Raw genomic sequence first — 576,716 nt, forward strand, 5'->3', positions numbered from 1 at the left:
GGCCTGCTAGTCTTCTCCAAAGACAGGTTGGACACCTTAGTCATTAAAATATTTGACCTAATTGTTTGGTGTTTTAAACACGAATTATGCTCCTCCCAATATTGACATTACTAATTAATGAGCTCCATTCAGTATCCCAACACCAGCTGATGAGTTTGATCAACCCAGAACTTCATAAACTCTTTACAAACCACAATGAAGACTTGATGGTTTCATTCCTTTTTTTAAGGCATTGATAAAATGTATTTAACACCAACCCCAAACATCCTAATGCGCCCATGAAACCTCTTGTTCCTGGACCTAAGAAATTATATGCCCTAAATCAGCAGAGATCTACTACAAGATGTATCTTACATGGTATCCTATAGTAGAAATTTCTGAATCAGTATGGTTGCTAATACATTCCCCATGCAGAGAACAAAAAAAGCAGGAACTCTACAAATCCCATCTGCTCTTCTCTGTTAATAAGCCTGTTGCTTTATGCTGCAATAGCTGCAGGCTGGACCTGCCTTTCAGGCAAGCCAGTAAAGAATTAGTTGCAGTAATCCAGTCTGGGCTGTACAAAAGATGTGTTACAATAAGGTCAGAGCACGGACAGTAAACTCCAAGTCTGGTGAGATTATCTTAAAGTGCTGTTCCAGTCTGAAAAATGACTGTGAAAGTAGTTTTATAAAAATAGAGCCACTACCATGCCAGCAGAAGTCCATCTACTCCAGTGTTCTGTCTTTGACAAAGGCAGATAGTAGCTTCGTGAGAAAAATATCTTAGAAACAAGACAAATATTGAGGGATCTTCTCCATCTATCAGAAGTCACCAGATGGAGACATCTGGACCGTTTATTTTTGATAGCCACCAATGTGTAATAATATTACATTTGCTGAGCCCCATTTCTAAACCATTTAAACATTAGGACTCTGCAACACCCTGTGGCAATTAGCACTGCAATTTAATTATGTATTGTAAGAAAAACTACTTCCTATTATCTACTTTAAATCCGCTGCCTAGTAATTTAATTGGGTGTCCCTTAGTTCTGGTTTTCTGAGAAAGACAGAATGATTAATCATTCTCTATTCAGCTTCTCTTTGTCATTCATGACTTTATAAAACTCAGTTGCTTCTCTTCCAAGCTGACAAGCCCTAATTTATATAGCCTTGCCCCCACAGAAGTCGGGCTGAGCCTCCCATTGTTTCCTGCCTCCCTCCATAATGAACCCATTTTCTAACCCATTGTTTCCTTTCTATTAATACTCCGTGTTTTCTTATGTGGTGATAGTTTAGGAAATACTGTGACAAAAAATTCTTGTAAATCCAAATATACTCAGTTTAAGAAATCAGCTTAACCAAAAGCATATTGGCTCCTTCAAAAACACTCATATATTCATGAGCATACCTTGCTTTAAAAAAGCTGTGTGGACTCTCCTCCAATATATCATACATAACCAGATGTCTCTATCTTCTGTTATTTATTATAATTTGTACAAATTGGCTTGATAGAAAATCCGACTAACTGAAATGTAGTTCCCCAGAGCAGCTTTCATATTTTTTCAAGACTGGTGTCCCTGATGATGCTTCCAATTCGTTTGGCACCAAGCCTGCTTTGAATGATAGGGTAAATGCCTGTGAGAAGTTCAACAATGTCACACTTCAGCTGCTGTAGAGTTTTTGCATAGATACTACCTGGTCCTAGCAATTTGTTGTTGTTGGATTTATACATTTGTTCTAAAATATTTGAGTAGTTAAACATTTTCCTGGAGTAACAGCATAGATTTTTCAGTCTCAATGTTTCTTGCAAATGTTTTTACTTCCTAGCTGTTGCTACTTTACTGCTGATTTGCTTTCTCCTTTTATACAACATCCTTTTTTTAAACTACTGTGATTCCTTCTGGCTTTTTCTTTATTGAATTAATATGAAATTGAAGTACATTGTAATCACTATTAGAATGGATTTTCTATAGGATCAAATCCAAAATTTCATCATTTTCTGTGAGCCCCAGAAAATCAGTGTTTATGGCATCCAAAGGTATTGTCTGTGCATCAAGCTTAGGGACTCCTAGTCTGTAAATCCATCTAGACAGAACTATACGTGACAGTTCTAATTTAATGGGTTGTTATTTCATTTTTACTCATCAATTCCATATCAAATCACCCTGGCTTTCATATGCATTAATCCCTTCCCTTCCTTATAGACAGAAAGCATCAGACCTGAATCTTACAAATCAGGATGTGTTGCTTCCTTCTAGTGAGTCTTTGTCGAGAACAAAGACTAATTATGCTTTCAAAGAAGCTTGAACATTTGCATTGTCTCCAGTATACATGCATATTGCAGAATATAATTTGGTTCACAGAACCTTAGCACTGATGAATAAGAAGGAGAAGGCAGAGGGGGAGACGTGGAGTTCAAGATCGTTAATAAATGAGCTGATAATGTTAAAGGTTTTGAAATAGCCGATAGGCTGTTTGAGTGTGAAATGCTGAAGAACATAATGACAGAAGTACAGCTTCTCTCCAGGAGACTAAAAATCCATGAAACACATTTTGCCAAGAATCCCAATTTCAGCTTGATTTGTCTTCAGGGAACAGTGACCGTTGACATGGGAAAAATACTTTATTTCATGATGACATTCATATACTGGAGGGTTCAACTAATTCTGGTCTTTTTTTTTTTTTTCCCCTTTTTTTTCCATGTTCTGTCACCTTTAATTTTATCTATCTGCATATAGTTGGAGAAACAGATTCAAGAAATTCTGCAACTTTGCAATAAAGTGGAAAAAAATTACTATCGATGTTACCAACTCCATCATATGGATAACTAAAGTGATTTTTTACAGTTTGCAAAATTTTAGCAAGTATAGGCCAACAGGCTGAATGGTTTATGATACTGTAAAATGGTTTAGAAGTTACCATGTTAAAAAACTAAACAGAAATATGCTTACCATTAGTTATGTGACATATCTAGGAAAAATTAAATATTGCAAAAACCCCTCAGTCCAGCAGTAAATATGTTTTTTGAGAAGGCACATCTGAACAGCACTGATACCATGGTTGTATGAATATCAAAAGAGCATGGAAAGTTTGCAGTTGCTTGGAAGGTTTTTCTTCTGTCAAAGTGGGTGTGTTAAATTCAGCTGGGGAATGGTTTCAAAAAATAAGTACCTGAACTTTTATCCAAGTTCAGTTTGATCAAGCAGAAATCTTTGCTGAATGTCCAGAAATGCCCATGTAATTTATTTTTATGGTTTCTTTTTTCCCATCAGATGGGATCTAAAAAAAAAAAAAAAGCCTAGCACGCGAAAACCTGTCCTTGCACTATCAGTAACACACTCAATCACAAAAGATCCAATAAATGGCAAAGATACCTAGAGATGAATTTAGGTACAGTTAGAAAACCTAAATCCAAACTTGTTTTCCAGACCCTTTCTTCCATATACTATATAACTTGCAGAGTACTTGAGATCTTTCCTGCAACAGATCATTAGACCATCATGAAAACCTTTGCCATGAAAACCTCCCGGGTCTGGGCGGTGATGGATTGATCAGTCTTTCTGGCTCCAGGTCCCTGTTGTCCATTCTGCAGGGGTACAGCCGGTGTCAGACACACCTCCGAGGCTGGAGGAGAGCTGCTGTGTAATCAGCCCTTTCTGGGACAGTTTGGAAATAGAAGAAATGTGGTGCGGCAAAAGCATTTATTGAGTACACTCACTGGATTGATGAAGGACATATTAACTGTGGTATTACAAAAACGAGCATATTCTTAGCTAGATCTTTTCCTTGTGTTTGTTCCAATTTCTCTATGAGAAGCAAAATCCCTCCTACCTCCATTCCCCTGTTTCATTTATGTTCCTACTGAGGAGATCCTGATTCAGAATTAGAAGGCAGGGGACTGTTTAAACAGTCCTGGTGATTTCTGAGTTAAAAACTGGAAACCAGAGTTCTCAAAGTAGGTGCTGTCCTCTGACTACCTGGGATGTCTCACACTAGAGTGGAAGAGGCAGAAAAAATACTGTTCCTTCCCTGTTTTCCTCCTCCAGCTTTCCACAGATGTCATTCATGTCAGAACTGGTACGCTTGCTCCCATGGAGAATTTTGTTATGAGAGAACTGGTATTTTACTACAAAAGGCTTTACTTTTATTTATCTGTTACTTTGGTAAAAGGATAAAAGCAATGTTCAAATGCGTTATCAATCGTATACTTTTGTAGATTTTCCAGATATTAGTATTTTAAATATTTGGCTGTTTGAGATTATAATGTTACAAGTATGGCTAGCTGGATTCCCATTTCTAATGCCAAGATTTGGACTACACACAGGGATAATGTATTTTAAAGTTACGTGGGTGGAAACTCCCTAGAGAAACCAGAAGATATGAAGCTAGACCAACATTTTCTGGAGCATTCGTCTTACAGTCAAGTTTGACTATTGATTTCAATGGCACCATTATTTATGGCAACACTATTACTTTTTAAATTCCTATCTCTGGTTTTTAAAATCACTGATTCTACTTGTCCTTAATTGGCTTCTTTGCATAATGCTTTTAATGCTTTCATCTTTTTCTTAAGCTTTTCTCTTTTTTCAGCTACTTTTGGGTATTTTGACATGTGAACACTATTTTTTTCCCCTATTAGGAAAAATGGCTTGAATGCCAGAAAAACTTGGTATTTTCTTTGCAGAAATGATTCTGTTTACTTTTTTTTCCCCCCGAGTAGGTAGTTTTAAAATGTTGGCTGCCGATTGTTTTGACCACAATAGCTGTCTAAGCTCCCTGAACAGATGTCTGATGACTGCACAACAATGCCAAGACTCAGACAAGCGCTTTTGGCATGATTATACTCAGATATTGACTCTAACAGGACAAAACCAACCCATTTTAAATCTTGGCACAGGCTATGAGACCATAGCTGTCAATTTATAACTGACACAGCTATAAAAACTCCATGAAAACAGTAAATTTACAAGTAGCTTGCTTGGAAAAGGAGGTGAAATCTGATTTTTTTCCTTGAGCCACTTACACAGGTGCAGCAGTACCACCCAGAGGCCACTCCTAATGCTGGGCACTGCACAGACACAGGGAGTTAGTCCCTGTCCAAAAGAGCTCAGAGACTAGAAAGGCAAAGAAGATACTAAGGCTTAGAAGAGATCATCATATGAAGACATTTCTAGTACTCTTAGGTAAAAAAAGCCCAAACTTCCTCTCCCTCACCATCCTGCTCCAGACAAATCTAAGTGCAAACAACCCCTTTAATGTTGCTAGAAAGGATCACAGCACTAACAGAGATAATCAGAGAATCATTCAGACTGCTTTTAGTTATGAATTAGACCACTCAGATGAGATGGAGAAATTCCAGGATCTGATCTTTGCTCCTGGGACTGTCTTTATATTTTCTATTCAGCGGTCATTCCCGAAGCGCATCGATAGTGAGTGTGCAGGCAGTGCAGCTATCCTGCGGTCCGTGAGCCGTAAGGACCCACTCTGCACCGGTCAGGGAACATGGCAAGAACGTTAATGGGGACAACTCTTTCAGATGAGCCTGTTCCACCGTGTTGTTCTACTTGGTTAAAACTTAGGTACATTGAGGGAGAAATTGAACTTGGCCATCCCACTTTCTGGGCCAGTGATCTGTTCAAAGAGGAGAACACCATCTCCATGATTTTAAAAGGCAGTAGTTATCAGGAAAATTTTAGGGGGTCTGATGTCAGCAGTGTGTGACAAACACATTTTGAGAATATCTGCAGATTCTTCTCCCTGAAATGCAAGGAATGTTTCTAAGTCCCAGTTTTACTGTTGCAGGAGATTAGAGCTGGGTTGCTCAGATCAGGCAAAGTGCATAACAGCACAGTAGGCCTTTGAAGTCGAAGAAGGAAATATGAGTTTAAGACCTCAGTGATTCTGCACCCATAAGCAGCTAAACAGAGCTATTTTGGTCAACAATTTCAGACTTTGGCCCACCAAATCTACTTGAGTATGAAGTGTCTTTATCCTTTGTCTTTATGGAATGAAGGGTGTCTCTGCTGTTATGCTGCTGTGAAGAAAAACGAGGTGTTTTGGTGCAGCAGTAAAGGAGGCTACATTTCTCCCTCGCAGTCTGACACCAACTTCACTGGAAGCTGAAACTACCTCCTGGTGTAACAGAGTAGCTACAGTGAGCAACATGCAAGTATGATCAGAAAGCAAAACCAACCAGGAAAGTGGATACTTTTCATTATAAACAACAGGATTATATTAAAATATCAAGGAAGGCAAGAGGGGTAGCAGAGTTCTGACCTGTATACATTCTGAGAAAATAATCTGAACACATGAAGCTATCCCAATACAACACTCATCTCCGTACCGAAGAGCAAGGAATGGAGCTGACCTACTGAATAAAAGCAAGGCCCCTTTGATGTTGACCAGTTCGTTACAAGCCTAGCTAAGGAGGCTCTACAAAGTAACAGAGAGCATGTCTTGTCAAACTCCCAGCGATGTTTATTACAAGAGGAAGAGGATGGGAGGACAATGTTACAGATATTTGTCGCCTTACGGTAAGCACTGCTAGGGACGGGATGCTCAGACTGAGCATTCTGTAAGAACCTACACAGGAATCAACGGAATATATTAATACAGCAAAATGGTTCTTGTGACAAGCTTTGAAGCCATCTACATATTTAAATGCATCAATATGTGTTATATGCATTATTTCACTCCTTTCCTCTTATTGCTTGATTCTCCCCCCTGTAGAGCTATGCCCTGGTTTTGTAAAATAAAGTATCCATTACACACTGAGAAAATGGGCCTGATGAATCACAAAACCCCACATAATTTAGTCCATCATCTCTCAATACAGCTTTTCAGTCTAATTTAATGCATTATTGAAGAACGCGTTCATTAAAACAGCTGCCAGCAAACTGTTCATTTGGATTGTTTCATGGAAGCACTAGTCAAAGAGAAATAAAACACCACATGCTAATGATATGCAAAAAGGACAAAAAACAATTAAGTTTTGATACATTAGTATTGAGATGTTAATATGATTTTTTTTAATGAGTACTGCCATCCAGGCTTTTATATGGTAAATATCAAGCATCACAAAACCGGTGTTTCTTTTCAGCAAACTTACAACATATAATAAAAAATAACAAAAAACCACATGGCAAAATTACCAGGGCTGTTCAGCAAGGATGAATTAATGAGCACAGAATTATTATTTATTGTTTCTTATTGCTAATTCTCTGTCAGTGAGCATTCAAGTAGCAGATATTTGGATCCAGAGTTTACTCCTGGTCTCTAATGGAGTGAACTAAAATCTTGCATCCTCTCAAACATTAAGAAGTCCTGGATTCTAATGTGCTGGCTCAAATGAATATCTATATCTTCTGTTGTAACTGAGCCTTAGCAATAACTGTTGGTCTCCAAACAGGACCAAATTTGTGACCCCAACATTAAAGCTTTGCCACTAATTTTCTCCACCTGTTGTGCAAGTTTCGTTGTTTCCTGGTGCAGCACAGGGTAATATTGAGTATAGTTTAACTAGAATATGTCATCAATAGCAACAGACACAGACCAGAAAAAATATTTATAAGAGGTTTATTAAAGCTACTGCCACTAACTCATAAGAAATTTTCATAAAAATAACAAAACAAACTATTTACTCTTTCATGGCTCCTTTGCATATCAGTCTGAACATCCTTTAAGCCAGGCAAGACAGATTACATCGTTATTCAGCTGCAGGCCCAATGGTTTAAATTACACAGGCATCCATACGTCCTGTCTCCACTACTGAATGTGCAGACGAGGAGAGAAAGTTTGGCTGGGACAGCCATTCAACAGTCTAACATTAACCTATGGCTTTGGCCCTTTTCACCCTTCTAAGCTTTTGCTCAGGCCCAGCAGCCTCTGAGCACTCTAACTCTGCCATGATCATATCCAAGAAGTCCTTTTCAGCTTAGGGGTAAGGGAGAAAAATCCATTCTGAATAACCATGATCTAAAACATCTCAAGGCAGATGCTAGTAGTCAACACCTTTGTCCAGTAAACCACTGAAGTATTTATTATTTTAGGCAAATAAGGCAGATAACTATTGAGTGTTGTGGAAACATATTGTAACAAAGCATGGACTCTTCTTTCAGTTTTGTACTTTAATACACATATGCTGTCCAAAAGGAAAAAAAAATGCTTTCACTGTAGTCTAAAAGGAAGGATTTTATCTGGCCTAATATAGATGTCTAAAAATGTGAACTATTCAGTCCAGCTTCCTTTGCAAACCATGGAAAGTGAGACGTACATTCAGAGCATGGTTAACCTCACGGTGAAATAGATGTTTGCAATGTGACCAATTGAATCACTTCCTAAAAATATCTACTTCTCTATATGACTATAAAGACAGAATAGATAAGTAACTTAAAAGTAGATGTCTACACTGTAGGTGTTTAAATTTAGGCAAGATTAATTCATCCAAGGTGTTTAGATAGCTTAATAAAGTATGAAAGATAAAACAACATAATGTCATGCAAAGTATGTATTTCAGGATTTCATGGCAACTATTAAGTGTGCGCTTCTTAAAAAAAAATGCTAATGCAATAGTTACCAGAATTACAAACATGGAGTGGGACACTTCTAATTTAAACCCTCTAACAATTTTTATTTAGAATCCTTCTGCAGTAATAGAGATGCATTTTCCAAAGATGATTTGTTACATCTTAGAGTGATCATTTAAGTTACTTGGGAAGAATGTTCTGGAGATTGATGTCTCTCCTCAAAGGTACGGAGTGAACACACCTCACTCTATATGAAAACAGTAGTTTAAACTGAATAACTGACTTGTAAATGACTAGTCTTTGATGAGATTAATCCCATTCATGCTATATAAAGATAACAGAACTTTATATCTGAGGAGATGTGGTTTCAGTAAAGACAATACAGCCCCTTCAAAACATATGTGTAGGTATGTCCTGCTGTTCAGAAAATTTCAATAAATTATCATTAGTTTTACACACAGTTTAGCAGTTTCACAGATCTGATGAATATACCGAACAATATCTTGGTTTGCTTCCTGGACTGTGTGTATGAAAAGGCATCTAAATTCTTATGGAATTAATTCCTTTGAGAACCATGCAGTAGGTCTGCATTTAGAGTTTTTGTTCCTAGAAATAAAAACAAAACATTTTCCATAGTGGTTTGACTTAATAGGCCAATACACTTAACTAAACACTAGTGGAGCTTCTTTATCATGCTTTCTGTATGTCAAAATTAGTAGATCCATTTTTCTGCAAGAGAGAAAAGATTGATCAGAAATGCCGAGAAAATCAGTATTCTCTAAACACCACACAAAGAAACTTTAGAGCAATTGATTTTTTTTAGAAAATCTACTGAAGTTTGACTGTCCCATCTTGTCATTTGCTGAAATAGGATATGTCAATTTATAATGCTTGGTATGTCTTTCTACAGTTTTATAACTGTCACAATGCCTTATTAATTTTATAATCTGATTATTTGTAAAATAAATTCTTCCCATCAAATTTTGCAATGGCATAATAGCACAAAGTATTCTAACAAAACAAATTGATTAATATAATTTTAGGTAGCATGATCTTTTCTCAGAAGTAGTACATAGGTGAACATCGGCTTATCAGAACATTTAACCTAGGTTTCCATTTGTCTTTATTTGGTACACAGGTGCTGATTTATAGTATTATGAATTAATAATTGCCGTAAACAGAGAAGACTTAAAATCCAGCAACTTCTAGAAAAATTAATAAAACACGCTTCATTCTTCACTGCCTTGCACATTTGTTTAATTACTATGCTCCTCACAAAGGTAAGCATAGTAATAACAGTATATTTTCATTATGATTTAATAGATTTTGTATCTTCTCTTTATTGGTTAGAATGACTACATTAGGTGAAAATACCTCTTAGGTCTGGCTTATTCATTTCAATAGAACAAAGTGATTCTCAGATGGCCTTGCAATTTGTTCTAGTGATGTTCAGGGCAAGATGCCATTGCCTCACTGTAGGCGTCTCCACTGACTGCACAAGCAGGACTCTACAGATTACAATGAGACCTTAAAAGATCTCCCTCACAGGTACAGAATAATTTCTGTGTCTGGAGCCTGGGCTTGGATATCATCCTAAGCAACCCAGTCTTACTGAATGAAATACTTTGAAAAGGTTTAGGTACACAGAAATGAGCAAAAGCAGTAACTGTGTTGTAATATATCAAAGTTATTTGAATGTAGTTCTCTACATTGGTTTTCTTATGTTTAATATAATACATCTTGCATCTTACCTTTAACTTTGGAATAGCAAGGCTCACAATGCACAGTTTGTCTGTAAATCCAAATGCTGTCTCCTGCTTTCAGATCTTCCAGTGGTCTTTTGCATACTTCACACTTCAACACACAAGTAAAAGTAACAAGAAAAATTAAAACAAAACCCTTCATTAGCACCACCAGACCAGAATAGGGGTTATGAATACTGCAATATCATCAAATCTGAACTCTGAAAGAGTAGTTTTCATTAACATTAAATTAGACATCGGAATATCTCACCTTCAGACATCTAAAAATCAGGTATCTAAGTCTGTAATGGTTTCTTAAGTTCTCTTTATACTCACCAACCACTTCCCTCCCCCAGACATTTCCAAAGGGTAATTTCTCTGTCTTAGCTTAGAAATTTATTCTAAAATAAGACGAATCACCCTTTTGAGATCGTTTTGTTTCTTCATTGAGTAAAGGAAGCATGATCAGATTTAATCATCCAACTCAGAGTAGATCTTAAAAAAGTTAAACCTGCTTATTCCAGAATGTTTTATGATACTTTATCTTGACCATTAAATATATCTCCCATTATTGCAGAATCTGGACATTGCTTTCACAAATTTTTCAGAAAGCTAACTCTTGAGATAGAGAGGCATCACCCATGTTTCACATATGAAAATACACAGATACACAGAGGCTGACTTCCCAAGATCACAAGGAAAGCCTACAGTGGATCAAGGAGCAAAGTAATTCCATCTATAAACCAGAATCACGCCTTTTTTCCCAACCTAATAAAAGAATGGCAAACTCTGGTTTCTTTGGCTATTTTATCCTCTGATGAGTGAAAATCAGCATTACTTTTACAGTGCAATTCAGTAACCAAATTGCCAGCCATCCCAGAAGGGCTGTAAGCCTTTTCATAATTTTCACAATGACTGTCTATTCAGATAAATTTGGACTGAAAGTATTAAAACTAAAAATTAACAGTCTTACCCAGAACATCCCTTTGCAGCTAAATGAATAAAGAAATTGTGTGATGCCAACACCATGGACTTACAGACACTGTGAACTATTAGATTCAGGATCCAGACAATATACACTTGTCTTATGTTATACATGTTCATTAGAGCCAGTATGAAATTGAAACTGAGCAATCAGTTTTGATTAGTATAACATGTTAGAGTACTAGAGAACTTCCCCAAATGTTTTACAGAAATTTGTTTTTTCTATATCTTTTTTATATAAGCTGTTAGTGTTGAGGTACTATTAAAACAGTCTGCTCTCTCAATTTATTTTATGTTTCCTTGTATACATCAGCAAAAGGATGGGCATGTTTTCAAAGCTTTAATCACCAAGGTTAGCTAGCATTTTTATACACATAAAAACCCCCTACAGTTTGGATTATTTACTCACTGAACTTTTGCTATATACCTTTACGAGGAAACAAAGACCTTATATTGCTGTCAGTTACATGCAAATCTCTAATGGATACAGGGTATTTGTAAGGAGCTACATGAATATTAATGATGAGAAATTGCACTACTTAGCTAAATACATAACCCCAAGCATGAACCACAGACTTACATTAGTTGTTTAATTTTTGCCAATGCTTTTATAAATGTATAGTTACACAAAACTTAAGCTGAATTTTGCTGGTCAGACAGGTCCCCACTTGGGAATAGGTAGAAAAAAGAATATAATTTAAAAAATAAGCTTAAATATTTAACAGATAATTCAGCCAATACCAACATGTTAATACTCCTAACTGCATAAAAAGCCCATTCCTCTTTATGTGGGTTGATCCATCAAAAAGAATGGAAGCAAACCAGAGTTTGTATTTACTTGCTATAATAGACTTGAGGAAGTATTACATAGTAATTACAATGGAAGAAATTGCATTTCAAGTGCTCAAAGAGCTCCAAAAGTCCATATGAGACAAAAAGCATATGTAACTTCATACATGTTAAGTACAACCTTACTGCTGTATTCTGGTTTGGGTTACTTTTCATGCAATAACAAGGTAAAAGAACTGCTGTCAGAAGTAGAAACAAAAGCTACACAAGACTGGGCAGAAAAATGAGCTATGCTAATGTGGTGATTTTGCCGAGTATTGTTTGTTAGAACAACAAACTCTGTGTGGAAATGCAAGCAGAATTAAGACAAATGAGGCAGAAGCAAAACAGACCACAGGGCTGAGCGCTGGTAGGCGTACCCTGAGAAAAAATTAAGAGTGAATTTTAGGCTGAGGCTTAGGCTTTGGAATGACAAGCAAAAAAAAATATTCTTCTGTGATTTCATTCTTATTGAAAACAGGAAAAAATACTTTTACATAATTTTTAATCAATAGGACTGAAGCAAAGACATATCCAATTTTATCCTACAGCAGAAACTATCCGTAAGACCCACATTTTAACCAATTCTTTGACCCTAGTGGGCAAAATGATTTCACCTCTATTGCTTATTCGTAATACCTCTTACTGATGCCTTTGAGTGTGGCTTCTCCACAAGCCATGATTTCAGATGTTACTCAATCAAGAACATCTACAAAACTTCATAAAAAAAGAAGTAGAAAAAAATTTACAATATGAACAAAGTGCGAGTAGGATAAAATTTACTATATCAGACTGGAAGTGTGTGTAACTGACGGCTTATAAATGTATAGGGCATTCAGGGTATGTTCCACTGCATCCTTTATCCTCCTTGTGCTTGCAAGAGAACAGAGAGAAGGAGAGGCAGGGAGAGGGAGAGTAGAGGAAGAGGGAGAGAGAGAGATGGAGAGAAAGAGGAAGAGATTGCACAGGGGTGAGAGAGAGAGACTAGTATTTCCTACATTAATCTTCTCCTCCAGTTTGCAAGCCTTCCTCTTCTCCCAGGTGGAGAAGGCATTAGGCCTAAATATTCTCTTATTATATGTGTAATATAATGCAGGTATTACATTCAAGTTATATTTCTAAGTAGCAGGTGAAATCTTCTTACCTTGAAGCAAGTCGAATGACAGCAGATTTGCAAGGCATCTAAGATCATTTTGGCATCTATGCCCAAGGGCTTCCTGCAGTATGTACATATATCTTTTCCAATTATACTCCTGTGTATATAATATAACATCAGCTGTCAGAAAAAGAGCTACCACTGAAATCTCAAGGAGAAAATTGATAAACTTAGTGCAGTACGTGGGAAAGATGTGTATACTATACAATGGCCATAAATGGAAAAATCTCATGTGTATATTCCCTCCATTCTAGCTGACGGGTGGAATATACATGCTCCTGTGACTGGCAAATTGCTAAGCATAATTGTTAAGTAGCAAAAAAACCTTGATAGAAAGAATGGTCTTCTTTGGTGAACTGAATGATTTCAAACAGTAATGAGACTGTATTAAGCTGCTGAATGTCTGGGAGCATGTATACTAAATGGGGATGAAATGGAGGGTAATGATTTTAATATTTTAATCACAAAAGTAAATTGGTAGTTGAATTTAAACTGCCATCATTTGATCAGTCTGATATAGAATTCTCCTCTATGTTGCATAAGTGCCTGAAAACATTTTTAATTTTTTGCACTGCAGACAGAAATCCTACCTTCATGGCAGTTATAGTGAACACATGTATAGAACAGCCTACCTGATATTCATAGCAATAATATTTTTAAAAATTTTCTCAGCTCTTTTTGCATTCTTTTGTGACCTCGATCTATAGTTTGTCTCGATACAACTGTTGGTGTTGGTTTTGCACTACAAAATCAACCGGTCTTGCTCCTTTCCACTCAGTGATAAACCATTGTACTAATTTTTAATCATTCCCAGAGTTCCTTATACTTACGTTGGAAAAGATACAAGTTTTTCTGATTTGGTATTTCCAAGTAATGGGAATGTCCAAATTATCTAAACTGAAAATAGTGGGCACATTTAATTTTTTTTTTTTTCCTTAGGTAAGATATTACTGATTGAGCAAATATCCTTCTTGTATTTGGGAATATCTTAACTGGTGTGAAAACACAGAGTTTTTAACAGCATTGTCATGTGAACCTATTCTTCCACATCTGTACATGAAGTTGGTCATTACAGAGACCATTCTCACAAAGGAAGGAAATTTTGCAGAGTAAGCAGCTGTCCCAGGTACAGAATCACAAAGCCAACTCTATCACTTAAGGCATTGGCTATTGTTTCTACAGGTATTTTAAAATGTCAGCTGTGACAAGCCTAACATAATATTAGGCTGCTGAACTGTGGTAATGATTTGATGGCAAGATCCCCCTGACAGGGAGCGCTGTATGAAAAACTGTCTGACGAGCCTAATGGTGACTTCCGCTGCTCTCTTTTGTCTGAACACTTGAACACTTATGCAAAATGTCTGTGTCCTTTGATACTCTACAATGTTATTAATGTGTACTTACCGATCAGAAGTAGAGTAAACAGTTTTGATAGTATTTCCAGTTATATTTTCTTCATAGGCACCATATGATGATTTGCTGTGAAGCAGTGAGTGCATAGCAATCATTAAACAGTACTTTTTATTTTTAAAGGTTTCACTACACTGATGATGATGTGCAAATTAAACTAATGTAACATGCTTGTACAAAAAAATCATCAAACTTGGTGATGAGTTCTTTTTCTGTATTTTCACAACCATCAAGAAAAATACATCAAATAAAAAAGCATAAATTAGAAATATAGCATCCTTAAACTGTTCTGGTTTTGAGTTATTCCTCAACGTTTCAAAATTAAATCTGCAAACCCATTGAGCAAAATCTACATGATGGTATTGGGTTTACCTGTGCTGATATTCCAGCCTAAATGATACATATCAGGAAATGGTGACACGCTGCATTTTTTCCTTTTTTTCCCCTTCTTTCATTAGTCCTCAAAGAGCTGTCAAACAGCCAAACAAAATTACAACGTGTCCCTAAAAGTAGAGTGAGGGTCTTTATAATACAGGCTGTTCAATGCGTGGTTTGTGTTCACTACAGTAACTGTATTGTCCCTTGTATCAGAGTAGGGAGGAATATACTGAATTTAACTACTAGGGAAGTTAAATCTTCCTTTTTTTAACAGTCCCAGTTCTAGTTGCTTAACTGTCAGTTTTGTTTGCATGGAAGGCATAAGCATGTGTGTGACAGCTGAAGAAGTCATCTTGCTTTACATGTTTTCAACATTTCTGAACTGATTTAATTATCCTACTCCTCCAGAAATTCATAAGGTATATGGTAATTATTACATGTTTCATATCACGCTTGAATAATGTTTAGCAATGTTAGGAACAATTTTTTATAATCATGTTCATTTGCAGAACATGTCTTTTTTGAGGGAAAGTATAACAGACTGATAACATGATTGTGTAAGGTGTTACACAGCCCTGATACGCTTTTCTACATACCTGTCTTTTGTAATGTGTATATGTCTTATTTGATTTGTCTGCAAGGCCAGAAGTGTATTAAAATTACACAGTTACTGAGAAGCATAAATTATAAGTGTTTTATTTATGTTTCAAAGAACATAACAATATGCTTGTTATTTAATAGTAAAGTAGCAAACCTGGGTTTGCTCACCACAGAAATTATCTCCTCAAATGAACACCCAGTGCTCTATTTACATTCCAGGCAAGACGAAAGTAAGCTTACTAAGCAGGAAAGCAAACTGAAGCTAAGTGATCACCTTTTGAAAGAGTTTTTCTGGTTATTTTTGCCTCAACCAAGCTAGACATGTGCACAACACATGTCATAGGGTGGAGTATATTGATGGTGCAAGTACCTAAAGTTTCTTGCTATAGTGAAAACTGGCATAGGAATATCACCTCTCTATTTCTATAAATTATGGGCCTGTCTGTGCTTGTTTTTGTTGTTAAGCTTATTTTTCCCAAATCTTCCATTTATCTCAATGCATTTAGCTGCAGAATCTAGTTACTGAGTCAGGTTGACATTTCGAATCATCTAGTTAAATCAGGGTTGAGATCAGGGCAAACTGAGTACTGTGCATTGCACACTCAACATAACATGGCTATTTAGATGCAGCATGCCTGAAAATAACATTATCTTATAGAAAAAGTACTTTCCTCAAGTCTCCTAGTGTAGAGAACAATGTCACTTGGATTTAAATAACTGGCTAGGGTATTATGGTTGAAATACACACAAGCATATATATAACCACATCTTAAAATAAAAATCTACTGTATAGAAGAAAAAAACTATGAACCTACAGCAAAAATATTTCCTAAGCATCAGTTTCTAGTCTTGCCAACTGAAAGCGTGAGGAAACTCAGAACCTTTTCAAATAAATGCATAGGCTGACAGCTTGACAAGGCACTAAGTTAAAACTGAGCCACGATGCAGCCTGAGAACTGCCTGTCTGATCAAGTCCCTTCTTTCAGTTCGTATCACTCACTCTTTTACTTGCTATGATATGGCTTGTTTATACAGGAAACTACTCAATGATAAATACTCTGTAGAACCTATTGCATAAAACCTGAAAGAATAACCTGCAAAGACCATTACTTTAGTAAGCTTTTATTAATTAAATCAGGATTATATCTTCAAGTAAGGACTATACATTTTGTCAAGTGCAAGGTAGCACTACATATTGAAGCACATTCTTTGTCCTGCCATTCTTGTGTTATTGTTCTCTATTTTAATTTTCAAAGATAATGAGAATATTACACCTCAGAAGCTTCATGTCTGCAAAATGCTGCAAAACGCTAATTAATGTTTGTTTTAAATATTCATTTTCAGTCTTAAACATGTATGCTGTTTAGCTTTTCTTTTATTCTCAGCCAATTTATGGGCTTGGCCTTCAAGGCCTCCTACAGCAAATGTCAGAAAATGAGACATCAAAGACCTTGTGCCCAGTCATACCGACACCAAGGCTCAGATGTGCATAAGCTTAAGGATTGGGACATTGGCCATAGTTTTCATAAAGTACCAGACTATGACTGCTGTTTTCCCTATTAGGAAGGCTCAGTAGACTTCTCCTCTCCCTTCCAAGTCATCAACCTTGACTCTGGCAATTCACGACCACTATACAGCAATATCACATCTTATATGTAGGACTGCCTTTAAACAGTCCTGTCTACATTACTACTTAAATCCATGTAGGTGGGTGGGTTGGTACTGAAGAGACATTTTCAAAATCCAAAAAGGTCCTTCATTCAAGAATTATATATTACGGCTTTTGTCATTGTCATATTTCTTGAAAATATATTTTGTCTGTGAATAAAAATATATTGTTTCCTTTATTTCAATGATTTCTTGTTACTAAATGACCTGGTGTTTAGTTAGTTCTATTAAATATCCCTATATCACATTTTTCACTCAGATTTGCAGTATGTGTGCTTGTAGAGACAGAATCCGGCGAGAGCAAGAGTATTGCAAGAGAAATGGTTTTTGAAATAGTTTGTACCTGGTCAAAAAGTCAGAAACGCATGTTACAGTTTCAGTGATTAGGATAACAGATGATACATGGTTTCAGATTCATCCCACATCATTTTAGGAATTTAACAAGGCCCTTGAGTGAAGAGCATAATGTTTTCCTTACAGCCTTGGAAAGAAAGAAGCTCCCTGAGAGCATGGTACATCTAACATGCAGGAAATGCCTTTCCTCTATTGATTATATAAGAATTTTGGCTTTGCTCTCATAAATTTTATGCCTCAGCTACATCTCTACAGCTACGCAGAGTGTGTTTTGTGCTCTTCGGCCTGTGCACTAGAGCTATGCTTTGTGGGCTTCTGTTTGTGGGATCCTGGAAGCAGAATTTGGAAGGCGGCTGGCATGATTCTAGAGACCAGTGTGACGTCTCTAAAAATCCCTGAAATTTCTTACATAAAGGTGGTTTCTCTCCCCTGCCCCCGCAAAAATGGCACTTTAGACATTATGGTTCTCAATTAATTGTCCACAGTACCTGGTTTTTCTTTCACTGTCACTGGAGTAGTTTGTTTCCTGGAGATTATTTGGAGCCCTTGGGGTATTTTCATATGGTTGCTCATTTATCCTGAAAGACCCAATAACAAACAAACAACACAACAAAACCCAAGCACTTTTTAGAAATAATTTTCAGCTACACAGCTTTCAGTTACACTTACAGCCATAAATGTAGAAGCTTGGGCTAGTAACAGTAGGTAAAAGAAATTTATCTTTTTCTTACCGTTGTCAAATTGTTGCTTGTGAAATGTAATGGAATCACTGACCTCTGGTTTATGCTGGTAGATATATCCTTATCAGAAACTTCATCCATCTTTAATTGAACTCTAGCTTTTTCAAAGTACCCACTGAGGTTTTCAACAGTGCAGAAATGTCTCAGAGGTTGATAGCATTCTGCGTTTTCTTGGCAGTATTCTATAAAGTTTTATTCCTGCTTTTACTATATTTTAGTTCCAAATCTTCTTTTTTTTTGGATATACTACAGTGATATTTTTATTAGAAATGACCCCCCCAAACAGATACATAGACTCTTATTTCAAAAAGCAGGATTACGATTCAAACAAAAGAAACCTTGTCTCCTGTAGTTTTGCCTGCCTCAGACATGACATGACATGCAACCAAACATAAAAATAAACCTTGTCAGGCAAATTACAGGATTTAAGGAATAAGTGCTAATGATGTTTTTGATGATTTTACAAAGCAGCTCAGACAAAGGCTGCTCGTTTGATTCTGCCAGAGGTTGCATTCTGAAACTTAAGCCTTAACTCTGGATGTTTGGGCTGCAGCTTGATTTATTTCAGTGAGCTTGCCAAGGTCTGAAGCTTTGCTAAACGAACCTTGCTCAGTGCTGGTCACTGTTTTATATGCATAGCATGCTGCATGAAGCAGCACCCTCTATTGTGCTTCATTCCTAATCTGGCAGGCCCCCTTTCAGAACTAAAAAAGAAACTCATTCACTGTACATATTCACTATATGCTTCTCTGGTCAGACTGTCAAGTGAGATCGCTAGGATAAAAATATTTTATATTAAAAAAAATAGCAGAAGTACTTGTGTATACAGATAGCTAAATTCTTCCTCTTCATTTAGATACACAACTAAATGGAAGACTCAAAAAGACACCATCAGCATGGTACCCGAAAATGTAATAACGACTTCACTTTAATTGACCAAAATGGATCTGAGTTTTTCTAAATAATGAAAACTAGTAGCAGTGAATCCTTTAAACTATGACTGCATTTACTTATATTTCTTTGATATGCTAATGGCTGAGTTCACAAAACAATTAGATAAGCACAAAAATACTTATTGTCTCCAGGCATTTTCATTCACCACAAGAGATTATAGATTTGAGTCACTACTTATTATCAAAATACATGCAGCTATGTTGTTATATTGGGCTAATCAGGCACATTTTAGAAATAATGCCGGTATCTTCCTCAAGTTATGCAAATTCTTCTTGCTTGTATTAGGAATTCTTATTTTCTGGCACCACACTAAACAACTACAACTCTTGATATAGCTCTTTAAATTTTATAGAGAACTATGAATTGAGTCTCACCACTTTTTACTTTGGTTATCAGCAGACTTTACTTCAGTGTGATCACCAAGGTCCTCATCTCTGTGAAAATCAGAAAGACCTCAGAATTAATCAAATGATTTGATTCAAACTAAACATATTAAATAGGTTGAATTATTTATGTTGAAGAAGAAAAAAATTATATGCATTTCACGAGGAAGATTCCTGATTACACTGAGTATGTATCACAATTGTTTCATATTATAAGTGTTTCATTAGTTATGAAGTAAAAATTATCAACTCAAACCTCTATATTTTTCAGTGTCTCTCCAGTGTGACACTACAAAAGAACGGCAAACTACTCAAAAATGCTAAGTTCATCAGAGTATTTTAGGATAATTCTGGTTGGAAATCAGGTACCTTGGGAGGTTTCTAGTCCAACCTCCTGCTCAGAGCAGGGGCAGCTCTGAGGTCAGACCAGGTTCCTCAGGACTTTTTCTAGTCGGATCTTGAAAACCTCCAAGGACAGAGATGGCACAACCTCTCGAGGCAACCTGCTCCACAGCTGGACAGTCCTTCTTCTCTTCAGTCTGAATCTCTCTTGTTTCAATTTATGACCGCTGTGTCGCATTGTGTTGTCATACTACGGGTGAAGGGCCTGCCTACATCTTCTAAACTGATTATGGCTCTGTCATTTTAACTTGGTAACATAATTTCATTCAGTACAGGCACCAGCACCGTGAGCTATGGAAATGGCTGCCAAAGTGTGTTATTTGTTTTGTTGTTATATCCAGCCCAGATTCCTCTTACAACTGCTGTTATCTAGAGTCGTATACAATCTCTAAGACCATATGACCACATTTATACTAGTAACTCATAAATCATAGGCTGTGAAAAAACTGATTCCATATAATACATTTCAAATATTAACACATCATCTATATAATATATTAATATAATTTTACATTAATATTTTATATAAAATGGTCTGTAATTACAAATAGTAATGTTATCAATTGAAGAATTGTTTAAGATTAAAAAGGGCTGCACTGTTTCTCATTTGAAAATTAATAATGATGCTAAGAAAAGAGGATTTTTTAATATTTATGATACTCCTCTTTTGTATTTAAAGGACAATTTTTAGTTTGACAGAGCATTTCACATTAATTTAAAGAACTTTGATGGTCATCCACTGACTATTTAGAATTCAAATAAAGTAAAGTCAAGTACTACCTGCATTTCTTCCGTGCTGAATTATTTATATTTACTAGCCTGTATTTAATAAGGAATTTTAAAAAGTTGAAATTCTATCATTTCAGTCAAATAAAAATCTTAATTTTGACTCCTCTAATGACTTTTACAGAACAGAACCTATTAATACTAATATCCAACCACAAACATTTTTATGATTATATAAGGGAAAGATTATGACAGCCTTGCCTCTTATTTTTCTGACCAGCAGTATTTATTTCAGTAAAATCCTCAAGGTCTTTTCCTCTGAAACAACAAACAAATACAACTGTTAAAATATTCCCCCTATCTGGGAAGAGGCAAAGTGTAGTAAGAAAAAAAATATTTATGCACATATTTAAAAGGAAAAAAGTAAATTGTTAGTTAAGTTTATGTTCAGAATTTGAAAACAGGTATGTTATTGACCATAATAAGAAAATATGCTTACAATTTTCCACTAGCAAGGTAAAGTTCTGTACAATTAAATAAAAAATATTATCTAGTACAGCCAAGAAAATAAAAAGGCTTTGTTTAATCATATCAATGCCTTAGTTTAAGATTGTTCTTCGCCAGTGACGATAGTGAAGGAGAAACATGAACTTTCAAAGAATTTAGGATTAATTTACAGGCTTCAAGCAGCTTAATCCTTGTTTGCATCATTAGTTTGAAAAAAAAAAACCAAAAAACAAAAAACAACCAAGTTTTATTTAAACTAAGAAAATTCTACTTCTTAAGATGACACGCAAAATATGTCCAAATGTCCACATATTTTTGCTTCTGGAATGACAAGAAATTACCTCCATGTGGCCTCATTGTTAACAATGAAAGCATTGACTATGTCTGTATTTATATGGAAAATGTAAACATCCAAACACTCACAAAGTTTACATATAAGGAAACAATATTTTTTATTATTATTATTATTTCATAAATACAATTAAACTAGTGGCTAGTTTTTCTTCTGGATGTTTTTAAAATTATTTTTAAATGTTTCAGTAAATTAGAGAATGGAATGACTTATGAAAAACATTCTAATGTAAGAAACCCTGATTCTCTTTAGGTAGAAATAGGGAGCAAAAGCAAAAGGCTAAATTAGATCTGTGAAATTAATAACTTGGTCACATTAATCCATAATAGGTTTATTAATCTTAAAACTTTAGGTGCCTCCTAAAATTCAGTAGTGTCTCAAAGTCTTGGACTCTATCCTAATAAATTCTCTGTGAATGAAAATTCGCAAAAAAATCATACCCAACTTACAGGTTAGTGCTAAATGTACACATATATATATGTATATATACATATAGGTGAGATCGTCTACTGTAAAATAGATGATCACATGTTGGCAATGTTTATGTGCTGCTACTGTTTAGAACATCGTTGTACAAGTTATCTGCAGAATTTTGGTGTTAGATATGACATGTATTACACAGTTCTTACTAGTACAGTACTCCGGCAGTTCCTGCTGTTCTGTATGCTGAAGAGCTGCTCACAGACCACAAGAAACTTGGCCTGAAGCACCCTGAACTGATGTGCTGTTCAAAAACATTAAGTTCAAGCTGTTCTGTATGGATCACTGCCCTTGCTGACTGAAATGCTCTGTTATACCCTGTTGGGGCAACACATCATCTATGAGTTCTATGATATTTTGTTTAATACCTCTTCTCTAACTATATTAAAATATTTCTGTAATAGTTTTATTAAGGAAGCGTATAAGGCATTAGAAGCTTGCGATAGATGTTACTTGTTCAGCTGATAGTGCACATGCTAGTTAATTAATTTGTATTTTTATATTAATCATTCTGTATAAGGAATGCTACTTATTAATCTATAAACATTTTACAAATTTGCGACATCACCTTTCCTGACATTCTCATAGTTACAAACTACTCACTGCCTTAGAAAAGCAGGGCCTGAGAAGCTTTGAAGACTTACTCCTTGTCACTTGTGAAAGAACTTGGATTCACTTTGATGAGGTTATCGAGATCTTGGTTCCTTTAGAGACAGAACAAAAAACAGATCAAACCACGATTAATATAGCCAGCTGTCAATTAGCCAAATTAAATACTCACTAAAAAAGAAATTATAATTGACACATTCTTTATGAAAGACAAAATTAAACTGATTAAAAGTTCAAAGCATACATCATTTTAAAATTTCAAAGCTATTCATAGACACAGCCATATGTCCCGCATATGCACATAAGCACACTTCCTGGAATTAAAGGACCAAATTATGTTTTAGAAACAACAAGTTATACCTAATACTTGTGTCAAAAAGTACTGAACATACGTCATGGACAACTTCAAAGAGTATCTGACCTCTAACATGCTATAACAAGAATCTTTACCAGACAATACAATCAGCCAAGTATTCCTGATACGTGCATGTACAATTTCTTACCTAAAAAGTAATTCTGGACTAAGTCTTTCTGGCTAAATTGGTCAAAAAGTCCATTCGTCTATTTGGTAGGCTATCTAGACCAGCTCCTTCCCAATTAAACTCCCTTCTCACAAGAAATTTCATGTTTATACTGAGGGAGGCTGGGACCTAGTTATATCCACTGATTCTTGAACTTCTGTAAAAAAGATAGGATGTGATTTACTATTATTATCTGATGTAAAGGAAAAAACAAGTCTTCCTTGAATTAGATCTTCTTGGTTAATTAATTTTCTTTTTTCAATATGTGTACATTAAACATATAATGTGTATTAATGTAACAAAACTACTAAAAATAGAAATGTAAATTAATGTATTTTATACTCTTTGAATGGAACATTTAGTAGTATCAAGTCAGAACATGGGGTGATGCTTTGACTGCATTTATTTCCCTTCAAAGGATTGCACTGGTGTTAACATTTCTATAAAACACATTTCCATGAAAATGCATTTTCCGACTGCAAACTCCTCTACTGAAAAACTTTCAGTAACTTGACCTAAAAAAGTTACCATCTAGTAACCTGGACTCACTACAAAAAATTGAAAAATTGACTCCTAAAAAGAAAGCAATGGGAAAAGAGTGATGCCCATGATGGTATGACAGTCCCCCCGCTGTAGGACCTGTTTTATAACAATGTTCCATATGTCTCATTGCTGACATTTCATTCTGAACAGTTCTGTCAGGAAACAACATCCTGGTGAAAGATAAAGACAAACTTTTCAGGTTTCTTCTTGGTCATGTTTGTCAGCTTTGTCTCTTTGATGAGATTATCAACATCTCTGCTTGTTTAGAAATGAAACAAAACCAGTTCAATGCAAGCAGAGTCTACTGCCATTTAGCTAGAATTCCATACCAGTTGTTGATAAATCTACATATTATATTCTTCTGCAAATTCTTTTTATATTATCACAAATTTCACACTTTACAGTTTTCCTCAAGAAGCTGGAGTCTTGCAGTTATCCAAAAATATAATTTTCTTTATGAACTGGATAGCAAATTGCTTCCTCAGTACTTAGAGGTAGCAACACAAAAAAGATAATAAATCTAATAAGACCTCAGGTAGTTACTTTGTTAACTTATATTTTTTCAATTTTTATTAAGAAAAAACCTCCAACTGTGCATGTGTCTGGCTTGAATAAAACATACATTATTATTCTTGTCTACTACATCCTCCATTCCTTTATGTTCTTAAACATATTTAAAATATGCATCTCAAGTCTTCTATAAGCCTACTGAAGCTTTGCAGTTGCAACTGCCTCAATTATCACCTTCATGTGCTACGCAACCCTCACATATATATCGGCCTTTCTGTTTCATATTCACCCAAAAAACATAGAAAGCAGATTTGGGACTCCTGTTCATTCTGGCAGAATCATGGGATTATGTGCAGTTTACTCAGCAGGGCTGTCAGTAGCCTTTCTGCTTACTTCTGCTGACTTTCACGGCGTGGAGTGACAGAAAGGCTGTGACAGTAGCAAAGCTGTGCCCTGTAGGCCAGTACGCTCCTATGTCTGATTTTCAAAGGAATATAAGCATTTGGAGAACCAAATTCCAATATGCTTTTTATGAGACGTAGCTCAGTAAAACAGATACATTTGAATGTATAGATATTAAATATTATATTCGCTTTTAAACAATTTTCAATTTCATATTTTTTAATAATTCCTGGGGGTTCTTCTTTCAGAATCAGATAAATTAATTGAAGACGCCTTCCTATAAAAATAATCAAATAATACGCAGATAAAATATGCTCCCACCACAAGATCCAATGCTAGAACTTTTTGTGTTAATCTTTGTAAGAAATGTTAAAATATCTTAGTGTTTTTGTATCAAGTGCTACAGAATTGAATTAGTATACTATAGAAACTGATTGTAGAACACTGGGAAGTTATATCACTTATACACTTGTTCTTGTTGTAATAACATTTTTCTGTCAACAGGGAAGGAAGAAATTCCCTCACGATCAGCAGGAAAGATTCTGGCTTTAAACCATGATCATCTTAAGTTTTTACATGTATTTTAACACTCTTCCCAGTTAACTTCAAACTTGCTTTACTTTAAATTTCTCTGTTCACTTTGCACAAAAAAAAGAGATGTTCTCTAAAATAGTTCAACCTTGACCTACTACCTTTTTGGAAATCATGAAAAAAAAAAAAAGAATAGATTTACATACTTCCAATAATTTAAGAATCATTCCCTCAGAAATGTTTTTACTGGCCCGTGTTAATCCTTGGTGTAACTTGAGGGATAGATGAGTTAGTTCCCTTCTGCAGATTTTAAATCATCACAACTTTGCAGCCAACAGCATTTTTTTACTTTCTCATACATTATTTTCAGTGTTTTTGAGTATCACAACGCACTGACTGGCTCACAAGGAAGGTTTTACTTGCTGTCCAAAGGGATAGTAACAAAAGTAATAAAAGTATGGGCTGCATGTGCGTTCCTCGTCAACCAGCAGCCTGATTTATAGAACTCCAACACTGAAGAGTCCTAATAAGTGAACAGAAACAGTTGTAGCTGCAGATTACAGCACAAAAATACATGCTGACTGACCTGTTCAGCTATGCTTTATGGTTCCTACGGAACAAAACTTCTGTAAAACATAACCCTTAGAAGATACTAATTTATTGCACTGGTAACACTTCTCAAACTTTCACCATCTGCTTGACATGACTGCAGCAAGTAATCAGGGCTGACGTCTTGCAAGTTCTTTGCCTTGAGGTGGCTGGCTAGTGCAAAGGAGAGGTCATAGGATATGCAACTTCAAGCTACTGGTTCAAGCATAGTTCAAGTTATTAGCAGCTAAAGTTAAAGTTAGAGACCTGTTATTTATAAAAGGGTAAAATGTAAAGGAGGGCAAGCTGTCGGACATAGAATTTATCTGATTTGATTCGGGGCATACTTTTGATGCTTTTTTTTTCTCTCACGTTGTTAGCAAAGCTACATTTACTTTAGGAATAGCACACAGTGGGCACCAGTCTTGATATCACCACATTAAAAATTAGAGTGGATGTGCAATACAGAGCCTAAACAGAATTACAGTTTAGGTTTCATTTGAGAGTTGTTAGCATGCTAAAAATGAGCAATACAATTTATACCTTTTCTAATACTTCTAAAAGAGCTGTGAAGTATTAAAGTGGGGAAGAGACTAACCTATATATTCATACATTAGGTATGTAGGTGTGCTTGTTATCATCACTGAAGTACGGAAGACAATCCTATTGATTCATTTACTTTCCCCCTTGTAAGTGACCACCTCCAGAAAATGGTCTATTCTGCCTTTACCATACCCTTGCAGAAAAATGCTTCAAATAGCACTATGAATCTACAAGAAAGCCCCACTCTGAAGAGCAGAAAAACCTGTGTGCAACTGGGCCACTGTGGGCCTCATGCTATAACTTGTTAATCATGAATTTTGCTGCTGCTCTCTGCTATTTTGCCTCTAGCTGCTTGTGTAAAATAGGATTAGACATTTGACAACTAATGAGAGTCCAGCAGAATAAATGGTTAGCAAAGAAGAGAAGTAAAGTAGGGTTAAAAAAAGCTGTGAAGGCAGACTGCATGCAAAATTTAAGGCTTAGTTTAACCAGACACTCCTATTCTGCCATATCTTGGACCCCTATGCCTATCAGGAACAAACAAAAAAGGAAATTATTTAGGGCTTGTGTGACAAGATCTCCAGAAATTAGCTAAATTTCTACAGTTTAATATCTCTGACCCTGAGTCAATATCAGCAAATGTTCCTTCGTTTGCAGAACAATTCTCTTCTGCATTATCTCATTTTATTAATGTTAGGTGTCTAATGTCTTCCTTGATTTAATGTATGAAAGACTTATGAACATGTTCAGTAAATAATCTTTAAAGGTATAAAAATGAATGTATGATGTAATCACAAATTATGATTTTTTTCCTTTTATGCTCCATATTAAAAACTTAGAGAAATTGAACTGTCTACATTTTACTGTGACTTTCAGTCTTGAGACAAAGATCTAATACTTTTCAGTCCTTCTGCTCTGTGAGATATGTTTGTGAATCTCACTTATTTTGGTGGATAATAGTTCTGTAATTCTGGTTTAACTGGTGACAAGTTGGATCACCATCAAAAAGAACAACTCAAATGAATCCCATCCAGATATTTAAGCATAGTTAATAATTTTGGGGTTTTGTTTTTGTTTGGGGTTTTTTTGTGTGTGTTTTTGTTTTGTTTTTTCTTTAAAACATTCAGAAAAAGTCTGAAATGGCATAGAAACAGGAAACATGTGAATCATGCCTACAAAAGAGTTTTAGTTATGTCATTAGTTGTTTGATAAAAGCAATTAAAACCTTTCTAATGTTTGTATCTGCAAATTCTGAAGGCAATGAAGAAAAGAATCAATAAAAATAGATTTTAAAAATTTTGATCACATTTTTCTGACTGTCCTTATATTGAAGCCAAATTGAAGTTGATCCTGGACATGTGTGGGAAAGAGAATGAGAAATGGAATTTTAAACAGACCTCAGCCATGCTCTCGAACCTCAAGTATCAGACAGGAGAATATGTGACCACAGCTCCCTGGGCATTCAATGAGTGCTTATTTAGCCTGTAAAAGTCTTGCTGAGCACATTTCTAGTTCCAGATGTTCCCTGATTCCTGCTCTTGCCTTGTTACCTAGAATTTCATCATCCCTCTTTGCTGATACACAAACGTTCACATAATACCAAGCACCACTATTGTAGGTGTTGTTTTATGGACCAGAAAACTGAAGGACCATACAAATTTCAGGAGACTTACTGTAATGTCTTTAATCAGTGGGGCACTTAATGTCAAATCCCAGGACACTCAGTGAGGTTTCAGATCTACTGTCAGCATTAGCATCAGCAATCCAGAGGCAGATCTACTGAAGGAGTCACACACAGTATTTTTAATAGATCTCCATCTGTTTTCTGACTAAAAGCCCTGAGCAGGATTACAAAAATAAGGGCATTTCTGACCTAGTCATGTCAACACAGAAGAAAACAAAAACAGCCGATTGCCAACCGGATCTTCCAAATCTGAACTAAAAGAGTTGGTCTAGAGTATATTAAGTAAAAGCCAGGCATCTCACTGGATAAAGCTTAACATAATGGGTCCGGCTGAATTTTGATCTGCCATCCTGCTTTACTGTTCCTATATCAGACTTTGTCATGTATAACTGAGAATGAATAAAGTCCTTTGAGAAAAGAGTGGCACTTCTTTTGAAGCAGGGTGTATTTCCTTCCACACGGCTATGCTCACTAATCAGTGCCAGGAGCCCTCATTCAGACCTTTCATCAATAACAGCCGAGGATGAAGGAACAGAAGAGGTCTGCAGTCAACTGTGAAAGCCGATTTATACTGTGCCAAAACCAGTGTAATACTTAGCCCAGAGGATTTTGGAGTTAAATACAGAGGAAGAAGTTGTTGATCAGAATGTTTTATAGGAGGTGGACTGGGAAAGATCACTGAGAAAAGGACAACAACTTAGTTTTGCTTAGAGGATATGTATGACCCTGTAAGCACTGTATTAACTTTTCAGTTAGGAGTAATGGGCTTGGATCTCTTCACATAAGCTCTGCAACAGCAAATCATTTACATCAACATTCCAAAAAGCTGTAAACCAGCATTCCACTGAATGCCGAATCTGTCACAGGCAGAAGGTCCCTGTCACTAGGAAGTGCCTTCTGCTGAAATGCAAAAACGTATCATCAAAAATGATTGCATTAATTTGTACTATCAAAAACAATTTAGAAAGTGTAAAGCCACATCACTTTACCACAAAGAAAAAAATTGTCATTGTAGCCAAAGCAAGATCCAGCTGTAGTTACAACTACCGAATTATGGATATGTCTACATGATTTCTGTTTTAGTATCCTTGCTTCCAATGTTCACAGAAGTGTCCTCCAGAACATTGTAGAGATCTCTTGAAAGTCTCACTAAAAAAAATGAAAGGAAATAAAAAGGACATCACAATGGAAAAGTCACAGAGGAATACCTGGTGTGGGAGTCATGCCTTCTAATTTTGGTCATCTAAACTTTAGTCCAACCTAAGATAATTCTCTAGGATGTTTCTAGTGGCTGTTTGGAATTGCCTGTCTCTCTCCATAGACCAGATTGCTCTTTTTCATGTAACAGGAACACATAATTGACCAATACCTGAAAACACACCTACATGTTCTATCAGTTTGGTGCTCTTTGCAGCTCTAGAACAATAAAGGTTTTATCAATAAATGTTCATTTAGGAGACCTGAAATGATGGGTTTACTTCTATTGGTTTGGAAAATTCCAAGTCAATACCAATTTAATAATATTTTTAAAATAATTTGAAAAAAAAAAACCTGTATCATTTTTTCCACTCTTCAAGGTTGCCAAATGTTGATAGACACAGAAAAATGTGTCCTTGTTATAAGAGATAGTTTAAGCACAGGTAATTAATGTGTTGATCTTTCACCATATTTTATAATGAAAACTGCTTGGGTCAAATAGGAATATCATTAAAAAGGAGAACAATACAAACATATTTAAAGCATTGTCTAAATTTGCTATCTTCTGACAGAAGTAATTGTAGTTAATTACCCTGACAGTATAGGAAAACTCTGTAGAGAACTAATATTCAGCGTACTGTACTTCATAGAAAATAAAATGCTAATGAGCCAAGAATATAGTATCTGCTTAATTAAGTCAGAAAAATATTCTAGTTCCTTGTCTCTGTTCCCTAGAACTTGCCTCTCTCATCCACATAAATATAAATACACAGCTGAAACATTTTCTTCAACCTAACTCTGCTATTGATGGCATACCAAAAAGACAGAATCACAGAATCACAGAATCACAGAATGGTAGGGATGGAAGGGACCTCTAAAGATCATCTGGTCCAACCCCCCTGCTAGAGCAGGATCACCTAGAGCAGGTTGCACAGGATCATGTCCAGGTGGGGTTTGAATATCTTCAGAGAAGGACCTCTCTGGACAACCTATTCAAGTGCTCTGTCACACTCAATGTCGAGAAATTTTTTCTCATACTGAGATGGAACTTCCTGTGTTCCAGTTTGTGCCCATTGCCTCTTGTCCTGTTGCCGGGCACCACTGAAAAGCATCTGGCCTCATCCTCTAGACATCCACCCTTGAGATATTTATAAGCATTGATAAGATCCCCTCTCAGTCTTCTCTTCTCCAGGCTAAACAGACCCAGCTCTCTGAGCCTTTCCTCATACGAGAGATGCTCCAGTCCCCTCATCATCCTTGTAGTCCTCCACTGGACTCTCTCCAGTAGTTCCCTGTCTTCCTTGAACTGGGGAGCCCAGCCAGAACTGGACACAGCACTCCAGATGCGGCCTCACCAGGGCAGAGTAGAGGGGGAGGATAACCTCCCTCAACCTGCTGGCCACACTCTTCTTAATGCACCCCAGGATACCATTGGCCTTCTTGGCCACAAGGCCACATTGCTGGCTCACGGAGAGCTTGTTGTCCACCAGGACTCCCAGTTCCTTCTCTGCAGAGCTGCTTCCCAGCAGGTCAACCCCAATCTATACTGGTGCTTGGGGTTATTCCTCCCTAGGTGCAGGACTCATGCTTATGTAAAAGTTTCTACAATATGCCCTGTGCCCCTACAGATGAATAGTCATTCACTGGTAGGAGACAATCTCACTACAGATGCTTTAAGAGCTGAGTGAGATCTCTAAGTTCTTATATAGCCCCTGTTACTACTGCCTCAAAAGCTTCTCCTCAAGTATGTCCAACACAAATTCTGATATAAAAGATAATAAAAGATAAATTCATTACTTCTACAATTTGTGAACTCTTGGAAATAAGACTTTTTGATTATTTGATCTGCATCTTTTGATGGTAATACCTTTGTTATTCCACTGGTAAATGTGGCCCAATGTGCCAAATATACTGTCACTTTCTGTATAGATCATATGCAAGGAAGCAGTGTAGTTGAATACAAGTGAACCCCGTATAAAAGCATTTTTGCTTCCTAACTATAATCATTAATGAATGTGTTAAACACCCTTAGGATGTTTGAGGAGATTTAGCAAGATTGCTCACAGAACATGGTTCTTTAAAAAATGCAGTTTTTTAAACAACTGCACTTAATGATTGCTACAATTCTGTAATGGAAAAACACAGAGTGAGAATCTTGGATCTCCACTGAAATGGAAATAAAACACAAAAAGAACTTGATAAACAATGAATAAAAGCCCCATTGAGTAAATCAGAAAAATGTTTCTCTATGTACCCAGTGCAGCACTCACATGCTGCTGCATTTGTAACATACCAAGAGACTCAATTTGAGGATGACCTATTATACTCTGAAAAATACACAATTATTAGATGGTGGTTATCTTTACTTTTTCTGGATCCTAGCCTACTTATGTTGTCTAGGGTACCTATAGATGCCCTAACTAATAATGAGATGCCTATTCCGTTTTGTTAATAATCTCAGAAAGGTGGAGGTCCATATGTCCATGCCTCCAGATATGCTATATATATTACTATATACTCTGTGGTTTAAGATGGATGTCACATCTAACTGTTGTGCTTGAAAACAATGCAAAAATTGCTTTTTACATTAAAAGAATCAGTGTTAGACCTTGCATGGAACAGTACACAGTAAAGCTTACACTTTTAGCCAAAAGAGATAGTATCTGACATCCTTTTTGGGTGAATCCTTTCCAAAAGATTTTCCTTGTGTTGTTGATGAGTTTGATAGAAAACAAATTTCTTTTTCCACCTATTTTATACTGAAATTAATTCATTATTCCTTTAACATCCCTATCAGAATCCTGAGTGAAAGACAAATAATCAATTAACTATGACTTAAAAAGTGTGACCTGAAAATCTTTCCATTCTAAGTAAAAATATACGAAATTAAAGGACATAAGATAAAATATTATTCTAATAAATGTCGGTGTTACTAGAAATACTTCTTGTGTAACTGTTTACTTCCCCTGTGCGGCACAATCATTTTTGCCAAAAGTGTAGTATTTATATGACATCTTTAATAGAAGAAAGGCATGTCTGCTGACAGCTGCTTAATGCATTTTTGGTTAGCGTAAATTTAACAAAAATCTGTAGTTTTGTGAAGCTGGCGCATCAGCAGCAGATGGATGACATCTGAAGCACCGGCCAAATGTAAAGAAATTATAGCAGCAGCAGAGAGGGCTGAATTTTGCCCACTAAGATTACAGGCTACTTATAGTTTATATACTGTCACAAATAGCTTTAGCAGTGCAATGTTACCATAGAAACTTGTAGACCAGTAAAATATTCCTCCAGCTCTCCACCAATGGAGGGACAGGAATACAAAGCTTGATATTATAATGAGAGCCACTGGGGGATGATGAATGTGAACTGATTGAGGGTAGGGATTAAGTAAGACCTTAACAAGCCTTTAGGAGTGAAGAATAGCTGTGACTTCCTTAGTTAATACAGTGACACATTTAATTCTCTAAGATTTCCCACATTTGTTGACAGGAAAATGTTTCACTGAAGCATCGCTTTTTTCTTAAGGATTACAGTCAGACATCTTTTGGATGTTTTTCTTAAATATTTTGTACTGGTTTTACATACTGGGGGCTTAGAGCTAGTGGGGCACAATTCAAAATAATATAGACTGCGGCTTCAGGCCTCAGAAAATTGTACGTTATGAATCAGATTAAATAAAATTATCCACTTTAAACTAATTTTACTGTCTGCACCATTTAATATTTCCAGGTAAAAACTGCCACCATATAAGCTACCGTAATTCTTGGTGCATATCTAGAAATCTATTTCTAATCCACTCACTTTTATATTGCATATTCAAGCATTTTAGTCTGGTCAAGGTCATAGAGTCAAATTTTTTGCACAGTTGTTGCTGATTGTTTTGAAAAATATAGCTTGTCCATTAACAGAGAACCTTACAATTTGCTGGAATTTCAGTTAAAAAAAAAACCCAAACCCAAAACATTTCTATGTCTTTTCCACAACTAGTTTTCACGGTACCCTGTACACTTTCCAAGATACATTACTACATATGCCATCTAACTTATACCACAAGAACAAGTCCATCTGTTTAAACATACTAATTTTGTCACACTAAATGGTATGTGTTGGTTTTTTTACTATTTAAAATGTTAACACTACAATGCACAGGTTGGGATTTTTTTATATACATAGTAGTGTGTAGATACTACCTCTCTCTCACAATTTATTGAAGCCCAAAGAGAATATGCTATATAGTCCATACTGCTGCAATTCATCTCCTTCCTATCATTTGCAGCAACTATCTGTATGCTGCTCTTTAAGATGCGGGCTACACAGACTGAAAGAAAAAAAAGGAAACGTCTGCAATAAGTTAGCAAATCAATGAGATGGAACTCAAAGTTTGTACTTCTAGGCCAATTGTTAGGATTAGATAAATGCTGCATTATCACATACCATGTCCAAATGAGTTATCAAATGTAGAAATCAAACAAATTGAGTAGTTAATATCACATTCATTAATTTCTATCAAAACATTGTTTTAATTATATCTACTTATGTTACCTTGCTGTAGCTTTATCATCCACATCAGTCTTTGATTTCTGAGGGGTCACCTGTTCTGATGAAAAGGCAGCCCTGCAATACAAATGGTGCAAACATACTTAATGAACAAGAAGATATCTGGAAACACAATATACCATTTAAATGGGTTATCATTGTAGATATTGTATTCCTTACAAGTGTAACCACAGTGAGTTTGGATTTTCTTTAAGAAATTTTAGTCTGATTTCTTCTTTAAAGATATATAATATATAAACATATATATAATATAATATTATATATATAAAGAGTTATGTAATAGTTTAGTTCCCTAGATTACTGCATCCGCTGAGCCTTTTGAAAAATTAGTATTCCAAGATTAGCTGTTTTGCTAGTATGGATATAGTGATAAAGTAGATTTTCTTTACTTTTGTTTCAAAATTATTTTAGCATTAAAGGAACTTTTAAATACTCTTCACTACCTACTAAATAAATTTTATTTATTTGGTAAAAGGTAACATTTTACTTATTCAGCAAAGTACTGATTTTTTAAAAAACTAAACAAGTAAACAATTACACTTTCCTATTTTTACTTATTTGTGTGAACAGTCAGATTGGTCACTACAGGAATACTAAAATTATAAGAAATTATAAGAAAGGGAGAAGGTGCTGACACAGTTGGAAATAAGAGTTACATGTTTCTTCAGAGAATCTTTCTATTAGGACAGCAACTAAATCACGACAAGTTGTGTAGCTGTCTTAATTATAAGCCATGAAATTACACGTTGGTTAAGTAATCTTTTCCTAATTTAGGCCACATGAAATGTACATTTAATTAATGAATTAACTTTAAAAAAATATTTTCTAAAATTAGAGCAACCTTTGCAGACACTCAAATGTTTAGAGTACTTTACATCAATTCATCTTATATTAATGCTGTCTATTACAAGCCTTTGCATGTGCACAGCTTTTTAATTTACCACTTTCTTTTTCTTCACTTTGCTCACGCTCTCTTTTTCATTCGCTCTTTAAAACATCAGTTTAACATAAAGGAGTATTTGCATTAGCAACATACATAACTGTGGAACTAAAATTGTGAAGCAGTTTTAAATTTTTTTATGCCGTTAGAGTTGTTTTTTCAACTTGAATAAATATCCAATGTGATATGTTCTAAGCTATGTGAAAATAATTACTTTTCTGCAAGGAAGAAAGTCTTCATGTGCTTCTGTGACATTCACTATGGAGGAACCCTCCCAAGTAAATGATACAGTCTTTGTATTACAAATAAATGTAAAATAATAATCAAGGTTTGTGCACAGGACTGTGTTGCATTTCTAAATATAAATTCTAAGAAGCAAAGTAAACAAGACATACGTTGTTGGAGCCTCTGAATTTTCTGAATTGGTCCTAGAGAAAGAAAAGAGTAAACATGTCAGAAACCAAGTAGCAAAATGCTAATATCGAAGCATTTTGCAAGATTTTAGATCAATAAACAGCAATTAATTTTGCTTTTCCTTCATTCCAAGATGGCAGTTTTCTTTATTTCTTAATGTGGAACATAATGCGTTTAGCTCAAGTAGCATAAATCTAAATTCTAATCATATTCTTTATATGTTACTAAGACAATCATTCTTCAATAAACATTCTCCAGTCAATCACTCTGATCTATAGTGTTTTGTTTTCAGCACATAATTCGCAACCAAAAAACTCAATTACAGTGAGCTGCTTATTTTCTTAGCTTCAATTGCAATTTCTTTTAAGTGTTCTGTAAAGTGTGCTTAATCAGCTTGGAACTGAGGCAAAGCACTGTAGAAGTTTACGTGTCATGCTTGACTATAAAATGCTAGAATCAGGTCTCAGAATCTCAAAAGGTAAGTAAATAACCAACCCCTACCAAAAAAACCCACAAACCCATGATTGCTGAACTCCCTTCCTGAGGACAGCAGAACAGTTCGCCATTCTCATATTCGAAGCAAAGACACAGCTCTGCGCTCCACCTGTCATTAAGACTGACAGTGACCTTATAAAACTGTGGTTGTTAGCATCTATGCATAGCATTTTATTTCCTGAAACTCACAGACAAGTAAAAGGCTTTGCTTTGGTGACTACTATTAGTTATAGTAATATTCACAATTTGAAATAGCTGTCACATCTTCAAAGCACTTTTAAAAGATAAACAAATTAATCATTTAATGGCCATCACTATTTAACCAACTGTCCTTGGTGACATTGTTAGAAGATCCAGGAAAGGTCATGAAAGCATCATAAAGAATATGCCTGTGTTTTGGTCTTCTCTGGACTATGAGAGCAGAGGCATAACTGGATAATTAGTGTGGAGAGGGACACAGGAATCCCCGCATCTTGTTGGAAGCTGGGCAGATGCCCTATAGAGGATGCATCCTATCCTATGCTTTCAAAATTACCATGATCATAGTGAGACATTGAAATGAAGCCAGATAAGTTTATCACAATTGACATACTAGAAATATCTAGTAAGCACTGGCTTAAAAGAAAATAAACTTTCGCATCTAGGAGCTATCTTTCTGCTGGGTGGTGAGTGACTTTGAATTTTGGCCAAGCAGATGGACACTAGTAAACACAGAATAAGATTAAAAATAATCGCTAAATTTTGTTTTAAGGATTCATCTTAAAGTCTTCCAGTGACAGAAATTCCATAAACTCCCTAGACCATGGAGATGAGAGCACAAGAAATGTTCTCTGTTCTCTTTCTGATCTGCCAGAAAGAAACCACAACTTTAGAAACAAACATTAAACTTTCATCTGCAAATAACTCTAGCCTGAGATTTTCTTCTAAACTATTTCTTGGACACCTAACTGAGAGCTGACTAAGCAGATCTTGTGGGTTTGTCCACATTGTTAACCAAAAAGGCCCAGGGTTAGCCCCTGGCTGTCAGACCAAATGGCACCAATAGATTACTGCCCTTATGACTAGTTTCTCTTTAGCAGATTTGTCTTGTGGAGACCTAACTGGAATACTCCAAAGCAAAACCATGAAGACAGCATACAAGAGTTGTAGAAAAATTTTAGGAGCACTTATGTAATCTCAAGTCACTCGCACTTCACATACTTCGAACTCAGTCAGTGCAGGGCGTCAAGCTGCTAAGAGCCCAAACAAGTATTTAGGCATGGGATACTTTCTCTTCACATGCCATCTTACTCTTTAAACTCAGTCCCTCAAAGAATTGCCCTGTTGGCTCACTCCCAAAATCAGCTCTAGCCAAGAATTAGGAAATAAGTAGCAATAATCAGTACTTACTCTTTGGTTTCCACTGTTTCTGTAGTGGTCTTACTACTCGAAACAGGGGGAGGCATCCAAGATTGCCTGTCAGTATAAACAAATAAATTCTTGAGTATTAGTTTAATGGGGCTAAACAGCATACTACGAATATTAGAATGTCATTGATGTAGAATTAACTGTAACTTTTCTTAAATTATTAGTATTTTGAAATATTGCATACAGATACTTTTTAGACCATTTTTTTTTCCAGACAACTGAATGGAATTGGAAATAATATAGTCATTTTAATTATTCTGAAAAAATGTATTCTCTGACTCTAGGGGGTGTTTTCTACAACATGAATGGGATAAATAAATGGATCATTCATGGGAAGGACAACCAGAGAGAATGCACAAAGGAAAGGGTGTTAACTATCAACCCAAGAAACACATTCAGGCTGTTATTAGAGGTCACATAAACATCATAAGCACTTTCAGTTCTTCCATTTTTTTTTCCCCTCAAAACTATCAATCCAGCAATTGTTTGTGAGGAAAAAGCAGTTGCACCATAAACAGTGCAGTTCAGTGATGGCCTTTCACGTCTGAGAGAGTTGGGGTTGTTCAGCCTGGAGAAGACAAGGTTCTGGGGAGACCTTGGGCCTTCCAGTACCTGTAGAGTGCCTACAGGAAATCTGGAGAGGGACTGTTTACAAGGCCATGCAGTGACAGGACAAGGGGTAATGGCCTTAAGATGAAGGGGGGTAGATTAAGATTAGATATTAGGAAGAAATTCTTCACTGTGAGGGTGGTGAGGCACTGGAACAGGTTGCCCAGAGAAGCTGTGGCTGCCCCCTCCCTGGAAGTGTTTAAGGCCAGGTTGGATGGGGCTTTGGGCAACGTGGTCTAGTGGAGGGCATCCCTGCCCATGGCAGGGGGGTTGGAACTAGATGATCTTTAATATCCCTTCTGACTCAAACCATTCTATGATCTTCAAAGAGCCTGAATAGAACTAGTGGGCTGAAAACACCATAAACTTCCACCAAATAAGCAGAGCTTTAATAAGAAAATGATATTTTAATTTCTGCTTCCATAATTCTACTCATCACAATTTTAATGCATGAAATATGGAAGGTAAAATCAGAAATGGACAGGATTTGTGGCTGGGAAGGATGCATAAAAACATGGCTATCACCAGCAGTACATTTTAGATTGAAAAAGTAGTTCTTTGTTCTACAATCTGTTTTTATTCTTGCCCAGGTAATACTATCGGACATCCAGATTTTTAAAGCTAGCCATGTATCGCGCAGAAAACCTTAGTGTGATTCATACGTACTGCAATAGCACAGGGTCAAGTTTGGCATCAGAGATTTCAGCTGGTCACAATTACAGTGAGCTGCAATGCTTTAAATTTAGAGACTGAAAAGGCATACGCTGAGTTAGGGTCTGCAGTAGGATTAACATCTCTTCTGCTATGTCCACCAAGCTCACAAAACTGCCTCTACAGAGACAACCTTGCAACACAGTACTGCCATGGAAAAAGCCAAAGCATGTAAAACAGGAATTCTTGAAGCTTGCTGAGGAGTCAGAAGTCAGAGCATGCTAGAGGAGAGAGTTGGTAGTGTTTTTTATATAATTGTGATACGTGAGGTTTAATAGAGTGCTATATATGTCTTCTGGCAACCAAGCAATGGTGGTAATGAATACCTTTTTTTCTTGATTGGAGAAGTCACAGCAGTGTTTGTAGATGCATTAGGAGTCCAAGATTGTCTGTTAAGGAAATATACTTAATTAATTCATTAATCTTCACTAAACGTATCATTTTAAATGAAAAAAAAAATCAAAACACCAATGATAAGAAATCATATTTCTACTATCAGAATGATACAACTGCATATGGTAAATGGTATGACTACGCTTATATATGCCACCTGAAATTTTAGAAGTACCTCAAAGGATACAAGATTTGGGACACTGTAAAGGATTCTGATGCTTAGAGAACAGATATGTCTTTACTTGACATCCAAAGTAATTTCTGACTTCTTAAAATCTTTACTTCTGTACCTACACTTTAATCTCCAACCACTGAAATATTAATCTTTAATTTTTTATACTTTAAATTTTATGTTTCTTATTCTATTATGTCAATGCTGCTCTATTTTCTGATGTGCCTGTAAAAGGAGCCAGTATTGCTCATACTTCTACCTATATAAATGCCAAGCCAGTGATTTTTCTCATAAAATTTATCAAAAAGTTATTGTCTTGTCCTCTGCAATTCTTAATGTAATGAAAATAAATTAAGAACAGAGATTACAAATCATTTTATTGCTCTTTGGCAGGAAAAAGTATATACCATTTAAGTCTCACTTAAGTCCCACTTCAGAATTCATGGTAGATCTATTAAAAAATCATCTCTGGACAAAATAACATAAAATCCAATTTAGGCGATGTTCCATGTGTCATCATCACCATGATTTACAACATAATGGTGCAAAATCATAATTTAAAAGAATGACCTCACTTGACTTCAAATGCCAGAGATACTCACTTGCTCTTCAGAGTAATATCTCAACACTTTGTAAGATGACTTTTAACTGCTGTGCTCAGTCTTCACTAGCAACTATATTCAGTGTAATTTATTACTGATAGAACACTACTGACACTGTTGAAGGCACACAGCAATATATTTGTCCCTTTACAATTATAACTATGGTGATTGAGGTCTTCTGACTTTCATTTTTTAAATAAAAATTTCAATTAGGTAAGAGCTGTAAGTTCTTTAGAAAATAAATTTTCAGTGTTGTGTAGTCATATTACATATATAAAGTGGCCATATCTGAATCATAACAACTTTTTTTTAAAAACATGTCAAAGATTTTATGTTAACTTATTTTAAATTAAAAATTGGTTTCAACCTGTTTTAGATAAAAGACTGACGTTCTGACAGAAGAAAAGCTTTCTACAGGAAAAAATCAGTTAGACTGTCTATCAGAAGAGTACTTTTATATTTTGGCACTCAAGTTTTCTATTGGCAATGTTCAATGCCATTTTCCACAGAAAACTTTAATTAGAATTTTTTTCATGTAGTCTTTCCTCAGAAATATGGGTTATATTTGGTAGAATTCATGCAGAGAAATGTCGAGTTCTAGAACATACCCACACTGAAGTGTTTTCAGAACACTCATTCTTTTTTGTATTTAAAATACTGTGTTTCTTAAATAATTGATATGTTGAGTAAATGTGTAATCTGAGCTGGTCTCTCTTTTAATCTATGTTGAGAAATAGGCATTCTTAAGGAAAATTCCCCTTATTCTAAAGAAAATGTCTGAGACACATCAGATGAGTTGTCCTCCAAAAGACCCTTTTTCTCCTCACTGGCTATAAAATGAGTCTATGATAACCTAGATATAGATGTCTGCATTCCAGACGTCAGGTGGTGAAATGAAGCCTACTGTTAGGCCATATATATTAGAAATTGTTTCTCTATATATTCTTGGTATGTACACATAATAAAAGTTATGATAATATACAATACTTAGATGATAATGTCTGATAAATTATACCTGATACATGATAAATTATAATACAGAATACTCAGAGGACAAAGTTTCCAAAACTCATACCTGTTGCTTTGCTTATTATTCAGAGTTGGAGACTGATTTGTGTTATCAGTATCACTTCTGGCTGCAATTCTGTCAAAAACACAGAAATGATTTATAAAACACACTCTAGATCTTTTTAAAAAATACTGTCAATAAAATTAAAAGATGGAGTATCACTTTGCTCTGTAAACAGATTAAAAATTCCCCAGTGTCACCTGTGTACAGAGTAAAAATTCCCCAGTATCAAAATAGGTATAGAACAGAAGCTGAATTAATATAAATTTAGTGCATTATCTGAAGAATCTAACCTGACTGGAAAAAGCTGTTTTAAAAGGTTATGTTCAAACAGTAATTGATATACTGTATCAAGCCTCATTGTTGTTAACAGTTAATTTATTACAACTCCTTTGAATTAGATCAGAATACTAGAAAGAAAGCAATGTTTTTCAGTCAAGCAGTACATAAACCATCCTCTTTCCATTTCCCTCAGCATCCCTTAAGAGATGCAACAGTATTATTTTCTTTACAGCTTTTAGAGATCAATGTGATTGGAAAATACTCTGGTATAAAACCCCTGATAAATCATAGTAGTGACCTACAGGAATAACATGTATCATAGGAGTTAGATTATTTGTGCTTGAATTGATTTTATTAAGCTATTAATTTATTAATACACTAAGAAAAAACCACATGATTTTTCAAGCCTTTTATGGATTCCACAGCCATTGCCTAAAACCCTTCCAAATTTTCACAGGAAGCACCATGTAGCTACCATAGTTGAAACAGCTTAAGTACTTATTTTATTTCAACTTTCTTCCCATATATGGAATATCCTTTAATAAGAACAGGGGAACTCCAAAAAGCTCAAATATAAAGTAATGTACATTGAAATAGATTACAAATACTAAATTGAGAGGGTTATCTTAAATATTTGGCTAAAACAGCTGACATATTTTGAGCTGCCACTTATTTACATATAGAAATTACTTAATTTCATTTATCTATTCTCATCTATAAGCTGAAGCTATAGATACAAAATAATTAATCTTAGAAGTATAATCTAACATTATGTACAAAACATTTTGTATCCTGCCTTCTGCCAAGCATCACAGAATACTGTTGTATTTAATAAAGAGCCTTCAAGGGAGCTCTGGGATGCAATCTACACCAGCAAGTGCTCTGTGCCTTTTTCAAATCTTCAATTTAATTGTGCAAATAACTATCTATCTCATATACACGGGCAGCTTGTGACTGTGACCGGCAGTTACAGTTACTCGAAAGATCACTAGAGGTCTCGCTAAACTTGCTAGCATTACTACAGATGCAAACACGAGCGTTTCTTCTAATTCACAACTAGCCAATGAACCAGCATTTCTTTCTTGTTTCATTTAGTATTTTCAAAATTTCAGCACAATACTTAAAGGCTCCAGCTGACATCCTACTCCACTGCTGCCCAATGTAGCAGCAGCTTTGAAAAAAGTAAAAGAAGAAAGGTGAGTATAATGTTAATTTCCCCTCATACAACTTTTCAGCTTCTGACAAGCAGTGGTCGAAGAATATCCTCTATTTCACCCAGAATGCTGTCTCCAACAGACACCTTTGGATCAATGATCCATTTACACATCTAATGTTTTTCTGAGCCAGCTGAAGTTTCTGGCCTCCACAATATCCTGTGGTGGTGAATCCTAATATATGTCTTGAGGTGGAAAAAAAAGTTCGTTCGTTCATTTTCTTTCTTTCTTTCTTTCTTTCTTTCTTTCTTTCTTTCTTTCTTTCTTTCTTTCTCTCTTTCTCTCTTTCTCTCTTTCTCTCTTTCTCTCTTTCTCTCTTTCTCTCTTTCTCTCTCTCTTTCTCTCTTTCTCTCTTTCTCTCTTTCTCTCTTTCTCTCTTTCTCTCTCTCTTTCTCTCTTTCTCTCTTTCTCTTTCTCCCTTTCTCCCTTTCTCTCTCTCTTTCTCTCTCCCTCTCTCTCTTTCTCTCTTTCTCCCTCTCTTTCTCTCTTTCTCTCTTTCTCTTTCTCTCTCTCTTTCTCTCTCTTTCTCTTTCTCTCTCTCTCTTTCTCTCTCTCTTTCTCTCTTTCTCTCTCTCTCTTTCTTTCTCTCTTTCTCTCTCTTTCTCTCTCTTTCTCTCTCTTTGTTTCTTTCTCTTCCTCTTTCTCTCTCTCTCTTTTTTCTCTTCTTTTTCCTTTCAATAATTACCTAAACACTTTGTACAGCATCTCCTCATTCTTATAGTGCAACAAACAGAAAATATTCCCTCCTTACTCACTTTCCCTATATCACTCTCTTCCAAGCTGAGGAAACTTAATGTCTTTAGACATTCCACATATGAAAGCTATTCTATCCTTGTGATCATCTTTTCTCACCTTTCTCTGTATTTTTTCCTGGTTCTATTGCAGTTTCTTCACATAAGTGAAATACTGCATGCAGTGCTCAAGATGTACAAAACAGGTTCATACCACAACTGAACAGTTGTTTCTGCTTCACTCTCAGTTAATTTTCTAATAATTTCTACTGTTTCAAAGGATTAGATTATTAATAAAGCAGACAATGAAAGTGTCTCATTTACTTCAGTCCTGTCTCTTCAGATCTGATTGCTATAAATGCAGTTGGGATTTATTCTTCCTGGAAGCTATTCTGGGTTTAGTAACACCTAGTACTTGGAAAAATAGCAATATCATTTTCATCATCACTATTTGATTTTTAAGGTCTCTCCAATCTTTTGTCAAATATTTAGTTAGTTGCTAATAATAAGAGAGAAATAAATAGATAAATAAAGTTTTTCCTCCCATCTGGAAAGGCTGTCTGTGATCATCTGCACAATGCAATTGTTGTCTGAGTTACGATGTGTAGTTCTACATGCCAGTACAAGTATGTGTGCACCTACTGCCATCAAGCTACGGATTTCTGTTAACAATTTAGCTGTGTTTGGTATTTTCTTGTGCTTGCAGCCAATGGTGCAATTGCACGTAGACACCTGCAACATCGCTCCCAGATCCTTAATAATGAAACTGATGTTCAAATTTTGTAGATACTAGGTTAGGCAAAATTCATATCAAACAATACCTTCTCTGAACGTGGATATGGCATTATCTAGGAAGCAAAAAGCTGTACTTAAAATGGCTTTTAGTTATGTTTTCACTGTCAGATTTACATATGCAGTGAAGAACTCAAAACTCTTATACCCCTCATATAGTTTATTTTGGATTTTTTTTTTTAATTAGAATGTCAATGACTGTTTTGCCATTTTGAAAACTAGCTATTGAACAGACATTCATCCAGATATACCCAGATTCTTTAAATACTTGTCTTTCAGAATGTTACAGTCATGGCCAGAAAAGATACAAAGCAGAATTGTGGATAGATGATCCAATCTCTGGCTTGAAAGCATGTAACTCCTAAAGACCTTTTGCAGGATAAAAGACTACCATTTTACAGCACCTTAGCTAGACAAAAATTATTTTCCATATAGACAACATGACTTACAATAATTCTGTAAACAGCTCTGAGAGATCTCTAATACCAAAGTAATTCTTCTCAAGAACTGTCTTCTAGGAGCAGTCCTTTATACTTTTTTCTACATTCCAGGAACATGCTCCATTTTTAACTCTGCTTTTTAGTTTTGAATAGGAAAAAAAAAATGAATGCTTCTTTTTCACACAGACAACTAAACAATACAGCTGTTCTGCAAACTGGTCTATTCTAAGCTTGGAGATTTCTGTACTATGGTTATGCCTGCCAGAAATAATTTATAAGAAAATAAGGGCATTGTACCTGGTGGAGAACATCCTTCACAGAGGAAGAGGAAGTACCAAGTTTGACTGCAGGCTACAAAAAGCTGCTAATAGAAAATAAATCACCACACCCTTTTATGCCTTAGGTTGCAAGTTTGAGGAGATGCAGAACACATGATCATCCTCTACAGAAGTGCCTGCTGGCAATGGGTGTGCACAAATTAATCCTAGAATGGCTATATTCCACGGTTTTGAGAAGACCGGTGATGAGGGAAGAAAAGTAAACAACTTGATGGCAGTTTCCTCATAGTGATCATTTCAAGGTAGAACCATCATTATTCACTCCATTTATGGACATACTCCACATTAGTTACCAGAACTGTATATTCACACCTATAATCCTTTCTTTGTATTCTCTGTCATCTGTTGCATATTAAGAACTCTTTATGTTAGATATTTGTGTATATGAAAACACAAAGGCAGCTTACAACCTAAAATAATTCAGACGTCTTAATATTTCAGCATAAAGCAAAAAGACATAGATAGAATGCAAAAGAACAATGCTGTTCAGCAACACTATAGAAACTGGAATTGTCCTATGCCTTCTAAATTAGTAATCAGGGTTTTCATGCATGAAAATTAAGCCTTAAAATTTGTTTTGAAGTCAATGAGCATGTGGATAAGAGTGACATAGCTGATACATTCTACTTGAATTTCCAAAGAGCTTCATAGAAATTTGCTTCAAGGACTCTTAAACAAACTGATCTCCTATGTGGTGATAGAGAAGGTCCTTACATGCATAAATAACTGGTTAAAAAGTGGCAAACAAAGGTTTGGAATAAACAACAATCTTTCAGAATGGAAAGAGGGATCTGAACAAGACCTGTGTTTTTCCATATGTTCACAAATTATCTGGAAAAGAAGAAAAGTGAGATGATGTTGCTTGCCAATGACACTAACTCATGGTAGTCAAAACAAATGCCTACTGGCAAGGCTTACAGAAGTCATCTGCTAACATGTCAGATTTCTAAAATGGCAGATGACATTCACTTTTCTTAGATATAAAGTAATGCCTGCCAAGAAAAACAATTGATCTCTGAACCAGCTATTATCACTCAGGAAAGAGGTCTTGGAGTTATATAGATAATGTTATGAAAATGAAAGCTCAATTCTCAGCATCACTCAAAAGAGCAAATTCAATATTATGAAATAGGAGGGAAAGAATAACAAATGAACCACATTGTTATACTCCTCTATATATATGAGGTGTGCTCCCATCTTAACTACCTGCATGGAGATGTGGACCCCCAGATGAAAAAGACTAATATGGAAATAAAAAAGATACAGAAAAGAGCAACTGAAGGCAAATTGAAGTTATAGAATGGCTTCCTTGTGATGAGTGAACAAATACAGCAGGATTCACCAGCCTGTAGAAGAATCGATGGAAGGGTGATATCACACAGCTCTGTAGCCTATTCTGTTCCAGACTCCTAAGGAGAAGGTAAATTTTACATAACAATTTTTCATTGTTTCTTACAACAGAAATAAGGATCATCAAACAAAATTACACAGTGCTAAGATCCAACCAAACAAGTGCACTTTTTCCACAGTGTGCATTTAAGTGCTGGTACTCATAGCTTCAGCATGTTGTGGATACCAGATGTTAATGGGGTTGAATTTTGAAGATGTGATGCAGAAAGAATCTGCAAACACAGGCATGGTCATGTCTTAACAGAGGTCAAGGCTGAAGAGGACATTCAAATTAAGCACCTGTATGATAAGCATATGATTCTGATACTTATACGGACCATGGTACGGAGTCGCAGCAAGGATTTGCAAAGAACTAGGGGTTTAACCATGTTGTGCTTAATTACTGGAGATAGGACTTGGATTTATAGTTTAAAAAGCAGGAAACTGGGGAGGAGTGGATATCATCTGTGCAGAGATACTTACATTTATGAGGACAATAATACACAGAAAATGATACAGAAAAAGAAGAGCAAGATATCAAAAGAACCTTTTCTCAAATTACATTTCCATTGTTTCATTGACAATTCAAGCAAAAATCATTCAAAGTCCCCTACTTAGACCCTGAATAAATAACAAAATTTTTAAAAAGCCCACTGATTTATTTCATTCATGCTTTCATTTTTAGACCTCTCACAGGTATGAGAATCACAAAATACAATACATACAGAAAAAAGCCTTACCTGTCCAAGGTAGTATCAGACCTGTATCGCCCAAGTACAGCTTTCTGATCTTCCTTTTCATTTGTGCTAGTGCTATAAAAAAGGTTAGAAATGCCACTTTGGTCACTGCTTTTATTAAACAATTCATTACCAATAAAACAATATATAAGTCTTGAATTAAGGTATCATATAGTATTTCAGACCATTCAGATGTCAATGGAACCAACTCTGCATCTATTGTAATCATCAACTTAACAATCATTGACATCAAAGTCAGATTTACAGTGGAAACATCTATAGAATAAAATTGAACAAAGAAAGCTCTTAGTATAAACAGGATAAAGTAAAAGGATACTCAGTTTTCTTTAGAAATATCATTAGAAAGGTGTTCAGATACTCTACTGTACCTGTGTAGGCTATCTTGGGATTTGTATTGATTGAGCACAGCCCTTCCATAGTTTTCGTCAGCACTTCAAGCAAAAGACAGACAATGGTTAGTTAAAATCTGAATATTAAAAATAGAAAATTGTTTCTTGGCAAAAGATTTCTGTCCTCAATCTGATTTCACAGCTGTCCACTACCACTGTAACCATGCCAGCCACAGATCTCTGCATTAGATGATTCCAGACATTTTGGAGTAAAAATTATTTCTTCATATGTGCTGTTCGTGGACCAAGTAACGAGAGCTTGGTCTCAAGGTGAAGCTTCTACTGTAACACAAGTCCTAGTTTGCATTACAGCAAATTTCAACTGATTCTGACTTAAGCTCCTTAAAAGGACTTCTCAAGATTTATAATCTTCATGCTCATAAAAAGTCAGATTGTACTCCTGCAATCTAAATTTATGAAATGTGGGATTTTTCTTGTAGAGCAGAAACCTGACATCTCATTAAATGCTCAGCACTCAAAAGTCCCATTGAAAAATATAGTCAGTGAAAGTTCAGCAGACTAATACTTCCAAAAGGCAGTCAATACCTCATCAAGATAAGCAAACAATAGTTATTTGATGAAATTTATGGAACACTGATTGATCCCATTCATGAAAAAGTAGTCACTCCAAGAAAATGTACGTCGCATACTGAACTAAATACAGAAGAAATGTATTTCATATCTTTCTTACCTTTCCTCTTCAGACCTCTTCTTTATCCAGCTGTTATCTTGCAAAAGGGTCCGTCGTTTATTAATATCATGAGTAGCCTGTTGTCTGCTTTTAATTGCAACAGAGGGGCTCTTATTATCTGCAAATGTAGAGAAGCATGTCTCGAAAATGAACGTATGGGATAACTTTGGAAACTTAAAGTACTATTAGAAAAGCTGAAACATGTGAAAGTTTATCTCAGATTGAATCTTCAGCTATCACTCCTGTGCAGACCATTTCCTTGAAAAGTTTGTGGCTTGATCCCTTCAACCTTGAAGACACTGCAGAAGCCCAGTTTACGAAACTAAATTCAGCATCAACCTTAATATGAAACAGCTTGGTATCTTTTTAATGTAAACAGGTATCACAGGTCTGGTAAAAGAATTATGAAATATACATACAACAGTAATTCCAGGAAAGCCAAACTAATGAATCCAATTTCCTTTTTTTATTTGTAGATGTGTGTTAGGATGCAAAATTCAAACGAAAAATAATCTTGAGATGATCACATGGTCTTCCACCTACATTCAGCCCAACATGTGTGGATTTTCAGGCTTCTCAAGAGTCAGACTCTGCCTGAAGTGTTTTCCTCAGGCTGAATGAACATGGTCTGTATTCTAACCAGCTACCTAGCTTTACTGAAATTTTAATAACAGCAATACCTTTAAATTATATATCTTTACATCACATTTAACTAAAATTGGTGTATGGTTTCAAAGGTTATTGGGAGGGACAGACAGACAGACATGTACAATCACACACTGTATGAACATGGAGGCCTTATTTACTTATGAAAATGACCTAAAATATGTTTGCCCAATAATGTTGATATGTGGTAACTAACAACACAATGTTCACTTGATTTGTGAGTCTATATATTCCTTACTGTATTAGAATCGTAGAATCATAGAATCGTAGAATCATAGAATGGCTTGGGTTGGAAGGGACCTCAAAGATCATCTAGTTCCAACCCCCCTGCTGCAGGCAGGGACACCCTCCACTAGACCACGTTGCCCAAAGCCCCATCCAACCTGGCCTTGAACACTTCCAGGGAGGGGGCATCCACAACCTCTCTGGGCAACCTGTTCCAGTGCCTCACCACTCTCACAGTGAAGAATTTCTTTCTAATATCTAATCTAAATCAACCCTCCTTCAGCTTAAACCCATTACCCCTTGTCCTATCACTACATGGTCTTGTAAACAGTCCCTCACCATCTTTCCTGTAGGCCCCTTCAGGTACTGGAAGGCTGCTATAAGGTCTCCCCAGAGTCTTGTCTTCTCCAGGCTGTAGAAAACCCCAACTCTCTCAGTCTACTTTCATGGAAGAGATGTTGATGTTTATCCTCTTTGGTTTCCCTTTATGACAGGTTTGGCCCAGAAGCAAGCAAAAATATTCAATGACTATTGTCCAGTACTCTCAAGTTTTTTCTTCCCACCTAAGTTTCATATCATCGGTCTGTTTGAGGTGAAAGGGAATATTGTGCCATTTTAACATTCCCCTTTAAAATGGAAGACTAGAGCTCAAATAGAAACTCCATTTTATAATTTTGATACTTGCCCCAAGCTTTCCCAGACAAGAGAAGGTGAAAAATTAAATACGCAAGACCTTTGTCAACAGCATCCAATTAATCAACAAACTGACTGATGAAAACTACTGAGTTTCTTAGGTTTTTCTTTAGAGATCTTCATGATTTTCTCCATGAATTCCTCACTCTCTGACCATCCATGCAAAAGGAGTTCAACACCACCAGATTCCAGGAGATATTATTATCTGGTATTCAGTAAGGACATTTGACCATAAAGATTGCACATAGAAAGACTCCACAGAAAATACATGCAGTGAGTATTATGTCATTTGTCAGAGCTGTGTTTTGCCATTCTGATGTGATTTATAAGAAAATGTAGCTCTTGGTTTTAATCCAAGAATTTCAGTGATAACATGAAAAAAGACAAATAGCTACTGTGAATGAAAGACCATATCATAATAAAGCACCAAAACTTTTATTTTAAGTGACAATGGCCAAGACTGATTTTTTAAATACATTTTTCTCATGAAAGAAAAACACTGCAGTACAATGATAAAATTCAGTCTAAAATGTATATCTGACTGTAACCCAAACCGTGTCTGCTCTTATCTATTGCAATTCACTGTATATATGTCAATACTGCCAAATAAAATGCCAGTGAAGGAATTAAAGGATTGGACTTATCATTCATATTTGCCTAGTTGCAAATGATCTCTGGTTCTGTGTAGGACTTGCTCTCTCCAAGACTGAGCTGCTAGAGAAGTGACAAACATTTAAGAAGCATGGCTGTGACAATACGGATGTGTGTTGCTGTCTCTTGTCTCTGATGCCAAGGTTTGGCTTTCTATTTCTGAGCAGTATAGATGCAGCCCTTTGAGACCACTAAAGAATGAACAGGCATATAAAGATGAGATTTGTAAGAATGTGCTGACAATCACAGCAGATTAAGAACAAAAAGTCATCTAACCTCACTGCATAATCTCTGCATCAGCCTGTTCACTGCCAATTGAGCTAGTTTTTCTCTGAAAAATATTTATTAAAATCTGACTTTAAAGACTTCAGAAAATAAAGACATCCAAACCTCATCTGCATAGCTCCAGTGGTTCATTAAAATATCTATTAAAATAAACACTTCTTGCAAACAAAAAAGAGGAAGGACCTCCATCAGTTTAAACAACAGCATTGTCTCATAGTCACTGTCAAGAATAGAGATCGTTGTAATCAGCAAACAAGACTATATTAAGTGCATTTGCTCTAAATATTTACTGATTTGGATATAATGATAATACTAGTAATGACTGGGATGTAATGGGGATTTGGATGAACATATCTTTTGGATGACACTCATCTACAAGAAGGGCCAGAAGGAGGATCTGGGGAACTACAGGCCTGTCACTCTGACCTCAGTGTCAGGGAAGGTGGTGGAGCAGATCAACCTGAGTTCCACCATGTGGCTTGTAGAGATCAACCAGGTGATCAGGCCCAGTCAGCATGGGTTTATGAAAGGCAGGTCCTGCTTGACTAACCTGATCTCCTCCTAGAAAAAGGTGACCTGCTTAGTCGACAGGGGAAAGGGTGTGAATGTGGTCTGCGTGGACTTCAGGAAAGCCTTTGACACTCTTTCCCACAGCATTCTCCTGGAGAAACTGTCTGCTCATGGCTTGGATGGGCCATGACAGGCATACTCTTTGCTGGCTAAAAACCTGGCTGGATGGCCTGACCCAAAGAGTTGTGGTGAATGGAGTGAAATCCAGTTGGTGGCCAGTCACAAGTGGAGTTCCCTAGGGCTCACTACTGGCACCAGCTGGCTTTAATATCTTTATCAATGATCTGGATGAGGGGATTGAGTGCACCCTCAGTAAGTTTGCAGATGACCAAACTGGGCGGGAGTGTTGATCTGCTCAAGGGTAGGAAGACTGCATAGGAACCTGAACAGGCTGGATGGATGGGCCAAGGCCAACTGAATGAGGTTCAACAAGGCTCAGTGCTGGGTCCTGCACCTGGGTCACAACAACCCCATGCAACGGCTATGGGCTTGGGGAAGAGTGACTGGAAAGCTGCCTGGCAGAAAAGGACCTGGGGATCTTGGTTGACAGCCAGCTGAATAGGAGCCAGCAGTGTGCCCAGGTGGCCAAGAAGGCCAACAGCATCCTGGCTTGTATCAGCAATAGTGTGGCCAGCAGGACTAGGAGGAGATTGTACCCTTGTACTCAGCACTGGTGAGGCTGCACCTCATGTACTCCATTCAGTTTTGGGCCCCTCATTACATGAAAGACACTGAGGTCCTGGAATGTGTCCAAAGAAGAGCAATGAAGCTGGTGAAGGGTCTAGAGCACAAGTCTTATGAGGAGCAGCTGAGGGAACTGGGGTTGTTTAGCCTGGAGAAGAGGAGGCTGAGGGGAGACCTTATCACTCTCTACAACTACCTGAAAGGAGGTTGTAGCCAGGTGGGTGTTGGTCTCTTCTCCCAAGTAACAAGTGGTAGGACAAGAGGAAATGGCCTCAAGGCGCAGCAGGGGAGGTTTGGATTGGAGATTAGTAAAAATTTCTTCACTAAAAGGGCTGTCAGGTACTGGAACAGGCTGCCCAGGGAAGTGGTTGAGTCACCTTTCCTGGAAGTATTTAAAAGATGTGTGGCTGTGGTGCTTAGGGACATGGTTTAGTGGTGGACTTGGCAGTGCTAAGTTAATGGTGGGACTTGATTTCATCTTAAAGATCTTTTCCAACCTAAATGATTCTATGATTCTGTTCTATCTAGATAGAAAAAAAATGTTCAATAATCAAGGATTTCAATGAAGATCTAATAGCAAAAACTGTACCTTTCCATTCTTATAAATATTTAGATATTTTTAATTTGATACAATCATTTGCATTGAAAAAAAAAGGTTAATTTTCAAAATAGGAAAAATGTGAAAGTATATGCATTCCAGAGATAAATCTTCTCTGCAGCAAGGATAGCTGATGGCAACTAAAGGGGTGGAAATTATTCCAGCATTCCTTTCATACTAATAGTTTTAGCCAAAGATGCTTTCAATTGTCTGCAACACATTTTAACATGTGCTCTAGCCTCAGAAGCCATAACCTTCTCTGAATCTTGGAGAAAAACCCTTCAATGACACAAACATAACATAAGCATTTCTGTATATTCAAGAAGTACTCACTATATATACAACCATTAAAATTAACCTTGCATATGCAATATTGGCTTTTTTCCAATACCATTTTAGGAAAACTCTTATCACCTACCCAAAAATCACTTACATTTCACAGAAATCATGGCTTGCTTAATTGCCTATTGCAAAAAAAGGGTTATGGGAAATCTCCTACAAATGTAGTAGCCAAGAAATATATATTGTGTTTTCTTTTCAAGGAACATCACAAAAAACGTGCTAATGCATGAGGCCTTGGGTTTGCTGAAGAGTACTCATTTCTGCTCTAGTGAACTGCTTCGCAAGTTTCAATTAAAAAATTAAATATAGATCTGATACAACAGTTCAGGTCACATGAGCACAGGCAGATGGAGGTTATCCCCTTCTTATTTTGGCAATAAAAACTTTATGTCCTTAACACAGTAGAGCCAAGCTGCTCCTCGCTGTGGCTGCATCCATTTTGGTGTACTTAGGCCTGGCACATCCCAGCCAAACCAGGTCCTCAGGCACCTCAAAACCTTTCATTGTTTAGAAGTATTTTGCAGGTTAGAGAAATGGAAAATTTCATCATGTTTCCAGTTTGCCTCTGGTAATTTCTCTGCAGAGAAAGCAAATTGCAGCCCTCCTCAAGTTTTGTCCCTCCAGAGGAACAAACAATTTCATCTGACAATGATTAAATAGCTTTTCTCTCTGCCCCCTCCATTCTAATTTTCCTCAATTTCTCCTTGTTCCCCCTGAGCGAGTCAGACAGAGTGCTGAGGGCTATGGATGCCCTGTCTGCCCACTGCCATCCCAGCAGCAGCCATGCTCCTGCGGGGTTTCACCCAGGTTTCACCCTCAGCAGAGGGAAGCGCCATCTTGCAGCACGTTGCCTGGCTCCACTGCTCCACCTCACTGCGCTGCTTCACGCTGTGTTTTTTGGCCTGAATTTCTGCCAGCGAAAGCTTGTGTGAAATACCACTAGCTTTGCGGCTAAAGCAGGTCCTACTGTGAATCCAATAACCAGCCTGTCACCGCCAAAGAGTGGCAGTGTGCCCTGTGAGGGGGCTGCATGGTGGGCATGGCAATGCTTGGAAAGGAAGGAGGCCGTGCCTTAACCTCTAAGTGCCCTGAGAGCAGAAAATGAAGGAGACTCAGTATTACCGCTTTGGTTAGGAGACTGTTTTCGTATGCTGACAGCTGACATTTTCTTCAATGGGGTGTCCTTCTGTGGGAATCTAAAAGAAAACATAAAAAAAAAAAAAAAAAGAAGAGGGAGTTTGCAGTGAGATTAGGAATCAGCCCCAAAGACAGTTTTAGTTCGTTTGCCACTTTGATCACCTCCTCACACAAGTTTATTCTGATAAGGTGGAATGACTTAGCACTAGCTGCAGCCCTCTTTGAACTGAAGCTCAGGTGCAGCGGTGGCTTTTCCCTCCCTGGTGACACCCACGTATATTCCTGCCCTGTGCCTCTGCCTGTCACACTGCCTCTCCTTCCCTGAGAACGTCAGGTGGTGAGAGCCTTCAGAGGAGAAGATAGAATAATGAAGAATGGGGTGAGGTGATTAGCTTAATGGGGAAGATGATATCAGCCTGTGGCTCAGAGCGGTGCCTCGGGCGCACGTGGGCTCACCCAGCCCTGCTGACGGGTCTCGCAGCTCCAGTGGCCTGCAGCTAGCGCAGGGGTCCGGGACTGAGGTGGTTCTTCTGCCCTGCAGCAGTTTTCCAGTCACTGACTTCTTCCCTTATCTCAAGTAAGGTTAAAAAATGAACAGTCCAGACTGCTGATTTAAAAAAAAAAAATTATTTGGGAGTTGAGCCTCTCAAAAGAGTTCATGTTATGCTTTGAAACTGGATTTTGAATATCAGCTTTCCTAGAGAAATCATCAAGCAGAACATAATGATATTTTAATGACAAAAAAATCCTCCTTATTAAAAAAAAAAAAAAGCAATCCTAACATTGACTTAAGACTGTGGACAAAATTGGCCCTCTTAAACAGAAGGATTCCTTTTCGAAAAGCAGCAATTTCCAAGAAAACAATGTTAAGCTGGAAAGCTCCCAACCAGCTCCACTGGTCAGGCTGCTAAAGTTTGTAGAAGCACCAGAAAACAGTTTTTGTGACAGCAGCAGTCGTTAAAAATCAAAACCATTCCCCGTTATTTGGTGACATAGTTGTCCTGGATTTTTTCATACATAGAATGTATTGGTCACTCACCTAAGATAGAGTGGATTGAGAGACCAGAGCCTGTGGCTGTTTCTTTACCGATGGAAGGTGAAGAAGATGTTGAATTTTGGCAAAAGCTTATCAAAAATACTAAAAGTAATGTTGACAACAAAGCATATAAAACTAGCGGATGCCACAATGAATTGCGCTTAGAGCAGATTTTTGTTTTTTATGTTTTTACTGCCAGCCAATTGCTAAAAGAGCTTATGATTACCAAGAAAAGAAAGCAGGAAACTAAAATCTGGACGTAAACAAATACAGACCTTTTTAGAAATTAAAGATATAAATACAAAAATAATATTGGAGTCCAAAAGTCTGCATATATCTTACCCAGTTGTGAAATTCCAGATGTTTATAAGAGTTTAAAATTCTGGCATGTTGATTGAACTCCTTTCTTTTAACCTTAGTTGTTGGTATCAACTATGCATTGGCACAGTGTGTGTAGAAAGCACGTGATTGCTGGATCTTGTTCCCACCCAATAAAAATATGCTCAGGGCTATGGTGAGCCTTATTTTGCAATAAGTTATAAAATATCTTTAAAAATTACTAATATAAGGTTTTAAGCACATATGCACTGAATTCCCAGAACCTGTTCAGTTAGGTTATCAAGCAACCAGTTTTAGATAATAACCAATCTTGCTATAAATTTTCCTGAACTGTCACAAGATGATAGAGAGGAGTCTGATTTATTTATGTATGTTTTCAGCTTAGCAACAGCTGGACATCTGATACTGGTCTTTATTTCAGTCAGTCCCAGGATAATAGGAAGCTTGGCATTTCAGTATATTTCACAAGCAATGAGTGCTGGCACTTCTTCATCTGGAGAAAAAGCTGTAGTTTTATATAGAAGGAACTTGGATTTATTTTCTAATAAAGATTTTTAAAGCCATTTCCTAAAGGAAGTGAATCATAAAAGTTTGAAAATGGAGGCTTATTTTGTGGAAATTAAACCAAATGTGGTCATTCTAAGGCTTAGAATATCTTGTTAAAATACACATTTTGCAATTTAAAGATTTCCCATTAAAAATAACAGGAAACTGCTAACTTCTAACTTCATGCTATACTATAGCCTTCCTTTCCATAGATTCATAATGGCAACTGAAATTTCTCATAGAACTGGCAAGAAAGCATCATACATCTTTGTTTAAAAAAAAAAAAAAGCCTCAGACATTTGTTCTGAAATATAAATTATCTCCAAAGTAGAAAATCCATACATTTTTAGGCTTGTCTTTACAATCTACAGAATAACTACAAATGCGTTAGTGACACTGAGACCCTGAAATCAACTGGAAAGCAGGTTTGCAAGTCCCACTTGTATCCATGCATGACAAAAGAAATTCCAGCAAAGAACCAAAACCAGTTCAGAGCAAGCGTGTTTCTTTCATCCTCCATCATTTAATTGAAATGGTGTTTTGTCTCTGGTCCTACATTCATTTTTTAATGTTTTTAGGGCAAAACAATATTATGGTTGCATATGCGTACAGCATCCAGAATAAACTTACTACCTAGTCTCCAAGTCTGAAAGCAGTATGCATAAATGAATGCAAGGAACAGGCACACTCCCTTTTACAGTCAGCACTGAAAATGTGCCAGGTATTCTGAAATTTTAAACCCAGGCATTTTAGTCTTACAGTCTTACTGCCATATTGTCCTCAAGGTTTACTTCTTGCTTCAGAACTTCTAAGCTGTATATCAAAGATTAATCCATTAAAATTTAAGATGCAAATAAAAAATAAAAATCCTACTTTAATCTCTAGCACAGACAATCAATAATTATCATAGTAAGATTTATATTTCAAAATCTTAGAAATGAAAATAATCTTGTGTAAAGAGGCAGAACACAACTCATCAAAGCATTTTTTCTTGGTCTTCACTATTGTGAACTAAGTGTGTGTATGTGTGTATCTGTGTATGTGGAAAGGGGAATGGACAGGAGACTGTGAAGATCCCATCAGTTTAAAAGCTTCAGCTCATAAAGATCTGGAACCATCACATTGTTCACATAGGTCAGTGAACTGCTTATGTTCAGCCCATAGTTCAGGGGAGAGGAAAAAAAAAAAGGTTTTAACTTTTTGTAAATAAAATTGTAGGAAAGAAATTTAAAGGCTTCTATAGTATAGCAGTAAATTATGTTCAGGCATTCTTAATAAGATCTCAACCACCAAAGCAAAACAACTCAGCTGGAATGCAAAACAAACAGGAATGCAGCTCCAGTGTAATTTGAATTTAAAAACAGCGTCAGGAAACTTTAAAAGAAAATTAAAACTGCCCCAGCCAGTCCAATGAGCAGATACCAAAAAGTTTTAAGACATGCCAATCCTGGATTCAGACCCTCCCCCATTTTTTGGGAAATCCAAATACCATCCCAAAAAAATAGAGAAAAAAATTCAGACATGACTTCAGGCAATGTCAAATGTCCCTCCAACTGGTAGCAAGTAATTCAGAAAGCAGCACAGGTCTCCAGTTCTGTTTTTATCATAAACAGCCATATTCACACTTCTACATCTCCTTTCCACATCCTGCAGTGACTGATCAGCAGAAGACCTCAGGCCTGCCTTAAATTCTGAAAGCTGAACCGTCTAGTTTTCAGCTGGTCTGAACACACCCAAGCTTCCAACACAGAGCCCTCTTGCCTTCCTTCTTCTGTTCTTGGCTGTAGCTTCCTACATAATTAGGTTTCACATATATGTATTGCTGTATTTAAAAAAATACAGAATAATAATAAAAATATTTCCTATAAGTCTCATGTTTTCCACATCAGACTGAACTAGTTACAACCAAAAAAAGTCTTTGTTCTTTAGCTTCTAGCTATGATGGTGATTAAGACCTTATTTATAAATATTCAGATTATATGTATTTTGCTTTTAATAAACAATATTTCTTTCCACAGCTTAGAGGTACTGCATATCATCACACTGTATAATAAGTAATTCAACATAGTAGATGTTGAGGGAGTGTTAAGGGAGGCACACCTTCTTCTCTTAAAGGTCAAAACATTTGCTTTTATGCTGAAGTTTTTCATATAAAGCATTACCAAATGTGAATGCCTAAAATATCAATCTTCCTAGTATTATTAATGAACTGGGTGATACAAAAAATTGTAAACAAACAACTAGTTCAAAACAAAAAAGTTTCAGAATTTTCCTCTCTTCCAACTTCTTGTGATGCATTGCTAAAGCAGCCTGGGTTGTAGAGAAGCCACTGAGTTTGGCGTGTCCACGTAAAATGCCATCTGGAACAAACAGGTTTCTTATACATGGCTCTACACAGCCACAGCTTGCTGACTACTGTTTGCTACACGTCCTTAAAGTTTCAACTTTTCAAAAAAAATCTAATATCTGCCATTTGAAAAAGAAACTAAACAGATACTTTGTTCTTTCCTTATCCCAAATATGAAACTTTCTACCAAAATTTCATCTTCTCAAAGGACTATTCTGCTCTGAAATAAGCTGAACATTCAATGTCTTGTGAGTAACCAAAGCTCAAAGTTTTAGAATTATTCCAATAGAAATCTAATAAAAGATTAGGAAATTAATTTTCCACATCCTTTGTGTTTTAACCCATTTGCTTGCTTTCACTGCAGTCCAGGAGAAATTTTGGATAGAATAACTATTGGTCAGTGAATAAAATGAAGGCTTCAGCTTTACTTTTTGTTTCTTCTTTTTTCCGTTGGAAATGTTAATGTTAATTCTATATTACACGGCTTATCTTTCATTTACATGAGATGGATGTGGAGAATATGACATTTTAAACAAAAGCACATTTGATCCTACTTAATCACAGTTTCAACACACACTACAGTATTTCCTTGCCTTCAGTTAACAAATTTCATGTTAGGTCAGCAAACTTTGTTATTTCCTATATCATTTCTCTTGAATATAGTAAGACCTAGATGTGTGAGCCAGTCATTCTGGCTTGGTACAGGATAAAGATCTCCAAGCCTTAGAAATAAGGCACTGAGGAGACACATCATTACAGTTGTTCTTCTAGATAGACATCCATAAGCATGTGAGGTGAAATCTTGTTGGTTTGTAAGAAGTCAACACCATTTTTGCTATTCTCTACATTCATAATTTCTCCCCTCAAATATCAAAAGTGCTGTGACTATGCTGTCAGACCTGGCTACCTATACTTCAACTCATATAAGAATTTGTATTTCTAAACATGGCTTTAATTCTTGATCGCAGATAAAGGCTGTTTTTCAAATTACCATCACAGCTACAGCCACCCAAAGCTGTACCATTCTTCACATTTCCGAACATATGATCTCCTAAATAGCCTTAAAGGCCCACTCGGTCAGGTGCAGATCTGTGTGTATAACTGGTGCTGTACTTTCTTCCCTACAAAATTGTCACCACTATCCATTTAAAAATAACTATATTCATTTTACAAATATTAAAGAACAACAAAAACATGTTCCTAGAATGATTTTTTTTTCAACAGTTACATATCAGAACAATAGCTGTATAATACATTTGTGAACTTCTAGAAATAACACATTGTGTTTAAATGAGTATTTAACTATATAGTTTAGGCCACAGAATTGATAACAACCCTCCCAGAGAATAGGAGTAACGTGTGTCTGTGCGTAAAAGGAAAAACAGGCAAGGTTAGAACAGGCAAGGTAGGACTAGAGAACACGTGAAGGTACGACAGAAATCATTCATCTATTTGTAGCAGAAAGAGGTCTCAGAACTGGTTTTTCAGGACGTGGGCGGAGGAGATTCAGTTTTGAAAGAAATTAAGCTTTGGAACTGTCACTAATGTAAAATCAGCAGCTAAGTCAGAACCCAAATTTATGTGTGTTTTCAAATTAGAAATATATGATCAGTTTTAAATTGTGCTTTTTTTAAATAGACTGTAGAAGGGGGGTGATCATTTTAATTTTTTTTAATCAACTCTTTCCTTTCACTTTGCGAGATTTTTAATGAAGCACCCTTCCTGTTTATACGTGGGTTCAGTTCATGGTACAGATAAGTCATTGTATCAAAGCAGAATGGGTATTTTTGCTATACCTATTGCAAAGACGAAAATGAAAGCAAACTGTTGTGGTTTTTGGTTTGGTTTTTTTTTTTCAAAATCATATACTTGAAGCAAATTCAAGTAAATGAAATTTTAATACTCTTTAATTTTAGATAAAAATTCCAAAGAAAGAATAAAGAAACAATAAAATGAACCAAAGAGCAAAAATTACATTAAAACAGCAATTCATGAGAAGTGGTCTGAACAGTGAGTTTGTCATCAGAGAAATAGCACTGGAATAAAATACAATTAGAAATATAATGTAAATAATGAAGTAATTAAGATAGTATAGCCAAAAGAAGATTTCAGATAGGTCCAGGGAATCTGAACACCTAAACTGACACACTTTAAGAGCTGGGTTTTCATCGTCAAGTTCTCCACACTTCCTGAAAATCAGATCTTTGAAGTGGGATCCTTAGTTGGACACTAAGAAATCACTGAACATCTGAAAATGTAGGACTTTGGATACACGGCATATAAAAACAGAAAAGTAAACGCCCTTACCTAGGTATGGTAGAAGTTAGTGTCCTAGCGTGGCTCAGTGTGGAAAGTCAACCTGGAGATACCTGGAAGTGAGGCACAATCAAAGCAGACAGAGAGCTGAACTGTCGTTCCCCATCCAGCTGTCTGAAAAGTCAAGAGGTTTCTCCTTTAGAGGCTGAGTCACTTAAGGAGGAGGCAGGAGGTGTGGAAAAGGGTGGCACCTTGTAGAAATACCAGATCAATTAAAAGTACCAGTGAGTTGTTATACTTCTGTGCTTGCTGTACTTTTCAAGTGCAGTAGGGCTGGGTTTCACCAAATGAAATGCTTTGACAGACCTTGAAACAGAAAACCAAGCAATTACTATTCGGAAAAATATAATACACCTATTTGGATTTTCCACGGAAATATACATTGCAGAGTTATAGGGCTGCCTCTTAGAGGGTTTGGGGTTTTACACAGGTGAGCATGAAGAAACACCGCATTTCATCAAAAGAAAATTCTGCAGAAATGTTATGTGGGGAGCATGCATTGGAATCTGAGATGCATTAAGTATTTGTGCTATTTGAGTACGTGGGCAGAGGCAAAAGATCTGTGGGGGAAAACCCTCCCACGTGAGATATTGTTGCAAGTCCCTCTTAGCTGTGCACATTTGCATTCTCCATCAGTACAGCCAGTAATAAACAGAAAGGAGAGAAGACACTGCCTTTACTTCTTTTTTTTTTTTCTTTTTTTTTTTTTTTACAATGGCTGCAATACCTTTCTCTGTACACTAAGAGCTGCCTTACTATTAATAAATACAGTAGCAAGGAACATAAACTGCCTTATAGGAATGCTGTATATAACCCTATGGTTCTGTTTAAGATACAGAGTCTCTTTTTAAAGCATCTTATACAAGCCCACACTTACTTTATATTTGGGGAGCTTTTGTAATGAAATATATCAGATATGGTTATACGAGATTCTGAGTAACCTTTAGTCCTATTGTTTTTTGTGAAAATTAAGAATTTCTTTCCACACAAAAAAAGGCAAACTTACACAGATTAACTTAGTAAATGCCCCCTTAGCCATATTTCCAGTCCTTATTTTTGCTGATGGTTACCTCTCCATAGGCTTGGCACTTAGTAGCTTGAAGTTATTGTCTAAACATTGGTTGTATCTGATGAAATACAGCTGATGAAGCAGAGCAGCAGGCAAGAAAATACCCAAACTACGAACTACCACAGTTTTCAGAATGAATAAATACAAACAAGCAAACCTTTCTGACCTTTGCACATCTCATCTTCCAGGTTTCTGAAAGTGAAAAATACTTCTAGCAGTCCTGGCATGTTCAGGTACATTGTACTATATGTTTATCTTTTTACGATCAAGAAGAAAAGGTTGCGAATGCATCTCTTTACAGACACATTATGATTTTACAATTCCAGCACCCGTCTCCCAAATGAAACAGATGTCTTTCCACATAAGCAATGCACAATGGGAATTAGCTTAAAAAAATCTACATATGCTTTGAGTTGAAATGAACGTATAGCTCTGCTTTATAACAACATCTGAGACTAGGAATATCTTTTTGCTCTGAAGCATTTTTCTTTCACAATCCAGTTGCTAGACGATATTAATTTGTTACCATTTTACAGTCAACCAGAAGAGTTCTGCTCATAAATCAGAGATAAGCTTGACCTGTCTCACAGCACTGCCTTCTTTAGCCCAAATGTTTGAGAAACACAAATAGAGATGCAACAAATAAAGTCTGGAGAAATTAAATTGATACTTTCCTGTATTTATAACCTTTGGACACAGAGAAGAAACTATGGGGCACAGCAAGCCAATTCTGCTACCCAAAATAAGCCAGAGACTTATTCTGGGAAAGTCCTTGCTAAGTCTTTAGTGGCTGACACAACAGAATAGACTCTTTACGGGAAAATGCATAAATACAAGATACTCCAACAATGGTACTGATCTCAGTTTAAGAATAAAGCAGGCCAGCTATCTTTTATTGACTGATCCACAACAACCAGTAGAGTCAATGGGCTGTGAATTTTTGATGTCAGCTATGCTGATTATTTAATCTTGCAAAGCTGGAAAAAATAATAAATAAAAAAAAAAAAAGTATTTTTTTCAGATTAAAGAAAATTCAATTTACTGCTATTCATTCTGTCTGATTTTCTCCATGGTAATCAAATACAAGTATTGCACCTGGTGAATAAAGAATATGTGATGCAGTGCCATGTGTCAGGAATTAAACATTTTCAGCATAAGCAAACAGCAAAAGTGACTCATAACTATTTTCCATGAAGAAACTTCCCATACTCTGAAGCAATTCAGCTTTCAGAAATTCAGAGGAACTCCAACTTTGCCTTTGGATCTCAGTTTAACAAATAAGATGTATCACAAATCCAGCCACTCCCAGATTGCATGAACTGTTCTGCAGCCAGGTTTAGAGACCAGTTTTGTTTTCATTCTCTAGTTTAAGGTCCTTATTTAATTGAATTAGGGACAGAAATATAGATACAGTGAAATTTAATTGCTCAGACTATATCAGAATTTGAATTATATCTCCCTTATTCCCTTTCTCACTTGCAAGAAAACTCCCCACTTGTAGCACTAACAGATAGCATTCTGGACACAGATTTCTCAGCAGTGTCAAAAACCAGCAATGCAGAAAATACAAGTGTTTATGTGCCTCTGTATTATCCACCAATGACTTATAATCAAAGAATGTAATTTACCTAATCTACTAGCTTACTGCATTGGGCCATGCTTTACTATTGATATATCAGAGTTGAAGGAATTTTATTTTAGTTCAAACAGTAAAGTGCTTTCGTGATGTCAGTAACTAATTTCATATCGACCTATCACCATAATGTCTGTGTAATCTGCTTGTTAGGAGGTAGGTAAATGCTCTGCTTTTGTGTGCCATTCTCACAAGAAAAAAGAGGACCTTCTCTGAAAAATAGATACAAACACAAATGGCCACATCCTCAACTGATATAACTCCACCAAAATAATTCTGATAGCTTGATTTACACTAGCAGAGTGCATGGCCCGATGTGATTTATGAGAGAAAACAAGAAATGTCTTCGAATTCCTCCCTACATTAACTCCTCCGTTTAACTTGTTAATAACAAGCAATAGGGACACAATGCTGATTAGCAATCAGAGGTCACTATCTTTTGCCGCTTAGACTACTAGCATATTTTGGAGGCCGTTTCTAGCAAGCTCCTTTTAAATACCTCATCAACATTGGAGGCTTAGGCTTATTTGTCATCCAAAGAATTCTTAAAATGCCTCCTAAGAAACTGCCAGTAGGGGATGTTGACTTTTAAAATAGAGTAGCAATGACAGAAAAGTGAATATAACTAGTTCAGAAATACCATCATTTAGATTTGAAAGGCTTATTCAGTGTTATTAAAGTCAAATGCATGTAGCACCCTACAGAGGCAACACATTATCATGCTTCCTAATTCCCACTTTTCTCTGAACAAGATGGTGGTGTTCTGTGTACTTAGCTTTAGTTTACCTTTTTCTACAAAGTCTGTGTCCCCTGATTGCTAGTAAGATGCATTTTCTCTACATGATTTGCTTGTCAATTTTTGTTTGGTTTCCATTTTTAAGTACAAAACATACTGCAAAATATTGTTCTACCTCCACATCCTTATTAAGATTTATAGGATGGCCGTCATACAAAAATAACATAATGTAGCCTAGCCCTATTGAGCTTTTGTGTAGATTCACAAGGAAGAGATGGGCATGAGCAATGACTCAGCAGGCAGCTTTTTGGACAAATACCATTCTGTGACTCCACCCAAAAAGGGAGGAATACATTACTGAATACATTTTTTTTCATACACGCAGTCCTCCAAAAGAAAAGTCCTTTAATACTTCAGACTTTCCATGTTGGATTGGTAAACTATTGTGTTCTGGGTTATAAGATGTTATTATTCTAACTAGTGTGTCCAAAAGATTTAAAGACATTGTAGCAAGTGCTGTTCAATTTTTTTAGTTTCAAGACACAGATAAACCAACTACGTTTATCCTATTAAGTTAAAAATAGTCCAATCTCCAGCCTGAGGACAAGTGGCACAGCATGGTTTGTATCTATATCGCTAAACTTGCTTTCCAAAAAGAACTGTGTGGTGTCATCCATGCTCCTATTGGAAACAGCCCAGAGCTTGTACTAGAGAGATCTATGCCCAAGGCTTTTTTCAGAGATAACTAACTGGCAGGAAGAAAACTGTGTCAAGGAGTGTGCATGAGATTGGTATGGACAGAGGATATTGCTCAAGCCCAGGTCCTACCGCTACTTAGTTAACTAGCACAGTCCTACTCATTGGACCTGATTTTTCCAAAATGAATTGTGTTCGACATAACTTGTGTCAAAAGATGACTGAAACTAAACACTCTAAAACATATAGAGAGGTGTCGGCAGTGGATGATGGCCAGCTGCCAGGCAGCATTTAGCAGGAGAACACAGCTAGTTAATGTGACCTTTATCTGGGAGGTGAGTTGCACATCTGTGCCTCCTGCACATTTTTCTTGCTGAAGTTTGGACTAAGATCACCTATAGAGGCAGCAGTTCTAACAGGTTAAGTCAAAAGGGGAACAGTCATTTAGGGAAAAAAGAACCCAGTACAGCAAATATACTACTTAACATAGAAAAGGAAGTGATGCTCATGCATAGCGTGACACCTTCCTCTTGAAGGTGACTGACACAAGGGCTGCTTCTCCCTTAATTCCCAGTCCAGCCCTACATAAAATAAGGGGGTGCTTGGGACTTGTGCTACCTCTATATACAGAGGTACTTTTCACTGCTGCTCAAACTAATTAAGCAAGGGAACATATTGCCTGTGGGTACACCCTTACCAAGAGGTATGTATGACTCAGAACCAGGCCAGAAATGGTTGTGTGAATTCCAGTAGCATTCATGACTGCAGCAGAGAGGAGAGGGAGAAACAAGGAGTATGGAGGTTTTTTCCACAGACAAGTTATCCTGTCATTAGACTCCCATGTGATTTCTGTAACTTTCCCCTGAAGATTCTGATCCTCCTGCTCCTAAACAGACATCTCAAAATAAAATAAACTACTGATCTGATGTGAGATGGAAATACCCTTTCTTCATGGGCATCCTAGCTCATACCTAAGATGTGGGTTTCAAAGGTAGATAGCAACATCCTGGCCAGCCTTGCTGCCAACTACTGGCAGTGCCAAGTACCTGGGGTCCTTTTTAACAACTTTGTTCCTCCTTTGGTACTCAGAAAGTTGGAATTCCTCTGCCTAATCCATGTGCAAGGCTCATCTCCAAGCGTGCCTAACCCTTTCAAAGAACAGGATGAGAAAGCAATGGTCTACCAAAAGTCGCTTAGCCTATGGCTAAACCCAAGTTCAAATTATTCCTCCTTTTGACAGCAGCCTGTTTTAACCAGCAGACTACCTTAATCACTGAGTTATATTTTTTGCGGGAAGGAACACAATTACCACTTTTCTACCTCCCTGAAGTTTAAACGTTCACTGGAGAGAGAATAACGCTACAGCCCTTTTACTATGACATACAGATATTGGTCTCACCACTCTCTAAATGAATATTTAGACATCATATATGGAATTCTTCTTTTTCTTTTGATATTGTACTTTTCAGAATTTTATCACTTGGGTGATTAAAATAGGTAGAGATAAGGGTAATTTTGTAATCTCATGTAGCTGTTGTGCAGAGGCAGAAAAGCTTAAAGCCAATTTGTCTAGATTATGCTACTGTTAAAGTGAGTACAACGTTTCACTAAGTCTGATATGAAATACCAGAATGCACCAGGGATAATGTCGTGGTTTTTAGATTAACTTTTGCAAGCCCAGCTTACATTTCCTACTTCTATTGCAGGTGCCGTTCCTGGGGAAGACCTTTCAACTGGTTAGTGTAAGGTATGCAGTCTGGTTGTTTAACCACACCTTCCTGAGTACAGGAAGGAGTGCTGTCAGAGCTTTTTCATATGTGTTTTTTTTAAATGCTAAGAAAAACTTAGTGACGATGCAGATGTATTTGGCAGCCCATTGTTCTCCCAAAAGGTGTGGCAAAGTTCATAAACTAAAGGAGGAAGAAAAAATGCCTATAAATAGTATGCAAAATGTCTAAACCTTTTCACTGCTTCTAGTTACCACAGAAAATGGCTGAGCAGTGTCTTCTCTTTTCCTTTCTAAAATCGCTTGGCAGAGAAAAATGCTAATCATAGCAGGTGCCAGCACATTTCATGGAGATACACAATCTTCAATGTTAGTGGGATTTTCCCACAATTTGAATACCTCTCTATTCTGCAAATGAGTGAAATCTCTTGCAGAAGTCCCTGAAAGTCTGGTCCGTACTACGCCAAACTTGTGTGTCTCAATCTGGCACCACTGCCATTACTACCTTACCTAAAAAACTCAAAGAGGTACTGATAAAATCAGTTATCTAAGGAAAATTGTCCTGAAAACCTGGCTAAGTCAAATAACATCTGTGTGGTACCAGCTGAAAGGCTGTAACCAGTTTTGTAGCTTATGTTATTGATAAATAGATTATTTGTTAATGTGTTACCGTCATCTGAACTAACAAAGAACATTCGTATGGGTGGCTAAAGAAAGGAAAATCAGACTCTGACCAATAATAGTGGGAGTGTGAGAATTATGATTAGATGTGCTTTTTTCATCAAAGAATAAGAAAGACTTTATAATATCCCCATCACCTAAAAATCCCCACTGAGAGCGCTCTGGGAAAGGACCAACAGTGCTGATATCAGTGAAAGCTATCTTGTTAAAAGATGTTAGAGGAGGAGAAGTTAAGGGGAGGAAAGTTTCTTCCTGCTCCCTATCTGAAATTTTCTTATAGCAATTAATTGGTCATGGGCACTGTAAATACATAGAAGACAAGCACCTCCGGGCGGTTCTTTTTATGGTGCAGATAAGGAGATGTATCTGCCCCACAAAATGATCTCCATGTGAGGAACTTCAAATTACACTTATCTGATAGATTGGGTTTCTGTCCCCGTCCTGTTACTGTGCTGGGATTATCTGCCAGGGCTATGCAGCCTTTTCTCTTGTAATGATGATTCTTTCTTTTACTATTTGGATCAAATAGTTGATTGAGAACTTGATTGGCATTTGAAAACCTATATGAAAATTTTATACCAATCAAAAAAACCCAGTGAACTAGCATCCCACCTATTTAAATGAAATCTTTTGACAGGTGAGTTCCACACTGGTGTTATCTCTACAAGTAACTGCTATGCATGCCAGCCAAATGTAACAGATTGTGATCCTGTTCTCTATCCACATCAAAGCTGAATATGAACATGGAAGAAAGGTATGTTTTCCCCCATTCCTGGAAGATGCTGGCTGTGGTACAGTTAGCACGGAATGGCTTCCTGTAGAAGAGTTGTTAGAAAATGCATTCCGAAATCAATAACTGCAGAAATAAGACAAAAGGCCAAAAATGGGAATCAGAAAGGATGGATGAACTTAAAAAGGTTCAGAAAAGGACAAAAAATATGATCAAAGATACAAAATTACTTCTCCACACAAGGAACAAATGCATCAGCTGGGACCCTTTTAGTGTGGTGAAGGGATATCTGAAAGCAGGTATGTGGTCTAAAAAATCACAAACAGTATGAGAAAGGTGTATTTCAATTCTCCCCTAGTACAAGAGCTATTTGGCATCAAAATTAAGCTAGTAGGAAAAGAAAAAAAAATCAATAAAGAAAAAGAGGTGTTTCTTCCTACAATATGTAAGTTGTCCTTGCTGCAGGAAGCTGTTTCCAATAGCTTATGAAATGCAACGGTGTATGTACATGTATATCTGTACTTGTGTGTGAGTGTGTGTACGTGTGTATATATATAAATACTTATGTATGCATGTGTGTGTACCCATATAGTTCAATGCGAAATAACAGAAGCTTGTAGAAGAGAAATCCATTGATGGTTACTAAGTAAACAGAACGTACATTTGGCTAAGAAAGACCCTAACATGCAAATTGATAGAAACTCTAAGGGCACTTAAGGAAAGCAACTTGTACACTTTCCCTGTCTTCCACTCTTCCCCGAGCAACTGCTTTTGGCCACTGTTGGAGACAGAATATTGGACTAAATAGACCTTTGAGCTGACCAAGGACTGCCACTCCTATGTTATGCCCCTATGGTCAAAATTTTTATAAGGTACATACGTAAATTGCATTAAAATTGTTTACTAATTCTTTGATGTTGATGTAAACAATTAGCAACACAATCAAGGTAATACCAGATTTTTGCAGAATGTTGGTGCTTTGGGTATTAAAGTAAGCCAGTCTCCTTAGTTAGTGAAGGGGCTGTCATTTAGCCCCTCAGCTGAGAGTCATTCAGCATTGTCATTTTAGTCTCTTCAGACTGAATTTCTTCTCTAGTTAGATGACAAATGTGGAGACTATATATTTATGTAAATATGGAGAGCACTGTATTTTGTTAGCACATGTTTAAGACCTTTTCCTTACTCATAAATACCTTTGCAGTCAAATAAAATTGCTCATCTGTTCAAATAACAGATACAATAGCAAAGTAGATTTATGATATCTGTTGCAATGTAGGTCATCTGCAGGAGTAAAACAGCAAATGGTACCACAGAAGTGGCATCTTCCCTGCACATCCCCCTCCCAGCTTCTCTGGAGAAGAATTCAGCTGTCTCATTGTCCTCCCTTGTGCACAGAAGCAGAAGGATTAATAGCATTCCCAAGCGTATACCAAGGAATAAATTTCAGGTGCAGATTTCAATGACAAACAGATCTATGTGAAAGAAAGGAGAATACACTTCCTAAATTAACACATCTGCAAGTAGGGCTTCAAGGGCTAAGAAGCTGAAGAAACAACTGAGCTCCCTTCTTGCCTTTACAAAATACTTGTTCTTTGATATAAACTGGCCAATAGACTGTTACACTGGTGAGGAAGTTAGTACATTTTAAATATCAACTTCTCCTTCCCTTTTTTTTCTGAGTAAATTATATTCTTCTGAATAATTGTTTTCAAACTGTGAGTAGTTTGGAAAGAATGTTGGCAGAAATAATCTTTTACATGAGGTTTAACGTTCAGAAGAATTGAGCTGAAGGGTTTTTAATTTGTTTTTGTTGCTGTAGTTGTTAAGCGCAATGAAAACGAGTCTGGGCTTCAAAACAGGAAGATTTCAAAATAATTTGGGTGATATTACAAGGGAAAGAGTCAGAACAGAATTATTATAATTATCTGGATGTAATCATGGAGTCCCAGATCAGTTCCTGAAGTTCCAGATACTGCCATGGTGCTATAGGAGCGTACCATGAGGAACCCACTAATTTCAAGTATGGGCTGCTCTGGTTCCTCTTGCAGGCTATTAGCCTGAGCAAACTAAATGCCAATTAATGTCTAAGTAAATAATCTGAATTCTGCTCAATGAAAGGAGAAGCCAAACTGGTGACAGCTGTTTTCAAACATTTGTTTTTGCAGAGCTGGGCGAGACTTTCCATCACAGGCCCTATTTAACAAAAAAGCTAGGCTACATCAAAAGCTAGGCTCCTACCTCTACATTTGTCACTCAAGACACCCCTAATGTAATTCATCTCACTCTAATGTAGATGACTAAAGTAGGTCAGAGCATTGGGCTCCAGAAGTTACTATTTCTCTCTACTGTCTTGAAAGGGAACCTAAGATGACAAGTCAGATGTAGGCATCTACACTGTAAACACCTAGACATGTCAGATGAATCTCATGTAATGGCAGGATTTCAAATAAAATTTTTGGTCTTGCAGAAAGCAGTGACTTCTTGCCAAATTAAAAGGAAAAGGAAACAAGCACGCAGATTTTTTTTTTCCTGTGTCTGGCCAAAATTCAAGTTGCAAAGCTCATTCTGCAACCTCAGCAGTCCACATCTATACTACACCAAAATTTATCTCATTCTCAAGCAAACTACATGTCCTGTGATGCATTGCAGAAAACAGCTTCCCTACTGCACTGTGGCCACTTACATAAAAAAGCGTGACAAGGAAACTATAATCTGGCCATGTGGGAGCCTGACCTGCAGTGAAACTGCAAGATGAGAGGAGAGAGAGAAACCAAAAAATCATTGCGCTTTCCTGGCAGTTCCTTCCCTTTCATTCACAGGTACAAAGGAAATATTCCTTCTATTTTTAGAAGGAATATGTCAGATCTTTCTGGATTTGAACCCTCTAGCTATAACAAAAGTAAGACTTGAATTTTTGGGTTTAGCTGTTGTAGTTAACTGTATTCACTCTGTTCAGATCCTTGAGCTGCAGACAAACCAGTATAAATGGGGTTTGACATCATCTGTGAGCAGAAACTCCATAGTAATGTGCCTAAAGCACAATCTTTGAATTCTTTATCTTTACTTAATTTTCATTTTGAAATATGCAATTTTCCTCCAGAATATTTGAAAATTTTAAATTCCTAGTGCTAATCTCATTTTAGGTTGAAGCAGAAAGCTCCAAGATAGCGAGTTATGTTGCAGCTTAATTTCATGGCCAGGTTGGGTGTGTGAAAATAGCCACCACACACTGGAGAATAAATTGCTGGGTTCGGTTTTTCTTGATTTACAAGTTGCTATAAGAGGTGCATGTTCCCAGGGAGTGGTGAAAAGTAGGGGTGTGTTAAACAGGTTTAAGAACATTTTAAAGAGACACTGTCAGGTTTGAGACATTGTAGATTTGGCGTACTTCCTCCTTCCTTCCAAATAACATTTTCTGTTTCTGTGGTTAGAAACAGCTGACCTGCACCCTGCCTCTCTATTCAAGTGATACCACAAAATCCAGTGTAGCAGTATGTGTCACACTGGTCGCTCTCTCTGTCTTTTTTTTTTTTTTTTTTTGGCCATTATTCAGGAAGTGAAACTGCCAGAATGCTGTTCTTCTCACTCCTTGGAGAGCAGGATTCACATGTCATTGAGTCCAGCCAGTAAAACCTTGTGGTTTTCTGTAAAAATAGCTCTGATGAGAACACTTGGATCAAACTATTTCTCCACTCAGAGTGGTACAGAGGTTATTCGCTAGTGTTTCTGGGCCACCACTTTAAGGTCTGAAATACCCCAATCTAAAGTCTGGGCTGCAAGTTCCCAGGAACCTGAGCAAAAATCACATTATTTTGAACCTGAATTTTCTTGTTTCTCAGGAGTTATGCATGGAGGACAGACAGAATTTGAAAACTTTTATAGACATGGCATTGGTTTTGAGCCTTGGAGATCTACTGGGTATTTTCTCCTTCTGGGTATCCTACTGGAGCTAAGGATAATTCCAATCGAAAATGAGAGCAATCTTTCTTAAAAGGAGTTCACAAGAGATGACTGGAATATCAGTTTCAATCTGTTGCTTAGTATAGGAGAATAGAATCACCAGAGCACAGTGTATATACAAACTTCAACCTGCCATTATTACAAATAACACTGATGGCTTTGTTTGGAAGGAGTCAACCTCACTCTCTAGGGAACATTTTTAAATCACTTTTTTTCCCCCCAGCTGGTAAATATGTTAAATTTTGGATCTCTCCCGTGGCATTATACTATATTACTCACCGTGCTATCCCACATTCTGTATAATACGAACATTCAGCACCAAAAGGTCCAGCATTTAGTTATTTGAGAAAATGCATGTTTTAAATCCTCCCCCCCTTCCAAAGGTAATAAGAGACCACCATGACACACACAAAAATCTTTGTTAGCCAGACCAAACCTTAGCTCATGAAAAGAGCAGAGTGGGGACGTGACTTGCAAGCGCCATTGTTTGGAAGATGCAGAGCAGGTGGAGACTGAAATTTGGAAGCAGGTAGCAAAGTAACTGAAGAGGAGCTGAAATAAAAATGAAGGAGGAACATGTCAAAGAGAAAATAGAAGCAAGCAGAAAAGGATCTAGAAGGTCAAAAATCAGTCTGATCTCATATACTGACAATGCAAATCCTACAGAGCTGTGGTCATGAAGGGTTTCAAGAACTGCATCCTTATATATGAAGATTAATGTTTCCTACTGTTTTTCAAGCACCGATAGAAGTGTTTCTATAAAAAAATCGAATAAGTCTTTCCCCAGAAATCTTACATTTTAGAAAAACTGCAGTCAAATGCAGAGAAACAGGATGAGCAGTGATGTTGCATTAGAACTATGTAATGAACTATGCATGGCATGTCAGCTATTCCTTCCACATGGCTTGCGATTGGGACAGATTAACATTGGAATTATGCTGCAGAAGGAGCAAATAAAGGCAAACACACAAGATGAGAAAGGATGGTTGCTCAGCTGCAAACAAGGGAACCAAGGGATTTGAAGACAATGCCACAACCAACCAACCCTCAGAGGTTCATGCAGAAGGGCAAGTACAGTTCTAGCCTCTCAATATAATTTTTCTCAGGGTTTTCTGAGGTCAATCTCCTAGAAAGTCAAGGGTATAACTGCAGGGACTACCCGTTCAGGAAACGTTGCAGAGATGGTCATGAATAAGTATCTCTGCCATTTATCTAACTGTACAGTGCAGTGATGCAGTAAATGGGTGTTGACAATAGCTTTTGCAGTGAACAGCAAGGGTGCGGTTTCATTATCATTATCATTATCAGTTTAAACTGATTTATTACCACATTCTCACCAAAAGAAACGGTTCTGCCTTTCCTTTCCTGCCCTCAGCAGTGCTCTCCAACCAGTCCCTTAGATTGCCTTGGTCAGATCAGCAAACATCATGAACCAATTCACTGCAAGTCTCACAATCAAAAGAATTGAAGCAAAGCATAACAGATACAGAGTTTTTAATAGAAGTCTCCACAGGATTACAATTGAAAAGATTTGCCAACACTCCGAAGGAACCATCTATGGCCTTTCAGAGTATGTCCTAAGTTTCTTTAAGTAATGCATTAGCTTTCCTCTCATCTACAAATCACACCTTGCTCAAATCTCTACACGTGCATATATGGGAAAAGCTATTCAAAACATAATTGGGTAATATGGGTAATTTGCCAGTTTTTACCCATACATCTTCTTTTCCGTATGGAAGAACTTTTTCCAGTCTCAACATTTGTTTTCATATTAGTGCTGTTTGATATCTTTCAGGCACTACTGGGAAGGGCAAAACTTGAGGATGGGATTTGAGTGACAGGAATCATTATCACTTTAGAGATTAAGGAAGTCACCTGATCTCCAAAGTAGTCAACAACTCAAAAGATAAAAAGAGATACTTCTTTCTGTTTCTCCACCGCTACCCTTGAAGACAGACTACTGGTTTTGACTGGGAGAGAGTTAATTTTATTCATAGTAGCTCATATGGTGCTGTGTTTTGGATCTGTGACCAAAACAGTGTTGATAACACAGGGATGTTTTTGTTACTGCTGAGCAGTGCTTACACAGAGCCAAGGCCTTTTCTGCTTCTCACACCACCCCACCAGTGAGTGGGCTGGGGGTGCACAAGGAGCTGGGAGGGGACACAGCTGGGACAGCTGACCCCAACTGTCCAAAGGGATATCCCATACCATATGATGTCATGCTCAGCTTATAAAGCTGGGGAAAAGGAAGAAGGGGAGACATTCAGAGTTATGTTGTTTGTCTTCCCAAGTAACTGCTATGCATGCTGGAGCCCTGCTTTGCTGGAGATCACTGAACACCTGCCTGCTGATGGGAAGCAGTGAATGAATTCTCCTTGTTTTGCTTTGCTTGTGCATGCAGCTTTTTCTTACCTATTAAACTGTATTTATGTCACTACACAAGGTTTTTCACTTTTACCCTTCAGATTTTCTCCCCAATTCCACCATGGGGGGAACGAGCAAATGAATGTGTGGTGTTTAACTGCATACTGGGATTAACCCACAACACAGACTCTAATCAAATAATAGGATCACAGAATCACAGAATCACAGAATTGATGAGGTTGGAAGTGACCTCTTAAGATCATGTAGTCCAATGGCCCTGCTCAAGCACGATCAGCTAGAGTATGTTGCCCAGGATGGTGTCCAGTTGGGCTTTGAATGCCTGCAAGGATGGAGATTCCACAACCTCTTTCGACAATCTGTTCCAGTGCTTGACCACCACCCCCAGTAAAGAGGTATTTTCTTGTGTTCAGATGGAATTTAATGATTTTTAATTTGTGCCCATTGCCTTTTTTCCTGTCAGTGGGCACTATTGAGAAGAGTCTGGCTGCCTCTTCTTCGTTCCCTCCCTTCATTCCCCCTGAGCCTTCTCTTCTCCAGGCTGAACATTCCTAGCTCTCTCAGCCTTTCCTCATATGAAATGTGCTCCAGTCCCTTAATCATCTTTGTGGCCCTGAGCTGGACTTGTTCCAGTAAGTCCATATCTTTCTTGTACTGTGTGATCCAGAACTGGACACAGTACTCCAGATGCAGCCTCACCAATGCTGAAGAGAAGGATCGCCTCCTTTGACCTGCTGGCAACGCTACTAGTGTAGACCAGAAGGCTGCTGGCTTTTTTTGCAATGAGGGTGCATTGCTGGCTCATGGTCATCGAGTTGTCCGCCTCCTGGATAACTTCCACTCCAAGGACCTTCTCAGCAAAGCCAGTGGGCCCCAGCATGTACTGGTGCCTGGGGTTATTCCTCTCCAAAATCAAGGCTTTGCCTTTACCCTTGTTGAAGTTGATAAGATTCCTCTCTGCCCTGTTCTTCAGCCTTTCAAGATCCCTCCCCTCTGAATGGTGGGATGACCATCTGGCACATCAAACAGTCCACCCAGTTTTGTATCATCTGTGAACCTGCTGGAAGTTCACTCAGCTCCTTCGGCAAGGTCATTAATGAAGACGGTGAACAGTACTGTCCCCAGTATTAAGCCCTGGGATACATCACTAGTGACTTCAACCATCTAAAGCACAGACCTGCCTTCTTCTTATGATGAGTGACAATTTCTCTTCTCCCTACGCTGTATGTACACTATATAAATCGCTACTTCCCCACAGGGAAGACCAAGCCAGACTTAATAACTTTGAAAAGCAGTCCGCACTCACTCTGTAATTATGTGCATCTTCTCTTCATGGGACAGCGCTAACCTGTTTCCTTCCTCTTTTTTTCCCATCCTTGCCACATCCCATCTCTGACAACCATGGTAGGTAGAAAAGATTAAGGGCTTCCTTGAACTCTTCATTTAATAACAATCAAGAAGGAAGGAGGTAATCACTCATACATTGGCAACTCTATAATTATAAAGTCAATGAAATGTAAACCATCTCCACTTCTGCCTTCTAATTAATTTATTGTAATTACTAAAATGTACTGATTTATTTTCATTCTTCTGTTGCAACAGAGATGACTATTAAAAAGTTTGCTAAAAGAAAGAATAGTACAAGCCCCAAAACTGAAATTCATATACAGGACACTGTTTAAATGTAAATATAAATTTGTATTAGAAGCAAAGGAGATGAACATAATAAATAGGCATATTATATTGCAGTGCTCCTTCTGAGTCAAATAGTATTTAATCGCTTGCAGTTTTGTGTGAGTAAGTACTAAAAGTGTTGCTCTGTGATGAACATCCAAGCTAATCTGAATGCACAGGCACAGTATCTCATAAGCAGTAGTGCTATGAAAGGTAAAATACATAACAGCTTCGATTTACTCAACAAGGTACAGAATATGCATTCAGGCAAATATATGACCACATGGTAGAAGCAGACATCATAGATAGTGTACAGATGAGCGAAACTTTAACCACTACTTTATATACTTTAATTCCACAGTAAATTTCATGTTTGTAAAAATTAAATATTAGTTTACTGAGCTTAAATATGGTCATGTACATAATTAATGTTCCAGATGACAAGCTTTTTCTATAGTTGTTATGAGCAGTGTGCCATACAAATAGGATGAGTCCCAGGTCTGGCCCCTGGGCTGCTCATGTAGAGTCTATGAATACAAAGTGGCCACAAGTCCCTTGTATTACTTTCTCCTCAATTTGTGTTTAATGGAGTGGTCCTTAGTCAGTACTTTGAAGTAACAATGGTGGACGCCCATCTGCTTCTGGTTTCAGATGGATGGAGCTCAGAATAAGGCACCTGCAAGCCAGATGTAAGACATTCCCTGCCCTCAGTATTTTTGTATTGACCACTCCTAGATTACTGCACAAAGGGAAAGGGAATTCCAGGTGGCTCCATGTCCAGGGGTGTCTGACTCCATGGATCATGTAAGGCACGGAGAGATGGCCTGACTCAGAGCTTTGTATGCCAGTGTAAGTGGCAGACGCCTCATTGCATCCTCTGGCTATGTCTGACCTTCCCTGAGCTGCTCTAATGTTCTTGTTGAGACCTCCATAAGTTGTCCCCGTAAATCCGGGGAGAAACTTGGGACTAAGGGCAGATGCAAGTTCTGAAATCCTCACATAACGGCACCAAAGGCAAGGAGTTAGATTACTCCCGTGTGACAGATACATAGAAGTATCTGCTTACCTCTACCAGTAGATAGGGATTTTCAGTACACGTGCTTAGGCATATCCAGGTGTCAACTGTTATTGGTCTTGGGCTGGGGTCTGCCCTAGCTATTGCTGCCTCTGCCTCCCAACCCCGTGCAGTGCCTCCAAGTCACAGCAGCTATTCCATTTTGTTACACCGAAGCTTCAAGGAAGGACCAGACTTGAGAGCTTCTGCGATATTTCAGAATCACTCAGTACAACAGACAGAAAAATCTGTGAAGGGTTTATTCATTTTTTTCTGGCATCACAAGATGAATCTTCAGGAGGCCGCTCAAGCTGTATGAACAGATTTATTATCTCCACGCTAGAGGGAGAGCAGTGCCCTTACTTCTGACTGCGGGTCCTCGCACCTTCCTCTGAGGCATCTGGCTCTGAGCTCTCTCAGAAACAAATTACTGGCCTGGATGGTGTGTAGGTCTAATCTAGTGTGTCCATACGTCTGTGATGGAAAGCACTAAAAGTAGAAGTGCCCTTCTTTCTACCAGCCTTCACAATATGAAAGAATGATTCAAAATACGATATTGGCATGACAATGTTACAAAAATCAAAGTCAGGTTCCCCCTCACTTTTAACTGTAATAATTGATTTCATTTTCCACACTATCTCACAAAACCCATAAATATTCTCATCCAGATGATACACTCATTAGCCCAAAGATCATAGGATAGGACAATATACACAAGACTGAAGAGGATACATAGTGCTAATTTAATTTAATCACAATCTATTAAGTATTTACATAAATACAATCCTCCAAGGAAATCTGGTTTTATTTTGCCAAGAGCAGTTCCTTGAAGGATGATAGGGTAAGAAATACTACACATATTATTACAAATAATTACTTAGATGTGAATGTACTAATTTTAATTATGTCAGGTAATCTTGAGGTTTCCCATACTTTCAAAAAAACATTTCTTCTGCTTGCACTATTTTATAGTTGGGTTTAGATACTGGCAATACTTTTTTTTCTTCTGTAACAAAGTCCTGCCTTCCATCCCCTTGGAAGGACACTATCTCAGTCCCACTCTGCCTGAAGTAATATAAAGACTCAAATAGTCTTCATCTGATGGGGCAACTGCAGAGAATAGAACAGCTCCTTATGTTACCATGATCCAAAACAAGAGCAGCTGTTCCAAGATGGGTGGAACTTCCCCATAGACCCCACATATAGACCCTACGCTCTTCAGAGGCTGCTTTTGGTAATGCATAGCTGCATCCACAGCAATCCCTTCCCTAGTTTACATCTCCTGCCAGATGATTTTAGGACTCAAACCAAAGCAAATGTATGCTTCAATGCAGGAAGCTCTCTTTCAGGAACAGGGCTCTCAGGTAAAAGGTAATATAATAAAATAGTGCTGTTCACTTCCATGAAAAGCACTATAAAATTTAGATTATTTTACAAATAAGGACAATCTGACTGTAAATAAAATTTGATTTTACTATTCAAGCAAGAAGGTTGGATAATAGAAACTGGTTTAGACTTGAACCGTTCTGTAGCTCAGAGATGACAGTAACATTCACAGTGGTAAAAATAACCCCATATTTTAACAAGGTGGTTCTGCTAGAAAACTACTGACCTATAGAGTCCTATGCACATAGTCTTTTGAAAGGTTAAACAAATTGTTCTGTAAAATGAAATTTAAATCCAAAGATGTAACTCTGAAAACAGCCCACCTCTTGCCTCCCTCTTGAAAAATGTAAATTCTATAAGCAGGTCATTGTATTTGGAGCTGTCTAGCCACCTACATGTATGCCTCTCTGTAGGTATCTGCCTGGTTTGGAGCAAGCAACTGGGTGTCTACCTCACAGCTAAACTGGGTGAGGAGTATCCAGAGGTGATACTCCCCTGATAAACACCTGAAAAGAGTTTGGTGCAATAAATGTTTTCAGGGATTGCCTAACCCAGCAGTCAATGCTGGGCGCTTCAAAAAACAGGGTTGCTGCAGATGCTTTATTATGAAATAAATGTGACCGCAGCTGGTGTACTAGCAAGGCACCTCTCTTTTATTCATAGTTCATGACATGCGGTTTCCTTTGTGATTGGTACCCTGCTTGTATCCAGGAAAAGAAGGTGGCCACAGCTGTGCTGCCTCCTCTCTAATAAACCAGCAGTTAGTACACTGTCCTGAGTGAAGGACACTGCAGTTTCTCAGTCTGGACATGAACTCATTTATATTTTGCATGTGCTCAAAGAGAGAACACAGGAGAAAAGCAGGAGCTGAAGCATTTTTCCTAAAGAAAATGACCAAACTACAAATTCAAAACACAGGAGATTCCATCTCCCTACACATCAGGTGCTCGGAGAAATAACCATCCGATGTTTTTCAGATGGTGCCTGTGGTGCAGCTAAGAGTCATCTAGCTGTTTTGTGCTAGTTACAAGAACAGGTAAATAAACAGAATTGCTGCATCTGCATTTTGCAACAAAAATTCCTGAATAAGAAAATATCTTATAGCTATCAAAGGTATTGCCATACTTATGTTGCATGAAGTGCTGTTTGACATTAGCAATACCAATATTTTTTTTTTTTACTTTTTGTAAACATATATAACACAAAGTATAAGAGCAATTTATGTTGTCATAGAACATGAAAGAGATTTGAAACATCACTTGTGTACTATCTGTATATGCTTGTATCTGTCCATAAGCCTTCTGCTACATTTCACAAGGTAGATCCACAAGTTGTGTCTTCTAGCTATGCTCTACTCAGCCTCCTGAAAAAAAAAAATAAAAAAAAAATTCACAGCTCAGCACAAAAGCTCTCCTTTTTAATTCCTGCAGCACAATTTTTAGAATCCTCCAGTTCTGTTACTAAAATGTTATGGTTGTTATAAAGTGTGAAAGATACTTTATAGCTTGAGATATATAGGGAAAGACTGTCCAGATGAGTCCACCTCAAAACTTCCTGGTGGTTTAGCTACCACTTTCTAAACTTCATCCTGAGCACACGCTTGCCTGTGAGAGAAATGAATGCCTCTCAAAAACCATGCTGTGGCCCTTTTTATTCGTATGTGTTCGTCTTCAGTTGACAGCAGAACTCACACAAAAACTATATCCACAAGAGGGATTCTAACATTTAAAACAAATAACTGATACTCTTGTTTCTGAATAGATCATACAGCAGACACCATATTAGATGCTTGACAGCATTTAGTCTGGGAGAAAATACCTTTTTATAAAAGAAATATTTAATATTACTATATCCACTCGCTTATTTGTAATGCAGATTCCCTCAATTTGCAGTTATCGGTTCTAGAACATACTTACACTTTAGTGCAATTTGCAGTTTGAGCACTAGGTGGAAATAGAGCAATGAAAATAAAAACTATTGTCAAATCTTCAGTACAACAAATGGCAGAGCTTTCTCCAACACACGACTGACATCCCAGAAGGGAGAAATGGCAGCTTAAACCTGCTTCATTTTATTGGGGACCTCTATCATTCTCATTTCTTGTGCACAAGCGCAAAAGAAAATATTCTCCCTAGACTTCTTAAACTTGACTTTTTAATTTTATTTCCTTGCTGACTTGCTTTAAATTTTGGGATGCATGTATTCAGAGTGCTCAGATATATTTCTGTTGGTTGTTGTTCAAGTATCTCAGTGGAAATTAGTACTTGAATTAGACATACAGCAATTTTTTCCTCTATTGCTTTTGTAGTTTTGTAAAACTTTAAGTTGAACAAATACTTAGACTGATCTGCTTTTGTCTGCTGCCATTTGCTTGTCATAGATTCTAAACAAATAAAATAGTGAAAATAGAAATGTATGCTTTTCATTCACTCACTGCATGCATATGCAACAAGAAAAGCTCAGCTAGAAAAGTCAGCCTAATTTTACTCCTTTGTACAATCCAGTTATAGGAGCCTCTTTATTATAATTCTAAATTTTTTCAGCTCAAGAAAGAGAACCGAAATGATATTTAGCTTTGGATGATAGCCATCTTTTAGATATTGTGCTGCTTGTAGAAAACTTGGCTCCAGAAAAATCCATATTCAGAATGCAACTGCAGCAAAAGCCCACAGAAATAAGAAGGAATGACGTAGCACTTCACTGGAAACCACAAAGCAGAACTGAGCTGCACAACAGCAGTGCTGGTCCAAGCATGCGTGGACAGGATGGGACATCCAGGCATCCTCATCTTACTTCCAAGAAACAACCAATCTTTGTGTAAGACCATCCATTTGAAAGGACACATTCAGGATTTACACAGCCGCAGAAGAGACTGGCCTAGTCATCTCTCACCTCTCGCAGTGTTCTTTGCAGATCTTGAAAGGTCTGGGTTAAGAAGCTGGTGTAGTAGCAAGGGACATCTCTAGTTTTATCTATAGTTCATGACCTATGGTTTCATTTGTGATTGGTACCCTGTTAGTATCCAGAATTAATACATAACAAACCATGAGGTTTCCTGCAATATTTTCACTTCTTCCAAATTCTTCTAAATTTTTAATGAATTGGTGATCCCCAATAACTTGCTCTATTCCATTCTGTATGTTTATCCAAGTTCTGCCTGCTCCCCCACCTTTTAACTCAACAAGAGGGCAGATGCTAGTATCACAGGCTGATTTGACAAATTGAAGTGGATTTCAACTGCCCGAGGTGACTTAGTCAATTGGCTCAGATGCCAGAGCAAGTATTCATACTGGTGGAATGCAAGTCAAAATCTGAACTTGAAACCTGTTGAAGCTTGGGGAATAACTAAGCCTATTGTTCCCAATCCAAGTAAATATAACCTTCTATCTACTGGGTATTTCAATTCATTATGTTAGATTAAATGATTTTGAGTACATTTTCTAAACACTGTAGGAACAAATGCTAAGCTAAACTCAAAAAGTAAATACCAGGTAGGTGCGTAAGACTTACTCTCTACATTTCTGAAGAAAGTTTGTGTGTGATGAGTGAAAGGAAGCTTAGATAGGGCAAGATATAAATGCAATTATAAAGTAAAAACTTCTGTTTTGGAAGCATTTTGAGGAAGTTGGTACAGATGCCATTGAATTAAACCTACCTGTGGTATACTGTATGTTTCCTCAATTTTTTTTTAAATTAAAAAAAAATAAATTCTGTAGAACAAGTCATATCAGACTTAGTTCTTTGTCCTTCACAAGAAGGTCATGCCAATCCTTATCCTTAAGGCCATATTTAGAGGAGAAGGCACATGTTAAATAGCATGGAAATCTCCTTGCAACACAATAAAACAGTGTCAGTCATCCTTCACTTAAAATTTAAATATAATGAACTCCTAAATAAAATATAGCAATTGTTAAATGCAGAATAGCAACACATCTTTAAGAAACCAGGTTCCTGTGTACATTCAGTATCATCTCTCCTAGAAACAGTGCTAGAAGATGCTGGCATGTCTTCTATTTGTCCTATTATTCCAACTCTGCTAAGTATATATGAACTGGATTTTATATCAATGGATCTTTTAAGTACCGTCTAGCTACTTGACTGAACAGTTTCCTGATGCCAGCTTAAAGAAGTCACACATTAGTGTAGAGCTGAGAAGAAAAAAAAGTTTTTCATGACAACCAGAACCCACATTATACATGGGAGGAGTGCAGGGGAAATGCTATTTGTAAATTAAGCAGAGGTTATATGGAAAACACTGAAAGTCAAACACAAATGTTCTTATTTTTTTTTTTTTAATTTCAAATTAATCCCCATTTCCAAGTTCTACAGGTAAGCTTATTGTTATAACATGGACTTACCAATTTTGGCACTGGAGAGTGTAGCTAGGGTCAGCTTTCCAGATGCAAGAACTTCCACTAATTTTAAAGCCGCTGATTTATTGATCACTGAATAGAGGACTCCTAACATGCCTCCATTTACTACTTCCTACAGCTAAAATTCCTCTTCCACCAAGATTCAAGTTTCAGGTTGTCTCTGCTGTTATCTACTCTTGCTGGTTGGCAGTTGCTGTTGGTGACTGAAAGTGTTACTAGGAGTGGTTTTGGCTTTGAATAAGATAGCTGTGAGTCAACATGTGGGATAAATCCAGACATGCCCAGCTTTCCTCCTGCTCTGTAAACAAAGTGATCTGATACCAAAAAATCTGTCTTTGATGATTGTTAGATGCAATAAATATATCTGCCTTTCTGACACATAAAGACTGTCTTCATACTGATCCCAACAGGCATGTGACACGCAGTATTTTTTGAGGCACTCTAAATTGCAATGACTTTCCTGCCTGCAAGGTCAAGTATGAGTGAAAAGCATCAAGAGTGATATCGTGGCTGCTCTAAAGCCAGGAGCAAAATCCCATCTATCTCAACAGAATAATGGCATTGCCCCAAGATACTGTAGACCACTTTGGAGGAGGCTTCCCGCAGAGCCCATTTTCTTCCTCTCCATCTTACTCTTTTGACCACTTCTTTGCATCTTCTCCAATCTTTGCTTCCAGCTACTTTACCAGAAAACCCCTGACAACAAATATCCCTGTCCTGTTTCCACTGTTTCCTCAGACAGGCTGCCTTTATATTCTAGTTTGTTTTGGTCAACGTAAATTCCATCTAATAGTGTAATCTGAAATCTGAACACACTGAATTTTTTTCTGGGTGAAGCAAGAGTCATTCAGCTGAGTTCTTTAGAGCATGTCTCCGTGCTACCTCTCATGGGGATAGTAATTTGCTTTCCTGGGTTAATATCACACATTGGCAATGCAGAATATCTTCTGCAGACAGACTGGACTTTAAGCAGGTGACCAGCAGGAATTTGTAGTCATTCACTGAAGCTACTAATTGCCACTGTAAAACTGGAATTGCATATATAAAATTTTAAAGGAATATATTCAGTAGACAAACTAGAACTGTGCTTTTGCAATGGAGGACATCAGGAATCTATGTTTCAAATGTATATAAATAAGCTGGACACAGACAGAAAAAGACATATACAGCCATGTTCTTTTGTATGGGGTTTGCGTGGCAAGGTTTTGGTAGCGGGTGAGGCTACAGGGGTGGCTTCTGTGAGAAGCTGCTAGAAGCTTTCCCCATGTCCAACAGAGTTAATGCCAGCCGGTTCCAAGACGGACCCACTGCTGGCCAAGACTAAGCCCATCAAGCCACGGTGGCAGCGCCTCTGGGATAACAGAGTTAAGAATGAAAAAAAAAAACCATACCAAAACAAACCAAAAAACCCCACAAACCAGAGCATTTGCAGCTGGAGAGAGTAGTGAGAATATGTGAGAGGAACAACCCTGCAGACACCAAAGTCAGTGCAGAAGGAGGGGCAGGAGGTGCTCCAGGCACCGGAGCAGAGATCCCCCTGCAGCCCATGGTGAAGACCATGGCGAGGCAGGCTGTCCCCCTGCAGCCCATGGAGGTTGATGGTGGAGCAGAGATTCCACCAGCAGCCTGTGGAGGACCCCACACTGGAGCAGGTGGATGCACTTGAAGGAGGCTGTGACCCCATGGGAAACCCACGCTGGAGCAGGCTCCTGGCAGGCCCTGTGGCCCTGTGGAGAGAGGAGCCCATGCTGGAGCAGGTTTGCTGGCAGGACTTGTGACCCCGTGGGGGACCCATGCTGGAGCAGTCTGCTCCTGAAGGTCTGCACCCCATGGAAGGGATCCACGCTGGAGCAGTTCATGAAGAACTGCAGCCTGTGGGAAGGACTCATGTTGGAGAAGTTGGTGGAGGACTGTCTCCCGTGGGAGGGATCCCACGCTGAAGCAGGGGAAGAGTGTGAGGAGTCCTCCCCCTGAGGAGGAAGGAGCGGCAGAGACAACGTGATGAATTGACCACAACCCCCATTCCCCGTCCCCTTGTGCTGCCAAAGGGGAGGAAGTAGAAAAATTGGGAGAGAAGTTGGGCCCGGGAAGAAGGGAAGGGTGGGGGGACATGTTTCAAGATTTGGTTTTATTTCTCATTTTATTGGTAATAACTTAAAATTAATTTTCCCGAGTTACATCTGTTTTGCCCATGATGGTAATTAGTGAGCAATCTCTCCCTGTCCTTATCTTGACCCACGAGCCTTTTGTTATATTTTCTCTTCTCAGCCCAGCTGAGGAGGGGAGTGACAGAGCAGCTTTGGTGGGCACCTGGCCTCCAGCTGAGGTCAAACCACCACATCTTTGCAGGCTATGTCTAAGCCTGCTATCCCCAATAAACTGAAAAAACAGAAATAAATACAGTTTTCAAAATGTATGTTAAGAAAATTCAAGGAGAAATGAAGATATAGAATTAAAGAAATAAGAAGATGGACTTATATGAAGTCAGGATTTCCCCATTTTTGTTTACTTATATCACCTGCTCATCCACTAATGAATCTGCATTTTTTTACCCCTACAATATTGTAGAATCGTAAATTACAATAATGAAACAGGCCACTTTGATCTTCACTTTGACATCCTGTAAAGGCCATTGAACTGCGCTGAATTTTGTTTATATTAGAATCTATTTTTTCAGATAAAGTGGATAATAAATTACAGTGCAGTATACATTCTGCTTTATGACAGATAATAGAAAACTGGATCTTTGCAGCAAGGCTGCATCTGTAACACAGTTATTTGCAGAATCTTTATGCAGGGCATAACAAAATTTGCTCATTACTCAAATTAGGCCATCAAACTGGCAGGCCACGGAAGAATTCTCAAATGGTCCTCAGATCATTTTCCATCATCCTTTAACACTGTAAAATTTATTTGCCATCAGATCCTTGAGTAAACAGCTATAAAGTAATCTCTTCCTTAGTCGTCAAAAAGTTTGACAGTCCTTGATTAAAACATAAGCATCTTAGATGCAGAGCTGCTGCCTGTAAGATACTTTTAGAAGTAGAAGCCTTATCTAAAGCCAGAAGTAGTTCATCTGTGTGGTTTGCTTCACTTTTGGATGCTGGTCGTCATCTTGATAACTAAAAGGTACCCAAGGTAATTCATTATGAGCTCTGTATACACAGATGTACGCATGCATGCACATACTAACTACTCGTGTTTAATTCAGTCTCCACATCAAATCTATTTTAGGTAATTTAAATAGACTGATGGACTGAATGATACTATTATAAGTAATAGTTATTGTATAATAATATATTGTATTATATGTATTGTATAATTGTATAACTACAGTGATATTATACAAGCAAATAAACCAGTATCTGCCAATACTCAGTGGACAGTAGTGAAAATACCATTTATACAATAATATATTGGGTTGACAAAATAATTTGCAATTGAACTAGTTCACAACTAACAATATCTTAGAATATTTACCATACTTGATCATAAAATCATAGTGAATGATTAAGTAGCAGTTTTAACAGCATTTTAATAAGACAATAGTGTCTATTTAATATCAGTTAGCAATGACTGTAATTCTACAAAACATACGCTGCCTGAGAGTCTGTGATTCTTGGATAGTAATTCAGGACGTGTTATTTTATGATGTTAGTCCTCCATCACTCCATTAAAACCTTCGATGCAGTGCCCCTTGCTAAATGGCAGAAGTTCAAGAACATCTCAAGGAGTGGAGAGCTTAAAGCACATGCAGTCACTAACAAGTATTATCATGCACTCGGAATAATTGCTGCTAAAAAAAGCCAGCAGCTATCAAGCAGCATTTTAATCTTAATTCAGAATAACTACAGTGTCTTAAGCCCCCCCTCTGCAGTTTCTGGCTGGAGATACTTAAAAATATTTTCCTTTCCAGCTGGAATAAAGGGAACTATTGAAGAACTCTTGTCAACTGGTGTTTCCTAAAAATACTGGGGAAATCACAACAGACTTGCAGTTACAAGTAGGCACAACTTCTCTTTCATTGTATAAAAAAACAATCTAAAATCAAGTTTGATTTTGACTGATAACACATCTTCTTACAGCTATGTTTTAAACAGAAGCCTGTTTGGCACGTGAAAAATGAAATCTTGTCTTCCTATGGACAATATACAGAAGCGTGTGACTTGTATCTTAAGAATGCTTTCAGTTCATAGTGTTTTGTGTTAACATACTGTACCATGTCTTCTATGACTCTTAAGAAGACTAAATTAAAATTATAGACAAGCATACTATATATAAATTGAAATAGACTGCTTGTGATCTTGAATAAAGAGCTCACAAACTCAAATAGTCCTTTACAATACAGTACGGACATGCGCTATTTTAATACATTAATTAAAAAAAAATTGGAAAATTTGACTTCAGAAGGTGGGATTGTTTCTTTCATAGAAGGTAGCTCAGCAATAAATGCCTGCATCCATTCCCCGGAATTGAAATTACACATCCTAAACCATTCCAAGCTAAAAAGGGCAAGTGCCAGTCTTAAAGATGGCAAGAAATTCTTGTAACATCTGCTGTGAACAAAGCCAGCCCCAGCAGCTAAACCAGAAGGGAATATAACGTAATTACTTCCAGTGTTCTCAGGGGCCTCGCTCATATTCATAATCGTGAGAATGAAACCTATGCCTCACTCTTCTCATTAACTAAGCTGTTTCTTTCCACAGGTGTGATGTAAGAAGAAATAAAATTATGGAGGCATGAACTGCCTTTAGGAGGACTGTCACCGCGTCATGTAGCTTCATCATGCAGAGTGGCTATATGTGAAAGCTGCTTATTCACAAAGTAGCAGGGAGAAATGTCTCCTCTCTTCTTTTGCTAGTGAGAGCACGCAGGCTAGCAGACAAAGAAGTCAGCTGGTCACTTCAGCTTTGCAGAACTGGTGATCTCACCCTCTCCTCCCACTATTGCCGAGTAAAGAGCTGCCACAGTTCGACTGATTGGTTTTATTTTATTACCTACTCTCCTGACATATTAGAGAAGTTAACGCCCAGTTCTTGGCCGCTTAAATTAATTTGGAATTATTGGACACAAGCCAGCTGATGATGACAGTGCTTGGGATTTTCTTCTCCCTATAGAAAAAAGAACACAGCACTGGACAGTTACATCAGAGCTTTTTAGCAAGGCATTAATAAATCATGTGAAGATTACTGATATTGATGATTACTCACAAGCAACACTTTAGACCTCACGTTCCTGAAAAGAACCAGGTGCCTAAAAATAAGCATTTCAATGATTTGTTGTAGATTGAGAATGTTTGCCTTCTCTGTACTGCTTGATGGTATGAAATGAATTGATCACTTATAGAAATACTATGAAAAAGTTATTGCTTGATTCAATGTTATGTTTGTATAAAAGTAGAACTAGTATGAATAGAATCTGCTGCATTTTGAGAATTGTTACTTATGAACAGAGTACCTAGGTTTATTCATTGCTCATATAATAATGGCATTTAAATTTGCCTAGCAAGCAAAGAGAAATATTGGTTAAAAAACCCTTGTTTCTCACTGTCATGGAAAATAGCAACATTATTTTGTCAGTTGGACTGATTATCTACAGAACTGAGAAACAGATGCTGAAAAAAACCTACATGCACAAAATCTATATGAGGAATTTGAGAACAAAAATGGGGAGAATGTCTGTTGGATATACTATTTCAGAACTGTGTCACTTGAGCTACCTGACAGTGTTATTTTGCGCACTGGGAAACTGCTGAAAAAACATTTTATACAGTTTGGCTCTTCTGTTTCCTCCTTGCTTTGTGGTGCTATATCCAACCTAGATGTTTTGCCACCCTGTTTTTCTCTTGCTTTAAACAAAAGCTGCTGCTTTGATCATCTGTAGCATGTGCCAAGACACAAGACAGATGCTCCAATGGTGCAGTTGTGCACCCTCAGAAGAAAGCTTCTTCTTATTGGAGAAAAAAATTATCTCTGCACTTGAGATTAAAGAAGGGATTTACTCTTCCTTTGTTTGTTCTCCCGCTTCAGGCAAAGTGCAGCTGCCTCTGAGAATGGCCACATAATCAGGAGTGGAGATGTGTGATTAATGCAGAGGATTGGGCAGGAGAAGATACAGACTTTTATTCTGATCTTCCATTGCCACCTGGGCAAGTCCCCTCACTGTGAGATGCATTCTTCCATTCTTAGTGGAGTTGAGGATGGTAAATCTCCATTCATGGATGGAGACATGAATGTAAACAAAAGCTTTAGAAACAAAATGCAAATTCATATTTGATTATTTACCATTGTCAATGGACATTCTCAAGTAACTTGCAGTCCTTCTTTAGAAACAAAAGGGTTTCACTACTTCATAAAGAAGAAAAAGCTGTGAGGATGGACAGGAGGAACACCATGGCATACTTAAGTTCTTCTCAGGAGGCACTGCCCATAGCAGGTTTCAAGCTACTTGCTAACAGCAGGGAAGGTGGAAAAGGGAGTGAAGAGTCCCCACTATTTGCAGAACTGGGGAAATAAAGGCAATATCAACCTCTTCCCATCCATCAGGAAGAAAGTCTCACTAGAGCTGTTACCACACTGCAAAATCTGCCTTTGCTGCCAAAGGGTTTTCAAAGGGCAGCCTTACACTAACATGGCTGGCCAGCACATTTTGGCAGGGCTTTTTATCAGTGTGGATTTGGGTTTCATCTATTTATTTATTATTGATTCTCTCACCTGCTTAAGACCAGGCACGGAATTAGTCCCAAAAGGTAGCTTCTCACTGCTAAATAAATAGGAGTAGTCTGTGGGCTCCTGCTCAGGATCCTCCACCACTCATGTTGTTTAACTTTTCTTCTCTCTGTGGATCCACTGTGGTCCACACCAAGTAGCTGTCTCCAAGGCAAATCTGTTAGAGAAGCGACAAGCCACAGGCGGTGGGGAGCTGAGCCATTCTGTGGCAGTTGACCATGGGGTTGAGAATTGGTCCCTTGCCCTCTTCTTTTAGCAGTGTAGATGTAGCCAAGGGTTACGTGGCAAACTACGGCCAAAGGTATTGTCAGCACAGGCTGGGCAGCACACTCTAACACTGGCTTCGTGATCAGCACTGGATTATTTCAGCACAAGGAAAAACTCGAAAAATACTTGACCTTTTGGTTGCCCAAATGAAGCACATCATTGCTAAGGGATGAGTCAGTTGCTTAAAGCACAGACTTTATTGACAGCACTGTGGGTTATCCAGGTTTTAATCTAAGCTCTTCTCTTCTCTGGACACTGTTTGTCTTCCTATGATATTTCTGAGAAACAGCGGTTGAGGGTCAAGAGGAAATTTTCAACTGGAGTACAAGTTGTGGGAACTGTGAATGTTAAATGGCATAACTGCAGATGGCATTAAAGCAAAGAGCTGTTTAGACCGATCATGAAGTTGGGAATATTGTTTAAAGGTAGATGAGGATACCACCATTTTATAGCAGCAGTGAATAACAGCTTGGTCTAGATGACAATTTGAGAAAAAAAAGTTAACCTTCTACAAACAGTTCTCAAGAATGCAAAATGTGCACTGTACTCCTCTAGATGAAAGAAGTGAAATATAGAGCAACACATATGTAGCAATACTGGTCAATGAATAAACATATCACAACTAGAAAACGGGTACAGTTAAATGCTAAAATAGCCAGTTTAATAGAAAGACAGAATATAGAATGTATTCACTTTTAAAATTCATGTATGATGGAAGGAAGGAGGGAAGGAAGGGAGGAAGGCAGGAAGGCAGGAAAGAGAGAAGGGAAGGGAAGGGAAGGGAAGGGAAGGGAAGGGAAGGGAAGGCAAGGCAAGGCAAGGCAAGGCAAGGCAAGGCAAGGCAAGGCAAGGCAAGGCAAGGCATACTGGGAAGGCTTTATAATTTTTTTTACTTTCTTGTCAAACTGCATGAGTAAACAAAATGTTTATATTAGAGCTACCCATAAATTCTACAAAAGAGTCTTCATGATTGACATACTCTGGGATTCTTTTTGTTTTAACACTTTTTGCTGTAATATAAATGTGTGCTTCATCTCCTTCCCGTCCCCTAAAGAGTTTCTGACATAACCGTCAGGACTGTGTTAACAATTCAGAATGACTCAGTCATGCTCTTCTGTCAGATCAAACCCAACTGTCCCAAACCAAGCATGAACTCCATGGTTTCAGTTAGACACTTCAAATATGTACTTCTGAAAACAAACATTATCCCTTATTTCCTATGGCCAGACGAAAAGAGTCACATCTTAATGACAGCCTTGAAATATTTCTAGGAAAACAAAAATAGTGATGATTATTGGTCAAAGTTATTCCTCTGTAAAGCATTATTTAGGGATGATAGTTTAAATACAATCATAGATTTCTACCAGAAATAACAGTTATTGATACACTCACTTTTCTAAGTTATATTTTTCTACAAGTTAAATGACCCCATCCAAATATCATGCATGCAATCTCACTCAAAAGAAGAGAACAAAATGCAAAATTAACCCATACGGTTTTTAATATGGTTTTGTCATCCTTTCTTCTAAATCTCAGAGATATTTATGCTTAAACAAGAGTCAGTTACAGTTAATCATGTTGTTCCAGCTCTACATTTGTAGCAGTACAATGCCATTAGTCATTCCCAGAACCATAGCCATTAGAGATTGAAGTGACCTTTTAATGTCATCACGTCCTACCCTGATTCCTACTATCCATGGCAACAGGCTAATGCCAAACACACAATTAAGATTTCACTGCAAAATGTAGCAAAGGAGAAGCTGATTTCCAGTTGTAAGAAAAATTTCAGAAGGCACAGGCCTAGCATTTTCCATCCAAATGAAAGTTGTTTGCATTTCATTTGCAAGTTGTTCAGCAGTCGAGGTATTTCTAACCACCCACATCGCTTTGGTACCTAAGTAAAAAAAAATATTGTTTACTTTGGGCAGAGGAGGGAAAATAAAAATGGCCGAGTCATGGAGGAATCAGTGTTTGATCTGTAAACCTTCCAAACCAAGGACAGGTTTTTTGTAAAGCTGGGTGAACATGGTTTTTCTGTCTTTCTTACCCCCACCAAAGAGTGAAAACCCCTGGCTTGCAGGGATGGGCGTATAGACAGGCCTGTGTCCATTCGATACAACATGGACTCCAGCGTGAACTATTTCTCAGCTGTAATCTCCCATCCCCCTGAAGGAACCACTCTGCTCCAGATCAGACTGAAGTAACATGTCTGCAATACAAGGAGCTGGAACCTGGGACAAACACAGAGGATAACCATCATTGTGGTGTAAATGGACATTCAGAGACGAGCAATTAGTTTCTATCTGGCTAGGTGTATCTAGGTACGTGTATATCTGAAATGCATCACCGAGTAAAGGTATTTCAGCTGGAGTTAGACTAAATGCTATGTAACAGTGCAATGTAACACTACATTTATGGTAATTAGCCCTTCTTCAGAGGTAGGAATAATTAGTCTGGGCCGTTGCCATGCTAGTACAGATCTATTGCTTGTAGGACCTGAACTAACGTGTATACAGGGCTATTTATTGAACCATACCTGCTCGTTCCAAGTGCATTACACTTCACTGAAACTTGCTTGTGAGTTTGCTTGGTATATACGTATTATTGTAACATGATGAAAATAATAATCAACCTTCTTTTATTTGTGGTTAATGGAATTGCTACAGCAAGTTTATTTCACTCACTAGAAAAAATTACACGGAGTTTGAACTCCAAATATTCAACAAAACATCAAGATCATGTATCAGGAATTGAGATGTGTGACTCAATTTCATTGCTAGACTTCTTTCTCTAACAGTATTTAACAGAAAATTCAGAAAGAATTAAAAACCTCACAGTTATTGCGGGGGTTTAGAGTCCTAAAGCATCTCATCTCCGGTGTAAACCTACAGGCTATTGCAGGCAGAGACTTGTGGTAATATAGCATAGGTAAGAGCAAAGTGCTTAAAAATGTGCTTAGACAAAGACGTGTGTGAAAGGAAAATTATTGTAATGAAAAAGATTCATTTCCCACTGATATTTCAGTAATCAAACAGAACAAGAGAGATACATTTTTAGTTTTTAATTTGTCTTTATTCAGAACAATTCATATTGAAATAAGAGAGATACATTGAATTAGATAATTTCCCTTAAAAAGAGCTAAACAGAACTGTGTAAGGACTTACTTAAGGAGTTGGCCTAGAGCTTTCTAAAATACAGTGTTGGGAAACAGCATCTGTGGTTTTATATTTCAGGGATGATGCAAGATTTTTCAACCTTAAAATTGCAGCTTGTGCAAGCAGTACTCTGTTACTTAACTCTAACAGATTTGCAGATGTGTCCATCTCCAAGGTAATGGGCATTGCATTTCTGTCATTCAAAAGGCTGAGATTCAAAATAAATCAAAGAATGAATTAATCCTATCCTCTCATTCTCTAAAAGCTTCTAAACACTACTTGGAGGGATTCTAGCCGAGATAATAATAGATTTTTATACAGATACTCTTTAAGGAGTTTACAGAAAAAGGTAAGAATTATTTGTCTCTATTTTAGAAACCAAAGACACGAGAAGGCTTTACTTTAACCAGTTATACAAAAAATCACTGCCAAAGCTTAATATAAATCTGGTCCAAGGTTTAGGCCCTGCTATTACACCCCTCCCCCTCTGCCCATCCCCTGAAAAAATCCAATATGAGAGGGCAGATGGACAGAAGAAGGAAAGAAGGGAAGAAAGAAGGAAATAAGGGAGGCAGAAAAAGGAAGATTGGTTCTGGAAAGTTAGAATTGATAATATTTTATGACAAGGTTAATAGGTATTTTTTCTTTGACTATTGAACATAAGACTTATAAAAAGCTGCATATGTTTATGACTGATAATATCTGCAGTGATGCAAGCTAAAATAACAGTTCTTTCTCAGGAACAAAGGCTGAGTTCAATGAAAGGACATAACGTTACGTGTGTACAACCACTGGGAAACACCGACTGGCATTTTCCCTTTTGACCTGACAGGACAGCGTTACATACCAATGGAAAACATCGCCAAGTCTCAGTTCAGCGTAAAAACAACATCGAGGAAAATATTCTGTAGCAAACAAACAGAACTAAAAATTGTTTCGATTAAAAAAAGAGTCACACTTGGAGCCAACAGCATCTCTGAAAGTCTGTTTATTCTGTTGCCTCAAATCTGACAGGCCCATGATGAGTTAAATGAACTAGAATTAAAAGAAGTGTTTGGGGTGAACTAGAAACGCTTTGTTTTCTTTTTTCGCACTAGGACTCAGCTGACTTACATACCTCATCACGAGATGCAAGGATGTGACTCTGCCCTTCTTACTGTGTAAGAACAACGTAAAAATAAAGACTGAGATAAAATTAGAAATAGAAATCTTGGAAGTTTGATATTATGCAAACTATTCCTTAATACAGTAAAAAGATTTTTTTTTTTTACACTGCAGCTTCATGATTTGGAGCTTGTGGCTGTCAGTTTGCAGGAATAAATCACAAAGGACAGTGAGGTTTGCACGGGGCTGAGATAAACTGCTGCCTCAGCTCTCTTAAGGATCTCTTTGCATTGGATTGGGAAGATTGGGCTGTTAACCTGCTCTTTCTGAAATAAAGGAGATAGTATCTCTTGTAAACAGGTAATATTTTGCCAGATTTTCAAAGACGTTAGTTGAAATGAATCTTCCGAAAATGAACCTCTCTGCAGTGTTGTTTTTCCTGCTCAGTAAAGATTTTCAGACTCTTCTCTGTAAAACTCTGACCCCTGAGAAATCTTTGTTTCCCTAAAAGGACAGACAATAAAACCACTGCCTGTAAAAAAAGAAGCACCACTGCCCCTATACAGCAAAACCCAGACTTCTCTCCCTTTTCCACGGGCAGGACGAGGATATGAAGAAATGCTTTCCGAGGGGTCCCCTCCTCACTTGTAAGGCCAGTGCCTGGGCCGGGAGGGGCGACGTGAAGATTCCCCACTTGGAGGTGCCCCACCAGCTCCAGAGGAGACTGTGGATCCAGATGGAGATCCAAGAACATCCTTAAAAAGAAATCCACCTGGTTATGTCTATATTAACAAGCTGACACACAGACATCAACGCTGCTATTTTGCCAACTCTGCTGTTAAACAGCTAAAACAGGCCCTGGTATGGTTCTGGCCCTGACCAGCTAGCAAGTCCCCAAACACACCCTTAAGATAAATTCAGAGTTAGGAAAGCCCTATTGGGACTATTTCCCAATAGGTAACTTGAATGCAGAAAGCTTGTTTATGAGACTTCAGTAGTACGAACAAGACTAGTCCATGCCAGCTGGCCGGAAGATTGGCGTATGGATCCTGGCACTGCTGAACTGGTGTGTAGAGGGGTAGCCCTGGGGTCTCACGTGTTGATGGGACAAAAGCTGTTATGTTTACGGCTAGGAATGGGATTAACTCGGTATAAGTCCTAACATTAAGAACACTTGTGGAAGGGCTAGGAAACTTAGCTGAAAAAACAGCTGTTCTCTTGTAGGTCGCTAAGGGCTGATGTTGATTTGTGTAGGGATGAAAGCATGTGGAGTGAAGGGATCTGCTGTTCTGAGGAGAGAGGGGAAACAGGCCCTTCCAGGGCATTTTGGACATTTAAAATCCAAGGATTTATTTTATCCCACAGTGTTTGCAGATACATTAATGATTTTCAAGATTCAAGATATTTTTGTGTTACTTTGTATTTTGGTCAACTGTTTTCCATGGCTTTAGGAGATGTTTGTATTATAGCAAACCAAGGTAGGCTTGCCAAGTCATGGGCTTTTGTTAGAAATTCAAAACGCTGAGTAAACTCCCACAAATTTGCCAATTTTTTAGACAGACTATTGTGATGTATCAAGGGCTAATCAAGCAGAATGGAAAGAAGCAAATGCACATCTCTATGTGCACTACTCTTTAAAATCCTTTCAAACGGATTTACAGTCTGTAGACAAAGTTGACCATCAAGTTCACTAGCAAAAATAAACCCTCTTTAATAATTTGAATTTGCTGGAAAGGTTCACCTCCTCTGAAGCTGCAGTAAGAAGTCAAATGAAATCCCAAGCAGTCAGGCTGGCAAATTTTAGTAATTGCTTTTTCTCCAAGGAGGGAGTGGTAATTTTATATCATTACACCTTTTTGAGATTATCCAATTGCCCAGGTTAAAAACCTGTTTCCATTCCCTTCAAAATTACTTTGAAACAAATAAGGATTATTTCAACTGCACTTGTAAATGAAGAAAAAATGTATTTAGACTCATTAGTTTTAAATTGCTGCCCTCTACCATTCTTACCACAACTAAGTCAAAAGAGGCTATTAGACATTGCCCCTTCTTTAGGAATTCATTAAGATAGATGAAATGCTAGGTTTTGACTGTTTCTCTCATTTAATTAGAAGACAAATTTAGTTTTGGTACACACTGAATCACTAAAGCATATTAACAGCTATTTCAGCTAGGTGTTAATTTAAGCACCAAAACAGGAAACATTCTGCATGTCCTTGAGCCAAAACCGATGTGGATATTTTCCTTTTAAATACAGAGAGTTAAACTGAATGTTGATTTTATCCTACATCTACTTTCACTGAAGTTTCTTCATTTCCTGTAGAAACCTGTTCTGCAATGGCATTTGCACTAATAAATAACACACTAGATTCTAATGAAAGATAAAAGGTCTTAAAGCATTTCTTACTGCCGTATGAAATAATTGCTTCACCCATTACCTTCTCACCGCATCTTGATTAAAATGCCACACCCATATAACAACTCATAACGACATTTTAGAGTACAAAGAATAGACATATTTAGGGAACGTAGGACCCCCCAAGGAATTTTTGTTTCCACCAGGAGTCGCAAGAAATGATTGACCTGACAGAGATACCTTGAATGTGGGTTTAAGATGGACAAAATCCATGTCCTGATTTGCCGGTGCCACTTGATGTGGCACCTGCTGTCTCGGTGGCAGCAGTGCTTCTGAACTCAGCTCTACAGGGGCACCTTCCCACTGCACCCCAGAGCAGAGCTAATCCTGACAAGTCTGAATCCACTAATGATTTCATACCACAGAAAGCCAAGGTGTGGAATGATGGCAGACTACGAGGTGCCAAGTACCACAGGTATGCCAGAGACATGTATGTGAAGTGAAAGATGAACAGAGACATCCTTCAGAATTAATCAGTTTTCTTTGTACCTAAAAGGGGCTGGGGTGGGAGCAGTATTCTGTCAGACTGTGTGCTTCTGTATCCAAAACTGCAACACCAAATCCTCTGCTTGACTGTGGTCTGTTGACCCTGGCTGGAGGCCAGGTGCCCACCAAAGCCGCTCTATCACTCACCTCCTCAGCTGGACAAGGAAGAGAAAATATAATGAAAGGGTCGTGGGTCGAGACAGGGACAGGGAGATCAAAGTACGTAGACTTGCCAGTTGCCTTCTTGCTTGGCTTTAATGTCCTTTATATGGGTTGACCTTCCCTATGTATCCCAGGTGTCACGCTAACTATAACCTGATACCTTTTGTCTGCCTCACCTCCTCAAAGGTCCCAATCCAGTACTTCATATGAGAATAAGACTAACTGCAATAAAATGAGATTCTGTAAAAATAGTAATTGAGCCCTGTAATTTTTTTCATGTACCCTCCAAGGGCAAAGATGATGATGAAGTTACCAACTCTTTGTTAAATTATATAAAAATTAGGACACTCACCAAGACCTGGGACATAGTTCCACCTCTCCTGAGCCTGATGGAGGCTCAAATCCACATCTCACATCTCTGAGAAGGTAACCTAACCATTGGGCTATGAGTCATGCAGAGAAATGAATGACTGGTAGCATTGCACCGTGGCACAGCTCCAAAAACAGGGGAAAGGATTTATCTAGGAGGTGGAGAAGGTAAATTTGATCTCTGACTCCCTCAGACCTAAAGCAGAGGACGGATCTGAATCTCAGTTTCTAAGTGCTTGGGCATGTGCTAAAATTATAAAAAAAAGCAAGAGGAACACCTCCATGTTATGATTTCAACTTTTAAAATGGAAGAGTGTGTCCACTCTGAAGGAAAAAAACTCTGTCTTCAAGAGGTCTTACTGGTGGATGACAAGTAGGTAGAGGTACTTATTCCTGAGAGAGCATATACCCCACATGGAAGGACTTCAGGCATACTTCTGTGCCAGCAGTGTCTCTGCTCTCTGCTCCCTGCTCACACCACTGACTACTCTGAATCCTATAGAGAGGCATTTCACTGTTTGGATAGACTACACACGTAACATTAAATCCAGCAGTGTGCCTGATATTCAGGTATTTTGCTGTCTTCATGTCTGGCTTCCTAAGACCTGGATTCACCCTACATCTCCAGGCATTTAACTGATGTGCCTAGAGGTTTTTGGTAGTCTGTTAAGAGACTCAGCTGTTTTGAGTGTCTCAAATCTGAATTGCTATCTGGATATGCCTCTGGGAATCCATTAGTGTTCCCAGACTTAGGTGCATGCCCAACCTCCCACACCCCAGCTCTAAGACAAGTGAGACACCCAAGCGACTGTCTGCCTCGGTTTCCAGATGCATGAGATACGGGTGCAGAAGCCAGAAGGGAACCACCATGTGCTCCAGCAGCTCTCCTCTATATGGACAATCAGGGATACAGGACTGCAGGGCACAGGGCATGCTAACTTATCTCTCCCTGCTGACTATGTAGGTTGCTGACAGCACTCGGTTCCTAATTTAGGCACTTGTAAGAGGCCAAAGGGAAACAGGATGAATGGATGCCTTAGTTTTTACCTAGTCCTCCATTGGACTGTATCACTCAGTTCTGTATCACTGCAGAATTTTCTGCATTTCCCTGACTGGTACACGAACAAACATTTCAAGCTATTGGAAGGACTGTGGTTTTGTTCTTTTGCTTGTTTAAAATGTAATAATTTACATGTGTACATAGACATGAGATCCATTCTTCTGCTTATAAGCTACAATGTGATTTTTGAAATGCATTCATTTCTTTTTCATCATTATATTCTTGAGCTGAAAGACAAAGGTTGAACAAATAAAAAAACCTCACTGATTATATGACATTAAAAAGTGAATGGTTGAAAGCAAGGTTACAGAAATATGCTGCTAGCTTACCATTTTTCACTGTTCTTTAAATTCCTATGGCTGGGAAGAGGACTTTCTTAAAAAATAGTTTCTCAATTTTTTTTTCTCCCCTGTTATATGAATTATCATGATGTTGTTGATGTATTATCAGTTTTGAACTGAAGATTCCAAAAGTTATTGCCTTACTAACAGAGTACTACATTTTGGTCAAAGTTTTGGAAAAAAATTAGAGGTAATCAGCAAGGCTTCATCTTATAAAACTTAATTGTAAGGACCTGTTTAAAGATGCAAACTCTGACCAGTCTGATGACCTTAGCCTGCAAATTAAATGACATTCCTGAAGAGCATTCACTGTTAAAGTTTAGAATGACAAGGAAGCCTAAATAAATTGTTAGATATCCCACAATGGAGCTAGTGAGAATTTCAGATTTGTAATCAGGTGAATTAATGAGGTTGCTGACATATATGGTAATATGAGTAAGACCACAGTGACATGAAAGGCCTTGCATTGATTTTTCTTTTTTTTTTGGTTTTTTTTTTTGTTTGTTTTTATTTCATGGCAGTATTGTTGAGACTTGTGATTCCAGCATCTACACTACATATCCATTAGTCTCCTCGGTCTTACTTTAAATGCTTGCTCAATGCAGAACCACTATTACCCTTAGGAAAATAGCGTAAAGCCTAAAACACTTCAGTTGTCTAGGTAGAGAACTTTGCATAACTGCAAAGGCACCAAGGAACTCTTGAAACACAGTGCTCAGAGGGTTGTTTTTAGCCCATCCTCTGTTCTCTGCTCCCTCCAAGATTTCCTCCGGCAGAGGCACAAAGAAGGTGCACAGCCTTGTGCACCGCATGTCTACCTTGATAAACCTTCTGGTGAGCACTTGGGGAACTTGTCCCAGACACCACGCATGCTGACACTGCAAAGCGTTCTTACTACTGGGTTCATTTTTCCTTTATCTGATTTAATTCTAGAAAATCTGCCTTTTAAAGCATAAATATAATGCCACTGGATAATAAAATAAGGAATAGTAGCAGCTATTTATTTTTACACTGATATTAAATAGGCATGTTCTGGGTCTGAATCTTATTAAATGATTTCTCTACAAGTTTAGTGTTTACATATTTGCATTCCATAGGCACATGGGAAAACGTTGTAAATATTTATTGTTCTTTGGATGAGGAGACCTGATAATTAGAAGAAAGAAGGTTTCCAGTATTGCAATGAAGACTGTGAACTCTTGCTTTCCTAGATGAAATGTGCCTGTTTTCACTTTGAAGGCTTGCCAGGTGGTAAGAGTGAGTTAAAGTACCTGGCAAACACAGGAGCTGTCAGTTGGACTTGCTCCTTTTGCCCATGTGCACATGCTGAATCCTTCATGGGGTGGAACAACTTGGTATCCGCCCAGCTCAAACCTGGAACTGACTCAATGACAAAACCATCTCAGGGCCTGCTCCAATAAGCGTTATGGGTGGGAGCCAGCCAACTCTCACCACCTCCACCTGGCCCAGCCTCCGAACACCATCCTACCAGGCGGTGAGCTGTCATAATACATAACTCCTTATGCAAACACACCCTTGGCATCACACACAAATACACCAGTGTTAGAGGTGCCTGTGAGTAAGTGGCTGCAAGGGATAGCTGCTGCACCTGTGATATCCAAGTGCTACAGGTAGGGTCAGGCTGCTCAAAGAGGAGCGCAGCAAGTTGTAGGACACAATTCACTGGTTGGAGAACTGGGAATCCATCCCTGGAGCAGGTGGTGATACCAGCACAGACTCAGTCATCCTTTCCCCACTGGATCCTTACAGACAGGGGTTGTGCACAAGCCAAGCCCCGAGAAGCTGCAGCTGAGAGAAGTCTGCCAATGCCAACTACTGAAGCTTATTTGAAGCTCATTTCCTCCTAAGTCTTAGCTTGACAACCAGTATCAGCTGGTCGGGCACTGAATGCCTTGTTTATCTGCTTGCTTTTTTTGTTTTGTTTTTATTTTAATCACTGAGATGGCCTGTGCTGAATGCTGTAGATCAGGTTTGGTTAACCAGCCTTGCTCCAGGGCTTCATGCTGTGTACAGATTCCTGCACTGCACAGCCTACTTCTTGTTTGGTGACACCTCCCTAATTTCCACTTTCACTATTTTCTGTGCTTTTTGTGGTTTTGTCCAATGCCTTGTTACTTGCATTTTCTAGGATCTGAAAACAATTTTGCTATTTTTATCTACTCTTATATGTAATTGTATTTTGCTCTTCTCTATGTCAACTCTGATTATTCACAACACCCTATCTCATAAGAACACAAACACGTTGTTTGAGGGTTTGTTTTTTTCAGATCGTTAACCACTATGTTTAGGTGAAAACACTGAACTCTACAGAAGACTAGTAGACATCATCTAAATTCAATACATTGCCCCAAAATGGTACTCTCTGCAGTTTTATGAAATATTTTTCAACCTATGTGACAGAATTTATAGCAAATTGCATTTTGAATAAATATTTGAAATAATAATGGATAATTATTCAAATAGTTTATTAAAATCCACATAAGAACTATGCCACTTTCTTCCTTTCATCCAGTAATTTGTTCCAGCAAACTTTTTCTTGGACCATTAAAGTAATGTAAACTCACTGTGTGTAACACTTTTCCTTTACTTTATCTGTATAATTTTTTCTGTATATTAGTTCCATTAGTAATGCAGGTTAAAATCAAATTAATTGAATTTTTTTTCAAAATGTCTTACATCTTTATTTTTTACTAAAAAGTAATCTTTTATGATTTTATTAATGAGATAGCTTACCCTTTTCGCCTTTTAATTTAATGCAAATTTATAAGCCCTTCCTGCATTTACAGTATTTGTAAATTTTGGAAGTTTATTTGGAGGCTTTGAGGCAGTCCTTGCCTCTCCCTCAAAACTCTGAGCAGCTCTCTCTAAACTTTTTTGGTTGTTCTTGCCATTTTACATTGTAGTCCCAGATCTTGGATTTAATGAAGAACTCTTCCAATCAATCACATGCCTTGTGTTTTCTTCCAGAGGAATTGCTTGTGGTTTTTGTTTAAATTGGCAATATTTTTCTCCGCTCATAGAACCAATTAAGTCCCTAACTTACATATTGTTCACCACATTTCTTTGTTCTGCACAGATATCTGTCTCAAAATTTCATGGCCTTCTAATATTATAATTGGTAAACTCTTTTCTTGTATTATTAAATATAAGTATTTGCCATGGTCAGATACATTTTTTCAATTTTTTTCATTCACTAGCACTATCATAAAGAAGTAGATTAAGAACTTAAGCATTCAATGGATATTTTAATATCTATATTCTATAATTGTTTTCTAATGTATCTTACGAAGCCCATCCGTGATGCTTTGTTATCCAACGGTGGCCAAATTGCCTGAGATTCTCCCACAAGAAAATTATTTTGTTACTAAATCTTTCTTACTCCTAGTGTGCTATAGTCAGTCTACTGAAACTTCTCTCATTCATTTTATCTTTCCCAGGACAACTTCCCAGCCAGGCTTTACTTTTACTCCACATTTCATCAGTACCACGCATGACCTTGCTATTCTTTCCACTTTGCACCATCTCCTTTCTCTTAACATCATATAGCCAACTGTAATAAAATGTAAAAGCCCTGGAGTGACAGCAAGCTATTGATAACCTTCTGTGTTGGTGACTTCAAAACTAGGCATTAGTGTTATAGTTGTGAGCGACACGAGTCAGCAGCGCACCTTGGCAAAAGATGTTAAAGGTGGCTAACAGAATCTGAAGCTGTATTAACAGGAGTGCAGCCAGCAATTGTTAGACCATGTGAATAATAATGCATCCAGTTTGGGGCCATAGGTACAGGGGGCATCAATGAACTTGGACAAGTTCAGTAAGGGTCACCAGAATGGTTGGTGCTGGTCCACTTGCTCCATGAAGAGAGGCTGAGGGACTGGGGCTTGTTCAGCCTGGAGAACAGATGGCTCTGGGGGGACCTGACAGCAGTCCCCAGTACCTACAGGGATGTCAGCGAGGAGATCACAGAGTCATTTAGGTTGGAAAGGACCTTTAAGATCATCAAGTCCCACCATTAACCTAGCACTAAGAAGTCCGACCACTAAACCATGTCCCTAAGCACCACATCTACACATCTTTTAAATACCTCCAGGGATGGTGACTCTACCACTTCCCTGGGCAGCCTGCTCCAATGATTGACAACCCTTTCCGTGAAGAAATTTTTCCTAATCTCCAGTCTAAACCTCCCCTGAGACAACTTGAGGCCATTTCCTCTTCTCCTATCGCTTGTTACTTGGGAGAAGAGACCAACACCCACCTGGCTATAACCTCCTTTCAGGAGAGCAATAAGTTCTCCCCTCAGCCTCCTTTTCTCCAGGCTAAACAACCTCAGTTCCCTCAGCTGATCCTCATAAGACTTGTGCTCCAGACCCTTCACCAGCTTTGTTGCCCTTCTCTGGACACGCTCCAGCACCTCAATGTCTTTATTGCAGAAAGAGGCCCAAAACTGAACACAGGACTTGAGGTGGGGCCTTGGCAGTGCTGAGTACAGGGGGACAATCACTTCCCTCATCCTGCTGGCCACACTATTGCTGATACAAGCCAGGATGCTGTTGGTCGTCTTGGCCACATGGGCACACTACTAGCTCATATTCAGTTGGCTGTTGGCCAAGATCCCCAGGTCCTTTTCTGCCAGGCAGCTTTCCAGCCACTCTTCCCCAAGCCTGTAGCAGCATTGCATGGTGTTGTTGTGACCCAGGTGCAGGACCCAGCACTGAGCCTTGTTAAACCTCATTCAGTTGGCCTTGGCCCATCCATCCAGCCTGTCCAGATCCCTCTGTAGAGCCTTCCTACCCCTGAGCAGATCAACACTCCCGCCCAGTTTGGTGTCATCTGCAAACTTACTGAGGGTGCACTCAATCCCCTCATCCAGATCATTGATAAAGATATTAAAGCCAGCTGGTGCCAGTAGTGAGCCCTAGGGAACTCCACTTGTGACTGGCCACCAACTGGATTTCACTCCATTCACCACAACTCTTTGGGACAGACCATCCAGCCAGGTTTTTAGCCAGCAAAGAGTATGCCTGTCATGGCCCATCCAAGCCATGAGCAGACAGTTTCTCCAGGAGAATGCTGTGGGAAAGAGTGTCAAAGGCTTTCCTGAAGTCCACGCAGACCACATTCACACCCTTTCCCCTGTCGACTAAGCAGGTCACCTTTTTCTAGGAGGAGATCAGGTTAGTCAAGCAGGACCTGCCTTTCATAAACCCATGCTGACTGGGCCTGATCACCTGGTTGATCTGTACAAGCCACATGGTGGAACTCAGGATGATCTGCTCCATCACCTTCCCTGACACTGAGGTCAGAGTGACAGGCCTGTAGTTCCCCAGATCCTCCTTCTGGCCCTTCTCATAGATGCGCATCACATCAGCTAAACTCCAGTCTATTGGGACCTTCCTGGTTAGCCAGGACTGCTGATAAATTATGGCAAGTGGCTTGGTGAGCACTTCCACCAGCTCCCTCAGTCCCCTTGGGTAGATCCCATCCAGCCCCATAGACTTGTGTGTATTTAAGTGGTGCAGCAGGTCACTAACCATTTCCCCTTGGATTGCGGGGGCTTCATTCCGTTCCCCCTCCCTGTCTTGCAGCTCAGGGAGGTGGGTACCCAGAGAACAACTGGTCTTACTACTAAAGACTGAGGCAAAGAAGGCATTAAGTACCTCAGCCTTTTCCTCATCCTTTGTCACTGTTTCCCCCCGCATCCAATAAATAGAATGAAGATTCTCTTTAGCCCTCTTTTTGTTGTTAATGTATTTATAGAAACATTTTTTATTGTCTTTTATGGCAGTAGCCAGATGGAGCCAGGTGTTTCTCAGCGATGTGTGGTGGGAGTATGTGAAGCAGCAGACATAAATTGAAACAAGAATGGTTCAGGCAGGATATGAGGAAAACTTCCGCCCCCCATGAGGGCAGTCAGGCAGCGAAGCAGGTTGTCCAGAGAGGTTGTGCCATATCCAGTCACGAAGGAGATGGCTGGATAAGGCCCTGTGCATCTTGATCTGACCTCAGAGCTGGCCATGCTTTGATCAGGAGGTTGGACTAGAGACCTCTGAGGTCCTTTCCACCTGAATTATACTGTAATTCCATGGTTACAAAGATCGCCCACAGACTAGCATTAAATATCACATAATATCATTCTCATAGATGCTCTTATTATAATTGTTCAGATTTACCATTAACCTGGTTAGCACAAAGACTAAATTTCATCACTTGTAATAGTAATAGCTGACGGTGAGATCTGTAGCTCTGGCTCATTTCATATACTCTTTGCTATTGTGTAGAGACACTAGAGCACATTCGTTCTTTGCCTTCTGTCTCCTAGCAACTCCATCTGCTGCCTTATTTTGTATGTTGGAAGTACAAGTCAGATTTTTTTTTTTTTTTTTAGTTAGGGAAAAGCTGCTCCTTCCCTGCTTCCAACCTAGCTTAACACATAGTTTTATATTTAAGATGCTGGAATCCCTTTTGCATAAGTGAAGTTCATTTCATCCTGCACTCTGTCATGACCAGACTCTCTTTTCCACAGATCTAGGCCAGTCCTTTACCCATGGCTTCTTGGAGACAGAAGAATTTCAGTGGCTATTAATATTGCCAATTCTCTCCAAGACTCATTAATCTACCTTTGGTTTGAGGGAATGTTTCTGTTGGTTTTTACCCCTATTGTTTGGTCTTTCATGAGCTATAATTAGACATTCTCTGGCATCCATAATTCACACAAATCTCTATTACTCATTTCCTGGCACGTGACATATTTCTTTGCCAATATTTGTGGAGCACACTGTGAAATGAGTGGTGCTGGAGAAGTATGTAATAAAAAGTGCTTATCCTGTACGTGCCTGTCAGTTACACGCCCGTTAAATTTAACTCATCCAGCTCCACTGTGATATTTGTATCCTTGACTACAAGTGATTGACTATCACAGCAACATAATCTCTTATCCATCCAATGGGTAAAACTTCATAGAATTGGCTGATGGGTGGAAAAAATGTGGGAAAAATCAGTCTGCACTTGGAGGATATGGGAGTGCCTCAAGAGAGCACCAAAATATTATGAAACATTTCACCTTTCTTAAAACATTTGATTATTTATACATGGAAGGAAGACTTTTACCTACAAAGTAACAGACTAAAACCTAAGCCTTCTTTGTAGCCTACAGAAAAATCAGGATGACTTTCAAGTATTTTCAGTAGAATTGGAACTAAACTTTTTGTTTTAGAGGTCAGTGGGTCCTTAGTCTGAGTATTCCCACCTTGAATATCTTCAGGCTTTTCCATAGTGTGTAATTTTTATGTAATTTAGTCTACTCTCCAAAGGTCCCTCATTGATCTCTAACTGCTTTAGGCATTTTCTTTTCTGATATCAGCAAAAAATACTGTTGGGCTGCTCATTTCTGGAGTGGAGGTTGTTTCTTAAATTTGAAAAGGTGGATTGAGAAGGAGAAATAGTCTGTCTTTATTGCATCCAGGTTAAAGTGCACCGTAAAATAGAATCTAAACCAGCAAAGCAACAAGTGCAGCAGATAGAAATAATTTTTTTGTAAACATTTATGAATTTTCAGTTTTATAAATCATCATTCCTAGGAGTCTCTCTTTTGAGCTATACGACTGAGTTGTGACACTGAAGGTAAACTGTTGTATGGATGATAGCAGCTTTAGGAGAACAGATTAAAACAAAATGCAAACATCAAAATGTGTAATGACGTAGGTAGCTTCCCTTATACAACATACAAACATTTTAGCTCTATTCCAGCCAAAATATTTATTTTGACTCATTATCTATGACTGCTTACAAGGAAGGCAGAGTTTCAAGAAAACCCATACACTAATGGTGCCCATGATTTTTATTTTTAAAATATTCCTAAAATGGCCAATGGCTAACAGTACAGGTGATCGTTGGGTTGGTATATAGGTGATGTACTCAACTATAAAAACCCATCTCATTCCAAAATTCCCATGCAGAGACAAGCTAGAATACAGCCAATTGGCCCAAATGTCTTCTTGGGGTCCACTGAGGCTGTCAGAAACAGAACCAATAATCACTTAATTTAACAGAGCAAAATTATGACAATGAGTTGATCCTCCCAAGTGCTTTGCCCATGACACAGTAACTAGAAAACAAGCATGGAACACACTGGCTGTTTGTGGTTACTCCTTTTGTAGTTGCTACTGGCAACAAGAAAATTAACATGTTAAAAAAATATAATAAAATATATATTGATTTTAATTGACAAAGAATATATCATTATGAGAATAAACAAACATAGCAGGAAAAAATTGTCATGAAAAATATGACCTTTTTAAGATTTCTTTTTTAATTTGCACAGCTGCAGTCTTCTATCATAGTGAACTAAAAGAACAGTAAATACTAGGCATCTGACACTTAAATCATTATATATCTTCTAGTTTTCAGCTCAGCATCTGCTGCATCATTTCTCAGACTTCAAAGTGTCTGGAAAGAGAGACCAAGGATAAGAAAAATGCATCTTTTCAACTGAAAGCATATATTTTTCAATGACAAAGGACTACAGGCCATATACCATTTACTATTACACAATAGAAGGACACTCTGAAACTTTCATTTTAATTTAAAGAAAAAGCTACATCTACAATAGCAATTTGGAAGGGGGTGGGGGTGGGGGAGGTGGTTACAAGAAAAAAAACAAACTTCACTTGTTCAGTGAAAACAAACATGTCCATTTTTCCAAAAGAAGTAACACTGTCATGCAGACAAGCTGTTTCCAAGTGGGATAACACCCTCACGTACTTCCAGAATCCAATTCAGGGAAGCGGTTGTGTTTCCCGTGCTGCGCTGATTTTCAGTGCCAGAGGAGAGTTCCGATTTCAAGGATTTCCTCTTTGAAATGAAAGGGCCTGATTCTTCTCTTACACCTGTGGAAATCAGGGGAGAAAGACAATAGAGTAATACCAGCACTAAAGCAAAGAGGATAAGACACAAGAGCTTGAATATTGCTTTATTTATCATCCCTTTCATTAAAGGAATTAGAGTTAATTAGCCCAGCTTGTAGTAAAATTAAGATGTTCCATGCATATCCTACTTAACCCTTCTATTATCTTTTTCTAGGTTTTCTCTATACTTGTCAGAGCTTCTACAAAGGAGCATGACTTTGGCCGACATCATTAGAAAAATCAATATGTTTTAGTTTAGAATCAGGTCAAAACACTAGCTCCAAAAAAAAAAAAATCAGAACTGTAAAACCTTATTTAAAGCCTTTCCTCTGTTAGGGAAAGTTATGCAATTTTCAAAGCCCTTTAGAAGCCTGAGTACCATATTTTAAAAAGGCTGAAAAACTAAAATCCTACTGAAGCCCCCCTGCTAACCACTAGAGCCTGGCTGTCTGCACGGCCTAATAGGTGCCTGGTCCCTGTCTCTACGTTGGATGACTAGCCAAAATTATTTTGCCATAGAGAGAGCTAACCCTAAGCAGCATGGATTTCAGCCAGTCTGTGCCATTTGACTAGAACTTAGAGATGGGGACTCAGCCCCAAAATGGGGTCATGTGATATATTCCTTTCTTACGCAAGTTCTCATGGGTAACCATGAGCATAACGTCAAGCTCTAACTAGTCCAATGTGATCAGAGTACCAGTTTTCATGGAGTTTTAGGAAAAACCAATGAAGTTACTGAGGAAAAAGAATGGGGATGCTTCTTCTTCCTCTATAGAGCACGTCGAAGAAGGAGAGTGATACCCTTGTTTGGCTGTTCTTCCAGCCAGACAAGGAGAGGTTCGTCACAGCTGGAGCAGGTGCCTCTCTCCAGTCAGAACTCATCACCCAGAAGCATTCCTCCAAATTAAAAGCACGTCTCAAAAATCATTCCTGTTTCTTAAAATATAGCTAGAAGATAATGAAGCTATGTTAGGTGTTTTCAGCTGCATTCTGCACATTGCTCAAAACCATTTTCATCTTTTAGACAGTGAGAAGGCTGTCCTGGAAAGAGGGAATACCCTCAGTCCTTCCTGCTGAATCTTTTCTACTTTGAATAAAACAATAAAAATCTGACAGGGAGTGGCAGCCAGCACAAGAATGAAGCCTGGTCTCCAATTACATTAATTATTCTGGATCTTAGTTTAATGCAAGTACTTCATGTAACCCAGGGTTAAGTGACCATCTTTTTCAAGATGCCTTTCCCCCCGTATTTCTTATTGACCAGTTGCAGTAGCTCTTTCTGGGGTTTTTTTGGCTTGCTGAGGTTTCATGCTTCCCATCCATATGCCCTAATGCTGCACACACACGCACACGTACATGCACACGCAAACACATACACACATCAATACCTCTCCTGGTGTGCATGGTACTCTCGTCCCATGGTGCTACGGAGGGATTTCACTAGGCAGCAATGTCCTTGCAAGGCATGTGTTGTAACAGCACATTTTTCTGTAAATCTAGCCCCGGTGTAGGAAGCTAGTCAGGTGTTTTCAAAATGTTAGTCATGTTGCTTGGTTACAACAGACAATATTTAAGAACTTGGACAGAATAGACCTAAGTAACCTGGTGCAAGAAATGATCTAAAAAGAAAATCCAGTCCAGTCTACCACAGAACCCCCGTTCTGGACCAGTACAGACTAAATCCTACAGAAGATCATATTTTTGCCATTAACTTCAATAAAACAAGGTTTTTGTGTTACACCCTTGTTGACAATTCATCCAGTTTGAAAAGGAAACATGAAAACTCATTTCTGAAAAAAGGTTAATTTGCATATTGATTTGAAAATTGTGAAGCAGAAAGTCCTTTCCAAAAATATCTGAGGGTTTTTGCTCCCAGTGTGGCAGGACTTACCATTCCTTTTCTTGTGATCTGTCTTCTGCCATTAAAAAGGATGCCTGGGAATCAGAATTCACTCTTGCAGTGCTAAACACATACCAACAATAAGGAATCTAATATCCTCAGTTTTGACAGCTTACTTTTATATCATTAATTTACGATGTTTTCCTTATGAAATATCAATATACTATGTGCTTAACAAGGATGTTCATAATCATTCAAATATTGATACAAACCTCTGTCTGTTGCTATGATACTGCACTCATTTCATATTCCCATTTAGATTATAAGAACATTTGCTCTGTTTACTACAGTAAAGGCAAGACAAAAAATGGATAGTTTTATTTCCTCTCCTATTTAAGGAGAACTTAAACTGACTCATTATACTGCTCACCCTGCCTTTTGTTAGAATTATAGGGCTGGGACATCATGGTTGAAATCGGCATTGGGTGTGCCAGCTTATTGTTTTTAATCTAGTTACTATAACATTGAAAATTAATAAAAAAATTACACGTAGGTTCATATGATGACATATACATGTCTGATAGGGAAACAGTGCAGAAAATGGTTAATGATGGTTCTAATTTCCTCTTCCACCTGTGCCCAACCTGACAATTAAAAACAGCTGGTAGAGAGGGGAATCATGGGGATGGGATGTGTGAAGCCTGCCTTGGGCATATTTTGTTGGCCTTGTGGATTAAGAGGAAAAAAAATAATATGGGGGAAGTGACTGACTAGGGAAGTTAAATAAGGGTCAGGTAAGGTGCTGCTTTTTTTTTCCTTTTTTCTTCTTCTTTTTCTTCCCCCTCATCTTTTTTTTTTTTTTTACAATTTCATTTGGAGTTCTTGCCCTTTGGTTTGAAGTAGGTTCCAGGACTGGCTCTCCCATATATTGTCCTGCAGCTATTTTAAGACAAGATGGACTGTTTTGCCTGTTCCTGAGCTGCTGATGGAGCTGGTTTAGCCTGAAAAAGTGTGTCTCAGCCCATACAGTCTTCTGTTCCTCCTGAGGAGGAAATGTGTAGAGGACCCTCTACAGCTATGTGCTGTAGCTCTGGTTTTGCTGTTGTTTACTTCCTTTCCTTCTTTGGTGGGGTAGCCTTGCCTCTTTTGCTCTTTTCTAGAATTTGAGAAACTCCAGAGGGTGAAAAGCAGTAAGCAAAATGGTTGTCCAGATCACCACAGGAATGAGAAAGGTCTGAAAGGGCGCAGTGGCCTTGGAGAGGAATGAGGGAGTCCTGTCTTTTCACAGCAAGTCAAACTCCTTTTTTTCTTGGTATCTGTTGACCCTGTCTGTAGTTTCCTTAGAGCCCTACAGAACTTCCCCCACCCTCTTTTACCCCCTTGGGATCCCACCAGCTTCCTAGAAACCTTCTTCCCTGCAAAAATTGTCTGTACTGCCGAAAAGGTTTGAGTTAGTTCTGGTTCTTAGCCAGAAGGGAAGCGGTGGCTTTGGAGGAGAGGGAGCAAAGGGCTAACAAGCATCACAGTGGAGAGAGGTCAAGGCTGACCATATCATTGCCCAGATTATATGGTGGGCATATGCAACTCCAAATTCCCTGGAAATGGATGGGGATTAATCCCTGAATTACATTGGCAGGAAGCATTGTGGGTGCCTGTGATATGCCCATCTAGAGGAGATCTCGTGGAGATTGTTGGAGTTCTTTGTGTAAATACAAAATTGAGTATTTCTTCAATAAGAACACCAAGCAGGAGGACACTTAAACTACATAGGAAATAATCATAGGCAGTGAGGACTTCTGTTGGCACAACAGTGCAGCCACCTGTCATACGATCATACTTTCAGAACAAAGGTGCTGTCTAAAATTGAGCAATTTATGGTGTAACTATTCTGGCATAACAGTATTAGCAATGGGTTGTTACACTGGTCTGATTATACGCTACTATAAATGCACTGGTGAATTTTTCTGTGCAAACAAGCCTTATAGAGGAAAGTGCAGCATCTTTTATTGTTCCCTGATGAAAGACTGAAATGTAAAAAGAACAGCGTGCACAATCTGTCCTTTGAAAGGAAAAACAGCAGTTCTGAGTATCCCTCTTCCTCTCAGGCAGACACAAAGGACGTGAAGGCAAGCCTGTTGTATGACTGCTTTAGTGCTCTCTGCCCTTCATTTTAATTAACGCATAACACCGAGGAGGAACTAAATCCTGCTTGTTTTACTCAAGCAAGTGATCCCATTGACTTGATTTAAGCTACCTGCAGGATTAGAAGTAGAAGGATTAAGACCTCAGTGTAGCATATTCATTTCACTCTTTTTCAAATGCAAATAGTCGTCTCTGGATTGTCAGCTTGATTCCTCTGTTGGTTGTTTAGCACAACGAGGCCCTGATTCTGCTCCCCGATTGTGTCTCCTAGGCTGCCCTGTGCCACAAACATACTCAGCCTCCACAGAATAATTGGGATGGAAGTGGAACAATAGGTGCTCTAACAGTTTATATATATATATATATATATATAAAAATATATCTCAAAGAAGACAGAAAAACTTTTCATAGGGAATTTGTTAGATTAATTAGTTGAATCCCTGAGCTTCCAGTTTGCAATGGGATTTTATACCTATTTTCCTTCTTATGTAGACAAGCTCTTGCTCACCTCTCTCCCCCACCTCTCTCCCTCACTGTGATGCTCAGGGAGAGACACTGATACTTGATATGCAGCATGGGAAGTCTCACATTATTTTACAACTGATGCAACTACCTTGTGAAACCATTTTATAGCTGCTCTCATTAGAATGCCTCCACCGAGTTAAATAAATTACTCAATGTTAACTCAGCTGTAACTGAGAATATATTTTGATCTGAAATGTCATTTTAATCTGTAACCTATCATTTTAACATACTTAACAGTTATTTTAGCTGGGGATAGCGTTGGTAGTTTATTGTTGATTTTATTTAAATTATTTGAAAAATCCAGTAAAAGAGACTGTTACTATGTTTATCAGCAGTCTCATAGTGTCTTGAAACTCTGCCAAATTATTCCTAATTGTATGATGCATATCTTTTCTTTACCTTTACAGCAATGCTGAATCTTTCCAGAACTTCTCTTTGATCATCTCTTTGATCTGCCACTAAAGTTTTACCTTGTGGAAAAAAAGCACATTAAGAATTCTCACTAGGTCAACTTTATAACTTCTTTAATTTGTCAGAAAAGATTTTAAATTGACATCATGTACCACTGAAAATTACTGTGAAAGGAAAACAGTGATATGTTGTGAGGTTATATATCATACCAAGGGGATGAGTTCCAAAGAGAAACTAAAAAAATGAGGAAAACCAAGAAAAAATGCAACTTAGCAGAGCACAAATAAGTGTTGAAACTGTTTTTAAGAAAATATAATCTGCTCTTCATCATTTAAAGTGTCACACAATTATATTTTTAAATAACATGCTCTATTTTGAGCACTTCTGGCTGTGTAGCTAGGATCACTGGATGAGTGTCTACTGCCTACATGAAAATGTTCAACCTTCTGAACCTAGAAATTATTTGAAAAAATGGAGCTCATTAGAAGTAGCGTATTTTGTGTAACCATCAGAAATTGTAGATACTCTACTGAGTGTTTAGATGTGAGGTTTACAGCTGTGTTTGCCTACTCTGATCCTCCAAAAGTCAGTACCCTGGGGTATTTGCCATCTATACTTACACAATTCTGACTGAAAAGTAAGAACTCAAAATTTGGCATGCTTTCCTGAATCAATACCTCAGGTCTTCTTTCTTGAAGCTTTAATGTTGTTGGGCATTTTTTAATGCCTTGCCAGCACAACCCTCCTGACTTTGGATTTACCATTGTGTTGTCTCGATTTGGCAGTAAGACTTCTTTGAGGGAACAGAGCCAGTGCACCCCTTAGGAGATAGGAATCTAGGATGCCAAATCCTCATCAAGTTTAATGAAAGAATAGGAAAGAACCAATAAATTGTCTGGCAACTCTGACTTTGCAGCAAGGAAGATTCTGGAAGAAAATTGTGGGTCAATTACAAAGTTAAAAATATGTTCTGGCTTAAAAAACTCAGAAGCTCCTGTAAGAAGACATAACAAATATAATGAAATCTGGGGTTGAGTGGTGTATTAAACATATCAACCTTTAGAAACATGTTTGACATGGTAATATAGCAGATTAATAAACAGTCAGGTACACTGACACTTGCTTTTACTCTTCAAAGAACTGCTTGGACTGAGGACAGACAGCAGTTAACCACGGTTGTTACAAGGTCATGGTACAGACAAAGGCTTGCAAAATAGGATAATACAGTTGAGTGAAAAATAAATTATCACCCTGTTGATATTTCACCAGCAGTACCACAATGTCACAAGTTGCTTGCTAAAACAATAACATCCTTCCCAGCAACTCTGTAAGATACCCAAGCAAGCCTTTACTGTATTGCCATAAATATTTTACAGGTAAAATGCACTGTAAATTAAACAGTGACGAGCGGCGTTCCTCAGGGGTTGGTACTGGGACCCGCACTGTTCAACATCTTTGTTGGAGACATGGACAGTGGGATTGAGTGCACCCTCAGGAAGCGTGGTGATGACACCAAGCTGTGTGGTGTGGTCGACATGCTGGAGGGAAGGGATGCCATCCAGAGGGACCTTGACAGGCTGGAGAGGTGGGCCCGTGCGAACCGCATGAAGTTCAATAAGGCCAGGTGCAAGGTCCTGCACGTGGATCAGTGCAATCCCAAGCACGACTATAGGCTGGGCGAGGAATGGATTGAAAGCAGCCCTGAGGAGAAGGACTTGGGGGTATTGATAGATGAGAAGCTCAACATGAGCCGGCAGTGTGCGCTTGCAGCCCAGAAAGCCAACCGTGTCCTGGGCTGCATCAAAAGAGGCGTGACCAGCAGGTCAAGGGAGGTGATCCTGCCCCTCTACTCGGCTCTTGTGAGACCCCACCTGGAGTACTGCATCCAGCTCTGGGGCCCTCAACATAAGAAGGACATGGAGCTGTTGGAGGGAGTCCAGAGGAGGGCCATGAAGTTGATCAGAGGGCTGGAGCACCTCTCCTGTGAGGACAGGCTGAGAGAGTTGGGGTTGTTCAGCCTGGAGAAGAGAAGGCTCTGGGGAGACCTTAGAGCAGCCTTCCAGTACCTGAAGGGGACCTACAGGAAAGACGGAGAGGGACTGTTTACAAGGGCATGTAGTTACAGGACAAGGGGTAATGGGTTTAAACTAAAAGACGGTAGATTTAGATTAGATGTTAGGAAGAAATTCTTCCCTGTGAGGGTGGTGAGGCACTGGAACAGGTTGCCCAGAGAAGCTGCGGATGCCCCCTCCCTGGAAGTGTTCAAGGCCAGGTTGGATGGGGCTTTGGGCAACGTGGTCTGGTGGAGGGTGTCCCTGCCCATGGTGGGGGAGGTTGGAACTAGATGATCTTTAAGGTCCCTTCCAACCCAAACCATTCTATGATTAATTTAAATGCATTAGTTCTTTAATCACAGGATTGCTAGAGATCTGGCATGGCTCACAGGATTAAAAAAGGTGCTGGGCTTAAATAATACTCAATATATGCTCAGGCATTTGCCATTACAAATCTATTGCCAGCCTTTACTGCATTTGACAGTAACTAAAATTCTCCCCATTGGTTGTTGAGTAACCAACATAAAGCACATCTGACAGAGTTGTGGAGAGCACATTGGCCATGTTCTCTAACCCTTAATGAGTATCATAAGCTCAGAAACCAAATATTTGTGAATAATGGGGCAGAGCTTCCCCTGCTCACAGGTGCCTCTTCAGTAGAGAATAAACCAGGAATAGGATTCATTACTAAGGTCCTTCAATGATGCTTCATTTAGCCTACAGCTCACCACCTCTGACAGCAGTGTGGTTGCACCTCTGTTCAGCACAGGATGTGTTGCCTTATAATACAGCATATATGTATGTTTTTAGAAAGAGCTGGGATTTTTTTACTTTAACTGCTTGTCAAATATAATGACAAAATATATTTTAAATTTAATGGCAAAAAGCAATATTGTTCCTTCAGAATGATGTTTAACTTTCATTTTGCATAAAATCTTTCACATAAAAAGGTCAGAGAAGATCAATTTAAGACTAATCCAGAGAAAGAAGTTAGAATCTAAAAGTTATGTGAATAATAAAATGTCTCCCGAGCATAACTGCATTGTCACTGTACAGGGAGATGTCTTAGGATGGAATTCAAAACAGCCAGCATGCTAAGTAGGCAAATGTCTAGACTTAACCAAAAGACATCTGAAATCCCACCACCCTCTAGAGCTCAGGGCCTTTTAATCTGCATAATGTTCTCTTGAAAATACAGATTCATATCCTTTCTTTCAAAGAACTTTGTAGGACTGCTAGTGACTTTTTAAAAGCTAGTAGGTGATGTCATTACTCAAGAAGACTCACACTTACCTGATTGCTAAAAGTAAAATCATGTCAGTCTTACAGCACAATGGTCAGATTTTGCATCTCTAGCAATTCTTCTGACCATTTATATGTTGTAATATTCCTTTTTCTGCTATTCTCTTGCTTCCGAATACATTGAACTGCTTTTGGGTTTGACGTGGGGCAAGATATAGTCTGTTGCTAAGACACTGCCCTGAAAATTGTAGATTTGAACTCCTTCAGACACAGCATTGAATCAGGGCCACATAGGTTGGGTGGATGGTATCCCTTCTGGGTTATTGCAAAAAGAACCACTCCTTCTTTTAGCTCTCTTCTAGAGGAAGAGACATTTTCATCTAAGTTTTCCAAGGAGCTTGATTCGTTATGTGTGTTGGAACTGCTCCAAAAGCTCCTTTGGGATTTGAGTTCCTCAGAGGAATGCCTAATTTCTGGTTCTCAGTCAGTCTTTGGTGGAGGGAAAAGGCTGAGCTGTTCAGAAAGGGCAGTTCTCACCCCTGGATTAAATTGTAGTGCTTAAGCAGTACACGTGGTATATTGCAATGAACAACCACAGATCATGTGCACAGACATTTCAGTTATTGCATGCTGTGTTCTTTCAGGCTGGTTCAAAAAGCTTTTTCAACATTCAAAGAGAGAAGCGTTTTGCCTGAAAATGTTTGAATGCTACAAGTGGCAAATGTGACAAAGACAGGAAGTAAATTTTTGGAGAGACATAGAGAGACACCAGAAGTCGAGAAAGTCTTGTGTTAGTGGATATTCAAAGGACAAAAGACCCCACTATTTTAGGCCCCCTAATTAAGGTCATATATTCTGCTTGGTGTAATGCATGCTAAAGTTAAATGGAAACCATTTCTAATCAGCTGGTTTGAGGAAAGTGTAGGGAATAATAAAAAATATGTGTGGGCAATTAGATATATGCAATAGTACACTTGCATTTATGTTGCCCTAGTATTTTTCTAAATTTGTTTCAGTAAAAAAAATAAACATCGGATATTTGTACTTATGTATACTTTTCCAGTTCATACCAAGAAAATATTCATTCAATTAATTTTGCTACACTTCATGTTTTCTCATATGAGAGTACAAACACACAAACCTAAAACAAAGGGTCAAGGAAATTAGAATCTGATATGAGACTATCAAGGTCAGATGGGTTAAATTGCTCATGTTTGAAATAGTTTCTTGCTTTGAAAGGCTCCATTACTTTTAACGTAATACATGACTGAGTTTTGTTCACAAAACAGGCTGCAGAGTTAGTCAGAATTTGAAAATGAGATAGTAATCAGAATGATTTTCTAAATGTAAAAGCTGTACTGTAGCTATTAGTTCTCTCTTTTCTATATCTCAGAGCTAAACAAGTGACAATATATATTTCAGCATTGTTAGTTTAAAAGACAAAAATTTACTGGCTATCCTTTTTTTTTTTTTTTATTGCAGCAAGAATATGCATATGCAGTATTTCCAGTTTCTAGAACACACTTTTTAAGACATTCTTTCTCTCAAAAAAGAGAAGTTGGTATTTAATGCCCAGCCATCATCATCTAGTGCCATTTTAGATGCTTTATGAGATACATCCATGTGGGGTTGGTAGATAAGATGCAAGACTTTTGGGAGGCCGCTTCATTTTGAAATGCATGCTGGAGGACCGTGTGAATGCATACTCTCACTTTCGATACTTTAAAATGCAGTCCTCCCACAGTTTCAGACCTTTTCAACTAAGAACCAAATAAAAAGCATGGAAAATGGTCATTTTTGTTTTATGACCAAAGGGGCATCACATGGAACTCGGAGGAGGTGCTAGGTAGGGCTAGTCGGCTGTGGACATCCTCCTGGTTGACATGGGTGATAACAGATTTCACCACCATAACGGCAGAGACCACTCTGGTGCATTTTATGCCCATGTGTTTTCTGGGAGAGCATTCGCTGGACCAAGGGAGGAAAGCCAGGCAGTACTGGAGCTGTATTCACCACAGCATTGTCATCTGCATCGCCACATTTCCAGAAATACCATACAGCAATTTCTCTGTTCAGGAGGTGGAAGAACTGATGTTATGTGGCTGATCATTATTTCCTTCCTTGTGTTCACAGTAGTACACAGACACTATCATGACTGTCAGCATTTACCATCTGTGGTAAAAGAAATATCAAATACCTGGGTCATTATTTATTTATAATTTTAATTTGTAATGATTTTTGTAATATTTGCAGTTCAAAACTCTTGCTCCAGATTTCTGTGTCTTATAACATGAAATAAGACTATCTATCATAGTATTTGTATACCACTTTTCTGGAAGAAATTCTTGGGACTGTATTATTATTAGCATTTATAACAATTATCCTTTATAACAATTTCTGTGACAGATAAATGTGAATTTATATTGACAGCATGAGTAGCAACCTGGGAGGATGACTGAGGCTTTCATAGTTAAATTCTAAAATAAAATCCCCAATTCCTGTGTCTTCCTAATGTGCTAGTGTCAATAACCATGAAAACATTTTTGTATGGATTATTATTTATAATATTTTATATAGGTATTCTCTGTGCTTTTGTGTTCGTTTTTGCTTGAAACAGCACACTGCTACTTAATGTAGACACCTGCTATGATTCATCAGTTTACTCTGTTAAGAAAAGAATAAAGGCTAAGTAATTCATATTCCTTTAAATATATATATGCTGTAATTAACCAAACATAAGCAAAAATCTTCATGTGATAGTCCCTAAGAAATTACCTGCATTTTAAAATAACTTCAAGTAAAAATACAGAGACCATCTCATTTAACTTCACTGATTTGCAAACAGTCTTTAGGCACTGTGTTACATCCTACACATTAATTTGGTGTTTTAAAATATTCATAGGTCTAAATTAAGTATTTGAAGTAATTTCCATTTTGAGTCTTAATATGAATATTAAAATCCCAAGGCAACTCAGAACTTGCATATTTAAAACATATTTTAAATTTACTGATAACTTCTTAAAAGTATGGTAATCCATTTAGTTAGAGCTTGGCACTTGAAACATAAACAAACTGTTTAATAATATGACCTATATTTTAGAAGAAAAATTATGGATAGATGGTTGGTTGGTTTATAGGTTAACCCCATGAATGTCCTTCTCCCAGTTACAATCACAAATAAGTTCTGCCTCTGTCTTACCTATGGTCTGCATTGAACTAAAAAAAGGAAAATATTTATTGTATTTTACTCAAGTCTTAATTCAAATTGCTAGCTGAAAACGGGGAGGAATAACTGCATGCGCTTCATCAAGACCCACTGGAAACAGGAAAGACAGGTCAAGCTGCAAGTTTTGTAAAAGATGCTGAAAATAATAAGGAAATTGTTTATCTGTACCTTACCCACACGCCAGCATAACTCAAGGTGATTTTGTTGCATAGACATCATGTCAGAAACTTCCCAGAAATATCTACCATGCAGCATTTGTTTTGTTGCTAATGCTGGAAAACTTTGTAACAAACCCACGGGGCAAATTCTGACAAACTAGATGTGATTAAGGTGACAATTCATTTCCCTGAGTGAAGGGCAGATGAGTTTCCAGACTGCAATACCTTTCATAAAGAGGGATAAGAAGATGTGGCAATTACCTATTTATTAAACTCAGCAAATATGCATATCCATGACTTCTGAAATTCATTTCAGCCTTTTCAGTTTATTCCATAGTCATACAGTGATTTGTTGTAAGTCTAAATGGTTAAACTTCAGCCTAGAGGAATACACTACACTACAGTTTTGCTGACTTCCACCTACAGTTACAGAAATGCTAAGGACAAGTAAAAAGATTAATAGTTATTTTTATGAGCGTACCTAGATGTTGTTCTGCACATTGCAATCCCGGCTTCAGAAATAGTATGCAGTATAGTGAGACTGCACCCTTTGCCCTAACCATCCTCCAATGTTATTCTAGGAGGTTTTGAACCCTTTTCTTCCCCTCCACTAACCTTTAGGGCTCACTGTGCCTATCTTAATTTCATTCCATGAAATCATCATGCTGTTGGGCCCCATCACAGCTGTCCCATTATCTCAGACACTTTCAGTCAGAGTTGGATGCATTTGGCAGTACAGATGTCGGTGGAGTCCAGCCTTGCAAACAGAACATGGCAATGAAGGTCAAGAAGGCGGCAGGCAATGGAATTATAACCAGCCCTACTTCATTTCTCCTTTCTCTACAACAGTTGCAATGTGGTCAGCCTCTTCTCCTCTCTCACCTGTTGTTTCCCATCCCCCTTCAGCAACACAGGGATAATTGAGCCGCAGCTGAGGCTCTGAAAAATTTGGGAGTCTATCTCTTGCTTAATGCCATAATTTCGTCTCTGCAAGCAGGAAGCGTGCTGCTGTAGGGACAGCTTTGAAGAACAACCTGCTTGCAAATAAATGTCATCTTAGACCAAGTCAGAAGTTCTTTTGGTTTTCCAGCAAAAAAAAAAGTCTGCATATTTTGACCTTCCAGAAATTAGATGTCCCAGGATGGATTCAACAAAGATACGCCCTTTTTTGTTTTTACCCAAAGAACTCATACATTGCATTCTTATAGTTTTTTTTATTAATCAGAATGTAGCAGGGGTCTTTGAAACATCTTACAAATGTTTTGTAATAAATCTGAGTGTGCAAAAGCATCTTGCTTTTTCATTCTATCAGAATTACACATTTTGCTACTCTCACGCTTTTTCTCTCAGCTTCATCTAAGATGCTTAACAGGGTGGCCCCTAGTTGCAAGTTTGAATAAAGCACAGATATAGCATGTGCTTATTTACTTATGTTCTAACCTTGAAGGGACTGGCAATGAAGTAATTGCTGACAAATGAGCTCAAAATATAGGGAAGTGGACATGCTCTCTCAGCTAATGTGGTCCACATTATGTGGTCTCAAATAGCAAGGAGTAATAGTGCTTGCAAATTATACTTCCCACTCCGGCTAGGACAAGGAATTTTGCAGCAATAGTGCCTTCCCAGAGAAAACCATTGGTGCTGCAATTTTTATTCATTTGTTTCCAGGATCCTTTCAGGAATCTCCAGGGGAATCATTAACAGACTGCAGATATCAGCTGTCACTTTAAACAATCCTTCTTCCTCTTTTTCTCCTCCGTAGGAGCCAATACAATGATTTCCATTAAGGAAGATCAGCTTTTAGCTGCACTTTATACAAAATTCTCACTAAAAATAAATGGACAGAAATTACGTTCATGAACATAAGTTACTATTTGTTTCCTTTCATGTTTTTCATTGGATCAGGGGATGCCACGTGAAGCAAGCCTTATTTCAGTAGCATGATTCAGCCTCTCTATTGAAACTTGGCATCAGATTTTCAGAGACTTGAAACATAGAATGTAAATATGTACCATCTTATATATGGAATTCTGGATTTTCTGCATTATTAATCTGTTTCCTAGAGGAAGATACAAGCTACCCTGCTGCTAAGTCATTAATGAAGGTCTGGTGTCTAATTAATCAGAGCAAGTAGATATAGGAATGGTGTCTTGTGAACCTATAAAGGTATACACTGAAACATGCTCTGTTCCTAACCTTTGGTGTTGGCATAAACCTCCTAATTCTAATGCAAGCCATTATCCAGCAAGGTGTCAGATGGCTATGATGGGATGCAGGTCTGCTCAGGTCTTCTAGATGGGTGTTGTGAGTCTTATCCTAAGAGGGGAGATGTGGGTTTGAACTCCCTGACAGACCCAACAAAACTCTTACCTCAGCACTTCAACACTTTCTCACCCCAGGTCGCTACCTAAGAGCTGCCTCCCACACGTTCTGCTTCTAACTGCTGACGCAGTGATTATTCCAGGGGGATTATTCCTGCTATTTCTTAACTGCTGATGTTCCTAGCCCAGCAGGAGTATGCCTGTACGTGGAATAACAAAAACCACACACATTCAGGAATGATACTGAGTAACTGTATTCTTTTGTCTATTTATCTTAACATTCTTGGATTCTAGTTTTCTTTAAAATCTCCTTATAGCCAAAATGTTTATAAATAAGAGGTGAAACAGAATTATTTAGCAGTATGTAGCACAACAAATTATTAGGTATTAAGGACAACTCCCATATCGAATAAGAAAAGAGTAGAGAAAGAGCACACCTCCAGCTGGATAGGCACGCATTTTATAATTTGAAAAAACAATATAGAAAAACTATTTAACCAAAGTTTTGACTTTGCTCAGATCCTCAAATATAGGCCTGTCTAGTCAATTCACTCTAATCAGCTACTGAAGAACTGTCTCCTTGTGAGCTCCTTATTAAACTGTCCCCTTGTTTACATTTTACAACATTTCTTGCAAATTAGATCTAACAATGGATACTTGATTCAGCCAAATGTTTTTCAAGCGCCTAAAAGATGCCTGAAAACAGATATTTTGCTCAGTCAAGCTTGCACCTTGTGGTTCAATGTTCATGATGATTTCCATGAAGGATTTCTTATTAGAATGGATATTTGTATGTACAACATCCTCTAATCACAAGTGCCGTAAAGTATGTGTGAGCAAACTAATTTGTGGGCAGCAACTACTTGTTACTTCTGGTTTATAGACGTCTGAGATATTTAATTAGGAAACAAAAATGACATCTTATGATTTGAATTGCCAATATCATAGACATTCATGAATAACAAGTCAGAAAATTTGGCAGTAGCTTGGCTAACCTTGACTGATATACATATGCAAATTATGATGCTTATAAATAAGCAACAGAAAAAATTACTCAGTTCATCTAAAATTTAATTGCTAAATGATAGTTTAGATAAATCTCATCCTAATCAATAACAATCAAAAATGTTTTAATAAAAATAAAGCTACTAGAAATAAAAATGCTCTTTTGTTACGTGTCATGGTTTAACCCCAGCTGGCAACTAAGCACCACACAGCCACTCGCTCACTCCCCGCCCAGCAGGATGGGGAAGAGAATAGGAACAATAAAAGTGAGAAAACTCGTGGGTTGAAATAAAGACGGTTTAATAAGTAAAGCAAAAGTCACACTTGCAAACAAAGCAAGACAAGGAATTCATTCACCACTTCCCATGGGCAGGCAGGTGTTCAGCCATCTCCAGGAAAGCAGGGCTCCATCACACCTAACGGTTACTTGGGAAGACAAACGCCATCACTCCGAATGTCCCCCCCCTTCCTTCTTCTTCCCCCAGCCCCTTTATAAGCTGAGCATGACATCATATGGTACGGAATATCCCTTTGGTCAGTTGGGGTCAGCTGTCCCACCTGTGTCCCCTCCCAGCTCCTTGTGCACCCCCAGCCCACTCACTGGTGGGGTGGTGTGAGAAGCAGAAAAGGCCTTGGCTCTGTGTAAGCACTGCTCAGCAGGAACTAAAACATCCCTGTGTTATCAACACTGTTTTCAGCACAAATCCAAAACAGAGCCCCATACTAGCTACTGTGAAGAAAATTAACTCTATCCCAGCCAAAACCAGCACATTATGCAACAAAAAATGTTTAACTAAACACCCAAACCTTTATTTATAGCAAACAGAAATATTAACTCATTTCACAGTGTGATGCTTGGATCATCAGAAGATGTTAATCTGATATCAACATGGCACCTTTCTCCTAACAAACTTTACAAAGCACATATCACACCAGGAATGTGTAAATCATTTCATGCCAAGAACACCCTAATCTGCTATGTCCCATCTCGTAAAACCTTTATGGAAATTATTCCATAAGTACTCTGTGAGAGGATTCAAAGGAATTCAGTCTGGATAGAGACAGAATTATTGCAAGTATCGACATATTTTTATGCACACAGTCTTACAGTCTTTTACTTGCTGTAGTCTCCACAGGATCTTAAAAGATTCCACCTGCTTTGATCAGATTATAAAAGCCAATCAGGCCTCCTTTGCACTACCTTCCAGTTAGAGTAACTCAATCTCTTATCAACAGTATGTTTCATTTAAACTGATTAAAAACCATAATAAAACATCATTAATTTTGAAGGAAAGAAAATAATGCAACTTCTATAACACATTAGCCATGACTACTTCGTATTACTGAATGATTCCACAAAAAGTTACCTTGTATTAACTAAAGCTAAAATTCCTCTTTTGAAAGTGTAGAGGGGAGAATCAAAGGAAGGCTTATAGCGACAGAAGGTGGCAACATGCCATTATTCTTGTGTTGTCATTGGCAAGAACACAATCATGTGCCCTTTAATCTTTGTTATGCAGCCTGCTGCTCATATGGGTAACACAATCAACCACTTCTTTCAATCAGAGGAATAGGAATAGAATTGTCTGCATTGAGAGAGGTGCCAGGACTAGACTGAATTTATGAAATCCAACTACTACATGTCCCAGACTAACATGCAGTTCTAAGCTGCAGAGATAAAAATATTCTGTACTTTGCTGTACACTTAATATCTTCTAGCACATCAAATTGCTTATGAAGATGTTGAAAACAGTGCATCGATAGATTAAAATTTAAAGGGATAAAAGATTTCTTCATCTGACTGCTTAATTTAAAAGATATCTGTAGCATGGCACAAATTAATTTCCTAGGCAACAGGTTTAACTTATTAATATGTTTTATTTCATACCTCACAAACATCATGCACACGTACTGCATTAATAGTAATAGTATTTCTAGAAATAGTAATAGACTTGATAAATTCCATTTATTCAAATTTGCAGATTTTTTTTTCTTTGTAGTTTTCCTAATGCTCAGTCCCATTTATGCCTGATGTCTATTTCAAGAGAGTAAAAACACTGCCATTTGTAAATTCTAGGCAGTGTTTGAAGATTCTTTGTCCTTTTTTTAACTCATCTGATTTTTTTTAAGTAGTAACATCTAAGAAATTGATAACTACCAATGTAATTTCTTGTCAACTTTTAAAAAGCAGTTAGAAATAATTTCAGGAAGTGGAGTGACCTTGCTAATTCTGTGGTTTTATTTTCTCTTTTTCATGTATTATTTTATCAGGAAAAGGAGATTAGGGATATATTCAGAGAAAGGATTTTGGTACAGCAACATATCATTAAGTAACAGAGCCCAGAGCTCCCTGCAGAATGCAAGAAGAGCTGCCTGAATTTAGAGCACTGAGTAGGTTATCCTAAATAAATGTGTGCATTTTAAACCCTGCCTTTTTGTGCATGAAATCCCACGCATTTACATGGGATTCACAGTCCAGATCCTTATGCTAACAGTGTGTGTCACCACTCTACGTATTAACCTCATAGATGGAGCCTTTCCCTACGATGTGCAAGACCCATGTTTCCTTTCCTTCTGTGCCTGAAATCACAGATGCTTTGGCATAACAATGCCTAGTAATTAAGCACCCCTACCTATTGGATTTACTCTGGGTGCCAGAGGTGCGATGGGTGCTATGCAGCCAGTGGGGAGGGCTAGGTGCCTCTGGAGAGCAACCTACATGCTGAATAAGTAACTAGCCTGGAACAGGAGTGAAAAGAAACTCATATAAAGACACACACACAAAAGATTTCTTTCACACTGCAGATTACATAGCTATAGCCACTAAGGACCTAGAATATCTGACTCTTCTTACGACATAGGCAACTAATTAAATAGGTTTTACTCTTAAAGTATGCCAATGAAACTCTTTCTTGAGAACTTCACGATCAATACAGTCTCCTTTAGATAGGTCTTGGATTAAAAAACTGCACAGGTCCATCCACATCCTCTCAGCTAAAAACTCCAATCACTGGATTACTGACTTGTCATCTTCTATACCTCCGTTTCACATTTTTGGCTGCAATGTAGCCTGGTTTCAAGAACAAGAATGGAGAGACCGCTCCCCAGACAAACTGAGATACTCTGATAGTGGTTGAAGTGTTCTGATGCAAGGAGATCTGTGCATATGAATCACTTCAGGCTGCAGAACATATGAACTCGGGCTTCCCATTTCTGTCATATGTGTTGCAGTGATGAGGCCATGGTGGGGGGAAAAAAAAAAAAGCGCACTGTTGTGCCCATCCGTTTTTTGAGAATGGAAACACTGAGCTTTGTGCACACCTCAGTGCAATTTGCATGGGTTAAGTCTGACTAAAATGCTAAGATGATTAGGTCCCTTTCACAATATGCAGTGTCAGAAAGTGCATAAAGAACAAAAACAGTCAATGGATCATCATTGTCTGTACATGTCATATTCTAAAAATTAGAAGAGTCACTGATTTGTCAAATGAGGAATTTATGCTTCAGAGACTTTACTAATGAAAGTAGTCTGTAGATTGTCAGTTTTCTTCTTTTATTTTACTAGTTTCAACTTTGTAGGCAAGTGTCAGACAACCCAGAAAAAATATTAGTAGCTATACATAGAAGTTAGGTATAAAAAAATGGTAGAATCAAGAGAATACCATATTGTGCATATGATCCCAGTTACGATGCCATTATTTAAGCAAAGGTCCTGTTCATTTAAAAATCTGCCATTGGTAATTTAGCTAAGACAGTTTTTCAGAGAAAATCAATGGGACAAAAATGCATGCCATTCAATCATAATTACGAATGCAAATAAGTTACACCATCACAATTCAGTAAGGTTCCATTTAGATTAACTATTAATATGAAATCAAGAAATAGTTCATTATTTAGATAGGCCAATGCAGTGATTTTTATAATCTAAGAGTCTCAATAAAAGCTAAAACAAATTATAGTCCACCTCACTCAATCGTTGTCTAGATTATACTTTGAATATCCCCACACTGTCTATTATATCTCCCAATGCTAAGGCAGTGCAAACATTTCTGGAAAGGGTTCAGTACAATTTCCCAAAGCCTTATATGAACATTCATAATCAAGACAAATTATGTAAATACAATCTCTGCTCTAATTAAGAAAATGTGAATACCTCATACCTACCTGCCTTAACACACCTTAAATAATTTGTGTGCAGAGCACCTTCATATTCATGTCATTGTATACAGAACTAATCATACTCATACTAAATGTTTTACACTCCCCAGGCTCTTGTGTGACTCACAGTGGACTAATCTAATTTTCCAGGAAGAAATCTCACTAGAACATCAACTCAAGGAGTAAAAATGCTTATGATAGCAGAGGCCTCACATTTAAATACATGACAGCATTCATAAGACCAGGCTTTTAATTTCAGAAATAGATAAAAATCTAGCTTAATTTTAAATCTGCTCACCTGAGATCACAGGCACTCAGTCTTCTTCTGTGAAGGCTCAGCTGTAGCACAAACCCACTTTCATTCCTTCAGTGACAGCTGGGTAACTTCACAGGTCCCTCACACCCTCTCACTAAAGAGTTTTCCCTTACATCTTTATGTGCTACGGACTTCACACTGATACTTCCAGCACTTTGCTAAAAGGTTTTTATTAATACTCTATCTTGTCTAATTTAAGAATGTCCACTAACTCTTCAGTGCAACAGATCTCAATCTCTAGGCGTAATCTTCTTAAATTTCATTAATTTGCTTAGCATTGCTATATAACTCTCAATTTCCATCAGTTCAGATATTTAGAGACACTCAATTCCTCCATTTTGATCACTGCATATGCCACATATATGTATGTCTAGAAATTGTACAAATTTATAAACTATATTAATAACTACTTCAATAGACAGATATTTATTTATTGATACAAATATATTTTTAGGGTGGGTGGGCCAGAACTTTATATAGGGGTGGGCCCTGGAGCTGATCTCAAGCAACTGCTTAATCCTTTCTTGTGTCCCAAGAAATGATCAGCTAAACCTAATTTATTCCACTACATCTCTGACAAGGGAGTGGGCCCACTATCCTGGAGACAGAAAGTGGCAATATTCACAGCAGTACTTCAGAAGTATCACCAGTTAAGCAGCCTGAGGATCAAGTAAACATGGTAGCCATCAACTGGAAATAAACAGGGACTTGAATTTCTGACACGTACTACCTTTCTTGGCTGCTGAAGAAGGGCCATCCAAGACTAAAAGACTTTGCTTCATAGTTTTGGAGAAAAGATAGCTGAAGCTTATGGTACCCATCAGATGATAAAAGCAGAGATGGGCCATCCACTGCTAAATAAGAAAATAGGTGCAAGGAGAAGAGAAGAGGTACCTCTGACTAAAAGCCTGGTCACAGAAAGATACCTTTCTCCAACCGTGGATGTCATCCATCTAACATGACTGCCTTAAAAAATAATAAACAGATAAAATACGATTTTAAGTCACGTTTGGTTTGTAATCAGGAAACCACTTCCTTCATAGAAAAATTCAGGCCAAGCCAGCCTTCTCCATCTTGTACTTCTGCACTTGATTTTTTCTACCAACGTGTAAAACCTTTCACTTGGCATTATATAATTCAAACATAACTATTTCAGTCTGACTGACTCCTGTCAGTCAAGATCACTTTGAATTCAAATCCTGCCATCCTTAGTGCTTGTAGCCAGATTTATATTGCTTGTGAATGTAGTTAACAACCTCTCTGTCCTTGATACAAGACATTAATGCTAGCACTAAGTAGTGTCTGGCCTAGGAGAGACCTTTGTGCAACCCTTCTTGATACATCCCTACAGTTTGACAGCAAACCATTGAAATGATTCTTCTGAGCTTTATTTTTGCACCTAGCTGTGCAGCCACCTTACAGTGGGATCATCTAGATCCCTAGCTTCTGCGTGAAACTGTCATGTGAAATGGTGCCTGAAGCCTTTCAGTGGTCAAAAGAAATCATATCTGCTGCTTCTTTATCCATCAGCTTGTTACCTTGTCATAAAGAGAAATAATTTGGTTTAACATGATGTGTAATGGACAAATTGATGAGAGCTGTTATTTTTTTCTTGCTTTCAATGAGTTTATTTGTTACAGTACTTTTACAGGAATTTAAGTTAGGCTAAATTGTATGTAGTTTCCTGGTCTACTTCTGTCCCCCTGGTTTTCAAGGTTTAGTGCTATTTTTGCCCTTTTACAGTCTTTTGGAACTTCAGCCATTCTGCATGAGTTCTCAGATATAAATGCTAACAGCTTTGAGATGGTCGCATTCAGTTTGCTGAATCTCCTACTGTGAATTTTACTTGGCTGAGCAGATTTGAAAATGACTCATGAATCTCTTGCCTCTTCTTTTTCTTATACTACAATGATTCTTACCTCTATTTCCATATGTGTTAATTGTGTTAACCAATTAGACTTTTTAGTGAAGAATGAAATTAAAAAAAACCCACCACAACACTAAACACTTCAGATTTCTCAGGATATTCCACTATTGGATAGCCTTTCCTTTTGCGCAGAGATCTTTCTTTGCTCTTCTAAATACCAGTATGCTTGGAGAATATTTTATACCTCCCAATAACTGTTTCTCATTTTATATTTTTCTGCTTTTGTCTCTGCAAGTTCACGCTATTATTTTACATTCATCCTTAATACTTTCTGAGCAATTCCTTCTGGTGTTTGAGGTTGCAGAACAGTCCATATCCTGCTTAAAATCATTGTTTAGCATACTTCCTAGGCTTTCTTTGCAATGAGTTTTATATTTGTGACCTGATTATGGCTTTTAAGCATCTATCAGACTTCGTGGTCTTTCTGTATATTTTTGATATCAAAGGCAACATCATCTTTCTTTTCCATTCACAGTTAAACTGTACTTTCCTATATCACTATTTTAATCCTGTGAACTAAGTTTCTGTAATGCAAGTTAAATCACTATTTCACTTACTTACTAAGACATCAAGCCCATCATTTGCATTACTCATCTATATCTAATCCACTGTATTGGATTGTACACCTAATATGTTTACTACACAGTTTTAATCCTTCTATCACCATTATGGCATAGGAACTTTCCTCTTTTCAGTTTTAGGCCTTTAATGCTCACCTGTAAACTTATGCTGCCATCATTTGCTAATCTAATCTAAAATTATTCTCTTCCACAGTATAGAGAATGTTCCTTCATCTTCGGTATCACCTGATCAAAAACCCCAGTGGAAGAAATGAACCCTTCCTCCTTTCAGTTGTCCTCCTTAGAACATTATCCATGGGCAATGAAGACAATGTCACCTTGTTTACAAGTCTATAGCCATATGTTTTTATTTAATTTATCTATACCTATCTGGACTACTATCAATAGCTAGAGGCACTGAAGGGAACTCCAGCTGAGATTTCACTTTTGCTCCAAGAGCTATTTAGCCACTTACCTGCCTAAGATCACTCCTGGCAGCATCCTTGCAGCCTATGACCCATGGCAATCCCAGTCACATAGGTGTCATACCCTTTTTCTTAGCTTCACAGGTTCTGTCTCCTGGAAGGCAACACACTTCATAGCTGTTAAGTCAACTGAGCAAATGGATACCTGCAGTATCTTCAAAAGTGCGTCACTGAATACCCTCATTTTTTTCCTCTTGAAAATGATCAGCATTAACTTGTAAACCTTTTGGACGTGCAGTTCCTCAGCATTCATGACTGAGGCTAGTTCCTACTCATTCACAGGGCAGTGGGTCAGTTCCTGATCTAGGAAAATGCCTAATTGGTTGCAGGGCAATGCAGAGAGAACCAGCAGCCAGTTTCCATTCCAAAGTCATCCCAGTCCACCTATCTCTGTCAGCACTGCTCCTGTCCCTTTGTTGTGGTTTAACCCGGCATGCAGCTAAAACAACCACATAACCGTTTGCTCACTCCCCCCTCCCAGTGGGATAGGGGAGAGAATTGAAAATGGAAAAAAACCCCAAACCCTTGTGAGTTGAGATAAAGACAATTTAATAAATTTAACAGGACAAAACAAACAAACAAAAAAATATACAAGTGATGCACAGCACAATTTCTCATCACCTGAAGTCGATGCTCTGCAAGACCCTGAGCTGCCCTGCCTCCCGGCCCACACCCCCCCCCAGTTATAAATGGAACATGACATCATATGGTATGGAATATCCCTTTGGTTAGTTTGGGTCAGCTGTCCTGGCTGTGTCCCCTCCCAGGTTCTTGGTTGCCCTGTGCCTTCTTGTTGGCAGGGCAGTATGAGAACCTGAAAAGTCCTTGACTGCCTGGCAACAACCACAAACATCAGTGTGTTATCAACTTTATTCTCATCCTAAATCCAAAACACAGCACTACACCAGCTGCTAGAAAGAAAATTAACTCTATCCCTGCCAAAACTAGGACACTCTTCTATTCCTTTGTGTATTCTCCACCATTGGATGTTTTTATGTCTGTCCCATTGATCAAGGCTTCACAATAGTGGATGCACCTTCATCTGCTTCCTAGGAGGATCTGCAAGCAGATGCATCCACCCTGGCTGCAAATCCTGCAAATCAAGGACAGGACCTTGGGTAAATGAATTAATCTGCTCTCCCACCACTATTATTCTGTGGTTCCTGCACATTATCTTCTCCCTTCTTCCTTGCAAAAGCACTATTTCCTACTTAATTTGAAAAATTTTACCTGCCTGACTGCTCTATCCCACTCTTAATCACATTTATTCTCTTCATTTTATCTGATGCACATAAATGTACTCAACATCCCAAATGGGATCTAACTTCCCTGTTCTGTTATGATTGTAACCACTCATAGTACATGATTTATTCAAGAACTTATACCTCAAGATCGTGCTTCTTTTTTCCCAGCTGATCAAAACTAGCTCTTGATTTTTTGTGATTCTTTTTCCTCAGAATTACTGCAGTGATGTATACTCATTCAGATTTTCAGCTGACGTTCATTGGTCTGATTTCTTTAAAATCTCTATTTTTAGAGTACTATCTTGTTAATATCATTAGTAAACCCACAAAAAGTTCTCAGGATGACCACATAAATACTCAGTCCAAAGACTGTCACGGTTAGATTTTTGCATGATATATGTCCATGACATTTTCCTTTCCAAATGCATTTCTGACAGCTTATATCCATTCATATAATGCTAAGAGAAATGAATTTATACATCTAAACAAATTAGCATTTCTTGATTATAAGAATGGAAACATATTTTTACAGAGTTTATTTGTCCCACTCCTTTCATTAGCTTTCTCTGTTAGCACCTCAAACTCACGCTTTTTTTTCCCTACTGTATTTTTACAATAGCTCACTTTTATGGTCATAATCATCCATGATCTTTTCACAAATTCAAGTCAGTCTCAGAAATTATTTTGCACTAGTCCACAATTATTTTACTTGGTTTTACACCTCTTACTATGTTACTCAGGTACATGTTCCCAAAGCTCTTGAGGTCAATATAGGTATCAATCTTAAGTTGCAGATCTGTAGCTTTATTATGATATTTTTCTTGTCTCTGTGCTGCTGCAATATACTGTCATCTGAAAATTTTCTTGAGGAAGAGAACAAAGAGGAAGATATAAACCAGCAGTGGTTCTAGGGGAGGCACAAAAAGAAAACTAAACAGAAAATTAAGAATGAATGTGTGAAAAATAAAAATATTCAAGAGATAGATTTCTTTTCTCACACAGGTCAGGTCATATTGAGTACATCTGCACTAATACACCTACACAGTCACAGCTTCTAAGCAATACTGATACCAAAACCCAATCAGATACTTCTTGAAAACTTGTTAAGAAATGTTAAGAAAAGGAAAATTAGGAAAAAAATATTAGGAAGTGATAGAAATAAAGCGAATAATTTCAAAACTAGTAACTTTTGAATGTTCACCTTTTATCTAATTCCCTGGGAAATGAGGGTACACTCCCCCAGAAGGTCATGCAAACTCAAAAGGTGCCTATTGTTTTGTGGGGGTTTTTTTTGGTGTGTGTTAAGGAAAAAACCCACTAAGTGGTAACAAATTGAGCATATCTCCATTTGCAAGCATGATTAAGAAACACAGCTGAAATTGAAGAGTTGCAATGACAGTGAAAGTCATGGTAAACTCCTTGGTAGCAAATACATGTTGTCCTATTAATTTTATTGGTATTATATGTGTAAATAAAACAAGCGGTATTAGGCTCAATGAAATCTCTTAGGTTATGAAATAAGCTCCCAAGGGAGCCAGGTATAAAAGCTCCTTTCCTTAACACACTAAAACGATATAACATAAAATACTAAAAAATTGTTCTAATGGACAGTAAAGTATACTAGATGATTCACCATGAGAGGTCTTTTCCATCTCTAATTTCTGTGAGTCGAGGACCTATAAAACTGATTAATCTCCATGGGCTGTCACCCCCATTTCATTCATCAGTAATTTCTATTATCAGTGCAAAAACAAAGTGACTAATAAAGACACCAGTGACATTTTGCCAGTTATCTCTAATTAAAATGCAGATCTTTTATTCTAATGCTGCTAACATTTCCTGAAAAAACACTCTGATTTGCATGTAAGTTTATCAAAGTAAAAATATTTTGCAATCTATTTCTATGTTTCTCTGTAGAAATAAAAATGGAATTGAAAGTTAATATACTGTTATTAGTTTATATTCTCATCCTAATCTAGCATGAGAATACAGATCTGATGCAATTCTATCATATAATTAGATTACGCAAGATCAAACGTCTTCTATTGCATTATTAAAAAAACCCTAGTGAATTTGGTAACTACCAATGGTTCAATATGCCATGTTCCTGTGAATGGGCTTTCTAGCTACATATACAGTCATTTAGAATTTGAAAGTTTAATTCTGTATCTTTGCAGTAAAAAAATGAAAACATTGAATACAAGGTTTTTTCAGGCCCTTTAATTGCTCATAATTATTTTAATCTAATTTGGGGGTTTGTTATTAGAGTTCTGCTTAAGTTATGTGCAACAACCTTATTTTGCTATTACCCATAAAAAGAACAAAAATACAGTAGTATGTCAACTTTCCACAAATTGTGAGGAAACCAAAGTATTAATTTTAAAATAAATCAAATCCTCGAAGTTGCAGGACAGAGATATCTAAGTCTTTCATATGATACCGTTATGACCTAGTTCCACTCAGAACATGTGTAGGCAAGTGAAAAATAAGCGGGAATATCTATCATATTCCATACATAAAATCAGTTATCTGAATTAACATGGGCACAAGATTTGGTGAGGCTTACTTGGAATGTGAGAAAATATGAAGAATACAAAGAATAAGATGAGACTGATGAAAACAGAGGCAACAGAAATGAAAAACAAATTTCCATGTGAAAGTTCAAAAAGATATGCTAATAACAAAACATCCATTTTAGGTTGTATTGCAATCATAACTAGCATCTTGTAGAATACCAGTTATCAGTAACACACACAATTAAAAAGTAAGTATTAAAGAGGGGGAAATTTCCTTTTTTACATAACATTAAGGTTTCATAATTCTCAGGAATGTAAACTCTTTCAAGCAGGTCAAATTTTTGTCTAGCTTGACAAACTTTCAAATTAATTTTACAGCTGTGTATTAAATAGCTATATTTTTTTTCTTCCACCTTTCCCTACCAGTGCTGCTGACCACACTCATTCATTACTATTCTCAGCCAGAAGTTTTATTCTGTACTTTCCCAGTGTCATAGCTTGCCTGCGCTATTGTTTATATTTTTAATTGTAGGAACTGGTCTTGCACAAACCAAGGTCACTTGGAGTTTGGAACTGAACCGAGTAACAATGGAGTCGGGACTTCACTTAGAAAACTGGGCAACAGTCTTGCATTAAAAATTTTAAATGACACTAAAAGGTACTCTCATAAACTCATTTGGAGTTGAGGGGTTGACAGGAAGACATACGTGGTCAAAAATAGACTCTGAATGGGGAAACAAGAGAAGTCAGAAATAGTGATGGAGAGCAAAAAGGAAGAGAAAAAAAAAATCACAAAGCAAGGAAGGAAAGAAGAAAGAGAAAGTCGATAGAACTGTAGGGATAAGGACAAGAAGGGATATAAAGTATTTTATTAAATGAGTTAACACTAAAATTAAGCAAGGTGTTTTATTTATAATCAATTCATTTTTAATTTTTACATCATTTGGTTTAATTAAAATGTAGGAATCCTAAACCATCAGTTTTAATCAATTCTGACAGATAAAGGAATTTTGAGAAAGAGTTTTTATGTTTCCTGGGGTTTTTTTAATCTGACATACTGATATTGCTGGCTTAAAATGTTCTGACTTGATAATATTCAGAACACAAAATTTAGTATCACTGAATTTAATACTGACCATTAAATCCATTTTATAATGAAGGCAAAGTTTCTTATCATATGGAATCTACAATTTTCTGCATTTTCTTTTGCTTTACCATGCATAGTATTTATCTCTTTGTGACCTATGATGAACTTACAAAGAACTTGTTAATACTTTTATTCTGGAAAGTATATTGATACTAGTACACAAAGTGTTGCCAAGGCAGCCAAGCTAGCTGTAATGAAAGAATCAATCAGATATTGAATGAAAATTGAAGGCCATTTTTCCAAACGAAAAAAGTTAATTTGCCCAATACAAGGGTGTCTGTACAACCAAAGAAAAAGATTACTTTCTAAAATCTGGATTAGGAGAGAAGTTTTAAATAACTCTTTGATAGTACTCGTTGATATTAACTGTGTGCTATGAATAATTCTTTGATAGTAATGATGCAATGAAAGTTCACTGACTGTCAGATACAATCCTGCAGAAAAAATTCAAATGGTTTAAGAAGTTACCACCTTCAGCTGTCAGTTTAAGGCTCTAAGAAAATACACTTGAATCACAGTTTTTTAATTACTCGAGCTAGCCCACCTTAGCTCACTTTAAGAAATCTTAGGAGAACACACTGCTGCTAACGTGGCTCAATGCTAACTTTTAAAACAGCTGTCTCTCCATACCTCTATCTTCAGTCTGAAAAAAAAAAAAGTGAATAAAATAATGCTTTCTCCTAAGCCATACCATCTCTCATCTCAGAAGACCATTAGACATGCATAAACACCAAGGACTAGCCCATGCCTATTTAATATCCATAAGCAATTCAGTAACTGGAATACCAGTCTCTGCCCTCCGAGGTCATAGCCAGTCTGCTAGGTTCAAAATCCCTCTTGTATTTATCTCTCAGCTGCCTAATAAATCTTGAATTATTTTCTGCCAAGTAGTGCAGCTTTGAAAGAAATCCTTTTTGCCACCATCCTCCTCACATCCTGACAGTGAGGTCACTCTTCGGAAATAGGAGCTCTAGGTTTGAATCAGTGAGTCAGTGAACATGAAATCTGAGACACCAGTACCAGCTAAGATGATGAAATATGATGATGATTCTTTAAGACATACACGCCTATAACTTTTGCTCAGATGTGATAATACTAGCTTCTGAATGACTCACCTTCCTATCTGGTGGTAGATATAGCTATATATATAGATAATGATATAAACAAGTATTTGCACTATAACATATTTTATTTATTTATTGGTGAAGAGATTTATTCTATAAGCAGAAAACTGAAAAATATCAATGTAATGTTCCATAAACCAAATATCATAATTATCTCTTTATGACAGTACATTATACGTACTACAAGGCCTTTGCAGTAAGATTCAGCCCCATTTCAAATCTCACCTACTTTTAAGGTAAATGAGTTGCCCACTCTCCATCTAAAATTCATCTTAGCTTTCTTCTCTCCACTAGCTTGGTTTCTAGCTTATAACATCGACAGTTTTTGACTGATTCTTTAGCAGTTCACTTCCGTATGACTCCAAAGAAGCTTTTTTTTGCTGTAAGGTCAGTCCTTGTTATCACTCCCAGATAAATTAATTTATGATGACTGCAACCATTCATAGTACACAGCACTTTCTATTTCAAAATGACTAATGAACAATCCTTTAACATCATTATTTTTCCCCCTAAATGGTAAAGTACACTTGATAATGAGCTTTCGCAGCCTCACTGGCAATGGGAGGATCCTGCCACTCATCTCTTCCTTGAAACACTTTATGTTTCATATTTGCAAGTAGTTTATTTACCTTTCAGCTTTATCAACAGATGTTTTATCCTTGTTCAAGTTCCAACAGCACCCTGAATTGAAAGATGATTGCAGATCCAGACAGCTCCCAGAAAAGCATATCAGGAATTTGTCTTAATGACACCGGATTAACGCTTGGACCTTCAGAAGCTGTATAAATTAAATGTCTTCTGCACTCATCTGAAACGGTATATATGCGCTCTTCCTTCCTTGATTAGCTCTTATATATGACATGTATCCTCAAAACTACAATAAAACAGTATCATACATTGCAAACAAACAAAAAAATCAACGTCTTGTAAGCAAGAACAGGAATGGCTGCACATGGATTATAAAAACTGTGCAACTGTGACAACAAAACCGGTACTGGGACATTTGGGTTTCATGTTTGTCGTCATTTCAAAAGCCGTGCAGTTTTATCACATATAAAAGGACACTACTTAAACTATGGAGGCAAATCCATCCAACTTCAATTTTCCTGTTTCAGCTGGCCTTGATATCATCCCAAATCATGGTTTAACAAACAACAGAGTTTAAAAAACAGCCTACACCTCTCTTTTTAAATAGAACATGACTTTTACTCGATTGTTACGAAAAAAATAAGATACAAACATATTTTACATGGAATTTGAGTCTGTACACTTCTAGCATAAGAAGACATTTCTATGCAGCCTGTTCAAGGCACCAAATTTTCAGAGCGGAGCAGAATTCAAATACATTTTTGAATTGTAATTTCTAAATGCCTGTTACTCTGTAAGTGGCACGCTTCATGAAATCAGATAGACCGGTTCCCATTCTGAAGCTCCAAATTCTTTCCTTTCACAATATAGGTCACTTGCCCAGCTTTCTTGTATACCACTCATTGGTGCAGATGCCTAAAAGCATCTAAGACCCCTAACTTTATAACAGCTAAGTTGTTTATTGCCTACAACGTTTGCCTCTAACAGCATTTCCTTCCAAAGCCTGTGGAGCCTTAACATTGTAAGCTGTTTTGTGAGCTTCACATATTACAGTAATCCTGGTTTTCCATTTACTCCTTCAGGAACAGTGCCAAAATACTTTTTTTTTTTTTTTTCTGGTAACCCACTTGTCTAATGAAATGCATGTTTTGATGTATATCTTATGTTTTATATATTTTATTTATATCTTATGCGTTGACACTGCTAATTAATAGGTTAAGGCTGGTCCTTCCACACTCTCAGGGATTATAGAAAGTACATTAAATCTTGGAAGCTTGCAGAAGTTAGCAGGTCTGCCTCCTGTCACTGTCAGATCTGTTCATCCCGGAAAACAATAAAGGTTTGAAGAATGTATTTACCTTGAACAGACACGTGTAAGTTTATGAATGCGAAACAGTTCTAATTTAAAACTGTGCCTGCAGATAGATGCCATGAATTATTTTTAGTAGTTACAATAACATCTTAGGCAGAGGCCTAAAAAGCACTTACATATAAACTTGTACAGATAAATCCAAAACTGAGATTGTCAAAATCTTCCCTCAGTTTCTGCATAACTGTTTCAGCTTTGCAGGTTCTTCACATGCTTTGAGTTTAAATGTGTACCTAGAAGTGCAACAGTCCTAAAGAGCTAAGTAATTTGGCCCAAGCCTGACTGCGATCAGCAATCAAGTGCTCCTCCACCTTCATCCATGACAGGCTCGGTCTCACAGGCAGTGAAAGCTAGGTGCAGACACTGCACAAAATGCAGGTGTGGCAATTCCTGTCTTCTGAAATAGGTCAGTGGCAGTGGCAGGCTATTAAGTCTTACAGGGAATAGCTAATTGATAAAAAATACCTGCCCAGTGATAAATGATGGGATCAGGTTCCTCCCAAAATAGAATGACATTTCTTGTAAAACAATCTGATGGTCACATGGTTCTCCCAGGAAGAAACTCAATTCCCTTTTTATGGTGCAATAAACTTGAAGTTCTTGGTGCAATAGCTGGCACCTTTTTAGGAAATGAGATGGAAAGCATCTGCTCTCAAAACAGACCATCTGCTATCCCTAGAGATGTAGATTTGAACCCCTCAGGGAAAGGTGGGTATTTAACCCAACCACCTATTTCCTTCCCAAACACTCCAACATCTACACTAGTGCGTGAAAGGGTAACATGACATGGCACACTCTGCCATAACAGCAAGGAGAAGTATCCCTAACAACTCTCTGCCTCATTAAGGTCCTTCTATCGCACTTTGAGGAGGGGTTAATTCTGCTCAGGTGTGTTAGGCTTGCTCAGGGCAATTGTAATTGATTAGGCCAATGTGGGCATTTAACATAAACATGCCTGATATACAAGGTGGGATTTAACCTGCCCAAGTCTAAGTTGCTATAGTGTAGATGGTCTACATGTAAGAGAAATTTGAAAGCTTCTCTTGCTTCAGTAGAGAGATAATTGGTCCAGTCAATGGACTCTAGAAAGTTATTAATCTCATCCTGGAGTGGACACCTACATTTCATCATCTGAATATCTCTCCCGCTCAGTATAACTATCTATTATATCTAGCTCTAGATGCACTATGATTAGACCTAAGACACCTAGTTCACACATAGACAACAGCCTTAAAATGAAGATAGGCTGTATCCTACCCTATCTGCATTAAAAAATATGATGGAAAAGAGAGCGCCATCCATACTGATGAGACTGGAGTCGCGTGAGAACAGGTTCAACATTTCCAGCTGAAAAATATCCGCAGCAGGTGTGTATGTCTGCAGTGACAGAAGCAGAGTACAGAAGCCAGGAAATCAACAGTACCTATTGAGCAGGCTCACTAGGTATAGATCCTGGAATGGAGAATCTTTGATTTCATAGAACTGCACAATTATGTGTCAGGCCCCATTACATTTGTTTAACAATTACCTTCTTGGCTTGGAGAATGGCCCCAAATTACAGGCCAGCTTCTGATTCACCTGACACTGAATTTACTCTGACTGAGGTCAGATAAACCCGGAGCTGTTCACTGGCTTTACATTAATGCTTTCCAGCTCTCACTTTCTGTCTGTGAGAAAAAGGTTTTCAAGTTTTCCAGAAGATTGCTGACAACCCTTTTAAGACTTGAAAAACCAGTCAGTGAGTCGTTTGGTGTGATGCTAATTAGTAATGATAATTAGTACTTTATATTGCCTTTCATCTTCAAAGCACTTACGAAATGCTGACTTGGTTTTAATTCTCACATCTTCTCTAACCTTGTTGAGTGTACTAACAATTGAGCAGCTGATTAAAAAAAAGAGAGAGAGAGAGAGATCACCTCAGTTTCCAGTTTGTACCTTTCCTCTGTAATATTCACATAGTCACACAGCTCCTGGAACAGGTTCCTACTGTGAACAGAAACTGTCCATATCAGAAGTTCAGGCAAAGGTGATAAAAACTGATACTCCTGTCATGTACATATTTATGTTGTGTATATATTTCACAGTGTGCATCTGCACACTGATTTTTGCAACTCCCTTTCTTAGATTCCTGCATACTCCAGAACTCCAGACAAAGCATAGGCACCTTATTCACTGGCATAAATTTCAGTCTTTATCAAAGGACCCAACAGCTACATGCTGTGAAACACAATTTATTTTTTATAGAGATAGCCTTAAAAGATTCATAGAAGTGAAGCTCTGGAAAGAACCTCAAAGATCTCTCTTGTGCTCCTAGGAAAGATCAGATTTTTTTTCTTAAACCAAAAACATATTGACCAATTTGTCCTTCTAAAAGTATTAACAGCAGAGCAAACTTCAAAGTTAAATCAGGTTTTTCAGGGAAATTTCCAAGGATGAAAATTTCATTACCTCTGTTGGCAATCTGTTCCAGCGCTTAACTACTTTCACCTTGAAATTTTCTGCCGTATATTCAGTTACAATTTTCATTATTGCAGCCTGTGACCAATACCTCTTGTCCTTTTGATGTGAACCTTCTAAGAGATTCTGGTTCTATAAGTCTATTTTAGGTCACTTGAAGACAGTAATTTGATCTCCTTTTAACCTTCTCTTCTCCAGACCAAGCATATCCAGGTCACTCAGCCTCATACACGATATGCTCCAGCCACTCAATCTTCTTAATGATGCTTTGCTGGACTTTCTCAAGTACCGGAACGTGCAAAACTGGACACAATACAGCAGATGTAGTCTTCAGAGTGCCAGGTAAAGGGGAATGAAGACTTTGACTTGCTGGCTACACTCTTATTAACGTGCCTTGGTATGAGATTGGCCTTCATGACCACCAGGGCACACTTGTGATTCACATTCAATTTGTTGTCCACCAGCACCCCGAGGTCCTTTTCTGCAATGCTGCTATCTCAGCAGCCTGTATTGCTGCATGTGATTGTTCTGTCTCAGATGCAGGACTTTGCATTTGCCTTTGCTAAACTCCATGAGCTTCCCGTCAGCCCCTTTCTCCAGGATCTCAGGGTTGATCCAAATGGCAAGCCTTTCCCTCCAGTGAAGTGATCAGTGTTGCCCTTCTCAGTTGCTGCCCTCCCTGCCCCCTGCCATTTTGGTGTCACTCACAAACTTGCACTGCTAAATGTTTCATCATCCAGGTCATTGATGAAAGTATTGGTGAAAGTGCACCCTCAGCAAGTTTGCTGATGACACCAAGCTGTGTGGTGTTGTCGACACACTGGAGGGAAGGGATGCCATCCAGAGGGACCTTGACAGGCCGGAGAGGTGGGCTGTGCGAACGGCATGAAGTTCAACAAGGCCAAGTGCAAGGTCCTGCACGTGGGTTGGCGCAATCCCAAGCACGACTATAGGCTGGGCGAGGAATGGATTGAAAGTAGCCCTGAGGAGAAGGACTTGAGTGTATCGATTGATGAGAAGCTCAACATGAGCCGGCAGTGTGCGCTTGCAGCCCAGAAAGCCAACCGTGTCCTGGGCTGCATCAAAAGAGGCGTGACCAGCAGGTTGAGGGAGGTGATCCTGCTCCTCTACTCCGCCCTTGTGAGACCCCACCTGGAGTACTGCATCCAGCTCTGGGGGCCCCAGTACAGGAGAGACATGGAGCTGTTGGAGGGAGTCCAGAGGAGGGCCACAAAGCTGATCAGAGGGCTGGAGCACCTCTCCTGTGAGGACAGGCTGAGAAAGTTGGGGTTGGTCAGCCTTGAGAAGAGCAGGCTCTGGGGAGATCTAATTGCAGCTTACCAGTACCTGAAGGGGCCTACAGGAAAGCTGGGGAGGGACTGTTTATCAGGGAGTGTAGTGACAGGACAAGGGGCAATGGGTTTAAGCTGAAGGAGGGTCGATTTAGATTAGATGTGAGAAAGAAATTCTTTACTGTTGGAGTGGTGAGGCACTGGAACAGGTTGCCCAGAGAAGCTGTGGATGCCCCCACCCTGGAAGTGTTCAGGGCCAGGTTGGATGGAGCTTTGGGCAACGTGGTCTAGTGGAGGGTGTCCCTGCCCATGGCAGGGGGGTTGGAACTAGATGATCTTTAAGGTCCCTTCCAACCCAAACCATTCTATGATTCTATTAGGTAGAATCTCCCAATACTGGCCCTTGAGGAATATCACTGCTAGTTAGACTTCTATCTATTGACCACTACCCATCAAGTCTGGTGTTCCATAGAGTTTTTCATCCAGTTTGTAGTCCATCCAGTCTGTATCTCCTCTTCTAGGCTACACATTTGTTATGGGAGACTACGTCAAAGTCCTTGCTTAATTCAAGGCAAACAACATACCCCACTCCCTCCACCCAATATAAAGAGCTAGTAATATCATAGAAGGCTATCAGTCAAGCATCCTTGACCTTGGTAAATCTGTGCTGCCTGTTCCCAAACATTCTTGTCCTTCATGTGCTTCAAAATGGCTTCCATGAGGCCTTTCTCCATAATCTTCTGAGAGACTGACAGAAGACTGACTACCTACAGTTCACTGTATCATTCTTCCTGACTTTTTGGAAATGTGAATAATATCTGCCTTTTCCTAGTCATCAAGGACCTCCTTCAATCACCATGACCATTCAAAGATAATAAAGAGTGGCCTCACAGTGGTATCAGTAAGGTCTTCAACCTTTCTTCATAGATAAACTTTTCTAACCCTATTATCATTCTTTTGATTTCCTCTGAATTCTTTCCAGTTCATCTAAAGCTTTAGAAAAACAGTGACCAAAACAGGACATTGTGTTCCTACTATTGCATACCAGCACACTCCAAAATGAAAAGCAACATTGCATTGTTGACAAATGGTTCAGATTTGACTCATGATAGCTCCCACACTAGCTAATTGGAGATCCCACCAAAGATGAGTAAGGCAAAACAAAGATATTTCTGATTCATAATATAGCGTTCAGATTACTAGGCAATGACTTTCAGGAGAAATTCAGGTTTCTAAGATATTGAGTTCAGTGACATTTGATGATTTATAGCATCCATCATGATCTGAATGACAAGATTCAGTGTCCTTGACCAAGAATTTTGTGACGCAGAATTACTACAGATGAGCTAAAAATAGTAATTCACTTATTATATTAGACTCATTATATATGTTTGTCGTACCATAAAATGTACAAATATTCTGTTTCTTCCTCAAATTATGTCACAAAAGTATTTTGGTAGCTCTGTTTTAGTCAATTTTGCATCTAATGTTAAACACTTACTCTGAACTCCAGTCTCTCCATTTATTAAACATAAATTTTAAATGCTCAACACAAAAGACAACCATACCAATTAATAATTAAAATTAATTAATAATAATGATCCTGGGACAGTGAAACACAGAACACAATTAGCATTGACCATCATAATGACTGCTGAAATATGCATTTAAAAATAATGTATTTTGATTCAAAACATTGTGGTGGTTTAACCTTGACTAAGGGCCAAACACCCTCCCAGATGCTCGCTCACTCCCCCTCCTCAGTGGGACAGGGGGAGAAAGTGGGTTGTGAGAACTCATGGGTCAAGACAGAGACAGGGAGATCACTTACCAGCTGCTGTCATGACCTGGGAAAAATTAATTTATTGGCAATTAAAATACATTCAGGTAGTGAGAAACAAAGACAAACATTAAAGCCAAACCCTTCCACCTTCCTTTCTCAGGCCCAACTTCACTCCCAACACCTCTACCTCCTTCCACCCTGAGTAGTGCAGAGGGTGTGGTGGGATGATCAGTACGTGGTGGTTTCTCTCTGCTACTCCTTCCCTCTCACGTATTTCCCCTGATCCAGTGTGGGCTCTCCATGGGCTGCAGTTCCTCAGGAATATTCACCTGCTCTACCACAGTCCGCTCCATAGCTGAAAGGAAATCTCTGCTCCAATGCCTGAAGCACCTCTTCCCCTTCTCTGACCTTGGTGTTCCCTCTGTTGTTTCTGACTCTTTTTGCTCCCTTCTCCACTTTCTGTCTTGCGGCTTTTTTTGCCTTTTCTTAAACACATTTTCCCTGAGACACCATAATGTTGGCTGATGGGCTCAGCTGTGCCCTGTGGTGGGTCTCTTGGAGCTGGTTGGAATCAGCTGTCTGACACGGGGCTTCTCCTCACAGAGGCCACGCCTGTGATCCCCCACTGCTGATACCTTGCCATGGACACTCAACGCAAACTTAGAAGGAACATTTAATGGTGTCTTATCACTCAGCAGGTGACTATTTCAGATGTTCATCTGACCATCTAATTAAAACAGCATTTCAATTTCTCGCAAAAACATACTATCAATGACAATATATCCAAGAAATTATTTGACGCTGTCTTTGTACAAGACAACTAAACAAGCAGACTGTCATAATCTTTGGTATCAATCTGAGTGCAGCCTGTTAGCCAGTTTCCTACCCATCTCACAGACCACCCATCCAATCTCCGTCTTGCCAGTTTGTCTAGGACAAGGCTGTGGGATACAGTGTCAAATGCTTTGCTGAAGTCCTGATGAACCATGTCCACTGCTGTCCCCATGTCGACAGAAGATGTTATTTTGTTGTAGCAGGTGATCAGGTTAGTCTGGCATGATTCATCTTTGGTAAATCGGTGCTGGCTTTTCCCTATCATCTGCTTCATTTGGATAGTAATAGTTACTAGGAGAACTAATTCCATTACTTTCCCAAGGACTGAAAGTAAGATTAATGGGCCTGTAGTCTCCTGGATCTTCTCTCGGGCCCTTCTTGTAGATGGGTATGAGAATGAATTTTAAAATGCTTACAGTAAAATCAAACTTATATTGGCAAATAAAAAAGTTTGATTTATCTTACATTTTCTAATATTATTGATTCTTCCCTGATTATGGTTACTGGAAGTGCTTTTTCATGGAATTTTTTTCTCCTTACCTGCCTCAAATGTTAAATTTGAGGAATTAGGTTTTGACTGGTTTTGGTAGTTATAAATTGTTTCATGAGCATTTATCAGCGTTTTTACAGTTATTTTTAGTATGATCTACATTGTATTGTAATGAATTTCATACTAATGTCAGATATTAATACTTTCATGTTTATTTTTAAATAATGAATTTGTAAATGTACTACTGGTTGCAAACAAAAATGAAATTCAAACAGACCTTCATATTCAATAAAATGATCCTTAGAAAATCTCTTTATTTAAGATGTAGAAGCAAACTCTACAGTGGTTTATTCCTCCAACCTTCTACTCTCATACAGTTTCTAAGGCAGTCATATAAGAAATAATCTGCATGATATTGAAGTAGACTGATATGAGATCACCACTTTTTATCTATTTTCCCATTTGCAGGTGAGATAAAGTTGATAAAGAGCTGCCATCTGAAGGACCGTCTGCCTATTTGGGACATTCTTGGGTCTATATCCTCCATAGTCACCTAAAAGCCCATCTAGAATATTCAAAATGGTCTAAATAGTTAAAATGCTTTGAAAAATCTCAAACTTTATTTCCAGTCTCTCCAATTATATGCTATTGTATCTGTCTTTGAGAAAATAAAAAAGACCTCTAGTATCATCTGGCTAGAAATCAGTTTCTGAGGCAACTTAGATCAATTAAAATAGTTAAGCTTTCAAAAACATAGCTGTTTTGCACATTGGTTTGGGGTTTTGGGGGTTTTGGGGATTTTGCTTTTTGTGGGGTTTTTTTGTTTTATAGGGAGTTCTTCATTTATACTAAACCATTTTTCAGCCATAGGTTTACAGTGGGAAAGTTCAGGAGCAGAAACACCCATCTCTATAGCCACTGAGTTGATAATTTACATATCCCCTCTCCTGTACACCACCAAAGTGTCTCTCTGGCTTCGCCAAAGCCGAAAAATAATTTAAAACCCGACAAACTATTGCCATGCAGCTGCCAACATATTTGTGGCATACCCACATACCCTAGTCCTCTCTGTATCATAGGGTTGTTTCATTACTTGACACAGAAACATGCTTGATGAGGAAAGCGGAGAGTGGCTGAGTTCCCATTTACATGATGGATGCCTCTGCCCTGCTACATTGGTCTTTTTTAAAGTCATTTTCTCCTGAGCTCCAGATGAACTATCTTTATCAGTAAACTGATTTATTCTCTGTCTTTTCTTCTTTCTAAACAATGAGTCACAGTGGAACCTGAAAAATTAAGTGATGTTTTGTACTGCCTCATTATTCACAGCTATGTTTGGCCTTAATATTTAATATAGTTAGTAATACTGTTTTCTTTGCTTGTAATGTAACTTTTGCTGTATTGAAAACAAATGTATTACTATTACTGGAAGCCTTTCCTGGCAGGGACTGAAGGCACCAGTCACAGGTAAGCAATAAAAAATGCATCTTTTTCAGACATAGGAGGGATTCCATTTCTTTGCTCTGTGAGAAGAAGTCAATACATTATCACCATAGCAATGCTCGCTCGGAGCTTAACAGCTTCTGTGAGGAGAGGAAATACATGCAGTGGTTTGTTAGGGATGAAAAATTATTTCAGCTGGGTCCCCTAAGAAATATAGCACCCAATGCTACATCTTTCCTTGTTCATCATGATATTAACAAAAGAATAACTGAATTTTGAACTTTGCTAGGGTGCTAAAGTTCACCGAAATCTTGTGCATTATTTAAATATCCAAATACTTCAAGTGATAACTTTTTCTTTCTCTCTTCATATACTTAGTTTCTCCTTTAACACAGATGGAGGAAAAATATCATCCAGACAATGAATTGACTGAAGAACCTATTCTTTAGGAATTTCTGTATTCTTTTGTACCGAATGGGAATGATATGAAGGTTGTTTTAGCAAAGGCAGCCATTTCCACCACTATCCTCCAGTTCCAAAAGGGCAAAGACCTGCCATTTTACCTAAGAACAAGTTTGCATTCTGTGCTCTTGGAACTACGGAAAGCAAAAACACTTATCAAAAGCGGCATTCCTTCATGAAATTTTCTGAAAAACACTGCAACCTTTAGATGTTCTGTTTAACTAAAACTCACTGGAATCTAGGGCATACAATGTCTGTGAATAAAACTGGACTGCAATTAAGCAGTGTTTGCAACAAACACTCCACTCCCATTGTACATGATTATATGGATTGCAAAAATACTCTGAAAACACGTTCCTGTTAATTGTTAACATTGTAGTATCATCAGTGTTGTCTTTTCTAGTTATCAGACAACAATTTTCTCCATAACTATTGACAAGTAGTATAGGATAGGTACTACTCACTGATAATTCCAGTCTCTTAGCTATTTCAGACCCAGGTTACTGAGTTCTGGACAGTCTACAGCTTCAAAGTGAATACAAAGGTTAAAAAGGTTGTGCTATTCTGTAATATTATGTAAGTCTTCACTGTAATAGTGAATTTTATGTGCAGGAAGCCAGATTTTTTGGGTCTCTGAGACTGTGGGTTTATGTCCCATAGCGACTTAGATGTATCAAAGTTCTCCTCATTTTCCAACCAAGACATAAGACAGAGAGAAAGAAATCAGGAGACTATTGCAGCAAGAGGAATGATACATTGTGGGATTTTGATGCTTAGGCAATATGTGCAAAACTCAAAGAATAAATTTTTAGTTTAGCTAAACTGTTTCCAAAAGTTTAATATCTTCCAGAAATAATTTGGCAAAAAAAAAATCCACACACTGCCAGTTCTATTAAAAGAAAGACATACAGCATCAGTGAAATCCTCATTAAAGAAAATACAGAAACCATCCTGTGACTCGGACTGTGGTATTCTGCCATACGAGTGGGTGTCTTACACCCTAGGCTTCAAAATTAAATATTTTTCTGCTATTTTTACATGGCTCTTAAGAAAGAGGAAGCTTTTTCTCTGTAATTTTGAAGAGTATCCCTGTATCCACTCTTTTGATATATTCTCCTGGGAAGTTTTGGTTTACAGTCCTTTCAGCTAGAGGATGTAATAGGATATAAGTCTCTCATTTCCTTGGCAACTGTGCTAACCATTAGGTTATTCTATGAAAGAAAAGAGTGAGCCCAGCTGCGTTCTCTAAGGAAGAGACTGTTGGTGCTTACTTTCAAGTAAAAGCTTTCTCAGGCACTCTGCGCAGCTCTGCAAGCTTTCAGTCTGCTAAATACATTTTCCTGCAAGTGGATAAGATGATAAGATAATGGAAACCATAAAAGAAGCGGCAAAATGTATATTATGTATTTGGCCTGGTCATTAACAGAAGAGCATTTAACACTGCTGTTAACAGCATTTAAATAAATATATTTAAAAAATAACTTCGCCCATACTGTTAACTTAGAGAAAGGGCCAGGAAGCCAAGGGCAAATGGCACTAACCACCTCGAATCTGCACTGCGTGGTGCTGGCCCCTTGAACGAATGGCTATGTCTTGGCTGGAGGTAACCCAACACAGAGGCAGTGACTGAGCTAACATTTGAGCAGCATGCTCAAGATCACTCTGTGGCCCTCTTTTATTTCACCACAGAGGTACAAGAACACAGATAAGTTAGTGCTTATGTTTTCTCAAAGTTTTCAAAGTCTTATAAAGACTTCAAAGATGATTTGGTTAAGAGTTAAAATTAGAAATTTCGTAGATTTTACTTTAATTCTTGTCTTTTTTTTTTTTAATTATTTTTTATTTTGAAACCAACAGTCTTATCTGGAATAAACTCAGAGTATTCTGGTTCATAAAAGGGCTTCACAGTCAAAGGATGACCTTGTAACTGAATACTGCTACACCAAAGAGTATCAGTTCAAATGTTCCCACACCGATAATCTAATATACTAGAGATGTCATTTTCAACCGTTTCTACTTTTGGAAGCTTAGCCATTCCCTTTTTTTTTCAGTAGCATACAGAACAATTTAAGCTCACTGGCAAATAATTATCCTGCTTTTTTTAATTACCTGGGTTTTGTATTCTTTAGAAGGAATTTGCAGTCCCCAGAAGGCTAAATATCACCGGTTAAAACTCTTTATGCTGGACAAGCATCCCTATATCTCATCCTGCAGTCCTTTCTCATGCACAATTTTCACTTGCCTTTCTTTTTGATTTAAATGAGAGTTCTGCTTGATGTGTTTTATGGGTTCGGTTGATCTCCTGTTTCCTAATTTATTTATTTTTTTTTTATGGAGAAGGTGCTTCTTCACAGCTTGTCTCCAGATGGTGGCTGAATTTGTCTCTTCTTTCCAAGGCAAATACTTTCCTGAAATCTGTAAAGCCAACTGACAGATATGTGCAAGATAAAAGCATTCTTCTCTCACAAACCTAGAAAATTAAAATTATACAGGAACCTATATTCACCTAGGTACACTCCACCTTAAAAATATTCTATTTTGCATTTTATTTACTCTTAAGATAACGTAAAATTACAGTTACATTTATTCTGAAAAGCAACTGAATAATGAGTCAATGTGAACTACACTGAACTACCCCATGACATTTATTCCATCGTTTTCACTAGTTTTAAATCTAATAGAGACTTCAGCATAACAATCTTTTCCTAGTCTTCTTTTAAGAGCAAAAGCTGAGATTTTTCTATGGCTAAGGGATGTCACTTCCACAGGAAAAAAAAATGTAAGATGTGTAATAGAACATTAAATCTACCTGACAGTTCTTTTAGGGAACAAAGCTGCAGAGAAATTTTAAAAATATGGCATGTTCTTCAAAAAAAAAAAAAAAAAAGGTGATAGTGGTTGCTTCTTTGTCTTTCTGGGAGGTATTACCAGGGAATCCAGTCATGAAGAAGGTACACTCAGCAGCAGCGAGTTCATGAATCCCAAAGGGAAACAGGAAAGGGACAAACTCAGAAGAACCTACCACCCTAAGAAACTTGTCCTAAATAAGTTTATCTTCCAACACACAAGGAAAATTTTTTTAAAGAATTCTTCTTAGCCTGTACCTGTAGGACATTTTTATTGTCCTTTTTGATTGTGCACAGACTTTTTATTTAAAGAAAAAAAAATTATCACAAAGTATTCACTTGTAAAAGTCCTTGAAAAGTTTATTTGATTTCTGGAGTTTAGACCAAATCAGAAGTACAGAGTCAACATTTGACTTCTCACTACGGAAAGAAGAAGCCACCTACCAGGCTTCAACCCGTAGCCATAAAAGAAATCAAATTTATTACATTAAATATCCAAGTTTAGGATCAGCTTCTGAATAGAGCTGAGGCCAAGCTAGAACCACAAAGACTGGACTCAGAAGGTGCTTCCTTTCACAGACATTGACATCAACCACCCTGTTGTTTCCTATTTACATTCTCATGAAGAAATAACTATTTTTTCCCAGCTCACTTCCAGCTATCTAGCATTAATTCTGCATTCCAAGTGGGGCACACAGAATAAGTGCATTGCACAACAGTGGGTTTAGCAGTTTCCTATAGTCTCTCCGCTCTTATTGTTACATGTAGAGCCCAAACCATTCCTTGCACTCCTGCTTGAAATGCTTAGATAGTCTGACAGCTGCCTCCATAACTCTATGCGCAATTGTACGTCCAATACTTGGTATGCTTCCAGTAGCAGTTGTAATACCACCTATTAATATGGTCATTAATGTCCTAATTGCATTTGGTCATTTCAGGAAAGGGAGAGGTTATTTTGGATGAGGGTTTACATCTTCAGTAAAAAATATGTTACCAATTTTGTTCCCATTTAATGGCTAAACAGTCCTTCAGCAAATAGTGTCCCATGGGAACAGCCTCTGACTCACAAACAGAGCAGGTGAAACTGTATCCATTAACCTCCCGGGACACAGATGAACTCATCCCCTCCAAATGGAGCATTAGGCACAAAAAATAGTTCTGGGGAGAATCTGGTCTTCACACCTCTATATGGGACTACAGAGTCCAGATCACAGGACTCTCTAGTGACATAGCTCAATCCAGTTTATATAAGGTGTGAGAAGCTGTATCCAGTTGCAACAATTATTGTGTGTTTCAGCAAGATTTCCCCATGTGTATAACCTGCTTTGGAAAATAGATTCATCATGCAGATTTCCTCATCAACTCAAACTCTGATTGGAAAGACAGGGAGAATTCTTCCTTCATGGGAAATATTCCAGCAAGATGATTTTTGTCATGATACTAATTGAAAGGCCTCTCTTACCAGCCTAAGGTTTTATCTTTCTACTATTGAAACATTAGAAACATTATCATACTTTTAGAATATCCTGCAGTCTGAATGACACAAAAAAAAAATCTGTGGATTCACCCTATCTAATACCAGAGCTGTAATTTAGGTCATCATAGCCGCCATTTAAAGACGTGGGAGACGAGACAGAAGACTCATGCCCATCCTCATGTACTCTCAATAGCACCTCCAGATGACAAACTAGCCCATCTATCATGAGTCACCCATTGACTGTTGAGAGTCAAAGGCAAGTACATTCCCAATAGTGGATCTTCAGTTATTTGCCTCAAATTAGTTTGGAAAAATCTGGACTCTAAAGTGTTTCAACATGCTGGCTGATTAAACTACTGTTGACTCTTACAGAATGAACTGCAATCTGCAGAGCAGAAAGCAGAGCTGGAAAACGCAGAAATCTCTCTTCTGTATAAGTAAACCAAATAGTCAGATGAAGCACTGTTTCAAGTTCAGCCGTCCTAAAAGAGCTTTCCATTATTGTCTTCACCATCAATCTTAAAAGGAGTACCTTAATTAGGATCTCAAAAATTTTTTTTTTAAACAAAATCGCCTTAGGTTTTGCCCAAAGCAGTTGAGCTAATCTAGTTTGCAACTATATTTCTTTGGTTAATTTTATCAGACTGACTGGCTGATCTCTCTTTAATTTGCTAATATTCTTAACATTTTACTAATCTGTTTCTCTGTCTGTTCTTAAACATTGTTTCTTGTTGTATGTCCTTGTTTCTTATTATCTCCTGATAAGTTATGTTGCAAGGCATGTTTTCATGGTTTCTTAAAAAATTCCTGCATGTCAGTATTTGCGAGCACTAGCTGTTGATAAACAAATAAGTCACTTCACGTTCCCTAAGCTTTCATAAACAAACAAGAGGGGGAAAGGGAAGATGATGAAGACTTGCTCTCCATCTGACATGAAGCTGGAATGCAGTTGGAGTTTGTAGCTGGACCCAGATGCTGGGACGTGCCCCCACATTCCACAGTTTAGATTTCCACAGTTTAGAATACCTTATGTGCTATTAGTATAGCAGAAAGGAAGTCAAATCAGAAAATAAAGAGTATAAATTATTTTTTTCTTATGAGGCCTCCTGTGACCTACTTTTCCAAAGTGTAGTAATGGCTGATACATCTCTTTCCAGAACCAATATTTAAAGCTCTAAAATTTTGGCTGTCAGTTCAGATTTTGACTAGATAGGACTCCGTCAACACTTGTTTCTTTTGCCACATTCATCCTGGACTAGGGATTTTAGGATTAATAGAGGAAGTTATAGGTTTAATTCAGTAGAAATCAAGAATCAAGTTTAAATTTATTTGATTACTAGAATCAAAGCTCCAGCCTAGTTGCTTGTTTACCTCTAAAATGACCTGGCAGAAAGCATAGCTTCACATTAATAAACAAATTATGGGGAAAAAATATTTCTTCAAAGAAATATGTTTTCTCTTCATAGCTTTTAGACTTCCTAAACTATCCAACATACTAATTGCCAAAGCATTTCTAAAACATTAGATTATCTACTATTAGCTACACTCATTTAAACTGAATTTATATTAGCTTCTATTACCAAACCACCATAGCTAAGTTTCTAATATAACTTAACTTTGAACTTAGATGCCTTCAAAAACGATTTTACCAAGGATCCAAGATATTCCAACTTCAAAAAGATACAGCTTTCCTTTGTAGACATCAGGTGAGATTTTGAATGGTAACTAGAGTCCTTCTGCTAGTAAACTAACTTCATTTTATCACCATACCCATAAGTTGGTTCATTTTATCCAAATATAGCAAGTTTGCTGATGACACCAAGCTGTGTGTGGCTTTCCAGTACCTGAAGGGGCCTACAGGAAAGCTGGAGAGGGACTGTTTATCAGGGGTGTAGTGACAGGACAAGGGGCAATGGGTTTAAGCTGAAGGAGGGTTAATTTAGATTAGATGTGAGAAAGAAATTCTTTACTGTTGGAGTGGTGATGCACCGGAACAGGTTGCCCAGAGAGGTTGTGGATGCCCCCTCCCTGGAAGTGTTCAAGGCCAGGTTGGATGGGGCTTTGGGCAACGTGGTCTAGTGGAGGGTGTCCCTGCCCATGGCAGGGGGGTTGGAACTAGATGATCTTTGAGGTCCCTTCCAACCCAAACCATTCTATAATTCTATGATTCTATGATTCTCAAACCTAAATTTGCCCTCATTGCATTTCTGCAAAGCCAGATAGCCTTAGTAGCTGCATCATAATTTTTATACAGTGCTGTTGCAAAGTAAAAAAATTCAAGTCTTGAATTTTTAAGAACGATTCCTGGGCTGTTCTTTAATATTTGGGAAAAGTCTACTCCACAAGAGGATCACCTTATCTTTGCATATATCTAAAAGCCGCATGGGGCTATATGGCCTACAACTTCAGGTGAGGTTCAGACAAGAATAAATTAAGTCCCAGTTTTCTATTTTTCTCAGAACATAGCAGAAGTAAAATTCTGGAAATTCGTAAGGTAAAAAAGATCCAGCAAAAATTAAATTATACATTTTAGAACTTCCTAAAACTGGAACGAGTTAAGGGTATCTGAGGACCAGTAACTTAAAGCAGCAGATAAAATCAGTTCCTATATACCCTCCTCCCCCTGGTTTAAGTGCAATGGAAAACCAATAAGATGAGCCGCAGCTAGGAGCTTTCTAATAATTAAGGTCTGAGGACTACACTGGGATATAGTTTTAGCTAACGGTGAACTGGTGTGGAAAATAAAATTACAGTAGCTGGCTAGCAAGGTTCTTGAACTTTGAAATACAGCCTCTTCTGTTGTGGAGGTCAAGGAATGAGGTTGGTAGGACTTGCTGGAAGACCTATGGTGAAAACGACTGAGTAGAGTTTAAGGGCTAAAGAGAATGAATGCATTTTGATTTTACTGGCTCCTACAACAGAAGAGAGCTATAGCCAAAGGTATAAATGCCTTCAGTGCTCACCTATAATCATAAAATGGCCTTCTAACAGCAGAAATCAAAGGCATGGCTCTATCACCCCATTCTAGAAAGGCTTGCACCATGAGCTGTATCTGCCTTCACATTTTGCTACTTTGCATTGCATCAAGATGAGTAAAGAAACTGGAAAAGCATCATAACTGCCTGATTAAAAGATCGCTGAAGCTTTTATGTACTATTTATCTGTTTCAAGGTCTAATTAAAATATGGTGGGCACCTCTGGAGGGCAATTCATTCCACCATAAAAACAGATGCCTAAGAAAGGTGGGATGAATTGTTCTTTGGAGATACTTGTCTCTTCATTTACCATGGAAAGAGCTTGACTAGTGTAGGCAACACAGCGAATGCACACATAGGCGAGTAAAATGAGTGAATCCTGCCTGGAAGATACTGGTTATTAGCTGCTAGTGATAGACTGAAATATGCTATGTACTTAGTTAAATTTCAAGCCAGATTAGGCTGAGATGTCCAACCTTTAGATGACTAAAATTAGAGAAAATAATTCTTCACTTTCTATGACAAGAATTACTACCCTAGAGAAGGGGTTGTAAGTCAGCTTCCATCTTATTCCAAGAGTGAATTAGCAAAGGCCAATAACTTTCTTATTTATGGCACTGTTGTGAGCAGGAAAAACTCGAAAATGTCAACAAAATGTAGCTAACTAAATTTACATTACAATTAATTGTTTTAATATCCTTGTTCCAATAACTGTTTTGAATGGAAGGAGGTGCTAAGAGGCTCATCAGGTTATCTCAAATTCAACAGTTACACATGGTGCATCCAGATTATTTCTGAGCACGATGTTGCAAAGTCCTAGCCTCACATCACCTGCAAGTGGCTGTGGAACAAAGGAGTAGAGATAGTCCATCTGTATACGACTCATTATTCTGTACGTTGCATACCTGTATCTGTATGCCTTTATAGAGACATAAGGATACGGCACTCACAAAGCTGGTGATTCATTTCTGGGAGAAACTTCACTGAATATCATACTTGTATTTCTGTTCTTTTGGGGTTTTTTTAGTTAGTAAATGTGCTACACCAGTTTTTAAAAAAGGACATAATTCAAAATTAAACTAATTGGCTAGTAATCCACCTACTCTGTAGCCACTCAGTAGTCAATCATAAATTAAGACATTCATTAAAAAATATAGAAGAGGAATATATCAATATTATGACATATAAATTCATTCTACTTTTTGCTTTGTAGGCTATAAAAATATAGAGCGTGTAAACAGATACAGATGTAAACCAAATAGGTAAGGTTCTACCTCAAAAACATGGATGCTCCTACACCTGATGTCTAGTGATTTCTACAATACAAAATATTAGCCTGGCATTAAATTAATATAACAAGAATGTGATTTAGTGAACACTTTTCCACAGAATATTTAAGAAGTCATCATCTTGAATTCCTAATTGCATTAATGCAACAAACATTATAATGTAGTTTACGGAGTTGCTACTTCAAAAATTGTTATTTTTAAAACCTTAAATTTTGTGACCAGAGCTTATAGTTGCTCATACTGATGCTTGCTGATGAAGCATTTGTTCCTAAATACTTCTTTAATATCTTCGTAGAAACATATAAAATATATACAGGAATAGTGGGTTTGATATACAGACAAATATTTAATATTATAAACTCCTGCATGTCTCCACTGACATTCGGGGCACTGACAAAGGATGGGGTCAGATGTATTCCTTGTTTCAGCAATGTACCTTTGTATTGCCGCCTGAAGGATGTTTCTAGCTTGCTAGCAGGTATTCAAACTTTTTTCCTGGCAATCTAAACTCAGTAAGGAGTCCTACTAAGTGCAATGGCAGGAAGAACAGGTATAACTGTCTCTTTCCAATACCATCTTCAAGAATTTCCAAATCATCTTTTCAACGGCAGTTATAGACCTGGATATACTGTTCCTTAGTGACCTCACCAACATGGTATATAAAGATAGAATCACTTCTCTTCAATTCTCCATTCTGTAATCAAGGATTACATGAAGTCCTTTCTGATACAACACCATGCTTGGCTGTTACGGTAACAGGGTATGGATTCTTTAATGATTTATGAAAATAGTCTGCCTCACTTTGTGGAAAAAAAATAGTACACAGGTGTGAATCAGCTAAGGTATATGATTCCCAGCTGATGACCTTACAGGCAGTCTGAGCTCAGAGAGAATGACATTATCAGGGGTGAGAAGAGGAAGGAGAAAAAGGTGAGAGCTAATGTGTGAACTAAGGGATAGCAGTGGGGTCTTATCTGCTTGATAAACTGAATAACACTTTCTTTTTGACTTTGTTCGTAAAATAAAGCATGCCTGTTTAGTTGCAGAAGTGGTACAGGGCTGGAAGCTATTATAATTAGGCTACTTTTGTGGTCTTGTTTCTCTTTGCTTAAAAAATGTGTGCTAGAGAAAAGCATGTTCTTTTAGGGGAAAAAAAACCTACTAAGTAACTTGATTGTAAAAATGAAAACATTGTGTAGCTTTGTGGAATTTTGGGGTTTTTTTCATGTATAGCACTAACTTTTGAGTTACTGGCTAGTGTAAGAGGGGAGTTAGATTCTGGTCAACGCTGGAAGCATTCCTTTTGGTAGAAGTAAATTTTTTTAAAGGATAAATCGCATATACTGATACATTTTTAAGAACTACTTATTAATCAGCTAGTTTATATTTATTTGTTTTGTGGTCTATTGCTTTCTATGGTGTTGATGTCTGAGTTGGAATATTATGTAGTACTAACTTGGAAGCCTATACGTGTAGAAAGAAGGTTTATTTAATGAGATCTACTTTTATGTAAGAATATAACTAATGCTATTTCATCTTTGGTTGTCTAGCACTGCAATCCTTTCTGTTCACTGAGTAATTACAGGGTAATTATTGTTGTCATTCTGTTTGTACTTCTGATGCTAGCACAAATTCAATGTTCTAGTTCTCTTCTTTTAAAAGATCTTTGAGTACTAGGGAAGTTGGGGGAGGGGAAATAATCTTTGCATCTTGGGCCAGGGCTTTTAGAGTTCTTGTTGTGACTTGTCTTTATGATCAGTTAGGAAGACCTACAGGACTAAGCTTTTTAAAACCAACATCTGTCTTAAGTGCTAATGGAATGACAAGTACCTGGCTGTTTCAAGGTAATGTAAATACTTCAAGAAAATAACTTTACGTAGGTGGGTCAGTGGCACTTGAGTCATAGGTATGAAATGTCGATGGATGCAGAAATTTTTTTTAGTGTATGTATATGCACACCATCATGCTCTGGTGTGACCTTACTTTTTCTTGTTTGTCGTAGCTCTGTTTACTGTACTGTCATTTATTCCTTGTGATTTTTATCCATTTGCAGGAATTTTAATTTTTCCTTTCCTGTGTCATCCATCCCTCTCTTGACAGGTTACTTTATTTCTCTATTCCCAGGTGTTCCTCCTTTTAAAACAATTTTTTTTTTAAAAAAAGGATAGCAAAACTAGGACTGTCTAGTAGTTTGTACCTGGGGTTAAGGTGTTTTCTCAAGAAGTTGTATTTAGTTCTCAGACATCCAAATTAGGATAAATCTTTCCAAAGATTGATCATGTTACATCTCTGCTTTCATTATTATTTTTATCTTAAAGTTCTTAATGACATTTGAAATACCACATTCAAATGTCCACTAAAATTAAATATGTGTTCTATTCATATTCACAGCAACATTTCAGTCACTGGCTATAGCTTTTTCTTGAAAAAGTCACTTAACTTTTGCTATAGCTGCAACTCTGGTCCTACGAGGATTTTAGTATGTTCTAAGAAGATGCATGTTTTGTATTAGAGCATTGCATAGATTTCTTCAATGTGGTTTTGGTTCTCCCAAATACAGAAGCTCTGTTCAAATGCAGAGTGGTGCTTAGGTCTGCTTCTTCTCACACTATATGCTCCACTTCTTGCAGAGGGGTTTCTGTTTGTATTTTTTCATCCTTGGTGTATGCATTTCACATAATCCCTCCACGTATCTTTGTAGTTTGCTAGCTCAGTCTGCTGTGATATAATTTTATTTTCTTGTCAGGGCTTGCAATGTAAGATGTAGATTGCAGTTATCCAAGCACGTCTGTGCTTCCCCTAAGTCTGATGGAGAATCCTGACAGGTTTGGGTTTTTTTTTTCTCTGTTGTATTGGTTTCTGATTTATATTACAATCTGGTCCCAAATTACAGGTTTCATGGTCCTCCAAAAGCATATGTCTGACTGAACTGTCATTTCCTTAATAAATCCTTCAAAAAATTCTCCCTGGATTTCTCATATGAATATAGGAACTTTCAAAAGCATCTTGCCTTAAAACATCACACTCTTAAAATATATTACCCTGTTCTTCCTCATGAGCAATTAAAATTGAATGCTTCAAATCATTCCATTTTACATCAAAACCAACAAAAATTACAACTATTCTCTTGATCCTTGGGTTTTTGTTTCATTTGTTGGGTTGTGTTTTTTGGGGGGGCGGGGGGGGAGAGGGCTGGGTGGGTTTAGTGGTTTTGCTGTTGTTTTATTAGTGTGGTACCTTTATGAAGGTGAATGGAACTAGATTCTTCTTTGAATTTCTCCTGTTGTAATAAACTCTAGGAGAATTCTAGGTAGACTGGGATCCTGAACTACTGCCCTCTTACCCCTCCCCACTTTTTAAATTTTCTTTCTCCCATGCTACATATCCTTCTGTTTCTTCCTTTTCTTGTAATATCATAAAGATATATTTGATGGAACTAATGAGATGATACGTGTTTGGCAGGTTTCTGAAGGTGGGAAGCAGGAGCTGGTTTCCTTTGTTTGCTCTGTTGTTCTAAACATAAGAAATGGACCTCCATGGAGTAAAAGGGAACGAAACACATCTTGGTCTGTTAACTTTACTTCTGCGACTGACTTCACTAGTCATGCTACAGCATGCTGACATACAGTGTGCCTAGAATTACCTCAGTGTAGATGTTCCTGCATCAATGATCCACTAGCCTAGTGATTATGGCATTCTTATAAATATGAAATACTGAAGGACACTGACAAGTCAGTTGAAATTCCTCGGTTTTAACCAAGAGCTTATATTTCTTGTATTTCTTCAAATAAAGAGGCTATAGTTTGGGGGTTTTTTTTAATGATTTTTTTTTTTTAATCTCCTGTCCCCTTGCATCTCTGGAATAGCTATACATTTAAATGGTCTGTAGGACCATTGAATAGAACAAATTCAGCAAGAAATCAGAGAAGAAAAACCATAAATATGACCTTTCATGTAAGGCGACCAGAATAATTTCCTGGGAAGTGGAAGATGTGTCATAGGATGCAGATGATCTCAAGTTCATCCACAGGGAGCATGAGCATTAAACTAATCCTGGGAAGCTGGACTAGTTTCTTTGTATATTGCTACAAATGGCGGAAAACTAATACTATTTTTTAAGTTGAGAACATGTGTTTTCTTATTTTCCTATAGAGGAGTCCACCTGATGTGAGTGGACTTTACCCTTGCACAGCTTCTGAACTACAGAACCGCGTAGCTCTGCTTTGACTTGTGTGTGTACATGCGAGAGAAAGATCCTATCTATTTCACTCACTACTTTGTTTCTTGATTGGGTCTAGTAAGTCATACAGGTCAATTTAGTTGTGTTACCTAGGTCTTACATACCAGTGGAGAGGAATTTTTCTTCAGTGAGCCTAAGCTGGTAGTAAAGATAGAGATGACACTTGCCCAGTGTGGGCTCTGAAGTGAATGTGTTATTAAATCTGACAGCAGTCTTATCAGCGAGGATCTGTGCCATTTCCTTTGTAAAAAGACTAGCAAATAAGGTGAATTAGGAATAGTGGAGTTGTGCTCCATGTCAGAGAAATAGAAATAGAAGAAAACGCCGACTCAAGAAAACAAAGATGCAAGAAAGTAGCTGTTTGGTTGCTGCGCACTCGAACTACTAGCTTTGAAATGCACCTCTTGCAGGGGGACAGAAGCTTTGTGGAGGCTTTTCTGACATCCTTTGAGAGACTGTGTGCCACACTGGCTATGAGAATACCCACAGTTTTTTTCCCCTCTAATTTTCCAACTGAAGGAAGTGATCCTGATAATCTGGCTACAGCAGATGTTACATGATATAAACTGTTCATGGATCTCGCACCTGTAGATGTCAAATCCTGCTAAACCATAATATCTAAGATTTCAGAGTCTCCAGAAGTGATGCCTCTATATAAATCATGCTAAAGCTTTAAGAAAAAGCAAATAAAAGGAAAGAAGGTAAAACATACAACAGCAATAGGACTTGAATTAATTTATAGCAGATGGTAATCTGAGGGAAAGGCTTCAAAACAAAGCCTTCAAAACAGTTGTGGGCACAACACCTGCTGCTTCTAAATACAGGTGAGCAAAGCCATTTGTAGCACAACAATTCTGGGGAGAAAAGATGAGAATTAAATGAACTCCTAATTCTGAATTAGAAGAATGGGAGCAGAAGGGAGAGCAAGGATTGAGGATGCCAGTTGAAGAAGATCCATTCCCTGTCTTCTCAGGTCAGTCACAAGCCTCCAGAACAAAGACCCAATTCCCAATGCATGATAAGCATGTTACTAAACCGTAAGAGAAACTGCAGTACCTCATAGCAGAACCAGCAAAATCCATACCTTCAGATGCAGAGTCTAGTAGGGGAAGCAGTAGAGATAGAGAATGTCCCACAAATAATGGCCAAGTAGGCTTTATCCAAATGTTTTGAAAGACGTAAAAAATTAAGCAGAATAATAAATTTTGGGTTGCATTCTTGCCTCTTGGTTTAACTGTTTACTATATGCTCCTAGAAATATCAGGAATGGTGTTTGCTCTTGGGACTAGTTGAAATAGGAAGTTCCTTTTGGCTACCTTACTGACAGGTATTAGTAAGAAAATCACCTGTCAAGTGACTAAGGTAGTAGTCCTTAGTAATTATAAGTCTAAAGGGGAAAAAAAAAATAATAAAGTCCCGCAGGGAATAACATGGCTAGTGCAGCAACAGATATATGGATAGACCTTGGAGTTCACTAAATGCAGTGTGATGATTCATGTGTAGGAAGTTTCTGTGTGTTTGAACTCATGGCTGAGAAAGTTCACTGAGCTGTTAATTTACTGAACTCTGAGACTCTGCATTTTAAAAACAACACAAAGCCTGAAAGGGCTTAATTTAACTTATAGTTGCTCAAGAAAACTATTTTAAGTAACTTACAGATACCACAAATATGTCCATGGATAACTGTGTATGTTTTTAGCAGTTGCACCCTAGACAACCAAAAATACGTCCATGGATAACTCTGTATGTTTTTAGCAGTTGCACCCTAGACTACTTTTTTTTTCTGTGATCACAGCACCATCCCTTTAGTTTCCTAGCTAGACTTCCAAACTTTTCACTGACAACACAATTATCCTAAATATATCCCTGGCATCCTGCTCTGAGTCTGGAATTTGAATTTAAAATTGACCTGGTTTATCCATTTGAGAAGTCTCAAGAATGTGATTTCGGTCTTGTGTGAAAACACAGTCGAAATGGAAATATAATCTCATCCCATTTTTCTTTTTGGGATACACAAGATTATTGCTTGCAGATTAGCATGTTTGAACTGCTAGGGTTGTTTTTTTTCTGCCAAGCCAATTTAGTTTCTAATAGAGTTCAGGTGTTCCATGGCTTGTAAAGGATGCAGGATTTATAGTTCCCATGTATATTGCATCATCTCCGGCAGAAGACTGAAGACTGGTCTTGATGACCCAAGTAGATTTTTCCAGTCCTATGTTTCTATGGTAGGACTTTTCAATGGGATTGCATCCTAGTCCGTATTTTATTTCTTGATTCTATGTCACAATCCAATAAACATTATTCCATATGTTATCACGGAGAGGACTTGAGGTGTCCAAGTTTCAGTCCAGTTCCAGTCCAAAGTCCAGTTTCAAAGCTTACTGGCATATGTAGATTTGAATGTGAAGCCACACTGTATCTTCCTTTTAACCTACATAATAATTTCAAAGCAATAATATCTTATAAAACATTCCTAATATGTCTTCTTTGTGGATTTCTAATACTTTTCTTTTTTTGTTCTTCGAATTTTTCCCACTTCATTCAAACCCTATAGTGCTGTTGGTTAAAATGTTCTAGGTAGCTTTTCTTGCTCTTCAGGGTGATTGCAGATTATGCCCTGGTAATATTTCTTTAACTGTGTTTCTCTTCATGTAATGCCTAGCGGGTTTAGACAAATATATGTAGGAAAAGTCTGAATTTCTATGTAAAGGGAAATCTGATGGAATACTGTTAAATAATTGCTACAGTCTGGAAAGGAAAAAGTTACTCATGAATACCACATTTACTTGAATCTGTACCTATTTTTATTTATTCTAATGCCAGTCATATCACCATGGCAGATGTAAGATGTTGGGATTTTCTTTGTTGATCTCCCCACTGTACCTAAAAGAAGTGTATTGGGTTTGCGTGGCAAGGTTTTGGTAGTGGCGGGGGCTACAGGGGTGACTTCTGTGAGAAGCTGCTAGAAGCTTCCACCATGTCCGGCAGAGCCAATGCCAGCTGGCACCAAGACGGACCCGGTGCTGGCCAAGGCCGAGCCCATCAGTGACAGTGGTAGCGCCTCTGGGATAACAGAGTTAAGAAGGAAGAAAAAAAAACCCCAAACCATCAGCATTTGCAGCCAGAGAGAGGAGTGAGAAGATGCGAGAGGAACAACTCTGCAGACACCAAGGTCAGTGCAGAAGGAGGGGGAGGAGGTGCTCCAGGCGCCGGAGCAGAGATCCCCCTGCAGCCCGTGGTGAAGACCATGGTGAAGCAGGCTGTCCCCCTGCAGCCCATGGAGGAAGGATGAGGGGGTGTAGAGATTCCACCTGCAGCCCGTGGAGGACCCCACGCCGGAGCAGGTGGAGGCACCCAAAGGAGGCTGTGGCCTGTGGGAAGCCCACGCTGGAGCAGGACCCTGGCAGGACCGGTGGACCCATGGAGAGAGGAGCCCACGCCAGGGCAGGTTTGCTGGCAGGACTTGTGAGCCTGTGGGGGACCCACGCTGGAGCAGTTTGAAGGACTGCACTCTGTGGAAGTGATGAACTGACCACAGCCCCCATTCCCCGTCCCCCTGTGCCGCCGAAGGGAGGAAGTAGAGAAATTGGGAGAGAAGTTGAGCCCAGGAAGAAGGGAAGGGTGGGGGGACATGTTTCAAGATTTGGTTTTATTTCTCATTTTATTGGTAATAACTTAAAATTAATTTTCCCGAGTTACATCTGTTTTGCCCATGATGGTAATTAGTGAGCAATCTCTCCCTGTCCTTATTTTGACCCACGAGCCTTTTGTTATATTTTCTCTCCCCTGCCCAGCTGAGGAGGGGAGTGACAGAGTGGCTTTGGTGGGCACCTGGCCTCCAGCGTGGGTCAACCCATCACAGAAGTCATTATCTTAAATTCAAGAGCAGATATATACGGTTCAGCATTACAAAATGCTGGAGCCGTAATCTTTAACTTTGCACAATTTTTTTTGTGTGAGTGTACTAAGCGCATTTTAAAGAAAGAATTTAAAGAAGATAACAAAATTTGGCTAAGGTAGAATTAAAGTCTAAACGTTAATGCAATAGAAGTATAAAGACAACAGTGGGTGACCGGGAGACCTTTTGGTTAGCAAGCTCTTTGGGATTTGTGACAGCTGGCATAAAAATTAAAGTGTTTTTTTTTGTTTTGTGTTTTTTTTTTTTCCTTTAGCATGTCTCTACAATTAAGACTGGGAAAACTTGACTTGCAAAAAACATGACTAAGCAAATAAATTTGGAGAGTTAAATTTGTTAATTTCTTTTTTAAAAATTATGTTTATTTTTTGAATATGTGAGCTTTGTTTACCTTCATTTGTGCTGTATATAGAAACTAAATGTGAGTAAGCATAAGTTGGTGTTGCTATTTGACCTGGAAAACAATTGGATAGAGAGGAACAAGCATCTTTGTTGTAAGAATGGAAAAGAATCACGGAATGGTTTGGGTTGGAAGGGACCTCAGAGATCATCTAGTTCCAACCCCCCTGCCATGGGCAGGGACACCCTCCACTAGACCACGTTGCCCAAAGCCCCATCCAGCCTGGCCTTGAACACTTCCAATGATGGCCTTGTCTCTAATACGGAGGCAGTATAGTGCCTGTCCCATGTTTTTTATCATTAAAGAACTCTTTATAATTGAAAAGCACAGGACAATAATTATGTTGTAAAGACTTGTGGGTTGTGGGTTTTTTTTGTTTGGTTGGGTTTTTTTTCCCCAGTAATAATGAAATCTCAGAATAAATACTGACAACTTAAAATTAAGAGATTGAGAGCGATGATCCTCCTTGTCCACCTGGTGTTTTACTTCGTAGAAGTTGTCTTGGTATATAAAGGCAAAGGAATTTTTTTGATTTTTTTTTTTTCCACCCAGGTGAGGTAAAAGTCCTGGTCCTTTGCCAGTCCTTTTGATGGATCGAGTTGAGGTAGAGGATTGTTCATGTTTACTATTCATTCACAACTTGTATTGTACAGTAAGACACTAAAATGTCTTTGATGCTCCCAGAATAAACTCCCAAACAATTTCAAAAAGACAAATGACAACAGCAGGTTAATCTGTGACTCCCTTCTAGTGGAGGGTGTCCCTGCCCACAGCAGGGGGGTTGGAACTAGATGATCTTTAAGGTCCCTTCCAACCCAAACCATTCTATGATTCTACGAAAATAAAGATAGGTGTACATTACAGAGTAAATATGACAAAATAGACTTCAGCTTTGTTGCAACTATGTGATGAAGAATGGTTTCTTTAATCACATTAATAGCTTCACAACACATCTTGACAGTAACAGAAGCTTAGTGACAAAGAGATTTATTTTTTTCCTCCCATTATTATTGATTTAAGTCCTATTTGTGGAGAAAATGCAATGGTAAGAGCTCAGGTGAAAAAAGAACTCTAACATTACCTGATTGTGATAAAACTTGCAATTTACTACAGAAGTACTGAATTCTGTGGTTTGTAACTCCCTGGCTGCAATGTCATGTGTAAACTGTCTAGTTTACGTATTTTGAAATTGTCTGATTCCTGCTTCCTTGTCAAGAAATTACTATATTGGTTTGTATCATATTTTGAAAGCTTGAAAAAACAAGGCCTAGAAATATAATTCAAAAGTATAAGGGTTAGTTTATGAAATCATGAAACTTTCCCCCTTATGTCCAATCATGCAGGATACCGGAGCTCTCAAATTACCTGGTGGAAATTCTTGTTCTGATGTGTTTAAAGTCACGTTCGTACAATGATGATCTGTTTGAGCAGTGATAATGAACACAACAGACTGCCAAACTCTGATTCCGGATGACTTCTGAACAACTTGTTCTGCTGAAACTTATTTATAAAGGTGCCAAGTGAGCAAACGCAACTGCTGAAAACCCCACCTTAAAATAAAAGGGAGAGGCTGACTGGCAAAGTGCTCCATTCTGTAGCAGCAACTAGATGTTAGCAAACAGGAAAAGAGTTCAGTATTATCAGCAGCAAGACACGTTCTGGTTGCAAAGCACTGAATAGTAGCTTTCAGTTGACTGAGTTTGTTTTGATGACATAAGAAATCCATCTTTCAAACATGTACTGCTAGATCAAAAACTCTGCAGCTACATAAAGCAAAGGGCTAACCTGATGCAAGCAGTCTCTACAACTATATTACCATTTGGGGTTTTTTCTTTTTTTTTTTTTAAAAAAAAAAAAAACAAACCACAACCAAAAAAACCAAATTTGAACATATAACAATTATACACTAACTATAGAAGTATAGTAAAAATCAGTCTAGCATAAGGCTGGTCTGGATGAAATGTGTACTCCTGAATGTTCTTAAGTGGCATAGTACTGGTATTGTTGCTCAGAATCAATCTCAGAGAAAGAATATGAAATATGAATACCACAGTCATATTTTTAAAAAAAAAAAAAAAGACGAAAAAGAAAAGGTGGCTTCCTCTGAGGACTAAACAAGTGAAAACATAGCTGTGAATGAGGACTGAACATCCAGCTCCCAATTAGTGCCATTAACAGCCTCACTTTATATTTCAAGTGAAGGAAAAGAGAGCTGGGAGGTGAACTGTAAGAAGGTCCAGAGTTATTCTTGCCTGGCAACTCCTAATTACACTGTCAAACACCATTGTTCATCACAGGCTGAAGCTTACGGAAGGTGGATTCTCCTTTGTGGACACTTAGCAATATTCACCCCAAAAGCAAAAAGACTTGAGATAAAAAGAGATGTGGAGTAGCAGCTGCAGCTTGCAAAGAGTAACGTTCACCACACCATGTGTGGCTCTGTACAACACAAGCCCAGACAAATTCTAGAGTTTGGAGCAATATGCAAGAATTGCAATAAATTGCATCACTTTCATAAAAGTTTGCCAGCGCTTAGCTTTTATGGCACAAGAATTAAGATGGCTACAACAGCATTAGTGCAGAAGAATAATTTTGAGATGTGACAGACAATGTTACACCAGAAGATAGCTGATTTATCAGGCAGTGTGTGTTTGGTGAAGGAAAAATTACTATTTGGATATAAGGGAGCAGCTTGCAACCAAACACAAAAATGAGCTAAAAGGTGGGGTGTTTGTTGATTATTTTTTTTCTGTGGTTCTTGCCTGTAGGAATGATTGTAGGTAATCCGTAAAAGAGGAGCTATAAAGATTTATTACTCTGATTCTCAGGGGGAAGGCAATTTGGAGGTAGTTAGCACCATGAGACACTGCACTTGTTTTCTTGTGGCTTCTTTTATCACTGCTGGATGATTCTTTTCTTTTTCTTTTCAATTATAAGAATTATAATTGAAAGCTTTTTATGTAGTTAGTATTTTAAATGCTTCTTGGATGGTCTCTGGTGTTTCTAATTACATTCAGAAAGTAGTTTTTTCTTCAGTGATGGCAGTAATCTGGCTGTCCTTCCGCTACCTGGACAGCTACCTTTGAGCAAACCTGGATGAATTTATTGGTTTTGACATCCCCAGCTCTCTGTGAAAAGAAGTACTTGAGATTTGGCTTGAATGCTTCAGCATCGGTGGGCAATATACAAGCTGAAGAAAGACGACAGTTGCGTAGTCCTCTTATTTGCTGTTATGCAGAAAGAAATTGTTTGCAAAAAATATTTATTCGTATTCAGAATCAGCAGAATTCCAGGCTTTATTAAAGCCTTCTTTTGGAGGGGAGAAGAAAAAAGAAGGAAATATGACAGCATGCACCTTCTTTGGATGAGAGTTTTCTACAGAATATGATCCAAGCCGCTTTTGGCATGCAGCCTTTTTTTTTTCTTTTTAATAACATACTCTGGTTTGTACACCTGAAGCTTTCAGCTGTGTAAAGGAGTAGAAAAGGTGGCAAAACTGCACGGCTACAATTCCAACAGATAAAAAGTAATAACGTAAGAACGTAACCTAGGTGAAAGGAGGTAATACGACAAGATATACTGAGGGGTGCCTACTGCCATGCCTCCCTAAAAGAAGGAAAGGTATCCTGGAGCCGTCAAAGATGATTTAAGAAAATCTTGGCCTAATGTGGCAACTGCATTAAGAAAGACAGGGTCGTTATTGCTCAGTGAAAAGATCCTGTCCAGCATTACAAAGCACAGAAACAGGTGCGGGGCGTTGGGACGCAGCGGCTCAGCTCCTGCAGTTGACTATGCCAGGCTTCTTGCACCCCAGCCGTACGCTGATGCTCTGGCGCAGGGCCTCAGGGCGATGCGATGAGGCTGCAAGGGCTGCGTCGCTAAACCCGGGAGTTTCTGCATCTCCTGCAACTACAGCTGGACACCTAAATAAAATGCGACAGACGCACACCCTCGACACGGCCAAGGGGAAGCTCAGTGCCAGGACCTACAGGCCCGCGAAGGCCGGCCCCAGGCGGGTGTGATTTCGGGGTCCACTCGCAGGTGCCGGCGGGCCCCGGGCCCAGCCCGCCGCCCCCGGGGAGCAGCCCGCGAGCCCCGGCCCCGCGCAGCAGGTGCGTGCCCCCGCTCGGCCCCGGATTTCCCGGGGGCCGCGCGGTGGGCGGTGCCGCGCGGGAGGGCGGGGCCGGCCGGCGCATGCGCCCGCCGGCCGGGCTGGCCGCGGGAGGGAGGTGGGGCAGGGGCGGCTGTGCGGAGAGAGGGCGGCGGCGCTGCCGAAGACAAACTCCTGTGGTGGGAAGGGGGAAACGAGCGGCCAGGTCCTCCCCGCCCCCTCTCCCCGTCCCGGAGACACACGGTCCTGCCCAGAGCTCGGCGTGCCCGCTGGCGGGAGGGAGCGGCGGTCGGCGCTGCGCTCGGGGCAGAGGGCGAGCGAGCGGGCAGCCGGAGCTCCGAGCCGCCGCTTGAGGGGAGGAGAGGGGTGCTCCCGCACCCCCGGCCCCGACCCGGGTGGATGAGCAGCTTCCAGGGCGGCGGCGGTGGCTTTTGCGGCCTCTTCATGGCTGGGCCCCGGCGGTGAGGGCAGCGGGAGCCGCCTGTGTCCGCGTCGCGCCGGGAGGCAACGCAGCCACCAGGGGGCGGGCGGGGAGGGGGATGAACGCCGCAGCCGCCGCCGCCTCTGCGGGAGCCGCCTGCACCGGGGCCGAGGGCGGCTTCTTTTTTTCCAGCGGCTCTGGTCTGGCGGGGCCCATGGGGCCCGAAGAGGGCTCGGCCGGCGGGCTGGGAGCCCTGCCCGGCGCCCTGGCGCCACCGTCGCTGGGCTGCCGGAGCCGCTACCAGCTGCTGCTCTCCGGGAAGGCCCTGGCCGACAGATACCGGAAGATTTACACGGCGGCGCTGAGCGACCGGGAGCTGGGGAGCCACCCGGGCAGGTAACGCGCGCCGAGCTCCCTCCCGGGCGAGACGGGTATCCCCGGCGGCCGCCGTCACCCCTCCCATCGCCGGCTGGGAGCGGCCCTTCCCCCGGCGGCTCCCCCCGGCCCCGTGCGTGCACCTTCCTCCCGGCAGTAGCACGCCTATCCTCCCCCGGCCGCCGCCCTCCTCATCCTCCCTCCTCGCCCCCTCGTCAGACAGCGGGGTTGCCCCCGCTGCCTCTGCCATGTGGCCGCCGCTGGGCCCCGGGGGACGGAGGGGGCGGCGATGTAACCCGGCGGCTGCCAGGTGCCACCCCCTCCCCGCCGCCCGGCCCTGCCGCTAAGCTTGGCCGGCGTTACCGTGCAGATGGTGCTGCCGCCCCCCTTCCCGAGGGGGAGTTACCTGTGCCCGCTCCCCTCCCCCAGCGCGGAGGCCGGGGGCTCCGTCACGCCCTTGCGGCGTAGGGCAGCGATGTAAAGCCCCGCTCCGCCCGCGGCCGCTTGGGGGGATGGAGTGTTGCCTCCCAGTGTCCATGTTGAGACCTCGGGCGGACCTCGCTCCGTCCGGGGCTTGTCGTGCCACTGAAACGGGCTGAACCCCGCCGTCTCTACCGAGACACGCAGCTGCCCGCTCTGCAGGGCACCCGCGGATCCCGCTGACAGGGTCGTCCGACTGAGGGAGCTCGGTGCTTTGCCGTGTGTCGGAGCAACCTTTAGCTGCCCTGCCTTATTTCTCCTCCTCTTTCGGTGATCTTTTCCTCCGCCGCCTTGTCGGCGGCCTGGGTGTCTGGAAGGAGGCTGCGTCCTCGGCAGCGCTTTCCAGGGGGAGCCGGGGGGGGCGTTGCGAGGAGTCTGCCGCACCCAGCCGGTTCCCGAGTTCTCTCCCCCACCCACGGCGGACGGTGCCCCTCGGGGCTTCCTTTCCCGCCGGCAGCTGCCGGTCCTGCCAGACGGCTCTCAGGCTCCGTCCCCGGGCCGCAGCGGGGTGCCTGTTGCTCCTGCCGCGTTTCGCCCGGGGTGCCTCGCCGCCCTTCCCTGAACGTGGGTGCCTGCAGGCCGTCTGACAGATGGGGCGGGGGGCGCCGTGCGGAGCCGGCGGGGAGGAGGCTGCGGGCTGAGGCGATGAGGGGCCGCGGGGGAGGGAGGGGCGGCGGGCGTCACGCGTGGCCGCCGGGGCCGTTATCCTGCGGCCCCGACACGGGCTGCCCCTCCCGCAGGCGGAGGCCGAGCGGCGGAGGCGAGGGCGCGGTGCCCGGCCGGAGCCCCGGCCTGGCGGCTGGTCTGTGTGAGGAGGACGAGGGGCGGGCTCCCCCGTGGTGCCCGGGCGCTCCCCATTGTTTCCCTCTGGAGGAGGATGTGGATGACACGAAACCGGCACCTTCCTCTGTTCTCAGGCTCTGCTGGCCTTAAGCTGTGATGTGGGTGGCCTGACCGTAAGGAGAGCTTTGAGTCATCCTTGTTTTGAGTTTGTAAACGGCTGCAAAGCACTAGGTGTTCGGCTTCTTCGTTTTGGGGATTTTTTTTTTTTCAGTCTGACTTGGAACAGCAGGGCGTATTTCACCCCACAGAAGGGCTGGGTCTAGCAGTGGAATTGATGTAAGAAACTAAAAGAATAACATAACTTTCCCAGTTTGCTTATGGCAAATGCTGGAAACGTGGACTCTGACATTTTTGCAATTACTGGGATCGACCTCTTCGGGCTGTATGACAGGGACACTACTTTCCCACTCCCCCCATATGGTACCTGTGAGAGTTTCTTTACCCCTGATATTCCCGAGTTCAGTGCTTATGCTTTTTTCCTTTAAATCTCCTTTTCCTAAGGAAACAACGCTAAGCTTTAATCAGCCTCGCGATCGCTCCGTGATGGTCAGATATTTGTCTGAATTTTGCCTTATTGTGTCTGTATCTTTCAAAGCTGTAGTTTTGAGTTTGTGTCCTCAATGTTTGGTTTCAGGATAATTCAGCTGATATTTCTTGTACTTACTAATGTAGAAAATACTAGCTTTACATGGGTGTAAATTTAATGTTTCTATTAATTGACGTTCTTAAAATATTTACCTTTAACTCCAAGATACCATAGGTAACATTCTTTTGGGGTCTGTTTCTTATTGTCAATTAAACAGTGACATTCAAAGTTTCTGTATGTCTTAATTTTTGAAGGCTGGATTTAGTTATATGTTTTAGCTACATTATGTTATCTTAGAGCAAATCAAAGAAGCCAGACTCCTCTGTCCAGAGGAAACGGGTTATATTAAGCTATTGGCAGGTAAATGACAGCTGGTTAATACTGGTGAATACAGCCAGTCTGGATTCTAGGACTTCTGACAGGAGGAATGTTTAATAATCAGATAGTTGCTCACTGTCTCTTGGTACAGACCCCGAACATCTCATGTATCAGACTGGTGGCAACCAAGATCATGATCCTTTCTCCATACTAGTGTCAAAACATTTCAATTTAAGGTTTGAGAACTTCAGCCACCTGGTAGTTTTAAACAGAAATGGTGAAAAATGCTTTTTTTACAAAAATGGTAAAAATCCTAAACATTTTCTAAAGAGATGCTTTAAAGTAATTTGTGACTGCATCTAGTTGCAACAGTAGATAACGGTACCAGAACAGTTAATTGCAGGTTAAGATAATATAGTTGATAGTGGTTTTTATCTCTGTGGAAAATCTGAAGCCTATTAATCTGTCACTATGAGTGTTTGTGACTACAAAAATAGCTTGAGTTAGCTTAAAAAAAACCTAAATAAATTGGTTTATTAGCATTAATAAAATTCTTCCTGTGTTCAGAGAAGACTCTAATTTGAAGAATGATGGTACAACCTGCTTGCAATATGTTGATGTAGAATTTTTGCTTCAAGTCTGCAAAATTGTACTCTGCACTTCACATGGTGAAGTGGCGTGACCAATGTCTGCCTCAGTGAGCGCTTTTATGCTAAACCTGACTTTAATGTTTATGAAGGAACTGGAAAGCCGTATGAAAATGCTTGTGTGTAGACAAGGAAATTAAACGTGGAGATTATCTGAGCGTTGCAAGTAAGATTAACTTCACGTTTGCAAGGTGTTTATACTGGTTGTCATCGGAAAGTGTTGAGTAGGATGCGGTAATTGGCTTTGAAACAGAACTAGCAGTGCTTTGCATTTCCTCATGTGATACTGGCTGTGGTGTCATGAACACTTTGGTCTCCAAAGGAGGCGGTTCGGTCACTGTGCTTGTTCCCCCTGCCACGTTGACATAATTATTTATATAGTCTCTTGCAGTAACAGATTAGAGACTTGCTCTGGGTTAAAATTAACTTGGCAAAAGTGGTTTGTTGTAATCCAGACTAACTCCATCATCTGGCTCACCTTGTGACAGCGTGAGGTGAAGGGTTGCACAAAGATCTATGTACAGAGAGGCAGGAGCAGAGAAACTGCTAGTTTTGTCACTAGTGTCAGCATAATAATTTTATGAAAGGAAACAGAAAAAAATCCTGCAATTTAACATACAACCATCTTTGCTCAGATAGCAATGTTAAGAATCTGTTACATTACTACTAGCAGGGGGAAATGTATTTGTCAAGATTGGTTTGGAAGATAAATCTACTCTGTGCTTAATTTGTAGTCTCTGCTTTGTGGCTGCTGAAATATATGAAAATGACTAGTAATGGCATAATGGCTAGTGTAGCCGTGAAAGTCTGTGAAACACTAGTAGGAAGTATGAGCATGTTCAGAGGACAAGTAAAAGCTTTACGTTGTTGGATTGTTGTTTGAGTGGATGAAACTGGAAGTCTGCTCTGTTACTGAAGTTGTTAATTGCTTTCTAGTCCTGAAGCTTTGTAATTGCAAAGTAAGGTAGTTTAAAAGCATTCCTGATTTTTCACATTTTTGCTGTCTTCAAATAGACAGTTTTTCTGTTGTGTAACTTAATTCTAACAAACATGACTATCCAGCTACTCTCTCTTCTGCATCTTAGGGTCTTCCCTGAACTGTCAGTTCCTTTACTCTTCTTTTACCTATGTATGTACTACCAGAAGTATCAGTTAAAATCAGTGTGTTCTTTGAGACTTTTTATCAAATATGGATAGATATGTAATGTCTTCAGTGTGGCCTTTTTTGTTCACTACATAATTTTGACTACCTTGAAATTTCAATATTACACTGACAATATACTCTAAAATGACAGTAATGTCATACTCATGTCAATGTTTTTATCTGTTTTACAGCTTAGCAATTGATTTTTACTAAAAAGATCTTTTTTTTTTTTTTTTGTCTGTGGGACATCAATTTAGCAACTGTAAAAGTAACATAATGCAGATCTAAGAATCATTTCTGAATAGTTTCTTCTTTGGTTGCATTTGTACTTTAAATTACTCGTGAGGACTGTGTCTGGATTTCTGTAGGTATCAGAGATGCAGCAGTATTTATTGAATAATATTTAATATTGAAAATTTCTTATGCTCCTTATTAAAGGGAGACATCCTACTGAGCTTGTCAGGTGCTTAATTTGTTCACTGCAGAAAGTTCAGTAGAATTGTTCTATCAATTACTTTAAAAACATTAACCATTCGAAAATACAAATGCTTTTGGGGGATTACTTTTTTTGTCTATTACTTCATTGGTCAGGTTGCCTCTTTTAACTTAGATCCTTCAGAGGAAGAAAGCTTCTATTCGTATTGTGGGGACAAAAACCTAAACCAAATCTGATGTGAAGTGGCTTGACTGAGATCAAGGAAAATTTCAGTGATGACGGGAATGTAAGATTTCTGCTATTAACCAGAAATCAGATGGCTGTTTTTCCAGCCATTTTTACTGAAGAAGAGGCAACCAACTTTCTTTTATAGTCCCGTAGAAAGAATTACTATAAAATGAAAGAAATTTTTGGAAGCAGGCCAACTCATCCACACTCATAGTTGTAAATTATACATCCTCTGGAGAAAATTGATCATTAGGTTAGTCTTTAGGCTTTTCAAAGCTGACACAAAATCTTCCCTTATGCCCCTTCTTACGATCAGGAATGCAATGCTTATTTGGCCCTGGTGTATTTTAAGTATATATATTTTCCAAAATTTGTTGAAACAATGCTACTGAAACACTTCACCTTTGCACTGCCAAGTTGTTAAAGAATTTGTAGAAACCATGTTTAATAAATTTAGATATGTGAAATTTGTGTTAACTGGATTGTTGGTACACCAGAAAGCCTTAATTTCTTCAGATCTAAAGCCTTTACGAAAGCTGTAGTTGTTTTTTGTTTGGGACTTAATGCTTTTTTAAAAAATGAAATTATAATTGCAGAAAGTTTGGAAGCATTCATTTGATTGAAAAAATAAAGGTCATATACATAAAGACTAACAAAATGTTAGCAGTGTTTCTTGTGAAGTATTATGCATTACATATTACATTTTCCTGCTTATTGCTGTGAAAAGGTTTCCCCCATACGTCCCTTTCCAACTGAAATACTCTATTCTATTATTCTCTTCTGCTTTTCAATTCTTATGTTTCGTAAATGTCATTTTACAAAGAAAGAGAAGTTTAAGTCCTTATGTAAACTTGGAACTTTATTTCATTGGAAAATTGATGTGCTGTTGAGTCTTACATTAAGCTAACCTGTGCATTAGAAAAGCTGGTAAGAGTTGCTGTCTGCTGTAGGCTTTTTTAGGTGCATTATAGTAGTGTTTTAATACTAAATTGTGCTACTGGTTAATAGGGATTACCTAATGACTAAAACTGTATTTTTACTTTTATCATCTTTACCTTATATTCTGATAAGAATAACAGTTTTACATAGTGTGCTTTTAAAAATCTATAGTAGTCTAACATGGTTTGTATTTGTACAGTGTTAGTGTAGAAAACATAATAGCAGCTGGAAAGAAGCTAATACTATTGAGAGGCTTAAGATGTTTATTTGTGTGTATATTTATAAAAATAATGTATCATAACTTCCATAAATGATTTGAAAAATTAAAAAAACTAGAATCCATGAGAATATTGTTTTGTGGGATGATAGAAATGCATTTCCTTTTCACAAAAATAGAGGCTGAAGCAGTCCTAGAAATCTAGTGATGCTAAAAGACACCTTTGTCTTTTGTAGTCATGCTTCCTTCTGCTGCTTCATTTAGAAGGAAGGTGTGTAGTTTGGAAAGGAATTAGTGCATGTGATATCACATTGTGTGATTATTTTTTCTTTTTTTTTTTCCCCTGTTACGTGTTTTGGATTACAAAATAATATTATGTGGAACCTTTTGCTCTTCAGTTAAAAGTTCAATTATAGGTCAAAGTGGAATTGAACAGAAGTTACAAAAAAGTTTAAGCCTTTTTTTTTTAAGCTATGAGAGTATGCCTGTGTGAAAGTGTGTCAAGTAGCAGCAGCTATGGTGTTAGTACTGTTAAATAGTGACATTCTGAATGTTCACCTGTGGACAAGATTGACGTGTTCTCTGCATAATCAATTTGTTACTGAATCATTTGTATTGGGTACCTAACTATTTAGCTGTAATATTTTGGTCATTATTGGTTAAGCCTTTTCAGTGTTCATGTGGTAATTGTCCCAGGAAGTGTCTTTTTAGTAAGGTTAATTATAATGACAGCAGATTATTGCCTCTTTTTCAATTTCCATTACCCAGCCTTGGGTTTCGGCATTCTTGTAGATGCTTTTCAAGCATAGGTGAGGTCTTACCTCATTTTCCCTTATTGATAGGTTAATCCTTGATGTTTGGTGATCTCTTGATATTGTTGCCAGCCTTGAGTATCTTGGCTGCTCAGCCGTGTTCCAAAATACTGTCTTCAATGTGTTTTAAACTTCTAAAATAATTTATCCTTTCTGAATGTCAGGTTGGGCATTACTAATGAGAATATTTGTGGGAATATGATTGTAGGTATTGGTATCTATATGATGGCAAAGTTCCTAACAGTAGCAACATGTCTGGCTCAAGTATTAGCATTATAATTTGGTAATTAAATCCATATGAGGTCATTGCATGAATTTTGTGGGTGTTTTTCCTGTGGATAATGAAGTCTCTTCTACTTTATCCAGTAAACATTGCCTGAATATTCTGCTGAAGTTCACAAGAATTTGGAATTTTAATATGCAAACATAAGTAAATACAGCTCCTAAGTTTGACAGGAGAGGAATTGGCATATTAGATTTGCAACAGTTGTGGTTTATTCTGCTTAGTATTTTAACCAGGGACTGATTTTTATTTTTTTTCCTAACTGATTTCAAAATGGCTACAGCTAGCAATTAAAAAAAAGTCAAAGAGTTATTCTGCTTAACTGAAATTGGATTTCACTTCCATTTTTTTAAAGGCGTATGAGTTCTGTTGCCAATTTTCATATAAAGTCTGATTTCCTGTTCTCAGTAATCTTCAGTCTTTCTAATCTGTGTGTCCCTGGGATTCTTACACCTAACGATTTGAAACCATCTGTGTCTATGTTCTGTTTTATTTTTTTCCCTTTTATGCTGTTGGTTTGTGGCGAGGGTTTTGGGTGTTCATTTTTTTGTTTTAAACTGAGAGGAAATGCCAGTCGAAGTTTCAGTTTCAATTACGCTATCTGCTTTGGCATGCTGCTGGTCTGTTAGGTGGCGAATGTAAGCAGTTAGTTAGGCTGGAGCTGGAGCAATTTAAGAAGTTACCATTCCTCACTGCTAGCTGTGTTAAATGTAGCAAATGTGCTTCCTGCATACTTACAAACTTGATGTTGAATTTGTGTTTCTGCTATGTTAACCATCAGTTGTGGGGGTTTGGTTTTGTTTTTCTTCCCATATTATGATCTTCCTCCAAAATATTTTGAAGAGGTTTCTTTAGCAAGTGTTTCTCCTGACATATGATTATGTATGTTTCACCAAACCCATAATTTAAAGACTATTTATATCTTTATAGAAAGCACATATGACACATCAGTAATACAGTCTTTGGTACTGAAGTACTTCATGCAAACTGTTTTCCACATCCTTTGTTTATTTTGGAAACTTGATCCCTTGCAGCATCTCTTAAATACATGGTTGGATTTTTGTCTTTTTCTTTCTTACCTTCTTTGCCATAAACATTGCTTCACACCGAGGTGCTGGTTGGAATAGTAGTCTTATAATTAACTAAACTTTTTATGTGTAAGTATACCCTTAAGCAGCTAATCTTTCATAGTGGTCTTTCACAGCCAGTTCCTACCATTGTGCCCCTCCAAAGGACAAATACTATAAATTGGCACAGGAGAATGTGCTCCTTTTGTGGTGTAAGCGGCTGCATTAAAGTATATGGTTTCTGTACATTTAAATTTAATGTTTCATATGTTATGAAGCATATTGATATGCTTAATATGCTTTTTTTCCTTAGTAGCAAGTATTTCATAGTAAAAAGCATGTTATAGCTCACTGCCTCCCTTCAGACTGATGAATGTGTTGATGGACTTAATTAGTTCTTATTCTTATAACTGAATGGTAGGTGACCAGCAGGTCGAGGGAGGTGATCCTGCCCCTCTACTCCGCTCTTGTGAGACCCCACCTGGAGTACTGCGTCCAGCTCTGGGGGCCCCAGTACAGGAGAGACATGGACCTGTTGGAGAGAGTCCAGAGAAGGGCCACGAAGCTGATCAGAGGGCTGGAGCACCTCTCCTGTGAGGACAGGCTGAGAGAGTTGGGATTGTTCAGCCTGGAGAAGAGAAGGCTCCGGGGAGATCTAATTGTGGCTTTCCAGTACCTGAAGGGGCCTACAGGAAAGATGGAGGGGGACTGTTTATCAGGGGGTGTAGTGACAGGACAAGGGTTAATGGATTTAAGCTGAAGGAGGGTCGATTTAGATTAGATGTGAGAAAGAAATTCTTTACTGTTGGAGTGGTGAGGCACTGGAACAGGTTGCCCAGAGAGGTTGTGGATGCCCCCTCCCTGGAAGTGTTCAAGGCCAGGTTGGATGGGGCTTTGGGCAGCGTGGTCTAGTGGAGGGTGTCCCTGCCCATGGTGGGGGGGGGTGGAACTAGATGATCTTTAAGGTCCCTTCCAACCCAAACCATTCTATGATTCTGTGATACTTCTTTTGTTGCATTTAGTATATCTCTGACTACTATGGCCTGAGAATATTGTGAGGATTTTTCTTTTCTTTTGTTATTAATTTAGTAAATCTAAATCTATACCAGTTGTACATGTTAGAAAAGAAACAAAAATTCACCTTCCTTGTCCCCACATAAAACTAGAGCCCTGTGGTTAGATTAGTGCCATTCCTTATTTTCATTTTCTTCCCTTAACTTTCCATGACTTGTGTTCCCAAGCATAATTTTCTAAGGTAATGTTTTTTTGAACTGAGAGTTTTGAACTCTTGGAAAACACTTTATATATTCTACGAAAGGGTGTTGTGGTTAAACCCCAGTAGGCAGCTAAGCCCCACAGAGCTCCTCGGTGACCCACCCCTGCAGTGGGACAGGGGAGACAGTTGGAGAGATAAAAGTGAGAAAACTCATGGGTCGAGATAAAGACATTTTAATAGGTAAAGCAAAAGCTGTGTGCACAAGCAAAGCAAGGAATCCATTCACCACTTCCCATGGGCAGGCAGGTGTTCAGCCATCTCCGGGAAAGCAGGGCTCCATCACACGTAACGGTTACTTGGGAAGACAAGCCCCATAACTGTGAATGTTCCCCCTTTTCTCTTTCTTCCCCCTGGCTTTTATTGTTGAGCATAACATCATATAGTATGGGATATGCCTTTGGTCACTTTGGGTCAGCTGTCCTGGCTGTGTCCCCTCCCAGCTTCTTGTGCACCCTCAGCCTGCTTGCTGGTGGGGTGGTGTGAGAAGCAGAAAATGCCTTGACTGTGTAAGTACTGTTCAGCAACAGCTAAAGCATAGGTGTGTTATCAACACTGTTTCCATCACAAATCCAAAACATACAAGCACCATAGAAGCTGCTATGAAGAAAATTAACTCTATCCTAGCCAAAGCCGGTACAAAGAGAAAGTAAGATAAGGTAAAAAGTATAAGCCTGTTGTTCACAGTTTAAATTCATTAGAATGATCCAAACCACTACTGAAAAATTTTTGTTAGTTTGCAAATGAAAATAATTGGAAACCTCTTCTCAACTTGTGCTGCAGTGCCATAGTATTTAGATTATTTTGGTCATGATGTCTGTCAGTCTGGAAGGACGTCTAGCTAAGACTTTTAACTTTAACAGAGTCAAACCCCAAAGTCTTCATTTTACTTCTCCAGTGTTCTCCTTTTTGCAGTTGATAACATCACTCTTCTTTTGCTGAGACTTTAAGCCAACTGCCCTTATACAGATCTGCAAGCCAGTCATTTGCATTGCAGTGAGATGAGCTTGCTCTTAAATAAATACCTTGTTCTCCTGTTTTTATTATTTCAGCCTCTTCTTTCTTATTTTGATTGTTTCACCATGAGTTATGTTTATTGTTACTTATGACTCACCTCTTACCTGGTTTTGCCTTTCCTTTCTCTCCCACTAGCCAATGCAGTATTCTTCCTAACAGATGTGCTCGTGCGTCTTTATTACTCTTGTATGTTTTCAGAGTAGTCATGTTTATTCCATTTCTCTTCAAACCGATCAATTCTCTAACCCATTTTATTTCTAGAATATACTATTATACAGGGTAGACTATTGTCAGCTGTAAACTGGTGAGTTTTCAGTTGTTTGCACTAGATGCTTGCATCTTCTGCTATTCATTGAAGAGAATGTAGAATTTATTTGGTTTACTTGCAATAGTAATCATTCTAAGGAAGTTATACTGTCATTAACCACTGCTAATGTGCTTTTTCTTAAGTACAGTTTTTCCTAAACTTCATGGAGCATCTTCCCTAAATTAAAAAAATCTGCTGATATGATTCTATGTAAGATAGCTTTGTATTCACTTTGGTTTTGGTGGTTGCATTTAGATAGGAAAGTGACAAAGGTGTGGATATTGTCATCTTTGCTATGGTTGAATGATCTTTTTTAATTAAAAAAAAATACAGTCCTAAAAATGCTTGAGTAAGAGATGTAGAAATACTTTCTTCTGATTGAGGTAGAATATTTTTCTTGTGTGTTCTTACTGATATAACTTCATAGATAACATTGCAGTGAATAAAGAAAGATCAGATAATTACAGAAAACAAACTACAGCTGTCGGTGGTTGTACCGAGAGACCATTGTCTTTGTGTGGAGAACACTTTGTAGGGGTGATGTCTTGTGTGTGCTCTTTGTTTATAATAGATTTATGCTGTTTCAGAAGCCTTTTCAGTTATAAAAGGGATCCAGATACTATTTTCTACTTTTGCACTTTTGTCATGGTTAAATGAAATGTGGATCGGTGCAATCCCAAGCACAACTATAGGCTGGGCGAGGAATGGATTGAAAGCAGCCTTGAGGAGAAGGACTTGGGGGTATTGATAGATGAGAAGCTCAACATGAGCCGGCAATGTGTGCTTGCAGCCCAGAAAGCCAACCGTGTCCTGGGCTGCATCAAAAGAGGCGTGACCAGCAGGTGGAGGGAGGTGATCCTGCCCCTCTACTCCGCTCTTGTGAGACCCCACCTGGAGTATCCAGCTCTGGGGCCCCAGTACAGGAGAGACATGGAGCTGTTGGAGAGAGTCCAGAGGAGGGCCACAAAGCTGATCAGAGGGCTGGAGCACCCCTCGTATGAGGACAGGCTGAGAGAGTTGGGATTGTTCAGCCTGGAGAAGACAAGGCTCTGGGGAGATCTAATTGCGGCCTTCCAGTACCTGAAGGGGCCTACAGGAAAGCTGGTGAGGGACTGTTTATCAGGGGGTGTAGTGACAGGACAAGGGTTAATGGGTTTAAGCTGAAGGAGGGTCGATTTAGATTAGATGTGAGAAAGAAATTCTTCCCTGTGAGGGTGGTGAGGCACTGGAACAGGTTGCCCAGAGAAGCTGTGGATGCCCCCTCCCTGGAAGTGTTCAAGGCCAGGTTGGATGGGGCTTTGGGCAACGTGGGCTAGTGGAGGGTGTCCCTGCCCATGGTGGGGGAGGTTGGAACTAGATGATCTTTAAGGTCCCTTCCAACCCAAACCGTTCTGTGAGTCTATGAAAATCAGATCCATTTCACTTGTGTAACTGGATTTTAATTTTATTTATAGAACCTACAGTATTTACATTTTGGACTGTATGGAAGACACCTTAGAAAGGATATTCCAGCAGCTGGAATAACCCCTTTCTTTCTTAAACCTCCAAAATTTTGGTTTAAAAAAAAAAAAACTACTTGTTTAAAAAGTGAATGTGTTAGTAAAGATAATACAGATTGATGTCATAGCCTTGAAAAATAGTTCTGAGTTACGAAACTGAAGTTATGATTAAAAAGATGTGCCGTTTCAACTCACAAACAGTAGCACATTAAACTCTCAACTGAACAATCAAGTAGTAAGATGTACTTTTTCTTCTGGAACAGAGTGTGCAGGGAGGAGTTCCAGACCATAGTAATGTGACTGTTAGTCTTGCCCATCTTCCAGATGTTTGATGTCTTAACTATGAGTAGCTCTATATTCCTCCTCAGGCAGTGTTCTCTCAAATCCACCAGTCTCCTTTTGTTTTGAGTTTTCTTAACCTTTTCTTTTTAGATGCCTTAGAAGCCCAATGTAGCCTGTCCTACTAGTCTGCCTCTGTTTTCCTCTAAGCCTGTCTTAATTGGATTGCAGTTGACGTTCCTTATCCTGGTTTACAGATTTAGGTGACAGGATTTTGATGGGGTTTTTTTCCATTTGTAGATACACTGCTTAAGCCCTGACTTTTCTTTTGTATTGGCATGGATGAAAACTCACATTAGAATGCTTGATTAATAATTCAAAGAAGATTGTGCATAAGCTGGTAGTGGTTTGGACGGCATCCACATGGCTGTTAGAATGACAGTTGAGCTATTGCCCACTTTACTAAAAATTTGAGTTCCTCAGGCGTTAGATCTTGGGCTTACTACTACATGAAGATGATATCAATAATTTTAAATATTTTAGGTCATCTGGGGATAATATTGTCATTGTTGACAATCAAAATATACCAAGCTTTTATTATTTGGGGAAAAAAAACGGTTGTGCTCTCTAGTGTTCTTCTGAGATCTGCCTAACAAGCTGAGCAGTTTTCCTCTTCAGTGATTCTCACTGCTGAGTTCCTGAAAAAATCTGTAGCTCTTCATGAAAAATAATAGTACTCCCAGTAGTGTTCATTAGCAGTAGGTAATCTACAGATACCTTCAGGGCAGGGAGAGCAGTGGATGTTCTTTACCTCAACTTGAATAAGGATTTTGACACTGTCTCCTGTAGCATTCCTGGGCTGATGGGTTAGATAAGTGGACAGTGAAGTAGATAGAGAACTGGCTGAATGACGGCCCGGAGGTTTGTCATCAGTAACACAAAGTCTAGCTGGAGGCAAGTCATCAGTAGTGTGCCCTAGGAGCTGATACTGGGGCCTGTACTGTTTAGCATCTTCATTAATGACCTGGGTGCTGGGACAGAGTGCACCCCCAGCAAGTTCACAGATGGTACAAAACTGAGAGGAGTTGCTCATACATCCTGTGGTTTTCATTCATGGGGACCTGGACAGGCTGGAGAATTGCGCTGAGAGGAATCTCACGAAGGGGAACAAGGGGAAATGCAGAATCCTGCATCAGGGAAGGAATAACCCTGAAGGGGCTGACCAGCTGGAAGGCAGTCTGCAGAGAAATAGCTTGGCATACTGGTGGACAACAAGCTGCCTGTGAGCCAGTAATGCGTTGCTGTGGCAAAGGTGGCCAGCAGCCTCCTGGACTGGGTTAGGAAGAGTGTTGCCAGCAAGTTGAAGGAAGTGCACTCTGCTCAGCACTGGTGAGGCTGCATATGGAGTGTCACGATCTTGCTAGTACAAGAGAAAGACAGACATACTAGACAGAGTCCAGTGCAGGGCCCCAAAGGTGATAAAGTGTCTGCAGCATTCCTCCTATGAGGAGAAGCTGAGAGAGCTGACACTATTCAGCCTGGAGAAGAGAAGGCTCAGGGGGGATCTTAATGTAGGGATGGAATGAAGAAGAGGGATCCAGATTTTTCTCAGTAGTGCCTACTGACAGGGCAAAAGACAGTGGGCACAAATTACAAATAATGAAATTCCATCTGAACACAAGAAACACTTTTTTACCATGGGGGTGGTCAAGCCCGTAGTACCAGGGAAGATCATGGAGTGGCTCATCTTGAGTGAGCTCACCAGGCAGGTGCAGGACGACCAGGGGATCAGGCCCAGCCAGCATGGGTTCATGAAAGGCAGGTCCTGCTTGACCAACCTGATCTCCTTCTATGACCAGATGACCAACCTAGTGGATGAGGGAAAGGCTGTGGATGTTATCTGCCTGGACTTTAATAAAGCCTTCGATACTGTCTCCCACAGCATTCTCCTAGAGAAGCTGGTGGTTCATGGCTTAGACAGGTGCACTCTTCGCTGGGTAAAAAACTGGCTGGAAGGCCGAGCCCAGAGAGCTGCAGTGAACGAAGTTAAATCCAGTTGGCGGCCGGTCACAAGCGGCATTCCCCAGGACTCGGTCTTGGGGCAAGTCTTCTTTAATATTTTTATCCATGATCTGTATGAGGGGATCGAGCGCACCCTCAGTAAGTTTGCAGATGACACCAAATTGGGTGGGAGTGTTGATCTGCTCAAGGATAGGAAGGCTCTACAGAGGGATCTGGACAGGCTGGATCGATGGGCTGAGGCCAACTGAATGAGGTTTAACAAGGCTCAGTGCTGGGTCCTGCACTTGGGTCACAACAACCCCATGCAACGCTGCTACAGGCTTGGGGAAGAGTGGCTGGAAAGGTGCTTGGCGGAAAAGGACCTGGGGGTGCTGGTTGACAGCTGGCTAAATAGGAGCCAGCAGTGTGCCCATGTGGCCAAGAAGGCCAACAGCATCCTGGCTTGTATCAGCAATAGTGTGGCCAGCAGGAGTAGGGATATGATTGTGCCCCTGTACTCAGCACTGCTGAGGCCACACCTCAAGTCCCGTGTTCAGTTTCAGGCCCCTCACTACAAGAAGGACATGGAGGTGCTGGAGCGTGTCCAGCAAAGGGCAACGAAGCTGGTGAAGGGTCTGGAGCACAAGTCTTATGAGGATCAGCTGAGGGAACTGGGGTTGTTTAGTCTGGAGAAGAGGAGGCTGAGGGGAGACCTTATCGCTCTCTACAACTACCTGAAAGGAGGTTGTGGTGAGGTGGGTGTTGGTCTCTTCTCCCAAGGAACTAGCAAAAGGACAAGAGGAAATGGTCTCAAGTTGTGCCAGGGGAGATTTAGACTGGAGATTAGGAAAAATTTCTTCACCAGAAGAGTGGTCAGATATTGGAGCAGGCTGCCCAGAGAGGTGGTTGGGTCGCCATCCCTGGAGGTTCAAAAAATATGTAGATGTGGCACTTCAGGACATGGTTTAGATGGTGGTGTTGGGTCGACAGTTGGACTTGATGATCTTAGAGGTCTTTTCCAACCTTAAAGATTCTATGATTCTAAGCACTGGAACAGGTTGTTCAGAGAGGTTATGAAGTCTCCATCCTTGGAGATATTTAAAATCCAACTGCACATAGTACTGGGCAACCTACTGTGGCTGGCCCTGCTTGAGCAGGGGGATTCATAGAATTAGTTACAGAATTACAGAATGGTTGAGGTTGGAAAGCACATCTGGAAGTCATCTGGTCCAACCCCTTCTGCAGGCAGGGACACCTAGTGCTGGTTGCCCAGGACCATACCCAGATGGCTTTTGAGTATCATGAAGGATGGAAGCTCTGCAACCACTCTGGGCAACCCTCAGAGTCACCCTCACAGTAAAGAGGTATCTCAATAGGTCCCTTCTAACCAGACTGATTCCGTGATTTTGTAATTCCTAGGAAAACAGACCATGAAGAGAAGGGGTCTGTATGGGGTTTACTTGTCTTCTGACAGGAGGTGTCATGGGGAGCAAACGTGGAATGCTGAACAATCAGTTCTTGCTGCAGAGCTGTGTTGCAAGATGTGGTCATCATGTTATTGGAAGCATGTATTGGACCTCCATGCTGTAGCTCAATAGAAGTAAAGAGAATATGAGGGGAACTGAAAAGGTAGCAGTTTAAAATAAGTTAAAGCTACATATTTGTCCTAAAGTTCTTGTAGGAAGAGCTGCATGGTAGCAAGATCCAAATGTAAGTCATTTATTACTTCGAGTATTTTTAATCTGTTTTAAGGTCTTCTGTGTATTAGAGTCTTGTTGGTGTGGTGGCTGTCTAGTGACAATTAGTCCCTGGTCTGGGGATATTGCTCCAAAAATCCAAGCTTTCTTCTTCTGCAACCTGTCTTCCACTTTCTTGTTTGTTTATTGTTTTGCTAGCAGATAACCGTATTCAAACTTCTAATGTATCACAACAGGCAAAAATACGGTCTGTGAGCCAACTGCCGTGCAAGTGAGCTACTTTGGCTGTGATTTTGGCAGAAGCAGTAACTTATTTTTCCTACCCTGCTTGCAACTGTGCAAAGAGGAAGGGAAAGTCAAGCAACTGCTTCATGGAGGTATTTTTCATTAAGTACCTCAAAAGAGCAAGTGTTCCCTTTTCAGAGGTATTCTAAAATGCAGGGTTACTAACCAGTGGCTACAGAATTTGTTTGCAAAAGGCATTTTGTTTGAAGAGTTCTGTAGATTTTGTTGCCGAGTTACAGTGAAAGGATTTAGATGAGCATCTTTATTTCTTCAGAAAGGTACATTCTTGAATTTTTTTTCTATTTCTATTTGTGATTTTTCAGGTAATTTTGGGTCAGCTTATGATGGAAGTATATGGTGTAATATATGCTCTGTGCATGTATATTCCATAAAGCTTGCTAATAGTTTTGCATTACACTGAGTTTATGTGTATTTGCATAATATGTATTCACATGCCAGGTTTCACTTCGTATATGTGTATTTTCTTCCCTGTCAACTATATTATGCCAAGTCCTTTTGGAAACTTGATAGGTATTATTATAGGTGATATGAAAAATGAAGCACTAAAAAGCTTTTAGAACTGTTGTTTGTAAGCAGACCTTTTGTTTATCAAGACAAGAACAGATTGGGGTTTTTGGGTGGTATTTATTTTCCTTCTTTATTCTTGCAGTCTACTGATACTGTCCCCATGGTTGAATGCATGTTGGATATTTCAGTGGTAGAAAGAATGATTAGCTTTGGCTACTTAATTATCAAAGGGAGGTATCTGCAAAGGCAAAGAAGTAAAGCAAGGAAGGCCTTAGGAAAGTTCAGTTGTAGGGCACTTTAGGGCACCCTCTAAACATGATGAAACATTTGCTGGGTCTGGTTGACTTGAACTACTTTCACACTAATTAGTAGATTTGCGTTGGAGGGAGTTAGATGGAGTAACCCACAAGCGAGCTAAGGACAGAATTAGTAGTATAAATTAGACCTAGTACTTGAGCCATTTTCTGAGCATCTCATTTAACAGTTATAGATGTAATCTTAAAGCACCTACCCTTAAGTGACACATTTTTTTATGGTAAATTCATAGAAGGTATATAGTGTTTTGATTACATGAGTTGTTTACTTTGAGTTGCTTTATGGGGCATGTTGTAAGGCAGTTTGTCATTGTAGATACTTAGGTTTCTCGGCAGCTGAAATAACGTTAGTGTAGGGATCACTTTGTTGGAGAAATCAAAGGAGATTTTCATTGGAAGGACGCTTAAGCCATAGCTAAATATGGGAGGTTTTGTACATGGAGGCTCTTAAGAGAAGTAGTTGCTTTCAAGTGGAAGTAAGGCTGCTGAAGATTGTAGCTTCTGTAAATGCGGAGAGGTACCAGAATAGGAAGTATGCAAGACAAGCAGCAACTTTCATATGTTTTACAACAGTATTCAGTGTTTGCATTCTGTCAGTGATACCTCTTCATCTCTTTGCCAACATCCAGACTCCACGTATTTTTTGTTGCTCTTCAGTTTTTTCGTCATAAAACCTCTTCTCCATCTATTGATTAGGCCACTAAAGCTTTGCCCAGTTCCTTTGTTTTCTCACCATTGTCACCTTCCTCGTGTGAGCTATTGCTTGTTTGTCCCAAACTTCTGTTGAACTTTCTCTCTCCTTTGTTTTTGCTTTGGCTTTATGTTTGCCAGATGCTTTTCAGTTGTTAACAGCAAGGCAGGATGCCCTGTAAAATAAGATTAAAAAGCAATTTATGTCTTGCAATAAGAGAGGAAATATGGTCCCACAATTTTGAGATCTCTTCAGACCTTCTGATCAACCTTGATAACCCTTTTTTCTTTAGTATTCCCATTCCTGTATTTTGTAGCCCTTATGGTTGAACTTCTGTAGCAATGAGACAGTGAATAGTAAGTTTCTTGCTGACAAGGGCACTTGTATTTATCAGCTGTGGTTCTTCATTATTGTATTTGTTATTAAGATGACTTGAAGCTAGATTACAAATTAACAGTTGGTTTGGAGCACTTTGGATGAAGTAAATGGCATGAGAGATGGGGAAACACAGCAGAGGCTGTGATTGCTTTAATGTCTGTCCATAGTGGTTCTACCCTTCATCTGTGTGATCATGTGTCAGATAGATTATCTGCTTGGAGAAGATAAGGAAAAAACCTCAAAATGCACATTGTTGTGGTTGATCAGAAGAGTACCTCCGGGTTTGTGCATGGCTGAAAAATGATGCGGATTAGATGGAAAAAGTATCTCTGCCCTATAGTAAGTTAAAACAGTTGCTATCAGTGATGAAGGTGAGAATAGGGAAAGAACAGGCTAGAAAGTATTTAGGTATTTTCACAAGTATGATAAAATTCCCCCTTAGAGTGTCTGGAAAAACTGGCTGAGGCCATTTCAGAACTATTAGGAAATTCATAGAAAATATATGAGGTTTTAGAAGAATAATATAAAACAAATTGGTTGACAGTGCCTGACTAAAAAATGGATAAAGAAGGACTCGAGGTACTCTAGTACAGTTTCTGTTGACTACATTTCTAAAAGTACTGGAAAAATTATATGTTATATAAATGAAGGTGATAAATTAGACACAAATTGGATTTATGATGAGCCCTGTCTGGGAATTTTTAATATTTGGTCACTATTAACAGTTGTCTAAAACTAATTTTTCAAAAATTATGGAAAATAATTATAATATCACCAAAAGAAATATTAATTTTAAATGCTAAGCTTGTTCTAAAATCAGATGATGATTGAGTTTGGACCCAGCACCACATAGTCTGTACTTCAACTCAGAGCTTGCTCTGAACTGAATCAAACCTTAGCATATCTTGTTATAGCAGATCATCTAGGAGTAAACCAGAGCTCTACTTCTAGCGTTGGGCCTGCACCAAGAAGCATGGGCTGATCCTCAAGCAGATGCAAGTGAGAAAAGCTGATGTTGCCCCTGTAGTCTCATTGGCTCGACTGTAGCCTTCCTCAAGTAGAATTTTTGGGTGTGTTGCCTTCCACCTGTCAATTTGGCTACGCCTGTTCTAAACGGAAGTACTGTAAGGTGGATTTAAAACTACACAGAAGACCACCCCAGAGAGGTGCTGCGGAACAGCCATCTGTCAGGAGGAAGTGTGTGAGAAGAGGTAGTAGTGCTTGTTCTGCATCTGGATCTGTCCTAGGTCCTGAACTGCTCGGTCTCGTCATTGACAATTTCAGTGTTGGAATTGAGATTGCAGATGAAAAAGTTCATAGAGGACGCAAAGCTAGGAAAGATTACAGGTATACTGAAAATAATAACCTCAACAAATGCTTAGCGTCAAGAAAAAAATCAATAAGCACGAATGGGAAACCAACAGTGAATAAAAGGTAGGGTAGAAGTTCCTCAGGTTCTACGCATTGTATAGAATTGTAAAGTGAATGTGGTTTAGCAGTGTCATGCTGCTGGAGTGTTTCAGATTTATTTTTTCAAAATACCTGAGAGAAATGCTTTTGTGTAGGAAACCTGAAGTAATTCTAGACTTTTTCTTTGCACACAGGATTGTGTGTATTTTGGCCTCTTTTTTGTTGTTTTGTTTTGTTTTCTCAACAAGAAGGACTACTTATGAGTATGAGAGAATTGTTAAATTAGATCTCAGTGATGTAAATGATTTGTGGTTTAGGCTGAAGGAACTGATACTCCTTAATTGACAGAAGACTCTTACTTACCCTCAGACTTGAAATAAATTCAAGCTACCATGGAAAAAGAGGAAAAATAAACAGATTTTTCTACAATAAAGACTTAAAGATAGCATTTAATTGCTATAAGGGAGATTTAGAACAGATCTCACAGAGAGCTTTCTAGTAGGAATACTTAGGACATGGTGTAAGTGTGATCATTGGCAGTGTTTAATATCTCCACAGGGAAAATGCCTGTCAGGAATGAAGTGGAATTTGACTATTCCTGTGCTGGACCAGGGAATGGAAAGACTGACTTTTTGGGGTCCTTTCCAGACACTGTTTTTAATGATTCTAGAGTATGTTTCACTTGTCAAATTATATTTTAGATTGCCTGGGAACATGCACAAGTTTTCTGTACCACTGAAGTTTGGAAAAGTCTTGTTAAAGATCCTTTACACAGTGTCTGTGTTGAATCATCTGCACAGAAAAACTTTTGATTGTTGCCTGTAAGCATGTTCTTTGTGATGCACTTCTTAGTATACCCTTAGGCATCAGTTATATCCAAGAAAGTGTGGATTGATTCAAGTGACAGGCTTGTCTTTATACAGGTATATATTTTAAGTCTTGTAGAGTGGTTTTCTTCCCTTGTTCTCTTGTTAGCTTTGTGTAGTATTATAATTTTTATTATGCTGACTAATTCCCAAAGAAGTCTGCTCTTATGCCTGAATTTGCTGTATGCTTGCTGATCCAGATGGCGAACAGATGAAAAGCTCAGTATGTCTTTCTCTTGGAAGAGTAATCAGAAACATGGCATGGCACCAGGAAAAATGCTGAACTTGGAATAAGAAAAAAATGTACTCTTTCCACAATGTACAAGCACATTTATTGTACAGCCAAATTTTACTTTAGTTTGTAAACACACAGTGAGGATTGCAGAACAGTTGAGATTGGAAGGGACCTCTGGAGACTGTCTAATCCAACCTTTCTGCTCAAAGTAGAATCAACCAGACCAGGTTGCTCTGGACATTGTGCAGTTGGATTTCGAATATCTTCAAGGATGGAGAATCTATAGCCTCTCAGGGCAACCTGTTCCAGTGTTTGGCCATTCTTAACAGTTCTTATGTTTAAATGGAACTTCCTGTATTTCACTTTTTCCCCATTGTCTCTCAGCCTGTCACTGGATATTGCTCAGAAGAGTCTGATTCTATCATCTTTATGCTCTCCCATCAAGTATTTATCCACATTGATAAAATTCCACCCCCACTTTCTCTTTTCCCAGCTAAACAGTCTCTGCTCAGTTTCTCCTCATATGACAGATGCTCCAGTCCCTTAAGTATCTTAGTGACACCTCTCAGGATGCTCCAGTAAGCGAGTCTGTCTTGTACTGGGGAGCCCAAAACTGGTCACGGTACTCCAGATGTGGTGTTGCCAGTGCTGTGTAGAGCGTAAGATCCAACTCCCTGAACCTGCTGACAATGATGTTCCTAACCCAGCCCAGGAGGCTGTGTGCCTCCTTTGCTTCAGGGGCAGTGTTACTGGCTCATGTTCAATATGTCCACCGTGAGGACCCATAGGTCTTTTTCTGTAAAGCTACTTTCCAGTCAGTTGGCTGACAGTGTGTACAGGTGACTAGGGTTTTTCCTCCCCAGATGCAGGACTAGTCTTCAAAGTAGGTCACTGAACAGGCCGAAATCTGTTCTTCTGAAGTCTAGCATTGTGATCCTGCTTTTGCCTTGCCCCTTTCTTTCAGGTTCCTGAACTTACCTGCATTGTCACTGCATCCATCACTGCACCCAGCCTTCAGGCACCTGACCGGTTCTTCCTTCTTTAAGTGTCAAGTGCAGCAAAGTGCCTTCCTTCATTGGCTCCTTGATCACCTGTGTCATGAAATTATCATCCATGCACTCCAGAAACCTCCTGCATTGCTTGTGTCCTGCTGTGTTGCCTTCCAGCAGGTACTTGGGATAGTTAACATGCCCCATACGGAGCAGGGCCTGTGAATGTGAGGTTTATTTCTTGCAGGTCTTATCTACTTCTTGATCAGTCCTGATCAGACTGTGTGTAGTAGATGCCCAAGACAAAAGCGTTCATATTGGTCTGCTCTCTAATCCTAACCCTTAAACTGTCAGTTGGCTCGCCATCAACTGTTTCATATTCTGTCTGAATCACAAAAAGGACAAGGACAATCCAGTTGGTGTTCTGCAGCAGCTATGATAAGCATTCTGGTGAAGTTTGGAGGTAAAGGAAACCTGTCAAACTGAGTGGTAAAAAGCAAAAATTAGTTTGCTACATTCTTTAAAGTACAGTTTATACCTCCCAGAGACTAAAAGAAGAGAGTGATGAAATAATTACATTTTCTGGGCAGTCATTCTATGTTAATACGGCTTTGTTTACTCAAAATAGTCTTTTCTTCCCCATCTCCCTTTTGTAAATATGTCTCTAGTACTTTGGTTCTCCAGTGATGACTTAGGAGTAGTTTTGCTTCTGGGTGTCAGTAAAGAAAAGTCTTTGAAAATAATTATGTCAATCAGGTACTGTAATACACTTACTCAAAAAGAAGATCACAAAGGCATGTAGACTTTTGCAAATCAAATGCTACCCTGACAGTTTGCTGGGCAGAACGTGAGGTAGATAAGATGAGGCACTGTGGCTGATGTCTAACTGCTTTGGACCAATTTGCTCCTGTAGTCCCACTGCTTTTATGGCAAACATGAAATTCCATCATGTAGTGACAACTTCTGGATAATGTGTTTTGTAATTTGTAGATCCTTTATGGCAGTAAAATACCTGTACAAAGGAAGCTGCCAAACAGCACTAGTTACCGTGTGACTTCTGCACATAAAAAAATTAGTATTGCTGATATTGCACTGTTATTCAGTATGGGGCAGCTGAGGAAAACAGTGGAGGAAACATCAGTTCATTACTTTTCAACATGTCCAGCATTTCACTGCCCTTGAGTAAAGTGTGTTGGTAGATTTAGAGCTTTTTAAGGAACTCGATGCTGTGATGAAAGATCCTGAGACATGATGTGATAAAAGCTCGCAGTTGCAGGCTACTTGACAATTTCAGCTTCGGATTTCACTTTGAGTTGTTCAGAAGCAAATGCTTGCTGCTTCTTGTCCAACCAAATTGACCACCAGCAGCAATAATTCACCAAGTGGAGGGAACAAAAGAATTATTTGATGGCACAAATCTAACGGTGTTTCATTTCAGTGTCACTGAGTGGTTGCTGCCTCTTAAGAGCATTTCCACCAGCCCTTGAACGCTTAGGCTAACTGTGCAGAATAAGCACATACCGAAACAAAATAACGCAGTATATTTGTCATTTGTGTGGATGTAGCATGACTTTGATTAGACCTCTCCTGTCAGACCAGAGCAAGTAAGTTTAGGCAAATACACTGAGTCAAAGTCAGTTGGAAGATTTTAAAATTTTAGCATGTGCTAGCACGCAGCTTCCTAAATTCACTCATTTTTCAAAAATGTACTCAAAGGTATAATCAACAGTAGAATGACTGGGTCTAATGCTGTAGTAGCTACCGTGATCTTTGGTAACATGTTTCAGAAAGAAGCAAAGGTTTTATGTCAGACAGCAGGTGAATAACACTTTTGTTGCTCCTATTCTGCCTCAGCAGCAGAAACAGAATGATAATTTTTCCACTTGTTAGTAGCACTTTTAGTGTAACATACAAGCCTAGAAGAGTTTATGCAGGTGTGACACTATTACCGTAAGGTTAACATAACGTTAGCCCATATTGAGTAATTCAGTAACAACATTGAGCAGGGGGAGGACTCGACACCTAAAGCTTCCTTCTCAAATGTAAGCTTATGAATTGCAATTCAGGACTACTGCGACTTTGAGGGGAAGATTGCTCTGTTTGCATTTCCTCAGCTCTTTTGAACAGAGTAGGAGCTATGGTGTTGAGACAACTGAGGAGCGTCCCCCTAGTAATGCAGCAAATATTGCAAGTACTAGCTAATGTTGCTTCTGGTTTGAAAACAAATGAACTAAGCATGCTTCTGTTTCCTTCCACTACAGGTGCCACAAAGCTGAATAGAAGTTGCAATTGTGCTATTTAACAGCTATGCTACCTATTTTAAGTTTTCTGACAATCGGTTGATGACCACCCCTCTTTCCCCCCCACCCCTTTGGTTTGAGACAATTGTTCTCTATTCCAGGTTTGAACACATTAGGGCTTTGCTTTTATTCTCAACAGATTTTTGCTGTAATAGCACTACACACTCCTTTTTTGGGTCCATTTGCTACAAATATTTTCTTGTCAAGCTATCTTCATGTTCTGCACCCGTTTGAGGTGCACTTCCTTTGTGGTCCAATTCAAAACTGCTAACTTAGTCTCAAATGTTACAATGGCTTGAAGCAGTTTGCAGAAAACCTGCCTAAGATTTGTTGATAATCAGTGTTTGGTTTGTGTGAACTAAATGGTGTCAACAGCTGAGTTAAAAGTTAAAGGCTAAAGGCCTTCTGCCACTGGAAGCAGATTGTCAGCATAGAGTTTCAAGAACTTTACAAACGACAGCTTACAGCAATTTACAATTGTTAACCAAACCCATAATTAATAATTTATCAAAAAAAAAAAATCTAACCAAGCCGTATCAGGTCTTGTTAATCTTCAGGCGGTAGAAGAGTCAGGCTTATAATTAACACACGGGGTTTCTAACAGGAAATTACTCATAATCTGCTTAACGTTGTCTTTCATTAATATGCTTGCCCATATTTTATCCTTTCTATCTGAATATTAAAACCTTCTGATATAGTGGTATATAACAGTAGAAGTGTGGATAATCGTATATATCTTTGTTATATGCAGAAACGTTATAAACATTAGTATTAGAATTATGCATAGTAATGATTGATTGCTCAGAACTGTTTATAAAATTAGTGTTGATGAGGGTTTTTTTTAATTTTTTAATTAATCACTTACTAATTCTGAAGTTCCATTTGGATACGGGGGGAAGTGCACTTCCTAACAAAAATGTTGGGATTTCAGTATCCTTGAGGTTTTAAGAAAAAATAGGGAGATAAATGTGGATTCTTAATATGACATTTCTATACCTAAGTTGTTTCAATGTAAAAAAGTTGTTCAAGCCTAAATTCTGCTGAACATAATGACCACTAGAGTGGAGTGACTAGGAAAGGTTTATGCTTGCAGCATTTTTAATGGCTGATGTATGAATGAGGGAGATCATACCACTATTGCCACTTGGAATCTGAAAGAGGAAGTCAGCCCATTGCTGATCTTAACTGCTTGCTAATTGGAGAAAAAACATTGTCTAGGTATCATTGACAAATGAAGTTAGTCTGCAAAATGATGGGGGTTTTGTCACTTTGGAAATGAGCCTAATCTTAGCGGGGGGGGAAAAAAAGGCTTAATTTTAGGTGTTTCTAGATGTATACATACCCAGAGAGAAACACATACAAAAATGTGAGGACTGGTCCTGTGAAAAATTTACAAGACAGTAAAGTGCTGCAAAAAAATGTTTGCAGACTATAACAAATTTGGAGAGTTTACAAGGATTTTGGCAGGCAGGATTAAACTTTCAATGTGTTGGCAACTTGAGTTAGTGTCCTTTTTTAAATAAAAAAAAACCAAAACACAAAACCACAAGCAGTGCTTATCACGTTGTCTCTAGTAAGTGCAAATTGTACTGTGTTTAAAAGGCATAATTAACAGGACAACTACATAAAGAATATTGGAAGCTCAGTTTGGAGGTTTGCAGGGAAATGTTTTCAGGTCACTCTGGGTTACATGCGTCTGCCATGCCATATTGCTGTGAAGCTGCCAAATAATACCTGAATACAGTTTAAAAAGTCACCTTGGAGGAATACGAGGCAATTCTTCCTCTTCTTAACAGCAAATAATAAGTACTGCTTTGAGTTTGGGTCAGTGTGGTTTACTTGTGGTGTGGACTGAGAGAGCCCAGAAGTTGTCCAAAATAAATCAGGACTTTTACACTTAAAGTTAGACTTCATAAACACTTAAAGTTTACACTTTGTAAAAGGTTATTTGGTCCAGAGAAGAAGATTGAGTAGCTACAGAATGGAAAGGACTGCGCTGTTCTACATGTTTGACAGCAGAATAAGAATTAACTGCTTTAAACTGGAAAAAGGAATAAAACCCTGTCCAATAAATAGTGGAATGGACTATGGAGTTTGATTATATAGAAATTTGGACATTAAAGGTTGTATGAAATTTCTTCCCTCTGCTTCTTAAATACATTGTATACTGTTACATAGTGAAACTTTGCTGTTGAAGGAACCTTAGGAGGTGATCTAGGTTCTCTTTATAAGCTTTAATTTACTGGGGAGGGTGGGGGGTTCCCCCTCACTGAATCACTTCTCTTAACTCCAGGGTAGTGGTAGTGGTTCCTTACGAGAAAAGTGGTGAGCTGATTTGTTTCTGCAGGAAGTATCTTGATGAGGAATGTACTTCTCTCTTGGCTGGTAGGTGAAGATGGGAATGGTGACGAAATTTCTAGCGGGCAGCTTTCCTGGGATACTCCACAGGGGTTCTTTCTTTGAGCTTGTTTTCTGACTGGTGGTTGTTGGTCAAACTTTAGTTTCCAGCTTTTGACTGCTGGACCATGAGACTTGTATACTCTTGCAGTCTGAATGCTGTACAGGAAAGAGTAATAAGCAATGTGGTTTCAGTCTCTCAGATTTTTTATTTAGAACGAGGTTATTTGAATAAAATACTATGGTTCTCCTGATTCTTAGTCTCTTTTGTTACTTGAAAGTGCAACTTCTTACTGCCTGTGATTTTCAGATTCCATAGTTTTATTTTTCCAACTAATCTGAACTGTAAAGTATTTGAATAATGTTTAAGTGGCACAGAGGAATGTTAGTAGGTGTTGCTTAAAGTCCTGCATAGGATGAGCTGTATGCTGCACAGACAACAGCTACCTTTCTTTGTGGAGGGTTCGTAATCTGAGCAGATCAGAGAAATGTAGAGTAGGTGAAAAAGCATGCGTAATCTCAATCACGGTGACAAAACAATTGTGTGTATGGTGTAATTTTTTTATTTTTTTTTTTTACTGGGTAGTAAAATGGAGGAGAAAAAGAATGTAATAGGAATGAGGTGTGGGCAGAAGATGATTAGAGGAGCATGTGTTAGCTAGAGCTGTAACATTATAGGGATGGAAATGAAAAGTCTGTAAACTGAGGGTGGAAAAGTCCAGACAAAGATTTAAAAATCTGTATTTCAAAGGTGCAGTTTCTTCCACCAGCTGAATTTTCTGCCAAATGATACATTTGTAAAGTTTCCTTTTTGTCTTGGAAGGCTTGAATCCTTATCTGGTAAAGACTTCACAAAACATAAGTGTTCCATACTAACATGTTATATTACTGAGAACTGTCAACAATTCTTGCTTCTAGCATTGTTGTGGCTCTAATGGGCTTGTAATAGAAACAGTAGGGTAAAACAGTATAAAGTTTAGGGATTTTTTTTTTTGTCTGTCCTAGCATATATTCTGCTTAAACTGATGAGAGTAAAGGCCCTTAATTCAGTGGAGCATTAGGAAAGCATCATTTTAAGTGCTTTATAGTCTGATTTATACTCTGAAATTCTGCCTGTGTTGGTTTGCTTAGGAGAAAAAAAATTAGAGGATTTAGGACTTTTTTTTTTTGCTGCTGCTGCTCTTTAGCATGGGGTATGGAAGGAAGTTTAATTCTTTTGTTCTCATGGCTTTTCTGCTCTTTTTCAGAAGTAAGAAACTTTTTAGCAAGAAAAAATTGAAAAGGAAACAGAAGACTAAATTGAAAGTAAAAACACGCAGCAAGGTAAGTCTGTAACTAACTTGACAAAGTTCTGAGTCAAAAATGAAAATAATTTCCATTGAAATATAACTAAAATAAATGTAACTAGCAATTTATTTGTTTAGAAAAGATAATACGCCAGTATTGTATGTCTATTTACTGTATTCTACATGACTATGATACCCATGTTAATCTTACTCAACTGTGTTTGCTACTAATGTTCACACTGAAATAACATGAACAGCATTTTTGGTTCTGCAGATCCTAAACTGTAAATGTAGCTAAACATGTTGGTCTTATAGCTAAATGTTAAGAGATCCACGTCTACCCAACAGTTAGAAACTACTGCTGCAAAGAGTTCTGTCCATATTGGCTAAAGGAGAAAAGGAGCATTCAATGTCTAGGGAATCCGGAGTTACTTCTGAAAATTCCTACATAATTGAATAGATGATACTTATCTGTTTCTATTAATTTTCTCCCTTTGTAACCCCATCAATTTAAACGCATGGGAGTAGTACAGTGAACTTGATAAAAATGTTTACATGTTTATTTGTTGCAGAGAAGAAATCTAGGCGGAAGCAACAGTTTTATAAAAAAAACTGCTCTGCTGCGTTTTTTCTCTATTAGAGAGCTATTATTTCTCTGTTAAAGCTAGAGTGTTGGAGGGATTTTCATGAAGGCTCACTGCAAGCACAATTCCTAGGTTCCAGTTGTAGTCAGTAAATAGACAGTGGATCATTTCTGGAATGATTTTGAAGGACAGAACCACTGAAATATCCAGTGAAAACACTTTCTAGTCAGTTGAATGCCCTTATAATACAAATACACTGTAGATCAAATTGGCCTTCTTATCCCTATTTGCCAAACCTTGTGTAGTTACTCTATCTCAAGACAGATGATGTGGGGAGGGTGAAGCAAGCCCTGTATCTCTTCACTTGGTATTGCCTTTTTGGATACTTATACCAGATTGTTCTGTTTATCTCAAGTAGTGCAGCTCCAGACTATGGTACAGAAGGGGCTTATCTTCGCTTCTGTTCTTAGTACTGTACAGCGAAATATTTTTGGTCCAAACTGAATTTTTCAGCCCTTTTGTCAGTTGCTATGATATTAGAAGGTTTAGCCCTGTTCCCTTCATGATTTTATCAGACCCATTGTCAACACAGAAAACCGATTTAGAAATTTTAAGAAATTTTGCAGAATGTAGTTAGTCTTTGTGTGTTCTGTCTGGTGACAGAAATGTGTGTTTTTAATATAATTCTTCAGTTTTGATCATTGTTACTGTATAAAGGGAACCTTGTCTTTCTGGATAGTGTGGTGCCCTAGTTGAACTGCCAAGTAGGAGGCTAAATCCAGAACTGCTGTTCTTCACAAGCTTGACAGTCAAATGCATTTCTTGGATTTAGTTGCATTGGATAAATAGATTGACAGGATCCCTTCTGAATGGCCAAAGACAACATGAGCATATTAAAGGCTGGTTCTTGTCCGTAGTTACAGATTTGGCACTAACTGATCATCCCTGCACCTCATGCATATGGAGGGTTATTTTCAAGATTTTTCTTGGATTTAAAACAGCTTCTACTTGAAGCTTTAAGTGAGATTTATCTGCCTTTGAAAGGCAGAAAATGGGTTTTTGCATGTCTTACTGATGTCTGTATTCTAGATAGTCTTTGAGGCAGGCCAAGGTTGACCAGCAGAGCATTGGTGTTCATTCTGAGTCACTGAGGTGCAGAAAAGCACTGTAGCTTATTCCTGCAGGAATAGAAGGAAATTGTGCATTTCCTGAAAAATGTAGCTGAAAAGGGAAAGATAAAATCAGCATCATATCTTTAGGTTATCAAAGTTTTACTGACACAGTGGGTGGGGTTGGTGGTTTTTTTGTTTGTTTGTTTCCTTGGGGATGTTTTTGTTGGTTTGGGGGGGGGGGGGGGTTCCCCACATGCTTTTCAGTTCATCCCCATTCTTACCAGTGCAGAATAAGCACAATGATCATTTTTGCCCTGGAATCTCTGAAAACAGATGGGTGTATGTATTATCAGGAAAATGTGTTTCCAGTTGAAGCCTTATAATAGGGCAGATTGAAAAGCCCATCACTACTGGACATTCTGACCAGGAGAGCTTGTGTGCATCAGTTTATTTTTTAAGAACCAGGGTCTTTTAGTATGAACAGAGATGGGATCTTTCTTTTAATTGTTTGGTAGAGGCAGGGAGGGCCTTAACTTAAGAATAAGCTGAAGGAAGCCAATAAGTTGATATTTGTACCCTGCACTTGCTTAAGATGATAATTGAGTAATTGAAGAGGAGATAACATAAAAAAGTCATTGTTGAGCAACTGGAAGAAAATTATTTCAACAATTTAAGCATTAAATGTTGTAACATTTTAAGTGTAAAATGTTGTTTAATGCAGCCTGGTAGTTTGTGCCTCGTGTTTCTAAGCTGGGTCATGTTATGATCACTTGTATTTGAACTAATTTTGGTTTTGTGGCTTAGTATTTTTTTTTTTTTTTAAACAGAGGTATACAAGTTTTCCATGTGGGTGCAGTGTGTTTTGGTTTTAGAAATTCAGTGCTGAATGGAGTGACTTTTACATAGAAAACAAATATGTGGTTATTAGATGTGGGTGTAGCATCTTGGATTCCTGCCCCTCCTTCCCTTCCCCCCCACCCCCTCGCCCCCAACAATTATCACTAGAAAATTGTCGGCTTTGTAACTTATCTGGACCCTATGAATATTGCTGCCTCCCATCCCTCTCCCTTTTCACTCCCTGGAGTTTTCCCACTCTACTGTTAACTCATAAAATTGCTGCTTAGGACATCTAGCTGAGAGACTGGATGGAAAGCCAGAGTTCACCATCTGTTCTCATAATGTTGTTTTACTAATACTGAAAAATTTGAGTCTGCCAGAGACAGAGAATGTACTTCCAATGATCGGCACCCGCCTGCTTAGTTTATGCAGAAACAGACAAATTTATTGTAAGCTAATGATTAGATGTATAAGGTGGATCAACTGGGATAAATATTTGTCTCGTTAAAAACACATGTACTTCTCAAATAATTTGGCAGTGTTTACAATGGCTTTTGTATTATTTGGTGTTTCAACCTCAAGAGGGCATCCCTTTCTAAGAGATGTTTTGAACTCTTCAAAGAAGAATTTGGTAGGGTTCTATGCTCTGTGTTATACACAGGTTAGATCAGATGTTTATTATGGCCTCACCTATTTTTAACTACAGATTAACTTTCCTTTCCTGGATTATAGTCTATTTCCATCACATCTGAGAAGAAACCATTATTGCAGTCATCTGGTTCAAGAGGAAGGAAAAAATTGGTCAGAAAATAAGCTATGTATGGATTGCATCTTTTGGGAAAACAGTTTGTTTAGGTGTGAGACAAATGTAAAGGTGACGAGAGGGTTTTGTGTTTCCCACTTCTTCCTTGAGTGTACTGGAACATTACAAAAGGCTGAGAAGAGCACTTGTGAGTCTGGTTGCTCTGTTTTATGAACCAAACCTGTGCTGTTTAACCTCTCATACATAATGCATCCTTCCATTTAGCAAGGACTATTTACAAGGAAAAGTCACACTTCAGCGTATAGGCATCTGTGCTTCATTCTCTCTGTCATAAGATAGCCTCTTATCTTTTGGAACAAAAGTAACACACAGGAAATTTACCTTTTATATATTAAAACTATGTTCATGATTCTTTATGTATGTTGGCATTGCAATTTCTCAGATTTGCGTTTAGATTTCATTATTCAGTAGTTCAGGATTGAATTGTTCTTTCTTCAGTATCTTTTAAAACTTCAACAGAAAGGCTTCTCTAATTTTATCTTAAATGCTTGGAGAACATCATCTGCTTCTGTTTTGTCTACCTAAAATACAGAAAACTTTTGTGCAGAATTTAATTAGGTTTATTGCCTTTAAAGATTCTCTCTGTTCCTCTGCAAAAGATGCCTTAGTCCTTCTGACCACTGAAATTACCATTCATCACTGTTACCTCACCTTCTATGGTTTCAGTTGAGAATATCCTTTTTGAATTTTAATATTGCACATTGTGTAATAATGACATCATGTTTAAAAATTGCTCTTCCTTTCCACCAAAATTTAATTTTAGATGTTCTGTCTAGCACAAATAATTTTTTCTAGCACTCAAGAAAGAAGATGTGATGAATACTGGGTATCTATTAAGTTTTATGATGTATGTTTCATCTTGTATCTTGATTTAAGAAGGTGCATTTTCAATTTATGATGATACGAAGTGAAACAACAAAGATAAAGATTTCAGAATGTCCCACATTCTTACAGCTCATACGAAAACCACTAAATCAAAGAGCATAATTCTGCTTTCCAGTCTTGAAGTTCCATTCTTTTTGGAAGCAATAGCAGTTTCATATTCAGAGAAACCAAATGTTTTGGGAGAAAAAAAATGTAGAGCCTATCATCTCGTCTTCTACTCAGATATCCTAGAAGCTGATCCTAGTCATCTTTGTACTTAGTGAGTGCTTTGGATTGCAATATTCCAGTTGCCATTAAGAAAAGGACATTTAGAGGTGCAGAAAAAGTGATTGTTGCTCTTCACCTTACCCACAGTGTCACAAAAAGATATTTCATGCATCTGTGGATCTTCATACACTTAACACCAAGAAAACAAGCTATTAGGATGGGGTTTTTTTCTTGAAATAATGTATCCCATAGCTCAAGAGCAGTCTGATTGGATTATTAATAATCCTAGATCTGTGCAAAATTAATAAATTGCTTCACTGAGTTCTTAGAAGTTGATTAACATTTTGGCTCAATGTTCCATTGTTTTCCTTGGCAATGTGGAATTATTTTATGTCAACGTGAAATGCAGTATCATTAAGAGAATTGTTGTTACTTAAAATAGACTTTATGAGTTTGATATAAGAATTACTAAGTGGGATTCTGTAGGCACAGTTAGTCGTTAGATTTTCATAGTGATCTGTTCAACCTCAACATATATGAGCAAGTAGCAAGACTGTACAGGTGGTAGCACAACTCTCATGCTATTGGGCATGCTTGTGTGGCTGTGTAGAAGAGGGACCTAACGCCATGGCTCTCATTAATTGCGGAGAAGGAACCTTCCAGTTGATGATGGGGTGAACTTAAATCCCAGATTCCTAACTTGATCAGTGCATCTGACCTCAGTGAAGTTAGGAATCTGTTGTAATCTGGAAAGGAAAAAAACTTACCTTGTATGGAAAAAAACTTCTGATGTCTGTTTTGAATACTTTCTACTACCACTGTTGAAGAAAAGAAAAAAAGTTTAAAAAAAAGAAGTATAAAATACTTTTACTTTCAAAGAATTTACAATACTCTGATATCGTGAAGGGAAAGTGGAGGTATGAATTAAAATGTAAACAGTGGGTTAACATCACAGCTAGGAATTAAACTCTAGTTCTGAGTTGTATATTCCAGTTCAGATAGAGCAGGGTTTTCTCTATAATGTTGTGCTGTGCTGAAGTCTGGATAGGAGATCGTTGTATATAACTATAGTTTCTGCACTGTTGCAGAATGAGGCACTAAAAACAAAGAGAATGGTTAAAGTGCTTACTGTTTAAAAGCTAAAGCATTAGGTAAGGGACTTTTTAATAGTTGTAAAGTACTGAGAATAAGGAAGGAGTTTATTTCTGAAAGTTAGTCAGCTTATTAATAGGTAAGAAAATATACATTGGTATTTCATCTAGCACTGTAATGTCTAAATTTATCTGTGCTGGTTAAACAATTAGGCTAACCTGTTTCAAAAAAGGCTACGTGACCTGCAGAACTTAAGCTGTTCTGGAACAAAGACTAAGCTGAACTGTTGAGAAAGAACTGGAATGGAGACTCTTCACAGAAGTTATAATTACAATACATGATACTCTTCAGAGAGAGAGATTTCAGAGGATCTAGATATTTTTCTCTTCCTGTAACTGTCAGTGAATTAGGAAATGAATAGTAAACTTACTACATAATTTTTTTAACCTGTGTAGTTCAAATGAGTTAGCTTTAAAGCTGAAAGCTGATATTGTGTGTTTGCCTTAACAGCAGCTGCCAGAACTCTTGGGGTACGTGTATGGATGTTTGACATACAGAAGAGTCATATGTTATAACCATTTAGTTTTCTGGTGCCAAATGCATTTTGAAGTATGTAGTAGCTCATTATCGTTGGTATCAGTCCAAATCTATTTTGATGCAGTTTGATACTGGAATTACATATGAGGTTGTATGTTGAGTTCTTGCACTGATTAATACTGGGGGGGTTTAACGGCAGCTTTATTATTTTGAAGATATCCCTGTTGACCAAGGACTAAACTTATGTTGTCTTTCAATCCCTAATGGCAGAAGTTCGGTTGTGCTAAAAAAAAAAAGTGTGTAGAGAACTTTTTTCAGCTTTTTTTTTCCTCTTTATATTTTTGTGCTTACTGCTAATATTGACATGGGTAAGAAAAATTAACACAGTCTGTGTTGGATAAAATAGGCTACAGAGTAAACCATTGCTTCTTAATGTTTTAGCTTGCAATAATTTTGTTGTAATAATGGAAAGATATGCAAATATGTACCAGTATAGTTAGATAAAATTAAAAAAAAAGGAAATATATAAACTATGAAATATTTTGAAGTTATTTTGAACTTTTTGTTCTTTTGTAACATACGATGTTAAATGGTCTAATTTAGAAGCCTGTGTTATTTCTGGTAATAATAAAAAGATAAGTGCAGATAAAAATGTGCTGTGAACCATTGCTGTGTTTTCATGCACAAAGTTGTGGCTACCATACTGCAGAAAAATAAATCACCCATTAAAATATCCAGTTCACTGGTTCTCAGACTTCTTTTCCCTTCTTCTATGCCAGTTTGAAGTCCTCTTTCCCATCACTGTTCTCACAGATGTATGAGTATTCCCACTCTGTTCCAAATCACTGTAATATTCACCGCGTACTTTCCTGCCAAATGAATGTGGTCATTCACAATATCTGTCCTACTTAAATAAAAAGAAAGAAAGAAAAAGACAAAAAGCCTCCACCCTCACCGCTCCCCAAGAATACACGAAACAAATGAAAATAATGTTGAGAAGTTAACCATGACCCTGACTCAGTTCAGCATAATGCTTCTCCAAATTTTGCCTTGCCTGTTCAAGCAAATTTGTCCTGTTCTCTTAACCTAGGCCACCTCTCCTTACATAGTCTCTGTACCCTCTGTCTACACTGAGATATTATAGGGAATTGCTTCCTCCCATCTGCCTGAAGTTCAGTTTTTCATAGCTTGTGCTCAAACCAGCCTAATCTTTGGTAGTACACGACCAAAGAGAAAGTGTAACCCCGCCTGGGGATTTTGTTGTTGTGGAGTTTTGTTTCTTTAAGTCTATCATTCCTCCTGCCCCATCTTACTGTTACAGTAAGGGAGAGTATGGGGCAGAATTTAAAAGAAATTTTTTAAAAAAATGTTTTTTCTTAATATTTTCCTAAGTCTAATGACAGCCCCATGAAGGCTGTTCTGTGTCTTGGCAGTGGCTGACAGTAATATACCCGTAGCAGATACCAAGGAAAGGGTGGGGTAGGGTAAGGGCATCCGTAGTGGTAGTTTCTCAGAACAGTTTCCCAACTCTTGCTTTGTGGCTCAGGGCTTCTGAAATGAGGATGGTGTCCTGTTACTTCATAGGCCTTGATAGATTTTTGTATTCAGTAGTTTGTCTGTTAGGTTTTTCTTATCCACATAATTATTATCCACAATATCCTGCTGGGGGAGTTTTTGATCTTGCCGTCCATTTTCATTTAATGACAGAACAGCTAATGGTATTTTTAATTTCTAATATATATTTAGCAAACAGCTTAATTTTTTATTATTTGCCAATAGATTAAAATTAACGACTAGAATAACAAATAATGCACTTCAAAATTCAAAAATAATCATTAAAAAACCCCAAACTGATCCCTGTTAAGAAGATAAATCCTGAATTCTGCTAGTCTTTTGACTGTGGCACAGGTTTGGACCATTCCATAGCCTGAGCTGCTTTCATTTCCCGTCCCAGTGTCCTCATCAAGTTTTGAGAGGTAGAGACTAAAGCCTGATGGAATATATTGAAACTTCTTACTCTGCCTCCTTTCTTCCCTGCCTGAAATATAATTAGTGCTTCAACAGGAAAGCTCAGTCTCCAGTTTGATAATCGTTTGCTTGGCCAAAATTATTGAGACTGTTGAGATTATTTGTATTTAGCAAAGCTCAAAACTTCTAATAAACTTAAAACTAATCTTGTTTTTCAGACTGAAAACCTAGAGAGTACAATAACCATACCAGATATCAGATTACATAGCAACCCTTCAGCTTTTAATGTTTACTGCAATGTCCGCCATTGTGTGTTGGAGTGGCAAAAAAAGGAAGCATCTGTATCTTTGGCTTCAAAGAACAGTGTACAGAGTGGGGATTCGGACAGTGATGAAGAGGAGGAATCCAAAGAGCCGCCTATTAAACTTCCAAAGGCAAGTAACTAGATACTCTTTAAAGTGTGCAATGTATGTGATTTAAAGTTGGTATGTTCTTTGTGGGGAATAAAAAACAGTATTATAAGGCAGCTGCTCAGAAAATAGCTATAGTTTTATTTGTAGTCCATCTGGTCTAGAATCATCTGATTTGATGAATTAGGAAGATCTACATACCTGCCCAATAATTAATTTTAAAGTCAATGAAATGTCAGGTAAACATCCAGCTTGCACTCCTTTATAAGTACTTGTACTTGAAAATAACCTACAACCTCAAAAGTCTACAGAAAATGCGAACAAGGCAGCTCTTACATCTGTCAGAGGCTACTAGCTGGTAGTGATAAAGGCTGCTTTCTCTTGCTTTACCTCCAAAATAGAATAAATCTTTCTGTTAGTGGAATTCAGTTGGCAGAATATTTTCTAAGATGATTTGCCAGGTATATGTGTAATTGCAGTAACTGTCAATTATTCTAACTACCTTAGATCTTCAATCCTTCCCTTTTTTGGCTTTAGTGTCTTTTGGCACTGATAACTATAGATAGGTAATAATGCACATTAAGATTTTGGATACTGTAGTTCAACAGTTAGGGTAGGTTTTTTACTATTTACTATCCCCATGCTGGTAGTAGGATTAATGATGGAAAATCAGAAATAATCTATATAGGAATTACTGATTTGTTTCTTAATTTTTTTAATTCGCCAATTTGCTTGTTTTGTACTGTGTAACTTCTGTGCGTTCAGTTTTGCTCATTACTAGCTTATTAATGCTAGGAATCCTGCTTCCTTTTGGTATTCTTCTGAGTCTAAAAAGTATATTCAGAGTAACTTTCCTTGTTCGTATTTGCTCTAAAACCAATACAAATACTGAATTAAAAAAAGTTGTTGCAGCAGTGATTATGTAAATGTTCTAGTTGCTTAGAAAACTAGAATTTTATAGATGATTGTGTTTAGGTAGTATTAACCTGAAGGGTAAAGTTGGCACTCTGGAAAGTCGTGGTGGAGAATTGCAGAGGAATGTAACCAAGTCAGGTAACTGCCACTTGTTAACTGAAATTTCATGGTTGATAGTTGCAAAATGATGTGTGGTCAGTAGAAAGAAAGTTAGCATTGTTTGTGAACTGCATCTGACTCCTTGTGGATTATATTAAATGAATTAGCAAGTGCTTATCGATGTCTAATTTGAAATTTTAAGAAAAGCCAATGTAGCTATTAACATTTAAAAAGAATGGACTGGAGTTTTCAAAGAGATTTTGAAATTAAAAGAGGTTCCAAGAAGGATGAGATCTACCAGTGATATGGACAGAACACTTGCTTGTGAAAACTAAAACATTGGTATTGTTAAAGGTGTTGGTGAGTTTATCAAAAAGGGATTTGGAAAAGTGGTGCAGTTTTAAAAAGATGGTGTCTTAGAAAAAATGGTAGGGAAACTGTAGGTAGGAAACTTTTACTTTTCCTTTCTCAAAACAGAAAATGAGTGAGATATTTTGTTACATTTAATACAGCAAATATAAAATTGATGAAAATCTATATGCTTTCAAACTATTCATTTTTTGCAAAGAATCTATAAAAGACCAAAGAATTCAAGAAATGTTACTAACTCAGCAATGGCTTAGATGCTTGGTACAACCTCAGTACTTTTAATAACTATCTAGCTAATATTTTATTACTAATTTCACTTGCATCCATACATTTGAAAAAGACATCCACTTGGAGCTGTCTCACAGGTAGTAAAACATTTAGAAGCTGTGTAAAGGTCTTTGTGTCCTCAATATAGGTGTCTGAATCTCATGTTTTGAGTATATTATGGTCTGGTTCTTACGTATAATGAATAATATTGGGTAGGGCTTAGTTTGTTAGAAATTTCAATAACTTTCTTCTTTATATTTAAGGTTTACCATATTTACTAGACCAGTTTCTGAAAGTAATCATTAGCTTATTAAGAAGAATACTGATGCATTTTGAGTTTGACAGTAAGGTGAAAGATTAAAAAAAAAGTATAGCTAGGATTTGTGCTTTTCTAGATTCTCCAGAGTTAAACTGGTGAAGGTGGTCCTTGGTGTGGTGGTTTTGGGTTGTGTGGGTTTTTTCGTGGTTGGGTTTTTTCTATGGTTTTTTGTTTGTGTTTTGTTTTTTTTGTTCATGAAAATTCTTTGTTTAATTCAGAATAAATCGAAAACATTCTACTTTTTATGCAGCTCAGGTTGATTTTAGGTGTTCTATTGAAGGATCTTTTGTTTTTTAATCTTGAGGAACTCAGACTTGTTAGAGCTTTTACTTAGAACACATTTCAGAATTAAAAGTTGTCCTATGCAATTTCTATAATAAGATTGAGAGCAATTGGTTTTAACAGTTGTTAAAAGGGGCATAGAGAGACAATTTGCTAGTCTTCAGATATTAATGCAATAAAGTTTGTGTTTTGGTTGTGTTTGGACAGTTTAGTAACTTGGTTTGAAGGCTTTAAAATTTTGGATTTACATTAAATATTTGCCTTTGCCTGACTTATTTAGTACCTTATTTATTTAGTACCTTAGCTAATGATTGGGGAATTCTCTCTACTTGAAATAGGGCAGATTCAGTTCTACTGATTTGATTTGTAATTGTTAGAGGTGCTTCCCCCTCCAAGTATTAAACTTAACTCCGGGCTGTGGGTGATCCACAAAAGCCCTGGACTAAAAGGAACAAATGCTGGATTAAGGTGATAAAAGGTGGAATTAACTGACTTAAATATTTTTTGTTCTTTCAGTGGCATACATTTTGCTGTTTAGCTAATAAGCAAAAATGAAAATTTTCAAGTTGTAACAAAAAGTAAAAGAAAAATAATTATTCTCTTTAGAAACTGACTTAGTCTTTTAAAATTCATTAGGAGAATGTGTTACCTGGGTAACAGGTATTATATACATGTAAATGAATGCAGAATATTATGTATTCTTAAATAAACATAGAAATGTGAGTATTGGGCAGTTACAAGAGAGAAGACAAAGGACATAAACCAGTAGTGTAGATAAGACTTCTTGAAGAAATAGGGTATTTTTTGAGGAATTAATTATGGGTCATAATGTCTGCATCCAGGCTAGAATTTTGTGTACCCTTCATAAGGTGGGCTTACACTTTTGATCTTAAGTCTCAAAAATGTTGCGAAGGGAAGGGGAGGATGGCGGTGTGGAGAGCATCAGTAAGAGCTGGCGGGCTGTGACACAGACTGAGGCTGCAGCAGTGCTGCTTTTGCCTCAGAGGCCCTTCAGAGAGCAGCAAGAACAAGCTTAAGATGTCTTAAGAACCATTTGCTTATTCTGTCCTTCAGTGCACAGTTTGGAGAAGTTGAGAGATACACACATTTTTTTATATGTATATATTTATGTACCAGTGTATAATGCACATACATATATATATATATATAAAGGTGAAGAGACCTGTTTTAAGAAGCCTACCCAGCCTGTTGATCTCGGGTACTAAAAAAAAAAAAAAAAAAAAACCAAAACGAACAAAACCAAACAAACAAAACCCACAAACAATCGAAAAAAACCCCCAAACCACCCAGCCCCAACCCTGTGCAGATCAGGCAAAATCCCAGCAGAGCTATCCATTGTTAATTCCTACTGCAGTGGAAGTTCACCAAATTATTTTCTCCACTGTGTTATGTTCTCTGCTTTCTCCACCTGCCTCTGTCAGCTCCTAGATGAGGTATTCTGTCTGAAGGTTGGGAAGAATACAATAAACTTCTCAGTTTCCCTCAAAGATACTATCACTGAAAAGAAAGGGTATTTTTAAAAATGTACTACAGTGTATTTTATTCTTTAGCCTGCAAGATGATGCTGCGTTTTGTATTCTGGAAAAAATGGCTGTGTTGTTGTTTTGTTCACAGTTTTTTCCCCTGTAGATTCCATGTGTGCCCCCCCCTTACTTTGAAGATATGAAATGTAAGGTGTAATTTGCAGGAAAACTGCTGTTGCACTTTGAAGGCTTGATTTGATTATATTTCTATTCTCCCTCCAAAAATCAAACAGGTGGTAAAATAACTTCTGAAAGACAGAAATAAAAATAAATTGAATGACAGCAAAGGCAGTTACAAGGCATCCAGTAGAACTTACAGCCGACTGTCAGAACAGATCTGTTTTAAGCATGAATGGCAGTTCCACTAACAATTTTATGTATTTTTGCATTTCAGTTTTTCTCCTTATAGATTCACCCCTGAGTAAAATCTGTTAAACACTCTAAACATTGGGGCTCTGCTCCTGATAGAAACACATGCTGAAGTTTTGAAGATATGGTTGTTTATTTGTAAGGAGTCCTCATCATTATTATCACAATAAGGAATCCTCATCGTTACTATATACTGAGTTTGAGAAGGAGATGAAAGTGGTCAGTGGAGAGAAGCATAATTGAAATCTCAGAGTGTTCAGGAATTCTAAAAGGGAAATATAGGAGTGGCTGTAACAGCGCTTTCACAGATGTTGTGTTAGTTGGCATAATGCATGTCTGTGATGAGTATATATGGAGTTTTAGTGACAAGCAATTAATCTTTATTTTTTATATTGTCACAAAAACAATCTGGGGCTTTGGATGGGAAAGTACGAGTTCTGCCAGTATCAGCGGTCAAATGTATCATTACTCAAGTTGGGAAGTCAGGTTGCAAGCTAATTTTAGCTTGCTGGTTGACATTAATGAGCAAGGAAAAAGGAAAAAGAGGTCTGTCAAACTGTGAAGGACTCAGAGGCAGAGTTTGTCTTACATTGTCCAAAAAATGGTAAGTTTCCTTATTTTTTTCAGGGATCTATTGTTCTGCTTAGACACACTCTTTTGTATAATGACATTACTTCTGTGTAACATTTGCTAGTACAGTTGTGTAGGTGGGTTCTTGAATTTTATTCTCTTTTGAATTACCATTTTATTCTGTATTACATTTTATTTGAATAACCATCTTGTTCTGTGAACATCGGGATATACCGTTATTGATGAAGATCAAAAAATATTACATTAAAAGGTATTCTGAAATATCTGTACTTCTTTAGATCATTGAAGTTGGATTATGTGAAGTCTTTGAACTGATAAAGGAGACGAGATTTTCTCATCCATCCTTGTGTCTCAGGAGCCTACAGGCCCTACTTAATGTGCTCCAGGGCCAGCAACCAGAAGGCCTGCAATCAGAGCCTCCTGAAGTCCTAGGTAATATCTCATCTATTACCGTATTTTTATTAACATACATCTGTGATTGTGTTGAACAAAAGAAAATTGTTCTTAGCAAGTATTTGTGAGATAGTAACATGCTTGTTCTCAACTGACTGACTGTTCTGGAGAGTAAACTCCTTATGGTGTATGTAACTAGTACTTTCTCAGCATTGATCTTTTGTATAACAGGAATGTTGACATATAAAGGTATATATATGTAAAAAAGTTCTATTTTGTTGCTGTGTAATGCAGACTTTCATTGAAACATAGTAAACCTTACAAACCATGTTTCATTTCTTACTGAAGCTGTAAAATACTTGGTCTTATTGGAAAGAAGGTGGATCTACAGTGAACTTCTCTTGCAATCTGCTGTTGTAACCTATAGCATAGCTATTTAATGTTGTAATTTATACAAAGCTGCTAAGCAAAGTGTCAGAATTCTTGCTTTTATTTCCTCTGGCTATCCAAAAGCTTCCCTGAAAATTAATTTTGCTTTTAATGGTATTGAAGATAAAAGTTGAACTCCTGATGGCTTTGAGTATATGATTGATTATGTCCTTTAAGTTAAAATCCAGTTATCTTCTGTTAATTCATAGTTTTTACTGGTTTATAGAACTGAAAGGAAGGCTAGGCTGTAGCATCTGTTGTTTCAATAATAATAATAAAAAAAAAATCTTAAAACTTTCTATGTCTATTTTCCTATGTTATGGCTCAAAAGTATTCCATTTCCAAAGATGATAGTAATTTGCTACAGAAAGCTTTTACTTTGTATCGATGCACAGGGTATTAAAAAAGCACAAAGAAGGCTTTCTTTTGATTGCTGCCTTAGTGATTATTTGTATACACTATAAAAAAGATTGAGGTGGATTTCTGTTCACACCTTGATTGTTACAGATGTTCAGCAGCTTAAACAGTGCTTGAAAAGAGGCATACAATCAAAATAATTTTCAAGCTTTGATTTGAAATGCTCGTTTCTAAGAAATGTGATGTACTTCAACATGGCTAATGGTCATAAAGATTAGATAAGTTCGGTCAAGACCTTCACATCATCTCAGTGATGAGGTAGACTGAATAGGCAGGTAAAGTAACTCCTGGCCCATTTCTTATTAATGTGTTCCACTGTAACAGAAGGACTTAGTTTTTCTTGTTCTCTGGCCATTGTGATTATCAAGACTTGATGTTTTCTGGCTGAAAAAGAATGAAAAGTTAAGGATGTTGTAGGCCTATTTAAAAGGGATACTTTCTTTTCTGTCTGGAAATAGGACTAAACTTAATGGCTGAGGAAAGATGTATCATGTATTTTGTAAGTTGAATTTCCCGTTGACTGGCAAATTGCTTGGTATGATTTTGTGACTTGTCTATGTAATTGCTGTGTTTTATCTACAGAATCCCTGTTCCAGCTGCTTCTGGAGATAACTGTCCGTAGCACGGGAATGAATGACAGCACAGGACAATCCCTGACAGCACTTTCCTGTGCTTGCCTCTTCAGTTTGGTAGCTGCATGGGGAGAGACAGGAAGAACGTTGCAAGCAATCTCTGCTATCCTCACCAATAATGGCAGCCATGCTTGTCAGACTATTCAGGTCTTGCACTAAAACTTCTCTGTATCTGGGAATTTATGTAAATGATGTGTAGATGAGTTCTGAGAAGATCTATTGTGTAAATTCAGTTAACTTTTTCCCCTTGCTGTTCTTGAGATAAGAGTAGGTATTTCTGTTTCTCTTGAGTTGGAGATAGAACAGAAAATACAACATTTAAAAAGTAGTTGTGTTTTGCACTCATTATTTATTTTACTGTTTAGGTGCCAACCATTTTAAACTCTCTTCAACGGAGTGTACAGGCAGTTCTGGTGGGAAAAATCCAAATCCAGGACTGGTTCAGTAATGGGATAAAGAAGGCAGCCTTGATGCACAAATGGCCATTGAAAGAAATATCTGTAGACGAAGATGACCAGTGCCTACTTCAGAGTGATGGTTTTTTCCTCTATCTCTTATGTAAAGATGGACTTTACAAAATCGGCTCTGGATATAGCGGGACAGTGAGGGTAATGTGATTTCTTCTTGTCTGATGAATGGTAGTTAATATTTTAACTTTTATGATGTCCTGTTTCCATTGGGAATCTTCTGTAGCTTGCTAATGATCGGTTCTTTTACAGTTTGTGTAAATTTTTCTGATGTTCTCTATGAGAATTTTACAGCATTTTCTTAGAATTTTCACTTCTCAATATGGTTGAAAACATTGTTATTTATATGGTAAATGATTATGTGTAAAATTGTCACTCTAATACTTGTTAAATGATTTGAGTTTTTTGCTTTTCAGGGCCATATATACAATTCTACATCCCGCATCAAAAACAGAAAGGAAAAAAAGTCTTGGTTAGGCTATGCTCAGGTAGGTGAATACTTAAAACATAAAACATGTGCCCCATCCCTCACGAGTAATCTAAGTAGACTTTGGCTTAGAGTAAGCTTACATGGGTATTGTACTGTTCCTTTGGCTTTAAGTACAAAAATCAATTTTTTGGTAGTGATTTTTAAATTGTGGAAGATAAGGAACATCTGATGGTATTGGCATTTAGAAAGGAGTAATGAAAAGTGTCATTGATTTGTGTTGTCGCTGTAAAGGCTTTTTCAAAATATGATGGTTTAACATGTAAATTTATGGGATGTAAAAATATGCTGTTGCAACAAAATAGTGTAAAAATACTTGAAACTTCTATTGAAGAAAATAAATTGATTTTAAAACATTTGCAGTAATATAAGGAAGTGATGCTGTTTTGCTTGGGGGAGAATTGAGGGTGCATAAACCATAAGTAGAGATAATTGTTGATGTTACCATTGCAGACTTAACTATATTTGGATGGTTTGTGTTTTTAGAGTTAGTTTCTGGAATGTCAACCACATTTTCTTACACCTTTGCTGTTGACTATAAAAATAGTGGGTTTTTTTAGAATCCTATTATTACCACTGAGTACTCGTTCTCTCTCAAAAAACCCACCAAAACCAAACAAAAAAACTCCCCTGACAAATCAAAAATTAAATTTTATAGAACAATGAATTTACTTCATTTTTTAACTACTGAGCAATTTTTACTATTAACTGTGTGATCCCATTATCCCAGCATGAAAGTAGGGGTACTCCTTGCCATGATTTCGAAGTGAAATGGTTCATTACAAATACATGTTCTATTATTATAGTTATCACGTAAATATATATGTATTTGCTTGGCCTCAGTCACCTTTAGTGAGTATGTTCATAAGTGCCCCTAAGTGATCTTTTTCCTTTCCTGTAGCTGCTTTTATAGCAGAAGTGCTTTCTAAGGGTAAATTCCCAAACTGTTTTTCTACCCTGCTCCCTCAAAATCTTTGAAGGGCTCACAGGCATCGTAGGATTGAAAAAGATGCGAGACCAAAGTTGCCATATTGCTTCTCTTACAGATCTGTGCTCATTATGCAAACTTTAGGGGCTTATGCAACATACCTAGTTTAAAATAAAGCAAAACTTACTTGACTGTGTTTGTTTCAAAGTGTTCTCAAAGTTATAGGTATAAACAAAAAACCTTAAATGTGAGTTTCAGATAGGCAAATCTTTTTACTGAGAAACCTTCTAAACAGGTGACTGAATCAAACCTTTAAAAAATATATATACCTATAAACAAAGAGAAGATACTGGTTTGGTATACCAAAGGAGACTTCTTGATGTGGGCTGCTGACCAGAATAGATAATTTTGGGGAAAATTCTGCATTTGGAGAAACAGAAAGAGGAAATCGTTAGTCCTGAGTATCTCCCTTCCCCTAGGTCTGGTTAGGAGTTGGGACATGAGCAGTATAAGAACTCATTGTATGTAACCGTGTGTCATGGCTGCTGTCACCAGAGTCACCATATACTTTGCAGGAACTTCTCTGATGAAGAGTTTAGAAAGAATCTTCTTAGTGTGGGAGTCAAAGTAGTTAATAAACATTTTTAAAAAATGCTCTAGTTCTTAATGCACATATTAATATTCCCTAATGATCACTTTTCTATGTATGTATGTATGTATCTCCTTCCTGGAATTCCTGTGAATCTTTTGTTGATTTGGGAAGTGGGGACATTGGTTTTTACTGTGTTTGTGGCTTTGAACCGTGATTGTATACACATAGGAAGAACAGAACTACTACGTATGGCTTCAAAAGCTGTACATGAGCTTCAGCATGCTGATCTACAGCATGTAGAATGTGTGGAGAAAGGGGTTCAAATTTCCTTTTTTTTTAATTGCAGGATTTTATTAGTGGAAAAAAGTTGATTATCAAAATGAAGTGAATTTGATGTAAAAGTAGAAGGCTTCAAAATGTTTAAATAATATCTAAAATAATGATTGCATTTTTTCACTTTTGACAATATCCTTTGATGTATTTAAGACTATTTTCATACCAATATATATATATTTTTACTCTTACCAGGGTTATTTATTATATAGAGATGCGAATAATCACAGTATGACAGCCGTAAGAATAAACCCTGAAACTTTGGAACAAGACGGTACAGTTGCTTTGCCAGGTATGAACCTACAGATACGAGAAGATGGTTATAGTTTACTGTTTACATGCTATGTATTTTCAAGTAAGCAGAAGAGAAATTGAGATGGATTTTGAGATCACAAAGAGACTGTTTTTTAGGACTTTGGTTTGCTGCATTAGACCAGCTGCAGTATTTTATTCAGAGGTCTTACTCCAACTACTGGAAGAATATTGCAACATTTTAGAACGCATGGTCATCTTAATTTAAAGACTCCAAGAGCTTAACTTCTTTCTTCAAGAATTTTTATTTCTTTCTTGTTTGAACTTTGAGTATTTGGCTTAGATATGACTTTGCTTCCAGTATCTCTTACATGTAGGTGGTTACAAAAACTATCACCAAAATAATTTGATTTTTAACATAGGTAGAAATGTATCCAAAACAACAAGGGAGGCTAATGAACACTGAGGTACCATCCTTCTGATGTTTAAATTGGTGATGGATTTCTGTTTATTTGTTTTGGGAATTTTTTTTGTAGTTTTGGTTTTAGTTTGTTTTTTTTTAGCCACTCACAAACAGTAGAAGGGCACAAGAATACCTTTCACTTGAACAACGACAGGCTTGTTCCGTAGATCAGAAGAAACATTTTGTGTTGCATCCTGACATAAATAAGAGGGCACTGATTGAAACCTCAGAAGAATTCTCTAGACTTTTTTGTATTTCGAATACAAACAATAATTTTTGAAACAAACTATGAATGTAAAATGTAGTCTATGCAACTTCCTTCAAGTCCTTCAAATGTGTGGATGTCTGTTTAATGTGCTTGGTCTTCATGGGGCTGTATGAGAAGTTTGAGAGCACACTCAAGGACCAGAGAAATTACCTTGTAGGATTGTTTTTTCACTTTCTCCACCTCAAGGCAGCTTTTTCAGCCAGTAGAGTCCTTTAAGGTCCTTAATTATGTTACCATTGGTAAACAAATCAGTGCTCTTCATGCAAGTCTTGAGAGACACTCAAACACATTTAAAGTCTACGCCTCTGAGCTGTTACTTTCTTTTGCAAATCTCAATGACAGGTGTCATTCTGCAAGCCAGCCTTGTGTTTATACTATAAAAACGCACAATTTAAACGAGGTATGCCTTCTGTACAAAAACATATTAATATTTCCATGCAAAAGCGAATCTTGTAACTGTGGGAGTACCCATTCAGAAATCCCTTAAACTGCTTCACACAATTGCATTTCATATGGTTTGTGATGGAGTCAAAGTGGATGCTAGATGTTCTTCATAATTGCTACCTTTTGTATTTCAGCCCTTGAACTTTGCTGGTTTACTTTCTGCACTTCTATCTCACTGTTATATTGTGAGCAGATACGGCCTTGTTCTTTTAGCTAGGAGAAATTCAAAGGGTCCACTTCTGGTTATTTCCATTTCCCATTAAAAGGAAAGAAATGAAGGTGGTGGGGAGGGTATGTGACCTATCCTGAGGAAACCTGAGTAGGTACACAACTCTAAGTAGTAGTTACTGCCCCACTGCAATCTTAATAATGACTTGCAGCATGTTGTAGTTCTGAAAAACCACACTGGATAGAACTAGAGGGCAGTAACCTTGCTAACAGCTGAACACTGATATGACTCCAACTATTTCCTCGTAGTTGGTATGGTATTCAGATGTGGCTCTTTCTGGAGTTAAACTCTGTCAAATACCTGGGTTGGTGATAATGCATTTAAATAGGATATTCGTATTTATTCATACAGGGATGCATAGGAGATTAGGAGTTCATTAGGAGATGTGACTAGGAGTTGATCCTAGCTACAAGTCATGTGATCTTAGAAAACTCAGTGAACTATGGAATGTTATCATCTCCTTTCTCAGACAGTAGGATCTACCAGCTTCTTGAAACCATAAACTTCTATTTCAAAGGGCAGTCTTTCCGCTTTGATAGATGATCTAGCAAATCTGACAATCTATCTGGAACTACCAGACTGTGTGTCAACATTCTTGTATCTAATGCTTTTGCCAAACTTCATACGCTGTCCTTGAACTGTGGATTTATCTTCCCAACCCAAATATCATAAAAGAATCCCTGAGTTCGGTGAGATTTTGTAGGTGATTGGACCAGAATTTACAGAGGAGGTTTTAATCTTGACCATTTCCTTAACAGTAATGCTTACTATACCTTAGAGAAGGATTGCTGTATTCAGCTGAAGGTGTTGAAGTTACATCTTGTATGGTTTCATTGTTCTTTGAAATTACACATGAGTTTCTTGGAGCTCAGGACTATACACTTAATCTGAAAATTACTGCTAACTGAGGGTAGCCTAGACAAGCTCAAGAGTACTTATTAGCAGGCACAGGATGAACTATATAAATATGGAAGGTAATGCTTGAAAGTAATTTTCTCTTGAAGCCTTTAAGGAGGCTGTGATTAACAGGTGTCTGTAGTTATGTCCTTTAAGTAAAATATTAGCCAGGCAGAAAGCTTGGATATCTTTGTCCCCAGAGTAATTTCCAAAGTCAGACCAAATAAGACTACAGTTGATCATAAGAGCTCCTTGTTAGTTGAGACGCTATGCTATCCTACATTTTGCAGATATTCCATTTGCCTTCTATTTTCTACTCTCCCCATTAATTTGATATTTAATGCTGGGCCTGGATGTTATCTAATCAAGTGCTAATTTTTAGAAAGTCTTCTGAAGAACATACATTTAAAAAAAAAAAAAAAGCATCCCTGTTCCAGATTTCTTCTATGAACACACCTACCAAACATATAAATGGCCCCCAAAAATGGTTACTGGGAGACTCGCTTCTTGAAATGACTCAAGAAGTAGGCCAAACAGTGTAATATTGGCCCACTGGTAACCACAATATCCCATTTACTTGACTGTTAGGCTTATGTGAGCATGTAATTTTCAGCCATTCAACAGATCTTAATACTTACCAACTTCCTGTAACCTTTCAGAAATGTCATTTAGATTATTTTTGGAACTTCCCTTTAAGTTACTGACAACTCTTTTGTTTTATCACCAATACTACTTTGCAGCATGGACAATTAGTAGCATGAACTGACTTTGGTCATTAAATCCAAGATTATTTTTGAGAGGGCAGTATTTCAGACTTCAGTGTATCTGCCATTCTCCATCCTGCTTGCTGTTTACCCTCTTTGTGATTTGTACCTGTGTGCGCTCTGGAGGAGGGAGGTTGTCTACTTTAGGTCTCTGTCTTCAAGATGTGAGAATTGGAGAAAGCCACCTAATACATATTCTGTTCCTGGTAAGATACTGTATTGAACTGGGCAATATAGCAGGAAAAAGGAAACAAGTTCATGAGTTTGAATACCGTGGCGTTTTTTCAGCTGTATTATTTTTAATAAAACACTCTAGGTAGCTAGCAAAAAATAGCAAACTTGTTGGTTATGCTGGAAGGATATTATGTGTGCTTCATTTAGTGTTAAATTTGTTAAATAAAATGACTGATAGTGCATATTTGATCATGTTATGAAGCAGATATTTAGAGTGTAAAGTAGCTGTCCTGTAGTATTTTTGGAAGAGGTCTCTTTCCTGTGTGTAATCAATGGAACAAGCACCTTACAAGCCGTATAATACCAATCTCTTTTTTTAGTAGCTCCATCAGCAGAGCAGGAAGGGAAGAAGAGATGGTATAGGGACATACTTTAAAACTTGCAGAGAAAGTGGTCTTGTCCTTCACATAATATGGGCAGAATTCTTTCCCTACCTTTTTTTCTTGGAAATAGCTTTTGGGTTTTTTTTTTTTGTTTTCAATAGATGTGTGATGCATTCAAGTATATGCTTTATAGTTTTACAAACAACCTAGATTTTCCAGTTCATGGTTTGCAAAATTTATAAACAGTGGAAAAAGGAGATAATGAAAAGTTTGATTCTGTTTAATTTCATTTCTGTAAGTTCTATATGCTGGAGTGAGGAAACTTTTCTGTAAAGATAATGGCCCTTATTTTAAAAAAAAAAAAAAGCCTTTGGGGAAGGAGAAAGACTAACACTCCCAGAAAATTAGAATTTAGTTGTATTATAATTGTTTAGAATACCCCTCACAGGTGAATAGTAAATGCTTTTGCAGTTAATGTTTCATGCAATGGAAAGTGCTTTAATGACTCTTAAAGGGACAAAGGAGTATTATATGCTTTTAGTGAGAGGAGATCCTAGCATAAAATAACGTGTTATCAGAACAGTATGATCTCTCTTTATACAAACTAGAACTCTCATAGTCTGTAGTGAGAATGAATTAGACAGAAGCAGAGAACAGCATGTGTAAATATAAACTGATGCAGTGCACTTCATCTTTCTCGCACAGATTGTCATACTGAAGGGCAGAATATCCTTTTCACTGATGGGGAATATATTAATCAAATAGCAGCATCTAGAGATGTAAGTATTACATATGGGTAAACTATTTTTCTCTCAACTGAATTGTTTTATTTTACAATACTTATAGCTTTCTTTTTGCTAAATGTTTGGCTTTTTGCTAACACGACTAAGGAAGAAATGCATGTAACTAGAGGTAATGAGAAACTGCCATATTTGTGCATGAAGGAGCAGGTTTTTTGGTATTTATCCACACAATTTTGATTTGTGATGGGTTTTTCAGATTTGTTTTTTAATCTTTCAGATAAGTATTTCTCAAAACTGTGTTACTCTTTCTGAGGAAAAAAATCTCATACATGGAATAATGGTTTTTTTAACATGTTATTCTACAAGGTCTCTGTGGGATAAGCTTCTTAGAGCTTATTTATATTTTTTTCTAATTTATTTTCTTTTAATTACATGGTAATTGTTGGGGAATTTCAGCCAGTTTTAATAGAAAAGGTATGAAAGATACTACATTCCAATAGATATTTATATGAAAGTTGCCTATTAGCCAAAGCTGTGGAAACCCAAATAAGTGCTTTTACTAGGAGCAAAACAGTTCTAGCTGTTCTATGTTTTGTTCAGCAGACAGTTGTTACATTCTTAGTTCTGGACTGGTCACTGGTTTTTGACAGTGAGAAAGCTGTAAAATAGGTATGGGGCAGGGGTGGGGTGAGTCAGGATTGGCAAGAGATGCCAGACATGCAGCTGTAAGAAAACCAGGATTAATCCATTTCTCTGCTAATGGAACAACTTTTTTTTTAAACGTGGCCAGATGATGATACTTCATCTGCATTTGTAAATGGAAACCTGTTTTAGCTGCTCTTTAAAGCAGTCACTCTTAAAGTGCATGCAGAATTTTGGGTTCTGAATCAGGAGAAGTTGAGGGCTAAAAAGATAGATGCAAATAGTTATAAAAGCAACATATCTATAATGACATTCAGAGTTAATTATTTCTATAGCAATTCACTATTTTCATAGTGTTCATAGAGTTTTCATAGAATTCAATATATGTTTAAGGTGTGTCAGATGCTTATCTTCAGCTCATCCTGTTTGGCATTTTCATGTTACTTTATCAGTGTGTCCTCTGATAATTTACTCTGAAATACTATTATACTATTTACTCTGAAATACTATTATACTGATGCACTTAGGCCATGAAAAGTAAATTAATGCATTTATTATACAGTCTAAAGTAGAAATTTTTTTATTTATTACAGGATGGCTTTGTAGTGCGAATATTTGCAACAAGTACTGAGCCAGTGCTGCAACAAGAACTGCAGCTTAAGCTTGCGAGAAAATGCTTACATGCCTGTGGCATCTCATTGTTTGATCTGGAGAAAGACTTGCACATTATCAGTAAGTCCTCTTCTTTGAAGGCTAATAACAAGCCTAGTAATCCAAATAATAAAACTGAAACACTGCCCTTCCCTTCGTTTGTCTTTATTACGTGCAGGAAGGTATAACTCCATTATAAATGTGTGGGGAAGTACAAGGATTTTGAAACTGCTTAAGCATTGACTCATAGTAATTCATACACTCATTTTGAACCACCTTTCTGTCTATAGCACTATCCATGGTTTTCCAGTATTTTCCTGTAGTTGTGTAATAAATACATGATTGTTTGAAGCTTGGACATCATAATAGTGCTCCTATAACACATAGTTAAGCTATAGAATTCCTTGCTGTGGATCGAAGTTAACAAAAGTTAAAAGGACTGTTGGCTGGATTAATGGAAAAGAAATATATTGAAAGATACTAAATACTTGGAAACCACCTTTGCGTCAGAATTTGAGATGCAAACTTATTGGTGTCTACAAATGTATTTTGGACAAATATCACTCGGTCTTCAGGGTTTTTTTGCTCTGTTAGGTGTCTACTTTTGGCACTATCAGAACAAAAGCTTATTTGGCTACATGGACCTTTTGTCCAAACAAGTGCAGTTGCTCTTACGCTACTGCTTTTTTCCTCTTTGAACAGCTCTGCCAAGTCTAGCTGAGTAAGCCTTCTTGTGGCTGCAAAACTTTGTTTCACTTGTAACTTCCGTAAACCTTTGTTACGACAAACTCTCCCTTGGCAGAGTTAGGTCTGTAAACTGGTCTGTGAAACTGGTTAAACTGTCTGGTTAATGCAATCTTACTCACACAGGTACAGGGTTTGATGAGGAATCAGCTGTCCTTGGTGCTGGAAGAGAGTTTGCACTAATGAAAACTGCTAGTGGAAAGGTACTGAAAATGTTCTGTAGTAAATAGCAAATTGCATCAATTTATTTCAATGTGTTTTTTTAAATTTAATTATCATCCACAATTCCTTTTTACCTTTTTTAATATGTTAGAATGAATTTCTATGACTGTATTCAAATACATTTTCAGAGCCCATTTTAAAGGGAAAAAGGCAAATGGTTATTGGAAAACATAAATAGATGGTGTTGAAACCTTTGAGAAGTCTGTGGCTTGAATTTATAGGACTTTCAACTGTCAGTCTTAGACACAATGTGGGCCTTTGTTTTAGATTTGGGGGACAAAATTACCTTTTGTCTACAAATGATATATTATCACATTTGCAAAATTTTTTACTTCATAACTTTCCATAAACAGTCTGACCATATTCATTTATTTAAATCCCAGCCTGGTTTTTCTGATCCTTCAGAGAATTATTGACTTCCCCTATGCAAAGTTTTCAATTGATTTCTTTAACCGTATTCTTAAAGATTTGATATGTTGGTTCTGCTCAGTGGAGGCTGGTTTTCAGAGGCATTTGCTTATTCATTGAAATTTAGAAATAATTTTATTTACTGTCACTATGATTTTTTTACATTATTTACTGTGTTTCTATTTCAGTTTGGGAAACTAATGTTATTTTACTTATATAGTCATAGTTCTTTTTTCCTGTGTTCAGAATTGTGTTGCTTTATTGGACGGAAGGCCTTACTTTGTTTTATCAAAACAGTGAGATTGGTGAAAATGTTCATAAATAAACTTAACTATTTCTTCCTAATAAAATTTAATAGTATGAAACAGAATTTTATCAAGCAGAACTCTTCAGACATTAGAGGAGACAGATTAATTTCATCTTCAGACTAACAAATGTCTCTTCAGTATAAAATTGACAAATTTCCTAGTTTTGATCTCTAAAGTTGTATGTTTATATATTTTATATGAAGTATATAATATATATTTATAAGTAATAATATATTTTATATAATTATATATAAGTATATAATATTATTAAAGGTGTATATACTTCATAAGACAATGAAAGATGGCTTTAAGTGCCCATGTAGGGGGCACCCATTTCATAGTACTGTTGAGTAGCATGGTTCTAGAGGAAACTTTTTAGTCCAAATCAGTAGTTTTGTGTTTGTTCATATGAAAAATTTTATTCTGTGTTACTGTTTCAGTAGTCAGTGGCCACTGTGCATTTACTTTAAAAAAAAAAAAAAAGTTTTAAAAATATTTTGAACCATATTAAAATTCGTAGTAATTTGGTATTCTTAATTATTTTATTGTTATGCCACCATAATGTTTTTACACAGCCCAGACATTTCTCTTAAGTGTTTTAAATGCTTAGCTTACTCTGAGTAGTTTCTTCTGAATGGTTCTTTCTTGTGTCTTCAACTCATCAAGCCACGCAATTATATACGAAAACTAACTCTGTGGCAGAGTAGAAAGCATATTTCAAAACAAACAAACAAGCTGAATCTAATCAGAATGTGTCCCCTATTAAGTCAAAATTCATGGGTTTTGGATAGAGATATTGGAATGGTATAAGCAATGTCAGGAAAAGTTCTGTATGGTTTGAAATACAGGATTTAAAACCAATGCAACTTTAAAAATGATGCAAGTTTGAAGTGTTGTAGCATAACTGAAAATTATAAACTGTTTTCTTTTAGATTTATTATACTGGCAAATATCAGAGCCTTGGAATCAAACAAGGTGGTCCTTCAGCAGGAAAATGGGTTGAACTCCCAATCACAAAATCTCCAAAGATTATTCAGTTCTCTGTTGGACATGATGGCTCACACGCCTTACTTGTCGCTGAGGATGGAAGTATATTCTTCACAGGTTCTGCTAGTAAAGGAGAAGATGGCGAATCAAGTACGTATTATGCTTGCTTGATCAACGACTGGTAAAAACTATTAACCACCTTTTAATTTGAAAAGAAGAGTTTTTGTGTTTTTCAAGAACATGTAAACATGCCTTTGAGTTTGGATTTTACACTAGCCGCAGGTCCTGACAACCAGTGCCACTGTCTCTCTCAGCTCAAGATGTTCATCTCAGTTTTAGCCCTGTTTGGATTGTGTGGTGGGAACACTATTTTACAGTTGCCCTGAGTGAAGGCAGTTGTGATTTTGTTCAAGTGGCCATGCTCTCTGCCTGGGGCTTTGTCTGAAAAAGTGAAGAGCCAAACTTTTGCCTTTTCACTGTTCTTTTAGAGAACTTTGGGAATGCGTGTTTTGCCAGCAAATGCCTCTCCATAATGAAGAGGTGCATTGATTAGATATTGTAGAAGCACAGTTGTCTGTGCTTGATCAAGCAACTCTTCAGACATTAGAGAAGACAGATAAATTTGATCTTCAGACTAACAAATGCCTCTTCAGTATAAAATTAACAAATTTCCTAGTTTGGATCTCTAAAGTTGTGTGTTTAGGTTGAAATATGCTTTATAAGACAAGGAGGGATGGCTTTAAGTGCCCTAAAGCTGTGATCTGCTGTGATGTTAAGTACTTCACTTTAGGAAACTGTTGTGTTACATTGTGTTAGATTAATGAAAAGAAAAAGAGGGGGAAAAAAAAAAAGGTAAAGAATCTGTTTTGATAAATACCTAACTCCTGAGGATCTTAAAGCTGTTATTTTTGAACTGTCAGCTTTATGATGTGTACATTTTAATAGGGTATTGTAATGTATATTTCATAGATAGGTTTCAATACTATATGAAAATGCTAACTAGAATTCAAATTAATCTCTCAATAATGTTCTGGTTTAGTAGTGTAGTTTGTTACCACTAAAATGAATACATTTTTCACTAAGCAAGTTTGTGCAAAAGTTCAGTCTGCTAGCCATAGAATTTAAACACAGATTAAAAGACAAATTTTTGTGCCTCAGTGCAATTAGAAATATGATAAGTACCACTCAAATGTTGGTATAAATTCAAGTCTATAGGTAGTAGATGGTTAGAATTTAAAAAATGATTCAAAGTACAATTTCAAAATACACTTAAAATCTTGATAAACAGCAGTGGTAGAGTCCAGCTTTGTCTCAATCAGCTGTGTAGGATTTTTACCTTTCTTGAAAGTTAAAAAAAACTCACGTGGGCTGCATATGTGAGGTACGGCATAGCTCATACAGAAACAAAACATATTTAACTTATTGTTACTGTGAAAGATTAACTACACTGGCAATATTCCCCAAGGCTGTGTGGGTTTTCCCGTGTAAAATAACTAAAATACAGGCAAGAATATATTTTAAGGTTTGATAATGCATATGGAGTGAATTCTTGAATGTGTTCAGGGGAGGGGAAGTTAATGGTAGTACTCCTGTGTAAAAGTCTGGATAACAAAGTTGGCACGTGCTATCGTAACTTTGTAGACTCGTCTTAAATGCAAATCTACTGAAAACTGCGTGGGACAAAATCATACTACTTTCTGCAGCAAATGTAGAGTAAATTTAAGAGATTTAAACAAAACAATTTCAGGAAATATATTGAAAAGCACAAATGTCAAGATTTCTTTGCGCAACTATTGGGAAGTTATCCAAAATACAATTAAACTGATTATTTTTATTGTACATTTAATTAATCTACAATTTCAGATGAAACAGAAGTTTAGCACTTTGAAGTAAATTGCTGTCACTGCTTTAATTTAAACAAGCAAAATTTAGGTGAGAAGATTTAGTGCTTACTAGATCTTCTTATGGAAGAATCTGCTCAAGGACCTGATCAAGGTCTTTCTGAGTTCTTTTAAAAGTTCAACTCCTCTGACTCATCTTGTTCTCTTTGTTACTCTCTAATTTGGCTCAGAATGGATGTGCACAAGTTTTAATTCCACCCCCCACCACCTGATTTCTTTTAAACCTGGTCAAGGAGACTGGGTTTCTGTCAGCCCAGTGTGTGTGCGTTCTTTGTAGAAAGTTGGTAATTGTCAGCAAATGGAAGTAGCTGGCAGTTCTCTGACTCGGGCGAAAATTCACAGGCAGTAATGGTACCTGTTAGTTGTTTTATCCAGTCTCTAGCTATGTGGTTACTGTTTCGTAACAGGCCAGATTGCAAACAGTTTGGGGCTGGGGGTTTTTTTAGTACTTTTTTTTCCCCTTTTTCCTCTTGTGGGAATCTGCTGTGACTCAAAGGTTTTCTAAACATGGGTTTAATACATAGAGAATTTAATATTTTTCTTTTTAAAAAAATTGAACTTGTGAACTTATTGTGCACATTTTGTCATATATATTCTTCTGGAATGGCAATGAGGACTTTTTTTATGATGTGCTGCTTTGTAAAGTTCATAAAGTTAGTTCAGTGTATATACATGTAAAAGAAAAACTTGAAGAATCGTTACTGAAAGATACCTATCTAATCATGACTTTGTTTGCCATTGAATTTTTTGAGAGAAACCAGTGTAATCCAATAAAAATTAAATCAGGAGATCATACAGATGGATTTTTTTTTTCCAGTAGCAGTCTGAAAACTAACCCCTAATTATAAAACAAATGTTATTGTGCCTTTGAAGTTTTTTTGACAGAATGACTTGCAATTTGTTTATTTATTTAAAGCTAAAAGCAGACGGCAGTCAAAACCATATAAGCCTAAAAAAATTATTAAAATGGAAGGAAAGATTGTCATATCTACAGCGTGCAATAATGGAAGCAGTTCTGTAATTTCAAAAGATGGAGAACTCTACATGTTTGGAAAAGATGCCATTTACTCTGACAGTACAAGTAAGTTAATATTTGTCTTTTAAGTGATTTCTCAACTACAGTAATTGAAATTAGTCTGGAAGTTTTTAGCCTGTGGCAATGATGTTTGTGTGTTTCTTACTCTCCTAATATATTTCTGAATTTCTTCTGATTCAGCTGAATGTGACAGAAGGATATAAAGAGAAGACAGTTGTCTTAAGTTCTGTAAAAATGTATAGCAGCGCTGCTGACAAATACTTGAATGAATGCTTCTACTATGGCGGGGGGGGGGGGGGGATAAAATCGTTTGTTATATTAATCTGACACTGGAAGGACCACACAGGGAAAAGTCACAAAAATGAGCCATGTTTTGTTATGAACAAAGGCTGCAGGAAACGAGGCCTTATACATTTGTCTGCTCACAAGACAGCCTGTTTTGAATTTGCAGGTGATTCAGTACATTTCTATTTAATTAAAATATTAAAGAAACAAACTCCAGTGGTGTAATGACCCTTTTAGAATTGTTTTTTGGAACACATGATTTGCAGCAGAGTTTGGTTTGGTTTTGGCTTTCTTTTCTTTGCAGAACAAATGGCCTAGGCCTAATTCTCCTTTCACTTGTTCTAGCGCTTGTTTTCTATATCTTCTCTTTTTCTCCCTTGCCATTAATTTAAAAATTTTCAGTTTCCACAAGCAATATTGTTAAATCACTGAAGTTTCCTTCTCAGGAATTTACCACTCAACTATTTTATGTCTTACAGGTTTAGTAACAGATTTGAAAGGCCATTTTGTGACTCAAGTAGCCATGGGCAAAGCTCACACCTGTGTGTTAATGAAGAATGGAGAAGTTTGGACATTTGGCGTAAATAATAAAGGACAGTGTGGACGAGACACAGGCTCCATGAGCCAGGGAGGAAAAGGTGAGGGACCTAGATTTTTCCTTTTGTGTTGTGTGCTGGAAAACATCACAAGTGCAAACATAGCTAAGCATTTTATTATAAAATATATAATATTAAAAATACTAAAGCTTAAGTATATGCAATGTGCTTAAAAAAACAGGTATGGATGCTTTCCCTTCATCTGTCAGGTATTTGGTGTTCTGCACATACTAATAAACATAGTTATGTTAAAAAAACAAATAATAATAATGTCAATTAGTTTTCTTTTGTCAGTGAAAAATCTTTTCTTTAAAACAAATGAATAAAAACAAACCTCATCACTCCTTGTCTTAGTTTGTGCCTTTGTCCTAGTAAGAAAAAATTTTCTACTTTTCCTTCTTTTCATTCAGTCTTGAGGCTGTTTTTTGCCTAAACAGGGCATGAATGCAAGTCTACATATTTTTCCACATAACTGACCGTTTCTGTTACTCCTAAATATAGGTATGAAAAATCATACCTATTCACCTTTGCTGGATTGGAATATTTTATACGTGACAAGTAAATACTGTGTTACTTGTATACTGAATATAAATGTTTCGTTTCCCTTTTAGTTGTGAAACCCAGATATATACCCCAGCCCATGCTCAGAGAGGTTTCAAAAGTGTCATTGTGCTGGCTGAGCATGCAAATCAGGCATGCCTAGCCATTCCTCTTAAAATCTGATCTGCAAGTGTTCTTCAGAGCTTCCTCAGTAGCCACTGCTGGCCTCAGAAAACAACTCTTTCTTTCAATATCTTAATAGGTTTTGGAGTTGAGAACATGGCAACAGCAATGGATGAAGATTTAGAAGAGGAACTGGATGAAAAAGATGAGAAGTCCATGATGTGTCCTCCAGGCATGCATAAATGGAAGCTGGAGCAGTGTATGGTGTGCACTGTATGTGGAGATTGCACAGGCTATGGAGCTAGCTGTGTTAGTAGTGGGCGTCCTGACAGAGTACCTGGAGGGTAAGCAAACGTATGGAAATATACTTGCTATAGTGTGTTGAATGGCTAGAGCACATGTTGAATGTAAACTGAGTTGATGTGTTCTTAAACTTCAATTTAAGGTAACATATCTAAAAAGAATCTGTGCTTTTAAAATCGGAAGTAGATTAAAATTTTTGTATGTAGCTTGTGATGGTTGCAAGTGATTTAGTTTTAAATGCATTTTTTTACATTTCTGTAGTGTATAGTTCTTTACTAGAAGCTGTTGAAGATGAACACTAATATAATCTGCCTTTTGGCAGAGCTGCTGGCTTTGGGATAACCTTTTTTTGGTCCTATGATGGAAGTTCTTTATCTTGCTGTTCCAGTTACTTTTATCTGTTACTTCGGGGTTGAGCTGCATAAAGGACCACTGCTTTACATATTGCCATTACTATTTCCACAGCATTGCATGTGCTCATTGTTTCCTGGTTCATGTTTTCATGTGGTGTATGTTTAATTAAATGAAGAAAAGTTAATGCTGAGAAGTCAGATACATATCATCAGTGTGTGCTCCCTGACATCGTGCAACAGCGGCTAGGATTTAAACTCTAGCTATGCTTTCTGTTTATCTCAGGAAAAAGTACATGTCCACATATAGAACAAATTAATAATGCATGTTTTAATTACCAAGGCATCAGTAATGCACAAAAATAAAAGATAGTGATAAATCAACTCTGTTTGCTGCAGAATCTGTGGCTGTGGCTCAGGTGAGTCAGGCTGTGCTGTATGTGGCTGCTGCAAGGCGTGTGCTAGAGAACTGGATGGCCAGGAAGCAAGGCAAAGAGGAATCCTTGATGCTGTAAAAGAGATGATACCTTTAGATCTCTTGCTGGGTAAGTGATATGAAAATAGCAAGATGGCTTTTAGTTTTCTTTCTTACTGCACTTTTTTTTCCCCTCAGTATATCGGTTTACATTCTTTAATAAACTCAATCACACTGCTGACTTTTGAAACTTGAATTGGAATAACAGGTTAGTTTAGAAATAGGTTTGTTCTTTTGAGTTAATATTTTGGTTAGTATTTTGATTCTTCTGTATATCATAAGTAATGCAGTTCTTTCTTGCCAATCAAATTACTGAACTTTTAGACTTACAGGGCAGTTTTAGTGTAATATTGTTGAAATGGATAAAATGTTGCTTATCAGGCAGATTTATTTGTTGGTGATACACCAAAATGGGATCATTCCGGTAAGTGAAATTAATTTTAAACTTATCTTTACTATAGACGTGTTCTATTTTGACATGTGCGGTTATGATATAAATGCTGATGCTACAAAGTTGTTCTTGTCCTTTTATCATAGCCTGAACATTTTTCTATTGGGGTTTTTTGCAGTCACATAAAAGATTGGGAATATTGTTTCTTGGAAACATTTTCCTTTTTTCTCTTAGAAACTTTCAGAGAGAAAGAGCTGTCAGGAATGTGGAAATTACGTTAAAAAAAACCCTAAAACACCTCCCACCCATCCACCCACCCCCCCCCAAAAAAAGCCCACCTTAGGGGAAAAATACCAACTGGTATGGTTTTTGGAAAGTTCGGGATCTTGCCTTGTAAGATCTGTTATCACAGCATCTTTAATGTTGTATTCTCTGTACAGTTATAGGTTTTTGGAGAGCAGATGTTCCTTCCTTAACTTATTTTATATTTAGATTTACATGAGCCCTTGATCCTGCATGGATGTATGGATATAGTATCTGGTATAGAAAAGGACCATAAAATAATCAGATGCATGGCTTAAAATATTTATACGTCTCACCAATTTATGAGGGACGGGGAGGAGGGAACAGTAATAATAGAAAAGTATACGCTATATTGCGAGTGCGGGATTTTTTTTCCCAAAGCAAGAGTTAAATAGAAACTAGAAGTGGTTCTCTTGATAAAGGTAACATTAATTACCCCAAATAGTGTTACTGTGCAGTCCTGATACTTCCATACAGATATTTCTAAAGGTAATTTTCTTGTATATGGCTATCCCAGAAGTAGGTTTATACTGATGGTGAATGTGGCAATAGCAGCTCTGCTTCACAGCTCTGTTCTCATGCACGACTAGAGAGGAGTTACGGGTTTTGTGCAAACCTCCACTTTGCTAACTCCTCTCCTAGCAAGATAGATGACAGCTATTGGTTCTTGTTGGGCTTGGCATAGTTTGAGGTGAGGGCGTTGAACTGGTTGACCACATTTGTCTGGAGAGAAGTGACAGTGCTTTCAGGTAGAGTTCTTGTTTGATATTGGGGGCAAGGTATATTGTTTTAGGTTGTTGCAATTGGATGAAAAAGCATTGGAAAGAAGATAGTGCTTATAGTAGTTTTATAGGTGTGTTCATTCAAGTCGTATTTTCTGTTTAAAAAAGTGCTTATCAGTTTGTTTCAAATTCTTATTAGATAGTTTGGTAAGTAAGTCAGACTTACATATAGATGTATGCGTGTATTGAAGTAATTGCATGCTTCTTACTAAGCACTGAGCATATAGTGCTAACGCATTCTTAAAAATATCTAATTTATTTAAAATGTTTTTAAAATATAAGCAATTTTATGCTTGTTTTAATAATAATCTTTTCTGAAACTTTTTGAGGAAAAATTGAGATAACAATGACAATGTGTAGTTAAATATAAATAGATATATGCCTGATAGAAATAAAGTACTAAATACTATTCAGTGATGTTGGAATTGTGGCAGATTCTTGAAAAGCAGGAAATTCAGAGATAAGGCCTAAAACTCTTCTCCAAATTTATTCAACTTCCTTCTTTATTTCTAAATATTGTCAGAGCCGCGTGTGAAGAGTAGGTAGTAACTAGGCTTCAGTTTTCATTCACTTAACCTCTTCTAGGGTTTATTACCATCGCAACAATTTTTAAAGATAGTTTTACATATTTTATTTTCTTAATCTATGTAGCTGTCCCTGTTCCTGGTGTTAATATTGAAGAACACCTTCAGTTACGGCAAGAAGAAAAGCGGCAACGTGTAAATAGGAGACACAGATTGGAAGAAGGAAGAGGTAAGTGACTTTCTTACTGATGAGAGGCCTTGAATAGTTTAAGCAAACTTCTTAGCCTGTTTTCTTAGAACGGAAATTAATTCATTTTGCTCCGGTGAGCCGATACAGGAACCTAAGTAGCTAGCTTATGTCATCTAGCATGCTTTCGGAAAATTGTGAAAAAACTGTATGTTTAACAAAGTCTACTCATAAGAATCAGAATTTTAGTGGTGAAGAGTAGCATTTTATATCACTCTCATATAGTTAATTTTTTGCTGTTTCCTAGTTGAATAATAGTTTTTTTAAATGTAGATACTGAAACATTTTTTGTGAATTTATATGCTTTTTTATATTGAGTTGAAATGACTGCAAGCCTGTTGAGTGCTGGTTACCTATAATATGAATTATTTAATTATTCTTATAAATTATTGAATTTCTGTTGTATAATAGCAGAATTTCTTTTATAAAATGAACTTTTCTTTATTTGAATACCGTGAAAAAAAATCACACACTGAATTAAAAAAACAAAACACTGCATCATTTTGAAATTTTCTTGCCTTGTGTATTATCTACTTTGGGAATTATTGTTGATTTTCCACACAAACTGTATGTTCTTTAACAGGTTTTCAGTATTACTCTTGTTTTAAAATACCTCAGTGTCATCATCTGGTAAATTAAGTTGAGAGATTTAGACTGATAGAAATCATATTTTAGTGAAGCATGGTGATGTGGTTAGTAAGATTATTGTGTGTTGAGAAGAGGAACAACTTTACTGGTATTTTATGCTCTTCAAGCTCCTGCTGTGTTAGTAAATGCCATTTTGGTTCTCCTTTTAGGAATTAGTTACTGTTTTTACTCAGATACAAAATGTGCATTGTGATCAAACTTAGTTCTTAGACTCCATGCCAGTGAACCTTGTGGGGCAAATTGTGGCTTTATTTCACATGCATGTAAGAAATTACTGGCCTTACCACAAATAAGGAGCAACATAGAAGAGAAAGCTTATAGTTTCCTGTGCATGTGCAAAAGGATGGAATATTTATTTTTCTTTGAATCTTTGTGGTTAATTTTAGCTGTCAGGTGGAGAGGGGAAGGGGAAGAAGCCTTTTTTTCTTTGTCTAGGTCATGTTGGAGCTACATTGCAAACTGCTGGCAAATATTAGGTACAGCTAACAATCGTTTTTTCTTAAATCCTCGCTGAATGTCCAGATATTATTGAAAGATGCTGCTGTTCAGCCCAGAAAGGTAATGATGACAGAGCTGGGAAGTAAATTTCAGTTAAAAAAAATATAATAGTCTCAGGTGATCAATATCAGGAATGTGTTGTTATTGTTGGTTTGATAGGTATGTAGGGACTGTAGCTAAAAATATATTGCTGGTCGGCTTGTGACACACATCAATGTTCTTTTGATACAGAATATAATGTGGAAATTCCATGCCTATGTGGCTACTGGAGGTAGTGGGTATGTCTAGCTGGAAGGGTTGGAGATTAGTCTTCTGTTTCAGTTCAGAATGACTTATGTGATAAAGTGGGCAACACTTTCACAAATAGAGATCTCAATTTACATAATCAGGTATGAAAATTTGATTTGATAATCAATCTTGATTTACATAATCAGATGAAAAAATGGGAGTTTTGTTACGTCTCCACCCAAATGCTGCAGTTTGCCATGAGCTGGTGGAAAGAATAGCACCGTTCTTGAGAATTCTTATACTGCTGTTTTCATGACAGAGACTAAGAACAATATTCTGGGAAGAAGTAGTTGTCACTAATAGCTACAACATCAATGACCTAGTTAAATGTTACTATATTTTCAATCAAGAACAAAGTAGCCTGCTGCTGTTCTAAGGGACCTCTATATATATGCTGTTCAGCAGCACCACGCTGAGTGGTAAGTAACTTCAGAAATTTTAGGTGCTTATGCTGAAGATTTCTCTGTCTTTTATCTTGAAATGGTAGTCACAGCAGATTAGATTATACTTGCTATGGTAGAATTGTAACCAGTAAATAATTTTTATGTTTAGAATCAATTATTTGTGTTGCTTCACTCAAGAAAGAAATTTTATTTTAGTGACAAATTAGATACTTAAAATTAACAGGGGAAAAAATGTTTCAGTTTGGGATAATAAATCTATTATTTAAAAAAACTTAAGATTTCTTAATATTGGTTATATTTCTTTTTGCTCTTTTCAGTGCAACAAGTACATATAGCGTGTTCAGGTGACCAGTTCTGCTTCTTTTCTGTGACAGTGGTAGAGCTACTTCACTCAGCTGCTTCTTTCTGCTTCTAGCTTAATGGCTGTGACAAGAGCAGTGAAGAGGGCTCAAAATCAATTAGACATTTCTGAGTCTGGTGTATGACCTTTTGAGAAATAAAGCCAGCTGTATTCATCACAGTTTCTATGCTAAATCATAATATCACATCACAATTATTGATGGGATGTTTCTCAGCTTTTCACTGTCTCTATTTTTCTGGTGAAAAGTGAAGGAACTGATGTACCATATGAAGAAAAGTGTGGGTTTTTTCAAGCTGGTTTAGGGCTTGATGGGAGTAGTGGGAGGTGAGTGTAGAAGTAGTTGCACTTTATTGTTTTCTGTGGTAATGAGGAAGTTTTCTGTTAGAATGTTCAGAACAGGGTTAGATTATTTTTCCTTTCCTATGAAACAACAATTACTTTAGTCTTGTGGGCATTAATTTATGCCTTAATGGATTAGAGAAATCCCTGGGCCACATCGTGCAATTAATGTAATGAACCGAGTGAGCTGATCTTGAAAGCTGTTCCTGTGACTTTCTCAGATTGACATTTGAAGTAAAAGAATTTAGGAGTAGTCAAAGATTTCAATTTATCACTTAAAGATTATTTTTTTTTTTTCCCCAGAAGGCTGTGAGAATGTGAAAATAGCTTTTAAAATAAACTACATTTAACTAATAAGCTAAAAAATACTGAAATAACTCTTAATATGGTGATAATAAATGGTCTCATGCTTCACTGGTATTTCAGTACTTCTTTCTCAGCCTATGATGTAAAAAACTTTAGATATTCATTACTGAGACACAGATTTGGTGTGTAATTAACCAAGGTTTAGCTTTTGATGCCCTTACAGAAAGGGAAAATTATTTTCCTTCAGTGTTACTCAGAACAACAAAAACCACTGCAGGAAATTGATTAATTTTAGTCACAACTGCTGTGTACTGAGACAATATTATCTGAGGCTGCCTGTATTTGGGCAATTTTTGAAGTGTAAGTGATTCAGTAATTAGTTTTACTGTGGTAGCTGATGTCGTGGTTGGCCAGCGGCTAAGCACCACGCAGCCACTCGCTCACTCCCTGCCCTAAGGGAGGGAGGAGGGAATCAGAAAGGTAAAAGTGAGAAAGCTCATGGGTTGAGATAAAGACAGTTTAATAGGTAAAACCAAAAACTGTGTGCACAAGGAAAGCAAAACAAGGAATTCATTCACCACTTCCCATGAGCAGGCAGGTGTTCAGCCATCTCCAGGAAAGCAGGGCTCTGTCACGTGTAACAGTTACTTGGGAAGACAAATGCCATCTCTCTGAATGTGTGTGTCCCTTCTTTCTTCTTCCCCCCAGCTCTATAAGCTGAGCATGATGTCATATGGCATGGAATATCCCTTTGGTCAGTTGGGGTCAGCTGTCCCAGCTGTGTCCCCTCCCAGCTCCTTGTGCACCCCCAGCCTCCTCGCTGGTGGGGTGGTGTGAGAAGCAGCGAAGGCCTTGGCTCTGTGTGAGCACTGCTCAGCAGCAACTAAAACATCCCTGTGTTATCAACACTGTTTTCAGCACAAATCCAAAACATAGCCTCATACTTGCTACTATGAAGAAGATTAACTCTATCTCAACCAAAACCAGCACAGCTGAGTATTGTATAAATGTGTTTAATGTCTGCCCAAGTTACTGTTGGCTTGGAATCAGTTTGTCATTAATGCTACTCTTTGCTGAACATATATGTAAATATACAGCAGAACTATCTATTCAAATGCATTATTTTTCATTAAATATTAGTGCAGCTTCTTTCTGTAGTTTTAGTTAAATATTTATTCTTATGCTTTCAGGACCTGGAGTTTATATTTGTTTCAAAGTTTCTTTAAACAAATAAAAAACAAAGAAACCCCTTTTTACTCAAAACAGTATCAAATCCACACATGACTTTCTGTTTAAGAATGCTTTCAAGAGAAAGCTGTAGGTTTTGTCCTTAATGACCAGCAGGTATGATTCTGTGGAATTAGATTGTTGTACTTGAGTTTGTGATTTCTGTCTGAAAGAGGTGATTATTGTTAACAAAGTGATTTTTAAAGTAGAAATATTTATATTTCCATTGTAGTTTTAGAACTCACATTTGCAATAGACTTAGTGAGAACAGGTGTTTTAGTTTACCTTATGTGTTTATATACAGAAATGCATCTTTCACATTGATTTAACAATATATACAAAGTGAAGTATTCAGAAGAGAGAAAGTGTCAAAATTACAATTATCATAAAACTTCTACCTCATTCTGTATCACACCCAAATTGCCCTGCATGCTTTTTCCCCTATTAAAAGCCCTAATAATTTTTCTTCCATATCTCATTTGTGTGATTTAAGTGCCAGTAGAAAAGAGCTTTAGGAACGCAGGCTTTTCAGTGTTTTGAACAAAAGAAGCAAACTGCAATTAACCATAGTTGCCTGCATGGCACAGTGACGTTCTCTGTGAATATTTCTGCCTTAATAATAAATTGCCACTCATAGTCTGAAAAATTCAATTTTAGAGAACATGCACCTTAACTATTATCCCTGCCTTATAGGAATATTAAATTTTGTTTCCCTTAAGGCTTTGGAGGTGAGACATTATCTCAGTATAATGTTTTCTACTTCTAGTGGAACTGAAAGTAAGCATTTGTCCCTGATTTCATTTTCTGAAATATTTTTCTTTAAAATTTACCGCCTCATGACCTTTTAGATAACTTTTTTCTATATTAGAGGTTTGCTTCCCTATTTTATTATTTTTAAAAAACCCCAAAACATCACCTGTTTTCTCCTCTTACAAGTATTCCAGAAGCCAAAAATAGGGTTTTACAACATAACATGCCATCCCACCTAGGACTTTCCTCTGCAACATTAATGTTCCTCATGATACAATCTTCAATTGTGTGGTCGGGTACTATTTTTTCAGGTAGCCTGCTACATTCAGTGCACTGGTATAGAAGTCACCATTTGAGATCATTGATTCCAGTGTTCTGTAATCACAACTTGCTTGGATTTGTTTAGGGAAGGGTAATCTTGATGTTTCCTATGCTAGGCATAGTTAACCTCGCAGCTTAGCTATGCAAAAGCATTCCATAAAAAATAAAGGGGGAGTGTGAATGTCATTTTGCATCATACAGCAACTGGTTTAAAATAGCAGCACTACAGTTTACCAGTGACTCTCATTTGCTTATCTCTGTAACTTGAGCTACTAGAATAACTGAGTGTAGTAATATGTTGTTATTGCCCATGTAGATCTATGTTAGAGGTTTCTAGAAAAGTTTTTCAAATAATACTCTGCAGGCATTCTTTAACAAAATGAAGGAAGTGTCTAATGCGTGGCTGAATTGCCTCACTGGAATAATTCATAGTACCTAAACTCTGTTCCCTTTGTACAGGCACCCTCAGATGTGAAGCAGATATGGTCTGTATGAATTGTTCTAGTGTTTTGTTTCCTGTGGGGTTATTTTGGAGGGAGAGGAGGTACTTTACATCTTGCCAGCATGTGACTGAACATGCAAGCATCATAATGTAATTAAAATGTAGATATCTCCTATCATACTATGATCGTGTTACAGATTTAGCATGCATAAAAAGCCAAAGAGGATGACAGACTTGCACATCCTGTTACATGGATTTGATACAAATTATTATGAAATGGAGATATATTGCATTTACCTTTATTTTGGATTCAAGTTCTTTACATAATAGATGGAAATGCAGAGTAATGGGAATATCCAGAAGCGAAGATAAATCCTGCTTTGGTCAGAAGGTTAGGTAGTGTTACAGAATTTTCATCTTGACTAGGGGAGTGTAATTCAGATGAGTGGCTTGACAACTAAAGGCAGCCATGTGCTAGCACCATGCTGGAGCTGACAGCCTTTTAGGCTTCCTAAACATTCTCTATCTCCCATATCCCCTGTAGTTCTTTTACTCACCCTAATGTACTTCACTTTCTTCTGTCCTCCTGAAATTCTTTTTTTGCCATCTTTGCTCTTAGCACTAAAATGCCAACAGCTGTCTTCAGGCCTGTGTCTCATCCCATGGGCTGTTTGTTGCGCAGGCATTTTCTGGAACTTCAGAATTTTTTGCCTAATTTATCTAGAGATCACATCTCCTGTTTGATCACCCCCAAATGTCTTAGATCCACACACTTCAAGCTGCAGTCTCTGCTGTCCTTGAATCTCTTTTTGCAACTTTTCTAATCTGAGTTTCACTTTTGTCATATTGTCCTGTCCATTCTCTTTCTTGGGCTTTTCATTCCATTAGGAACTTCTCAGTAAGCAAGTCCCATTACTTTTTTTCTTTTTTTTTCTTCTTATTTTCTCCCGTTCTTCATTCAGCTTTCCTCTGTATCTTTTGTCCTTCAAACATTTTTAGCTTTCATAATCTGCTTGCCATTTCCTCATCTGCCTCAGTATACTCCTCAGTATCTTCCCACCGACTTGGAAGGAGGGAAAGCATGGTACAATTTTTTTCTGTAAGTCTGAACTCTGGGAAGTAGGATATTAAACACAGCAAGTGGCTTGGCAGAAAGTAGTCTTTACCAAAAATGTATCTACTAAATGGAAGCTCCAACTGAGAGGAGACTCTGAACAGTGGGCACAATAGCAAGACAGCTAAAGGAAGAATCTGCAAGATGAAGGTAAAGCAAAAGCAAATGATGATCCTTGATCATCAGAAGGAGTTCTTAATTAACAAGGAGACCTATTCTGGGATAAAGAGAGTCCAGATAAATACAGTAGAACCAAACCAAAACAATCTCTACTGTGTGTAAAAACACACATGATTAATCAGGTATTTGGCTGTTACATTAGTTAACACATGTATGAATCTCAAGGCTAGGGGGAAAAGCAATAGTGAATTTTTAAAACATCTTTAATTTTCTTTTTTAAGTTAATGCTAAAATTTGGGAACTTCAGTGTGTCAAGATGAGTTTCTTCATCTGAAGGTTCTAAAACTAGATAGATTTGGCCTAACTTAAATTTCTTTCCATACTGTTTACTATTAGTGAAGAAACTGATGGACTAAAGCTGACAGCAGGAAACCTGAGAACAATGGGCATTTATGAAAAGTTAGCCTACATTAATTTGTCAATGAAGTCCAGCTAAGGCAATAGAGTATCAATGATTTTGGGTAAGGAGGAAGAATACTTGTTTTCAAAGTTTCACATAACATGACACAAAGCCTGATTTGCAGTGGTTTGGGTTTGTGATTTGGTTTGGGTTTTTTGTTTGGGTTTGTGGTTTTTTGGTAGTTTTGTGTGGTTTTGAAAGTCCACGTAAGGACTGGGTCTGGGAACCTGTGAAATGGTGAGAGTCACACTTGGCAGAATTAGCTGCTCCTGATTCATCATTTCCATTGAATGTGAGACTCCTGGAAGAGGAGATGCCTCTGAAGAAATTCTTGGTGGCATGCTTAACCTTTAAAATAGAGGAAGAATACAGATTTAAGGAACAAATTTCTGGTCTATGATCTACATATCAACCTCAGTTAAACTTAATACAGCGCTGCTTGGGTCTAGATTTTAAAAAGAGAAAGTAGTCTGAAGAAAATTTTAAATACATAAATCATCGCTTTCTTCAAATACAAATCTTCTCTTGAACATGGAAAATATTTTAAAAATAACCTATATTTCAAAAGTAAATAGATGAGGAAAAAAAATATTTCAATCATTTTCTTCATGGAACAGATGTTTTTGGATAGCTATTTTCTTTATAACTGCATTTTAACTATGGTAATTACAAACAATTGTATGGTTATATTTTTTAAATTTAGTATTAATATGATAATATTGTTCCAAATTGGTATTTTTGAATGTACTATTGTAGGATGTAAGGCATGATAATTAATTTTTTTTAACTGTTAATGATGGTAATGGATATTTGCTATGAAATTTTACTCCATGGTGAGTCTGTTGTATTTCTATTGCTTGGAGTACAGTTGCATACTTAGAAGTTCGGGTAAAACTGTCACTGTAAGATATTTATTGTTTCTTTGCATAATATTTTGGTCTTATTATCAAGAAATGGCAACTTTCTTTTAGGACCTTTTGAATTTAGGAAAACAAGATTATTATATAATTATCTTTTTTTTCATTGCTTTTAATTTTAATTTTGTTTAACACAGTTTCCATTTTGTGAGCTTTCCTATGCATGTGCAAAATGTTTCTCCTCAGGCCCCCTTGTATTTCCTGGTCCTATTTTTATGAACCATCGAGAACAGGCTCTAGCCAGAATCAGACCCCATCCAGCACAGCTAAAGCATAAACGGGACAAGCATAAAGGTATTTTGTCTTCCTTATTGGCTAGGGTGGAAATAAGCCCATCCTCCCAGTCACTTCTTCCATGTGCTGCATCTCTCTTTTCAAAGAACTGCAAAAAATGGGTTCTGCTTTTCTTCTTATTAGTATCTTGTTCCCTGAGGAGAAAGAAAACACATTTAAATGTTGATCTTTTTTAAAAGTGTAAATGGTAGACTGCATCATCTTTGTTTTTCTTTTTTTTTTTTTTTTTGATGAAATGCATTGTCTTTCTCTGTGTCTTTTCTCATTTCTAATGCTGTCTCATTCCTAAGTTTCTTTAATTGTACTGTAGGAAGCTAACGCCTTCCAGTGACTCAGACTACTGCACTGCATTTGCATTGTTTTTTTGAACCTGTGTGTTGTGTATCTGAGGTGATTGCTTTAACACATCAATTCCAGACTTGTTAATTCTAGCATAGAATTTTTCATATGTATGTTTTTTTTAACAAGCCTTTTTTTTTTAGAAATGAAATATTTAAAATAATGTAAGCAGTACAGGTTTTATGCTGTGATATTCTTGAGTTAAATGTTCTTTTGCAGAATGTAAGTAAGGAGATGTCTTTGATATTTCTGACATTTTTGTATGTCTGGAAGGCCAATTCATTATGCCTTGAATTTCTCAATGTGTAATTTGTTCAAATATAAGTGATTTTTTTTTTGTTAGGAAGAGGTAGTGTATTACTAAAGCTTTCAACTGAATTTATTAAAGTTGAGCTGTACTAAATCTGATTGTAGTTTGTATGTATCTCTGTATAGATGTGTCTCTGTGTGTGAGTATATATGTAAAATGTAGATTACAGGCCTGATCACACTAAGTAGAAAGCTCCTAAAATGGTGGGGGCTCAGAATGCTTTAAGTATTTTTTTTAAAGAATAGATAAATATGCAAAGAATTGTTAGAATAGCATTTCAGTTGAATTAACAGAAGTTAGTGACACTGTTTGGCATGTATGCAAACAAATTGTGTGACAGTTTGAAGCCTTTTGGGATATGATTTCAGTGTGTGTGGGCGATAGGCCTACCTAGTTATGAACATACTGGATCATGAAATCATCGTAAGTTTATTTTACAGAAATAAAAGCAGAATCTGGTCTTTTGGTTTTGTGTAATACATATTCAATCTATTTGGAAAACATATCATCTGAGCTTTAAGTTGGAACTAGATGATCTTTAAGGTCCTTTCCAACCCAAACTGGTCTAAGTCTTGATGGATTAAATAGAATAACCCATCATAATCTCCCTGAGAGAGATTGGATGCTGAAAGACAAAACATACAGAACTTAAATGCTGTGATTTGAGTGACGGTTTGCTGACGATGAATACTCTTGAGCTGGATACTACTACTTGCAAGCCCTTGATGTCATTGGCAAATGCATAAAGGAGTATGCTCATCCTGCCTACATCTGTACTTTTTTGGCATGTGTTAGTAGTTGGAGCTCACTTCAGCTCAAGTATCTCCTTACAAGAGATATTTTCATTAGTGTCACTTTGAGGTTTACATTGCTTCTTGGAGTTGTAAGAACAATGCAAAGGTCTGTATTGTGCCAAAAGGCTTTGTCAGATACTCTCTGTAGAACCGAACATTTATTTTTCCTTGAGGAGGGCTATATGTGAAGAAATGTTGAGTTTCTTTTAGTTCATTGTGTCTTATGCTAAACAGATAAAGAAGATTGTAACATCATTACAAGTAAACTTTGAGACCCTTGTCTGCCTCAGAAGACAACCATAAATTCTGCTAGAAACTAGAAATGCCCCTTAACTTTTGGAAGAGCTTCCAAGGGAAAAAGGAAAACTGGTGAAGTGGGTTGTTATCACATTAATGGGGAAGGTGGGAATTGTGAAAAATTTAAGTATATCTCATCATAAAAGGCATGTCTCTTTTACTACACACAGAATGTAAAAGCAATAATCAAGCAATCTGAGGCAGGAATGCTGACTTCAGTAAAAGGACACTATAACATTGAAATTAGCATGTTATTTTGTTGTACTTTTGAATGTGATGCTTTCCAAAGCAGCATTCGTTCTTCAGATGTTTCTGCTAAAGTAGTCTTGTAACTCTTCAGACCAACCAGACCTTCAAGACCTTGGCAAGGGAAATTTATTTCGACTGGTAGTACTGATGATGAGGCCAGTACTAAACTTGCCAGTACCTGTTCCTGCTCCTAAATTTGCAACTGCAGACTTTTTCTTGATAATGATATTTAAATTTGTTCGTGAACAACTGCTTCAGGACTGACAATTTTATCCTAATTGAAGAAGTATATTTGATACGTACTTGTACCTATTATCAAATCCACATGTTTTTTACTTGTAGAATTCTTCTGTTGAATTGCCCATTTGAAAACTCCTTCAACTTTATCACAATATCCATTTTTTGGAAAGCTTGCCGTTGTTATCTACTCATTTCACACAAGGTCTGCGTATCAAGATTCTTGTTATTACAAAAAAATGCATATTAAGCATCATCATAATCTTTCTGATCTATGTCTGTCTCTCAATCAAAAGTATAGATAGAAAGGATTCAGTACTACCTTCTTGGTATTCATGGTGTGCTTTGACACTAAGAAGAAAAATGAGATTGTGCATCATCCTCATTCTTTAATGAGGTAATGAGTTCCCAGTCTGCATCTCCAATCCCTGTGGACTTCATCACTGGGGATCTGAGTAAAAAAAGATTAATGAAAGTCTGTAGAATTTTCTCAACTGTAGAAATTAATTGACTAGCAATTAAAAACTAAGTAACCTCTGTGAGTCAGTTAAGGTTCTGCAAGCAAATGCCACTTTTTTTTCCTGAATTTGGGAGTAGTAGCAATGAAAAAAAGTTCTAAACAATATGAAACCAAATACCCTCAAAAGGATGATTTTTCACAAGCAGAGGTAGGTTTCTTTCCCCCCTGCACTGTAGCTATAACTTTGGTTACAGATATTTCAACTGAAACCTGTGGTGGACAGAAAAGAAGCCGCAGTCAGAGGCTGATGTGTTGAAGTAATGTTGTTGTGTATAAAGCATATAGATGACATTAAGGCATTCAGAACATCCTGTGAGAGTTGAACATCACAGATACTAACCAGTAACTCATATGCTTCTTTTGGGTGAACACTGCTGAACTGAACAAAGATTTGTTGGCAAATGATGTGGTCTAGAGAGACAGTTATTTTAAGAATTTTTTTGTGTACATTGATAGTGCATTAAAGCTTTTCATCTGTGGGGAGAAGAAATGCATTTAACCTCTTTAGAAGTGGTTTTTCCCTCCTCCAGAGATGGTCAGTGAGAAACAAAATATCATCACTTTTACTGCAGCTGCAGAACACTAACAAAACACTTTTTCTCAGGTCTGGACCAAGGGTCTGTGACAATGTTTGGGTTTTTTTGCCAGCAGAACTGATTTATAGCTTATGACTTCATTTGCTGTTGGAACTAAATGAGCTTTTTCTTTGTTCCTGGAAAGCAGTTGTTGGGGTTTTTTTTGCCTTTGTTTGTTTTTGTTATTTTGTTTGCAATATCAGCTGAGAGAACTTTTGAGCGTGTTTCAGAGAGCGAAAAACTGTCTTCAGGAGTTAAGAATTTTCGAAGGAAAGTGGAGTGGGGGAGTGGTTGTATTTCCAGTTATTTCTCTTTCCTTCTCCAACTTTATAAGGTAACCAAGATGAAAACCCATCATTGTGAAGTTGTTCATGGAGGCCACGCCTCATTGTTGACAGCCGGAAGCACTTTGGAGCTTTTCCTTGGTGCTTTCTTCTGTTTTAGAGATGAAAGAGTCTGAGTTTCTGTTCAGTGCTAGTCCAGTTGGATAGCACTGGAAGTACTATCTTGCGCTGCTTACAAGCTTCCATTCATTCAACCAGAAGAGTCTCTGCTTCAGTAGTCTTTATTTCTATGCTTCCCTTTTAGGAGCAGTTGTTTTGATACTACTTCTAATGAAATGAATATGTGCATAATTGTTTGAAGAAAAGCAAGCATGTATCTCCATAGTTACAATTGTTACTCGAGATACGTGTGAATAAGCTTTCTACATCTGCCTTTTGCTCATGTACCTAAAAAAAACGTTGACTCTGTGAAAGTACCAAGAGGAAAGGGGATGACACAATTTATTTGCAGCCTTATCTCTAAGTGTAAGAGCTTGTAGAACTTTGTTCTCCTGGCCAGTGTTGTTAGAAAAATATGGTATGCCTTGGCCATGTAATGGAGTATACAGATGAACAATATAGCCCAAAAGTATTGTTGTAAAAGTAAGTAGTGATATTCTATTTAGTTTTGTATATTTTAGTCAAAAGACCTTTTTTTCCCTAAGCCAGACTAGCTGAATCTTACTTTTTTTAGTTACAAGGGTTTTGTAATTAAAGCACAGAAATTATTTTAGAGTGCTTATCAAAACTCATGACAGTTACTAACCACCCAAAGAAGGCTGAGAGGAGTTCAATTTTCAGTTTGGAAATTTCACACTTACACAAAGTAAGATATGTATGGAAGTCAGTTGCTTCCATGCCTGCATTGTTATAGGCTTTGAGAAGTTAGCTCTGGAATTTGAAAATGCCAACTCTGTAAAACTTTTTCCTTAAAATAAACTTACTTCTCGGATAAGGAATTGCAGAATTTGTTTTGTGTGAATGTACTTGTCTCTACATCTTGAGCAGTAGTATTTAGTGTTTCCTTAAGGGTAATAAGGTGTTATGCTTTCATTTGCAACTTTGGAAAAAATGGGAATGTATCTAGAATCATCTTTTTTTAAAAGCAATATCACCTATTTATCATTTGAGAAAACAATAATCCTCAACTATAGTAGGCTGCTTGCTGAATAAATAATTCTGGTGGCAATATTAGCCCTTAGAACCATCTCCTGATTACTTTGGCATGTAGAGTTTAATGCAAAAGTAGGCATGAAAAGTTCAAAGGTACTTGAGAAATAGCCAAATTGTTAACTAAAATACTAGGAGCATGTTAAGGCAGAATTACATGGCTGAGAGGAAAAATTCTGTGTTTTCAGGGGGGTTTGTTGTTAAATAGTGGTTCTGTCTCTTTGTATTTGCTTTTGTTGTTAATACAAAACAAGCTGCAGACAGACTTTCAGAAACACTACTTCTAATGTGCATGCAGTCTGGTAGTACACAACTGACACTGTTGGAAAAAACTCAAAAAACCCATGGCAGTTCTTAAAGCCAGACAATTCCTCTACCATGTCTGCATTTCACGCATACCCAACATGTACTGCAAGTGTCATTCTTTTTGATGAAAGGCACCCACATTTTCAAAGGGATTCTTTACCTATGCTATTAAACCTAACTCTTCAAAAGCATTACCTAATACCTATACGCGCTGTTCCTTTGACAGATGTAAACTACACAGAGCTTTATATAATTTCTGTACTTGGTCATCACTAGAAAAGAGCTTTATTTCCAGAACAGTAAGACTTGTTAAAACTGTTTTGTAATAAAAGTGATGAAATGACTTTACTGTATCAGCAGTTTCAATGCAATAAAAATGAAAGAAAGTTTGAGCAATATGTATGAAAACAGAATTATATTTTAAGTCTAAAGAATTTTTAAGTCTCTAAGTGCTGTGCTGCACAAAATGAATAATGAAGTCTCAGACTTCCACTAATGATTATTCAGGAAAATGTGTAGAGATTATAAATATAGATCTAAATTAACAACACTTTGAATGCTTTGAGCAGCAATTGTTTCCCTGTGTCAGTTTTGTTAATAAATCAGTAATCGGTCAGAATTATCACAGAATATGGAATGTACAGTTATTTATCACTTCATGTGTTTTCTCTCATTTCTCTATGCTAGAGAAAGTGTGACTGAAGTCACATACGAAATTTTTCATTGTGAAAATGCACTTTCTTAGAGCTTTCATTGCCCATTTTCTACACAGGTATAGGTATTTTAATGGTGATGAGCATGTTGTTTATTTCTGTCATGTTGGTTCTCCGCTAGTATTATGAAACCACTTGTCTTTGTGACGCTGTGACCATATAGTTTAATTGTAGTGTAATTGTTAGATGACGTAAACATTCCAATTTCTGGAGAAGATAGTGGCTTTCAAGTAGTTAATAAATAATACACTTATTTGTCACTTCAGTGCTTTTATCTGATTCAAGAGCAGTTTGACTTTAGGAACCAGTAATGCACTTCATACTTACTAAAAGAAATCACAGAAACAAAGTCTAAAAATGCATCTTAAATGGGCAGGAAACACACATGCTAGTAGTGACTGTGTCAGCATTGTTAGAAATGAGCTGCTCGAGTAATTATTAGTTATGTAAAACATAACTTGGCTATATGGCCAAGTTGAAATCAAGTAGAACCCTTAACAATTAGTAACTGAAAAAATAGACCAGGCTATGTCTGTTGAGTTTAACTACAGCGCTTTCTGTCTACTTTATTAAAGAATGAAAGCAGTGGTTATTAAGCAAAACTTCTGAAGTTGTTTGAATTTCCTGGTTTGCTAGTCATTTTTGTCTGCTCTTTGAAAGTTTCTGCTTTAGAGGATGTGATATTTCCCAGTGTGTAACTTTGTAGTAAGTTGTTTAGAAGCAGAGTTTCTGTCATCTTTTACATCTACTTTGATGCCACATTTTGAGCTGTCTCGCTTGCTGTTCTGAGAGTTCTTTCTCCTACCTTACAAATGGCGGGGTGGGGAGTTATTTACTATTCTTGTTTTATTCATTCTTCTAATATAACTCTTTTAAAAGACATGGGACATAATTACAAGTTTTGTTTATAGACGGAAGTGGAGACAGAGGTGAGAAGGATGCCAGCAAAATCACAACCTATCCACCAGGGGCTGTCCGCTTTGACTGTGAACTGCGAGCTGTGCAAGTCAGTTGTGGATTTCACCATTCAGGTAAAAACAAATAAATCAATATTAATTATTGTGCAGAATTTTTGTTAGTTTTTTTTAATGGTGTCATATATGTTTTCACTGCTTTTTGTTTAATTTTCAGTAAGGATGTGCACAGGAGTGTTAAAGGTTGAAAAGATTGCAGTATAATTTTGTAGCCTACTACACTGTCCTTCAACAGTGAAAAGGACTAGAAGTATCATATATTGAATTACATCAGAGCTTTTAAGCAATTTTTGGGTCATTCGAACACATCTGCATGGCACAGCTCTAGCCCTGCATAGAGATGCCAGCTGTGATGAGTTGTGGAATCTGGCATAGATCTCTTAGTGTTTCAGTAGGGATTGTTAACTGTGCTGTTCAGAAAGGCTAACCAGCACTGGTGCAGCGCCATCTTAACATGTGCATGTGTTAGAAAAACATTTTGCTTTTTTGTTTGTTTTGCAGTGGTTTTGATGGAGAATGGTGATGTTTACACATTTGGGTATGGGCAGCATGGGCAACTTGGACACGGTGATGTTAATTCCAGGTGAGCTGGTAATTAAAGGTCGTCATTGTATATTGCTCTACTGCTGCATAAAAAGTGGCTAAATTTCTGTTTCTCTGTAGCTAGCAAATGTGAAAACTCAAATATTGTCCAAATAAAGTTGATAAGCTCTTACTCTGCACTTATTCCCCATAACTCCCTGGATATAGATACAGTAACAGTACTGTTGTACTGTATAAATTAGCGTAATGCACAAAGACTTCTGTGCATAGTTATTAACATAGCTTTGATAATTCAATTTTAACTGCTTCTGTCTCTTCAATTCTCCCTACGTATATGAGAGAATAACATTGAAATATCATTAAGATTTCACCATTTCTGTAAAATACTACATATGCAATAATTCAAACAGTATGATGTTGTAAACCTAGATTAACCAGTTTCTGTTACACTATTGGCAGTAGTTCAGTTTTTATAAAATCTCATTTTTGTATATTATTAATGTCCAAAATGAAGTCACTAAGCTTGAGTCTCAGCTGCATTTTGTAGACACTTATTTTTGATGTCAGCATGAGAATGTTTTGTGCCTTCTTTCGGTCAATGGAAATAGAGAAGTCAACAGAGTGTGGAGAGGTATTTGACTAACCACCTACTACTTATCTACTTTAAGTATACTTGGTAGCTCTGTAAACTTTATGGGCTTGGTCTCCATTCACTACAGTGAGAGCATAGATAATTAAATATAGGTGCCTTCAATGTGAAGCTCAGTCTCATCCTTAGTATCTTATCTAGTCATTAAGTAAAAAAAAAAAAAAAAAAATCAGTGTCCTGCCATAAAAGGAAATGTAATAATATTGTTCTTTGGGCACGTACATATACCATATGACACATAAGATGTGATTTTTGAATAGCAGGGATCATTGAAGCTTTATATATGTCCAGTAATGCCCAGTATCCTTATGTAAAAGTCATACAGAGTGGAGCATCCATGACCTGTCTTCAGTTCTGTCATTTCTCTTATAGCAGTGAGATGAAAATTACTGAACATCTACCCTCCTAATCTCTTTGGAGACTTCCAAATAATTTCTTTTCTTTTTGTCAAGTTTCTGAAGAAATCTTCATCATCTTAAAACTTTCATTGCATTCACTAAATAAAAGGGGGAGAGGGAAGGAAGAAAGAAAGTTTACTGGAAGTGTTACTTTGTATTGACTGCTGTACCTCATGGCAGTCTCTAAACTGTTACCCCTACTCAGTTTGCATTGGACTAGTGAATGCAGTCTGTGTTTCTGCTGATGGTAGAGCCATATCACAGATAAGTACTCTGTTTTTCATTCCTGGAAATTCCTGGATACGTGTTCCAAGCTACAATTGCTTTAGCTGGCAATTCAAGTCACTACTAGAATAAGGCCAGTTTCTGTCTTAAAGACTGAAGATGTACAAACAGCAGTGGCATTTGTACTGATAACTTACCATCTCCTATTTCCAACTTTGATGAAATCACTTGGCTTTTCTGAAGGCATCGGAGCTATTTGCTGTATCTGTCAGAATTTCAGGCAGTAAACCACACATCTGTTGCTTATTTAGACAGCAACTGGATGGGGACTAAGTGTAGTTCCAAGTGAGATCCCAGAAGACAACATGAAACATCCCGTGCCAAAGGATAGTGCTTGACCAGGCCTAGAAGCTGAGGAGATACAAGTGACTTGGCACTGACCTTTGTATCATTCTATAACAGACCCTAGACAGTGTCTGAAAAAAGCCTGGAAGAAATTTGGAGTGTGTCCTGTGCATGAAAACTGGCTGTAGTACTATATTGCTGTTTAGCACCATCATTCAAATGATGATTTCCTCATTGATGTACTTCTTTTTCCAGCTTTAAGTAGAGATCTCTCCTCTGTCCTCACAGTAAGGGATTCAGAGAAGGAAACAGGGAATCCTTATGCAGAGTTCCACCTCAGTTGGGACGCAGTGGTGCTCAGATGGCCAGCTCCAGCCAGGTCAGTGGTATGTCAGTCATGCAGTGTGTCACATTGCCTGTATTGACCTCAGGAAGACCATCATCTTCTGAATGCAGGAACTGATCCTCTACTATGTTGCCAGGAGAGAGAGAGAGGAGGGAGAAAAAAAAAACCCCAAACCTGAAGTAATACTTAGGCAGCCTAGCTAGTATATCTGAATATGGGAGCGCCTGAAAACAAGAGCTGTCAGGGAGAATGCAGGAATTCTCATTTTCATCTGAGGGAGCCATCTGCATTGCCAGATGAAGCAATGATGGAAGTTCTTAGGCAGCAATTGATGACTTAGCCTTTCCTATATTTCAAAAAGTCTTGAAAATGCTTAACTACTTGGAATTCTGTTCACCTGTCCAGACATAACCTTCCCCTTAAGGGGATTCTGGACTCCTCTATTAAAGTATGGTAAACACCACAAATTCCTCCTACTCCTTCAGTAGGAACAAGGCATATTACATGCCCTAGAAGGACTTCAGGCTATTTTTTATGCGCACAGGCACACAAAAGAGCAGATGAACAGGATGATGTGATTCTCAATAAACCATTAATAGCACTGAAATGGTGTGGAGGACCAAGCAAACATGCACGTGGTGGTGTTTTTTCTCCAGCAAAGACTTCAGCCATTCACAGGTGGACCACTTAAAAATGCAAGTGATCTAGATTTTTTCCGTATCAGTATGCCGGAGCCATTCAGCTAGTCTGCATAGGATTTCTGTTGTAAAATCCACAGTGACAAATGTTGATGAGCTATTCACTACATGAAGGATTTGTCAGTCTCTGCTTATGTTCTCCTCAAATTAGATGCTGGTGAATAGAAACTCAGTGGAAGCAAGAAATGCTTTGCAGTATATAGTCTTGGTGAAAAGTAACATGTCTTGTGTTCAGGTAAGCAAAGGCCTGTTTGTTGCTGATGCTTCTCTCAAGAAGCTGGGACTTAAAACTCCAGGATCTTTCTGTTATTGTTCAAAATTTGCCTGCATTTCTTGTACAAACTGTGGACTTGAACAAGCACATGATCTGGCAGTCAAGCTCTGGAAATGGAATGACTGAAGTAAGCCAATCCTGATGTTGAACCTGTGGAAGAAAAATCACAATAACAGGGAGAAAAACTCAGCAGACCTTCTGTGGACAGTCAGCTATGTTCTGTTTGAAGACATGGTGTAGAGACTATATCCTATCAATATCTCTAGGAAAAAAATGTGTTCCATCACCTTTGATAGGACCATGTTTCTAGGTGCATTATCTGATTATTTTTGCAGTGGAGTGCAAGTCTTACATCTTTTCACCAAACTTCCAGTTACCTCTAAAAATGCTCCATTTTCTTTTTAACTCCATACTGTGCAACTCTGCCTGCAATTGGTGGGAGTTACTAGTGGTTTCCTTTTACACGCTACACCATAATGGCCCGTGGTGAACCTGAATTTGCAGCACCACGGTCAGCTGCCCCACATGACATCTTGCTGGACGTGGTTGCCTGGATAAGTACCGTGGACAGCGATTGTTTGAACAGTTAATGCGGGGACGAGTTTTCAAAGACGGTGTCTGCTGCCAGAAATGTTTCCCTTTCAGGATGGAAGAGGGTTTTGGTGTGGACAGCCAAAATGCGTTTTGGACCTTCTGCAGGATCCTGAGTTAGCTGATGCATGTACATCTGCTGCTTTTCATTCAGCAATATTGTATTTTCACAAGGGATCTGTGGTTACTTTCCATATAGTTGACGTTGGTCTTTTGTGATTGACCTGTGTCATATCCAGAAGCCAAAGAATCTGTGACACCAGTGTCTCCTTCAACTCCATCCCAGAAGAGTACTTCTTGCTTTCTCCCATTCAAATGGAGAAACCCTGGTTGCCAAAACATTGTCCAAAGGGTGTCTCAGACTTCAATGTCTATGCTGAGATTTTCAGTGTTGACTTTGAGGGATAGGGAAATACTCAATAGTATCACAGGTTTTAAATTCCATACACATCAGTCAAACTGGCTTATTTTTCCAAATCCCTCCTCCTTTTATGAAGTGAAAGCTATTTTTCTGTAACTTTTTTTTTTGGCGTAGTTAAATGTCTTAAGTTTTTTCCTGTTCATTTCTTTAGTTGATACACTGTAGCTGACCATTCCAAAAGCTGGGTGATCTTAAGAAAAGAGCTATTTAAGAAGATAACGTATTACATCTCTCTACATTAATTGCTTGTCCAGTTTTGCTCTGCTGCTCCCAAGGGAGTATCATACACAGCATTCAGATAACATTGCTGATAGATTCAGTTGGCAAAACAGCAAGATAAATAGTTTTGGTGATAATAGCTTAACTTTTATGCATCAAAGAGATGAAATGTGCACTTTTTTTAAAAGCATAGGATTGATAATTCTGTGCCTGCAGCCATCATAATTTTGAGGGAGAGAAAAAAAACTTGAATAAAAATATTTCCCTTTAACAGGAATGTTTTTGGATTAGTTCTTAATTACATTTTGTTTCTGCTTCAGTTAGGGGGTTTTTTTTGAGCTTCCTTAAAATTAATAGGAGGCCAATGTAATATCTTTTCTGTTTTTTTAAAGTATTTCATCATTGGTGCTGCTAAACTTTGCTCCGTGTGTCTGTGTATAATCCTACTGATGTCCAAACTCGTGTGCCTATAGACCAATAAAGGCTTCTAAATTTATGAATGTCATGTTGTGCATCCTCTACAAGACTTTGCCCTTCAGTCTCTCCATCTCTACTACAGTCACCCACTGGAAACTTCATTCACCACAAAGGAATAATTTCTTTCTGTAGGCATGTGTTCCCCCTCCTTCAGATCATCAGCCTGTATTCATGCTATGTTCCTCTGTTCCACATTCCCCAATGTTCACATCTTCCCATCTCCCCTTTCCATACTGAACACACGATGCCTCTCCTTCCTCCTACTTTCTTGACTTCTGTTTTACCTACAATTCAGGCAAAACCAGAACATGCAAGTAATCCATCTTTTAGCGCATCAGCTGCTAAACAATCACTAGGTAACTGTAGGCTGACACTTTTGTTATTCCAGCACAGGACAACCTGTTCTTATTTTAGATTACTTTTGAAAGTGCATGTTTAAAAAAGTAAGTTTAAATAGCGCTGCTGTTCTCCGAGGTCAGGTTCCCAAACAGAGTTATTTGGGAATAATTTGTTCTTCAAATACACAGTCTTTCTAAGTCCACAATAAATTTGAAGTCTAGGTAGACATTCATTATGGAATTCAAAGTCTAGTACAGTTCTTGTAGGCTCCTGTTCACTTTGGGGTTGAGACAAAAATTTTAGTATCTCATACTTCTTTTTTTATCTTTTCTGCTGTTTCTGTTCTAAGTCATCACTTCACATTTTTTTTCTTTGCTTCTTGATTATACTATTGGGGGTTTTTTTTCCTTCATTTTTACTGCAATGCAAATTTTTTTTTTCTTACACCTGTCCATATTTGGGAGTCACATGGATTAGACTTTTTCAGATCTTTCTGGAAAATAGTTTGGAGAGGTTTGTTCTTTCTTGAGTCTGAGTTTGATGGAAAGCAGTTTTTTAATGCCTTACTTTCCTTTAGAAAGCTGATGGAGATGGGTAGACCTTCTCTTTCTTGTGTAATTCCCTGGACAGTGATCTCAGGAGGGATGTATCAATATTGCTTCTGGTAATTGTACTAGGGTACCAACTACATTAAGGCTTCGATTGCTTCATAATGCAAACAATTTTGTTAAGTGCTTAACCAGCATCCTCGCTACAGAATTCTTTTACTTCTACAGTTCAGTGCAATATATTTTATATACATATAAGTGTAACTACAGTAACATTAATGTAATCCTACAGTTTTATATTCAATTAACCATTATTATTCTGTGCTAATTTCTGAGTTTAACTGAAGAGAGAGAGTAATTGATCTGGCTACCTGTAACAAGAGGGCATAAACTTAAATATCCGGTACAGTCTTTCAAACCTCTGTTCATTTAATATGTAAGATGTTGCTTAACTCTGGTTCCATATGGTATGTGAACATAGTGAATATATTTCACAGTGACTGAAATCCTTATAATACAAATGCATGTGTTAAATGTTGTGTAAGCATGTATTGATATAAAATTAATTTATTTTCATATAGGGGATGTCCCACTTTGGTGCAAGCATTACCAGGTCCTAGTACACAAGTTACTGCTGGGAGCAACCATACAGCTATTCTCTTAATGGATGGCCAGGTTTTCACATTTGGAAGTTTCTCAGTAAGAAAATAATAATATTTATATATGGGAATAAGCTAGTAGTTAATGTATTATTCAAAGACTTTTCGAAACTGTTTGCTTGTGCTTGCTTTTATAGAACTACTCATGACTTCTACATGTCTTTTCTGTCTGTTATGTTTAAAAATGTGGCCTTTAATATTGTTGTGGTTAGAAAAGCGTGATGCCACAAATTCTTGGTGGTTTTTATATTTTAATGAAAATGGTGATTTAGAACTGGGTTATTTTATAAGGTGCACCAGTTTTCTCTAACTCTTACTGTTGCAAGCTCATTTGCTAATAAGTAACTATTGCATATTCTATTACCTGTCTGTCTGCATTCATCAGAAAAAAAGAAGTGTCCTGTTTTCTTTTATAGAAACGGCAATGAGTTGCAGAAGTTACGCTTACACTTCAGGGGAGATTATTGCTCAGTAGACACAGCATAGCTCTGGTATTCTTCTCTCATATCCACATGGTGTATATTCTCCTATGTCCATGTGGAATCTGTTCTTGTGTTCACTGAATAAGCACTTCAACATCATTTAGTTCTCCTTCGTCCTGAGTTTAGGCCTTTGTGCCTCCTTGTCTTTACAAATATCCCCTCACTGCAATCTCTCCAGCGTCATCTTTTTTTTGTGCTTTCCCACTGCTGTCCTTTTTTGCAAAATCTGGAATATAGGTATTGAGTTATTTTTATACACTTAAAAACTATGTACTGCCAAACACAACGTGAGAGAAATTGCACCTTTTGAAATCAGTCTTTTTACAAAAAAAATTTAAAAAGGTGAAGACTGAAATTTTAGAATTGGAAAATCATATTTTGAATTGTGTGCCACAAGATGGCTCTTACATTAGGTAATATTTTGTTGTTTTTCAGACTTTAAGAAAGAGCTTTGGTGTCCATGTTTTTGTCAAAAATGACTCGGACACATAAAAGTTTAAGCTTTGTTGACTTGCAGTGAAACTTGGCCCCTGAAAAAAAAAATTCACTCTCAGAAATAGGATTTAAAAACCTGTCTGTTGACTGAGGGGTTTTATTTTTCTAAAAGAAAAAATAAATTTAGATCATGTTTAGACCACCTGTTCTATGCATCTGGTTTTAATATTGTAATGCTTGAAAGTTTGTTGAAAGCCTCATGAAGTCAAGACAAACTCAAAAGCAAGCAAGTTACGTGAAAATACCTTCACTAAGTTTACTTTATGTACAGTGTTATGTAGAAAGAGAGATGGGTAACATGCTGGATAGAGGCTATTTGTTGTACCTGCATGTTTCTTCTTCCTTACCTTGATTTTATTAGCCTGTGATGAATTTCCGTTGCCTGAGTGAGGTAGGTGGAGTCTGAACAGGTCTATTGCAGCAGTTCTTACTGTATACTTAGGTACAGCATAAGAACTGTTGGTCCATATCTCAGTAACTAGTTGTATATAGGAGATAAGGCCCTGAATCTCCAAGTCAGGATGTTAATGAGCATATGCAGAGGTGCTTGCTTAGGCACTTTATGCTCTTTTTAGCTCAAGTTTGATGTACTAATCAATTTCTAGGTACTTTCAAGAGCTATTTGCACTGTAAGACTTACAGTCCATGTAAATTCAGAATTGAGTGGAATTTAGACTGTCTGGATCTGAATGTAGATTTTTTTTTTTTTGTCCTATTAATTCATTTCTTGTTGAGCACTGAAGTTATTTAGATAATGAGCATTGATGGAGAATAAATGCTTTTATATTTGATTCTGGAGGTGGAAAGGTGGGTTATCCATCATGGAGAGTTTGAGTTGTGTTTAAAAAAAAAAAGTTCATTCAAAAACCTAACTGAATAGGGAGGACAACACCTGTCAATAACTTGTCCCTTGTATTTAAGTATGTAATGCTTCACTTAGCTTGAAAAAGCAACAGTTACTCTAATTTTGTGGGAAGCTCTCTCTTTTGGTTTGCGAATTTTGTATGTTGAAACTATCAAAGTAACTTATTCATCTTTGAGACGTATAGTTACTGTTACTTACTAATTCTTGCATTCTTTCTGTAGAAAGGTCAGCTTGGTAGACCAATTCTGGATATGCCCTACTGGAATGCAAAACCAGCACCTATGCCTAATATAGGCTCAAAATATGGACGCAAAGCAACGTGGATTGGAGCGAGTGGAGACCAGACTTTTCTCCGGATCGATGAAGCTCTCATTAATTCTCATGTGCTTGCTACATCAGAGATATTTGCAAGCAGGCATATAATAGGCAAGAACTTTTCTAGAATATTTTAAATGCTTATAGAAGTATTGGAGAAAAAAGTAGCGTCGGTCATGCGAACAATAGAGGAGCAACTAGTCAAAAATGTGAATGGAGGGAATTAAAATATTTTTTCTTTGTAGTTACACTGCACGTGGTGATCTTAACTCCTTTAGAAATGTAATTTTATTAAATCAAATGTAATTTTTATTAAAATAGGAATGTAAGAGAAGTCTAAATTTCTCTTGCACTTAAATCTTACTACAGTTTACCTTTTGCTGTAGCAGTATAAGTATTATTCCCTACAATACTTCATGCATAGAAAATGCCACGTAATGAGTGGATTCTTCATGTTTTTCTGCTGTTTTTGCTCCCTGATCTAGGCCTGGTACCAGCTTCAATATCAGAACCTCCTCCTTTTAAATGTCTTCTGATAAACAAAGTAGATGGCAGTTGCAAAACATTCAATGATTCTGAGCAGGAAGACCTTCAAGGTTCTGGTGTGTGTCTGGATCCTGTCTATGATGTTATTTGGAGGCAAGTGTGGATTATAGCTATTAAAGTCATAGTATAGAAATCCTTTTAAAAATATTTGGGGAGGCCGGACATTTGATTATGCTCATTTCCCCAGTAAATGAAAAACAGTTTCTAGTCTTCCATGTATCTCTCTTCACATTTTTCAGATGATTTGTTCAAGTAAGCTCAAAGCAAATAAATTCTCTTGTCAGATTTTTTTTTAATTTCTTTTTTGCATCATTCTCATTCCAGTCTCACAATGTGTAAGGGACCCCAATCTGTCCTGCTTATTTACTCTTTTTATTTTTTCCCTTACTTTCCTCCATCTACTTAACAGTTTACTGCATATTTTAATTTTCTTGCCATACCCAGCTTCTACAACCTTGTGTCTTAAATCTTCATCCTTCTCTTAGGCATTAGTGATTCAGACTTGAATAGGAGAAGAGATGGAGTAATGATACTCTTCAGTTCTGACATTCTGAGAGGTCAAAATAAAGATATTTAAATGGCATAGACATTCAAATTACAGTTGTATGTATTTCACAGTCTTTGGGAATGGTTGTTTTCATTGGAGTCTTTGAGCAGGCGCAGATCATAAGCTGTTGTACCAAAACAGAATCATAACACCCAATTCTTCTGTAATGATTTAAAAGCTATGTTAGGCAAGATTTGGAAGAGAAATTTGAACTATCATCTGAGTGCAAGTGATGGATGATGTTTAAACTGTTTAAAGATTTAGGCAAAACAAGAATAATCTCTTAGAATAAAGCAAGGAACCAGCTAGTCTGCATTCATCTAGAAGAGTTAGTATCATGTAGGATTATATGTTTAGAAGATCATTGTGTCCGTAGGCTGCTTGCATCCTACTTTGGCTGTCTTCATCTACAATTGAGATTCAAGACCTTGCTAGCCACTTAACATTGAAGCATGCATATTTGTTAGGCATGTTCCTTTATGACCTCTGAAGTTCCTTGTATGGCAGTAGTCCTGCATTATGCACATCCCCTGGATTGTTTGAATCTCATTAGCTGGGTACCAGTTCTTACTTAAATTATGAGATTTGAAATCAGGAAGAGTATTACTCCCCTGAAAGCTCTCAATTGTGATATTATCAGCATGATTAAAACACACTGAAAGACTCAGTTCACAAAAAATGCAGTTATCGATGGCCGTGAGAAAGCAGCAAGTTTCGGGGGAGAAAAGGGGATGACACTCAAATTAATGTAATGTACTAAAGTGATTATTATTCAGCTTGAGGAAGTTCAAAGTCACCTGTTAAAAATATTATAGGTAAACATGGGCTGAGGTGTTTTATTGTCTTGCAAAATTTTGGGGACTGTAGAACTAAATCTAGAGCTTAAATACTTAACTGAAGAATGGGTTCTTGGAATCTGCAGATTTATTTCTGTGTTATATCCCATTCTTGTTCAATAGAAAGTACTAAAAGAGTCTAAAGAAGGGATATGTTCATGACTATGCCCATTAGCAGTGAAATATTTGGTATATTAATTATTATTCCTGGGCATTTTTTTCATGCCTGTTTAAATGAAGGGTACAGTTTCTCTGTACAGAGAGACAGCATTCTTGATTACATGGATTTTAAAGATTTTCTTCACATTTTTGTGACTTTTTCCAGTTAGTAGTGAAATTCAAGTGGTTAAATAATGTCGTGTGTGTGTGTGTGTATAAACTTGCACATTGCTGACTCATTGAAATCCTGAATACCTATTGTCTCTTACAATATTTGTAGTTAAAACCAGTTCTTTCTCCATTAGTTAGACCATCTGAGTCCCATTTGGATTTTTAGAACAGTGTGCCAAGTGAAAATTCCTTTTGTACTTACTTAGAACACTCCCATAGGCCTATGTCTTCTAACTGTTTCTTCCTTTTACATAGTGATATTAAAGACTTTATTTTTTTTGCATTTTCTTTTTCTCCATGTTAATCTATGGTATAAAAAGTCTTTGTATTCCCTTGTTTATGCTGGCCTTTTTTATAATCCCTTAAATACTCACAAGGTGATTTTACCCATTTTAAAAAAGCCCCAACAAAATATGTTGGATTTCTCAAGATCTTTTTACTCTTATTTGAAGGTGAGTAACCCTTTTACTTTCACTTGGCATCTTTATCATTTTTGAGCATATTTGCCATTATATCTAGTATTTTGCTAGTTACTTCATGTTTCCTAATAGATTATGCGGGTTTAATATTTATTAGCTTTGAAAAGTATCTAATATTTTCTGAAATTTGTAAACCCATAATATGATTGTTTGACTTGAACTACAGTAAGAATGTTTTTGTGTCTTTCCATTTGCTAGTGTGTTAAGCTAGTAAAGTTTATATGTATTTGGTGTAATGATGTTCAATTTTAACAGTTTGTACTAACAGATCTACATTTACATTTTATCAGTTAGATTTTTTTTGGTATTTTTCGGTAGGCGAAAGGGGTTTTTTTTTTACTCTGTTTTGTCTTGCTCTAGGTTTCGACCAAATGCTAGGGAACTGTGGAGTTACAATGCGGTAGTTGCCGATTCCAGACTTCCCTCAGCTCCAGACATGCAATCCCGGTGTAGTATTTTGAGTCCAGAACTTGCTCTACCAACAGGTTCCAAAGCTCTAACCACCAGATCTCACGCAGCTTTGCACATTCTAGGTATACATTTATAGTTGATGAGTCAGAAGCTTAGATGGCATAAAGAATCATTACTTAATGTATAAATGAGTTGTAATCTAACAGCTTTCTGACTTTTTTTGAGTTACTTTGTAATCTTTCACCATTGCTCTTAACACTTATAATCTGGCCGATATCCATTAATTTTAATCAAAATAATGATCTTCTGCCATCTTAACAATGCTAGATGATTTTTAGAGTTCTGATGGAACCTGCTACTAGAGGTCAGCAGAATAAAGTAAGAGACCTTCGTAGATGATATTTTTGGACAGTCTGCAGAATAGAGTCTGTACTATTAAGTTAACCTGGAGTCTCCAAAAGACAGGAAAAAAATGCTCTTAAATAAGCTATTTTTATTTTAAAGTAAATGCACTATGTAAAATTAGAATTTACTCTTGGCAGTTTTGTATAATGGGGTGCTAAGAGTAATATTATTTCCTTGTATATTTTAAAAAGCCTACCGAAACAAAAAATAATCCCACTGTGTTAATGTATAAACTGGCCATATGCAACATACTCAACACTTCAAAGCACAGCTTTGGAAGTTATTTTAGCTCACTTGCTCGCTGATTGTGAAGAGTGATCAGTTCCTTGTCCTGCTCCCTTCGTTGTGTGTTAGAGATGTGATAACTTTTAACTTGAACAGTACTTTTTTGTGTCTGAGTCAGAGTAAGGCACGTTAGGTACCCAAGTATATGAAACAAAATGCCTTTTACAAAGCCTCTGAAATCTGCCCATAATTCAGTTACTACTTTAACTCTTTTTTGGTAATAAGGGAAATGTAAAAAGGGAAAAAAAAATAATAATTAAGGTGTTGCTGGTAATTTATTTACCACTGGAAAAGTTGCAAAGTAGATTTAATCACATTTCTTGGTTATTCTGGAAAATTAAAAACTTAAATGAAATCAATTTTCAGTAGCGAACCTTGAGATTTTACAGCAATGATCCCTGACCTAATCAAAGCTGTAATGATATTTGTTAGTATATGTGTGGTTTAGGGACAAAACAGTTATGTTGCTTTGATCTTTTAAACTAGTTTTCATTTCCATTTCACTGATTATAATCAACAGTTAGAAATTTTTAGTCGTTCTTGCTTTTGCTTTCTTTTAGGTTGTCTTGATACTTTGGCTGCTATGCAGGACTTAAAAATGGGTGTAGCAAATACAGAAGAGGAGACTCAAGCAGTAATGAAAGTTTATTCTAAAGAAGACTATAGTGTTGTTAACAGATTTGAAAGTATGTACACAGTAAAACTTTATAGCACAAGCTGATCAGACTTGTGGAATAAAAGACTAACTCTATTTTTATTTTGTGTTCTGCAGGTCATGGAGGAGGCTGGGGTTATTCAGCCCACTCAGTAGAAGCTATCCGTTTCTGTGCTGATACTGATATTTTGTTAGGTGGTCTTGGTCTTTTTGGAGGTAGAGGTGAATACACTGCTAAAATAAAGGTAAGTTTTTTGGGTTTGTTTTAAACAATACTATGTTTCAAAATAATAACTTCAGAAATCATAGAAACGTCACCTAAACCCATGATTAATTTTATTTCTTGATGAATGAGTACTTTATTGTATCTTAAAAGCATTAGTAATAGAAGTAGAAGTGAGAAGTAAGTATGCAGGTAAGGTGGGTGAAATAGAGATCTGAGAATTACTGTTCTTAATTGTCAAAAATTGGCCCATTCTTACCTTCACTAAATGCTATGCCATCTTACAGGTGTCAAGCAGATATGGCAGTGAGTAGAATGGTTCCATGACCTATTTATACAAAGCTCAGACATCCACCTGCAGAAAACTGGTGGTGTGGGCTTCAAGTTAGAATCACATCCTGTGTCAGAATACATGAGGGACTGCTTCTCAAAAACAGAAAAAGAGCACTTCTGAGTAGCTGGAATTCCTTTGGTCCAGCTGAGCCATCGCTTCCCACTGTCCCTGCCACTTCTTTCTCTGACTGCTCTCTGGGTAACTTCTCAGCTGGGATTCTTCAACTGAGAGTGGATGACATCAAGCATGCTTAACTCTGCTGTGTGCCAAATGTGAGGACGATGAGGACTGGAGCATGTGCACTGATTTAAAATAAATAAACCTGTATGATGACAGAGCTCTGGTTTCTGAGAAGTAGCCTCTGTTCGTGCATTTAATAAGGATTTCAGAAACTCCCTGAAAGACATTGTAAAGGAAGGATCTAATATCTGTCTGAGACTTACTAGATGTGTTTATTCAGAATATGTTATTGTTGTTACTTGTCATTTAGTGGGTTATTGAGTTTTCTTTCTCTATTTGCAGCTGAACAGGTTTTAAGGTTTGGTTTAGGGAAATGAATGGCATATGCTTAGCCGTAACATTTGCATAAGACAACAGGAGATCCAAAATAAGCAGTTGTACTTCATTCTAGTTTAACGCTCTGAGAATTGCAAATGGTTAGGGAAAGCCAAGAAACTTAACAAACAAAACAAAAGCATGACTAATGTTTAAATACTAAAGGTAGTAACCCTATGACAGCACTCTAGTGTTATTTTTTCAATTTGTTTCTGGTTGTCTAGGATTAGCTTATAGTCAAGATAAGATTTGCCAGTCCTACCACAGATAAACTGTATATTACATAGGCATTTGCAAGAGAAGTCATAGACATGTATTGTGGTCCTTTTTCAAACTGATCAAACTGTGGAAGTGGTTTTTGACTAAAAAACCCAAGTTCTTTTCAAAAAGGTATGATCTTTTGTCCAAGTCTCCATTTATGACGCTATTTACTAGCTCTGCCAAACAGTCAAGCTGTCCCTTTCCAGAGAAGTTGCGTATATCTTCAGTGCATTTCAGTTTATGATGGAAAGCCTGTACCTTCTGCCTAACTTTGCCTTTTTTAGATGCTCTGTGTTTGACTTGTCTAGAAGATTTAGGGAGTTTCTCCACTTAAGAATGTATCTGGGCATAAGGCTGGGAGGTCAGTGTCAATTGCTATTAAACAGTTAATGACATTACAAAATCCTGACTTCCAGATCGGAATTTGCCTGTCAATGGTAGTAACTAGCCATTATTTTTGGGAACAGGAAAGAATAGTAGTAGACAATCTCCAGTATGCTAGACAGAAAAAAGTGGTATTATGAGGTTTCTAGCAGCTAAGATGTATTTTATCTTTTTTGTTACTCCACCAGTTGTTTGAATTGGGTCCAGATGGGGGAGACCATGAGACTGATGGAGACCTTCTTGCTGAAACAGACGTCTTAGCGTATGATTGTGCTGCTAGGTAAGATGTTTTCCTTACCTACTTCTTGATCCTTACTTTTACTTTTTCATACGCATTTTAAAATCATTTTAAATATCAACAGAGATTATCTGCATTGTTACAAGTTTGTAGCAAGTGATGTAAAACTTAAATAAAATGTGTTAGGTAAAGTAGTAAAACACCAAATACCTCACCAAGCCATTAAGGTACTAAATTAAAAGAAGGAAAAATATTCTTGCAGTTGCTCTTGTATAAATCAAAGTCAAACCCCATATTCCAGTGATGAGAAGACAAGACAAACAAAACGTTGCAGCAGCTATTTTGAGTATTTCCATCAAAAAGGTGCTTTCAAGCACAAATGGGTATTTGCATTAAACAACTCATCATTAAATTTATTGCAATATGAAATTATCATAACCAAAAGAAGAGTTATTGTGCTTCAGTTAATTAGAATACAAGCAGTTATTGCATGAAAGATTTTGTGCATATGGATGGGGTTAGCCATGTTTTAGCTACTTTTTCATTCCCTGTTATGAAATAATTTAACATATCATCCATGACTAATTCTTTTAGGTTTAATTCTTATGTATCAATACCCCTAAGCATATATTCTATTACTTTCTTTATTATTCATGTGTAATTCCTAAGAATTTCTGTATAAGCTGTTGTAACTTACAAAAATTTACCCAACATTTTCTGAAATTAAATTAGAAGAATATAATTGATACTTTACTTGCAGTATTATGTATTAAATGTAATTGGGTTTGTGTGTGTTAATTTAACTTAATCTCTCCTTACTGTATTTGGCATTTGTTATCTGATTGTTTCAAAAGGCAAGATCAAGCTAGACTTAGGCATTTGTAGGTCCTTCTAAATTACTATTTTTTTAACTACTACAGTATTTTTCAACAAAATATTTTTAGATGTTGAATATAAATAGATATTTGAGATTAATAACTTACTGCCATTAATTTTTAAATTTTATTTTATAAGCAGGGTGTAATTCATTAAAGATGAACCTAAAGACTAATTCATATGTATCTTTTTCAAAATTTACTTCTCCCAGAGAGAAGTATGCAATGATGTTTGATGAACCAGTACTCCTACAAGCTGGCTGGTGGTATGTAGCCTGGGCAAGAGTGTCAGGACCTAGCAGTGATTGTGGATCTCATGGACAGGCCTCTATTACTACAGATGATGGGTATAGTTTTTTCTATTTTTTTTAATGCAAAAGAAGCGATCGAATATTGCTTGAATAATAATTAAATTATTTCTCTTTCAGTGTTGTCTTTCAGTTCAAAAGTTCCAAGAAATCAAATAATGGTACAGACGTTAACGCAGGGCAGATCCCACAGTTACTATACAGGTAATATTTTGACCTCTATGTAGAACAATTTATTGACATGTGTTTTAAACAGAGGCCCTGTTAAAGTAAGCATATGTTTCATGAAATTATTATTGTATTAAGCTAAGGAAATCAGTATCTGAAAAATTTAGGGAAAACTTAGTGTCTTTGAGAAAAGTAATAAATCCATTATACCAACATTTATTTCTTTGCAGTTTTTCTTTAAGAGGTCATTCTTTGTATATTATGTTCTGAGACTTTAATTTAGTTCTGTAGAGCCTCATGATTTCATCTAACATGCTTCATTTTTTTTTGCCAGTTGGGAAGTATTCTATTTGGTAGGCCTCAGTTTAGAAGCAGTATACTATCAAACAGATGATTTTAATGAGGAAAAAAAAGCCAAACCCAAAACAAAACGAATTGTGCTTTACAATAAGTTACCATAAATTTATTATTCCCATGATAAATGTTATGTTTTAAACATAACCTTTTAAAAATGTTTTAAAAAGCAAGAACTCTTTCATTGTATTGCTAATATATTTTTCAGATTTCCTCAGATATATACAAGACCCAATGTTTATATTTTTTGTGTGTGTGTATATGTATTCCTCCCTTCCTGCTCCCATGTTAATTTTGAAACTTGGAATTTCTTTATACCACTTCTATTGCTATGTCCTTTCTAAGCATGGCCTTTTTAGGGTCCCTTATCAGAACAGCTCACTTGTGCAGGTAAGCTTTATTGTCCGTAGACCCCTATCTCTCCAGACGAAGGTTTCATTTTGACTGATGCACATAAAGTCCTGGCATAACCGCTTAATCATTTGAGTAATTTCTATGGAGAGATGGCTGTTGCCAAAGACAAACAAGCCTTGAGGCCTCTGAAGGAAGGATATGGCTGAAGAGCCATGAGTGGCACAAAAAGAAAGGTGGTGCAATAAACAGGTACTGCCTCTATTAGTTTTGCGTTCATAGTGAGGGACTTTGGAATCCACCTTTGGATATTTTAATTCCAAACAACATCCCATACACTTCAGAGTTACGAATAGGCTCAGGGACCCAGTAAGCAAAAGAGAGAAGACTACTTCTTTACTAGGAACCAGAGTTCTTCAAAATGTTATTTTCCCTTTGTTCCCCTCTGTCTTCTTTCTCTTTCCTATTGTCCATAAAATTTTGTCTTTTTGAATTGCAGTTTGAGTGTAATTGAAGAGATAAAGGTATGCTCAAACTTGCACCTGCCTGCAAGAGGTGTAGATTGAGTTTATTTCCACAAATACTAATAGACAAAAAAATAGTGTTAGTTCTGGATGCTTGTTATGCCTTGATATCTCAAAGTAAAAATAAGCACATGCCCTAGACATACCAATAAACTGGTGTTCTTTGAGGAATAACATTTCTAGTCTTAAAAATGTCATCTGAAGAAATAGAGTAAATACTTGTAATAATTTCATCTGTAATTAGATCTCAACTTTATTATCAGTTGTCATAATTCTACCAGTTGAATGGATTTAAAGATATTTGCTTGTCTAGAGGGATTAGGAATTGGAGGAAACTATGCTGAAATTGAACATTGGATAATTACCTTAAACTTTTTCTTCCATTTTCATTCCATGTGAACAATACAAACAGCAAAATCATGGTGCAGATTTCAAGTCAGTTCTTAAATTGTTCTTCCAGGCTGCCAACGAGTGATGGCAGTGCATCCAAAGGAAAACAGCAAACCAGTGAACCCGTGCACATTTTAAAGAGATCTTTTGCCAGAACTGTCTCAGTGGTGAGTATTGCCAAGAAACTTCTGTGTTTCCTGCAAGTTCATTCATACTTAGAAAATTGGAAGATGTACATGTAGAAGTAACTAATGATTTTTTTCTGGCTGCTTTATCAAGCAGAAGTTAGGTACACTGATATATAGAACATTGTATTTTTTGTCTTTTTCTGACTATTTCAGATGTAAACTTTAAGCTAAGCTTTGTATTGAACTGAGAATGAGAGCCTAGTTAATGTGTTTACTTTTCATGTGTGAACTACTTAGTTTTTGGGGGTTTTTTGAGGGTGTGGGGTTGAGTTCATACTTACCGGTTGTATTCAATGTACAAGCCCTACTCTCTGCCAAGAAATTAATGCTAGCAGGCTTTTTAGAGTTTTGAGGGAGCTTTACTATATGGTCTCTTCCAAGGCTTTTAAATTACTGTCATTAATTTAGTCATTGGTGACATTCATCTTCTTGGATGCATTCCAATATACATTGAGGATCAGATAACATTTAATTAAACTTTGATAAGCTGAAGTAAGGAGTATTAATAGGCACAGTGAACTGCAACTATTAATAGAAGATAGTCTGCAGTTCTTCACATACAAGGAGGTTAGTCAAATGCAGGATAATGCAGTCAAAAATGCAGGATAATGCAGTCAAAAATGCAGGATAATGCAGTCAAAAATGCAGGATAATGCAGTCAAAAATGCAGGATAATGCAGTCAAAAATGCAGGATAATGCAGTCAAAAATGCAGGATAAGGCCAATTCCATCTTTGTGATTTTGAAGTACAATCCCTTCCTTATCTGTTACAAGCAATGATTATTTTTAGTTCCATCCTGGTTTATATTTTATGCTGCATTGCATGTATTGTCAATATTCTCAACTGATAGTTACACTGAAGTTGCCTCCACTCACAATCCAATTTCCTTAACCAGCTTGCTTTCTCTTATTTATGTATTCTCCATTTCTTCGGTATTCTCTAATGACCAGGATGATCTTCTCCTGTTCATGTTTCTTCTAGAAATGTCTTATCTACACAATTTGCATTTTTAGTAATCATGTTATCGACATATTAATAGCTACTCTTAATATATGTTTGCTTAAAAATACTTGCATTAAACTATGAACTTCTGTGACTTTTAATACTTCACATTGTATCCTCCCTCTTTGTTATCTTGCTGATGTTATTCCTCACCATGGATCTGAACTGGGATAAAAGGAGAGGTTTGGCTTTCTGCTGCATTAGGCATTTTATAACAAACTTTGAACAATCATCTTGATTGTTGCAGCTTGAAGGTATACCTGCAGCTTGAAGATACTCAATACCAAATCCTTGTAGTTTGCCTTCTGAGGCACAAATTTATGAAACTACCAACCATGATTAAAAATAGTAGAAATATTTTTGGACAAAAAAACCCTTTTAAATCCTCAAATTTCTTGTGGACTATCATATGCTTCTGTTGAACTTTCAAGTACTGTAAATGTGATCTAGTTCCCATGATCCTGCAGATGGTAACTGTTTAAAACAAGGCAAAGACAGCCCTGAGAAGTCTTTACTGTTATGACAAGAATGTATTCTGTTAACAGTAGGTATTACACTACTCATAAGCAGACAAAGCAAGTAAAACTGAAAAATCTGTACTACAGGCGAATACAAACACCTGTTAGTTCTTAAATAACTGAGACTTCCACACACGTAACATTATAACATATGTTATAAATTGTTTTTCGCGTGGTGTTACAGTGAGGTATTCCCTGCATTCTCAGTGCTCTTTTTTATTCTCAAGCAAATAGGATTTGTGTGTTGTATAGTAGATGCGTATAGACATAAATATGTTTTCATAATAAACATGGATATAGATGCTATCTGCTTTTCATCTTATTCTGATGCTGAAAGTTCGCTTTTTGTTTTTAACACAAAAATATGTTTTCTGTATCCTTCATACCCTGAAATAGGAATGCTTTGAATCTTTATTGAGCATTCTTCACTGGAGCTGGACAACACTGGTGCTGGGAGTTGAAGAACTCCGTGGACTTAAAGGATTCCAATACACTGCTACTCTTCTAGATTTAGAAAGGTTGCGTTTTGTGGGCACTTGCTGCCTGAGGTTGCTGAGGGTCTACACCTGTGAAATATATCCAATATCAGGTATTCCTCTTAATTCACTTGTTTCATATTGCTCTGGTTTCAGCTGCAGTTAAACCATGACACATCTTTATCAGCAAATAATAATCTACAGGAGATTCAAAATTTGATCTAAGTATTCATGTAGGGTGTGCCATAAGATGAAATTGCTTATACAGATGGTTTTATTGGAGCAATTAAGAGACTTGCTGTCAGAAATGGGATATGTGCAATTATCTGCATAACCAAGTGTCCAACACCACATGTTTACACTGTAATGTGTATTTTAATTTCTTGTTTAGCTTGCCAGTTGAGTTCCTTTGGACTATTTGTATCTTCTTTTTTCCCATTTCATTATATAGTAGCTGCTTTGGTGGTGAGCACAATTTAAATTTGAAAGAGAGTGTGTGTTTTTCATGCCTGTAGTTTAACAACGCTCATATTAAAATGCAGCATATATTATGAAAGACTGGAAAATTGGAAGTTTTTGATACTCAGGTTTCTTTGATGTAGTTTAACACCCTTCACTGTTTTCCTTTTGAAATTAACCGCTCTGAATGTACATTCATCAGTGTGGCTAAATTTTAGTTTTATTTGTATGTAAAATATGCATTTTAATATGAAAATGTTTAATTTCTTGTACATTTAACACTCCTCTTTGTGTAACCTTCTAGCTACGGCTAAGGCGGTTGTAGAAGAAACCAGCAAACTAGCAGATTGCATTGGAAAAACTAGGACCTTGCTGAGAAAAATTTTGTCTGAGGGAGTTGATCATTGCATGGTGAAGTTGGACAACGATCCACAAGGATATCTCAGTCAGCCCCTCAGTCTTTTAGAAGCTGTTCTTCAGGAATGCCATAATACATTCACAGCTTGCTTTCATTCATTTTACCCAACACCAGCTCTCCAGTGGGCATGTCTTTGTGACTTGCTGAATTGTTTGGACCAGGTACATTGAAATTGCACAAGTAAATATTACAACTTAGCTTGCCCTTTTGCTCAGAGAGAAGCCAAGCAGTATTTCAAACTTCATTCCTTTTTTTGTGTTTATAGAATCACAGAATGGTTTGGGTTGGAAGGGACCTCAAAGATCATGTAGTTCCAACCCCCCTGCCACGGGCAGGGACACCCTCCACTAGACCAGGTTGCCCACAGCCCCATCCAACCTGGCCTTAAACACTTCCAGGGATGGGGCATCCACAGCTTCTCTGGGCAACCTGTTCCAGTGCCTCACCACCCTCACAGTAAAGAATTTCTTCCTAATGTCTAATCTAAACCTTCCTTCCTTCAGCTTAAACCCATTACTCCTTGTCCTATCACTACACTCCCTGATAAACAGGGTTTGCAACTTGAATTTGATGTGGTTTGTTTTTGTTTTTTTTTTTTAATAATTGGTTGGGTGTTTTTATTTTAAAAAAAAATTTAAAAAAAAAAAAAGTTGTCTAAGTTCAACAAGAGCTAGGAACTTTGCTAGAGTGGTAAGTTTCTCTCTGGGACAGTGAAGAAAATTGTGGTGCTAGTAACTGTCAGCACCAGCTTTTTCAGTATTGAGGCCATGCCTATGTGATTACTCTTGTTGCATGTTCCTTAGGAGCATATACGTGGCACTTTTTGTACTCATCATTAATACTTGAGTAATTTCTCATTATTAAATGTTAAAAAAGTGCTCTGATCCAGCAAAGTACATGAGAAGCTGGCAATATTATTCTATAATCAACAACTTTCTTATAAGTATCTTGCTTATTATCAATGAGCATCCCACATCTAAACATTGTTGTTGTGTTGTTGCTTGCTTGCATTGATTGCAGTGAGATGTAAGCAATTTGCTTCTTTGCATGAAAATTCATTTAGTATCTAAAAATCCAAGAAAGAATCAGTTCTTTAATATATTATTCTAATTAAATTGTTTGTTTCATTAGAATAAGTGCTTTGTCTTCAAAGGGTGCCATAATTTCAAAAATAATTTTAAATGGGTTTATTATTTTAAACCATGTCAACCAACAAATTCTAATTATTCCAATTTTAAATCTCTAAATGGAAGCTCATGAGAGAAGATAATGTAAAATTCACAGGAAAGTTAACACAATATGAAATTCTTTATCTACATTATTTTTATAATCACTATAAAACCGGAAAGTTCCTTTCAAAAGTAGTTTCTCCCTCATTTACTTTGAATGCAACGGTGCCATTCTGTTCACTTCTATTTATCTTTTTAGGACATCCAGGAAGCAAACTTCAAAACCTCCAGTAGCCGGCTTCTTGCTGCTGTTATGTCTGCTCTCTGCCATACTTCAGTAAAACTGACCTCTATCTTTCCAATCGCTTATGATGGAGAGGCATTGCTGCGGTCAATGGTCAAACAAGTCAGCACTGAGAATGACTCTGCTCTGGCCCATCGTTTTCCTCTTTTGGTTGCACACATGGAAAAACTTAGTCAGGTTAGGATATATTCTAAAAATTTAACAACGTGTTTTACTTTGCAACTGAAAACAGTTATGCAAGTTGAAGTTTTATCTTGATAAGGATGTAGCTGAATTTGCCTGAATGTTTTGTTGCTAGATGGTTTGTTTCAGAAACGTATTTTATCCAGTTTTCATGTTTTCACGGACTTAGAAAGCACACGCACAAGTTGATGAAGAAAAAAATGCCCAAAAGCTATTAAATGCAAAGATAGTATTTCTGTCTTGAATACAGCTACCTCTTAACTGCTAAAGATAGAAAGAGTTCTGTGCAGGTGTCTCTACAGGTTTGCTTGACCTGATTCTCTTTGCTGTTCACTACCAGGATATTTTTGGGAGGCAAAATGGTGAGAAAGACAAACCTTTGATTTCTGTCAGTAGAGCTTATTTTATTTTTTCCTTCTTTGGAATGACAGATAACCATTTTGAAAAAGAGTGTATGTCACTGCTAGGTCATTTGTCATTTTTCTTTTCATAATGCAGAGTGAAGAAAATGTTTCAGGGATGACAAGCTTTCGGGAAGTGCTGGAAAAGATGTTGGTCATTGTTGTTTTGCCAGTCCGGAACAGCCTTAGACGAGAAAATGAACTTTTCTCTTCACATCTGGTTTCTAATACCTGTGGGTTGCTTGCTAGTATTGTGAGTGAGCTTACAGCATCAGCATTAGGATCTGAGGTAAAGTTTCCGTAAAATCATTCCTAGAAGTCTTTCAGGACAAGTATATGTTATGAATCTGATACAGGCTGTGACAGCAATTACATAGGTATGCAGATTTTTCATAGATGCTGGAATTCTCAATAGTTTTCAGATGTTTAACATAGTTTTAAAAGCCTGTGTACACAGTACAAAGGAAATACCGTTGATCATTAGCTATTTCATTATGACTGAAAAATACTGTGAATTGTTTAAAAAATGACAGTTTTGTTTGGAATACTTTTCTTTTTGCACCCGTGTGTCTGCACATGCACACTCAGAATGTATTTGTTCGGTGTTCAGTGGAGGCAGTGCCACATCCCTGAGCATCTCTGCCTCTGAGGGTATCATGGGTGCCTTGTGAGTTCTAACGCAATCTGCTTTTGATTACCTGTCAGAACTTGTAATGTGTTTTGTTTATGCATTGTGTCTTCCTCCTTTATATGTATAAAGATATTCCTTACACATCTCTTCCTTTATATACGCAATGTTATATATGTATAACATTTTTATATTTTTTTACAAGTCTTCATTAGAGTTTTTTCCAGTTTATTTGCTTTCTATTCAAAAATTGAGAGTAGTACTGAGTTCAACTTTTTAAAATCCTGAGATTCATAATCACGGAAGTTCCGTTTTATGACACTATAATGTTGTTAAATGATAGAAATGTATTTGATTTTATTAAAGGCATGTGTCGTCATTTAACCTGTCAAGCAGCTAAAACAACCACACAGCCATTCGTTCACTTCCCTCCCCTCCCCACAGTGGGATGGGGGAGAGAATCGGAAAGAAAGAAAGAAAGAGAAAAAAAACAAAAAAGGTGAAACTCATGCGTTGAGATAAAAACAGTTTAATGGGACAGAAAAGGAAGAGAGTAATAATAATGATAAAAGTATATACAAAACAGGTGATGCACAGCACAATTGCTCACCACCTAGAGCTGATGCTCAGCTAGTTCCTGAGCCATGCTGCCTCCTGGCCAACCCCCCAGTTATATATGGAGCATGATGTCGTATGGTATGGAATATCCCTTTGGCCACTTTGGGTCAGCTGTCCTGGCCGTGTCCCCTCCCAACTTCTTGAGTGCCCCCCACCTTCTCCTTGGCAGGGCAGTATGAGAAGCTGAGAAGTCCTTGTCTGCTTGGTAACAACTAAACCATCAGTGTGTTATCAACTTTATTCTCATCCTAAACCCACAATGCAGCACTATACCAGCTGCTAGGAAGAAAATTAACTCTATCCCAGCCAAAACCAGGACAGTATGTCACAGTCTGCATATTATCAGAAGATTTTTTTTCACTGAAAGAACCCAACTTTTGATAACACCTTGATAAAGGATGTTTTTACTGTTATGTAAGATCTGTATCTTTCTTCTGATCTTGACCTTACCGAAGGCGAAATATGTAACTATTCTTGAAGCACAGTTAAGCTTTTATGCTAAGTCATCCTATGAAATACATATTTAAATACTTGAAAAAGTTAGGAATTGGATTCCTAATTATTCCTGCTTAATTCCTAATTATCAGAAATTATGCTTCCTTTTTTCTTTTTAGCCAAGATTGAATAGAAGCCCCAATAGTGACATCTTTTGTTTTATCAGTTGACTGTTAAAATTTACCCAGTTGAAAATCTAGTAATTTAATTCACTTAACTTTGCTTTATTAAAGCAGTCTAGTGTTTAGCCACTAACTTTTTGTGTTGCTTGTATTTAACTTTCCACAGGTTGATGGGCTGAACTCTCTCCATTCTGTCAAATCCACTCCAAACCGATTCACTAAAACAAGTCAGGGAAGAAGCTGGAATACTGGGAATGGATCCCCCGATGCAATATGTTTCTCTGTGGACAAACCTGGTGTAGTTGTAGTAGGATTTTCTGTTTATGGTGGAGGGGGCATTCATGAGTATGAGTTGGAAGTACTAGTTGATGATGTAAGTACTACATTTGAAAAAAAAAAATGAACAAAAGTAATATCAGAGTGTTTCATAGTGTGTTTTACAAAGTAATATTGTAATATTCTTATACAGTCTAAGCTACCAGTAAAACAGTGCACTGGTAGTAGGTTTGGGTTTTTTTTTGCTTGTGGTGGTGATTTTTGTGGTATTGCAAGTTCCATACCATATCCAGTAGGGTCCTTATCTTGGTTATTGTCTTAATCTTACTTTATTACATATAATATTTGAAGTATAGTGAGCTTTTTACTTCTTGGAGCTAAATGTAAATAAGTACCAGTTATCTATCTGCAAACTGCAAAGGAACATAAGAAATAAAGGAAACCAAGTTAAAACGTTTTAAACCAAGCATGGTTGGGCTATAGCTACAGATTTTTCATGGGTTCTTGAACTACTCTCTTAAAAGAAGCGTAAAACCTGTATTGTGTGTTCTTGTAATGAAGAAGGACCTCTGTTCTTTTACACCCAATTGTTCACTTTAACTGACCGTTCTAATCTCTTCCAAAGGGCAAGCATATAGGTTGCTATGGAAAATTAGTATCTCTGCTCAGTAATTTCTTTTTCAGTAGAAAGGCTTTACTGTTGACCCTGAAAGGTTTTCAGCTTTGTTTTATTTGTAACACTGTGTGTAACAATTTATTCAAGAAAATAACACTTGCACAATTGCATAAATGGGTCATGTATTTACATTATAAATATCTTAAAATTACTTTGTTTCTTTGAATCAGAGTGATCATACTGGAGATTCAACTCATTCTCATAGATGGACATCTTTAGAGTTGGTTAAAGGAACTTACACCACAGATGATTCTCCCAGTGACATAGCTGAAATAAGGCTTGACAAAGTTGTGCCACTGAAGGTAAATAAAGGAACTTATTTAAATAATACTTTAAATAAAATGACTTCTTTAGGTAACAAAAATCAGAAGGTTCAACGTAAATTGGGTTTTTTTGTGTGCGCATTTACAAATTAATCTTGACATCTTTGATTTATAAATTCTCGTTTTCCCCCTGTAACTGGAAAGTTTAAATCTTGGCATCAAAAAAAAAATCTTAATTTTTATAATAGCCTAAAATAGATTGTAATTATTTAGTAATTTAGAATATTTTTGAATGTACCACTTTTTGTGTGTGCAATTTGGTAGCTAATTTTCTTGGGTACCTGATCACTCTTCAAGTAATTAGAAGTAATATTTTACTTAAGTTATGGTCCATAGTTTGGAAACACAGAACAGCTTTGACGTGTAAAATGCTGGCTCTTTTTTCAGTTAATTTCATTGGTAGAGTGCTTTGAAGGACTTTTACATTAATACTGGAGAGTCTGAAAATAATAGCTTTCATAATATCATGAAGCCTAACTTACACACTTGGTTTATCCTGCATCATATTTTTGGCTCTCCTTTTTAAGGAAAATGTGAAATACGCAGTTCGTTTGAGGAATTATGGAAGCCGGACTGCCAATGGAGATGGAGGAATGACCACAGTTCAGTGTCCGGATGGTGTAACGTTTACATTTAGTACATGCAGTCTGAGCAGTAATGGCACAAACCAAACGCGAGGACAAATTCCACAGATTCTTTATTACAGGTTTGTGTGTTGTCATGATCCATGTCTAAGAAAAGTGAATAAAACCATCATAGTGCTATTATACCACATGTATTTTTGAGAAGTAACAGAAATACATACATCTGGAGTGTGTTTGAGGAAAGAGCTTCTTTAACAGCAATACTGTGTTCTTCCAGTGTAGTTTCAGACTTAAGTTATTTAGTGAAGATGTTTTTCAGGACACCAGTTGTACCTGGTGTTGTGCCTCTTCCAGTCTTCTTTTAGATTCTCTTTTTTTTTTGATTTGCCAAATAATTTGATGGTTGACCCCTCTTACAAGGTCCACTGTCTACTGCTTTAAAGCTGTAATATGGGAGTCTGGTAAGATGCACTATTTCAATCTCTGTTTTTTCTATAACCTAAGAGTTTTTTAAGAGAATACTCACTGGAATGTTTATCTCTGATTTCATTCAATTCCTTCCTTTGTTGCTAGAAAGGATTGCATCATGTAGTGAAGTAAGGTCTGGTTATATAGGACCTGTCTCTCTTACTGTAGAATTCAAAGGCATAAAAAGAGAAATCACAACTGAAACGTCTAACTGTCCTGCAGGGAAGCTTTATTTTAGCCTTTCAGAATGATGGTAGGAATTCACTTAAGGTATTGCTTTTGCAGAAAGCATTGCTCTTATTTTTGAGGTGCTTACCCTGATATGCATGAAGACGTGATTTCCAAAATGTGGCAGCACCTGAATATATGAATTACTACCATTATCTGTACAGCGAAAAAATGTCATGCCTTTTACTCAGTTCTCAATTTTTGTGGTAAAATGCTGATCAACATTAGATCCAAGGAGTAAAAGCAGCAAGGAGTAGTAATTTACTTTGATATTTAATTATGCACGAGATATACCTACCTAATAAAAGATGAAGAGGATAAAATAAGTAATGCTACAACAAATGATGTATTTTGGACCAATAATCACAAGAATATGTTGCTCTTAAGAAAATTTTAAAGGAGGTGAAATACGAAGAAATAAAGTTGCCAGCAAAATCAGAGTAACAGTATATTTGAAGATAAAGGATACTCTTTTAAAGCATGAGATTGGCTGTACTCAAAGATCCAGCTTGTCAGTAATAACAGTAATTGCTTATCAAGGAACAGAATTACAGTGGTGCATATCATGATACTTTCATTGATTTAGTCTTCTGGAATCTTAGACACCTGTATTTAGGGAATTCTCCAGCATTTGGAGGAATTGTATTATGAAGGATCATAATTATATAATGTGAGAAGGAGGAAGACAAAGAAAAAAATTATTCCCACTCCTAGAATTTTTGCTTTTATATAATCAGAAGAGAGAATAAAGGAGAAAAAAACATTTTCTTTGATTTCAGAAAAGGACATAAAACTTCAGTAAATGGAAGCTTCAATGCATTCTTACTTAATAATAAGCTAACATACGGCAAAAAAACCCACACCAGAGTGCTGTCTTTAGAGGAGAACAGTCTCAAGTTTTTTGTTTCAACTGTGATAAAATTCTAAGAAGCTTTTGAAGGACTGTAATGGCACAGCTAAGAACTGTTACAGAATAAATTTAATTAAGTTTTGTTTGGAAAATTTGCAGACTGCTGCCTGTAATCACAATGTCTTTTGAAGTTTACTTGGTCAACAGAAACCTAAATGTTATCTGATGGATGACTATAGTTATGGACTTAGTCAGTTTGAGGATTCCCAGTTCGATATATAATGACTTGAGGTTTTGATTTGTCTACAGTGAAGGAACTGTAGGTGCAGTCAAATATTATAGAACAGAGCAAGTAAGATTCGCACTTGATTTTTCTTGAAGGATGCTCAAATAGAAATAGAATTGTTCCTTAAAGGCCATACTAAAAGAAGTGTGTTAACACACTTCTGATTAGAGCAAAATGCTTTGGAAGGATTTGTTGGAACTGTACCCAGTTGTAATTGCACCCACTGTCAGTCACTAATAAATACAAATTTAAAAGGGTTTAGGCTGACAGCAAAACTACAATTCTAGGACACATTGACCAATAATAAAACAAAAAATCTTATTGTAAGAGTGGTTAATTTAAGTCATAGAGAAACATAAGTATCCTTATTGTGCACTGAACTGCTCCAAGTAGTTTTTGAGCATTCTGAGGTGCCAGTCCTGGAATCTTAATGTTCTGGAATGGCATTATGAAAGATCAAATCTTTCTGGACAAACATAAGGAATCCAAAAGAGAATGGGAAATTTTGCTTTACATGTTGACTAAGTGATTTTTGTTGTCAATGCCACGGCTGAATCACTATCATATTGAGGGCTTGAATTAGTTTATAATTATCATTCAGATGCTATGAAAAAGCAAATCAAACCAGATCTTTTATATACCTTATTGAAATAGTTTTGTGCATAATGTTGTTTAGGATAACCTAATCTGACATAGAGTAGATTTCAAAGAAAAAACTATTTGCTAAGGGTAAGCCTAAGATTACATTTCAAAACCAAAATTAATCTTTAGAATAGGGACGGAGAATCTTTTTTCCCCATTACAATACTGCAGGAATATCCATTGCAAGAGTTTTACTCGTTTTTGTGATGCATTTAGTATTATTCTATTTTTATCAAGATAATAGGTGGTTGGGCTTGGAAGAGCATACCAATTAATACATTTCTGTGGTTTGAAGGGCACCTAGTTCAAAGAAACATTTCAGTAACATGCTTTTCATATTTTTCTGCCAAAAAAAAAAAATTATTGCAAAGGCCTAACACTGAGGCTTTGTCTCCAAAATATCCTGTTTCTTTGATTGTTTCCATTATTGTTTTATCATAAATTAATTGTTTTACTTATTCTGTGCCAAAAATCAGTCAGTCATGGTTTTTTAATATATTTTTTTATTTTGTGAACTTACTGTAACTTAATCCACCATCCAGGAGTGAGTATGATGGAGATCTGCAATCACAGCTTTTGAGCAAAGCTAATGAAGAAGATAAAAATTGTAGCAGGGCTCTTTCTGTCGTGAGCGCTGTTGTACGAGCAGCCAAAGACCTGTTGCACAGGGCTCTTGCTGTAGATGGTAAGACTTTTGAAAATTGACTTTCAAAACTTACTTTTCGAAACAACTTTCTTGGATACAAGAGATAATTAGTAGAATATCAGTGATACAGAAATTGTGGTATTTCTCTTTTGCTTTCCAAAGAATATTTTTCTAATCTGTCATTACTGTAGGTATCAAACTGTAACTAAGTCATTGAGTTGCACTTGAGATATCATAGGCAGATACCTTGTATAAATTTGCTCGTTTAGCAAGTATCATATTAAAGCTGGTAAGAGTCTTTATTTCTGAAAGATATGCTATGATGGGTCAGTTCCAAATTTTATTGCAAGTTTTGCACAGTAGTGGTAATCAGGAAGACTAGTGAATGTAATGCATTTTTGTAAGCACTTAAACATCCATTTTTGAGAAATGTAGACCTAAGCTTTAAAATTGAATGGTTTTAAGCTACTATCTTCAGCCATTCTTGTCCAAATGTCCAGAACACACTATAGTGCTATAAAAATTGATTTGGAGGGCTGGGAGGAGCTTGTTGTGCTAGCTTTTATATGATAGAAAATATGAACACAGTTTCACAAAATGGCAAAGAGTGCAATAAAATTAGGCTCTAAGAGGAAGAAATTTTTTATCAGAGAACTGTACATAATGGTATGCTTATCTCAGGTGAACTTCGCAGCTTTAGAATTTGACAATGCCTAGATAATGAAAATCATTTGAAGCAAAAACAGTTTAGAAACCAGAAGTTTAACTCGTAAGAGGCAAACCAGAAAAATAAGATGGTACATTTATTAATAATGCCTGTGTTGTAATTATCTTTGTTTAGCTGAAGACATTCCAGAACTACTCAGCTCTTCCAGTCTGTTTTCAATGCTGCTTCCCCTCATAATAGCCTACATAGGACCAGTGGCAGCAGCTATTCCCAAGGTATGCTCCTCAATAGAAATTACTGAAGAACTTCAAGAATGTTATACAAGGCAAAAGCTTACTCTAAAAATCTTAATTTCTTATGATTTTATGAATTAGTGGTTTATATTTGACCATGTGACTCATTATGAATTTTCCAAGAGTCAAGAATTCTAAAAACATGTCATGTTTTAAAAATTACTCTTTTTTAACTAAAATTGAAGACTTTATGAAAAAAATATATATCTTAAGGCAGAGGGAAAGATGACAGGCTTTAACAGTAGGAAAAGATAAAAAGTTAGAAGGATCTGCATTTATGACTCATTGATGAATATTGGTTGGGTGAAATGTTATTTATATTATGTAAATCCTATTTTTACAAAAAATATCCAAACCCATGGTAGCGGCTCATTAAGATTATTTCAATCAAATTTAGAGATGGGAAGAATTCAGCTATAAATAAAAATATCCTTACTTGTCAGTGGCAGAGGTTTCTTCTGTATGCCTGGTCTGGAACACTCTTGAAATCTATTATTAGATTTCTAAACGTCATTAATCCTTAGCTAGTAGGCACTATTGCCTTTTATTGCTTTTTCATGAACTGTAAACTCTCTTCTAACTTCTCTTTAAAGAGGGAAGAAAGAGGACTGGCCACTTAAAATCTACCAGATTAATTTCATTAAAAATAGTTACAAGTTTTAGTTAACCTTGTTACTGTGAGGAACTGGAATTTATAACCAGTAGTCTTGCATTAGAAGTGTTCCTCTCCTTTGAAAATGTCATAAATATTAGAGAACAACACAATACTTAATACTACATGCAGTAAAATATGTTGAATATTTGAAAAAAACCCAATACTAATGTTGTTATAAAACAAAGTACAACTGGACTATGACTTCAATAGGGTATTTGCTTTCTCTCAACTCATGCTTATTGTTTGTTAATGTTACGGCTTTTCAGTATTAAAAAAGGTGTTTTAGTGAAGGTATGTTACAGTTGCCTACAGATACATTTTATTTCTGCTTTGGCAAGTCTCCAAGAGGAGTATTTGAGATTAATGTAGTGGTGCCTTTTCTGTCAGGATTGTGTAGATGCAGAATTGGAAGATGATCGAACAAATTGTGGTAATGATATTCTGAGAAAATCCAAAATAACCATTGTAGAGAAAGATAAGTTTGTGAGTATTGTTTTCACCCAGTCATAAGTAATACTTTATTGCCTGTGGTGTTATGTTACAGGTTGCTGTTGAGGTCTTTGGCCTGGTACAACAGTTACTTCCTTCTGTGGCAGTTCTGAATCAAAAATACGCCCCTCCAGCTTTTAACCCAAATCAGTCTACAGACAGCACTACTGGAAACCAACCAGAGCAAGGGCTTTCAGCTTGTACTACCTCCAATCACTATGCTGTTGTAGAAAGTGAGCATCCCTATAAACCTGCCTGCGTTACTCACTATAAGGTAAGCACCATTTCTAAGCACGTATGCATTTTCTTCAAAGCTTTTGACGCATGAGTTTTGTTTCATCAACATTGCTATCTGAAACATTGTTGCCATTGATGATAATTCATACTGTCTAATGTAAGAGACAGTTTCCTATATTATTACTGCTTTCTGGAGAAACCTCTGTTTGTCCAGTATGTATAGTGGAAAGTATGGTGGAAACTAGTGTAGTTTTAATCCCCTAATGCAGGTATCTACTGTAAGTCCCTAAATTTGCTCAGTCTTAGATTTTTCTATTGTCATGCACAGTTTCTTTGCTCTAAGTGTACAGATTGTAAATGTTGGAAGTCTTTTTGTGTATATGATCTAACCATATCTCAGGCTTTCTTACCTTATGCTAAAACAATGCTTTGTAAAAACAGCTAATGTCAATTCTAGTCAAATTAATATGCATTATAGTGTAGGGATCCCTATGCTGGCTATTGCTGGTCTGCCAATTTAAATTCTTCATTAATTACATCCACTTGGACCATGATTTGACATTGCAAAAGTCTCTGAAGTCCTTTTAACTGTATTAAGTCAGTGAGTAAGATTTATTCTGTCTTACATGGATGGCTATTGCAATAAAACTAGATTTTCCTCAACGTCAGTAGAGAAAGAGTGGGGTTTTTTTTCTAGTTGAGTAAAGGTCTGAGGCATAAATTCCATGCCTGAGAGATAAATTCCATGTTTCAGTTCTTGAAATAGTGAGTTCTGCAGTCTCATTGATTCCATGACAGTAAATCGAGAGGTGGCAAACCTGGAATCTTCTAAGAGCTGGAGGACATCATTAATTACTATTCCACTTGCTTGTCCTGTGAGACAGCAAGACATCCACTGCAGAAAATGTTGTCATCATACGATCTTCCTGATGCAATGATGCTTAGTATTGTTCTAAAAATTTATGGAGCTCATCTGAAACCTTAGGCTTAGTTATTACTGCTTCTGAATTTCTATAGCTATATGCTATCGTACTGCAGGCCATACTCACAGATGTGATTCAGCTGCTGTGTACTTCTCTAGGATTGCGCAAAACAGATAGTGAATGTGTGTGTTTGAAGTTTGCATTTAAAAAGGTATTTGAGAGTTAAATATTTGTAGTAGTCTGTGGTTCTTTTGTTTAATGATCCTCTGCAGAGCTCTTAAAAACAATCACAAATGGTATCATAAGTGCAAATACTTAATCTGAACATAAGTTATGATACATGATCTTAATTCAGTAAGGTGTAAAGCATTTCAGGTATATCTGAATTTCAAAGAACAAATTAGGTTAATGTTAATCTAAAGCATATCAAAACAACTGCACAGAATTACATAATTGAATCACTTTCATAGCCTAAAGAGTTAAAACTGAATGGAAATGAAGAAACAAATGTAAAAAAAAAAACTCAACAAGCCCCCAAACTTGCACATAATTAGGCTATTGTTTTGTTTTAGGTGACTTTTCCTGAATGTGTCAGGTGGATAACAATAGAGTTTGACACTCAGTGTGGCACGGCTCAATCAGAGGATGTTCTTCGTTTACTAATTCCTGTCAGAATTGCACAGAGTCTGGGATTTGGACCAAAGCATGCTTCTGTTCATGAAAACCTTAATTCATGGATAGAACTGAAAAAATTCTCTGGATCTTCAGGATGGCCTACCATGGTATTAGTATTGCCAGGTAATGAATAGATACTGCAACAATTTGTCATAATGTGAATTATTAAAATAACTAAAGAAAGTTTGATTTTTCAACTTTGTTTTCTAAGATAATTTTGCAGAAAAAAGTGTCTTCAAGCTAACAAGCGTTCATTATGAGCCATTGGTTGTACATCACTTGATTATGTTTATATTAAGTTTCTTGTTTGAAGTGTTGATTTGCATGTTATTTGTGGTTTTACTTTACATGTTATATATAAAGCCTGGGTTTGATATATGCTCATGTAGAAGAAACATACAAAAAGAGGAGAAATAGTAAATGATTTATTTATTCACTTTATCCTTTTACTTCCTATAAGGAAATGAAGCTCTTTTTTCTCTGGAGACTGCTTCAGACTACGTGAAAGATGAAAAGGCTTGTTTTTACGGTTTCAAATGTTTTGCAATTGGATATGAATTTAGTCCAGGATCTGATGAGGTAAGGAAAAAGTGAAATGGTTACTTGCTGCACAAATTAATTCTCTCCTATAAGGCTAATTTTTTTGGTAAAAATATTTGTATTTCCACTTCTGATGAAGTAACATTAGCAAAATATTTTTAAATTAATTTCATATAAGTTTTTAACATTTTTTGTTACAGACATTATTTGTTTGGAATTCTTTAATCTGAATATCTGAATGGCTTTTTTTTTTTTTAAATAACTGTGACAGTCTGCAAATACAAAACATGATTTTTATCTAGTATGTCAATGGGATATGAAATTTCCTAAAATTCTGACAGTCTTCCATCAGAAATCCAAAGGATTGGGGCTTTCAGATACACGATGATTAGTATTCTACTGTCACTGCCACTTACAGGATAACAGACTTGCATTATTTTTCACTCGTACCAATGTTCACTTGTAGCAGAACTCTCCAACTCCCTGGCTGTGCTCATTTAGGCTACCTGAGATTTTGCACAGTGGTCACCTCATCTGGCCTTTAAGAACATGAGTCATTTCCACCACTGTTTCTTTGTTGCAAAGGGAAGATAAAATTTCTTCGTGTCCTTGGGCCAGTGCTTTATTTTGGCTTATTTTAAGAGATTACTAAAAATACTTAATATGCTTTATAGTAATTCCAGAAGAATAGCCCTTCCCTTATCTTGGAGTCTTTGGGCCTATGACTTCACATGAACTTCAGAAGATCTGCATCTTGCTTAAATCTTCTGTGAGGTAGTGTACCTCATCTTATTCCTGGATTCTGCTCAAGCTAAATCATGTCTTTATGTTTTCAAAATGTGAGATTCTTTGGAATTTCATAACATATCAGATAAGAAAACATACCATAAAACTATTAGTTATGATGGTCTCATCAGCTTGCAGCAAATCAGATTTATAAATCCTATAGATAATCTAAATAGTCTGTGTTTGAGAAGTAATACTAATAATTTTTGCTTAAGCAGAAATAAAGATGCAGATTCATATACATCATTAACTTTTTAAAAGCATTTACAAAGAAATTTGCTGGCATGTTTTTAATGCTCAGTGCTAAAACATGCTAGCCGATATGTTACTTATATAATCCAAGGAACAGTTGCAAGTAATTGCTTTCAAACATACCTTTTTATAGCCCAAACACTCTAACATTCTATAAATAGAAAAGCAAATTTTACAGTGTTTAAGCTACCTTGCGTCTCGGGCCTAAGCCTCCCTAAGTAACTTAAGTAATTGGACACACAATGCAAGTTTCCTGTTCTTTTGGGAATGTTGTGATGACAATTTTCCGAAGTGTCACCACTGATAGAAAAAGAAGCATATGTTTTGATGACCACTGTGTTTTCTCTAGCTTAAAGGAACAAAGTATTAGTAATTCAACTCAGTGGGATTAATTTTTGCACATCTGATTCTCTCTCCTTCCAAAGGACAAGCTTCTGGCACAGTTACCTAACTATATTGTATCGTATGACATTCATTGTTAGGGAAGCCTCTGCAAAAACTGAAAGATGTCATTGAGTGTGAGCAAGCGCATCAAGGAGTCAGGTGTAGTTAAACTATTAAAGTTTGTTTAAACCTAGAATTTCTGCAAAAATTGTAGATTTATGCTTTGCTGAATGAAACAGAAGGCTTTTTGTTGGTCATTATTAAATTACAAAATATATGTAAGAACTGCCTTCTGCATAAAGGGTATTCAGACAGCAAGGAACTGTCAGGTGGGTTGATCCACGTTTCACATCTTTACTTCCTTGCTATTTCAGAACCTGCTGTTTTGAGTCCTAAAGATGCAGTTTATCAAGGGTTTAGTTTAAAATGCATTTTTGGAGATTTTTCAGTTTGCTTGGGAGTCTGAGAATACAAGGCAAGTCTAGGGTTACTGATTTTGAAAACTTTCAAAAGAAGGATTTTTTTGCCTATCCTATATATTGCCAGTTTCTGTAAGTCTGCCTAGAAAATCCATCAGACAGAGGTTTCCCATCTCCCTCACTGGTTTTTGGTGTTGTTTTTTTTTTCCTTCCATGAGAGGCATCTGTCAGAGGTGTGCTGAACCACCCACAGATTTCTTTAAAATTTAAAATTGCTGTTAGTGTCAACACCTTTGTGTGACCAACATTAAAGAGGTTGTGCTTGCATGTAGCTGGGACAAGTTGAAGGGAAAATATCAAATAAATTTAAGTAGCTACAATCTCCCTAGCCATTCCTCACTCCTTGCACCCAGCCTCCTTTCTTCCATGTAACACTGTGCATGGTCTGTTCTTTATTTTTCCTTACAAATAGAGCTGAAAGATGCTGATGGAGACACTTTCACGTGTTTTCAGTGACAAGTCTGGGTGCAGAGGGGAGTCGTCTTATTTCTCGTAAGAGCAGCATCAGTGGGAAGAAATAACTTTCAGGGCCAATAGAAGGGAGAAACTGTTAAGGGCGTCTCCTAGGATTTATAATGGAGAAAAGGAAATTACGGAATCTTTTTGCCATCCTTGCCTTTCCAACTAGAGAATGGGAAGAGGGGGGAAAAAGTTATGAACAGTACTACCTTTGAACAAGATGGTAATGTGAGCTTGTGTGGTATGTATATACGTACAGCTTAGAAGAGGCATTGCTTTGCAATCTGAATATGTATCAGTAGGGTTTTTTGTGTTAGGAAGTTCCCTTTCTCTTTAACATTACAGACAAAAGACAATTATCATCTTTATATGTTCTTGCTAGGCTACCAGAAGCGTAGTACTCATTTATTCATAGCCTTGCCTAGTTGAAATTGTTCTAAAAATTTGGTACTGTGGCCCATGTCACAGCTAAACATGAAAGTCTAGGTGTGTTGTAGGAAGAATATCACTGAGAAAAGTCAAACTGGAACACACAATATTTCTCAGGATAAAGCAATGTCAGGAAAATGCATTCATTGTCCTATTTTCTGAAACAATTTTTGTTTTGAAATTTGTTTCAATTTGAAGGGTATTATTCAGCTGGAGAAAGAATTGGCCAACTTAGGAGGATCATGTGCAGCAGCTTTGATGAAGAAAGATCTAGCGCTTCCTATTGGTAAGCCCTACTCAAAGAATATACTTTGTTACTTCATCGTTTCGGGTTTTCTGAATGAATACTACCTCTAAGTCTTAATGTTGCTTTTAGTTAGAGATGATCATACAAAATTGATTCTTAAAACTGAATTAATCAAACAAGTTAATAAAGTGGTGTTTTCTGCTTACGCTGTTCCCTTCATATGTGTATGGGGAGGAGGGAATCCTGGTCATTTAAATCTGAACCAACTCACCCCATCCACAGGTAGTGTATCAGTGTACGAGCTATGTCCTACAGTTTCCTCGTGGTACTTCACAAATGTGCAGGTATCTTATTTGTATTTCTCTCTCACTGATTTTTCTCCCTGCACTCCACACCTTTCTGAAAGAAAAACACCTGCTGCATTAAATTTCAAAATTTAAAATGACTTGTTTAAAATTGAAATTGCATCTGTAGACCTTAGAGTCTCAAATATTTGTGCTGTAGGTTTTTTTACGATTACAAAAAAAACCCACATACTTTTACAACAGATACAGCACCTAAGTTTGCAATTAAAAATGCAAGGAAAAATACAAGTTTATGAAAATTAATGGATACAGAGATTGAATTACAGCTTTCTAGTGATTAAGTCATATTCTGTGTAATAGCATTTGTCCTAATTAGCAGTAGTGTATAGGAAAAAAGGGCTCATGATCTATAATAGGATATCTTTTTGATCATTTTAATTTAGGAGTACAAATGAGAGCTCAAATACTTTTAATGAGACTGGAAGTGTGTATTAATGAGCAGGAGGGCATTGATCAGAGTGCAATTATAACCACAAAACCTAATTTGAATTTTTTAACCCGTATTTTGCTTGTGTATTTGAATGTGCAATTTTCTTACTTTATGTTGTAAATAGGCGCCTCAATTGCACTGATAGATCTGTATTTCTCTCTCAAAAGTACAGGCAATTCTGTAGTTTAAATAGTTCCCTCTCCTCTTATCCTCCAAATAGCCACATTAACTCATTAGTTTTGTTGACTTCCCTAGCACCCATTTTACATGGGAGAACCCAATACCTGTTCTGCTATGCAAAAAAAAAAAAAAAAAAAATTGAAATTCTTCTAACTTAATTTCCCAGGTTTGAAATACTTCATACTTCTCTCTGAAGAGTTTTTTGTTTTGTTCTAATTTTGAATGTCTAAAACAAGAAGAGGAAGTAGGTAGTACATAGATTGGCTTTATATGCTTTCAGGTAGAAGGAATTTGAAATAAAACATGCAGTTAAGTTACCTATGCAGTCTCAGCCGCCTATATAAGTGGTTGTGTCCGATCTGAAAGAGAGGAGGGATAGGTGCATTGCTTGTAAAGAGTTTCCTGATTAGTGACGTAATTACCATTGATTCATCTGACCTGTTTACCTAACACCAACTCGAGGACTTCAGCCAAGTCCGTTAGTGTTGCTGATAATATTACAAAGCTAATGACAGACAGACGTCACACCTGTGTGTTGTTTCTCTACAAGACTGCTGAACCCTGTGAATAAACAGGAGTGGTGAATTATAGGTGCAGTGGCAGTGTTTGCAGATGTAAACGGCTGTGTAGCCTTTTTTAAGATCATTTTCAGTTGTCTGTAATTTTGCTTTATGTGTTTTGCTTGGTGTCTCAGAAAAACACTGTAGCAGGAAAAGAGGTAAAATGTGGTTTTTCTAGAGCAACATTTACATGACTGTCAGACTACTTTTCCTTTTTCTGCATTCTAAATTATGTATCTTCTACCTTTTGCTGCAAGTGAAATGGTGTCTTAAAAAATACTGTATTATTGCTATTGCTCATCTGCAGAGCAGTATCATCTTATTCATGGAATGGAGTGTCCTTTAAGAAAAACCTGTGTAATCATATAAAAGACTGTCTTGTAATGCATATACACAAGAAGGCCCTTTGTGTTAGACTTCTCATACTTTATAATTTTTTATAATTTCTACAGTTTTACCTTTGTTCCATGTGTGGATGTATACAGCCTAAAGAAAGTAACCTCAGAAAAAGTCTCACTCCAGAAAAGAATTAGCAGCTTAACTCACAATGTCTGAACTCTGAGCTTTGCCTTTAGAAGTTAGGCAACTAGCTGTAAGCTAGTAGCTTAGATACCTTGTAATACCTAAGTCTGAGCTCATTATCTCATTCTCCACTGCCCAAAAGTAGGTGAAGTAAATCCCGCTCCATTTCCCAGATACTCTGTAGACCTCTGGATCCAACTAAGTGCTCTTAAAACCTGGCGATTTTAATGAAGACAATAAGAAACTTCATGAATGTGGCAGGATTTTAAGAAAAGGAAATAGGAAACACATCATTGAAAATTCTCACCCGATACACTTGTAGAAGGTTGTGCAAAGAGCATCATAGGAGTTAAAAAAAAAAAAAAATACTTGTTTGGAAACTTTCTGTCAAGGAAAATAGGATGATTGAACTGACTTCAAATCAGAGTTACTAGTTCTTATTGACATCCTTGTAGGACCCTTCCATCTTCAGCTTTATTTGCATGATTTATCTTGGCATATTGACTTTAAAGAGGTTGTCCTTCACAAAGACCTTGCTTTTTAATAATTGCTGTAGTGGGTATATACTGTATACAAATAGCCAAATACTTATATAAGTATTCCTCTGGAACCATTAGGAAAAAAAAGTGTTTTGAAAGGACATCAAGAAGGCTTTAGTCTTTGCTCCAAGGGAAGGTGGACCAGACAGTGATTCTTTCATGTATTAGGAAAACTTTATCTTTGAAAGTACACCCAAATACTGTTTGAGTTGCCATGTTCAAAAGTTCACACTTCCTCCTTTCCAGTTCTCCAAGACTCACATTTTTGAGTCTTTGCATCTTTGCTTCTTCCCAAGAGGCAGATCTGGTCTGTGACTAAGATCTAACTCAAACAGCAATGTGGAATTGATCGATGTATTTAACATTATTACTTACTTAATTGTTTCAAGTTTGGTAGAAGTCATTTCTGAGAGCAGAGTTTTTATATATCTTCTTTTCTTTGAATTTTAAAAAATATCTTAGGACTTGATTCTTCCCATTTCTCTTTCTTGTTTCTTACTAGTAGAATTGCCTGACATGTTTTTGAGAGAGAGTAGAAATATGGTAACCTTATCTGTTTTACTTTTCTGTTAAAAGACTGTGTTTGGCAATTCTAGTCACCCTGGAATCAGACTTTTGAGTTGCAATTGTGAGAAAGAAATATTGTATAATAGAATCTATTTCAGTTTTATGTTTTGGGAGGAATCATAATTTACAAAATTGTGCAGAGTTTATCAGGTTTTCAAATACTGTTACTAGGGTAAGTTCTTAAAAGGGAGCAGCTGGTGCATACTTATAGGTACTGCTTCCCAGAAACCATCCTGACCTTCCAAAATCTTTTTCTGAAAGTATCTAGTCACATCCAAAGACTTGCCATACATATAGTCTTGGAGATAAGACGACAAGTACTCAGTTTTTGTTTTGCATAATGTATATTGTTTATTTGCTTGTGCACTGAACTACACAGTACTGCATGTTTACTATGTTACTTGAAAATATGAATCTTTCAATTGCTGGTTAAAAAATGTTACACATCATCTTGCAAACTTAAATTTTGTAGTATAAAAGGCTTCACTAACCACAACTGAATTTTACATTCCACCATATGTAGATAAATGGCAATATTTATTGTTATAAAAAAAAGTTTATTTTTTTGTTGTGAAAATAAGTTCTATTTTTACAGCAGGTAATGAATTTGAAGAAGATCTTGAGATTCTTGAAGAGGCTGCTTTACAGGTATACTGCTGCCTTTTTTTCCACTGCAACATACTTCAGCACGTGATTGCATTTGAAACTTTTTGACTGCTACAGACGAAAATCGCTTGTAAGGTTTTTATAATAGGAGGGAATCTGGCTTGTTATAAAACAGTTTAAGAAGTCTTACAGAAGTTTTAGTATTTACATCAAATGTTTTTTAAAATAAATCTCTTAGAAAAAAATGCATAGAATATCACAGAGGAAGTTAGATGACCAAGTACATTTCAAAATATTTAGGTGTCTGGCTTAGGTTCCATGATTTAACAAATTTTAGATGTTACCAAAATTACTGCTGCATGTGTCTTTGTAATTGGAGAAAAAAAAAAAATCACTTTTTCCATTGAATGGTAATATTTATCAAGTGCAATAATATGATTGCAGTTGTTCTGGATTAATGAGATATTTTATTTGTTGTGATGTTTGACGTGACCAGCATTAGCTGGTCAATAGTTCCCTAGTTATAGCCCCTAGCTGATGATGCACAGTGAAAAAGGAGTTTTCACATTCTGTCTCTCTCCTAATTTTCTTCAGGGCAACTGTTTTGAAATTTAGTTGTCACAGTACTTGGTGGAAAAACGTATCAGTGTTAGTGGAGCACCTCTCCTATGAAGACAGGCTGAGAGAGTTGGGATTGTTCAGCCTGGAGAAGGGAAGGCTCTGGGGAGACCCAGTTGCGGTCTTCCAGTACCTAAATGGGGCTTATAAGAAATCTGGAGAGGGACTCTTTACAAGGGCGTGTAGTGATAGGACAAGAGGTAATGGCTTTAAACTGAAGGAGGGTCGATTTAGATTAGATGTGAGAAAGAAATTCTTTACTATGACGGTGGGTGGTGAGACACTGGAACAGGTTGCCCAGAGAAGCTGTGGATGCCCCCTCCCTGGAAGTGTTCAGGGCCAGGTTGGATGGGGCTTTGGGCAACCTGGTCTAGTGGAGGGTGTCCCTGCCCATGGCAGGGGGGTTGGAACTAGATGATCTTTGAGGTCCCTTCCAACCCAAACCATTCTATGATTCTACAGTGTGACTCCATTGCACAGGCCCTAGATGACAGAGCAGGAAACAGAAACTGTCTAGGAGGAATCAGATGTTCCTTGAAAGAAATATTTTTTTTTCTTTTTAAGAAATCTGTTCTGGGACTCACTGTGTTCTAATTCAAAACATGAGCTAAGAGTGTACATGTGAGCAACGGATTCATTTTTGCTTGTAATCCTGTCTGTTTATGCATCTTTCTACCTTCCTTCCCTTCTGGCAAAGAAGGGATTTCTTTTACTGTCTCACCCAAAAATGTCTGTCTTAAGAGATCTACTTTTCTATAAGTTACATCTCCAACCTTTTGTTTTCTTTTGGAACATGCTTATTGGTCACATTTTCAGAACGGCTTTCTTCATTCTTTTCCTGGTCACAATTCAGTAGTTTAGGATACTCTTACCATGGAAGTTTATGTTACTTTATTCTTTCTTCCAGAAATTCTCTCTTAATTGAAGCTCATTTAATCTCATTTGACATAAATTATTGTTTTATAGACTGAACTGACTTTTTTTTAAAACTTTCATCAGAGTAAAGTTTATCCACTCTTCTACTTGAGTGGTTGTCTGTGCCAGTTGTCTCATATTATGGGGAAGTGTCTACGCGTAAGATACTGAAAAGCTCTTTTGTCTCTATCCTTTCATTCCAACCCCTGCAAAAAAAAGGTGTGCAAATCTCATGCTGGCATCCTCGGGAAAGGCTTGGCACTATCTCACTCACCAACCATTTTGGAAGCTCTTGAAGGAAATCTTCCACTGCAGGTACAAAGCAATGAGCAGTCATTTCTGGAGGATTTCATTGCTTGTGTACCAGGATCAAGTGGTGGACGACTTGCAAGGTAAAATGTTTGTGTGCTGCATGAATAAACTCATTACTTTATAGTTGTAATCTTTAAGTTTTGCAACAAAATAGAAAATGCTTAGTTATGTGTTAGATTTCAAAACTTGTGCACTGTTGCTTGTCTGTACAACTAGCTGTAGAACTTTAATAGTTACATCAAATGATAGTTAAGAAGAACTATTTGACTGTGTTGTTTCTATTAATATGTTCGGTAAAAGCATTTAAGTATTCAGACCTTCTGCATCCTTTCTTAGCTGGAAGTCATGTTTGTACAGAGCAAGAATTTATCTTTTGGGGGCCTGTGAGAGATTTTAATATTAAGTGTTTGTCTTTGTTGTAGGTGGCTTCAGCCAGATTCATATGCTGATCCTCAAAAAACATCATTGATTTTGAATAAGGATGACATTCGATGTGGTTGGCCAACCGTTATTACGGTACAAACAAAAGACCAGTATGGGGACGTTGTTCATGTTCCTAATATGAAGGTAATTATGGCTGTTCTTATACTTAGTCATGCCTTCTTTTAGTATTTGTTGTAGATATTCCACAGAACACACGTGCACAGGGCACAGTGACACTTGTAAATTCAATGTAGTCACACTTTCTTGCCTCAGTCCACAAAATTATGAAATTCTGTATTACGCCAACACCATTCGGTGCAATTTACAGCTTGTCTGTAATGAGTTATGCATGTGCAGCTTGTGAAATTAATCAGTTGTAGACAATGTTTGATGGCGGTGATGTGTATGGTGACAAGAATCCATTTTTTAACTTGTAAGCCAGGAAAGAGGATTATAAATTTTAAAGTGAATAATTGTGATGGAAAAAAAAGAATCAGAAGCACTTTGATGGACCATTTTATAGTCACTTTATTTTAGACTAGAACAGCTCTTCCCCTTTTCTTTTTCTAATATTCGAAAGTTCTGTAGTCTTTGGTTTTGGTGTTTTTTTGATTGTTGAAGTACTGGAAAGGAAGCATTCATGACAGCCTCAGGAAGAATTGGAAAACCCTTGCAGGCTTTGGAGTAAAACCTATGGGATATGTATAAAAGTTGGCTGCTTGATTTGAAATAGCAAAGCATACAAATTGAACACAAAACGTTTTTCATGTGGTTTTAATAAAGTAGGTTACATCTGTGTTTCGAAGCCCACTATTACTCTGGAGTAGTACAAATATTTTCAAGACTTGCTTTTGTTCAAGCCCAAAAGTAGGTGAAGTACCTTATACAAAGGCATAATTCCTGTCATAAGAACTCTCAAATCCATTCTTCGTATAGCATGTAATAATCAAGAGTTATTTTACAGGGACCTGTAGACTCATAGTTCATTAATGTGTTTACAACAGTAACACAAGAATCAGTCACAAACACAGCTTGATTGCAATTTAAATGTGTGGTTACTGACTTAAATGTGTGACAAAGGAAGTAGAAAACTTTTTAAGTAGTGATTTTACTCTATCAATCAAGAAGAGGATATGTCAAAATATACACATGAAAATTGTGGTTGGATTTCTTGTTTAATTACTATTTTTCTTCATGAATGTATTAAAGTAACAAATCTTAATTCAATTTAATCATTCTGTTGGACTCATTCAGTGTGCAATGTGCTGATGTAACTTCCAGTAAATTAAAACAGCATTTGAAATCTGCACCAACTGAATGCATTTTATTGCAGATTTAGGATGAGTAGTGAGTAAACTTATTTTCCAGATAGTCTCTTCTGTTATAGTTGAATTGAGACAAACAGAGTCCAAAGTAAATCCAATCTGTATTTATTAAGGTAGGAAAGCAAAAGCAGCGCTGGGCGGCCGGGGAGTCGCAGCTCCACCAAAGGCTCGCCAGGTAGAAAAGCAAAAGCAGCGCTGGGCGGCCGGGGAGCCGCGGCTCCGCCAAGGGCTCGCGAATTCAAACAAGCTAAACAGCCCCCTTTATAGGTTGATTTTCGCGCCTTTCTGCTTCTTCGGTTATCGTGGCTCCTCCAAGTCTGGGTAGTTTGTTACAGAGATACAAGTTGTCATAGTAACATAGCACTGCAATTTGCAACATTTTGGTTAAGCCTCACCAAACAGGATGTTCTCTGGTGCAGCATGGTGCAGAAAGATTGCTTTTTCTCATCTAACCCATTTTGATCACCAAATTACCTCCAATTACTTATTACATCTTCTTCCTCAGAAAACTAAGTAAAGCTGACCGTTACCTGCACTAATGGAGGTCTGTGGTATCTCTAGGGAAAAAAAGGCAGATAGAATGTGTTAAATGTGCTGATGTAATAGGGTGGCGGAGCTAGCCAAGCTCAAACCTGGCCACTGCTGATCCAGATCCAGCAGGCTCTGAAACCTGTGCACTCCTTTGGAAGGCTCTTTTCCCTACTTCGTAGCATCTTCTGTTGTAGGAAAGCTTAGCCAGGCATACCAGACTACGTGCTGCTTCCCAGGGAGTGCTCTGGCACTGGCCCTTACTGATCATGTGCAAAGTCATCTGGGTGCTTCTTTGCTGTACATTCACGTTTTTCAGAGATGCTGTGGTTGGCTTTGCAAAGTGTGAAGTGTAGACACGTAGGTTTTTGTCGTGGTTTAGGCCCAGCCGGTAGCTGGGTGCCACGCGGCCGCTCACTCACCCCTCCCCCAGCGGGATGGGAGAGGAGAAGTATAACAAAAGGCTTGGGTCGAGATAAGGACAGGGAGAGATCACTCACTAATTACCATCACGAGCAAAACAGACTGAATGTAGAGAGGAGATTCATCTAATTTATTACTAGGCAAAACAGAGTAGAGCAATGAGAAAATACAATCAAGTCTTAAAACACCTCCCCCCACCCCTCCCATCTTCTCGGGCTCAACTTCACTCCCGGCTTCAACCTTCCCCCCCCTCAGCGGCACAAGGGGGCAGGGAATGGGGGTTGCGGTCAGTTCAGCACACATTGTCTCTGCCGCTTCTTTGTCCTCAGGGGGAGGACTCCTCTCAACATTCCCCTGCTCCAACATGGAGTCTCTCCCACGGGCTACAGTCCTTCACGAACTGCTCCAGCGTAGTCTCTCCCACAGGGTGCAGACCTTCAGGAGCAAACTGCTCCAGCGTGGGGTCCCTCCCACAGGGTGCAGACCTTCAGGAGCAAACTGCTCCAGCGTGGGGTCTCTCCCACAGGGTCACAAGTCCTGCCAGCAAACCTGCCCTGGCGTGGGCTCCCCTCTTCACGGGTCTACCGGTCCGGCCCGGACTTGCTCCAGCGTGGACTTCCCACGGGCCACAGCCTCCTTCAGGTGCCTCCACCTGCTCCAGCGTGGGGTCCTCCACGGGCTGCAGGTGGAATCTCTACACCCCCTCATCCTTCCTCCATGGGCTGCAGGGGGACAGCCTGCTTCACCATGGTCTTCACCACGGGCTGCAGGGGGGTCTCTGCTCTGGTGTCTGGAGCACCTCCTCCCCCTCCTTCCTCACTGACCTTGGTGTCTGCAGAGTTTCTTACATCTTCTCGCTCCTCTCTCCGGTTGGAAAAGCTTCTTTTTTTTAACTCTTTTGTTTTCCTTCTTAAATATGTTATCACAGAGGCGCTGATTGGCTTGGCCTTGGCCAGGGGCGGATCCATCTTGGAGCCGGCTGGCATTGGCTCTGTCAGACACAGGGGGAGCTTCTAGCAGCTTCTCACAGAAGCCACCCCTGTAGCGCCTCCCGCTACCAAAACCTTGCCACACAAAACCCAACACAGTTTTTGACACAGCTGGACTTACTTTGCGTGCTCTAAGCACTTTGTCTCTGTACCTTATCAGACCTAAAAGAATGCATGTGTGTGTTTTCTCCCTAAATCATCTTCTGTATTCCACGTCTTATTGCAGGTAGAAGTCAAAGCTATTCCTGTTTCTCAGAAAAAAACATCTTTGCAACAAGAACAAGTTAAAAAGGTGCAACGGATACCAGGGAGTCCTGCAACGGCTGCTTCCCCTAGCAGTGATATGACCTTTGGAGGACTTCCTTCACCAAAGCTTGATTCTTCTTATGAGCCAATGATAGTAAAAGAAGCTCGATATATTGCTATTACAATGATGAAGGTAAATTGTTGTCATTTTAACAATATAACTATACAAGTCAGCATTCAAAGTGTGTAAAGGTATGCAAAGGAGAAGGAAAAAAGTATATTTCAGTTTGGTTACAATCTAAAAATACATTAATTACAAATTATTTTGATTATATTTAAATTCAGCAGAAAACTTGGTGCATCATAAGGGCCAATTGCCTGACCTCTAAAGCAATTATAAATGGAATACCATTTAAAAAGAAAAGTTGTCTTTGATTTTGATTACACTGATTAACAAACTAGTCCCAAGTCATTTGGGAGAAATGAAAACAGCTCTTGAAATGGTGAAGGGGAAGTCAAACTAGTGTATCCATTTAGAGTTGAAGTGTTGCAGTGAGTCTATATTAAAAACTAGAACTGGTGAAAGTAGGAAAAAATAGGAGCTCAGCATAGTAAAAAGACAATAGGAATTATTTGTGTATCAATACGTAAATATTAAACAACATCTGTTGAAAATAGCCACTATCAAATGGATCAGCTCAGAGACTGCCAGCAACAGGTTCGAAAGAGGTGAAAACTGAACAGTTAGTATTGATTCAGATATCTTTTAGAACTCTCAATATATTTACATATATATAACATATTGACCCAGTTAAGAGGTATGATGTGATGTGTATAACTAGCAGTTAGACAACTTAATAAGACATGATAATCAGGAGTTAAAGAAGGATATAATCAATATGGACTTGGTGGGGCTGGGGGGGGAATCGGCAAACTAACATCTTCTAGTGTGTACTAGAAGTGTTCTAGAGGTTGTTTTCTGCAGAGGCTAGTGCTGCAGTAGCTGTGTGTAATTAGTGTCTTAATGGATCGATGAAATATGAAATAACTGTGGTGTACAACAAATAATTTAAAATGTTGTTAAATCACAGGTCCGAAAAGATATTTAGAACCAGGGAGTGTATATCAAGGAGACAAGTGTGGTTTGGTTTTGGTTGTGGTTTTCTTGGTTTGGTTTGGATCACTTCTTGGCTGGATGCTGCTTGGTGATTTTACCAGTGGCTTGAAGAGGGCCCGAAATACATTATTTATTCAAAGTTGAAACCCGGATGGGATTTCAGACAACCATTGTCCACAGGCACCTGCTGCTTCTTTTCCAGTAATAGGTATTAAACCTGCTCACCCAGATGTTACAGTGGCACACCTTGCAGTGCATCAGATACTCTGGAGTAACTGACTGTGGAGCAAGTGCAAGGTGTCTAGAAATTAATCTCTAAATTCGATGGACCCTTTGAGTGAAGAATGCTTGATGTTAGCCAGTTAACTTGTAATAAATTTTAACTTGAATCAGGCTAAGGTAAAATGAAAATGTAAGTATCTGTTTAAGGTCATCTTAGTAGATAATAACAGTACAAATGTTTGGAAAGATAAAAGTGAAAAAGTAAAAGACACAAACCAAGGTAAAATACAGAAAGTCTCTCTACTTGTTAAAACATGCTTGGCTTCTAGATTTAACACCTTTTTGGGGAGTCTTCCAGAGGTTCCAGATTAAGTCTTTTCTATCCAAAACTTTACCTAACTATTTATTTATTTATTTATTTTTATTCTGAAGAGACCTGATATTTTGCTGCTTAAATTAAGGACTGACTGAAATTGTGGGAAACACAGATGTGTTGCCTGCTGTGCTTGATTAGCTCATTAACAACTGTGCTGATTCAGAAAGTGTTAAAAAATTCTCTTCTACTTCCCTCCCTGCATTACTGAGCATACTCATTTCAGTGTAAAATGGAGATGTCCCCTGACCTTTTCATTTCATACTAGCCTGCATGTTGTATCAGTACTTGATAGAAACATCCAAGTACGGTTAGAAACTGGAGCTTCTCACCTCATGACGGTAAATTGACATGTTTGGGAGACTGATACTCAAAATAACATCTTGTATAGACACACAAAATGGCTGCTCTGCATATATGTTCAAAGGTTCTTATCCCACCTCTTTTCCCCCTGTTGTTTTTGATTTAACATGGGAATCTGATAACTCAGCAGCCATTGCAGCCCAGAGATATTCTTGTTGAGATACTTTGTGCAGTTCTGGGACCACTGTTATCTACTTACGGGGCTTTTCAGTGTAGTCATTTCACAAGAATCTATGAAAGTAAAACCATTTGGTTTCTAGTGGGAATCAATGGAAATACCACCTCAATATAGAGGGAATTTCTTCTTCGCTTTGAGTAGAAAGACGATCCAAAATGCTATTGGTAAATCCACTGGGCTGGTTTGCGGTTTTTGATCTGCAACACATTTGCTTTCTTATCTTCACATGGTCTTCAATGCACTGTCTGCTGATCTCAAAACTACTGTGTCCCATATATCTTTAGATTTCCTCAAGCCAAGCACCAGTCAACCATGTCCACAGTGGTTAAGAGAGGCAGCATTTGGGCTATTAGCAGCAGTAGCATGGATTGGGTATTCTGGACCTTGGGTTTTATGTTGCCATCTCCCTCGTCTTCAAACAGACATTTTAAAAGATTTCTGCAGCCAAGGAGGACGGTGCAGTCTTGATTACACCTTGTGCTATGGACAGTGTACACTTACTGACAGGTTGTGGTGGGTTGACCCAGGCTGGAGGCCAGGTGCCCACCAGAGCCGCTCTCTCGCTCCCCTCATTCACTAGACAGGGGAGAAAAGGTATAACGAAATGCTTGTAAGTCGAGATAAGGACAGGGAGAGATCACTCACTAATTGTTGTCACGAGCAAAACGGACTGAACTTAGGGAATTTATCTAATTTATTACTAGGCAAAACAGAGTAGAGGAATGAGAAATGAAATCAACTCTTAAAAACACCTCCCCCCACCCCTCCCATCTTCCCGGGCTCAACTTCACTCCTGGCTTCAACCTCCTCCCCCTCAGCGGCACAGGGGGACGGGGAATGGGGGTTACGGTCAGTTCATCACACGGTGTTTCTTCTGCTTCTTCATCCTCAGGGGGGAGGACTCCTCTCAACATTCCCCTGCTCCAGCATGGAGTCCCTCTCACAGGGTGCAGACCCTCAGGAGCAAACTGCTCCAGTGTGGGGTCCCCCACGAGGTCACAAGTCCTGCCAGCAAACCTGCCCTGGCGTGGGCTCCCCTCTTCACGGGTCCACCGGTCTGGCCAGGAGCTTGCTCCAGCGTAGGCTTCCCATGGGCCACAGCCTCCTTCAGGTGCCTCCACCTGCTCCGGCGTGGGGTCCTCCATGGGCTGCAGGTGGAATCTCTACACCCCCTCATCCTTCCTCCATGGGCTGCAGGGGGACAGCCTGCTTCACCATGGTCTTCACCACGGGCTGCAGGGGGATCTCTGCTCTGGCGCCTGGAGCTCCTCCTCCCCCTCCTTCCTCACTGACCTTGGTGTCTGCAGAGTTTCTTACATCTTCTCACTCCTCTCTCTGGCTGCAAAAGCTTGCTCTCTCTATAAGTGTTTTTTCTTCTTCTTAAATATGTTATCACAGAGGTGCTGATTGGCTTGTCCTTGGCCAGGGGCGGGCCCGTCTTGGAGCCAGCTGGCATTGGCTCTGTCAGACACAGGGGAAGCTTCTAGCAGCTTCTCACAGAAGCCACCCCTGTAGCCCCCCCCCACTACCAAAACCTTGCCACACAAGCCCAACACACAGGTTGTGAAACAGAGGATGTAGTCTCAGGGAATTTATCCCTTTTTTTACCAGTCTACGGAGCGCAGTAAAAGATTTTCAAGAGGATCCTTTATTGATGAGTCTAGAGATGTCTGACTCCCCTAGGCAAATAACTAGGGTTGTGCTCACTGCCTACATTTGGAAGCTATAGGGATATGCTACAAAAAGCTTTGGAAATTTCTTGGGTCACAGATAGCTCACACTAAAACTCCAGAATCTCAGGGATATCTGCACATTGGTGGACAGAGCGCAGATTATGTCACGGAAGGTAACTGTTTGCATTGCTTGAACTATCTCTGATTTTCTCTGCTGGGAGAACAGTGAAATCTAGCCTTTTTAACTGGTATCTTATATACTACATGCTTTCTGAGTGGCATATGGCTGCTTCCCAGCTTTTTAAGGGGTGTTTTCTAAATTTCACTTAAACTATTTGATGATCTGACAGCATTCTCTGAAATTCTAACCCCCATCCATGCTCAGAACAGATGTGTGCACGCTGTCTTTCAATTTACAGTGATTACTGAAAAACTTACTTTCTTTTTTGTTACATGACATATCTTTAGTTTATCATGATTTGTTTTATTTCTAAAATAAAGTGATTTCACAACAGTTTAGGCTTATCTAGCCCATCCATCTTCTAGAAAGCATATGGTCCCAGGCTAGACTAGAGAATTAAACTGGCATAAACTATTTAATCTTATATTTTTAAGGTTAGTTCTCTACTGGCTCAGTAGTCTTGGTATAGACACTGGCATTCTCATGGGAGGTTACAGAGAAGGCAAAGTCTGACTCTTCTTGGACTTGGACAGGGAAAGGATATGAGGCAATGTACATAGCTGGTGAAAAGGGAAATTCCGGTTACATATTAGGAGGAAAAAAATTACAATGAGAGTTGTCAAACACTAGAACAGGCTGCCCAGAGAGGCTGTGCAATCTCTGTCCTTGGGGATACTCAAAACTTGACTGGATACACCCATGAACAAGCTGACCTAATTTGAAGGTTGGATGTAATTTTTGAGGGTGACTTTCCTTTCAGCAAGGGGGTGAATTCTCTCTTATCTCTGGAGGTCTCTTCCAACATCAATTGTTGTATACTTCCGTGGTATGCAAAATTATGAGAGCAATATGGTGACATCATGCCAGCACAGACTTAGATTGACTTAAATCATCACGGTGCTGTATCCCTTAGATACTGTGTGGTTATTTGTGTCCACAAGGAAGTTGAAATTTAGCTTATTAGCGAAATGCAAGTGAGATTCATCTCAGAAGAGATTCAAATACTTGACTGTGAACAAAGCAATAACTTCATTAACAATGAGTGTTTTTATTATCTAAATAATGGCAATTTAAAGGGAAAGTGAAGATACTTGTTTCATATATGCATATATGTGTGTGTGTTTCTGTGTTTTGGAACTGGTTTCTGGTTCCCTGCTCAATGCTTCTGGTGAGTGTGAAATTAGATTAGTATGTTCTTTGAGAAGATACTCTGCTTTCTTTTATTCATAACTTTAGTATAATTGATAACTGTTGGGTTTGTTTGTTGAATTTCATCTGTTTATAGGCATATGAAAATTACTCTTTTGAAGAACTACGCTTTGCTTCACCAACACCAAAGAGGTAAATGTTAAAGCATTCCTTTTCAATAGGGACTATAATTAATATGTTCTGCTTACTCCCAGAGTCACAAGCCTTGACTGCCAAATAATCTCGTCTAAAGGTGGAAACACTACAGAAATTCTGTATTACTTTGTTTTCTTGAATTTAAATATTTTTAAATTTCTCTTTAAAATCTCTCATTCTTAATTGTTCTAGTGTTGATTCCTTATTTGTATTATCTGCTCTTTGTGTTCTTTCGTCATCTGCTATAAATAAATGTAGTACAGAGATTTATACCTTCTAAATAACATGGGTTTCATACATGGGATGGAGGAACAATGGTAATTGGAAACTTTTTTCCTTTCAGATCATCTAAACTATTACAAATTATTTTCAAGAAGACAATAATTGTTTAATGATATTAATTTTTTGTTTATGCCTAGACCCAGTGAAAACATGTTGATCAGAGTCAATAATGATGGTACATACTGTGCAAACTGGACTCCTGGAGCTGTTGGTCTCTATACCATCCATGTTACTATAGATGGCATTGAAATAGGTACTTAACTTTCACTATACTTAAGCAGAAATTTATTTTATATCCAGTTTGTATACTGATAAATGCATGTCTTGGTGCTCATAAGATTTAGTATTAAAGTTCACAGCAAAATCTAGCACCCAAGTTTTGGTTCCGAAGCCTTCTATCTAGTTCCCTCTTCTTTCTCAAAAGAAAAAAGACCACAGCTATTCTCTTCTTGAAATAGGTATGTATTTGGCAAATCATGTATTTATAATGTGGTTGGACTACAAGATTAATAGAGTTTCTTATTCTCTACTCTGTGTTGCAAGAAAAACGTGTTGTTTCAGTGACAAGAGTGATGGAGATGTATAGTTAAAGGGGAAAAACACCCATTGAAGAACCTAGGAAAATGGAAGATTGTTCCTGACCATGCAGAAGTAAATAATGTCATTTCTTCTGTGGAAAATTGAGAAAGCGTGGTCTTAATTGAAACTGTACCCTAAGTTTCATAGAAAGGTGTAAGCAAATTCTCCAGGACCAGCAATTCCTCTTTCCTAATACTGTACAACACCTTTTGTAAATATTTAAAGTGATACTCATAAATACACATACACATAATGTGCATAGGATTGGAATGGGATACTGAGTTTTGTGTGTTATCTACAGAAGGTAAAATTAATGGAAGATGGTTATTAACAGTTATCTTTGTTCCTCAGACTGGGACATTTTCGTTCATAGGAGCATCCAGTGCACTTCATTGGTTTTTGTGTTTGGTTTTTTCTAGTCTGCCATCCCCGGAGACAAAATTTACACCATAGTTTAAATCAACTGTTGTTATATTTTTACACAGATTCTAACACGTTCATTCATTGCATCGGCTTAATTTTTAGAAATGCTAAAATAAAGTTGTTAAACTTAGTTATTAAACAGGTGTGAGTATCCTTTAATACTTATCTATGCCATCTTTCTTCAATGTTACTTCTGCTCTGGTTCAATCATAGTATCTTACTATTCCCTCTTAAGTTTTCATATACCCATGCTTGACCCATAATTCTCTCAACTTACAACCACTTAAGTCCTAGTAGCACTTAATTTCTTCTATGTTTCAAATCTTTTGCTTTCTTGATACTTCTAGATTCCTTCTGTTACTGCCATGCTTGTTTAAAAGAACATGAATGAAACCAACAAGTTTATCACTAGGCCTGGTTGCTTCTTCTCAAACTGTTGCTCTTCAAAGGGTCACCCTGTAAAATTAAATAAAGCCCTTAAAAGATCTGCCAGGTTTTCATAGTTTGGCGATAATGTTGGTTGCTGAAACAATTTCTTTTAAGATTACTCAAGGTTGTATCCATCTATTACTTAAGCTTGAACTGTTTCTTTACATGTATTTTTCTTCATGATCTGAGAATTTTACTGTGTTGAGATGTTTTCTAGCACTTTCTGGTTTTGTAATAGTGTTGGTAATTAAAGGTGTTCGCTCTTTACATTATAGGCCTTTTCTGGTTGTTTAATTTGGATTCAGCAGCTCTTATCTGTTTCTCACACTTTGTGATTAGCATCTGCAGTAATACAGCGTGCATAAGCTATTGTCTCTCCAGGAGCTTTTACTTGTACCCCTCAAACATTTAACTCTTCTATGTTCACCATGCCTTGAAACATACCCCTATGGACACTGTTGGTATACAAAATTACCTAATAGTGTTGTGTACACAAGGTATGACAGATATCTATTAACAATATGAAATTATATATCTGTAAATTTCCACATGTGAAGATACAAATGTTGAGAAAGTAATACTTTGCACCACGAAGCAACTGCAAGCGTTGCTTATGGCAGACGCATAAGCGAGTGGTTATTTTGCCTACTCCAAGTTGTGGCACAGATAAACTGTAGTTACTGTTTGACTGATATATCCCCTTATATTTAATTTTTTTAAATTTAGTCTTTGTTTGCTTATAGATGCTGGACTAGAAGTGAAAGTAAAAGATCCTCCAAAGGGAATGATACCTCCTGGAACCCAACTTATTAAACCAAAAGCAGAGCCTCAGCCAAACAAGGTTTGGAGAACTGAAAAAAAATCACAAACAACCCAGACAGTTATATTTGGGTGGGATTTTATTGTTGTTTACTACATACTTTATCATGTTATAGTGGTGCAGGACTTCAAGATATTTACAAATCACTTTAATGTACTAAATGGAATGAAATTAATATACTGGATAAAATGAAGGATACTCATTCCATTTTTTTTCACTCTATCCATTAATAAAACTGTTAGAATTTCTACAGAAACTGCCTTAGTCTTGACTTGTCACAGAAACATTGTGCAACCATTATGAAAGCCACAGACTGCTTTCTGCACTATTATTAGTTCTTTTTATAGAATCATAGAATGGTTTGGGCTGGAAGGGGTCTCAAAGATCATCTAGTTCCAACCCTGATGGCAGGAACAATATCAACTACAGTATCAATTTCTTTAATATTGTAGTACGAAATTAATTGTGCAAAGGGCTTTACAAAGATTTTGTTTGTTGTGTGATAAGGATCTTTCTTCAATCAATATAAAATCCAAAATTAGTTTGTTTAGTGATACCTTCCTTTCTTAGAATATTATGATTTTGGTTTTAAAAGTTATCCTTTCTGTAGCTTTTGACTTCCCTATCTCACCTTATCATTCCACTCTAAAGGTCTAAAGTAGACACAAATCTGGAAAATTCCCAGATGAGGGAACCATCTTCCGCTTCCTCTTAGATGTGAAGGAAGGGATATTAAATGAGGTGCTGAATCTTCTTTTCATGGAATAGACCTGTATTAAAAGATGTGGAATTCTGACATACCACAAGATTATCCCTCCCTGTCTTATTACAACTGCAAAGGTGCTTGAGAAATACATGGTTACAAAAAGGATCAGGTGTTTCCCAACTTCTTGCCTGTACAGCGCATCCTGATACATGAGTTTTCCAACTTTCTGCACAATCTAGAGACAGTAACTTTGTTATACAGTTCCCCAGTCTGTAAATGCATCCAGTGTCTGCTTCTGCCACTAACAAGATTTTTTTCCCTGCACCCACACCTCAAAATAAAAATACTAAGTTTACCTTTAGTTTCCACACAATTTTTTACCCCTTACTGTATTAAAAAAAAAAAAGAAAAACCCAACAAAATTAGGTTTTCTCCCTTCTCTTGGAAGGAAGACTTCCTGGTTACTTCATTATCTTAATTAAACCTCCCAGTCCATACTCGGTGAGGTTCATGTCACAGAACTTAATGATATCTCCATCCAAGCTGGTCATCATATGTGTTGTCTGCTGTCACCAAAGTGACACACACATCTGGTCTAAGATGAGATAAATTGCTGGATGGAAGTGCTGTCTTTCTTTTCAATTATTACAGTAGGAATTGAAGTGACCGGTTCATACATAATAGCTACGTTTTGTCAGGTAACAGTCTTCGTGACAGTTAAAACTACTTGACAAAAGTTAGGCCTCTGGTGTTCTGAGGCTTTACCTAGTGTTTAATCATCTCCCTGTGTTGTTCCACTTGCATGTCTTGTTTTCTCATTCCAAGTTGTAGTCTCTTTGAAAGATGAACCATCTTTCTGCCCTGTGTATAGTGTCTGTAAAGCCTGCGGCAAAAATACACTAGACCTTTCATCAGTCTTCTTTCTTCTGTGTCGTAATAAATCACATAACAAAACAGGTTAGAAAAATTCTTTGTGTATGAACAGCAGCATTATAAATAATAGAGAAGGGTATTTATTGCACTGTGCTCCATGCTTTTGAAGCCAAGAATGTATCAGTCAGAGACAGTCCAATATACCAAATCATCTTTCGCTGAGAAAAAGGGCTTAGTGGAGCTCTAGAAGCTTCTTCTCTTCGTCAGCCTGAAATTTCAGCTACTTATAACCAAAGAACACTTTAACAGTACATTCTCAGTGATGATCTGTTCTCAACTAGAAACACCAAAATATTTTTGAGGCAGTGGCATATTCCAATTTTGTAGTCGAACCTTATTGAATCGCAAGTTGAAATTAGATACTATATTATGATTTTTGTATTGGTTTCTTCATTCTCTGTTATTTGAAGTCCGATGAAAATCTGGTTTTCCTGTCCATCCAAGTTGGTAAAGGAGATTATCATAGTGATCTGTATTCAGCCTGGGGTATATGACCCATAACAGCTGCTGCCTCCTCATTGGCTGTGAAACTTAGATTAACTAATTTGCAAGAAATTCCATTCCACATCCTATTGAGGGAAACATAATCTTTCAAGCTATGTAATATAATTCAGGGTAGTTGGAACCAACTAGAAGAAAGCAGTCCTAATTTAGCTGCATTGGATGGGGCAAGAGTGGTACCAGAATGACTGGTTACTTAGATGTTTTGACTGTTTCTACTGTCCTCACATGACTGAACAAGTAGCTAGCATCAATTGCAAAAAAAAACCCCACCAAACCCAAAAGCTCTGGGTAGGAAGTGGTTCTTTGCATCCCTTCATAGAAGGTTAACTCCCTTGTAAAGATTGCTTTATCCTATACAACGCATCTTTCCATGCTACGAGGTGTACCTTTTTTCAGATTCACCAAATAAGAAGACATAGCAACAAAGCTCTTAAACTGCTGTACACCTTAAGGGAGATGTACATGTTAATCACTGGGCCTTTCTGCATTAGTCACTTCTTTTAGTTAGAATCCAGTTTGTGTATGCTCCGTGGAAGAACTGACTCTGGAGGTGTTATAGGACAGAGTTACTGAACTGTTGTGCCACAGAGAAATATTCCAAGCAAAGAGGTACTAGATCAAAAAGAAGACTCAGACAATTAAGTTTTTCATGATGGTCAGAAATGAGCATAAGAGAACTTTCCGTCTGTTTTTTGTTGTATTGTCTGTCAGCGGATCTGATCCCTAAACAGTTTGTAGTTACAGCCTGAAGTTTTCTATTGACTCGTTAGCTGCTGCAAAGGGGAAAGAAGCCCTTTCCAGGCCTGTGCGTATCCAAATCTTGAGTATGAATTCTTTTTCCTCTAAATTCAAGTTTTTAATCCAAGTTCTAGCCAACCTGTCATGTGATTTTTCTGAAGTAACATTTTGGTGTAATAATGCAGGGACCCCTAATTTGCAAGGCTTTGTTTATAGGCTTGTCTATGTTGAGAATGCTGTCAGCAGTGATTCAGCCTTATATTTTTACAAGGACCTTGGAAGTCTTAGTTTTGCCTGTTGAGAGAAATATAAATCCTTGGAGTAACAGGATTGTTAGTAAGCAAAACCTTGCACATTTTGGAGTAAGTTGCATTTGAAATTCTTTACGTGCTTCTCTCTTTTTTTTTTTTTTTATTAGCCTTAAAATAAATACCATTTCTTAAAATAAGTGATTTCTTTAGGGGAAAAAAAAATAATTCATGCATTTAGCTGTTACCTTTCATTACCTTTTCCTGAGTTTATTCTTTCCATATCATTCTGTGCTTTACGTTAAGGTAAAGATTGACTCAATGCTTCACTTGATACTTTTTTCAGTTTTACGTGTGGAGTTTGAAAATAACCTTCCAAGGGAAAGATTTTATACCACATGCATAGAATATATGCACTTCTTAAAACCAGAAACCAAAAGGGTGGCTTACAGTTGTTCTGTATGGGAGAGGTACCTGATAATGTGTTTGGTGAAAAAATGATAGTGAATAACAACTGGGAGATCTTGGGGGCTGTAGTAAATCAAACTAGTAACAAGTAGCATCTGGTCTAACCTTCCTGTACAAAAGGGAGAAACTGTCGAAGTAGCTATTTGAAAAATAAAGAGGTAGAACGATCTGGTCTTTTTCTATTTTTAAATGGCTATTTAAACCCTTTAGCTAAGGAAAATATCCAAATCTTGGCCAAAAAGTTGACTAAACAAAATTTTATGTTAGCACAAATGAGAACCAGTAATCCTAGGTTGATCAGTTACTGGAAATACTAAATTTGAAAAGGCAAAACCCTTGAAGCTAGCAAAAAGGAGTAAAATTGGGGGGACAAGACAGTTAAATCGGAATCGGAAGCTTGTACTGAATATTGTGTGGTATAACAGAGATGTTTCCAAGACTGACTCAACACGCTTTTAGGGGATTTTTTGAACATTATGATTTTATTGGTTATAGTAAAAAAGTGAAGTTACACACAGCAGCCATGGGAAACTAGCAACAAACTGTAACTCTCAAGACTGCTATCTCGTCACTAGCATTTCAGAATCTGTTAAACTTATTTCTTTTTACTCTGAGAGCTCTGTTTCAATTTTTTCTTCCTTACTGTCTTCCTTTGCTTCTCTTAGGTTCGCAAATTTGTGGCCAAGGACAGTGCAGGGCTTCGTATCCGTAGCCACCCTTCCCTTCAGAGTGAGCAAATAGGCATAGTGAAAGTCAATGGATCCATCACTTTTATTGACGAGGTAATTAATAAGACATTTCTGTTGAAAATTGGGCTAAGATGTAAAGTTAATTCATGCAAATAATGTGGGGGTTTTTTCATGTTTAGATGTTGACATATACGACTTAAGAACATAAGAGTATAAATTGCAAAATTCTAAATATTTACTAATTTAGTTTTTCAAGCTGTCATTTCCTTTTAATTTACTTATTTACTTACTTGAAAACCTGTATAACAAACTTTTGAGACTCTGATAGGAGGAAACAAAATTCCCAGAGTTCATCTTATAATAATACCTCTAAGAATTTAGCTGTTCATGACTTACTATTTCAACTCTACACAAAAATTCGGATGTAGGTGTCATTTTCATTACATCTTTCACTTACACTTCTGAAAGATCACTAGTGTGTTAGACTACTATGCATGTATTTTTCTTACAATATAACTTCATATACAAGGAATATTTTTGCAATTTACTAAGTTATATCATCAGTGGGAAAATGGAAAGTGGGGAACTTATGAAGCTTACGAAGGCTTGGCTTGCTTTCCTCTTCTTTCTCAAAGCAACTCTTATTATTGCATGATCTGATTTAAATTTATCTTCACACCTTGCCTTCTAAAAAAGATATCCCTCCCATTGCTTTGAGATTCTGATTTTGTCAATATTCCTCTTTACCTCTTCTTACATTCTATCAGTGCAGTGAAGATCATTACTTCCTTGCTACTATTGTCTGTTTGTCTGAGGTCTGTTAATCCTTACTAGCTACAGAACAGTTACAGGAGGGCATGGCTCGTTTTGTTGCTTGTTTCCCATAGATCCACAATGATGATGGTGTTTGGCTGAGGCTGAATGATGAGACAATAAAGAAGTATGTTCCTAACATGAATGGTTACACTGAAGCCTGGTGTCTCTCTTTTAACCAACATCTTGGCAAGAGCCTTCTGGTACCTGTTGACGTAAGTAAAAGGTGCCTTTGAAAAATATCCAAAAGTACACTCTATCCTCATTACAAGACTTTCTTTAATTAAGGCTGCAAATGAGTCCTGAGGTAAACAATATTTTAATTACCAAATACTACCTTATATGTGTTTGCATTTTTGAGGGCTATTGTGTAATGAGGGTGGAGTGTAGAAAGATACGAGGCTTTTTATGTTGAAGCCTCTCCTCCTAGAAGAGAAACAAAAGTGCAAGGACCGCTATAATAGGGTACAAAATATAATCATATTAGATTGTGGTCTGCACCAGGTGTTTCTGATGCAGGATGTCATTGTCTGTAAAGTGACCCATTAATGCCGTGATTTCAGAAGAGGCTTGCAGCCTGTGGTGAATCCATGTACTTGAGACTTTTTAAAAAAACTTGTAAAGTTCTTTAGGCTCTGTTGGGTTTTGTGTGTATTTTTTGTGAGTTTTATACCTGAATCCTTGAGTTATCAATATATTAACTAATCAAAAAATCCCAGTGCATCAAGACTGACTAAAAAATTGAATTTAAAATAAGAGTAAGCATAATTTGTCTGGATAACTTTAATGGTGATCACCATCACTACAATTCAAAGGTTACACCTTTTCTGTAAACAAGATACAGTTTAAAAAAATTTAACAAACACGGAAAGGAAAAAGTGTATTGGCTAAACCATAGTTTCTCAAAAAATTCATGAAAGTGCAGGCCTTTCTGGCTCATCTGGTTTTGTGCATTCCCCAAAGCAGGCAATGCCTTGATTTCTTCAGGACAGAATGTGAGAACCAGATCTAATTGCTAATACAGCTGTTTAGATTTTATTTGTCCTCTTATATGAGTGAGCTGCTGCTGCTGCAGTTGAAGAAAGTTAACAAATATTTAGCCAAATTAAACGCCTGCAGCCAGTAGTGTCACCCTGCACACGTTTTCCGATCATAGAAGAACTGAGATGTTCCCAGTTCCAGTGAAACTGGGCTGTTTGTTACTAGCCAAATCTGGCAATTCATAAACCTCATGTGGCTGCAGCACGTGTTCTGACAAACACTGTTATATGATGCAACTAGATCTTCTTCCTATTCATCTTCTTGTCTATAAATTATTTGTTAATATAATTCTACTTGGAGATTTATTTCCATGAAATCCTTATTTCCATGAAATCCTTATTTTGGGAAGTACTTTAATATTGCATTTGGGAAGCAAATTGTTTCCATACACAGTCATCAGTGACTCAAACACTGTGACAACAGGCATATGTATCTAGTTTGTTGTAGAATATATGAAAACCTTGAAAAAAATATAGGCTTTGCTTAAAATCTTGCTTGTATTTTTGGCCTTTGGAATTAATACTCATTAGAAAATAGCTATAGTATGCTTTCACAAAACATTAACATTTGTATGCAGCAGTATTGTAAGACAGAATGGGCGTTATATTTTGTTAGATTTTATTTCATTTTTTTCTATTCCTAATACTTCTTTACTTGCTGAGGGAAAAAGTTGTGAGCTCAATAGTTACGTACATGGTCGGCAAGAAGTTACTGGTTGGTACATTTCAAATGGCTCTAGGACACACTCATGACTAAAGAAGAACATACCCTGTGCTCTCTGAGAAAAGCTTGAAAGGAAATGACTGTCATAAATAAACTGAGTATTCAATCTTGATAATATAATATTGATAATTCAAATTTAATTTTAATAAGTAGGTCAGGTACAATGAAATGTGAAAAACAGCATTTAATTGTCATACGTTTCACTCTGCTTCTGTAAAGTTCAGATTGAATGTTATAGATCTTTTTTTTCTTAAACAGTGCTGTGAATTAGTTTTGGTGCCATTTGGACTACTAGGAGTTGGTAGATATTACTAATTTTTCTTTTAACTAACCAGTTATATTACATCCTTAATGGCACAAGGTAAAAGTCTCATACTTTCTTAGCTTCTGATCAGTAAGCAGCCAGTGGCCAACATAGCAAAAGTCTTACAAACACAACTATTACAACAATGTAGCTATGTATAATAAGAGATATGTTTTGAGCTAGCTTCAGATGGAAGGTTTCTTCACATCTCATATTTGAAATTTAAGATTCTTGACTTTTTGAAAGGACTTAACATGTCCTGAATCTATTTAATTTCATTATGATCATATTTAAGCATTAAGATTTGTTGTTCCATAATAGCAAGAGGAAAAAGGAAAAAAAAAATGTTCTCTAACATTTTCTTTCTTATAGGCCACAAAACAAAAGTCACGATTCAGTGGCTTACTTTTGAATGCCTTAGTTTTCAATGCATGCTATTATAGTATTAAGCACCACACAACTTGATGAAATTCAATAAACTTTTTTGTAAGCTCCAGAGTTTTATAGCTCTGCTTAAAACTCTTTTTCCTACTAAATCCTGATCACATAAAGTGATATTGCTTTCTTGGTAGAAAGTTTTAAAATAAAACCCTTTTAAGGTGATTATTGAGTCAAGAATATTCAAAAATATATGTCTGCCTTTCTCTAAACTATTCAAGAAAAGAACTATATAAAGTTGCCAGATTTGATCATGCAGTCTTCTAGGGCTGAATGACTCGTGGCAAAATATGGTCAATTAAGCAATAAATACTGAAGGTTCTGTAGATGAAATTGTGAAATAATCCATATCTGCTCATCCTTTTCTGTTGATTCAGGTAACTGAATGACACAATGAGTAGAATGTAGTAAAAAAAATCTGTTAATATACAAGATTTTTGGAATCCAAAGCTGTTCTACCAGTACTGCTTTCAGAAGCAGGACACAAACTGGAAAAAGTCTCTAGTGACTGAAAATACAAATGGAAGAATCAAGTGGCTGAATTGGTCATTGTATTCCCCATTCAAATGATTGTCACATTACTATGATTAGATTCCAGTTTTTATCCAACTCATGAGTGTGCAGACTTGGCAACTCCAATTACATTACTTTGTTACATTTAAGCATACAGGCCTTTTCTAATAAGTAAATAAAATCTCTCAGTACATTTTGTAAAATACATTTAAGGTATATTTTTTAAAGAAAGCTTGAATTCTTCTATTTCATCACTGTATTAATAGAACAGTGGAAAAAAATATATATTTTTTCAGCAGTATTAATTTAAGCCTCTTGGCCTCCTGGCATATATATTGTATTTAAATTTTGTGTTTCTTTGTTGACATTAACCATATATTTTATGATAAAACAAATATTGAGTATCTTCGATCTCCTACATATACTGTTTCTGTATATGTTGATCAAAGCTATTATATTTAAAGAGAAATCATCATATGAAAGCATCATGTGAAAGTAACCCATTATAGTTGCCAAACTATTTATCTGAGCTGTGGTTGTTTACCTTCTTAAGAAAAGCTGTATAGTCACATCCTTTCATGAGGAGCTGCTCTGTAGCCATTGATCTAAAATTGAGCATCCAATCCATTGTAGGTAATGTGATTATGAGACTATGAATTTAATTAGGTGGATATTTTGGATAAGAGTATGAGTTTTGGATATGCTACTTCCTTCCCTAGTAGTTACTTTTCCTTTGTTCTTGTGACATTGTGTTTTTGAAAAAATAATTGTTAAATTCCTTACGCAGACAGTTACGTATCCATGCTTACACACAGTACTTAGTAGAAAGGTACATACAGCATAAAACAGTACACACTAGGAAAAAAATATATCTTGGTTAAGCTCTGGAACTTGACTTTTTAAAAAAATCATATTCTAAATATAGTTTTGTTACTTCATTTGAAATGTCAAACTTTATTATAAGGATTATTGTACGCTGCTGCAAAGTTATGTTATTGCATTCCCCAACCTCCATAGGCAAGCAGGATTTAGAAACTGCAAGTTTTTCAAACCATTATTGCAGTGGAAGAAAGAACCAAAATTAGTATGTAGACTGCAGTGTTTGATCTCAGAACCTTAGAAAGCTGAATATTCTGTGGAAATGTTGAAGGACATTCACAAGAGATTTCTACCATTCTTTTAGGCATGATGGAAAGCAATTGGAGAATGAGATGATGCTTGGTAAAATGTCAAGATGGTTGGTTAAGATAAGCCTTAGCTTTGAAAAGCAGTATCGAAATTTTTAAGTGCTTCTTAATGGTCTGCTGATTTGTGGTGGCAAAATGAAGTGATTTATATTTAAATTTTTTTATTTCTGAAATGTAAACTTTATTGGGAAAAAGTATGATTTTTTTTTTAAATTTTTTTTTTTAGGTAGAGATTCCTGAAATTATTTTTAGTTTTTGGAAGGGAAAACTTGAAAGGAAAAAAATAAATTAAAAAGGACTATATATAAAACTTCTATGTAGTACATACAAGAATGAAAACTTAATTCTCAAATACATGCCTGATCTATTCATTTAAGCTGACATACAGTGTGCTAATAGCCAGGAACATGTAAAGTTCCCAGAGCAAAGGAGACCACCTAGTTTGATCATCTTGGTGTTGCTAAGCCAACATGGTCCCACTTCACTGCTGGTGGTTTCTTTTTTATATTTCACACATATAGCTTTATAACATACAAAAGCGGATCTTTGAAACAATACTTAAATATTTTAGGTATGGATAGTCCATGTTTTTCTGTACAGTAGAAGGCCATCACAAAATGTGAGGTATGCTGCAAAGTAATATAATCAGTCCGTTGATCTACGTTGGGTGCCTATGAAGTACACTCTCATTAGGCAAATGCGGGCTTTTTATAGTTGTCGTCATTTTATGTCAAATCGATAAGCCTTTACTCTGTCAGTCTTCCTATCTAACACCCTCCCCACCTTCCCCAGTGCCCCAAAACATGTCTCACTAGTGTATTAGAACCTCTTTCAATTTTGGGTAGAGGTACTAAATTCTAAAGAAATGCTGATGTTTGACAGTTTCCCTGGTTTTGTCAAAATTGCAAATCATTTGCATTACTGAAACTTGATGTAAGCAGAAGTTTTGCAAACAGGACATTGCTAGATGATTTGCTTCTATCATGAGTTTCTGGATTTCCTTACTTTTAACATGTTAGTGTTTTTTCAAGGAATACAGAGACGTTTTGTACCAAGAGTGTTTTGTACTTGTTTCTGCTTAAAGGGATTCATTGCCTTTTCTTTAACTACTGTGAAATTTTAATGTGACTGCTGTCCAGGGATTTCACTAGGTTCCCCTATCAGGATGGGCATAGGAAGTAAGATTTTGATACCTCTGTTTATATAGATAAAATGGTGGCTTTGCCAAATGGATTTTGTCATAAATACTGATTATTAATACTACTATATATGTACTATTAATTCTTTCATTTGACAGGAAAAGTAAAAATTTCTTTGAAATGAGTAGAAACCAGTTTATGGAGGAAAAAATGGCTTCTTTTTCATGTTTTCAAGTAATTAAAAAATGCTGTCCTAGCTGTTCTGTGGGAGGGAAAAGAAGAAAAAAAAAAACAGAACAGCAGTGCTCCTTTCTATAGTACAGGCAATGGGTTATAAAACTAGTGAACTCTCTCTGGCAGCTCCATTTGGTTTATGATAATTCATAATAAACTAGTAAATGCATTGTGTATTTTACAAAGCTAATGGAATCTTAGTGATCGTTCTCCTTACAGCACTCCGAAATTTTTGGCTCTGGTAAAGAGTGCGATTTTGATGTGCGAACTGATGAAATCATTCTGTCCAAGTGAATTTGCTTTCAGCAATAGTGAGCTTAGCCCTTCTGCACCTTTTCAGTTCTGACTTGGTGACTAAAAGTCCACGTGCAGTTGTCCTGCAATAATTGAAATTATCTTTCAGAACAGCAGACTGTCTTGCTATTAAACTGTGGTTTGTGGTGGGACCAACTACTGTTTCATTGTAACAGAAGTGTGGAATTCTTCTGTGCATGAAGTCTCAAGCTTTATAAGAAATGTCTGGCTCTTAATTTCAGTAAATGGCATGACACACTACATCCATTTCGAGCTTTTGACATACTAAACTGTTTTTGTTTAATGGATGATTTGCCATGGTGAGCAATGGACTCAGGTGACTTGATTAGGAAAACAAAACTTTCCCCTTTTGCAAAACATTCTACCAGTTAATTTACTTGTGGAGAAAGTTTGCATTATAGAACCTTGAGCTTCTTCCTCCAATGTTTCTTTGTTCCCATTTCTTTGTTGATATGTCTTTTTTTTTTAAACTTTGTTGCTCAGAATGTCTTTAATGCTAGCCAAGGAGTAAGGGATTTGGACTTTTTTTCATGGACTTCCAAAGCTTTACCCCCTAAGGTGAGTTAAATGACAGGAACAGTCACACTGTATCTCATGTTTTCAGATTGTACCTTATGACTCAACTTTATGCTAAATATTTTTTGAAGTCTGTTTTACTTTGAATTGTTTTTACAGGAAATAGCAGATTTGCATAAAATGCTGTATCTGTGTCTCATCCTTTAGGATGAGAAAAAAAATACTGGGGCAGATTATTGAATTTTCATTAATTCATAATTAGCACTCTCCTTTTTTTAATGAACCAAATTAGAAATTCAGAGAGATGGCCTAGTAATATCATAAAGGCTTTCATTCTCTTTTTGATGCAGGATGTACTAGTAATTTTTTTTCTGTTATTGCAGCATCTAATAAGATGATATTTGTATGAGTAAAGCTAAACTATTTAATAAATACAGAGCCCATTCTTAAACTTGTTCCTATAATTGTGTAATTTAAACAAAAAGATGTTATGTACAGTTAAGCTGTTTAAATCATCTACAGAAGTGCTTGTCTAAATCTCTTTGCAGCCCTGTAATGATTTTGAGATCAATTTTTTTTCATATGAACTTTGTAATGAAGATGACAGCGTTGTACGTAATGGTTTAGAGATTTAAAAACTTGGTTTTCCACTGAATCTTCTTCCCCAAACTAGCAAACTTCAGTGTTATATCAAGCTCTAGACAATGTTTAAACTGTCTTTAAAACATACAGATTTCTTTTTCCCTAAACCAGTTTACCTCAGTTTGCATTAACTTGCTTTGAAAGCTACGTTTTTACAGGACAGACTCATTTTTGTATAAAGGCTTCTTGGAAAAACTGCTGTATTACTCTGGATGTAGTGCGCAGACTTCAGTACCAAAAAGCTGAAAGTATGATCATTAAAGAGATCAGAGGAAATTGCATTAATTACAAAGGAGTAACATGAGCAGAAGTTTGGTTTAAAACTGATAAAGTGTTCTTTTACACAGCGGGAACTGAACTCCTGGAAGGTCTTGCTACAGGAGATTGTGGAGGTAGAAAGTATCAGCACATTCAGAAGAAATTCAACAAATTTATAGAAATCAGATCCATAAATAAACGCTAAAGAAAATAGGCTATATCTTCTAACACCCATAATAAAAAGATTTTAAATGCTGTTGGTACATAAGCAACAGACTGCTAATAAAGACTTGTATGCTACTTCTAAACAGCATCTCCTGTTGCCATTGCTGAAGACAGTATACTGGATGAGGTGAACCACTGGCATCATCCTATAGGGCATTACTTAGTCCTTAACTTTCAGGTCGTCTTTTAAAATTGCCTATGACTTGCATTATAAGCATAATAGAGATTGCTCCTGCTTCTCACTTGCTTTCTTCTCATATAAATGTGCGTTACGTTACTCCCATCCCTCGTATTTTTCTGCACAATAGCTTTTTTATTAAGCTATGGCTGGCTGAAAAATCTATGCTAATATTTGTCTTCTTTTAGTAACTACCAATTTTTCTTGGTAGGGAACTCAAAAAGTGTTTGCTCATTTCAGATTTGGGTATATATTTCATCTGTAATTGGTACCAGATGAAATAAATTTCCAGGCCACTTTTATTGTCATAGTGAAAATAATAAATATGCACTAATATTTATATGTGCGTTTAAGAATCTATGGTGTTGCTGTTACTCTGTCACAATTTTACCTTTACTCTAAATTAACAATGTATTCTAAATGTGAAGTCAAAAAAGAAGCATATCATTTAGAGAAAGATAATATTCAAATTCCCTTTACATAGCCCCAGACTTTTTCACAAAATTTCACAAATGCAGCAGGAGGAATGAGTGTGTATCCTGATAAATGTCAGTATGAAACAAGGTGTAGTGAAAGCGGTTAGAGTAAATAATTTACCCCTAAATGGTAGAGATGAGATACTGCTTTTATATAAATGGTTACATTTATACCTCTTTTGTTTCAAGAGCAATATGGTGACTTTTCAATTAATATGCAATTCACTCGTAGTTAGTTGTTTATCAATCCACACTAAAATTAGCGATGTAACTAGTATCTCTCTTAGTTTTGACATTTAGCTATTGTAGTCTTGAAATAAGTATTTCTTATCTTAAGAGTTCAAAGGTATTATTAATAGGTTTTATTCTGTTCTGTTTTGTTTTGCCTTTTTTTTTTTTAATTTCTCAGGAATCTAGGTCTAATACTGATGATTTTTTCAAAGACCTAAATTCACACTGCCCACAGGAAGCAGTGATGCAAGAACAAGATATGCCATTCCTTCGAGGTGGACCTGGAGTGTACAAGGTAGTGAAGACTGGCCCATCAGGTCACAACATCAGAAGCTGCCCTAACCTTAGAGGTATCCCAATTGGAATGTTAGTTCTGGGAAACAAAGTCAAGGCAGTGGGCGAGGTATGGATCCTTGTAGCTTCAGTTCATGTCTTCATAGATACCAGTATATAACAGTAGTAAACGCAACAAAAGAATCTGCCCCTGTACAGGTTTGCTTTTCCAACCCTCGTGATAAGTATTAACCTTTGAACTTGGTTTATATTATAAATACTAATGCCATGATGTCTTTTGCATTTTAGATGTGTGCATTGATTTGAATAATGTTAAAATTGTACTGCAGTTACGTATGCTTGCTTATATATTTCTGTTATGGTATTCCTTAAAAATTATGTTTCTTGTTCTACTTTTTTGTCATATTCTTTGAAAGAATTTTGTTTCATTGAAAAGTTTTTCTAGGACCTAACCAATTAACAGATTATTCTGTTTCTCTGTATTGATTGTATTCCTTTGTTCAGTTGCTGAACTGTTGCTACTGTTCCCAGTTGTCCAGTTGTGGTGTTTTATGGTTAATAAGGGCTTAAGGATGAAGTGTGTCATGCTATTTCCTAAATATAATGTCAGGAACAAAACTAGTACTCGTACGAACTTTTCATACATAACTTGGTGTTATTATTCTACTGTTGCAGCCACAAATAAAAAGGCATATTTTGGTGAATATCTCCTTCAAGTTTTTATTTAGGCTTGTTTGGATGTTCTAAAGTTGTGGTGTTGGTGTTTTGCTTCTTCTGAACATAAACAGGTGTAAGATTTCTGGAAATACTCCTAACTGTGCCATAAATAGTTTTGGTCCTTCAATCTGCCTCAGCCTGTGGCCTTAATTTAAGAAATTTTTAATTTTTTTTAACATTTGCTTTGTAATATAAAGATTGGAATGGAGGTGTTTTTCAAATACTGTAATAAGTTGCTGAATCATGCTACTGAATTATTTGAAAAGTCAATAAATTATGCTTTTTTTTATGTGTGTGCATCAGGTGACTAATTCAGAAGGTACATGGGTGCAAATGGATAAGAACAGCATGGTAGAGTTCTGTGAAAGCGATGAAGGCGAGGCATGGTCGTTAGCTAGAGACAGAGGTGGAAACCAGTACCTCCGACACGAAGATGGCAAGTTGTTGTTTTGTTTTGTTTTTTAAATTAACTTAGGAAAAAAATTAAGCAATCTAAACAGGACAAATAAAGAAGGAACTGAGTTTTAAACAGGTATAACATGAATTTGGCACTTTTTCATTTGAGTTACTTTACGCAGTTGGACTTCAAAGTTGTTTACAAACATTATTTAAATATGTTTCAAAAGAACAGTTAATATATTTTCCCCATGTTTTCTTCCGTACCAAGTTATGGATCATAATTTTAACCATCCTTCTTTTAGCTATGGGGATCATTTTTAAATAAGTAATTGTGCATTTTTATTAACTTTCTTTGGCCTATTTTGTGTGTCTATGAAAAGCAGAGCAGAATTAATTATTTATGTTGCTTTTGATTTTGTTAAGTTTGTTAGTTCTGTCACACAGCATCCTATTAAAAACCTGTTAACATGTTTTTTAACTCTGTATTTAAAATTAATATCAAATTAGTTAATTATTCTAGTTAGCAAAGTATGATTGCATTCTCTTAAAATGCAGAATTCCTGTCTTGATAATACATGTTCAGATTGGGTAAGACCTAGAAATAATAAAACAAAACATGTTAGTACAGAAACTTTTTATTGTCTTCTCTCCCTCCCTCCCCCGCTTTAAGCATCTTTCTTGTTGATCTACAAACAGGCAATTGTTACTGATCTGAAGTAGCTTTCTTTCGCCCTGAATGCTTCATATGAATACCTTGAGGTATTCTGAAACTGTTATTTCCCTAACAGATAGTCTCAGCCCATCTGGATGAGTTCTCCTGTGCATGATTATAGGATACTTATATTCCCTTAAAATATGAGACACGGAGTGATCTGTCAGTATTTATACCCCTGGAGGAGATCATCTATCCAACCTCCCTGTCAGTGCATATCAGGTTGCTCAGGCCTTTGTCTGGTCAAGTTCTAACTATCTCCAGCCTCTCTGGACAACCTGTTTCAGTATTTGACTCCCCTTTGTGGTGAAAAATTTTGGTAATACCTAATCAGTTGCTGCAACTTTTGTTTCTTGTCTCTTGTCCTATTACTGTGAACCTCCGAGATGAGTCTGGCTTCATCTTCCATGAACCCTTCAATTAGGTAGTCGAAGGAAGCAATAAGATCTCACTTTAACTTTCTCTTTTTAAGAGAACAGACCCAGATCTCTTCTTAGATGATGTAAGCTCTACTGCTCTGACTGTCTCGGTGGCCTCCAGTAAGCTCATTTCAGTCTGCCTTCTGATGGGGGCCTGAAACTGGAGACAGCACCCCAGGTGTCCAGTGTGCCCCTCTTGTCTTTCCAATGTCTAGTAAAAATTACTGTGGATCTTCATTAGCATGATTTTGTTACAGATATTCTGACAAAGAAACAGTTAAGGTTCTTCTGTTGATAATAAAATTTTTGGTAGAGTTCCCTAGAAGCTGGTTTGTTTGATCTCACTTGAAGAGTTACTTTCTTCAAGCCTTTCTTTTTTTTTTTTTTTTCCTTCAACATACATTTCTCTGTTTTCTGAATAAATCTGAATGTTTTCAATTTATAATCTTCCCACTCCTTTTATGGGATATAATGTATCTGTTTTCCAAAAGCTGTCTTCCTGAAAAACTTCTAGCTCAGCAGTCATGTTATACTTGTGGTTTTAGATAGTACTTACTGTCAGCCTCTTACTGTTCATTATAAGAGACTCTTTGTCCTTTTTCTGGTTTTGACATGTTGTGCTGAAAATTATTTCACACCTAGATACTTGGATAATTATCATCATGTTACCATATTAAAACAAAGCAATTCCTTGCTAATACATAAGTGTTTGTTGTAGGCTGTTGCTGCTTGACTTTTACTTAATACTTAGCACAGTGTCTTTTTTGAAGTCATAGATTCTCCATTTTTAGTTATGTCTGATAATTTCAAGTTCTGAGGTTCTCAAAGAGCCAAAGTAGATTCTAGAAAATAAGTGTCTGTCTATTGGACCAATACTTTACTGTTGAAAGCGCACGTATTCAATAATAGGGTTGTTAACTTCATAATTTTCTATCCTAATATGAGGCTGTTTGCTTTTCCAGTAGAAAATCATCTCTTTGAAGTTAATAAATTAAGCAGAGCGCAAAATTTTCCATTCAACAGTACTTCTTTTGAGGAATAGATATAACCTACGTTTAAGTCACTTGACAGTATTTTGCATATTTTAAGTAGTCTTTTCCAGGTTCAGTAATTTATCTGTCATTTCATCTTTTCTATAATTTCTCAAGGGATATCTATGCTTTAAGAAAGAATTCTTAAATTTGGAAGAATTTAAACAAGACACTTCTTTAAAGGTCTGTCTTCATATTCTTGATACTTATGTAGTGTTACCAAAGGACGTCTTCAAGTACATTGTTCTTCTCACACAAAGAATGCAAGCTCCAGGCTTTTCTATGTTCCTAGTCCGTCTCAGTACCAAGTAAAGCTAATGCGCTTAAGCCACGTCTGAAAATTATTTAAACTTTTATTTGCCATGAAATTAATTAGGAATACTCTTTGTCATCAGTTTCAGTGCTTTTGCTGGAGGGAAATAATTAGGATTTGGAGGAGCTCCAACTAGATTTGCAACTCTCTATATTTTTATGCATAAATAATGCCATCTTTCAGACTGCTTTTGTATTTTCATTATTTAATAAAATGATAATGAAATTCTGAGGAAAAAAAGTAGGATTTCTTTCAGAGACAAAGCAAAAGTCATACTGAATGCTCAAGTCTGTGGGTGGGTATCCAGATACTTCAGCTGAAACACTGTAGCAAGATCTAGAGTTGCCTCTAATTGAGAAAATGCTAGTTTCATTCTTTTTTAAACAGTGTAAATTTTCAATCTTCTCACTGATAATTTTTTTTAATGTAAGTATGTGTTTTCTATAAAAGTTTATACTCTGAAATGAAATTTCTAAAAATGGCTCTTAGAAAAGTTATGATTTTTGTTTTAATTGAATCCACATTAACTTTAGTATGTTTACAAAAGAAAAAGTTGTTCAAGGTGCCAACATGAGCTTTTAACCTGCATGTGGAAGTTTTCATGTGAATTATTTCTTACAGATAATCACTTAGAATGCTATTTCTGACCACATAAGTCAATAATGCCTCCCTAAATCAAGTGGGTTCTTTATCTCATTTATCTTGGCTCTTTAGTTGTTACAGATGTTCTGAAAGACCCCAAGCTGGTTTTGTTTGAGGCTTTTTTACTACCATACAGAAAGCAAAACTGTAGTACTCGGTGTCAGATATGAATAAATCTGTCAGGGGAAAAAATGTCTTATGTCCTGTGAAATATTAAGGGGATATCCAGGATTAAAAGTTTATCGGCTCTGAGTTTGTCACTCTGGAAACTATCTTTTCTCCACCCAGCTTTGTCAAACGAATTTAACAGTTGCTATCCAAAGAATAAGCATTGAATGACGTGATGTCTGAAAAACAAAGTGTCAAGTCTGTTCCTTAGTGGCATATGATGGCAAAGCTGGCAGCAATTCAGGCAAAACATAAAACAGCCTGTGTGGTATTAAGTCTTCTTTTTATTTTTAGAGCTCTAAAGAAGAGAGATATGCTTTTCTTTCTGAAGAGAATTGAGTAGAGTGGTAGAGTGCTGTCTGGAAAAAAAATATCACTTTTTTGCCTTGTGACTCATCTTTCCAATGTAAATCAGTTACTAAGAGGTCTAATTCTGAAGTGATGTGGGTTTTTTTACAGAACAAGTCCTTCTAGATCAAAATGTTCAGACTCCTCCCCCAAGTCCTTTTTCAATACAAGCTTTCAGTAAGGGGACAAGCTGTAGTAATGGACAAGGGTTTGATTATGGCCTTGGAAATAATAAAGGTATGTTTTTACACTCACGTTTTAGAAAATGATGTTTTTCTTAACTCTGTTTATGTTTTTGTTAGTCATTTCTTACTCTGTTAGGCACCACCCAATGTCCTCCAAAAGACATAAGCAGTAGTGCAGTGAGCTGCAAGGTGGTTTACAAAACACGTAGTTGATGTTGTAACTGCTTTTTTCTCTGCTTTAATTTCACTCAATCCAAGTACTCTGTATAAAAAGGATCATCAGTTGAGGCTTTCTATATAGTGGTAGGCACAAAACTATAACGCAGAAATGAAAAATGGATACTTGTAAAACAAGATATGAAAAACATGGGGTTTAAAATGATCGGAACATTTGTAAAGATTTCTTAGCTGTCTTGACATTTTTTAAGTGCCATTAATGAGATGGCGAGATAAAAGATACCATTTGAGATTTAAGTTTTAAAACTGAAGGTACCTTTCAATCACATAGATACCAGTTACAAATGCTGGGTTTGTTAATTTTACTGACATAAAATAATTGTTTCCTTTAACCATGGTTTATTTTGTTGGCAAGATATCAATATATATAAGCCTTCACAATAAACTCAAACTGCATGCCTTCTGTTCATTCATTGATTAGATCTAGAAGGTTTAATAATATAGAAGAGACTTCTGCTGAGGCAGATGTCCTTGTGAAATATTATTTGAAACACAGAGCTTTGTTAAGAGCTACTCTTACATCGCTGTACTCTGTCCATGGCACTATGAACATGAGCCTAAGGTGTGCTATGTTCTTGACACCAGCATATGTTGTCCTAAATAAAATAACTTAAGACGTGTTTTAAATTAAGGAGAAAAGATGAGGGAAAAATTATTCCTAAATGTTCTAGTCTTTTATTTTCATGACAGTAAATAGGTTTATATCAGTTCACAGTGTTTTACTGCATAAAGAAGCAGTTCATACTTGTCCATGCATTGCTATAGGAAACCCTTTTATTAGGGCTTTTTTATATAGAACTGCTTTTCCCAATTCAGCCATACTCGTTTCAAAGTAACAATTGAATCAGAAAAGTGGAAGTGTTAAAGATGTTCAGTGTGTGAGGCAGTTTTACAGATTGTGTCTTAATGTCAACTGTAGAATAGTGCAAAAGTATTATCTATTCTTTTTCTGCATAAGCATATTAAGAAAAGAATTTTTTTCCTGTGCTGTCCAAAGATAAAACCTTAGAGATCAATATGCTATATTAATAAGCATCCTAGTTTCTGAAGACATAGTGATTCTTTTTATATATCCTGTCTTAAAACAGTTTCTAGGGTGTTTCTTTGGGATATTACAGTTACAGAAAGTTTAGAAGCTACTCCTGGTATTGAATTCCATGTCATTTTATACACATTATTCTCTCGACATACCCTCGAGCTGTGATGTTTAGTGTGAGTGAGCAACTCGGCTAGATGACTTTATTCATTCCATGTAATGTAATTTCTTTTGAATTGCCCGAGAGTGGAGAGTCATTGACAACTATATTGAAAGAATAATGATATTACTTTCCCCAAAAATAAAATTCTTCAGCTTTATATACAGTATTTTTGCATTCTTAGGTTTAAGAAACTTTGAGTTTTGTGGGAAAATAAACTGAAGGCACAAGCACAACTTGTTAGGGTACTTTCCGAATGAAGCAGGTCTTTTGGAGCTGCTTGTTTGTTAAAAGAACTTCTGTAGGGATGCACTAGTTTCAATGAAAATTCAGTCACCATCTATAAGCATTTCAAACTCTTGGTCAAATGTAAAGATCCCCATGTAATAGGTCTGTGTTTACAGTATTACCTGCAAGGCAGAAGACATAACTCCCACAATCATTCTGTTTAATTTAGCTAAGTCTTCTCTATTCCAGCCTTCTACATTCCAGGCAAGTCTTTAATATTCCTCATGAATGGCCCTACCCACCTCCGTATTTAATTATTGTGGGCTAGTGACTTTCAGCCTCTTCTTCCCTTTAAAATAATTACTCATTTTAGGAAATAGGCCTGTCATATTTGAGTAGCACTTTGTCAAACACGTCAATCACTTCTGGGTTATTAAGGTAGGAATGATTGCTGCCCAAGTACTGGATCCAATATTTTTTTAGGTATACTACTTCCAAAACAGTAGAATAAAATGGATTTATTGATACTTGTAGATGATTATTTAGAAAGACATTCCAGATATTTTCTGGTATTTTTGTTCTCTCAATTTTGAAACCAAAATATCAAGAAAGTAAATGCAAAATTTAATTTTGGAGTTCTTAAGTAATACAGGGTTCCACACACCCACCAGTTGTTCTCTAATTCCATGAAAAGACAATTGATAATCACCCAAAAATGTTGTAAATTCAGTGAGCTGTAAATTCTGTATTAGCTGCTAATTTTTTTACTAGGATTTCTAGAATGCTGTCAAAATGATAGGAATTTGCAGAATAAAGTGGATTTACTTTGTGATGATTCAAATCTGAGATGCTCTCAAACTCTTGATGTCTCCCAGCTCATATTACTAAGTATACTTCAAGTTCTAACATGGTGTGATAAACTCTGCCTTCTTAGTGTAGAATTCATGTATTTCTAATGCTCACATAGAGTTTTTGGAGAATGGGCATTCAGAAATTAAAACTCTGTTTTTAACATGCTAGTTTTTTGAAGGCCTTCATTTGCCTCACAATAAACATATGTAGTTCTTAAAAAAACCAGTTCCTAATTGGTACTTACTTTTTAAAAATTACCTTCAATCTGATCTTGAAAAACAGCATGACAGAATACTTTTAAAGATATTTGCAAAAACAAGCAAATATTTACCACAGCCTTGGCACAGAAATACACTTGCCAAAGCCTAATTACATGTTATCTTTCCCTTCTCATCAATTTTTCTAATCTTTTTCTGCATGTTCTGTTGCATGTGTATATTATTGTAAATGCTAGGGATTTCTGTTTTTTTTTCTTGGCTGCTCTTCATTTTTTAGCAAGGCAAATATAAATCGCTGTTTTGAAATGTTGTAAATAATTGCAGTAAAATATCCACGATCCTTAAAAACCCTGCTTGTACTTTTCAGTAATTTTATTTCCATGCATGGGGTGAGATTTTTATGTTTAGCCACAACCAGAGTTGTATGTGGCTAAATAAGATTTATGAGCAATTATCGTCATTTAAACTTTAATTGAGCACCATTTTACTCTGCCTTTCTGGAGAATGACAAGTAACAGGTTGTAGTTTTGACTGTTTTGCCCACTACAGGTGACCAACTGAGTGCCATACTGAATTCCATTCAGTCACGGCCAAATCTCCCAGCTCCTTCCATCTTTGATCAAGCTGCAAAACCTCCCTCTTCCCTAGTCCACAGTCCATTTGTGTTCGGACAGCCCCTTTCCTTCCAGCAGCCTCAGCCACAGCTTCAGAGTAAGTTTGTCAGCCTTACCTGCCTCATCAGTCCATTTCTGCAGCTCTGACATTGCTGTTCTTGGTTGCTTACCAGCTACTAATCATCCTTCAGTGCACCTTTCTGGTTTTGTTTTGTTAAGTTTTTCATGATTCAGAAGCATGTGAGGTAATGCTCCTAAAGAAGTACACTTGTTCAACTTTAATTTCAACATTGACAATATTTTGCTTTACTGTGTGTTCTGCAGTGTAGATAAGTCATAAAAGTACTTTTCCAACATTATATGCAACTCTGGGTTTGTAATGTAAATATTTTATACGGTACAAAATGTTGATAATTTTAACATCAAAAATGGACTGCAGTAAATTCATAATTATTAAATTTTCTTGCCTCCTAAATTCCTATTTCTAACTTTAGGGATGTAGCTGGAAAGTGGGAACAACTTGGCACTACTCATAAGAAGGGCTCTGGCAGTCTTCTGTTGGGTGCTCACAGGCTTGGCATAGACATGAAAGTTTGCACCTAGAGGTGCAATCAGCAGTCAGTTAACCTGATTACTGATGGGAGGTCAGGAAACTGCTCAGTTTTTGATTAATGAAAACTAAAAGCTCATCATTCATGATGGAGAGCAGATATTGCAGTAAATTCGTCCTTATATAGAGGACAGGTATAGCATGCGTCACAGAAATACTAGTTTTCTTCCGTCTCCCATAAACTGTCCTTCAGAAGTGCCTCAGTTCTTTCTTGTGAGACCCTCCTAGTCAGTTCAGTCTCTATGTCTATGCAGTCCTGGATCTGTCCAGCTCAGCTTATTGAAGTGACAGTGAAGTGCTTCCTGTGAGAACTAGATTAAAATCTCTTAATTCACTTTTATAAAGACTATCAGAAATATTCTGACAGTGATCTTCTGTACTTATGCTGGACTTAAACCAGCATCCTGAAATCAGAATATTCCAAAACCTACTCAGATAAACAGCTAATTGCCAGTGGCATCAGCGCGCCGTCATTGAGAATTTGTCAGTTGTATATTCTTTCCTATCACTTGTAGCTCTCTTGTTCAGAGTAGTAAAATCAGACTTTCTTATTCAAATGTGCATCAAACATAACCCTCATTGTCTTATTTCAAACTTCAGATGATTTGTCCTTTAGCATTTAGATCTCTATTGTACGGAAAGAAAAGCTGTCAACATGTTTTTGTTAGCTGCCCAACAAGATCTTGCTCAATGGATGTGCCTGTCCAACAGATGTAGATAAACTGTATTCAGTGAGCTGCATCCATGGTTTGTCTTTTAATAAGGATCCCTGATTGAAAAGGAAGCCTTTTTTAGTCAGATGGGGGGGTGCAGTGGTAGCCTTCCAAATAAAATAATGAAACTGGAAAATAATTTCTAGTTTGTGTCTGATTTGGGATCTTAGCTTAGTGTAAGATCCCAACCAATATGGTTATTTGTCCTTCTAGCAGGGCAAAAATCACATGGGGTAAAATTTCCTGTTCGAACTTCCCTAGTCTTTTGCAAATTTGTTAATCCTTGATTTACAGGTTCATCCAAATTCAGAATATTGTCAGGGAGGCCTGTAAGACTATATTCATATACTTTTTCATTTAATAGTCAAGGAAATTATCAGAGGTATTTGAAACTTACGTAAGACTCTCTAAATTAAACATTTTGTTTTAAGCAGTTATTCTGTTATTACTATATTTCTTGAAACTTCACATATTAGAAACTAATGGATTAATTTACAATATAAGATTAATTAGAATAGCAAGGCGTATATGCAATAAAAATATTTAGACAGAAAAGTTCTATTTGGATTGAATTCCACTGCGGCTTTTAATCTGTGTTCAACACTGATGCAGCTCTAATAGAACTGTAACAGAAACTCTTTTTAAGTGTGCATTTTTCATTCATTATTTCCAAAGCACTTTATAGCTTCCTGTAACCAATCAATCATGTAATTAAAGGTTAAATCCATTAAACAACGTATCCCAAGGCTCCATATCAAGTCACTTGGATTTTTGCCCTAGACATGCTTAGTTTTACTTACAAATTATGTGCTCTATCCTTAAATGCTTCCTGCAGTAAAGTTAGATCTAAAAATTAAAATGAATGTTTCTAGTCAATAAGTGCTATGTTAAAGGGACTAATTGATAATCTTAATACTTGAAAACAGTTGTGCCAGACTAGATTTCCATGCCTGCAGAGTTTATATACTAAATACCAGTTTTGATTGAAAGTCTGCCTAGATAGTTTAGTCTAACACATTTTCTGTTCTTCCTCACTTATCTGTCCTCCTGGGGAGAAACTTTATTTGGAAGCGTGAACCTGAGGAAAGTTAGGCTGAATGTCCTCTAGAATTATTTCCTTAATTTAGGTTTTTATAACAGGAAAAAAAATGTTGGTCTGATTATAAAACATGCCAGTGACAGATTGTAGTTTTTCTTTAGAAGAGTTTGTAGCTAGCTGTTCTTTCTGAGGAATGGTTTCTGGTTTTGGGGTTTGGTTTGGTTTCCAAATTTATTTAAGGAAGAGGGAGAGGGCTTTTCACAACCTTTTATCTTCTGATACAGTGTCTGGTTATTGTTTTGCGGAAATAGTACAATTTTGGACCACCTCAGATATGATGCTTGAAATAATAATAAGTATCTCTGTTCTTTTTTCACATCATAAATAGGTAAACTAACAAGTCCTGTGTGTTTGGTCAAATAATTTGTTACAGAAGGGAATGTATAAAAAAGAAGGGGGAACTATGTTACTCAGTTTTGTGTTATTTGCTATGCCTCTACAAATGGCTGATTGTTCTGTCCTACTTAATTCCTTTGCTAATTTTCACGCATGGTGACACAAGGGAAGAAAGCTGAGAGATTGTTTTCTTTTTCATGGGGACAGACAAAATTAAGATGTTCTTGTTATGTATTTTAATTTCTTGACAGTCTTTTATGCAGTTAAAAGTACAGAAACGCTAAAAGAGATGGCATAACCTACTTGGAGTTTACCAACAGCTATATTGACTTGGAATCTTAGCAAGAATTTTTTTCAAGAAAGAGCACAAGTTTATCTATGTTTCTTCCTTGATTATTTCAATAAAACTGTCTGTAATTACTCCAGCCTGAGTATGCTTGCTTCTGAGAAGTTTCTAAGATCATCAGTAACAGATTGCTCAGGACTGCAGCCTCCCATAGCTGCAAGATTATTACTGACGGCTTGATTAATTTGTCTCTGAACTTTGTGAAGAGCGCAGAAGACTCAAATTTCTGTTTGGATTCTGAGTATAGGTGACGTGTGGAAGCCTAGAGGGTCAAGGAAGATCATGTTTCTTACCCTTCAGCAGTGTGTGCTGGGTCATAAAAGTCCTTAGACATGACAAGTCAGGGAGATGGGATTTTGCCGTGCTGTCCAGCATCAATTATCAAAATTCCACAATTGGCTGTTGAACACTGAACTCGGGGAGGGAGGATTGAGACCTTGCAGTCACCGATGTTAGGCCTTTATGCTGTGTTTCTTCACATTGGAGTTGCTCTTGCAAATGAAGAACAGATTTATAGGCTGAAGAGGCTTTGGACCTGCCTTGTTAGCCTCATTTGTCACATTCTCCCTCTTCCACTGCAGCCCTGGCGGCTCGCTGAGCAGCTCCACAGCACAGCTACTGCTTCCTCACTCATCTTAGTCCAGGCAGAAGCTGCAGTGCTGAGCTGCTCTTAAAACAGTTGTAGTGTCCTGTCAGACTGCTTCCTTGCCAATTTCTGCTGCAGAGCTGCAATCCAGCATATGGTCCCACAGTGTTGGGAGTTCCTTGATACATCCCATCAGTATTGTGCTACCACTTTCTTTTTGGTTTTGTTCCTTTCCTTTCTGGATGCTTCTTACAGAGCATTTAGAACCGCTGGCTTTGTCTGCAGTGCTTCTATCCATGTTTCCTAAACTGTAGAGGGGGCACAAAAGACCAGCACACATATGGAGCACATAACCCTTCTCAGTAGTGGTTCAGTAAAATCAAGGGAGAGAATACTCTTAACCAAGCACACTTATCTCTTCCATATTGTGCTGAAATGACTTAATTGTCATGCAAAGCAGCCAGAGAGGATTGGTTTAACTGGTTTTTTTCAGATGCTGCGTATAGCTGAAGCATCATTCCTGAAAATTTGAGCTAGTAAGTTAAACTGTTTCATACCCTAAGCTTTACAGATTTGATAATCAAAAGATATGTATGAAGCATGTATTTGTCCAGGTCAATCCAAAACCATCCCTGGGGGGACTGGTATGGGAAAATTTAGTGGAAGAGCACAAATTGTGTCAAGCTTTATCTTAGAAATAAATTTGGCTTATCACGTCTTCAAAAATTGTAGTTACAAATTATAAAATTACAGAATCATTTTTATCTACCCTTCTGGCACAGGAATATTTCTTTCAATTAATAAACTTAAAGTGGCTCAAGTGTTGGTGGTTCAAACGCTACCTTTGGGTAATGAACTTTGCTAATATTTTTCTAATGATACTGCATTTCAGCTTTTGCTTTCATTCACTCACTCATTCCCCTACTATAACAGTATCTAATATTTTTCTCCCTTTTTAGTGTTTAATATTCAAACATTTGTTGACTTCAGTATATTCTTATGAAAAAGTCCTTGTCCAACTGTCGCTGTGCCATTTGGCATTTTCAGGATGTGAAAAAAGACATGCTGATTGCAGTGCTTGAGGAAATTCGGCTAAGAGCCATATTGTAACTTCCATGTCAGTAACAGTGAGCAAGAGAGGAATGTGCTCTTTTTGAAGAGGCATCCATTGCTTAGGCAAAAGGGCAAAAGCAGGTCAGTGCTTTCCTTCATCGTCATGCAGAAAAGCAGTGGTATTTCACAAGAAACTTTAAGCTATCTCCACTCTCCAGAGATGTTTGTCAGTCTGGTTTGGAGTTTAAAAAAGACCAATGTGGACTAGTAGGTGGTATGTCATGCCTCCTGGATTGGCTTACCTCTTGTTTCCTCAGAGGAAATAGGCACGCTATTAGAAGACCGCATCCTGCCATAGGGCTTGAACTGCCTCTTATGTCTCCATATTGCATAGCTTTTCAAGCTAGAGCTATTTCCCTGTTGAAGGAAAGAATGTGACTGAAGATAAGCTGTCACATTCAAATGTGATGTGAGACAGAGCTTGCCTACCTGTCTTTGAAGTCTTTCTAGTCTTTGGGGCTGATTAAAAAAGGAATCCTGAACAAAAAGCTGGTCCCTGTAACTGACCACTTATCCTGGGTGGACATACATTGTTTGCCAAGGCAGCAAGGAGGCGATGTGGGAAACTCATTCTCTTCCACCCACGGTCCCTTTGAAATGATTGAGAAGCAGGACAGTGTTCAACATAAGCTAGATTACAATATTAGAAAATGTAAGTATTCTTAGACGTAGAATGAAGCAAAAATGTGCATACATGAAATTGGGATTAGTACAGATTTTCATTTAATTATTCATAGACTGGAACGCTAATATATCAAATTGACATTTTTAGGCTTCTGTTTACAGCATTGTTCCTCCACTGCTACTTGGTGTTCGTAATGGGATTTTCTGCATTTTGCCTTTAAAAATTGGTGGAATGACATCCTGCTACTCGGAAGTAATATAGTTAGTATTGGATCTCTTGAAAGCATTTGTAGGCATCAAAGTAGGTATACTGTTCTTAAATTTATGCTAATACTGCATTGAGAAAATAGAGATTTTTTTCTTGTTTTAGAGAATGAAGTTCTTACTTCAAGCCTGTGTGAACACTTTCTCATTGTAGAGTCTATAGACTCCTTGTTGTTGCTTAAGATGGAGTTTTTAGTATATTTATGTGTACAAGTTAATAAATGTAGTACCAGACAAAAAGATGTCTTAAGCAGTGCAGGAATTGAAATAATTTGTTTTCAATAGACTTGTCTTCTTTCGTTTGTACAAAAGGGTCTCTAAAACAGAGTATCTTCTAACATACACAAGCTCTTTATTAATGCTGCAAGAATTAGACTTACTTTTTCTAAAGGAAGGAATAGGAATTGGAATTAGAATTAAAAGCAGCATTAGAGGAAAGTAAAATGATAAACTTGAAACTAGAAGTCCCTACTATTACCTCACTCCAAATTTCATTTGGAGCTGTACTTCTAACAGGTTTGGTGTCAGTAGACTCTATACTGAAATTATCTTAGCTTATATCAGAATTTAACTTTTTTTTTCCTTAAGGCAAAATTATTTTTAAGGGTTGATACAGATTTGTTTTCATGTCTATACTGTTTGATTGAAACTCTTCTACTGCTAGTTATGTCTCTTGATAGTAGTGAGAAACTAAAGTTCACACTACCCACATGAAGTTTTTCAAAACATTACATTATTGAGGTGCATTCAGATTTGAAAACAATTTTGACGGGTTTAAAATGTTTTCCTTCATTCTGTCCAGTGATTAGTGAGACTTTCCAACACAAACATCTAGGTGTTCTGTAATTTTCTCAAAAGAATGTGAGAATTAATCATCTAAAAGGCCATATTGCAGTTGCAAATAATAAATCTCTAAATTTACAGATTAAAAGTTCACATTGAAAACCAGAGTTCAGTTGAAAACTAGATACTGGTTTTTATAATAAACCATAAATCTCATTGGCTAGTCTACACATACTACATTTTTAGATCCTAGAAACTAATACTGAAATCACAGAAGATCTTTTATTCTTTTAAAATTTAGATCAGGGGAAAACATCTTGAAGTAACTGCTTCTCATTTAAAACTAGGGTAGGAGTCTAAACAATGAATTCAGAATACTTAACAAAGGAGATACATATCATTTGAAATGCTTGTTTTTATCTTTACTGCTTTTTCCATTGAATCTGTGCTGCTTCTGTGCCACTGTTTTCCACTGTAGAAACTCCATCCTGCTGCCTTGCTTCTCGTGAGCGTATTTACAAAACTAGTGATGTAGCTGGGCCTGCCTCTGCTATTTCATCTCTCTCTCACAAACTGAAGGGTGGGTATGCATGCCAACATAGCAAGGTTATTCAGATTTTGCATTCAAAAATGTTTTGGGTTGTTTCTTTTTTCTTCTCCTTCCATTCATTTTCATTTCATTCGCTTAATAAAATGCTGTTTCGAAAGTAAACATTCGAGTTTGGTATTTGGGAGCTCATTTGATATAACTATGCAGTGTTGCCTTCCTGAGTTGCAGCAACTTCGTGATATGTGATCTAGCTATCTCTTACTGCTTTGTAAAGAAAGGTGACTGTTAATCTAATCTAATAACACCTGTTTTCAAACAATAGGCAAATGAAATATGGAAGAAAAAGGGCAACAAATGTAGGGTGGTTTTTGTTTACAGATAAAGCAGATTGTTACATGATTATGCAGTTTTTCATTTGGGGGATTATTTTTTTGTATGTGTGCTGGTAGTCTAGAATGTTAATTAGGATTATTTACCTGTATATGTGCAAATCTAAACCATTGTTTTTAAAAACATAAAATACTTCTTGTTGCTGGAAGCTACTGTTAAGCTATGCATTTCGTAAGCAGTTTTGTTCTAGAATGTTTTCTTGCTTGATATTCACTAGTCATGCATATACTTTGAATTTGATACATTGCTGAATAGTTTATGGTGTTTTTTGTCCTCTAAGAAGACATTGTTGTCCTTTCACTATTTTTTCCTTCATGAGGAATTCTGTAAGAGGTTCTATCTAGAGTAGTTTCTCATCTGGCAAACCTTAAATTCATCTTTTTATTTGCTTGTTTCTGGGAAAAGTGTGTACAACGTAATTATTTACATTTCTGAATTCATATATCACAAAGACATCTCAGAATAGCTCATCAGTAGAACTGGTGAATAACTGAACAAAATGCTCGGACTGATATTTAAGAAACTTTCTTTTAGCAAGAACAATCATTTTATAAACGATGACGCACCATGCTATTTCTTCCCTTCCTCTTTCCCCTCCTTCGCCCCCCCCGCCCCAAAAAATATAATTATAGAACTCATTAGAAAAAAGAATAAAGACAGATTGGACTCTCAAAATTGATTATGATGACTTTTGAGATGTTCTAATTATATCCTACTGTTTACATTTGGCATATTGTTCCTGAATGTAGACAAAATATTTCTCCTCTGCCTGGAGAAGTATGAACTCCTACCATGTCCTGGGAAGCCAGGAGAGTACCCTAACCTTCAAGCTTGTGAAATATTCTAATATAAGTATCTTTCACTTTTTCCTGTTGCTGGGTTGTTCTTTTTTTTATTATAAGGTCCTTAAATATGGAGGTAGCAAAATAATAAGCAATGGTTTGTAACCTGTGGAAACATCTGAGTTGCTACACTTCGCTCCGAATAATACATTTGGTTTTGTATTGTGAGAGGTAACAGTAGGAAAAAAACCCGAGATCACTCTGTGCTTCTATATATTTTCTAGCATAGAGATAAGGCTTCATGGTTGTCAACTGGAAGAAGTTGGTTCAGATCCCATAATGTAGAAGAAAGTAAACACAGATTTCCCACCTTCTAAGTAAATGCTGAAGGTACTGGATGAAAGATGACCACCTATTCTCTCTGGTCCCTTTAGAAATCAAGGTCCAAATTTGCAAATATTCTCTGATTAACTGAAACTATATTTTGACAAATAGTTGTTTCCCAAAAAAAGTACCCAGACCAATGGAAGTAACCTTTTAGTGTCTAGAAAAGCAAAATAATCCAAAGTACTGTAACTTAATTCTACAAGCTGTACAAGAGAAACTTCTTCATGTTTAACTACTGAAAACCCATTCAAATCAGAGCAACTTAACTATGCATTCAAGACTTTGCAGTGTAATGCTTTGTGGAGAGACAGTTGAGTTTAATTCACAACTGCTGCGTTGCTTGCCAGTAACTTCAACATTGCTTGTCTTAATTTTCAAAATACAATTCTACAAGAGGGACTGGGTGTGTTCACAGAATTATTAGAAGCAGATTGCTTGATATACTTATCTGCATGTACTTGTTTTGCATATGTTTATATTAAGCTGCCCATAGTTTTTATAGTTTTGTGGATTAATAGATGTATGAAGTCAATGTGCAGAGGAGTAATAAATTACTGCATCAAAATAAAAGGACATCATAGACCAGAGTTCATGGTTTAGCTTAGTTGTTGAAAAAGGTGAGGGTTTGGGGGTTTTTTTAGTAGGTTGTGTTCTGGTAGCAGAACATTGATAGTTTGTGGTCTTAAAAAGGTGGACACCTCAGATTATGGATGCGAATTGTAAGCCTCTCACCTAATTTGCCTTATAGCTTTATCTACTTCCTACGTTTTCTGACTTTAGAGCATTAAAGAAAACAAACGTTAATGTATTTGATCTTTCTGCAAGTGTCTTGTTGCAGTCAGGCTGACACTCATAGAGATAATAAATATAAATAATCCTTGGTTTCTGTTGCAACTGTGGTAAACTTAGTTAACTCCTGGATTTTACCTAAGGATGTAAATTTTACTTCCTTTACTAGTGTTTTTTCAAAATAGTGAACTGTGCCTTTTGATACCTCCATAGTAGTGTTTTCTCTGTAGATACTTCCTAACACTTGTTTGTTTGTATCTTTGGGAGAATACATGTATTGAAAATATTCTAGGGGGAAAAATTCCCTTTGTATTTCCTTTCATTTTGATGTGAACAGAAGTATGTCTTTGAATTTTACCTTGTGTTTAGATCTTTAATCCTTGCTTTGTATTATTAAAGGTATCACTGTCAAAACATAATAATTTATTCTAAAATAATACTAAACAGGTGACCGAATGAATTTCACAGGAGCTGCTAGAGCAATTTCTCCAGCAGGAAAATCAGACATGTCATCAAAACACAGAGCTGACTGCAGGTCACCCAAGCTTGATGCGCGAATGAATAGAGCTGCTGCTGACCAGAAGAAACCCAGGAATACAGAAGGTTTATCTGCCAGTGAGTCTCTTATGCTGAAATCGGATGCCGCAAAATTGCGGTCAGACTCTCACAGCAGGTCTTTGTCTCCAAACCATAACACTTTGCAAACACTAAAAACTGATGGAAGAGCTACTACTACCAGTCTGAGAGCTGAATCTCCAGGGCCAGGGACCCGGTCATCTTCTCCAAAGACAAAGACACTTACAGCTGTTAGATCCGGTGCTAGTTCTCCACGATCCTCCTCACCCCATGACAAAAATCTACCTCAGAAAGCTTCATCCCCTGTAAAAACAAAGCTTGATCCTCCTCGAGAACGATCCAAATCAGATTCTTACACATTAGATCCAGACACCCTTCGCAAAAAGAAAGTACCGCTAACAGAACCCTTAAGGGGAAGGTCCACTTCACCCAAACCAAAAATTATTGCAAAAGATGGAAAACCTGTTACAGAAACTGAAAATAGAGCTCCTTCCCCTCATGTCGTACAAGAAAATCTTCACAGTGAGGTTGTTGAAGTATGTACTTCAAGTACTTTAAAGACTAACAGCATTACAGATAGCACCTGTGAAGACAACACAGAATTCAGAAGTCTGGATGATGGTTCTAATAAAGTTCATTTCAGCATAGGAAAAGCACCACTGAAAGATGAGCAAGACATGAGAGCATCTCCAAAAGTGAGCCGTAAATGTGCTGGTAGGCACACAAGACCCAAAAAGGAAAAATCCAGCTTCCTTTTCAAAGGAGATGGCTCCAAGCCTGTAGAGCCTGCCAAGCAAGCAATGTCACCTTCTGTTGCAGAATGTGCTAGAGCTGTATTTGCTGCGTTTCTTTGGCATGAAGGAATAGTTCATGATGCTATGGCTTGTTCATCTTTTTTGAAGTTTAATCCAGAACTGTCCAAAGAGCATGCACCGATACGAAACAGTCTTACTCAACAACCTGCAGAGGAAAAAGAAACCAAGTTGAAAAATAGACATTCATTGGAAATATCATCTGCTCTTAACATGTTCAACATCTCACCTCATGGACCAGATATATCTAAAATGGGTAGCATCAATAAAAACAAAGTCCTCTCAATGTTAAAAGAACCACCTCTGCATGAGAAGTGTGAGGATGGAAAAACTGAAACTACCTCCTTTGATACATCCAGTCATCACACAATGAAATCCAAGTCTCCTCTTCCATTAACATTGCAGCACTTGGTAGCTTTCTGGGAAGATATTTCTTTAGCAACTATTAAAGCAGCTTCCCAAAACATGATTTTTCCAAGTCCTGGTTCTTGTGCAGTGTTAAAGAAGAAGGACAGTGACAAAGATAACAAGAAAACAAAAAAAGAGAAAAAGAAAAAAGAAAAGGTTGAGACTAGGCCAAGGGGGAATCTTTTTGGTGAGATGGCCCAGCTTGCAGTGGGAGGACCTGAAAAAGACACCATCTGTGAGTTGTGTGGAGAATCCCATCCATATCCTGTGACTTACCACATGAGACAAGCTCATCCAGGTAAGATTACATATTTTTTTAATTCCTGTGTCCATCTGTAAAATACATTGCACACACATTTTGGTGTTAGTTACTGTTACAAAAATATGTCAGACTGTCTTGCCTAGCATTTTAACACAATTCACTATATAGCTAAACTAAATCTTAAGACACACAAATTATTTATGCACTTGTGTAAGTAATTTTAAGTAGTTGTGGATCTGAGCTTTATGTGGGTCCCTGAATTTTTTTCAGGAGTTTGTTTAATTTTAGGAAAATGAGGTGTATCAGTACTAGCTAGACCAGTGACTAGCTGGTCAGCTGAGTTCAAAAGATACATAAGTTGTGTTTTCTTTAGAAAAGGGATGCTTCTTTAGAAGAGATTAGCTACAATATAGCTAATAATAAGTAGCCTTGTTAGAGACAAAATTATTTCTTTTTTTTCTAGCTTGTAAACATAACTAATTATTTTGCCAGTTAGTGAAGTTCAGGCTGATGTTGTTATGCCCTCGTTTTAGCACTGTATGCGAAGTTAAAGCAAAGTTAAGGAGCCTTATTATTCAGCAGTTATCAATGCCCTGAATCCTTCTGAGAAAGGAAAGGAATTCAGCAAAGGAATGCACTTCATTCCCTTTTAAGGTTTGTTAGACGGGGGTAGGTTTTTATGTTTGTTAGATCATAGGTCATGTTGGCTAACATGTAATACCGACCTAACCATCACTTGGCTGCCTGAATAGGGAGCTGTTCCTGCTTTGGACGAGTTCATAATAAAAGCTTGAAAAACACAGTGCATTTGGATTCTTTGGATACTGGTGGGACATGTGGACATGCACCTTGTTTTTTAAACACTTCAGAGATAGAGAAAAGGAGAAAATTAGGCCAGGAAAAGACAAGTGTGTTCCTTCCCCATCTCCATCCCTCTTTTATGGTAGTAAATCATCTAATAATCATTCTTTTGAAATTACTTTTTTTTTTTTCATCTTTTTCCCTGATGTAGGTTGTGGCCGTTACGCAGGTGGCCAAGGTTATAATAGCATTGGGCACTTCTGTGGAGGATGGGCTGGTAATTGTGGTGATGGTGGTATTGGAGGAAGCACTTGGTATTTGGTTTGCGATCGATGCAGAGAAAAATATCTCCGTGAAAAGCAAGCAGCAGCAAGAGAGAAGGTATTTTCATCTGTTTCTCACATTTAGCGCTCTGTCTGCTTAGTAGTACTGTGTTCACAACTTGAAAATAATGTAGGAGTAGTTAAAAAAACTTTGGAATTTCAGAATTTTGGAAGGTTTTGGAATGTCCACTTAGGCCATTGATAGATTTAAAATAATAAGATAGAAACTTTGCTGATTACTTCTGACCAGATTTCATCCCTTTGTAAAGTAATTTTATTTTTTAATCCCAATACAACTGCAGCATTGAATGTAGTACCTAATTTTTTAAAAGTATGTGTCGGTTTATTTAACTCTGAATTCTGTTTTATTTGTTTACTGAAATATGAGTACTGTTTTAACTTTATATGTTTATAGTTTCTTTAATGATCTTAATCATCCAGATCACTGGATACAGACGCCAAACACAAGGCAAACTGGAGGAATTTTTAATGGGAATAATACAAAAGGTGATGTTCTTACAGTGGTCTTCCATGATCAATTTCAAATTCTTGCTTAAAGCATACAAATATGTTGAGGTTTTAAGATAAGCAGAACAATGCTAATTTAATTTCATTTTTGAAATTAAATTTGGTTTGCACACAAAATTCATCCTAAGGAAAACATCAAAACTTTCAGCTGTTTATTAAAAGGTTGCAAAGCTATAAAAATAATAGAAGTACCACTTTGTAATAGAAAGCATTTTACAACAAGCAATTTTTCATCAAGCAACTTCAGTATAATTGATAGTCAGCTTTTCCTGTGATGAAGTCTAATTTAAATATACCTTTTTCAAATATCTCTAGATTAAACAATCTAGGAGAAAACCAATGCAAGTTAAGACTCCGCGTGCCTTGCCAACTATGGAAGCACATCAAGTGATTAAAGCCAACGCACTGTATTTACTGTCGCTGAGTAGTGCTGCTGAGCCCAGTATCCTCTGCTATCACCCTGCAAAAGCATTCCAGTCTCAACTTCCCAGTGTCAAAGAAGGAATTTCTGAAGACTTTCCCATTAAAATGCCATGTCTCTATCTACAGACTTTAGCAAGGTAATTAAAGGAAGTTTATGAATATTGATTTTAATACTCGTATTTATACTGTTGGATAAAAATGTGTGCATAAACTAAACTAAAACTGACATAGAAAAATACCTGTTTTCCTAATTCTTTATGATCTTTGTTCTTTCTCTTCTATTTCTGTGATCTTGTTGATCTGTGATCTTATTTCTTAGATTCTATTTGCTCCAAGTGTTAAATGTACCCTGAGTAGCTTTTGGATGCTAAATACTTTTTAACAACAGTTTAGTTTCTGTCCAAAGAATTTAGCATTTCCTGAAGAGTTTGACTTAGTGTGTTAGTAGCAGACATATGTGCTACTTTTCTCTCTCTGCAGTTAAAAATAGTAAGAAGGAAACAAGACGACTTGTGCTTACTTGGTATTTCTAAGTAGATTTCACTGTAGTGTCTCATATTTATGATGGATAGACATTTGGGCCTAAAACACATACTGGAAATACCTAATGAAAATACTAAAAGATAACAAAGGGTGATGCCCACTCCCTGTTGGTTGAAAATGCCATTATATTTTCCACTAACACTTGTAAGTCACAACCAGCTTAAATGCATTAGGTGAGGAGTAAATGAGTGGCATTGGCTGGCTAAATGTATTGGCAAAGGACTTTTGTGTATGTGTGTGTTTCAGGAACTTGTAATCCTTAATCCAAATTTAAAAATCTAATTTGATGTAGGCATCATCATGAAAATTTTGTTGGGTACCAGGATGACAACCTCTTCCAGGATGAGATGAGGTACCTGCGCTCAACTTCAGTACCTGCGCCGTACATCTCAGTCACTCCTGATGCATGCCCTAATGTCTTTGAAGAGCCAGAGAGTAACATGAAATCTATGCCTCCAAGGTACTTGCTTGTAATTCTAGGTACTATGTACAAATGCTAAAGCATTAGCACACCACCAATTATTTTTTTTAAAAAAAGAAAACATTGCTGTAATTAAGTAGCTAAAGTATCAGATCAGCTCAGATCAATCTCTGCAGCGGCAGAACGGCAAGAAAAAAGCAAAAACTTCTGAAGCTGTCGTCAAAATCTTCAGTTAATCATAGCACGTCAGGTATATTTTGAACCGCTAGCAATGCAAGTTTGCAAATCAGATTTGAAACTTTTAACTGTAATGCAAACCAATTGCTTCTCTCTAGAAAGGTCTTGGTTTTACAACCTAAATATGAAAAAGTCTGCTCAGAAATTGTAAGGACTTTCAGCATACATCAGGGAAATTTATCAATAGTCCTTCCTCTAGGGCTGCTTATTTCCCATAGAGACAGAGTTTTCCAGAGTCTCCAGAACTGCAGAACTGATCTAAAGAACAATGGTCCAAGGACCATAGCTGTTATGAACTTGAAAATGTAGCATTTTTTTTCCCCTGTATTCCTGTTCCTTAACACAACTGACTGTAGAGCAGATTAGCAGCCTTTTTTGAAAGGAAGTAGCTGTTATCTTCCTTTCAGGATTTCATTATAAAGGGAAGTTTGAACAGGAAGGAATTTCATTACCTTAGATTTTTTTAAAGCAAGTGTTGCTGCTTCTTTCTGTGGGAAGTTAAAATGCCACAGAAGAAATGACAACTTAATGCTATCAAGGACCAAGAGTGCTGGATGGTTTCTGTCAGAATAAGACAGTTTCTTATCTCATTGAGCTTACTATGATTGAATTCAAACAATTACAGACTTTTTGGTTTTGCCAGGGAAAAAAGGGCTCTTACTGTTAATAATAGTCTGGAATCAACTTAGATGCTTGGTGGTTTTAGATGTCAAACAGTGATTCCTCATACAATAAAGAGGATGTAACGAAGAGAAAACTTGCTTTTAATCTGCTTTTATTTCAGTCTGTTATATTTTATACTGACTGCAGAAACAGTTTATTGGAATGCTACAATATACAATGTAGTCTTTTCAGAAATAGAACATTTCTAACAAAACTCCTTAAGAGTGCATCGAATTGGTATATTCCTTTAATAAAACTATGGACAACCATGGTCTCCTGGAGGCCTGTAGGGACAGCATAAGCTGGGAGTTCTGCAGACTGTAAGAAGTCCACTGAAGGTGAGGAGTAAAACATGTCAGAGGCATAGCCGTAGCAATTGAAAATTGACTTTAAGGGTAATGATGTCAGAAACTTTTACTTCACATAAAGTTCTAAATTTCAGCTGGCTTGCATATTAAAAATTCACTCCGTAATGTTTTCACATGCATTCTCAGGGCAAATTTGGGCTGAAACTTCAGTTCAGGCATGATCTGAATGTTTGTATTCTCTCTTAAAAATACCTAAATTCGTGGAACTTACCATGTGCATCATTACATTTATTTATAAAGCACTTGAATGCTTTCTCATCATGTGTAATTGTTAATACGTGTTCCTTCTTTTCCAGCATTTAAACAGTTATTAGGTACATAAGACAAACTTTCATGCAGTAGCAGCATTGTCATTATGAAATGCATGTGTCTTTATTTAATACTTATGTGTAATTCAAGTATACTCTATATATTCATTAATGAGTCTATAACTTCACTGATTTCTTTGTAGTTTGGAAACCAGTCCAATAACAGATACAGATCTTGCGAAGCGTACAGTCTTTCAAAGATCATATTCTGTTGTTGCATCAGAATATGACAAGCAGCACTCAATTTTGCCAGCACGTGTAAAAGCAATCCCTAGGAGACGAGTCAACAGTGGAGATGCAGGTAAGGGCATAGACTTCAGAAACGTTAAAAAAATATTCAAGGATACAGTATTAGATTTGCAGTTCTTCTTGGAAACTGTAGACAAATATAATTTTTTATAAATACATGTAATGACTTTTATTTCTATTTATTAATAGACATTAGCTATTTGTTAATCTGCACAGGATTAGCTTAAGAAAATTTGTAGTGTATCTTTTGTGCTTAGAGTGATATTTTCTTTCTCAGTTGAAGCATCATTTTTCCACTTCGCTTTTATTAATGCGTTTTTCTCACAGAAAAAAAACCAAACATATCAATTCTAAAATTGCTGTATTGCTTTTTATTTTTACTGTGGCTATAAAATTAAAATGCACAAAGAATCTAATGTATGCATGTTTTTATGCTTTTGAATAGAAGTGGGGTCCTCTCTCCTGAGACATCCATCTCCTGAACTTTCTCGGTTAATCTCCGCCCACAGCTCTCTTTCCAAAGGAGAGAGAAATTTCCAGTGGCCAGTATTGGCATTTGTAATCCAGCATCATGATCTGGAAGGACTCGAAATAGCAATGAAACAGGCCTTACGGAAATCTGCTTGCCGAGTCTTTGCTATGGAGGTATTAATATACTAATAGATCTTGTATGATTAAAATAATACATTTGTAAATTCCGATTCAGAATTTTTTTAAAGTAATTTTTATATAGATTTTAAAAAAATTGTCATGTGCAGTAAACCCATTCTAAAAGTTCACTTACTGGTATTATGAACTCTAAAAATTATGAATACAGCAGTATTGCCTATAAACCTTCTTCAATACTATGTTGTGTAGAAAATCTCTGATAAAAGAATATTATTAAGGCTGCAAAAATCAATTTTATAAATACTACTTTCTCCTCATTTGCTCAGCATTTTCCTGGTCTTGCTTGCCATTCTTTTTTCAAATCTCGGACTGAGGATTCTTTCTTTAGAATTGTTTTGGTGCTGGTAATATCTAGATATTTCACAACTTCCTTCTGAGATGGGTGAACGCTACCCCTGTTATATAGATAGTGAACGAGCAACCAAAAGATCCATTAAAGTTCAATTGCTTCAATAAAAGCTGCAAGAGGCATCCTCATTGAGGCCTTTTTTTTAATTATTTCAGCTAAGCTTCAGTAAAGTTTCTGCTGAACTTTTATACAGCGTGGGTATTTTTCAAGTATTTGTAATGTGGGAAAATATAGGTGGATTTTCTCTAATAAAGTAAAAAACCACACCTCTGTTGTTAAGCACCAGCCATCAAATTTCCAAATGTCAACGTGCAGAAATATTGCAGCTTTTAGAAGAATAGAACAATATTACAATTTTTAAATATCCTTTTTTCTCCACTATGTTGATTTTTTTTTTTTTTTATTTTAAGTGGCTGAATTGGTTTGATTACTTCAGTCAATGGGAGAGACCAAAAAAGGAAACCAAATCTCAGCCTGCAGAGTTCTAAATTAAAAAGGATCTTTACTTTGTTAACCAGTTTAAATAGTAAGGAGTGCTACCACCTCGTCTTGTAATAATCTCTAAAAATACGAAGAACTTTGCTTTTTCAACCTTAAAGCTTTTTTCAAAGAACTTATTTTTGTGCGTGCTGTTTGTGAATTACTTTGCCGTGTCTGCTTAATATAGTTGTCATTTTAATAAACTGTCTTAGCTAGAGAGCAATGTGTCTTACTTGAAGACATTATTGTTGTTGTTATATTATTATTATTATGCCTGCCCAAAAGCATCAGTGCACCTCTTTACATAAATGGTTTAAGAAATAGCTTTACTCCAAGTTTGCTTAACCAATTGATAACTCCTTGTGTGTATTTTATTTTAGGCTTTCAACTGGCTTCTTTGTAACGTCATTCAAACAACTTCTCTTCATGATATTTTATGGCATTTTGTGGCTTCCCTGACTCCTGCACCTGTAGAGCCTGAAGAAGAGGAGGATGAAGAAAATAAATCAAATAAAGAAAATGCAGAACAAGTGAGGTTCAGCATTCCTTTTGTAAATACAGTATCTCTGTTGATTTTAAGTCAATTTAGAAATATTTCATTATGTGGAAAAAAAAAACCACCAACAAAAACCAAACAAAACCAAAAGGCAACTCACAAAACCTTAATCCTCTCTTTGTGAAATAGAACCTTAATTATGGAATGAAAATTCTTAGTCTTAAATTGTAGTTGAACTCTTTTGATAGTCAAAGATTCATTAATTTTTCTTCTAAAATTGCCAAGTTTTGTGTAATGATGAATTACAGTCACTTAATGCATTATTTTTGTGAGTATCGGAAAGAAGGAAAAGAAAAAAGCACAAGGACCTTGCTAATCCAGTAACAACAAAATTTTTTAAAAAAAGAGAAAATAGAGAAAATATTTTTCAGAGAAGCTTTGTTGTTCAGTCTGCTGAGCTTTCAGTTCTTTAAGAAAAGTCTATAGTTAATTCTGAAAATCTAGAGTTAATTTAAGTAATTATAGCGATAGATTTAAAAATAATTATATATATAAAAGTAATTACATATGCACTCGATATAGTTAATTTAGCGATTTAGGAAAAAACTACAGTTAATTCTGAAAATGTAGCATGTAGAATAGTATAGTCTAACATACCACTTTTCCAAAAGGTATCTTCATATAGTCTCTTCTAGATTTAGCTCAGATTGAAAACAGGATCATGTCCATAATGAATAGCTTAAGAAATCATGGGAGAGCTGCTAGTAAGCCAGGGTAATTTTTATCACTTCAAATCTAATCCAGTTTTGAAATGAGAAGTTCTGAAATGAGTCTTCTCAGCATTGTAGCCCTGGTACGTTGCTATAGTTGTTTACAAAGCAACTGTAGTCTTGTCCTGATTTTTACGTGGGATATCAACTTTTCCGTGTTACTGTATTGACATGCAGATTTATAATTCCACATACTTATTTTCAAGTGTGCCAAATTCTTGCATGTATACATTAAAGCTGATTGGCCAGTAGCTCTGTATATTATATTCAGAATATTGTTTCTGCGCATGTCTCCAACAGTTTTCTGCCTTGTAATGATTTCAGCTGCTACATCAAAAGCACTTCTAGAGTGAGGGAAATGGGTTCCCACTAGTCCTTATGCCAGTCTGCCTCCAAAATAAGAACCTTTACTATATAAAAGAATAAACAAATACTGTCTTAGCTGTAGTTTGGATAATTACTGACTGAAAGATAAAGATTAGAAAGGAATGTTAAAATATGCCACTTCTGTTGGGAATGCTGCTTCCCTTTTGGTATAATGAAGGGAGGACTTAAAAAATTCCCCTTGGTCACTTGGCTAGGGTGAATAATTTTATGACATACAAGAAACTGGCAACAGTTTTCAGCTAATTGTTAAATATCACTCAGGTGATGTATATTCAAATCACAAAATCTTCAGTAGTCTGATCATGTGATAAAAATACCCATTTAATTATATGTATACAATGTAATAAATCCAAGGCAGTTTGGTGCATGTCCGCAACTGGGATTCATTTCCTTATGTGAAATATTTTTACATATTCTTTTAATACACTGGGAGAGGATGAGAAGTCCCAGTGATGAATTCTGTAAAAATGGGGGATGGTGATCTAGAACCATAAATGGTTTAACATGTAAGGTTCAAGGGCAGTGTCCTTGCTAAAGCAAATCAAAATGTAAGAATTAATAAGCTGCACAGGAGACAGCGAGGAGCAGGATGCTATCCATGTCGATAGGATCCTTGAGGGGAAGGGAAATACCTAGGCTTTGAACTTTTTCTGAATAATTGATTATATTTAGCGTAGAGTTCAATTTCGTGCTTCCTACTTCATACACTGAGTATACTTTACTACATTATACCCTCCAGGAAAATACAGAGAAATGTCTGTTTTGATGGTTCTTGTCTAGGTAAGCAGGTGCTTAAAATTCATTTCAAATAAGAACATAGCATTTCTAGGCATTCAAGCAGTCGAGATCCATGGAAAATCTACTTGCAAGAATATATAAAGACATTTGAATGGGTTTAAAATAATAAGCTTGAATCTGGCTTTGAATGTCATAGATGAGTCTTTCCCTGCCTTCTGAAATAGGATATCGTGATCAGAACCTCCCTCTCTTTCTCTGCTACTCTTCCCCATAACACGCCTTGCTGGCCGCCACCCTCTTTGGTCCTCTGCCACTGCCTTCGTACCCGCTGCCCAGCGGAACTTGGCTCCCAACACACAGCTGTTCTGATACTGGCGCACCTTAACTAAGAATCATTATTTTCACAGGTCTAATGAAATAAAGCAGCTGATAACTTTAGCTTAATTAGCATGTTTGTTATGACTGGGTTTGGCTGTTCAAAAAAGTTGTTATTAACAGCTGGAATATGTCAGTTTTTTCTAGTTTGTTTTCAAATTAATGCAATGCAATGTTTCACATCTTTAAATCATGAGAAATATGTCGAAGTATAAAGTATACTTCCTGAATTCCTTGTTTGGTGTTCATGTATAACTTGTTATTGTAAAAATTCTCTGACAGGAAATGCTTTGAACTTCACATTCATTATAGGATTGATGCAGTTATTCTTAACCCAAATATCCCAAATGTTTTTATTTCTATTTAACCTTTTTTCTCTGAAAGTCTGTTAACAGCATACAAATTGCTTTGTATCTTAGGAAAAAGACACAAGAGTATGTGAACATCCTCTGTCAGATATAGTGATCGCTGGCGAAGCAGCTCACCCATTACCCCACACTTTCCATCGCCTTCTCCAGACAATCTCTGATCTTATGATGTCTCTTCCCAGTGGTAGTGCATTACAGCAAATGGCCTTAAGGTAAGTGCAAATTAAGAAAATTCTTAAAAGGCCGGAAATGGTGTAACATTATAGATGAAAAGATTTTTGCAGTGTAGATAGGAAGTTTGAAACAACTTTATGTGCCTGTGTGAAAAGGAGCGTTTCTATCCTTACGCATAGGAAAGGTGTGAAAAAGATACATGTATGTGTTTATCCATATAAATAATAGAATAAAAGAATTTGTAGAGAAAAATCTAGTTGCTCTTAAATTCTGTACTGTATCCACTATGAAGAAAAACATATTATTGAATAATATCATAGCGTCTGTGTGTACGTGCATGGGAGCGTACTACCTTTTGCTCAGAAATCTGTCATCTGAATAGTATCCTTAGACTGTTTGAAATTTTTCCTGTGTATCTGTCTCAAAGATACAAATTGAATAATAATTATTCTGTTCACTGTTAAAATTCTAAGAAAAGTTTACTTCTGCCTTCCTCAAAATGATGCATAGAAACATTTAAGATCCTGCAAAATTTTGAAGGTAAAGGTTTATAGAAATTATTTTGATAAGCAAAAGATAAAATTAATAGTTTCACTGGTAGGTTATGTCTTTTAAACAATATTCAAAATTTCACAGTCCACTAAATATGTTTCCAGGTGCTGGAGCCTCAAATTCAAACAATCTGATCACCAGTTCCTGCACCAGAGCAATGTTTTTCATCATATCAACAATATTTTGTCTAAATCTGATGATGGAGATAGTGAAGAGAGTTTTAGTATCAGTATTCAGTCTGGCTTTGAAGTCATGAATCAGGCAAGTATTATACCTGTCAGAAGCAGAGATCAGTTGTGAACAGCCTGTACTTCCTATGATCTTTCTGTTTGAATTAAAACATTCTTTATTGCAATATTGTATTTCCCTGAATGCGTCTCAGTTTGGGATCTTGTTGCCGATATTCAGGTTCTCGTATTTAACTTTAGAGGTTCAAATATTGATCCTTAGCCTGTGTATCACTCAAACCTAAATTTTGGAGCTGTGCTCATAAGTGCTTGTTTGCAAGTACAGTGTTTGGGGATATCTTATAGGTCATTTAGTTAATTCATTTGCTTCATTGAGTTAGTTCATTTTTTAAATGCTGTGTACTAGCAGTTCTTTCTTGCTTATATCTTTGTTTTCTTCTGTTACTCTGAGGAGCACAAATTAATACTCCTGATGAATATCTTTAAAGTGTTTTCTTCCATTTATTTATATGTTTAGGCATTTCCTAATGTAGTCAACTATTAGCTATTAATACTTCCTTTGGTTTAAAGAGCTGAATAATTTGAACCAATAAATGACAAATTTCTTCTTTAATTCAGAGAATTCTGTTCCTCAGAACAGAAATGCCTGTATGGTTTTAAAAATTGTAAATAATGCCTGTATTTGGGCTTACTTTCAGATATTTTAAATACTTCCATTTGTTTTCACAGGAACTATGTATAGTGGTTTGTCTAAAAGACCTAACCAGCATTGTTGACATTAAAACATCGAGCCGACCTGCCATGATTGGTAGTTTAACAGATGGGTCTACAGAAACATTCTGGGAGTCAGGAGATGAAGATAAAAACAAAACTAAAAACATCACAATTAACTGTGTAAAAGGAATCAATGCACGCTATGTGTGTGTTCATGTAGACAATTCCAGAGATCTTGGGGTAAGAAAAAAATGAAATGTCTCTCATTGAAAGTGCATAGTCAAAGTTGTATATATTTATCAATCAAGAACCACCATTTTCTTTGTCCAGTTCAGTTTTAATTCTAATTCAGAAGCTCACATTTCAAAGTAAAGTTTCTAATTCCTGTGGTTTGCAAGCAGTACCTGATATGATCAGACCAATCCAACTAAATTTGCAGTTTGCATGAACCTAAGACTGGGAAACTTAATTCTCAGTGGCATGTTCAATTTCAGATGCATTTTCAAGCATTTAAGTATTTCATAAGTTACTTTTCCTGCTCACGATTTCTATAGAAGCATTCAAATAAGAGGTTTTCATAAAATCCAAACTGTTTTCTAGACTTACTACTGCATTCATGTTTATCGATCTGCACAGTAATGTTACAAATATATCTTTATTTCAACTACAGCTTTTAATACAAGGAACAAATTATATCTCTTTTTGAGAACTGTGCTTTGGAATTCTTTGTCCTTGGTTTTGATCACTTTTTAATTTTTTTTTCGTAATGAAACGACTTGTGTCTCTCTCATGTACATACTCTCTTAATAGGGAAGAAATAGTCAGAATGGTCCTCATTTGAGTTGTTTTGTTCTTATTTTGCTTGCTTGTTGTAGAACAAAGTGACTTCAATGACCTTCCTAACTGGCAAGGCAGTAGAAGATCTCTGCAGAATAAAGCAGGTAAACATTTTAACAGTTGACATTGAAAAATTGTCGTCATTTTTTGGCTGCATATAGCAGATTTTCTAAGCAAATAGTTTCCATTTCTTGTGGTAGATAAATTATTTTACAAATATCAGGCATCATAATATTCTTGGATGATACTGTTCTATTAATGACAGAATTCAGTCATATATACTGAATATTGATCGAGCTTTTACTGAAACAGAACAAAGTAATATAAAATGTTCCTTAGATTTTTTCTTTTTTTAAATTATTACCACTGGAAGGGTAAGTTATCATGTAGAAAGTTTCCTAAAAAGACTGTTTAGGTCCAACAAGCTGTTTGATTTCTTTTAGGCTACTTATATCTGAATATACCTGAAATAATGGCATTAAATAGTATTATACAGTTAGATATTCTGATGCCTGTTGTCTTAGTGTTACACTGCCATCTGCTTCATGGAATCATTTTTCATTAGAGAAATGCAGCTTAAGAGTTAGCAGAAGTAGAAGGCCATGAGAAAGGAAAAGATAAATCATTTAGCCTCAAGACTAGTTTTTGTAGTTACATGGTCTAATACATGTTTATAGCACACGTTTTACCCTGCCATTTTAGTTCTCAACTTCAGGTAGCTGAAGACTTCTGTCCAGAGACTCAAGTTCAGGATGGTGTTCAGTCTTTGTACTTCTGTTGTGAAGCCAGATGATAGGTGCATGATTTTTACACAGAGAACAAGGTTTTGTATTTTGACACTGATGTGACTCATCAAAGATATTTAAGGTTTCAAGCAGGCAGTTACCATTTGGGGCTCAAAACTTTATTACTTGGATTATTGACAGTCAGTGGTAAAATTTGTCAAGAAGCAGCATTGTCTTATTACAGAGAGATGGTTTGCTTTTCTCTACCTCTTGTCCTCAGAGAGCATTTTAAGGCAAAGATACAGTTCCAAAAGGTGCTACAAATCTGAACCAAAAAACACTTTGGTACAGTGGGCTCCTACTAAACAGTGAAGTGTGAGTGTGTGTTTATATGTAGCCAGATATAAAGTTTGTGTGCATTTCTCTGTGAATCTATATATGTAGATACAAAATATAGATGGACACATGTACCACTTGGAGAATTCTTTTTTGTGAGAAGACTGACTTGGTACGCCTGGCTATCCAGCTAAACAAAGGGCAGCCGTGGCACAACTCAGGCGCTGGACTCGTGATCATTCATACAGCTTGTTAGCTTGCTCCCTGGCCTTGTTTCTGTCTGCTCAATCACAGCACCCAGGCATTTTTCCAGGGATGGTTCACTCCCAGAAGACAGGCAGGATTTGATTCAGCTTTGCTCCCTCAACAGTCCTCTGACACTTCTCCAACAGGTTTTTTTTATCTTCACACACACCCACATACTATACCCTAACTTATGCATACTCTGTCTCGTGGTATTTTAAAAAAAAAAAAAGTTTAAAAAATTGTCAGTCTCATCTGCTGCAGCACAGTTCAATGCAGACGCTGAGAATTAGCATAGAAATAGGAAAGAACAAATATTAGCTTGATTATAAATGAGCTTATGGACATAAGAGAGGGCTCACTGGGCTCAGGGCAAGTATAACTTAGGCCCACTCAGGTTGCTCTGAGCAATGATGGGAGGCACTGCACACTATTCGGTTTTGGGTTCCAGTAGCGACAATCACAGTTTAAATCTTATAACATTATTTATGTTCTCTTTTTTTTAGACCATATTTGTTTTAAAATAAACTTAATTTGATACAGTTAATCTGTCTTTTTTACAATTATCAGACATTGACTTCCACAGAGTTATAATTTTTTTGCAGAGGTTTATGTGAATAGGGATGAAGTAACTTAAATACTGATAATTGTGTGTTGTATTTTCAGTTAAATTATGGCAGCTTTTTTTTTATTAAAAGTAGCAAGCAAATATTAGTTGAAAGTGATTTTTTGAACATGTGAACTGTTGCTCAGAGGATAAAAGGGATAGATAGGCCACTATTTCTAATAGGTTTTAAAGACAAAAAAGAAATGGCTATGTGTCTTTTTTTTAAGTTTGAGAAAATTTTTATCTGACTTCATGAAGTTGAACATTTTTATAATTAAACATGATTGTCTTACTGCTCAGGATGAAAATTTCATAGCAAACACTGTATTGGTTCCAGCGAGATATGATGGGTTCGTTTTAGAGGTAGGTGACTCTTTGTTTGATGTAACGTCAGTTCCCATCTTTATATTCCTGTTTAATAGGTAGACTTGGATTCAAGACACATTGGCTGGGTAACAAGTGAACTTCCTGGGGGTGATAATCACATCATCAAAATTGAACTGAAGGGTCCAGAGAACACACTAAGAGTTCGACAAGTGAAAATTCTTGGATGGAAAGATGGTGAAAGCATTAAAATAGCAGGCCAGATTTCTGCAAGTGTAGCTCAACAAAGAAACTGTGAATCAGAAACGCTGCGAGTATTCAGACTTATTACATCCCAGGTGGGATTTTAATGATGTATTATACAGTGAAAGTTACTATAAATCTCGTAGACTTTCAGTACTTTATGTTTTAATGTAACATGTCACATCTGCACAAGTTTGAGGTCTTTGAGGTAAGCTAATTGTCACTATCTTTCTTCCAGGTATTTGGAAAACTCATCTCTGGAGATGCTGAGCCAACCCCAGAACAAGAAGAAAAAGCACTGTTGTCTTCCCCAGAAGGAGAAGAAAAAGTACACAATGTATTTATTTGTATTTTATCAATAATACTTTGCTGAAAAAATGATGCAGGAGGATTTTCAGTATTTTTCCTGTGTCTTATGCTAGATTATTTTCAGATCAAAACAGAAGTAAAATGTCACAATTGCTAAGTTTTTTAAAATTGACATTGATTTTTTGAATTAGTAAATTATAATTGTAGCATATGCATTTAATGGAAACATCATAGCAATGGTGGTGCAAATTATGCCTACAATTACAGAAGTACTTAACACCTGCAGTAACGGTCAACCTGAAAGTCCTTCTTGCATATTATCTTGTGCCTTAAGAGGGGCTCTGTTGATGTTGAGAGAAAAAGTATTAAGAAACCGTACTAATATCCTTCTACCTAGTGTACTCTCCTGTCTTCCAGCAAGGATTAGTTTGAGTGTTTCTGAAAAGGTCATTGTATCTGGACTGTCATGTTTAATAGCCAAAATTGGACTGTCATCAATGAAAGTAATTTCATTTTTTAGGTGATATATGGTTTTGCTCTACCCAGTACCTTGTGGCAATAAGTTCCGTGACTGAATTATTCATTTCGTAAAAGTGTATTTTTCTCACACCTGCTGTGTAGTGACTTAATTGCGTGTTCCCCGTTTCTTTTCCTGTGAAATATATAAACTCAAAAGTATTTTCCGTGCACTTCTTTACAAAGGCTTAATCAGTGATTGTATTAAGCTACGTGAAGAGGCTGAATCTCGGATAATTATACTTCAGTTATTTTGCTTATCAATTATTTTATTGTATTTCATGCTCAAATTTCCTCTTAGAAAGTAAGTAAATACATCTAAGAGGTATTTATTAACCGTAGTTAAATTGATCTTGCTTATATATCTTACTTCTCTGTAACAAAATTCCATATTAACACATATTCCATCTTAATTGCTACAGTAGTTACGAAATGCTCTTGACACTCTTGATCTAATATTAAATATGTTTTTTATGAAGGCAACATCAGATGCAGACCTGAAGGAGCACATGGTAGGGATCATATTCAGCCGGAGCAAACTGACAAATTTGCAGAAGCAGGTTTGTTCATTCTGAAGTGTTTTGAGGATAAAATGTTCATGTATTGTAATAAATATGCTCATTTTCAGTGAATGTAGTACCTTTTACTTGACACTTTCAGTTCTTCTATTGTTCTTTATAATCAAATTTTGGTTTACATTTTAAATACTATGTCTGTGTGTTTTATATGGAAAATTTGCTGAAAATGACACTGAAAAAATCCATTTTAATAGGATGAAAACCTCTATCCTATTAGACTCAATTTAAAAAGAAAAATTTTAGGATTGAGTTGTAAATGGTACTTATTCATGTTTGCTGATAACAATAGCGTAATAGTAGACCCTGTCAAATTTCTAGGAGAGCTTCAGTGGCAGAGTTTAGATTCTTAGTTTTGCACATGTTTTCTCCCCATTTCTGTCATCAAAAAGTATTTAGGTTTGATAAAATTTAATCCTAAATAGGTAATCAGTGCATAGATTCTTAAATTACTCTTTCTTGCAGTCAGTGAAAGTTTGGGTTTGTGGTTTTCTTATTTATCTTTGTTTTTCTTAACATAAAGCTGTAGGTAGAGTATGTTTTTCTTTTGAATACTTAATTTTTTTAAATATACCAACTAAAGCATCTTTTATATTATCTTTGTTACACTTATCACAAGACAAATATTGCTGTAAAATTTTTCACAGTAATACAAGAATTTTTAGATTAATTTTGAAGTTTGTTAGATTAGTAAGTCATGGAAAATCTACCTTTTTTTCACCCATCTTAGCAAATTTTAAAATATCTTAAATATGCTTTTTAACATGCTATTGGTAAAATGAAAACATGGTTTCTAAATTTTTTTAAGCTTCCTGAAGAGCAAACTAAACAAGAGAATAAATCTTTTAATAAGTCCTTTTCTTTTGTGAGTGTTGAGTAAATGTATTTCTTTGGAGTTTTTTGTGGGTTTTCTTAAACCTAAATTCTATGTAAAAAGCAAACTAAAAGGCAGGAAGTACAATAAAAAAAGATTTATTTCAATGAAATTTTCCAGAATGAAGATGAGCGTATTTAGTATCAAATCTAAATCTTAATTCTAAAGAATTTTATCTAATCTTTACTCTAAATTTATATCTGAATTTTATTCTTCATCTGAATTTATGTTTAAAAGTAATTTAAGCACAGGCCAGATTTCACAGGCTTTCCATTTTAGTCATAGTTGTGAAGGTACATACAACACAATCTCTTTCACTTTCTAAAAGTTAAAGAGTTCCTCTATTTGGATTCTGTTTGGATAGGTATGTGCTCATATAGTCCAGGCCATACGAATGGAAGCAACCCGTGTGCGCGAAGAATGGGAACATGCCATCTCTAGCAAAGAGAACGCCAACTCGCAGCCGAACGATGAAGATGCTTCTTCCGACGCTTACTGCTTTGAGCTGCTGTCAATGGTTCTGGCACTGAGCGGTTCCAACGTAGGCCGGCAGTATCTGGCTCAGCAGCTGACTCTGCTCCAGGATCTCTTCTCATTACTACACACTGCTTCTCCCAGGGTGCAGAGGCAGGTGAGTGCTAACCATTCCTTGTCTACCTCGGGATTCCTAGAAGAAATGTCTGTAGAATCCTATAATTGTGGGCGTGATGGTATAATACGTATTTTAACTTACGTTTTTGTGAAATGTAATTTTGTGGTTTTGCTTCAAAAATGTTTTCCTAATCATACTCAGATCATCCCTATATTCCATGCAGAGAACAACTGTAAGTAAAGCAACACATTTTGTTATTGCAGACATGAGAAAAGGGCAAATAGAAATTTATGAACACTTAAAAACAAATTACAGAATCTCTTTTTGGAATTTAAGTTGTCAGGTTTTGGGGGGTTTTCCCAGTTTTCGAATGGGGTTAAAATGGTAAGTTTTATGTGTTTGATATATAAATATACATACATACATACTCCATCACCACCACAATTTGACTGTATAAACCTATTTGTAGGAATCACAAACAGTGTTGAGGACAATGAAGGCTACAGTTCGGAAATTAAAACAAACCCAGTTTTGACTAATTTGATTGTGCTTTGTCTCCAAGAAGTAGAACTGAGATGTAGGAAGCCAAAATTGCTTAATTAACACTTACGTCATCATGAACCTGAGTTGGCAAACTATTCTGAAATGCCTTTGAGTAATATCACTCTTCACCTTTCTTGTCTTGCAGTTAATGCACTAGCTTGTTGTTGCGAGCTGGTATGCCTTCTCTAGGTGGATTTTTAGTTCCTGTTTCAGATTTATGTCTCATACTCTTTATTTTTCCAATTTTCTGAACTGTTACAATGTCACATCTCAACTTGCCTGGAGGAGGCAGGTACTGCCCTGCTCAGTAATTCTGATATATTGCAGATATGCAAAATACTGGTTTTTTTTCTTAAAATGTAAACATTTTTTCAAGAGAACATTGAAGGCTTGAGAAATTAGATATGAAATGTTAACTCCTTAAGCTTTCAGACATCCTGATTTGGACCAAACTGCATGATACAGCCAATTTCAACCCCAATTCCACCAGCTGGTAAGGTTGAAGCATATCATTTCAAGACAGCTCCTGTTACATCTAGACCAATTGGCAGAGATTTCCTTTTCAAAAAATTTCAGTTAGAATATCGCAAGGAAAACTAAAGGAGGGGAAAAAGAGTATCATGGAAGAGAATCATAATGTTCAGTACCTCAAGGCATGTAATTTGTTTTCAGAAGTCTAAAGTGTTTCTAACTGTTCTACCACGGAGTTTCTGACATCTACATATTATATGCAAAGTGGATAACGTGTCTGTAACATGCAGGCAAATCAGAGTTGTACAAACATTTGTATCACTGTTATCATAAGTCCAGTACCAAGCATATTTTTTTTTTATTATATGAAGACTAAGAATTGTTTGAGTGAAATTGGTTCTGGACTCTTCAGCCTTGTCTCATGGGGTATATTAATAAACCGTTCAAAGCAAGATAGAAACCTTACAGAATTTCCTACAGGTGTGATTTAAGTACAAAAAGTAGATTCAGTTCTTCTTACTGAAATAACTTGTGAGGAAGAAAAGAAGTACTTTATTTGATTTTGCTTGAAAACTCCAGCTGTCTTGGTAAGAATTGTGGTGTTGTGATTTTTTTTTTTCCAGGTAACATCATTACTAAGACGTGTTTTGCCTGAGGTAACTCCTAGTCGCCTGGCTAGTATTATAGGAGTAAAGTCTCTTCCACCAGCAGATATAAGTGATATCATTCACTCAACTGAAAAAGGAGATTGGAATAAACTAGGTATCTTGGACATGTTTTTGGGATGCATTGCCAAAGCTCTCACTGTACAGCTAAAAGCCAAAGGAACTACTATAACAGGAACAGCTGGCACTACTGCAGGCAAAGGAGTTACTACAGTCACACTTCCAATGATCTTCAACTCCAGGTTTGTTTAAAAATATGTATATATTGTCAAGCTAAAGGCACAAAATAATTACATTGTTTGAAGTTGGTTATGTTGTCTTTTATAATCTTTGAAAAAAAAAAAAACCCCACAACCTACCATATGCTGAATACGTGCATTATTTCTTTGTGGTGGATTTTGACAAATAGTAACTAATTACTTGAATCTATTTCATGTATTACTGTATGTCCTTTGCAGCTATATTCGGCGAGGTGAAAGCCATTGGTGGATGAAGGGTTCAACACCTACACAGATTTCAGAGATCATTATTAAACTCATTAAAGACATGGCAGCAGTAAGTTTCTGTCTGTTAAATGTGTGGAGGATATTCAAATATTTCTGCTAATGAAGAGTACATTTTTCCATTACTTTCTATTACAGTTAGTATTGAGTTGGTCTCAAGAAGAAGAGGGTATAGTCTTCTGGGTAGAGTCTAGGTCTAGGAGCAGTGAGAACTGAGTTCTGATTCTGCTAAACAGAAATCCAGTTTTGAAATAAGCTTTTAAATAAGTCACTTGTACTAGAAATTTAAGAAGTAAACAATAATTATGTGTCATTTTCTACATTATTAACTTAGAAGCCTAATTATTAGCCTACATGATTAACTTAGAAGCCTAATTTTTTTTAAGTCTTGAGCACTCAGAACTCCACTTAAAAAGTTAAAAGTGTCTGTGGAGTACGAGAATAGTGTTGTTTTCATGTAACTGTCTGTAGATTCTATATGTTGCGTTTCTGGTTAAGACTGCATGTTAAGATTGACTTCTTTCAGTCTTACTGAAATCTGCAAATTTGCATTTATGGTTGTTTATTACTTTAACTATCTGGGCTGAAATTTTCCGTAATTGTATCTGCTTTGGGCAAGTTTTTTGGCAGAAGAATTTGATGAAAAGTGATTCAGCTATTTCCCAAAAACAATATTGGGGGGGGGAGGGGAACATACAGATTTTGTATGTGTTTAAGGCAAAGGAGTTTAGTTGGGAGGTTGTTTTTGTTTTCCATAATTCTGTACCTATTTCAATGAGATGTTTTAAATGACCCAAATTTTCCTCTGTGATTACCCTTTGAAAGCAGTTTCAGTATGTTCACCTTTGGAGTCCTATTTTCTAACCATTCACTGTGCTTAGATTAAGGAGATCCCTTCTCAAAGCTGCTGATGCTGGATGGGAATTCTCTGCATTTTTTATTGTTGATTCTGCCACAAGATTTCAGAATCTCCCAATTCATCTTTAGTTAAGAGTTTCAATGAAAGCATGTCTCATCCCTCAGCAGTGCTGGTCCGTGCATAAAATGATTGCTTAATCTTTGCTTCCACATGATGGATTTTTGTTTCTGCTTACTTTATCAACACTTTAGCAAATCACACATAAAAATTAGGACCCAAAAAAATAGCAGTTGCAATGACAAGTACTCAGAGAATAGTAAATGCCAGGATTAACATGATGCCTTGCCCGTATGTTTTTCTCAGGCATCCTACTTCTTTCAGCATATAAGTTGCAACATATATTGGGAATTCATTGGGTGTTGATAATTTGTTCAAGGTTTGGTTTTGGTTTTTTATGGGTTGTTGCCAGTATCATTTGTAGCCATTGTTGCTAGGTGTGCTTTGGGTAAGTGGGAAAACAGGGAAATAGTGGATTTTCTTTTGCAGGATTTTTAAATCCTACTGGGCAAGTCTTTTGGAGCAAACTCTGTGGTCCTTGTTTTAAGGAATTCTGGCTGTCCCTCAATGAACAGCTGGTGAAAACTAAACTGAGCCCAGACCTTTGCCAGGAATAAAAGAACGAGATTAGTAGAAATAGAAAATGGCTGGCTGACTAGAACCAGATTCTTGTATTTTTGTCTAAGGAGCCCCTGTATCCGTTCAAGACTTTCACCCATGAAACTGTTGCATTTGCTAATATCTGGTTCTCTAAAACCATTGCAGAAATTAGTAGGAAAGTTCTTAAAACTCTGGAGTCAGATATGGCAACTTGCACGCATGTCCAGAGTATTATGCTAGGCTCCATCTCCCACATACCTGATAGTTTCCCAGTAGTGCTGGCTGTTGGGTATACTGGTGTGGGTCTTGAATTCTCTTGTTTAAGGCATTCTACTTTGAATGAATACATAATTATTTATTACAAAAAAGAAAGGGATCAAGTCAGATGACATGTAGTCCTCTCAGATGTGGATATAAATGCCTCTTTCAGTAGATGCTGAATTGCTTACTCCAAGCATAGCAGCTCCTAAAGGAATGCTTGGGACTGAGTTTACGCTCAAATATTCAACAGCCAGGCAGTAAGGACTCTCCTCTCCTCTTGTACGAAGCAGAGATCTGAACTTTATTCCCCTTCATTCTAGATGAGGGAGACCTGACTGAGGCCGTTCACGGGTGGAAGTACTAATATTTTTTTAATTATGTTTTGTAAAGGATCTCTCTGGTTTAGGTATGCTCAAAACATGTTTGGGGGTTTGGGCCTGTTACCCAAAAAGAGAGGGTGGAGACATAGAGGGGTCCTAGTTTAAAAACCTTTCTTTAAGGCTTTTTAGAGCTGCTAATTAGCAGTAGGGTAACATCAGTCTTATTAGCCACTTCATAAGAGTTACAACTGGGATTCCTTTCACTCTTTCAACATTTGCAATATGTAGATACCTACATCTGAGTTAGTCACTATAGCTTCCTTTTTAGAGTCCAGTGAGTCTCAATTATTTCTGTCACTTTTAGCTTGAGGTTTAGAAATTTAGAAATTACATGAAGAATTAAAGGATTCAGCAGTCTCTGAATCGGGAACTTTAGGGTATGAGTCAGTGCCATAGGCTCAGAATCTTTAGGATTGGTTTGGAAAGTATGCTATGGTTCTGATGTCTTCTGTGTACTTCTCTTTATTTCTTTCAAATATAGAAACTTTGGAGAGTATTTAGGAAGGCTGAGCTAGGCGAGTGAAACTGATTTCTCTAGGAACCCACTGTAATCAATGCGTTGTCCACAGTCACTTATTTGTGCTCCAGCTCTGTGTCTTTCTCCAGGGGGGCGCTTTAGGAATATGCCCTTTCATTCTTCAAATCATATGCCCTCCACCTGTTCCAAGTTAGTTATTCCAATAGTTGCTCTGAGCGTATCTCAGTTGGTCACCTGAGTATTTGAGGGCTAATTTTTACCGGATCTGTCTGATTTGAAAACACCTGATTTGTCAAAGTCATCCCTGACTACTTCTTTTTCTATTCTAATCTGGGATTCTAACCTAATGTTGCTTGTAGCAGCTCTAATTACAGTTTTAGTTGTTCTTAATAAAGGCTGTAATAAATTGAGTTTCCTCTTTAACAGGGTCATCTGTCGGAAGCTTGGTCCCGTGTGACAAAGAATGCTATTGCTGAAACCATCATAGCTCTGACCAAAATGGAAGAAGAATACAGATCACCAGTGAGGTGCATTGCAACAACCAGAGTAAGAACTTTACTAAACTTAACATTAGTTCATTGTAAACGTGTGGTAGGGCCCCATCCAAGAACCTTCCTATCTTAGAGAAAACACTTCCTTATTCAGGTTGTTTCAGGAAACAATGCATATAGCATACAGTTTAAATTCTCTAAATCTAGCCATGTGCATAATGGACAGGTATCCTAACTAAGGCACTGTTTGTCCTAATAGAAGTCTTGCTTTTTCTGTGTCACAGCGGATTGAGGTTTTTTCTTTGTGGCAGAAATACACCAATAAAAAATGAATTTTTATTAAATCTGTGTCTTGGGTACCTCCCAAGTAATAAAGAATAAATGTTATGCTTATACATTTGGGGGTTTATCCTTGAGGTAGTTCTGCTTAAGTTTGTAATACTTGCCTTTTACTAAATTTACAAGACCATCTGTGTGGAAAATTGCACAATATGTATCAGCTGTCTTTTTCCAGCTCTCTACACAATTATTTTAGTGGTTTGACTTCTAGGTCATCAGCTGCCACATCTCAAGGCTATTATGAAAACACACAGTAACAAACGTTCTCTAGGACGATTAAGCTAAACTTCACCTGTGTTTTAGTCTCAAAATGAAAAATCATTTGCCAAGCCCTTTATTATTTTACCTGGGGTGGTTTTTTTCTTTGTCTTTATTTCTTCCATGACTCTCTTAGAGAAACTTGGACTAACTTAACCTTAATAGATTGCTTGAAATGCCACAAAAAGCATACTTGTAAATATTCCTAACTTTTAGGTAGTACAGATTTTTGGCTTTTCAAGCATAATAATTACATGTAAAAGAAGAGGTTTGCAATGGTTACAAGCATTTGACACTCATGCTGTTTTCCATCTTAAAAGGCTGTGCCAGTTGTCCTTTTCATCCCCTTTCTCATCTGTTCTCTGCTCTTTGGAAGACATGGTCTCAGAGTACCACCAGCTCCTGCTGTCACTGTGTTAGTTTAATCTGGTTTTAGAGGAGCCCTGAATGTCAGCGTAGCTCTCCTTGTGAACGGAATTAGTTCTGCGTGGAGGTGTGCATTTCTGGGGAGAGTCCAGTGGACTTTTTCAGTTAAAGCTATTTTGTTCAAATCAAACCCTTGATCAAAAACTATTGCAAAATGCCATTGTCAAGTGCATTTCAGTTTGGGTTACAGGCCTACTGAGAAATTATCTTCACGTAGCTCATCTCTTGAGGATTTCACTGCAGTCAGTGGAGAGGGAGAGAGAAAAGCTTCCTCTGAAGAACGGTTAGCTCAGAACCCTTTTCTGGGTAATCTTAAATGCCCCATGCAGTGAGGAGAGAACATAGGGAAACCAATCTCACTGAGCTAAAGTTTTGTTGTTTTGGGTTTTGTTTGGTTTTTTTTTCTATTAGCCTGTGTCCTTGAATTTCTTCTTCTCCCTGCCCAAAGCCTGCAATGTTTGGGAGTGATATGCAAGTCTGTGTTTGCCGTATTTCTCTGTAATGTACTCCGGTTGATCTTTCTTTACTGTGTCCTCTCTTGTGTGCTAACTACTGTATTTATGACCATAAAATGACATACCTGAAAGAAACAAGGTAGTTCAATAAGTATTACGGTGTGCTTGACTTCTTTCGGAAAAGAAAAAACTTGTGTTGTATGGGCAGGCTTCAGCTAATGATGATACAGTTTGCAGGTAACAGTGACATTTTTATCTGCCAAAGTTCATATTTTTCGTATTTGGGACTTTTTTATTTACTTTGTATTTCTAAAACGTTTAATCTTACCTTACCTTTCAATAGCTATGGCTGGCCTTAGCATCCCTCTGTGTACTTGATCAGGATCATGTTGATAGACTATCCTCAGGAAGATGGATGGGAAAGGATGGACAACAGAAACAGATGGTGAGAATGAAAACCATATCTTTTTGTGTTTATTTTTATTCAGTAGACTTGGCCTAACCTTATTCCTCCCTTTTGACCCCCATGGAAATTGTGCATACAAGTTTGAAGTATTTGTGTTCTAGACAAGCACTGCTCAGAAAACAAAAACTCAAACTTAATAAGGTAGCAATTCTACTGGTATTCAGGATGGAGCAAGGCCTTCCTAACACCTGTAGGATGGATTTTTGAGAGTAGATTGACTCACTTAATAGGACACTCTCTACCAGAGCTTTTTTCTTTCTGTCTGGATCTCTGTCACGTAATAGAGTCAATTCTTTTGTGTTCCTCAGTAACTTCTCTGTAATTTAGCTTCCTCTTCTCCATCTCAGTAGAGAGTGATTACTCCAAAGAGAAAGAAACTCTTTCTAACTAAATTTAGCAAAGCTACCATTTACTCAGAGGATTTACGAATTTAATATGGAATATGATGGATGAATTGAGTTTCTGTGTTTTTCAGTATCAGAAAAAGCTTATGATTTTTCTAATATGAATCTGAAAAGAGCAGAATAATGAAGCTGGTCTATTTATAACTTGGTTAGGTGGATCCCTGTGGGAGGCAAGGGAAGATTCTGCCTTCCCGCTAGCAACTGAGGATGCTTAGAGCAACAAAGCCTCCAAAGCAGTTTAATGTAGGTAGAAAGAGAATATAGGAGACACAGAGCTGCAGCAGCAGCAAGAACTAAAACTCTGCTGAGAAGGAAGCAGACACAAAGGTTTCTGAGGTGATTAAGAAAGTCAAGGGACTTCTGTAGAGCTTTGGAAATGTCAAGACATAGGGAAGCAGGGATATAAGCTGCTGAACCTAGCCTGAAATTCCCCAGTCCTATTTTATACCAGGATATTCAAACATTGAGGTGAACTGTGTTCCCCCTACCAGGACTGCTGTTGAAGGGATTCTGTTCAAAGTTGCACAAGCAATCTCATGGAAACCACATAGTCTCGGAGTACAATGGAAACTTGTTCTCAGATTATGTGCTTATGCATAATCAAAGTCAGTTATTGAACTCTATTTGTACGGATATTTTGAACTGCAAAACAGGATTGTCTGTGTTGAATTTAAAGAAGAGTTTATGTCAATAGACTAAGTTAATTTTATGGTGGATTTGGAAGTTTGTTGCTTGGACTGTATGCTCTCCAAGTTGTAGATGACCTACAGCCTTGATTAGATGTTTGAACAGAGTAAACATACCATATCAAAGTAATTAAGGGTAAGTATCTTGCATGTTGACTGACCCAAGTACTTTTCTGCTAATGTGCCCATAACCCATTTATACCACATAAATCTTTTCTCAGACTAGTTAAAAATTATGTCTCAGCTGTATTGTTGAAAAATGCATTTTTGGCTACATCACACAAAATATGAGATGAAGAATATCAGAAGAACTGATGTAGTAAATTGGAGCTTTTTGTGACCAGGAGTAATTATTTAGATACTGATTATTCTAAAAATACAATTAATAGTTTAAACAAGCTCTTTATCACCCCTTATTAATTTGGGGGGCACGACTGGAGAGAGAATAAAAACAGATGCTGAAAAAAAATGAGGTATTTAATAGAGAATTTTTTTTTCCCTCCAGCCAATGTGTGATAACCATGACGATGGCGAAACCGCCGCAATCATTTTATGTAATGTCTGTGGGAATTTGTGTACAGATTGTGACAGATTCCTTCATCTCCATCGGCGAACAAAAACTCATCAAAGACAGGTAGAGTATACGTGACGTCATGTTGTATGCACTGCACATGTTGTGTGCGTTTCCCCTATTAATATATAAGCCAAAGGCAGTAGCAAGTATCAAATCTGAAAATGGTGTTTTCTTTTATTTCGGAGATGGGATAGATGTTTCCATTTAATTCTTTTTAGTTGTTTTTAGTTAAATTCTCTTGTCCTTTATCTTTTGAAGAAAACTAGAAAATTGTGAAGCAGTCCCTAATTCAAACTCTTACGCTACATCAGATTTTTTCTCTCTTGTTCTAACACTGTTAGGAACTGCATAGTCTTTCTGAAGTATACATTGGCTCTTTATTCCTGTTACAATGGCACCTCATTTACTACTACTATCATATGAGTCAGTGCTTGTCGACCCCTTCGTTTTTATTGTATATACATTTTTCAATATCCAGGAAGACCACTTGACAGCAAATATTTCTTCTGGTTCCCTTATGTCAGTCTTCTCTTATTTTTCAATAGTCCTCCAGCTCTCACTGTCTTTTCACAGATAAGTAAGTTGTCATATCCAGAACTTTGAAAATTTCCTGACTTTTTTGGTTTTGTTTGTTTTTAGGATTTAAATGTCTTTCCTCTTTGACTTATTTTACAAATTTCTGTGTACTCTGCTAATTAGTGTTCTTTTATCCTCTTCATCTCTAAACTTGAAAATACATCCTCCTTGGAATATTTCTTTTTCTCATTGAAATTAATGTTGAAGATGCCTTTGCTTCTGAAACTACTGAACGTTTCTTCTTTCCTGACACTATTTCTCTTCTGTGTTTTTTGTGGTCCTTTATTTTCCCTTTTCCCTCTGAGTACTTACATTCAGTCAAAGGCTAAAATAATAAACCTCATTAATAAAGTTAATTCAATGGAAATCATTCCTCTCCCTCTCCTAGAGCGCATCTACATTAGCTTTTTAGTTAGGATCAGGAATGGGCTTTTGCAGCAGATCTGATAATCTCTCCTTAACGTCCTTTGATTTGTGTTATAGAGCAGCCTTGGAGCGCATGAGCTGGATTCCTCTCAGGTGAAACTAAAAACAACAAAAAAAAGATAGATGCAGGGACAGGCTGCTAATGGGCGCTCAGCGCAGGGGATCGGCTAGTCCAGAAGGCGCGTGATTGTAAACTTCAGATCACTGGCACTGAGTTTCACTCTGCAGATCTCCTCCTTGGTACCTCGGCATTTGCAGCGTAGACTCAGCCTGGAAGTTCCACATGGTGGATCTGTTATCTTCTGTTTCTTAGCCAGAACATTTTCAATCTTCATTGAAATTTTCCTGTTTTGTCATCCTAAGGTGATGATTTTATATGTCTCTTCTGTCATGGCACAGCAGAGTCTAGTCTCATGTATTTTTCTGATTTCTCCTATATAGCCTGTTCAGATTACAGTTGATAAAAAGTAAGTTCTTATCTCATAGAAGTCCTCGCACCTGTCCTTTAATCTGTCCAAAATAGCTACTTATCAGATTTTCCTATTTACTTCTGAAAGCATGTTTAAACTTTTACTCTTTATTCACCACCTTTACCTTTACGTTTCTCATGTCAAGCCCCTCAACTTAAATTCTAAATTCTGTCATGTTCCCTGTCTCCTATTTTCTGTTAGATGCCTGTTCTTTGTCCAACTTCTGCTGTACATACCTTTCAATGTATTTTCTCTCCCTCCAAGAAAGGACAGCGTGTAAGGTACCACGATCTGCTTAAGTGACCTCTTTGTGAAGCAACTAGGGTTTTTTTCCTGACTCTAATATGAATTAAAACTAAGTTTAAATTTAGTTTATACATCCATACCCAGGAAAATTCTAACTTTTATTGCATTGCAGGTGAACTGAATGAAAACAGAACTATCTTCAAAACTTAGGAAAGAAGAAAAAGAAGAGACTGCATAAAGTCCACTCAGGATCTCATGCAGTTTTTTGATTTTGCAAAAATTTTAAATTTTCCTCATTATAGCCAAAAATATCCACTGTGTATTTCTGTGCAAGTCAAAAATATTGATGTTATACACTTATATAATCTTTATTATATAGTACATCTTAAGATCATAACTATCAATGTTGCTTTGAGTAAACTACTAACAGCATTATGTGAAGATATTTCTAATGTTATTTTGTGCTTTTATTATACAGTGGCCTACTGGATGAGTTGAATAGTAGTTTTGAAGTCCAATCTCCATATTTTTTAAATTAGAAAAAATGTTGTGCAATCCTCTTTAGGATTGCTGCATTATTGTTTCCCAGCCATGTTAACTCAAGCATTAATTTTATGTATATTTACTTTTGAAAACACAAAGCCTTTATCTATTCTGCAATCTGTACAAATTATGGAATGCATAAAAGAAAAATAGCTTGCAGGAGACAAATTCTGCAGAATCTATAAAGCATCTGATGAAAATCCAAAGAGACAGTGACAAAAATAACACAGAGATGCTATTTATTATGTGTGTGGTTAACCTGGCAGGTATTCAAAGAAGAAGAAGAAGCTATCAAAGTTGATCTCCATGAGGGTTGTGGTAGGACCAAACTTTTCTGGCTGATGGCATTAGCAGATTCCAAAACTATGAAGGCTATGGTGGAGTTCAGAGAACAAACAGGTAAAACACAACTGTTATTACTTGCTCTTTATCCTGATTATTTTTACCTTTTATGTGAGCATTTGTCAAAAAAAAAAAAAAAAGATGTTTTCACCTACTTTAGGGCAATGCTTTTACTTGTTTGGTAATAAAAATTAAACAGTTTAACTGCATAAGAATTGCTGGGTTTCTGGTTGCTTTCTGTGACTGTTGTTTAGATGTCTGTTAGATTATCAGTCCCTTATATTTCATTACAACAATTTTCGGTTTTGTTTACTTTTGCGGGCCTAGGCAAACCGACCACCAGCAGTTCTGAAGCGTGTCGTTTCTGTGGTTGTAGGAGTGGAACAGAGTTATCAGCAGTGGGAAGCGTTTGTTCTGATACAGATTGCCAGGTGCGTATTAACAAATATGAATCATCATGAATTACATAGAGACTGCAGGATCAAATTGATTTCTTATTTGGAGTAAACCTTGTTCGTCCCTGTGGTGCATTTTAAATCAGACCTCTCGTATGAAAAGGTTTGAATATTAAGTACTATATTGTCATTCAAATACTTCTGAGTTTGTCAATGTTTAGTTTAATTACAGGCTACAAACACCAATAGTCTGTCAAAATATACTGGGTAGTTTCATTATCATCTTCAAAAGTATCTCAGGTTTTCACAATAGCATTCCAAGTATAAAGTAAAATGCACACTGTCAACATAAAGTCTAGTGCACTGCAAAGCTTGATAAAAGTAGTTTGCATTAACAGCCTGTTTATTATGTGAGCATAGAACATTAAAGACTTGGCCAGGATTGTCGACTGTATCCATGTGTCCTGAGTGCTTTTGTGCCCTACAGTACAGGTACAATTGGCAGAGGGCCAAATCCAAACCAGTTTCTTAACCCCCACCCTATTTATTTCTGTTCATGTGTGCCAAATTTTCTCTCTCTCAGCCTATTGAATATATTACATTTTTGTTATATTCATTCAGTTCGATTTGTTATTAGCTTCTGGGCAACTTAGTTTTCTACTTACTAAGGATAGGAGTTAGAGTTGGTATACCATGTCCGTATAAAAGTGCTTTATGCTGGTTAATGATCAGCTCGTAATAATTCTTTCATCTCAGTTTATTGCACAAACCAGCAATCCTTCAAAAAGCGATACTATATCAAACCATTCAGTGGAAGGAAAAAAAAAAGATTAATTATTTACTTTTAATAGGAGTATGCTAAAATTGCCTGCAGCAAGACACACCCTTGTGGTCATCCGTGTGGAGGCGTTAAGAACGAAGAGCACTGTTTGCCGTGCTTGCATGGTTGTGATAAGAATGCTACAAGTCTTAAACAAGATGCTGATGACATGTGCATGATCTGCTTTACTGAAGCACTTTCAGCAGCACCAGCTATCCAGGTTTATCTTTTTTCCCTCCTTTTAAGAGATTAATACTATGGTTGTAATGTTAAGCGTGTAGGAAGTTAAAATATAAAGTCCCTCAAGTTACACTCTTAAAACTTTCAAAACAGACACTGTAACCGTAACGTAAGTTACTTAAAAAGCTTTCTTTTTGTCTGGCATTACTGCTATTTCAAGGAAGCAGATTGTATCAATATAGTTGCCTGTGTTTATTCAAAATATATAGTATTTCATAAATGAGAAAAACAACTGATGTAATTAATGGATCTACATATACCCACTGGTGGTTTTGGAAGGGAAAAGTTCTGATTTTAATGAATGTTTTATATTCTGTCTTTCTTAAGAAGAAAATCGGGGTCTTCTAGGATTTAAAATAAATTAATTTTTGAATTGACCTATGTTGCCACTTAAAAGCAACTAACTGCTTCTGGTTTAGTGGTTAATGTAACTCCAGTGTTCACTTACTTGCATTCTTTTCTGAAGCTGGACTGCAGCCACGTTTTCCATTTGCAATGCTGCCAACGGGTACTAGAAAACAGATGGCTTGGGCCAAGGATAACTTTTGGGTTTATGTCCTGTCCTATTTGCAAGGTAAGTGAGCTATGTGTTTACTGCCTAGGTCAAACACCTTACCTAAAACTGTCTTGGGCGGGGGGGGGGGGGGGTTGTGGGTTTTGTTGGGTTTTTTTAATTATATGTTGCTTGTTACGATATAAATTAATTATATGTCACTTGTTTCCTTAATCTCTCGTGTCACTCAGGAAAGGGTATCATTTGATGCATCTTTTTACCTTCCCCTACTGTTCCCTGAAGTAAGGGTCCTCTTAATGTCTGCTGTATGCTTTCTTTTTATCTTAGTGCTGTTTTATTCTTAGCACAATCAGCTTTGTAAATTCCCAATATTTGGGGCCAGCAGGAGGCGGGAAGAGGTAATCTTAATGCAAATTATCTGAAGCAAGAAACTCGGCTTCTTTATTTTATTAACCCCTTTTAAAGCTGCTTTGCTTTCAGTATAAGGACAGAGCTGAAGAATATGTACTTAGTTCAGCTTAAATTACTAAAAATTCCTCTTGTAATCTACAAAATGATAATTGTTGTAAGCAAAAGCGTATGATAGCAGCTGGGAAGGAGAGCACAATAAGACCCTAGGAATATGAAATTTCTGAATGGTCAGCCATTTCTGCACTCTGTGTTTCTTCCTTCGTGCTGTATTTTGGTAATTTATGGCATTAGCTTGTGACTCTTAAATGATAAAGACCTGGCATAGAGGACTGTCAGTCCTCATCATTAATTGCTGAGCAGTGAGTCAAAAAGGACCAAAATTAGAGAAAACATACAGTCAGAACATTCCTGTGCTGTGGTGAATATTTCATATACCCTTTACCATCCCTCTGTGGTTGTTAACAATCTGTCATAAGGGCCGATGATTTCATATAACAAAAGGCCCTATAAAAAGGCATTCCTGGTTACTATTTTTGCAGCAAATAAAGTGTATAGTATATCAGCCATATTTTTGAAATTTCCATTGCCTGAGGTCTTAGTTTTTTGTGACATCCATTATGCTCTTTGTGTTTGACCGTAATACAAATTATCACAGCTGTTGTAATAAAGGTACAAAATATTTTAATCATTTTTATATTTCAGAACAAAATCAATCATACAGTATTAAAGGATTTGCTTGATCCAATCAAAGAACTCTATGAAGATGTAAGGAGAAAAGCACTAATGAGATTGGAGTATGAAGGGTTGCACAAGAGTGAGGCCATCACAACACCAGGTGTTAGATTTTATAATGACCCAGCTGGCTATGCTATGAACAGATACGCTTATTATGTTTGCTACAAGTGCAAAAAGGTATGACGATTAGTACTTTCTCAAATTAAACGTATGTTATAGTTTCAAAAGTAATTTCTTAAAGAATAGAATGTGTATTTAATACGTGGTGTATGGAGTAGGAAAGCGGGAAAAGAAATTATTATTAAATCATAATTAAAAAAAAAAGTGTTGAGCAAATTAGATGTACATAGTGTTTTATCTTGTAACGCTCAGAAGTATATACAGAGCAGTTCAGAAACCAAAAGCATATTGAGGTCGTAGTCGCCTTTGAAGAATGTGCAGATGATGCTGTGTCAGAACACCCAAGCATCCTTTTGTCCCACTTCCAACTCATACTTTACATGAACATTAAAATGGTATAAACATAGGTTTCATTCTAACTCTTCGATATGGAAAGTTTCTCACTAAGATTCCACCTAAATATTACTTTTACCCAAGTTGGAGTTGATCGAAACTGCAGTAAACAGTGAATTTGGGGCAGAAAAATGACCACTACTGCAAGTCTGTTGGTGTGGGTTTCCCCAGTGATAGTCTCAAAAGATGCAAAGAGTCTTCTTTAATTTTGATTCATGACCCTAGAAGCAATAGTGCGGTTGTTTGGGATGGGGATAAGGAAAATCTGCTATCCTTCACCGATTGTGCCAAAATTCAGACCTCAGCATCTTGAGTGCCTTTGGAATGCAGCAGCTATGGAGGTGATGGCCAGAAGTGCTAGAAGAATGAAAAAGGAGTAGGAAGAGGAAATGTGTGGTCTAGCCTGATGGACTCTGGGTCATACATGTACAGTTTTCTTCAGGTAGAGAATACAAAATTTATCCAGAAGACAAAAATCGTATACAAACAGCCCCTGGTTTCCCAACCAGCAGAGGAGAGACAAACATTCCTAACCTATGGTTAGAGAAATTTTGGATAATCACTGAACCCCCTCCCATTGCTTCTTTTATCTGAAGCTGATTGTAGTGCCCATCTTGCCCATTGGCAAATGCTTGAGCCACACTGCCCAGGTCACAGAAGGCAGGGACTGGGAGAATGCAGAACCGCCCACTGCAGGAGAAGATCAGGTTCCAGAATATCTAAGGAACCTGAAGGTGCACAAGTCCATGGCACCTGATGAGATCCATCTGCAGGTCTTGAGGGAACTGGCAGATGAAGCGGCCAGGCCACTCACCAACATATTTGAGAAGTCCTGGCAGTCCAGCGAAGTTCCCGCCGACTGGAAGAGGGGGAACATAACCCCCATTTTTAAGAAGGGTAAAAAGGAAGACCCAGGGAACTACAGGCAGGTCAGTCTCACCTCTGTGCCTGGCAAGATTATGGAGCAGACCCTCCTGGAGACTGTGGTCAGGCACATGGAAAACAAGGAGGTGATTGGTGACAGCCAACATGGCTTCACTAGGGGCAAATCGTGCCTCACAAATTTGGTGGCCTTCTATGATGGGGTTACAGCGTTGGTGGATAAGGGAAGGGCAACTGATGTCATCTACCTGGACTTGTGCAAGGCATTTGACACTGTCCCGCACGACATCCTTGTCTCTAAATTGGAGAGACATGGATTCGATGGATGGACCACGCGGTGGATAAGGAATTGGCTGGATGGTCGCACTCAAAGAGTTGTGGTCAACAGCTCAATGTCCAAGTGGAGAACAGTGACAAGTGGTGTTCCTCAGGGGTCGGTATTGGGACCGACACTGTTCAACATCTTTGTCGGCGACATGGACAGTGGGATCGAGTGCACCCTCAGCAGGTTTGCCGATGACACCAAGCTGTGTGGTGTGGTCGACATGCTGGAGGGAAGGGATGCCATCCAGAGGGACCTTGACAGGCTGGAGAGGTGGGCTGTGCAAGCCGCATGAAGTTCAACAAGGCCAAGCGCAAGGTCCTGCACGTGGGTCAGTGCAATCCCAAGCACAACTATAGGCTGGGTGAGGAATGGATTGAAAGCAGCCCCGAGGAGAAGGACTTGGGGGTATTGATTGATGAGAAGCTCAACATGAGCCGGCAGCGTGCGCTTGCAGCCCAGAAAGCCAACCGTGTCCTGGGCTGCATCAAAAGGAGCGTGACCAGCAGGTCGAGGGGGGTGATCCTGCCCCTCTACTCAGCTCTTGTGAGACCCCACCTGGAGTACTGCATCCAGCTCTGGGGGCCCCAGTACAGGAGAGACATGGAGCTGTTGGAGGGAGTCCAGAGGAGGGCCACGAAGCTGATCAGAGGGCTGGAGCACCTCTCCTGTGAGGACAGGCTGAGAGAGTTGGGGTTGTTCAGCCTGGAGAAGAGAAGGCTCCGGGGAGATCTAATTGCAGCTTACCAGTACCTGAAGGGGCCCACAGGAAAGCTGGTGAGGGACTGTTTATCAGGGAGTGTAGTGATAGGACAAGGGGGAATGGGTTTAAGCTGAAGGAGGGAAGATTTAGATTAGATATTAGGAAGAAATTCTTTACTGTGAGGGCAGTGAGGCACTGGAACAGGTTGCCCAGAGAGGTTGTGGATGCCCCCTCCCTGGAAGTGTTCAAGGCCAGGTTGGATGGGGCTTTGGGCAACGTGGTCTAGTGGAGGGTGTCCCTGCCCATGGCAGGGGGGTTGGAACTAGATGATCTTTGAGGTCCTTTCCAACCCTAACTATTCTATGATCACATCCTTTTCCTTTTTGCGTGTGGAATGGATGGAATAAGGCAATTTCATGATAAAATTTTCAAGGGAAACCCCAATAATTTTTTTGTTAAATGGAAGTGCACAATTTGGAAATGAGAGGAGAGAGTAATAACTTCCATGTGTTAGAGAAGAGCAGTAATGAATCCTGCTAGCTCATTACTATTGGTACTCAGTTCACTTTTGGTTCCTGCCTCCCACAGTTAATCAATTTTCACTCATCCTTCAGCAACTTGCCTGCTGTGGTTTTTGCCTCCCTTACAAAAATTATTTCTTTTTTCATCTTTAGCCAGTTTTTAGTCCTGTTCCTGTTTTTCATTACACTTTCTTTCCAGTCCTTATACTCAGTATTTCAGTGTCTATCTTATTTCCCTCTTTTTCCTTCCCTCATATCTCATTATTCCTGTTCATACTGTGTCCACATACCTGAACAGCAACATTCAACTATCTAATTTCTAACTTCTTTCCTTCCTCCAGCACCCATTCACCTCAAACTACTACCTAATTCCCTGACATACATACCTTAGGATCGCAGTCCTAATTGATGCATTTTTGTACCCGGTGTGTCCTAGTAGAATAAGCTGAGCAAGTAGAATGAATTTGGAGAAAATAGCAAAATTCTAATTATAAGGAATCCCACAGGAGCATAAAAACCAATAACTCTTTTCAGCTTGTAAAAATCCCTCCTGGTAGAATGTTTCTCTGCTGCCTTCAGCCTCAGCCCTGTCTGTCTTACGTACGGTTCACAGAGCATCCAAATACCATTTCAGAAGCCTTACAGGCGCTTGCACAGACCAGAGTACGTTGCACAATTTTTGGTCTTGTTTATCCTGAGATTGAGAGACATTGCCTTAGTATCTCAAAAACATGTGTCTAGAGACAGAGTCAAGAGATATCAGAATAATGGAGACTACTGTAACGGCTGTTATTCAGCATTTTTCCCTTACAGATTGAATTTGTTAAAATAATAGTTGTCTCTGGTTTAATGGCCGATCATTCCTATATGAATTTCAGGCATATTTTGGCGGCGAAGCTCGTTGTGATGCTGAGGCTGGGCAAGGAGATGACTATGATCCAAGAGAGCTTATTTGTGGTGCATGCTCTGATGTTTCAAGGGCTCAGGTAAGTAAAGAATGTATATTTGTGTTTTTATTTCATTCTGAAGCTCCAAGTACCTGAGCTGCACAATAATTCAGTCATTTGTAATTATATGCACTGTAGAATATTGTATCATATTAATATATATAACACAATGTAGAAACGCGTTGTTCGGATTGTTGCAGCGTGGGTACTTCATTTATTGGTGTTTGTTTTCTTTTGTTTAGATGTGTCCCAAACATGGTACAGATTTCTTAGAGTACAAATGCCGCTACTGCTGTTCAGTTGCTGTTTTTTTCTGTTTTGGAACAACGCATTTTTGTAATGCTTGCCATGATGATTTCCAAAGAATGACAAGCATCCCTAAAGAAGAGCTCCCTCACTGTCCTGCAGGTAGTATTTTTACAAAGCAAATTTACACACTGAATTCTGAGATAAGGAATTAGTTCTAATTGATATTCTTATCTTTTCTTGCTGATAATGTTTAGGGAAACCACAGGGTCAGTCATACAAATTTTAAATTCAGTATATTGAATGATATTAGAATGGGTCTGTTCTATGTGTGTTTTGGGGTTTGTTTTTTTTTTTGTTTTCCAGCAATAATACAGGCAATGTCATCATGCTGATCCTTTAAATGTTAGATGCTTTAATACAGAAAGACATTTCAATTTACCTACACTGATTCAGATGTGTAATGATGTGTTAAAATTATATTGAAAAAATTAACACACTACTACGAAATGATATATCTGTACTTTGGTACCTGTCATGTGCAAACGGTTGCCCCAATGCCTTTGTTTCTAACTTCACGTGCCATTGATTTGATCTCAGTAAATCATATCGTTTATTTACCTTGCTGTTCAAAAAAAAGTGAGATCTTTTTGATTAAGATATTTACATGAAAGAAGCAAAAAAAAAAAAATTACAATTCCTTCTATAACCTTAGAATTATTGTTTACTGCAGAGTGTAACTCTTGTTTGTATTTATTGATTTTGCTTTTACATTGAGCAAATTTCTTCCACAGTATTAATGATATGAAACTTATTTTAGTGATATGTCCCTATAAGCTTTTTGCCTTTTTTACTTAGAATTTGATTTATTTTAAATTACGTGGCAGTTCGATCACTTTTTTTTTGTCTTCAAATACCAATTCCACACTTGACATAACTGTTACAAGGAGCTAACAGGTTTTGATCATGTTTTGTCAGATCTAATTGACATTTTTTTTCTCTTGGCCTATTAAGCCTTTAGACTCCTTGCTTGAATTTGTGTGAAAGCACCTTTCCATCTGCTGTTTCTTAAGCCTTCATTTTTGATGCCTTATAAATCTATATTATAGATGTTTTACCTTCACTTAGCATGTTTTTTGAGGAAATTTATTATATGGGTTTTTTATGTCATCTGCAAGCATTAATCTTTTTCTTTTCTTTCTTTTTTTCCCCCCTCACCCTTAAATTCACTGTAGGTCCCAAAGGTAAACAACTTGAAGGAACAGAATGTCCACTTCATGTTGTCCATCCACCCACTGGTGAAGAATTTGCTCTGGGTTGTGGCGTTTGCAGAAATGCTCACACTTTTTAGACTAGCATTTTTTTTTAACCAGAGCAAAACAGGTGCCCTCATCCCTTAAGTGTCCTGAAAATAAAGTCCAGCTGGGATGAGGACGGGACCATTTCATAACCCAGGTAAAAGGAACAATTTACAGTGCAAGAAGGATGCCAAATACCATGTACATAATTCTTGCTGTGAGATATTGACATTTTTTGAACTGAGACATCAAAACTTGTGAGGTGTTTGCATGTGGCCATTACAGTCATCGGCTAGGAAACATTGGACATTTACAAATAAATAATTGCTATTAAAGGATCTGTGTGTCTGTGGACTATGAATGATGCTGGCTTTCAGGAGAAAGAAAAAAGAATATTGATTATTGTATACTGACTTTTTGTAATCTTGTACAATTGTAACGCATCACAAGTGGGGATGGGAAAGAGGAATATTCTGGTTTATTTCCTAGACTGTTATAAAAAAAAAATTGTGTTAGGAAGGCATAAATGTAACAAGTATCACACTGTATATAAAGGTATCAATGTTTGTCCTGTATAAGAATTATTAAATTACAACAGCAGTTTCATTTAAACTTCTGGGTTATGTTTGAGCCTGAAATTTTAATGAAGTGCAATACTGAGTGTGCCTCATATCTTGCAGCTGTAAACATAATGGAATGTACATGTCAATAAAGCCACTGTACATTTTTATACAGTGAAAGTCTAATGAATGTGTAAGCCTCCGTTTTCAGAAATTGTTTTAAAACAGGTCAGGGGATTGTTGGTTCTTATAATTATTTCAGCAGGTTCTTTTAAAAAGTGGGAAAGTTTATTGGGTAAACTGGTGGTTATAGAAGTACTTAAAATATGAAAAATGCTGCTCAAATCTTCTTTAAAGGACAAGTTGGGTAAATGTACTAGCATTCATATGAAATACTGTATTTCTATTTCAATTTCAAAAATGTTTTAAAACACAAAACACAACTTTTTTTTTAAATCAGTTATTAAGAATACTCCGTAAAATATCACCCCTACTGTTAGGACAGATAGTCTTCTGCCATGAATCCCATTTAAGAGAGTCCCAAGTCCTCTGCTCCTCTATAGTGAAGGCAAAATATAACTTAAAGTAAGGACTTTTTCCTGTAAGATTCTGTCTTCGGATTTTCTCTGTTAGATAAGTTCAACTCCTTTTCTAGTATTTCTGTCTTGAGGTCAATGAAATGTGCTTTACTGGTGGACATGAACAACTGCTCTCACAGTCAAGATATTAGTAGATGGCATCCAGATATTTCAGAGTACTTTGATCTGCCTTGCAACCAGGGGATCCATCTCACCTGACTTCATATACATACATACATAATGTGTATGTCTGTCTCCACTATAGAACAGCTGGGGGAAAACACACACCTCTGAAGTAGAATTTATCTTATTCACAGCGCAATGTATTGTGGGTCAATCATCTCAGGTATGGAAATATTAGTGCAAGAAGTATCAGAGTAAATAGAAACTGGACATTTTAACTATACAATCAAATGTATTTTATATAATTGGTAGACAGTTAATGAAGGAATTCATGTAACCCTCATATTGACATGAGAGAGGGTATAGCTGGCTCAGTAATGACCAGAGGTGGGAGAGATTGCAGGTTTAGGGACAAAGGTTGCCAGACGTTAGGCTTGCAAAGAAATACACCTAACAGTTGTCCAAACAACTGAACCTGTGAGGAATTTCAACTCGTGGGTGTCTATTTGGAAAGAGACACATCAGGAGATAGGCTGCTTGGTAAGTTCTTGGAATATGTTTGAAATAAATATGGTATATGAAGTATAGCATCAAATGCAGCATAACCAGCTGGTCAAGAGAGGTGATTATCCTGCTGTACTCGGTGTGGCCTCACCTGGAGTAGCTGAATTCAAGAAGGATGTGAAGGTCCTCGAATGCGTCCAGAGGACAACAAAGCTGGTGAGAGGGCTGGAAGCTATGTCCTATGAGGAATGGCTGAGGACTTGGGCTGCTCTAGTTTGGAGAAAAGGAGGCTGAGCGGTGACCCCATTGTTCTCTACAGCTTCCTGAGGAGGGGACATGGAGAGGGAGGTGCTGAGCTCTTCTCCCTGGGATCTGGTGAAAGGATGTGTGGGAATGGTCCAAAGCTGTGTCAGGGGAGGTTCAGACTGGATATTAGGAACCGTTTCTTTTCTGAGAGGGAACACTGGAACAGGCTTCCTAGCCAGGTCATCAGTGCCCCAAGCCTGTCAGTGTTTAAGAGGCGTTTGGACAGTGCCCTTAATAACATGCTTTAACTTTTGGTCAGCCCTGAAGTGGTCAGGCAGTTGGACTAGGTGATCATTGTAGGTCTCTTCCAAATAGCAACTAAAAGGTGGCTTTACTAGATTTGATTATGACTGAAAGGCAGGTTAGATGACAACAACCATGATGCGATAACATTCATGATTCTGAAAGGAAAGGAGAGAGAAGACAAGAAACTCTGTTCAGTAAATTGGCAGACGTCTGAGGTAAAATCCTGTGGGAATCAAGTGTAAAGAAAAGCTTACTTAGGAGAGTTAATGTTTTCTTTAAAACAACCAGCTATACTAAGACCACAGCCAGCAGCTATCCTAGTGCAAACAAAGGATATAACTTGTACTAAGCAGTCAGCTTTGCCAAGTCAAGAATTATGTTTTATTTTTTTTAAAAAAGGAAACCAAATCAAATTACTACAGATAATAGCAGGAGGGGAAAGGTACAAGATAAAACTTAATTTGCAATGGACATAAAGAATAAGAAGTAGACAAGAGAAAGATTGGTCCTGTCCCTGCAACAATGAGGTACTTCATTCCACAAAACATTGGCCAACAGTTTCAAATCACATCAGACTCCCAATGTGAACGTTAGGAGGAAGCCAATGTGGTGTTTTTATTCAGCATCTTGAACAGTCAAGATTCTTCATACTTCATTTACAGAAACAGACTCACTTGTCCAAATGATGTCCATACTGTAGATGTTTACCTCAGATGCAGTCATCTTCAGTGCAGAGGGGCAGGCACTTCTGGGATGAGGTTTATTTCATCTCGGTATAGAACACATGCCACCTGAATAGCTCAGATGTAGGTGATGACAACGTGCATTTTTAAGGTTTGGTAAAGTCATCACAATCTACTCTGCAGTCTGATTTGGAACCAGGACACCACAGCCTTCAGCAACCAGGGAGATTTTTTTTGAGAGGATGTCAAGATAGAAGAGTGTGAAAGGGCAAGGCTTGAAGTGTTTCTCCATGCTCCTTGGTTCATAGTTTGTTTTTTTTCATGAAGAGATCATCAGCCTTTCCTCTGGCCTAGCTTTCTGCACATTCTGACAGGTGAAGGGTAGACACTGTGGCCTGAGGTTTGCAGTTCACTTTTTAACGTTGCCAGATACCTCCTGGGGACCTACTATCAACCTTAAAAAGATGAAGTGTCTTTATTTGAAAATGTAAGTTCCTTACTCAATACTTGACGATCCTGTATCTACAACCTGTGAACTCCTATTGGACACACCCTGGGTCACTTCAGAATGGTAAATGTAGAGTAAAAGATGCAGAATGATGTTCTAAGGATTCTTCTGCTCATACAAGAAATGCGCTGTGGGGTTATCACAACTAATATACCTATTAGTTGAGAGGTACTGTAGCAAATTTGGATTATAGCAGTGGTATTAAACTAGTGGTTAGAGTACAACAGGGTGTACACAGGACAGAAGCTGGAAGAAAGCAGATTGCAGTATATTTATTAAAGATCTCCCTATCATACTACTCAGACACATCTCCTTCACAACCCAGCACCCTCCTCACTCTCTACTCCTCATCTACCCTCAAAGACTCATGTCGCTGCTACCCTGCTCTTCACCAGGACTCTCCGGTGCTATTTCTGCCCTAATCCACCACAGACAAGCCCTTTTCCTCCTCCCATTGCTTTCTGGCTACTGTTTCTCCATTTTTAGGAGCCTCTTCCTGCACCCCAGTGCACAGGGGCAGCAGCAGGAGCAGCGCCTGGGTCTGGCTGGGTACCACTGCTCTTCCTGGCTAACCACACGCAGCCAGGGCGACACGCAGCAGAACCTGGAGCTGCCAAATCCAGTGTACAGTCTATGCGGTACCATTTTAAAGGCAATATAAAATTTTGCAAGAAGGGAGAAAACTTTTTTCCTGTGTTAAGTATACAAAGTATATACTTATTTTAAGTGTTCATAATACAGGTGTCAACCAGTTCATAAAAGGTATGGCTGCATTCACACCAGTGATTTCAGCGCTTCCATGTTCCAAGGTCATGGATTAGATGTCTGTAATAGAAACTTAATTCACAGGGCATTTGGTTTAGAGAAGTCATCTTTCTAATTGAAAACTGACTTGATGAGGAATCATTAAAAGAAAATACAAAAAGAAAACTTTGGCCCGAAAAGGATATTGAACAAAGACAAATTAAATACAGCGGAAGATTAATGCACAGAATTTGAAGTGGTTTATATCTTTATGCATAGGTTCTTGACATAGGTCCCTGTGGGTCTTAAATTGTGGAAAAATTACTTACAGAGAGCAGACACAACTGAGGTGTCTGACCCACTATCATTTTTAGAAAATATCTGAGTGTAGCACCATAGTAACAAATTCTAATTTTTCATTTTCCAGCCTTCTCTTTCATTTTAGATTAATTTAGTGTTAATTTAGGAAATTGAGATTACTGTGGGGAAAGGATGTGACAGTGCTATGTTCAGTTTATGAAGTGGATGGAGCGAGTGATAAGGCAGTGCCAGGCAAAAGTTTACCATCCCCGATTACTACTCCGAGGCGATGGTACAGATGAGCATTGACCATCAGGCTCCGGGGGTAAAGCTCAGCTCCCACACGTAATGGTTGCGCCTCAGACACTCTGATCCTACACTGTGTCAGACATTCACGTCACCACATCTCCCCCCAGACCGATCTCTGCCGCTGATTATAGCCAGATGCCAGCACAGGCCACTAATCAGATCAGCCCACAATAAGATTGCTGTATGCCTTTCCAGCAGTCTCACGTGCTTTTCTGTCAGCTGTAGATCCACAGCCCACGCAACAGAAATACTCAGTTCTTGATTGCACAACCCTGTTCACCACAGCTCACCACACTCAGCTAATTCACACCAAACTCAGCTCCTGGCCAAGGCGAGGCCACACTACTCCCACTCGGATTGTACATCATTAGTTTACAAATAGCTTGAACTCTCACGGGTGTATCCATCCACTGAGCACAAAATGAACAGTAAAAGTTAATAAGGCACTGACAAATCACCATTAGGGCCTGATAATCTTGGTCCTTACAAAATGGTTTTTGTTAATCACATTAAACTAAGTTCGTGGTTTCACCTACGCAGAAGCTAGATAGGGAGCTTCAGGACCACCCAGTCATTTGGGATATAACTCAAATATTGCAGGTTTATTTGCCACAGACCCCTCCTTAACCCATGCAGATGTTGCAGGTGACAGAGTGCAGTACTTGTACTGCAGATGACCCGTGTCCCTCGGCCCGAGGCACACTGGGGTCCAGTAGTGATGAACTTGTGCTACCAAGAGTTCCAGATGGCAGGATCTTCACCACGTATACCTACATAGATGCAACCAAATACAGAACAACAAACTGATTGCAATCAATAGCAGAGCAATGAGGTGTAACAGGGCATCGCAAGTCATTAATAATCTCACAAAGATGTCCCCCGCCAGCTAGCCAGTGAGTGTTCTCGGGTAATGGCCGCCTCTGCAGTTTGTTGGGATTGAGGAGGCACCTGAGATGGCATTCTGTGCTGTTGCCATGAGGTTTCGTGTACACTGTCTGCTGCTAGTTGAAATACAGTCACTTTGGATGTAACAGTTTTTTCTCATGTAGTACCTAATAGGGGAGTTGGCCACGAAAGCCTTAAACAGTACTTGAGGCATTGCTTTGGGTTAGCTGCTGAGCAGTACACAGTTCCATTTGCTGGCACCATCTGGCACTGCTTCTACAGTCCCACTCTGTTCTGCAGCCCACTGGGATAACCATTTGTGCCATCCTCCCTGGATACTGGTGTAACAGTACAGAGACAGCCATTTCCATTGGTCACTACTTGCACTTTTTCTTCTACCTGGAGCACATCACCAATCTATAAGTCAAACTAGACAATAAACAAGGCTCTACAAGGTAGAGGATATTGGAATGACAAATGTAGCATCCGTGTTCAGCTCCAGTTAGTTCTGACATCAGTAAAATCACCGACGCAGGGCTGTGCCTGTAGACTTCCTCAATTACATGTGGCAGAGGAGCAAACCAGCCTGCAGGAGCCCCATCTAGCAGAGCTGGCAGTGGTGCAGGCAGCCCCTGAACCCCTAGCTCTACTTGTGGCCCATTCCTGCTCTACCTGAGGCCACAGAAAAGCACACTGCACGGCTGAGGGTCAGTCGGGGCTGTGCCTTTTAGCCAAACTGCTCCCTTTTCACATGAATCCCTCATGCTGCTACCTGCTTGTAGCTTGGCTTCTAGTGCTGTAGCTACTTACAGGAGTGAGCACCACTCCTTGGTATGGGAGGAGCTCCCTGCTTGGGTGATGGACCAGGATTTCAGCGTCCTTAGCCCATGTTAGCTCTCAGCTAGTATTTCCACCTCCCCTTCTGTTCATTCATTAATGTTCCTTTCCTGAGACAGCATGGTGTGGCTTTGTGTACATCCTCCCTTCACAGTTTATCCTTTCTGCTTGGTCAGCTGCCCTGGAAAGGGTTCCCACTCCACACAGCCATGTTCTGAGGTCTCTCTTGTGCTGTGCATTCCATCTGAGCAGCCATGAGAAGAGGGAAGGCAGGCGTTAAACACCCTGGCACACACAGGGAATGCATACTCACTGTGCCACATGGGCAGCACTGTCACGCCACTTAGAGCTGTAGCATCGAGGAATGCATAGAGATTCAGGCAGTTCAGTATGATGGGCAAGGTACAGTCCACTAGAAGTAATTTGCCATGCTAATGATGATTCCTAACAAGACTTAGAAAATTGATTGGTGAACCTGAACAACCCTTTAAAAGCATTTGCCTGGAGGCAGGTCCCATCAGTGGACTCTCTCAAGAAGCCGTAATAGCAATAGGGATAATCCCAAGTACAGGATAAATGCTACTTACCCCCCTGTAGGTTTTGCTGCAATATGTATAATGTAAGATGACACACTGCATCTGCATCCACCTCTGTCCACATTTCCCCCAATACAAACAGGATTTGAGCAACAGCATCCCAGTTCAAGACATTGTTACTCATAAGTCTCTACCTCTATGTCTTTGGGTTTTCCCATACTCCCAGTATGGTATTGTGTGGCCTGGGTTCATAAATCTTTATTTCCTCCTGATGGAGGCTGGGCACAAATACATACCTCACACCAGCCAAATCCTACATTCTGGCAAGCCCCAAGTGCCCTACTGCTGACCAAATTTGACATTGATCTGTTCTTCCAGCACACTTGTACATTCAAGGAATCGATGAATAATATCTGGGGTTTTTGCCCCCAGTGCTGGGATACAAGAGTTAGAAACAAGGTCCTGGACCCATATTTGAAAACCAGCATTAGGGCTCCTGCAGGCGCGGGAGCCACTTGACGTGCTGCATCAGGTATTCTCCTTCAGTGCCTTAGTACCAAGGCCAATCCTCATACAAATGCCAGCCCCCACTTAGCAATAAGCCTATTTGGGATTTTAACTTTACCACTGGTAGCCTGCTAACCATGTTAACTCCTCACACAGTGGCAGAGACAGCTGAAGTGATTTGCAGGGAGACCTACACAACACAGAGAAAATTCCTGTAAACCAAAAACTTCCTCTACCAGGACGTTGTCAGGTCCACCTATCAATGAGACACCCCTTTCCAGCAGTAGTGTTCTCCCGTCAGCTGGTGATCCATGGTCCACAGAAAAATTCAGTTCTTGTCTGTGCTGCTGTTTGTACAGCTCAGTACCTTCAGCCCATTTGTATGGAACTCCTAGCCAAAGCCAGGCCATGATACTCCTGTATCAGAGATGCCTCAGTAAATGGCAATTTTTAACTATGTTATCTTGCAAAACATTGCAAGTGATATAATAGCTCTTACCGATGAAGCAACCATCCGAGCCATTCATCTGGGAAGAATCACTATAGACTCTAGAAACAGAAATGTTAGACAGTGAGTTTTGAGGAACCTTTTAAAGCAATTATCCCCAACTTTTACTGAGGCATGAGCAACAATATCAAGTGACCAGCCTGCTGCAGGCAACACTCTACTCTGCTGTCACTTCGTCTTTAGTTTTATCTTTCTATTTTTCTGTCGCCATGAGGCCTTAAGTGGAGGCTCTCTGTTTTAATGACCATTTTATGTGTGGCTACATTTTGAAAAATGGCTGTTTCAGCTCCTGTTCTATCAGGTCTTGTTTGTGATTGATAATATATACTTATTTTATCAGTCCCTAACATTGTTGTATTCTAACAGTGTAAGCACTTCCCTCCCCCTCGAAAATCTTGCTGTGTAGACATATTAAGAGGCTAAAAAAAGGGAAGTTTCCCTAATGATGATATCCATTGCTGAAAAACAATAACTTCATTTGGCATTGTTAAAGAAGAAGTTTTGTTTTCCTGTCTTTTTCAGCACAGTCTGCTGAGGACTAAGATTGTCACAGGCAGCCTAGAACAGGTCCTTTGGCCACTGACTCATCCCACTAATCTCCCCATATTTTTCACAGCTTGTATTTTCATTAAATTGGAATGGGCTACTCATGCCCTGCAAGCATCGTGTATTTTCATCATAGCTGGATGTGGTTTATTTTATTGTTATTTAACTCTCTTCCAACTGCTTCTGTTATTTTCCCCTCTGCATTTTTTTCCTAGCCAGATGCAAGCCAGACTTATCAGGGTGGAGCACAGCTGCTGCTTGACTGCTTCAGAGCTACTTGAATACAACCAGAAAATCAGCACAGATGAGACTTCCAGGGCTAAAAGCTGTAGCATTTACAGTCAAGACCTTGTGGTTGCAATGTTGCTGCAGGCTTCATCAGGCAGGTAGTCTGTCAGCCGAAACAGGAAGAGGTATACCTGTACAGCCTCAGCCTGAGGTGGTGACATCTCCCATTAGTTGGTAACAGCCTAGCATCTATTGTTCTCTTGGCTTTTATGGAAGGGCATCTGTAGGCTGTTCCTCATCTTTACATGATCATAGTGAGAGCTGCTTCAAATATCTGCCATAAGTGAATGGCTCTCCAACCAGAAAGACTGAAACTTCAGAGACCTTCTCCTTCTCTTTTGGAAAAATAAAAAATTACAAGGCAGTTTCCTCAATAGTCTCATTTCTGCCTACCAGGGCTCAGTACAGGCCCCTGGACTTTTTCTGGTACTATTTAAAGTGTACACAAATAACTTCACTCTATCATTTAAAATACTCCTCTCTTAAAAACTCATCTGCTGTTAGTTAAGTCATAAGTAAGGCAGAGAAACCACCTAATGAAGACATATCTGTTAAATATTTTCAAGTTACTATTTAAAGCTTCAAGGTGCCCTGCCACAACTGGCAACAACATAGCTTCACGTATGGAGCTGCAGCTGCCTTTCTTGCCGATTTTGGCTGCTATGCCCCATCTAGTGTGATGCAGAGAGCTCCTTCTGCGCTTGTCCTCTTCTCCTACACTTAGCGTGCCTAAAACATACACAAGCAATTACAACAAAGCAAATAAGGGCACAGGCATTGAAGGAAACTTTGTTTACTCCAAATATCAGGCAGCAGAATAAAGCTACAAAGCACTGCAGTAAGTCTCCACCAGTAAGTCAATACATCTAAACTCAGATAATGCACTAGGGGTTTTAAAATAACGTTACCTCAGAATAGTGAAATTGCAGCTGTTATGTCTCCCAAGACTTCTACACAGACCCAGAAAATATTTTTTTTTGCCACGAGATGTTCCAATTTTTTTCTGCAGACACCAGAATTTGATCAGAGCATTAACCTTGGTGAAAAGCTATTTCTACCGACTTCTGTGGTGGGTTGACACTGGCTGGAGGCCAGGTGCCCACCAAAGCTGCTCTGTCACTGCCCTCTTCAGCTGGGCAGGGGAGAGAAAATATAACGAAAGGCTCATTGGTCAAGATAAGGACAGGGAGAGATCACTCACCAATTACTGTAACGGGCAGAACAGACTCAACTTAGAAAAAAAATTCATCTAATTTACTCCCAAGCAAAACAGAGTAGAGCAATGAGAAATAAAACCAAATCTTAAAACACCTCCTCCCACCCCTCCCTTCTTCCCAGGCTTAACTTCACTCCCAATTTCTCTACCTCCTCCCCCCACAGCAGCACAGGGACAGGGAATGGGGGTTACAGTCAGTTCATCACACCTTATGTCTGCCGCTCTTTCCTCCTCAGGGGGAGGACTCCTCACACTCTTCTCCTGCTCCAGCGTGGGGTCCCTCCCACAGGAGACAGTCCTCCATGAACTTGTCCAGAGTGAGTCCTTCCCAAGGGCTGCAGTTCTTCAGGAACAGACTGCTCCAGCATGGGTCCCCCCACAGGGTCACAAGTCCTGCCAGGAGCTTGCTCCAGTGCAGGCTTTCCACAGGGTCACAGCCTCCTTCGGGCATCCCCCTGCTCCATGGGCTGCAGGTGGACATCTGCTCCACCATCAACCTCCATGGGCTGCAGGGGGACAGCCTGCCTCACCATGGTCTTCTCCATGGGCTGCAGGGGGATCTCTGCTTCAGCACCCGGAGCACCTCCTCCCCCTCCTTCTTCACTGACCTTGGTGTCTGCAGAGTTGTTCTTACCACATCTTCTCAGTACTCTCTCTGGCTACAAAAAAACCGCTCCTAGGTTTTTTTTCCCCTTCTTAACTCTTATCCCAGAGGTGCTACCACTGTCACTGACAGGCTTGGCCTTGGCCAGCGGTGGGTCCATCCTGGAGCCAGCTGGCATTGGCTCTGTCAGATATGGGGCTTCTAGCAGCCTCTCACAGAAGCCACCCCTGTAGCCCCCCGCTACCAAAACCTTGCCATGCAAACCCAATACACTTCACATGACATGGATCAGCTACATCACATCATCAGCAAAATGCTGCCTGAAAACAGTAAGGGAGGCAATCAGGAGAAGCAGCAGCTGCTAACTCCGCATTCGTTATCAACAGATCCTTCACCCTGGATATTGGGCCCAGGTTTGGGTCAACCCCTTGCAGTCAGAGTCTACCTTCCTCTCCCACATCTCCAACAGCTTGCAAGTTATATACTTGCAAATATAACTTGTCATTACTAGAAACTCTAATTGGGGGCTGTTTTCTTCCCACCTTTAGACAACCAGCTGTGAACTGGAACATGGGGCTGAAAGAAGAAATTCTGAACAGCAAGAATGGAAGACACTAAACATTTCCAGGTGGGGACTGCGAAACAGTTATTTCAGTTTTCTTGACAGCATTGGCTTCAGTCATAAACACACTCCATTATCTACCAAGGTCTGTGCAGCTGTTCCCTGTAACTCCAGATTTTTGTTGCACTCCTGAAAAGCTGAAGTCTGGATGTAGGTTTATAAATACGCAGGAAACTATAATGGCTGAGCTGTAGTAAATGTCTCAAGAAATTTTGAATTGGAAAAAAAGAGATTATTCTCTCATATAAATTCAAAATTAAAATGAACATGTCTCACTGAAAAACATTGCTGTTTCTACGCAAGTCATTTTTTACTTGCTAATAATCTCAAGGAACTAAACTTAAAACTGAAAGAAAAAAGTTTCTTTTCTAAAAGATCTCAAGTATGCAAGAAAATACTGCTGAAGAATTTCAAGACTGGGGAGAACACAGGATCACATCTGGCTGTTTCCAAAAAACTTAATGATGGGAGTTGGGATCATAACCCAGTAGGCCTGAAATTAAAAAGTCAAGCAGTATTATATTTATTAAAGCTTGCAATAAAATATAAGTTTTGGGAATCTCAACAACTTTAAAATTTCAGTCACGTACAGGACTAGAAAACAAGCTGAATGCGAAGCACCACATTTGTGAGGGACACATCATAACAAGGCATTTGCAACCTATGATAATTGTCACACACCACTTTGCCTTCATCTTGCCTGGCAATACCCCAAGGACTTCATTCCAAGCTCCTGCTGGACCCACAAAGCATTGATTGTCTGCTTTCTCAATTCCATTTATTGCTAAAGCTAGCCTGACATGGGGCTTTCAAATTACTGAGATAATTGGCTCTATCAGTGATGAAAATCCAGCTCCTCTGCCAGTATTAGCCCCGGTGATTTTTTTTAGACTTCACTCTTCCCTTTCCCGGCCTTCGAGCACTGACTGGGACACCTCCAGGCAGCCTGGGCCTTGCCACCTCGCAGCGGCCTGCCCGTCACGGCGGCCCGGTGAGAAGGCGTACGCCGAGGCAGGAGGCGATTAGCGCCGAGCCGAGGCAGCCAGGGTGGCAGGAAGAGAACGGGAGGACGAGCTGGCTGTCCCCCGGCAGCCGCTGCCCCCAGCGGGACCGGGCGGCACAGAGCCCCAGCGGTGCTGCCGCCCTGGTGTAACGGCTGCGGGGCGGCCATTGCGGCGGGCAACGTCCCGCCCAAAGGCTTGCTCGCGCCGCCTCCCGCCTCGCGCGGGCGAGGTGGGGGGGGCCGGAGGGGAGGGGGCGCGCCGCCTCGCAGCCCGCCCGCCGCCATTTTGGCTGGTTTGCGTCGCTTCCGCTGCTGGGAAGTAAACAGACAGGGAGGGAGGGAAGCGGCGGTGCGAGCGGGGCGGCACGGGTAGCTGGGCAGAGGAGGTGTCTGGGATCGGCTTTGGTGGAGGGAGCTGATGTGGCCGGAGCGGAGGCGCCAGCGCGGCCCGAGTCCTGGTTAATGCGAAGCGCAGCGGGGAGTCGCCAGGTGAAGGGACTGGAAGGGGGTGGACGGGCGGTGGCGGCGGAGCAGGAGCAGCAGCAGGACCAGGACCTTTGTCTGGAGCCTGGCTGCACTACCGATGTAGGGAGGAGAGAGGGATCCGAGCAGTGTGGGCGGCAGGGCTTGGGGCCCTGCCCGGGAGCGGAACGCCTGCCCGCGCTCTGTAAGAGCCCCGCGGCAACGCGCCCGGGGCTGGGGCTGGGCCGGGAGGAGCCAGCCCTGCGGTGAAGCGTCTCCGGGACTAGCGGGGCTTAAAAGCTAGCCCTCCGTATTTACAGGGTGTCGCTGCCTCGCAGACTTCTCATAATAACAGTACTAAATTGTAAATCTCTCATTGCTTTCAGCAGAACTAGTTGTTCGCGGCGATTAGGGGTTAGGTTTGTGTCTGAGTCGCCCCATCTTTAAGTCCGTTCCCCCCATTAGCGCACTCCTTTTGTTTTAAAACAGCCTTACTTCAGGTGTAAACCACCACAGCGAGCTCAGTAGTTAGGCTTGTTCATGGGAAAGCGTTATCAGCAGGATGTAAACAGCCGTGCGCAGTTGTTTGGTTTCGTTTTTTTTTTTTTTTTTTGAACTGCCATTGTGTTCTGTCTGCACCTTACTCAGCAATAAAAACAATGTTGAGCATGTGCTTTGCTCCACCTCCTACTTGGTGGCGGAACTATGTGATTATGGTTGAACATGACTGTATTGCAAACAAGATAGTGTGGGTTGTGCCCAGATGCGGATTTCAGAACACTGAGTTCAGAAACAAGTTGTTGTAACAGGTTGAGAAATTTACTTAGAAAAATCTTAGAGTCAGGCATCCTGATTTCACCCATCTTTCTGCCTTGGTAGAGCTGGGTATTTCTGTTGGTTTGGGGTTGTTCACACCACCCCACACACACACACCCCCTTTCTGTCAAGATCTTAGATTTTAAAGCGAAGTTGATTATAGCAGCAATTTGAAAAAAAATGATCGGTGATAAGTGTGTCCGGAGTACGTCAGAGACGGTTAAAAGCAAGATTGATAGTTCAAGCGTTATAAGAAGTGATAGGCAATCATCGTTTGAAAAATAGGTTGTACCTATACAGCAATATGCTAGCATGGAATTCTGCATCAGTGTCTTCTTTGATGAAAAGTTATTTCTGTTGGCCTTGGGTTTAAAATGGTTAGATCTTTAGACTGTCAGATACATAAACCAAAGTGATCTGAACTGCCTAATTGCATTTACCTGGTCCTATATTAAATTGCACAAAGGTTTACTCTCTTAAGTGGTCTTTTTTGTATATATAACTAATTTTTAGATGGCTTTGCAAACTTCTGTAGGCAAATCTGCATTCTTTCAATTTTGTATTTATTTTATTGTTAGGCATGTTAAGAGGCTGAAAACAGTTATGTTTTTAAAAAGCTATTCCAACACTTTAAATTCTGAATCAAGATGACAAAACAGTCATTAATTCATATTTTTTAGTCTTGAGGCTAGACCTTTTTTTTTTCCTCTTTGGAAAAAATTCCACAAGGAAATATTTTTGAAAACTTAGGATTACTCTCTCTTTTCAATTACAGGAGCATCCAAGATGTCAGTAACAAAAAAGTTGTCTGGAAATGTGTTTTCCCAACTTTTCAAGTCATGGCACTTAGAACACAAGCATCTCATTTTCTTGGAAGACTGTGACCTGAAATTCATCATCAGTATAGCTCTAGTGATGGCCATATTGTCTCTTTTCTTCATTGGCTGTCTATAAAAACTTGGGATAGTACCCCACAACTTCAACAGTGGGTTTTGATCTGTAGCTAGCATATATTAACTACTTAGAACTCATCAAAGTTAGCTCAGAGGTGCAACTTGTAAGTTGGCTGTTGATGACCTGGTCTACTTCTATCAGCCAAGTCTCAGAGGTTATTTTTCCAGCTGAAAAATTCATACAGTTATGTCAGTGCCAGCTCACTCCTGGTCTGTTCCTCAAAAAAAAAAAAAAAAAAGGAAAAAAAAGAAAGATGTCAGATCTAGTGCTCATGTCCTTGAAAAGACCTGTGATAGTAAACGTGCTGTATATGTGAATCAGCTCTACTGTACATGCACAACAGCCCCTATAATGTGGTAAGGGAGAAAATCTAGAACTTGATCCCCTAATGCAGTGATAAAAGTAGCCTACCTAACTAGAAAATTTAGGCACATATATTTCCTTATTAGCAAAAGATGAGGCAGGATCTCTGTAAAGGAAGACTTGGAGAGCCAAGTCCTAACAATTAGCTTGTGTAGTTTTTTACAGATTAACAAGAGATAGCTTTGAAAAAAACTTGGACGTTAAACATACTATCCCAAATTTGGCAAGTGAATAGCTTGCGTATATAGTTTTGCAGTGGATTTGCTAATCTAATTCTTGATTAGTTTTAAGTTTAATTATCCAGTTTTCACAGTTGCAAAATCCAGTTCCTTCATCTTTTTGTTAGTTGCAAATGGTTCTAAGGCGTCATGCGGTTTTCTTTTCTTCTTTACCAGTGAAGTTAATGGCTCAGCAACAGAACTCTCTCTTGGGTGGAAAGCTTGTTTCAGCACAGCAGTCATGTTTTGCATAGTCGTAAGCTGTGAATCACAGTAAATAGTTCTCAAGAAGCATGTAGAGATTTTTGTCCAGTAGTGTTTCATCTTATACTTGGTCCCAAGTGCTACTGGGATTAAATAATGGGGGGAAAAATAAAAATAATCAAGAGACAAATTCTGTTTGTCAGTCTTTCATGACAGTATGTTCAGGTTTGTTTACATAATTTTATGAATAGCTTCAGACCTTAAGTGATAGCGTTTGTCATGTGAGTAGGTAGGATTAAAGTGATTTAAAGATAGGTAAGGAGATGCTGACTTTGAGACAATAATCTATGATGCATTGAATGATAAACAGTATAATTTTTCATTTGTATATGTAGCACATTACACTTTGCTTTAAAAAAGACTTCTAAACTTTTACTTAGTACGTAGCAGGGAAAGTTAACTGTCGAGGTCCCAAATGGACTGGGCATATGATAATCTTATATGTGTACTTGAATGTTAAACCAGAATAGTTTCACTATGTATGACATCCATGTTTATCTTATAGAAATCATGGGGGCTGGGAGATGCTTATCCATATCAAGCCCACCCCACCCTGAATTATCTTAGCTTTTTAGAGACTAGAATTGAGTGTATTGTAGTTTAGCATGAGGTCTCATTCATAGTACTTTAGGATGTGATATGCATCACACTGAGGCTTTTAAAAATAAATGATTGGATGCTAAGTTCAGTTGTAAGCTGGCATGTACAAAAGAGCACACTTTGATAAAACTTGATGCTGGATTTATTTCAGATTTATGTAGTGCTGGTTTGGTTTTTTTTCCCCCTCTTTAATAATATAAGGTGGAACTTGTGTAAGTGAGACCACTATGGAAGAAGTATATGCTACTGTGAATGAGAGAACCTTTTGCCTCAGACTTTCTGAATTTAATAGGATTTTTAAGAAAGTTTGCTGACTCTTCTGTGAACTTTTTTTTGTGGGTTGAAACTTCCAGACTGTTACTGAAAATCTTTCATAATCCCCATTTACTAGCTAGTTGGAAAAACAAAAGCATACCAATGTTCTTGATGAAATATGTTTTTAAGGATACGGATTTAAAATAGATGCATATTAAGTAACCTTTTTAAAAATATTTTTTTTTAAAAAAAAAGGTTCTTCCTGTCTGGGAATAAAAATTAATTGAACAGATACAACATCGGCAAGATGCAATGCCTGCAAACATGCATACACTCATTATTTATTTTCTTGCCTGACTTTTGCCTTCCACAGTTTCAAATGTTGTTTCTGGTAAATAGGACTGGGGCAGCAATAAGAATGTTCAGAAGAATATCTTTCCATCAGTAGGCAAGTAGAGTGATAATCAACAAAACAGTAAAACAAATTAGGTTCAAAGTGTTCTCAAACACAAAAGTTAAACACTGAGAGTTACTGTTATAAATGGATTCATGCTGTTAATGATTAAAGAAGTAATATTAAAGATACCTGTTTAGATGGTAATGTTATTTTTAGACTACAGCTTCAAATTCATTATTTTTCCTTCATATAGGGGGGAAAAAAAAAAGTGCAGAAGTGTGGTTACAGAAAACATGCTTTTTCATTTCACCTCCACAGTTTTCTATTAATGTTGTTCTCAGCTCTTGTTACATTTACAGAATATATAGAGGTTTTTTATTATTATTTTTACAGAATGAAACGAGGAAGAAAAACTAATGAGGCCAACAGCAGTTCATCTGGAGAGACAACTGAGAAAGAATCCAAGAGACACAGGGTTATAGACAAGAAACCTGTAGCTGTGCAGAGTCCTGACTGGGCAAACCTGCTTCAAGACATTATCCTGCAGGTGTTTCAGTACTTGCCTCTGCTGGATCGTGCTCATGCATCGCAGGTCTGCCGAAGCTGGAACCAAGTGTTTCATATGCCTGATCTCTGGAGGTGTTTTGAGTTTGAACTGAATCAACCAGCTACATCTTACTTGAGGGCTACGCATCCTGAACTAATCAAGCAAATAATAAAGAGGCATTCCAATCACCTGCAGTATGTAAGCTTCAAGGTAGTGTATTTTATGCACTTTTTTAAAAGTAATTTTATAAAAGTAAAAGCATTTGTTAAACTTAGTTATTTTTTCTTTTCTTCCCCCTGCATTTTATTTAGAATGTTTTAAGGAAATATCTCTGATACTTTTGGGACAGTTTTGATGGTTCGTGTGCATAAATATCAACGCATGAGAAGTATGATTTAATTAATGTCAGTAATTGAAATATTGATGATGATAAGTGATAATTGACAATTGTGATCAAAGCATTTTAACATGCTGAAAATTAAAGAACGTCGCTAAATGTTAGGAAAGACTTATGAAAAGGCCTTATTTTTGTGACTAAGATTGTCAGTTATCTAAAAAGAAATACGGCAGCTCTCAGTGTGGTAAGCCTGGTTTTCAGGCCTAGTACACTGAAGAAATGGGTTCTCCTAATAGGCATTTAGACATGGAGGTTATCTCCCAGTTCATTATTTATTTGAATATATTTTCAGGACCAAAACATGGAATAAAATTCTGAACATACATTTTCATTGCCTTAATTCCATTAGGTGGGGTTTTTTGTTGTTGTTTGGTGGGGGTTTTTTTCTTTTTTCTTGTAGCATCTTAGCTGCTTAGAATTCTGTCTCAAGCAAGCAAAAATACTTCAGTTCTGATACTACTGTACGTGTGGACATCTGGCTCAGAATTAAGTTTGGTCAGGATGCATAAATTGGGCATTTCCCCATGTAACCTCCTGTAGGGAGTTGGATCTAATATTCATGGTTAGAAAACATCTAGTGCATGAAGAGCGACTTAGTAGTACTAGTAAGCAACTAGCAGTTTTAGTACTAAATTGTGTGGGATTGTCCATGTATAGCATCTACTCAGCACAGTTGCATTTCAGTTAACTGAAAACGCTACATGGGATTTGTATAGGATGGTGTGTCTGCTGATGGTGTGTGGCTGAGAAATACCATTTGGTGAGAATCAGCTTTAACATCATGGAATTATTTTCAGCAGATGAAAACCTTTAATGTTGGCCTACATACCCCTCTGTTTTGGAAGGCTGCTGTGAAACAGTCATGGCTGCATATGCATCAGCTGTGTGACAAATTTGAAAAGGAAATGACTGCAGCAAGGTGGACATACTAGTTGTTTGTTTCTGAGACCTGGCAGTTTTAATGCAGGAATCATCAGCACGTGACAAGTAGCTAGAGCACCTCTGCCTGATCTGTATCGCTACTGTTTGATGAGGTATCAGATGAAAACTAGTTATCACAAGGTTTGCAGGGGTTTTATCAGTGTCCAAATAAAGGAGATTTTTAGCAGTATTGGAATTGCCTTCCAGTGTCTATCTGCAGTCTACATTGTTTTGCACCAGATGTTTTTGAAGGATTTCAGATGCCCTTTACTAGTAGGGTGATACCCCTGTCACTTCTTGCAGGTGTCCTTTGAGTTGTCCTTCAATGTTGCAGAATGAACACTAGATCACAGGAAATACTAAGTAGCAAGGATAATCACAAGGAAGTGGATATAAGACTGACTGTGACTCTGTCAAGGCTGAAAACTTGCGAATTTTTTTGTAGATAAAGATTGGATTGTTGAAAATCAAGGTTTTTCAGCTTCTGTTTGAGCAGAAAACGAACATTCATTTGATTTAGATCAGTTGCTGACAAGGTAGCGTGGCTTACGGTAGACTTGAAATTGATCTTGTGATAAAACATTTTAGGGTTCTGTAGGTTTGCAAAGCTGTCACACCAACTTGTTGGGGAAAATCCACTGGATTTGGTTGTGTAAAAAGCTGACTAATGAACGTGGTTTGGGTTTTTTTCCCCCGAGTATGCATTGCATATCTGTTCTGGTGTCAATGGTGAAGGCCAAGTCATACACATTCAAATGATAATGCGCTTAACTGTCCAGCAGGAATATATTATGAGCTGAGTCACCTTAAAGGAAGCAGTTTCTCACAGATTGAATTCCTGCATTTTGATAAGGAAGAATGTAAAGAGGAAGTGAGGTAGGCTCTGGACCCAAATGAATCTGCACTTTCTTACTATTTGATGAATATCTTGGAACAAACTGCTTAGCTGATCCCTCACTATACTAAATTTTACCAAAGTGTTTAGGAGAGTGGTAAATTTATAGCAAATTATCTTGGATTTTTGGGGAGAAAAGAATGATGTTGGATTTCCAGTGAGGTGGTTTGTGGGGTTTTTTTGACGTCACATTTCAGAAGGTAAAGTAGAAAAAAGTTAAAGTACATCTACTCTACTCTGCTCTTTTTGTAAAGTGTGTGTTTGATGCAGTGTTTTCTGAACAATAAATCTGTTTTTGTTTTAAGGTGGACAGTAGCAAGGAATCTGCAGAAGCAGCTTGCGATATTTTATCACAGCTTGTGAATTGTTCTCTGAAGACACTTGGGCTAATTTCAACTGCCCGGCCAAGCTTCATGGATTTACCAAAGGTATTTTAATATGTATATTTCTTTCTATAGCCAAGTATTGCAATGGTTCATTACAGTATTTCTATAACTTTATGAAAAGTTTTATTGTAAAAATACAAATCTTTGGTAAAGAAAACATCATTACTAGGCTCTATTAAAGGGAGGAGCGAAGATGTTTTACTAAGATGTATAACTGTTTCACTTAGTTATCACATGATGTAGAGAATTAGTCCTGACCTTGTTTTTCCAAGTTCTCCTGTCTATTGCCCTCCATGTAATACTGGGCAGTATGTTGCAAGTCAGAATGCCAAACGATTCCTGTCTGTCTAATGTACTCTGGGACTGTGGAGGATGTTTAGGAGACAACTATAATTGAAAGAGTGGTTGAGTTTTATCCATGTGGACTTGCTGTAGGGATTATATTGTCATTGAGCTCTCTTTAGAAAGTGATATGATGATGATTTTTCAGTATCCCATGTCACGCAGTCAAGTGTTGGATTCTTAGGCAAAGTGCACTCTATTTCTGAGATTTCCTGTCAGATTTTTTACCTTGCATGTTTACCAAAAATTAGATTTTGTTGAAAGGCATCTAATCTAGAAGGCAACAAATCTCTTATATGTGCTTCTAAACAAGAATTCCTGCTAGTGAGGTGAAGTGTGCTATTGCTGAGGAGCAGGAGAGCAGTTGGGGTAACCTGGGCTGCTTGTTCTATGGCAGGAACATCTTGGATGTCTCACAGCCTCAATTCTTGAATCCAGTCTATATGTATGTTTAAAGCCAAAGACAACTAGACTATTAGCTGGATCTCAGTGATGTCATTGCTGATGATGGCAACAAGGACAAGGAAGAAGCAGGGACAGCCTCAGGAAAGGAAGTAGGCTATAGGGTTTAAGTAAGGTTAGCTACAGAAGGATTATCAATTATTATCCTTGGTAGTGATCACAGCTGCGTCGTGTAGTTCTCTTGAGTACGTATTTTTAATCCTTAATTTTCAAAGAGGCTTTCCAGACCTTTAATTAGTTTTTATGTTATGTTTTTCCTTTTCTGATATGTTTTGAGATGTGACTATAGGAAAACCTGAATGTGGTGGGGAAAAAAAATCCACAGTCTCAGTGTGTTAGTGATACTTTGTCCTTTCAGCTCTTGTGCATTGTTTTATTTCTTAATCTGAATGCTATTTTAGCTCTCTTAATTTTCACTGGAGGGATATGTTATAGTCCTGTTCAGCCTGCTGAATAATTATTTGTAGTCATTCACGCTATGGTCTTACTCAGCTTCAAGGCTTCTGAAATACAGGCCTCCTTTTTTGGTTCCTAGTAGGTTCACCTGTGGCCTTTAAAAATATATTCAAAATGAACCAAAATCAATTCTAGGCATAATATGCCTTCAGTTGTTTACCATTCCAATAATATTGTCACTGGCATACAGTACCACCAATGATTTTTAAATTTTCTTCGACCTCTAATGAAGCTAAATAATTGAATTGGACCATGAATAAGTTCTTGTGGGAAGCTGTTAGTAACAGGCCCATTGGTTGACAAGCAAGCAAAGATGAATAGATCTGAAAAATGGTTAACACTACACAATGGGGTTTTTCTGGATTTTTTGTGGGTTTTTTTTTTTTAATCAGGCTGTATAGGAAGTCTGAACGACTTTGCAATATCTTCTGATTTCAAGTAATGTGACATCTTGCAAATACTTGTAAATCACATTTAGCATTGTGTTGCCCAGTCTTTTTGCTAAGCACATTGTACGTGAATCTTTTAAAGAATCATACTATAAGCTTACATATGTGGCAATATTGAAAAGACATTAAATCAACAGCTTTTAAATTTTTGGGATGTTGCCTGTCTTCCGTTAGCTCTTCAAAGTATGGTTTCAAGTTACCTCTTTTTGTAAACATTGCCTTTCTATTTAGCAGTCTTCTTAGTGAATGGAATTACATTCTAAATACAGAGAATAAAAACACAGTACTAACACTTTGGAATAGAGAATGGAAATACTATTAAAGGACTTTTTCTTCAGTATGTAACATATATAACCAGCGTACTGTCAGTATAGTTGGGAGTGGTCCCTAAAGCCAAAATGCCTAATGCTTCTGATTTGAACTTTCTGTTTCCATTTGCATAAACTGACTTTGACAGTTTATGTTAATGTGAAAATATTAATTCCTGCTCTAAATCTAATTGTGTGTGAGTTTGAGCAAAACCCAGAAACATGTAACACGAGAATGAACAAATACTATTGCCAGGCCTTCTCTCATATAACTGTATTCAGGCTGAGAGTGAAACAGTATTGAAATCAAAGTAGCGGGTAATTTTATGGGATACTTCATGTAGTACATGGAGGAAGTACCTTTTTTAAGTCTTCTATTCAGTCAATTTTGTAAGAAATCATGAAGCTAAGCTAATTTTTCACTTCCTTCATACCACCAATGATTTCTGCAAGCACTGCTGTATCTGCCCCTTAGTCTGTGTTTCTCAAGTTAAGGTGTCCTGGGCTCTGTCCTTACTGTTACGTTTCAGTGGTTACATAAAAACACTGAGGAGCAACCTTGAGCACTGCACCTACATTATCTATGCTGCTTAATTGGTAATTAATTGATCGTGTGCTTCTTGGTTCCATTTGGATCACTCCAGTTAGCTTTGCAGGATAAATCCATTCAAACCCTACGTACTCTGTGAGTGGTAGGCAGGCAGTGGTACTGTTTGGCTTTGGACACATCTTACCAGTACAGGGTTACCACTCCTGACTGTGCTTGCATCTCACCAATGCAGCACAACTCACCATGTGGGAATTCCTGATCTAGAAGATGCTTCTTTTGGAGTGCAGTTTGCAAATTATCCTCAAAATTAGAGCTTCTAGGCTTTTTCTTTGCTCGTGGTCTTACTATAGATTTAAGTCTCTATAGTGGATTGTCCTGGGTCAGGTTCTTGGTTTATGTTCAATGTTAGACATTCCGATTTGCCAAATACATAGACTGATAGCAAAAAAATTATTGTACTTCCTCTACTCAAAAATATGTCAATTTTAGTATTAGTTTTTAATTATACATTATCAAAAGAATGCTTTTTCAGCAAATGCTGTCAATAAGTAAGAGAAAACTAGGACTGCTGTGTACAGTGTAAAACCATTGAGATTTTTATTGCAGATACTACTGTTTCATTTAAACTTTTTTTTTCCAGTCTCACTTTATTTCTGCACTGACAGTGGTGTTTGTAAACTCCAAATCCCTCTCTTCACTTAAGATTGACGATACACCAGTAGATGATCCATCTCTCAAAGTGCTAGTGGCTAACAACAGTGACACGCTCAAACTGTTGAAAATGAGCAGCTGTCCTCATGTTTCTCCGGCTGGTAAGCTATTATGTTTTGGGTTATTTTCTAAATATATGCATTAAATTCTGTCTGAAAGCAGTAAACCCGTTAAAAACAGGGGTGGGGTGAGAGCAAGGATGAATGTGGTATCTACAGCAACTGTAACTGAATAAAATACTAATTCAACTGGTTGTCAATCTATCCATCCTACCACTTGCAGAGTGACTACTGAGCTAATAATAAAATAGTGCGTGTGTGTTCTGGATGGATAACTAACCTCTTGTGGAACTTAAAAATTGACTTGATAGGGCACTACTGCAATGAATATTTAGATATTCCAGTATAATTAAGCTTTTTGGAACTTGAGTTCTTTCACGCAGTTCATCGTGTATGGGTTTTGAGTGTTGCGCTGTCATGGATTATGAGGATGCTCGTTTAGTCATTCTGAAAGAAAGCAGTTTAATCTCTTACTGGAGCATAAGTACAGACAGCATCAATAAAGGGGAGATGAGACGGAGCTGTGCAGAACTTCTGCCATTACCAAATGTACTTAATTAATACTCTTCAGTGTGTTTGTAGCAAGCATGAAACCACCTCGTATCAGAATGAAAGCGCTCAGATTGTTGAAATTCATAGAATTAATGTTTGTAGAAGATTTACGCAATGTACAGCGAGCTTAAGATTGATTCTCAGCCCATCAACTTAACACTTAAGTTTTTCACTGAGAAATGGAAGAGGAATTATAAATGAGATTCTGGCAACGTAGTTAAATTCCTCTTTTGAGAATAAGTAGAAACTACTGTAGTCACCATAGCTTGCTTCATGCAAATCTATTGCAACTGTAAGTATTAGGTATGCTATATGTAAAATTCACCAGCAGGACTCCTAATGTGTGGGGAAAATGATACCGTAGCAGAGGGCTTGTTGCTGTAGTGATAACAAACAAAACACAAACTCAATACCTTTTGCAGGTGTAGCTTTCGGACAAAACCTTGTGTTTGGCTTTATATAAAGAAGTCCTGAAAATGCAGGTTTGTTTTGCAGTGGATTTGTCCAGCAAAGTGTTCACCAGCGTGTTAACCGGAATGTTATTTCCTTCAAAGCTTTGTGATTGTAGATAGGGGGATTGTATAAATTAGCTTCTGTGACTTTTTTCTGACCTAAAATTTTGTTTGAGAATCCTTGTGTCTGAGAAGTACATGAGCTATGGTGTGTCTTTCAGGAGGAATAGGCTCAAGCAGTAATTTGTAGCTAGGCAAAGAGAGTAATTTCCTTGGACTTGGATCCAAGAGCAACCTGGCAGCTCTAGCAGACTTTGCTGGCTTCATATGCTTGATAATTTGGAGAGGGGCATGGATTTATGAAGTTGTTTGACTAGTGTATTCTGTTTCATGTATCTTGTACGATATTTTAAATTGAAGGAACAATGGGTAAGTGGCAATGCCTGTTTAAGGAACAAGGAGGACAACTACTGTTGTCCTTCATGGAGTGGAGGTGAAGAGAATGGCATCAGATGCATTAGTGACAAAACCAGAGAGTGCTAAGCAAATGGCAGGAGAATTCAATTGCTTCGTTCAGGAATGGGTGTGCCTTGTGATGGAGAAAAAAGTGGAACAAAAGAAAGGAGCTGGTATGTGGGTAGTTGGCTTTAGAGCAGGCAGGCTGCAAAAATTACACTCTTGAAAGAAAATGAGAAACTTGGAGCACCAAGACTTACCTGGATTTTTTTTCTAATGGGAATATTATAATTAGCAGGCTGCTATAAATGTGGAAGAACTTTAGTTTTGCATAAATCATGGCCCTTTTGGTTCAATTAATTACTTACAGATGTACTTCATACTTAAGTATATCATGCCTTCAAATTGCAGTTGAGGGGACACACATATTCATTACTAGATTAGTTCTCAAGAAATTTATTAGTGGAGAGAGAAGAGTAATGCAAGTAGTGCAAGAAAGATTCCACTACTGCAGTGATAAAGGAAAAAGATTGGTATCAAACTGTGAATTGCTTCCCAAGGATGCTCTGAATAATCCCTTGGTTACTGTACAAAGATAAAGAGGTAGTTTGGGTTTGGGCTGCAGAAGTAAAGGCAGTGATGTGTTTCTAATCTTTGTGAGAATATCTGAAGTTTCTTCTGCTTGCTGTTTGTCCTCTGAACTTTAATTTGCATTAGAACTGCAACAGTACCTTGAAAATAACCATTATTTTATTTTACAATTCCACATCACTGTGCTGTTGTTTATTACCTGAAAGATTAGCTATTGAAACAGAGGGAACTGAAAGCATTTCTGTAAAGGCTGTGTTTCTGCTATACTTTGGGGGTGGGAGAGTTGCTTCTTTTTGAATGGGGGGTAGGGGAGATGAGTGAATGTAGGGTGTGTCTGCATCAGCAGTTTAGTAGAGGGATTTTTTTATACAAATCTGTGCTGTATGAGATCGGAGCAATTTACCTTGTGGTGACACAAAGGTTTAGGCAGCACCTAGGGGTGTTCTGTGAATGTACCACTTAGAGCATGGACTCTGGGCAGGCCCTCAGGTAACTATCTACACTGTATTCATTGTCAGTTCCATATGCAAGCTACGTCATTTCATTGCCAGTGTGCGATGTGGATATGCAGTCCTAGACCCACAAAGATCACAGCAAGTTGATCCCCAGTTCTTCCCTTTTTCCATTGCACTAGTCATAAATACCCTTAAAAGTTAACAAAGATGATTTTTTTGAAGGATGGCAGCTCTGGATAACAAGCTGGTTTGGAAACTAAATTTGTAGCAATCTGTTTTCTGAAACTGTGTAGTGATGAGACAATGTATCTCAATCTTGAAACACTGTTTAAAATGTTTAATGTGTCAAGAAACCTAGGTATTACAAGCAACGTGCCTGAGTCTGCTTACAAAGAGTGGTCATAGTAGCCCTTATGGGAGTATTGCTGTAAGAATAACTTTTTTATTGATTTACAGACAGGAAATAATCTCTGGAATGTGTAGAAGGTACACACAAGTTTGTAGTTATACTTAATGTTGTAATTTTGTACTCCAATCTTAAAAAATTCTGGATTTTCACTTCATCTTGGATCCCATCCCTTCCTCCTCGAATGAAATAATGAATATGCTTACATATATAAAGTGATTTTACAGGAAATAGTTGCAATGAGAGTTGGGTTAAAATTCTGTTTACCAAAACTCTGCTTTTTTAAAAATTCATCTAACAAACTTTTTATGTTTGAAATGACAGTATTTGATATAGTTAGAAAAGCTTCTGATGCATGTATTCTTGCAGATTCTCAGGTGGAAATTACATACTTTTTTGGTGTATATATTCATGCAATATTTTTACAGTAATTTTTTTTTAAGAAAGTGTTTTTAGGCTCAGTATAGACCTCTCTTTTGAGTTTAATAGCCGCATCTTAAAATAACTGCTGTCTTTCTATATTTCTTCTCATTGCTTCAAAGCTATATTGTATTGAGCTCAGGGTTTTTAGTTCCGTACTAAACACTATGTTCTCCTCTTTTCTATTAATGGAAAGACCTTATCCTGAATTTCACACAGTTTTCTGGGTCACATGAAATGCAGAGAACTGTATGCTTTTTTTAGTGGTTTTTGTTCATTGGTTGTTTTTTTTTTAGTTCTGTTATCAGTGTGGTACCATTGTTTGTATCTGCAAATAGGATGAGTGGAAACCTTATAGACCAAAGTGAATTATTTTTGTGAATGTTTTTGTCTTCCATGAGCAGCAGGTTATACTGATTCATTAAAGGAAAAGTCTGAAAATTGCTGTTCTAGGAATTGCTGTTCCCAATTTCTAGTGTTTTTCCTCTTTTTTTTTTTTTGTTGTTGTTGCTTTCCCAAATTTAAATATTTATAGCTTCTAGAAAGAGCAAATACTGACGGCAGCAATTTCTGTATTTAATTAAAATCAGCATTTTAGGTTTGTTTTCGTCAGGTGACAGATTTCATTCATGGTTGCTTTCTCAGCCAGAGAGCAGGACAGCAGTTCTTCCAGAACAGGCTAGGGAAATACTTTTGTGAGTAAACCCCTTTTACAAAAATAAAGTTGAGTATATGTAGTCTTACAACAGGGCAGAACAGTCAGAGTATGCTATTTATGTATTTGTCACATGAGAATCAACGTCCACAGGAAAGTACACAATGCAATGTGTTAACTTCTTTGTTTCCCTAGCAAAATAGCGATGTAGTTGTGTAGTGTATGTGTATCTTGCCATGTAGGTACAAAGAAGTCACAAGACTGTGCTTATGTGAAAAAGATTGTGTTCTGGTTATCCAGCACAATTTTGTTGTGATGGCAGGTCTTGACTGCATGTTGAAATACACGGTTTTTGCACCTTCTTGATATACATAAACAAATTTGCTCATGTGTTTCTTGTTAAGTTATCGGTATATTTATCTGCATAACCCCTTTGATAATGTTCTCTTTTCCCAGGTATCCTTTGCGTGGCCGACCAGTGTCATGGCTTACGTGAGTTGGCGCTGAACTACCACCTGCTGAGTGACGAGCTTCTGCTTGCTTTGTCCTCTGAAAAACACGTCAGGTTAGAACACTTGCGCATTGATGTTGTCAGTGAAAATCCCGGACAGACTCAGTTCCACACGATTCAGAAGAGCAGCTGGGACGCTTTCATCAAGCATTCTCCTAAAGTAAATTTAGTAATGTACTTTTTCTTGTACGAAGAAGAGTTTGACCCGTTCTTTCGTTACGAAATACCTGTCACTCACCTTTACTTTGGAAGATCGGTAAGCAAAGATGTACTTGGCCGCGTTGGGATGACTTGTCCTCGGCTAGTGGAACTGGTTGTGTGCGCCAATGGATTACGGCCGCTGGATGAGGAGCTGATCCGTATTGCGGAACGTTGCAAGTATCTGTCAGCCGTTGGCCTAGGAGAATGTGAAGTCTCTTGCAGTGCCTTTGTTGAGTTTGTGAAGATGTGTGGCGGTCGTCTCTCTCAGCTTTCTATTATGGAGGAAGTTTTGATTCCTGATCAGAAATACAGCTTAGAGCAGATTCATTGGGAAGTTTCGAAGCATCTCGGTAGAGTCTGGTTCCCAGACATGATGCCCACATGGTGAAGTCCTTAAAAGACTTCAGGGCGGATGGAATAGCACCTTAAACCCAAGATTACCATATTGCAATTTACTGTATAAGCTTATTTAATACTACAGTTTTTACTGTAAGTTACTTTGGTGTTTGATTAGAAAATTAATTTTTTCATTAAAAAAAATGATTTATGAAATCCAGATTCAAAAATAGAAATCATGGATAGCTCCAAAACCCATTTTCATCCAAACAAAAATCTGTTTTCTGGTTTAGATTTGGTTTTTTTCATTGACAGTGACCTCAAACTTTTATGGGAATAACAAATGGATTTAAAATATTGAAAAGTACCTGCAAAATATCAGTTTTAATATGCTTTAGGTACTAGTATTAAACATGATCAGATTTGATCTTAAAAAACACACAGAACCCCACCGAAACTGCATGCTTCTGTTGCAGACTATCGCATTTCTAAATCCAGTCACCTAGATGACGAGATTAAGATTATAAGGAGTATTTAGTAGGCTGTGAAATATACACATTCTTTTATATAAGAGGCAAGAGCAATACACAGTAATATAGTTTAGACAATTAAAATATTAAGTTTGCTACCTTATTCAACAGATTATTAGATCCATCTGAAATATATTTAGAGTGCAAAGAAATAGTAGTGTGAGCTACCAAAAGTGGTGTGGGTTTTTTTTCCCCTCTATGCATTTTAATGTCGTTTGCTTATGGGGTCTCAGGTCTGTGTCTAAACCTGTTTTAAGGTATTTTACGTCTAGCTCAGGAAGCGAAAGCATTCTGGGGAAAAATGTAGATACATTGTATTTAAAAATGCATTGGAGTTAATGAGCTTTGCTTGCAAATTAACCAGTTTTGCAGCATACGGTTAGGTGGAATAACATATAGTTTATTAAATGAACCCTGCAGTGTTAAATGGATGACATGGATGTGAACAGTGTGAGACAAGAAAGTTAAAATTTGAAAGGTGACTAAGAACCTTTTAAATAAAATCTCAGACCTTCTGGCTGCTTTCAGTTTGAGAGAAATTACATTGTAACAGTTGCTTAAGCTGTATAAACTAATTGTATACTGTAAATCTGTTTCAGAGATATTTATGTATAAAATGAATGTTTGATAGATGATCATTTTGTATACCTTTAATTCAGCTAGTTTGATCATTTCATAATATTTAAAAAGCTAAAAGCAGTAAACTTGCGTGAAGTAGAGCAATAGGCAAAAAAAAATGTTTTGAATATTTGGTAAATCCATTTTATTGAAGAAAGTTTTTTAGTTTGTAAGTGGTGTAGGCAACATATTGCCTGTGACTTGGATGTGGCTTGTGACTTCATTTCTTACCGCCAACAGTTACATTATTTTCTCTTTTATGTTATTGATTGGTAACATTAGAGTATTCATGTGACTGCTGAATGTGTTTGAAAGGTGTGGTCAGCCACCAGCAAGGCAACGCTGCTCCAAAGCTGCTGTGGGCCGAACTGAACTTAGCTGGTGGCTTCTTCTCATCTGAGCTGTACAGCTAATTCTGGTAATAAGTAGATTTCCTTCATTTCTGATTTCAGTAATGTTTATCCAAATGTATAGTTCAAGTGTAATACACTTATGAGCATATTTAAGTTCATAACTATTTTGAGCAAACGTTGCTCAGCGGACTGGACATCTTTATAGAGGAGTTGTATGTTTCTGTAGAGCTTTGATTTAAAAATTGCATTTTAAGAAATACACGGTTTTTTGTATTAGAATTTGTTAAATTAATGTAATACTATAATTTGCTTTTATTTGTATAAAAGGTGTCAATATAATTAGTCCATAAAAAGTAAAAAAGCTAAGTGGTTTTTTTATATTCTGACTCTCAGAATTGCCTGCGTGATAAAGGTGGAGTAACACTACTAATCTGGGGAAGAGGACATCTTTTCACTAAATTAACATGTGAAGTAATCTCATTAGTAACACAGCAGCTAAAACTTCTTTGGACTTTGACTGCTCGAGTCCTAATGTTGGCAAGATAAGTTGGTCTGTTGCTTCCCGCTGTGGTAGCAGGAATAACTGAAAGGCAAGACACCACCTAAATACCCAAGTTCCCTCCCTTCTGGAGTTCACGTCTTTGAAACTTGGTGTTCTGCTTCTTGCGGAGAGAACCCCATTGGATCCTGAGGCGGGGAAGGTGTTAGCAGTTGAAGGTTTTCTGCTTCGTTGTAGTGGAACTGGTTTCCTCAGCAATGTAACTGGCTGGCCTCTCCTGAGAAGGTCTGTTTTGTTGCATAGGCTTCAAAAAGTCCTTCATAGAGGTGACACAGTATCGTTATGGTTACCAAAGTGTTCAAGGATAAGAAAACCACTTGAAAGCAGTTGTCTGTCTCTTCCACTGAAGGTCTGCATTTTTTTTTTTATACATCAAACCAATTATAGTGTCCTTATCTCGAATAATCCAGCAATAAAGCAAACTTCCTGGGCAAGCCTATATTCTAAGTAGCTTCAGGAAAAGCTTCAATGCTCCTTTTTAGGAAATCTTGTACAATTCTTACTTTGCCTTCTACATGTTGGAAAAAAGGAATAATAATAATAATTTAAAAAAAATCCATTACATGAGTACTGACGAGAGTACCACAGACTGTCATGAAGCTCACTAGAGACATGAACACGGGTGTCTTATAGCTGTATAAAATAATTTTCCCTGGCTTCACCTTTATTTCTTGTTTTCAGAAGATAATCCAGTGTTGGCTTGGTTGTCCAGTTTTGGGTAGGAGTGGTTAATGTGTGCAGTGGCACATCTTACAAACACGAGTGCTACATCACTTCAGTTTTTTGATATAAAATTGTTCTTGAAAGCTGCTGATGCCAAACAGCTGGATAATCCTAACCAACCATGCTAATTTACAGTGAGAAGTTGTATCACAAGTGAAAAGGTAAGTTAAGAGCAGCTGTATACGTTAACTGCAGTTTCCTTTGATTTACCTAAAGCTACAAACTTGTGAATTTAAGTGGGTTTTTGGAGGGGTTTTTAGTCCGAAACTTTCACTAATATTATACAAACTGATCTAACTACATAAGTATAAATTTGCTATCTCTATCCCATTTGTTGTATAATGTGTGCCAAATTAATTTCTCATTAATTTAAAGCAGGGTTCACCTGGGTCTCTCTATTTGGAGTAGGCCTGACTAAAACGTAAACTCTGCTACATTACTTCAGAGATCAGTCTTGGTCTTTGGCTGGTTTAGTTGGTTGCACATGGAATGGTAAAAATAAGTGCTGCTGCTGTATCTAAAACTGGAGCATTGATTTAATGAGGAAATGTGAAATCTTAACGGGACTCAAAACTTCAGTGTCTGTAGTTCAGACTACAAACTGTAAATTGATTTTCCTAAAATACAAGTGCTGCAGAAACAAGTTCCTTGGAGATACGGTTGAAGTTAAATAGTATCAGAAGTAGGACAGTGAAAGCACAATTAACCTTAGATGTTCTCTATGTTTGTCTCTTCATCCTTTTTGTTAGGTTTTTCTTGTAGGATCACCTCCACTGCTGGCTGTTGTAGTTCACGTGCTTTGGAACAGACTGTGGCATGCTTTCTGCTCTGTCTTCTGCCTGTGCTTTTGTAAGATGGCATTTCCTTTGGACCTTTCAGAGGAAAATGTCTGTTCCTTCCAGTCTTACAGCATGACAAAAACCTCGTATTTTCCCATTTATAGGACAATCCTGCATGAAGATCAGCTGTCATGGTCTGCTATACAATTAAGGAGAAAGACACTCGTGATTCCTTGTATTGTACTTTATCTGCTGCATGATATGACATGACAGATGATTCTTTTGCTTCTATCAGTTTTTCCCTAGACTGAAAATATGATGGCTGGTCTATTTTCACTAACTTTGCTAATTTGCAATCAGCAGGTGATGGTGGGGTGGGTTTTTTTAATGCTTTACACTTAGAATGGAGTCTAAATTTAAGTGGAAGAGCAGAAACCTGCTCCAGTTCTCAAGTTATACCCTAGTTGTGGTGACTTCAAAACCAGAACCTCAACATCACTGCCACCATCCTCAGTTATAGCACTGAAGGCGGCCCCTTTCCTAATGCAGAACATCTGTGAGTGGGTTTGGGCAGAAAACCTTTGTACCAGCTATATATGTTGGGGGTTTTTTTTCTTCACTGTGTGGCCCTTTGGGGCGTAGGAGGCACATGGTCTATTTGACCTTGATGTATGACAAGCCAGGAACTGCCTTGCTTGAGATGCCTCCTGGAGTGATGTGTGGGTTAGAGCCCTGAGCAGCTCTGTGGTATGAAAATTAAGGAGCTTTCCACAAGACCACTGTGTAGACTTAAAAATTTTCATACTGGAGAATGATCGTGTATTTTTACCTGCAACATGCATAAAAGCAGGGAGCAGAACCAAGCACAGCCTGAAGTGACCAATATCTTCTGTATTCAAAGCAGGAATAATGACTCAATGACAAAGTCACTGGAGAAAGGAGGAGCTTATACTTGAGCCCAGCATTTAGTTCAGCCCCTGGTTCCTACTATCGGGCAAGTGCTAATACCAGCTGGTGGTGAGTGAAATGTTAGGTGTGATCCCGCCATTCCTGCTCCCCCATGTGACTGTCAGCATGAAAGCATCCACTTCAAATGCTTGAGCTAAATAAGTGGTTTTCAGGCACAAAAACCAACAGCTCATCAGGTGTACCGAAGCTGTTAGATGTCACAAACGTTTGCTTTTTAAGTGACAAAAGTGTCATCTTGATGGATCAATTCTGGGCTCGTCTAAACTTCACAGCAGTTTATTTCACAGCCTACTCATCACCTGTGTTATTTTGGATCTTGCCCTGTGGGCCTAACTCAAGGAGTCTGGATTCTGCTTATGAGAGAGCACTGCACCCGCTAGCTTCAGTCTAAATGCTAGTGAAACTATTTTCAGTGCGATAATTAGTCAACTTCAACAACTACACCTCTTCCAGAATTGTGCTTTGCACTGGTGGCATTTATTTCCACCCGGCTGTGCATTCAGTCTGGACAGTTGGCTTTATGGTTCTGAACAAAAACTCCCAAATTGAGAAAAGCAAAGAAAGGGAGGGACGCTCTCCCCAGCACTTGTGCCCAGAAGGAGTAAATACGGGCCTCAGAAGGAACTCATGTATGTTTAAGAAAAGGGCAACTCCTACAGCGATAATCAGTACCTTTAAACTGAGGACAGAGTTCAAAGTGTGCAACAGACTTGCATACACACATGGCTGCATAAAGGAATCGTCAGATGATTGTCAGTGTGACCAACTGACAGATTCTGTCTCAAATAGCTGCTGCTTCACATAGCTGGTGAAGGGTCTAGAGCACAAGTCTTATGAGGAGCAGCTGAGGGAACTGGGGTTGTTTAGCCTGGAGAAAAGGAGGCTGAGGGGAGACCTTATCACTCTCTACAACTACCTGAAAGGAGGTTGTAGCCAGGTGGGTGTTGGTCTCTTCTCCCAAGTAACAAGGGATAGGACAAGAGGAAATGGCCTCAAGTTGTGCCAGGGGAGGTTTAGATGGGATATTAGGAAAATTTCTTCACTGAAAGGGTTGTCAATCATCGGCACAGGCTGTGCATGGAAGTGATTGAGTCACCATCCCTGGAGGTATTTAAAAGATGTGTAGCTGTGGTGGTCAGGGACATGGTTTAGTGGTGGACCTAGCAGTGCTAGGCTAAGGGTTGGACTTGATGATCTTAAAGGTCTTTTCCAACCTAAACAGTTCTATGATTCTGTTACTGCCTGGAAGGGATGCAGTAGCCTTGACAAATAACTGTCCAGTTGTCTTCACCTTTTTTTTGCTGTTGTCAGAAATTTACTGTCCTCTAACTTGCAGCTAATACATGCTCAGATGTAACTGTTTCTCCTTGAAGCAGTTCCCTGTACCATCCAGAGTATTAGAGTAAAACATGCTAAATTAAGCGGATTTTACAATGAAATAGGAAAAGTGAGAAGGGCTGTTATTAAGGTACAAAAAGCCTAGGTGTGTTGGGTTTGCGTGGCAAGGTTTTGGTAGCGGCGGGGCTACAGGGGTGGCTTCTGTGAGAAGCTGCTAGAAGCTTCCCTTGTGTCTGACAGAGCCAATGCCAGCCGGCTCCAAGATGGATCCGCCCCTGGCCAAGGCCAAGCCAATCAGCACCTCTGTGATAACATATTTAAGAAGGAAAAAAAACACTTAGAGAGAGCTTTTGCAGCCGGAGAGAGGAGTGAGAAGATGTAAGAAACTCTGCAGACACCAAGGTCAGTGCAGAAGGAGGGGCAGGAGGAGCTCCAGGCGCCAGAGCAGAGATCCCCCTGCAGCCCGTGGTGAAGACCATGGTGAAGCAGGCTGTCCCCCTGCAGCCCATGGAGGAAGGATGAGGGGGTGTAGAGATTCCACCTGCAGCCTGTGGAGGACCCCACGCCGGAGCAGGTGGAGGCACCTGAAGGAGGCTGTGGCCCCATGAGAAGCCCATGCTGGAGCAAGTTCCTGGCAGGACCTGTGGACCCATGGAGAGAGGAGCCCATGCCAGGGCAGGTTTGCTGGCAGGACTTGTGATCTCGTGGAGGACCCCACACTGGAGCAGTTTGCTCCTGAAGGTCTGCACCCTGTGGGAGAGACCCATGCTGGAGCAGTTCGTGAAGGACTGTAGCCCGTGGGAGAGACCCCACGCTCGAGCAGGGGAACAATGAGAGGAGTCCTCCCCCTGAGGATGAAGAAGCGGCAGAAACACCGTGTGATGAACTGACCGTAACCCCCATTCCCCGTCCCCCTGTGCCACTGAGGGGGGAGGAGGTTGAAGCCGGGAGTGAAGTTGAGCCCAGGAAGATGGGAGGGGTGGGGGGGAGGTGTTTTAAGAGTTGATTTTATTTCTCATTCCTCTACTCTGTTTTGCTTGGTAATAAATGAGATGAATCTCCTCTCTAAGTTCAGTCTGTTTTGCTTGTGATGATAATTAGTGAGTGATCTCTCCCTGTCCTTATCTCGACCCACAGGCGTTTCGTTATACTTTTTCTCCCCTGTCTAGTGAAGGAGGGGAGTGAGAGAGCGGCTCTGGTGGGCACCTGGCCCCCAGCCAGGGTCAGCCCACCACACTAGGATATTATAAATTCGTACCGATAGAACCATGACGTTATATTTGACCACAGACTGGAAAAGTGATTACTTCTTTCATATAGACATCCACTATTTTTGATCAAGTTCCTCAATAATCATGAAGGTTTTACTTCTGCAATCAGTTAGCTATGTCAAGTTGTTGTGTAATCTCTCTAGATATTACTAGTCCACAACCACCCATCTTTTTGATTGTTAGGAGCTACACAAGGCAGCTTTGATGTGTGGGGTTCAGCTACCATTACCTGTGTATTTTGGGATTTGACATTTCTAGTTCTCTAAGGCTCTTCTATGCATCACAAAATACTCCACTATTAGGGGAAAACAATTACTTTGGTGTGTAGACTCCCTAGGTTGCTGTGTGAAGACAAAAAAGTACTGTACAGTGAATGAACAGCACTGTCAGGTTGAGCAGAGACCTCTACTGTAAGGTGCCCCACCATGGCATCTGCTTCCAGCTCTGAAAGGTCTCTAGCTGCATCAATCATAGAATCACAGAATGGTTTGGGTTCGAAGGGACCTCAAAGATCATCTAGTTCCAACCCCCCCCACCATGGGCAGGGACACCCTCCACTAGACCACACTGCCGAAAGCCCCATCCAACCTGGCCTTGAACACTTCCAGGGATGGAGGCATCCACAGCTTCTCTGGGCAACCTGTTCCAGTGCCTCACCACCCTCACAGTAAAGAATTTCTTTCTCACATCTAATCTAAATCGACCCTCTTTTAGTTTAAACCTATTACCCCTTGTCCTGTCACTACATTCCCTGATAAACAGTCCCTCACCAGCTTTCCTGTAGGCCCCTTCAGGTACTGGAAGGCTGCAATTAGATCTCACCAGAGCCTGCTCTTCTCCAGGCTGAACAACCCCAACTCTCTCAGCCTGTCCTCACAGGAGAGGTGCTCCAGCTTCATGGCCCTCCTCTGGACTCTCTCCAACAACTCCATGTCTCTCCTGTACTGGGGCCCCCAGAGCTGGACACAGTACTCCAGGTGAGGTCTCACAAGAGCAGAGTAGAGGGTCATGCTTGTTTTGATGCAGCCCAGGACACGGTTGGCTTTCTGGGCTGCAAGCACACACTGCTGGCTCATGTGGAGCTTCTCATCTATCAATACCCCCAAGTCCTTCTCCTCAGGGCTGCTTTCAATCCATTCCTCGCCCAGCCTATAGTTGTGCTTGGGATTGCGCCGACCCATGTGCAGGATCTTGCACTTGGCCTTGTTGAACTTCATGCGGCTCGCACAGCCCACCTCTCAGGCCTGTCAAGATCCCTCTGGATGGCATCCCTTCCCTCCAGCGTGTCGACCACACCACACAGCTTGGTGTCATCGGCAAACTTGCTGAGGGTGCACTCGATCCCACTGTCCATGTCGCCGACAAAGATGTTGAACAATGCCGGTCCCAGTACCGACCCCTGGGGAATGCCACTCATCACTGTTCTCCACTTGGACATTGAGCTGTTGACCACAATTCTTTGAGTGCGACCATCCAGCCAATTCCTTATCCACCGCATGGTCCATCCATCGAATCCATGTCTCTCCAATTTAGAGACAAGGATGTTGTGTGTGACAGCGTCAAATGCTTTGCACAAGTCCAGGTAGATGATGTCAGCTGCCCTTCCCTTATCCATCAATGCTGTAACCCCATCATAGAAGGCCACCAAATTTGTCAGGCACGCTTTGCCCTTAGTGAAGCCATGATGGCTGCCATCAATCACCTCCTGACCCCCTGGTCAGGTGGCCTGTAGCAGACCCCCACTATGATGTCCCCTGCTCCAGCCCTCCCTTTAATCCTGACCTATAGGCTCTTGGTCGGCTCCTCATCCATCCCCAGGTGGAGCTCCATGCACTCCAGCTGGTGATTGACATAGAGGGCGACGCCCCTCCTCACCTGCCCTGCCTGTCCTTCCTAAGGAGCCTGTACCCTTCCAGCCCAACACTCCAGTCATAGGAGCTGTCCCACCACATCTCTAATGCCAGTAAGGTCATAGTCTTGCAGGCGCACACACACCTCCAGCTCCTCTTTTTTTTTTTTTATTCCCCATGCTCCGTGCATTTGCGTAGAGGTATTTCAGTTGTGCCCCCGATGAGGCTGACTTATTGGCTGGGGTGGCTGGAATTCTTTTGTTGTATCTTCCCAGTGTTACCTTGTTGGTTCCTGTTGCATCCAGAGCTCCTGGCTCATCTCCTCTAGGCTTCAAGTGTGCTGTAGTGCATCCAGCACGTCTCTGAGCAGTAGGCCAAGGGCCCTCACCAGCACCCTGTCCCTCCAACCTGGGCACATCATCCCACAACATGCTGCTGGCAAGCCTGATGTTATCCCCTCTCCGCCTTCGAGCCTAGTTTAGAGCTCTGTTGATGAGCCCCACTAGTTCCTGGGCAAAGACCCTCTTCCCCCTTTGTGAGAGATGAATCCCATCAGGGCTCATCAGGCCTGGTGCCGTGTAGGCCATCCCATTGTCAAAGAACCCAAAGTTGTGGCGTTGGCACCAGCCACGGAGCCATGCACTGTGTCCACCTGTTCCTCCCAGCATTGCTGCCCTCAACTGGAAGGAGGGAGGAGAGTATTACCTGCACTCCCGAATCCTTCAGTGACTGTCCCAAGAGCCTGAAGTCCCTTTTGATCACTTCCGTGGCGCATGTCTCTGCTTCATCCCCATCCACATGGAGGAGCAGCAGTGGGTAATAGAGGGGTGTACCAGGCTGGGGAGTTTCCTAGCAAGGTCCTTGACACGGGCCCTGGGGAGGCAGCAGACTTCTCTGAGAGGAGGGTCTGCCCTGCTAGCGGGCCCTCTGTACCCTTCAGAAGGGAGTCCCCTACAACTATAACCCTCCTTTTCTTCTTTGTGGGGAGTAGTCATGACCCGAGGCATGGGCCTTTTGGGCCTAGGTGCTACCTCTGGAGTAGCTTCACTGTCATCCATATCCTCACTTGAGTGGCCTTCCACAGCCAGAGCCTCATACCTGTTGCACAGGGGTATGTGGCATGGCGAGGTGGGTGAGGAGAAGGTTTGCCTGCCATGCCAAGCGTGGACTTGTTTCCATTCACTCCCCTCTTTGAGGCTGCTGCCTTCTGCCTGGCAAGGGGAGGATACAGGGTCCCGTTCACTTTGGCTTTGGTCTGTTAGTTGTCCCTGTTTCTGTCTCAGGGAGGGCAGAGCTTGGCTCCACCAGTCTGTCTCCGCCTCTCTGATGCTCCTTAACCTCTCCACTTCTTCACATAATTCTGCCACCAGGCTGAGCAGATCATCCACCTGGTCACACCTCACACAGCCAATCTCACTAGTGCCTTCCCCTGCCAGTGCCAAGCTCAGGCACTCCCTGCAGCCTGAGAGCTGGGTGGCTGCATGCTCCCGTGGCAGCTCTGTCTGTGTTGCCACATGCCTTCTGGCGAGGACAGAGCTTAGGGCTTTCTGCCTGGTGGGTGCCATGGCTGAACTCCTTCTATGAGAGAGTGATGACCACCAGTGGACTCCCCTCTTGAGCAGGCAGACTGACTAGGCCCTACCCGCACACCCTGCCTGCGCGAACTGCCACGCAAACTGCCGCGCCACGCCCTGGCTGACGCGCCACGCTCTGTTTGCCTGCTCTGTTTGCCACGCTCTGGGGTCGCTAGCGCTCCCTAGGCTGCTTTTTATAGGTGTCGGGGGTGGGCGCCCTTGTGTTTGGCAACACCCAGGTCTCGTTGGTGGTACCTGCGAGAGCAATGTGACAACCTTTTTAGAAAATGCTACAGCAGAAGCTTTTGGGGATCCTACTGGCTTGGTTCCAGGATCCTATTCTCACTTCAAAGCTTTGAACACTCGTTTTGAGGTTGAGGCTTTTTCCTGAGAAGTATAGGTTCAAGAATGTTGAGGATTTCAAAGTTATAAAAACATGCATTTACAAGAATGTACCTCCTGTAGACAGGCTTGTGGCTCCCCTTTATCTCCCCTAGTGCCTCCTAGATTACCTTCTTGGTGGGTAATCTAAAGAATCTGAAGCTCAGCTAGTCAAAGCAAGGGCTTGTGACTTTGGCTGCAAAAAGTCTTTCAAGTTGAGGTAGAAGATAAAGTTTCATGTAACAGTGGAACTAATTAGCAGCTTTCCCCTGCAGAACAGAGGTGCTCTCATCACCTCATTCCTCTCACACCAGCTCTCATGCTCATCCCATTACATGATAATATGTGATTCAACTAATTCATTTTAGTTACTTTTTAATACAAGGTTAATTTTCTGCCATTCTTGTGATTTGAATCAAATCACTGTGTATTCACATTGTGTACTCCCCTCTTTGGCTGCAGCAGGCTATTCACTTGACATAAGCGAAATGAAACTGCAGAGTTGGGTTCCTGCGTTACTTAGCCATGATGCAGTAATAACCTCTGCAGGAGTGCTACTCCTGCAACTGGTTTAAAGAAAAAAATTAAAAATGAGCAGCGTACAGAGATGATTATGCTGCTGCAGGTGTTAATTTTTGTGTATAGGCACCTCGCTGCCCTCCACAAACCCTTGGCTTTGGTCAGTTGGGTTTAAAGGGAACTGGTTGCCAACCTGCTCAGCCAGGAACAGGACTCGAGGACACCACAGCTGGCACAGCCACACATTGCAAGCCAGTAAGAGGCTGCAATCCCCCAGGAAAATCTATGACAAGCACCAATTTTTAACTGTGACACCCCACAAACAGTCATTGCTTCTTTCATATTAAGGATTCCATGCTTTTTAAAGAAATGTAAAAGGAATATAAACACGACTTCTATGAAACTGACCTAACTGAAGCCTCAAGCAGACTTTAAGACAGGAGACTGCTAGAACACTGCAGTTCTGCATCACAGTTGACATCAAAGCAGGCCCTTTGCCTTCTTTCTGTGCTAGAAAACTCACACACAAATCTTAGGAAGAGCCATCTGTATTATGTTTACAGAGCAGGTGAAGGAAGCAAAGCAGTGACAAGATACCACCCATGCCATCTTGTAATAGATTCACTGCCCATCCCCACCCCTGCTAAACACCTGCTTCATGAACCACAGAATGGTTCATAGGTCCCAGTTGTACAAAGAAATACAGAAACACTGATCTAAGGCACGTGTTGAGGGAATTGGACGCATTTAGGCACTCATATTCGTTAGCTCTAACACAGATTAGCTGAGTTGGTCAGACCAGAAGGTCCTTGTAATGCTCGTGTCCCATCTCTGTTTGTCACCACATGGCCACGTGTGTGGAGAGCACCTGAGACCAGAGTGGGCGGGCTGCCTCCTGTTCACCTCTGGCACTGCAGAGCTTAGCCAAGAGGAGCCCCATCAGCCTGCCTTCAGGCAGCAGGGGCCCACGCTTACACGGATGGTGGCCAAGTCAGAGATGCTGAAGCGTTCATGAATGCGTTACGCAGGTAATAAGAAAAAAAGGCATAGTCTTTCATGTGGTCTAGCAAAGCCTTCCCAACACAACTTTTACAGTTAGTGAAGCATACAACGCTTTAATACCATCACAGTAGCGCTCCAAAATCCTTAAGGATATTCTGGCATAAGGGCAAGTTTGGTTCTTCAGTAAGCAATTATACACCAAAGGATGTTTTGCTTGCAATAGGTAAAGGGACCTCTTCATAAATTATTTTGAGATAAGGGAACTTCATAGGTAAAAACCAGTATTCCAAGTTGTAGAAGAGGTAAAACTGACGATTCAAGATGACACGATCAATTATTTTTAACATATCCACAAAAAACTCTCCAACTGTCTGATGAGGTTTGAATGGATAGTAGAAGTCTCTTATAGCTGCTGCCAACGTCTTGTTTCCTAGAGGTCCAAAAATAGATGTTTCATTTCCCAAATAAATAGGTTCTCCACTGAATAAAATGATGCTGGTATAGTTTGTTTGTATCTTCTTAAATACAGCTCCTAAGTCAGCTAGCTTCTGGTATGTTCTCAGTATAAATTTAGAGCATTCATAAGAGTCAAACCATACTATTGATTGTTTGTCGGGACTTGCTTGAACTGTCCAGGTCTCATAGTAAATGCCAGTCTCATTGTCGTATTTTACCCATTTTGCCATTTCATTAAACATGGTTCCTGTAAGAGATGAAAATAAGTATTACAAAGACTAAGTAACAAATACATCACTCAAAATATTTTCCATCTATTTCAAGGTTCACCTCCCTTCCCTGAAAAAGTTTACGTACATTACCTAACCATACAAAGAAACAAGGCTTAGGCTGGAGGAAGAAGTGATACCTCACTGAATAAACTATGTGTAAATTACTTAAACTGTAATTCCTTTTTCCGCCCTGTTCCCTGCTACTACGCCAGAACATCCAAATGTCAGAGAACCATGACACTTCTCATTTTGTTTTATCCATGTAGACAAATGGGGCAGGTAGTACGACCCACAAGAGATGCTGACAAAGTGCTCACCAGTGCAACAGGTGTCTCTGCACTTCCTCAAGTTTTAACTAAATTCAGCAATTCAGGGCAGAAGTTTTCATGTCTCTCCACAAAAGAAGCCGATGTAACCTTAGACTGAGACACCCTGCTGTTTAAGCAGCTCCTCAGCCAGCAAAGTTGAACTAAGACAAACAATAGGAGGGGGGTGTGAAGACCAGTAAACCTAAAGACCTTGTGGATTATTTTTTTTAATTTAGAATACATGCTTGGAGTGTTCTGGTGATTTCACAACTGGAATGAAGAAGACATCTCTTAGCTCATCCCTCTGTAGCTCCATACATGTGATGCATGTGTCTCCCCAAAATAGAGCTGAAGCACAGGACTCATCTTCCTCCTTTTGTTTCTTCCCCGCAGTCCTAGTACTGCACCTCTGCCTAGCCGTTCCCGCTCTCTCTTTCCTCAGTCACAGCACACGGTACAACCACCTATGACTCAGATATATCTAGCACCTCACATTCATAGCATGGCCAAATTTTTCAGATTATTCTTGTGTGATACGTCAGAAGACACAGCCAGACAACAGCTTGCAATCGTGATCGCGTTCCAAGCCACGATCTCTCTTTAGCTGCAAGTGTCACTGCTGTGGGTACAGTAACTGGGCTTGGTAGCTGCTGAAAGATAGGCAAGGCTGTTGCAAGCAGCTACCTTGCAGTTCAGGGATGGCAGACATCAGACAGATCCGTGTCACTAACACCGCCCTGCACACAACAACCACCCTCTCGCATTAGGTCTGAATTCACTGCAATGTTGCATTTGTCAAGACCAATGAAGAGCGCTGCATGTCACACATCTCCCTCCAAAACAAGCTACAAAGGTCAGATTGTTGGGCCTACTCTTCATCAGAGAGTAAGCACATCTCGCACTTGTCCTAAGGTAAGGCACGTATGCAAGCTACTACCTCAGAGTAACTAAAGCTCTGCATACTCACCTCCTAGGGTACCCCATTATAACTGTTCTACACTTAAGAGCTTTTAGGCTTCACAGCAAACATAACAATCACTCTGTTTAGTGAAAGTGTTGGATACTTTCTTTTTTAATTGTCCATGACTTGGTTTAATAAAACAGCAAGTCATTAAATCCGTATCAAGAACTGTACTTACTATACACTGTAGATGGGCTTGAAGCTCCCCTTTATCTTCTCTAATTCCTACCAGATTAGCTTCCTAGTGTGTATTCTGTAAGGCATGTTATTGAAAAGGATTTGTCTCTCCTAACAAGACCAAGATGGACTACATATGAAGTTCTGGCCTTAATATCTTATCTTAAATTAAACAAAAATATTACAGGCTAACGCGTGGCTCCATGACAATCTGTTGGAAAATGCCTAGACAGTCGAAAATCAGACTTTGGATATTCCTGCCCTATTTGCACAAAAGAAACATACTCCTAAGCAACATTAACCTGGTTGATGAGCTTTAAAAGAAAAACAAAACAAAAAAAAACTTCCTGAAAGTTTTGTGGAAACAGGAAGCAAGAGAGACAAGGAAGATCGTAACAATGCCTCCACAAGGCACCAGCATAACGTCACCCTTCTCAGGCGTCAAATAATCCACACAGCCAGGAAGCTTTACAAGTTGCACAACTGTATGAAAATATTTAATTTGGTATTCATACAAAAGAATCCAACCATATCAGGCATCAAAGACTTCAGTCATGAGCTAGAAACTCAGAGGAAAGCAGCTCCACTTACTTCATTGCTTAAAGAACAGCCTAGAATTTCTTAGCAGCACTGGATAGATTATCTAGAGACAGAATTCAGCAAAGCTGCTAAAGGTGGACATGGGCAAAAATAAAGCACCGCATCACACCAGCTATAATCTGACGCTCCATTGTTCCTTGTTGACGATGCTAACTTCGGAGAGTAAGTGGGTCTGGTCACACAAAATGCAATTCTCCAAGTCCTCAGGGGACTTTGTTCACAAGTCATTCACTCTATTACTACAGTAATCAATGAGATTTATTGAAATGACTTTTTTATTTTAGGATTTCTGTGTTCAGTATATACCAGGAAGCTATTCTGGTGATCATCTACCTATTTAAGAGGTGTAAATCCTGGTTTTGTTCTATGACATACGACAGAGACATATTACTGGGGACATTTGCACAGTTTTTATGACACATAATGGGGGAGATGGAGATTAATATTTTTTATACTATTTCTAAATATGTCGTATTTGTTTGCTCAGTAACATACACATTTTCACCAGTTTTTCTATCTCAGCAGTCATCTGCCATTTCACAATAGAAGGCTTTGTTTTGGCAAAGCCATGTGAAGAGCCCATAATGGTTCTGTATAAGCTGTTTTGCTATTTTTACACTCAAGAGACTCAAGTGTTTTTGTACAGCAACACCAAATGACCCTCATTTAACAACTCTTCAGCGTGTGTTATTCAAAGGGCAGCAGCCTCACGCCACTTTCTGTATTAAAGAAAGTGCAGAGATAGTATTTCAGCTTGAAATTAGCATCAGTGACTAACACTGTCAATAACCTACAAAACAAATGAGAAGATACTGCTTTACATGAAGACAAGGTTGTTTCTAAATTTTACATTAGCAGCATCCAAAGCATCTGAAATCTACCTGATATTGTGGTCACGAGAACTAGAGTGCCATTTTCCTTCCAGTGTGCATCATCTATTCCTTCAAAAAAGCAGGCAGCTCCCTGGTTACACCAGAATGGTGCATCCATGCCAGGCCGGAGATGTGGAAACGTGCAGTTCCCAAGCTGGAAGAGCTCATACCACTCCATCGTGTAGTTTTTGCCAGTCAGAGAGCTCTTGAAACCCACAGCATCATGCATAATTTTCTGGAAACGGAAAAAAAAAAATGCCTCAAAAGCCAAAACTTTAACATAAAACTGACTTCAGCTTGACCTGTACAGAAGATAAGACGATTTGGAGCTGTTGTGTTACAGAGGGAGAAGAGGGGAAGGAGTTCCTATAACATCTTGGATTCAGCAGCATTGATACAGCATACTAGGTGGTATCACACACATATTTTTATCAATCACAGTCATACTGTCTCAGTGCATGTCTCTCCATTCATTGTAAATTCTGTTATTTGGAGGCAGATACTCAGTGGGAGCTCACCATCAAAACTCAAGCTTACTTTTGAATCCTTAACCTCACAGGGCTACCAAAGAAGGAAAGAGCAGAACTGAGTTACCAAAACAAGATCTTAGTAATGAAAACCACAAAAGGAATCAGATAAATATTTATTTTAAAAGTTGTATAGTAAATACATAAATTCAATCTTAGTTTAACAACTGAGATAATGACATTTGAAGCTATTTCCATTTTTGTCTGTGTGCTTGGTTTTGATGTTGCTACTTCACGTTAGGGATCGTGCTTTGAAGCTTCATTATGCTACTGCTACAGCTATAAATATTACTAAAGTTGAGACTCTTTCATATTTGCATGACCCCATGAATGGAGACTGTAATTCAATACTGATCATAACATTCAAGGACGAACTGTAAAAGCAACCAACTCCCCATGATCCACCATTCTGACCAGCTAGCTGTCCCCTCCTGACAGATATCCATGTTCATGCAAATATCTAAGTTTTTAACAACAGAAAAGTTAATACACTATGTGCGCATTTCACCTGACATAAGGGGGCAAATAAAGGTATTTTCTTGATGCAGTGCTAGCACAGAAAAACAGACACCCAAAACATAATGGTGCGTGTACACAAAAAACTCCCAATATACAGCTCTGTGGGGGAATACATTCGAACCCAGCAACAGTGCTGGTCATGCTCTTTTCTTTAGCTGAGCTAAATTCTGTAACTTTTCTTTGACACTTACTGCTCTTTGGATATCTTTCCCACGTATAGCCTAGCTTGTGTGCTCCAATACTCTTCCATATAAGCGTATCCCAACCTTACAGCTCCCATTCTTGACACCTGCTGTTGAATTCACCTGCATTTGCCACTATAACTTAAACAAAAAATACCGCCTTACCAAATGTCCCAGTAGGTCCCCATATTTGAATTCCCATACTGGAGCCTGTAATCGATACACTTCAATGACATCCTCTTCTTTCATAACTGGAATGGCAGAGCCAGTAGGACAGAAGGTGTAACGAGCTTGGCAGTAAGGATCAGTTTTTGGACGGTAATCAAAGCGCCTGCGTTGAGAAAGAGAAGCACACAGAATGATAAGGACAGCTTCACAGCTGGACTAACTGCCTTGTAGCTTTGTTAAGGGCCTGGGTGGGAGAGCTCAAGTGTGCAGCCACCCCTCGACGACAGATTCTGTAATCCAGATGCTGCAACACTTGGAGTCCACGAGTTTGTAAGGCTGCTGAGGTGCATGTCTGCAGGAACAGGACTTAAGACTCACAAACGCAAGTCATGTTGTATGCAGTACTGATAGCAAAGGAGTGGATATGATGGAGATTACAAAGGGTGACTTATCACCCTCATGATCAGAGGGCTGGAGCACCTCTCCTATGAGGACAGGCTGAGAGAGTTGGGGTTGTTCAGCCTGGAGAAAAGAAGGCTCCGGGGAGATCTAACTGCGGCCTTCCAGTACCTGAAGGGGCCTACAGGAAAGATGGTCAGGGACTGTTTATCAGGGAATGTAGTGACAGGACAAGGGGTAATGGGTTTAAACTAAAAGAGGGTAGATTTAATTGAGATATAAGGAAGAAATTCTTTACTGTGAGGGTGGTGATGCATCGGAACAGGTTGCCCAGAGAAGCTGTGGATGCCCCCTCCCTGGAAGTGTTCAAGGCCAGGTTGGATGGGGCTTTGGGCAATGTGGTCTAGTGGAGGGTGTCCCTGCCCATGGCAGGGGGGTTGGAACTAGATGATCTTTGAGGTCCCTTCCAACCCAAACCATTCTGTGATTCACACAGAGATACATAGATGCTGGGTAGAGGATGGTTTGAGATATTCCTCAAAAACATTCTCCTAACAGTTTGTCTACACAGGGATTGACCAGTATGCTCTGGGTACTACTCTATAGTAATAGCTCCCCAGATGGAGCTATTTTTACTCTAGAATATTGCCAATATCAGAAAGAAATATTCTATTCCTCTATGCTAATTTAGATAGAGGCCTAAGAACCTACGATCACTGTTTCCATTCATCATTCCTATTAAACCTCAAAAACTGAAGACCGAGTCCATTTCTATATCACACTATATACAAACAGCAAAAAGCCTTTCTGACAAGTCTTCCTTTCTGAATTTTCTTCAAATTCACTCACTGTATTTCATTTAAAACAAAGTTCCTAGATTCCTGTCACCAAGACAGATTGGCGTAGACAGTTTGCCCAGAGCACAGCCTGAGAGTCTAACACAGTCAGTTGCCCAGGCCTACTGAGTGGCACAAATACCCCAGCCATAAGAAGACTCAAGGACACGGGACTTCCTGAGCCACGGTAAGGCCAGTAGCCCTGCTGAGACACCATAGATTTTCCCAGTGGACTTATACTCCAAGCTTGCTGGGTACTTCAGCATGTCTGCCTTTATTTTGTACTGGGGGGAGGGTGGGGAGAAAGAAAAAAAAAAAAAAAAAGAAAAGAGTATGGCTGCAAAAAGAACATACAGAAAACAAAAATTTATGCCAGCCACACGTTTAAGTCCTGTCTCTAAATCGTACATCTTAAATTTTCAATTTCCCCTCCTACTGCATCCTGCACGTGACAAAAAGGTAACAAACTTGTTAAAAAGCATTAAAATACCACATTTCTGAGGACAGGCTTGTACTCCAAGTTTGACCATTCCAAGACCCAGTCTTGCAACTCATGAACTTGCTGGAAAACCCGACACGTGACTGCGAGATCAGCTCCTTCAGGCATCACCCCATACAAATTTCACTGCTAGGAATTGCACAACAGGCTTTCAAAACTTCATGTGTGCATTAGATAGCAGTTAAAACTATAACACCTCCCTTCACAAACAGCAAACCCACACAAAATACACATGCAAGCGTAACCCTTCTCCTGAAGAGGCTCATTTCCTCAGCGTAACCAAAGCCGTAGCTACTTGCTTCAGGTAAATGCGATAACACGCATTCTTCCGCTTTCCCCAACAGCGCCAGGCCTTCTGCTGGAGCTAAGGCAGCTACAGAGCAGCAAACAGAATCTTACACCATTTCAACAAAAGTATGAAGTAAACTTAAATTTAAAAAATAAAATAAATCGTAGCCTGACTTCCTCATCGCAAGTCTTCGCTAAAACAGGAATTAAAGGAGCAACTTTAAAGCAAGGGCAATGGTTCCCGGGGGCAGCGATCCTGCTGTTGACAGAGCGAGCGCAGCTCTAGGCCAGGGACGGGACACTCGTTCCCTTGTGAGTAAACACACCGCATGCCCTATAAATGACAAATATCCCCGTGATTAAAAAGAGGGAGCCATTCATGGCCTTTTTTGTCGAAACGTTAAATAAACAAACAAAACAAACAGCTGACGGGCCGAGGAGGAGGAGCGGGTAAGGCGCAGGCAGCCGGGCCGGCCAAGCGATCGGCGGTGCCGGGCAGCCGCTGGAACGTCCCTGTCCCCCCCTCCGACCGCCGGGCCCGCTCCCTGCCTCACTCACCTGTAAGGCACCGGCCACCGCCGCTGCGGGGAGCGGAGCGCCCCCGAGAAACACGGCCCCCAAGCCGCCGCCAGCAGCAGCAGCAGCTGGTAGTGGCGGGCGGCGCCCATGGCCTTGCGGGGCTGCGAGCCAGGCCCCGGCGCTGCGGGCGGGCGGGCAGGGAGGCAGGCAGGGGAAGCGGCGGGGCTGAGCGAGGCTGGGCGGGAAGGAGGCCGCCCCCGCGCCCGCCCACAGGGCCCGGGACGGCCGGCGGTGCCCGCACAGGGCCCGGGCGGGAGGGCGTGAGGCGGGGAGGGTTATACCGTGCTACACGCAGGGTCCTGACCAAACGCAGGTGTTGGAGGAAAACCAACCGTGTGCTGAAATCATCCCTTAAAAACGTCACTTAAAAACTACGATTTCAGTTTTCTGGAGACCCAGATAACTATGCGTTCTTTTAATTTAGCTGAAGTATTTGTTAACAGCCCGGTATATTTTTTCAAACATTGCTTTGGAGCCGCTTTAAAATGGACATCAAATGCTCATCCTTATAACCAGAATCCACCGAGAGGGAGGACCTCTGGGTCTGGAGCTGGCACGATGAGGTGAGGCCTCACCAAATGGCAGGAAGGCTTTAGCTGCCATGAACTGGGTAGCCCTGAGCCTCTTGTGGCTGCCTGGAAGCCTTGTCTGAAGCCTTTCAGGGCTTCAAGCTAGGTTCGTATTACCTGTCACCCATTGCAGAACACTTATTCAGGTTGTAACAACTTACATTATGGGGATTATATAGAAGTTTATTCTCTCGGGTTTTTTGGATGATAGTGAGAACTATCTTTTAAGATGAACTCTGGCTAAGAGAAACAGTGAGGACAGGTTTGCCAGCAGCATCCCTGCAGTAAACACAGCTTTTTCCAGCTCTGTAGAGTTCAGAACCAGCTATGCTAGCGTCAGAGTCCAGGAAGCTAACTTTGGTAGTTGGCATCGGCAGTGAAAGCGCTGGTGTATGCTATTCACTGGGTAAATAACAACTCTGCTGTGGACTTTTGACCATCAGGAGCCAGAGAAATACCCCTGCTTATTATGTATGAGCCCCTAAAGAACAATCAGTTCTCTAGTCAGCACTATGCTAGGCTATATGCAAACAAAATTGGAGGCGGAAAAACCTTCACCCTTCGTAAAAATTAAGGACAGGCTGCTGAATATCAGTTTCGGTAATGCTGGGACTACTAAACATGTTAGAAAAACGTAAGATGGCACAGTTTATAAAATCTTTAATTTCAGCAACGTTTCTGTATCTCACTTCATTGTTGCGTGATTCTATATTGCTTATCTTTAAAATCCATGCTGTTCAGCACTATGCATTAATTTCATGCATATATACATAACCTATACATACCTATATTTCCATATTTGTGTCTGCTTTAAAGTAAAGCTCTATTTTTGTTCCTTATAAAATAAAGTGTGCTATTACTCACATGTGTTTCCTAGCTTGGGTATAGTACAAGATGCCAGCTCTTTCATCTGTTCAAAAAGGTATGTGTTTGTGTGGAAGACAGCCAAATTTCCTAGTTTTAGAGATTTTGATGTGTAACTCTGGAAGTGCTTTATGAAATACAGGAAGCATAATTTATCCCTTCTATGAAACAGGGATGCAGGGAAGTGAAATGACATAATGAAGGTGCTGTAACTGCTCGTTAGCCAAACTAGAAATACAGTATGAACTGGTTCTTAGTCCTGGCTCAGCGTGTTTGCAGTTTGGACTATTTAGTCTTCATTCAGGCAGTGCTGTGGTTGCTGAAGGTGTCGGGCCAAATGACTAAGATGGCAAAGCTATTGATTTCTTTTTTTTCATTTTAGTAACATTTTTGTATCTCACGTCATTGCATCCTGTAGGAAACTTTTGCAGCACAGTAGTCTGTTTTTTCTTCTCATACAACCTAAGTTATGTTGTGAACCATATTTTAACATAGAAAATAAACGACTACTAAATTTGTGAATATACTTGAGCTAAAAGCTCACATGCCAGCAATTTCTGAGTCAGCAGCTGTCTCATAACCAGAAATATGTCAAAGTGCCCTTTATAAACCCACAGAGCTGATCTGCATCTTTGTCCACTAGCAGGCATTGAGGAAGACTGAGACTGGAGCTGACTGGATTCCTAAATTTTTCTCATTTCCTAGATTATTTTCTTTTGATTAGTGAAACCCAAACATTTTGCTGAAACAATGAAGACTCAGCGTTTTCCCATTATAAAGGAGTAACTTCTCCATCTCTGCCCTTGAGAGTGACAGGAGGAACAGAGAGAAAGGGGAAAACGAACCCTGCTGCTGCACCCAGTTGTTGTTGTTTTGAACTGCCAGTTTGGTTCTGAACATCTACACGAGTCATCATACTGTAATAGTCACAGCAAAGAGACTGTTGAACCTGAAGTAACTGCTCCTGCCTCACGAAAATGGGCTTCTCTGGATGCTGCTTACATCTTCAGGTGCACGTCTGCCAGCATATATAGTGGCAATATGCCATTCAGTAAGAAAGTTACAATTATATATGGATCACAGTAGACAAAACTACATAGCCAGCAGTTTTATTGCTCACAGGTTTTTTTTTTATACTCACACTGGCATATTTTACATATTGAGTCGGCTGGATGCACACTGAGAAATACAAACATTAACTGAAGTCATACTGAAGCCAGTCCAAAGTTCATCAATCTGAGGTCCACCCCCCTGCCTTTGAGAGGTATGAAAGACATCTTGAGAAAAGGAGCCAGATACAGGACTCCTCTGCACCTATACTCTGCTATGTAGCCTGAGACGCAAATTGAACTATGCATTGGGGTGGAAGAAAGTCAGATGCCATGTCTTTTTTAGAAGAAAGAAGAATGGCCGGGCTTTGTGACCATGTAAGGTAGGGCTAAGGGTAGGGATAAGTGAATTGATGAGTCAGCTGGATGCAGTCTGTGAAATACAAAGAGCTATCCACATCGAATTTAAGCTAACCTGAGAATCTGTTGTTGGGCAACTAAGGCCCTTGAAAACAGGATTTCCACTAGACAAAACATCTTTCTCAAATACTGAGTAGTAGGAAAAGGGTTGGGGTCCAGGACAGAGCTCTAATTCAGCCACCTGAAGCCTGAAGGAGACAGTACATCAAGGCCCAGAGCGTGCTTTCCCCTTCAGGGTGTGTGGCTGAAGGTCTGATAAGAACTTTTGTGAAGAAAGCCAGAAACTGCCCCTGTCTCAGCTCTCCCAAACAGCTCTGCTGAGACAGCTCAGCAGGGGCTACCTGCTCCTTTCCTGAGGAGCTGCTTTTAAGCTGGGGCTCTTGCCTCCCACCTGAGTTACACAGCAGCCATGCCTGGGCCCAGCCCCGTACCCCATTGATGCAGACCCCAACCCAAGTATCTGCCATCCCAGCTTGACCTTGCATCTGCCCCATCACCATGGACTTGCCTAGTGTTCGGACTCTTGGTGGAACCTCACTGCTATCACCAGAGCTGCCCTGCTCACCTTACTCGTGGGGTGGGACTGGGCCAGGCTGGTGAGGCACCTGCCTCCCCTTGCCCTGTTACCACCCTCGGCATCCCTTGGGGAGCAGCCAGTCCTCGCCATGCCCTGGCACCCTAACTGTGATGCTGCTACATAGCAGAGCAGTGAATCCTCTTCCCCATTCCAAATACATGTTTATATGAAGTCAGATAACAACTTTCGCCATTTATGCTAGCTCTACGGGGGTCAGAGAGCAGCAGCAGTAGGGCTGCTTTGCAAGGGAGGACAAGCCAGGAGCAGAGGTGACCATGGTGCAGGCAAGGGCAGTGACCTCAGTAACCACAGTGCAGTCCTGAAGCTTCTGAATGGGAACAGGTATGTAGTAGTGGCTGGATCCACCAACAGCCCCAGGCACAACAAGGTAGAGTCAAGCCCAGGACTACCTATAATATGTGTCCAAGGTCCCTCCAGGAGGCAGGACTGAAGATGAGGCTACCTGTAGCAGAGGTTCACAGTGTATGCAGGAAGACCAGCCTATATGTCAGGACAACAGGAAGGTGGACATGCACACCTACAGCATAGCTCAGGTCATGTCTGGATGTTCAGGCCTAAGTTTACATGTAGCCCATGGCTGTGTGGGTGGAGGCCACAGCCGAGGCTGGCCAGGGTAATTGTAGGGCTACTAGTGCACTCAGGGCCCTGAGACCAGCTTCTTTTCCCATCAAAGTGTGTCACCTTGCAAAGACCTGGCTTCAGAGGTGTAGTCCTTGTGAAATGCTCTTGTTGCTACTTGCTGTTGTGGGTCCAGGCCAGAGAAGTCATCACAGGGCTACTTCAGGGTGATATAGAGCCAGGGCTAGGACATGTCATGAGCTGGGATGAAAACATGGATGTAAGACAGACACGGAGTGCCATGACAAGGTCACAAAGCCAGGGCAGGGACATGGCATGAACAAGTTGGAGCTAGATCATGGAACAGAGCCAGGGCAGTTATGGAGCTGGCACAGAGATGTGACATAGGGGACCTGAAATAGGATGGGAATATCACACCCCATTCAAGTCCAACATCCATCCAGGAAAAAGGGCTACCTATAATGTGAGTCTGAGGTCCATCCAAGAGACGGGGCCAGAAACAAGACTGAAGATGAGGTTACTGACAATTCAGGTCCAGGGTCCATACAACAAGACTAGCCAGTAAGTCAGGACAAAAAGGAGCAGGGAATTCCAGCTCTGAAGCTGCTCAGTTCTCTAGCTCAAACATTAACCCTGGCCCTAACACACTGGAGAGTTTGGGACTTCACTTATATCTCCAAACGTGAACTTAAACTCCTTCCAGACAGCAGCCTCTTCCTAGCTCTCAAGCATGAGGAGGAGTCCAGTGGGATTCCAGCTCTGGAGACTCTCAGTTCTCTGATTCCCAAACTAAACCAACCCTCCCACTCTCCTGAGCCTAAGAAATCCCATGCCAGTAAGTATGTTGAACTGCCACTCCACTCTCACCAAATATATTTTTCATTTCTCTGGGTTGAGATGGCTCTGCTCCACTGGAATTTCCCTGGGGTCCTACTCAGCCTGGAGAGTAAGATGAGGGTTTGGTGCTGTATGGAGCTTTAACTCAAGTGTATTGAACTGAGAGGGATCCCCCAGTGTATGGTTGTGGATCAGGTATCAGGCAATTGAGGGCTTTCTGAGCTGGAGCTGCACTGCAGTCCTGCTCAATCCTGAGAGGCAGAGTGTGGGCTGTGGTGGAGACCGAACTGTAGCCCTACATCCATTTGGAGCAAACATTGCCCAGCAGACAGCAGTCTGCCCTTGTCGTGGTTTTACCCCAGCCGGCAGCTGAGCACCACGCAGCCGCTCGCTCACTCCCCCCCATCAGGATGGGGGAGAGAATTGGAAAAGTTAAAGTGAGAAAACTCATGGGTTGAGATAAAGACAGTTTAATAGGTAAAGCAAAAGCCGCATTCACAAGCAAAGCAAAGCAAGGAATTCATTCACCACTTCCCATGGGCAGGCAGGTGTTCAGCCATCTCCAGGAAAGCAGGGCTCTGTTACGTGTAACGGTTACTTGGGAAGACAAATGCCATCACTCCAAATGCCGCCGCCCCCCCCCCCCCGCCCCTTCCCCAAGCTCCTTATAAACTGAGTATTATGTCATATGGTATGGAATATCCCTTTGGTCAGTTTGGGTCACCTGTCCTGTCTGTGTCTCCTCCCAATTTCTTGTGCACCCCCAGCCATCCCGCTGGCAGGGCAGTGCAAGAGCAGAAAAGGCCTTGGCCCTGTGTAAACACTGCTCAACAATAGATCCATAGAACAAAAACATCTCTATATTATCAATGCTGTCTCCAGCACAAATCCAAAACATAGCCCCATGCTAGCTACTATGAAGAAAATCAACCCTCTCAGCTGAAACCAGGACAGCCCTTAAGCAGGGAGTTTCCCTATCTTGACCCTTTGCTGTTCAAGAACCTCCCTATCCATCATCCCGTACAGAATCCTGACCTCTCAGTATAAAGCTGAATGCATTTTGTTACGTGATTGTCAGTGTGACCAACTGCTGAATAGACTCACAGATTCTGTCTCAAATAGCTGCTGCTTCACATAGCTGGTGAAGGGTCTAGAGCACAAGTCTTATGAGGAGCAGCTGAGGGAACTGGAGTTGTTTAGCCTGGAGAAGAGGAGGCTGAGGGGAGACCTTATCACTCTCTACAACTACCTGAAAGGAGGTTGTAGCCAGATGGGTGTTGGTCTCTTCTCCCAAGTAACAAGGGATAGGACAAGAGGAAATGGCCTCAAGTTGTGCCAGGGGAGGTTTGGATGGGATATTAGGAAAATTTCTTCACTGAAAGGGTTGTCAATCATCGGCACAGGCTGTGCATGGAAGTGATTGAGTCACCATCCCTGGAAGTATTTAAAAGACGTGTAGCTGTGGTGGTCAGGGACATGGTTTAGTGGTGGACCTAGCAGTGCTAGGCTAAGGGTTGGACTTGATGATCTTAAAGGTCTTTTCCAACCTAAACAATTCCGATTCTAAGCAGCTCATTAAAAAAGAAGGACCAAGAGCTCAGAGATCTCACTAAAATTAAATACAGCTGGTCACTGGTGTAGCATGTGTGCACAGTCATAAGGAGGAGACTAGGGATGAATGCCTGCCTTGGCCCAAGGAAGCACTTTGGTTTCCTAGGGCAATGCCTTAATGACTAAGCTGGGAGTGGGTGAAAGAAGACAGGTTGGTTTTCCAAAGAAACTCTGTTTTTTGTGGTAAAATGGAGCCACTCCCTAGAACTGAACATGAGGTTAAGGGAACCAAAACGGGTATGTGGGTCTGAAACAAGCAGCATCAGGACCCGGCAGTACTGCTGGCCTCTGCACAAACTCTACTTTTTTGGTTTTCAAAGCAGTATATTCACTACACCATTATAGTCCTACCCATAAAACAAAAAAACCAATCTCACATACACCACTGAGCCTTCGTGAGGCCCTACTGGAAGCAGAGCAACGTTCAGGCAAGCTACAGGGATGCAGATGTGTAACAGCATTGCAAGGGTCACTGCAGCACCTTCTCTGCACTAGCTATGCTGTAATATGCAGGCCAGGAGAGAACTGAGACCGACAATATGCCTGAGCCTGCTTCGTTTAAGACTAAACGCACTTTTTTTTTTTTTTCCAGATCCCCCCCCGACGTTTAAAACTCCCCCCCACCTACATTTTGTAGGCAGCAGGGAGAGCACCTAGTGAAAAACTGCCTGCAAGGAACTGCTTACGGCGTGCCGGACCCCGGGGCAGGCTGAGCCCCCGGGGCGCCAGCTGGTGGGGGGGGCGTCCCAAGACGCAAGCCCTGCGAGCCTGACGGCTGCGAGGAGCTGCAAGATGGAGGCCGAGCCGCAACCCAGCGGCGCAGGCGCAGCAGGAAGAGGGGGGCGGTTCTGTGAAGCCCAGGTTCACCGGCTTCAGCAGCCTTTGACTGGGCCTGAGGGGTGGGTGCTCGGCGGGAGGAGGCCGTCATGGGCAAGCGGGTGGCCTTGGTTCTCGCCGGCTGCGGTGTTTTCGACGGCAGCGAGATTCACGAAGCCTCGGCGACGCTGGTGCACCTCAGCCGCGGCGGCGCGGAGGTAGGGGAGTGGCGGGGAGGCGGGACCCCGCTGCCCGGCACCCTCGCGGGGTGCGTGTGGAGCCGCGTGTGACAGGCTCCCCGGGGGACGGGGAAGGTATAGCTGCCCCGTCTCTTGGCGCCCCTCAACAGCCGAGGGACCCCCCGCCTTGGCTTTCCCCCCCTCCCCGCCGTGTGCCGGGGTGGGCCATCCTGTGGCTCCTGCTGTTTGCCGGATAGGAGCCTCTCCTGCTTCCCGGTGGTCTTTCCCCCTCCGCTGCACACTACGAAGCCTGTTCAGCCATAACCTCTCTCCTTACCTTATCCCACCCTATCGTCACCCCCTCCCCAGAGACGTGAATGCCCCCCCGGCAGGAGCAGCAGTCAGACGCAGGCAGCAGGAGGTCTTGCCCTGCTCCTCTGTCCCCGGCAGCCTGCTCGGGGAGCTGACGATGGGACCCGGTTAAAATTCTTGATCTACTTTCCGATCACTTTTCCAGAAGTCAAGCGCTTGCTCTCACTCAGGTTCACCTGCTTGTTTTCTGCTAGCTGTTTCTGGGCTTTTCCTCAGAGAAGCCTGGACCGGTGGCGGTGGTGTGCTTTGGTCCTGTCCGTTGCTTCAGGTGGCAGAAGGTGGTCACTTTCTGTCTACCTGTAGCTACACTCAAGTATCTGATGGTAACAAAGCAACCCACCCATATTTAACACAAAATTGTCCTCTCTAAAATTAACTAAAGCAGCAAGTGCTGAGAAGTCTGCAAAGCAAGCATCAAAACAGATGTGTGAAAACAGTCCCTGCAGTATACCTTTCACAGAATTTCATATTTTTGATGCAGCTTTCCCCTTTCGTGCCTAACCAAAATGTGTTCTTCAATGTTTTGTTTTTCCTTCCTGCTACCAGTCTTTTAAGAAAGCAAGTAACTCTAATGTCTGCACTAGCAATGCTTGTTAAATTTGCATCTTTATTTTTTAAACTTTTTTGTAAAATTCTCTTAGCGCACTGATTCCATACCAGTTAAGAGCCGCTTTTCTGCAGGCTCATCTGTGTGTCCAGGCAGGCTGCTGTTATAAATCGTGGTGCTCTGTTTGTCCTTGGGGCTGTCCTCAGAGGGAAGGCAGGCCCTGGCAAAATCGGTAAGCCTAATGTCAGCATAAGAATGCACTCCTGTCAGAAAGCTGCAGGAATAGGATGGGGAGTGTGGCTGGGTTTACCCATCCTAATACATCACCTGTCACTTTAGATATTTGATTCAATAGATCCATCCTGTGGAATCCATTTCTTTTGGGTAAGAGACTTAAGGAACAAAAAATGTTTTCATTAAATGATCTTTATTATGACCAATACGTATGAGTTCTGGTTATGTTAACAAAATTGCTTAATCTCTATATTCTAGGTGAAGATATTTGCCCCTGATATTGAGCAAAGGGATGTAGTCAATCACCTGAAAGGAGGACCAACAGAAGAGAAGAGAAATGTGTTAGTTGAAAGTGCCAGATTGGCAAGAGGAGACATTCAGGATTTGGCAGAATTGAAAGCTAGTGAATTCGATGCGGTCATTTTCCCTGGTAGGTGCTTTTAAAATAAAATTAATTGTGGGTTTTGAATTACAAATAACTGCTTTGCCTTCACATCTTTTTACTTTTAAATTGGTTTACAGAATAAATTACACTCTTGAACTGAGAGGTATGTGGGTTTTTTCTTTACTTACTTATTTTCTTTGAGGATGAGAAAATGTTTCAGCGAGGTCTCATGGGCTGATAAGTCATCTCAGTTTATTAATTTATAGTTCATTAATTTGAAATGCCAGAGTGTTCTTTTGGTGTTAAGTAATACATCACTCTGTTCCTTCTTTCTAAAGATTGTGAAAACTTCAATACCTACTTGTGTACAAGAACACTGACCAGAGTATGAAAGTAAGGCCAGAACTTGATGTTACGTGGTAATGTCTTAATTTTAGGGCCTCTGAAATTGTTGACAGAATAGCAGGTTGCCAAATAGATAATATTCCCTGTCAGATGTGAATACATTTTGTTTTAATTATGTGTCTTGTCTGCTGCTGATCAAGTTATACTAAACATGTTTATGGATAATTTTTTATTTATAGATCACAAAATTGCCTTTCAGACAGAGGTAATTGTAATCACTTTAGAAATGAAGAAACCAAAGCGTCACGAGGAAGTTATGACTTGCTGAAGATCACTTCCAGAATATTCATAGTACTGTTAAATAGTGCCTTCATGATTGTGCCTAAACGTTAATTTTGAAGTTGTTACGCTGTCTTCTGTTGTAAGGCCAGCAGAGGGAGTGTGTGTATAACGCAGAGAAACATATTTCCAGCGCTAAAATGAGTGGGTGACATCAGGGCTGATCAGGGACTAGAGGCTAGCAAATATTTTCCACGTTAATATCATGCTGTTATAACCCAGGCTCAGGAGAGTTGCTGTAATAACTTTTAGAGGGAAATAAACCCTATTAAGTTTGAAGATTAAAATCTTACCTCAGAGATTCCAGGTAAACTTGAAAGTGAGCAAGGATTGAAAGGAAAAATATTAAAAATGTAAAGTTTCTTGATGTTATCCCTCAAAATACTTGTGGAAATTTCTGTTTGCATATTGTAGAAAAGTTGATGTTGTGCACATTCCATAAGGAATCAAATATAACAGATGGTTACACTTACTAATAACCTTCTTTCTTTGATCATTCTGATGGTTATAAATCCAGCAAATGAAGGTGCTGTAAAATAGAATCTCCTTGTACAATTAGAGGAAGATTAAATGCAAGTAAAGGATTGTTACAACTAATTTCTAGAAAGCAAATTCAGCATTATTTTTAATAGGAAATTGTATTGTCAGTCACAAGTGATATGTCTCAATATGATATCATTGCCTTTTTAACATAGAATCATAGGATGGTTTGGGTTGGAAGAGACCTTAAAGATCATCTAGTTCCAACCCCCCTGCCATGGGCAGGGACACCCTCCACTAGACCACGTTGCCCAAAGCCCCATCCAACCTGGCCTTGAACACTTCCAGGGAGGGGGCATCCACAGCTTCTCTGGGCAACCTGTTCCGATGCATCACCACCCTCACAGTAAGAATTTCTTTCTAATATCTAATCTAAATCGCCCCTCCTTCAGTTTAAACCTATTCCCCCTTGTCCTATCATTACACACCCTTGTAAACAGCCCCCCTCCATCTTTCCTGTAGGCCCCTGTTCAGGTGCTGGAAGGTTGCAATTAGGTCTCCCTGGAGCCTTCTCTTCTCCAGGCTGAACAACCCCAACTCTCTCAGCCTGTCCTCATAGGAGAGGTGCTCCATCTCTCTGATCAGCTTCGTGGCCCTCCTCTGGACTCACTCCAACAGCTCCCTCCATGTCTCTCCTGTACTGGGGCCCCCAGAGCTGGATGCAGTACTCCAGGTGGGGTCTCACGAGAGCGGAGTAGAGAGGGAGAATCACCTCCCTTGACCTGCTGGTCACACCTCTTTTGATGCAGCCCAGGACACGGTTGGCTCATGTTGAGCTTCTCATCCCCCAAGACCCCCAAGTCCTTCTCCTCAGGGTTGCTCTCAGTCCATTCTCCACCCAGCCTGTATTTGTGCTTAGGATTGCCCCGACCCGTATGCAGGACCTTGCACTTGGCCTTGTTGAACTTCACAAGGTTCACGAGACTCACCTGTCAAGCCTGTCAAGGTCCCTCTGGATGGCATTTGAGCTTTTTTTAATGTAATATCCATTTTGGTTTTATTGTGTTAACCTTTAATTTTTGTTAAGATCAAAAATAATTCCAGAGGGGGAAAAAGCTCTCCTGTAATTGCTTAAGTATTGAAGTAAAACTTTAGAGTATTAAAGTAAAACTTGAGAGTGAATTACTGTAGAGGGTCAAATCACTGTTTGCATTGCTCTCATGAATTACACTCTTCTACTTCTAACTATCATTAATCTTTCTACTGATCCCTCTCTTTCTTACTGAGGGGTGCATATTGGATAGTGTAGCTTTTCAAGTGACTAGCAAGTGAATGTGAGGTTTCCTATTTGTCTATTTGTTGCTCATTGAAGCAAGATGAAGCTTTCTGGCCTATGTAACATAACGTGGTATAAAAAATGTGCAGTTAAACTTTTAACATTGTAATCCTATCATATTTCACGTGCTGAAAGTTTTCAGTATACTAACTTAACAGTCCTACGTATGCCATGATTATGTTATTAAAAAAAGAACAACTTCTTTCTGGTATCGAATTTAATGGCTTTTAGCAGTGTCTTACATTTGGGGTTTTTTTGGGGGTTTTTTAGGTGGTTTTGGTGTAGCAAAGAACCTGTGTTCCTGGGCTGTAGATGGCAAGAACTGCACTGTCAACGAGCACGTGAACTCCACGCTCCAAGCTTTCCACAGTGCTAAAAAGCCCATTGGTTTGTGTTGTATATCACCAGTCCTGGCAGCTAAAGTCTTTCCTGGTTGTGAGGTCACAGTCGGCCAAGATAAAAACGTAGATGGAAGGTAAGAAGGAAATGGATGGAGATGATTTATATGGGAATTAGGATTAGGAAATGGTCAGTCTTCTGTGCAAAAGTCTGAGGTTTCTGGTGCCAGTAACCCTTGGGTACCTTATTAGTGACATTTTTCACTTACTTCAAATTTTTGCTTGCATAATAATAGTAGGCACAGAACTCTCAGGGCAGACAGACCAGATCTGTGAGGTCAGGTGACTTATGCACTGCAGCGTTGGAAAAATGTATTCCTAAATTCAGAAATACATTGTTCTGTGATATGTTCTATGACGTCAACATCCATAGACACATTACAATTAATAGTATGAAAACTCTAGGGAGCCTTATCTCTTGCCTAAGCCATCAGTCTGGGAGCCACCAAAGGCAACACAGGCTCCTGCACTGGCTTTATTGTGCAGTGTGGGTGCTAATGAGTCACTGGATGTAGCATCTGTCAGTCCTAAAAGTGACAGAACAAAGCGACTTTTATAGAATCATAGCTGCACAAACACGCAGGTGACCAAGGATATCAAGGTTTTTTTTTCATGTTACATTCATGGTAATTGAGTAATAGATTTTAGCTCATATTAAGTGAGATAACAGAATTTGCTTACCCAGTGCCTTTGATTCATGTTGGAAACGTGCAAATGAAGAATAGGCATCTGGCTACCTGGCATTCAAAAATTTGGTACCCTGTGGGGTTTTGTCTGTTCAGGGATTTTTGATAAAGTTTTTCTGGTGGTAGTGGTTTGGGGCCAGTTTAGGGGAGGCAGGTGAGAACAGGGCCTGGCAGAAGTCAGTGCTGCTTCAAGGACTGTCAACTCCCAATAAAACTTCTGAATGGAATTTCATATTGGCAGCGGTAGTGAGGGATTGCCTCCACCCCCCTGTTCCTGCCTTATCCTCGGGGGAAAAAAAAAAAAAATCTCTGCAGAATCCCAGTGGAAGGCCTTCCATGGAGGTGTTGGAAAAGGTCTAACATGTCTGCAAGTTCAGCTGGCATCTCTCACACTTTTGGGAATCAGTCATGGCTGCACTTGGTATCATCTTGTAAACTTACTGAAGGATTGTTAAAACCAGAATTGTACCTTCTAACGTACTGTGGCTCTGCATTTCAGATGTTGTTTCCAAAATCAGATCACTGCTTGTGTCCATAGGGGATGGGAGAACCTGACAGTGGCAGTCTGACTCCCTTGTCATCATGAACTAAAGAGTCGCTTAAATATTATTGTAGTTCTATCATTCAAGTTATGTTGGCAGAACTTTATGGCTGTATCATCTCTTTATGTTAATTATAATCTTTTTATTTACAGATTTCCTGATGCTGAAACTGCATCTGCTATAGCAGAGCTTGGATGTAAGCACATTTGCAAAAATGTAAATGAATCCCATGTGGACAAAGCCAATAAAATAGTTACTACCTGTGCTTTCATGTGCAAGGCTCCTCTGCATGAAATCTTTGATGGAATTGGAACAATGGTACAAGAAGTCCTGAAACTTGCCTGACTGGAAGCTTACAGGCTTCTGCAAGGAAATCAGTTTAGCTAAGCATAAGCATGTAGCTTCGTTTCATTGTATTAATAAAATAATGCAACTATTAAACTTCACAGTTCTTGGGTTTTTTTATATCTATAATACATCAAATGGTTATTGCTATGTTTATCTGATTTGTTTCTCTTTTAAATTACAAAGCATGTGTTGAAAGTTGTTGGGGGGTCCCCTGTTTTTTCGCATGAATCTGAACGTATTCAGTCTTGATAAGATAATGTGGGAACCCTCCTTGTCCAATGGGGTTTTATCTAATGATTATCAGTAACTCACATTTGGTGTTACCCAGCTATAATTACAGATGAAATAGCTGTAAATGAGCGTGTATACCTTCAGTGTAGGTGGATAATTAAATTCTACTTTCTAATCAGCAGGGAAAAAGAAAAGAATGTGATTATTTGTTTTTTTTTTTTCTTCCCTTGCAAGTCTTTAAGCAAGCATAACTAATGGACTTCTGCAATTTTTGCAGAGCCCCCTAGATAAACCAACTTTATAAACCAAGAGTCAGAAGCTTAAGTACAAATGAATACATTGTATGTGGGAAACACACAAGTTTTGCTCTGATAAATAATCTGAGGTTTAGTTAGTAAAATAAATTAGCTTTATTTTGGTGATTTTTTGCATACATAGTTTAGTGCCCTAAGGAAGGTACATTTTATATATGTTAGAACATGTGCTTTGATCTTACAAATGTGAGCAAAGCTCATCAGCCTCTTTCAGAAGGACGATCTGGCAAGGCTTTGTGCTTCCTTGATCGGGAGGGACGCTGACCTTTACTTCATCAGTGCAAGAGCAATTGTTACAGAGAAGCCTGACGTGTTGCAGAGTATCAAGCAGTACCACTCTGTATAGGTGCCATGTTTATTTTAGCACAAACGTCAAAGCTCAGATGTAACAGGTGGCCTCTTCAAGGAGGCTTTAGAGCTAAATCTACAGAAATAAATATATAAAGGCTTTTATTCTCTGTCCTTCTCAAAGTGATGTTTCTCACCGACAGCATTTCCATACTCCTCCAGAATTTGGATTTCCTTTATGAAGTTATTTAGCAGAAGCAGAACATAGAACCATTTTTGGCAGAAGAGCAGGGAAATTTTTGTGTCGCGCACAAGCAGTGCTCTGCCTCTAGAAGTTTAAAGATAACTGAAGTTGACTGTGCCAGGCAGATCTTCTGTTCAGCCTGAGCTGTGCACGTAATTGCTAAAGTATTTTTTTAGTCAAAAAATACAATATTGGACTGACCGTGGCTTGTGTGTTACAGGAGTCCTATTTAAACGTGCTTGAGTCACTAAATAAGAGTTTGTCCTGAATTTTGTGTTTGCATTGTGAATAGCATCTAGCTGTTGGTTGGGGCATTCAAAGGAAGTGCAGCTTCTTCAAAAGTGCTCTAGCTGACTGTCCTGATAAAAATGTACTTAATACAGAACAGTCCTCCACTTTTTCCAGATTGTACACAGTCTCTATAATGCCTTCTGTGGCTTCTGCAGGCAGGACGTGGGAGGCATTGGACTGAAACTTTTTCTCTAAGTCTTCCTTTTTCAGAGGTTTCCTCCAGTGCCCGTAGAACGTATCGCAGCGGTCACTGATTGTGTTGCCGTCCCGAAGCATGACGCTCACTTCGCAGTAAAGGCTCTCAAAGCTAGGTATGTTATCAGGGGGGTGCTCCAGCTGTGTTTTGCAGAGGAGCTCCCGCAAGGCTGGCCGGTGAACGTTCTCACTGGCGAAGGACTGGACTGACATGCTGCCATCCAGCAAAGCAGAGCATGCAACAAACTGGAAGGAGTGTCGAGCTTCGTGCTCTGAGTTAGGGCTGGGTCTGTTCACATATTTGACCTCTGGGACTTTGAGAATGATTTTCTCAATTTTATCAAGGGGGAGCAAGTTGTCACTGCTCTCCACAAGCTTCCTCCTAACAGAAGATGCTGCATCAGCCACCCAGTGCGTTCCAAGATGAGCAGGAAAGCGTTTGATGGCCACGTCTTGTTGACCCAACAGCCAGGGATAAGACTGCAAGGTTGGCAGAGTCTGTGGGTTGTAATCTGTATAAAAAGCACCTATCCCTGACTCCATGTCCAAGATCTGTTTGTTTCCTTGAAGGCCCTGGGATGCTAAGCAAGCTGCTTCCAGTCCATGCTTGGCAGCATTGCCAACGTGGAGGGGCTTCGTTTGGGTTGCTGCATTAGCAAGTGGGGCACCTGCGTAGGAGGCAGCGATAGCCAAGGCGTTTTTACATTTCAGCTGGTCGAGAGCTAGCAGTTTAGCACAAGCTGCTGCACTCCCCATCGTACCAACCACAGTCGGTGGGTGAAACCTGAGAAAGCAAAATCTCTTCATTACTATGTTTCAAAAAGTCACCTGAATTCACTATATACACAAGCTCCAATTTCCTTTCACTGCCGTGAAGACAGATTGGACTGTAAAGAAATATACATTCAGAATTCATGTGCGATCCTAATGGAAAAATTTGTCCCTTTTCCCCAGGAACAAGTTAAACAGGAGTAGTACCACTTACAATAGGTCTTCCCCAGAAAGCAATTGAAATGTTAGAATTGCTCATAGTTCAAGGCATACTGAACAGAATAATGGCAAAAGCGTCACGGTTTATAGTCATCTATAAATTATGTGTAAATAATTTATAGTCATCTATAAATTATTCGTATTGGGGGAAGCAAGTTTTGTTATTCTGTACCGGTTTTGCAGAATTGGTAGAAGGAGCACACAGAAAATAGCAAGACGACACCCCCATGGCAGGGGGGTTGGAACTAGATGATCTTTGAGGTCCCTTCCAACCCAAATTATTCTATGACTCTGATTCTATAAACCATTCCACATTTCAAGGCTTTCCCCTTAGCACATCCTGTCTTCTCAGGCTCTGCTTTGAGCCCAGCGCCGGTGACTCCATTCTGCTGAGAGCAAGCCACTGTTTGCAAGTGAGCCATAATTGTATGTATTCATGAAAGCCTGAGACCTCTGCTGTTAAATGTTGCCATTTTGCTGCTGTTTTTAATTAATAGGGAGGTCATCGCCTCCTTCTTGTAAACTGATCGATGCTCTCAAAAAGAAATCTATTCGCTAAGCTGTAAGGAGTCATGTAAGGGTATTTATGTTTAAGATGAACCTTTCCTAAATTTCCAGACAAACAACACAGAAAATATGATTAACTGTGCCATTTGTATTTTAACTGGCATTTAATTAAGTATATTAACAGGGAGGAAACAAACCTTCCACTCAACTTGCTACTTGAAGCATTTCTACGTACCTTTTTGGAATATTCCTGGCTTCGCTGGAGAAGCGCAGCAGCCTGCCTTGCACTTCGATTCCCACGTTGAAAGCTAAGAGCAGATCGAGGCCTGAGATTTTTTTCTTTTGAGGAAAGGCCTCCGAGAGTGCAATCACAGCAGGGAGCACAGTCCCGGATGGGTGTGTGGCTGGATGCCACGTGTCATCAAAATCCATTGAGTGCACCTAATGGAAAGAGAAGCCTTGAATTGCCATCAGAAATAAACTCTGACTTGGCAATATTGGCTCAGTCAAATGAAATTACTGTAACTGGTATAAAAAAGGACTGAAGAACTAGATTTTCCTTAGGTAGCAAAACTTCAAAAATCTTTCTTTTAAGACCTTTAACCCTAACATGGCTTGACAAGAAGTGGCAGCGCAATACAAATCTTGTCTCAGAGGAGTGTAAATTCTAATTTAAGTTGCACCGGTCTAGAACCAGCATGACAATGAACTTCTTTCCTACAATAGGCTTTTGCTGCTTTAATTAGACTGGTATAATTAAAGCAGCAGTTCTAGGTCCACCACGTGAGTGGCGAGTTTTCACTTCCCCCAAAACAGTCTATAAACATAAGGCAATTACTTCCCCGGTGCTGCAACTGATGCTGCCATTAAGGCTCACACCATTAAAGCGGTAGCAGTCAAATCCGTACAGCTAACTGAAAGTTCTGTCAGAACAACTTCTCCGGTGCAAGCATCCACAGGCAGCAGGCAGGAGCCTGCAAATGTAGATCAGACTTTATCCTGAATTTTCAGCACATCAAGACAAGACCCATCACATGAGGAACCACACGCCGTGGGGTTGCTGGCAGTAGGAGAAAGCTACCGTCTGAAAACTGGGATGAGCTGATTCGACCTGGAGAGTCTCCAGAGAGGAGATTCTCTTTCTTTCCTATGTCCGGAGCCCAGCTGCTCGGGAAGATCTTGGGCATTCCCAGCATGGCATAGGGCTGCTGTTGTGGTAGCAAACTGCTCCCAGAAGTGCACTCACTGTTTGCAGTGTACTGCTTGTTGGAAACCCCCTCAAAGTTTTGAAACCCTCCAAGGAATTCAGAGCATCAGGGACAGTGTTCTTAATAGCGTAATAATGCCTCAAAAGCTGAACTTCCATGCCTATTCACCCGTGTCTTACTTGAGAGCAAACTGGGAAGGTGGTCAGGCTCCCCAGCCCTCAGGTCTTGTAATAGTGGGAATACACACTTCTGAGGACTGCGTTCCTGAACAGGCAGAAGAAAACCCAGTCCCTGCCTTGAAGAACTTTGATACCAGCTGGGAAGATGCCCTGCAGGGTGGGATAAGGACCGTTGTGCCCAATACCCAGTAAGTTGCGTTCCTAGTGTCTTCAATAAGCGCTTAGAATTGACCGGTGACCAAGATGCAATATCTGAACTGATCATATACTTGCTAACAGCTAGATTTGAATATCACGCAGGCTACTAGGAGCTGAGAGGTAGCAGATCTCATTTCCAAGGTAATTTTCTCTACACTGGAAATGAGGAGGCGAATTTGACCTCTGATTTTGTTGTCACACTAATTTAGATAGGCTTAATTTTATCGTTTCCTTGGTTGGTCACCTTCCTTAGTTTTGCATAATTGCCAAATTTGTCTACTCCACCTCTGGCACACCTTTTGATTTCAAATGGTTTAAGCCTAAATCTGAATTTAGACAAATGTCTGAGGAGTCAGTTATTGCTTTATTGACAAAGTATGTGTCCAAAACGTATATTTGCTTTTGCAAACTGCAGATTCAAGTCTAAATTGCCTTGTGATATGTGTGTATGTACATATGCATCTGTCTGTATTTGTGTTTTTCTGTAACTATACTTTGCCATTTGGAGTGGAATTTGGATTCTGGTGAAATCAGTGAGAGCTGGAGTATGTCTCTGTAATGTGGCTGTAGCAAGGTTGTAACACGCTGAAGAGTTCTGACCTTTGAAAACAGTCCCAAGTCCCACATTAAAGGCAAGGGATGCTGTTGAGTTGGATCAGATACATATTATACCTCGAGCCCGGTCTCCTTGGAAGAAAGTTGAAGCACATTAAGAGAACAGTCTAGGAAAGTTTTGTAGCAGGCTTCAAGCACAAGAATAAAATAAACTAAGATTTTAGGAGCATTCTGTTCTCTGTAGAGTGAGAATGGTATCAACTAGTGTGATTTAAGAGCAAATAAAAGAGCATCCCTTACAGCCACTCCATTCACAAAAGCTGCATACAGAGGAGGCAGTCGGAAATCCAAGTGGCCCCAGACGGTACTGGATATATCTGAGCTGTAGATCTGAAAAAAATCAACATCAAGTAATTCAAACTCCTGAACTCAAGTATAAATGTGCACCGCATCTCTGATGTAACTGAGATCAGACCATACCCTCTTGGGACCCAGCTGTTCCCTTTCATGAGAAAAATACTGCTCTGTCAGAAAGTATGAAAAGAAACTCGGTTTCCTGTTGGCTTATGTCAAGGGCTCTTTCCACCCAAAGAGACCTCAGAGAGCACACCAACACCATCCACTTGGCCATTCAGTACCTTCACACAACCTCTGGCCATTGACGCCCCTTCTCACCACCCATTGGCAGTTTCCTCAGGACTGTCATCATCTTGTTGGGGAAGATGTCCGGTTAAAGGTTCTGATTTTCTATGTTTTAGTAAGCCCTGGGTAAATGATATACGGCCTCCTGATGCTGGTATCTCCTTGCTGTAAAGGGCTCTGCTCTATTCCTTTTGCTGTGCAGATCTTTTAGCCAATGAAGAGATCTTTATGGAATTAAATAAAAGGGCACAGACTACCACGGTTTGGGAACGGGGGATCTCTGTGCGAAGAGACTTATTGGCACACAGACTTCTGAAGCCAGAGTCGAACTGGGCGGGTCTGACCGATAAAACAGTGGGCTAAACTCCTCCTGACTGATGCACTCCTGTGCTGGGAAGGTTCTTCTCCTCAAGGTCAAGAACTCCTCCAGTTTAAGGAGAACATGACTGGAGGAGAAACACAACCAATGTAATCAGACAACAAGTATGTTTTATGGACTGGAAATAACCCACTAATAATGGTCTATCCCTTTAACAGTCCCTTATTTTTGAAAGTCTGGTGATGTTTGCTAATGTTTTTAATAAAATCTCATAAGGGAAAGCAAGGAGGGGATTCTTAATTAACTGTATTTGCAGTGGGGGGGTCTTAGCATACAGTCTGTTTCACAGACTTTTGTTCATCCAGAGTTAAAAGTAACTCGAGCAATGAAGTTTTCTGTCTCCACTGGGATAGCACAATGTTTTTCTCTTTCCATTCCCAAAAGAATTTCACTATGACAAAGTTTCCTCTTATAGCCCAAATTTTCCCTTGCTTTTCTTAAAGCTGAATCTTAGGGTATGCTGTGAATGCGAGACACCTTACCTTGCTGTACTGGGTCACTTTGTGGCAGACCTCAGTGCTGGTACCCAGAAGCCCCACTCCAAGAGTATCCAGAATCATTCGCTTGCTTCTCTGAATGACTTGGTCTGTCAAGTGATTTGCATTCAAACCATGAATCACATTGGCAAAATTTCCTGTAATTGTCTGGGAGGAAAAAAAAAAAAAAAGTAGCTATTTCTCTTTATTAAAAGAAAACTTTTTTTCTTTCTTCCTTTTTTTTTTTTTTTTTTTTTTTTCCTTTCAGTTTTGGGCTGCTGCTTAGCGTGCTGGCCATTTCTGTTGCCCTGCCCCTGCTTACATGAATTGCATCAGCAAAACTAAGGTTTGAATTCTTCCCCTTTTTATTCCCAGAAATGCCAGTGTTATTTATATTTTATTTATACTTTCATCAGTGTCCTTGTCTGTTCTGCATTTCTGCTGCTTCCTCCCTGACTTCAGTCCTTGAGGGCAAGCACCGCAGCTGATGTAACTTTGCAAGATATCTATCCCTATCTCCATCTCTGTCTCTATCTCTATCTCTATCTCTATCTCTATCTCTATCTCTATCTCTGTCTCTCTCTACACACACACACATATATAAAACAAATAGAAGCAAAAAACATCTGGATTTCCATAGCACCTTCTTATTACTATCGAAATCAGTGGGAAAGTGGCATTTCAATCTAGTGCAGCCACTACCACACAAGGAGGCAAGACTTCATCTCCCCGCGTAGCAGAATTACCATCCCACGCCTTGCTGAGCTTGGAGCTCAGTGGGAGATAGGACTTGGCAGCCCTACCTTGTACCCACCGCTCCTGGCTCCCAGCTCCCATTGAATTCACACCCAGCTGGACTCCCAGCTTTTCTCCAAGATGAGATCTCACCTCTTTGAAACTCAGTGGCTCCTTGTTCCTGGCTCCTGCTTATTTGGGATTTTTTTTTCTTTCCCATTGAGCATTGACCCATTATGCAAACTCAGCCTGCTGCTTCTTGGCTGGAGTTGTTAGTTGCTGTTAATATTTCTCTTAGAAACTAATCTAGAACTTCCCTTCTCTGACCATTAGCAACTTCTCCCTGTAGAGGCATATATTATTTACAACCAGTCTATACATACACTTGCTTTTTTTATATTCGCATTACTGAATATAGCTCTTCTGTCTCTTTGGAAATTGTCTCCTTCCATTTCCACTTGTCCTTCCCCTTCCTCTACTCCCCTGTACATACCCACAGAGTGATGATATTTCCTCTTGGACTTCATTTTGCTAGGTTAAACAACCCAAACTGTTCTGCTCTCTCCTTTATAATAAAGGCTCACCCCTACTATGCTAGTAACTTTTCATTGTGTTGTTCCAATTGGATTTCTCTTTTCTGGCAACGGTGGCCAGAATTGTACCCATTGTTTCCAGTAAGTTCTCACCCAGCTTTGTACTATAGCATTAAGACTCTCTTGAGGTACACAAGTCGTTTAAAGCAGGTGAATCGCATACCCCATGGTGTGATGCACAGCTACCTAAACATACAGAGTGAGGATACAAAAGCTCAAACAGAAAAGTACATCTTACAGTGCAAAGAAACAAGACAGTACCTTTGCCCACATCTTGGAGGGATGGTGTGTGGTCCCAGAGAGATGCAGCAAACAAGTGGTGGCCAGTGAGCCAGGGAAATCACTCTCTCACTATTTATATACGTATGTCTGGGGTGGAGGAAGAAATATTAGGCCTTTTCTCTTGCTCATCTTGTCCTGCCCATTTCCTCCTCTGCCTGGAAATGTTCCTTTTTCTTCACTTTCAGCTTTCCTCTGACTAACTCTACTATCAGCTGCTGGTACATTTGTGATATGACTTGTCTGCCACATACACGTCATGTGTAAACAGATAAATGTGACATTTTATTACCAGATAGAAACTGATATATTAATTTGGGTGTCTTACATTTGGTAGCATGGAGAGAAGAGGTCGTCAGGTGTGCCAGGCTGACCTTGGGGAACCAAAGTAGGGCATGGATGGGAGAGCAATCAGCCCAGTACTAGATTACAGGATGGCAAAGGCTGTTTTAACTTAAACAATGTGTTGTTTTGTTTTGTTTTTTTCTTCTTTCACTATATCTGTCTCCTCTCCTCTTTCAGACATGGGAAATGTGTGCCATAAGAATTTCAGACCATAAGTTGGATTAAGGCATCTCGTGGCATTTAATAATCTTTTACCAGCATGAATCACTATGTGAGGCCATCATTTCTACTAGCAGGTTTTCTGCATCTCAGGCAAGGATGTCTTCTCTGAGGAAGGAGGTACTTCTCCTACCACCAGTTTAGGGATTTTGCTTTTGTGGAAATCTACTACAAGATATTGAGGGAGAGATCCCTACCTTCCTGTCAGGAATTATAATAATAATAACAACAACAATCATCATCATCATCTTCCTTTTCTGTCCTATTAAACTTTTTTTATCTCAACCCATGAGTTTTACCTTCTTCTTTCTGATTCTCTCCCCCATCCCACCGGTGGAGGGGGACTGAGTGGATGGCTGTGTGGTTGTTTTAGCTGCCTGCCGGGTTAAACCATGACATAAATAAAAGATATTCAAACCCTAAAGGCGGTCCCCTTTCAGTCATCTTTTTCCTTTGCCTTTGGGCTATCATTTATAATGCCATTCTGTTTCTCATTTCCTCATCCTCCTCAGGTGAGACTGAAGTGAAATTTAAACATCTCCTTGACTTCTCTATGCTGCTGGATGGCACAAAGGAGACACAACAGCCCCGCAGCCAGTTAAGGGGAATTTTCCTAACATAAGAAGCAACATGGGACCCTTTCCATTTCCTCTGGCAACTCCAATGGAGGGAACAGTGAATACAGCTGAACAGCTGAAAAGCATGCAGTAACGTAATTACTGGTTAATCTAATTTATTGCTGTAATGATCGCTGTAATACAGGTGGCATTGTACTGGAAAGACCACAATCAGAATGGAGCAAAAATGGCTCATAACCCTGTTTATCTCTAGAAGGCATAGTGTGGTGTCAGCCTGTAGGACTGCATCCTCAGCCTGCATCGTGCCTCAAAACAAGGCCGATACAACAGTTTACGGCTTACAATGTCTTACTGCACTCCAACACTTCGAAATAGCTATTATAGCAAAGAATTGCAGAGGTCCAGCTGCCTTTAATCCCATGTTGACATTCCAAAATAAATTCAGATGGAAGCCAGAACTTGTGATGTGCCTTGCAATGTGATGTGCAGTCACACGCTGCTAGCTGATCTCAGATACACGGTCATTTCCTTCTGTAACCTCAATTGCAGGATGGATTGTCCCATCCATTGCAATAGTAACATCAGTACTATTTAAGGACTGAACTGAGATATTATGAGAAAGTGACTTTTTTTTAAAAAAGAGAAGTAAAACTGTAAATGCACAAAATTAGATTGCTTGGGAGACTGATTTCCAAAATGTGGTCTGCAGAACTAAGAGTCAGGTGTATGCTGTAGACTGGGAGGGAAAGGAAAGCATTATGGTTATCTCACTGCAGGGGGAAGAGGCATCTATACAAAGGCCTGGACCTCCACAGGAGAATTCGTAGGGGTCTAAGCAGAAGAAGGTTGAAAATCACTGACTGAGAGTTTGGCACAGACTGTCCACCCTGACAAAGGGAATCTGCTGCTTTCCTCTTCTTTGACACAATACGCCTGGGTCAGCAATTTGGGCAGACAATTTGTTAACTAGCGAGCACGATGGAAAGACAAAATGCGCTCATCCAAATGCTGTTTGCAACATCGTGCGCGGCTACAGTAATGAGCTGTGATGATTACAGAACAAGGCTTTAGAAAAACAGAGCCCCACAGAGTCTATTTTCTCCTGCTGACATCACATTTTTAAGCTGCTTTTCTCTTTCTTTTGCCTCCAGTTATTTTAGGCTAAACTCTGCCCACACCTGCAAGCTGTATGTTTGCAAGTGAAAGCAGTTTCTGCCTTAGCCTTATGCTCCTTTTGTTCTAAAGATACATCAAAAATTACGACAAAATACAGAGGCCAGGCTTCCTTTTCTCTAAGCCAGCTTTTAAGATGTAACTGTGTTCATGGGCTGTGCTAAGATGAGAAAATGGGAGGCAGATGCCAATGATGTGTTCTGTTTGCAGAGCCTCTGTTATTGCTGAGAGTCTGAAAACACCTTACAAGTGCAAGACCTGCTCCTTTTCCCTCTGCTGGGATAGTTTAAGTACAGTAAAGAGGTGCAAATCTTAGCAAATGCTCTGGAATGGGTGGCTTGGTCTAAATCCTGCTAAGCGCCCTACAACCATAAATCCTGGGATCCCGTAGTTCTGCAATACTACCATTATAGTCTCCTGTGCCTCTTTTTCCCCAAGCCTACCTTCTCATATTCACCCCAACAGCAATTACTGATCCAGCCAGCAATAATACATAGCAAAAGCAATCGGCAATGATTGCACCATGAAATGTATAATTCTGGAAATTTCTGGCCCATAGTAGTTCTCTTATTCACTTGCATAACTAGTGTCAACTGCAAGTACAAGCTCGGAGAAGTTACAACACCCTTGTTTCCTTTTTTCAAACTCTTCACAACAAATCTTGGAAGTGCCATGCTACATTCTGGTAAAGTTTTCTATGAGTCAATGCACCAGGTCTACATCATACTTTTCTTCTTGCTTTCATAAATTAGTGGTGCTATTCCTAAAGGCAGGTCCTCGCAGTTCATTTTAAACTTGCAATGTAGATGCTGACTTGCTTACACGAGCTGTAAGATAGAAGTACCGGACATAACTGGGATAATCACGCAGGATCATGTTCGAGACAGATTGATCATTTCGATACAGACATACCATGAACTCAGGCCACTCCACTAGTAGCAAAAGCATGTTTGAAGCCAAAGAGTGTGTCACTGATGATTAGGCAAGCCCCTTCGACGTCATTTATGGCATAGTGTCAAGGGGCCTGAACTACAACAACACAAGAAGGCACTGCAGGTCCGTGAAATTCCTGTTGACCCGGTGTAAATTATAGATCTCACCCACACTATAGGCTTTACCCGTCATACTAGTGCCAGCACTCATACACTGGCAGTGCAAGGGGCTACACCAAACTCGGCCGCCTCAGGTGTGCAGCAAGGCAGCTCCAGAGGAGGAGGAGGAGGTGTAGGGGAGGGTGACACAGCCAGCCCCAGTCCCCTGTGAATCACCTCTGCACGCTGGGGTACCAACACTTCTCCCTGGGATGCCTCACAGTCATGTTCCCAAAGCTTGTTTTCATCCCGCTGTAGCTTCCCACCCTATTTTCAAAAGAAATAAGGTTACCTGGGCCAGTAGCAGGTGGCTGTGGGGTTTCTATATGGTGTGACCTCCAGTTTGAATAATAACAGCAGGTGTAGGAGATCATGTAGGTTCCCTGTATGTGCGTAGACTTTGCCATTCTCCTTGCTGATGCTTTTGGTAGCCTGGGGCAGCCTGTATCACGCATTGCTCTCTTAATCAAAGAGCAGTCATGATGTTTAATAAAAATGGCCAAAATGCAGCCAGATATCATTAAAGGACGTGTGCCACTTGGGGAGATGATAAAGCATGACTAGAATAAATTCAGAGTTTGATTAGCAGAAACCAAATTAGCATGAGCGCATGTGAGGGATGTGGCAAATTAAATTACCAGCAGAACTCCGGTGGTGCGTACGAGGCATTAGTCACTGTGCTGGGCTGCTGCGTCGTACACGGAAAGGCACCCAGCAAAGAGACCCTCCCGACCATTTCAGAGCGAGCCCAGATGTCAGGCCGTTACAGGTCCCAGCAAGCCTGCGGTGGCAGTCCAGCGGGGAGATGCAGATAGTATGGTCTAGTACATGAAAAGTTTCAGCATTAATTAAGGGATAAAAGATCCTCTCTGCATCTAAACTATTACTCAGGGATTTTGAACCCCTAGGAAATTATCCCAGATGCCATTACAAACATTTGTGTGCACCGGAAGGGCTACAATAACACCTAAAGCATATACAGCAAAACTAGAATGAATAATAAAACATTCTCCTTCAAACAGAAACAGGCTTTGGGAGAAAAATTCACCTAATTCTGTGGGAGCCCATCATTTACCTGTCAGCAGCTGCAGAAGTCAAGCAGTACTTGACACAGGTACTGGGAGATGATGTGTGGGTTGGCAGAATTGTTTCTCCAGCTTTCACTGCAGATGCTCGCTCTCCTCCTCTTAGCTTAGTTCCTCCCAAACACAAACCTCCCTGGAAGAATTTAAACAACAAACCATGTTGCAAAAGCCACAGAGTACTTGTTGCTAGTGGCTTGCTCATTCTGCGAGCTTCTGCCATGGGTTGATTTTTTTTTCCCCCCTCTTAATTGCTGGATTGCAACATTTGCTCAGACAACATGCTCTCATTTTGATCTCAGAGGCAGCTTGGGTATCCCATGAGCTATGCGTATGTCACTGGCCATTAGCATCCTGTGGTCTCTTTTGGGGCGCTCCAGTAACTGGAGAAAGACTTTTTCCTCATCTGTGGTTGTACGTAGCTAGGTCATGCATTTTCCACCCCTGATATATTTCAAAAGTGCCAAGAAATATTGCAAACCAGCCTAAAATTGCACTTTAAATGCAGCAGTCTCTGATTTATGGTGTAATTATAAAACATGCCGTGGTAGTTATTAGTCGTGAGATTGAGTATTACACGTTGCAGACTAAAACATACCGGGGAATTTCTAGCTGTGATTGTGTATTCACCTCTAAAGAGAAAATGGGTGTAATTACACCAACATTTATAAAAGGGAAAAATAACGACAAAAATGGAGGAAAGGTTATATTTGAAGACAAGAGCTGTGAATACATAAAACATTTATATTATTACACTTTTCTAACTGAACATTTAAGCCGAAGCTAATGATTTGATTTAAACTGGTCCTTTTTTACATAAGTAGCATTTGAAGAATTTGGGGGTTTAGAATTTATAATGACACTATTTTTTCCCTAACATTACTCATCTTCGGCATGGTAGATTAAGACAGATGCAGGAATCATTAAAAAATCAAGGAAAATAACTACTTTCACAAAATGAGAGGAATGATTCTGTAACCTTCGATCATCTGTGTTGACTCTTCAGCACCAGCAGTGTTTAAAACTATTTGCATAAGAACGGTACCTACTGTCAGATGTAGTGCAACTCAGACCGTATTTTATTTACCTTTTCCCCTCCCTGCAATAGTTGAAGATGTCCCTCCTCACGTGGCCCTGGAAGTTGAAGGAGCAATAGAGGTAGCTGTAAGGAAAAGGATATGTTGTTTGAGTCATTGCATTTTTTTATTACAAAAACATTACTCCAGGTCCTGTTCAGTGAGAAAGTACGATGTTAGTGGTACCACCTATGCACACAGCTTATCCTACTGACTGGTAGCTGTTCTGCATTGCACAATGCCCGTGCCATGACTTTGGTTTTAATATAATAAGCAAATAAACCAAACTTATCCCTCCTTTTCACAATTAGAAGGTTTTCCCATTCCTACAATCTGGCTACTTCCATTCTTTATCAAATTGGGCAGTTTTGAAGTCTGTTTTGAAATCTATGTTTTCTTCTGGGATATTTTTTCCTTTTTTATTTGCTTGATATGGTATGGTATTTTATTAAACTTTGGGGTGGGGAAGTCAGAAGAGAGATGAGGTGCATTTCCCCCCGCCCCCAACTAATCGACTGGGTCACAAATGAAGGAATACTGCAATGTTGCTGTACATCCTAAAAATCCAGCACAATTGCAGCAGGGCGCGAGTCATACTGTTCAACCAGCAGCACACAAGGCAGGCACAACGCAACGCTGCTTCCCTGCAGAAGGAAAGCAGGCAGCTGCCTTGGGCGGCAACTTTTAGGAGGCAGTTTGCTGCCTGTGTTGTCTACAAACAAAAAAAAAATAAAGCTGAGCAATTTTTTTGCCTGATCCACCCATCGCTGCTTTGTGTTTCTGCGTTCCTCTGCAGCTGCCCTTAGGAAGGGGTCCCAAGGAGGAACGGGGTGGCTGATGCCGAGAAGTTGTTTTAACCCACGGCTTCCAGCTGTCTCGCCCTACTACCCTTGGCAACAGGACTCTCCTCCACCCTCCAAGCACAGCACAACCCTGCAGTGCCCCTTTTCCTCCTGTGCTAACAAGGCCCAGGCATAGTTGCCCACGCTTTTCTACTCCCTGCAAATTTGGGAAGCCTATCCAGTCAAAATCAATTAGGGAAGGTGGATGGTTCCTTGGGGAGGGTGAAGGAGGAGAGGAAAGAGAAGACATGTGGCTGTATGGGAGTAAAACATGCCCTGTCTCTTAAGGATGCTGGAAGAGCAAATGTTTGTGGGGCAGGGAAAGGAAAGATGGGGAAGAAAGGAAAAGAAGAAGGGGAAGAAAGAGACCCCAAGCCCTTGTATGTTCCCACTTTCTAAGCTCCTCTGATTCCTCCCAGATCTCCTCTTCCCAGCCCCCAGAAACATGCTTTACAGCACCACTGAATTTTCCTCCTGCTGAGAAGCTCAATAAATACCTGTTGTCTGCAAAGGGAGACCTAATGCTAACTTCTTGTGCCTCCCTCAGCAGCAGCAGGCTGAGACAGAAGAGGGCCTTCAGCTTAAACTAACCTCCATGAAATAAAAGGCAACTGCTCCAGTTTTTCAGCATTTTCTGGTACACTGGGGCACAGGGCAGTGTAAGCAGAGCTGTTTGATGGAGGAGTAACCAGCTGACCCAGAAAACCTCTGCACCTGAGCCATAATCGGTACCAAGTTCAACTCCGCAGTAAGGTCCACACCCCCCACCGTCGTCCACCTGTGGCTTGCAGTCACCCTTGCCGCCGGCCCTTGGCAGGCACTAACACCAAGCTGGCTGCCCTGCACGTCTCCCTGAGCCAGGGTTATATGGCTTTTTGTCTGCCCTCGCTTTCCTTCCTGGCAGCATTTATCTTGTCTGGTCTTCTGGACAGTAGAGAGCAACTCCAAATACCCATGGGGGCTGTCTCTAGCTGTCCGGCACATCTGGAGCAGACAGCTGCTTTCTTGGCTGTGCAGGCAGGGCAGGCAGGGCACCAAGGGCAGGTGAGCCTTGTGCTATCTGTCCCCTGCTCCTGTAAGTGCCATCATTTCTTGTCATAAATGCTGCCTGCCTCTTTCAGATGCAGTAAGAAGGTTGTCTGTGAGTTGGCTTTGTGCCGGAGACTTCTTGACTCAGGGGTTTGATGCAACATGGGAACTGACCATGTCAATGACTGCTCTTGAGATGTGGCTGAGAAGAAAAACTCCAAACCAAACAAAAAATCCCAAGCACATCCTTCCTTCCTAGAATCAGACTGCTCTCACACATTGACTGTACCAACAGACTTCTCCTGTAGGTACAGACATCTTTGCTAGCCAGTACCTGTTAAGGCAGCTGCTCCAAAGTCTGCAATTTTGCATCATGCATCCGAACTCAGCTTTCATTCCTGTATCCTAGGAGGACACATGCTGTGAAGCCCTCTCTGGGACCGTAGGTCAGCAAAGGGGAAATATTCAAGAGTCTGGGAGAGGGAGAAAGGGCTTGTGGTCAGACCTTTGCATGCTCTCCATGTGTGCATGAAAAAGGTGGGAAAGGAACCATGGCTAAGGGAGGGAGGAAAGTATCTATTCGTATCTATTGTATTAAATGTAGTATCATTTAATGTGATGCTGCTTCCAGATAGAGTCAGAAGTATGGTGAGCTTGCTTACTGATTCTAAGTGAAAATATTGAGAGAACTGTGGCCAGCCTCAGCATGCTGTGCTATTTATTGCCTGGTATTATATCTCTTTTTTACCTGGAGAAATTGTCCGTCCTTCCTTCCTTCCTTCCTTCCTTCCTTCCTTCCTTCCTTCCTTCTTCTCCAGTTCTCATAGGTCATCTGGGAGCATGTCTCACCTGAAAACAGTGCAAGATGCCAACTTCCCATAGCTTTATATAAAAGAGTCCACTTCAGTTTATGCCCTAGGAGTGGATGCCACACTGATGCTGGGAAATGGTGATCTTTGGTGAGACTCTGTGTGATGCACGCTGGAATGAGATCACGGTGGAGCTATCAGTCAGTGCTGGAAGTGGCACTTGGAAAGCAGTGAGCCCTCTTCTCTCTCCTGTCCCACAAGTCATCAGCCTGAATAATCTCCACTAGGGTCGGTGCTTCTGACAGAGGACCTGGAGCTTCAGGGACATTCAAGAAAAAAAGTGCAAGGTTGAGGGAGGTGGCTGAATTGGAGAATCTGCTTCTGGGCTGTGATAAAAGTATGTTCAGTCCCCAAGATATCCCTGTAAGGACATGGAAAGATGGGCTTCTAAAGCTCACGAGGTTCTCACAAGAGAGTGGGCAGCATATAAAGGTGAGTGAGGTTCCTTCATCCATGTCATCACAATACAAGGAAGCCTGTGGTGGATACACCTGGCCCAAAAGTTCCCATTATCCACGTAATCTCTGAGCCTGAAGGGCCGTGTATCCAGAGCCTGCCCATAGGCTTCTGCTGTTTCTATACTCTAAGAGCCACCTAGGAGCCTTCACGGGAAAGCCCGGCAATCCTTACCTTCAGATCTGGCATTTCTGAACATTTCTGAACGAGCGGGCTCATCCCATTCAGGATCTAGTTACACAGCACAGAGCAACTCAGAGGTTACCGCAGCCTGTGGTGGGATACGAGTTCAGCTGGACAGACAATGATGGAGTCATTATTGGTGCATCCTGTTTTACTGTGTGGGTTTCATCCACAGCAGACACCCTAGCACAGACTCCAGTCTCACAATTGTTAATAAGCGATGGGTTTTAAAAGACCAGATATATTTGGGACCTTTATTGCTGTAACTTTGCTGTTTCTGTATCCTCAGGCTTCACATTTCCCACATTTTTACAGTGATAAGGGAAACTATTATAGTAAAAACTTAAATTCTCTGCTGACTACATGACTTCAGGTGGTGATGGCTTTAAAAGAAAAAACCCAAATACTTCGAGACTCAAGATCACCTGTTGAGACAACCATATGAATATGAAACAGGAGTGAATCCCTACTGGGAAATATAAATTATTTATAAATATCTAAAAGACGGAATATAGCAAATCTTAACATCTTATTCCTATAGATTGCCACAAAGTAATACTTGCATGAAACCATTAACCCCCAAAGAGTTCAGATTATATGAAAGACTGACTAAAAATCTGTCATGTATCTACTCTCAATGTAGGTCAGCGTATACACATGGCAAAACTGAAGGAAACTTAAGGGAAATTATCTTCTCCACCTAGAGAAACTGTTGCCTGAGGTTCTGCTGGAATTTGGATGATGTCCTAAGTTAAAGTTAAACATGATGAGATCGCTGCATGAGCAGTGACAACATAGGGAAGGGTGTAGATTGGAATGAGCTTCCTTAAACTGAAAAGGCACAGCATGGGCTGACACACTTGTGTTTATCCACCCATCTTGTGAGTGCAAAATCAGAGTAACGGCACATACAAATTGCATGTGGAAAAAGTGCAGAAGAGCATATGAGCAACAAGAAATCTTCTTAACCTTTCTGATGGTTTGTTCACTCATAACTGAATCATGCATTTTAAACATTCTTTGGATACAGAAATATGCTAAATGCACCATGTATGAAAAAGGTACAGAAAAACTGGAAAGGATTCAGAGGAGCATAAGACCGATAACAGGCTTAGAAAGCATGGCCTGTGAAAGAGGTGTGAGGAGGATTATTTAGCCTAGAAAAGAGAAGTTGTGCCATTTTATATCACAGCTACACCAGTCCAGCCACTGGCGCTTGTCTGATGCCCTCCCCAGGGCTTGATTCAATGAACTAAGTCAGCAGAAAACTCATTTTACAAAAGAACTGAAAGCTTCTCCACTTTATCCTCTGAACTGGTTCATCACAATCACATGAGGATTGGCTGAATGGGGAAAAAAGTAGGGTAGACTAACCTTCAGACTGGCTTAGCTTGAATGAGAAAGTCCACCGTATATGGGTACATGATACAGAAATACAATCTATACATTTTAAGGAGAAGAAAATGTTGAGCAACTTTGCTGTGTCTGCTGAGAAATAAGACAAAAAGTAATCTGCTGAGTATTTATCAAAGATTCTTGATTTACGTGAAAAAAAACCCCCCACCTTTATAACAGAAAGGGTACCGGGCAGTGAAACATTAAAATGCCCTACATAAGAATATTGTGGAATTTCTTTCACTGGAATGATTACCAGTGTATTACGCTGATGTCTGCCAGGATTAGTCCAAGGTTTCTTATCCTGCCTCGGTGCAGAGGTGGATTGGAGGATGATCTCTTGAGATTCATTCCATCCCTCCCTTTTTCTGATGTAATGATTTACCAAGTTCACCCATATTCCCTGAATTAGCTCTAACTGAACTCAATACTACTTGGAAAAATGGCTTTAACAAGAACAGTGTCAGAATCTAATACTGCTATTTGGCTAATATTTTGTTGAAGACCAGAGAAGCATCCGTGAACACACTGTCCAGGGACGCACCACTCATGAGCTGCTTTGTATTTGGGAAAACTTTCTAGATTGGTATAGCCAGTCTCTAAATACATCATGAAAATAAGCCCATGAGACTAAATCATACTTCAGAGGTGATTACCAAGCTTATGGTTCAGATTGCAAATGGGATTGCAACATTTGCAAGTAGTTGCTCAAGCATGATGGAAATCCAGTTGCAAATACTGGAAGTATGGTCATCAACTGGGAAATGTGTACACTGAGATACACAATTTCATTAATATATCAGAAGAAAAGTATAACAAACAGCATTTTTTTGTTGAAATATAAGTGATGTTCATATTCAGACTGCAGATGTGTGAAACTGGAGTTAAAATGAAGCAGAGAGATGTGCTTTATCAGGACTTTTTTTTTCTTTTTTATTTTTTTAATATTTTTTTTCCAGAAATGACAGGCTGCAGAATAAATGGATCAGATTTGAAAAATACTGAAATGTACTTAACCTTCTGTTGCCCCATAGTCAATAAATGCCATTGTTAATGATGTTCACTAGTGAAGTGTTTTGTGGACAAACTAAACACCACATCTTTCCTGTACAAAACTCGCTACCCCCTTTACTGTAGGGAAGTTCTGGGTAAAGCCTTGTAGGACGAATAGAAAAAAAATTACAGGCATTTATTAAGAAAATATGCCAATTAATTAATAAATCTTATTTAGCTAAAGAACTGGACAAAATAGTTCAAATACAGCAAGTCTGTGGATTAATCTAGACTTTGCAGGTAAGCGATCAAGCTCAGAAGTATGCTTTATGGAGTATCTTTTCAAGTCTTTGGAAGTCCTGTCAAATGGAGGGGATCAATAATAATTTAGGAAGAGTGCAAAAGCCCTTCAAAGAAATCTGAGCGCAGAACTTGCTGTGTAATCACGCCCACCCTGCCGATGCCATGCAGCCTCACGTGGGAACCACCACTGTGGGACATAAAGCTGCCATCCAGGGTTTGAGGAACGGGCAGCTTTCTTCTTTGACAAGCCCTGCTACCTTTGAATCTACTTGTTCTAATGGGACTGATTAAAGAGGGAGAGGAAACTTCAAAAGACCTCACTGCCTCTATGAACTAAGTAGTCAGAAGGCTGCGCTGACAACCTCTTGTGACATGTACCATAGTTTATTTTTTGACTTGTTCCTCATTTTACTCTTTAACTTTAGCATCTTCCTCCCTTTGTGTGTGAGAATGCTGAAGTTTGCAGACATACCATAAAATAATCAGTTCCTCTACCTTAGACGGGACTCTCCCATATTTCTTCCCGCTTGGCTTCGTGTACTTTTTGCTCTGAAGTTTTGTTGTTGGTCATACATTTCTAAAGCCATTGTGATCCTGATTCAGCAGTGTGATATGTGGTTGTGACTGACTGACTGACGAGAGGCATATTTTTATAGTAGGGATAATTCAATGGGAAGGGCAGTAATTACTGGTACATGGAATAGGAAAGAACAAAATGCTAACAAAATCGTGAAGATAGGTCTGCGATTCCTCCAGGCCTCTGCGTGTGTGTGTTCATTTAATTTAATTCCACTCAACACTGATGTGTGCTGATGCTGTCTGTTCCCCCATTGCCAGATGCAGTCCATCTACTTTATGAGTCCGAAGCAGGACGATGCACAGGTAATCTCCCCCTTCTCAGTCCTGGCAGTGACCATTGGGTCAACACCCTCTACTCATTTCCTTCTCCTGCTTCCATCTGCCCTTATGGAAGGACTGACTTCCTCAGCTTATTCACCAAAATACCACTTCTTATCCAAACCCCTTCTGAAAAATGTATTTCACTAGACACCCTTACTTACAGGAATAAATTTTAAAGTTAATCTCAGGGAGAACTTGTAAGTGTCTCCAGTTTGACAGGTATGTCTTTTCAGGGTGTAATATTAAAAGGCCAGGGACTTTCTTTATTTTCATGACACTGCATCAAATATATTACCCGTCAGGTAACTCAGATGTCCCATTTGAGGAGTCCAAATTTAAGATACAACCAGATCCATATTTATATCATAAATAAGCTGACAGAAGTGCTTTGATGATTATGCAGGCATCTAGTTTTAGCATGTCTTGAAACTGTTGACCTCAGTGATTCACATCTCATCCTTTCAAAGAATAATATTTTACTTCAATTATTCTCTCAGTTTATAGTTGTGCCTTTTATCTTACTTCCCTTGAACTCCAGAGGCCTAATTCTTCCTTTATCTGAGTCCTCTAAGGATAACAGAGGCCACACAGATGACACTTCTTGTTTTTACTGGTTCTGCTTTTGTCTTGGGCATTCAAAATACGGGCAAAAAAGAAGAAAAAAAAAAAAAAAAGAAAGGATGACTCCACTTGATATACCTCATCTCACTCATCAGGAAGGCCTGGTCTGGTGGCTTACTCCCACCACGTGTTTGCAACAAGTCATTCCTTTCCCCAGCACTCTCCAGCAAGCTCAGGCGGATGCTGTCACCCTGTCCCTGCACCCCTCCTCCTCCAGTCTTGTCCCCACTCCCTGCAGGTAGCAGACGTCCTATTTGGCATATCTGTACTGATAAACAGAAGAGCATGAGGGGGTGAGTTCTGGTTTTGGACCCTGATTATCTGCATTGCTTAATTTTTAATCTTGTGTTTTGGCGCTTTATTGGACCATTTCACTTGCAAGACAAGCTGCTCGCGAGCCATTAGCAGAGTGGACACAAGCCAGCCAGTCTCACTTGACCTCAGAGCCATGGACTGCAGAGTTTGCAGACCTGGAGAAGACAAAGGCATGGCAAGGCATCCTGTCTACTGCCTTCCCCACACACTTCTAGTTACGTGGTGAAACACTAGCCTATTGCACCAGTAGTGTTTGCTCCTGTCAATGACACTGCTACTGTATTTGCTGCTGAGAAAAGAGCTGAAATAAAAGTGATTGCTAATTAATCACCTGATTCTGGAACAATTTTTTTGGAACAATTTGGATTTCAGAATAATTTTTACTTGCACAACAGTGGTAACAATTTTTTTTAAACTTCCAGGAATAGATGGCAATGTGAAGGCTGCCAACGGCAGCAGTAAAGGTACACAGTTCTTTCACTTTTAGGTAAACAAAATGGGTTAAAAATAAAAATAATGAAAAGTCACTTGTGCTGCTTGCTATATACCTATACTGCTGGCTATGTCCACTGGAGCAAACCCTATATGCATGGCGCTCAGGAATTTCGCGTGGAGAACGATACCGTTCAGATTCTGGAGGGCAAGTTCGCACCACCTTGATGAGGGTAGTTGGCACTAGCAAAAGTGTCCAGAAGCAAAAGTGCCTCTTTTTGCAGGAACCTGAACTATTAGACACGCTTCGTGAAATGGCTTCTTCGAGCTACTGCAACGCCTTGAAGTGGCGAGCAGAGACAGCAGTGCCACCTACTGCTCCCAGGGACGTGGCTCTCACTCACCAGGGGAACCGCAGCTTGCGTAGTAAAAGTTGGTATATACTGTAAAAGTACATTTACTGTAAATTAAAAAAAAAACAAAAACAAAAACAAAACCCAAACAGTTAAAAAATATTTACCATATAATTAAATACCGACTTTGTCCCTTACAAAATGTCAGGAAATAAAATAAGCCTTTGTTAACGTCCCGTCACAGTTTCAAAAAGAAAACAAGCCATCTTGCCACCTGCTTTGCAGCTTAGTCACATACTTTGATGCTGTTATCTTTGGCTAGTTCAGTGTAAAGAGTTTTGTTAGGAATTTACTGAAACTGCAGGCAATTAGCATCTCACCAGACTAAGGCTTTATATTAGCAATGCTGTCCTTAAAGAGAGGCATGATGGACAATAGCCAGAAAGAGTGAAAATAGAAAGAATAATACACAAGAAAACTAAGATCAAAATATTAAAATGCATGACCCAAAAATGATATAGTGCAAAAATTAACATTTTTTTCTACATCACCTCTCCTATACAGCTGAAAATATTAGCCTGAGTCTTAGAAGTCTTGTCCTTGATAAACACTACCAGAAATACACCTACAGAGTTACTGTTTTAACATCATGATAGAAACTGTCACAACATTCGTAGTGCTAAACCGGTACATTATTGGCACAAGCAAATAGCTACCACTGATGCTCTAAAATTTTGTGGAAATGGGGCACTGATGTTCATGGCTAGCAAGAGATGCAGTTCATCCAGATTAATTCAGTCACAACAGACCTGACTAGTGAAGGGTATTTCTAAGGTCACTACAAAGTCAGTGCTAAAGAAACTATACTGGGGTTTGAAGAGCTAGGCTTATGACCCTGGAGCTTTCAATGATACTTTATTAAAAAATTTGATTAGAATTTGTATTTAACTACTGAGTTGCAAAGACTGCCAGAAACTGCCAAAGGGGTTGGTGATTTTGTCTTACAACAACACATATGTAAATTTTGAAGGAAAGTCACTGCACTGTTTGGGAAATTAAATTTCAGATCTTCCCCTAGGAAATGCTTAGATGAAATAAAGAAGTGTATATGGAAAGGCACTCATACAGTGCAGTCACGCATGCTGTGTGAAATCCTGGTTCAAACCGCAGGGAACTTTGCTACCGAGTTGAGAGAGGCCAAAATTTCAACTTCTGTATTTACATTTGCATGTAGATTCTATCAAGAAAGATTTGCTTTTTGGCTTTTGGAACTTCACTTCTTCATGCTAGATTCTAAAGAAAACTGCTTCTCACATTAAAACCAGCACTTGGCACACAGTGTGGCATTACAACCCGCTCATACTTTGTCTTTTGCTGCTTTGAATCAGGATCATCCTTGCTTATCAAGTCAAGCTGCCTACTGCTTCCCTGCCCAAGGTATATTAACACTGCTTTGTAAGCCTTGCTCCACTACTGCCTTTAGTCATTTTTATTTATGCCTGGAAACTCTTCAGGGTGTTAGAGAAAAGGCAACTGAGACAAACACATGCCAAGGTATTGCTTTCCTCGTCTGGTGCAAATTCAAGCAGGTTAGCTTCTAGCGTTTCTGGTTTGAACAAGAGTGGAGGAAAGAAATACTTCTATAGCCAGGCACGATTCTCAGCTGTGAGAAAGGGACTAACAGCATTGTGTCCCGGACAGCCAGATGCCTGGCATTTCCCCTCTGAGGCATATTTGACTGGGTCCTCATTTGGATGCATCAGGCCAGGAGGTTTGCCCAGCCAAAGCACTGTGAATGTACTCAGAGTCCTTTCTAAAGAAAATTACTATGAATCTTAACACAAATGATGACATTGAACGTGATGTCCCACGTTCCCTCCCAGCCTAGCTAAAACACATGACACGCGCACACACCAAAAAAATAAATAAATCAAGAAATCAGCTGAATGTAAGTTATGGTAGTAAGCTACTATGAAATTCGAACTTAACAAGGATGGAAAGTAGAGGTTAAGACAAAATCATATGGGGCAAATTAGTACATATTTGCTTATTCACGCAGTGTTAGAGGACAAAACATATCTAGACTTCGTGTGCATTTTCCAGTACATTGTCTCTCAATCTGATACAAAAGCTCGAAAGAGAACAAAACTATCTACTGCCTAACTAGCTCAGGTGATAGATGTTTGTGCTTTAGGGGTAGGGATTAATTAATTTAATTAGCTATGTTTTCCTGTGCAGCAATTTGCCAGAAGAAGTATGGATGGATTTATGATTTGCATAATAACAAGGGTTGAGATACTCAAAGCTGAGCAATAGAATAGAATAGAATAGAATAGAATAGAATAGAATAGAATAGAATAGAATATTTCAGTTTGAAGGGACCTACAATGATCACCTAGTCCAAGATTTAGCCAAACAGCTTCAATTAATGTAAGTGGGAATTGTGTGGCTAATTAGCTTTGTGTCTTCAACCAAGAATCTTTACAGTGTCACAAATTTTCTTACAGAACCTAGTATTTGTGCTCTGGGTAAGTGGAATAGGAATTGTTTAAATCCTACAGGAACACTCGAAATAAGATGCAGGACCAGTAAATGGAACAAACCAGGTGTTAGCTCAAGCTGGTGTGATCTCTAAGGTTTAAATGCTCAGTAAGCTTACTGACAATACCCAGCTGAGATTAGTAAACCAAATTTTATTCTTCACAGAGAAAGCACAATATCAGCAAAACAATTTTTGCTCAGTGGATGGGAAAAAGGGTTTTATGCAGAAGAATAAATTACATGAAACAAAGAAAAACTAGTTGGGCAGTCGTTGTACAATCAGTTTTACAGAGTGTCAGTCATTATAATATGTATAGATGAGATTATCTTGATGTTTCCCAACCTGTATATCAAATATGTATTGCTGGAATGTACCCAGCTCACTTCTGAAGAGCTCCTGTGGGTAATATAGTCACTAATACTAAACATCGTTACAAATATTTTTCCATTGCATAGCTACCAGAAGACCTTCTCTATTCCATTCATCTGTTCCTCCAACCCATCTTACTCCTGGCCTGTGATGTGTAGTTAATTTGGTGCTGTGGATAATCTGGCCTCTTGTACCTGCAAAGATGCCAACTCTTAGGGTTGCAGGTAAGCACCTCCTCTGGCTTCCCAAACATTTTTTTTCTACTACAAAGCAAAAAAAAAAAAACCCCAAACAGGTGCATTGAATATATTCACTCTGGATGATGGGGAAAAAGCACCAGCACAGTAAAAGGAAGAACGCAGAGTTTTCTTGGAGAAAGTAAACACAACATGCCCTACTAGTACATCTCCTGTTGTCAAACAGCAGTGATCCAAACATCATCTTTCTCCAGTAGAAGTCAAGGGGACAGCCATGTCAGCCTTGACCTGACGACAAAGGCTGAGAGGTTAAGAAGAGAAGTCACCTGGGTAGGTTACTGGTGAGTATTTTACTGTTTAAAGTCACTCCACCATCAAATAGGTCCAAATAACCACATTTATCATCTATATACAGTATTAAAGACCTGGCCACGTAGCTATTGTATGCCTCTAAAACACTGAAAATATGTACTTGAAGGCTCATAAAATACAGAAAGAATTGCTCTGTACTTATTTTGCTTTTCCTTAGCTATATATTTAATTTCTTCCCTTCTCCTCTTCCCTCTTAACAAGCCTTATGCTTGACAATTTTAATTCTTTCCTTTTTCAGACTGTCAGTCACAGACAGTGTCTTGACTTACAGGATCTTTTCTTATTCCAGAAGCCTTTTTTGTCACTATGACTGCAGGCTTTATGCTTATCTCCTGCCTCTCAGATAAGCTCCCCCTTCACCAAGTTCCATCCTATAATCTCAACCTATTTCTATGTGATTTAACCTCCTTGAGATGAATAGATTTTTTTGTTCATTTTATTTGAAAGGATTTTATTTAGGGGACTCAGTTCTGATACAATCTAGACTTGTGGCATACAGTTAAAAAATACAAACAATAATGAAGAAAGCTTTCCATTTTCTGAGAAAGGCAGTTTGGCAAAAACTGCATATACACAACCCACATGAAAAATTAAAAGGTGAAAACAAACAATTTCCTTTGCATGGGCATAATTCTTTCCAGGCTAGCAAAACTTGATGGCTTGTACTTCTGCAATTGTCTTGTTGCAGATACAGGAAAGATAATTTCTGTGCTTAGTTCATAAGTCACTATTAAGTAATCTTTATTTTGCTAGCAGGTATACAAAGAGAGGAGATCTTCTTAAAAATCTAGTTCTTGAGGGCTTAAAGAGTCTGTAGACTGCTGGAGTTAAGTGGCTGTGATTTGTCTGTGAATTCAGCCATTTACTTCATTAAATCTAAACACTTCCGCATATTTCTTCAATGTCCTCAAACACTGAAGCTGATACGTTCATTTTTAGTAATAATGTATTATTTATGTTTATATTTAACTACATGACTGAAACCCCCAGATATTTTAGACAGATGATGTTAGAGGAAATCCCTCCAAAGCAGAGTCACAATCCCTCTATTTAAACACTTGAAACAGGAAAGCACTTGACATATTAATCCCATTTTGGCCTCTCTAACTAAAAAGCAAAATAAACACAGTAAACTTCCCTAAGAAGGAAGACAGCTTTGTCAAACTCACCCCCAGATAAACTGCAGCAACTCTCAGTTTTTCTTTACAGGTGAGAAGCAGCCGCATTTCATTTCTTTGGGCAGTAACATCTAATTAGCATGGCAGGGCAGGAAGCTGGGGAACCATCAGCTACGCCTGATGAAGTCGATTCCAAGTTTCTTCAAGCTTGGCTCAGTCCAAGCAGAAAATCAAGTTATGCAGTGGATAACGGGTAGGAGAAGTTCTGGAAACATTGCTGAGGATGAGGATTGAAGGAAATGTTCTGGCAAACTCAACTTTGGCCCTAGCAGAGACTGACTTCTGGTATTTCACTCCCTAGGCAGAATTTTTTGGCAGTTAGGCAGCAAATCATTTCCCCTGCCAAGTAAATGAAAAGAAATGTATTCTCCATGACATGTTAGTTTACGTGGCAGGTCAGGGAGGCTATCAGTGAATAGGAGGTCCAGCATCTTGTTCTGGCATGGGTTGCACAGCTGAGATATGCTGCCTGCAGGAGCTAAAAGTATCTAATCACAGCCTTCACTCACAGATGTCCCCACTGGCATGAACCCTAGTTAGAGCCATCAGTGACATGGACTTTGGCAAGGTCCGGACAGAATGGATGCTTTCCAGGATGTCTGGAACAGCTAAGAGTTTGCACGTAGGAGGGTCTGCGCTCCAAGGCCAAAGAAGGAGAAACAAGTTTGAGTATCCTAATGATAAAGGGTGTCTCTCTTTATGTGTATATAAATTGTTTTTCATCTTCCGGGGGGAAGGTGAACACCGAGTCTCTAATGAGACTGAATTAATTTCATTTCAGTCTGCATCAAGAGGTGATGAAGCCTGGTGGACAGATACTTAACTGTGGAACCCAGTAGAAAGCTGGAACCACCTCTGCCATAGTCAAAGCATCCTTTAGGACTGATACCCTGGGGGGTACGTGAGCAAGCAGGGGACTGCGATACCTTATACAAATGTTGTGAAGCCATTCAATCCTTGACAGTTTAATATCACTCATTAGTTTACATGGGCTGTGAAACAAGCAGAAGTTTGACACCAATACGGTCAGTTCTGCCATCAACAATACAAGCTTTGGTCTCGGAGAGAAAAAAAATGATGCAAACATGGTTTTCTTGGGTAGTCAAGTAAAGCAGCTAAGGTAGTAAAAAATCAGTTGCCAAATTATTTATACTAGAGTGCCTGCTGTGGGCTTTCACCTAATGGCTTTCACCCTCTTCATACTTTTATAGATGCTGTAAGCATCCCTGGTAAGGATTGTGATAAGTCTTCTATTAAACGTAACAGGAATTTTAAATTGATTTCAACTGAAAAAGATGCAAAGAGAACAAAGCAGAACATTCAATTCCCGAGTCTGTCAAAATGAATGATTGCATTTCCTTTGTTGGTTTAATCTAAATTAAGAGTTAACATTGTTTAAGCACAGCTTGCGTTGGTACATAGTGGCAGAAAGCAAAAGCAAATGCATTAATTACTGTTCACTGACCACAGGTATGATTTTGAAAAGTGCTGGATCAGTGAATAGTATACCTCCAATAATCACAGCTAAAGTGAATACACAATCACCAATGTCACTATTATCTATTTTACCTTTGAAGAATCACTCTGTTGAAAAGAATAATTATATCAATACATTTTGAATTCCTTCCTTCTTTTTGTAAGAAAAGAGTATAAGCAAGACCTGTAAACTTTGAAAATTTCATTAAAAAGCATTTTGTCTTGCATAGAGTTCCTGCTCAGGAATGATACCACCTTTGTGATTAGCTTCTCAGAGGAACAGACTTAGGGATAATTCTTAGCTTGCTCCTCTGCAAACCAATGCTCTTATCTTTTGATTGTAGCTGCCTCCAAAAAACGTGCTTTTTCCCCACTAAAACCTATTCTGAAGCTTGACCAACCCTACAGAAAAGCAGGCTGATAAGAAATGGGAGTAGAGGTTGGGTTTGATATCCTAATTAGCTAGATAGTAAGTTGCATTTTTCCTATTAGGAGAAGCTCTTTCGCTGAATCCTTATACTGTTAAATCATAGGAGACGGCGTAAGGCTGTTGATCCACGCTGATGATTAATGTGGAAGATCAATGTTGTTTCCACTCATGTTTGCAAAGGTCTGATTGTCTTTCTGTCGTTGCTGTGGCAGAAGCTGGGTCAGAATGTTATTTATTCACAGATAGGAAAATCGTCAAGGGAAGATTTGAAGACATGAATGAAACGTTTCACAGAGATACAGAAGATTAATTTCAGAGAGCCAAGACTCACAAAAAGAACCCTGATTTAAAACTGCTCCGTAGGGGTTATGAGTAATTTAGTACCGGAGAAAAACCTCACATATTGTGCATGTAAAATACTGCAGCACTACATATTATAAAATGATATAGCTGTCCTTGCTTTTGTGGTATCAGAGCTGTAACTTCCTGATAATAAACCAAAGCAGGGAAACAGGAAATCAAGCATCACATTTTCCTAGATATCACCTGAAAAGAAGCAGCTGAGGGTACTTCCACATTTGGCATAAGGTACAAAGCCTCTTTTCTTGTGTCCTCCAAATTCAGAAATTCAGTGATGCTCAAGATGTGTTTGGAAGGTGTGCCCTTCAATGCTTTTCTTTACTGAGGCAGAAACAACCTGCATGTCACCATGACCTTGAGAGGGTACCTTTTGCCTTCCAGTTTTTGCAAAGGTGTTTGAAGGAAATTAATACAGCTCTGAACTTCATTAATCGCTCACTTGATTATGTTTCTCAGCCACACTCTGTAGCTCTGTATTGGCCAAAGACATGGAATACACAGCTAATGGCTGTCCTCCTTCCCTCTCCCTCAGCCTCTGCAGAGCATTGCCCTCTCAAAAGTATTCAGAGCAATGTCTGTATCACACTGTCAGGAGGAAAGTGCTTGAGCACCCTGAGGTCCCTTCCAACCCAAACCATTCTATGATTCTATGATACTGGAGAATCATAGAATAATTCAAGTTGGAAGGGACCTCAAAGATCATCTAGTTCCAACCCCCCTGCCATGGGCAGGGACACCCTCCACTAGACCACGTTGCCCAAAGCCCCATCCAACCTGGCCTTGAACACTTCCAGGGGGGGAACATCCACCACCTCTCTGGGCAACCTGTTCCAGTGCCTCACCACCCTCCCAATAAAGAATTTCTTCCTACTGTCTAACCTAAATCTACCTTCCTTCAGTTTAATGTCATTCATGCTTGAACACGTGTATTTTCATAGCAGCTGGACTTCCTAGAACATGCAGTTCCAGCTGAACATATTCAACTGTATAAGCAAACACACAGGCAAAAGATCTCTGAACAGCTATTATCAGATATAACTTCACAGATAACATTCATTACAATTCACATGAAATATGGAAATCTATGAATTTGCATATTTGTGTTGTCCAGCTATATACGGTATGTGAGACTGAGTTTGCAGAGAGAGAGTACTTACTCTCTTTAGAAGGAGCTGAGTTCTTCTGTCTTCACATGGAATAATGCACAGTTCAAGTTTCTGGCAACATTACTTGGTGTCACTTGAGTATAACGCTGAGCCTGATAATTTTACCCATCCATTGACTGTGAAAGTCAAACCTATGGAACTGCACACATTTTAGAGAGCATATAAGTCCCAAAAATGTGAAGAGTTCTCCACTCTTAGACAATAAACTCTGTTGTGGGACTAACCATACCCTTTCTTCTGCACTACCTAAGCAATATTGTGAAGCTTAAATAAGCACAGTTGGACCTCTAGTTCAGTTTAGATCACTAAATCCTTTTGTTGGTTTTATGCAGAAAGCTAAATATTTCACTGAATTCAGTATTAAACATTCAAACAATTCAGTCATATCTAATTAGGCATTTCTAAAGCCATTTCACACAATCATATTTTATACCATTTCACACAACACAGACTGAAAGAAGAAATAATAAACGCTAATGACTGCTTTTAGTTCAGAACAGAGATAAAATGTGTTTTTGCTTTGTAAAGTTTCTCAGGAAGAAGTTGAATATAGCAATACATCTACTTTTTGTGACCAAAACCATATAGTTTTCTCTTTGTTACGTATTTTGGGTCGTGCTGGTGATACTTTGGAGCCCTTTGCATTTATTAACTGCAATGTGGGTTTATTCCCACTAGGTGTTACCCTTTCTCTATGGCTTGTGAAGGAAATCGTTCTACTTGAATAAACCCGGACCAGATTACCACCCATGCATGCACTACCCAAAATGTAAAATAGGAGCTCGTTCTGCATCCCAGACTAGTGTTGCTGGGAATCGCGGTGGAAACATCTTTCTAAACACTGACACATCAAAAGCACACACCCTCCTGCCCCCCAAAACACCCTCCAACCCCCCTCATCAAACCCCATCCCAGAACAACAGTGTAAACTTCTCAAAATATTCAAAGAAGAAAAGCTATTGGATCCCATCAGATTAAGACAGCATGCCCCCAACACGTAGCTAGTTCTGGTAGCTAATAGCAAACACTAGAATATAACTCTCATATCTGAAGGAGCTATTGCTCAGAAATGTCACAGTACTGCACAAAGAAATTCTACTACACATTTATTCTCATAAAGCCTACCCTGTCCATTAGACCACATTTAACTCCCTTTACGGAGGGACTATGCCTAATGAGGCATTCTGTGGCAGCCTTGAATGTTACACGTACTAATATTTCACTGTGTCTCCCACACAAAATAAGAATAAACCACTGAGATTATGACTGTTACGCAACCCGGTGACTGACACGTAAGTAAAAAATAGTTGATATATTTACCCATTTTAATACCCCCAGATGAAGTCCAATTCTCCTCACTGGAGAAGAATGTAGCCAAATGAAAAGAGATAGGAAATGGAGCAGGAACTAGTTGAATATTTCGTGAAAAGAGGGGAAAAAATCCGTTAAAGAAAGAAGTTACAATAACCACAGCCTTGCAGCCAGGCAAAGCATCCCTGCTTGCATAAAGAAGCAGCAAGATGCCCAGAGAATATAATTCTTCTGAGGAGCAGTTGCTTCAAACCAGATATTTCAGTGCTGGGCATGTTTTTAAGCCCAGAAAATGACAGCTATCTCAGAGACAAACACTGCAAGCTGGGTCTTTGCCCAGGACTGTTGAACAGGCTGTATGAACAGTATCTTCCCATGAGAAGGCTCCTCCTTCTCTTTTTTGAAGGGGACTCAGGGGTCAGCCCGCACATTGGGACATAGGACACTGCAGTGGGACGGACTGGTTTGTACCCCTAAAGAAAGACCTGGGACAGTGGCCCAAATAAGGTGCTTGTTATAGCCGTGTCCCCCCCACCCCCTATAATGTGCATGGCTTTGGACATCATACAGTGCTGCACAGGAGCATGGTGGGTCCTTCTCATCTGGCCTCCCACCAGATGCCAGGGAAGCGGAGGTAAAGCTCTGGAGAGCTGACATCTGAAGGAGCAGTGTAACTCACTTGTCTGTGAAGCTTCTGAAAACGTGAGCTGGAAGATCCATTAAGCTAAGGTCTTATGACGTCTAGTCTCAAATCTAACAAAGCTCAAGGCAAATAAAAGCTCAAGTCTAATAAATATGTTAGTGCTATTTTTGTTAACCTACATTAATACTCACTTAATGCCAGAGAAATTAAGTTTAATTAACAGATCAATTAAACATCCCATTTTTTTATATGGGAGCATTTGTAAGACTCACCTGCTGGTAGGTACAATACCTTCCACTGTAAATTCTGCTATGAATAAGTGCCCGCATGAGCACTATATGATCTCATCTTCTGGGTGCACAGTTTAATCACAGTGCTCTCAATAGAGAGCCCACACTAGGGAAGCGGAGTTTAAAATATGAATCTGTGGGAGGCTCTTGAGGTGGCTCCTTGCTAAGTATGGCCAAGAGCAGGGTGATGTGGGGGGAGATGCCACATTAAGAGACTGAGAGGTAAAAGTAACTCCATGAAACTGTCACCAGCAAACTACCATGTGAAAATTTCATGTGCTTTTAGCCTAGTGAATTGACCCTAAAATAGTATAAGGGAAGAAAACAAAGTTTCCCTGTGTGCTAGCAGGTAAGTCATGTTATTTTCCTTTTTTTCCCTATAGTGACAAACTCAGATGTTTAAATGGGTAGCAAAACAACTTCATTCAGGCTTACTTTATTTTTTCCCTGATCTACCAGAACTGTTTTCACCTCTCTCCTACTCCCCTCAAAAGAAACAAGGAAGGAAGGAAGGAAGGAAGGAAGGAAGGAAGGAAGGAAGGAAGGAGAAAGAAAGAAAGAAAGAAAGAAAGAAAGAAAGAAAGAAAGAAAGAAAGAAAGAAAGAAAGAAAGAAAGAAAAAGAAAAAGAAAGAAAGAAAAGCTGCCTGTTACAAAATGCCAGCAAAAGATCAGTTAACCTACTTTGCCATTTTCCTCCCACAAATGAAAATAGTTGGTGGTCAAAGTCCTGGCAGCTGGCTTTCCCACATTTCCTGCCCTACTCTTAGTCTTGTTCAGATTAAACTCCTGTAACTTCCGAGTGTCTGGTACTCCAAGTCCTTCCCATTTCCTTCCTTAGACCACAACATCTCCCTGTTAGCTCTCCCTCAACACATCATTCTTCTTTGTCATCTATTCCCTTTTCAAAACTTATGTTTCTCAACTCCCCCTCTTCTTCCTTTTCTTCCTCTTCTTCTCTTGGGCAAACCTAGCTTGCTTTTTGAGAACTAACTTGCCTTTCCTTCCTCTCCCATTTCTCAATTTTTGAAGGACTTCTTACCCCTTGTCTCTGCATCTTTCGATTTCTACTTCATGGACCACTGCATTACAGCGTTTGCAGCAGGGTAGCCCGGAGATGGCTTCTTTCACCCCTACAAAAGGAAGGCATTGACCGTTGCCTTCATACTCCTCAGACCTTCCTGTCCTTTCGGCTGCTCTCTCTTGAACTCCCAGAAGAGAGGAACTGAGTACATCGAGGCAGCAGCTCTCTGCTGTTGCTTGTGAAGAGAAACAGAAACGTAGATGAAATTCAAGCGAAAGCCTGAAACATAATTTAAATGCTCTCTGCCAACGCATGTTAAATAGGTGCTTATGTTTCACGCAAATCCCGATGTACCTAATTAATCCAAATTAAATCTGAGCTGTAAGGGCACCCAATTACACACATATCCACGCACAGCCAGGCTCTCACGTTAAAGTGCCACTTCACAGGCGGCTGGAAGGGACCCCATCCGTTCCGGGGTACCCCTCGCCGTCGACGCCTTCCCCCGGCCCGCGGGAGCCGAGCCCCGACACCGGGCACCCCCAGCACGGCGCTCTCGGTACCTCCCGACGGGGCGCGCTGCGGCTTCCGCCGAGTCTCCCCCCAGGGATGCGGATCGGCGGGACATTTTCACGGGCTCCTTAAGGGCGTTAAAACCCTGCGTGGTGAGAGTGTCTTGCAAGCCCAGAAACAGGCCGGGGACCTGGGTGAGGCGAGTGCGGGCAGCACGGCACGCTCGCCTGTGAAGGCGACAGGAGGTAGGGACACGGTTACTTCGTCTTGGGTCTCACTTGGTCGGGGTTTGGACAAGCCTTACAAAGACTAGCAGGGGCACGGCATGGCTCCTTCGGTGGGGAAGGAGCGACTCGCCGCTTCCCCGCTCCTGCACCTCGGGGCGTACGGAGGGGGTTTCTTGCCCGCGAAAAGACGAGATAACTCGGAGAAGCCGGGCAGCGAGCAGAAGCTCGGAGGGGTGCCGGGGTGCAGGTGGCCGGGGCGCTCCTGCAGGCCCCCCCCACCGGTTTTACCCCCGCCGGTCGCACACCGCGGTGCCCGTCCCCGGCGAGGGGAGCGCGGCGGGAGCGCGCCCGGCGGGCAGAGGGTCTGCGCCGCAGCCGGGGACGGAGGACCACGGGGGGAGGAACGACGACGGGGGACCCTGCGTCAGTGCAGGGCCGTCCCCTTCCCCTCCCCGTGCGCTCGGCTCTGCCTCCCGCCAGCCTCCCACGCCTCCCGCGAGGTGCGGCCGCGCTACATAAACACGGCCCCGCCGCCGCTGCCACCGCCGGGGCTCTCCGCTCGCAGCCCGACGGAGGCGCCTGGTCGGCAGTGGGCAGCGGGGAGCGGAGCGGCAGCGGGGAGCGGAGCGGCAGCGCCCGCGCGGCTCCGGGGACAGACGGGGCGGGAAGCTCCGGCGGGCAGCGGCGGAGGGCTGCGCGCTCCTCAGCGGGCGGCGACGGCCCCGCCGGACCCTGGGCGGCCGGAGGAAGAGAAGGAGGAGGAGGAAGGGCGGCAGCTCCCCGCCGGCGGCGGGGTCCCTCCGGTATGGCCCTGGCGGACAGTGCCCGCGGGCTGCCAAACGGCGGCGGCGTCTCGCCGGCGGCAGGGAGCGGGGCGGCTGGGAGCGGGGCGGCGGCGGCGGCGGGCGGCTGGTCGTCCTTCCCGGAGATCGTGGAGCTGAACGTGGGCGGGCAAGTGTACGTGACGCGGCGCTGCACCGTAGTCTCGGTGCGCGACTCGCTGCTCTGGCGCATGTTCTCGCAGCAGCAGCCCAGCGAGCTGCCCCGGGACAGCAAGGGCCGCTTCTTCCTTGACCGCGACGGCTTCCTCTTCCGCTACATCCTGGACTACCTGCGGGACCTGCAGCTGGTGCTTCCCGAGCACTTCCCCGAGCGCAGCCGCCTCCAGCGGGAGGCCGAGTACTTCCAGCTGCCCGACCTGGCTCGCCGCCTGGCGCAAGCTCGGGCCGCCGCCGCCGCCCGCCCCGCCGCCCTGCATCGCGACGGCTCGATCTGCGCTGACGAGCCGCCGCCGCAGCTCCTCGGTTACCTGGAGGCCGAGCCGCTGGAAGGAGGCGGCGGCGGTGCCGCGGCGTCCGCCCCGTCGCCCACCGCCAGCCGCAGCCCCTCGGGCGGGCCGCTGCTCACTCCGTCGCAGTCGCTGGACGGGGCGGGCGGGCGACGCTCGGGCTACATCACCATCGGCTACCGGGGCTCCTACACCATCGGGCGGGAAGCGCAGGCCGACGCCAAGTTCCGGCGGGTGGCCCGCATCACCGTTTGCGGCAAGACGGCGCTGGCCAAGGAGGTATTCGGGGAGACGCTGAACGAGAGCCGCGACCCTGACCGCCCTCCCGAGCGCTACACTGCCCGCTACTACCTCAAGTTCAACTTCCTCGAGCAAGCCTTCGACCGGCTATCCGAGGCCGGCTTCCGCATGGCCGCCTGCTCCTCCACCGGCACCTGCGCCTTTGCCCCCGAGCAGGGCGGTCCTGCCGATGACAAGATCTGGACCAGCTACACCGAGTATGTCTTCTGCCGGGACTGAGCGTCCACCCGGCCCATGGCGTGGGGATAAGGCGGCGGCCCCTGCACAACCTCACACCCACGGTCCCCTCCTGGCCCGGAGGAAGGAGGACGTGGAGGGGGGCTGTGTCCCCCTGCGCTTTCCTCACCCTGGTGCCTGCCTCCACATACAAGGCAGGTCGGCCCCCAGCGCAGCCCTCACCCCTCCTGCACGCACCTCCTGACAACCCTGGGGACAGGAGGTCACCATGTCGTGCCTCGGCCGCCATGTCCCTGCTTGGGCACTGCATCCCGGCTCACACCATTATCCCCCCTCCCAGTAGCTGTGTCGGTAGCGAGGAAGGAGAGAGGTAGTGGGAGAAGATAAATACCTGCCCTGGAAAGGTGTGCGTGTGTGCCCAGCCCCTGCCCCCCTCCATCCACAGGAGCCAAAGGATGGCTCTGTTAGGGTAGGGTGTTTTAAAAAAACACCCATTTAGGGGCTGAGGAACTTTTCAGTTGCTTTTCAGCAACTTCTGTTGAAGATGATGTGACAAATGGCTGTCTTTTCTGATCCCCGTACCCTTAAAGCAAGATTTTGCCTTGTTGGGCAGATCCGTAATGGTCTGTTTTATCCCCGCACCCCATCAAAGCGACGCCTGCCTGTGAAGGACCATCACACAGAAGTGGTGCCTGACTGTGAGAGGTTGACGTTCCAGCTCATACTTCATCGGTAGAGATGAGTAATTTTGCAGTAGGCGTGCATGTGGCCCTTCATGATGGGTTGCATCCATCTCCTCTCTCCGCTCCCTATCTTCCTGAACTCCCCTCTCCAAGCTGTTAAACTGCGCAGCAGACATGTAAGGCTGATGTGAAAGGACGGGTTCGCTGGATAACCAACCACTTGAACTATAAAGTGTCCTCAGAGACATGTGATTATTCCCTCGAGAGGTAAAGCAACAATGCTTTGAAAAATTAAAGTGCTTGTGAATTGTAACTTTTATGGGTGGTGTGAAGTCCTTATAATTCTCTTGAAGTTATTGTCTACAATATGCATAAAAATGTCAATGCATATTTCCTTAAACACCCTCAAAATGATGGGGGTGAGATGAAGCCAGACTTGCCAGAGTGAAGGTAGGGCCTGCTTCCTGGGAAGGTGAAATCATGTACGTTGAATTAATGCAGATGTACATTATAAGTGTAATCAAGAGCACCCTGCTTATTACTTTAAGTTTTGTCACGTTAGTGCTGTAAAACCTTGAAGCCAACAGAATTGATGCTGAAAACACTTTTATAAGAACCAGTTTCTTAGTTTTCATGGCAGTACTACCAAGGCAATGACACTGCTGAGAGTTAAATACCTCTTCCTAGACAAACTTAATACTTCTTAGAAAGGATTAAGCCCTGTCCTTATGAAAACAAGAACAATGCCAACTTTCATCAGGGAAAATTACCCCTTCTAAGCTGTATTTGGTTCATGCTGTCTAAGTCTGTCTTTCCTGGAGGAGGCAGCCATAGCTTGTTTTGGAACAGACAATCTGAGCAGCAGGTTTTACAGTAAGGAAGATCTAGCAGCTCTTTCGAATAAATTCCTGAAGATTTGGGTACAAAAGCACTTTCCTTTTAAATCTGAACGTAATTTCAAAACCTGTATTGTCTATTCAGACCTTGATGGAAAAATATCCTAAATGTATCCTAAGTGGTGAAGAATTTAGTGGTACATATTAAAGGTTTAAATTTACATTTTTAAAACTCTTCAATAAGAAATTGTTCTAACCCCAAATTTAGAAGTACTGCTGGCACTTGTATTTTAACCAAAGAATTTCACAGTAGGGTTTTATTCTTAAAACCTTAATTCCTTTGAAAAGAGCTATAGCTACGTACTTATTGAGTTGAGTTTCAGTGCTCAGTCTGTGTCACCACTTGGTCTTTCATTAAGTGCATGCAGAACCACATAAACCTGAAAATAATTTGCATCGTCATAAGGTTTTTTTTTGTTTTAATATTAGCAAGATTGTTTATCAATGTGATTAAATCGAAGATGCGCATACGAAAGCTTTGGGCATTGTCCAGTTGTAGATAGTTGTATAATGGAGTATTTTTGAGAGGAGAGAAATGTATACCTGCCAAATTAGATGAGCAATAAGATAGAGAGGCCAGTACACCTGAGGATGGAACGAAACCTGTTTGTCCTATGCCTTACTCTGAGATGATTTCTTTGTGCTTAACTTATTTATACCACAAGTGAAGGGACATTGATCACAGCTATTAGGTCTTTAAGATGTCATTCTCAAGAATAATGACTGTCTTTTTCTAGTTTCTGTTAAGTAATTCTGAAGTATGTTTTTTAAGATTTTGTATAAAATCAGTTTTCAGTAAAGTGCTCAATTCGCTTTAGATAGCTTTCTTTTTTTAAGAATCTGGTAGCTTACTAAATCCATCATAGGAGCTATGAATAGGGGCAGTTTTAAATTTAACTTGTGATTTAGTGTACATATATATACAGTATATAAACATTTTACACGAATCAGTTTTTTAATCATTTTAGTGCTACAGAATTTCATAATATATCTAGCTGAGCATTTACATATTACGCTATGTACATAATATGGTAATGTTTTACTGTTTTCCTATACCTGTTTCTATGGAAAAACTGAATACGAACATCAGCTTGTAGAACTGAAATCAATTACATATTTGCTTGAATGTGAATCATAACTAAACTTCCAGGTGGCTGAATGCATCTCTAAAACAAAGATTGCCTGTATTTTCATCAATGATTGCCTATGCGTTTGCTGGCAGATGACCCAGAAATTATCATAATTTTAAGTAAAAATGGGTGTAATAAAAACATAAAGTGATGATTTTTCTAATCTTTGTGTTCGTGCTAAAAACTCTTAAGTGCTATTAGTAGTAGGAAACGGGGCCCTTCATTTACTGGTAACTCATTACATTTGGGCTTAAATTGATGGTGCCGTAAATGTAATAGTCATTTGATGGTTTGCTGTAGAAGACAATATTTTTCTTAAACAATACTCAGTAATTTCAGGAAAATTTTTAAAAGGTAAAATGCGCGAGGGAAGGTCCCTGAGTTTTGCTGGTGTCTTCTGTTGAGAGCTCAAAGAACGGATAAACACGCCGACTCTGCTGGCCTGTTGACGTGCAGAAAGATCAAAATCTAAAGGCACAATACTGGAGTCCTGTATACATTTCGTAGCTGTTGCTGTTCACGGTTCATGTACTTCTGGATGAATGCAGTAGCATTTACAAGTGGTATTAAAAAAGCAAAGGCAGTCTTTCTTTTAATTAGAAGTTAAGGCATAGGTCTTGTCAGTGATGCATATCATGAAGGGTGACTTTGCAGATGTTTGATAGGATGTTTATATTTTTATACATGTAGATAATGTGTCACTTATTCATTCTTATATTCACATGTATAGCATTGAAAATAAAGATCCTCCTAGGAAAAAGTTGCATACCAAATTAAATTCTTGTTCTTTAAATATTAACTCACTTGTGTGGTTTATGCTGTCCTTTTTACACTTGGTAAAGATGTTGTTGGCTTTGCTTTCTCTTCCACAGTATCATATTCGTAACTTCAGCAAAGACTCAAAACTAATATGTAAAGCAGAAACTTCAAGTAAAGAATATTACGCGTATAGGGATCTCTAGTAACACCCGTGGCAAGATAAACAGAAATGTAGAATGCTCAGACTGCGTACTTTTAAGTGTCACAGAGAATTTTTATAGTATTGGTCAATATAAGTCAATCCTCAGGAAACCATAGTGATTAAACAACTCAATTTGAATAGCAGAGAATAATTGTTGAAAAAAAATGTTGATGTTTTTTATGAACGCAGAGAATAACAACATTGGGTATGGTGCTCATTTAATGAAAGAAACATTAATACCTAAGGAAATAGATGATCTGAGAGAAATGCATTTAGAAATTCTGTTAAGGAACAGAAGGGTGATCTTATTAGCTGCCCTGTGATCTCTGGTGAACTATTACAAACGTAATGGTTTATCTTAAACCCGTGGTCAGGTTCAAAGAAAATTAGTAATGAATTGGCAGTAAAACCCACCTATGTGAAGCACCTGTATATTTAATAGATCTTTCTTGGGTAGCATCATTATAATGCAAAGGAACCAGCTGAATGAAGTTTAATCAACTATTTTATTTGATAGCTTGATAGTATTCGAGAGCTTTGTTATCACGCAATAATAAAGGAGGTTGTTCCATGAGCAACAAAACTTTGAGTCTGTCTTTCTGCAGGCTTAAGTCTCATTTCCTTTATACTACCACTTCTATTACTCTGCTCACTCCCATCCCTTTTATTTTACTTCTATCAGGCAAACGATGGCACGTTCTTCAGCAGAGACAGCTTCTGCTATGCTGAAGGTTATGGCTGAATTCTACCTTTCTCCCTCAGTGAACTACAGATTTTTTTCCCTTTCCTTTACCCAATCAACATTATTCATGGGATTTGTAAGAACATAACATCTGCGAGGTTTTCTAGTCCTTTCAATTGTGTTTGAAATTACCCATGAGCTCAGAAGTTCTTGAGGGGGACAGATGTCCATCCAAACAGACAATGCAAGTGTATGAGCCTTATTTCCTTAGGAAACCAGGCTAACAACAAATTACTGTAATTAATGCCTGGCACTGTCTATATAAAACCTTTTGTCAAAGGAGGACACAGTAGACCGAGTGTAGTAAAACGCTACAGCCTAAGGAGGCAAGCGGTCACGCTTACTTTTGTGACACTGGCCAGTCAGCCAAGGGAATGGGTCGACTAGAATGGCTGTAAAATATTTCCAGCCTCCAAATTTCTGCAATGTTTCCAAGTGTAGCTCCATCAGCTTTGAGCCTTGTTAAAAGAGCTCTTCTTGGCTGCCTGTCTTAAACCCGGCTGTTGGTACCTTTGCTGGAGAAAATGTCTGTTAGGAATATGGAGGTTTTGGGACTCCTTCTGCCCTTCAAAAAATGTGCAGGAGAATATTTTCCGAAGGCTAGATTTGACTCAGAGTTTTTTATTGTAGGAAATCTTCAGCATAGTTGTTAATGAAAAATTAGCAGAAATCTGTTATTTATTTAGAAAGTACTAGCATTTAGTTTTGTGAAACTGAATGCTAATTTTGTTTTTCATTAAAATGAGCTGCATGTGTTTTTCCCCTTGCAGAGAACTGTACTAGATGTAAGGCTCTGCTGCTAAACAAAACCCTTATGTATGATTGCTGAAGTATTAATACCGCCTTTGCAAGTAGTCTGTTGCAAATACACAGTACAACTCCTGAGACAGTCAAAACCACAGTCGGTCAAATTATTACATTTCTTCCCTGTTCATTCTCCACTGTGTTCGAACTGGAATAAAATTAAGCTCTGTTACACCTTTCTTGCTCTAAAAGTTATTTAGCACATACTATGGAATATTTGATACTTCTGTCAAAGCTGTTAGCAACAGTCAGTCAAGGTTTTGATGTAGATCTATTTCCTTGTGAGGAAATAAGAGCTAGGAAAAATCCTTGCACAAAGTGGGAGCAGCCTCATGCAGTTTTGGGGAAATTTCCTGGTATCACAAAAAATTAAAATATTTTTCTGTCTAATCCAAATAATACATTCACACATTACTCCTATCTTGCAAACCCCAAAAAACCCTGAAAAACTATAGTCCTTGATGTCATTTGTTTGTTCTGGATCTTAGTTGATATCATTTGGATGAAAGAAATTTTTTTCCTTCTCCTTCAAAAAAGCTCACTGTTTAGCTGCTGGGAAATGACAACGTTAGCAGTACACCTTGCTTAGGGAGACGGACAGATGTGGGTTAATATTTGATCATCCTTTTTTATTCAACATAATACAGAAGGGAGGGAAGTTCACAGAGGGGCATATAGGAATGAGCCAATGTGTGCTGTGATGTCACTTTGCAGATGATGCCCAGCTCCCTATAGCCTCTGACTTGGCTTTTGCAGCTTAACAATTCTCTCAGACCAGAGTTTAGATAAGTGTTAACTGACTGAAGTTCAGCTAGAGGAGATTACAACAGCATATCTAGACTGCAAAAAACCACCAGCGCCATTGATAAAGAGCATTTGATCTGTTGTTTTCCTTTGTAATTTTGAGGTAAAGTCACAACCTTGGTTAGTTTATTGAGGAGCAGGCTGTGACGTAAAAAGCAAAAGTAAAATAAAGGAAAAGCCCCTTCCTCCAGTCCTTTCCCTGCACCTATGTTCTTCAGGCAGGAATGTGGTGCTGATATGGTGGGAATTACTTTTTCAGAGATAACCACAGTGCTGCCACTTCAGTTTTCACTGTTCTTCTGGTTGTGGCTGAACTTTAGGGTCACACCAACACTTAATAAACGGTCCTTTAGCAGAGTATATCATCACGACTATGTAGACTTACGTAGATTTGGATGTAGTTTGGTTTTGAGTCAGATTTTCCAAATAGCTTTGTGACAATCTCTCTCCTCGTATTACAGCAAAGTGTGTGATTATTAGAAGCCTGAAGTTGAAGGTTTTTTCCTTTAAAAGGGCAGAGACTGTTCTAGGAATGTGACTCTTTTTTTTTTTTTTTTTTCTTTTAGCAAGGGATCCCAGTTACGGATTTTTTAAAAAATCTGTAGTCCTGTACAAACACTCTTAGTTTTCCTCACCTTGTAAAATTCACTTCAACATCTTCCTATGGCTCACAGCTCAAGGCAGGAATATTTCAGAAAGCTGCAAGGATCAGGAGGTCTTGCGATGACTCCCAAGTTCTACATGGCAATCCCTTCCTGCCATGGTCTCTTTTGCATCAGAACCAGGCTGGCTGGGCAGATGGGTCCCAGGCCCCGGAATGACCCGCTGGTCCTCACCACAGCAGCCCCTTCTGCCTTGCTTCCTTCCCAGCAGTGACCGAGGTGGTTTGGTTGTCCCTGAGCCAGCAGGGTCCTGCTGCTGGTGCCTCGCCTGAATAAAGGGGCAGCATTTGTATTCTGGTGAGATCCCTCCAGCCACAAATTGGCACTTCTCCGCTAGACTTCTGACCCACTTATTTCCAGAGTTTGCTTTCGTGGTCTGTACGTTACCTGCTGTCTCAGGGTGTGGTTGGAACATGGGAAAGATTTAGCTGTTTACCGTAAGATGCCTAACAGCTTATCTGCCGTGACACTAAAGGAACGATAAAGACTTCCAGTTAAAAATATTTTTACAGTTCCTTAAAATTTTGTTGTCTGAATAACCAATGAAAAATGCTGTATAAACTATAATAAAACTGGGTAAAGGCACCTTTTCTTTTATAGGTGAGAATGATGGCTTTATTAGCTTTGCTAGAGCACTAGCATGCTTATCCCCTCAGATATCATGTTGTTTGTATCATGTTAAAGGCTGGAGAGCACTCAGTTGCGGGTAACTGGGCCAAACCAAGTATTAAAGGAAGAGTAAACGTATATGAATGCATTAGTGTTTCTGTTTCTAAAAGAAAAGTTTATAGGTTACTTGCAGATTATAAGATGGGATGTTTTTCAACACATCACCTCCTAGGGTTTGAGGACAGGGAGAGATATCCAGATCATCTAGTCTGCTGTTCTACATAGCATACACTGCAGGACTTCCCTGAATACAGTCTTTAAAACAGTGAGTGAAATCTCTTAGACTGCCGTCTAATCTCATGGACGATGCTGCTGGTGAAAAAGGGGACATCACAGTGCTCAATTAATTGTTCCACTGCAAATGACACCGGCTTTGGCTTTCAGCCAGAAGGGTCTGTAATGTCTTCTTCACTGGCACCGCAAGGCTGGAGAGAGCGTTCTGTAGGAGGGTATGTATGGAGGCAGTGCATTTGATCTAAATCTGGGGATGAACTGTGCTGTATTTTCTTCAGCTCCCCGACACTTGTCCCTGTAACCAGTTTTGTGTTGGCTTTACTTATGCGGCCATGGGGTGAACCAGTGCAGGGACCTGGTGCACATGAAAACCTTAAACAAGCAAACAGACGAAGGCAGGTTAGCTGTCAACCAGAGCAGCTCCCTGAACTGGCTCACAGCATAGTGAGGCCCCCGCCCTGGAAGTGTTCAAGGCCAGGTTGGATGGGGCTTTGGGCAACGTGGTCTAGTGGAGGGTGTTCCTGCCCGTAGCAGGGGGATTGGAACTAGATGGTCTTTGAGGTCCCTTCCAACCCAAACCATTCTATGATTCTATGATAGTACAGTCAGTAGTGCCAGGAGGAATGGCCTGATGACTAAACGGGGTGACCTCCTGTGGTCTGTTGTGTTGGGTTTGTGTGGCAAGGTTTTGGTAGTGGGGGGCTACAGGGGCGGCTTCTGTGAGAAGCTGCTAGAAGCTCCCCCTGTGTCTGAGAGCGCCAATGCCAGCCGGCTCCAAGATGGACCCGCCGCTGGCCAAGGCCAAGCCAATCAGTGCCTCTGTGATAACATATTTAAGAAGGAAAAAAAACAGTTAGAGAGAGAGCTTTTGCAGCCGGAGAGAGGAGTGAGAAGGTGTAAGAAACTCTGCAGACACCAAGGTCAGTGCAGAAGGAGGGGGAGGAGGTGCTCCAGGCGTCGGAGCAGAGATCCCCCTGCAGCCCGTGGTGAAGACCATGGTGAAGCAGGCTGTCCCCCTGCAGCCCATGGAGGAAGGATGAGGGGGTGTAGAGATTCCACCTGCAGCCCATGGAGGACCCCACGCCGGAGCAGGTGGAGGCACCTGAAGGAGGCTGCGGCCCGTGGGAAGCCCACGCTGGAGCAAGCTCCTGGCAGGACCTGTGGACCCGTGGAGAGAGGAGCCCACGCCAGGGCAGGTTTGCTGGCAGGACTTGTGACCCTGTGGGGGACCCACGCTGGAGCAGTCTGCTCCTGAAGGTCTGCACCCTGTGGGAGAGACTCACGTTGGAGAAGTTCATGAAGGACTGTAGCCTGTGGGAGGGACTCCACGCTGGAGCAGAGGAACGATGAGAGGAGTCCTCCCCCTGAGGATGAAGAAGCGGCAGAAACACCGTGTGATGAACTGACCGTAACCCCCATTCCCTGTCCCCCTGTGCCGCTGAGCGGGGGCAGAGGTTGAAGCCGGGAGTGAAGTTGAGCCCGGGAAGATGGGAGGGGTGGGGGGAGGTGTTTTTAAGATTTGATTTTATTTCTCATTCCTCTACTCTGTTTTGCTTAGTAATAAATGAGATGAATTCCCTCTCTCAGTTCAGTCTGTTTTGCTCGTGGCGATAATTAGTGAGTGATCTCTCCCTGTCCTTATCTCGACCCACAAGCTTTTCGTTGTATTTTCTCTCCCCTGTTTGGTGAATGAGGGGAGCGAGAGAGCGGCTCTGGTGGGCACCTGGCCCCCAGCCAGGGTCAACCCACCACATCTGTCAAAGTAAGGCATGTTTTTTAGTCCTTTAGACATCTCATGTCTCATCTCTAAATCCTCTTCAATTTATCAACGTCTTTTGAACTGTTGATTTCAGAGACCGCGCGTTCCAGTAAGGGAATGTGCCAATGCAAAGTAACGTTCTTCTGTCCTATCCTCTGCTTTTTCCATTCAGCTGTCCAAGGTTTGCATTAGCAGTGCCAGGGATTTAAGCACTGCTGGAGTTTATGCTTGGTAAACCGCCACCGTGAGCACCTGCGTTGTCCTCCAAATGCTGTCTCAATTATCAGTCAAAATGCATGGCAGTGTTTGTTTTCTTATTAAACATTATACCGCCGTTCAATTTCTAACAACTAAATAGCCTTAAAATACAAAGCAAAATGAATACACGAGCATCTATTTTCCGTACATCGATGTTGATGGACATTACTCTGTCACACGACTGTTCAGTATCATTTCTTACAAGTTATTACATCAGATAGGTAGTTTTTACACTGGATAAAAGGATGGCTGAGTATTGATATCAGGTCAGCAGGCGTAAAGTTCCCAAATTACCCAATTTTTTTTAACAACTGTCTTCAAACACAAAGAGGTTATGTTTTTTCCAGCCGTTTGAGGCTTCCCCAGTGTTCTGAGACTTTCTGAGAAGGCTGCATTAGAAATTACACAGGCTCATAAAGACACCGGATGTAAATTGGCCAGACCTGATTAAAAGAAAAGCCTGTTGCTCATCTTTTTTGAATTAGTCTCAGAAGGGAATTTGTTCACTATTCTCAACAGACCTGCAGAGCAAAATATTTATACTTTTCCTAAACTATCAAACCTCCAACTTCCATCTAGCAATGAATCAATACAATTTTTCACATTGTTCCTAATAAAATTAAATAATTTCATTTTTAATCATGCTGACTAATAGTTTCTTCATGTTCTTTTTCCTTACCTTATTGAATTTATACAATGCAATTAGTACAGCATTTGGAATTTATAGCTTTTGATTTATACAGGTTGGGATAGCCTTCTATTTCCCTATTAGAGTTTATATCTATGAATTTTTAATAGCAGCTATCTGGATCCTGTCCCAGGATGTACTGGGTAACTGTAACTTCTGTTGATCTCAATAAAAGGTGCTGTCACTGCAGGATGTACATGACAATCTCACAAAACCAGTGTTCTTTCTTTTACATTCAGGACTTTGCATTTACATTAATTTGCTGAAACTGTAACCTGGGATTTAGAAATGCAAATAACATAGTATTTGTAAAGGTTTGTTTCTTGATATGCAGTTAGTGGGAATTCATACTTCATTCACTAGTCTTCAATATAACAATTAGTCAACTCAGTCTCTCATATAATTATATAAGTAGAGAGAAAACATTCAAAAATGTTTTTCATTTTCCTGAAGGAAGTAAATTTTGCTGACAAGCCAAGTTACAGACCTTCCATTGAGATTTCTATTAGTTCTTATTATTCTCAATATTTTATTCAAGGAATCTTGCAGGAAACTGTAGAAAACAGAAAAGAACGGCAAACTCAGAAAATTGCTCTTCTTTTTAAAGGCAAACACGTTCAAATTTGCCCTGCTTTACTAATGTAAGATCAGAAGCCTTTGTAGAAGTGCTGTCCTTGAGGTAGTGTTAGAAGTTTCAGTGTACTTATTAACTGAGGGAAAACTTCTTTACTGTACTCTCAATCAGCATTTCTTTTTCATAACCAAAATTATATGGGCTGGTGACCATACAGCAGCAGTGTTCTGTGCTGGTGGGCATCTCAAGTACCTGAAAACATTTCCCTTAATTTTTCTTGAAGCCATTTCTACCTGTGTCTTTTTTATCATATGCCAATCTACCAGTCCTATATAATATTTCCAAAAAGCTGGAAAATATGTGATATATAAATGTGATGAAATATATGAAATATATATGAAATATATGAAATATATATGAAACATATGAAATATAAATTTCATAACTATATTCATAGCCAAAGCCTTTTTGACCTATTCAAGACACAAGGATGCAGACTTGTGAAAGGCAGCGTGTAAATATTGCTGTTGCTGTTGTTACCTTCAACCACAATACGCAATTCAAGTACCATTTTTTTTTTTGAAGGCTTGCAAAACATACAAATAGAAAACCTGCCACCATAGGAATGTGGTGGAACTTCAAAACTCTGTACAATAATGTTACTTTATGTTTTGATCACTTAATTTCATTGTATATATTGTCGTGCACACTGAAAGAATGTCTAGAGGATATACCAGAGGAGTATTTTCTCAGATCTTTCCTAGCACTGTTTTGATATATCTAAAAGTTGCTGCTTTGCTGTATTCACTTATTTATGTCTTTTTCTCAACCCTGTTTATGGAGTCACCTTCGAACATTGCTGATGTGCATTTTGGAGTGCTACACGTGGCACACAGCTCAATCCTTTGCTCTTACCTGGACTTGCACTCACTGGAGTTGGTATTTGCTTTTTTTTTGAGGCCATGATTCCAATACATTCTTCCGATACGTATGAATTGGTATGGAAATCAGAGGGACAACATGGAAACTCGGCTGTGGTAAAGGCACGTGGCCAGGTAAGAGTGTCATCAGTGACAACTTCTCAGCTTGTAGAGGCTGCACACTTTGCCTACCCACCCCACAAACTCATGGTGCGTGGAGGCCGAGACTGTCTGGGTAAATAATAAACACTTAACATTACAAGTAATAGGTTGTAGTAGCTTTTCCCCTACTTTGCGTTCGTCAGGTTACTCCTCAAGAGAAGGCCCTATTGTAGCTTTAAACATGATTTTGGCTATAGTTCCCTCACTATAACCCATACAGTTGTCCTCACCATTTTCTCCTTGATAGTCTCTTAAAAAGCTCAATGTTCTTCCCACATTCTCATTTGCAAAATTAGATTACAGAAAATTAGAGGAAGAAATGCTGCTTTAAATTAGCATCCTTAGACAATGCGAGATTACTTTTAGCCTTCATTTTTATAGCAGCAAATGGGAATAAAAGAGGCACTGTCTGAAATCAGCAAGTCATTCCCTTTATATGGAATAACAGAATATGTAGTTCTAAATAACTTGGTTTAAATCAAGTAGGAAAGTCTTCCTGAGGTCAGAGTGGCTCTCTTCTGTAATAGCAATTGCCTAATAATCAATGTTTTCCCTAAGATGAAGTACGTATCATGCAGACATTTCACAAAACAGAAAAAGGCAGAACACAGGACAATAATTTCAGAATTATAAAATCCTCCACCTCTCCCACCCTTTTCCAAAGATACTGTGCCCTTATGAAACTTCTGCTTTTTCCTTCTGACACACCACCAGCTAGGAAACATACTTCACCATTCCTCTTTACAGAGATGCTCCCATTCTACAGCAATTTTCATCTTTCCTAAAGCGATGTATTGGCTTGCAATTTTCCTTTCCAGCTAGTATCTTCCTTAACAGGACCTTTACTTTTTCTAAATCTTCTGCAACAGCAGGTACATGTGCACTTCTAATAAGTCTGATGTTGGATTCGTCGATTTACGGATTGTGTTAACTCTTTTAGCTCTTGCATTCACCTCTCTCTTATGAAAAGGCTTCTGGCTGAGGCACATGGTTCTGTGTATACACATGGCATATTTGAATCTGTGGTAGAGTTACGGCGACATAGGAATTCCCATACCATCTCAGCTAACTGCTTTGTCCAGTCATTTATGCTCTCTCTGATGGTGACCGACAGCGCGTACATCAGAGGAAACTGTAAGCATCTCTGTAAAGCCCACGGATCATCTCAGAGTAATGTGCCGTAAAGTCGTTTTTAAGTATGTGCCAAAGCATTTGGCTTATGCATTTAATTAGGAATTGTACACTGTAAATGTACCTAAGGAACGGTCACTAGAAGAAATGCATTTTGAATGTTCTTTTGGTTTACATATGTGGAGAAACCTACACAGTACCTACACTGTACCAGTGCAATATAAATAGGAGTTGGACTCGATGATCCTTATGGGTCCCTTCCAACTCAGGATATTCTATGATTCTATTAAAAAAAAAAAAAGAAAAAAAACCCAGAATTGCACTTCTCTTTCTGCTCAGCTTCACTTGGCTCAGGCTTTGTAAAAGAACTTTCACCTCTCCCATTATATTATATTTTACCCCTTGAAATGAAGAAAAATTTGATCTGTGATTTTTAGAGAATGTTTTTATTATTTTGATAAGAAAATGTTCTTTTCCATGGTTATTTTGTATATAAAAGAAAGATTTAGAGAGAGATTTTGGTTTTAGTTCTGTGAAAGCCTTAGTGTTTTCCTCAGAATATCTCCCCTTTACTGTTACGTTATGAATTTAATGGGTTTGATTGTTATATTTTTAGAAGATTTTTTTAATCTGCTTGTTGTCTGCTTTCAATCAAATTTCATGAATTTAATAGAGTAATCTTGAGGTTTTTGCTGGTCCAGCTAACACCTGCAGCCTACATTGGCTTTATGGGACCAGGCAAATTCAACCGGATCCATAGGTGCATCTACTTCATTCCTCTTTTGTTAAAATTCTCTTTCTCATATATTTTTTTAGTTTCTTTTTCTGAAATTCTCTCCAGCTGTAAAGGGATTGGTAGTTACACTAGGGGTTAGCTCCGGAAGAGGATGGACAAATTGTGGTGAATTGCATTGCTGAAAAATGCATTGCACAGACAGCTTTAGGCATGTAAAAACAGAGAGAGAAGTAAAACTGGCAGCGCCTCCGATTGGTTTAGGTTATACCAAAGGGCCTAGGGATATCAACTGCAAACCAGAGTTTCTCTTAGCTGCCTGTCTGGAATGGAATAGAAACCTTGTCTCAGATATGGGAGCTCAGAGTACAGCCTTTCTTTGCTCGATCTGAGCAGAAATTTGTATGAGACCTTGCAGGTGAGTGCCCAGCCCCGGCTGCTGAGCGTCTGCAATCTTACAGATCCACTTAAAAGGGTTGGAAGGACAAGTCAGCTGGTGTTTTTTTGGTGAAAACTCTAACCAGGGCCACTGTACCTCTGTGCAGAGCACAGGTCCTGCATGACCACAAGATGCTTTCCAGCCCAATGCAGATGGGGCAAGTCTAGTGTTAGGGAACTGCCTGGCAAAGGGCTGAAGTGCTGGAGCTCATCACGCAACACAGTACAGCACTGGAGCAGGTCCGGTCTCAGGAAAGAAAGAATCGGGCCGTATGTGCTCCTCTCTGCATGAGACCTCTATCAGGATGCAGAACCTATTACAATGGCAGGAAGGTCTCCCAAGTCACCGGAATGGATGGGGCAGGGGTAAGAAGGCTGAATGGACTTGCATAAGTGACACATAGCATCTTTGTTGATGTTGGCTTTGAGACTGTGAGCATCCATTTCCCAGATATCCCTCCTCTCTCAGCACATGGGGAGCAAATACAGATTTCAAGCCAGAAGAAAGAGCAGTGAGTCATGTTTACTAAGTATGTACTTATTTTTAGAAATAAAATCAGAATTGCACATTTCATGAGTGCATACATAGGCATATAGTTATTAGCATAATTCAGTCATCCCAGCACACTGTAACTGAGTGTGACCACCGAGAGGGCATCATGGTCATCTTTGGTGGTCCAGGTCATACATTCCTGTTTGCTCCAATAGGTAGAAAACTTGTAACTTACCAGTTTTTTTAATCTTTTCCAGTTGACCAAGAAAACCCCCAAAAACCCCCCACCCCCAACAAAAAACTCTCCTTTCCATAAATAGAAGCTCCTTGATGATCTCTAAATTATTCTCTTCCTGACAGAGTTTGTAGTATGGCAACATGGCCAAGAGGTTTGGGGCTTTGACACTAAACATGAAGAATGACGGAATAAAAGCATAGCAAGATAATAGAAATATTGACCAATGGCTTCTGTGATGAGCAAAAAAGCGGTGCTTTTCTTTCCCCAATCAGAAGTAGTAACATACTCAGTTCTTTCCTTGTCAAGAGCTTTTCTTGGATGCAGGTGTCCCCTTGGGTTTCCTGTGAGAAAAACCAAAGCTGCTGGGAGAAAGGCAAGGCTTCTACAAGTGCAGCCCTTGCATGACCTTGGTGTCTTCTTGGGCAGGTAAATATCAGAGAGAGGGAAGTGAAACACAGAGAAGGAGAGAGGAAGAAAGGGAAGGGAAGGGAAGGGAAGGGGAAGGGGAAGGCAAGGCAAGGCAAGGCAAAGGGACTCATCCAAATACTGAGACTGGCCAGGTATACATTTGACACTTTATTTCTGTAAAGAAATAGGCATCAATTTCAGAAAGAAGGACATAGGAAGAAGTGCTAGGAACTGCAGACAGTCCGTACAATGTATTCCAGCAAAGGCGAGGGGAATAGGCAGATGTCGGTCACTCAGCGTGATTACAACCCAATCACTCTGTCAGTACTCAGATTTGAGACAGCTTTGTTTGCAGATGGCTGGCATGCCTGCTATCATTTCCTATTGGCATTTAAATAATCCTCTATTTATAAAATGTCCCAATATACATTGGCACATCCGTGCTATGGAGAAGAGAAAGGGGCACAACTTTGTATTCTGATGTTTTATCAGAGACTCTACATCTGTATAAAGCACTAGCAAATAAACAGCTGCGTGTACAATAGCACCATCGACTCTGGTCCAAATGCTTGTGTGATGTGAGTGCACTTAGCATCCTTGATTTGCCTTCCTTGTGTGACCTAAGCTCCAGAGATGGCAGGTACAGTATCTGCCTGCCCATATTGGCCCTGCAGAGCAGCAACATCTGGAGCACATGTTGTGGTTAGTAACTCTGGACCAAATGCTGATCTGCAGTTCTCAATTAAGCACCGAGGCAGGTGAATGAATGGCAGGGACATGGTAAGAAAGATGCCCACAGTAAGGTCTTGACATCTGATGTTTCTCCTGTTTGAGTACCATAGGGAATTTTCCTTCTCAAAGGAGCTCGACCCCACTGGACATCAGACAGGGCTCAAGCATTAAACCAACAGAGGTTCTTTCAATATTTGGAGTTTTGGGAAAAGCTGGTTTCAAAACTCCAGCTATGACTGACAGAAAGGGGGGTGTTTGCCTCGGTTCAGAGAGAGCTGATCTGCTGGAAAAGAAATAAGAAAGGGATTTTTGATAGAGCTGCTCTGGAGTTATTAACCTCGTGAAAACTGCCAGCTAGTCACGTCTGAGCAAGAACTGTAAGAAAGGGTATTCTGCTGCACGCTGCAGACAAGAACTTGCACTGACCCAAGAGCAGCAATGGCTGCTCTCTTCTTGTACTGACCAAGTTGGTTCAGCATCTGTCTGGCAAGGATGAGTTGTTGTGAATAAAAATGCAGTGGAGTAATTCAATGCTCCTGTCTGCATTTTCTTTTAGAAATGATCTTCTCTTTACTTCCTGACCTTAACAGGTGGATAATATATGTAGCTGTATTCCAATGGCAAGCCAATACTTTTCTGGAGCTTATTTGCATTTTTTTAAAGGTGCAGTGCTTCGTTCCTGTATAAAAAAAAAGCAATGCAGCTCTGCTGGCATTATCCACCTTCTCGACACCCACTCAAGGAGTGTCAGGTAAGTTGTGTGACAAGCTACCCTTCTTCTTTTGCATTCATAATAATCTTGCTGTCATTTCTTTCCTAATCCATATATTCTCTCAGCAGAGTTTCTTTTCCATTTTGCAAACTGCTGGATGCAGATGGCAAGGTAGGGGAATAAGACTTTTGTCATTCTTTCTGGTTTTTTACTGCTATAGTTGAAAAATCACTCTAACATTAGTCTGATGAAATAAAATTCCTAGAAGCGTATGCTCAAAGAATGTGAAATGACTACTTTCTAAATTGCAAAAACACTAAAGCAGAACACTTATCAATGTACCTATATGGGCTTAAGGGGGGAAAGGGAGCTAAGACACTACATTTTCAGGTTAATACTAGAACATGTATCCAAAAAAGTATAAAGTATATACAAAAATTTGTTTCTAAAAGACATAGTAATAGAGGATTGCTGGAATCCCAGGTTATGGACTTATCAAGAGAGATGAACTACTGGGGAAAATGCCAGTTTTGGCCATCAGTGGGTATCACCTGGATGCACAGTTCCAGTGTATCTTAAGCAAATTAGGATCAGCTCCTTTTTGTATTTGTTGTAAGACTCAGCTCTGCACATGGCAAAAGTGCTTCACCCCATGGATCACTACTTTGCAACTGGTGGAGCACTTCAGCTTTTGGTGCAGTTCAGGGCTGCATGGCCCTGCAGTTCTCAAAGGCTTTATATGCCATCATTGTACCAATCCTCAATAAGTACATCCTAACACATAGCTGTACTACATCCTAACAGGTTTATGACATACCCTGGAGGGGTTTGTAGTATGGGACGTGCTGTCCAGCATAAACGCCGTCCCCCGTGTCCCTCCCTCCCAGACAACAGACACCGCCACCCACAACACCCTCCCTCGAATCTGAAGGTCACAGGCCAGCTCCCCACCGGGGGAGACGTGCCAGCCGGTGGGCATTTGTTGAGGGAGCTGATGAGGGAGCCAGCAAGGCCTCCTGCGCAGGCTGGGGGGGTCTGACGGCGGTGCGGGGCTCTCCGGCTGAGCGGAGCACGAGGGAAATCTGCCGGCCAGAGCAGAAGGGCATGGGTGCCTCTCTCCTCGCCTCCGCCGAGGGGGTGCTGGGGCTGCATCGTGCCCCTCCAAGCCCAGGCGTCGCAGCTCATCCGGGGAATCCAAGCAGCAAAACCACATCGGCACCTACAAGGACAGAGTCAGAAAGCGCTGATGGAACCAGGAAGGCAGGAACGGGCGTGACTTTGTCCCCCCTTCTTTGGGAAGTCCTCTGGCACGGCAAAGAGACCCCTTCCTGGCCGCAGCTAGTGTTGCTTTGGCCCCTTCTCCACATGGGCCATAGCCTCAGAGCAGGGCAAGTTGACAGAGATGTGCAGGGGCCCCTGGCCAGGCAGCGGGGCTCGGCAGGGAGCCCCCAGGGAGCCGTGATGTGCTCCTTGCCAAAACCCGAGCAGCAGCAGCAGCATCTCTGTGCACCATGGAAATATTTCCTTGACTCAGAGCATTTGAAAGAGGGATGGCAGGGTCTGCTACACACCTGGCCTCCTCGTTCTTCTCGCCCTGCTTGGATTTCGTCTCAGTCGCCCATCCCCGAGAGCTCCCTCTCCAGCCTTCTCCTCTTCCTGCCCGGGTGCCCGTCGCTCCCCTCTTCACAGGTCAGTTTTCGCTTTCTGTTTTCTTGTGAAGAGCCTGGCAAGCTTTCCATTCAATAGTATGGTTAGACAGGGAAAGCTGTGACAAACTTGAACCACTCCTGCTCTTAATCAAAGCGAGCTCATTTTACCTTCTCTCCCCAGAGGAGCTCTTCAGGTGTTGGCTTTCTGCAGCGACTGGAGGCACCTGCAGTGGGAATGTGGAAGTTACCAGCTGGCAAGGACCTACCTGCCCAGTTGCTCCCTTAGCTCTCAAAGGCAGATCCCTTGGGTGGGTTTGCTCAGCTCAGCCCAGACAGTTCTGGCGGGATCAGCGCGCAAAGCGCGACGGCCAGCCCGCACCAGCCTCACCCTGCGCTTTTGCAGGGCTGCAGGCTGGGGGATGACCTTGCTTGTCCCTGCAGCGGCGGCGGCAGTCCCACCTTCTGAGGGGGGAGGCTTTTGTTGTCACGTTGCCTGTGGCCCTGACGTACCTCTGCTGTCTCTGCTTCCAGCCCTGGTGCCGGCGACTCCTCGGCCGATGTGCCGGCAAGCCCGGCCACCTCCTCCCCAAAGAGGTCCCCGTGGTGCTCAATGAGGAACTCCACCAGCCCTGTCACCTGCACACAGCAAACCAGTGGTTTGCACCTGGGTGGCTGAAAAGGGGTCAAACAGGAGCCTTTCCTGATCCCGACCCTCGCTTCTGCGCAGAAAGCTGCAGCTGTGGGGATGCTCTTCCCAGCAGCTCCCCCACCAGCGTTTGCGGAAGAGAGGAGGCAGCCAGGCACCTCTGAACACCAAAGCTGGGCTGGGCCCGCAAGGCTGGCGCCAGCTGCTAAACACGGCGTACCTGCCCCGTCACCTGCACCAGGGCGTCCAGGGGCAGCGTCTGCTCCTCGGGTGGGCTGAGCAGGTTCGGCCCCACGCAGATGGCCAGGTTGCCGGCAGTCATCCTGCTGCTGGCCGCGTTTCTGCTGATCCTTTGCAGCAGGGACAGCAAGCTCTTGAGGAGCAGGAGGTTGGCCTGGGGCAACTTGCCGGCCACCCTGAGGCAGCAGGAAGGCAACGTGAAGAAAGCAGACCTTGTCATCACCGCTCTCCGGGGCTGATCTCACCCAAGCCCAGCCCAGGGAAGGCTCCCTGGCCACGCCTGGTCTCCACTTACTCCCTGAGTGCTGCCAGCTTCTCCTGCCTGCTGGTCTTCTGCAGGGCGCTCATCCACTCCTCGTACAGCTCTGCCCCGAGGAGCTTAGAGGGGATCTTCCGCAGGAAGTCCTGCAACGCCAAGGGCTCCGGGTGAGGCTTGGAGCGCTGCCGCCGCGAGCACAGGCAGCATCCCCGGCACTCGGGCTCCCGAGCAGGCGGCTGGCTTTTGGCTCCTGCTCTCGCAGGTGCCCATCAGCAGCATCCCCAGAGCCGGGAGCTGCCGGGCTCCAGGTCAGCAGGGTTCACCTTCAGGAGGACGGCCAGCACGTGCGCAGGCTGGCTTTCAAGGTGGACCTCTGCTCCGCTGTCGAGGGCCTCCCTCAGCTCCCGGGAGACGTGCTCCTTGACCGCCAGCCGGAAAATCCCCTCCGTGGATGGCCCGTGCTCGGCCAAGAGAGCCAGCAGGTCCTGCGGGAGGGGACAGAGGAGGGCAGTGGCCGGGCTGGAGACAGGCCCTGGGCCAGGTGACCCACCCTCCCTCCCTCCGGGGCAGGAGCCAGTGTGGCCGGCTCTGCTTTCCCCGGGGCGGGACAGAGGGGTGGCTGGAGGTGGGGGACCCCCGCGGGGAGGAGCCGGCTTTGTCCCCGAGCCCCAGCCGGGCTTCCTCTGCCGGGGACAGCGCCTGTCCGCAGGAGCCAGCGGGATGGGCACCCCCTGGCCAGGCTTGCTTACCTGGATGGGCTGGGGCAGCGTGCCGTCCTGGCTGCAGAGAGCTGCCAGGGGCTGGCCGAAGAGAGCCCCCCTGCCGCCAGAGCCCGACTGCCCGGCTGCCTCTGCAGCGGCCGAGCTGCCTCGCCGCCGTGCGAAGGGCCAGGGCAGCCCCCTCCTCCTCCTGCGGGTCCCGCCTGCTGCCAAGGACAAGAGAGCAAAGAGCCGTGGAGGAGGAGAAGCGCCGGGCGAGCGCTCCCGGGGCCTCTGGGCGCTGTCCCCCCGCCGCTGAAAGCAAGGCAGAGGCAGAGGCAGAGGGGCGCCGTTTGGGAGCGAGGGGCCCCGGGGCTCAGCTCTGTCCCGCCGCAGAGCGATGGGGACGGCCGTGCCCTGCGGGAAGGGCAGCAGCAGCGCCAGTGCAGCAGGAGTGGCCGCCGGGCAGAGGAGGGGAGAAGGGCCGTCCTGCCCCCGTCTTCTGCATCCGCACTCACCAGCCGAGGGGCCAAGGCCACGTTCGCTGCTGCCGCCGGAGGGGACGGGAGGTGGCCGCTGCTCTGCACCAGCCTGCAAGAAAGGCGCTGCGCTCAGCGAGCGGCCCCGCAGCAGAAAGGGCCTCCCCGGCGAGCTGCCTCGGCCCCTGGCCCTGCGTGAGAGGTGGGGACGGCCGAGCTGGCACCCCGAGCCGTGCGATCCGCGCGATCCGCACCTGTGCCTGGCCCTGGACCAGCCTCTGCAGGCTGCTGGCGTGCAGCGTCGTGGCCTGGGCAAGGGGAAAAGAGAGCAGAAGGTGAGAAGCAGCCATGCACCTGATGCTGGGCTGGAGCAGCCTCGGGGCTGGGCAGAGCGGAGGCAGGAGGGACACTCACGGCATTGCGGCCGCTCAGCTCCTGCAGCAGGAGCTTGATGGAGGGCAGCTGGGTCACCCGGGCTCCTTCCACTCCTTCTGGTGGCCTGTGCCAGGGGAAGGGGGAGAGAAAGAGCCCTGTGAGAGAGACCCCAGCGGCCTTTACCCTCTCCTGCCAGCCCGGGGAGCACTTGCAAGTTGCCCCGAAGCAGCTGGGGGTGGCAACTCTCCCCAGCTCGGGAGCGGTGTTTCCGCGTGGTGGGGCTATGCCTGGAGCATCCCCCCACCCCCGTGATGTGAGCACGCCCCCCCCCCCGAGGCTGCACTGCCAGGCAGGGCTTACCCAAGGAGCGCGCTGAGCCAGAGCTCCTTCAGTGCCCGGGAGCTGCGGCAAGAGAGAGAGGAGAAACAGCCTGAGTGCCCGCTGCTGCCCAGGCTGCGGGCAGAGGCGGGCGCCGGCACAGCCCTGCCCCGTGGGGACAGCTGCAGAGGCAGGACGAAGGCCCGTGGGGCAGGACAGAGGCGCTGCCCAGCCCTGGCGCGGGACGTGGCAGCCAGACTCACGGGAAAGTGACGGTGCAGAAGCCGCAGGGCCAGACGAGGACGAGGGAGTTGGTGTGCCGGCCCTCCTCCTCCTCCTGGGCGGCATCCCCGGCTGCCCCCTTCCTGCTGCTCAGCACCTGCAGCTGGCCCAGGGCCAGGCAGAGCTGCGGGCGCGGGGCGCTGCCCCGTCTGCAGAGAGAGAGGAGCGGCAGGGAGTGACCTGGAGGTGGCCCAGCCCGGTGGCTCCCCTCCAGCGTCCGCCTGCCACGGGCATGGCCATGGGTGCGTGCGGCGGCAGCAGGGCGCCGGGGGCCTGGGGCTGCTGCTTGGGTGTCCCTGCCCTGGGGCCAGGGCCAGGGCTTGGGAAGCAAGGCAGCCGGGGTCTGCGAGTCTTACTTGGGCTTGGCGATGACCAAGGCGTCGCCGAAGAGGAGGAGGTCCCTCTTCCTCGTCGCACGGCCCTGGCTCAGCCGCACGCGCTGGCGGAGCAGCGGCTGGGGTGATGCTGGGACAGGCGTGCACTGCTGCACGGGGTCAGGGTCGTCCCTGCAGAGCAGACGGCGTCGGGCATGAGAAAGGCGGCTGCTGCGGGGCCCGGCTGTGCCGGCGTGTCCCCGAGCCGCGGGGGGAGCCTACCTGGGGCCGCGGCAGCAGTTCACCTGGCCCATCCCGCCGAGGCCAGGAGAGGTCTCGCCTGGGACACGCTGGTGGGGCTCAGGGCAGTGCCCAGCTGGCCCGAGCGAGGACACCAAGGGGGTCGCTGTGCCAATCGGTGCTGTCGGGCAAGAGCTTCGCTGTCACCAGTGCCGCTCCGTGCACCGTCCCTGCAGGCACTGGGGCCGTTGCCGGGCCAGCGTTGGGACAACACAGCTTGGCATTATGACCCCAACGGTCGCACTGGGGGTTGTTGGGTGGGGGAGGGGCCCTGGGGGGCTCTCCCCAGGACGTCCGTGTCTCTCGTACCGGGGAGCCCAGAGCTGGGCACAGCGCTGCAGGCTTGACCTCACCGGCGCTGAGCAGAGGGGAAGGGTCACCTCCCTCCAGCTGCTGGCCATGCTTTGCCCAGCGCAGCCCAGGGCACCGCTCGTGGTCGCCTTTGGGCAAGAGCACCTTGCTGGCTCCTGGTCGACTTGGTGTCCACCAGGACCCCCAGGGCCTTTTCTGCCACGCTGCTTTCCAACACCTTTGCCAAGCTGCTTTGGTCATGAGTAGGTTTCCACAGAACTCCATTTTTGCCTTTCTTCCTTAACTCCTCATTTGTCTCACTAACTTTATTCTTCACATAATGTCTGGGTAAAAGGACGTACTGGGTGGCTGAAAAGGGAGATCGAGGAGCGCTCCCACAGTAATTTGATGTGGGTATATGTAGGAGAAAGCATTGTTTGAGTATGACCACAGCTTTTGCAAGTGATCAAGGGTGGCTGCTGAGAGTGCAAAAGCCGACGAGCCCTCTTGTATAGGACACCAGTGAGAGTCAAGCTCCGTTCTTTGCACACCAGGTACTTTTTGGGGTAGTGGCTGCCTGTCCAAGTGACTTTGGACTTTTGGAAGTTCTGCTGCTGTCTTGACACTGCAGAGAAACCAAAGCACGCGCCAAAGAGCAGCCAGAGGTATTTCCAGCTTCTCAGGAGACCTTCCGGCTGAGGTGGGAAGGGCTGCTCTTTGCCCTCTTAAGAGCTTCACAAGCCAACACGTGTGCTGACATTTGTCCTGCCTCCAGCCACAGCAGCGACCGATGGGTTCTGCGGCTTGAGGAGCTCCCCGTGACATCGCTGCTTACGGTGACCTGAGACAGAGAAGCGCTATTTAACAGCAATTAAAGCTGCCTTGAGAAAATGGTTTCTCGTGCTGCCTGGCAGTTTATTTTGAAGCCTTTCTGGAGGATAGCTGGGGTGGGTCTTTGACAAATCATTGCTGTCGTAGAGGGAGTGGTTTTTTCTTTGGCAAAGCTTCCCGATTATTGGAATATGCAAGTTCCACCAGATGACTGGTGGTAAATATGTTTCCCTCTTAGGAATAAAAAAGAGCAAATCAAAGACTTGATGCTGTTGATGCTCCTGATATGGTCTGGCTATGTCAATTTATCATTAAAGTTTCAAAATCACATTAAATAAAAGTAATTTCTCTAAAGAAAAGCAGTGATGTTTATCATGTCTGGACAAAGTAATTTATGATTTTTTTTCTTTTTTAGTTTGAAGATTATTTGTTCTGTTTCAAAGTGTAATGAATTTCACTATGGAAACAGTAAAATGCAATAGAATAGCCATGCCTATGTCTTACACAGTCTTGCAACATGAGACTCCAGTTCAGGGTAGCTTCATCTTAGGCTTGCATTCGCCTACGTGTAGGCAATGTGTGCAGACATGCTTCTTCTGAAGCCTGGATTTAAAAGCCGCTTTAGCGTCCATGGAATTTAGGCCTGAGCATACACAACGTTTCTTTTGTGAAGAGTCAATTTCCAAGACTTCCTCGAAAAGTATACGCTTATAAAGTACTAAGGTATGCAAGGGTATAAGAATGAATAATACAAACGTGTGCCAGAGCTGCAAAGCTGAGCATGGCCTGCACTGACCTGGAAACCAGGCATGTTTTTCTAGCAGGTGTTACTTCTCGCCTGTTCCTGTTGAAAATGTTGCTACCAGGAGAAGGAGAAATTGATAATACTACTTTCCTAATGGCTCCTTTTTCTCTTAGAAAAGCAGGCAGTAGCAGAGCATGAAATAGCACCTGGAGCAAATATGCTGCCCTGGGCAGTGGTGGTAAGTGGAGAGACGGGGTATTTCTTGCAGAATCCTAGAATGGTTTGGCTTGGAAGGGACCTTTAAAGATCATCTAGTCCGGCCCCTCTGCTGTGGGCAGCGACAGCTTTCACTAAATCGGGTTGCTCAAAGCCCCATCCAGCCTTCATCTGGAACACTTCCAAGGATGGGGCATGTCTTTCTTGTACTGGGGACCCCAAGGCTGGACGCAGTACTCCAGGATATGGTTGGCTTTCTGGGCTGCAAGTGTTCACTGACGGCTCATGTCCAATTTTTCATGCACCAGTATTCCCAAGTCCTTCTCCACAGGGCTGCTCTCAACTCCTTCATCCTCCAGCTTGCTGAGTCCATCCCTGGGCTGCCCCAACCCAGGTGCAGGACCTTGAATTGGTGCCAGTATGGAGTCTTGAGGGACACTGCTCATTACTGGTTTCCACTTGGACATTGAGCCATTGACTGTTACAGAGGCTTACACTTTTTCTTAGCAGGCACAAAGCATACTTTTGGTTTTAATTTTCATTCATATGGAAGAAAAATCATTAGTGTAATAGGATGCCATGCTGTTTATTAGATGTAAGTAAATTAACACCTATACAGAAAGGATCTTTTCCTCATCACAAACAATGCTAAAAGGATGAGGAACTCTGCAAAGAAAGGTAAATAAGGCCCTCCTGAAGAAAACCCCAAGCTTCCAAGGAGAAAGGTGAAAGAGCTGTAGGTCCTTCTGGTGGGTTGACCCTGGCTAGGGGCCAGGTGCCCACCAGAACCGCTCTATCACTCCCCTTCTTCACTAGAAAGGGGAGAAAACATATAACGAAAAGCTTGTGGGTCGAGATAAGGACAGGGAGAGATCACTCACTAATTATCATCACGAGCAAAACAGACTGAACTTAGAGAGGGAATTCATCTAATTTATTACTAAGCAAAATGGAGTAGAGGAATGAGAAATAAAATCAAATCTTAAAACACCTCCCCCCACCCCTCCCATCTTCCCAGGCTCAACTTCACTCCCGGCTTCAACCTTCCCCCCCTCAGCAGCACAGGGGGACGGGGAGTGGGGGTTACGGTCAGTTCATCTCACGGTGTTTTTGCCGCTTCTTCATCCTCAGGGGGAGGACTCCTCTCATCGTTCCCCTGCTCCAGCATGGAGTGTCTCCCACGGGAGACAGTCCTTCACGAACTACTCCAGCGTGGGTCCCTTCCATGGGGTGCAGACCTTCAGAAGCAAACTGCTCCAGCGTGGGGTCCCCCACGAGGTCACAAGTCCTGCCAGCAAACCTGCCCTGGCGTGGGCTCCTCTCTCCACGGGTCCACAGGTCCTGCCAGGAGCTTGCTCCAGCGTGGGCTTCCCACGGGCCACAGCATCCTTCAGGTGCCTCCACCTGCTCCGGCGTGGGGTCCTCCACGGGCTGCAGGTGGAATCTCTACACCCCCTCATCCTTCCTCCATGGGCTGCAGGGGGACAGCCTGCTTCACCATGGTCTTCACCACGGGCTGCAGGGGGATCTCTGCTCCGGCACCTGGAGCACCTTCTGCTCCTTCTTCTGCACTGACCTTGGTGTCTGCAGAGTTGCTTACATCTTCTCACTCCTCTCTCTGGCTGCAAAAGCTCTCTCTCTCTAACTGTTTTTTTTCCTTCTTAAATATGTTATCACAGAGGCACTGATTGGCTTGTCCTTGGCCAGCAGCGGGTCTGTCTTAGAGCCAGCTGGCATTGGCTCTGTCAGACACAGAGGGAGCTTCTAGCAGCTTCTCACAGAAGCCACCCCTGTAGCGCCCCCGCTACCAAAACCTTACCACGCAAACCCAACACAGTCCTTATGTCACAGGACAACCGGTGACTAACCCCAGTTATGGACACTGTCACATCACAGGTAGTCAGGGCCAGTTCAAAAACCTTCTAGATCCACTTTCTTGATGACCCGGATGTTTCAACTCTTACAAAGCTGTGGAATCAACTGGAATTAAATACCGACATGACTGTATTGGCTACAGAATGACTAGAAGGAATATGGAAGTGGAAGATACATCGAGGTCTTAATCAGTCCTTCGAGAGGCCTCTTCCTGTTGTGAAGAGTGGGTGGGATGCTGGGCACCATTTAACGTGGCTGTTCTTTTTCAAGCCCTCCTTCCCATCAGTCCCTTGGCATGGATTGTGGCTCAAAGCCAAGCGTCACCACTTTACGCTGCAAGAGCAAGGCAACGTCATGGTCAGGACGCAGACACAAGTCTGGAGCTTCTTGTCACTCAAGAGCTGAGCACAGGGCCAATGGGAAGGTAGAGGAGATCGAAAGCATAGCAAGATAATAGAAACATTGACCAGTGGTGGCCTTCTGGTCAAAAAGCAGTGCTTTTCTTTCCCCGATCTGAAGAAGTAGTAACATACTCGGTTCTTTCCTTGTCAAGAGCTTTTCTTGGATGCAGGTGTCTCCTCAGGTTTCCTGTGAGAAAAACCAAAGCTCCTGGGAGAAAGGCAAGGCCTCTACAAGTGCAGCCCTTGCATGACCTTGGTATCTTCTTGGGCAGGTAAATATCAGAGAGAGAAAGGTGAAACACAGGGAAGGAGAGAGGAAGGGAAGGGAAGGGAAGGGAAGGGAAGGGAAGGGAAGGGAAGGGAAGGGGAAGGCAAGGCAAGGCAAGGCAAGGCAAGGCAAAGGGACTCATCCAAATACTGAGACTGGCCAGGTATACATTTGACACTTTATTTCTGTAAAGAAATAGGCATCAATTTCAGAAAGAAGGACATAGGAAGAAGTGCTAGGAACTGCAGACAGTCCGTACAATGTATTCCAGCAAAGGCAAGGGGAATAGGCAGATGTCAGTCACTCAGCGTGATTACAACCCAATCACTCTGTCAGTACTCAGATTTGAGACAGCTTTGTTTGCAGATGGCTGGCATGCCTGCTATCATTTCCTACTGGCATTTAAATAATCCTTTATTGATTAAGTGTTTTGGTTGCAATATACATTGGGAGGTCCCTGCTACAGAAAAGAGCAAGGGGCACAACTTTGTATTCCGATGTTTTATCAGAGACTCTACATCTGTATAAAGCACTAGCAAATAAACAGCTGTGTGCAGGGAGGTGTGGATGTGTTCCGGGATGCTTTGTGCCCATACGGGTGCCGCTCGCAGTCAGTCCCAGCCTCTCTCTGCAGGTCTCCCTGTGCCACTGCCGTGAGGGTGAGAAGGGCATGTTTCCTGCAGCCAAAGCAGTGCTCCAAGTGGAAAGGCTCTCCCTTGTTATCGGGCAGGGAGAAAGAGGATGCACCCTGGCGACAGAGCCCAGAGACGGAGGAGTTTCCACAGAACTCCATCTTTGCCTTTCTTCCCTAACTCCATCTTGGGCTCGTGTTCACCGACATCTAGGCAATGTTTGCAGACATGTTTTTTCTGAAGCCTAGATTTAAAATCTGCTTCAGTCTCAGTGGAAGTTAGACCTGTGCTTAACAAAGGTGCTTTTGTGAAAAGGAGATTCTAAAGACTTATTTGAGTAGTATATATCATAAAGTATTAAAGTATGCGAGGCTCTAAAACAAATAACACAGGTGTGCCGGAGCTGCAAGGTTGAGCATCGACTGTACTGACCTGGAAACCAGGCATGTTTTTCTAGCAGCTGTTAGTTCTGGCCTGTTTCTGTTGAAAATGTTTCTAGCAGGACAGGGAGGATAAATTGGCATTAACTTAATAATGTTATAATTTAGCCGTTCCATGATTAAGGTCTGTACATGTGAAGAATATGAAAAATGTGTTTGTGACTGACTGGTGTTGTGACTGTTGACTTATGTCCCATGTCACAAGAAATGTGTTCACAAAGACTAACAAGCCTCAAATGCATTAAGAACGGTGGTTCTGGGTCAGATGAAGAGTCTGCGCTTTTTCTAGTGCTCTCCTTGGCACTGCCCAGCGCTCAGCTGGTATATTCATGGGCGCACCCACAACCAGTCCAGCCGGTGTTTTCCTGGGAGCTGATCACTATATGTATGAGCGAGACACAGCAGACAACACCGACTTCTTCATATGCTTTCTGTTGTTTTACTGGAGAATCTGAAGTTTCATATGCCTTTTTTTGTTTTAATTTACATTGGCACTTCATTGGGTCCAGACTAAATGGAAATTCTCTACCTGACTGCTCAAAAGTTGAGCTGAGTTAGTAACCAGCCAGTATTTAACTTTGGTTTTGATATCATAGAATCATAGCATCATTTAGGTTGGAAAAGACCCTCAAGATCATAGAGTCCAACCATAAATCTAACACTGCCAAGTCCACCACAGTCTGCAGTGGTGGAATAGGAAACTGAGACAGCTAGGGACATTAGTTGTATTTTCTGGAAGGAGGTGGAAAATTTTCTAAGGAAATTTTTTTAATAGTATTAGCATGAAAGTCCTAAGAGTGGCATATGAGAGCCAAGTGTCTTTGTTCAGGTAAGATAGTGGAGGATGTACTGGGTTTGTTGCGAAGTTAGAGCAATAGCAGCTACTGATCTAGGCAAATGGCTTTTTAGAATTAGAAGCCATTAGTGTCTGAAGTAACATATTTAGAAAATGTCTCTACGTGAATAATTAGCTCACACAGCAAAGCTGCAGCTACCTGATAGCACAATATTTTTCCCACTTTGGAGGGTTTTTTTATTTATCTAAAACTTTCCACTGGTCGTCACTGCTAGTTTATTCCCTGTATGACAAATAAGAAGTAAATGAAGGTGTTTTCATATATTGGAACAATCTGCATGTTTACATTTTTTACAGCTGTTGCAAAGATGTAATTGAAACCCTGAAGAGCTTTTGCTCTTTATACTACTGAAAGGCATGCTAAACAGCTTTTTGCAAATTTCCAGTTTGGAGAACTGCAGAATAATTATTCAAGTGTTTATGCGGAAGAAAAAAAATAATCTTCCCTTAGAGACAATATTTTGCTGCAGATTTTAGTTCTCTCTTTTCTGTTTCATCTGCCTTTTCTCCAGCTCAGAAATGTCTACTTCCTTAGAAATTTTCTCATTTGATATGGTGGAGTATCTTTGTGTAGTAGCTGAAAAGGAACCAGACCTGTCCTTCGTTAGTCAAATACCACACTAAATTCTCATTTCCATAATGCATGCAGTTTTCCTTTGCTTATTAAAGAAAAGTATCAAACTTTTTATTTTGCTCCCATGCAGCTCCTGGGGACCATGTATCAATCTGAATGTGTATGGCCCAGCATTACTTTTTGCAGCTCAGCTAATAATCTGTGCCAAATTGTATCATAACCCAGGAATGAAAATAATAGGGATGACTGGATGACTTACTTAACATATGTATTCTCTGCAGATTGTTATGACCAACTGCAAGTAAATGAGAAAAATATAGGTAGTTGGTATTTCTAATTTAATCTTTGACATCACAAGCAGACATTTTAATATTAAAATTATTCTCACTATACTTTCTGCATGAAAGACTAAAATAATCCATGTTTTTAATAAAATTTATGCAGGAAAATGTTGACAAAAAATACTAGAGTACTTTTAATGTTTGTTCCTACCTCCACCATGCTGAGATGAGGCTTAAAAGCCCACCAGAGAATTCACATTTGCCTCAGTGCTGTTAGTAAAAGCTGTAATTATCTGTATCTTTTGAAAATGCTTAAAATGAAACACAACCTAATTCACAGTTATAGAACAATGTAGCACGGCAAAGACATTATCATCTATTTATTCATTATAATACATGGCTGCATAACCAGGAAGAACACTAACACAATTATTTCTTAGTAAGCCTTTACAATATATAACCATTTAGCGGAGCAGTGAAAATCAGAACTTACTCTGACTTTATCACAACAGAACACTTCTGTTGTATAGGTAGACAAAAAGCTTGACTTTCAGGGATATTTTTACTCTCACAGCCCTGTTTCCTCTCCCTTAATTGTCAGTAACCTCACTACCCAGCAATTTTCATGGGGGATTAGGGTTAGCCTAATTGCTTTCCCCTTCACTCTTGACAGCATTAGTGAGGCTAGCATCTCCAGCAGAGTCCCTTGGGCCTTACTGCTGCTGAATAATGCATGCCAGAGCTCTGTACCCCAGAGCAATTTTTACCCACCCAGATTGCAGGGCTTAGCAAAGTGAAGTACGATCCCAACAGAGGTGGAACGTAGACTGGGGTAGAAGTAGGGAAGGCTGGCAATGACCTAATTAGGAGCCATGGGACTAAGGGGGACCACAGAGTTTACATGACCATGCCTAGTCCTTGGTTAAAGATGTTTAGGATTTTTGCTTGGAATTTTTTTATTGAATATTAAAGCAGCCACTGACACCTTTCCATTTTTCGTCTGTCCACGTCTTTTACAATTCTCTAGGTTTTTTACATGTGAAACTTAACAGCTGAGGAGAAACTTCCAAATGTGTTGTGACAGGGAAGGGCATACTGCCCTTTTTACCTCCTGAAATTTTACATACTTAACTATTCAATTGTATATGCAGTTCAGGCAAAAAGCAAATGGGGAGAAATGCCAGTGGAGCAAGGGTCTTCTACATAGGAACAAGTATGCCAGGTCAGGTAAAAGGTTCATCTCACCCAGTATTGTCTTTCTGGACTTGAGAATAGGCAAGTTTAGGGACGAAAGGGAGACATAAGGGAAGAATGCAAAGGCACATAAATGTAAAACAAACATGTAATGGTGTTTCCTACTCCCATTCTCAGATTCTAAACCAGTAGCGGTGTCTTTTTATCTAATAATGCTTGGTGGATTTCTAGTCCATGACCTTATGTAGTTACTTTTTGAACACCTGTGAACTTTTGATATCTCCAACATCTAGCAGCAGTGAATTTCAAGGTTTAGCTACATCATGCTAAAGAGTTTCATTCCCCTTTGTGTTTTCAACCTGCAACATAATTTTATTTGATGACCACTAGTTCTTGTATAGGAAAAGAATAACCATTCCTCATTCACATTACATGCAGATGTGGTGCTTAGATGCATGGTTTAGTGGTGGACTTGGCAGTGCTAGGTTAACAGTTGGACTTGATGATCTTAAAGGTCTTTTCCAACCTAAATGATTCTATAATTCTCCCTGCCATGACTTTTTTTAGCCTTCTGTCATATTGTTTCCTTAGTCATCACTTTACCAGGGTAAAGAGCCCTTGTCTAATTGGTCATTCCTTGTCATTCCCTGCCTCTGGTCAGTCTTCTGCCATTTTCATCTTCAGCGTGGTTCCTCCTGTTCTCTTTGTAGCTTACAAGAGCTCACAAATGTAGCTACACTGATTCCTTCATGCACACTCCTGCAATTCAGGGTCTGGAAGCAGGAAGCTGGACTGGGTCAGATCAAAAGTCTACTTACTGTCCTGTCTCAGAATATGCATTAGCAGGTATCTAGGGAAGCATGTAAGACAAGACTGTTCTTCAAGAAGATTTGCACTTTAAACCTCAGGTTCATGCACTGCAAGTTGTTTTTTCATTCCTTTTTTAAATGGTGCAAGATTTAGACTGGTTCAAAAAGCAGCTTTTAAGGCGCCCCCACCCCAGCTTTGATCCAGTAATAAAGTAAAAAAGTGGCTCAGTCTGCTGATTGCGTGTTCTGTTTCTTGGGAATCTTAAAAACAGGAAGATATTTCCCTGTTAAGAGAGATTGCCTGATATTATAAAAAGTTCTGAAAATTAGACAAGCCCAGAATAATCATTCACAACTATTCATTTCAAGGATAATTTTTTTATATTCACCCTGAAAAATAATTTCCTGGAAAAAAACCCTTTGATATCAGAAGCTAGCCTGCTCCAAATTTGTTCTGCAGTAAAAAATAAATACAGAATGCTGCAAAATGTAATTAATGTAACAGATCCTGAACTGATGACTGTGTTAAATATTTGCTGAAGCTTGGTTTTGGGCAATATAATGGTCTGGGCAAACTGACAAGTGTTCACCCCCTATAGACCTTCTATTACACCCATAAACCTTCACTGATTAACATTTTGGTGGCCTAAGAAACTGATCATATATACATTTAATGACTGTATAAAGGAATGAATCACTTAAAATGCAATTAAAATCTGCTGCTTCAGCATGGATCTTTTAAGTCAGTTGGAAATAATTAACTTCAGGATGATTTATTGAAGAGATTAATCTTTCAGTTAGAGTTGGAGTAATCTACACGACCTCTTCTGAAGAATATTGCTCACTACAGTTTTAATGGATACATGATGAGCTAAGATAGCGTTACTTGCTTTTGCTACCACCCAATAGACATTCAGCCTCAGTACCTCTTTGCCTATGTAATTTATTTTCACTGGCACATATCTAATTAGGCAGTATAATATTTTGAACACTATCTGTCTTGATGCAAGGGTTTTCTAAAAGGCAAGCCCTGAACAATCTCACAGATCAGATCGTTCCATTTTTTGCCGCACACATCAGTGTAATACCGAACCATAAATTGTTTGTTGGTTGTCAAATTTCCTGTTGAAATTGTAAAGCCACAGGAGGTTAAATATGCACATAAGGTCCTATCTTTTTCCTATTAACAAAGATAATGTCTACAGTCTGTGGATACTGTAGGCGTAATATTCTCATTTCTCTGAGAAACAGCTATTTGTTGATTGAATTGAATGTGTATATAGTCGTAAATTTGAATCCACATAACACAAGGTATGCTTTTTGTATCAGTTTTTGACTTCACAATTTTTGTTACACAAATAGGCCTAACTTCTCTGGCAATCAGTAGAAAACTGTTACTTTATATGTCTACCCTAAAAAAAAAATCTGAGAAATTCTGTGTGCATGTTTCTCCTCTCTTTCTGTGAGTTCTCCCCAGCACAGTTAACTCCCACTTCGGCTTACAACAGAAGACTGCCGTGCTCACATCATGATCTCTGACTTTTTATGGGTTTCGGCCAGTCTGAGCATAATCCTTAGATTGTTGAAAGCATATTCATCTCCAGTTCTTCCTGGAACCAGCTTTTAGCTTTATAAATAATAAGCTGTGTCACGCCGGAAGGAACCAAGCATTACATTTCCTACATAATTCTTTTGAGGATCCAAATTGTTTTATGTTGTTTGATTTCATGTTCCCATTATCAACCTCCTTATATTTCATTCCCAGTGTACAGGAAGGACAGTAAAGTAAGGCAGACAAGCTAGTTGCAGAAAAATACCATCAGTTATGCATGACAGTCCCTTCCTCAGAAAACACTTGAGCTTGAGGAACCCTCTGTTTTCCTTCCATGTCACACATACGTCTCACACATCAAATAAATATCTTCACTATAGCTGATATCTTTGCTGAAGATATCAAGAGGGAATTTCTGGAATGTCAGCTAGCAGGATCCCTTCCTGAAGGGTCCCTTGTTGCACTTATTTTCAGTATCTTCTGTCAGAGATGTAAAAAAGCATCCTGAGCCTTTCTGTTATTAGGAGTTGGCATGACAAAGTAACAGCAAAATGATCACATGAATTAACCAGAATAGCTTTCTGCTGGAGTGAAGCTAAGCTTTCTACACACTATGATTCGTGTGTTTTTAAGCTTCTTTTGCTTGCTTTACTACATTAGCACTGCTACAGTTTTATCTGCGCCACCTCACCACTTCCTTTTGCTCACAATGCATTTTATCACCTACAAGACCATATCTCATCTCTTGCCCAAAAATCTGGGCAGTCAGCACACACAGAGCTTGATCCAGAGCAGCAGGTGGGGAACTTGCAGCGCATGCTCTAATTTGGACCTACCAGTCTGTGTATAAACAACTTCCAGTTTAATAATCCTCCTTTTCATTAAAACTTGTTTTCTCTCTTTATCAACCAGTAAGGCCTAGCTGACACAGGAAGGAGCAGTCTTGTGGTAATGAGATTTCAAAAGACAAGTTAAATTTGTTCCTGTAGAAAAGGAAGGACACGAGAAGTAGGAAGTGCTGAGAACAACAAATAGGATTATGAGAAGTTTACAGGCTTTAACAAGCTCTTCTGACACCACAAGGGCCCCCTTTGCACAACCTCCAAGTCTAGGCTAACACAGCAAACCAGCATGTGACAGAGGGCATCTCCATGTGTGCCTGTATTTTTCCCCAAGAAGCTGTTTTTGTCAGATGATCTAAAAGCCTGGAAGGGAAACTTCCACCCTGCATGAAAAACCTCTCAATTTAGTTGCTCTCAGAGATCATTATGGCTTTTGCTCATGGCAAATCCAGCCATCTCAGTTTCCAGAGCTGCAGGATCCATGAACAAGGACTTTATTCTCACTACTGCCAATGGCTTTTGTGTTAACTACTGACGTAGTTTGCCCTCATTTCCCCTTCTACCTCCACAAATTGATTTTAAGCTAGGGAAGTTAGTTGTTCTGCATTTCCTCTATTGTCAGTACAGTAAAACAGTCTCTGTCATGGGTGATGCAGAGAACCTTCCCTTAGACTCTTGCTCTCAGTTGCTGCTGTCTCTCCATGGGTCATACAGGAATCCTGAGGTGAGTCTCCTAAGGAAAATTAGCATCATGAACACCGCAGGGGCCTTGACTGACCTATCTGAAAAACGAAGCTAGTATTTAACCCTGCTTATAAGGAACTCATAAGACTGCAGATGAAGAGTGCTAAACTGATAGACATAATAATCACCGACTGCCCAGAGTGGTAGCAGCTCTCTCCTCATATGCTCTCTGTCTTTGCATCCAAATGAGCACTCTAACTGCAGAACTAACCCGCAATATAGTTACATAATTTTGTATGCCCTGTAATGCAATGGTCTAGGATTGGAGTGACTAGTTAAGAGATTTTCAGAATCACAGAATGCTTGAGGTGGGCAGGCACCTCTGGAGACTGTCTGCTCCAACCCCTTGTTCAAAGCAAGGTCACCTAGAGCTGGTTGCTCAGGACCACATCCAGAAGGCTTTTGAATATCTCCAAGGATGGAGGCTCCCCAATCTTTCTGGGCAACCTATTGCAGTGTTGAACTACCCTCATAGTAAAAAAAAAAAAAAAAAAAATAGTGTTCTTTTCTTCAGACAGAATTTTATGTGTTTAAATTTGTGCCTACATGTTTCAATAAATTTGTGCCCAAATTGGTGGTTCTGCTTATAGTGTGGGATTCATTTCACCTAGAGACTTATTCAGCCGACTTAATGTAAGTCTCTAAGGCAATATCTATATAGCGAAATAAAAAAGGGCCAGGTACAGGCTGAGTTGCATCTATACAGTGTGAGACCAGCCCCCTCTGTGGCTGGTGTGTCTGAGAGCGAGTTGGAAGAGTCCCAAGAGGAGCCAGGGAGTGAGGTGAGGGGTAAGCAGTGTGGGTGGTGAAGAACCAGTGCTTGGGCGTGCCTTTTGCACTCTCTTCTCTGCTGCATAGCTGCACCCCGTAAGGAGCAGCATGAATTTCCCCCTAGAGATGCCTGAGAGATTAGTTACACCCATAGTACTTAACATCCTCGTCATGCAGAGGACTTTGTGCCATTAAGGTAGCATTTCCTTGGCTCATGAATTTATAGTCTTTAATGAGGACACAGAAAGGTAGAGATTTAAAACATGTACTGTCCATATATCATGGGATAGATACTGAGCATGTCATTTCTCTCTGCTTATAAAACAAACAGCATAGTAATGACACCTAAAAAGGACTTTATGTTCCCTATTACACAAAGTTGTTGGAGGTGGGTAAGCTGCAACAGAAAAAGATCCACAGGATTTCAAATCCAGAAGATACATTAATTATTAGCTGTTCCAACCTATCGTGTATCTGATAATTTCTGCATCAAATCACTAATTTTAAGGTGTAGAATAAATGTTTTAAACTCTTATAGAACATTTAAATAAGTTTAAGTTATTAAATAAGTTTTAAGTTATTAAATATATAACTTAGTTTATGGATAACATGGCTAAAAATATGTACCATCCTTTCAGGTCAAAATTTGGCCAGAAGTTCCTGTTGCATTCCGCATTATTATTTTCTTCTTGGTAGGTACTTTCAGGCAGAAGTCAGATCTTTTGATTGTTTCATAGATGGTTCAAGAGGCTCAATAACTTCTTTTTGTGGACTGGGAAACATTTATTTCTTATCTCAGCTGTCGCTAACTTGCACACATCCTTCTTGTATTACAGGTATCATGCTTTCACTTATGACCTCTCCACGATCAGCCTCAAAAGTGGTACCATCGCTATCTTCCAGCCTAATATTCCAGTATTGGTGTGTATGCACTCAAAAAAATAATTTTAGCTTTTACAATACTGCATTGTGACTGATCCAGGGTCTTGTATGTCATCTATGTCAGGAACAGGAAACCAACTCAATTTCTTAAATGTCAGTTCAGCAATTTACTCACTACAGACTCACTGAAAAATAAATTACTGTGTAATCCGAAGTCTGGGGAAGTTTTCTAGTGACACTCAGGGGCTTTAAAGCCAGGAGTTACTTCATTTTTGGCATTACATCTGTATAGTTGAGTTCAGACCAAGCATTTATTTTCCACTACAGAAACTGCCTCAAGACACAGTGGTTGTTTGTCAGCTCTTCCTTTGCTTGTGTACACTAGCCCAACTAACATATTAGTAGTCTTCCTTTTTTGTATTGTAACACTAACACAAAGCTTTGGGAACTTATGAGGAAAAGTTTAGGGCACTCTCTTACATGGAGATGGGAGAAGAGATGAAAGGTTTTTCAAACCCTCAGATAAAGAGTATGTAAATACCATTGTCTTTAATAGGGATCTCATTTATCAGTTTTCAGCGTTGGAGTAGGATTTATTTTACCTTCATTTTTCTTTCCTACAGATATCTTTAGTGACAAGAAAGTTTAGAAATAAAGTAATGGAACATTATTTTCTTCCACAAGGGTACTAGCTTGTTTTCATTTTCTCTTTTTTTTTTTCCCCCTAATTCTGCTTTCCCAAAGGAAAGATATTGGGTGGAGACCCATTTATCTAGCTCCAGCACTTATGTCTTCAGTCTAGGTGCCTGGTGATTCCCCCAGGGAATCACCTCTCTATGCGAATAAACAAACAAACAAACAAACAAACAAATATTTTTTATAATAAATAAATTCCCTTCCTGTTTATAGGAGAAATGTTAGGTGCTTTTCAAGGCCTCCAGAGGGAGATCCACTGCAACCAAAATTAATTTTTAAATTAATTAATGTCAGTAACTCAGTGCTTAGTTTTGGTGAATTGGAGCTCTTTTTGGACATCTTCAAAAGCACCTTCTTCCTTCTATTGCTGATTCATATACTTGATGAAGACTGATCCAATAGGTAGGTACTTAACCATTAGACACAACCAAATCCCCAAATCCCAGATAAAACAAAGGCAGAGTTCTTTTCATATGGGATAGCTCCTTTATTTTTATATCTGTATGTGGTATGACAAATCATATTTATCACATACTTTTGACCATCTGTACTAAAATCTCCTTGGCATTTCAAACATCTCTTATACTTGTTTTTGTTTATGCAAAGTTTCCAAAAAGCCAAATTGGAAGACAAGTAGGAGTTTCAAAGACAGTTATGTTATCACCTTTGTAATGAATACTGATGTCTGGGTGGAAAGGAGGTCCAGGCTAATGGCCCAGCTAAGAGAAAGCCGAATCATATAATCATAGAATCGTTAGGTTGGAAAAGATCTTTAAGATGAAATCAAGTCCAACTGTTAACCTAGCACTGCCAAGTCCACCACTAAACTATATCCCTAAACACTACATCTGCCTGTCTTTTAAATACCTCCAGGGATGGTGACTCTACCACTTCCCTGGGCAGCCTGCTCCAATGATTGACAACCCTTTTGGTGAAGAAATTTTTCCTAATCTCCAATCTAAACCTCCCCTGGTGCAACTTGAGGCCATTTCCTCTTGTCCTATCACTTGTTACTTGGGAGAAGAGACCAACACCCATCTCACCACAACCTCCTTTCAGGTAGTTGTACAGAGCAATAAGGTCTCCCCTCAGCCTCCTTTTCTCCAGGCTAAACAACCCCAGTTCCCTCAGCTGCTCCTCATAAGACTTGTGCTCTAGACCCTTCACCAGCTTCATTGCTCTTCTCTGGACACGCTCCAGCACCTCAATGTCCTTCTTGTAGTGAGGGGCCCAAAACTGAACACAGGACTCGAGGTGTGGCCTCACCAGTGCTGAGTACAGGGGGACAATCACTTCCCTACTCCTGCTGGCCCCACTATTGCTGATGCAAGCCAGGATGCTGTTGGCCTTCTTGGCCACCTGGGCATGCTGCTGGCTCATATTCAGCTGGCTATTAATCAATACTGCCAGGTCCTTTTCCACCAGGCAGCTTTCCAGCCACTCTTCCCCAAGCCTGTAGCAGCGTTGCCTGGGGTTGTTGTGACCCAAGTGCAGGACCCAGCACTGAGCCTTGTTGAACCTCATACAGTTGCTCACTGCTGCTGTCCTGTACTGGCGTAAGAGCAGGGCACAGCCTGCAGCCTCACACATGGGTGGCAGCATCTTCCTACCAGAGCTCTGTCTGGGAAGCTTGTCAGTTGTGTCAGTTGTGGTGGGTGCTGAGCTTAGAGGGGCCATGGCTTTCTGCTTGGTGGATACCATTGCTCCCTGGTTAAGCCAGCAGAGCTACAGCGCCCTTCCTGCACGCGCTGCTGCACAAGCTGCAGCGCCATGCCCTGGATCTGGATCTGGCTGGTGGCTCAGCATGTGTGTTTGTCTAGGCTAACAACAGTACTGCTGCCTCTTGTTTCACTGGGGTGCACTAGGAATGTGGAGAAGTGTTGGGGCTATTATGACCGAGGAGAGGCTGAGGGGAAGACTGTCCATCTATAATGGACCAGGGCTTTATTTGATTTCTTGCTTATAGAACAACTATGCTTTTTAAGCTCTTTACTTGTAAAATATGTGTGGTTCTGAGTATAGGAGCAGAAGGCTCAATTTGCTCCTTATTCCTTGGAAGGAAAGCATTTTGACATAATACCTATCCAAGGGACAGTACCATTATACTCTGTCTGCTCACTCATATTCTTCCTTTCCTGTATTGAACTGTTTTATCTATGGGCTATTACTAAGCATGCTTATTGCTGTACATCTTCTTATGGCTTTTTTAGGCAATGCCACTTGCTATTTCTCTGGTTATATGGCCACATATTGCTCTTTTTCTTTCTAGTCTTGGCATTAAAAAAAATATTTTATTGAGTTTAAGCCATAATTCAAAAAAAGAAAGGTTGCTGAGGTGCTTAGGGCTGGCAATGGGGATGAGAACTTTTCTTATCAGTGCAGAAGTACAGCAGCTGAAGGACTCTAATCTCAGGAACTAGGGTGTGATTCTGGGAACTTTACAAAAAACAGCAAGGAGTTGGATTTGCTACAGGTGTCTTATTAACTGTGCTAATAATACCACTTTTCAGCACTTTCAGAGCCCTTTAATAATGGCATCAAAATAAAGGAGTGCTCTGTGTTCATGATTAAAACTGGTTCCAAGAGAAAGACTAAAATGTCTAACCGGTACCTATTCTGTGTAACAAAGGGAAAAGAGGCCTCACAAATGGTAATGAAGGACTTCTTACATATTTGATGTAAGGATAACAATTTCACAACCATTACTTCCCCTGACAATAGGACCAGGGGGTATTCTGTGAGGACAGGAAAGCCACCCTCACCCCAATAACATATAACTGGTTATGTAAGTCCCGCTGCATACTCGCAGTGCACTCTTCTCACACATGCGGTGAAGATAGTCTTTATAAACCTTTCATCCCCCAGCAGTCATTCTGATAAACCCCAATCCTGCACTGTGACCAGTAGAGTACCAGAAATCCACATCAGAGGGATCAAGCGTCCGTGACCCAGCAGTTAAAAATTTACAGTCTTTGCCACACAAAACAAGTAACTAAAGAATAATGCACCACATAAGGAATCAGTGCAATTAAAGGAAGAAGATTCTTTCTGATGGAAGACATCTTTAGCTAAGTTAAGTCTAGGCTAACTTAACTCTAAAGTTCTTATAAATTCCTGGTGGCACCTACAAGGAGAGATTTCTCTGTTCAGTACAGAAGGAGCCATTTTAGGCTGGAGCTTTCTGTTATTTTAGCACTAAGCTAATCTTTACATTACTAAGACAAGTTATTTACTGTTGAGCTGGTTTAAGTGGTTTCTGGGCAACACTAGCTCATCTCTTGCATGCTTCCCATTGTTCTGTTTCCTGCTAGGAATGTTTACCCTAAAGAGTATGAAGATGAGGCCTCCATGTTTTATGGTGCAAGTGTTTATATTCTCTTAAGCTTTATGCCCCTAAAAGTAGCTAGGATTTAAAAATCATCTTCACATAATGTATGTAAAACTTAGAAGTTAAAGGTCAAAAAGATTGATTTACCATTCTTGAAAATAAGACCTGATTATGATAAATGTGGTAGCTTGTGCTTTTCATATCTATTAATTCCAAATCTTTACAGATGCAGATAGAGATAACAATATTGGTTACATTCAAGTTACATTTTTAAACCGTTTTTTCTAATACTCAGGATGCCTAAATGCTTCTTTTTAGAATGAAAGCGGAAATGCTAAGATATTATCCCAAGCCCTAGGTATGATCTGATAGAGAATAAGGCTTATTCTGGGCTCCGTTACAAAACCCACTCGTGTTACGTATATAGTAAGAGAAAGAAGACCCTTCGTCATTGTGTTCTGCTTGAGAAGTATTATTGCCAGCCCTTGAAATACCTTGTCCATTGGCACTTTATCTGTGTTTCCTTGGTAAGCCTGCAATGGGGTAATTTCAGTTTCATGCTATTAAAACCTTTATGCCTCATGAAAACTCAGTGTTACATCATGTATCCTGTTTATGTCACTGTATGCAAGAAGTCTGCTCAGGATCTAACTTCAGCTTGCAAGCTTTACATTTTATCATTTGTATTATGTTTGATGAGTATTTATTTGACTTGAAATGAGAATTTCCACATCTGCCTCTGCTATGGACATTTAGCTTGTATGCTGGTACATGACAAATACAATCTTCTGAGATTACTATTTCATTCTTATGTTGAATTTTTATGAACTATATAAAAAACCCACCTTGTTTAAATAAAATAGAAAGTTTACATTTGGTGTCCTAGAATTACCTCATTTTTACATTGTTTGTCTTTTTCATTCTTTCTTTTTTCTTTCTTTTCTTTTTTTTTTTTTTTTAAATGTTCTTTCTTCTCACAGCATTCAAGCTAGCATAATTACCTAGATTTATATTTTGGGATTTTGATATTAAGATGTGTCTCTTGTTTCCTGGGGAAAGTCCAGCTGTCTTCAAAAAGACTTGCTTTTACTGTAGCAGGTCTTCCCAGTATTCTCCGTTCTGTGTGATTCAGTGAGATTATAATGAGTTTAAACATACATGAGCAGCCAGCATCCTGGCATACTCCTAGATCCACCATTTTCTGGCGTTCAGATATTGTTGGCAAACCCCAGATTGACTACGGACAAGTACATAGGCTATCTAGACTTGTTTGCTGAGATATTCAGCCCCTAATGCCATATGCCATATCAGCAGCACCTGAAATGCCCTTACTCGCGGGATCTCATGTGCTCTGGGTTGTGTTGTCAATGACTGAAGCTATCTTGAAGCTGACCTTTGCATACCTATCAAACAAAACATGTGCTAGACATAAATTTCCCCAAAACTCAGTCTTTGAATGCAAGATATAACATCTTATTTCCAAGGTTTATAGCATAAACAGAACAGAACTGAGGGAAAAAAATGATACGTGATATGTTGCAAGAACTTTTATATTCAGCACAAGGTAACTGGGGATAATGTGGAATATCTGCTGGGAAAGAAATACAGCAGATTGGCCAGGAAACTTTTAGGTTACATCAGGGAAAATATTTCTGATTCAAGAAATAAAGCAAGCAAATAAAGGAGAGATTCTTTCATATCCCTTGACAATTGTGAGGAATGAATGAGGATTTGAGGCTGGAAGGTCTATTTAAGAATGGCCATTAGAAAAAAAAAATCATGATCATTCAGGACAAGAAGGAGGAATACCAGCTGAGTGATGGAAGGTAGACTTCAATAAATTCACAGAATGGGTAAGCAAGATCTCACGTAAAAGAAAATTCTGTTAAAGAGTTAGCTCCTTAAAAAATAATATGCACAATTGCATAATATCCATCGGCAGGTATATACTATCCCACTGTGAAGAAAAGAGAGAAAATACAGTAAGAGATCAGCTTGATTAAAACATGAACTGTGCATGAACCTTAAACACAAGAAAGAATCGAACTGGAAGCAGAAACTAGGTCAGACTGCTGAGGACAGGTGATAAATATAACATGAACATGTAGGAACAAAATTTTAAAAATCCAAAGCTCAAAACAAGATGCATCTGCCAAGAGATATCAATCAATTTAGAAGAGCAATTGTAACAGAGGGAAAGTGCAGGAAAGGGTGGATTGGTCAGCTGTTCAGCAGAGAGGAAAAGCTATTGCTGGATGATACTCAGAAGGTCAAATTTTGTAATAACTTTTTTGCCTCAGTCCTTACTGACCAATTGCAGTTGAGGGGTATTATAGTCATACCAGTGATAAAAGTAAAGACCTCAACTTTGAATGGGAAATGAACAATTTAGAGATTAGGGTTTTTCAAGTCAGCAAGGGATTACGAGTTTCCTAATGAAGAAATTAAAGAACTTCATGATGAAATATTAGATACTACTGTTGTACTTGAGAGCATGTGATGGGCAGGTAACGTCTTGAAAGGTTCATGAAGGGAAAGCCAGTGTCTCTCTTTAAATAGGGAGAAAGGAAGATCGGGGTATGATTCAGCTGCCAGTTTAATTTCTGCTCTCAGAAAATGTTTGAACAGCTGACAAAACAAACTATTTGTTAGCACTGGAAGACAACAAGGATGTGAGTAGCAGCCAATAAAAAATTATCAAATCCATGTGATTTCCTCCTACAGCAGGACAACAGGATTTGAGAACAGAAATGCTATTTATCTTGACTTTAATAGGGCTTTCTGTACTGTCTTACCTAACAAATTAGAAAAATATGATCTGTACCTGGGGGTTTGATGGTCTTCAAAGGTCCCTTCCAACCAAAACCATGCTACGCTGTGATTCTATATTGCACTGACATAGTATGGATACAGAAGGGTTCGGAAGGTTTCAGAAGCTGTGAAATGATGATTAGAGATTTGCAACAAAGAGGAAAGCATGTGTCTAGTATGGTTTCCAAGAGGTGTTTCTTCAGTCTGGTTGTGTTTGATTTTTTTCTTAATGATCTGAAGAATATGTCCATTCAGTTTTCAGGTGACATGGAGCTGGGAGGCATGAGAAGAACATAGAATTCAAAATGACCTTGAAAAATTGACTAAGCAACTTGAAAATAGTAAGATGAAATTGAATAGGGACAAGTGTAATGTATTATTCTTGGGCAGGAGTAATCAACTAGACACCTGGGAAAGGAAATATCTAGTTAAATAGCAGTACTTCAGAAAAGGAGCTGGGGGCTGCATTGGATCACAAGGTGAGCATAACATACAAATGGAAAAAGACAAAGGTCATTCTTATATATTCAGGGAATATAGTATAAAAGACATAAAATACTACTTTCCCTCTGCTTATTATTGTTAAGGTAACAAAACAGTATCCAAGTTTGAGGCATTGCATTTAAATAAAGGCAACTGACAAATTCAGAGGAGTAAGAGTGATCACAAATATACAAAATATGACCTGCATTGAAAGACTGAAGAATTTATTTAATTGTTCAGAGGGGAGGGCTATGAAGATAGACACTGTTTTCAGCACAAATCAAAACCATAGCCCCATACTAGCTACTATGAGGAAAATTAACTGTATCCCAGCTAAAATCATCACATTCTCCACCCCTTATTCCACACCGTTTACGTCATGCTCAGGTACCACGCTATCCAATACAACCTCATTAACCACCCCCTTTCCATCATTTGATATAATACATAGATATAATTCCCTTAGTCATTGGACAACCCTTCTAAAGTGTCTAGGATGTCCACACATTGTCCACTGAGTTCATTTAGCCCATGACTTTGGGCTCCATCTGTCATGGTGGTCACTCAGGACAGGAGAGGTGGTGTGTTGCATGGAGTTACTGGCCACCAAAGCCAGCTCAGGTCAGGTCACTGCTGCACTTGCGCTGCTTCTTGTATGGCAACCTCCATTGGTTCAGGTGGTTCCTGCTGCAGTAATTTGTATAACATGCAACTCAGATCATGTGTTACAGCAATTTAAAGGTATTTCCATTACAATTTCCACCCCTGGTCCCTTTGGGGCAGGTTATATGGTTTAACATTGCAATGAACTCCTCCCCTTGCCCCTGTTCCAGCTTGAACTTATCCACACACTGCAGTCCCTTCGGGGTGTACCTGCTGCAGCATGGGCTTATCCACAGCCACAGATGCTTCCAGGTGAACCTTCTCCAGTGTGGACTTATCCTTGGGCCACAATCCCTTCAGAGGTGTACCTGCTGCGGCACAGACATAACCATGGCCACAGACACTTCAAGATGTACCTGCTCTGGTGTGGACTTATTCACGGCCACAGACACTTTGGGGTGTCCTGCTCCCACGTGGACTCACCCATAGGTCACAGCCCCTTCGACTCGAGCTCACCCAGGAGTTCCAGCCTGTCCAGGACAGCAGCACAGAAACAGCAGCGATGCCCTGGCCCTGGGCCAGCCCAGGCACATCGCCATTGCTGTTACCAAAATGTTCCCAGGCACAGCACAGTGAGATGATCAGCAGTACAGCACTGCAGCAAGCAGCGACAGCAAGAAGCACCAGACTCTAACTTACTGTAAGGCAAGCAAGCCCCATGGCAAGCACAGGAGCCTGCTGATTAATAGCTAAACAGCAATAACAGCTATAAATTCAGTCTTGCACATTCAAATCAAATCTGTTGTTATCTTGAACCCTTTGAGCCCCACGTTGGACGCCAAAAAGGACTGTTGTGGTTTAATCCCAGCCGGCAGCTGAGCACCATGCAGCTGCTCGTTCACTCCCCCCACGGCGGGATGGGTGAGAGAAGCAGAAAAGGCCTTGGATCTGTGTAAGCACTGCTCAACAATAATGAAAACATCCCTGTGTTATCAACACTGTATTCGGGACAAATCCAAAACACAGCCCCATACTAGCTGCTATGAAAAAGAATTAACTCTGTCCCAGCCAAAACCAGCACATGCTTCCTGAAATTGTGCGCCCTATATTTGCAGTATAACGTTGTGTTCAATTGATATAATTTTAATAAAAGTTTAAAATGGAGACTGCATAAATGCATTAGGTAAAATTCTCTTCAAAATAGTGTAACTTGCAGCAATTCAGTTTTTTCCAGGGGCAAAGACTTTGTTCTGCAAAACTAATTTATAAATAATTTTCAGTTCAGATGATTTAGCAATATTCAAATAAGAGAGTCTTCACAGAGAAGAAAAATATCTCAGCCTTCACAAAGCTGATTAATAGATTTCTAGGATGGGACCCTTGGGTTGTGAATGCCTCTACTATAATATCAGAAGTGCTCATGAGAGAAAAAAAGAAACAAAACCCCAACATAGGTGAAAATACAACTCTAGATAAAGTTCTTTCACCACTAAGTTTAAATATAAAAGTGAATTGATAAGTATAAGCAAGGAAAAAAACCCCAAACCAAGAAATATAAAGTTCAGCTTTTTATCTCAACTGTCATAATTCGTGAGGAACCTCTTAAAATGCTCTATTGCTAACATAAATTCTTTATATGGCTGTGATTAGAAAACTGAAGCCTGCAGGTATGTCTGGATTTTCAATATAATGAGCTGTTCAGGTTGTACTTGGCTTGGGATAGAGCTACAGGCCCTGTGAAGTGGATGTCCCTTCATGACTGAAATAATTTTTATAATGTTTCGAAGTCAGTGCATGTTCCATCCCTTCCAAACCATTCATCTGGAGAAGAGTTTTGAGTATTAGAGAAAGCAGCTTAATTTTCCTTTCACTAGCTGTAACCCAGTGATGCCTGAAACACAGGCAAACAAATTGCACAAAATCCAATTAAAAGCAAAAATGCTGTAAAAATTCAACTGGTTAGACATATTTCTGTTTTGGTAAAACCGGGCTTTTTATATAATTTTCTTTTGCATGCTTTAGAACAATAAGTGGAATTGTTAATTTTTATTAAAATAATAATTCATTAGTTGGGCTTGTGAGATTCCTGAAGGATTAAAGAATGAGTCAACACCAGGAGTATCAAATAAGTATCAGACTTTGGACCTCTAGTCCTGATTCTCTTCTCACACCTTCTTTGAGATATTACATTCCAGTTGACTGCAACGGAGTTATTCTTTGTATGTACTGGAATTAGAAAAGATAAAACAGTGGTAGACACACATCCATGAACAGAGAAATAGAAAATAGGGAAATGGCAAATTCACCTGTCTAGTGCAGGGCTATCTCCATCCTGACAAATGTAATTGCTCCAGACAGTGATTCTGAGTCCGCAGGCCAAGTGGGATGCGGTTAGGGTACCCTGCACTTCAGTGACCCAACCATATCCACGCTGTAAAACAGCCCTGGGGCCTGAGCAGATTTCAATATTATTTTATGTGTGTTGTTTCTGGTTCAAAGAGCCTGCAATAGTCTTAGGAGAGTATTGCAGCCTGCCAGATTGCAGTGATAAAAAGAAATACATCTGCCTAGAAGAGGAATAAGAGGGATGTATCTTTTTCCCACCTGCACTGGCACCCAGAGAGGCTCATGATGGCCGATGTGATGTCTCTACCACACCTTTCCCAAACCCATTCTGCTTTGCTAAAATGAGAGATTCCCAAGACCACCTCCAATGCCAGCCGAAGCAGGCAGCTATGGCTGGAGGAGCATGCAGGACCAAGAACCCTTTTGTAGGGACATAAAAGGAAAAGCAGGAACAGACCTCCGCAGGAATATCTGTGTATTTTGTGATTTTCCATAGAGAGATTTGGCAAGGAAGTCAGCCTTTTCTTTTAGACTTGAGGAGTAACTTGGAAAATAGCTTAGGGCCAAAAGCTGCAGGATGCTTTGCATTCAGTGGGCTGAAAAGGCTCTTGTGCATGTTGTCTTTCACTCGGACCTGCCAGGATTGTCCAGTTTGACGGTGAATCATTCACTTCCCTTTGTAAGGAAATCATTAAGATTCTTGTGTGGCTTCCAGTTTAGGTGCCAATACCAGGCACGGAGACCAAGAGGATATGGTTTTCTGTAGGAGAGCTATGGGATCCTATTTTCTGTCCACAGCTTGGCTGTGCTTTGTGTGGGAATCTTGTAAGAACCTTGGCTCTCGCTGGGATAAAGTATGTCACCAGAGTCCCGCACATCTTGTCTCCCAGCTCATTGCATATAAAAAAGGCCAAAGCATTGCAACTGAAGACCACAGAGGAGGATCATGCCATCTTGCACTCCCTCTTCTCCTCCATGCCTGTGTAGAGGATGCTACAGAGCGGGCAGGGAGAAGGCATCCATGGAGGCTCCTCCTTTAGAGGGGGTGCGTGGATCCAGGATACATGCAGGGACACCACAGCTCCTGACAGTGTGCCCTTTCTCAAAGTTTTGGGGCAGCCGGGTGAGTCTGGGGGGGTGGGGAGCACTGGTTTACCTTGCCTCACCTGCCAGACCCAGGTGCAGTGGGTAAAGCTAACAGTCCTCTGCGTCCCATGGGTTTCCCCATCCCATGCTAATACAAGTTAGCAGATGCTGGCGCACAGGACAGAAAAGCAGCCCTGGGCACAGTTGTGGAAAGAGTTTTCTGGCCTGCAGCAAGTGACCAGGAGCATCTGTGTTTGTGTGTCGCATGGCTGGGGCATTCACCAGGATGCCCTCAAAACCGGGGGCACTTCAGGCGTGGCAGTCTGGGCAAGGGGGTTTTCAAGAGAGGCTTTTTACTTAGAAATCTACCACAGTGACAGGAAGTGTCCTCCAAGTTACACTTCATGCTTTTGGAAATATTTTTATTTAAATACATGTTATCCCTCATAGCTTTTCAATCTTCAGGCTTCATTTATCTTGAAGTTTAGTTTCCTCCATATGTTTACCATCAGCTGAAGAAGCAGAGCTGATGAGCTGCTCGGAAATGTTTTGTCATGCTGTATATGAGTTTTTTGCTTTGCAGCTAAATGTTTTTACATTTAACTTGCAATCCTTCTGAGAAGAGATGAGTATTCACTGTTAATACTGTTATTTCATACTTACATAATAGCTATTCATTTGCTCGATGAGTGAATTTTTCCATTAAGGATTTCCAAGCCTCACATCACAGTAGTCTGGAGTTGCAATTGCAATTTGATGCAACCTTGGCTTGCACGTAATTAGTACAGGATGGTGCATGATGCCACCATCTTCCCTATGATGGAAGCTCTGGCTTAGATGGTGCAGAGCACTCCCATTTGATCTAAACAAAATTGACTCAATTTAGCAAGTCAATCTCACTAAAGAGCATCTTGGGACTTAATAACATGCATGCAGTATGATAAAATGTTTGGTAAGTGCAAGGGTAAACAGGGATCTTATTACAGAGAGCTATTAGATAAATTTGCAAATGGATTTGTTTATTTACATTTATAAAAAATTCTTATGCAATTCTATAGTTGAATGATCTATAGATATGCTTCACAATTATATTCATTTGACTTTCAGATTGCATTTTGGATTCTAATGTGTAAGAATTTTATCAATGAAACCTAGCAAAGTGAAAGCAGAAAAAAATCAAATTTGGTTGCCTGAAGCATAATTCAGGATAGGTTTAGCACTTCTTGCCTGTTGTGAAGTCAGCAGACATATCTGTCAATTTATAGCAAAATACTTTAGAGAGTCATGGGAGTAAGAGCAGAAAAGTAGAAAACTTACCTTTGTGATTCAAGACTACCATGATGTATACACAGCAGTTTTAGGGGCTATTTTCTGGCATTATTGTTGTATTTTAGAACCAAAGACAGTTTACACTCCATTGGAAATGCTATTTTATTAAAAGCATGGCTCTTTGGAAAATAGCAACTGAGAGCGCCTTCCAGAAGCCTTCAGTTCCCCCTCAGTCCTGGAGGAAACCAGGTTTATTTAAATTTTTCTAACCACAATGTTGGTTTTGACCAAGTCAGTTGTGCTGCGAAGGTAAACCGAGCTTCACTTACATTCATTATTTGGCCATTCATGTCTGAAATCTTACAGAATTTATACTGCATGAATGGCAGGAGTCCAAACTCACTTTAAACAGGTCGAGGGCTGCTATGATATTGCTGCATAGACGTAAGACATTGCCAGCGTATGCCGGGAGATGGCTTGCCCATGGCTGGAGGTGAAGGTTAGGTGGATGCAATGTGAGGAACTAGAGGACCAGGCATGAGACGTTGCTCAACATAACAAGGAACAGGCTGTGAAGCTGCTAAAGGTGACCGACAGTGTCACGGGGGATGGTCGGGTCTCACAGGGGCTGAGGAGGGTTATTGGTAACCCCATTCAAGACACCAGGTAAGGCGGAGATGACCTAGGTAATGGCACCAGAAATACCAAATCTAGGTACAGATGTATCAAAACTAGGACCGATGGGGGAAGAGTAATTAGTGGAAAGTGGTTTATTTTGGAGGGAACAAGGGAAGAGAAAATGGGAGGAAGGGAAGGAAAAAGGGAAGAAAAACCATAAGAATATGCAGAGAAGGGAGATAAAAGGGGGTGGTCTGGCCCCACCTTGCATCTGGCCACCGTCTGATCACTGTCTGATCACCATCTGAACTCCTAACTATTCTTCTGTGCCAGGGTGCTCTCTGGGCTCTGTGTGGGACACCAGTGAGCTTCAAGCCAAACTAGCTGGTGAGCAGGACAAGAGATCTAGGCCTAGATACTGGAAGGGCTATAAATCTAGGGGCTGATTACTGGAGAGACTGGGGGTTGGGGATCTGATACTGGACAGGCTATAGGCTTATGCCAGAAACCAGAGAGACATATATGCGTGTGTGTGTGTGTGCGCCTTTTGGGAATACACATTTACCCTCACATCCAGACAACTGGAAAGAAAACATCTGGGTCCCAAAGCCGTCGGCTTTGCCTCCCCTTGGCCGACACTGCATACACAACAGTTGTGCTGATTCTCACAGCCTTTCCCTTCTCTGTTCCTTAATTTCTCATGACCCACTTTACTATGATAATTCCGCAGCTTCATATAGGATTTTAGTCTCCGTGTTGTGCAGGGAGTGTCTGCAATCTGAAATCTATTATAGCTGTGTCTGTATGGCTGCTAGGAAGGCAGGCCAGAGAACATGTTAAAGCATGTGATATACACTGTCCCATGTACTTGTATCTCTGCCTCCATCTGTAGGGAATGTGGAAAGTTTTAGAGATCATGTAAACCTATTTTAATTTAAAAATATTGTATAAGATATATTAAATAATGCACAGATGCATTCAATATCGTAGAAGCTCCTCACACTGAAAAATTCCTGAAAGCATATACTACTTTTATTCCTTTTATTTTTTAAAGATTTGGTTGCATTTTGTGAATTAAATGTACTGTATAAATATCTTAAATTCTAAAGCACAGAACTCATTATTAGATAATTTTGCTTATTAGCTAATTTTGTTTTCTGCAGAATTCACTTAGACTGTGTAGCTCTATATTGTTGAGAACTTTCTTGTAGAGATGCTATTAGCTATTATTTCAGATTTTACTATTCTTATTTTAATTCTTTTATTTATTAAAAAAAAAAAAAAAGGAGTGAAAACTTTCCATGGAAAACCACCAATCTATTTTCACAACTGAAAGTGATGACCGAATCATCTAAGTAAGAGGCACAACAAGCCACAGCATTAATCTTAGGTGCTTTGAAAGTAAAATAGCATGTTGAAAGTCAGTATTTGATGAAACAGCACATAAGTCTAGAAAGTTTTTTTTAGAACAAGATGAAAATTTGGTGGTGATTGGTATGGTGTTTTTCTTGAATGGTAATGTAAAGGTATTCTCAGCATTAACTTTAGGACTGTAGTGCTTTTATAAATTCAGTTGTAACTCATAGGTGTTATGAAAATAGGTATTCAAATCTTTATTTAGTACTTCAGGAGCTCCTGTAGATCGCATAAGACCCAGCAGGGATTGTTCTTCCACTCAGCTGCTGCTGAGATAGTCTCTTACCCTGACTGAAAGGGCTCCCCTCTCCATGTTGACCAGCAGACCTGGATGACCAGAGTGGGCAAAGAAAATATTGCGTCTTATAAAGTGACATTACAGCTGGTTCTCCTTCCACTGAAACCAAGACACTTTGCGGCAGGAGGTTTCTACGCTTTCATTGGGCAATAGTAGTAGCTTGTTTCCAGCTGTGGTTTGTTGTCATGATATAGTCCGGTTCTATAATCATCATTACCCTCATATGCTATTGATCAAAGCTGGAGCTATCTGCTGTGATGGTTCTTCAGTTTGTGACAGTGTTGGTTGCTTCCTTAAGCTGACCACCCGTTTGCTGTCATGACAATATCAATTGCCACATTTTATGCTCTTGAACTTCCTAGTTTCAAATACCACTTACAAATTAACTGTTAATATTAGTTATAGGGATTTTATCTTCATCTTTTCTAATGATTACTTGCTTACTTGCTGATCCTTCAGGTTTTTCTATTTTATGTCCATAAACCACTCAAAACATTTAAGTTCCCTTTGAACATTTGCATTTGATTCTTTCTTATATTTACTGCTGCTTCTCTTAACATCTGTTCTGACAAACTGTTCTGCCTTTGCTGATGTTAACCTGATGTGTTAAAAATTGTCTTCTCCTTTTAACATGCTTTATCTGAATATTTGGCTTATAAAAAGTGATAGATTAATGATGGTTTGTTTATTCCCTAGAACTGATGCAGACAGAAGCAGTAGCCCCTTCACAGTGAACTCTGTCCTGATCCAGAGTGCTCTGCCTCTTAGGAGCGGGGAGGCTTGTCCTGTCTGTTGCAAAGGTTGGTAAAAGCGACACACACCGAACAGGAGCACAACTCATTTCACAGGGGCTATAGGTCAGTGGTAACTCCTTGTTTTTCAAGATGTTCATGTGCTCTGGATCCCAGTGGCTGATGTGCAATATAAAATGCTCCATTGCATATTTCTGAACATTTTCTTGCTTAGCAGGACTGTGAATCACCAAGATCAAGCAAGATCTGACCTGGCCTTCTACTCCATATCTAAAATAAACAGATTTTTAGTCTCCATTCTGCACACCTTTGTCATTCACTGCAGCGTCAATTGGCACCTGCTCCACAATAAAAAGTTCAGCACTCTCCTGCGCAGTCTCGTAGTGACATGACCAAGCTCCCATACGCATTAAACTGCATCATTTCCCCCATCAGCTGCTTCTCTGTGGATGTGAAGAGCCCCAACAATGCTGCTGGGATGTTTGAGAAACCAAATGCATGCCATGCATCCAGTGAGGTATCTGTCAACTGGATGCTGGATGTCATGTCTACTGTGAAATACCAAAAAGCATAGTGCAACTTTGAAGTGAGTTTTGGGGAAAACCCAGGATTTAGGGGGAAGTATGCACAGTGCCACAAAGTCCGACAGCTGTCCAAATTCGCATGAATTTAATATAAAGGTCTCTGCAGAAGCAAACAGTTGACACCTGGTAACAATGAACAGTCAACCGTATTAATATTAATAAATAACTAAGTTAATTTAACCAGTCAACAACACAGAATAATCAAACAGGGAGAGCAGATTACTCTTGGAAGCTGGTAAACTGAAGAAACTCTGGAGAATCTACTCAACCTAAATACTGCTGTACCACACTGTCATATCCCTGGAGCTCTCATAAGAATCCATATTTCTTAGTCTCAAAACTTGTTACCAATGGCTGATAGGCTGGAAAAAAAAAAGCTGCTTGAAAATCTTGTAATAGCATAAAGTTTGGACATCTAAATGAGAAACTGTATGCTTGTTATCAGTATTATTTTCAGCTGCAGTGTCAGACTAAACACAATACTGTGAAAGTTTTTGTTTTTTTCCGAGACTGATAAAAAGAGGAACCTCTATAAACCCAGAACATCTATCAAAACCCACCAAACAGTCGTGCTTCTTCTTTTTCAGTAAGGCCAGAGGAGCTTTTGCATAGCCACTTCCTAATATTTTCCCTGAAGACATACTGCTTTCGAAAGCAATACCACGGTTATTAAAACTTACTTTACATTTTTGAAATGAGAGGTCTCATTGTATGTTTTGACAATTGCAATTATTTAGTAATGGTTACCGAAGGATGCTTGTAGTAAGTACATTTTGCATGTGAACAGTGCTATATAATCAATGGTAACAACACACAAATTTGCAGATATTAGGCTATCTACCTTCCTGAATAAAACTGTGACTTTATGGCCAAATCAGGTCTGGGATAAGTTGGCACGCTCAGTGAAAAAGCTTTTGAGAATCTCAGCTGTTTTGCCTCCACTGAACACCAGACTACACATTATTCTGTGGAACATGACTGTCAAATATTTTTGTTGAGTTGATCGTGCGTGAAAGACAGAAATCTTTTGCATCAGCAGGAATGGTCTCTTCAAGATGTTCATGTCATACTGCTTCCTTTTTCAGGCATAGATTTAACCTCTCCTCCCCAGGTGAGTCCCTTGAACAGGAAAAGAGAAATAAGTGCCTTATAATTTCCTGGCTTGATGTGGTTTTTAAGTACACCTTTTTTCTCTGCTGAGCAATAAACACCAAAGCACTGTTACAGACAGTAATTTCTCTTCCCTATAGTTAATGAAGATTTTTAGAGCTAGTCTTCTCTGTATTTCTGATGCAACCTGACAAGTTCAGTATATTAAATCATTAAGCTTCTCTTTACAGTATTTAGCAAAACAGCATGGAAAGGAGATGGCACTCATCTTCATTTTTAGTACAGAAGCTCAAAATTGTCTGGTGAGCTCTGTTACCCCTTGGATAATCCATGGAACAAAACGTAGAAGAACAAATCTAATTCCCACTACAATCTTAGCAGCTCCTAAATCCTTCAGGGATACTTGTTTTGGCTTTGATTACACTTGGAAAAAATGTAATCCAATTTTATATTGCTGTTGTATATAATTGCTTGCTCTTTGACTAAACATTATTTCCCACCCAGAAATCCCCCTGTGATTCGAAAACACTGCCCACATCACTGCTATATATGAATGTGTTGCTGCTGGCAGAGAAATTACTATGGAGTTTTTTACAAAGTTTTAATCAATCATCATTTGCCTATGAAAGTATATCATATATTTGCATTATCCTAGGAACACCATAAGTGTGGCCATTAGTGGGAGGACAGGAAGAAGAGTGAGGCATTATTTTCCTTTTTCTTCTGAATCTTTTTAATGCAGGCTTACGCAGATCGCCCAGGACACATCGCATTTGACGCAGCAAAAAAATATTCTTACAAACCTGCACAAAGTCTGTTCTGTATTCAGATGGAATAAAGTCAGCATAATGAAAAAGCAGTGTTGGGCGCCTTCTGAGTCTCTGACAAAGGCACAAATACTGGCTTTTTACACTCTGCTGCTCTACTGTTCAAACAGAATAAAATATCAGTCATGCATTTTTCTAATATGTCTGAATGAGCTCTCTTGGCATTTCAGACTTGGTGCACAGTGGGCTGGGTACTTGAGTTTTAATTTTCCTGTTCAGCTAAATAATATAACTTTGCATGGTACCTCTCCTCCTGGAACCCTCTTAACAAGACTTTTTTTTTTTTTTTTTTACTTTATGTACATCTTATGCTTCAATATTTGTTATACAAATTTTCCACAAGCCACTGGCAACCACTGCCAGTGGGCCAATAGGCACATGAGCATCAGCTAGACTGTGGGCAAGGGTGATGTTGAAGAAACAATGTTAGATATTTCTGCTTGAAACAGCTGTAGGAGTATAGGGCAGATATTATTTCATTCTCTGACACCCAAGAGAACTAAACTCTCAGCTCTGACCCCAAAGGAGACTCCAAGGGCCGGCCTCAGTGAGCAGTTGGAAATACAATGGTGTTACTTGCTGCCAGATGACAAATTCTGTTTTCAGTGGTGTTAGGAAAGATATTCTTGAAACATTTCTGGCTGCCTCCTACATGTGACAAGTGTTTCTGAAAAACTGCATCTTAGTGGTTACACCATAGTAGGTACTAGTAGGTCATCTGTTGATTTGTTGCTCAGAGGAAATTTTCCCTTTTCTCTACCCAGATAAGTTACCAAGGCTCCCTCACAAAAAGCTCCTTGTTTTCGACTCCAAATATTTTTCACCATTTCTTTAGTCCTTCAGGCAAGTGGCTCCACTAATCCATGACACAATTGTTAGAAAAAGGAAAACATGACGCAGACTGCACAGGCCACTTGCAGCTCACGAAGAAATGTGTGTGCTTGCTGACTGCCCGAGAAGCATCCTCACTTACCGCTACCACGCTGCAGCAGTAGCGCTCGGGGAAGGGCGCTGTGGGTGAGGAGCAAAGGTGGCTGGCAGATCAGCTGCTTTGCAGGATCTGGCCTCCAACGAGAGGCAGTCGCTGGCTCCCACAAAGTCCCTGCAGGCATAAACCCTTCTGTCTCCTACTGAGGCATGCAGGAGTCTTGCCTTCGTACGAGGTATTTGGCTGGAGCTGAGAGTCCCTCGCACAGATGAGATATGCTTGAGCATCCTGTGATGCAAGAACTCCCTGTGCCTCTGAAGGGAGCATCGCAGCAGCTGCACATCTTTCTTTGCCCTTTGAGAACTGGCCATACATGAGAAGAAATCAATGTGCATGGCAGTCAAAAACCTGTGCAGAGCCAAGGCAGGTGTGACCTGGTTTAGGATCTTGAAGCGGTGGGATAAAATTAAGTGTGGGTTAAACACCACCCTGGCATTCACCCGAGGTCTGGGGCAGGTTTCATAGCCTGAGCTAAGTTTCATGTTGCCATGGCTACTGTGCTCTTGCTGGGTGGTTAAAAAACACTTGAGGGTTTCTGTCTGAGTTGTAGGACTCTCTCTGACTGCATTTAGATGTATCTCATGCACTGTCATCTGGCCTGAGAAAACTCTTCACTGACTTGGTGTGTAAGCTTAGCCTCCCTCTACCCCAAAGCCTGCTTTGCTGAAGTAGGTTGTACATTATTGAATCTACTTTTACATAAAACATAAAAATGAAAAGGGAAAATAAGGACCCAGAGATTTCAGTGCTAATATTAAAACTGTTTTTATTATTTTAGGGAAATGTAGTACTCAAATCTTTGTTCACTCTATACTTTTTATATGTACAGCTGAGGTTAGCCTGCCTGCATTATATTTTCATACCAAAATTTTACCTCAGAATAACCATCATTTTTTAGGCTGATACTCTCAGGAGACACCCGAAAAGTGAATTGACTCCTAGGTCTATGCTGCCTTCTATGAGAATGAAGTCTAACAAAGTAAATTATATTGTCTTCATAAGTTAATTCAGTGGTTCTCACATTTTTGACTGCAGCCAAGTTTCCCCCTCCTGGAAGATTTCAGTCAGATTGTTGTAAGACTGTATATACAAAACAGTGCAAAATAAGTATGAAGCAAACCTCAGCTCTTTTTGAGCAAAGTCATTTAGACCGAGACACTGGAATCTGGAAAACTCCCAGAAGAAAAGAGTAGCTGGAACAGATTTATACACTTTTACGGAAGATGGATAACACGTTCTGCTTGGCAAGGAAGCTAGAACACTCTTACAAAGCCCAGCAGCCCTCTCTGAATGCTAACAGTGTCTCTGTTTGGGGAAACACAGCATTTCTGTTTTGCCTCCTCTCTTCTGAGCTGTGTGCATTCACCTTTTTCTTCCTGGATGTCTTCATGTTGTAAAGAACAGTGGAGCAGCTTCCACTTGCCCTTGCAGGTAAAGGCCAGGATTACTGATGGCTGCTGTGCTCCAGCCTCACTTCTCACCCTGTGCCCAGTGCACGGACTAGCAGCACCAGCTGAGGATTTCCCCGGTATAAGGGAATCAGGAATAATACAAAGAGTAGAGAAGGAAGAATAAGCTCTGGTCCCTACTTTTCATAGGTACTATCTGTTCTGCAACATTAAATAGGAAAAGGCATGAGTTCTCCTTTCAGCTTTGGTTTAGTCATTTCTTGCAGTGACTTTCAAAATCAACTCTTTCAAAGACAAAGTTTCCAACAGTTTGAAGCCACGAAAATGAAGTTAAATTATGTAGACTTACAATCACAACAAAGCCGACAGTGAAAAGCTGTTCTGGTGTGGAAGTGTAGCAATTCTTATACACATGGGGCTGAATTCAGAGCAGCTGATACTGTAGTGGACATGACTTTGTGGAGGCTGGCACACCTTGGGCTCCGGAGATGTTTGTAATCCTCTGGGACACTTGTCAGATAGCTTTACGTAGTGTCAGCTTCACCCCATTTTCACTTTGCTTTCCTTTCACTTCCATGGTGGTCTCCAGCCACATTGAAAGCACATGAGTGAGGCTAAAATCTGGGTACATAAGAAAAGGATCAGGAAATGAAACCATCATAGGATTTCTAGTAAGTGGAAGGTAAAGCGCTATGGTATGTGGCCGGAAATTTTCTCAGCATGTACACGGATAGACAATAGTTACCCACTTCACCTGACCTTTATTTTCTTTTTCTTCAGTGCAATCACACACGATTATTTATGTACTTGGTATTAGCATTTCATGCTGTTGTATTTGTATACACACCATGTGTATATTTAACCATGGATATATCACATACAGAAAACTATCACTACATCAGAAAACTCTAAGGTATCTTCTAGTAGGTCCAGCCACACTGTTAAAACCTTTAATTCTTGACCTGCCAAACTACCTTACATCTCTTCCTGCCTTTCAGAAAAATTGAGCTCGCTCTTGTTCTGTGACTGTGGGGAGAAATGGGAAACTGACTATCAGTTACAGAATCTTTTTTTTTCCCTCTTCTGAACTCGTTTTACTTTTTACTCTTGACCACTGTTGCTGGTCAGGAAAAAGCTTTCGCATGACTTCTCCAAAAACTCAGAAAAGGACTTTTTTTTTATTTTTCTAGTCCTGTTTTTTTTATTTTGCTAAATAAATATTTCTACATAGACATGCAGGCATATGCAGGCATCAAAGCACCATGGAAAACACTTCAATCCAAGCATTTCCATTTTAGAAAGGAGATAACAAGCAGAAAGGGCCAATGTTGCCTTCTTTTTGTCATGCAGCTGGTGGCCTACTAATTCTCATATCTTATGGGGCCAGATCTTACGTTAGGTTCAAGAAACAAGGAGTGAGGGTCCAAGCAGAGAGTAGAGACAGTACCTAGCCTTTCCTTTCTGCTGTGTGTAGACACGCTGCGTCCCTGTGCTTGGGTGTAAATTGCTGCTTGAAGTTATAGTCACTTTCAAAGTTGCAGCTGGAAACCTTTGGAGTTGCCAGGGTGTCGCTTCTCTCCTGGCCATGCTCTCATACAAAGAGTTTAACTGCCATCAGAGCGTCAACCCAATCTGGCAGCGTGACACCGGGGCACCCGCGCTGCTCTGCCCTCCTGCCGTGCCGCAGGGTGTAGGGATGCTCAGTTCCTGTGTCACACGTGGATCCTGAAACTGAGTAATTTTTAAGCCCTCCTCTGAGTTCCCGGGTCGATAACAGCAGGGGTATATCTCTGTAGATAGAGTTGAAAGCCTTCAATAAGATGATGACACTGGAGTGGTAAGGCCAATACAGGTACTTAAAATAGGAGATGTTTCACAGATGGCTGAAAAGTGGAGTGCTGGCCTTTGGGCCAGAGTTTCAAGCTCTTGTTTCATTCCCCTTACGCAGGACTGAAATAGAAACAGTTAGAGGGAAAGAGGAAGAGGTAAAGCCCAGAATTCAGTGATTAGCAATATGTAGCTTGCAGCTCAGCTTGCAGGCAGCTGTTCCCTGAAGCATGGCCAAATAAAGTAGCTGAGAGAATTGAAGAAAGAACACTTTTTTTTGCTGGTAAATATTAGTCAGCTTGTGATTAATAATAACTTCTTTTTGTATATGATTTAAAAGCCGCCTTCATCTGGGATGTTATGACAGGACATGCCCAAGAATGCAACTTTTGGTAGTTAGGACACAAAAAGCAAAGCCAAGCATGACAAGAAGGAATATTTTAAAATATTCCTTCTGCAACGATTAATAAATACCTTTTGAAGACTTTGTAAAAATGTTTGCAAAGTTCAATTTTCTGAAGTTTTTTTCTCCCAAAATTTTGTGATTAAGTTCATTCACAGAATTATGAAGAAGCTTTTTGTCCTTGCTTTAAACGCATCTCTCTCTGTAACCTGCACTGTGGTGTTATGACAGCCTGAGCTCACTTCATTGCCCTTGCATCATTTCCCATTTTTACGGTGTTATTATGCTTCATGACTAGTATCCTGTATTCTTCCCTTGCAGAACACAGAGATAGGAAAGGATGTCATAGATTCTTTAGACAGAAGCCACCTGTGAAATTTATGTATTTACATTAATAGAAAACAGAGGATTTGAGTGATGCATTTGCAGTGTTACGTACAGCATAAATCATTTACTTGTTCTCTGTTTGTGACAGTCTGCAGTTTAAGCAAATTATTTGCTGACACAAAACGTAACTGGAACTGTAGGCTCAGAAGCTTTGCTCTGTTCTTTTATCTGCTCCCCTTTCCTCCTGGAGTGTCTTGATCTTCCCTGAAGAAATACTTTGAAACTCAAAGCCACTTTTTTTATGAGCTGCATGCTGGGTAGTAATATTTTCATAGTTCATCCTGCAGCAGTTAATTTTTTTTTTCAGCCATGTGCGCAGAGTGATTTCCTAGGGCCTACTTCACACTCTTCCTTCGCACAGCTTGGTCTCCTTCCTCCCTACTATCATGCTGTTTCCTACCTGGGCAGTTTTCAGAAAGAGCTGTAAAAGGCACCTTTTAATGTACCTTTCCAGTCAACCGAATGATAAATTCCAAAGCCAGTTGCAGAATGGTCTGATTAGAGCTGTCCTGGCACAGCAGCACTCTACCTTCTGCGGAGTATCAATTATTTCACTACATGCAATGTTATTTTGCCTCCCGCTGGAGCCAGCTTTGATGTGACAGAGAAACTCTAGCCTTCAGAGTGGGAAGTGACGTCCCAGCATGAATGCCTTCTGCAGGTTCTTGCCTCCTGGAGAAGAGAAGTCATTCAGGCTGCTGCCAGAGAGAGATGCCTACCTCCCCTCCTTGCTCAGTGCTGACCTTAGAGGTTGGCAGGAGGGATGAAGGTCCTGGGATGATAGGTAGGTCCTCTCTCCCATTTCACCTGCAACTTTGGGCTTGGGAAAGACCAAAGGCAAGTTCTGAGCGTCATTGGCAGTGCAATGGCCAGATTTAACATCTAGGGCTGAGATTACAGAATTGCAAAATAGGATTTGCTCAAATCCAGAATGATCCACTGCCCAGAAATAAGTGTAGGGATGACTCAGAAGCTTGCCTGCTCAATGGGAACTTATATCCAATGGCTAGTATACTTGGCTCCAGGGTGAGGACATTTCTGGTATATGTAAGTCTCCAGGACCAGCAGCCAAGGCCTGTTCAGTGTGACTTCAAAAATCACTGTCCTCCTGTCTCTTTCTACCCTGGCTCCTGGTGTTGCATCAACTCCTCCATCCCAGAAAGATGGAAGAGAAATCCAGACAACCCCAAAAGCCTCCGCTACCCTTTAGCAACCAACACACGTGAGTGGTAGATAAAGCTGCAATGCATGTGGCAGTTAGTCCTCATCTACTGAGATAAATGTGTAAGCAGAAAAACAAAATTCATGTCTTCCCTCAACTCAGACTCCTGAGGACTTCAAAGAGACACTTTACCACAAAGACTTTTTGTGGTAATTCAGTAATATGTGTACCCCTAAAGTCAGATGACAACACAAATGGCTGGTGAAGGGCTTAATTCAATTTCTGACAAAACTGATGGAAGTAACCCAACAATGTCTAATTTTCTTTTTTTTCTTTTCTTTTCTTTTCTTTTCTTTTCTTTTCTTTTCTTTTCTTTTCTTTTCTTTTCTTTTCTTTTCTTTTCTTTTCTTTTCTTTTCTTTTCTTTTCTTTTCTTTTCTTTTCTTTTCTTTTCTTTTCTTTTCTTTTCTTTTCTTCTCTTTTCTTTTCTCTTTTCTTTTCTCTTTTCTTTTCTCTTTTCTCTTTCTTTTCTTTTTTCTTCTCTTTTCTTTTCTTTTCTTTTCTTTTCTTTTCTTTTCTTTTCTTTTCTTTTCTTTTCTTTTCTTTTCTTTTCTTTTCTTTTCTTTTCTTTTCTTTTCTTTTCTTTTCTTTTCTTTTCTTTTCTTTTCTTTTTTTCTTTTCTTTTCTTTTCTTTTCTTTTCTTTTCTTTTTTTCTTTTTTTCTTTTTTTTTCCTCCTTCTGTATCCTTCCCTGACAGGTTCTTTGTTTCTGTCTTTTACAGGGATGCAATATCCTTCCTTTTAGTCTCTTTTTCTGCTGCTAGCTTCTCTCCCACTTTTCATACCCTCTCAATTTTTTCTCTTTTATTATTTCTCTCCCTTTTCCTACTTCATACATGTGTACACAAACACATGGACATTCAGAGTCCTCTTGCTATTTCCTTTTCTTCTCTCTCATCCCTTCTTTTTCCTACCAGATGGCCAAACCAAAAATGTTACAAGCACAGCTTATTCTCGTGATATGTAAATACTACAAAAGCAGCCACGGTCACTGTATTTTCATCAAGAGAGACTCAGAAGAAGGGTCTTTTTCCACTGACCACAGAGCTTTCTGCTCCCTAAAACAAACAATGCTCTCCTGCTTCCTCCTTTGTCATTTGAAGTATGGCATCTGCACCCTGGCTAGATGAAGACAAGTTTCAGAAGGAGTATGACTCCCAGGTGCGTACGTCCGCGGCACAAGTGCAGGTCTGCACTCTGTTTTATCACCAAATGAGGTTTTTCACAGAATCATAGAACTGTTTGGGTTGGAAGGAACCTTAAAGATCATCTAGTTCCAACCCCCCTGCCATGGGCAGGGACACCCTCCATTGGATCAGGTTGCTTCATGCAGGTCACACGAGCCCACCTCTGAAGCCTGTCAAGGTCCCTCTGGATGGCATCCCTTCCCTCCAGCGTGTCAACCACACCACACAGCTTGGTGTCATTGGCAAACTTGCTGAGGGTGCACTCGATCCCACTGTCCATGCCGCCAACAAAGATGTTAAACAGTGCTGGTCCCAATACTGGCCCCTGAGGAGCACCACTCATCACTGATCTCCACTTGGACATTGAGCTGTTGATCACAACTCTTTGAGTGCGACCATCCAGCCAATTCCTTATCCACCGAGTGGTCCATCCATCGAATCCATGTCTCTCCAATGTAGAGACAAGGATGTTGTGTGTGACAGCATCAAATGCTTTGCAGAAGTCCAGGTAGATGCCATCTGTCGCTCTTCCCTTATCCACCAGTGCTGTAACCCAGTTGCAGAAGGCCATCAAATTTGTCTAGGATGATTTGCCCTTACTGAAGCTATGTTGGCTATCACCAATCACCTCCTTATTTTACATGTGCATTAACATAGTTTCCAAGAGGATCTACTCCATGATCTTGCTGGGCACAGAGGTGAGACTGACTGGCCTGTAGTTCCCTGGGTCTTCCTTTTTTCCCTTCTTAAAAATGGGGGTTATGTTTCCCCTTTTCCAGTCAGTGGGAACTTCACTGGACTGCCATGACTTCTCAAATATGATGGAGAGTGTCTCAGCAACTTTAGCTGCCAGTTCCCCCAGGATCCACGGATGTATCTCATCAGGTCCCATGGACCTGTGCACCTTCAGGTTCCTTAGATGGTCTTGAACCTGATCTTCTCCTACAGTGGGCAGTTCTTCATTCTCCCAGTCCCTGCCTTTGCCCTCTGTGACTTGGGCGGTGTGGCTCAAGCATTCGCCAGAGAAGACTGAGGCAAAAAAGTCATTGACTGCCTCAGCCTTCTCCATATCCTGGGTAACCAGGTCTCCTCTTTTCTTCCGGAGAGAGCTCACATTTTCTGTAGTCTTCCTTTTATCGCTGACGTACCTATAGAAGCTTTTCTTGTTGCCCTTGACGTCCCTGGCCAGATTTAATTCTATCAGGGCTTTAGCTTTCCTAATCTGATGCTTACCTGCCCTTGCTTCCAGCCTCTGTAGGCTTCCTTTTTTGTGTTTGAGTTTGTCCGTGAGCTCCTTGTTCATTCATGCAGGCCTGCTGGCGTTTTTGCCTGACTTCCTCTTTGTTGGGATGCATCACTCCTGAGCTTGGAGGAGGTGATCCTTGAATACTAACCAGCTTTCTAGGACCCCTCTTCCCTCCAGGGCTTTGTCCCATGGTACTCTACCAAGCAGGTCCCTGAAGAGGCCAAAGTCTGCTCTTCTGAAGTCCAGGGTAGTGTGCTTCTTGTGCACTCTCCCCGCTGTCCTGGGAAGCTTGAACTCCACCATTTCATGGTCACTGCAGCCAAGGCTGCCCTTGAGCTTCACATTTCCCACCAGCTCCTCCCTGGTGGTATGAACAAGGTCCAGCATGGCACCTCCTCTTGTTGGCTCCTCTTTTACTTGGAGGAGGAAGTTATCATCAATGCATTCCAGGAATCTCCTGGATTGCTTATGCCCTGCTGTGTTGTCCCTCCAACAAATATCGGGGTGGTTGAAGTCCCCCATGAGGACTAGGGCTTGTGAACATGAGGCTGCTTCTATTTGTCTATAGAGGGCCTCATCCACTTGGTCTTCCTGGTCAGGTGGCCTGTAGCAGACCCCCACTATAATGTCCCTTGCCCTGCCCTCCCTTTAATCCTGACCCATAGGCTCTTGGTCAGCTCCTCATCCATCCCCAGGTGGAGCTCCATGCACTCCAGCTGGTCATTGACATAGAGGGTGACACCCCCTCCTTGACTCCCCTGCCTGTCCTTCCTAAAGAGCCTGTATCCTTCCATTCCTACACTCCAGTCATAGGAGCCATCCCACCACGTCTCTGTGATGCCAATAAGATCATAGCCTTGCAGGTGTGCGCACATCTCCAGCTCCTCTTGTTTATTTCCCGTGCTATATATGTTTGTACAGAGACATTTAAGTTGGACCCCTGATGAAGCTGACTGACTGGCTGGAGTGGCTGGAAATCCTTTGTGCTGCACTTCAGGTGCTCTCCTGGATATCCCTGAGACTCATTGGTATCCTTGGAGTAGATGGGATTATCAGTTTCACATACAGCTTTGCATTTGCTTTTTTATTGCCCATTCTATTTCTCATTTTAATAGTTTGATTATTGTCTTTGTCATCGGTGTAATTTTAATTAAATAAATTGGCTTTTAATCTTGACTCAGTGCCTTGGGACCGATCTATTTCTTTCCTGTTGTCATTTCTGTCCATGACATACAGTTCTGGCTGACATATGTAGTTTCTCTAAATATCAAAGGTTTTTAAAAGTGGGAGCAAATGAGGAAAATGTCAGGAAAAAACCACCACAGTCTAGCTGTGATTTACATGGAAAAACATTTGTAATCTCAAAGCTGATTGCCGAGATGATAAGTTCAAATGCTGAACTCAGACAGAAGTCACCATTGCTGATCAAAAGTGGGCACTGTTCTTTGAACAAAACCACCCACACCTAAAGAAATGGTTTTATGTTGGGGGCAGATGACTGTAGTGCAGCTTTCAAAACCAGGATTGTTACCACAGTTCTTCCACTGAACGGCGAGGTGACACATTTCCTGCTTCAGTGGCATGGCAGGTATTACAAAATCTAATTTGGGTAATAGAAAACTTACCCACATTTCATGTTGATCAATCAGGTGAAATCTTTTCTGTTTGCCACTCTCCTCTTGCATTCTGCTTGTAAAATGGGCATAAAGATAGCAATTCCTTTGACAAAAGCTCTTGTGTGAGAGTTAGAAGCTTCCTCTCCTCATTCAGGTTAACCTACTGATTAAAAAGGTAGCTGCAAAACCCAAAAACAAAAGTCTCATAAGAGTATCAATGAAAATCAACAATGTCTCCACCCCCCAAAATACTGTAGGAAAAAAAATCAATTTCACGTATTTCACGTAGAGTGAGAAATTAAGAATTAAGAATTATTACTGTCAAGAATGATTCACTGTTAATCTGCTGTTACTCATTGAAGGTATAGGCAGGAAAAAGGCAGGAACCATTTGCAAAAAGCTTAGGAAGAGGAACACAAGTTACAGAAGACTTTGGAGGAGGCACCAAGAAGACACACTGTACTGTATTTAGCTTGAGTGCTCCCTGTGCCTGCAGCATCTCTGAAAAGGGGGGAGTTTTCTTATAGAAATAGGTAGGCCCGTTACGTTATAATCCAGCATGTGGTATATGAAACATATGGATGGAGGGGGCTCATAGCAAGGAAGAAAATGTAATTAAGAAGCAAACAAAGCTCAGTCAGGCACGTATGTGCCGACCAAACAGGAGCGTCCAGTGATGCCATGTGAATGGGCAAGGACGTAAGCAGTGTTTGACCTGAGGAATGCAGTTACTAGGGATATACTATGCAACTATGATGGTGGCAACAGGGAAACATAAGTTGTTGAGGAATACACAATGAAACATCTCTGGAAATCATAGTAGCTCTTCTACTCATTGCTTGCGATCACATATTTGACTGCAAAACAAAACTGAGAGAGGAAAGAGTATAATCATTTTGGGCCCTGTTAGGAGTTTTAACAGACTATAAAGATATATTTCATGGTGCTGATGTGCAGATGCTAACGGGGAAATAATGAGATTACTGGCAAGCCAGTAAAGAAAATGAATTATCGTACACTACCGAGTAGACCAGCAGCCCTGTAAGTCTCAAGAAAAGTTAGGAAAGCTAAAATTTTATGTCAGAAGCTGATATTTGCATAAAATCACTGAACAGGAGACTTGGTAGGAAGCACATTCCCCTTACTGAAGGCCAAATTTGAATTCCCTGTTTATGAAAAGACCATACTACGTGGTAATGCCATGGCAAGCTAGACTGTAACACTGCCAAAACCAATGATGAGAGGCGAATATCAGAATAAATGTAGGCACATTGAAGATGAGAAAAACTCAGATCCTTTTAATCAGGAATTCATTGGCTTCTGAGGAAATCTGGACAGCCCCAGGGAAACTAAAACTCCAAGGGAATGCCTAGATCTAAATACATGAAAGACCCAGGGATGCTGTGAGACAGATCTGACAGATATTAGGTTTTATTGGAATCTCTCAGATTCTATTATGTTCTGCCCTTGAAACATTACATGATGGCACCATAGAGACTCAGGAATACCTTTTTCAAGAATAAACAAACCCAAACAAAAATCTGAAGCATCACAAAGCTGTGAAGTGGCTGGAGCAACAGAATAATGCATCTGAAGGAGACCTGGGAGCAACACTCTGACAAAACCCGCTTTGTCATAAGGGTCCTGAATGGCAGAGACGAATAAGTTTGGATAAAAGGAGATGCTGGTTGCCGGCTTTCCAGCATGGAACAGTTCTGTCTTAGCTCTTTGCGAAGGTACAAGCCTTTCACAAGCCACTGGAAAGCATCGTGTAGAGGCCGTTAACCAAATAATATCCAGGAAAGGTACTCCTTGTGACAGATAAACCAAAGAGGGTGTATTTCTCTGGTGCAGCTTGAGTGGCTCAGGAAATAGAATAACATTGTACTTGAGTTTTTCCTACTAATGGCAAGAGGCTCTAGGTTGAGCAGCAACACCTTGAGTGAATGCTAGGAAAAGAAAATTATTTATGCACTCAAACTGTCCAGTACATAAGGAGACATTGTCATAGTAATATCTTTCTGTCATTGGTTGGAGGGTAATCTGTGCATTAATGACCAGTCAGTAAACGCAGACAGTTAATACTTAGGATATTAAAAAGCCTTAGGTGAATCTGGAAATAATCATACTGTTAGGACTGAACATCCAATGAACCTTATGGGATGTGTAAAGACTACAATAATCAAGAACAGCAGAAAATATTTTACCCTTTGAAAATCCCAGCCCACCTATCAGATCAGATTAGTTTGTTTTTACAGAAGAGACATGAGATCAAAGATTATTTCTCCATTCTCTGGAATATGGGCTATCCCAGAGATACTAAAGCCAGGAAACAGAAGGTATATGGAAACTGAAACGCATGTAAGGACGTGTAATTCTTACAACATGCTCCACTACGCTGTAGCAGAATTTAAACAAGAACCTTTGTTGTGTTGTTGTCATGCCCAGAAATGTTGAAGAATAATAGTGATATTTTTCTTAAGAAACAAAAACAAAGTGGGTATTTACTTGGAATCCTGAAGAATAACTTCCCACACCTGTGAAATGAAAGTGCTTTCACACAGAAATAATTTGAGCCCATGTTTTTGCATAAAACTTAATAATACATTAAATGAAAACCATGACCATAATCACATACTTCCTTTTAGTCTGAAATAAGGAAACCAGCAAAGACCATTACATTTAAATTACTGGCATTGTTTTTCTCAATGCATCATTTCTTCCCAAGGCTCCCACAAAGCTATGGAAAAGAAGAGTCAAAAGTAAAAAGAGCCGAGAGGCAGCAGGGGTTACCTATCAGCAGCATTGCTGCTCTGCACAGAGCAGGGATCAGCAGAAATGTGTCAGAAAATCAAGGCTTTGCTTCCTGCTAGGGCATTCTGTTACAGCAAATAGCTAGTATGTACAAATAGCTGAGATAACACACAGTAAGCGGAGACCCAGCTACAATAAGGGAGACGAGAAACAGAGACTGCTAGGCGCAATGTTAGCCATCCGATGCCCGTATAAAATAATGGCAAAGGAGGGACCTGCAATATAGGTCAGATGGGTTGGTGATAAACTCAGGATAGCAGTGAAGCTGTAACTGAAGATAACTTCAAAGTAGGGGCAGACTATAAAAAATGAAAGCCTTTTTTAATTAAAAAAGACTCCTGAAATTGGAAAAAAAGCAAGCTCCTTTTCCCTTCCAGCAGCTAGAGGGGAGTGGAGTTTCAATTTTATAAATTGCTAACTAATCTGGAGCTAATATAAACTACTAATCTCTTACTTATGCCCCAGGTCTAACATCCTTCTCATTCCTGCATTTGAAAGTGTCATTCAAAGTGTTTAGGATATTGAAGTTTCAACTTTCCTGGGGAAAAGAAGAAATAACTGTGGTTTCTGAAGAATATTTTAAAAATATTTTCTATTTAATAAGCTGTTGCCACAGCTAAATTTAAAAAAAAATTAAAAAAAAATTTCCAAACAAAGTTAAAATGTGTCCAAAATAACACATGATGATTGACAGCATGGCATGTCATCAGTGTTGCAGTTATCCCAAATAATAGAAAATCCCCACATACCTACCACTGAAACAACCTTAACTTTGCCCCATAGTTCCATGGTGCAATAGCCATATGATTATGATTAAAGCTGCTCAGTGTCTGCAGTCCCAGCAGAGAATAAATTACTTTTTCATTTTTTGATGTTTTATTTTCAATTCTTTCATGCTAACCTCTATTACCTTTGCTGCAATGAGTAGAATTTTGAAAAGAAAGGTTTAAGATTACATGGCATTTGGTGCCAAGATTAGCATAGCTGAAAATTCATCTGCATATGACTATTCCCATCAGCGAAACTATGAAAGAACTTCTCTTTTTTCAAAGACATTTTCAATCCCATTTCTTTTAATGGGACTGAGGATAAATGTCCCCTCTTGTGCTGTGATGGTCAGCACCTTGCTTTGTTTCCAATATACAGAAAGTCAACAACATAATGCTGCTGGCAAGTTAAACCCCCAGCAAAGCTGCCCCTGTAGGGGCACTTAATTGGCAGGGTGAATTTACCCTCTTCTGATATCGGCTAAACTAAATCTCCACTTTTTGATAGTGCATTGCTCCTGTTTACTAGTTGAATTTTGTTTACACTGTTAGAAGCCTAGAGTCCTTGGTAAGACAAGGTCCTGTTCTGTGAGGAGCATAAATGGATATTTTCTTCTAGCCCAGATAATGGGTCTCATGGTTTTGTAACAGAATTATCTGAGTTCAATTTTCCCTTTGAAGTTCTAAGTATAATGGCAAGGGTGACCATATGTTTGTGGCATCTCCTGGTTTGGTTCACCATCATAAAAAGCCAATGCAAATGATTACCAATAGCCATTTCTGTAAAGCGCTCTGCCATTTCTGTGCAAGGCAAGCTCTAGCTGGCTTTCTTTTCCAAGTTTCTAAACTATTCATTCTTGCTCCTTCCCAGCCCCCACTTTTCAGGCTTGTTATGTTATGAATTTTCTTTCTCTTTGTCTCTCCTGGCAAGTGTTCTCTATGCAGCTAAGTCCTTCCTTTCTGTTGCCAGGCACATTTTTTTCCCTTAGGTTGCTAGGCAATATTAGTTTTCTTCTTATTTTACTACTCATGTGACTTCTGCTCACCATCCCCTTCCAACATTACCCCATACCTTTTATTCATTACCACCTCTGCTCGCACATACACAGCTGAATAAAATTAAACAAGTGAACACTGAAAGGGTCTTAAACAAAGTCTTTGCTATAGCTAGCCTTAACAAGTCAAAATTTATAACAAAATTCAAATTTTAAAGACTGAGATTTCATATTTCCCCTGAAGAATGTCTTTTAATAAAACCCAAATTTAATACGAACAGTTCTGGTGGAGTGAGGAAGGTCTTAGCTGTAATTATTTAATCTATTGTCATGCTTAATAAACATAGCATAAAGGGCCACGGAGGTTAAGCTGTACTTCACTATATTTATTTAAAAACCCATCATAGACTCCCTCTGGGATCTAATTTATTAATTCCTCTTCAGCAAACAGTGGTATGAATAAGAAATCAATTCCTTTTCCTCCATCAGAAAAGGAGGGGCTAAACGACTGGTGTTTTATAGCAGACAATTCAAGTAATACATCGCAGACGTGCTGTCCCAGATGACAGTATGGAAATTGCCTTCCTAACAGCTGTGAAATATATGATTTTTTTTTTTTTTGTCTTTGAAATTTCCTCCAACTTTTTCTTCCACTGATGCTGCAGCACTGATGATAGTGCTCCCCAATCTAAATTGCTTCTGTCATATAATTTCAGCTTTGGCTTCTGTTCAAAATGACACACAGCAGCATGGAACAAATGGGTCATCATCACAACTGATAAACTCAAGACAAGAGATTTATGTCAGCCTCTCCTTTATCACACTTGGTCTTCCCTTATGGGAAGCTGCTCAAGTTGCCCTTCTGGATTCAGTTTTCTTCTCTTTCCTATCCAAAGCTCCTGTCTTGCAAGTTTCTTCCTGGGTTCTCCTCTTCTGTTTCAAGAGACCCAAAGACCAACGTTTGCTTGCCAGACTTTGACTTTTCATCATTCGTGACAAAGACCCAGGCTAAGACAAGCCCTGACTGTGGTGTGTACCCATTCCTCTTCTCCACCCCATGCTCCATGCAGAGCAGACCTTGCTCTTCATTGCCTCTACAGAGGAAAAGACCTTCCCTTGGCCATAGCTGGTCTTTATGGTTGCTCCCTTCATCTGTGGGAGGATCCAAAAGGATAAATGGTAGAGTAGAATAATAAACAGAGGTGATATAATAATACCATATTAAAAAAACCATAGCAATCTAATAATCTGTCTGGTTCAGCCTTACATGATGATGCCACTCCTCTAAGGTGTTGTGCCACTGCTTTCTCCCTTGTATAACCTTTGCTGAGGTCTCATTCAAGCCTGAATGGTGGGTCCACCTCTCTCCTTTTTGCATATCTTTTATGGAGGTTATACATTGTTAGCTGCAATAGAATCACTGTTAATATATGCTGGTATAAGGGGAAAATAATGCTGACTTCCTGGTCACTTCTTTTCACCTCTTTTATAGATAATGCTGGCACAAAGTCTCAGTTCCTCTCACATACCAACTCTATAAAAAGAGAAAAAAATGTTTCTGGGCATTCTTTGAGCAAGTTTTATATGAAAACATTGGTGTAAATTCTCAGTCAATATAGATCAAAGTAGTCTTACTGACAGCAGTGCAGATTTATGGCAGCTGAAATTTATGAAAACCTTAAAAATCAAATTGGATGGCCTCCTCTTGTACCACTAAATCCCATCTCTAGCAATTGCAGTTTGTTTTGTCAAATAGCCTATTTCAGAAACCAATCACGCTGTTTGGTTTTGATATGTGAATATTGTTTGCTTTGTGATGATAGAGCAAGTGGGGGGTTTTTTTGTGGGTTTTTTTGGGGTTTTTTTTTTTTTTGGACAGAACATATCTAAAAGAAAGGCATTACTGTGCTGAATATGGAAGAAGTACTTCATGGTCAAAGCAGAAGAAACAGGGAATGTAAAGAGTGGAAAATTTCTCTGACTAAATAATCTAGGGTCTCTTTTCTGAATCTTGATTTGACTGGAGATGGCTGCCAATAAGGTAAACTTAAAAGTGGCTTCCTTAAACAAAGGAAGCCCCTTGCTAAAATCTTTTCTGTACCCTGCACACTGCCCTATTAATTTGGCTTCGATGTCTGACACTGCCTGAACTCTCTTTCTAAGGCACATACAAGAACTGCACGTATATCTTAGTCTTATCACTTCCATCACCTCCATTACAAGCTTGGTTTAGTAATCTCTGTATCAGGAAATGCTATCAAGTTCCTAGTTCAAGTCTTGTAAAATACATTTTCTTTTACAGGCCACTCAAGGGCCAAAGTAAAGTAGCCTCCTTCCTTACAGAACTGTCTTTAGGTAGGAGTTGGCCTCAGTTTTATCCTTACCTCAATTCACAGATATGGATCCAAATGTCAGATATACTTTTCAGAACTCACTTTTTTTTCTGTGCGATGTTATTAAGGGCCTTTTTCTTGGTCTGTCAATACTTGACCATGTTCAATTAGTCTCTATCACCCCTGGGGTTAAAGATCCTTTTATGTATGAACCTATCCATTCCACTAAGCTTGCCAGCTGAAATTTTGCTGAATTGCAACTGCTGCTTTCTTCTGCTGATGAATGGAAATTGTCTGGGGAAACATACCATACCAAACCAGTCTTAAAGGAGCAAATCTGGACTTGAAATCCCTACAAGAGAAGCCTTGGAAAACCTCAGCCTGATTGTTTATTTTTGAGAGCCTTCTAGCTCCCATGGTCTGGTGCTGCATCTCAGTGACTAAAACATAACTGTCGGCAGAGCTCACTTGCTGAGCTGGATTAGCACCAGGTTAGGTCACCTCCAGAGCTGAACTGGTCCATGTCCAGTCAGCTCTGGTGTCTTTAGACCTTGTTTCCTTGTGCTCACAGGTCCAGAGCTAGCAAGGGCAGAGAAAGCTCTAGCCCGCTTTCACCTGCCAGCATGGATACAGGAGCATGTCTATACAGTAGATGTGCAGTCTCCCATATGGCTTGTTTTGGGGACACAAAGAAAACAAGATGAAAAGCTTTTACTCATACAAAGCAAAAGCAAAGGTTCCAGCCTTGTCTTTCCTTGCTTTCACTGTCCTTCCTTCATCCTTCTTGTCCTTAATTTCCTAATGTCATGTAACTCAATGTCGTGCTGGACTTGATTACTCCTGAACTTTAGTTCAGCTGATGCCAGGTGACGAGCCTTGTTGAGGGCTAGAAAGAGCATGCAGCATTAAGGAGAAAGTAATTTCTATTTTCATCCTGATGCTTAAAACCAGAACACAGACTGACACAGAGATAAAAAATGGTTTCAGACTGTTACAGTACTGAGGATGTACAGTACAGGGAGGATGCTAGAGACACTAGTAAGGGCAGCAGGAAGAGAAGGTTACCTGAGAAAGGTTGAATACCTGCCTCCTCCATAGGAGTTTGTTGTTCTTTTCCTCTGCAAAAGGCCTCTTATGAAATAGTTTCTCTGTGCTTAAGTTCACCAGTGGGACACGCATCCTTCCAAGAACAGGTATGCTCATAAAAGAACAATCTATAGTGACAAAGAGAAGAACACTTAACCCTTCTGGGAGCATGTTTCACTGGCCGAAGCTCTAGGCCATGAAATGGAGTAGCTGGGCCGGTCTCCAAAAACTGATTGCAAAGTAGAGCTTCACCCTTCCACTCCACATCTCTACGCCAGCCATTATGTGCGATTTTACATGCAGTTTTCAGTGTAATCCACTGACCTGTGGCACCGTCCTTACATTTCTGCTTTGTTATTTTTCAGACAGTGAATTTACAGCCCAGATTTAATTTTCACATAACCTGATCTTTTGGGTGAAGATTATAAGTTCCCAGTTTGTCTGTTTGTACAGAACTAACCTTGACTTATCCTGTGTACAACTGATCTGAAGCATCAGGCCTTGACAGCTCCTCATTGATGGAAGGAGTTTAGGTTATGGTGCCTGGCTCAGTTGGGTATTCTTCTGCTTTCACTGGTCTGAGTTGCAGGCTTTAACAGACTTTTCATCAGCGCATTTCTTCCCCCCACCCCATTTTTCCAAAACAGAACTTTAAAAGGGAAGATCTTCAAAGAAATAAATATGGGTTGACAACCAGAACATAAGTCACAGCATATTCTTATGGCGCACGACATCATTGTTTGCACAGCTCTTGCCTATTCCACTCAACTGAGGACGTGTGGTTATAGCCCTGTGCCATCAGGAGTGTTTCCAGCTCAGAAAATGGAAAAAGCGTACCTGTAGCTATGCTGTAGGGTTCCGGCACCATATCCCAGAGCCTTTTAACTATGAAAAAGCCGTATCTGAAGGGGAAAGGAAAAACTGACTGGCCATTATGGTGGCACCAGGAAGATTTGCTAAAATAGTATTTCCGATTGCTTTGAGGGTAGACGTAGGAAAGGATGCAGCACTTTGGTTTTAGGACTTTCAGTCTATTTTGGCAATTTTGGATATAAGTGCCAGAATGAAAATAGGGTGTGTTTGCATGACCTTTTGCAGGGCCATGCAGAGATTCTGGCTGTGTTAGGAATAGAAAGAAGCAACAACCTGTGTTAGCTGTTTTAACCAGAGCTATCTCACCTGGCATTGCTCTGAAGTGTCTGCATTGCCTCCAGAAGGAGGCAATTCATGCATAGCCTGCAGAGTGCAGAACTGCTTTTGGCACCTGTAGGAAATTCCAAGGTGGAGGACTAACTCCCTGAAAGGCCTGAGACAGGTTTATGCCATGCAATAACGTAATATGCAAAGCTCCCTGACCTAATACTGATGAGAGCCATCACACCCCAATCGCATTGTGCAAGGGTAATGAAGAATGAGAGGTCTGGGTCCCAAAAGCAATATGGCTATTTCACTGTGGTGCCAGTTCTGGACTAAGAGATGCCATCTTTCAGGTGCCTCCCAGTCACAAACAAGGCAAACCAAGCAGCAGCTGCAGACTCCACACTGACGACATTACGGTATCCTCAGAGTCCAGCTCTGTGGTGATGATCTCTCTGGGAAAGGAGAGCACGCCCTGCCTCTGTCAGCTCTTGCTGACTGTATTAATATTGTGACCCATCTCATTTCTGAAAATCAAACTGGGCCCAGTATGACCTCACCCACTTCTTGAAATTTATGGGGGTTGCAGAAAAGCCTCTTCCAAGAGGAGTTATTGAAAAGAAACAGGCCTCAGGAGGCTTTGAGTTAGCATTACATCCAGCACAGATAAACCACTTCGTAAACAAAATATGTTGATGATCTTTTGCTTTCTGTTAATCTCTGTTGCTAAGATGCTTCCATTTCAAAATCCGATGTGTTAGAAGCCAGAACAGATGGACCTTCCTTTACAAGACCAGGTCTTGATGCGTACGGCTGTGAGGTCAAACTGGGGCCTGAAGGATGGTGGCCACTGAAGAAGCACCTGCTGATTTGCAGGGCAAGGGACTCGGTGGAGAACAGCACTGCCACCGAGTAGAGCTAAAATGGTGGGACACAATGGAAACCTTCATTTAAAGTACAGGATACTCCCTTGAGCCAGAGGCTTTAAAGATAATGTGGAAACAGGAGGGAGGTCCGTTTTGTACTGAAATACATATTTCTAGTTAAACTAACTATTACATGAAAATAGAAACCTGTTTGTGGGACTCAGTCTCTTTGGCTCCTGTTCATTTGAGTCTCATATTTTTGCAAGGGGTTTCACAGAAGTGGAACTCACCATACAATCCCTTGACAGAGTATGAATTTATCACTATGCCAGTGGTTTCTGTTACTCCACTTGAAGTGCAGGAATAGATTACATATGGACCTAAGCATGGGCTTATGTAAGGGGGAAAGGGCTTTTTCTCAGGGTGTATCCCTGTTCTTGTGTTTAGCCACAAAGTACTCCAAGAAGATAGGCATTCCCTTTGTTGGTAGTGACACTTGCTTTCCAAAATGACATCTTAGGTTATCTACATTTGGCTGGTAGCACTGCCTAGAAGTGAAATGAAGCAAAGCATGGAAGAAATGAAGAACTCTAAAAATGAAGAACTTAACACTGCATTTGGGAAGAATTTAGGATGTGACTGAGGGGAAAATTTGTCTCTGGGAGTGGCTGTCTCGGTCACAGGTAGGATGGGAAAAATGATAAGCAGCATATTCAGAGAGTTTATGTTTTTTTCTTTAGCTACTGTTGATTCAGGTGCTACAATGTCAGGCATATTTACATCTGCTGGACCAAAATGACTTCACGAACAGTAGTCTTCTTGGACAAGTGTCTCAAATGCATCTTGCTAACAAATACCCACTCAAGACCAGTTGTCATAGCTTCCCTCAAACCTTCCTGAAATCTAAAGGCACAACAGACACAATCAAATTATTTCTTTACAGTAGTGGCACGCATAGGATCAGAAGCATTTCCTTGCTGACCTGAGCCATCCCCAACACATTCCTATCCAGTCAAATTGTATTTGTAAACCAATGGGAAAATTTAATCAGACTGCCTTGCTTTGTCATAATTGCAGAACTTTGTTAGAAACAACTTTTGCTAAAAGAGCTGATCAAGCATGTGCATCGTTCTACAAAAAGCCCTCTCACTGAGCAGAAGGGGACTTTAAAACACCTCCAAAGTGAGAGGCAATAGGCTGTAAGCCAGAGCACCTGGAATGTAGGTTTATATAATGTATTTCTGAGCAGCTTCTAGTGGCTGGAATATAAAGAAACCATCTTCTAGAAGAGTAATACCATGCTGATACTCTTCCTAGAATGAAGCTGTTAGTGCATTTCATAGCAGAATAGCAAAAGTGCTGCTCCCACCATTTGATGTCTTCTGGGATGAATTAAAGCTATTGCATTCATATTAAATAAGGGACAAGTTGCAGTATGTGTTGAAACAGCTTCTTCACTCTCTAAAGATATTAGTCTAAATTTACAGCTCTCATAAGGAACTACAATTCAGCTGGGCTCAACAGTCTTGCACTTTTTTACATCAGCAGTGAAATTCAGCCAATGTTTCTCTAAGATATTTCTGTACTCTGTTACCAAGCACTCATTTGGTTTCCTGGACCAATGTCGTTCTCCTAAACAAAGTGCCACCAAGCTACCTTGTTAGCTATTTAGATAATTTTTGGCCAAAGGAAATTACTTTCAGTTCAATTTTCATAAAAAGCTTTTTTCCAATGGAAAAATTTGCAAGGTCAGGCTTTTGTTCCTTTCAGTGAGAAGAAACTGCATCTGAATATAGGGAAAATTTCACTGCATGTGACACAATGGTTCCTGTTTACATTATGAACATAAGGTCCCACCCTGAATGGACTAAGTGCATGAAGGCGATACAGCTCCATAGACATGCAGTCCGAGTTTTGTGTTGAGGCACCCGGCTTAGTTTAAATTTTGGTATATCTTGGCTACCACGTCACAGAGTAGCTGGGGTGCCAATCTCCATGTAATCACTCAGGGTCTCCGGTAGGCTGGGCAGCTCGCCATGATGCTCAAAAGACTATGGCAACGCAGCGAATGGTGCCTGCGTAGAGCTGGCGTGGTCTGTCTCCGTGCTGCCGTCGGACCTCCTACTGCAGTGGCATAACCTAATTCTGGTTGCAGACTCACACAGCTCTGGGCAGCAATGTTTTTAAATGGGAGTCTGATCTAGTAAAAGTTTCCTAAATGTTATTATTGCTTTTTATTTCCTGTACCATTACAACAATGATTGTTTTATTTTGTTCTTGCATGTTGTCATTCAGCACTTAAACTTTCTTCGTACAGTACTTTTTTGAGGTCCTTTTTTCCTTCTTTCCTCTCCTACCCTCACATTTTGTGTTTCTATTCTGCATTTGTAGATTCATTTTCAATTGGCAAATTAAAACAGAGTCTCTTCTTTTTCACTAGGTCTAATACTGAAACTAAATCAGGAAGAAGGAAGGATGAACTGCTGTTTTGAGAAAAAGGAAGGATACATTCCTGTTGTGCACAAAAAGTGCTGTCTACCAGCAGTCGTACAAAGTAGTTACATAAATGGCAAAAAAATCAAAAGTTAGTCTCTTCTTCATGCTTAGAGTATCTCGCTCTTCCTCAGTCTTCCTGCTGCCGTCTCCCAGATCGACAGCTGAGGGCTGAGAACCCCTTTCTTTCCTCCAATACCCATAATGAGCAGTCTCGCAGGGTGGTATCAAGGGGCTGGAGGTGGGTTAAGGGCTGAGGATGCTCCGTGTGAGTGTGTGTGTGTGTGTACGTGTGCACATTTGTATAGTAAAATCCACCCCAAAGCCTAAACTGGAAACAGTGCTTAATAGTATCCTCAGTGTACAAATGTCAGCTATGGCATCTTCACAACCTCTGGAGTTGGAGATATCAACTCCAGGGACCCACCACTGCCTTCAGGATCTGATGTGAGCCTTGTGTGATTTCCAGCACGTGGATACATTAGGCAGGAGCTCTGGGAGCAGGGGCAGTTAGTACTGAGAAGATCTAGAGTCACAGTCCTCCTGCAGGGACCACCTCTGTCCTGGTGGCCCCTGCTGGCCTCCTGCCTGAGCTTGGGCGGCTGGTCTTGCTGGGCATCGTGGAGGAAAGCACAGTGCAAACGACACTATCCTGTTTGCACAATCTGTTCCCTAAGCAAGTGCCTTCCCAGGAGTTCTGCAGGCTGGAGATTGTCCTCTCCTGCAGCTTCCCATGCTTAGCCCACACGACTGGTGAAAACCTGTTCAGACTAGTGCTGGGGCTGAGAGAGTTAATGCGTAGCAAAACCCTGTGAATGTGACCACTTTGACGTGTAGCCATTACAGCTCACCACAGAACTCTGTGCCAATGTCAAAGCCTTTACCTTCCACAGTTTTGAACCTTCATGTTGAAAAAATTTCTATATTTATGTTCTCATTTCTCAAACTTTCTGAAAAATGTTGCTCATTTACTCTAAATATGCAATGTGGACACATTTATACTAACACAGAGCTGTTTATTCAAACCCACTGCATTTTGCACAGATTGTCACATTGATTTTTTGTGATTTACTAGTGCCGCAAATTCAAGATCAATAGCACCACTGTGAAAAATCTACATATAGCCTGAACCTATATGCCTAACACTGGCAATTTAACTTCCAACATCACCAGCTATTTCACTGCAGACCCCTTCAGCAGAAGCATTCACTTGCTCCCACCGTTTGAAATCTTGCTGGCATTTCACATGGTGTAAATCTTTTCTGGAGGACCATAGTGGGGAGGCAAGAAGTTCATATATGTGCTTCTGAAGTGATAAAATGAGAGTACATCTCCTCAAACCTATTCACAATTGTTGATAACATGGTGTGTGTGGTGAGTTGACCCTGGCTAGGGGCCAGGTGCCCACCAGAGCCGCTCTCTCACTCCCTCTCCTTCACTAGACAGGGGAGAAAAGCTATAACGAAAAGCTTGTGGGTCGAGATAAGGACAGGGAGAGATCACTCACTAATTGTTGTCACGAGCAAAACAGACTGAACTGAGAGAGGGAATTCATCTAATTTATTACTAAATAAAACAGAGTAGAGGAATGAGAAATAAAATCAAATCTTAAAACACCTCCCCCCACCCCTCCCATCTTCCTGGGCTCAACTTCACTCCCAGCTTCAACCTTCCCCCCCTCAGCGGCACAGGGGGACGGGGAATGGGGGTTACGGTCAGTTCATCACACGGTGTTTCTGCCGCTTCTTCATCCTCAGGGGAAGGACTCCTCTCATCGTTCCCCTGCTCCAGCATGGAGTCCCTCCCACGGGAGACAGTCCTTCATGAACTGCTCCAACGTGAGTCTCTCCCACAGGGTGCAGACCTTCACGAACTGCTCCAGCGTGAGTCTCTCCCACGGGGTGCAGACCTTCAGGAGCAAACTGCTCCAGCGTGGGGTCCCCCACGGGGTCACAAGTTCTGCCAGCAAACCTGCTCTGGTGTGGGCTTCTCTCTCCACGGGTCCACAGGTCCTGCCAGGAGCTTGCTCCAGCGTGGGCTTCCCACGGGCCACAGCCTCCTTCAGGTGCCTCCACCTGCTCCGGCGTGGGGTCCTCCACGGGCTGCAGGTGGAATCTCTACACCCCCTCATCCTTCCTCCATGGGCTGCAGGGGGACAGCCTGCTTCATCATGGTCTTCACCACGGGCTGCAGGGGGATCTCTGCTCTGGCGCCTGGAGCTCCTCCTCCCCCTCCTTCTGCACTGACCTTGGTGTCTGCAGAGTTTCTTACCTCTTCTCACTCCTCTCTCCGGCTGCAAAAGCTCTCCCTCTAAGTGTTTTTCTTCTTCTTAAATATGTTATCACAGAGGCACTGATTGGCTTGGCCTTGGCCAGCGGCGGGCCCGTCTTGGAGCCGGCTGGCATTGGCTCTGTCAGACACAGGGGAAGCTTCTAGCAGCTTCTTACAGAAGCCACCCCTATAGCCCCCCCGCTACCAAAACCTTGCCACGCAGACCCAACACATGTGTTACTAGGAAAGGGGAAATGAGGGCACGCTTTGCATCATTTTGCTGGTATTTTCAGCACTGTTCTGTAAAAAAAAAAGCCTGAAAAGAATTGACTCCATACTGCCTAAATAAACTAATTACTTTATTGATGAGCTATATGTATGCATTTATACTAGTTTCTCTCTTACATATGTATTTGTTTTTTAAATTTTTTTACAGTTCTTGGTGTTTTACCTAAAATACCTGCTTACTTGATGAATTTCCCATGCAACTGAGGAATGGGGAGAATGGAAGAAAGAGACCTCGGCAGCAAAGGAGGAAGTTAATGATGGGGGCAACAGAAGGGATGTCCACTATGGTAGCCAACCATCAGTGGTCCTGTGTAGGCAAACAAATCTGTCTTTTACCAAAGGAAAAAAATGCTGGTCAAAGTTTTCAAGTTCATATCTTGCTCTTTTCCCTGAGAGTCACTATGGGATCTTTGACTTTCAGCTCAGCAGCCATGAGATACCAGACTCAATTTTCAGTCTTTTTTGGAGCAGGTTCAGATGTTTGGAGCATCACTCCTAGGATCTCCATAAGAAATTGGATGCTGCTGCTGAATCCAGATGTTCAGCAACTCTTGGGACAAGCCAATCCCATTTTGCTAGTACAAAGAGCATTTCTGTCCTCAGGCAGTGATGGTTAGCTGTGAGACAAAACATATTACAGGAAAAGCACGATTTCAAATCTGTAATTCAATTAATTTCTTTCATTCAGCAGCTTCCTGCAGATTACACCCAAATAACGTATGAACAGTGCAGCGGTTTAGTATTAAAAGGAAGACATCCTTCAAGTCCTGTTGCATGATATGAGCACAGGACCCCAGGAATGTGCTCTGATCAATATGGCTACACAGATCGCTTGTGATTTTGGGGTCAAACTTAGCAGCAATGAGAAACAAAACTATCAGGTAAAGAGAAAGACAAAGGAAGATGCAGATGTTTTATGCATTCCAACACTGCATCAATAAGAATCATATCATTTCTTTCATTAAAATGACCCAATCAGTAATTTGCAGCCTAACAAATACTTTATATCCATATGGAGTATAATAATATTACAACCTTAGAGTTCATCCCTCTGCACTCTCAAACTCACCTGAGATACTAGAAGAGATTTTAAATGGAATTTTTTACTCTCTGTACCTTCTCTGCAGCCAGTTATGCACTCAGAACTACTCAATGTCTGCTCCACCTGTACAGCCTCTCTCCCCTGTGGTTTTGTTTTCAGTCTACTTAGAGAAAATGAACTATATTTACCTACAGTCTACCCCTGTTTATGCATTGGTTCCTGAGGTTTGCTGAAATATGTTACACTGGAGATTTGTAAAAGGCAGCATAAACCAGTGAATAGATTCCTGGTCAAGGGGTCAACCACCTTGAGTTGGATTTTTCTCTGCAGCTGCTGACATCTCATGTCACAGGTGGCAGCTGACCACAAGCTCCTGCCTTCCAGGAGTACTCACCTATCTCAACCATGAAATAATGGACACTACATAAACCCCTATATTTGGGATTTTTATATGATTATAGAGGGGGTTGTCTGCGTCACAGCGTGCTTAATAACTGTCCCCTTCGAAAGACCAAGCCATTGAGGGATGGATGTGGTCTCCTCACAATTATCTGCTTTTGAGGAGGAAAACGCAAGTAATGCACTTTAAGCCCTCTCTCTAAAAACCAAGAGCAGCAACAACAACGATGATGACAAAAAGCTAATGAACTGATGAACTGGATGGCTTACTAGGGCAAAGAAACCCAGAAAAAGCAAAACTATTGGGGTGTCTGATTTTAGTAGATCATTTTGAATAGCTCTAGCCTCAGTTATGACCCTCAGAAATGTCATGACATTGCTTGTCTACATTTTCATTTCTATTCCTTTATTCTGAATTGTTTTCCAACTAAGAAATTCTTGTTTTCATAGCTCACTCTGAGGACAATGTAGGTAAGGTAGTAGACATCCTAGAGCTATTGTCTTCTGCTTATATTTCTTTACAGATAAAAAGCTATCATTTTCTGCTCACCAACTCACTGGTGTTTGAAAACTTCCCAGGGAAAAAAAAAAAAAAGTGCAAAAATAATTGCAACTATTGCCACACAAAATGAAAACTGACCCCAGCATGAGTAGCAGGTTAACAAGACCCAAATTATTTATACGTTTTAACAACCATACAAACCAGAAATCTAACAAACAGGTGGTAGAAATTGCCAGGCAATTGCATTTTAGAAGCTGAATACAGAAAAGCAGTTAACAGATAGTAAAAAGGAAAGCAGCAGTTCTAGACTAAGCACGGCTGGAAGAGGAATCCACTCCTTACTTGTTTGTTTTCACCAAATGCTGTGGTCCTGTTTCTGCTGTTACAATGTCCAGATGCCCAAACCAAAATGAGGGCTACTCATTGTTATGTGTAAGTGTGGTGGGTTGAGCCTGGCTGGGGGCCAGGTGCCCACCAGAGCCGCTCTATCACTCCCCTCTTCAGTAAGGCAGGGAGGGGAGAAAGGAGGATGGAAAAAAAAACAACCCCAAACTCGTGGGTCGAGATAAAGGCAGTTTAATGTAGCTAAAGCAAAAAAGCCGCGCGCGGAAGCAAAGCAAAAAGCAAAAGATTATTCTCTACTTCCCATCAGCAGGCGATGTTCGGCCACTTCCTGGGAAGTAGGGCTTCAGTATGCGTACCCCTTACTCCGGAAGACAAACATTGTAAAAAAAAAACAACGAATGCCCCCGCCCTGTTCCTCCCCCTATTCTCAGTTTCTTATTGCTGAGCAGACGTCATATGGTATGGAATATCTCTTTGGTCAGTTTGGGTCAGCTGTCCTAGCTGTGTCCCCTCCCAAGATCTTGCCCACCCCCAGCGTGCTGCTGGGGAAAAAGAAATGTTGGAAAGACAGCCTTGATGTGTGCTGGCACTACTCAGTAGTAGCCAAAACACTGGTGTGTTATCAACAGTTTGCTAGCTACCAATACACAGCACAGCACCATGAGGGCTGCTGTGGGGAGAATTAACTCCATCTCAGCTAGACCCAATACAATCTCCACCCCTTATTCCATACCATTTGACGTCTGCTCAGCAATAAGAAACTGAGAATAGGGGGAGGAACAGGGCGGGGGCATTCGTTGTTTTTTTTTTTACAATGTTTGTCTTCCGGAGTAAGGGGTACGCATACTGAAGCCCTACTTCCCAGGAAGTGGCCGAACATCGCCTGCTGATGGGAAGTAGAGAATAATCTTTTGCTTTTTGCTTTGCTTCCGCGCGCGGCTTTTTTGCTTTAGCTACATTAAACTGCCTTTATCTCGACCCACGAGTTTGGGGTTGTTTTTTTTTCCATCCTCCTTTCTCCCCTCCCTGCCTTACTGAAGAGGGGAGTGATAGAGCGGCTCTGGTGGGCACCTGGCCCCCAGCCAGGCTCAACCCACCACAGTCCTTTTTGGCGCCCAACGTGGGGCAGGAGAAAATCGAGATAAGGACAGTAATTGGAAGAGGTAATGAGCAAAACATTGACTGAACGTAGATTGAGAGTGAAATAGCGGTGAAGGGACGAGAGGTGGATTCTGTGTGTATTGTCTACTCTTGTTTAGTGTTGTGATAGTGTTGCTTTGATTCTGGTGGGGGGAATTTTTTTTCTTTTTCCTTGTTGATGTGATTAGTGTGTGTGTAGTTTTTCTGTTGAATGTATGTTTTAATAATTCTTAAATATGTGATTCACAGAGGCGAGGGGTGGAATGTGTTGGGTTTGCGTGGCAGGGTTTTGGTAGCGGGGGGGCTACAGGGGTGGCTTCTGTGAGAAGCTGCTAGAAGCTCCCCCTGTGTCTGACAGAGCCAATGCCAGCCGGCTCCAAGACGGGCCCGCCGCTGGCCAAGGCCAAGCCAATCAGCGCCTCTGTGATAACATATTTAAGAAGAAGAAAAACACTTAGAGAGCGAGCTTTTGCAGCCGGAGAGAGGAGTGAGAAGATGTAAGAAACTCTGCAGACACCAAGGTCAGTGCAGATGGAGGGGCAGGAGGTGCTCCAGGTGCCGGAGCAGAGATCCCCCTGCAGCCCGTGGTGAAGGCCATGGTGAAGCAGGCTGTCCCCCTGCAGCCCATGGAGGAAGGATGAGGGGGTGTAGCGATTCCACCTGCAGCCCGTGGAGGACCCCACGCCGGAGCAGGTGGAGACACCTGAAGGAGGCTGTGGCCCGTGGGAAGCCCACGCTGGAGCAAGTTCCAGGCCGGACCGGTGGACCCGTGAAGAGGGGAGCCCACGCCAGGGCAGGTTTGCTGGCAGGACTTGTGACCCCGTGGGGGACCCCACGCTGGAGCAGTTTGCTCCTGAAGGTCTGCACCCCGTGAGAGGGACTCCATGCTGGAGCAGGGGAACGATGAGAGGAGTCCTCCCCCTGAGGATGAAGAAGCGGCAGAAACACCGTGAGATGAACTGACCGTAACCCCCACTCCCCGTCCCCCTGTGCCGCTGAGGGGGGGGAAGGTTGAAGCCGGGAGTGAAGTTGAGCCCGGGAAGATGGGAGGGGTGGGGGGAAGTGTTTTAAGAGTTGATTTTATTTTCTCATTCCTCTACTCTGTTTTGCCTAGTAATAAATTAGATGAATTCCCTCTCTAAGTTTGGTCTGTTTTGCTCGTGACAACAATTAGTGAGTGATCTCTCCCTGTCCTTATCTCGACCTGCAAGCATTTCGTTATGCCTTTTCTCCCCTGTCTAGTGAATGAGGGGAGTGAGAGAGCGGCTCTGGTGGGCACCTGGCCCCAGTCAGGCTCAACCCACCACAGTAAGCAAGGAACAGGTAGGCATGATGCTAACAAGTTGGCCCACAGTAAAATAATTTTGAATACCTATGAGGGAACTCTATATGTGCAATTTTTTCTATGATCTTTGAGGAGGTCACTTATCAAGTCTACTTACCTATGGAGATGACTACAAAAGGACAATAAATTCTGGAATAAAGCATTCCCACAGCATTTTCACTGAAAATTTTAAATGAAAAGATGTACTATGGTGAGGAGGAAGTATTCACATTGCATAAGCTGAGGTTCACACTTCTTTCCCTCACTTTTTCCCTGTCTTACCTGAATCACAGACATATTGAAGCCTAGACTGTCTATTATGCTGTTTGCATGGCATCTAGCAGAATACCAACCCTTCTAGCTCAGCTCTTGGTCCTTACTGAGAAACCAGAAAACTGAGAACTGTTTAAGAATTGAGGCTTTTCATGTACAACAACCCAGTACTGCGGAAATGCAAGGAAAACCCCTGGTGTGCTCCAAAATAGCTGCCTCCATCCAAATCAGCTGCAAGGGATTGTTGCTGTTAAAAACATGAAGGCACAGGACTCTTTAATGAAACGCAAAGCAGACATAAAAAGGCCATCACAATACTACTTCAGCAAAGTGAAATGTATGCAGTTAGCTCTGCTCTCTATGTATAGCACAGGGTCTGGTTAGATGAAGAACCTGTCGATAGCCAGTGGTTCAGTGATTGGGAAATAGGATCTCACAGGTGAGGAGACAGGCAAGATGGTTATAGGGAAGGAAATTAGTTGGTGTGGGGCAACCAGTTGTGCAACTAGGTAGCACATACAAATGCCATGTACACAGGATTTCTCCTAGATGGGATCAAGTTTGTTGCTGGACAAAAGCCATTCTGCAATGCTAAATCCAGGGAAATAATTGTGTACTACTATTCCTTATGGCTGTGGTGTTCCCTGGGTCTTGCTGGTCTCATGTCAGGATCCATCTCTCTTTTCCAAGGGACCGCAGGCTCTAAGTGCTCCGTTTGCTGGATCCAGCCTGCTGCTGTTAGCTGTCTCCCCTTCCCAGCCTCCCCAACCCTCTACAGAGAAATGTTGTCCTCGAACATTGTCTGACATGGATAATGCCTTCCCTCTCGTCCCACTTCCTCAGCGTGCCTGGCAGTCTTCCAGCTATTCTATATGTTCCATGATGTGTCTATCCCTCATCACATTTACTGGTTTGCTTCATCACTCTCCAACTGGTTCAATTTATTTCTTATCAGAGATTGTCACTAAAAGATTTTTCTGATAAGGCGAAAAAAAAGCCCTAACCACTCTAATGCCTTTGAATCCAGTCCTCTGGATTTCACAGAACTGGCCCACCAGTGGATTTTAGTCTTTTTTACACTATTGCTTTCAGCTGAAATATTATTAACTTCCTTAAGAAGGGGTCTTACACTGGGATTGTATAGTACTGGCATCCACAATTTCACACTTTGCACCTGTGAACAGCACTGCTTTTATGTTTTTGTCTGTCCATATAGCTGTCTGGAGAGATGTATTTTATAAGCAGAGAGTACTTTAGCATATTTAAATAAGCTTTTGGGAGTACTTAGGAAGAAATAAGCTGATTTGTGTAGAAAAGAAAAAGATGAGGCCACTGGTGCAGCCTGAATCCTTAAGCTGTGCAGGCTTATTTTATTTAACTAATAGCAAAATATCTAGAATGTTTTAAGTACCTCGTGAAGAAGTAAGCATAATGTAACATTAGCAAAGAAGTAAGGAGTAAAACAACCTGCTATCAGTAGAAAGGATGTTGTTGTAGACAATTTTTCAAGCAACAGGGCAGATGGACAAATATTTTACTGCCCAGTTCTGCCAAGTTGCTTGAACCAAGGAGAACTAATTCTGAAATAATTACATAAGACTTATGTATGGGGAAACCAGAAAAGAGAAGTTAAAAGGAGAGGGTTAGACCTGAAACAGAAAGTGGCTTTACAGTACATATCCACAGTAAATGTTTTACTACTGCTAAAGATTTGCACAACTAGATTCAGAAAGAGCTGAAAACGTCTTGGTAAAATCTTGGCTGACATCAAGTCCTTTTTCTTGAGGACACCCAGATTATCCTGAATGAGCTAAAATACATGCCTACCCAGGACCTGATAGAGAAATGATAACAGCCAGTGGGTAGCTACTCATTTAAAGAAACGCAGTAACAGTTTCTTCAGAGAGCAGATGAGGTGCGGAAATGGTATTTGACATCGGTTCAATGTTCTGACCTCACTTGTCTTTGCTTTTTTTAGAATCGCCTGTGCTGGCTGTATCATGTCATACTTGCAGAAGGAAATTCAATAAGCACTACAGGTATTAGTGGATACTTGTCCCTCCCTTATGAGAAAATAGACTTCTGTTTAATCACAGCCTGTGTTTTTATGATAAAAGTCTGAAAAAGGGCATCAGCCATTTTCAGTTACTTGCTAATGTGACAAACATTATGCAGACTGTTCTGTAGTGTTTTGCCCAGTTTTGTTTAAATGCCTTTTGAGCATTTAAATGAGCTTTCAGTATTTCTACTGAAAGACTCTACCACAGTCTAATTACATGAAAATATTTATTAATAACTTGTGTTTTCAGTTCTTTTTTAAAAATATCCAAAAAACCCCAAGCAAACAAGGATGACTTCATTATAAACAAAACTCAGTTCAAATATAACTCACATAATTCTGTACCATTTCCTTGTTTTCCCAGCCAGTCTGTTCTTTCATGTATAGATATATTGGCATTAAATGTGATTTATCGTGTTTGAAAATAATTGGGTAGTGGATTTACAGGAGTTTGTATGGGGATGTATCTTTTTTTTTTTTTGCACCACTGACACAAATGTGATTTGCTGCCATGTTTAACAAGATTAAGTGATCTTTGCTCAGTTTCTGTCTCTCAGTTCTTTCTGTGGAATTTAGAAGTTAGAATTTGAAGGAAAAACAGCTGATGACAAGAACAACACTAGCGTATTTATGCCTGTTTTCCAGCAGCAGTAAGAGGGAGAATATGAACATAGTGATAATAAGCTCATAAGGGTAGCGTCACCATGGTAAATTGTCAGAGTAACTCCTCAACAGGGCACGGGACTAAATTTAGAAGACTACACTGCTGGTGAGTCATTGATCGTTGCACAAGTAACATGGTCTTCTGCTGTGAATATATAGACTGTGTTTTGCGTACATGGATATGCAGTTTGGCGAGGATCTAATTATACTGTTGTGCAAATTATATTTTACATGGTCACAGGTGAGATGGAGCAAACAACAGCCCATGGTGGATCTGGATATTGGGGTTTATTTAAGAACCAGTGAGATTAAAGCTTTTACCCTGCTCGATTTCCTCACGCGCTTGCTCATGCCCTCCCCACCAGCACTACGTTCCCCCGGTCTCGATGTCCCTCCCCACAGGGAGGTGGCTGCTGGCCAGGGCAGGAGAGGCAGAAAGCCCTGTCCGGTGATGCTGTGCCACAGCTGACAGGTACCAGCCTCAGGTGTTAGCAGCCAAGGTCTCTGGTTATCCCCCAGAACTTCTCTCCATGCAGCACACTGATCTCCCGAGTCTTCTCCCACTTCCAGGATCTTTTCTGTAGTGGGGATCTTCACCGCCTTCTTTCTGTGTCCTCCAGCCTCCACATTTCCCAATCTAGATAGTCAGTGTGCAGAATCAAACGCATGATCAACTCCTAATTGGAGGTTCTGTCTCACATCTTTTTATTAAGTGGAGGAATCAGGACGTGCCACAGTTATTTAGTCACAGTGTTATCAAAATTTACAGCCAGCCCATACCAGTTGCAGCTAGCAGGCGGCAGGCTCATGCTTGCTTATGAGTTCAAAAGTTCAGTTTCAGATAGTCACCCACTCACCCACAGACACGCAATTATCTGCTGCCTGTCAGCGTTCACAATCTAAGTTATCTTCACCTACTACATTTATATGAAAAAAAAAAGCGCTAAATCTTGATGGAAAAGTAGCTGGTTTGTTGTTTTTTTTTTTCTGAAATAAAGAATCTCAACAACTCTGGTGTATCTGTGCCAGTGATAACTACAAGAATTGCTGCTGCTTTAGGCGGATGTCATGTAATAAGGTATGCACTAGAGCTACCTGGTTACTGTTGCAGTGCAATGACTCTGAAGTAGAAAACAGGGTAGGTTTTTTTCAACCACACTATAAGCTGTCCTGAAACTAATTTCAAATTTTTGCTTTTCAGTTTAGATAAAATCAATAGTAATTTCAGGTAACATTTAGAAGTTGTCCTTTCCTCTGAAATTTGTCACATTAAAGCACAGGTCAGACTTCTCAAAACAGAGATTCCCAGTGTATGAGACCATGGCTGGCTTACTTGCTCTTTGGAGGAGGACCTGTGTAGTGCGTTGGCCCTCTGAAAAGGCCAGAACAACTGAGCTCATGTCGGAGTGGGCGGAGAAGAACTGGAGAGGGCTATGCTTTTTATTGGAAAACCTTTTTTTTTTTTTTTTTGAATACCCTTCCTGTAGATGATCCAGAGGAAAAAGAAGGAAAGAGGCCAGGCTACTCCCTGAAAATGCACAACAGAGTAGGCACAGTGACAGAGTAAATATCGTCAGGGAGACCACTGCCTAAGTTGTATGTTAAATGCATGAAGAAAGTTCAAGTATATCTCACACATAGCCAGCAAAGAGTTCAAAAGTGGTCAGTATATTCTCACTATTCCATTGTATTTTACCTTTGGCTGTCAAAACTACTGCGAAAATAAATGTGCTTTGACAACAGATATTTTTTCAGAAACTCCTGCCCTAAGTCACTATTTCAGTAGCTGGCTATGTAAAATTATAGCACGACACTAAAAGAGCTAGATTCTGCTCTTAGTTCTGCAAACATAAATCTGGAATAGCTCTGCCGAGGTTTGTGGAGTTATTTCTGATTTACTGTAGTGTAGCTGTGAGACAAATTGGCCCAAAGAGTATAGCTGTCTAATATTTTCTTCTGTATACTGCTTTATTACTTTGTACACAGAGAAGTAGATAGCCTCCTGTTACAGGGTGATTCAGTAGCTCCCCAAAACACTGGGATACCATTATAACCACACAGACAGGCAGATGCATCAAGCTGACCTCTAAGAGACTCTTCTTTCAATTTCTTGGTGACAGTTGCCACTCAGTGATATACATCTGGAAATGAACATACCAAAAAGTATTTTGTAATAGTCCAAAATTTCGACGACGTCTTCTTTCAGAAGGTCTAATGCCACCATGTGTTGGAGCAGAAATTTGAAATTTGTCAGGACAGTAGTTTCTGTGTTCAAAATGTTGACTGTTATTCCAACGGAATTGACTTTAATTTGTTATTACCTTGAAAAAGGAGGAAAATAAAAATAATTGGAAAATGCCAGACACATCACAGATTTAAGGGAGCTTTGCAGAAAAATATTAAAAAAAAAAAAAAAGTCCGGCCACAGAGGAGGTCTGAGACAGCGAGTGTTTGCTGCAGACTGTTAGAGCAAAGACCTCTAGAGTTGAAATCGTGATCCTGAACGAAGGAGACAGCATCCTGTATCGTAGTACTGCTGTGACTCACACTGTCTACAGACTGGCATGGGCAGAAGAAGGACCAGGAATGAAAATAGAGCTTTGAGGTTCCCTTGCCCGGGTATTATAAAGCTCTGCCTGGCTCAAATCCTGAACAAGAATTTGGCTTGGAAAAGTTGGGTAATAGAGTTAAAGGTTGTAGGGGTAAGAGTTTCAGTATGGTCAGAAAGACAAAAGTTGGACCAGGCAGTTGGGATAGGTGAGAGCACGGTACTTGCTGAGGGGAAGAGTCCAGGTGAAACCAGAGCAGGTAGGAAACCAGGGTAAGGAAAAGGATGCTGAGACCCACGCTGGGGAGACATCATCCTGACTTTACAACTGTAAAAATGCTCTTTTAGCATAGTGCATGTTTTCGAGTTCTGCCTTCTGCTTGTGCAACCTTAGATCAGTTCCCTTCTGACCTGTTTTGAGATGTAACTGCAACTAAACCTGTTGCTATAGTATTCTACATCTGTATGCTGTGTGCAGTTTATTACCGAGGTTTATAATATTTCCTTTGTAAAATTACCGGTTGATTAGCATTGATATCAGCATTGCTAATGGCATAGTGAAAATCAAAACAGTCTCACTGATATATGGGACTCAACTGTTAGGCCTACTGGGTCTCTCTCAGGCCAGCTCACTGAAGCTAAAAAAAACCCCTCTGATTAGCAAGCGCACACTTGGGATTTGTGCATCCTCTTTCACAATGTGTTGTTTGATGCTCTGATTTTACCAGCACTTCAGAACACATCACTGGCAAATACTGTTTGCTTCGTGCTCCCAAGAGCCTGACATAAAAGCGTCTTGCTCACTGCACACAATTTCGCATATATGGAAAATTTCACTGAAATGGAGAAAAATGGTTGATCTGGGATTCTCTTCAGCAGAATGTGTGCAGCCATGTACTGAAGCAGGTCAGGTTGTAATATTGCCTATAAATCTTACATTTTAAAAACAAAGGCAGCCAAGCACTGTGTAATTGCAAGTCCATGTGAAAAAAGGAAAGGTTCAGAAGAGAAAGAAGAGTTGCTTGCCCCAAACCCATAGTTCCACATAATATTGCCTCTTTCGGTAGAAGCCTTCCTGTGTGAATGAGTCAAAGTTTGTAGGAAGAGGTAATGTCTTTTAAAACTGGAAAAACAGACAGACTTCCAGGCGCATAAGCCCTTCTTTAAATCTGAAATAGAAACAGAAAACTTTAAACACAAGCTGAGAGCAATTATTCTGAACAAAACTATAAGTTTTATATTTAATAGAAGGATGTAATAAAGTCGTTGTAGCCTATGGGGGGAAGACAAGATATTAATTTGTCATTTATTAAAAATGGTGGTATTAGTGATGGAATGTGAGAAAAATAGATTGTATTTCTATCAAAGCTATGATTTTTAATATTGAGTAGAGTTAGAAATTTTACTTCTCAAGACCATCTTTTGGAGGCACTTTGTAAACAGGACAGATGTCTCCCTTGATGATGGGAACAGGGAAATGAGTAGTGAGAAGCCGTATGGTGAGAAATGTCTTCCTTCTGGATAAATGGGTATTTTGATCCTTGATCAGTTATCTGTGCGTGTTCCTTTTGATGCGCAGCGGCCCTTAATTTCAGCTGTGAGGTTTACATGTGGACATCTGGTGCACTGGATCAATATATTACAGTGCAGGAAGTGCAAAGGTAAGAGCTAGTGATTTTCATGGTACTATTATGGGAGCATTAATTCTGAGCTGTGATGGTGTAGTGGCAAGTTTTATGTTTATTCATTTAGGTCATGCTAGTCCTAATGATGATTTTAGGGGGATGGGAGGGATGTCTGAAGGTTTGTTTTCCAATTAAAATTCATAAAAAGCATTATCCATCCCTAGCAGGCCGACCTTCCTCACACTCTTTGGGTGCAAGGGCTGGACAAGGACTTCCCACATCACTTTTCTTCCTTTCCTTGTCTTTAAGGCTGAGAGTCAGAAAGGAAACAAATATTGGGTAGGGCCATGCCCAGTTGTCCTCCAGAATATAAGCCACACCAAAAGACACCACCGTCTTGAAGCTCTGCTTCCCTAAATTGCTTGTACCACAGCTGTGGGGGTCTCTGCAGGTAAGCAGTAGAGAGAAAGAGCAGAAGCCATACCTCACTTATTTCAAAACTGCACTGAATTACCAGTGCTACTGGCAAACCTAACATGGCATTATTCTGACAAATAAAATACGACTTTTTTTCAGGGATAAGCTAAGCAAAGATAAGATGACATAGCAGAATTAAAAAAAAATTGGCCTCTTCAGGGACCTGCTTGGTAGAGTACCATGGGACAAAGCCCTGGAGGGAAGAGGGGCCCAAGACAGCTGGCTAATATTCAAGGGTCACTTCCTCCAAGCTGAGGAGCGATGCATCCCAATAAAGAGAAGTCAGGCAAAAACACCAGGAGGCCTGCATGGATGAACAAGGAGCTCGTGGACAAACTCAAACACAAAAAGGAGGAAGCCTACAGAGGCCGGAAGCAAAGGCAAGTAGCCTGGGAGGAATACAGGGGGAATTCCATACCATGTAACATCACGCTCAGTATAAAAGGGGGGCTAGTCGGGGAGGGGCAGCAGCAGCTCCAGGATGCGTGGCTTGGGGACAGTCTGGTTTTGGGATGGGTCTGAGTGTGCAGTCTGACTTGTACGGTCCTTGGGTGAGAAACTGCATTGTGTATCACCAGTTCTGTATACTCTGTTAAGTACTGGTTTGTTTTGTTTTGTTTTCCCCTCTCCCTTTGCTATCCAAGTAAACTGTCCTTATACCAACCCACCAGGTCTTGCCTTTTCCTTCCCATTCTCCTCCCCATCCCACTGGGGGAGGGGGGGGAGAGAAGGGGAGAAGGAGGAGGGGGGAGTGAGTGAGTGGCTGCGTGGTGCTCAGCTGCCGGCTGGGGCTAAACCATGACAATCAGTGATGAAAGGAAGACTAGGGAAAATGTGGGCTACCTCTGGAGTGAAATGGGAGACCTCATTACCTGAGATATGAAGAAGGCTGAGGTAGTCAATGACTTCTTTGCCTCAGTCTTCACTGGCAAGTGCTCTAGCCACACCGCCCAAGTCACAGAGGGCAAAGGCAGGGACTGGGAGAATGAAGAACTGCCCACTGTAGGAGAAGATCAGGTTCAAGACCATCTAAGGAAACTTATGGTGCACAAGTCCATGGGACCTGATGAGATACATCTGTGGGTCCTGGGGAAACTGATAGGTGACTGGAAAAGGGGAAAAATAACCCCCCATTTTTAAGAAGGGAAAAAAGGAAGACCCAGGGAACTACAGGCCAGTCAGTCTCACCTCTGTGCCTGGCAAGATTACGGATCAGATCCTCCTGAAAACTACGCTAAGACACATGGATAATAAGGAGGTGATGGGTGATAGCTAACATGGCTTCACTAAAGGCAAGTCGTGCCTGACAAATTTGGTGGTCTTCTATGACATGGTTACAGCATTGGTGGATAAGAGAAAAGCAACTGGTGTCATCTACCTGGACTTGTGCAAAGTATTTGATGCTGTCACACACAACATCCTTGTCTCTACATTGGAGAGACATGGATTTGATGGATGCACAACTCAGTGGATAAGGAATTGTCTGGCTGGTCGCACTCAAAGAGTTGTGGTCAACGGCTCAATGTCCAAGTGGAGATCAGTGATGAGTGGTGTTTCTCAGCAGTTGGTATTTGGACTAGCACTGTTTAACATCTTTGTTGGTGACATGGACAGTGGGATCGAGTGCACCCTTGGTAACTTTTCCAACGACACCAAGCTGTGTGGTGCAGTTGACACACTGTAGGGAAGGGATGCCATCCAGAGGACCATGACAGGCTTGAGAGGTGGGCCCATGTGAACCTCATGAAGTTCAACAAGGCCAAGTGCAAGGTCCTGTGCCTGGGCTGGGGAAATCCTGAGGACAACTACAGGCTGGGCAGAGAATGGATTGAGAGCAGCCCTGAGGAGAAGAACTTGGGGGTGTTGGTTGATGGGAAACTCAACGTGACCTGGCAATGTGCGCTTGCAGCCCAGAAAGCCAACTGTATCCTGGGCTGCATCAAAACAAGCATGACCAGCAGCTCGAGGGAGGTGATCCTCCCCCTCTACTCTGCTCTTGTGAGACCCCACCTGGAGTACTGCGTCCAGCTCTGGGGGCCCCAACATAAGAAGGACATGGAGCTGTTGGAGAGAGTCCAGAGGAGGGCCATGAAAGTGATCAGAGGGCTGGAGCACCTCTCCTGTGAGGACAGGCTGAGAGAGGTGGGGTTGTTCAGCCTGGAGAAGAGAAGGCTCCAGGCAGACGTTATAACAGCCTTCCAGTACCTGAAGGGGCCTACAGAAAAGCTGGAGAGGGACTGTTTGCATGGGTATGTACTGATAGGACAAGGGGGAATGGATTTAAACTGAAGGAGGGTAGATTTAGATTAGATATTAGGAAGAAATTCTTCCCTGTGAGGGTGGTGAGGCACTGGAACAGGTTGCCCAGAGAAGCTGTGGATGCCCCCTCTCTGGAAGTGTTCAAGGCCAGGTTGGATGGAGCTTTGGGCAACCTGGTCTAGTGGAGGGTGTCCCTGCCCATGGCAGGGGGGTTGGAACTAGATGGTCTTTGTGGTCCCTTCCTACCCAAACAATTCTATGATTCTACAATTCTTCAATTGTGGTGAACTAGTTATCACTCAGGAAAACAATCACAAATTTGAAGGTGTCTCTTGATTTAATGTCATGCACTTGCTCCTTCTTTCTTCTGAGAGGTGACTGCCCTGTCTGGGGGATGGCTGGAAAGGGAGATACTGGAAATGGAGGTACTGAGTGCTCCTGGGCACCTGCAGCCATTCAACAATGAGGGTTGTAGATGAAAGGTGTGCTCCAAACCCCACCTTGTGGGTTGTTTTCTAAATAGGAAATATTTTATTTAGAGTGGAGGTCAGAAAGACTTTTTTTTCTAGATTACTTTAAAGAATCAAGGTCTTAAAGCTTGTTCCTCTACAATCAGGTTTACTTTTTAAAACTTCCATCTCCTTCTCCAAGTGAGGTGTTAGAAAATACCTCAATTAAAAAACTGGTCTTAAAAACCAGTTCAGTCATAATATATATGTATTCATTTATGAATTAATTTATCCATTTATTGATTGATAGCTTAGACTAGTATTTATTGACCTTAGATATGTAACTGAATTTGAATATATCTTTCAGATTAATATCAAAATGTCTTGGCACTGTACCCAGATTAGTTATTAATAATCAATTAACTTTTTATTTCTTGTGGATAAACTAAATAAAAGCAAAAAACTAATTGAAAAAATGATCAAGAAGCATACAATTGAGCACTGTTTAAAATTCAGGGTCATGTTCTGCCCTCAGGTATACTAATACACAATGCTTGTGGAAATCATGATACGAATATATATTTATCTCAGGCCATAAACTGGCCTTCAATTTGGACAGATTTATTTTTCCTGCAGCCTGCCTGTCTACCACTTTGAACTCCTATGTAAAGTCCAGATCTGCAATGCTGCTATTTGCCAGTACGGCAGCACAAGAAATTGGGAAGACAATTTATTTGTTTAGTTGGAAGATTTTTTCTTTTCGGGAAAATCCTCTAGGGGTATAATGTGAGTACAGTGCTGGCTCAGCTCTTATATACCAGTTTGGAAGTGGAAAACAGAAGAAAGAGGATGAGTGGAGAGCTTTCTTACCTAGGTAGTGGCTATAACTTATTTATAAGGATATTAAGTAAATTTTCAAAGGACTTAGACCACTTACAGTTTAAGTTTCATTTTTATGGGACTTCTGACTCTGAATGTCAGTAATATGAAATTAGTTCAGTGTTTCTCCATGTATCTGCATGTACATTTTGGAACTGTCCTAAAACTACAAAAGGTAGTCTCTGGAGCAGCACCAGAGACTGCCTGTGTCACATTCCTCTTGACCTCTTTCCCAACCTATGCTTGCCCAGGAATGGTGTCGTTGAACCAGCACAGTGGAAGGATTGCACGCAAGTTGGGAGAAAAATGGAGGATTCCTTTTTAGAAAAAATGGACATTCATAAACATCAGGAATAGGCAGAGGATATGTGGGAATCAATTCAACAGGAGTTTCATTTTCATCCGTGTGTAGGTGTTTTTGTACCGTAGGAGGAATATGTAATAATGGTTTTATAATCATAAGAAATTTGGCTGTAGGATGACATGCTGACAGGGCAATTCGTTTCTGGTTTTACTCAGATTATTCACTAGCGTAAGCAATATGTTTACATGCACAATCAAAGCAGAAAGCACATTTTCCCCAGTTTTGGTTGGGGATAAGTAAATGTATACCATGTGCAATGTTAATTATAGCTTCACAGTGTGCATCAAACTTAAAATAACTACTATTCCTGTTTCATTAGCACGATAATCATTCATATGCAGGACTTAATTGACAGAAAAGTAGCAGAACCATTCTTATAGGATATTTTATTTTTTAAAGGCATTTTTGAAAAGAGATAGTACTGAAAAGATTTATGTATACTGAAAAATAGGATGTGATACAATGATTGTTCTATCATTCTTTAGCCATTGTAGCTAAATGGTACACTTGCTAAAATACAAAAAAACCTAAAATGAGTTTTATAGCTCAGAAGGAAGAAATTATTATGATTCGGCTTTTTCCTACAATAAGCAATCAAAATAGAAGTGTAGCTGATTTTAGGGGATTTTATTAAATCAAAGAACAGAATAGGATTTTTGAGGGTAATATATTATAGAAGACCGTTAAAGGCGTACAATGCAAGTAGACTTCTGCCAGCTGCAACTGAGGAGGATGGATCCTGATCTTATAGGGGTTGTGTTTAATGTTGGAACAAATAGCCCTGACAACATATTAAATTCCAGAGATGGATCTAGTCAGTAAAAGTGTGAGACCATCTCTGGAAAATTTTAAATGAAGAACTGTCATAAGCCAGTTACTATTGACTTCCAATTTTTTGCCTATCCACGTAAAGGATGAAATTGTCTTGCAGGATATGCTCCAAGGGTCAAAAACCAAGGTAAGTTGCAGTTGACTCATTAGCAGGGAGACAACATGACAGAAGGTCAGAAAGGTGCAACATAGAGAAGGGACAAAGACTGATAGGATTTCCTGTGATCTGGCCAAATGTCAGACTTACAGAGAGGGTGGCTTGAAATTCAGAAATATATGAAATTTAGGGCTGTGCTATTTGCAAAAAAAACCCAAACAACCCTGTAGCTGTCTTGTCTTTCCTCAAGGGATAAAACTCCAGTTAACAAATACCTTTTACTAAGATTCTTTCTCTTGCTTCTTAGCCTGGATGTTTGTTGGGAAACAGAAAGGGCAGAGCATGAGACGGATTCTCAGGGGTTGTGTGGAAGTGAGGGATGACTTGGAAAGAGAGGCTGATTCCAGAGTGTTGCTCTGCCAGAAAGGTGTTGGAGATACAGTGTGTGCCAAAGTGTTTTCTAGAGATACAGGTTTTGGGACATGAAATCCAGGGATTAGATCCACTTTCAGTGAGTCTCAGTCCCACACTGAATGGAACTGATAAGGGATGTGACATCATATTAAGTACTTTCTATATGCCCTGAATCAACTAATCTTTTGGAAATATCATCACCCCTTTGGGCCCCAGCCCAGAAAGGGTTAGTCTGGAACATCATCATCTTCAGTGGGAATGATAAGCTCTGTCCATCTTCAGTAAGCACCATTGCCTGGCTAACAGGCGATAACATCCATTGATAAGGAAGGATGCCATATACTATGTGTAGAATAAGAGACGTTGCAAATAAAATTATGTCAAGCAGACATCTCGCCAGAATCACAGAGTCTCAGAACGTAGTTGAGCCTAAGAGGGTCCTATGTAGTTGAAAGAGAGGTATGGGCAAACATAGATCTTGTCTAAGTCAGATGACAATATCTGGGACACCCTCTGAAGGTGTCTCTCTTCTGACTCCATAAAGATCCTAGGGTGACTACACTCCTAAATTAGGCCCCTTAGCTGCCGAAACGTGCGATCAATCAGACCATCTCTATGGCTTTAGGTTAACTTTGCATTTGTTTCTAGTACAGAGTTGTTGTTTGACCTCATATATGTGATAATCATTTATACAGGAGCTTGCTAAGCAAAACTTCAGAAACTTTTTTTGAGAATTCATCTTCTCTTTGCATCCTCTGATCAGTTCAGAAAATTTGGAGATAGTTTTCATCAGGCTTTTTTCACTCAGGGAAATTTTATTAGCTTTTTATAAAATCAAATATCTCTGGCAGCTTCTATCAATCTCCATAATTTTCTTAATGAAGAGATTATTTTTGTTGTTAAGGCAGCTCGGCACAGCTTAATAGCTAGAATAATTTAGAAGACATTTCAGAGATTTCTGACTAACTGCATGAAGAGATACTGTCTATACCTGACCTCTTCTTTTCTCCTGGTCTCCTCATCTTCACCTTCTGGTGTTTGGAAATTATTTTGCATTTCTGTAACTCACTGAACATTATTTTCATTGCACTTCTGCTGAAGTCAGTCAGGAACATACTATGGTTCTGCAGAAGAATATAAATAACACAATCCACCCACAAGCATTTCTTTATGCAAAGTATGTCTTTCCTTACCTAGTGACTTGATGGCTAGTAAAAAATCACAATATTTATTTGTGAAAAATTGAATAAGACTCAAATACAGAAGGTAACAGAGGTCAAGCAAAAGTGTATTTTAATGAGTCTCATCATTAATTGAAACTCTTGAAATTCTGATCACAGTTTTATTGTATTAATGTCTTGCTTTAATTGGAAATGGTCCCTATATTTATATTTTTCCACAGTCAGAATGCTTATGATTTAGTTATTATTTTGGGGTATGTTTTTTGTACATCTTGTACACTCCTCAACATTATGTAAAACTTCAGCCTTTAAAACTGTTATAGCAACCCACAGTTTTTCCAAAAAGTGTGGTATCATGGTATAGTGTTTAATGTTCTTTTGTTTCTAACTCAGCTAGAGTCATTATTATTAATTTGAAGTGATAGGGTGACAATATTAAATACTGTAATAATTCAGAATGTGATTCTTTATATGTTATAAACAATTATATTGCAAATACATAATATTCAGTTTCAAGTAACAGTAGTTTACAGAATAGTATAATGTAGAAGCATGAGTAATCACGCCCATCTTTCACGTGAACATTTGAAGTGACACTGATTGCAATGGCATTCTGTCTCCCATAGTAGGATGAAACAAGTTACATTTCATTGTGATTCATAAAGTTTGGAGACTTGCTCATCTAGCTTGAACTCACACACCATTTCCAAGGTTGTCTTGTAGTCATCATGGTGCAAAATAACCTGCTTAAGAGAGCAATTTGGTTCTTAAGTGAGCTCAATCTCTCCTAAGTGCCTGTCTCTCCCTACTGACCTCTCTATATAAAGCATAGAACAGCTGCATTCCTAAGTGGGAATCTCAGCTGTGCACCGAAACTTGGATTAACTGAAACATGCAGGCAACATACCTTTTTCCTTTAATGTATTTTGCAATTTTACAAAGTAAAACTTCTATATTAAATGCTGCTCTGAGGATATAGACAAAAAATGTATTTCTAGTAAAAAAAGCCCAAAGCTTATCAGAGGAAACATTAACAGTAAGAAATGTATGTAAAATACTTTAAATAAACCTAGATTAAAATGGAGACTTACCAGCCACCTCTGAATTTGTAGATCAAAGAATGGAAGGATGTTTTTTTAAGTACGATCTATCTTTCATAGCTTAATTCGGAAACAATCTCTATTCAAAGCCATTAGTGGATTGCATTCTACTATAGTAAAGACCTTCTCAGGCATTTTTTTCATGAAGCAACAAGAAAGTTGGGTTTTCATAAAGCCCAGATGGGAGTCATTCATAAGATGTTTTTGACAAAAGGGTCCTGCCTTTCAACAGGTTTGATAAAGACAGGAATTTCCCTCGTTCCCTCGTTTTCTGTTTGATTAAGATTTTCCATGAATATCACATTTACTGCCATTGCTCCCAACTCTTCCAACTTCTTTTCTTTGTCTTTTTCCAGACTATTATTTGCTAGACCCCTTGAAAGGAGAAGGGAATACTGTAGGCAGCACTGTACAAAACACAATCTCACCTGCTGCTTTCTTTAATTTTTTTTTTTTTTTTTTTTTTTGTGTGTGTTATCCTTTAGGTGACAGAGCAATTCCAAGGCTTTGGAAAATCGTGGTCAGTTCCTTTACCTCGCTGGAAAGGACAGTGTCCTGGCCACCAGGCTGCAGGCTACTTTGAGATGAGAGTGAACTTGAGGGTGTCAGTCCTCACCGTACCTGTCAAGGCAGAGCCACTGTGCAGAAAAAAAGAAATCACTATTTGTTGTTCCAGAGGAGAAAAAGACTTACAAGAGTATGTGTTATTCTAAGATGTGTTGGGGCTTATTTGTAAGGGGACCACTAGACTCTTGTGATTCTTTCAGGAGGGATGAGTCTATTTTACTCAATGAGCACGCAGTGGTGTTACCCTACTGCTCAACATGGTGATATGTGCAGTTCCCATTTGGAATCATCCATCTGTCCTCAGGCATTGCCCGTGGGCCCTATGGATATGTCTATTCTGATCAATCTCCAGCCCACATGTAGAGTTGCACTGATTTTCTCTCATTTGCTTTGCTTGGGTCTAGCCCCTCTGGGAGTGAGTCAGTTTGAGCACTACAAAATGTGAGTGAGTGAGTGAGTGAGTGAGCGAGCGAGCGAACCAACATCAGGGACAGGCAGGGATCCAGTGCTGAAGTTTGCTCCCTGGCCCTCTTTAAATAAGTAGAGTAAATGCACTCTATGAGCTTAACCCCAGAGTCTGAGTTCTACTGGAGGTGCATCACTGCTTTCGCATGTCAAGCCTCACTGAAGTCAATAGGACACCTATATGCAGCAAGGCTTATAGCCGTGATTCAGACATCTCGTAAGTCAGCATCAATCAGATTGACTTCTGTTAGGTGACAGGCAATAGGAAGGTCATTATCAGAGTAATGAGAAAAGGGGGAAAAAAAATCCCAGAAAGGAGAATTATTAGAAATCTGCCCTCTGTAATGCTAAAATTCAAAGTAAAACTACTCAATGAGATCACTTATTTGAGAGGAGCTGCCTGGATAAAAATAGAATCCTCATTGATAGTCAGATCATTGAGACTGCAAAAAAGGAGACGCTATTGAAAAAGTGCCTGCAAACTGGCTTTGTCTGGCAACTGACTGAGTTGTGGGAGCCCTGAAGCCACCAGCAGCTTCCTGCCTGCCACTCCTGGAAATGCAAGTAATAAACGCTACCCAGTGGGAAACTCCAGAGTAATGTTTCATATTGATTACATGCTAACAGCAGGGAGAAGCTTGACATGGACTTTCAGAAAGCTGAATGTGTGAGCCGAATACCCTTTTCTAATAACAAACAAGATACAAAATCTAGGACGCTGCGCCATCCTGTGAGATAAAGGGAGCTTAAAATTACTTTCACACTCTTCCTAAGTCAGTGACAGTGGTGTGGCTCTGAAAAGCCAGAAATTATTCCTGATTCTCCTATAAGTCAAATTAATTCCATTAAAGTCAACTGCAAATCAGATCAATGGAATTTGTATTTGAAATTTCATATGTTTGCTGGGTGGTACAACTAATTCAAATTAATGGTTTTTTTTTAAAATGGAACCAAATAATTTTCTTTCATACATTTTAGATTATGTATTTTATGTAGCTACTAAAAAATACCCCCAAAAACCAACAAAAAAGCGCCAAACAAGCCAAGGTGAACTTATAGCAGGCTTGACAAGGATATAGTAAAGTGAACTGAATTCTGGTTGACAGGTGTGGTTTGGTGACTGACTAAATCTCCCAGTAGCTGTGGGTATTGTCACAAGGGGTGATGTTCTTACTCCATAGGGAATAGAAACATTCACAGGGAAGTCATAGTGTTATGATTATTTGTATGAATGCAAAGTTCAATTTTTGGTAACTAATGCTTAGTATTTCTAAGAATCAACGTGCATAAACTTGATATTGAGGCTTGTGACTGAATATTTGTATGTGTTCAGTATGAGATTTCCCTTGGGTTTTGTTTTTGTTGATATCAGTCATTCCCTTATATTGCATTTAGTAACAGTAATGGTATCTCAGCTGCATTTCTGTGTGGAAATTTTCTAGCAGGCCTTTTTTGTGATTTTTTTTTTTTTTTAAAGTTTCTGGTGTGCTTTTCATTGGTGCTCTTTTATAGCTTTCTCCCTGCTGTGTGCCTGGTGCTTTTCCGTTTAATAGTTCTAGCTGCAATTCTTCTGCCAAGTCTGTTAGAAGGAAAGAGGCTGGGTTTAATTTTCCCTCTGAAGGAAACATCTTGAGTCCTGGCAAAACCCTTGGAAACTAAGTGATGGAGGAGGCTGCAGTGAGAATACCCTCAATGGGTGAGTTACAGGGCTGGCTGCCCTTGTGAGCTATTCTTACTCACAAACATCAAGTGCAAGAAACTAACAAAATATTGCAAAAGAAAGAATAAACTATGGAAAACCACTATAATAATACTTCATAAAAATTGAGGAGTACTCGCTTTAGTCCTCATTTAGTGTGGCGTTGCTAACAAAATTATGTATTAAGTCAGTCCCTCCCCTCCTCCACTTCATCTCACTGAGGGCTGTTGAAACCCAGTAATTCAGCAGCTCCATCATCTGGTTGTATGAAGCTTTGGGGAAGCTACTTGAAGTGAGTACACTTGTGATGCCAAGGACAGAGGCTATCAGCTTTCTGCTGCTTTGTGTAACCTCAGCTCAAGCAGTTTTAGCTCTGCCCTCCCCCTCAGTACGTGTGCTTACTTTGAAGCAGCCTCTACACCCTTTCAACTCTATGTGTCACCTCTTCAGTTTCAGCATCTATAACACAATCAAACCACAGAATACACGCTCTTTAGGAACGATTCAAGGGCATACAGAGCCCTAAACTGAGTCCTTGACACTAGGTAGGACCATGTCCTCAGCAGCAGCTTCCTCAGACTTACCCACTTGCCCCCTTCAGCAATTCCTTACTGTGTTTCCTCATCAGGCTAGGTGACTCATAGCTTCTAATCACTTGTGTACCTTGTCCTTTCGTTTTCTGGCATTACTTGAATACGTTATTTTTCTCTAACTCAAAAATTAACTGCATTTCAACCCAACTAAAATTCAAATAACCTCAGTGGGTAACTTCAGTGAGCTGTTCTCCTTGCTGATTCTCCTCTACACCCATGCGATGTTGCCAAGAAACACCAGTCTGGAGACTTTTGATACTATACGGGAGTAACTAATGCTTTTTTGTGGATCTGATTGTCTCACATATATTGCTACCTTTGAAAAAGGTCTTTATTTCAATCATCATCATAGTAATTAATTACTATGATAGTATGATGAATTACTATGTTCAGAACACTGAGCAAATTTGTTTTCTATATAAAAAAAAGTGTTTGCATAAAATGGTTCAGAAAGGTTTTGAAATGAGTAAAAATAATTTTTTCATATCTTTAGAGTCAGAAGTGGTAGAGTGCCGTTTTCTCAAGCTTTCTCAAAATATTGATTTCTGGGGAAAAAAACAGGCTAACAAGTGAAACTTTCAAAAGGCTGCAAATGATCAAAACAAGACACGTCTCGCTGGGGCTCTTTGATTTTCTTAATTATAAGAATCACTATCATCTCATATTGTAAAATATATCATCTCTAACAAGAGATCTGAAAGCTAATGACCTAAAAGCAAGTGAACGCAAACCTAAAGCTTGCCAAAGACAGAAGTAGTTTCTTTATTGTAGGGGTCCCTGATGAGAATTCATAGCCTATGGGGAAATTGGGGTGTCAGTGGCTTTAAGCTGGGGTTAAATGGAATTTTTCATTATACTTAGTTCACTGAAGAGTACATTTTTGGTTGCTCCGAATCAATGGTGGTAAAATTTGCAAACTATATACACTTTTTGAGTAGGGGAAGAGGGGATTCCAGCATATGCATTGCCAGTAAAATCCCCTCCACACACCTCTCTCCAGGAGGAGTTTGAAATGCTCACCAAGTTGGGGGATGTCCTTGGTTCAGTCCCTGACATTTTGGTTGGTGAGCAGCTTAGTAGGCCAAGGCTTCCCACCAGTTTTTGTTCAAGAAAAGGGAGTTTAACAGGTGGTGGGATCAACGTGGGTCTCTATAGTAAAATCCATGTCCTTTGCTGGGTCTCTTTGACCCCATGCCACATCTCTCCCCACTCCCATGATCCTAGGGCAACATCCCAAGATGGCTGTTCTTTTCTGAACTCTGCCTCTGAGTGTGCATTTACCTGAGTCCATGCAACTTATACCTCAAATACTGCTTCTTACCATCAGAAGGGGATTCAAATCACTTAACTGCATATGTCAAAAAGAGGCATACTAGGCTCCCTTTATAATTAGTGAAGAGTTGCATGCCTTAGTCTGACTCATCTTATCCAAAAGTAAAGGTGTATAATAGATGCAAGCAACAAAACTGCCCATCCCATTCTCTCACCAACCTCAGATCTTTACTGTAGGACAGGATGAACCACATTCAGGTGAGCGTATGTCTCTACAGTGAGTATAAAAAAAGACTGGGGTGACTAGCTCTGATCTAGACACTTGCATTGCAAATATACACACAAATATGGACGTGAGTCAGTCCACGCTATGGAGCCTCAGAGCCAAGAATCGACCGCTGGCCCAATTTTATTAGCAGAATTGGACATAGCTGGATTGACTGAGAGCCAAGGATCTCCAAGTGCCCAGATGCTCTCTTCAGTCCTAGAGCAGGCAGATGAGATCCAACAGCCTTGACTGTCTATTGTTCTTTTAAGGACAGCTGCAACTGAAATGTCTTCTTCAGGATACCATACAGAGGCTTTTTTAGGTTAGAAATAGCAGTCTTTGGGAATCCTTGCAGTTTGGGGCTCTCTGGTATGTGATGAGTTTTGTTCAGACGTTTCCAACGATGTTCCACACTGCATAAAGTAATAAAATGATTAATGAGACATTGTCTGAATGGCATGTCAGTGGACAGTCACCTGGAAATCAAGCCTGTCCCTATCTCCACCAAATATTTAAATAGGAAGCAATTTGTGAAAGTTGTTAATCTTTTCCCTCAACATGGAGTGCTGAAGCACTGCTCAGATGGGACCTCAGTTCTAGAAGTAATGAGAGAGGAGAAAAAAATCTCAAGAAATATATAAATAAGCAAAAAGCAGGAATTATTGTTTTGGAATGAAAATGGCTTTGCCACTTACCTTCACATACAGTAAATGCCAAAAATTCTCATTATTCCTTTTCTTTTGGAGCCAAGGGCAGCGGAATCAAAATGTTTTTTTCAATGTAATCCCCAGGGGGTAATTGAAATATAATTGCATTTTTTTATTAGATGTTTGGATTTTAACTTAACTTTATTTTGGTTTAAGGTACTTGTACTTTCTAAGAAAAAGAAGTAGTCCTTTTCTAAGAAAATAACTTAGTAAAGTCACTGAGGTTTATCCTTTTAAATTATTTTTACAGACTTCAGTGGAGAAAGTCTTTTTATTTTTTGCCTGTATCTATAGTAATAAAACAATCATTCTTCTTGTATTTTCTAATTCTAATTTTTTGTGAACTGCTGAGACACTGCCAGTTGTGGTTATGGATAATTATGGAGCTGGCATAGATGCTCAAGGATAGTTCAACAATGGCTTGAGCAAAATATAAGCAGAGAAGTACTGGAAAAGGTACATATCAAGTCCCCAGCTGAGAGCTGGTACAAAACACTCAGATGTCCCCTGCAATCACTGGAGACATTTTTGCATCACACAGTGCTCTTACACAATTAATTTTTGTTGGCTACATTTTACCTTCACTGGAAAAGATATGAAACTCCTGGAGGACTGAAAAAAAAAAAAAAATCATTCTTACTTTCCAAACTTACTTCTGCATGA

At 39.4% G+C, this 576,716-nt stretch overlaps 8 protein-coding genes and 1 long non-coding RNA gene across 28 annotated transcripts; 4 read left to right on the forward strand and 5 right to left on the reverse strand.

The window, feature by feature from the left end:
* Positions 1-7,145: 7,145 nt before the first annotated feature.
* Positions 7,146-60,258, reverse strand: SCEL (sciellin). 3 transcript variants are annotated; one of them, XM_054828491.1, is made up of 18 exons: positions 60,121-60,258; positions 53,531-53,604; positions 47,695-47,812; positions 46,983-47,045; positions 46,597-46,668; positions 40,677-40,745; positions 38,761-38,823; positions 37,097-37,162; positions 35,194-35,226; positions 33,844-33,915; positions 22,815-22,874; positions 21,093-21,149; positions 19,695-19,754; positions 18,115-18,204; positions 14,621-14,695; positions 13,205-13,313; positions 10,258-10,360; positions 7,146-9,235 (listed from the first exon to the last, which is right to left on the reverse strand). In XM_054828491.1, exons 2-18 carry the CDS (start codon positions 53,571-53,573, stop codon positions 9,219-9,221), a joined length of 1,170 nt encoding a protein of 389 aa, XP_054684466.1. In that variant the 5' UTR covers positions 53,574-53,604; positions 60,121-60,258; the 3' UTR covers positions 7,146-9,218. The 3 variants fall into 3 exon arrangements, 2 of the variants coding, with proteins under 2 accessions (XP_054684466.1, XP_054684473.1); XM_054828498.1 differs by lacking the exon at positions 60,121-60,258 and adding an exon at positions 54,924-55,014; XR_008577459.1 differs by lacking the exon at positions 13,205-13,313.
* Positions 60,259-106,426: 46,168 nt separating this feature from the next.
* Positions 106,427-108,731, reverse strand: LOC129201793 (uncharacterized). The gene is made up of 3 exons (XR_008575492.1): positions 108,625-108,731; positions 107,102-107,217; positions 106,427-106,786 (listed from the first exon to the last, which is right to left on the reverse strand). It is a non-coding gene; the product is annotated as an uncharacterized LOC129201793 (long non-coding RNA).
* A 58,981-nt stretch (positions 108,732-167,712) lies between these two features.
* On the forward strand, positions 167,713-372,779 carry MYCBP2 (MYC binding protein 2). Of its 16 annotated transcripts, none has more exons than XM_054825908.1 (87): positions 167,713-168,434; positions 196,127-196,202; positions 204,429-204,644; positions 209,654-209,807; positions 211,197-211,393; positions 211,612-211,854; positions 212,130-212,201; positions 214,249-214,345; positions 218,633-218,706; positions 219,906-220,044; positions 220,834-220,910; positions 222,578-222,782; positions 225,450-225,614; positions 226,334-226,492; positions 227,253-227,457; positions 228,166-228,311; positions 230,369-230,470; positions 238,870-238,977; positions 245,722-245,841; positions 246,286-246,367; positions 252,439-252,556; positions 254,580-254,784; positions 255,159-255,312; positions 257,772-257,944; positions 259,073-259,198; positions 259,285-259,412; positions 261,113-261,204; positions 262,250-262,384; positions 262,466-262,549; positions 264,203-264,299; positions 266,238-266,430; positions 267,081-267,355; positions 268,623-268,844; positions 269,349-269,540; positions 271,281-271,487; positions 272,237-272,368; positions 272,917-273,095; positions 275,990-276,132; positions 276,935-277,035; positions 278,253-278,471; positions 279,930-280,155; positions 280,493-280,611; positions 283,560-283,647; positions 287,367-287,419; positions 289,130-289,302; positions 289,645-289,789; positions 293,137-293,349; positions 298,549-298,604; positions 299,027-299,142; positions 301,064-301,161; positions 305,403-305,519; positions 306,314-306,454; positions 312,617-312,691; positions 314,838-315,062; positions 315,974-316,106; positions 319,814-319,939; positions 323,144-323,329; positions 330,185-330,286; positions 333,052-334,698; positions 335,675-335,844; positions 336,228-336,293; positions 336,630-336,874; positions 337,573-337,740; positions 339,421-339,578; positions 339,972-340,171; positions 341,405-341,554; positions 344,210-344,370; positions 344,989-345,145; positions 345,802-346,026; positions 346,662-346,727; positions 348,957-349,196; positions 349,340-349,438; positions 350,406-350,486; positions 351,740-352,006; positions 353,605-353,888; positions 354,105-354,201; positions 357,211-357,330; positions 359,097-359,198; positions 360,815-360,943; positions 363,411-363,543; positions 363,814-363,917; positions 364,733-364,921; positions 365,408-365,515; positions 366,569-366,778; positions 370,421-370,528; positions 370,732-370,897; positions 371,971-372,779. In XM_054825908.1, exons 1-87 carry the CDS (start codon positions 168,157-168,159, stop codon positions 372,084-372,086), a joined length of 14,448 nt encoding a protein of 4,815 aa, XP_054681883.1. In that variant the 5' UTR covers positions 167,713-168,156; the 3' UTR covers positions 372,087-372,779. The 16 variants fall into 16 exon arrangements, with proteins under 16 accessions (XP_054681883.1, XP_054681901.1, XP_054681910.1 ...); XM_054825926.1 differs by having other exon boundaries at positions 349,340-349,429; XM_054825935.1 differs by having other exon boundaries at positions 323,168-323,329.
* An 11,924-nt stretch (positions 372,780-384,703) lies between these two features.
* On the forward strand, positions 384,704-406,460 carry FBXL3 (F-box and leucine rich repeat protein 3). 2 transcript variants are annotated; one of them, XM_054826077.1, is made up of 5 exons: positions 384,704-384,935; positions 389,169-389,532; positions 391,841-391,963; positions 395,129-395,300; positions 399,702-406,455. In XM_054826077.1, the coding sequence occupies exons 2-5, from the start codon at positions 389,170-389,172 to the stop codon at positions 400,343-400,345; spliced, it is 1,302 nt and encodes a 433-aa protein (XP_054682052.1). In that variant the 5' UTR covers positions 384,704-384,935; position 389,169; the 3' UTR covers positions 400,346-406,455. The 2 variants fall into 2 exon arrangements, with proteins under 2 accessions (XP_054682052.1, XP_054682062.1); XM_054826087.1 differs by having other exon boundaries at positions 384,723-384,935; positions 395,192-395,300; positions 399,702-406,460.
* A 5,829-nt stretch (positions 406,461-412,289) lies between these two features.
* On the reverse strand, positions 412,290-420,542 carry CLN5 (CLN5 intracellular trafficking protein). The gene is made up of 4 exons (XM_054826100.1): positions 420,382-420,542; positions 417,799-417,964; positions 416,415-416,640; positions 412,290-413,462 (listed from the first exon to the last, which is right to left on the reverse strand). Exons 1-4 carry the CDS (start codon positions 420,489-420,491, stop codon positions 412,951-412,953), a joined length of 1,014 nt encoding a protein of 337 aa, XP_054682075.1. The 5' UTR covers positions 420,492-420,542; the 3' UTR covers positions 412,290-412,950.
* Positions 420,543-423,130: 2,588 nt separating this feature from the next.
* On the forward strand, positions 423,131-434,034 carry LOC129206606 (glutamine amidotransferase-like class 1 domain-containing protein 3, mitochondrial). The gene is made up of 5 exons (XM_054826125.1): positions 423,131-423,267; positions 427,522-427,963; positions 429,336-429,507; positions 432,233-432,437; positions 433,741-434,034. Exons 2-5 carry the CDS (start codon positions 427,856-427,858, stop codon positions 433,931-433,933), a joined length of 678 nt encoding a protein of 225 aa, XP_054682100.1. The 5' UTR covers positions 423,131-423,267; positions 427,522-427,855; the 3' UTR covers positions 433,934-434,034.
* A 576-nt stretch (positions 434,035-434,610) lies between these two features.
* Positions 434,611-442,302, reverse strand: ACOD1 (aconitate decarboxylase 1). Of its 2 annotated transcripts, none has more exons than XM_054826056.1 (5): positions 442,223-442,302; positions 440,640-440,801; positions 439,437-439,526; positions 437,232-437,437; positions 434,611-436,283 (listed from the first exon to the last, which is right to left on the reverse strand). In XM_054826056.1, exons 1-5 carry the CDS (start codon positions 442,232-442,234, stop codon positions 435,329-435,331), a joined length of 1,425 nt encoding a protein of 474 aa, XP_054682031.1. In that variant the 5' UTR covers positions 442,235-442,302; the 3' UTR covers positions 434,611-435,328. The 2 variants fall into 2 exon arrangements, with proteins under 2 accessions (XP_054682031.1, XP_054682038.1); XM_054826063.1 differs by lacking the exon at positions 442,223-442,302 and adding an exon at positions 441,522-441,643.
* Positions 442,303-468,459: 26,157 nt separating this feature from the next.
* On the forward strand, positions 468,460-473,864 carry KCTD12 (potassium channel tetramerization domain containing 12). Its single transcript, XM_054826109.1, has one exon. It carries the CDS (start codon positions 469,397-469,399, stop codon positions 470,396-470,398), a length of 1,002 nt encoding a protein of 333 aa, XP_054682084.1. The 5' UTR covers positions 468,460-469,396; the 3' UTR covers positions 470,399-473,864.
* A 12,034-nt stretch (positions 473,865-485,898) lies between these two features.
* Positions 485,899-495,297, reverse strand: LOC129205384 (uncharacterized). The gene is made up of 13 exons (XM_054822856.1): positions 495,111-495,297; positions 493,204-493,407; positions 492,490-492,617; positions 491,894-492,282; positions 491,513-491,657; positions 490,731-491,270; positions 490,305-490,466; positions 490,018-490,127; positions 489,703-489,898; positions 489,347-489,472; positions 489,005-489,060; positions 488,759-488,918; positions 485,899-488,406 (listed from the first exon to the last, which is right to left on the reverse strand). Exons 1-12 carry the CDS (start codon positions 495,295-495,297, stop codon positions 488,798-488,800), a joined length of 2,364 nt encoding a protein of 787 aa, XP_054678831.1. The 3' UTR covers positions 485,899-488,406; positions 488,759-488,797.
* Between the last annotated feature and the right edge of the window lie 81,419 nt (positions 495,298-576,716).

Source organism: Grus americana, chromosome 1 (assembly GCF_028858705.1).
Source record: "Grus americana isolate bGruAme1 chromosome 1, bGruAme1.mat, whole genome shotgun sequence".
Classification (NCBI taxonomy): Eukaryota; Metazoa; Chordata; class Aves; order Gruiformes; family Gruidae; genus Grus; species Grus americana.

Bases quoted from the DNA above. Each gene is read 5' to 3' on its own strand.
- LOC129205384 (XM_054822856.1), bottom strand. From the start codon at position 495,297: ATGTCCAAGTGGAAACCAGTAATGAGCAGTGTCCCTCAAGACTCCATA. The intron at 491,271-491,512 runs GTGCATGGCTGC...CCTTTCTTGCAG, and splicing joins CTGCTCCAGCCCAGCATCAG to GCTGGTGCAGAGCAGCGGCC. The intron at 490,128-490,304 runs GTGAACCCTGCT...TTGGCGTTGCAG, and splicing joins TGCTGGCCGTCCTCCTGAAG to GACTTCCTGCGGAAGATCCC.
- ACOD1 (XM_054826056.1), bottom strand. The intron at 439,527-440,639 runs GTAAGGTGTCTC...GATTTTTTTCAG, and splicing joins AAGTGACCCAGTACAGCAAG to ATCTACAGCTCAGATATATC. The intron at 437,438-439,436 runs GTAAGGGATGCT...TCTTTCCATTAG, and splicing joins CTTTTGTGAATGGAGTGGCT to GTGCACTCAATGGATTTTGA.
- LOC129206606 (XM_054826125.1), top strand. From the start codon at position 427,856: ATGGGCAAGCGGGTGGCCTTGGTTCTCGCCGGCTGCGGTGTTTTCGAC. The intron at 429,508-432,232 runs GTAGGTGCTTTT...GGGGTTTTTTAG, and splicing joins CGATGCGGTCATTTTCCCTG to GTGGTTTTGGTGTAGCAAAG. The intron at 432,438-433,740 runs GTAAGAAGGAAA...TTTTATTTACAG, and splicing joins GATAAAAACGTAGATGGAAG to ATTTCCTGATGCTGAAACTG.
- SCEL (XM_054828491.1), bottom strand. From the start codon at position 53,573: ATGTCAGCTGTCAGCATACGAAAACAGTCTCCTAACCAAAGCG. The intron at 38,824-40,676 runs GTATGAGTTTTG...TTTCCTTAACAG, and splicing joins AATAATAAGCAAAGCAACAG to ACAATCTTGGACTCCTAATG. The intron at 19,755-21,092 runs GCAAGGCTGTCA...TGATTTTCACAG, and splicing joins GCTGGTCAGAAAAATAAGAG to AGATGAGGACCTTGGTGATC.
- KCTD12 (XM_054826109.1), top strand. From the start codon at position 469,397: ATGGCCCTGGCGGACAGTGCCCGCGGGCTGCCAAACGGCGGCGGCGTC.
- FBXL3 (XM_054826077.1), top strand. From the start codon at position 389,170: ATGAAACGAGGAAGAAAAACTAATGAGGCCAACAGCAGTTCATCTGGA. The intron at 389,533-391,840 runs GTAGTGTATTTT...TTTTGTTTTAAG, and splicing joins TGCAGTATGTAAGCTTCAAG to GTGGACAGTAGCAAGGAATC. The intron at 391,964-395,128 runs GTATTTTAATAT...TTTTTTTTCCAG, and splicing joins GCTTCATGGATTTACCAAAG to TCTCACTTTATTTCTGCACT.
- MYCBP2 (XM_054825908.1), top strand. From the start codon at position 168,157: ATGAACGCCGCAGCCGCCGCCGCCTCTGCGGGAGCCGCCTGCACCGGG. The intron at 246,368-252,438 runs GTGAGCTGGTAA...ATTTTCATATAG, and splicing joins CACGGTGATGTTAATTCCAG to GGGATGTCCCACTTTGGTGC. The intron at 271,488-272,236 runs GTAAGTACTACA...TCTTTGAATCAG, and splicing joins TGGAAGTACTAGTTGATGAT to AGTGATCATACTGGAGATTC.
- CLN5 (XM_054826100.1), bottom strand. From the start codon at position 420,491: ATGGGCGCCGCCCGCCACTACCAGCTGCTGCTGCTGCTGGCGGCGGCT. The intron at 417,965-420,381 runs GTGAGTGAGGCA...TTCTCAACGCAG, and splicing joins CGGTGGCCGGTGCCTTACAG to GCGCTTTGATTACCGTCCAA. The intron at 416,641-417,798 runs GTAAGGCGGTAT...TTCCGTTTCCAG, and splicing joins GGGACCTACTGGGACATTTG to AAAATTATGCATGATGCTGT.